Source organism: Halichoerus grypus, chromosome 7 (assembly GCF_964656455.1).
Source record: "Halichoerus grypus chromosome 7, mHalGry1.hap1.1, whole genome shotgun sequence".
Lineage (NCBI taxonomy): Eukaryota > Metazoa > Chordata > Mammalia > Carnivora > Phocidae > Halichoerus > Halichoerus grypus.
Window position 1 is genome coordinate 35,065,206 of NC_135718.1, and position 576,716 is coordinate 35,641,921.

Consider the following 576,716-nt stretch of genomic DNA (forward strand, 5'->3'; position numbering starts at 1 on the left):
GTGGGGGGAAGTGAGACGTCGTGGGCTCCACCTTCTCCACCACAAGGCTGGACGGCCAGGCCACACTTTCCATTCCTGTTCCTTTCGTCCCCCCTTTGACTGCCAAATCCGCCTCTCCCTTCCCGTCCCCACGCGCCTACATCTCGCTCTCTCCCTGCATCTCTTTCCTGCCTCCTATCCTTGCTTTGTTCCTTTCCTTTTATAAGTTACAGATGGACGGACTCATACTCCGCTGTTGCTCAGACTCATATTCCTTAATGTCAGATCATTAATATGGGTAAGAACGTTCAAACTGAAGAGGAAAGCTTTTAATCATAATATTAACACCACCCCCCACCCCACCCCGCCAAGCCACACAGACAATTTCCTTTCCTTTCTTGTCGCCCCCTCCTTTTCCTTTTCTCAGTCTACTGGAGCAGTGGAGACACCTGCAGATCTAAGAGAAGGGAGAGAGTAGGAATGCGCTGTATCGCCTATTAAAAATAGGGAATTTCTCGGCATTCAAGTCTTCAGATTTCTAGGCTGTGGTTTTGTTATTTTATTTGAGGTTGAGTGAATTTTCAGATCGAGGATACCCAGATCCAAATGTAAGAACCAAAAATATATCTGAAACAAAGCCGAAGATGATGTTTGGGTTATCTGTTGTTTTACATAATTCAGAATTATTAAAGTGCACGGTGAGATGAGGCATGTTTTTCAAACCCAGAATTTGTAGCAAGCAGATCTGAAGCAACCAATGTAATGAATATAACAATAGTGTTGTTAATTTCTGTTATAAATTCTGACTTTCATTTATAGAAAAGCTTTCTAGTTTTAATATAGTTGCTGTCATCACCTATTTAAATGCTAATTAGTAAAAGGTATGGAGTAAGTGCCATATAGTCAGGAAAAAGTATTTCTGTGCTAAATAGCCTTGGAGGGAAATGATGTATACAGACATTACTTTGAAGCATTCTTCTTTCTATTTTTCTTGAATTCTTTTTCAGGCTTTTCTTTCCTTCTTAAACCTCTGAAATACTCATCCTATAGAGAGGAACCTACAATCACATCCTACTTTTAGCAGGTCAGCTTGCTGATCTTTTGATATGGCAACAACCCAAATGTTTTTTTTAGAAAGGGAAGCCTTTATTTTAACCACAATTCAAAATACTGTGTGCTGCCAAGCTAGGTTGTTAGAACAAATACTGGGGGGAAAGGGGGAGAAGTATCCTGTTTCTGTTTTCAACTAGATTCAGTAATTTGTGATAAAAATGCTTGGATGAAAAACCACTCGAATTACATGCCTTATGCTTTCTCTTTTCATGTGTGAGACTAAATAAAAGTGTGTCTGTACATGTAGTCACATTCAATAGAACAAAATGCCTACATGTTGGCAAAGCAAGGCAAGTCAGAAATTTTAATTTCTGCTACTGCACCAGTATAGATAATCCATTTCTAAACAAGTCCACTGATTAATTCACCTGTGAGTACATACCCAAAATTATAATTCGTTGATGTTGTCTTTTACTTCCTATTAAATACATTGCTCTCTAGGCACCACTCCATCCCTCCATCATGCACATGAATGAACTCCAGGGTTGGGGTTGGAGTCCGGATGGGGCTGCTGGAAAACTGCTGAGTGATGGCCCCGGGGAACTAGTGGGCTTGAGAGGCACATTCCCAACCACCACCAACAGGCCTCTGGGGCTCAGGTGGGAGAGAAAAGGTTGTGGAGCAGGACATGCTGAGAGCTCTGGCTGGTCTGTACAAGGTGTAGAGAGGATGCTTTTCAGCTATGTAAGTGTCAGCCAGAAGTGCAATAGTGATGGCATCCCCATATAAACTCATTAGCGGTGGAAAAACTGGGAGTGAGGCAGGAGAAACATTTTACCTTCCTAAATCCAGATGGAAAACCAAGCTCATTAATTATACCTATGGGGGATAGGAGTTTGAGGGGTGGGGAGGTAGAGAACTGGTTATTTCCATGGAAGAAAGGGAAGGACCAAATTACAAGGTAATGGAAGGTCTAATTATAGATAACATTCTATTATAATTGCATAGAATAATACTAATCTAGTGAACAATAATAAAGTTCTGGCAGGTCCTTTAAGAGTGGCTTATAACTAATACCTTAATTATAGCAGGTATAGCTATGAAATAGTAAACTTTTTTTTTAACAAAATGGGTAAACATTTTATTTTTTGCTCAGATAATTATTCTGAGCAAAAAAAAAATCAAAGCAAAATAATGTACATAGCATATGATTTCAAAATATAAAACCTTAGGAACTGGAAATAATTCTACTGTAACAGAAAGCCAGTCAGTGTTTCCTGAGGTGGGAATGTGAGGGAGGAATTGCCTGGAGCACAAGGAAACTTTTTTTTTTTTTATGTTATGTTAATCACCATACATTACATCATTAGTTTTTGATGTAGTGTTCCATGATTCATTGTTTGCGAATAACACCCAGTGCTCCATGTAGAACGTGCCCTCTTTAATACCCATCACCAGGCTAACCCATCCTCCCACTCCCCCTCCCCTCTAGAACCCCCAGTTTGTTTTTCAGAGTCCATCGTCTCTCATGGTTTGTCTCTCCCTCCGATTTCCCCCCCTTCATTCTTCCCCTCCTGCTATCTTTTTTTTTTTTTTGAACATATAATGTATTATTTGTTTCAGAGGTACAGATCTGTGATTCAACAGTCTTGCACAATTCACAGCGCTCACCACAGCACATACCCTCCCCAATGTCTATCACCCAGCCACCCCATCCCTCCCACCCCCACCACTCCAGCAACCCTGTTTCCTGAGATTAAGAATTCCTCATATCAGTGAGGTCATATGATACATGTCTTTCTCTGATTGACTTATTTCGCTCAGCATAACACCCTTCAGTTCCATCCATGTCGCTGCAAATGGCAAGATCTCATTCCTTTTGATGGTTGCATGATATTCCATTGTAAATATATACCACATCTTCTTTATCCATTCACTGTCGATGGACATCTTGGCTCTTTCCACAGTTTGGCTATTGTGGACATTGCTGCTATAAACATCGGGGTGCACATACCCCTTCGGATCCCTACATTTGTATCTTTGGGGTAAATACCCAGTAGTGCAATTGCTGGATCATATGGTAGCTCTATTTTCAACTTTTTGAGGAACCTCCATACTGTTTTCCAGAGTGGCTGTACCAGCTTGCATTCCCACCAACAGCATAGGAGGGTTCCCCTTTCTCTGCATCCCTGCCAACATCTGTCCTTTCCTGACTTGTTAATTTTAGCCATTCTGACTGGTGTGAGGTGGTATCTCGTTGAGGTTTTGTTTTTGGATTTCCCTGATGCCGAGCGATGTTGAGAACTTTTTCATGTGTCTGTTGGCCATTTGGATGTCTTCTTTGGAAAACTGTTCACGTCTTCTGCCCATTTCTTGATTGGATCATTTGTTCTTTGGGTGTTGAGTTTAAGAAGTTCTTTATAGATTTTGGATACTAGCCCTTTATCTGATATGTCATTTGCAAATATCTTCTCCCATTCTGTCGGTTGTCTTTTGGTTTTGTTGACTGTTTGTTTTGCTGTGCAAAAGCTTTTTATCTTGATGAAGTCCCAATAGTTCATTTTTGCCCTTGCTTCTCTCTTGCCTTTGGCAATGTTTCTAGGAAGAAGTTGCTGCAGCAGAGGTCAAAGAGGTTGCTGCCTGTGTTCTCCTTTAGGATTTTGATGGACTCTTGTCTCACATTTAGGTCTTTCAACCATTTGGAGTCTATTTTTGTGTGTGGTGTAAGGAAATGGTCCAGTTTCATTCTTCTGCATGTGGCTGTCCAATTTTCCCAACACCGTTTGTTGAAGAGACTGTCTTTTTTCCATTGGACATTGTTTCCTGTTTTGTCGAAGATTAGTTGACCATAGAGTTGAGGGTCCATTTCTGGGCTCTCTATTCTGTTCCATTGATCTATGTGTCTGTTTTTGTGCCAGTACCATACTGTCTTGATGATGACAGCTTTGTAATAGTGCTGGAAGTACAGAATTGTGATGCCGCCAGCTTTGCTTTTCTTTTTCAACATTCCTCTGGCTATTCGGGGTCTTTTCTGGTTCCATACAAATTTTAGGATTATTTGTTCCATTTCTTTGAAAAAAGTGGATGGTATTTTGATGGGGATTGCATTGAATGTGTAGATTGCTCTAGGTAGCATTGACATCTTCACAATATTTGTTCTTCCAATCCATGAGCATGGAACGTTTTTCCATTTCTTTGTGTCTTCCTCAATTTCTTTCATGAGTATTTTATAGTTTTCTGAGTACAGATCCTTTGCCTCTTTGGTTAGATTTATTCCTAGGTATCTTATGGTTTGGGGTGCGATTGTAAATGGGATCGACTCCTTAATTTCTCTTTCTTCTGTCTTGTTGTTGGTGTATAGGAATGCCACTGATTTCTGTGCATTGATTTTATATCCTGCCACTTTACTGAATTCCTGTATGAGTTCTAGCAGTTTTGGGGTGGAGTCTTTTGGGTTTTCCACATAAAGTATCATATCATCTGCAAAGAGTGAGAGTTTGACTTCTTCTTTGCTGATTTGGATGCCTTTATTTCTTTTTGTTGTCTGATTGCTGTGGCTAGGACTTCTAATAATATGTTGAATAGCAGTGGTGATAGTGGACATCCCTGCCACGTTCCTGACCTTAGGGGGAAAGCTCTCAGTTTTTCCCCATTGAGAATGATATTCACTGTGGGTTTTTCATAGATGGCTTTTATGATATTGAGGTATGTACCCTCTATCCCTATACGCTGAAGAGTTTTGATCAAGAAAGGCTGCTGTACTTTGTCAAATGCTTTTTCTGCATCTATTGAGAGGATCGTATGGTTCTTGTTCTTTCTTTTATTAATGTGTTGTATCACATTGATTGATTTGCAAATGTTGAACCAACCTTGCAGCCCAGGGATAAATCCGACTTTGTCGTGGTGAATAATCCTTTTAATGCACTGTTGGATCCTATTGGCTAGTATTTTGGTGAGAATTTTTGCATCCATGTTCGTCAAGGATATTGGTCTGTAATTCTCCTTTTTGATGGGGTCTTTCTCTGGTTTGGGGATCAAGGTAACGGTGGCCTCATAAAACGAGTTTGGAAGTTTTCCTTCCATTTCTATTTTTTGGAACAGTTTCAGAAGAATAGGTATTAATTCTTCTTTAAATGTTTGGTAGAATCCCCCTGGGAAGCCATCTGGCCCTGGGCTCTTGTTTGTTGGGATATTTTTGATTACTGTTTCAATTTCCTTAGTGCTTATAGGTCTGATCAGGTTTTCTATTTCTTCCTGGTTCAGTTTTGGTAGTTGATACATCTCTAGGAAGGCAACCATTTCTTCCATATTATCTAATTTGCTGGCATATAGTTGTTCATAATATGTTCTTATAATTGTTTGTATTTCTTTGGTGTTGGTTGTGATCTCTCCTCTTTTGTTCATGATTTTATTTATTTGGGTCATTTCTCTTTTCTTTTTGATAAGTCTGGCCAGGGGTTTATCAATTTTGTTAATTCTTTCAAAGAACAAGCTCCTAGTTTCATTGATCTGTTCTACTGTTCTTTTGGTTTCTATTTCATTGATTTCTGCTCTGATCTTTATTATTTCTCTTCTCCTGCTGGGTTTAGGCTTTATTTGCTGTTCTTTCTCCAGCTCCTTTAGGTGTAGGGTTAGGTTGTGTATTTGAGACCTTTCTTATTTCTTGAGAAAGGCTTGTATTGCTATATACTTTCCTTTTAGGACTGCCTTTGCTGCATCCCAAAGATTTTGAACAGTTGTGTTTTCATTTTCATTGGTTTCCATGAATTTTAAAACTTCTTTAATTCCCTGGTTGACCCATTCATTCTTTAGTAGGATGCTCTTTAGCCTCCATGTATTTGAGTTCTTTCTGACTTTCCTCTTGTGATTGAGTTCTAGTTTCAAAGCATTGTGGTCTGAAAATATGCAGGGAATGATCCCAATCTTTTGGTACCGGTTGAGACCTGATTTGTGACCTAGGGTGGGATCTATTCTGGAGAATGTTCCATGGGCACTAGAGATGAATGTGTATTCTGTTGCTTTGGGATGGAATGTTCTGCATATATCTGTGAAGTCCATTTGGTCCAGTGTGTCATTTAAAGTCTTTATTTCCTTGTTGATCTTTTGCTTAGATGATCTGTCCATTTCAGTGAGGGGGGTGTTAAAGTCCCCCACTATTATTGTATTGTTGTTGATGTGTTTCTTTGCTTTTGTTATTAATTGGCTTATATAATTGGCTGCTCCCATGTTAGGGGCATAGATATTTACAATTGTTAGATCTTCTTGTTGGATAGACCCTTTAAGTAGGATATGGTGTCCTTCCTCATCTCTTATTACAGTCTTTGGTTTAAACTCTAATTTGTCTGATATAAGGATTGCCATCCCAGCTTTCTTTTGGTGTCCATTAGCACAGTAAATGGTTTTCCACCCCCTCACTTTCAATCTGGGGGTGTCTTTGGGTCTAAAATGAGTCTCTTGCAGACAGCATATCGATGGGTCTTGTTTTTTTATCCAATCTGATAGCCTGTGTCTTTTGATTGGGGCATTTAGCCCATTTACATTCAGAGTAACTATTGAAAGATATGAATTTAGTGCCATTGTATTGCCTGTAAGGTGACTGTTACTGTATATTGTCTGTGTTTCTTTCTGGTCTATGTTGCTTTTAGGCTTTCTCTTTGCTTAGAGGACCCCTTTCAAAATTTCTTGTAGGGCTGGTTTTGTGATTGCAAATTCCTTTAGTTTTTGTTTGTCCTAGAAGATTTTTATCTCTCCTTCTATTTTCAATGAGAGCCTGGCTGGATATAGTATTCTTGGCTGCATATTTTTCTCATTTAGTGCTCTGAATATATCATGCCAGTCCTTTCTGGCCTGCCAGGTCTCTGTGGATAGGTCTGTTGCCAATCTAATGTTTCTACCATTGTAGGTTACAGATCTCTTCTCCCGAGCTGCTTTCAGGATTTTCTTTGTCTCTGAGACTCGTAAGTTTTACTATTAGATGTCGGGGTGTTGACCTATTTTTATTGATTTTGAGAGGGGTTCTCTGTGCCTCCTGGATTTTGATGGCTGTTTCCTCCCCCAAATTAGGGAAGTTCTCTGCTATGATTTGTTCCAATATACCTTCTGCTCCCTCTCTCTTTCTTCTTCTTCTGGGATCCCAATTATTCTAATGTTGTTTTGTCTTATGGTATCACTTATCTCTCGAATTCTGCCCTCGTGATCCAGTAGTTTTCTCTCTTTTTCTCAGCTTCTTGATTTTCCATCATTTGGTCTTCTATATCACTGATTCTCTCTTCTGCCTCATTTATCCTAGCAGTTAGAGCCTCCATTTTTGATTGCACCTCATTAATAGCCTTTTTGATTTCGACTTGGTTAGATTTTAGTTCTTTTATTTCTCCAGAAAGGGTTTCTCTAATAACTTCCATGCTTTTTTCAAGCCCAGCTAGTATCTTTAAAATCATCATTCTGAACTCTAGTTCCGACATCTTAATAATGTCCATATTGATTATGTCCCTGGCAGTCGGTACTGCTTCTTGTTCTTTTTGTTGAGGTGATTTTTTCCATCTTGTCATTTTGTCCAGAGGAGAATAGATGAATGAGAGAACAAAATGCTAACAGGGTAACAACATCCCCAGAAAATATACACTAAACAAATTAGAAAAGACCTGAAACCGGGGGAAAAGAAAGGGAAATAAAGAAAAAAGAAAAAGAAAAAGATAAAAACAAACAAAAACAAAACAAAACAAAAAAAACAGAATATGATCAAATATGCTCAGGCTGGTGCATAGATCAGTGCCACACACTAGATTTTGGGTGTATTTTGGTCTGTTAGAAGAAAGTGACTCCCAAAATTTTAAAGAAAGAAAAACTTATATATGTACAAAAATAAGGGTTAATACGATGAAGGGATGGAATATGGCTGTAAAGATGAAAATTATAAATAATTTTATATAAGGAATTGATAAGAAGTTGTTTGAAAAAAGAAAGAAGAGGATTTTAAAAAAAAAAGGGAGAGAATGTGATCAGGCAGGAGACTAGAACAAAGCCATACACTAGAGATTTAGGGTATATTTTGATCTGTTAGAAGAAACTGCATCTCAAAATTTTAAAGAGAGAACAACATATATATATATATATATATATATACATATATATATATATATATATATACCAAAAACAAGGTAACTACTATGAAGGGATAGAATATGACTCTAAAAATGAAAAATAAAAATGTTTTTTTAAAAAAGGGATTGATAGGATGTTGGTTGAAAAAGGGGAAAAGAAAAATTCCAAAAAAAAAAGAAAAGACAGTTAAAAAAAAATTAACTTTGAAAGACTAAAGAATCATGGTAAAAAAGCCATGGATTCTATGTGCTGTATTCCCCTAGCACTGGAGTTCTGCCGTTCTCATTGATCGGTAAACTTGGTCTTGGCTGGCGGTTCTCGCTGATCTTCTGGGGGAGGGGCCTGTTGCCGTGGTTCCCAAATGTCTTTGCCGGAGGCGGAATTGCCCTGCCCTTGCCGGGTCCGGGCTAAGTCATCTGCTCGGGTTTGCTCTCCGGAGGTTTTGTTCCCTGCAAGTTTTCCTTACAGCTTTGGAGGCCAAGAGTGAAAATGGCGGCCTCCCAATCTCCACCCCGGAGGAGCCGAGAACTCGGGGCCCCGCTCCTCAGTGAGCCCCCAGAGAAAAGCAGTCAGTCACTCCTATCTCCCTGGTCTCCGGCCGCACTCCGTGCTCATCCGGCCTGTGACCGCGCGTTTCTATCTCTGGCACCCGACCCCATGTGGAGTCTCCAAACCCAGCAGATCCCTGCGGTGCGCTCCCGCGCCGCTCCTCCCGGGGGAGGAAGGGGAGTCTCCCCGGATCTGCCACTTGTTGGGTCCCTGCTGGAGGAGCAGTGGCCCAACTGTGCCGCAGATCACGGTTTATGGCAACCCCGAGCTGAGAGCCCGTGCCTGGGCTCCGTCTCTGCAGCCGGCTTCCCTGCTCCCATCCCTGGGAGCTCTGCCGCACTCAGGCACCCCCGGTCTTTCTGTGACCCCGAGGGTCCTTAGACCACACTGTCCCACGAGGTTTCCACCCCCCACTTAGCCACTGGAGCGACGTCCCTCAGCGGAGCAGACTTCTAAAAGTTCTGATTTTGTGCTCCACGGCTCTGTCACTTGCCAGAAGCGGCCGATGGAGGCCCCCTCCCCTGCCGTCTATCCTCCTGAATATCACCTCGGATTCACTTCTCCGCACGTCCTACTTTCCAGAAAGTGGTCACTTTTCTGTTCAGAGAGTTGCTGCTATTCTTTTCTTCGATCTCCTGTTGAGTTTGTAGGTGTTCAGAATGGTTTGATCCCCATCCAGCTGAATTCCTGGGACCAGATGAAATCCAGGTCTCCTACTCCTCCGCCATCTTGCTCTGCCCCTAGTAAACTTGTCTTTTTAAAGAAAACATCCTTTTCACATTTCAACTGAGTGTTGTCCTAAAGTAGTAGTAAATTTGGTGAAAGAAACTATTTTAGCCATGTTGACATTGGTAAAAACATTGTTAGAACTCTTCCTTAGGTTTAATAGCTGTGGCTTTTTTAAATTACTATTTAAAAAATAGCTTTTCTTTATTACATAAACAATACATGGTCATTACAGAAAAAGAAGATACAGATTAGCAAAATGAAGAAAATAAACTCTGGATCCTGCCCAACTTCACATAATTGCCGAGACCTTGGTCTGTCTCTTTACAAAATCTATCTATCTACACACACACATATTGTTTCTTGATTTGTTTTTACAAAAACAGAACATACTGAAGCTTTGAATCTGTGCAACTTACTCTTTAGAATACCCCCCAAGATGACTTAAAAAAAAAATTGCACAATTAGAGGCAAAACTGAAGAACAGAGTGGATGATCATCAAGCTTTGAATTCTGAATCAGGCCTCTATTGAATCTGTTCTTTCTCTCTGGATTCCCATGGCCATTGACCTAGTCAGGGCCTCAACATCTCTAACCCAAATTATTTCCCTAGCTTGCCACTTGGTCTCGCCTTCAGTGTTCTACCTGCTTCAATTCCTACAGGAATGACCCTTTCAAAGTACATAACTTCTTGTCAGTCCTTTGTTTCAAAAAATACTTTTTAAACAAAATCTTTCCAGGAAAAGCTTTGAAACCCCTCGTTTAGCATTTACCTGAATTCTTTACAAAGAAGGCATTTTCTTAATTCGAATCAATTGTTTCTTCCTCTCTGCTCCCAGAGCATATTGTACACATTTACATTTATACACCTATTACCTTACATCTTAGTTTTTTATTCCCCCCCTCCCCCCAGTAGGTCATGGCATAGAGAGGAAAGGGCGCGTCTAATTCCTCCTTGAATCCCTAGAGTGTGCTGTTAAGGAGGCACTTGATATGCTCAGAATAAATGAAATAAGATGTTTTCTTAGTGTGGCTTTTAAGGGCTCTGAAGACAGTTTCCAAAGAGGAACTCCAAAAATGCTCTGAGTGATGGGCTGCACTCGTTCAGATAATTTGGTCTGGTATTGCTTCTTCAAAGTCATGATCTTCTAGATCAGGGCTGCCCGTTAGAACTTCCTGCAATGGTGAAAGTGTTCTCTGCCTGTACTGTCCTGTGCCATAGCCACCAGCCCCATGTGGCTACTGAGCACCTGAAATGTGGCTAGTGTGACTGAGAACTGAATTGTTTATTTTAGTTAATTTATATTTGAGTAGCCAAATGGAACTAGTGCCATCCTAGTGCACAGCATAGCTCTAAAGTCACATCTCAACTTTTTAAAAGTCTTTCTGAAGTACCCCCAAATCAGAGGCATCATTGTTAAAAAGCTTTACTGTATCTTAACCTCTTTCTTTAGAGCGTATGCAAACAAGCCTTCCCCAAATAATGACGGCAGATCTAAAAGCGTTCTGAGAACAAGACTAAAAGCCTCAATAATTTCTTCCTTCTTAAAATTCTTTTTCTCCTACTCTGTTTTCACAGGAGTTTGCACTTGTGGATGAAACGAGCATCCTGTCTTAGCCCAGTGCAATGTAGAAGAAAATATGAATGGTGGTAAAATCAAGATGTCTGTATGTGTTTTTAAGTTGGTTTTTGGATGGCTTCTTTAGATATTTCCAAAGGAATATCAATGTCTCAATACACACACACACATACATGTGTGCACACACCTAGATACCTCAATTTAGATAAATGTTGCTTTAGATCTTAACCCCAATTTTGTATTTGTTTTCTACTCATGTGAGACAAAAGCAACAATAAAATGATGGCACAACAAAAACATCCCATGCATGATGCACCCATTTGAAATTTTCGTAAATCTAAGTTAAAAATTATATGGGGGCACCTGGCTGGCTCAGTTGGAAGAGCGTGCAACTCTTTTCTTGGGGTCATGAGTTTGAGCCCCATGTTGGGGGGGTAGAGATTATTTGAATAAATAAAAGTTTTAAAAAAGTAAAAGTAAATAAAAGAAATATGTTCTAAGGTTGCTGAAGACATCAAAACAAATCAAAATGGCAGACACTGCTATTCATTCTTCCCCTCTGTCTTGCTAACAGAACCCTGATTCAATGTGAGACAGCACTACGCCTAGTTAAAGGTGGCTTCTTTTCTGGACTTCCTCATAGCTATGTGCGGCCATGTGACAATTCTGGCCAAGAGGGGTAAGCTGAGTGTTTTAGGCAAACTTTTGCTACCTTTACCCTGCCTGAAATTAGTGTATGACATGTGGACATGGTGCTACACTCTTGTAACCATGAGGATGCAAGTATGAGGATGAAGGCCAAAACACTAAAGGCAATATGGTGGGACAACAGAAGACACCTGAAACGTTCCTAAAATTGTGGAACTGACACATCAGCTTGGACTGCCAAAGCTGAATTTCTTGTTTTGTGAGACAAATCCCTATCTTGCTCAAATTAGTGTTAATTGATTCTGTCATTTGCAGCTAAACATATTCCTGTTACACAGCGTGTGCACGTGCATGCGCTCGCGCACACACACACACACAGGTTTGTGTTTTTTGGTTTTTTTTTTGTCTCATTTGATGCCAGAACTAGTAAATTGGTTAAATTTCTACTGGTTTAAACTTTTGTTTCAGTTTTGAAAACACAATCCTAATCAAGTAAAACGTGTCATCTTAATTCTAAGAGTAATAGTTTGGAAATTGCAATAACCTTTGTACAAGCACAAACATTTCCTGTCAGTTAGAAAAGATGACTTTGTATTTCAACTCAAGGTGTTGGAAAGAATAAAATTAGGAATTTTGAACCTTGGCTTTTAGTTCTGGTTCTTCCAATTTTTATTTTATTTTATTATTTTATTATTTTTAAAGATTTTATTTATTTATTTGACGGAGTGAGACACAGCGAGAGAGGGAACACAAGCAGGGGGAGTGGGAGAGGGAGAAGCAGGCTCCCCACGGAGCAGGGAGCCCGATGCGGGGCTCGATCCCAGGACCCTGGGATCATGACCTGAGCCGAAGGCAGACGCTTAACGACTGAGCCACCCAGGCACCCCGGTTCTTCCAATTTTTAACTAATTATGTGGCTTTGGCAAAACCACTCTGTCTTTGAGTTAGTTTCTTTATCCTTGCATGGGTATTGTTGAGGCAAAATGAGAAAACATGCAAAATGCTTTGTGAATTGTGATGCATTTTAGAAAAAAAGATTTTATTTATTTATTTGAGAGAAAGAGAGCATGAACAAGCGGAGGGGAGAGGGAGACTCTCTGCTTAGCACAGAGCACAAGGTGGGGCTCAACAGAGGGCCCAATGTGGGGCTTGATCCCAGGACCCTGAGATCATGACCTGAGCTGAAGTCAGACATGTAACCGACTGAGCCACCAAGGTGCCCCGAGAATTGTGATGCATTTTAATAAATCTAATTTAATGAGTACTTACTGGGTACCGAGTCTGTGCTAAGAACTCTCCAAGGATTGGTTCATGTATTCTCCTCAGGAACCTCACTTGTAATATTGTTATAGAGTAGGGACTGTTGACCTTAAAAGTAAAACAGGGGCACCTGGGTGGCTCAGTTGGTTAATCTTGATCTGAGCTCAGGTCTTGATCTCAGGATTGTGAGTTCAAGCCCTGTGTTGGGTTCCATGCTAGAGATGGAGCCTACTTTAAAAAAAAAAGTAAAACAGCAGGTGGGTTTATTTGGAAATAGCAGAGTAATTGCAATTCAGGACATGCAAGCCGTGGGAAAACATAGGCTGGTCTGGAGATCAAAGGAGAGGAGCTCGATCCCAGGACCCTGAGATCATGACCTGGGCCAAAGGCAGATGCTTAACCGACTGAGCCACCCAGGCACCCCAGACTCCATTTTATTTTTATTTTATTTTTAATTTTTTTATGTTAATCACCATACATTACATCATTAGTTTTTGATGTAGTGTTCCATGATTCATTGTTTGCATATAACACCCAGTGCTCCATGCAGAACGTGCCCTCTTTAATACCCACACCAGGCTAACCCATCTGCCCACCCTCCTCCCCTCTAGAACCCTCAGTTTGTTTCTCAAGAGTCCATAGTCTCTCGTGGTTCGACCCAGACTCCATTTTAAATAAGGTTTCCTTTATTCGGAGTCACAGAACTCAACCTGATTGTACATATGGGGAAATTAAAGAATCATATCTAGTAAACTGTGCAGATTCATCTCTTTATACTCCACAAAGTACAAATAGTCACTCAAAAAATGTCTATGGCAGGAATAGAGGTACATTTTATTCCTTTTGAGATCCTGAATTATTTACCATTTAGGGTGTTGTGAACTCAGATTTGGCCACAGTGAAACACTGTTACTGAAGGCCTATCCAGCACCTCCTTGTTGCCTCACATCCTTAAGGATCATTTTCTACTAGAGGTACTAAAATAATCAACCCTTATTGAGGTGGCAATCCAAGTTAAGCATCTTTGGCTAATAATTTCTATTGCCTCTGGAGGTTTTTGAGGACAGATATAGAGAATCCCCAACCTTTTGCAATCTCCTGGCCCACAGGATCAACAAATATTATTGAATAGATGAATGTTAAATGCTTCACAGAGACTCTGCCTTTGTGGGCTCTGCAAATGTTACTATGTTACGATCACGTTTCGATCAGGAAAGCGACAGAGGACATTTTGGAAAGATTTTTAGTAAATCCTGTGTTATTTAAACACATCAGGTATTACAGTTCATTTTTAAAAGGCAGGCAAATATGAAATTGGGGCTCAGTATCACCACTCAGGTGGAGTCATTAGCATGCACCCAGTAAATCTCTAAAAACAAAGGAGGTGCATTAAACCTTCCTAGGTCACCTCGGAGTTCTTACCATATTTCTCTTCATAGGGAACTGAAGTGCTGCGTTACTTCATCAGCCACAGGGTAAAGGTATTCTGTGATCTGAGGATTGCCAACATGAGGATGACCTCCAGAATTTCAAGGAGTTCAAGGAGTTCCTGGCTTCAGGGCCTGTGTTAATGCATTCTGATGATCAAGGACCGTAGTTTCTTTTATCTGGCCCTTCTTTTCATCATGCAGGAGCTTGGCTTAGTGACAAAATGCTAAATGGCCCTAGAACATCTTCTTGAAAAAAAAGTGCTATCAACATAGAAGTAGTCATACATTGGTAAAGAAGCTCATGGTCAAAGTCAAGAAGTTCTATAACTACCTTGATACTCATATGCTTTTATAATTATGCTGATTACAAACCTCTTTTGGAAACCCATTTCTAAGGGCAAATCTGGATTCTTAGTGATGGCCCCTAATATAATTTCCATTGTTGCTGATGAGACACCAGTCTTACAAATCCAGAAAAGCCAGGTTGAATGTCAATGTCCTCAGTTTTCCACCACTATAGATACTGGGCCACTGAAAGCTTTCATTTTTTAAAAGATTTTATTTATTTCTTTTAGAGATAGAGAGAGAGAGAGAGAGAGAGAGAGAGAGCTAATGCAAGCAAGGGGAGGAGCAGAGGGAGAGGGACAAGCAGACTCCAAGCGGAGTCCAGAGCCTGACTCGGGGCTTGATCCCACCACCCTGAGATCACGACCTGGGCCAAAATCAAGAGTTGGATGCTTAACCAACTGAGCCACCCAGGCGTCCCTTGAAAGTTTTAATTTCAGAAGGCCTTCCTGGGCCACCCTTATCTGGTTGATAAAATCAATAATTCAATGACCAATTAGCTGGCATTATTGATCAGTTACTATAAAGTACGCAACATACAAGAATTATGTTTAGGATACAAGAATTATGAAACTATCCCCAAATTTACAGTGTTGGGCAATGGTCTTCAAACTTTTGTATGCAGTAGACTGACTCTCTTGAAACTTATTAAAATTAAGACTTTCAGACTCCTCCAAGATTAGAGCTGTCAAGGTGCAAAATTATCAGGCGGGGGAATGAGGAAAGAATTGGTATTCATATTGTATCCTATGGGAATGTACCTTCTGGTATGTGAGTGTACCACTGGGATGACTGCGGAGTCTGGGAAGTACCGTGGGCATTGTAGTGTCTTCCCAACACCTGTTTCCCTTTCTTGTGGTAAACACACACTTCCCATCTTTACCCAATGTGCTTTAGGAGACCATGTCTCCTTGTCTGGTTGAAGGGGTGGGCACATGGCTCAGAGTCAATCAGCACAGTCCCTTCTCTTGACCACAGTATTTGGCTCAGGAATGGGCACATGACCCAATTCACATTAACAAGAGGTGAAAAAGTATTTTCTGGGAACTTTTAGGAGAGCATGCTTCCTTACGTAGAGAACTTGCAGGAACAGCCTCCTCTCTCTTCCATGATGTCATAGAGGAAGAAATGTCCCTGGGAGCTAGGGACACCTTTTTTTCAGAATGAAGCTGACACTGTGGAAGGCAGAAAGGAAGGGGGGGAAAGGAACCAGTTGTTTAATGTGTCTAATGACAGTGATGAAGCACTCAACTCCTTTGACTCATTAACTCCTGCTTCTTTTGAGAAAAAGTTTGTTGTTTGGTGGGTGTGTGCTACTTGCAGTAAAATAAGTCCTAGCTGTCGTGGTTTGAAGACCATTGCACTACACTCTAAACTTCCCGGGGATAGTTTCGTAATTCTTGCATCCTAAACACCCACTGCAATATGAGCCTGCTGTGCAGAACAGATCAATCATGTCGGTTAATTGGTGACGGAATTATTGATTTTATCAACCAGATAAAGGTGGTCCAGGAAGGCCTTCTAAAATTAAAACTAACTTTGAGGTGGGCCCTGGAATCCTCATGTTAAACAAGATATTCCCGGTGATTTTGAAGTAGGTAGCAAATGACCCAGTCTAATATGTTTAGATAGATCTCATTTTCAGAGAGTAGAGGTGTTTGCCTCATAAACAGTTTGGAAAACTCCTAAGGAAAATATGTAGGTTAATGTTTAAAAGTTTAACTGAATCACATCTAATGAAATTTTATTTTGAAGGTTTGAGTCATCTGTCCATAATACGTCTGCCAAAGATAACTGCTCTTGAAACTTAAAATCATACCTTTTCTGCTTTGCTATCATAAGAAATGATTCCATTGCAACCACAGTGATGACAATTGTTATACCTCTTATGTGGTGCTGTGGAGAAAATGGGTTTTATGTAATCACTACTTAGTGAAAAGTGAACTGTCACCTCCAAGAGTCAACAATCAGATCAGAAAATTTAAATAAAACTAACAACTCCTTTACTCTTCAACTTCACAAAAGTAAACAATGCTACATCAAATTGATAATACCCCTTTATTGTCATCTTCCTCTTTCAGATATTAGCTCATCATATCTATACTCTGCTGATAAAATAGTGAAATGCTAAAATTTAATGAGGGACAGATTAAAATAGCAAAAGAAAATTATATTGTTTATTAACCCATATCTTAGAGGATTAGGGATAAAAAGATTTCCGTAAATGACACCTCATTAATATTAATATTCTTTCTACTTGAAGGTGCTCATTGTATCTGTGGTTAACCTTTTACTTTCCTGAAAAGATAATGTTTTCTGAGGAAATGACATGAAGAAAAAAGGACCAAAACCAATCTTAGAAAGTTTTCTATAAAATTGCAACATGCACTGTTGTTTTTTTTTTAAGAGTTATTTATATATAGAGGGAGAGGATGTGCGCGCAAGTGGGGGTGGGGGGATAGCTGGGCAGAGAGAGAGTCTCAGGCTGCACTGAGCACAGAGCCCCATGCCAGGCTCCATCTCACAACCCTGAGATCATGACCTGAGTTGAAATCAAGAGTCGGAGGCTTAACCGACTGAGCCACCCGGGAGCCCTGAAACATGCACTTTTATTTATTGGTTGATTGATTTTTTAAAGATTTTATTGATTTATTTGAGAGACAGAGTGAGAGAGAGAGTGCACGAGCTGGGGGGAGGGGCAGAGGGAGAAGCAGACTCCCCACTGAGCAGGGAGCCCGATGCGGGGCTCGATCTCAGGACCCCAGGATTATGACCTGAGCCAAATGCAGATGCTTAACCGACTGAGCCACCCAGGCGCCCGCAACCTGCACTTTTAAAAGACCTCCAGTCAATTAAATGAGATGACCTTATATGACTCTAAAAACCTTATCTGTGGCTTGGGTGAAATCTTTCTGTCTGGCAGCAGGTCTCCACATGACTGATGGCTTGAGGCGGAAATTCCATTGGTCAGTATGGGAGGCAGAATTTCTGAAATGATCCTCAAAGATGTCCTGCCCTAATATCCAGCCACCGCAAATGTGATGAGATCTCTCTCACGATTGGGTTATGTGGCACAGCTGATGTTAAGATGGGGCTATTATTCAGGTGGATCTCATCTAATCACACGGGTCCTGAAAAGTGGCGTGCTTTCGCTGGCTAGCAGCAGAAATCAGAAAGATTCGAGGTGTCAGAAGGACTTCATGAGCCATCATGGCTCTGATGATGGAGGAGGCCACAAGAAGGAAGGTAAGTGGCCTTAAGGATCTGAGAGACAGGCCTCAGTGACTGCCAGCCAGGAAGCAGGGACCTCAGTCCTACAACTCAAGTAACTGGAATTCTACCGACAGCTTGAAGGAGCTTCTAAGTGGGATCTTCCCAGAGCCTCCACACATGAGCCAGCTGGCCAACACTTTGACCCCTGCCTTGTGAGACCCTAAGCAGAGAACCCATCCAAGCCTGCCTGGACTTCTGACCTACAGAACTGTAAGATCATAAATGGGTGTTGTCTTAAGCAGCTAAGTTTGTGGTAATTTTATACATTGTAATAGAAAACTGATATTCAAGAAAAATGCAAGTAGAATATTTAAGGTAGGGGGAACCTCAGAATGCTTCCAATCCACTGGTTTCCTAGACAAAGAGGGTCTCTAGACACAGGAAACAGTGTGAAACCGCAAGCAGTTTCCAACTTTAAAAAGCCTACATTAAGTCACGCATTTATTATTAAATACTGCTACACGGATTTACTTGATCTTGATAACCAACAAGTTTCTCTGTTTTCAGCCCCACTGGAACAGATGTTATCCCCATTATGCCCAATATTAAGAACAGAACCTAGAACAAATAAATGATAAAAGATTTGGGCTAGAATTATATCAAGTCTGTGTTATAACCACAATTATTCAACTGTAGCCAATTATGTTTTGAATTCATTAGATAATAGTAAACTTGTTTGTATGTAGAAATGCAGTTAGATTGGCCAAATTATTCAAAACACAGGCTTGTTGGGCAGGGGACAGTAATAAAAGGGACATTAGTTATTAATTTGTTTTAAAAAAACTTATTTTGTCTGCACCCCCCCCTTAAAGACACAGATGAGGGAACTAATTAGGCGAAATAACTGTTAGCTAAATGGTGGCACTGGTTCTAAATGTTTATGATAGAACATTTTTTAAACAAACAAGAATCTATCCAAGTTTAAAACTGGTGAGCACTGGTGCTCCATCAGCGGTGTGAAAAGAAAGTGGAAATAGACTAAAAAAAAAAGGCTTTAAAAAAATAGTAAAAAAATTTAAAAAGCAGGCATTAGATTCACAGCTAGTGGCACACAAACTCCTTTCCATTTGGTTTCATGAAACAAAATGTACTGAGCACCTACTCTGTGTAAGGTAAGACACTCTTTGGACTAAGAGGATGCAGGAACCTGCCTTGACCCCACAGGAGTAACAGCCTAGGAGGGGGTTAGAGGCCCGCACCTGCATAAATACAGTACAAGGTAGAATGGGGGGGGTCAGTTTACTGGGGGGAACAAAGAAGGAGCTACAGGAGCTGGAAGGGTGGAGAGCTTCCCTGTGGCTGGAAGGGCTGGAAAGGTTTCATGGAGGTGTCCTCTGGCACCGTGACAATGGCCACTGAGTGAGGAGATGTCTCATTAGAAACTTGCCCCTTGAATGCTTGTCTTGGCAAGGGCCCGAAATGTGAACAGAAGGAAAACCAGCTGTGGAATTGCTGTCCCTCAGAAATAGATACGCAGAAACCATTTCGACAGGAAGTTTCGCTGGCTTTGTCCTCCCTCAGCACACATCCCATAGATATCATTCCCTTAAGGGCAGTGATGCTTAACTACCCCCTGGGATGAATGTGGAGGATCAGGCATCTTAAAACATGAAAAGATGGAGCACCAATGTTTCAGATCCCTGCTTCATGTCTGAGGAATAAGGAGCGTCTCTAATCCCATTTGTAGAGGCTGGTTTCTTCTCTCCAGGCCACGGACCTAATCCCTAGACGCCTTGGCACTGGGGCACTTAGCCTCTATTTCAAGTGTTCTTTTTATATTTGTGGAATGTTTGCTCAAACTGAAGTACGGAATTTATCAATAAGCATGGCCAAAAAAAAAAAAAAAATACAAAGAACATCTGAAAAAGATACATTTTTTAAAAGCTGGTTATTCATCTGGAACTACATCAGTGGTGTTCAATAATCGTGATTGTATTGCCCTCTAGTGGTGACAAGAGGGTATAAGGTGCAGTAAACATTTCCTTTCAGGTAGTGTTAACATTTATTGAGCATCTATTGTATAGCACTGAGCTAGCCTCTGAGAATAGTGAGAGGTTAAGAGCTGGTTCTTACTCTTGGTGATTTCTTGGTCCAGCAGCAGAGACATTAGCCACAGCACAGTGTGAAAAGGAACTACAGCGGAAGTATGTACAAAGATCTATGAGCACACAGAGGAGAAAATAATTAATTCTCCCTAAGTGTATCTGGAAGGGCTTTTCAAACATATCACACTTGAGCGGCACCTTAAAAAATGCATAGGAGTTTTCCAGCTGTGTGTGTGTGTATGTATTGCTTCATGATTGAAGGAGCAGCCTGAGTAAAGGAAGCTAGTCCTTTATTAACTGTTAAAATACATAGTGTGTTCTGGTGATGACTAGGAGCCTTCCAATGTGAGATTCAAATATGCTTCAGACTGATGTTATAATCCTACCTCTCCATGTGTACCCACAAAACACTTCACAAACTTACTGCATATTTTATATTGGAAAGGTTGGGACAAACTAATTAAATAGGCCTTTATATCATAGTCAAGATTTTGTCTTACCATGATTATATCTATTACGATTATAATAATATAGCATATATAATACAATTTTTATAATAATATGTAAATGATTGTGTTCTTAATAATAATCCAGACTACTTTATAACACATGCTATGGTTCTCACCCTCCCCTTCTTGGATGTATAATAGTGACTTTGTTTTGCCATCCCTTTTAAAATTCCTATGTTCCTTAATTTGTGGGATAAAAATAGAGCTTGAAAAATACACTTATTTTACTATGAGACTCCCGTGGTTTGTGGATTTGCTGACGTCCTCCGTGGGTCAATATCTTTTCCTTTGACTGTGCAAAAAATGCAGTCCCTTCCTGCCTTCTGGGCATCCAGTCAACACTAGGGCAGATTCCTGGGCCATCCCCCACTCAGCCACCACTGGGCTGCATGCCATAGGCAATTTCTCCTGGCGTCCCCCCACTCCCCGGCCCCGTTTTTTCCCAGATCTGTGGAATGGGGGATGGGCAGAATAGGTACGAGCAAGGTAATTATCTATGACCCAAGATTCTTTCCTCTTCCAAAGCAGCATCCTGTAGGGGAGCAAATGTGGGTTCTGAAGCCAAAGAGATCGGGATCAAATCCTGGCTCTGCCCTTTACTAGCTGTGTGATGTTGGCAATTGTTTTGGCCTTTCTGAGCTCTGGTGTTGTCCTCTCTAAAATGGGGATATTAATATCTACCTCCAGGATTGCTGGAGGGATTAATAAGAACATGTGAAAAGTGTGTGGCACAGAGAAAATGATCAGTAAAGATTCATTGGCTTCCTAACTCCCTTTATTCATTGTAACAAGCATCAGCTGTTCCAAACTTCCGTGTAACACAGTAGGACAACTTTTTTTCCATTCTATTTTGTCAAAACTTCCTAACATCTGAAAAGGGCCTTGCCATTTGAAACTCAGTCTCCTTGGCCTCACTTCATTGGCTCATCAGCCAACCCCATGAAGCACAGCATTGTAACATCTCTTGCCCATCATTTACTGAGAGTCTACTCTGTGCCAAATAAAATGCTGGGATTAAAGCATCAGTCGCTGCCCTCCAGAAGCCCTCCAGTCAGGTGCGAGGAGGCAGATGAGAAAACCAGCTACAATTCAGCTTAGAAAGTGCTGTGATGTGGGTGGGGGTGCTAAAGGAACACGGAGGAAGGGCACCTAATTTAAGTTGGTCTTTGGATTGAAATGGGCATTTGAAGTGAATCAGGAAGGATCAGCCTTTCTCTTGTGGGAAATGAAAGGAAGTAGGCATGGGGATTGGGGACAGGGAGAGGAGGAAGGTGAGGTCGGGGCAGAGAGTGGTGAAGATGGAGAGAGAGGACCTTTCCAGAAAGAGGAAGCACAGGTTATTGAGGCTAGAAGACAAAATCCATATTTATGATCCAATGAATCTTCTAGAGCATCATATTTTGGTCTTTTATTTATGTACCTGGCAGATGTGATGTTGTGAAAGGGAATGGGTTTTGTAGCCCAGGTAACCAAAGCTTCTTAGAAAAACGGTTACCTCTACTGGAAATAACTCAGCCACAGGCTAGTTACCAGATCAAAGTTACTAGTTAAGCCACAGCGTCTCTAATCCTAATCGGAGTAGCGATAATTATTCATGAAATCATGGTGTCAGTACTATTTCATATACATGAATATTCCTGTGATCTATTTTTCCTCAAAGAAAGCTCCTGCATTTTCTAGACTACAACAACTGCCTTAAAAAGAAGGAAAAGTTTCTTAGCCAACAATATGATTTATTCACTCTTTGTCCATTCCATCCCTGTACCCCAGCTACTCACCAGATGTGGACATCTTGGATTCACTCCTCATTTTGCTGAGCTAAAAAATCAGAATGCCCACCGTGAGGTAAGGGAGCACACACAGCAGCATGGTGAGCAGGCTTCCAAGCCGTGATGGTGAAAGAGATGTGCTTCGAGAGGCACAGCAGATATATTTTTTTCCCTCCCTAACTTGGGCAGGGATGAATTCACTTCTCCAGTCTTGATTCCTGGCATGAACAACCCCCAAATTAGCATTTTAGAGCCCTTTTTCTGGGTGAACGTTTGGTGTGTAGAACTTTTCCTCCAAGGATAATTTTAGCCCTGAAAATGCATCAAATTATTTCAAATCCTGCAAGTTTCAAAATATGAGTGGGTGACTTAGGAAGGATCTATTCTCAAGAAATAACAATGGTGTCAGCACAATCCAAGAGACTTGGAAAAGAATTTATACACACACACACACTCACACACTCCTTCACTTCCCAGAAATTGAAATTGATTTAACAAATTGAGATTGTTACCTGAGTGTTTCTTCTAAATGCCAAGGAATAGATTGATATTAGAGACAAACACACAGAGAAGAGGGCAGAGAGTTTGGGTTTCACAAGTATTCTAGCAGAATTACCATTGCAAATGCAACCCCCTCCCAAGCATAACACCCTCTGTCTTTCCTGGGGCTTTTCTTCATGGAACACCAAAATCAATAAGGCAAGTAAGGTAGAGGTTCAGGGTATATACTACTCATCCTGTGGTTTCAGAATATATATTTGCAAGGGCAAAATGAAATACCCCAAATGAATAAGTAACTACACATTTGCACATATAATTACTCATATTTGCTTGCAGTCCTTATTCCTTTTAATTTCTCCTCCTACCTCCCAAGTTTCCAGAAAGAAATACAAGATGTATTTTTCTAGGTACAATATCCTCCCAGGCGGGCTGCCATTGTCTTTGGTAGCAGGCAAATAGGCTTGAAATGATTGCTCTATTTCTGTATATTTCTATGGAGTCCAAACCAATAAAAGAGCTCAACGTAATTGTTCTGTGCACTTACGTGAGGAAAGTTAACCTCCTGATATATACCAGTTTAACTTGGAGAAATTTTTCTTTCTAAAAGACAGGAGAAAGTTGATTATCTTTTAAAATTTAAGATCTCATATCTCTTTTCTTAGATGGCCTTGATTCCTGATGTCTATGCAACAAAAAAATAAAAATGACCCATACTCCCACAGCTGGGAGATGGTGATCACTAACAGGTGCATACATCCTGGGCACGTGTATGTGTGTGTACTCCATCCGGAGGGCCACAGTGAAGTGGTCACCAGGCCAGGGGTGCGAATTTCCAAGGCACTGTATGTCTGGGTACTTGGCTGCGGTGCTGGGGAGCATCACTGGATGTTCTACATGGCACAGCGGCTGCAGCTTTGCAGTAGGATCAAAAAGAACCAAATGGAAGTATACCAGAAGTAGGAAGAGAAGCCTCTTTCTCCTCCAGCCCCTCCAGTGTCCTGTGTGGATGATGTGTAACAGTGTGCTTGCTACAGTGGAAAAGATGCTTAGAGGGTCCGTCTAAATGATCACAGAGCTGTGCAGGGCAGAGGTCCTTGAGGGGCCTCCGAAGAATCCACACATCTGCTACCGCAAGAGCCAGGCTTCAGTTTTCTGTCACGACAGAGGACATCCTTGGTTAAGACAGCCCCGGCGAAGTAGAGAGCCTGCCACCTTTCTCGTTTCTGCCTTCTCCTGCCCTGACCTTGGAAGATCCAGAAGCAGGAGAGGAGTGGAAGAGCAAGAAGGAATAAAAACGGTAGACGCCAGCAGGTCCCTGAGCCACGAGTCAAGCTGAGTCGATGGAGAGGGGGAAAGAGTGGGGGCAAGGGAGAAGCTTTTAGGTTTGTGTTTGGATTGGACTGGACTTTTTAATATTTGGAAGTGAGATTTGCTCTTATAACCCAAAGTTTCCAGAAGCCTGTTGGTCAAGGACCAGGAAGGGAGAGCTGATAGAACCTGGCAGAAGCCAAGAAGCTGGAGGAGAACCATGTCCTGCTTACCCCTCATCAAGTTCAGGTGGTTAACAAAGAGTACAAAACCTCTGTGGAGTAGGACTATTGTCTAACAATGCTGCAGTTCAGAGACATTAAATTACCTGCCTGTAGAAGCTGCTTTCAGGCAACAGGCTTGAGCCATGGAAACTTGATCAAGGCCAAAGGGCCCACAGCGACCACGGAGCTCAACGGAAACAGGCTCATGAAGCCACTCACCTCGAAGTAGCCATAGGCCCTGACTGACCAGTTACAACCAGGCACAGTTCCTAAGATTACCAAAAAGGGGAAATTCCATACGTTCCCCATACTCCCCCACTCCGCCCTGTAACTGTGGCCCCTCACCACCCCCTCTCCTCGCAGACAGTCTCTCCTTTGCTGTCCCTCCTAGCCCTCCCTTGCAGTGTATTCAATAAACTTCTTTCTCCTTTTTCTGCCTTGGGTGAATCCTTTCCCTGCCCCTGCCGCCGGCCCCAGTACGATTGATCTGGACGCCCTCACACTGCCCAAGCTCACAGGCCCAGTGGCATCTCTTCGTGTCCCCGTTGCCCACTTGCAATAGCGGGGTTGAGGCGGGCATTTACACAAGTGGCAGAATTTCGAAGAAAAGACAAGGGAGGGCGCTGCAGGCAGACAGGGAGGTAAAGCCTTGGGACCCTGGGCCCGCAGGGGCTGCAGTGCCGGCGGGAAGGTTTGCTGGGAAGAGCTGTCCCTTAAGGTGGAGCCAGGCTGTCGAGATCTGGGAAGGGGGGTCTGATCCCACTAACCCAGTAGGAGTCTGAGCCACCAAGTGAGATGATGAAAGTCCTGAAGATCGCTTGGGTGGGGGTGTGGGAAGACATCACAGAAATGAGACCGTCTGGCAGCCAGGATGTGAGAGAATGAGGATTAGAACGATGATGGTGGCAACAGAAATTGGCAGGGCATGGTGACAAATTCGATAAAGGGAATAAAGGAGAGGCTTAAATAACAGGTTACGAGAGGAGAGAAGCTGTGTGAGGCTGTCCCTCCTCTATTGAGGTAAATAGCTTGGAGGGCAGCCTGTCAGTCACGGCCGCTATTAGGAGCTCCGGAGTGCCTGGGAAGGAAGATTGGTCTAATCTAGGGGAGCTTTTCTTCTGTTCTTTTCCTTGAATGGTGATGCACAGTGAATGCTAATGCGTGCAGTTCAGGCAATTCACAGGGGTGTCGCCCAGGAAAGCCAGCTGGCTGCCAAGACACAGCCCAGGGTGACGCGCACTGCAGGGAACTGAACACAGCCAAGGGGCTGGTTGCCCCCTGTTGGCAGACGAGCTTTCCCCTCCCCCTCCTCCTCCCCTCGGCCTGGGGCGCGGCACCCACCCCACTCGGCTCTGGGGTCAGGGGCGCCTGCACTCCGCAGAGGTAACAGAAAGGGGTCTTTTGTTGCGCCGGAACTTCCGCCACCAGCAGGGACTGGGAACTCCGTAGCTGCGTCCAGGGGGAAGCAAAGAACAGAAAGCGCAGGGAACGGAATGACTGACAGCACAGACGAAAAGCCGAGGAGGGGACGAGATCAGATCAGAGAGATTTAAAAGACCAGAGGGGGTCGGGCACCGGAAGCCCTAGGTAGAGGGGGGAGGGGGCTCCCCCGGGGCCCCGGGAGAGGGGTGACAGTGTGGGTGGCCCTGGAGCTGCGAACAAAGGCCGGGCGGGGGCGGAGCTCTGAGCGCCGACGTCGCTGGCGGGATGCGAGCAGATGGTTCCTGCGGGAAGTTAGTGTTCTGAACACTCTTCTGGACGTGTCAGGGTGTGAGACTGATGAGCTCGCTCCCCGTAAGGCTCGGCTTCTGTACTGGCAGGAAATGGTTGCCGTCCGCACCGTGAGGGAAGCTCTGCTTTCCAGGAGGGACCTGTATAGTAAGCAAAACCCCAGAAATGAAAATAGAAGCAAATGCCAGTGTTTTGATTTATAACGAGAAACACGGCCGTGGACGGAGCAGAATGTTCGTGTCCGCAGACCTGTAGGTTAGCTGCCCGCAGGCAAGCGGCTCTATGACCAGAAGGTTGTAGGTGAGCCCACAACCGGAACCAGGGTAGTTTGCTGCATCATTCACAGCCCAGCTGCAGCTGACACCGAATGACTAGCCCCTGGGCAGTGCTTAGATGACCCTAGCAACTTTAGATGCTTTACATTGCCCCGTTTTGCCAGCTAGACCACTGTTTCTCAGGGTCTGGTCTGAAAATACCTGCCTCCAAATTCACTGGGGAACTTAAATATTCAGATTCTCAGGTGTCATCCCAGACTTTTCAGAATCCAAATCTCAAGGGAAGGGCCCTGGAATCTGCATTTTATAAATTCTCCATAGGATGTCTAAAACCTAAACATAGTTTTAGGTTGATCATCCAGTTTCTTTCCAGTCTTTCTTCAAGTGAAGTCCACTTGGTTGATTGGGTTTGCCCAGTTTAACTTCTTGTGTGATGCCTAGGAAGCCAGGAGCTCGTCCCTCCTCCCCTCTGCGTTCTAATTCATTGAATAATCAATGTAAGAAGTCAAATGGGGATCTAAGTATTGGTTTTATTTAGCACTCTCTGGTCAGGCTTAGGTGGACAAATGGGCTGGGGCCTCCCAGCTCTTGATTGGATCTTAGATTTGGGGACTTTTAGAAGCCTGAAATGGAGAATGGCAGGGAGGCCCTGAGAAGGAGGCCTTTGTGCATGGAGAGTGGGGGCAGGGGCAGGTACATTTGGGCAGGTGGGGAGGAATCAAGAGATAAGAGGTAGGTAGGGCTATGCTGGAAAATGGTAACTCTGCCTGGGTAGACTGGTGTGAACTAGTAAGTCCCTCTTTCTTCCCTACTGTCCCCAAGAAGGCAGGTGCTGACAGAAGAGTTCCCTTCTAGAATTACATTGATGTTCTGTTTCCCTGAGCTACTCTCAAGTGGATTCCACTGGACTTCTCCATGAACTTTGACCTCACCTATCAAGCCCAGTTTTTGGCTTAGTTCTTCCTTCCAGCTCAGTTTCTCGCATTGTATCCAGTGTCCAGTGAGGACTTCTGCCTCTGGCCTGCCTTCAAGTAACCATACTCAGGTTCTGACCCTTCAGCCAATTCTCTGGGCAGATCACCAGCAATGGGGGGAGTTGCAGAGGAAGTCAGGCGCAGGCTGGACCTCGTTCTCAGTCACTTCTTTTTATGCCTCCTCTGAAGGAGGCTTTCCCAGTGGAGGAGACTTGGAAGGTGATTCTCAAGTCAAGGGAAGAGGCCCAGTAGTGCTTTCTTGCTAGATGCTTCACAAAGATGTCAGTGGTTTTGCCACAGCATTCATGGTGAGCCTAGAGGACGATAGGACCTAAGTCAGCCTGAGAAAGTCAGGATGGTTTCACAGAGGAACTGTCTCTCCATAGTGGAGTAGGAGCAGAGCCCCTGGCGTATCTGGCAGGTTATGTGGCAGCCTGTGGTAGGAGCTTGGTGGTTACAGGGGAGAAGGAGGCAGTGTGCCTGAAACAGCAGTGTAGGGAACTACAGGGACCTACATACAGCTAGAGCAAGGGGACCGGAGGCAGGGGACAGGCTGAAACAGGGGCAGGGGCCACATTCTGATAGTCTTCCTGTTCTGCCAGGCCAAACGGTTTAAACTTTGTCTTGCAGTCAGTGCTCTCCAAAGTGGGCTCCGTCCACTCACTGGGGATGTACAAAGTGAGCTACTGGAGTGTGAAAAGAAAATCTAGACCTACTTACGTTTATTTAAAAATTAACTTTTTTGAGGTATCTTGTATTATATTTTTAATGTAAAAATTTAAAAATAAATATTTCTAAGCTATAATGTATGGACTGACTGTGGCCCCTTCACTTGGTCCACCTGTCCGATGTGTCACATATGGAGGACTGAGTGAGATGGGAGCCTCTAGTTCAAAGCCTATCACTTGGGCCTTCAGGTTTTGTTTCCTTTTAGCATATAACACATATTTCAATTTATATTGCCTAGTTAAACAGATTGATAGATTATTATTACATTTTGACTAAACTGACTTTACAAAATGGACAATCACATGGCTTAAGATAGTCTTACAAAGAAACTATAGATTACTAAGGAGCTTTCTGCAAAATGGGCTGAAATACAGACAGCTCACAGCAAATGGCTTTCAACCATGTTAAAGATGATCAGTCTAACTCATGGCAATAAATGGAAATTAAAACTACACAGGGATATAGTTTATCACCTATCATATTTGCCAATATCCAAGTTTGACTCAGTAGTCAATTGGCGAGACTGTGGGGAAACCAGCATGATTACATTGTGGGGTGGGAGGGGGGATGCAAAATGGTACCACCCCTATGGAGAGGACTTGATATTATTTAGCAAAATAACATAAGCCTGAAATATCTTGTGAAGCCAAGTAGCAAGGAAGCCAGGAGACTACTGGGGTCATGTCAAAACACCACAAGAGTTAAATTGAATAAGCTCCCGTTGGCAAAAGATGAGAGAATCAAGCTTTAACAAGAATAATAAGTGCAATGAATTGATATACATCAAATATGTTTAAATCCATGAATTCATAATGATACAAAAAACTTTGGTTGCCTTTGGAGGATGATAGGAAAGCAATTATTATTTTAAAAACTAGTGAAAAAGGGAAAGGATTAGCATTTATTCTTTTCCTATACAATTTCTATCCCTTGGGAAAAGAAATGGTTGAAGTTAAGAAGTATTAACTTTATAGAAGTATTCACTTTACTAAGAGAAGAAGGCATGATAGAATTAAAATATAACCGTGAAGAAAAGATTGCCTATATACACATAAGAATGATAAGATTGACTAACACCATATCCCTAATGAATTAATGGATTTATGCAATGATTATCCAGGGCTGCTAGCATCCCCATATGTGCTTCCTGATAGAATCACTCACCACCCATGAAGTAGTTTAGCCGAATAAATTGAATCTGAATTTGATAAAATCTCTACATATAATTACCAATTTGTGGAAAATACAGGGAACTGAGGAATTTGTTAAATGACACCTGACACTCTACAGGACAAATGACTGTTTCTTTAACATATGAATTGAGGGAGTGGGTAAAGAAGATGGAAAAGAGACTATAAATTAAAAGAAACTTTAGAGGCATATAACCAATCACAATGTATGAATTTTATTTGGCTGCTGATTCAAATAAATAAACATAACAAAACAAGAAATTTGAAATAATCAGGAGAGTTTGAGTCTGGATTATATATTCATGATATTAAAGAGTTATTGTTACATTTTTAGGTATGGTTATGGAACTGTGGTTTACTTTTTAGATACATACCCTGAAATAATTATAGATAAAATGATATGATACCTGGGATTCATTTTAGAGTAATCCAGGGTTAGGAGAATGCTATAAGTGGGTGGGAATATAGATGAAACAAGGTTAGCTGTGAGGTGATAATTGTTGAAGCTGAGTGAAGGGCAGATCAAGATACATTATCCTATCCCCTCTACCTTTGTGTATGATTGAATTTTTCTATCATAAGAATAAAATAGATTTTTACACTAAAACAGATTGAAGAGAATACAAATACTGCAAATACCAACAATAAAATAGCAGAGCTGCCATATTCCTCCTAGTATGAGCCTTTTATCAGCCATCTAATGAGATAAAAACAATGATAATCTAATTAGAGCTGACATGAAGCTGGGAAAAATCTTCTAAGTTACCAAGACTATTTGAAATATATTTAAAGATGAATCCTGATCTAACTGCCTTTTGTGCCCTAGGATATTAACCACTACTCAAAGATCAAAGCCAGTGTTTCACATAATTCACCTGTTTTTAAAATCATTTGGCTAAAAAACAGCCAGAAAATATGAAAAAGTGGCTTTTAGACATTGGATGACAGGCAGTGCCGAACAGTGATCCTTGAAAGAAGGGAAATGAATGAAGTGAGCCCTACAATCACCCCCAGTTTACTACTCACAGAGAGTTTCCAGGCCAAAGTGCAGGGAAGGCAATTGCAGGTCCCTGTTCAAGACACAGGGTTGAGAATTTAGAGAGGCCAAAGTGGCTAGAATCCACCAGGCAAAGTACTGGAGAGGAGAAGCATCAGAGACAGGGGTCCTCTCATTCTTCAACTGAAAAACTGATTGGCATGTATGTATGGAAAAACTAGATAGGGCCACCAGAAAGGAGCAGGGAAAACAATTTTTGGACATCCGAAAGAACTTGGAATAGTTCACCTTCCAAACAACCAGAATGGAGAAATTTCTTAATAAATGGGGCATCACATAGAGCACTCAGAAGGGTATTATTTCAGTAGTGGAGCCCAAATAGCCTAGACGATGTTTTCTCAGTCTTGGCACTATTGATATTTTGGGCCAAATGGTTCTATATTATGGAGGGCTATCTGTGTATCCTAGGATGTTTAGTAGCATCCTCTACCTGCTAGATGCCAGTAACACATCTACTCCTCTAGTCATGACAACTGAAAGTGTCTCCATACATTGCCAAATGTATGGAGTGCCCTTCCCTTAGGGTCAGAATCATCCCTGGTTGAGATCAGTTGCTGAGATGAATAGTGGCTCTGGTTCCGCCTAACAGAGCTTGAAAGTAAGCTGCAAAAGGATTAAATTGTTTCTAAGGAATTCTGCTGCATTCTAGAACAAAGTTTAGGAATATTGAAAACACAAACAATTTGGCATGCCAAAATATAAATTTCACCATGTCTGGCGTCCGATCAAAAAATCCCAGACACAGGGCACCTGGGTGGCTCAGTCATTAAGCATCTGCCTTCGGCTCAGGTCAGATCCCAGGGTCCTGGGATCGAGCCCCAGAGCCCCACATCGGGCTCCCTGCTCTGCGGGAAGCCTGCTTCTCCCTCTCCCACTCCCCCTGCTTGTGTTCCTTCTCTCGCTGTGTCTCTCGCTGTCAAATAAATAAATAAAATCTTAAAAAAAAAAAAAAAAAATCCCAGACATGCAAAGAAGCAGAAAAGATAAACCACAATGAGGAAGAAAACAATCAATTAGAAACAGATTCAGAAATAGCACAGATAATAGAATTAAGAGAGAAGAATGTTAAAATAGCTATGATTAATATATTCCATATGTTCAAGCATGAACATGGAAATATGAACAGCTTTAGGAGAGATTGAGATGATATCAAAAAGACCCATATTGAACTTCTGATGATGAAGAATACAATGTCTAAGATGAAAAATACGCTGAATGAGATTAATAGTAGACTGGATACTTCAGAAGAGAAGAATTAGTGAACTTGAAAACAGCATGGAAATTATTCCATTAAAACACTAAAGAATATCAGAGAGCTTTGGAACAATGTCAAGTGGCTTAATATGCCCAGAATTGGAATTTCAAAAGGAGTGGAAGGGCTGGGGGTAAAAAATTTTGAAGAAATGATGTCTGAAAAACTTTCAGATTTGATGAAAACTATATAACTACAGAATCAAGAGTCTCAATGAACTACAAGCAGATGAAAAATGAATACTATACCAAGGCACATTCTAATCAAATTGATGAAAATAAGTGATAAAGAGAAAAAAAATCTTTTAAAGGAACTAGAGTAAAAACACAAATTAAATACAGACAAACAAAGATAAGAATGAAAACAGACTTCTTGTTGGAAACAATGTGAATAAGAAAACAACCAAAAAAAACCCCCACAAACATAGCAGAGCAACATCTTTTAAGTATTGAAAGAAAAACACCTCTGTGGATTTAGAATTCTATACCTAGCAAAAATATCTTTCCAAAAATGAAAGCAACACGAAGATTTTTTCCAGGCATATAAAAGCTGAAGAAATTCACTGGCAGCAGACAAGTACTATAAGAAATCTCAAAGGTAGTCCTTAATGTAGAAGGAAAATGGAGCCAAATAGAAATCTGGATCTACACAAAGGAATGAAGAGCACCTGAAATGGGAAATATGTTGGCTACTACAGAAGACTCTTTTTTTCTTATTTTAAAACCTCTTTTAAAAGTGCCAGGCTATTTTAATGAGAAGAGTTTTTTTCTGAAATCAATAAATAACATTTTATTTCACCTTTATCTTATCCTTTGAACATCTCTGTTTTTATATTAGTGTAGTAGGCATGTATAATATTTATCAATCAAATGGAAAGGTAATAATATTTCGCTAATATATATTATACATAGGAGTTGCATGCTCTTTTTTTTTTTTCAGATAAGGATGAATGATTAAAATCTTGGAGATGATTGCTGTGGCTTATAAAGACCAATTGGAGTGTTTCAAATGGTGATATGATATTATTTTATTATTTGATTTGGCTCTTAGGAAAATCACTAGGGTTAGCAATATGGACAATTTCTTGGGGCAATGAAGGACCTGAAATGAGACGAAATGGCTGAACATGAGCTCTCAAAATTTGAGGTCATTCAGAGGACCTTAAGCTAACTATACAATATGTGATTTTGGTGACTAAATTAAAACAAAAAGACATGTGTCATCCTGGACTGTTGTTTTGACCTGTTTGAAAAAAAAAGACAAGATTTTGAACTATTAAACTTTTTTAATGCCTTAGAAATGAGCTAGCATTTGCCTTACATTTTATGGATTTGGAAACTGAGACCAACTGAGATACCTAAAATCACATAGCTGGTTAATTGGATTGTATTCGGCAGGGATTCACCTTATGGACTGGCGATGTGAGGATATCAATCCACATGAATTTCATAGCAGGATCACTCTTAGCTGTGACTTCCTCAGGGCCCCTTGTCTGCGGTGCAGAATTTTGGTCGCTAGATGGCACCCCAGACAACAGCACCAAAAGATCCTGTGCTTTCTCCAGTTTTGATTACCCATAAGGCAAGCTAATGCTATTGACTCTTTGTATCATAAAGAAATTTCCTAAAAAGTTACCTGGCTGAGACAGAATTAAATAAACATAATATTCCAGGATTGATAACAAACAGGAGGAAAATCCCTGTAAACACCTTTAGGAAGGATTGTTGGTTTTCTACTATATTAGTATCCCTCCCCCAATAAATTAAATGGTTTAACATTTTAATGTACTCATCAGAAGTCACATAGGAACTCCCAATTTCTCCATTTAGCACAGTTACCATTGTTTACCTTGAACTAACCTGCTTACCACAGAAGAATCATTCAGGTCAATTCTACCTCATAAACCTCTCATGGATCTCTGCTTCCTCACTGTCTCCCCTACTGCTTCCCTGGTCCAAGTGTTACCATTGTTTTCTTGGACTCTTACAATATCCTCCTAATTTGACTTCCTGCTTTCACTTCTAACTCATTTCAAACTTATTTTCCACGATGTTGTCTGAGTAGTCTTTTAAAAATATGAATCTAGTTGTGTTATTCCCTTGCTTAAAATGCTTAGTGGGAATTTCTAGATTATTCACCACTGTTTTGGAAAACATAGACAGTGATTCAGATAAATTGATAGCACTATACATTTATCAACTGATATTATTTGGAATGAAGCTCTGAGTCAGAAGGATGGTGCTACAACTCTTACCTCACAGACAGAAGCATTCAACAATGGAGGAGGAGGAGGAAGTGGAGGAGGGGTAGAGAAAGAGAGAGAGATTATTATACAAGAGCTGCTTTCCAGGGTTACCAGACTCATACACATCCCCCTTTCTCCTCAATGCAGAGCTACATTTTTGGGTAATATAAGATGGCTGGGAGCACTTATATTTGGGTTGTGAATTTGGTAGTGGCAAGGGACTGAATGAATCTGAAAGAACGGTTTCTGGAAGGGAACAAAACATAGAGGGTTTCAAAGAATTCTGGAATAAGCTTCACTCCTCATGGAAAGATAATCAAGCAAAAAGATCAAAACACATTTCCTAAGGATTGCACATTTATACCAAGTAAAAGGCACAAAAATCTAGAAAGTTATCTAGAAATGGCCTTCTAGGTTATGAACAAAGAACAATTTTGATGGTAGCTAGGTGTACAGTAAAAAGAGACAAGGAGAAACTACATGGTTTATGGACAAATGCTGGGATTCAAAAGAAACTCTTCTTTTTTAGGGATGAGTAAGGTTAAAATAACACGAAACAAAACTAAATGTTTCTCTAGCATGAAAGATGATAACCTAATGCTCTACTGTCTGAAAAAGAGCTTACTTTTGATAAAGATTTACTTCAAGGAGCTAGTTAATTTTATTTTATTTATTTATTTTTAAAGATTTTATTTATTTATTTGACAGAGAGAGACACAGCGAGAGAGGGAATACAAGCAGGGGGAGTGGGAGAGGGAGAAGCAGGCTTCCCGCGGAGCAGGGAGCCCGACGCGGGGCTCGATCCCAGGACCCTGGGATCATGACCTGGGCTGAAGGCAGACGCTTAATGACTGAGCCACCCAGGCACCCAAGGAGCTAGTTAATTTTAGACATCATTTACATTATACTCTTAAAAATGTGAAAACTGTGGACTACACAAAGCAAAAGATCAAAGACAACAAGTTAAAGCATTAAAATGGAAAAGGAGCTGATTGAATAATAAACAGAAAAAGCCTTGGATAAAAAAAGTCCAAAGGAAGTAAAAATATAAATATAAAATACAAAATAATCAGAATCAACACTAAAGAATTAACACTACAGAAAATCAAATCCATGCTGTAGACACTAGAGGGTCATTGTCTAAAGCCTTCCGGGATATGGAAGAAAAATACTCAGAGAAGAACATGATTTAAAAAAAAAAAAAAAAAAGAATGTCAGATGTGGAGGGTAAAGAAGAGAGATCTGAAAATACAGACAAGAAAAAAAAAAACTAGTGGAACTGAAACAATTTCAAACATATATGACCTTAAGCTTGACTAGAGTTTGAAAGCAAAAGTGATTCATTCATAGTGGTATAAGGGAAATGTTTATGTAAAGTTACCACGACCTATACAGATCCTAGTGAATCTTTTTTAACTGAAATTTTTACTGAGAAAATTGTAAATTCATATACAGTTGTAATAAGTAAGACAGAGAGATCCCATATACCTTTACCCAGCTTTCCCAATGGTAACAATGTGCAAAATTGTCATATAATACTATAACCAGTGTATTGACATTGATACAATCCACCAATCTTATTCAGTTTCCTCCAGTTTTACTTGTGTTCATTTGTATATGTATGTGTTTTGCTCAATTTGTATGTGTTTATTTTGTACAATTTTATCACATGTGCAGGTTTGTATATTTATCACCACAGTAAAGATGCTGAGCATTTCCATCACCTCAAGTATCCCTTGTATTGCCCTATTATAACCACACCAACATCCTTCCCACTCCTACACCCTGGTAGTTCTGTCTCTAACTCCTGGAAACCACGAATTCCTTCTCCATGTCTAAAATTTTTTCAGGGGTGCCTGGGTGGCTCAGTCAGTTAATCATCTGCCTTTGGCTCAGGTCCTGATCACAGGGTCCTGGGATCGAACCCTGTGTTGGGCTCCCTGCTCAGTGGGGAGGCTGCTTCTCCCTCTCCTCCCTGCTTGTGCTTTCTCTCACTATCTCTCTCTCCCTCAAATAAATAAATAAAATCTTTAAAAAAATAAAATTTTTTCAAGAATGCTGTATAAGTGGAATCATACAATATGTAGCTTCTTGGGGGTGGCTTTATTCACTCACCATAATTCCTTAGAGATTCCTCCTAGTTGTTGTTGGGTATCAATAATTTCTTCCCTTTTGTTACTGAGTAATATTCTCTAGTATGTATGTACCACAGTTTGTTTAAACGTTCACCTGTTGAAGGCTGGTGACATTTAAAAAATTCAAATATAAAGAAAGAATTCAGTACTTCTCTAGACAAAACAAGTTTATCAAGAAAAAAGTAAAAAATCAGAATTATCTTAGATTCTTCCAAGTGTTTCTATTGATTGGTGCTTTTTGTTTTGAAATTTCAAACCACTAGTTAAAATTTTTATATGGGCTTAAATACTCGTGTTATTAAACACAGTGGCAGTTACCAGTAAAAATTAAAAAATAAAGCACATGATATCTGTCTTTCAGATCACAAAAGAAGCAAAAATAAACCATAGAAGACATAAAAACATAGAAAACAAAGGAAATGCTAAGGAAGCATTCTATTTTTTTTTATAAAGCTGGCAAGAGGCTTATTTAGCTTATTTTTAAAAAGATTTTATCTATTTATTTGTCAGAGAAAGCACAAGCAGGGGGACGGGGAAGCAGCAGGCAGAGGGAAAAGCAGGCTCCCCACTGAGCAGGGAGCCCAAGGCAGGACTCAATCCCAGGACCCTGGGATCATGACCTGAGCTGAAGGCAGACGCTTAACCAACTGAGCCACCCAGGCGCCCCATAAGAAACCATTCTAAAAAGACAGTGGAAGTGAGACCAAGCATGCCAATTATGACAATAAGTGTAAGAGAGTTAAATTCTCTTGTTAAATAGTAAACACTTTCAGATTAATTAAGATATATATGTGCACTTATTAGAGGCAGTTCTAAAAACAAAATTTAATAAAAAAGTTAAAAGAAACATGTGGATTTGATAACAATTCCTGTCTTCTTTGTAAGTCTAGCACCCATAGCTCCTTGTTCTAGTGTTAAGGGCACCACCAGTAAAGCACTGCCATCTCCCAACAAGGCTTGCTGAGAAACTTCATTTCAGTAGAACTGACACTCCAGCCTCCGCATCCCCTATCCCCCCCAACAAAGAGGGCTGTGAGGTGCAGGAGGGGTATTAGAAGGTTTACTTTTAGGAGTGCCTGGTGTTTGTAAAGGCAGGGTGTACTTACCTAGTTCCTCTTTCCAAAGGCAAAGAAGAGAAGCCCAAGATAGAATTATTTATAAGGTTTGAGATTTCTTTCTTTTTTTTTTTCCTGGAAAGGGAGATATACCTTGCTCTCCAGTTGAAAGTTCGGAAAGCTCTAGTGATTGCTGCCCTGCCTTAGGTGATAAAAGAGCCAAACTGAGAGGGGACTTGAAGCTTCTCCTGGGAGGCCTCCCCTTGAGATCCCAAGAATCCAGAATATACATCACTTATTCCCAGAGTTGGGGGTGAAGACTGCAGGTGAGGCTGGGAGCTGCAGCTTGCTAGAGACTGCACAGCTTGGGTCAAAGAGAAACATGCACCAGAAGAATGTCACCAGAAGAAGGACGTGGGGTACCTTCTGAGGGCCAGGAGAAAGTGCATTTCAATCTACAAGGGCTCACCTGTGCCTAGGGGAGGTTCTTGGGATTTAAACTGTCACCAGTGGACACACCCACCAAGTCAATAGTTAATACGCTGGTTTCGCCAGGATGACAAACAATAAAGCGTCAGCTGCCTTGTCACCACTGATTGGTGGTTGCTCACAAAAGAGAATCACATTTACAGCCAACAAATCAGAGGCCCTCCACTTTCTCTTGCACAGTCACACAAGAGAAAATCTTTTTCCTTTTATCAGCTGAGGAACAGCCACAGGAATGAGGAGACGGACGTGAGAGCATTACTCTTGTTTTGCGGACCTCTGTTCCTCCTTCCTGCATTTTCACGGACCCTTTCTCACCAACTCTAGCCTGTGCCTGGAGGAGGAGAAGAGATTATTATTATGACTGGAGAACTTCATTAACCTAATGGACACTGGAAGTTATGAGATCAGACTGAAATATTATAAAGAGTCTATTGAGCTTAACTGATAACGGTTATTTGTATAATAAAGCTGTTCCATGTTTATACCCTCAATAAGTCAATAAGCCTCAATCAAAATGGTTAAGAAAAAGAAAAGAGTGATTGTAATATTAATGTAGAATTGAAGAGAAAACGCAATAAATGGTAAAGAAAAAATCCACTGAATACTTTTATTTCGATCGTGTGTAATTTCCTCAATGAAGATATAGTCATCGGTCTTTATGAACCAAATGACATTCAATGAATGTTTACAATAAAAATTTGTATGAATACAAACAGAAGTTTACAAAACCACTGTAGATCTAAGAGTCTTTAACATACGATGAAACAAGTGAAATTTGGTGAGGGAATTTACTTGCCCAAGAGAATGGCAGAGTCAAGTCTCGAACCTAGATCTGTTGACTACTGGTCTGTGTTCTTTGAGCCTCAACAAGCAGATTTCCTTCCCTGGCATATGCACTCTGTACACAGTGCCCTCCTGCCGCCGGCTCCTCAGACCTATACAATGAAACATGCCCCCCCCACCCCAGTCTAAAGCTGGACACTGAAGGAATTTTTTTTTTTATTATTATTAACTGCATATATAGGACGAGTCTCAAAAATTGTGTGTGAGAGAAAAGGTTCTTGTGACTATGTTTATTATTGTTTCAATAGTTAAGATAATTTTGGAAGCTTGAAATAATTTAATAATATTTGGCTTTCACAAGTCAGTTTTCAGTTCTCAAAGCAAGAGCATATAAATAGCCAAACAGCAGACAAAAGTGATAAAGAGAATCTTACTGCATATGAAAGTGACTGGCATAGGGCAACTGTGTTCTCCCTTCCTTTCTTCTAAATAATTAAGGTAATATATGAAACTAAAAAGGGAAAACTTTCATTTACTCAAATCTCCAAATGCTTGGAATAACACTGTGGTCTGGCAGTGGGCTACAGACCACATGCTGATAGACACACTGTCTCTTCAGCTGTATTCAGAAAATGCCAAAAGAACAAACAGCTCTGAGTGTAACAAAAAATGTTCATGCTGAACAAAGTTTTCTCTTTGTAGCTCTCTTTACTTACATAGAATTGGCCATGAAAATCACATAAAAATTACTTAAGTTTCAGTAAAAGGAAGGAAGGGAGGAAGAAAAAAAGTAGTAGTAGTAAAAAAGAAATCTCATCCTTTAGTGTATAAGACACTGGAAAATAACAGAAATGATCATTGAACACTTCTAAATGGCATGAAGTGGAAGGAAATATTAATTGTACAATCCCATTATAATGTTATTGATAGTGAATAATCCTAGAGTCAATCCTAGTTAATTGCCATTTCTTTGAAATTTTATTTCCTAGGAAAGAACAAGGAAAAAATGATGACCCTTGTACTTAAATAGAAAATTAAGAATTCCCAGACCCAAATTCTGTTTTTTAATCCTACCACTCTCCAATATAACCTTATGAGTCTATGCTTCTCATTATTTTGCCAGACTGGGGGTGGAGTAGGACAGGATTTGCCTAGAGTGGAGAGGACTTAGTGCTACCATCCATAACAGGGTGTTAATGCCCGGTTCTTGTAAGTGTTCATTACTTAGTCTTAGTAGTGAAGTCAATCTCATAGACCAGCAGGACATCCTTTTTACTCATAGGTCCAAAAACTCCCTGTCTGTAGACTTGGTTAAATTAAAAACTTTTCCGTTTACTACAGCCGTATATATTGTTATATGCCAAGTAATTGAACTGCCAGCTTTCTACCATTCAACCACGTGGCATTGTATGTCCTATGGAATAATATTAACAATAAAATAAAAATAGATAGAGGTGCCTGGGTGGCTCAGTCTGTTAAGTGTCTGACTCTTGATTTCTGCTCAGGTCATGATCTCAGTGTTGTGAGATTGAGCCCTGAGTTGGGCTCCACGCTGAGCATGGAGCCTGCTTAAGATTCTCTTTCCTTCTCCCTCCTCCCCTCCTTCTCCACTCCTCCCCTCAGCTCACGCACTCTCTCTCCATCTCTTTCTCTAAGAAAACAGAAGTAGATGACCCTCAGTCAATTTTAAGCACAGGCAGATTATCAAGTCAAATGACTGAAGAGAAAGCACCCAAACATATAAACTAGAATCCACAAGGGCTCACCTGTCTATAGCTATCCATTTGTGTATCTATTTATCTATCTCTCTACCTATTTATTGTTACCAATGGCTTGAATAAATTTGTAGTATATGTAGAAATTTACAAGAACAAAGCATTGAATCCCAGTTAGGTTTTCAATACCTGTGATTCAAGATGCATGCATTGCATGCCGCCTTATAGGAAGTCATTGGATGAGAAGCTTCGTCCTGAAATATGATGATTGGTTTTGATTCAAGAAGGCTAACTTTAGTAGCTTATTCCTAAAAATACCCTGTACTTTGATTGTGTAAATATGTCCCTGTTACCTTCCAGGGGGTAAAAGAGGGGTGTGTGACTCAGGCATGTGGGAATAGGAAAGAACAGCAACATCTTAGAAATGAGAAGTTGAAATAAAATCCTTTGAGTCAACGGGGAAGATGCCATAATTGTGTGCATGCACACACATGCAAGTCTATATTTAGAGATATGATTCACAGTCAGGAAGAATAGAGCTTTTATATTCATACCTTATAAAATGCCCCCTTTCCCAGTTCTTCATGGATCAATATGAAAGAACAGATGCTTTTGTTTCTTGTGATGCTGTAAATTATGCACACATTATTGCTCACAGTCTCTAATAAGTAGTAGAATTCCAAGATTTTGTCCAAAGTATGTTTGAAAAGTAACACTGTTGCTAACTCATCACAGCTTAATGCAATAATGATGTTTTACACTGTTATTCCTGTCTACAGTGGAAGTTATTGATCTCATTGTTCCTAAGATAACTTGCCCACATCCCAAAGATGGTAATTTCACAAGAACCTTTGTAGCCTGTGGTTATTCTGAGTGTATTTGGAATCACTAGGGAGTGAATTCAACCTGAGGAAGGCAAAAGAGGTCATACCCAGGACACTGAGATTAGTCAGGTCACAACCAGAAAGTGAAGCAGGTTTAGAACCAATGAAGGACTTCAGAACCCACTGTAGGACTAAAGGAAGATGTGGACTGAGCCTAAGCCTGGACTCAGAAAGACTGGGGACTCTGCTTTAGCCATGTTATTACCCAGGCCTTCCCAGCTTCTTTTGGCTAAGGACTAACCAACCAATGAGTGGCATGTTCTTCCATGGAATACCGGAATCAGCACATATCTTAAGGTAGCTCTGTGGTTGCCACCACACTGTCAGTCCCCAATATGCATCATCATGGAATCTGTGGGATTATTTGGTGAAGAAAAAATAACAAAAAGGCAAGAAACAAAAGGTAAGAATATGGCACATAATGGAAGTCTAAATAATGGAATCCCGAAGGATCAGAGCAGAACTAATTATTTCTCATGATTAGGAACATTACTAGCAAAAACCATCTGTAGTCAAGTTTCAAAGTTTACAAGAGATATTAAATTGTTTGAGGGAGTGAAGTGTCAGCCAGCAAAGGTAATCATAGAGATCTCACAAGAAAATGAACAGCTGAGTGTCAGTGAGGGCAAATGTAAAGCAGTGTGTGAGAAAATATAATGGTTCAAATTTTGCTTATGGAGATGGACCATGAACTATCAGATATGTCCAGAGAAGCCCGAAAGTCACTCTGACCCAGTGAATAGCTTTACCATGGAGGCTGGCTGGATATCCTCAGTGAGACCACCGGAAGCAAACCAAAAGAGTACAATCTTACCTGGGTTCAAAATTCTAGTTCAGCCATAGGAAACATATGGGATCACTAAGACTCAAAAATTCCCAGCAGAAGTGAAGCAATTCCAAAGAAGGGCAATTGGGATGACCAAGAAGAGGGGAAATGTCTACAAGTGGACAGTTTGAAAACAAAGTATACTTCTCTCAGCAAATATGGCGACCAAAAGGGTGTGTCATCTTTGTCTGTGAAGCCCTAATGGGACCACGAATGGAGAGTGATTTGTTTTCCAGTTTCTGAAGGACCAGGTCAGGAGATTTGCCTGAAATACCAAATAGTAACAACAACAAGGACAGATGACAATGATGATGGTGATGACAGTGACAATGATGGCAGCAATAATTTCATGTTCGATGAAGAGTTCATACTCAGTGAATGCTTGTTGAATGAAATGGATCACCTGTTTTTTGTTGTTGTCTAATGTCTGAGAAGCTAAGCTTCCAGGACCTCCCTCAGGGAAACAAGAAGACTTCTCTGGGCCTGTTTGGGTTACTTGATGTCATTGAGCCAAATTACCCAGTTTCAGCCGAAACAGTGTGGTAGGCAGCTATGTACAGCAGCCCGAGACATCCTACTCTTTTCATTTATGTAACAGTGTAGAATGTGGTTATCTTCATCTGGGAAATTGAAGCCTCTCAGCCTGGTTATTGTAGTTTGGGGTTTCCAGGAAGCAGACCCTGAGATGGAGATTGGCATGCAGATTTTTTAGGGTGTACTTTTGAAATCAACTCTTTTAAAAAAAAGGAAAGGAAATAAGACTGGGCAGAGGGAGAAGTTGAGCTGTGATGTAGTCTTAGCAGATGTCTCCTCAAGCAACCAAATGGGGAGTTATGAAGATGGAATGAAACTGCTGACATGTCACAGGTGGGGTCTTTATCCCATCATGTTAATCAGTCACTAGATGGAGGATTCCTTGGGAAGGAGAGATGATCTTGGTCGGGCAGTTTCCTTCAGCCAAGGTCCCTGAACGGGGCTGATGGCTGAGGGTGGAGTCCCAGCTGCTGGGAGTAATTGGCGATCCTGGCAGCACATCCCAGCATCTCCCCCACACAGCTCCATCTTGACCTATAGTTTCTATTTCTGATTTACATAGTTGGACAGGAGGATGCTGCTCAGGCTCTGTTTAGTACTATGGCCTAGCGACCAAGTACAAGACCAGCCCTTGGGGAAACCAAGGAGCTGACAGATTTGTCATCGGTGATTCCAGCTTCCCTTCCTGGATTCTTTGCTCCTTTTGTCAATGCCTTTTCCTCTCCCTACTCCTCCCTTGCTATTACTCTTCTGCTCACCTCCTCTCACCTCTACCACACTCACCTTTCCAGTGGAAGTGAATTGAGAAATTCATTCACCTAAACCTGTCAATGACAGGGACTAGATTTGCATTTCAGTGTAAAATAGAATCTTTGGTCCCAAAGACTGAAGCCCTCTGATAATTTCAAGCTGTCTTGGTTGAGCAGAGGCATTGTTTTGGGGGAGAGGAGAACACCTTTCTGAACTATGGGAATGAAATGGTTTTGGTAGTCACGGATCCCTGAAAGTTAAGCATGATCCCGAAGAGATCCCACAAAACTGATGTGGATGTGGCTAGCAAAAGAGAGGAGAAAAATAAGCTTTTCCTGGAGGCACTTGCTTGGTGCACATGATTGACAACTACTGATAAAAGCAATTGCTGCCTCAGCTCCCTCAGCGTGGGAACAGCTGTTGCCTAGCAACTCAGGCTAAAGAATCAAAGCAGAGGTTTTTCCACCCTGCACTAAGAATTCGTCCCTCATCAGCTCTGATGAGTTTGTTAAAGTAAACCCAAGTAGAAACCTGGAGAAGATAGACCTCTGTTAAAGAGATGGTGGTGAAGAGAGTTTGCTCGGGACTAGACATACTTTCTCAGCCCTCCCCCCTCCCCTCAGTGGTCCTCACTTGTTCTAGCTGCCAGCATTCCACTTTTTAGTAGTAAGAATCTCCAATAACCTAAAAGAGGGCTTTATTTATTTTAAAGATTTTATATTTAAGTAATCTCTGCACCCAACATGGGGCTTGCACTTCCAACCCCGAGATCAAGAGTCGCATGGTGTACCAACTGAGCCAGCCAGGCATCCCTAAAAGAGGACTTTAAAAAGAAAGAATTTTAGAAGACTTTTTTAAGGTGGGGCAACTTTCTCAAAGGTTTTATGTGCTCTAACAAGCTGTAAAATCTGTCTTTACAGCTCCATCTGATCCTCTATAATTACTGGCAGGGCGGAGGGACTTCTCACTTCCTTTGATTGTCTGTAATTTATACCAACAATAAGTTGATGTCGTGTTTTGAAAAATCTCAAGTTACCAACGTTTTACATATCAGTGGGTTGTTTCTGGGAAGAAGCATGTGGGAAATAAATGAGTTACTGAAGAAGGAGTAGATTTGAAAAAAAAAATTCAGTTGAATTCATTTATAATTCTGCTTTATATTGTTTCTCTTTATTTTCAAAGTAATTCTTCTCTATCATCATCATCAATATTTTCTTATATTCTACTAGAATGTAAATTCTATGAAAGTAGCAATTTTTGTTTGTTTTGTTTATAGGTAGACTCCTGTACCAAGAAGAGTGCCTAATGTAGTTAGGGAACCCTTAAGTATTTGTAGAATAAAGGAATATTTCTCATCACCATCTGGGGGTTCAAAAATTCTCAAGTCTGCTTTTTTTAGCTTCTCAGAATATCTTACTTTAGATTTCATCAAAATGGAATTATCTTTGCCCCAATCTCTCTTTTTACTGATAAGGACTTGGCCAGTAACCCTCTGTCTTAATATATTATAAGAGTTGATTAGGAGAAGTGATTACCAGAATTAGTCAGGAATCAACTAATAATTAGTTGGGGAAACTTGGGTAAATCACTTAAATTTTCTATTAAAGGTGGTTTAATAATGCCTTTATCTTGCAGGGCTTTGGCTTGGATCTGATAGCATAAGAAATAGTTGAATGGTTAAAAGCAAGAACTCTGAATCTAGACTCAAATCCTAACTTCTGTACTTTCTAATTGTATGACCTTAGGCAAGACATTTAATCTTTTTATACTTTAGTTTCTTCATATTTATTTATTTATTATTTTTAAAGTTTATTTATTTATTTTAGAGGGGGAAGGGGCAGAGAGAGAGAGAGAGAATCTCAAGCAGACTCCCCACTGAGTGTGGAGCCCAACACAGGGCTCCATCTCACCACCATGAGATCATGACCTGATGACCTGAGACAAAACCAAGAGTTGGGTGCTTAACTGACTGAACCATCTAGGCATCTCTAGTTTCTTCATATTTAAAATGGAGATATTTATAATACTCTTCTCTTATTGTATAGATAAAAACAGTCAAAATACACAAAACACTTAAAGTAGTGCCTACCATAACAGAGTGCTCATAATAAATGTTAGGTTTTATTTTCAAAGGTAAATCACATTTGGAAAATTGTGACTTGCTGTAGAAATGCAAGGTAATTAGGTTTCCATTTTAGCACGCCATTGATGGCTCAAGCTAAAATTAATGACTAATGCTGAAATTTTAGGCTCTAATAAGTTAGGCGGTGAACGATTTGGCATCTCTCAAATTATACCTCATAGTTGGCTGTGATTTCCGTCCATTTGCAGGGCTGGCCTGAGGTGCCTATGTATCAGGGCATAAGCAGTAAATTTACTCACAGTGATTTTGCCTTTCTGAATTCTGTCATCATCTACCTATGTGTTGTTGGACAAGCCGATGAACTTATTTGAGTCATAGTTTCCTCATTTGTAAAATGGGAATGACAAGAGCTTATTGCCTTTTTTCAGAGGGTTAGTTAGGGACCCAATTAAGATACTCACTATTCAAATATGAGGTAGTATTATCCTCTTGTTTATTCTCTTTGATGTTTTGACAGACCATCAACTATCCTGTTCTACACAAATAGTAGGCTGTTTGAGGTTGTGCAACTCTAGGTGCATCCTCTTATAGACTCAAATATATTTTCTTTTTCTATCTAGACTCCTCCATTATGCAAAGTTCAAACAGACCCTATTAGCTATCCAATAAGCTAAGGTCCAAAGTCAAATGTACTGTATGAGCAGTGGTGGTAGAGGAGGGCTTTTGATTACTTATTCAGCCTTAATGGCCAATCTCAGAGCAGCATGGTGTTTGCAATGGCCAAGTTGGTCCAATTGGCTTAGTTTTCCAAGTTGAATATATTAAACTTCTTAATGGATTACAAAAGTTATATTCATGTTATGGGCCATAAAAATGAGTATTATAGAGTTGGAAAACTGGATGTAGAATATGCAAGAGATTCAGAAAACATTTTCATTTTTGGTCTTTTGATTCAAATCCTGGCTAGCTTTTGCTGGTAGCTATAAAGGAATAACTGGTATTGGGTTATGCCTCCCATGGTAAACAACCATAAAACTAGAAAAAATATACGAGGCAACTATTGTTAAACATTGGAAAACAGGCCTTGCAAAGGATGAGGTAAGCCTCACCTTCTTGCAGTTTTCTGCCTGGAGATGTGTTTCCAATTATGGTACAGAAAGCTGGGATCTAAGTTGTACTTAGATCTCACAGTCGTACTGTTGAGCTGAGGAAACAGATTGGAGTTTGGGATATCTGAAGCAGCTGGAATCTGCAAAGCAGGGCACCAGAGAGGAGAAGCTGTATAGAGTAGGCAGGAGGTTTTGGAAGGAGTTCTTCCTGAATTTTTAGCTGAGGACTGCACTGTATATATGCAGCGCAAGACTATACAAGGATCACCAGAGAACAAATGCTGCACAACTGATTATAAAACAAAAATAATAAAGGTTGAGCAGGACTGGGGGATGTTGGAGACTCTACAAGAGTTGAAAGACAGCATTAACATCTTGTTAATACCTCAAGCATCCAGCTTTGAGACCAGGAAGGCCATGTCTAAGAAGTAAGCACTGAACTTTAGAGTAAAGCCTAGTTTCTCAACCTGATCCAAAAACAAACAAACAAACAAACAACCACAAACCTAATACCAATCCTCCACAACAAGCTAAGCTGAGGGGATATTCACAGATGTACTCCAATATAATGAAAAGCCAACTTACAGAAGTTCAGAGTGATCAACAAGTAATTGATCTGCCTACTAGGACAAAAATAAACACTCTTTTAAGAATGATAACAAAATCCAGAGTCTCTACAAAGTATCGTGAATGATACCAAATACACAGTAAAAAATTACCAGATATGCAAGGAAACAGGAAAACATGGTCCATAGTTAAGAACAAAAGAGGTCAATGATTACCAACTCCAAGATGGCTCAGATGTGGGATTTACCAGACAAAACTTTAGAGCAGCTATTATAAATACCTTGAGAGAAAAAGTGAAAAATATGGAAGAGTTAAAGAAAATTATGTCTTAATGAGTAAGTAGCTAGGGAATTTCAGCAGAGAAAAGGATATATAAATGTTCACATAGAAATTCTAGAATTGAAAAGTACATAACTTCTCTAATCTGAAGCAGAGAAAGAAAAAAATATGACTAAAAAAGATCCTTAGGGACCTGTGGAACAAATGGTCTAATATACATGTAATAGAAATATCAGAAGAAAAAGACATAAAGAAAGGCACAGAAAAAAATTTGAGTAAATAATGACCAAAAACTCCCAAAATTTAATGACAATTACAGGCTTAAATAACTAGGAAAGAAGCAAACTCCAAGAAGTGTAAATATAAGACAAATCACACTTAGACATATTGAACTGCTGAAAATCAAAGGTAAAACATCATGAAACCAACTAGAGACAAAAAAAATTTACACAAAATGGAATATAATAGAATGGTATATTTAAAGTGCTGGGGTTAAAACAAACAAAAAAGAGGGGTGCCTGGGTGACTCAGTTGGTTAAGCATCTGACTCTTGATTTCAGCTCAGGTCATGATCTCAGGGTCCTGAGATTGATCCCTGCATCAGGCTCTGTGCTGAGGGTGGAGCTTGCTTAAGATTCTCTATCTCACTTCCCTCTGGCCCTCCCTCCACTTGTGCACACACACTCTCTCTCTCTAAAAAAATAAATAAATAAAACAAACAAACAAAAAAAGAGACAAAATCCCTGTCAACCCACAATTCTGTATCTAGTAAAAGTAGTTTGCAATAAAAAAAGAATGAAATACATTTTCAGATAAATAAAGGTTTAGAGAATCCATCACCAACAGACCTGCTCCATGAGGAATCCTAAGGGATGTTCTTTAGGCTAACAGGAAATGATACAGAAAGGAACTCAGATCTGAAGGAGGAAAGAAGAGCCCCAGGAATAGTAAATAAGAGGATACATTTAAATGACAATATTATTTTTCTTTTTATAATCCTTAAAAGTGAATGGACTATTTAAAGCAAAATTAATGTTGTGAGGGGTTTTTACAGCACTTGTAGAAGCAAAAGATATGGCAACAGTAGCACAAAGAACAAGGGTGAGCGATAAATGGAATTGTATTAGTGTAAGTTTATTACATTTGGGAAGTGCAAAATGGGAAGTGAAAAGTATCAGGTGTAAAGTAGGAAGGATGAAGTAGGAAGTGCAAGGTCAGATATGAAGTGTGAAGTTTAAAGAAGTACAGTATGGACTCTAAATAGACTTTGTTAATGATATATATAGTTAGCCTTGGAGCAATGATTTAACATTTAAAATAAAAGGGATATAACTAAGAAGCCAATGGAGAAAATACTAAAAATATTCAATTAGCCCAAAAGAAGGCAGGAAACAAACAACAGAGGGACAAAAAACATAAAGGGCCAATAAAAACAAATAGCAAGAAGATATATAAAATCTAATCTTATGGATAATTTCATTAAATGTCAATGAACTGAGCTCCAATCAAAAGGCAGACATTTTCTTGTTGGATAAAAAAACACAACCTAGTATGTGATATCTACAAGAGATGTACTCTGAATATAAAGATAAAAATAGAACAGAAATAAATATACCATGCAAACAGTAAGCATAAAAAAAAACTGGCATTGCTATATTAATATCAGATAAGTTAGACTTCAAGACAAGAAGCATTAGAAGAGATGAAGAGGGGTAATTCATCAGAAAGGCACAATAATCCTAAATATGTATGCATCTAATAAAATAACTTCAAAATTCATAAGGTAAAAACTGAAAAACCAAAGATAAAAACCAAACAGACAAATCCACAATCACAGTTGATGATTATAATATCCTCCCATTCAGTAATAAAAAGAGTATAGGTAAAAAATCAGTAAGGACATAAAAATCTTTTTTTCTTAAAGATTTTATTTATTTATTTGTCAGAGAGAGAGAGAGCACAAGCAGGGGGAGCAGCAGGCAGAGGGAGAAGCAGGCTCCCTGCTGAACAAGCAGCCTGATGTGGGATTTGATCCCAAGACCCTGGGATCATAACCTGAGCCAAAGGCAGATGTTTAACCAACTGAGCCACCCAGGTGTCCCAGGACATAAACATCTTAATGACACTATCAATCAAATCTATTTAATTGACATTTACCAAGCACTACAGCCCCAAGCTACAAAATACTCATTCTTCTCAAGTGAATGTGTAACATTTACTAAAATAGCTTTCTGCTGAACCATAAAGTAAATCTCAAGAAATTTTTAAAAATTGAAATGATAGAGTATAGTCTCAGATAACAGTGAAATTAGAAATCAATCACAATAAGCTTTCTAGAAAACCCTCAAATATTTGGATATTGAAATAGCACATTTATCAATAATCCATAGCTCAGTGAAAAAAATCACAAAGGAAATGAGAAAATATTTTGAACTTAATGATAATGAAAATTAAATTTATCAAAATTTTGGGACTCAGCCAAAGTAGCACTTGAAGGGAAATTTAGAGATTCAAATACCATTTAGAAAAAGAAAAAAGTTAAAATCAATTATCTAAGTTTCCAAATTAAGAAACTAATAGAAGAAGAGCAAATTAAGTAGAAAGAAGGAAATAATAAAGATTAAAACCAAAAATTGAATATACAGAATACAAACACTAGAGAAAACTATCAGAGTTAATGTTGGTTTTTTAAAAAGCTCACACCCTGGCCAAGACACAGATGAATCTATCATTTTTTATACTTATAAAACATATTTGGTAGAAAATTTCCAGAAGATTTCAGCAGTATTATTCATTTATAATCTTCACTTAGGCTGATAACTAATAAATAGAAAAAAATTCACTCAATAAAATATATGTAAGCAGACGAGTCCTGGAGAAGTCACTTTATTTTCATACAGTCTCCAGAAATCATTTTAATTATTTAACTAATTTTTATTTTTAACAAAAATACATGCTCATGGTTTTAAAAGTCAAAGAATAGTAAACAATTTATAAAGGAGTCCCATGTACCATGTCCTACCCCCCGCACCCATAGTCCTGCTTCCCAAAGGCAAGCATGTACTTTTCCCCCCTAGTGTTTACCCGCATAATTTAAAGTTAAGTATTTAACTCTATTTCTTTTTTTTTTAATTTTTTTATTGTTATGTTAATCCCCGTACATTACATCATTAGTTTTAGATATAGTGTTCCATGATTCATTGTTTGTGCATAACACCCAGTGCTCCATGCAGAACGTGCCCTCCTCAATACCCATCACCAGGCTAACCCATCCTCCCACCCCCCTCCCCTCTAGAACCCTCAGTTTGTTTTTCAGAGTCCATCGTCTCTCATGGTTCTTCTCCCCCTCCGATTTCCCCCCCTTCATTCTTCCCCTCCTGCTACATTCTTCTTCTTCTTTTTTTCTTTCTTAACATATATTGCATTATTTGTTTCAGAGCAGGATTTAACACACACAGTTCACTCTTCCCCATGCTTCCTCTCCTCCTTCCAGTAGCAATGTATCATAGTTTTTTTTTTAAAGAATATTCAGTATTTTTAGTGTTATGACTAAATAAATATCATTTACTGCTGAACCATAATCAGAGTATACCATGGTTATGTTTCTTTCTTTCACAGCTTTTTGTTAGCTCTGGCATTAATAATTGTCCAGTTCTTATCATGGGTTTTGTTTTCTCTGTATCTATTGCTAATGCTTCTGACTTGCCCCACCAGCCTCTCAAAACAATTTCCTACATTATAAAACATAGGAGATAGTCTCCTGTTGGTTTTTTAAAAAAGGAAACCTCCCCTGGAGCTTCTATTTATTTGCAACTCCTGCTCTTTATTTTTTATTATTTTTTAAATCCACATTGATATTTTATTTTATTTTATATTATTTTTTTACTTGATTTGTTACAACTCCTGCTCTTTAGAATGCTGCACTCCCTACTGCCATTCTGGGCTTTCTCTTTCCCATCATCCAGAGAATTCCTCTCCCCTCTCTTGTGTGTTGGATCCTAGGAAATTAAAATCTCATACAATACTCTTCCTTCATTTGCTTTGTTGTTTTGATGGTGTGGACACTACAGAGGCTTCCTGAGAAAGACCAATTGCACATATCTGTAAATTTTATCCCATCTTCTTGCTTTATTGCTTAGCAGGATATAGAATTTTAGGTTGGAAATCATTTTCGTTTGGACTTTTGAAGCCATTTCTCTACTGTATTCTAGTCTCCAGTGTTGCTGTTGAGAAGCCCCCAACCCTTCTAATTTTCATCGTTTATATTCTTTGAAAGCTTTTTTTGAAAACTCCATTTTTTGGCAATATCTAATTAAAAAAATCCCCAGCTTCACTGAAGTATAATTGACATGCAATGAACTGTTAAAATTGAAAGTGTAGAAACTGATAAATTATTACTTATGTATATTCATGATGCTATCACCACACTCAAGAACGTATCCATCAGTTTGGATACATCAGATTGGAACATACAAAGTTTTCTCCTTCCCTTGTAACATCTCTCATTTCTGTCTCTCTTTGCTACCTCCCTTCCATGACTCCTCTCCAGAAAACCACTTATCTGCTTTCTATCAGTATAGATTCTTTTGCAGTTTTTAGAATTTTATATAAATGGATTCAAATAGTATGTATTCTTTTTTGCTTGGTTTCTCTCACTCAGCATAATTATTTAGAGTTACCCATATTCTCACATGTATCAATATTTCATTCCTTTGTATTACTGGGAAGCTTTCTATTGTGCACAGCTTATCTAGAATTTATATGGAAACGCAAATGAGCTGGAATTTTTTTTTCTAAGACAAAGAGTAAAGTTGCAGGACTTATACTATTCAATTTCAAGAATTATTTACAAAGCTATAGTGATCAAGAGAGCATGGTATTGGCATTTTGATAAGTGGAATAGAACTGAGATTCCAGAAACAGACCCACACATGTATTGATTTTCAATGAAGGTAGAAAAACAAATGGTACTGAAATAATTGGGGTATTCATATGGACAAAAATGAACCTCTACTGTTACTTCATGCCACACACAAATATTTATTTTATTTTATTTTATTTTATTTTTGGGGGGAGAAAATCACTTTATTCTAATTAATTCACAAATGAGAACATCACAAAAGGTGATTGAAGGAGGCACACAAACATCTGCCCAACCCCAAATTCAAACCATCTCAATGAACTTCTCTACAGTAAGAACAACATTTTTCATTCCAATTCTGAAGAAAGCTGTATTTAATGATGAAGGAGAAGCTTAACTGATGGTTTTACACCTTATATATTCACCATCAATTATATTTTTATGCTAAATTAACTTGGTTATGAGAGATGATCTTCCATATCTTCAGTTTGAACTTCTTGATTAGGCTAATCCATTTGCAGACCTGCACTGTTGCAGCCCCTCGCTGAAACCTTCACAAAGCTTCAGGTCACCCCGGCTCTGGGCACACTCCGGAAACCGTTTCATCTCACAGTGGCATGGGCCAACTGCTGCTGCTGCTGCCGTGCTGGCCGGGTTCCCTGAGGCTCCTGGTGAGTGATGTCAGGCCTTGAAGGCTCAGCATTGCCTCCTCCACTGAAGCCCCCAGTGATGGTGTGACCTATCGTGTGCCCCACAGCAGAGCCCACAGCCACGCCAGCTGTAGTGGTTGCCATCCGGGCCAAGAGATCTGGCTGCCGGGGCTCAGCAGCTGGTGGAGCCGCTGCCCGAGGCTGAGCTGCCGGCGCTGGTCTAGGCGCTGCTCTCATCCGAGGTGCCCGGCTGGCCGGGGGGGGGGGGGGGGGGGGGGGGGGCATGCGAGAGGTGCGGCTCCAGCTTCCATGAGGCACGGCGACTTGCAGAGCACCTCGGCGTCTACAAGTCCGAGATTCCGCCGAGACCCCAGCGACTTCTCCAAATATTTATTTTAAATGGATCATGTATTTGAACACAAAGGCTAAAACTAGGAAGCTTCTCACAGAAAACATAAGAGACTATCTTTCTAATCTTGGTATAGACAAAGATTTCTTAGATAGGACATGAAAAGAATAAACTGTAAAATTAAAAAAAAAATGATATATTGGATTTCATAAAAAGTTTAAAAATTTTCCCTTTGAAAGATTCCATTAAGAAAATAAAAAGGGAACTCACAGACTGGGAGGAATAATTCATAATATGTAAATCTGGCAAAGGATTATATCCAGAATATAGAAAGAACTCTCACAGGTCAATAATAAGAAAACAACTCAATAAAAACAAGCAAAAGACTTGGATACTTCACAAAAGAAGATACACAAATAAGCCAACAGACATATGGGGAGATGCTCCAAATCTTTCATCAGGAGGGAAATGCAAACCACAGCTACAGTGAGATCCTTTTACAAATGCACTAGCAGGACTATAATTAAGAAGACTGACAACAGCAAATGTTGGTGAGGAGCTGGAGCAACTGGAATCCTCATCCATCGCTGGTGGGAGTATAAAATGACACAATCTGCTTGGGAAACACTTTGGCAGTTTCTCATACACTTACCAGCAATTCCTCTCCTAGGTATTTACCAACAGAACTGAAAGCATATGTCCACACAGACTTGCACGCATTTGTTTTAGCAGCTTCATTCAAAATAGCCAAAAACTGGAAATAATTCAAATGTTTATCAAAAGGGGAATGGATAAACAAATTACGGTGTATCCATATCATAGAATCCTTTGCAGCAATAAAAAAGAACAAGTATCGACCCATGGAAAAACATGGGTGAATCTCAAAAACTTGGGATGAGCTAAAGAAGCCAAAAGATGTATCCTGTATATTCCATCTAGACGAAAGTCTAAAGGAGCCATAATTAATCTCTATTGATGGAAAACAGAGTGTTTGCCTGGAAGTAGGGAAGGGGGAGATAGATGACTGCAAAGTGACATAAGGGAACTTCGGGGGATGGTGAAAATGTTCTATGATCTGTCTTGACTAGGGTGGTGGTTACCCAAGTGTCTGCATTTATCAGATCTCATTGAAATGTGCCCCCTTACTATGGGAGCAGTCTATGTCATGTAAATGATTACCTCAATAAAGGTAATGATTTAGCAGTTGACGTGGCCACTGTATGGGGGGGCTGCTGTCACATGGCACTTCTACTCTTGGATAATTTCTCTAGCATTCATGTCGCCCACAAATCCAGGCAAAGGTAAAGGAGTAGCAACATGACAAAGGAAAAAGAAAAAAAGAAAAACTAAAGTCTGTGGTTTCTAGATGCTTGCTAGCTTAAGAATACCAAGAAACGTTTTATAATTTTTGAAGGGTAGGAAACAGCCATTCAGTGGTAATGGAGCAGTTAGTTTATTCAAGTGAATGTAAGAAAACTCATTCTGGAAATGGAAAAACTAGCATCGTATCCTGGTATGTATCATTACACAAAAACCAATAAGTACATGGATTGTCAATTTTCTGAAAATTAGGAGGCCTCTAAATGCACTCAGTGCTCAAACTCTGCTAATTGGAGTGGGCTCTTTGATAGCTCACCAGGCTTGCTCTCCTCTGGGCCCTCATTTCTAAACATTGTGCTGGCAAAGAACTCAGAGATGAATATCAGAGGTTAACAGATTTCCCGTTTATAGAATGTGACATACAAGGGGATTTAATGCAGTCGTGTTTTAGAGGAGGCCTTTTAGAAGTATAAGGGAGTGAGTCTAATGGAGGAGATTTCGGGAATGATGGGGGACAGTGAGGTGGGACCAGTTTTCATCACCCTTGGTACCAGATCACTTGAAGCAAGCTTTTCTCCCCCCCAAGCAGGCCTGCAGCTATTTTGCTCAGCCAACAAACAAGTTAAAATAAACAATTTATATTTTCTTGGGAAGACTCAATTATAAAGAGGTCTTGGATTTTGCTTTGTTACCACTCAAAAAAATGGGGGAACTTACAAATGAAAAGAATTATGAGACAAATCAACCAATTAAAATGTATGACTCTAATTTTTTGGACCCTGATTAGAGAAAACAAAATGTAAAAGCAAACAAAAACTTATGGGACAGTTAGAGCAATTGTGGATAGTTGGATATTGAATAATATTAAGAAATCATTAAAAAAATTTAAGGGTGATGATGGAATTTGGTTTTGTTTTTAAATACATTCTGACATATTTATGGATGAAATGATAAAATGTCACTATAACTGCTTTTGGAGCATGCTCCTAACCAAGGCTACAGGAAGAGGGTCAGGAACCCTTACAGCTTTTTACTCTTTAGTTTGGGATTGCCTTATGCCCTGCTCCTTTTTCCGTCTGTCCATAATTTTCACAGCTTCCATCTTACTTGGCCTTCTCTCTGGTTCCCTCTTCCCCTGGTGCTGAATCCAGGTGGATCTGGTTAAACTCTAGCACTTCCTTGGCATGCTGTTTCCAGTATGGACTCCTTTATGTCTACTCACACCACGACCAGAGTTAAGTGACACCATGGCCCCTGGTTTTGCCAAGCCTCCCGGGTGTAACACTTTGAAAGGAGTTCCCAAAGACCCTGTCTGAGAATGTAGAAAAGAGGCTGATTTAATTATGCAGTTTTTACAGATCATCAGAATTGGAAAAGTGTGAGATTATGGGTACATTACAATTCCACCGAAGAGTTGGATGAGCAACATTACTGATCCCATAGAAAACAATCCTGAAAAATGCTTATTGAGGAGGGCACGTTCTGCATGGAGCACTGGGTGTTATGCACAAACAATGAATCATGGAACACTACATCTAAAACTAATGATGTAATGTATGGGGATTAACATAACAATAAAAAAATTTATAAAAAAAAAATTCGCTTTCTAGTTACAGTTTGTATTTCATCAGAATGCTATAAATTGTCATTCTTTTAAGCACAGTTTAAGTAATAGGATATCTTAAAGCTGCAGGTCATGTTCATTTAGTATATTGTGAAATTAACTTAATGGGCAGCAAAAGGCATTTTTTAATAGACTGGACTAGATTGGAATAGAATAGAATGAAAATATTAAAGGGAATCATACATAGTAAGAGTGATTTTTTTTTTGTAGAACTTTCTGTTTTGTGTATGGGTGCGTGTGTGTGTGTGGGTGCGTGTGTGTGTGTGGGTGCGCGCGCGTGGGGGGTGCGTGCGCGTGTGGGGGTGCGTGTGTGTGTGTGCACTCTGTAACAATCAATTTCTTACTGTGATCATTGCTTAAAAAGTTTGAAAACCCCTAGGTAATGAAATTTGTACATACAATATATAAATAATAAAAAAAACCCAAGGGGAAAAAACAAGATCACTCGATGAAAATTTCTTTCCAACGAATTTCCAGTAACTGGTCACCTGAATCAGATCACTAAAGCTATGCCAGCCAGTCAGAAATCAGAAATCACCCGACAGAAGGAAGAAGTTCCTTGGTGTCACCTGATCTGTTGTTCTTTTTGTGTGGTCCTGTTGACATGATGTGATTTGAAGTTTTGGGTTCATGAGCAAATGGCTAAGAAAGAATTCTTGAGATGGTTTTGGTGCAAAAGGCAATTTTATTATAGCACGGGGACAGGACCCTGGGGACAGAGAGCTGCACTGGGATTGTGAGGAGTGACTCATTGTATATTTAATTAGTGGGGGTTAGGGCTAGCATAAATCTCTAAGGAATTTGGAAGCAAGGCTTTCAGGACCTTGAGGGGCTAGCTGCTGTTAAGACAAGGTTACTTTTAGTCCTCAACAAAATGTAACATTAAGGCACTAGGCAGCCTTGAGTTCCTTGAGGAAGGTCATGCTCTGCATATTTCAGGTATCTCTCAGTGGGCTGCAAGTTGTAAGGACATTTTTTTAAAGATTTATTTATCTTTTAGAGAGAGAGAGAGAGTGCAAGTGGCGGGGAGGGGCAGATGGAGAGGGAGAGAGAGAATCTCAAGCAAACTCCCCACTGAGCATGGAGCCCCACATGGGACTCGATCTCACGACCCTGAGATCATGACCTGAGCCGAAACCAAGAGTTGGACACTCACCTGACTGAGCCACCCAGGTGCCCCAAGGAAATTTAATTTAAGCGACATATCTCTTGCCTTTGGTTCCCTCATTAGTTCTGCTAACTATGTTTTTCTATTGATTTTTAAAGGCCTTGTGCATTTTTGTTACTTGGTAGCTGCCATTTCCAGCCTGGAATTTGTCTGTCTCTAGATGTAGCTGGTGGGATATAGCCGAGTAGGAGGATGAGTAAGGCCATGCAACTTTGGGGCCCAAATGCAAAATTCCCTCCCCCTCCTCTCCTCCCCAACCCGACCGTTTAGGTCATGATATGAACAAGGTAAAATGACATTAGTCGCTGAGTCACACGCTGAAGCTGCAACAGCCAAGGCTCCTACAAGGCTGGTTCATGTGCCAAGGCCATATTTGGCCAAAGAATGTGTGCCCTTTGAAATCCCAGCAGGCCCACACCTACAGATTATCAGCTGATGAAAGGTTCGTCTGTTCTTGTAGCCCCAGGATGGAGAAAACAATCTTCTCCTTGCCAAATTTATCTTTTATATAAAACTTCAAATAAGAACTACAAGCTTGCATAATGCTCACACACCTAGAAATTTTTAATTCACACACTCGAACGGTTTGTGGTACTATCAGCCTCCCAATGGTGTTTAAGAACCATTGCAAACTGGATTTGCATGTTTCCATCCCAGAAAGAGCAAGTCCTATTCAAATAAAGAGCACCACTGATAAAGGGGTGACTCCCCAAGTGGAAAGGCCTTTTGAGAGGGCATAATTAAGGCCAGAGAATCTATCTCAGGATGACATGCTCCTTTGGAAAATGAAACGTTCCCACTTTGACTGAGGGAGTCAGGAGGAAATAAGTCCTGAAGTCTTAAAAGGGGACTGGGTTGGGGAACACATTTCAGATAAAAGTGATAAGAAATGTAAAATGTATTTATCAGATGTTTCATAATGTGATCTAATTGGTGGCGTGTCCCCAGGCACGAAAGAAGCCAGGCCTACCATATTGAAAGCAGAATGAAGTGGTGCTTGGCATGGCTCTCTGAGCCGTCACCAGTGATTCATCTGGAGGCACAGCTGGGGCCCAGAGCAGAAAAGCAGAGGATGCAGTCAGCGTGAGTACTGTGGGTTCCCAAGACCACAGATATCCCCAGCTCCAACTCAACGCTGACGCAAACCAGGACCTTGCTAAGCTGTCTGTTCTCGAACAGAGTCTGCTCAGGTTTATGTTCCCACCTCATCGCAAATTTCAGATGAGATGTCAAGAGTGGTGTCTGGAACATTTCCTGGCAGAGATAGTGTTCCCCCCTCCCCTCTCCCAGACCGTGTTTTCCCCTTCCTGCCTCTCCCCGCTCCTGTTTCCCAGGGGAGGAGCCTGGTGATGGAGTGACACTGACCTATGTTCCAATCCAGCCCCCCTACTTGCTTGCTGGGTGGCAAATCATTGAACTTCTCAAAGCCTCAGTTTCCTCAGCAATAAAATGGAGGTATAATACCTCTTTACCTTGTAGGGTTGTGTGAGGATTGAGGAAATGTACATAAAATGCTTTGCAAACATTCGACACTCAAAGTCAGGGGTTCTCAACCTCAGCACTTTTGGTATTTTGGCCAGATAAGTGTTCGTTGTGGGGGGGCTGTCTGGTGCATTTTAGGATGCTTGGCAGCATCCCTTATCTCTACAAACTAGATGTCAGTAGTATCCTCCCCCCTTGGTTGACTGTGACTTCCATCCTGCTCTCCTTTCTCTCTCTCTCTGTCTCCCCCTCTCCCCTCCTCTCCCCTTCCCTCCTTCGCTCCCTGACCTTCTCGGTTTGGGGAAAGCAAACTGCCCTGTTAGCAAGAGCCCACGTGGCAAGTCCAGCAAGAATCTGAGGACAGCCTGAAGCCAGCAAGAATCTGAGGCCAGCCTGAAGCCAAGTAAGTGAACTTAGAAGAGGATCAACCCTCAGTTGACCCTTGAGGTAAATGCAGCCCTAGGCGATACGTGGATCACAGCTTTGTGAGTCACCCTGAGTCAGAGGTACCCAGCTAAGCCATTCCCAGATTCCTGCACCCCACAGAAACTCTGAGATACTAAATGCTGGTGTTTGAAGCTGCTAAGCTTTGTGATAATTTGTTAGGCCGTGATAGATAACTAAGACAAGGACCAGCAATGTATCAAGTAATATATTGGGTGCTGTATTGGGAAGAAGATGAGTGAGGTGGAGTCTCTGCTCAGAAAGGATGCATAACTCAGAGGTGACCCCACAGGGCAGATCTCTTCTCTTTTCTTTCATCTCTTCTCTTCTCTTTTCCGCATTGACACCCATGGCATTAGGTCCTTTCCATATGCATTGCTGGGTTGTCCTGAACACATTTAGTGCTCTCTCTATATGATCTTAGAATTAATGTTCTTTTTACCTCTTTGTAGAGCAGAGATTTACATTTTTAAAATTGCATTAAGAGTTTAAGCAACTTTATATGGAAAGGGTGCAAAGAGAATGTTGAGCTAAATGTCCGTATTCTAAATTCTTCTCCCAGTTTTATTCAATGTATATTCATACATTTTCCTTGATTATCATCAGTGATATACTACTTTGTGTTCTCTGTTTACTAAATATGTTTTTAAAAATTTTTTAATTTATTTTTTAAAGATTTTATTTATTTATTTGAGAGAGAGAGAGAGCATGAGTGGGGGAGAGGCAGAGGGAGAGGGAGAAACAGACTCCCCACTGAGCAGGGACACCGACCCAGGGCTCAATCCTAGGACCCTGGGATCAGGACCTGAGCCAAAGGCAGACGCTTAACTGACTGAGCCTCCCAGGTGCCCCTCCTAAATGTGTTTTATTGCAAAAGTAACAAATAGTTGATATAAAGAAATTAAAATAATACAAGAAGGCATAAAGAAGAAGTATGCCACTTACCAGAATTAACAACTGTTAACAATTTTATATGTATCTTTCTAGATATTTTCCATGGACTGTTAACTATACCACATAAACACATATATTTTTATTTTTGAGATTCTTTGGTTTCAAGGGATAGGAACAAAAGCAAACTGGCTTAAGCAAAAGGAAAGACCTAATTGGCACAGATACCCCAAATTTTGGAAAGACAAGAGTAGAATTGGCCTTCAGGATGATTGAAACCAGGACTAGAACATCATCAGGAATCACTCTTTTTGTCTTTCATCTCTACGTCTTCCTGCATGTTAGCTTAATCTTCCACACTGGGTTCTCCACGAGTCAGGCAATATGACCACTAGCAGCTCCCAGCTTTGAGCCTTACAACTTTGTGACCAGAGAGGATAGGGACCCTGTTCTTCTGGCTTGAAAAATCCCAGGGCATTTTTCTACTTGGTTCAATCTGTTGATTAATCAATCACCCTAGGCATGAGGTATTACAAGAGCCTCGGCTGGAGTCACATGCCAACCCATTGCTGGGGAAAGTATCTGTTACTAGAAAAGTCAAGGGAAAGGATGCTGGGCAGCCAAGAACAATAGACATCTGTCAATTTTGTTTTAATTCAGGTAGGAGCATAATACGCATATTGTTCTCCAGTCTGTTTCAGCCAATGAATTATATATCATGGACTTCTTTCCATATCAATGTATATTATGATCAGTTTATCAAACAGGCTACATTCAATAGAACAGAAATATGAAACTGTTTTGGTTTTCTCCCTAATCATGTCTTTCCATCATATTGCATGAAATCTTCCTTTCTGACCCTTAATGATATCTTAGGCAGATCTCATAGCTTTCTGGTCCCCCCTTTTTTTTTTAAGATTTTATTTTTTTGTTTGTCAGAGAGAGAGAGAGAGCACAAGCTGAGGGAGCAGCAGGCAGAGGGAGAAGCAGGCTCCCCGCTGAGTAAAGGAGCTCTATGTAGGGCTTGATCCCAGGACCCTGGGATCATGACCTGAGCCAAAGGCAGATGCTTAACCAACTGAGCCACCCAGGCATCCCTCTGGACACTTTTTATTATTAAGATGTCTAGAATAGTCTAAAACTAAATTTCACATCCACTTTTTTCACATCCAATTTATTTTTTCAAGATTTATTTATTTTTTTACTGAGAGTGTGTGTGAGTGGGGGAGGAGGGGCAGAGGCAGAGGGAGAGAGAATCTTGAGTAGATTCCCCGCTGAGCAGGGAGCCTGACGTGGGGCTCGATCTCATGACCCTGGAACATGACCTGAGCTGAAACCAAGAGTCAGACACTCACCCGACTGACCTACCCAGGTGCCCTTCACATCCAGTTTAATGTTCATTCTCTTCCTCAAAACTGCGAGTGCAGGGCAGGCCTCAGTGAGAGGATTTGGAGTAGAGAAGGATGTGGGTCACTTTTCACTGTTTCTGCCCTCTTTTTTCATTGGGATGAGAAGGAGGGATAATCAGAGAGGCAAGTGTCTCTTATTTATAGGAGTTACAGGCTGAATTGTGTCCCTCCTCAAAAATCATATGTTGAAGCCCTAACCCCAATACCTCAGAATGTGACTGAATTTGAGACAAGACCCTGAAAGAGGTGATGAGTTTATAATGAGGCCATTGGGGTGGGCCCTAATCTTGTCTCACTGGTGTCCTTATAAGAAGAGGAAATTTGGACATACAGCGAGACACCAGCAGCTAACGTGCACAGAGGGATGACCATGTAAAGCCAAGGAGAGTGGCCTCATAAAACCAACCCTTCAGGCACCTTGATCTTGGACTTCCAGCCTCCAGAACTATGAGAAAATACATTTCTGTGGTGTTTTGTTATGGCAGCCCAAGCAAAGGAATCCAGTGATGATTGTTGGGGTGGTCAGATGGTGCTCACTGTATTTTAAAGGCTGTCTTGTTCATGGGTCACATGTGTGGTTTCTTCGGGGAGATCCCAGAAAGTTCTCCTCAGGGCACAGTTCTTTGGTGTGGAAAATACACTGGAGTTTAACTTTCTCCAAGTCCCTCTCAGCTCCCACCCAGAACAGTTCACAGTACAGTCTCAAGTTCACAGGGGCGGGGAGGGGGATGGGGTCCTCTCTCCTGGTGACCAAGCCTCTTGGACAGGGTACCCGGTAAGCTACATTCCAAAGATCGTTTCACTCTCAGGAAGCCCCCATGTCTTTGTCACACCCAAGAATGGACAGATAGACCACTCTGCGGCTGTGGCCTCTTTGCCCAGCTCTGTCTCCTTTTATTTCCTGCTCAGATAGACACAGAGGACAGATGAGCAGTTCTACTGAAGAAGCAGATATGTAAACAGGGAGTTAATGTGAGGACCCCTGTCGTGCCTGCACCTCTAATCTCTGTATGTTTCCCCTTACTTAACTTTTGAGGGATAGTCCCCTCATGAGGAAAGAAAGAGAAACCATAGCACTCCCCACAAGGCTGACATCTGAAGACTGAAAATTCTCCTTGAATTCGTTTCCCAAAGTGGTTGCATATATAGGTACAGATTGGAGGCAATTACGGACTGACAGCTGAGTAGCTGAGCCAATCTAGCTGTTTCTTATCTGTCCTGAAGAGGTGTGTGACCTTCAATTACTTTAGCCTCCTTTGGTGTATGGGTTGCTTATCACCCCAATCTCTAGCCAATTCTGGAATAACATCTTATTACATGTCAGTTTACTTAGAGTCTATTTTAATGACTTGCATGGATGAAAACATTATAATGTGTTTAACTAGTCCTCTGCTGATGAATATTTGGGTAGGGTCCAGGTTCTTGCTATTCCTTCCGTGAATATACTCATTGTTTTTGTGAACATGTGAGTGTGTGTATGGATATGTTTCATGGGCTAAATTCCTAGATTTAAAACTGTTGGATCAAAATAGGTTAGCACAATTTTTTTTTGAACATTATACACTAAGCTTTTACTTTTTACATTATCATAAAGTAAAATTGACATTTTTATTTTAGTGTACAGTTCTATGAATTTTAAAGATTCATGCAGCCAGTGCTATAATCAGGATACAGAATAGTCCATCATGCCAAAACACTCTGTTGTGGTGTCTCTTTATATTTACTCTCTTCCTCCCACCCATAACACCTGACAACCACTGACTTGCTCCAGCACATATTTTTAATGGTAACAACTTCTATTTATTCACTTTGATTGATTGACAAAGCAATGGCTACTCTGTCATAGATAGGTTCAAGGCATTAGTTGCTGGGTCTGCTAAGATCATGTTTCCCTGTTATTAAACCTAATGAGAAGATAAACTTAAAAAAATTTTTTTTCCAAAAACATTTAAGTAGAATAGTTTTCAAAATACTCCAGGCCTTAATAAGGTAAGCCTTATCAGTTTAGAGTTTTCTATCATTTTATTTAATTCCATGTGTCTTTTAAAACAATTATGAACCAAATCATATAATAGGTTAATGTGTAAGCACAGTCTAAATAAGAATCATAAAACAGACATTCTTAAATCTGTTCCCCAACTTAAGATCTAGAATATTATAGTGCCTTCGGTACCCTGTGTTCTCATCTCTTATCGTATCTCCCCCTTCCTAGGCCTGAGTTTGCCTCTTCAAACCAGAAGTCTTTGAATATTGTTTAACATTTATTTGGGAGGGGGATAGAATTGTTTCTTTTTATACTAAAAACTGACTTACTCTGTGATGGACAGAATAATGGCCCCCCAAAGACATCCTAAACCCTGGGATCGGTGACAAGAGGAATTTTGTAGATGTGATTAAGGACCTGTATCCTGGACTATCTGGGGGGGGGGGGCCCGACGTAATCACAGTAGGTTTTTAGGAGAAGGCCACGGCACCAGTGTCAGGAAAGGAGACATGATGATGAAAAGAGAGGTTGGGATGATGTGGAATGTTGTGGAATGCAGGCAGCCCCTAGAAACCAGAACATGTGAGATGATAAATTAGTGTGGTTTCAAGCTACTATGCTTGTGGTAATTTGCTTCAATAGGAAAATAATAGGAAATCCATAGGAAAGTAATACACTCTTTATCTATGTTTTTAAAAAGATCAATTAAATGCTCTAAGTAGAATATGACACTTAAATATTTTAATTTCAATAACATTTGCCTTTCACAAAAGTCAAAAGACTAGTATAAGAAACACCTGTATTCCCTTTACCCAGATTCACTGATGGTTAATATTTTGCTCCATTTGTTTATTATTTGCTCTCATTCTTCCCCTCTTTATTAAAAATATTTGAAGATACCTTTCAGATACTATGATTCTCTATCCATCAATTCTTTACTGTGTATTTCCTAAAAGCAGGGACTTCTCTTCCATCACCACACCACAATGATTGAAATCATAGACTGGCACTTTGAAGTAACACTATAACCTAAAATTTGTATCTATATTGCTCTCATGGCCCCAGTGCTGTTTGGTGGTGATTATTTACCCCGGTCCAGGATCCAGTCCAGAAGCATGTGTGGCAGTTAGTTGTCATGTCTCTTTGGTCTCTTGTAACCCAGAAACGTTCCTCCATCTTCCCTTGTCTTTCATGTTTTTGGCAATTGTGAAGAGTACAGGCTAGTTATCTTATAGGAAATTTTTCTATTTTACTTGGTCTGAAGTTTCCTTAAGATTCAATTTGGGTCACGCATTTTCAGGCAGAAACACCACAAATGTGAATATTGTGTCCTCCTCGGTGCATCACGTCAGGAGGCACAGCCAGCTGGTCCCATCGTTGGTGACGTGAATCCTCTGCCCGTTACTGTGTCCCCCCTGTGTATTTAATAAGTAATCTGTAGCAGGATACTTTGAGTGAGATTGCCTTCTCAACCTCGTGAGCCACCGTGTTGATTCGAGCCTTCCTTACTTCCATTTTTTTAACTTCCTTCTTTAAACACTGAGAAATCTGGCTTCCCTGATCTAATATGATATTTCAACCTATTTGAAATGGTCTTTCATATCATTATTTTCCCATTACTTACAACTCAGTGTCATGTCATTCATAGTCCTGATGAATAGACATGATTCATATGCATATAATCACAGATCCTCTTCAAATTATGTTTAAAGTTTCTTTTTTGGACTTTTGGTTGCCCAGAAATTTTCCACTTTTCTATAATGTCACTTCAGTTTTATTTTTTAATTTTTTTTGGGGGGGGGAGGGACAACTTATTGGGATATAAAAGGTTTATATTGTATATAAAAGGCTTACAATTTAGATAATAAAATAAACTACCCTTTAGTTTAAGAATTTCAGCTGACCCATAGGCATTATTACCTGGCAGGTCCCAGGGTTGGTGGCATAGCTATGATTATTCAAGTTCCAGATAATATCATAAAGGTAACCAATACAGATGAACCTCTTGTGTGGTAAATGTTTCTCTTTTTTTCCACATGAGGGCACTTTGACTTCAGTGGCAAACCTGACACAGACTTCTAATTGATTCTAGTGATGTCTTAGTGATGGTTAGTGATTGCTACCTCAGGAAGCTGACTAGCTGCACTTCTACCTAACTCAGGTTCAGGATGGGTCAGCCTTGGGCAGAACTGAGTTTTCTGAAGGATCATCTAAACTGATCAGTAGTTTTGCATTTCCTGGAGATGATCAATTTAAAATCAGAATCCACCATTTGGCAATCTAGCTTGACTTGATCAAGGACAGAAGGGTCAGGGAAGAGAGTGGTCATGATGAAATTAGATTGATGAAGAGTTTCTCAACTATGGGAAAAATAGATGTGATAAGAACATCCTGTGGAGGAGAGGATAGCCAAGGAGTAGTATCAACGCACTATGAACCCAAGAAACACCAGAAAAAGTTCTTAAAAGTATCTGACATGCATTCCCAGAACAAGCAGAATGGTTATACATGTGGGCTTGGCACCAGACAGACTTTGCTTTGAGACCTGGTTTATTGAATGACCCTGTTTATTGAATGACCTTCAATGATTTATTTATTAAATGACTGGCTAAGTTGTTTAATCTCTTTTTTTTTTAAGATTTAGTTTCTTTCTCTATAAAATAGGGATGACAAAGGTGCTGATATTACATGGTTATTGTGAAGATTTATTAATGTGTGCCAAGCTCAGTAAATGTCAGCTGGCTATAACTTTACAGAGTTTATCCAATAAAGAGTTTAATCTGTCAATTCTTGGTTTTTTGAGTATCAAGAGAAAGCATCAAAAGTGATCGCTCTTTAATTGGCAAGGTATGTTTTAAAACAATAGGATCATGGGCGCCTGGGTGGCTCAGTTGGTTAAGCGACTGCCTTCGGCTCAGGTCATGATCCTGGAGTCCCGGGATCGAGTCCCGCGTCGGGCTACCTGCTCAGCAGGGAGTCTGCTTCTCCCTCTCCCGCTCCCCGCTCTTGTGCTCTTTCTCTCTCTCACTCTCTCTCTCAAATAAATAAATAAAATCTTAAAAAAAAATAAATAAAACAATAGGATCATGACTGTAACTATGTGGATGGAGAGAATGTGTGAACTCCCTAGTGGTGATGGTGGTACAGCTGAAGAAAGTTTTATACCCAGTATAGTACAGTGGACTTACTGTGATATTATATATTGTGTGGACATATCCCAGAACATATGGGACATATGGGACATATCCCATAGTGAGCAATACCCACTATGGCATAATTGTGAGCACATAAATCATAGGGCTTTTTTTGCAATAGTTGGTAGAACTATCATGTGTCCAATATATAATTACACAGGAAAATGATTAGGAAATGATATTAAAAGGGAAAAATCAGGGTCCTACTGGCTGACTCCCTTAATCACTAACAGTAATTAGGAGGCACATAAATTCAGGTCAGAACTCCTGCCTCTCTCCAAATAAAGTACAGCCCATGGGCGCTGGGTCTGTAGAGCTGGTGTCTATCCAGTACTCTAAATCTGGAGACTGTTCTTGTTTTTGGCCATGGCAGTCATGTTTACTCCCAGCTTAGTCCCTGAGCTTGATCTCTCTGCCTTATGTTCTCAACACTGACTTCTCTAGTATCTACAAGTGGCATCCACCATTGGTCTCTGAAGCCTGATACTCCATGCTTTAGGTCTAGAATATCAGACATGTTCAAAGGGTATCTGGGATTTGTACCTTCTCCAGGAGACATCAAGGGAGGATGGCTTGGTGGGGGCGGGGGGAACTTCTGATTTGACAGGATCACTTCATGCCTTATCCAAGATGCCAGATGGCTCCAGATCACCAGACAGAAGAATGGCCATACTCCGGGACTTGACTGGAATGTAGGACCCAGGAACTTAACTCACTATGCCTCTCTTAGCTGCCTGCTACCTGGATTTTAACTTCCTAGCCAGATCAGCCAGTTATACAAAGCAGATTCAGCTCTAGCCCACATCTGAATAACAGACATTATCATCTACGCCTGGCAAAAACAGAAGCATGAAATGTGAGTCAGTTGTTTTATTCCACTTCCTGGTGGAGAGAGACAGTTTCTCATTCCGTGTGAATCGAGTCATTCAGGAAGAAACTCTATTCCAGAGAATTATTCACACAGTGATTGTGGCTGCTCCCAGTTAGATGCAGGCTGCCTCAGGAGGCAGGGTCCTGACATGGCAGGAGCGGGCTGGACGGGGAGGGCTATTGCACAGCTGTTTCTGGCCATCATGCCAGGCTGGCCTCTTACTCAGTCTCCTCACACTTGTATTTCTCCCTGTAGCCAATTATCCCAATTATAATTACTACCTATTTAAGAGTAGCCCAATCAGTTTTTTTTTTTTTTTTTTTATGTTATATCCATTCCACCCCAACACACATACTCTCTTTTGAGGAGGTGGATTTCAGCCAGTGGAGGGCATTTTCTTTGCTGTACCCTGAGATGCTGCCAGTAAGAGAGGCTGGAGGCAAACTCAGAAGCAGAGTTGAATTGCTCACCATGATGGGGGTGGGAGTGGGGGGGCAGAAAAGAAAGTTCCAGGGGGGAACATACAGGAAGATAGAGATCACAAGACAGCAAGGTCCAGAACTGCTTCACAAAGGACAGAGAAAAAAATGCAGGTTGGAAAACATTTCAAGAAGAATTAATACCTATCCTTCTGAAACTGTTCCAAAAAATAGAAATGGAAGGAAAACTTCCAAACTCATTTTATGAGGCCAGCATTACCTTGATCCCAAAACCAGACAAAGACCCCATCAAAAAGGAGAATTACAGACCAATATCCCTGATGAACATGGATGCAAAAATTCTCACCAAAATACTAGCCAATAGGATCCAACAGTACATTAAAAGGATTATTCACCACAACCAAGTCGGATTTATCCCTGGGCTGCAAGGTTGGTTCAACATCCGCAAATCAATCAACGTGATACAATACATTAACAAAAGAAAAAACAAGAATCACATGATCCTCTCAATAGATGCAGAAAAAGCATTTGACAAAGTACAGCATCCTTTCTTGATCAAAACTCTTCAGAGTATAGGGATAGAGGGTACATACCTCAATATCATAAAAGCCATCTATGAAAAACCTACAGCGAATATCATTCTCAATGGGGAAAAACTGAGAGCTTTCCCCCTAAGGTCAGGAACGCGGCAGGGATGTCCACTATCACCACTGCTATTCAACATAGTATTGGAAGTCCTAGCCACAGCAATCAGACAACAAAAAGAAATCAAAGGCATCCAAATTGGCAAAGAAGAAGTCAAACTCTCACTCTTTGCAGATGATATGATACTTTATGTGGAAAATCCCAAAGACTCCACCCCAAAACTGCTAGAACTCATACAGGAATTCAGTCAAGTGGCAGGATATAAAATCAATGCACAGAAGTCAGTGGCATTCCTATACACCAACAACAAGTCAGAAGAAAGAGAAATTAAGGAGTCGATCCCATTTACAATTGCACCCAAAACCATAAGATACCTAGGAATAAATCTAACCAAAGAGGCAAAGGATCTGTACTCAGAAAACTATAAAATACTCATGAAAGAAATTGAGGAAGACACAAAGAAATGGAAAAACGTTCCATGCTCATGGATTGGAAGAACAAATATTGTGAAGATGTCAATCCTACCTAGAGCAATCTACACATTCAATGCAATCCCCATCAAAATACCATCCACTTTCTTCAAAGAAATGGAACAAATAATCCTAAAATTTGTATGGAACCAGAAAAGACCCCGTATAGCCAGAGGAATGTTGAAAAAGAAAAGCAAAGCTGGCGGCATCACAATTCCAGACTTCCAGCTCTACTACAAAGCTGTCATCATCAAGACGGTATGGTACTGGCACAAAAACAGACACATAGATCAATGGAACAGAATAGAGAGCCCAGAAATGGACCCTCAACTCTATGGTCAACTAATCTTCAACAAAGCAGGAAAGAATGTCCAATGGAAAAAAGACAGTCTCTTCAACAAATGGTGTTGGGAAAATTGGACAGCCACATGCAGAAGAATGAAACTGGACCATTTCCTTACACCACACACAAAAATAGACTCCAAATGGTTGAAAGACCTCAATGTGAGACAGGAGTCCATCAAAATCCTAAAGGAGAACACAGGCAGCAACCTCTTCGACCTCAGCCGCAGCAACTTCTTCCTAGAAACATCGCCAAAGGCAAGGGAAGCAAGGGCAAAAATGAACTATTGGGACTTCATCAAGATAAAAAGCTTTTGCAAAGCAAAGGAAACAGTCAACAAAACCAAAAGACAACTGACAGAATGGGAGAAGATATTTGCAAATGACATATCAGATAAAGGGCTAGTATCCAAAATCTATAAAGAACTCATCAAACTCAACACCAAAAGAACAAAGAATCCAATCAAGAAATGGGCAGAAGACATGAACAGACATTTTTCCAAAGAAGACATCCAAATGGCCAACAGACACATGAAAAAGTGTTCAATATCGCTCGGCATCAGGGAAATCCAAATCAAAACCTCAATGAGATACCACCTCACACCAGTCAGAATGGCTAAAATTAACAAGTCAGGAAATGACAGATGTTGGCGGGGATGCGGAGAAAGGGGAACCCTCCTACACTGTTGGTGGGAATGCAAGCTGGTGCAGCCACTCTGGAAAACAGTATGGAGGTTCCTCAAAAAGTTGAAAATAGAGCTACCATATGATCCAGCAATTGCACTACTGGGTATTTACCCCAAAGATACAAAAGTAGGGACCCGAAAGGCTACGTGCACCCCGATGTTTATAGCAGCAATGTCCACAATAGCCAAACTGTGGAAAGAGCCACGATGTCCATCAACAGATGAATGGATAAAGAAGATGTGGTATATATATACAATGGAATATTATGCAGCCATCAAAAGGAATAAGATCTTGCCATTTGCAACGACGTGGATGGAACTGGAGGGTATTATGCTGAGCGAAATAAGTCAAACATGGAAAGACATGTATCATATGACCTCACTGATATGAGGAATTCTTAATCTCAGGAAACAAACTGAGGGTTGCTGGAGTGGGGGGTGGGGTGGGAGGGATGGGGTGACTGGGTGATGAACACTGGGGAGGGTATGTGTTCTGGTAAGCGCTGTGAATTGTGCAGGACTGTTGAATCTCAGATCTGTACCTCTGAAACAAATAATGCAATATATGTTAAGAAAGAAAAAAAGAAGAAGAAGAATGTAGCAGGAGGGGAAGAATGAAGGGGGGGAAATCGGAGGGGGAGAAGAACCATGAGAGACGATGGACTCTGAAAAACAAACTGAGGGTTCTAGAGGGGAGGGGATTGGGAGGATGGGTTAGCCTGGTGATGGGTATTGAGGAGGGCACGTTCTGCATGGAGCACTGGGTGTTATGCACAAACAATGAATCATGGAACACTATATCTAAAACTAATGATGTAATGTATGGGGATTAACATAACAATAAAAAAATTAAAAAAAAAATGCAGGTTGGAGATCAGACACTTCCTAAGAGAATTGGGAGTATTCCACTGAGGTGTGTAACCACAGAAACCAAACTCCTTCCTTCATCTCCTATACAGAATCTTGGTCAACATTTACATTGCTCAGTGATGCTTTCAGTGCAGAGAGGATTTTCTATTTATTTATTAGAAAGAAGAGCAATGCTGTGTCTAGTATCAAGGTTAGCAGGAGGCCAAAAGAGAGCCTGCTTGTGGGGATAGCAACATTTGAGTTACTTGTGTAATTACAGTATTTTTTTAATGCCTGTTTCCCTGCCTAATCTATAAGCTCCAAGAAGATAGGAATCGTGTCTCCTCTTGGCATATCCCCAGCGCCTAGCACAACCTTGGCACATAATAGGGGTTCAAATATTTGTTGGATGAATGAATATACAAATGCATGACTCCACTCGATGGCTCCATATGACTTCTGATCTCCAGCTGAAGTCTAGAAGACAATGCTTCTTTGTCCCTTTGCCCAAGTTCTGCAGGGCACATTGGAAGACTGGTGATTTGGAGCATGGTGGGTCTCGTAGCAGCAGCTTTTAGGGCAATGCTTTAGAAAGTCACTTCTGTCCCGATAAGGTGGTGCTGTTGGCTGACAGCACAGCTGAAACACTATGTGAAGGAAATAATACAAGCCATCAAGATACCAACTTTATTTGAAGTGGAGGAGGCCAATCTGATTTCCATAAGTATTAAAGTCACAGCGTTGCTCTGGGATTTTGCATGCTGATTTATACGGAGGGAAAAAAATAAAGCTCTGCTGGAAGAATTGTGTAAGTTCTTTCCCTGTTTACCCTCTGAGAGCTTCCATTGTGAAGAGGAATTGAGCTCCCAGTTGTACCCAATCATGACACTTAGGAGAAAATAGAAAGTAGATGTAGTTGTCATAACCTTCAATTTTTTCCTTGGGCTAAAATGAAACTTATTAAATTGAGAAGGAAACTCTCTAGGCTGCGAAGTGTCACAAAAAGAAAATGGTATTTTGAGTCAGAAGATGTGGGCTGAAGGCCCAACTCAACCACTTACCAGCTATGTGAGTTTGGAGAAGTCAGTTTGAATGCTTGGAGCCTCAGTTTACTCATTTGTAAGATAGGAATATTACTATGATGTGTGTACATGACATTTTGACTGAAGAGTTTTGATGTGGCTGTTTTGGCTTAGCCATTTTCATGTGGCCTAAAAAATAACAAGTCCTTTACACTTCACTTTTTTTTTTTTTTCCAAGTTTCAAAGCAATGTGTATATGAGAATCTTTATCCCATTCTTGTGTCCCACTCCAAGCCTGGCCCAGTAGGGAAGATTAGAATCAAAGGTGAATTAAAAGACTATGACATGTACTACATACAGAATTTGAAAATTAAGGGGGGAAAATGATTTTTTTGGGGGGGATTGCTATTTATTACAAAAACAAAACAAAACAGAACAAAAAAACCCCAAAAGCAACAACTTCCATCTACCTGAGTAGTGATGTAATTTGTATGAGGGGAGATGTTGTATTTAGGAAAATATATTGAAGCTCTCTTTGAGAATGGGTTTGGTCTGAAAGGAGGGAGAAAGCAGAGAAAGAGAGACTGAGAGAAAGAGAGAGAGAGGGAGAAGGCTATGTTGCCTTGCAAAATAAATTAAGGAAATTGTGGGGTTTCTTGGGAGCAGTCTCAGAGAGGGAAAGTGAATGTAAGGAGAGAAGGGAGGAGGCCCAAGGCAGTGGCAAACTAAGTCCTAAAGAGGAATTCCCTGTGACAGAGAAGAACAGTCAGTCTCTGGGTGCTCCAAATCTTCCTATTTTAACTGATGTAGATCTTGCTTGCATTCTCAACTTCAGAAAGCAATAATAGAAAGTATAATTTCAGCTGTATAAAGCCAGTAATACCGAAATATGGGAAGATGAAAAAAAATAAAGAGCAAGAAAAATATTCCTAATTAACAGTATTTCTTCATATTTGCAGTTTTGCTACCATGTGTCTAGGTATGGCTTTTGTTTTATCTTTATTTGGGACTCGGCATGCTTCGTAATTTTGAGGCTTTATGTCTTTTTTCAATTCTGAAAACTTCTTGGATTTTATTTTTTTGCAAATTCCCTCTTCATCTCTATTCTTTCTACTTTGTCCTTCTGGGACTCCTATTTGGCAATGTTGAACTTTATCTGAGATCTGTGTTTCTGGAAAGCAGGATGGTTAAGAACCGCCCACCCCCAATTCTTTTGTGTTATGGAAATAGCTAACCTTGAAGGACCAGCCGGCCCATGTATCCTCTGATATGAGACCTGTCTCTGTTCTTCCTTATGATTCCTGTAAGACTCTCCATGACTCTCTTATTTACCTGCCTCTTTAAAACCTCAGGTCTCATTCCTTTTCACTGAGACACTCCCAATCAATGAATATTCATTTATTGCAACATTCTATTTAAAATCATCTCCCAGATTTTTCAGTTCACTTTGTTTTCGATATGTTAAATATATGTAGGGTTAATGTTCTTACTCATCTCTCCATATTTCTACTTCTATTTCATAATTTTCACCTCTTTATTTCTCTGTGCTACATTGTTAGTAATTTGTTCAAATCTATCCACTAGTTCACTATCCACAATTCTTTATACAGTGCCTAATCTGATATTTAGACAGGTTTTCATTTCTAAGAGTTCTCTGCCTGTTCTTTTCACATTCTATTGTGTTCTTTCATTATGATGTCTTTGTTTTAAACATACTTCTATTTTTGTCTTATAGATGGCTCTACAGATGGTCCCAAATTAAGATGGTGTAGCTTAATGATTTTTTGACTTTATGATGGCACAAAACGATATGCATTCAGTAGAAACTGTACTTTGAATTTGGAATTTGGATCTATTCCTGGGCTGGTGCTATGCTGTATGATTCTTGTGATGCTGGGTAGGGAAAGGGAACTCAGCTCCCAGTCAGTCTCTTAATCATGAGGGTAAACAACTGATACACTTAGAAACATTCTGCCTCCATACAGCCATTTTGTTTATCACTTCCAGTATAGAATTCAATAAATTACATGAGATACCCAACACTTTATTATGAAATAAGCTTTGTGTTAGATGATTTTGCCCGACTGTAGGCTAATGTAAGTGTTTTGGGCACATGTAAGGTGGGTTCAGCTAAGCTATGATGTTTGGTAGGTGAGGAGTATTAAATGCATTTATGACTTGGATATTTTCAACTTATGATTGGTTTATTGGGATGTAACTCATCATAAGTTGAGGAAGATCTGTACTTTCTCCAGACCTTGACCATCTTGAATTGAAATCAGTTAGTCGCATCTGCCAATTCTCCCTCATGGTAGATTATTTCCTTGTATAGTTTGTAATGTCTTTACTGTGAAGTTATCTTAGTTTGTTTGGAGGTGGTGATTCCTGTGTGCTCTGAACTGTGGAAGTATTCCTACAGAACTAGTTTGAGTTTGCTTATGCTTCAGTCCCAGTGGTTTCACAAATCCTAGACAAATTGTAATGTTAAACCATGGTTTCCTGAAATGTAAGAGTAGTGAAAATTTGGATCTTGTAACCTTAGGTATGTGTATGAGCTTTGATTTCTCATGACATATATAACTTTTTTCCACCTAGGGTCCTGGTTACCATCAACACCTATGGACGCTTTCCGAGGCTAACTGGATAAGGGTTTTTCTAGCCTCATTTTCACGATAACTTTACCAAATTTCCAGCTCATTTTGCTAGAGGCATGTTTCCAGTTCCTTCTTCATATCAGCTTCCCACACACATAGGCTTTTGAAATTATTTCTTAATAAAAACAAAAACCAAACAAAACTCAGATCTGTTACTCTAAGGCTTAATTTGCCAATAGCCTTCCATGGATCTCTATACAATTTCCACCTTTCTCCTGCTATCGTAATATGGGAATGAATCATGCAGATAAACCTAAATTTCTAACCTTGATTTCCATGATAAAGCCTTCCTCTATTAACTGAGTTTTAAGAGATGCTGGCCCAATTGTAGTCAATAGTGGCAAGAGCAAACAAAATTTTCTAATGTCAGGCAGTGGAGGAAGAATGTCTATGTGGGGAGGGAATTTGGAATCTTATAATTGAAGTTCCAAGAGATTTCCCTTCCCCTTACTAGTTACTGTTGCTACCACCATGCTGACTTGGCAGGTGGCAGCTATCCTCCATGCATCTCTAGGTCACACACTGTTCACCTAAAACAGAAGGAAAAAAAAGTCAGGGACATAAAATGGGGCCAAGAATGAGGTTTTTACAAGAAAACATACAAAGAAGTCCTCACATTGTTGCTATGAGAGGGACCTAAATTTGTGTCTAAGCTTTCCAATAGCTAATTCAAAGAGGGCAACATACTCAGTTACATATTTCACAGTGACTAAGAGATAAGAGCAAATAAGTCCATCAACTGAAGCTTGGGCTACCAATAAATAAGGAGAACTAATGTGAGGGGGAAGTTGAAAGAAATATTTTGATATATATCTTAGCTTGAGCTGCTATAACAAAATACCATAGACTGGGTGGCATGAATAACATTTATTTCTCACAGTTCTGGAGGCTGAGAAGTCCAAGATCAATGTGCCAACAGATTCAGTTCTTGGTGAAGTCTCTCTTCCTGGCTTGCAGATGGCCACCTTCTCCCTATATCTTCACATGGTGGAGAAAGGAAACTCTGGTGTCTCTTCCTCTTCTTAAAAGGGCACTAATCCCATCATGGGGGCTTCACTGTCATGACGTCATCGAAACATAATTATCTCCCAAAGATCCTACCTCCTAATGCCACCACACTGGAGGGTTGGTGCTTGAACATATAAATTTGGGGTCTGCGGGACACAAACATCAGTCCATAATAATATGCTACTTGGAGTGGGGAATATGAGACACCAAAGTTTATGCTTGAGAAAGAATAAATACTACATTGCCTTTTAAGGAGAATGGGTCTTTTTTTTTTTTTGACAGAGAGAGATAGCGAGAGCAGGAGCACAAGCAGTGGGAGTAGGAGAGGGAGAAGCAGGCTTCCCGCCGAGCAGGGAGCCCGATGCGGGGCTCGATCCCAGGACACTGGGATCATGACCCGAGCCGAAGGCAGATGCTTAATGACTGAGCCACCTGGGCGCCCCAGGAGAATGGGTCTTATGAGGTATTTTGTATGGTTGAATAGAGTTTGTAAGTTTGGGGCCAGAGCTGAAGAGACTAAGAGCTACTCCTGTGGTCTTTCCCTGCCTTTCTCCTATATTTCACTTATCCTTCCCTCTAAATGAAAGTAGAGTTTGCAGTGGCACCAAGTATTTTTCAGCCTGTATGGAGAATCCACATATTTCTATCCAGGTCTGTTCTGACATTAAATTTCTCCTGGTACAGGCCCTTTTCTGTGTTCCTAGCTAATTGTTTTATTATGTCCATATTTGCTTTTCTATTCTATTTTTTATTTCCCTCTGATCTCTATTTCAGAGTCTCTCAACCCTTTCAGGTTCACGTTACACCTTCCTGTCACCATGCATGTGGGGCTGAATAAACAACCCTTTTCATGAGTGGGACTGTTTCATGAGAATCCCATAAATCAAGGGCAGGACTGTTAAGAGGTGGGTGAAGTGGTCCTGGGAATTCTAGCCCAAGGCAGATTTTCTCCAGTCATAACCTGGCTACTGTCCATTTCACTGTGCCTTTTTTTTTTTCTTCTTTTTAGGTTAGAGGTCCTTCAGGAGCCCTCTCCTAATTGGTTTCAATTCAAGATGGTATAGAGAACTCTTAGACCTGGGAATCATGAAATTTGGGTTATAAGGAGCTATGTTAGGTTGAGTAAGAAATTTACTTTCCTTCTCCAATCTTCATTTTCATATCGGAAAAAATATTTGAAATATATTTAAACTTTCTGAAATGATGTCTTCCAAATAAACTTTCAAAGATAATCTAATAGATAAAAAGAGAGTTGCTATATCCAAATGGAGGTTGTGGTTGTGATAATGGTGGATGCTGTCTTCTTCCCTTCATTCCCCATGAAACCCCAGAGGACCCCTATAGAATTGCTCCAACTTTAAAGAGCAAAGTTGGGAAAACCACTGGCCTAGATCAGAGAAAAGCAAAAGTTTTCTGTAGAGGACCATGCAGTAAATATTTCTGTCTTTAGGTATTATATCATCTTTGTTGAAACCACACAACTCCGTCATTATAGCATTAAAAAGCCATAGACATTACTTAAACAGATGAGTGTGACTGGATTTGCCTCACAGGTCATAGTTTGCCAATCCTTGGTTTGCAAAATCCCTAGATGACTTTTGAGGTTGTTCCAAATATATGTAGACACATCGTAGAGTTCAACACAGATATATGCATTTTGATTTATCAAAGGAGGAAACAACATGCACTCAAGTTTTCAGAGGATTTGAGTAAGTCCTTGTCCCATCGTACTTGTGTCTCCATTGAGCCTGCCAGTTTAGTGAGCCTGGGTACCATCTCCAGGAGGATTCCTTCCTGAGGCTGTCAGTAGAGGGCAAAAGCAGACTTTTTATTCATCTGTTTTATCTTTGCAAATTCACGCTGGCCTGGAGTTGGGGTTACTCTTTTGGGTAATGTAGGCTCTCAGAAATGACATAGAAATGGCTGACATGATAGAATCAGCAGGCAAGACCACTTAAACACTTACTAGAACTGTATTCCATCTGTTGAAAAAATTAGAGGAAATATTGAACATAAGTAGAGAAATGAAGGATATAAAAGATGCCCCAAATCAAGATTTTAGACATGAAAATTATAATGGCTGAGGTGAAGAATGCACTGGGTAGTAATAATGGCAGATTAGACATAGATTAATGGACCTGAGCACATAGCAATAGACATTCCCAAAATGAAACACAGAGAGAGATGGGTAAAATTGAGAAAATGAGTGAACTAGTAAATGAAATAAAGCAGATATTACACAAATATTTGTGTAATTGTAGTCTCTGAAGGAAGAGGGAATAGAATTTGAAGAAGTAGTGGCTGAAAAATTTCCATATTTGATGAAACAATAAAACCTCATATCCAAGAAGCTCAACAAACCCCAAGTACAAGAAACATGAAGAAAAATAAAATAAAAGAGTTAGAGTCACATTGCTTAAAACCAGCAATAGGGAAAAAGATCTTAAAAGCAGTAAGAGATCAAAAAAAAAAAAAAAAAAAAAGACACATATATAGAGGAACAAAGATAAGGATACCAATACATTTCTTGTTAAAAAATGCATGCAGTAAAACAATGGAACAATATCTTCAAGTGCTGCAAGAAGAAAAGCTTTAAAAGTAGAGTTCTTTGTTCAGTGAAAATACCTTCCATGAAGGCAAAATAACAACTTTTCAAACACACAAAAGCTGAAAGAATTCATCACTAGCAGACCTGCACTATAAAAGATGTTAAAAGTAGTTCTTTAGGCAGAAAGGAAATGATGCCAACTTGAAATCTGGATCTGCAAGGAAAGGAAGGAAAAACACTGGAAATAACTATATTATTAAATGGAAAGACTTTTTATTATTATTTAAAATATTAAAGGAATAACCTACTGTTTAAAGCAAAAATAATAACAATATATTGTGGAGTTTATAACACATGAAGAAGTAAAATGTAAGACAATAATAGCACAAAGACAGAGAGGAGAAAGCATACTGTGATAAAGTTCTTATACTATACATGAAGTAGTATATTATCACTTAAAGATAGACTTAATAAGTTAAATATTTATCTTATAAGTCTTAAAGCAACTACTAAAAACACAACAAAGAATTATAGCTAATAAGTTAAGAAAAGAGTTCTAAAATTATAGTTCTCAAATATGCAAATAATCGAAAAGGAAGATAAGAAAAGAAGAAAACGGTCCAAAAAACACAGAGGACAAATAGAAAACAAATAACAAGATGGTGGGTTTTAACTCATCTATAGTAATAATCACATTAAATGTAAACGGCCTTAATACCCCAATTAAAAGTCAAAGATTATCAGATTGTATAAAAAAGCAAGACCTAACCATATGCTGTCTACGAGGAACCCACTTTAAATATAAACACCTGGATAGGTTAAAAATAAAATGATAAAAAATATATATTTAACTCTAGCATTAATAAAAAGAAAGCTGAAGTGGTTATATTTGTATCCAGCAGAGAAGATTTTAGAGCAAAATGTATTACCAGGGATAAAGAGTATCTTTTCATAATGACAAAGAGGTCAATTTATCAAGGGGCATGATATGCTTATGAACCTGGTAACAGAACTTCAAAATCCATAAAGCAAAAGTTAATAAATTTTGGCCAGTACAGTAAGCCAATAACAATGCATAAAAGGCATCCAGATTGGAAAGGAAGAAATAAAATTTTCTTCACAGAGGACATTATTGCCTCTGTACAAAACCCAATGGAATATACAAAAATGCTACTAGAATTAATAAGTGAGTTCAGCAAGATCAACATGCAAAAGTCAATTGTATTTCTATATACTAGCAACAAATAATCAGAAATTGAAATGATAAAACAATACCATTTACTAATACCAACAAATAATCGGAAATTGAAATGATAAAACAATACCATAGCATAGAAATATTAAAATGTCTGATAAGATATGCAAGACCTATAAAATAAAAAATGCAAAACATCTTGAGAGAAATTAAAGAAGATCTAAATAAATTAAGATATTTCATGAGTTTGGAAGACTTAATATTGATAAGGATTTAATTCTCCCCAAATTGATCCAGAGATTCAGTATAATTGAAATAAAAATCTCAGCAGTGTTTTTTGGTGCAAATTGACAAGCTGTTTATGGATGGGTGAGTCTGCCTTTGGAACGTGGGAAGAGTAGAAAGGGATGACAAAAGGGCATGAGGAAACATTTAGAGGGAGATGGATATATATATATTATCCTGATTGTCGTGATGGTCTCACAGCACATAGATTTAAACATTTATCAAATTGTACATTTTAAACATATATAGTTTGTTCTATGTCAATTATATCTCAATAAAACTTTTTAAAAAAGATTTTATTTATTTGAGAGAGAGTGAGCACGTACATGAGAAAGCCCGAGTGGGGTAAGAGGCAGAGGGAGAAGCAGGCTCTCTGCTGAGTAGGAAGCCTGATGCAGGGCTTGATCCTGGGACTCCAGGATCATGATCTGAGCTGAAGGCAGCTGCTTAACCAACTGAGCCACCTAGGTGCCCCTCAATAAAACTTTTTAAAATGTCATAGTATTTGGAGAAGTACTAGACCTTTGTAAATGTCAGGAGAAGAGTAATTGTGATGAATTCTTTTTATTGAATCTATAAACTCTCAATTATAGGATTTGATTTAGACTGCAGTAACTTTCAACAGGGCTTAGACCCTTGAGATGGAATGATGTAGTTAATCTCCATTGTCTATATCTGCCCAGTGTCCCTTATTTCCTTTTTCTGTTAACAGCATCCCCTCCTTCTTGGAGAATCTTTCTCTTTGTGGCTACCCATCCATGAGTTTGTGGTAATACTGCCCATCACATTTCCTTAGCCATAGGGTCATGTCAACCAAAGCTAGCCAGTTGTGGTGCCCTATCACTTTCCATGGTCAGTGGTCAGTGAGGTTGATACAAGACTCAAGCAACAAAAACCCATCCCTAGGAGATTTAAATATAGACTTGAATATGGATAGACAGAGATCTAAAGGTATACTGAGGACAGATGAAAGAAGGCCTCCCTTGCTTCTCAAGTCAATAGCTTGATTTTTATAATCCAAATTTTAACTGTGGGTAGTTGTATGGAGGAACCATGAGGACATCAGGAAAGAACTTATACATTCACTTATCTCATTGTATATATATTTTATTGCACCCTCACTATGTGTCAGTTACTGGTCTAGGTGTTGGGAACACAGTGGTGAACAAGCAGGGAGCAGCATACTTGACAATGAATAAAGAAAGGAAAAGTCTAGGTGATGTTGACTGAGATCTTAGATCTAGTCCTACCTGAGATCACATCCATTTTGCTTTTCCCAGTCACAAAAAGTCATGAGATTTTTTTCTTTTGCTAAAGACTGAATTTTGTTTCTGTTTCTTGCATGTGACAGACTGACCAATATGGAGGGTGAAAAAGTACCTTGGCAAGAGTATAAAAAGGGCACATGTAATTTGAAATGGTATGTTAAATATATGTACTCTTTTTGTAATACAAAACACAGAAAGTGGAGCTAAAAAAAGATCTCAGCTAGTGGAGATACACATAATAGAGAGTGAGAGTGTAATGTAACCATTGTTTTTTATTTTTTTGTTTTCAGATGTAGTATTAATAGTTACCATTTTTTTAAGCACCTAGATCTATCAAATACTTTCAAACATTACATCTCTTTCAATTCTCAAAACCGTACTTCAAGGAAGGTAGTAATCATTGGTTAGGATCTTGACAGGGTCAAATAAATAGCACCTCTCTTCTTCACCTAAGTTCTAAATAACCTGAGAAATAAGAAAAAAAAAAAGAAGACAAATATCACTTTTCTTACTATGGAAGATGAAGTCAGATGATTTTAGATTAGTAAGAGACACAAATGCCTCCTTCACCGAACCCATCTAGTCACTTGGATGCTGGACCAATGCTGACCTCCCAACATGGGGGCTGTCCAAAAAAGACTTATGGCAGAGAAGAGTGCACTTCCAAGAAGGAAAATGGAGAATCTGATCCATTTATTCTTACCAAGTTTACTCAGATAGGTCACTTCACCTCCGCTAGGACTGAGTGATTAAAGAGATAGAGAAAGGCCAGAAACACATCCCTACTTGAGCTCCCCCAACAAGGAGGAAAACTTTAAGAATATGAAGTGTTTCCTAAACATAGTTCAATGTTACACATGAGGAAAGTGAGACTCAGAAATGCTAAATAGTTTGGCCAAGAGCACACATTTAATAAGTAGCAGGACCAGAAATCAAGGTCCAGTTGACCACCAAGTCCATTTCTTTCCACTACCCTCTGACTCTCTGTTGTTCTTTAAAATGTCTGTGTACAATACCACTGCTAGGAATTTAGCTATATATCAGCATAAGTGCACAAAGATTTCTCTAGGACATTTGCTGCAGGATTTTTTGGTGGAAAAAAGTAAAAGCAACTCAAATGTCCTTCAACAGGGGAATCACTAAATAAATTATGGCACATCCACAGTGTAGAATGGTTTATGACAATTTTTTAAAAACAAGGACAATCATCTCTGTATTAAAAGGGGTGGACAATCTAAGATATATTTAAGTAAAAAACACATAACAGTGTGCATAGTGTGTTCCTCTTTGGGTAAATTTCAAAAGTATATATTTACCTATACATAAAACATTTCCATAGAAATATAAAAGCAACTTAATAATGGTCACCACTAGGTGATGGAAGGAGTAGTGGTCAGGGTGCATTGGTTTCTACTTGAAACATTTTTTATAGATATTTTTCTTTTTTTGAGATATATTTCACATGCCATAAACTTCACACATATACAGTGTACAATTCAGTTGGTTTTAGTATATTCGCAGGGTTGTGAAGCCATTACACGTATTTAATGTTAATTCCAGAATATTTTCATCACCCCAAAAAGGGCATACCATTAGCACTCACTCCTTACTCCTTCATATCCCCAACCCTGGCAACAACTGATCTATTTTTTGTCTGTAAGAATTTTTATATTATAGATATTTTATACAAATGGAATTATAACATATGTGGGCTTTTGTGTCTGGCTTCTTTCACTTAGTGTAATGTTTTCAAGGTTTGCCATATTGTAGTATTATCAGTATTTCACTCCTTTCTATAGGTGAGTAATATTCCATTGTATGTGTATATACCACATTTTATTTATGCATTCATCAGTAGATGGATGTTTGAGTTGTTTCCATTCCTTATCTACTATAAATAATGCTGCTATGAACATTTGTGCACAAGTTTTTGTGTGGACATGTATTTCCAATTCTCTTGGGCATATCTAGGAATGGAATTGCTGGGTCATATGATAACTCCATGTTGAACTTTTTGAGGAACTGCTAAACTGTTTTCTGAAGTAGGTGACCCATTTTATATTTTCCTTCGTTTTTGGAGGATCATTTTATTGGGTATAGAATTCTTGGTTGGCAGTCTTTTTCAGCACTTTGAAAATGTCATGCGACTGTCTCTGACCTCCATGGTTTCTGATGAGAAGTCAGTTGTTAATATTACTGAGGATCTCCTGTAGGGGTTGAGTCACTTCCTTCTTGCTGCTTTCAAGATTCTCTTTGTCTTTTGACAGTTTGATTATAATGAGTCTAGATATAGATCTCTGTGAGTTAATCCTACTTGTAATTTATTTAGCTTCTTAGATATGTGGATTAATATTTTTCCATTGAATTTAGGAAGTGTTTCTTTCAAATATGCTTTAAGCCCCTTTCTTTTCTCTCCTTCTGGGACTTTATTATATATATGCTGTTATGATTGGTGCTGTCACACAGATCTCTGAGGCTGTTGGGGTTTTTTTTTCTTTCATTCTTTTCTTTCTGTTCCTCGGACTGCATCATCTGAATAATCCTATTTTCAAGTTTGCTGATTCTTTCTCCTAACAGCTCAAATTTGTTGTTAAGCTTCTCTAACGAATTTTTCATTTCAGTTACTGTACTTTTCAATGCCAGAATATCTCTTTTTTCTTTTTAATAATTTCTATAACTTTAATTAGTTTTTTTATTGGTATTTAGTAAGACATCCTTCTCATGCTTTCCTTTAGTTCTTTAAACATAATTTCATTTAATTTTTTGGACATATTTTTAATATCTGATTTAAATCCTTTGTCCAAAGGTTCCAACATCTAGGCTTATTTAGCAACAGTTTATGTTGAATGCTTTTTTCCCCCATGTATGGGCCAAACTTTCTTATTTCTTTGCATGTCTGATAAGTTTGCTGCTTAAAACTGGACATTTAAAATAATATAATATGGCAACACTTGAAATCATATTTTACCCTTCCCTAGGGTTTGTTGTAGTTGTTTGCTTATAGAGTAACTTTCCTGAATTAATCCTGTAAAGTCTGTATTCTTTGTCACCTTTGGCCAATGATATTCCCCTTGGTTAGCTAATGATTAACCAGAAATTTCTTTAAATGGCTGGAACCAATAAGTCTCCCAACTTTTGCCAGTGGGGTCTGTGTGTGTTTTGAAGAATACTTTTAATGTTCAGGCAAGTAATTTACAGCTCTGCCTTAGTCTTTATTTCCTGCTTACAAAGAGCCTCAAGATCAGCTAGTGACGAAAGCTTAGGGTGGGGCCTTCTTAGGTTTTTCCTGGGCATATACACAGCCTTGGCATATGTACAACTTTACACATGTGCGTGGCTTTCCTGATTCCCAAGAATGTGTTAGAGCTTTTCAAAGCCTCCAATGGACTTCTCATTCCCTACCTTTTCCTTTTAACTTTTTTGATCAGCTTCTTGTTAACCCCAACTCAGGAAACTGTGTTGTTAATCAACTGTGACTGATGGCCTTCAGCAAACACTCCCAGGAAAAAGGCTGTTGAAATGAGAGAGGTCTGAGTCATGTCAAATAAAGACAAGCCTTGCAACTGAGCATTTCTGGGGAACCACCAGACAGGTCAAATAATGACAATTCTCTAAGAAAGGTGTTTTTGGGGAGCCAAACCCATTCTGCCTCTTCCAGGAGTTGCCAAGCTGCTGGTTTCCACTGTTTGAAGCAGCTCTTTCTCTTCAAGACTTCTAAGAGTTTTGCAGAGGAGAATGGGAATAGGACACATTGAAACACCACAAATCTTACTGTTCTTACTGAGATTCAGCCATTTATCTTGAAAGAACCCTTTATGGATTGTTGCCAGTCTTTGGTTAATTTCTAGAGTTTTGAAAATGTTGATTGTGCAAGTTTTGCCAGTGTTCTTATTGCTTTTATGAAGGAGCAAATTTTTGGATGTTCTTACCCTACCTTTCCTGCTGATGTAGTCTTCTGTAGTGTTTAAACTTTAAAAAAATCCATAAACATGTATAAATTTTATTTTATATTATTTTTAAAAGATTTTTATTTATTTATTCATCAGAGAGAGAGCGACAGGCAGAGGGAGAAGCAAGCTCCTTGGTCAGCAGAGACTCAATCCCAGGACCCTGGGACCATGACCTGAGCTGAAGGCAGATGCTTAACCAACTGAGCCACCCAGGCATCCCAGCATGTATAAATTTTAAAATAAAAACAAATAATACATCAAATAAAGTAAATAAAAACATAAAATAAATGTTGACAAAGTTCTAGGAACTTATAAATACTGTTTCTCTTTCTATGTAAGTTGGGGGTAGAGAACAAACTCTAATGTCTGGAAGGGTGGTTGTGGATCCATGTGTCCTAAACATAGGGTTTCCAGCTAAAATATAGGATTCCCAGTTAGAATTGAATTTCAGATAAAAGCAAGTAACATTTTAGTATAAGTATGACCCAAATATCAAATGAGATATATTAACATTTCATTAGTTATTTATCTGTAATTCAAATTCAACTGAGAATTCAGGGTTTTGTTTGTTTTTGCTAAATCTTGCAACCCTACTCACAAATAATAGAAGTTCTGGGACTGCAAGGAACAGGAAAGCCTTCCTGGCTCATGCTGGGGGAGAGTGTTCAGAGTGTGTTTCAGTTGTCAGTTAAAGCTATGGTGGAGTTAAGCCAGTACAGGCACTTGAGAGCAGGTGATTTTCCAGCTGTGGGGACGGGGAGAAACAATGTGATCTAGAGGGAGGGAGGGAGAGAGACAGAGAGAGACAGAGAGAGAGACAGAGAAAGAGAGAGAGAGAGGGAGAGAATTACCTGGGAAACTTTCACTTTTTATTTTAAAATTTTCTGTGCTACTTGACTATCTTACAGGTAAGCATTCCTTTAAATTTTTTAAAAATTAAACTTAGGGGTGCCTGGGTGGCTCAGTTGGTTAAGCGTCTGTCTGCCTTTGGCTCAGGCCATGATCCAGAATCCTGGGATAGAGCCCTGGGATCAAGCCCTGCATCAGGCTCCCTACTCAGCAGAGAGCCTGCTTCTCCCTCTGCCCTTCATCCTGCTCATGCTCTCTCTCTCTCAAATAAATAAAATCTCTAAAATTAAACTTATTTTTTTAAAATGTTTTATTTATTTATTCATGAGAGTCAGAGAGAGAGAGAGAGGCAGAGGCAGAGGGAGAAGCAGGCTCCCCGCCTAGCAGGGAGCCTGATGTGGGACTCAATCCCAGGACCCTGGGATCATGACCTGAGCCAAAGGCAGACGCTTAACCGTCTGAGCCACCCAGGCGCCCCTAAACTTATTTTTTTAAATCCAAGTTTTCATTGAAGTATAACATATACAGAAAAGTGCACAAATCATTAGTATACATCTCAATACAGTTTCATTAATGAATCCTTGAGTTTATGTTAATTAAAACTACATTCATGTTTTAACCAGATTTGAGATGGAGCATCTAGCTTTGAAAGCTTTTTTTCTTATATCTTTCTTAGAATCCTTACCTCCTCTTAGAGACTTAGTTGTCTCCCCAGCCCCCAGGATTTCACTCATCTTAAATCTGCATACTGAAGTATTTTTTTGTTTTTCCTGGACTATTATATATCAACTGTCAAATACTGGTTTGAATTGTGATCTATCTTGATCTGTATGTGCCCTGTCTCCTCAATTTTACTGTGATTTCCTTGCTGTAGGAACCAAGTGTGTTTATCTTTACACCCCCACTCCCTAGCATTGCGCTCAGCAGTTCAGTGAGTTTTGAATGATAATGGTGATGACTGGCATTGATGCCTAAAGTATAGAATTAGCTCCTTAGTAGTCCTTGGATTGTCCAAGCTTGATTCCAGTTGAGTCAAACAGAGAGAATTCTTCCTGAGTTCCTTTTAGCCCTAGGATTTTTTCTGTTTTACTGGAACTTGAGGCAGAGCCATGGGTTTGAGCTGCTCATAAAATATTTCCTACATTGTTGCCAATGCCAATCTCCCATCTTTCCCCAACCTCACATTGGAAGATTGTTTGTGATGAAGTAATAGGCAATTTCCAAACACTTGAGGCTTATTTGGAAACCTTTGTATCCAGAGAACTAAAACCTGCCAACCAGTTGAAGCCTTGGATAATGAGGGTTCCAAATCTTGTTTGATTTAAAAAAAAAAAAATGTATTGTTGACTTTAAAACGTAACCAGAAAACCAATACAATGCGACTTAAAATGATTTCAGTAGGCTTTCTTACCACAGCATCCCAGTTCCTTTAGAAGATAAACAGCCCTAATAAAAATGCATTAAGAGATTTTTGCTTGAAACTTTTGGAAATTTTGTCTTGAACTTTTAAGATGGTTCCTGTTAATTTTGTTTTATTTTCATATAAATTTACCCCAAGTTTTATTCTATTCTTATTTTCAGATCCCTCATTCATATGCGTTGTCAAGACTATAGGAATTGAGTTATCTCTAAGCCCCTCAGATATTTTTCATTTTTTTGTTTTGTTTTTTTATGTGGGGCTTGAACTCACAACCCTGAGATCAAGACCTGAGCTGAGATCAAGAGTCGGAGGCTTAACGGACTGAACCACCCAGGTGCCCTGGTATTTTGCATTTTTAATTGAAATCAGAGGTTTACCTCAACCCTGAATGTACAGAATATCTTCCTAGCTAAGAAGTGGGAAAGAAGCTCAGGGGTGGGCCATTTTCAGCACATTAATGCCGAGGCTATTTTGCTGTTGTTCATAATCCATTATATGCCCCTTAGACAAGAGCAATTTTCTTTCACGGTTCTCCTTGTCTAGACACACCTCTCCAATCAGATTTATTCCATAAATCAGGGAGGCCTTTACTTGTAATGATAAGGAAATATTTCATAGAGTTCTGTTGTTGGCTAAATCCCGCAACTCCAGCTGAAACCAGAGTGGCTTTTCTATAGAAAAATCAACACAAGTTATATTTACTTGAATCTTTTCAAGAGCAACAATACTTTCCATATATTCTCAAAACCTCAGGAGTCAGGCTGCCTGGATCCAAGTACATCTCTAGAACTTAACTCTATGTCCATGTGATGAGTTTTTTTAATCTCTTCTGTTTCCTCGTCTATAAAATGGGGATGATATAAAACGAATTTCATAGAGGTGTGGTGAGGGTCAAAGGAATACTGAGATAAAACAGCACACAATGCAGTAGAAGCTCAGCAGATGGTAGCTATTGTTTTCATTGTATTTGGCTTCTTGTTCAAACCCACTGAGTATCTGAAGATAAAGACGTTAGAGAACTATCGCCAAGTCTTTTAAACCTCTGTCCTGAGCAATACTCGTATTTCTGTTAAGGCCTTACTGTTTTGCCAAGTAAATTGCAGTTATGTCTTCTCACTTGTATCCCACAAATAAGACCCTTCGCCATTTCTTGTAATCAAATATGGCAAAATCTTTCCAGCAGAGAGCTAGGAAGAAGGGTTGAAAGGGAACAAGACCAAAATAAACTAAACAACCTTTGTCTTTTTTTCCAAGTATTTCTGGCAACGCAAGACTAGTGTTAATACTAGTTAAACTGAGTGCATTCAGAGAGATACAGGGAAATGCTTATCTTCACGCTGAGTTGAAATTTTCATCCCAGTAGGGTATATACACATTAAACACAGTGGCATTAGGGTGAGCTGCTGGTACTCTCCCAACATTAGCCTTCCTGTTAAAAGAGGCTGAGGAGTTATTGTCAAAGTCTTTCTTTTTTTTAATCTGCATAAATTCCAGGCAAGATACACCCTGGGGGTAAGTAGAAATACTCTGACTCAGGGGGCAGAGAGCAAGTCTTTGTATGACCACAGAAGTTAAATGTACCAACGAATATCACTAACAATAACTAACAAGCACCCCTGGAAAATTATCCCAAAGGTTACCCAGACAACAAATACATAACAGGCCTGATGACATATGGCCCAGCAAGTGTGTGAAGTCTGTCACATCCTAGGGCAATCATCCCAGATGAAGAAACCAATGGCAACCTGCAGTTCTTATATTCATGTTTCTCGGGCAGTGAACAGTGTTGTCCACTTTGACTATAATGGGATTAATCCATCCCTCATTTTGCACAAAAGTACCTATTAAGGGATGGCCAAGATAAATCTGATGTATTTTCTCTTTGGATACTTTCCCAGTGGATACTTTGCTCTTCACTTGCTATCTTACAAAATTTTGAGAAATCAAGGAAGTTGGCTATGACCTGTGGAAGCTTCTGGATTTATTGTTAGAAGGCACATCAAAATACATAAATGCTATTATCCACAGTTGTGCAGTAAACAACATATGCAGCTGTACATGATGACCCTGAATGATTATCTATCCGTGAGTCTGAAAGAACTGAGTATGTGTAACTCAGCCCCTTCCTCCTACTTATTTGGGATTCACCTTTCTGTAGAGAGATCCTTTATATTGTAAATTGTACAAGGGAACCCTCCTTCCCCCCGGAGGACTGCAGATTTCCAGTTCTATCTACGATTGATTAGGTAAGTTTAATTCTGGGATACAGTATTAGAAAGCCCTCTTTTGTCACAGAGCTAAATTCCATTCTCCAAACAGCTTGCTCCTTTTGGCCTTTATCTGTCTGATTCTCAAGTCTTTTCTCAATTGACTCAGAGCCTAGGCAGAGAAACAGACAGTAATATATACTGACCCTTTAAAACCCCAACCTTCGTCATTTATTGAGCTACTACCATGTGCCAGGCTCTCTGATTGCATCGTCTCATTCCATCCTCACTATGCCTGTGAATTTGGCATCGTTATCCCCATTTTAAGAAGAATTAAGGTCAGAGACACTCAGTGAGTAGGGGTAGAGCTGGAATTTAAGCCCACAGCCCTCTGACTCCAAAGCTCACCCTCTTGTGGCTTCCAAATAATTTTCAAGGGCAGCACATTTTTTCCCCCCTAAAAATTAAATATTTCAAGCCAACACCAGGACAGAAAAGCGGGCGCTCCGGCTCTCCTGTGGGGGGCGCTCAGAGACCCGTCTCTGTCTCCCTCTGTTCCCCGTGGTAACCCCAGCCTTGTCCAAGGTGGCTTTTCTGAGCAGTTGGCAGACGACCGCCTCTCTGGATGGCTAAGGGATCTTTGCAACGAGGTCGCTCACGCTGGGGGGACTGCCAAGAAGTGGGTGATGGTCTCAGTTGTCAGGCCCGGGGACAGCCCCAGGGAGCTGCGCGCTGAGCAGGCGCATTCCTGGGAACCAACGCCCTGCCTCACGTGCTCTGCGCCTCGGGCCGCTCTGGTCCCGGCTGGCCAGGCCGTGAGGACAGCTCGGCTCCCGTTAGGCCGCCCCTCAGGCCAGGCTGGGCCAATCCTTCCCCAACGCCGGCGGTGCGCAAGGGCCGCCGGGAAGGGCGGAGCTTCGGAGACCCGCCTCCTCAGCGCACGTGGATGCGGAAGGGCACGAGGCGCGGGAGAACAGTCAGTCCCATGTGTAATTCTTCCTTTTTGTGCGAGTGAGAGGTCTAATGCACGAGTCCTGCAAACCTGGGGAAGGACTTGGCGGCAGGGGAAGGTTCCCGACTGCTGCCTGGGCTGGCGGGAGTGTTAGTGCGTTCGGCCTCCCTGTGGGAGACCCGTCATGGCGCTGGCGCGCGCGCACGGACGCCCCTCCGTGGGGGCCGAGCTGGCTTCAGTCCCAGGATCGTTCTCTGAACGTTTTTTCCCTTCCCTTCCTTTCAGAGGAGAATAATTTCTGAGCCTTTCTACGAACCAAGTCTTTGTTCAGTAACTAAGAAACGTGGCTCTGTAGCAGCCTCTAATAATTATTCTCCTCTCATCTTAGACAGCTTTTGCATTTCTTAATTAAGCAGAGACTGCTTCCATTTCAGAAGGGCTTTGTGGTTTTAATTTACATCTTGATGGATTCTACATTTGCAAGCTCTGATGTGGCTTTTATTTACGGACTAAGACAGTCGCTGACAAATGGTGCGCTTGCCTGTGCTCGTGTTGGTCTGAAGCTCGACGGAGGGCTCAGCTGCCCCCTTCAGGAATAGGGGGGAAATTCAGGGGGTTTCTACGGTGATGATCCTCCATGGGGAACAAATCCGTCCCCGAAGTTGGTGCTTTCAAACAACCGTATTGTTTTGCTTGTGATTGTGTGGGTCAGATTTAGAAGCGGTGCGGCGGTCGCTACCGGCTGTCAGCCAGGGCTGCGGCCGTCCCGAGGCCCCGACGCGCTGGAGGGCCAAGGCGGCTCGCACACCTGGCTGACAGCGACGCTGGCTGTTGACCGGGAGCTCAGCTGGGGCGACCAGAGGCCCACGTGGGGCTTCTCCAGCCTGGCGGGCCCAGGTCGTCAGACTTCCCCATGGTGGCAGGGGCAGGCTTCCCCAGGGCGAGCATCCTAAGAGAACCAGGTAGAAGCGGCGTAGCCTTCACTGGCCTGGCCTCAGAAGGTCGGCTGCATCACTTCCCCTGCATCCTGGGGCTTATAACCGAGCCACTAAGATAGGCCCAGGTTCAAGGGGAAGGAACACAGACCCCCATGTCTTCATAAGAAGAGTGTCTAGAAATTTTCACACACTCCCTACATTTTCTAGAATAACAGCTCCAAGAGAATTAGACTACTCCTCCTTCCCATTAATTTTCCAGCTATTTAAGTCCTGAATTTCCACTTACTTTTCTCTTTGTCCTATACAAGACAGTTTATCCAGTTTTCCTTTTTTTACCTTTAAATTCTCAGTTCACAGAGAAGAAAAAAATATATCTCTGCTATTTATCTATTCTTTCATGTGACAAATGTGTATTATGTGCTTAGCATTGTACTAGAAGCTGAATTACAAATGGGTGCCACCCCCCAAGGAATGACCGATACGGCAAAGTGAGAAATAGAGCCATGTGTTTTCAGTCATGTGCGTGCAACTTGCAATCATAATGACTATTCCAGGGGTGGGAACAATATCGTGGGAATTGGAAGGCAGCAGTTATTTCTGAGATTGAGGGAAGAAGGAAGGAGAGGCAGGGTTTAAGGAGTCTCAGTGGGGCCAGTCATCGTGGCCTGAAAGGCCTAGACCTCACAGCCACCTGTAGAAAGAGATTCATTCTGGAATTTTTTACTTTCTGCTCTCAGCCTACAGGTCTACCTGGGCGGGAATGGATGTCAATAGACAATATTTGACAAGAAACCCAAGACTCAAAGTCTAATGAAGCTATAAAGTATTTCAAATATACAAGACTCTGGCTTTGCCATGTCTGGCCCACTCTGCAACTTAAATGCAACAACTCAATGTGATCAGTGAAGTGTCTAAATGGGGATGTCCCTTTTCCTGTGTTCACTGATGTGAACTGATCACAGCAGTGCTGAGCCCCTACCGTGCTCCGGGAACATGCTAGCCCTAAGGGATGCCTTGGTGAAAATGATACAGTGTAGCAACCTTGCTTTTGGAACCTGGCTCTCTTTTGGTACAATGTGTCAGATCTGAACTTGCATAAAGGACTAGAATTGATTAATATTCAACTCAAAACCAGGTGGGAGTATTCACTTCTGGAGGGAATTTGACTTGGTTTGAATAATGTAAAAAATCATCCACCCCGTGCATGGTGAGAAGGACACCACTAGAACCATGTGGGGAGTCCTAGGATTCTGGTGTTCATGCTGGGACCACTGAGACTTTCTAGTCCCATGGGATTCAGTGTGGATTCCCTACTTGCAGCCTGTTGCCGGATTAGATGCTGACTTTGATAAGCGTGCAGAGAGAAGAAAGCTCCAAAGGCACACCAGCCTTTCTTCCAGGAGTCATGGAGGAAAATCAACTGGCCATTAGTGGAGCACTCATGAAAACAATCCTCCTTCTTAAAACAAAAGCTAACAGACTTCAGATCATAGAAAAATCTCAGTGAACAAAGAAACCCTCAACGTTATATTCCCCTTCATTCTTCTGATCACAATAATGACTCCCCTCTCTTTTTGTGAGAAGTGTATCTTAGTCTATTTTTAAGATGTATATTTTACATTGTTTGCTGTGACTTGCCTTGTTTTCAAAATGTATATTCAAATCTTTTTTCAGAAGTGTGGTTACTTGTGAGCAGAAAAGTCTCCCATTGCTGTAGATTCTAAAAGAATATCTGGAAGGGTGGAGTGGGCAGAGAAAACTGGAGTTCATTCATGTATAAAGAGAAAATCTAGGGGCGCCTGGGTGGCTCAGTCAGTTAAGCGTCTGCCTTCAGCATCATGATCTCAGAGTTCTGGGATCGAGCCCCACGTCAGGCTCCTTGCTTAGCCGGGAGTCTGCTTCTCCCTCTCCCTCTGCCCTGCTCGTGCTTTCTCTCTCTCTCTCAGTCTCTCTGTCTCTCAATAAATAAAATCTTAAAAAAAAAAATAGAGAATCTAAAACTGATATTTTAAGAACTGAGGTTTGGTAGTACCTGGCTACTGCTAGTGGTCAGCTCCTGCCCTTCTTCCCATGTGCAGTGCTTATATTCTGTAAGGGCAAAAGGCCTATTTCAAAATTTCTGAGTCTGAGGCCTTTGATCAATCTGTCACCTGTTGGACCTCAGGCCCCTGATCATCTGCCTGGAGACTCTAGGATTAGAGGTAATGGTAGAGTGCTTGCTTCGGCAGCACATATACTGGAGGTAATGGTAGGAAAATTGGGGATATGGGCATGTGCTGCTTATTTCTTTTAGCCTTCCAGAAAGGGAAGTCTCGGGGACAAATTTAGATGAAAAGAGGCTTGCCTGGATGCAGGAAGGGAAGAAAATAAAGTTTTCTAATACACTCTTTCTGCTTGTAACCTGCCATCTAAGTTGACTTAAAGTCCCATAATTTAGATATTTTCAAGGCTAGAAATCCCAATTTTGTCCAGAATTGATCCCCTCTTCCTCCCAAAAAAGGGAGGGAAGAAAGAAATGTAGCACTAGGAGGTAAGACTGAAAAGGTTGAGACAAAAGCAAATGTGATTCTCCACACCTCCCCCAATAGCTCTCGTCACATCTTCACAAGAGACGCGATGTGTTGGGGCGCCTGGGTGGCTCAGTTGTTAAGCGTCTGCCTTCGGCTCAGGTCATGATCCCGGGGTCCTGGGATTGAGCCCCGCATCGGGCTCCCTGCTCGGTGGGAAGCCTGCTTCTCCCTCTCCCGCTACCCCTGCTTGTGTTCCCTCTCTCGCTGTGTCTTTCTCTGTCAAATAAATAAATAAAACCTTTAAAAAAAAAAAAAAAAAGACGCGATGTGGCTTGGATGGTGCCTCCCCTCCTCTGCCCTGCAGCCCCCTCACCCCCACCACAGGGCTACTGTATCAGTTGTCTCAAAGTGGAGGCCATGCATCTTCGGGTGGGAGAGCACAGAGGAGCATTGTGAGGAGACAGGGATGGTGGGACACAGGGACCTCATTCAGACAAGATCGTCGTAGGCCAATACTGATCCCTGGAATTGACCAGGAGTGAATTCCAGACTTGGCTGAAGGAAGCCTGGGACACTCAAGCTCTAAGGTGGTCCCGAGGCCATAGAATTTGTACCTGTAGGAGGTGGGCTGCTAAATCCAACAGGTTTCAGGGGGACAGCTTCAATGGTCACCTCAGAGGTGACCTCAGAGGTGCCTCAAGGAGGCAAGGAGGCAGGGGAGGCCCTCTGGGAGAGCAGAACCACAGATGGCTGGATTGGCTTGGTCATGGGAATTGTTCTTGCTGTTTCTGTCTTGTAGGAAATAATATATGCTAGGGACCAGGGGTGACCGTTTTTATTGGATTTATCTTGTTTTTTCCTTGATGAGACTTGAGGTTATTTTTACTCATGGAGGGACATTTTGTATTTTGTGGTAGGATGAGCGTGTTTTGAATAATGTGTTGAACATGGGGTATGGATGGACGTTGGAACAACAAAGAGGTGGACTGTGGCAGACAGTAGTTGGGTAAGTGTCAGACCAGTGATCTTTCTCCTTTTCTTTCTTGCCAGCAGGGCCATTGTTTTGCTTGAAAGTGACTCAGGCCAGGGGACGCTATTCCTAATTTGAGGGACAACACTGTTGTTACACACTCGATGTGGTAATCCCATTCCCTCTGCCCTCTGCCAATGGTTGGTTTTACGTATGGGTCTGAATTTCATTCCAACTGTGGAGGAGTAGCGGGTTTCTGAGGAAGGTTTCTTCAGAGACAGAGAGAGAGGAGGGGAGAGGAAGAGAGAGAGAGAAGACACAGCTTCTTTTGCTGCTGGAAGTTATTTCTGGATATAACTCCTGGAATGGCTGCAGTCTTCTTGGATCTACACAGTGCTCTCCCATGGGCTGTCTGATACGGAAAGAACCCAGGTCCTTGTTGGTGTCACTAAGTCTATTTGACTCAGCGCCATATTTCTTGTGACAGAAAATAATAAATTTTTCTTATTTTTAAAACCAGCTGAATTAGACCTTGTAATTACTTGCATTCTAATTCCCATTGAGCATAAAGAAGGAAAACTACAGGATGGATGGTAATTATATTCAGAATCTGTATCTCAGGGCTGGTGAGGGAAGGTCTGACAGAAGAGCCCTGTGGGGAAATTACTGTTTCCTTGCTTGGTAAAAAAGTAGAAGAATGGTGTTGTCTTCTAGAAATTATGATACAAATTGCAGTAAAGGGTTATTTGTCTTTAGAGTCACTGAATACTACTTCTGAAAGAAACAATACGTGGTCTGATTAGGTTTTTGGAAGGGTCACTTCTGAGGAGATCTGTGCCATGTTTTTCTTTTAGAAGCTTGTTTCCAAACAAGGAGGATTGGAGGCAGGTTATTTGTTGTTTTTTTCCTCCTTCATAAGAAGAAAGCAGCCTGTGTCCTCACTTGAGCTGAGCGGGATAATAATCTCAATAAAACCTCCGACTTCTTAATAGCAATTTCTCTCTGCTGCAAAGTTCCAAGGGGCTTACCTGAATTAGATCTTTCACCATCACAGTGCATCTATCCTCGGGAGAACAAACAGCTACTCCTGCTAGGCCTCTACCCCCCATACTGATTGCCAGCCTACTTAATGTAAGTAAAAATCAGATTTAAAGTTCAAAGTGGGGGATGCTACTCAGCAGAGAGAACAAGCTACACCACTTTCAACAACGTGGATGTGTCTCACAGGGGAGAAAGAAGCCAGCCATGGAAGAGAACATACTGTGTGATCCCTTAAAGCACCAAAGCAGGCAAAACTCACCTCTGATGTGGGAAGTCGGGACAGTGGCTGGCTACCCTGAGGCGGGGATATATATACTGCTGGCAGGGGGTGTGAGGGAACCTTCTGGGTCGCTAGAAAGGCTTTGATTCCCGATCGGATCTTTCGTTCCCTGGGTGCGTATATTTTGTGAGAAGTCGTGATTGCGCAGTGCTTTGGGGTTTGTGTGTGTGTGTATGTTATAATTCAATAAAAAGTTTGTTTAAAAAAATTACAAAACTCACCCTTAGAGGATATCTACTGAAATCCATGTTTTTAAGAAAAACATGAGGCAGCAGAAAATGAGAAGTTAGAGCTATTGCTTGATTTCTCTTTTGTATTCATTTTATTCACCCTAAAGCTGTTCAAACACCTGTTTTAGTCAGGGCTGTTGTTACAAGTGATAGAATCAGAATTCCCATTAGCTTTATTTCATAGGGGATTTGATTGAGTCACAAAATCTAAGGAAATGTTGAAACACCAAGCCTGGGAAAGAGCAGGGATGCAGATGGGTCTCAGGAATGACCAAAGCCAGGTTCTCAAAGAGCATGAGGACACTCTCCCTTGTCTCTGCTGCTCTGTCTGTATGTTGTCAGCTTCCTTCTCTTTGCTTGCAGACTGGGTAATTCCACGTGGCCGGAAGAAAACGTCCAATTCTGCTGTGTACCTTCCAACTTCAGTCACCAGAGGGAGACTGTCAGCATGGAGTCCCAAAATTCCCAAGCAAGGGAGTTAATAGCCTGCTTTGGACTGGGTGTCAACTCTTGTACAAATGAACTGGGATTAGGTTTGGTGGGTCATGTAAAAAAAAAAAAAAACACACACACACACACACAGAAACACATACAGCAGTTCCCATGAGAAACATGGGTGGGGTGAGTGGCAGTTTCTAGCAAAACAGGTATGGTGGGTGTTGGGCCGCCAGTCCTTATAGATCTTTGCTAGAACTCTTAGCCTTGTTAGTTTCCACAACAAGATGGCAATTCTATAAAGAATAGCTAAGAGGGTTGCCTGGGTGGCTCAGTCGGTTAAGTGTTTGCCTTCTGCTCTGGTCATGATCCCAGGGTCCTGGGATCGAGTCCCACATCAGGCTCCTTGCTCAGTGAGGAGTCTGCCTCTCCCTTTGCATGTGCTGTCTCTTTGTCTCTCTCTCACTGACAAATTAAAAAAAAAATCTTTAAAGAATAAGAATTAGGATTAATTATTCAAGATTCAAATGTTTCATATTTGCAAATATTTCCCTTTCTTTTTAGCAAATGTGTTGAGAAGGCCGGCACAGGCTAGAGGTGGCTGTGATTTTCTTTTTTGTTGTGCCAGAGAGACCCTTGTTCTTTGGGATTCCTAAGGATGAGAGCCTCTCTTCGATGTCAGAGGTCAGGACAGAGCAGGCCTGAAGCCTGATTCCTGGGCACCATGAAGAATGGCTGAGGATTCTTTAATAGCATTTCTGAACATCATCTATGCTCCAGGCACTCTGCAGGTGATCAGAGTATGAAAATTCAATACCCCATTTCCTCTGGTTTTCTCAGTCTGACCAGAAGCTGTTTGAATCCTGTCATCATCTCAACCCATTGACTCAAACCTTACTTAAGAAAAGTTTCTTTTTTCAGAATTGGCTGGGAAATGTTTACCAAGCCTCTCTGATACCCTTTGCCTGTTCCCAGTAGCACATGTAGGGACATGATTGCCAGGATTGGGAGGTCAGACAGACCTGGCTTTACATCTTGGCTCCCTACTTGCTAACCGTGCCGCCTTGTGACGCATTCACTCTTTGTAAGCCTGTTTCGTTATCTATAAAATAAGAGTAATACTAAAGCCTATGTCATCTCAGGTCATTGTAAGGATCCAGTGAGGTTTTGTAAGCCTTTACACATGCAGCTCTCTGCACTTGACCTGGCACAGAGAGGGAGGCCACTCATTTAATATTGGCCACCATGGGATCTTAACGTTACTGTAACTCTGTGTCTCTCCGAAGGCCCTGGTATTCTACCTTTGTGTTTGCCTGTGGCCTTGTGCAGGCCTGTTAGACCATGTGCTCCTTATGACAGAGGCTGAGATTTACCTATCTTTCTAATGCCCTCAGCAGTAGCCTGATGCCTCCATAAAGATGCAGTTGTTATTTGCTGAATTGACTATGTGTGTGTGTAGGACCCTTAGTGACCTCTGAGTTCATTCTCTCATATAGGAACCCAGCAGCTCTGCAGAAAGGACTTTGCATGCAAATGCCCACAGAGCCCTCCAAGCTCTGCCACCTCAGGCCACATGGGTATTTGCCTGTTGGAAGACAGGAACCGAAAGCTTTCCTTTCACGGGCTTGTCTAGTTATGGCGGTGATGGTGACAGTGGCCACGGAAGTCGGGGAGATGTGGCAAGCAAAAGCACCAGGTCACAAACTTGAGCGTGCATTAGAATCACCTAGAGGGTTTGGGAAAACACAGATTACTGGGCCCCACCTTGGTAGGTCTGGGGTGGGCCTGAGAATCTGTATTTTTAACAAGTGTCCAGGTGATGCTGATGTGGTTGGCCCGGGACCACACTTCGAGAACCACAAGGCTCATGAAGCAATGGTTCTCAAGCCTGGCTCTACAGGAGAGCCCCAGCAGAGATGAATCAGAATCTCTGGGAAGTGGGTCCCGGGCTGTATTTCAGCGCTCCAGCTGATTCCACTGTGCATCCAGAGTTATAACCAGCACGTCACATCAACCAAGACAAATGGAAAATTTAAGAGACAGAGATAGGGGCCTGGAGAACCTTGCACCGAGGAATATACACTGAAATCCTCAGACGTCACTTAGCGGAAGAAGCCCCCCTCCCCGTATCTGTGGGGGCTCAGGTGTTGAAAGTAAGGAAATTGTTCAATTCGGCAGTTTGTGAATATGTGCTGGGCACATGCAGCTGTGGAGGATGCCACCAGTGAGGATGCTTCAGCGTAATTGGGAAGATGCCGTGTGGGCCCCAGTTAGTGCTGAACGTGGTGAAGACCGAGCTCTGGCTGGGGCCCTCCTCACAGGCCTTGGCTAACGCAGACATGGCCCCACGCGGAGACCCTAACCATCAGCCTCAAGTCCCTGCACAAGCCTGGGATTCTGACCTCTGTCTGGAAACCTAGCCACTTTGTTGCCGGTAAGTTTTCTTTTTTCTCTTGTTAAGTTTCCAAATGTACTTCTTTGATGGAAATGTATCTCTAGCTGATTAATAATCACGTACATTTATGGTGCACTGACGTCTGTTGAGGTTCACGAATTATTTTACTTAACCCTTCTAAAGGCCTGTGAATTAGGTACTCTTATTATTACGGCTTTACAGGAAATGGAGGCACAAAGTGGTTAAGTAACATGTCCAAGTCACATATCTAGCAAGCAGCAAAACCAAGATTCAAAGGCACATTCTGGCTGCGGGGGCTTCCACTCCATCAGTGGTGCCGGCAGTGGTGTGGTCTGGAGACCCTTACGGGGGGTGGGGGGGGGGGAATGAGATCAAAACTCACGCCATAACACTAAGAAGTTATTACATTTCACTTTCATTTTTAGGAATTTTCCAGAGAATAGATGATGGGTGACGAGAACATAGTTTTGTAGTCCTGTATTAAAATGTTCTCAGTTTTAATTTCTAATATGCTAAATGTTGATAGATAAAACCTGCAGAAACCAAAGCTCCTTGGCGTTCTCAACACTTTTAAAAGTGGTGTTGGTGTCCCCGAGAGCACGAAGTTTGAGAACTGGTACTTCGGTGGTGAATGAGATCACCCACATGAAGTGCCAACCGGGGGGGGGGGGGTTGGTCCCATGCAGCCCAGCTCCGTTTTACAGATGGGGAAACTGAGGTCCATATTTCATGTGGCTTGCCTAGAGGCACATGGAGGGCAGAACCAGCACCGGGCCAGCTTCTATACTTTCTGATTCTACTAAAAGACACATGGAAGCATATGAAACATTTCAAGAGTTTATTTGAATAAATCGATTTGAATCGAGCAGCATCCAATCTGGCAAAAGAAAGGAGCCCTGAGGAGCTGTGCGAAGTGAAAGACTCTCAGAGGCAGAAAGGAGCAGGAGCAAGGTGGTTATACTGGGCAAAAAAAACTGGGTTGTTTATTGCAAGGCTACTTTCCTTTAGGGGATGGCAGGAGTCTGTCAGGCAGGTTTCCTAACTGGTGTTGATCAGGCGATTCCTGATGGACTGGTTTAAGATTCCATTTCTGGGAAGTTGTAATTGAGGTGCCTCGGTTTGGTGCCATGGGACCTCGCAGAAGACACTCTGGTTTTGGCCTGTTGGCTTGTTTTTAACAATTTTCACCGATGGGTTTGAGCTAGGAGACGATATCAAGTCTTTCTCACAGGTGTTCTTAGATTACCTGGGGATGCTAGAAACCCCCTTCTGCTTTCTGTGGCACATCCTCGGGGTGCCTGGGTGGCTTGTCAGTTGGGCATCCGACTCTCGATCTCAGCTCAGGTCTTGATCTTGGGGTCGTGCGTTCAAGCCCCGTGGCGCGGTCTGTGGCGTATCCTTGCATAGTAAGGAGGCTGAGCCCCTGGTGGTTTCGGGATCTGTAATGTTCATTGTGCTCACATAGATTTCTCCTTTTAAGTAACAGTTCTTTTCTCAGAACATTTCAAATGGAATAAATATACATCAATCAGCGTGGAGTGGCAATCAGCAATCAGCTCCCTATTCATTCTGGCTGGTGACCCAGAGTCCCCCCCGCCCCCCTCCCCAGTTCCCTGTGGAAGCAGCTGGGTGGCAGGACATCATGTGGGAGGCCTGGCCTCATTACTACCTGCTGTAACAGGCTTGCTTTCTCTTAAGAGTACAGATTCCTGAGATGTCTGCGATGAGGTTTCTCATTCTTTCCAAAATAAAGGAGGCCAGCAAAGTAAAGCCAAAATGAAAGAACTTGGCTCTTCCAAGGTGGATGTGCTTATGTCCGCGGAAGTTAATGAGCAGGAAGGTGGGGCGCTCCTCTGCCTTGTAAACACCCCATTCTTGCACGCCCCACCCCCAAAGCTGGTGGGATGCATCCTCTCTGTCTTCACCCCCAAGGGCCATCTGCTTCCTCCCAACTTGCCCCCAAGGCAACACAACTCTTGCGGGCTGATGGCACCCCCTGGAGGCCAGTGTGGGGAATTGTGTGACCTGTCTTGGCAACCACCCAGGCCTTACCTCCCCTCCCAGGGGCTACTACTGCCCAGGTCAGAGTCCCTGCCTGTTCTGTCTCTTCCCAGGTGTATTACATCACCCACCCACCCACACACACACACTCACACTCTCCTTCTCTGTCTCTCACACATATGTGTGCACCCAGAGCCATGCACTCCCCTCTTTAACCCCTTAAATCATCTCCACGGTTAACCAGTTATTGTAGGGAGAAAAATAATTCCATCTCCCTTCTTCATTCCATTTATGTTGCCCAAATTTAACTCTAATCACATGTAACGAGACTCACAGGAGTGTTAGTGAAATTACAAAGGGAAAGAAATGGTACTGGCTTGAGGTGAAACTGAGCGCAGAGAAGAGATCATCCCACAGGGGCTTGATCTGGGTGCAACCCTGCAGGCTCCCAGGTGGAGTGAACAGCCAGGACATGCACAGGATGGAGGGATTTCCTTACTGTGGGGCTTTCTGTGCTAAAACTGGGACAGTTCTGGGAAAACTGGGACTTTTGCTCACCCTACTTCCAGGATTCCGTGGCAGCGTGGGGCTCTCTCCCTCTTGGGGGGCTTTCTCCCTCCTGCAGTCAGGAGAAGCAGAAGAGCTATGAGAGAGGACAGGAAGGAGAAAACCAGCAATGCCTACAAGTTACGGGCATTTGGGGGACACCCACGCTCTCAGGCAGGAAGGTGTGCTAGTACCGGAGTTCCATTTAATGCTGGCCTAGGGCTGATTCCCTTTTTGAATCCCTCATAGTAAAATTCCCTAGATAACATAAAAGCAATCCAGAATTTTTGTCAGAAAAACATTAATAATTTTGTGTACTTTCTTATGACTCTAAATAGCATATGCATCTCATAAAGCTAAAAAGTAATGGCTACCTTTTTGTTGAGAAATAATTGACCTATAACGTTAGTTTCAGGTGCACAGCATAATTCAATATTAGTTTGTGAATTGACAACAATAAGTGTGGTTAACACCATTCATCATGTGTAATTGCACATTCTTTTTCCTTGTGATGAGAATTTTTTTTTTAAAGGCTTTGAGAGGATTGGCGTTAATTTTTTAAAAAGATTTTATTTATTTATTTGACAGGGGTGGGGGGAGCAAGCACAAGCAGGAGGAGGCCCAGAGGGAGAGGGAGAAGCAGACTCTCTGCCAAGCAGGGAGCCCGTTGTGGGACTCAATCCCAGAACCCTGGGATCATGACCTGAGCTGAAGGCAGATGCTTAACTGACTGAGCCACCCAGCACCCTGTGATGAGAATTTTTAAGATTTACTCTCTTAGCAACTCTCGGATATATAATACAATGTTGTTAACTATGGTCACTATGCTGTATATTACATCCCCAGGACTTACTTATTTTATAACTAGAAGTTTGTGCTTTTTGACTACCTTCACCCATTTCACACCCCGCCCGCCACCTGCCCCCCGCCCCCCCCCACCAGTTCCTACTTCTGGCACTGTCAATATGTTCTCTGTATCTATGAGCTTTTTTTTTAAATTTTATTTTTTGTTTTATTTTTTCAAATTTCATGTGTAAGAGAGATCGTACAGTATTCCGCTTTCTATGTCTGACTTATTTCACTTAGCATAATACTCTCAAGGTCCATCCATGTTGTCTGCAAAATGGCAAGATTTCCTTCTTTTTTATGGCTAAGTAACATTCCAGTTGATGTATGTAGTATATATATATGTGTGTGTGTGTGAATTTATATATATCACATTTTCTTTATCCATACATCTATTGATGGACACTTATGTTGCTTCCATGTCTTGGCTATTGTAAATAATGCTGCAGTGAACATGGGGGTGCAGATATCTTTTTTGAGTTAATGTTTTTGTTTTCTTTATATAAGTACCCAGAAATAGAATTGCTTGATCATACGGTAGTTCTATTTTTAATTTTTTGAGGAACCTCCATACTGTTTTCCATAGTGGCTGCAGCAATTTACATTCCCACCAACAGTGCACGAGGGTTCCCTTTTCTCCATATCCTCATTAACAGTTGTTATCTCTAGTCTTTTTGATAATATCCATTCTAACAGGTGTCAAGTGTCATCACATTGTGGTTTTAATTTGCATTTCCCTGGTGATTAGTGATGTTGAGCACTTTTTCAGGTACCTGTGGGTCATCTGTATGACCCACAGAAAAATGTCTATTCAGATCCCCTGCTCATTTTAAAATAATTGACATATAACATTAGTTTCAGGATTTAAATGGGATTATTTGTTTCTTTGTTATTGAGTTGTATGACCTTCATATATATATTTTGGATATTAACACCTTATCAGATATATGATCTGCAAATATGTTCTCCCATTCAGTGGGTCATCTTTTCATTTTGTTGATGGTTTCCTTTGCTCTGCAAAAACTTTGGTTTAATGTAATCTGACTTGTTTAGTTTTGCTTTTGTTGCCTTTGCTTTTAGTGTCAAATCCAGAAAAAGGTCACTGCGAAGACCAATGTCAAAGAGCTTACGGCCTATGTTTTCTTCAAGGAGTTTTATGATTTCAGGTCTTACATTCAAGTCTTTAATCCATTTTCAGTTAATTTTGGGGTATGATATAAGAGAATCCAGTTCCATTCTCTTGCATGTGGCTGTCCCGTTTCCCAACACCATTTATTGAAGAAATTGTCCTTTCCCCATAATATATCCTTGAAGCAATTGTTTATTCTTGAAACAAGGATATACAATTATAAATTACAATTATAAATCCCAGTTATATATTCAGTGTGTTTTCTTTGTCATTATTAATTGGCCATATATGCATGGATTTATTTCTGAGCTCTCTATTCTATTCCATTGACTTATGTATCTGTTTTTATGCCAAAACCATACTGTTTTGATTACTACAAGCTTTGTATATAGTTTGAAATCAGGGAGCATAATGCCTCCCACTTTGGTTTTCCTTCTCAAGATTGCTTTGGTTATTTAGGGTCTTTTGTGGTGCCATGCAAATTTTAGAAGTGTTTGTTCCAATTCTGTGAAAAAATGCCATTGGAATTTTGATAGGGATTGCATTGGACCTATAGATGGCTTTTGGTTAATGGCTACCTTTTACTGAGCACTTACATGTACTCTGAAGAAGTACACTTTTTTTTTTTTTTATTGTTAATCACCATACATTACATCATTAGTTTTTGATGTAGTGTTCCATGATTCATAACACCCAGTGCTCCATGCAGAACGTGCCCTCTTTAATACCCATCACCAGGCTAACCCATCCTCCCACCCCCCTCCCCTCTAGAACCCTCAGTTTGTTTTTCAGAGTCCATCGTCTCTCATGGTTCATCTCCCCCTCCGATTTCCCCCCCTTCATTCTTCCCCTCCTGCTATCTTCTTTTTTTTGAAATACACTGTCTTTTTATTATACCTAATTGGTAGATAAGAAAACTGAGTCTTAGGCAGATAACTTGCCCAAAGCAAATGGCAGAGAAACGTTTGCACTCAGGTCTCTCTGACCGCCAAGCCTGTGTTCTTAACCACACACTTTTTAAAAAAAAATTTTTGTTATGTTAATCACCATACATTACATCATTAGTTTTTGATGTAGTGTTCCATGATTCATTGTTTGTGCATAACACCCAGTGCTCCATGCAGAACGTGCCCTCTTTAATACCCATCACCAGGCTAACCCATCCTCCCACCCCCCTCCCCTCTAGAACCCTCAGTTTGTTTTTCAGAGTCCATCGTCTCTCATTAACCACACACATTTTTGTCAAAACCGCATGTTGCTTGAAATTGAATAAATACTGTCCCCTACTCCCATCCCAATAATTTTTCCATAGTCTACAATTCATTTCCTAACAGTTTCTTGCCTGTGGCTTAGAATTTTGCTCTCTGATCAGTGCAAATGTCCCCTGTAAGTTGCCCAGTCTGCTGGGAGAGATCACACTTGAGCTGTAGTCCTACGTTGGGCTGAGTGTTTCGGAGGCCCTTGGAGAGAAGCCACATGTGGTGGCTGGTGCTGAGAGGGCAGGGGAATGACATCTTGGAAAAGGACCCCAGGTGCCTTATGGGGCAATGTTAGCTAAAGGACTTGGCGAAAGCTGTAGATTTTATACTATCTGAATTCACTTTTTGTTCCTTTATGTTTGCTATGTATTTCTTGATCCTTGACAGAAATTCAAACAACACAGAACAGAATGAAGCTAAAAGTGAAAATTTCTCTTGCTTTCTCCCCACCTCAAACCACATACCTCATTTAATTTTTCTGTAAAGATTCCCCTTCAAATAAACTTCATTCACATCCTTTTCTACTTCTAGGACTTACTCTTATGACCTTACTTTTTAAAGAATATTTAACTTCACCCATATGGGATGAGATCATATTAAGCTGCTGTTGCAGGGAAAGACAACAGATTTCTCTTTTGTAAATAAAGATCACCGGCAAAAAATAATCAGAGATTGAGTTGGAAATTCTTTAAGCCATTAGCATTTTATTTCCATTAGCTTCTAGAAATTAAATTAGCAAATTACATTTTTTTCTGTAGTTCTAAATGGGGATCAAGTATGCCTGCATTCTTTCATTAAGAATTCATCGAGTATATTTCTGGTTGGTCATAGCCAGGCTGTGTACCATACTGACCTCTCCACTAGCCTGTGGATGCAGGAAGGAAAAATTGAAACACAGCAGTCATGGGTCATAGAAATCTGACGGGCAAGACCCCAAACTATTAGGCCCCGGTGATATGAGCAAACATATTCCTTCTTTCCCTGCTTGCCCAAAAGGTGGATCCCCTAAATTTTGGGGCACTCTGACCTGACCAATTTCTCTATGCCGTGGCCCCCAAACTTTAGGACTACCTCTGTGAAGAAAAGGGGAGAAAGCCCACATGTCCTGGAGATGGTGCATCTCCTTTGCACTGCTGTGTGTATGTTCTGCAGGAAAGCAAAAGGCAAGTTAAAAAGAAACTGTAACCACAGAGCAGTGTTCAGTGCATATTTTTGCAGATCTCGTCCTAAGCTGTAATCTGTTATACTGCTGTGGTTTGTTTCAATTCTTCCAACTAGCTTAAACTATTTGGTGGTTAAGCAGTTGTGACCTTTCAATGACTGAGCATGTAATGTGACAGCACATTTTTCTTTGTCATGCAGCGTGTTCTTTTTTAGTTCGTATTTTTTGAATGGATCAACTTTGTTCCAATATCAAGGTTTCTCTTAAAACTACTCAGTCCTTGAGGGGCGCCTGGGTGGCTCAGTCATTAAGCGTCTGCCTTCGGCTCAGGTCATGATCCTGAGGTTCTGGGATCGAGCCCCGCGTCAGGCTCCCTGCTCAGCGGGGAGCCTGCTTCTCCCTCTGCCTGCCACCCCTACTTGTGCTCTCTCTGTTAAATAAATAAATAAAATCTTAAACAACAACAACAAACTACTCAGTCTTTGTTACTTGAAGTGTCCTCACCTGAGAACTCAGTGTGTCAGGGTTTTCCACACTTGTAACTTGGGGGACATTGTGGGGTTTTCCACTCGCGTGTGGGGAAGAGGCCAACCTCAATTCAGGGCCCATCCCAGGGATGCAGAGAATTTCAGATTCCCCAGAACACAATCACTTTCACAGATAAGGATGAGCAGCAGGAGGGTATGTGGAAGACAGCTTTTGTTAATTACAATTTCCTTTTTTAAAAATAGATGTGTCTTTCATAAAAAATAGGCATCAAGCACTTACAGGTCATTCTAGGCACAGGGGCGGGGGGGGGGTGCGTTTACTGTGGTGAGAAAAGATGGACAGAGTCCCTGACCACATGTAGTTTACTTATCAGCAAGAGGAGCCAGATAATAAACAAGTACATGTTGTTTACATTGTTGGGGTTTTAAAGTTAGAAATATAACGTGCTTTTGTCACCGATTCAGATAATGCAGAGGAATATAAAGCAAGAAATCAGGTCTCCTTCCCAAGCTTCCTCCAATGCCTTCCTGACATATCACCCCTGTTGTAATTTAATATTTTCCTTCCAGATTTTTCCCAAGCTTAGACAAACACATACTCCTATATTTATTGTGGGTGAAGGATCATAATGTACATAGTGCTTTAACTTTTTTCCTCCTTATCGTGATATTACATGCAACTCTCCTCATCAGAACCTACTGCATTCTTTATAATGCCACAGTATGGATTTGCTAATCTGTTCCTCTATTGGTGGACATTTATATTGTTTCTATTTTCCTGCCATCACAAAAAATGCCGCAGTGAAAATTCTTTTGTATTACATCATTTATAATTGTAATAGTATTCCTATAAGCTAGGATCCTTCAGCCAGGATTTCTGGATCAAAAGGCATGCATATTAGATTGCTTTTTTTTTTTTTTTTTTGATGGTGAAGTCATTTGAAAGTCACATAGAAAGGGAAGGTTGGGTGAAGAGTCATAAAAACAGAATACCCAGAAAAGCATCTCTTAGTGAAGAATGCAAACAGAACAAGATGACAGTATGATTAACCACAGAATGTAATTGTCCAATCTCCTTGGCAGCCTCTCATGAATTCCTCAAATTCCACAGTTGGACCAAGTTATCTGATCTGAGCACCATGAAATTATAGTTGACCCTTGAACAACACAAGGGTTAGGGGCACCAATCCCCCACACAGTCAAAAATCCATATGTAACTTTTGACTCCCCCTAAACTTCTAATAGCCTACTGTTGACCAGGGAAACCTTATGGATCACATAAACTGTCGATGCACACACATTTTGCATGTTATGTGTATTGTATGCTGTATTCTTACAATAATACCTAAGTTTTTCTTCATTTTTTGGATATTTCTAAGCTATGTGGTTTGTCTGCAAGTTATTTTTTTCAAATTGTTGCAAGCGTCCAAAAACATTTTCTACGACATTTATCGAAAAAATCAGTGTTTAGTCCAGAACACATTGTGTTCTGGAATCCGCTGTGGTATCAGGTGGGTCTTATTTGCCCTCACTCAGACTGCAGTTGATTTTTGACCGACATGGGCTTGAACTGCATGGGTCCATTCTATATGCAGATTTTTTTTTTTTTTTACAGTACTGTAAATATATTTTCCTTATGATTTCTTTTTGAAATTATAAAATATTTTAATATTATAGTGTATAATAAACCTAACATTTCTTTAGCTCTCATCCAGTGTTATCAATTCTGATCAATCTTCCACATTTTCTTTGGAACATTTTCACAAAATAAAATGTCACTGGAATGATTGAAAACCTGCACCCCAACTTTGCTTGCAAGAAGTAGTTATTACCTGAAATTTGTTTTTTATTATAGTTCTACCAAAGTACATATTTCATCACATGTCTGTGTATTCCAAAATGAAAGTATGAAGCTTATGCAAAATAACATTACATACATTTTCATTTTTGTGAATGCTTCCCTGTAATGCTTTTTTAAAAAAAATTTGAGTAGTGAAAAAATTGAGTGTTAACACACAATGTAGTACTAGTTTCAGGGGTACAACATAGTGATTCATCAAGAGTACACATTATGCTCTGTCCACCGCAAGTGTGGTTACCATCTCACCACACAGTAGTGGATTTTCTTAGTAACCTCTTCTTTTCTCTAGCTCACTTTGTTGTAAGAATATAGCATCTAATACACAAAATATGTCAGTCATCCGTTTGTGCTGTGGGTAAGGCTTCCAGGCAACAGCAGACAGGAACAGTTAGCAGTTAAGTTTTGGGGGAGTCGAAAGGTGTATGCAGATTTTTGACTCCATGGGGCATTAGTGCCCCTACCCCCTGTGTTGTTTAAGGGTCAACTTTGTATGTTTTATGGAAGCCCAGTGAACATTGTCAAATTCAAACCATCAGACCTGTATTGAATTCTATCAGATGTTACATTGAATTTATTTCATTCAGTCGTTTAGTAAATGTTCCTGGAGTGCCTGCTGTGTATCAGGCACTGAGCTGGGCCCTGGAGATTCCAGAGTGAAGCCAACAGACAACATCAAACTCAACAGGCTAGCCTGGAGATAGCTATTAATCTCATCCCACCAACATAAAGTTGCCACTGTTACATAAGGTTTCTGAGACCTACCAGAGCCTCTAATGGAAGAGCACAGTCATGGAAATCAGGAAAGATTTCCCTGAAGGAGGGTCTCCCGAGTTGAGTTGGGGGGGGGTTGGTTCATTAGGTAATGCTGACTAAGCTGACTGAAGGGTTGTTTGGAGTTATTTAGGTAAGGGGACGGGAGGCCTGAGCAAAACTTCAGTAATGGGGAGAAACAGCAAGGCTAAGGGGGCACAAGAAAGCCAGGTGTCTGGATGGAACTTGTAGATCATGACTGTGATATTGCAATTTCTATACTTGGTCTTCATCCCAGTTGTTGGCACAGGGCAGAGCCCCGGAAACTCTTGGAATTTCCTAAATGATAGGAATGATAAAGGAGTCTTAATATTCATTACCCTTTTCAACCACATCTGAGTTTATGTTAAGGAGGTGACTTTTGGAAAGCACCTAAAGATGGGGCCTGGTTGCCAGGGCAACCAATCCTGTGGTTGGAGAGTTGGAACTCTCAGTCTCACCCCCCCCGCCCCCGCCGAGAAAGGGGCTAGTGGTTGAATTGGTCACCAGTGTCCAATGACTAATCGATCATGCTTATGTAATGAAGCCCCCATAAAACCCCAAAAGGGTAGGGTTCAGAGAGCATCCAGGTTGGTGAACAGGTAGTGATTTGGGGAGCATGGCGTGGTCAGAGAGGGCATGGAAGCCCTGTGCCCTTTCCCCATACTCTGTCCTATGTATCTCTTCTACCTGGTTGTTCCTGAGTTAATTCCTTTCATAATCTTGTGATTTCATAAGTAAAATGTTTCTCTGAGCTCTGTGAGTCACTTGAGCAAATTAGTTGAACCCAAGGAGGGGGTTGTTGAAACTTCCAATCTCTGACCAGTCCGTCAGAAGCACAGGTGACAACCTGGACTTGTGATTGGCACCTGAGGTAGGGGTGCAGTCCTGTAGGACTGAGCCCTTAGCCTGTGGGATCTGACACAATCTCCGGGTAGAGATGTTACACATGAGTTGAACGTAGGACAGCCAGCCGGTATCACAGAGAATTTGTTGGTGTGGGGAACCCACCTCCCACCCACACATGCACGTCGGAATTGGGCAAAGAATCATGAACAGGCAAGCATGAGGCATGATGGGGCTGGGGAGGTAGGCAGAGCCCAGAACACGAAGGTCCCCAGAGGCCATGTTAAGGATTTTGATTTATCCTAAGAGCAATGGGAAGCCTTTAAAAGGCTCTCAGCAAAAGAAGGGTAGGGGTAGAGCATGGGGAAACATAATCAGATTTGCAGTTGGAAAATGGTGCTGTGAAAACAGAGAATGGGCATTAGGCAGGGGGTGTGGATGAGAACACAGACGGGGAACCAGAAACAAGGCTTTTCTAGCTATCCAGCGGAGCACATGGCAGATTAGACTGTGGTGGTGGTAGACTAGATGCTGGCCATGTGAAGAGATCTTCAGGAGGTAGACCTTCTGGGCTCGGTGGATTTGATGGAAGAGGATTGTGTCAAGGGTGACCCCAAGGTTTCAGGTCTGGGGGACTGGATAGATGGTGGAGACATTCACTGAGTCTGGGAGTACAGGAAAAGACTGTTTGCGGAGAGGGGATTTTAGATTCTGCTTTGAGACTGGTTAGTTTGAGATGTCTTTGAAACAATCAAGAGGGGCTTCCAGGTAGGCTGTTGGATATTTGGCTCAGGAGCTCAGAGGAATGATGGGCTTTGCAGAGATCAATCTGCAGGTCCTCGGAGCAGATGTGGTCACTGGAGTGTGGGCCTGGGTGAGATCACCCAGGGAGGCTAGTTAGGCTGAGAAGAAGAGAGAAGCCAGGCCCCGCCTGGAGGACTGTCCATAATTAAAGACCCATTTGGAGAGGGAGGCATTTGGAGGCCTGGGAGTAAGTACCTCCTTAAAAATCCCAACCCAGACATCACACTTGCCTCTACCTTGCCTGCCCCTTTCCTGCTGGCCAGAGAGGAGAAAGGAGAATCAGGAGAGTTGGAAGTGAAAGCCGGGAAAAGAGAATATTTTTTTTCCCCCCAAGAAGGAAGCAGTGGTCACCATCTTTGAATTTCGCTAAGCGGACAAATAATCTAGACACTGAAAAAAATGTTTGGCTTCCTCTGTGTGCCTAGGCACCATGTCCTGTGTGAGGTGGAGAGACGAATGTGTTGAAGATCACCTCATCTTGGCTTTCTACTCTTTTATAGGTTCCTTGAGTGCCCTTGTCTGTCTTCACTCATCCAGACGGAGCGTCCTCATTGCCCATATCCCTCCTCCTAGGGCAGCCTCCACCCAGCCTCACACCTTCCTCAGTCTATCTTTCTTTTCATGAGAGGGGCTCTCCATTTAATTTGTCATAAATGACACTCCTCCTGTTGTATTTGCTTGATTGTTGAATCGGCTCCATAGCTGAGAAGCCTGTGGCCCGTGTAGGGTTCTCCTTTTTGGAATAACCAATGTCAGGAAGATCCTGCTGCGTGCGGGAGCCAGCACATAGAAATGCACAAGTGTCACTTCTTAGAAGCCACGGTGGTTAAAGCCATAGGCTCTGGAATCTGACAGACGTGGGTTCAAATCCCAGCTCTGTCACTAGCTGTGTGATGTGAGGCAAATTAATTAATCTCTCTGAGCTGAGCCACAGTCTCCTCATCTGCGAAATGAGGACCATAGCCAAACCTTGGAAAGTTATGACGAGGATTCCGTGGGCACAGGGCCGGGCCCACAGTCAACACTTGAGAATCATAGGGCGCTTTCTGCCGCTGCTATTACTACTCATATCTGATTTTTTGTTGTTGGATTCTTCTGGCTTCTCCAGGAGGCACTTGGATTCCAGATTGGCAGTCTAATTTGTCCTCAATCTGTTAGGAAGGGAGGTACTGAAGTCTAAAATAACCTGCCCCCTTCCTGCAGGAGACCCTCTTCTCTGTGTTCCCCAAATATAGCCGGTATGCATCTCTAGCATTGCCCTGAGCACACCGTACCTACGTGTCTGTCAACTTCACTAGACATTGAAATCTTTGAAGGACCTCATCCTAGCACAATATCTAGCACAGAAGGAAGGATGGCTCATGACTAATTACCCCTGAGCACTGAGCAGCCACGCAGATGCACCCCTAAGTTTGCAAGGTCTGGAGCAAGAATACAGATGGAGGCCACACAGAACGTGCCTAAAGATTTTAGTTATTTATAAAGCCTTGCCACCCAAGCCTTTGTTCTTAACACTCTGCACACTGAGCCGCAGAGGATAGAAGAGGCCGAGTTCCCCCAGGCAGTCCTTGGCCTGTGAGCTTGAGTGGTTTCATGGGCCCCCTGGGGCAGGGGGGCCAGGAGCTGGGTATTGGCCCAGGCTCCCACGTGATCTGGACCCCCTGGAACCCACCTGAATCAGGCGGGGGGGGGGGGGGAGACTGACTTTTCAGGATCCCTGGGGAGTCAGGGCCTCCCAAAATTATTTGAGCCAAGCAGAGCCGAGGGAGAGGGTGCAGCTGTCTGCCTGGACATTCACTTGGGGGGTGATCTGGGGCATGTGCTTTAACCAAGCGGCGCCCCCTTCTGTGGTTCTCAGGACAGAGACCACAACCCTTCTCTTGCCCTTGCCGGCACCATCCTGTGGCCCGATGGGCCCAATTAGATGGCATGTTCCTCTTCCCAATTCCTGTTCACTCAGTTGGTAATTGAACTTTCAACAGTTTCCTAAAAGATTGAAAAGGGGAGGGAAAACCCGCAAACAAACCGTGTTGTGGAGCTTGTGATATGCAGGGCCTGCTGGAAGGCAGGTGCAGGGCAGGCCCCCTCTTGCCCCAGTCTAGGGGTGCTGATGGTACACAACTCTTTTTCCATTAAGAACAGCATTGTAGGGGCGCCTGGCTGGCTCAGTCAGGAAAGCATGCAATCTTGATCTCGAGGTTGAGTTTGAGCCCCACATTTCTTTTTTTTTTTTTAAAGATTTTATTTATTTATTTGACAGAGAGAGACACAGCGAGAGAGGGAACACAAGCAGGGGGAGTGGGAGAGGGAGAAGCAGGCTTCCCGCGGAGCAGGGAGCCCGATGCGGGGCTCGATCCCAGGACCCCGGGATCATGACCTGAGCCAAAGGCAGACGCTTAACGACTGAGCCACCCAGGAGCCCCCCCACATTTCTTAAAAAAAAAAAAAGAAAAGAAAAGAAATATTGCCCCCTCCCTTCCCTCAGTATCTATACGTTCACAGTATAGGAGAGTCACCTCTACTGTTCACCTGTGCTAGGGGCTGGGCCCCAGGGCCATGCTGTGCAGACCGGCTTGACGGCTCAGGGCGCTTGCAGCCTGGCTGGGAAGACAGATGCCACACAGGTCACTGGGGCTGTGATTAGTTACAGGAAGGGAGGTACAGGGTAAAGTAGCCAGGGCAGGGACCAGAGTGGGGAAGTGTGCCCGAGGTCACACAGCTAGTGAGCGCTGACCTGGGAATGAAGTTGTCTTGGGTCTCCTCCCGGATCACTGCTCAATTCCTTGTCACCACCCCACTCAACCCCGGAGCTTTCGGCTGCCTCTGCTGGAAAGCCCCAGCGGCGGCTCTGAGACCCTCTTCAGTGGGCGCATTTGTAAGAGTCAGAAGGAGTTACTGTCCTTGGGCTGTTTCCATCTCACTTCTTGGTTAGCGCCAACGGGAAAACTTCCCAGAACTCCCCGGCTTTTCACCCAACCGCCCAGAGCGGCCGGCACCACGTCAACAGTCAGGGAGCCCTCTGCGTCCCGCACAAGCTCACGCAGGCCTTGCTTCTTCCATCCCGGTCCCTGGGTGGGTCACTCTGCTCTCAGAGCGCCCGAGTCCACCATCTTGGACTCTGGTGGGGCAGACAGGACTTGGCTTTCTCTTCAGGCGTGCCCTCTGCTCTCAGGGGGCAGCTCTTGGAGGGTCTGGCCTGGGCTGAGCCCTGCAATGCAAGGCGGGGTGCAGATGGGTCTCTTTTCATCTGCTGGTGCCATCGGGAACTGAATCGTAGCTGATGGGCTGTGTGTCATCTTTCCTCTGGACACGGTGACCATGGAGAGAGCCCTGTTCTCTGAGGAGCCTGGACGGCCTCTGTTCCATGGGACAAGAAGGGCATGAAGTGTAAGGAAGGCAAAGGGAGGTGTCTGCTCATAACTAGCGATCATAAGCTGTCCGAGGCTTCTGGTTACCTGGTGGGCCGTCCTTCACACGCTGCAGTAGTTAAGAAGGGAGGATTCACACAGAGGTTTTTGGGGGAGTGAGCTGGGCTGTGAGCCGCATTCAAGGAGGAGAGGTGGAGGGCGCTGCCCCCTCCACCCAGGTCTAGGGAGGGTGAGGTGTCCACAGCACCCCAGGAAGGCTCGCCATGTGTTACTGTGGCTGTGGGCACCTGGAGCCTGGAGTCGACACAGTGCAAGGAACCTAAAGCCCAGAGGCTGTGTCTCGGTCCTAAGGCATCAGGACGGGCAAGACAGAGAGTTACTGCCAGGCTGAGAAGGAACCAGACTCCTCTTTGGCCCCGGGGTGGTGGTGCGTGCCCGGTCGGGATCCTCTGAGGGGCCTGAGCTAGGAACATCAGCGAGGAGCCACTAACAAGCACCCTGGCCAAGACCAGCTCCTGTGGAAGGAGAGAACTGGCTAGAATGGAAGGTGACGGTCCCTCACAACAGCGCACTGAGATCAAGGCATGGGCCCCGGCAGAGTGAGCGGCGGCTGAGCTCGTCCGGAGAGCCCAGGAGGACTGCCAGGAGAGGGAGCTTTGGACGTCAGGCCCAGCTTGCTGGGCGCCGGCTTACGACCCGCTCTGCTGGCCTGCGTTTCCCGCTCCCAGCCCGGCAGCCAAACCCGAGAGGGGAAGGGAAGGAGGGAAACCGACCACCCTCTATTTTTGGAAGGAAGGTGACCCTTAACCAGGCCCCGGTGAGGAGCAGGGAAGAAGTGTAATCTTGCAACGAATAGTGAAGTGTTGATGAATGTACTTGCGGTCATTCTGATTTCTGAACTGCGACTGCAAGTCCCTGCTGACGTTTTCATCCAGTGGAGGAGACTGGGGACTGAGCGCAACACAAAGTGGGTGTTTTAGTGACGTGAGTTCTGCTCGTGGAATGTCACGTTTGCCTCAGTGTCTCCTGGACCTCTGAGGTAATCAGTGGAGCCCGAGCTGGGCTCTGGCTGTGTCCCCCGACACCTGTGACAGGACAGGGCTGTGTAAGGCCTGGGGGAGGGGCGCGCAGGACCAGCCCTGGGGAGGGGGGGGGGCTCCTGGAGAAGGCGTCCGGGCTGAGGCGGGGCCTCACCGGGCGAGGCTGGGTGCTTGGCTGGGAGCAGGTCCCGTGGGGGCTCTGGTGACGGCCCTGGACCGGGCTGGCAGCGGAGGCTTTTCGGGTCCTTTCTCCCATTCGCTCCAAACAGGACTCCCCTCCCTGCCCCTGCTCCGGGCACCTGCCCCCTGCGGGGTGTCCGAAGGGAGGGAGGGAGGGAGGGGCAGCTGATGCTTTCTGGTCCACGGCTTCTTACCCCCCCCCCTTGCTCTGACTTCCCCACCCCCATCTACGGCTTCGCCCATGACCTGAAAACTCGGGTTACATTGAATTTGGGCCCACTGGGGCTGATGTGTGTAGGGAAACCTTTTCTCCACGGCCGCTTAGGTTCGCCTCGAGGAGCGCTGACCCTGGCCTGGGCCCCTTCGGTTTTTCTTACCTGCTCTAGGCTTTTAGCCTGTTTCCACTTCTGTTCTAGGCCCTACACCCTTAATGATCTAGTCTCTGCAAAGCTCCCAGAGTGACAATTTTAAAATATAAAAAAGATGTCAGTCCCCTGTTTAAAATCCTCCATTGTGCTCACAGTAAAATACAAGCTTCTAAATAGGACCTACAAGTATCTACGGGACCTGACCTCTGCCGCCTTCTCCAGAAGCCTCTCCCCTTGCTCTCTGCCTTGTCACTCGTCGCTGGCCACACCGGCTTCCTGCCGGCGGCTGGGCTGCCCGGAGCTCTCCATGCTGGTTCTTGCCCTCAGGAATATGCTTTCCCCTGCCCTTCGCCTGGATCGCTCTGGCTTATCTTTCAGGTCTTGGCTTAAGCATCATTTTCTCAGAAAGGTCTGGACCTCCCATTCTTAGATGATTACTTACCACTCTTTTTATTATGTATTTATTGTGTTTGTTCAACGTCTATGTCTTCCCTGTACTGGAAGCTTCATTAGCGTTAGGGGTGGCCATCTGTTTGGCTCACCACCTACATCCCCGAGCCCAGCACAGGGCCGGCTCAAAATACAGTGGGTGCTCACAAGAAGTGTGTGGACTACAGGAGTAACACACGTGCTGTGTCCTCTCAGGCACACACTGGTTAGCAAGTGTTTACCCGCCAAGGGAGCCATCCTGGGGGGGGCCTGGAGGGGCCCGGAGGGCCTGAGCACCATCTTCTCTAGACACCTCAGCTCTCAGACCCAAAGAGCTGGTGCTTCTGAGAGCAGGGCCGCCCTCAGACAAAGAAAGGCCTGTGCTGGAAACCCAAATACATTCTGGTGATTGTGAGTTATTTAGACTCACTTTCACATCATTAAAACTGGGCTAAAATAGGTTTATTCTGCTGATTAAATGGGGGTGAGAGAGAGGCAAGACATCTGTGAAGTGCCTGCCACGTGCTGACCCTGTGCTGGGCCCTTTCTGTATTAGCGTGTTCAGTGCGAATGAGTTCTGTGAGCCCCTGGGATGGGAATAGCGCTTGGTAAGCAAGGTTTGAGTTCTCTGACAGCGCTTTAGCTCCCAGCTTGTCAGGGAGAACCGGTGCAACACCGGCTTGGTGTGCAGACGAGCAGATGGAGAAGAGACAGCCGTGTCGCCCCTCACTGTTGCCCCGGCATCGCCCTGAGCACATCCTGGGGCATCTCATTTCGCCACAGGCCTGGGAGGCGAGGTGTTGCTGCTCTGCTTCACCCGCTTTACCGTAAGGAAACAGAGACTCAGCCGGGTTGAGTAAACTGCCAGAAGTGACACAACAGAACAACCTTGACTTTGAACCCCGGTCCACGGGGCACCACATGGCTCTCTGTCATGAACTGAATAGTGTCTTCCCAAAGTCGTCATGTTGAAATCCTAGCCCCCCAGTACCTTAGACCAGAGGGCCTTAAAGAGGTGAGTCAGTTGGATGAGGTCATGAGGGTGGGGCCCTAATCCAGTAAGACCGATGTCCTTATACGCAGGGGAGTGACACCTGGACACCATTGTCAGCATCGCCTCTGCTTCCTGAAATCTGGGTTTGTTCCCTGTGGTTTGATGGGTGCCGGTTAAGATGGAGATGCGTGAGGGTGAGGACATCCAAGGATGACCGTCAGCAGCCCTCCCTGCGCCCAGGATCTAAGGGGAGGACAAACATCAATTCCTGCGCTTGCGATGAGGAATGAGGAGAAGAGGGAGAGTCTGGACGCGTCTGCTTGAGTTGCTGGGATCTGAACTGGGCTCGGTGGGAGGAGCAGGGCTTTGGTCTCTAGGAGCTGGTGGTGATAGTTTGCGGCTTTTCTCTCTTTTCTGGACATGATTCTCCACTTGACTGTGTGGAGACTGACTGGCACCCCAAATTCCATGGCAGGGGTTTAGGTGTCCAGCGGGGTTCTATGTGGCTTCCAGCAAAATACTGCCTGCAAATCCCCTGGCCACACAGAAGGCAGAGGCTGGGCCCGAGCTTCTCAGGCCTTGTGGGTGCACAAGACCCCCCCCGCCCAAACTAGTGAAAAGATCAGCGCGGAGCCTGTGTTGACCAAACACTGGCAAGAACTGAAAAACTGTGACCTCTTTTCTCGAGTGGAGGTTGGGCAGAAACTGATCAGCAGGTCACAAACCTGTTTTCTCTTCTCGGGGCATCCAGCCTTCCTTGAGGCCTGCAGCTCAGGTAGGGGAGGCCATGGGAGCGAGTCCAGACCAACGACACGGGCCGGAAGTAGCGTGGTCGGCCTTTCCGAGCACTTGCCTGGCACAGTCCTCCCTGTTTGTTCTCATTCTGCAACAGCCTTGAAGGGGGTGAAGCTAAAAGGAGGAAGGGGTCCAACCGTGCTCAGAGGATGCTACTTTCCACGTCTCACTCAAAGGTCTGGGGTTTCTGGCCACTACCATCGGACAAAGCTTGGCACCAAAATAACAATGGGAAAGAGAGGTGAATCACTGAACCTTCCTGGCCTGGGATGCCTGACTTTGGCCTAACTAGAATTCCTAGGGCAAGAACACACAGGGGTATTAATAAACCAAAACTATTATCTAATAGGCTGAAGAAAGCAGTCTGTCTCTCAATTCACTTGGGCCCTTCTTTGATACTGAGTTACTTTCAAAGGGTTATTTAGATTTGATTAAGCTAACAAAATAAGAAACCGTTCTAAAGAGAGAGAGGGTGTGTGTGTGTGTGTGTGTGTGTGTGTGTGTGTGTGTGTGTGTGCAGACCTCAAGTACTTCTTGAGGGGCAGCCTACCGTCTTAAAACTAAATGGCTCAAGGGGCTCCTGGGTGGCTCAGTCGTTAAGCGTCTGCCTTTGGCTCAGGTCACAATCCCAGGGTCCTGGGATCGAGCCCCGCATCAGGCTCCCTGCTCCGCGGGAGGCCTGCTTCTCCCTCTCCCACTCCCCCTGCTTGTGTTCCCTCTCTCGCTGTGTCTCTGTCAAATAAATAAATAAAATCTTTAAAAAACAAAAAACAAACAAAAAAAACTAAACAGCTCAAGAATCTTGAGAGCGTATCTATGATCTTAAATATTCATCAGATTTTAATAAAATTTGCTACAGTAGAAAATAATAGAGGCTGCGATCTACAACTACTATTAAGGATGACAGACAACAATAAATTATGCAATCAAAAATTTAATAACAAAGATACTATTTTTAACATGGTCAAATATACTTGGCTAAGTCCAGATTTTAAAAAACAAAAGAATCTAGCCCAACAGTACAACCATACAGCTTTTGTACAGAACATTCCATAGATCAACAGAAAATACATTTGAGCACAAAAATAAAAAATATTTAAAGAGAATCTCTAAGCAGCATTTTATTTCTGCAAAACAGACATATATCTTGTACTGATTAAATATCTACAAGTGCTTTTCCTTTACAAAAATACATATATTCTTAATAGACTAAGTCATTAACAATGACCTGTAATCTTTCACTTCAATTTGAATGATTTATAAGCTAAATCTTACAACCACAAAAAGGTTTTTATTTGTATTAAGATGTTACCACTTTTGACAAAAAAAGCTTAAGATATTTTATATTTCAAAGGAAAATTAGCAACGTAACTGTACAATATATTCTCGGATGGTTCTGTCACGTGAGGGCTACTCTGTTAAAAACCGGTGGGTGCCTGCTGTCGTGTTGCCAGATGCAGGAACGCCGTGGAAGGCGGGCGCTCTCCCACAAGCTCTTGTCGTGGGCCACAGCTTCGTAAGGACACTTAGGCCCCCATCCCCATTCTAAAAAATACAGCAAAAGAAAACTGACCCCCCCAAAATGTTAGGCTGATCCCATGACATTTCTAATGTGTGGAATTTCTGCTCCAGTGGACTGAGGGGAAGTCTAGGGATAGATGATCTGTTTACTCTCTCTATGTTGCCCGGAAGTATTTAATCTTCATTTGTTCTAGACTAAGTTTCTTACTCCACGAAGCTCTGAAGGATGGAAGAAAACTAGACCTGGTATTTTAACACCTGTTTCACTTGGTTCTCTAAAGAGAATTAAAAGTAAAAGGCATTTCTGAACAATGTCTCAGTACTGAATCTTAGAAAAAGGGGCATAATGAGTATACATATTGGAATAAGCATTTAAAATAAAGTTTAATTTCATAACTTTCTGAAAAGGAAGTGCTCAAGCATTTTAATTCTATTTGCAAATACAGTAAGGATAGTGAGTAAACACACTATTTGTGAAGACTACGTTACACGAGGAAGAGAATCATTTTAAATTATTGGGAAAATGCCTTTGCTTTAAGAAAAAGAAAACCATGAAAACCTTGTAATGTATATTTAAGTACGTTTTAATGAACTTTCAATCTGACGTTTTTCCATCAAAATACTACATGTAGAACTAGGTATATCAAGTAAATCCAGAATTGGTTGGTTATTTTGTGCTTTTAAAGGGGTTTCTGAGTCTCTAGTATATTTAATATTTTTTCAGAGACCAGATCTGGCAGACATGTTACGTTCCTTAGTGCAGGGATAGATCTCTTAAAGTATTAAGAGCATTTTCATGTTTTTGTTTCTGATCCAAAACATTATGTTATGGCAAACCCATTCATTTTTGCAATTCCTACAACCAACGTCTTACTGGTCTAAAGCTTAGCCTGCTGGAAGATTCCTTATGATAAACCAGAGTATGTAACAGAGTGTCTCCAAGGAGGTTTTGTCCAGTGGCCTGTCAGAGAGACTGCACCGTGTGAGCTTTACCTTCAGGGTGGCCCCAGCATCAGCTCCCAAGGAGAATGAGCGGTGGGGGGGGCAGTCATTCACTTGATGCATATGCTCTTGATCTGGGACCCTTTTTGCCAAGTTTGGCTGTGTGGCTAAATTCTAATCACAATAAAGTAATCACTGAGAAACAGGACAAAGAGTTACTTAAAAAAAAATAGGCCTTTATGAAAAATTTGCTTTTGAAAACAAGAAAAAGCATTTACTGATGTAAGTCCAATAGAACGTATTATTTTTCTGTACACGTAAGCATGGTCAGCACTTATACCAAAGTCTGCCTTTAGTAAAATTTCTTATGTTATTAAGAACCCAGGAACTAAATAAGCATAATTTTAGTTTATATGGCCTCCATGAAGTGGATTAAAGAGCTTCTCAAATTAGAATTTAAAATCTTCATTTTAGTTTTCTTTTCAAAGGATGCATTTCTCCCCCTTGCATCCAGGGGGAAGCCAATTGTGCTGATCACTTTCTCACCTTTGAGGATTTCCTAAGACCTATCAAGTGGTTCTGGAAAAACAAGGGACATATTTGAAAGGAAGTGTGCTCTGATTATTGCAAGAAAAACCTACATTTGATCTCATCACAAAAATTCAGTTTAAAGCCTTTCTTTGGTGATATTTTAGCAGTTACTCAAGGTTATTGCGTTATTAACTATATAAAATTAAACTGCAACCTAAAAAATTCCAACCTCCAAAGTGTTAAAACTGTCTCTCTTACCATGGTTATTAATGAACAGTAGAATGTCTTTGGTGATCTCTATTTCTTATGAAAATCTTTCAAAAAGAGATTGCTCTAACTTATGAGCGCCTAGTTAGATACAAAACCATTCGTAAGAGACAGGTACAGATAACCCAAATTTATGCAATAAATCTAAACAGAAATGCACTTTAGCAATGAGGCACTTTCTCTTAAATATTTCAATAAAGCTAAACAGTTCACAATATTATATAACACACTTTTTTTCCACCTTATAGAGTCATTTAAATTTAGATTAAATTTGAGTGTATAATGTAGTGGAGCAAACTCATTACATTTATAAAATGTGGCATATTCGTACGGGACATATTTCCAATGAATAAGAAATACTACACCTTTAGAAAAGTAATTAAAAGACACCACTCAAGGTAGCTGCACCCCAGGCGCAGGGAATGACCTTACATTCCCTCATCAATGAGCCTTTTAGTTTATGTTTTTATACTTCTTTAAAGTGTTTTGCTAATCTAGAGAAAAGGCTATATTCTGATTTTTCTATTAACGTATGTGATCACTCCAGCTAAAGTATCTATGGGCCACAGTCCTTCCTTATATCCCAGGTTCCTTGACCCTCTTACATCTCTGATATCTAAGGCAGAGAAAACAGATGACAAAATCTTTTATGGAAGTAAAGTTCTTTTGGTTCTTTGCTTAAGAAACAAGAGATTAAAATTTAGTTTAATTCCCCAATTTTGCAGATTCAGATGATGATTTCTACAGGTTATTTATATAGTTTTATTACACCCTAAGCTTATAAAACCACGAAGTTGCCTGTATATTTTTTCTGTATCTGGTTTCTTGCAAATTCCACAATCTGACTTAGGGGATAATTAGTGTACTGCTAGACATGAAAGTAGTCCCATACTTAGAAAATCATAGTTGAATATACCAAAAGAGGCAGTCAAAGAAGTCTGTGGTTCTTAATAGTAACACTGTATTACTCAGGACCATCATAAAATGTGTACCTTTCCCTAACTGGTAACTGATGCCCTTCTTTATGTTAGGTTTTCTTTCACATGTTTTGGCACATATTCCATTGCATTTCAGGAAAAATGTTAACATGTTAACATTGAATAAAGCAATTTTATATAAAACTATTCTCAATCCCATAATTGCTTCCTATATATTTCCTTGGAAAAGAGTGAAATTACATGAGATGAGGCAGCAACAGGCCAAATTTAAAGAGATCAGGTATACAAAACTCATTTAAAGCTGTAAGTTTTGGCTGGGGACCCAAATAACATGCAGGTCTCATTTGTGGTTTTTAAAATCACTCTCAATTCATTTTGAGTTAATTAACTTCCATACGTAAAACACTATTTTAATCACTGACCAAGATGTGACAGATTCATAATTTTAAAATTTCTTAGGGATGTCAGGGAATTGGATTTCACAGCACAGCAAAATAGTTTCTGTAGGTGGAGAGTAAATTCTGTTTTTGGTTGAGTGTAATGGTCTGTTCTAACCATTTAAAGAGTTAACAAAAATCTGCCTTTTAAATTCTGCCTCTGAGTCCTTCCGGGCACAAACACAATCTAACAAAATGAAATTCAGAAAGCATTGCCATAACCTTTTTCACAAAAGTCAAAACAAAAACAATAGAAGACTTTAATACAGACACTCCAACTTGAAACAAAGACACATTGAAGAGATAATTATGAAGTTTCAGCCTTTCATGTTGTGAAATGCATCAAGATTTAGCTGTATTTTGTATGTGTTTTTTAGAATTGTACAATGTTATGTCTAAGAAGCATTTTGAGATTCAGAAGGCATTAATCCGTGATACATTTTACTGGAAAATGTAGCACATCTACAATGTATAAGTATAAAAACTATGTGTGTAACACACAGATTGTGCTCATGTCAGATTTCTAAAACAGTTTTCCTAACTTTCAAGATTTTTCCTAAGTTTCAGAGGTTTACTTGTTTATTTTGAAGCAATTAATAAAACTTAACTTCCAAAGAAGTTTTTTGAAAACAGTTGTAAATTTTAAAAGGTTTAAAATGAAGTGCTTCATATAATTTAAGGTAACAAGACGTTCTTTGACTTGCAGACTAATCTCAAAATGAGTGGAAGACTTAACAAAACTGCAAAATCAAGGACATTATCACAGCTCTGACCTTAATGAATTTGTGTATAAAACCAGAATCCCATTTCCCCCTGATTACTACAGGATCTAAAATGAAATATCCTCAAATCATTAATTTTGGTTAACATATTTACCAACTACACTGCATTTATTCTATTTTACGCATAGGGTTTGGACATGTGATAGGTAACGAACGGTTTTAATTGATAATTGCCTTGAGACTTCTGAAATCCATAAAATAGCTAAGGTTATCTGCTCTAAAAATCCTAATATTTAAAATCATCATAACCCTCTGCATGCCACAATGACACACACCTAAGGCCAACTTAAAAAGAGAGACACTGTACTCATTAGATGGGAGCCACAATATAATGACGCATACATAAAACGGGCTACACAGTGACAGTTCGTGAAGCAGCACGTGCTTGTCATAAGGCATTACGGAAGACTGACCTTACTGATGCACTGATTTTGTTAGAGTAAATGTGACTAGCTGTCAACATCTTGAATGGTTGTGAATCGAACTTCAGGTCTCCACGAAGTCACACACAGTTCCAACTGGAGGGCTAAGATGCCCTCCCTGTGCAACTGGTCGACTACATGGCCGGAGGACTTAAAATGTCTACAGCTATTATGTGCTCTAATGATAAGAATAATTGGAATTCTTCCCCAAAGACTTCCACACTCAAGAGTGAACTACTTTGCACACAAAAAGCTTACTGAGAACAGGACAGTGGCCCAAAAACCACTCTTCTAAATACTTTCCCATACAAAATAACTTCAAGATACAATAATTATTTCTTGTACAGTACTCTATTTAAACAAAAATTAATATTAAGTATGTGAAAACTGCAACACCACACAGACTGAGTCATAGTACGAGTGTAACCAAACATCAGAACAGTCTCGGAACAAGCAAGCAAGATATGCGGCAGGCTGAGTTCAGCCCTGACTTGTACACCGTGAGATGGCACAGATACCTTATGCGGATGGTTCAGTAGCAGAATGGCACTTGGTTCACTCTTAATAGAAACAACATAAATGCAACTGACAATTTAGAGACAGACAATGGCCTTATTTGCATGCTGAAAATCTGGTTGTGTCCCTCTCGTCCACACACCGTTCACTGTGCGATCTGTTGATGAGTAAACAAAGTGCAGGATTCATCTCGGTGGGATCTAGGCCCCTTGGTCTAACCGAAATCAATTCTTGGTCGATACTGCAATACCATGGGGTAGGACTATAAAATAAAAACATGATGATGAGTAAGACTGTGTTTATATGAAAACAATAAAGATTATATATAAAAGATTTTTAAAATGCAGGGTTATACTTTACAGTATTTCCTGGTACTAGTGATTATGACAAGTAAAGACTGGTTATTAAAATTATTTTTAAATGCCATTTTTTCACAATCAGTCAAGTTTTCTGTACTATGTAACAAGGGTCAAGTTCAAAGGCTCACTGATGTCACACCAGCTGGGTAGGTGAACGTTACTAATGGAACACGTAGGGAGGGGCAGGGCCAGGGGAGGACTGAAGGCTTTGGGCTCTGGATCAAGGCATTCATTCCATCAGTTGTTAACCTTGTGGGGCTGGATTCCATCCAGAGCTGCCGTCTGTGACTGCCCACTGACTCACAAGGTAACCGACCTCTTGCTATGAATCAATGAAACTGGGGTAGTTTTCGCAAATCACATTTTTTTAAAAGTTAAGTTTGACACCTTTTTCGTTTTAACATTTAAACTTCAATGGTCCTTAAAAAACCCTGAAAAACAAGTAGCTGTTACATGGAACATTTAGGTTGCTACCTCCTCTCAATAGTTCGTTGATACGACTACCTATTCAGAGTGGACTCTTCTCTAACTGAAAGGTTCGGGTGGCCCCTGGCTGCTCGGACTCTGGAAGAGGTAGCCTGTCCTCCCTGCGCACGAGAGGCATGTGCCACGCGGCCACCTCCGTATCTGTTTCCCCCCGGGTTTGACCGGATCATTTAGAACCTAAACACCACAGAGTCAGAAAGGTCTGGAGAACCAATGGTTTTTTCCCTTTCTGAAAGCTGCAGATTCCCTTTTAAATGAAATTCTGAGGAGCAACTTTTATGAAACCGAGAAAGTGGAGACTGTTACTGACGGTTCCCCTTCATCTCCGTTGTCGGTGAACGGACAACTCCAGGACAGAAAATGGTGTACTTTTTCATACAGGTGAGAGAGATGAAACGACCATTTCTGTACTCATCATAGCTATGTTATATATGAGAAGACTTGTTGTTGGCGTCTTTTCCCATTTAGCTCAGGATGGAACTGGAGGATGGGAATGAAAATTTCTAGGTCTTGCCCTTTCCAGCTGAGGATGTAAGGTGATGCCACCACCAGTCCTGAGGGCTGGAGTAAAAGTCACAGTCTCTCAAGATTTCCACGGTCTAGGGCACCTGGGTGGCTCAGTCGGGTAAGCGTCTGCCTTCGGCTCAGGTCATGAACCTGGAGTCTCGGGATCGAGTCCCGCATCGGGCTCCCTGCTCAGCGGGGAGTCTGCTTCTCCCTCTGACCCTCCCCCCTCTCGTGCTCTCTCTTTCTCTCTCAAATAAATAAAGTCTTTATATAAAAAAAAGATTTCCATGGTCTAAATCTATTTTGGTTTAAATTTTACTTGTTTTTATTTAAACTTTGTTCCTTCTGAATGAGAGTGTCTGGGAGTGGCACAGGAATCTGCATTTTATAGAAAAAACTCCCTGGGTTTTCTGAAGCTCAGCTAGATGTGGAGACCGCTGCCCAGACATCCTACCCTAACTTCGCTACTTCCCATTCTCCCTGGCCCAAGTGGCAGCTTGCCCTCTGTCACAACTGTCTTCCTCGCTATGCTCTCCATTCTGAACTGCTGAATCTGCATAATTAAGTCACTAGTTCTAGAATCCCTTCATAATATATAGAAGAATCTGTCACTGATTTCTACTGGGATGAAGGTAGAGCGGGAAGTAAAATGGCTTAGTTGTCAGTGGTCCGGATCTTCTGGTTTTGGCTGAAAACCAGTTGCTTTTGTTTTCTCCAAGTAACGATTTGTGTTTGTTCTATGATGACGCATGAAGTTTAATCTTACTGAAATGTTTTCAAATGCTGGGAACTCTATTTGTATTTCAGTTCGCTTTCTGTAGTAAAATGGCGCTGCACGTACTATCATGAAATATGGCACATCACCCTCCTAGTGTTCAGTGACTGTCCTGAATGGACCTACTTGTAGAGTTGCTAGTCCTCAGTCTCATCATGTCCTAAAATAAAAAACAGATATTTCCACAGTATATATTTCAAATGTGATAACTTTAGAAAATGCTGACCTTCACTGATGTACTGTTTTTCTTAAAAACTCTTTATCATAAAAGTATTTGGAAAATACAGAAAAGCACCAAGAAAAAAAGCAAAATCATTTAAATACCACCATTCAAAGATAACTACCATAATTATTTTGGTGTATATCCTTCTAGTCTTTTCATCTAGGTACGTATGTTTTTCCAAGACTGTAATCATGCTACACATATTGTTTGGAAAATAATTTTGTCCATGTAAAATTTTAATTTCCATTAAAAAATTCCATGACTACTTTTTTTTTTTTTTAAGATTTCATTTATTTCTTTGACAGAGAGAGATACAGCGAGAGGGGGAACACAAGCAGGGGGAGAGGGAGAGGGAGAAGCAGGCTTCCCGCCAAGCAGGGAGCCTGATATGGGGCTCGATCCCAGGACCCTGGTCTCATGACCTGAGCCGAAGGCAGATGCTTAACGACTGAGCCACCCAGGCGCCCCTCCATGACTTATTTCTACACTACTTAATATCCTATGTGATATTTTTAAAGGATGAATATAATGCTTTTATAGAAAAGAATTATAAGTTATCAATAAATCTTTTGTCATATGTTTTAGTTTATTCCTTTTTTGTGTGTGTGATTATAAATGAATCTTGACCCAATGATCAGGGCTGGTTCCTAGAAGTGGACCTGTTAGTTCAAACAGCATACACATTTTTAAAGGCTTTTTGAAAAATACTGTCACAGTGGGCTTCAAGAAAGTTACTCTCTCTTTACATTTCCAAAAGAAATATGAGTGCTCATTCTTCAATGGCCTCATCAATAATGAGTACTATCCTTTCTTCCCTACTAATATGGCAATTTAATAAGCATAAAATAGTATTTTATTTCTTCTAAAGAAATTAACCATTTTTGTATAATTAGTTTTGTTTCCTTTTGTGACTTTCCTAAGCATGTCTTTTGTTCGTTTTTTTGTTGTTCATTTTTCTAAGGAAAGGTGAATGAACTCGGTCTTACAGATTTGTATGAATTCTTCATGTATTAAGGATATCAAACCTTACTGTCATATATTGCAAATATTTCCTCAGTTATGGTATTTTTGCTATGTACTTTTCAATATTAACAGTCAACTTGGTTTGTCTTTGTTTCCTCTTACATGTACAATAAGAAAGGCCATCCCCACTCTGAGATTATTCAACTATCTTTCTTCATCTCTGATGGTATCAATTTTAATATTTACCACTTTAAGCCGTGAGAATCTCCTGTAACATGGGGTATGGACTAAATTTCCATCCCTACCACCGAAAGTCACAGTAAAATTTATTGGAAACAAACGGACTAGATCACACCCTACCCCCCCCCCCCCCAACACCTATACTCTGAGTTCACTGATTACCCCTGCCAACCGCCAACTACTGTCTCTAGTCTTGCCTCACTGGCCTTCTTGCAACCCTCAAGCAACCAGACATAACCACTCCTCCGGATCTTTCCACTGTGTTCCCTTCTTCTGAAGCACCCTACCCCAGATACACACATGGCTAGTTCTCCCACTTCCTTTTGATCAAGAATCACTACCTCAAAGAAGCCTTCCCTTGGCTCTCTTATCTAAATATTCTATTTAATTTTTTTTCTAACACTACGAATTTATTTTTCATCTGTCACCATCGTAAGAGCATAAGCTCTATGAGAAAGAACTTTGCTCATTTTTACTTCTGTGTCCCCAGCGCCTAAAAGAGTGCCCAGTGTACAGTTAAGTGCTCAATCGGTATTTGCTAAATGAATCATTTTTTCTTCCACTAACTTGAAATACTCTTTATAGATTCATACATACTAGACAGTCTGTTCCTGATCTATTCTTTTTATTCATATGTCTGTGTTTAAGTCAGTACCTATTTTAATTACTTCAGCTTTAAGATACATTTTAGCACGTTGCAGGGCACATGCCCCCTGATTACTCACTGAAAAATGTGACTGACCAGAAGCACTGGTTTATACTTCCTGATGAACTTTAGAATGACTGATTCTGTTAGGTTAAACAAGAATCTGGTAAAAGTGTGCCTGGAACTACACCAAACTCCATAATTTATTTATGGGGAGAAAGGACATTTCTATAGTATCTCATATACTATTTAAATTTCTTGTGTGTGAAGTGGTATTTTGGTTATTTATGAGGAAGTCTTTGATCTTAGAAAATATATGCTGAAATATTTAGTGGTCAACTGTTTTGATACTTGCAATTTACTTTCAAATGGTTTCACAAAGAACAGAATTATAAAGAGATTAATAAGGTAAGGAGAAGGGAAGAGAAGGGACAAGGGGGGCAGAAAATGTAGCAAAATGTTAACTGGTAAAAATCTAAGCAAAAGTAAAGGATATTCCTTTATATTATTTCAATTTTTTTTTTGTTTTTTGGAAAATTTTCAAAATAAGTTGCAGGAAAAATTGGGACTTAATAATGAATTTTATCAGATGCTTTTCAGTATCTACTGATGGTTTTGATTTGATTTTGTGTGTTTGTGTGCATAAAAGATGTTTCTGCTATATAATATATATTACTTCCCTCCCCCAATATTAAGCCATTCTCGCATTTCTGATAAAAATTCTATTTGGTCTTGGCTTATTGTTCTTTTAGTATATGATTTTAGTATATTTATCATCTTTGTATTTGTATTCAAAATGAAATTGATACTCATTTTATAGTTGGAGGTTCTCTGTCAGTTTTAGGTATCATGATTATGTTACTTTTGTAAAATGAATTTGGAAGAATTTCACCTTTTTCAATAATTTAAAACAATTTAGAATGGGAATAATGTATTGCTTGAAAATTTGAGAGAGCATGACCATAAAACTATTCAGGTATCCTTTGAGGAAGTAATTCCTAATTATTATTTTCTTTCACGACTTGGTGATTTACATTTTCTTTCTTCATGGGTAAATTTTGGTCCACTGGTAGTTTCCGGGAAAACTGTCCATTTTGTGGAATTTTAAAATTTTTTAAATTTAAAAATTAGATAGTATAAAGTTACACACATGATGTTTTCTTGAAATAAAGTGATAACTTTTCCCCCTGAAAATTTCTAGCTGAATTTACTATTAATTATAAGTTCAACTCTGTGACAGGACTAAAATCCATAATGAAGTGTTGAAGAAAGAAAAAGGAATTTGTGAGGATTTTTAAAAACCTGATCTTACTCCACTTGTTCTCTAATATTTTAGGTCGGAGTTTATGAACATCTTTATTTCTAAGGAAACAGACACCAGTGCCAAGAGTGAGAGCAAAAAACCATGTTATGTATGAGTTATAGTTCAAGGCAGAAGCATCACTACAATTTATCATCCCGATTAAAATGTACTTTTATTAGGTAACTGGAAAATGGATCAGAGGAAAGTTTTTCTCGGTGCATTTTAAAATTAGTCCACATTCATTTCTGCATTAAAAGAGGTAACCCAAGTAGAGCACTCAGGGCGGGGCCTAGTCAGCAAGCTCACAGTTCCATTGGGCTATTGCCCTAACAGAGCTTCCCCTAATCTAGCATTTTATCTTTCACTTGTGGGTGACTGACGGATTAAAAAAAAAAAAAACACACAAAAACTTACGCAAAGAAGTGCTGAGCATGGAGCAGAGATCCAATATGGAGCAGATTTTTCAAGGGCTGAAACCAGTAATTATTAAAAATTTCTGACTCCTAAATACTGGCCTTAACATTTATAATTTCATTTTTAATTCAGTGAAATTAAATAGATAAATGCAAGAGAACCAAAATAATGGGAAACTCTGGGACATAAATTGAAAAATGAAGTTTTGTAGCTCAGATAAATACTGGTTTTGCAGGTGCAGGTCTTAGAACCCCGGGTTTGGGACGAAAGCAGTCACCATCCTGGCAGGCGTCAGGAGGGCATATGTACAGTCGTGAGTGCCTCTTACCTGATACAAAGGGCCATCCTGACAGCAGACTTGCGAAGCTGAGCAGTTCAGACACCGAAACTGCGGAGGAGATGAACTCATCAGATAAGAGGCATCCACAACTGGATACATATTTAAAACTGATTAAACTATTTTAACGTCAAACATGAGTCAACATGATAATTTTAAGTAAACACTTTCCAAACTATGGTAGTTGGTTGTTTTTTTCTTCTTTTTTTTTAAAGATTTTAATAACTTAGTGACTGGTAAAATGTAGCCTGAGACAACTTTAGTATCTAAATATCAGTTTTGTTAATATCCTGCAAATATTTACCAAAATGGTGGCTATCCTTTCCATCTCTTCTTCGGATAATAATTCCTGGGAAAACCCTCACCTCTTCAATCCAGGAGGGGTACCCTCTTTCTTCCACCCCTGCCAGTGATGAATCTTGCTTAGCTTGCCCTTCTACTACCCATGAAGGGAACACTGTTTAAGGACCTCAGGGCTCTGAAAGGGGTATGCACTTTGCCCCAACACGTAAGGGGTCCGTTTTCTGTTTTAGATGAGGTTCTTTATATTGCTCAGATTAGATTTTTAGTCTCCATTATCTATTTTAATAGCATGAGAATATGAACTCCTTGAGTCTTTATCTTATTCATATGTACAGTCTTAATAACTAAGGCCCAGAAATGGCACAAAGCAGCTTCTCAAAAAAATGTTTCATGAGTAAATCAATGAATGAACACATTTTAAACTACTGAGTAGATTCAGTTGTAAACCCACTAAGTTTTAACAGTTTAACCATTCATATTAAAGAAAAAAATCATTCCCAAATCTTGATTTTTCAATGTTGAGCTAAATACTTATTAAACATGAACATTATTTTAATTGTAACATGATTATAAACAATGAAATATATACTTTAAAATTATGTATATATGAATTCAACATTGCATGCCTCCTCAAAATGGGAAAAAAATACATAAAAGGTGTAAATTAACCAGGATAAATCTAACATCCTAGAGCAAGCAGGTTTTTAAAAGGTATACTTTGAAAGAATATTAAGGGAAGAAATGATTAAAACAAATGTATTGCTAGCCTTTTAAATAAAATTTCAGAAATTATATTCCATTTCCCCAAAAGACTAGCAGTTTTTTTCAGGAGTGAGTCCTTGACTTTCTGTACAGGGCTCATCAACATGCTGTAAGACATGCCCAGCACTGCTATCCTTAGTAACCTTCCCTTTTCTCTCTAAAGAGTCCCCACGCTCTGGCCTATTAGACTTTGGAAGTCCTAAACAATGCCAAGTCCCAAACACCATTTAAGAGTGAAGAGTTAAGGTGAAAGAGGCTATTTCACTAAGTGATTATTATCTTTTCTATTAATCTCTTTGGTATCACTCAAGAAGGATGTTTGTTTTTCCTAAAACTGCTTCATAATGCAGATAAAGCAAGACAAATGTGGTGCAGTAACTTCAGGTATGTCCTGGCAGGGAGTTGTTAGAAGAGACAAAACCAACCAGGATCATCTGGGAAGGAGGGGCTGTACTGAGAGTTAGTATTCAACCTACCCGAGAAAAGGTGAGCAGGAAGAACATGATGAGTTCATGATGAAAGCTGAGGCCAAATGGGAAAATATTAACAGTAAGCTCCAGGAATGAGAGGAAGTTAGGTGAGAATTACAATAATAACAAAATGTAACATACATAAGCTATTCATAAACTCACTAACGTTTACTATGTCAGGCATTCTGCTAGGTACTTTGTAATATTTCATTCTTACTAAAAAAAAATTCAAAGACAGGTATTATTACACCCAAATTTTAAGGATTAAAAAAAAAAAAACGGAGTCAAAACTAGGAAGCAGAGGGGTGCCTGGGTGGCTCAGTTGGTTAAGCATCTGCCTTCAGCTCAGGTCATGATCTTGGGGCCCTGGGATCAGGCCCTGAGTGGGGCTCCCTGCTCAGCGGGGAGTCTGCTTCTTCCTCTGCCCCTCCCCCGGCTCGTGCATGTGCCCAGTAAAGCGCCTGCGGGCGCGCTCTCTCCCCCAAACAAATAAAAAATCTTAAAAAAACAAACAAACAAACTAGGAAGCAGAACACAACTGGGAGGAAATAGCTACAACATACATAACCAAAGATTATAGAATCCAGAATACATAAAGAGCTCCTAGAAGTTAGTAAGAAGAAGACAAACATCACAATGGAAAAACAGCAGCAAGGCAATGGATATGAAAAGAAACTTCACAGAAGAAATACAAAATTGATAATATGCAGTGTTGAAGATATCAGAAAATGGGCACTCTCATATATTACTGGTAGAATTATATACTGCTAAAATCTATTAAGAGGGTAATTTGTATCTATCAAAATTTAAAACATGCATACTCTGTTGTAAATCCACATGTGGAATCTAGCCAATGAATATGCTTGCACATGTGCAAAAGGATATATGTACTGGAATCTAGCATTGCTTGTAATGTTAAAAAACTTGAAAAAGTCTAAATTTCCACCAAAAGGAGTGTGTTAATCAGATTATGCTGCAGCCACACAAATGGAATACTATCAACTGGTTACAAAGAATTATATCAAGTTTGTTGATTCTCCATATGACATATCAAATGAAAAAAAAAAAAAGCTGCAGAACAGTACATATGATTCCATTCATGTTTGTTTCAAAAATGCGATGAACACTGACTGCATGGATCTTATAAACAGGATCATGTATTATAGATGATTGGTTTAGATAACTAAGTCCCTTCCAGATTGAGATCTAATTCTGTAATTCTACACCCTCAATTTACAGATGTGGAAGCCAAAGCCACAGGGTAAGCCAGTGGTTATGGATCACGTTTCCTAAAATCCTATTACTCAAAAGATGGTCCAAAGATTAGATGCACTGGCATTCCCTGGGAACTTGTTAGAAATGCAGAATCTTGGGCCCCACCCCAGACCTACTGAGTCAAATCTGTTTTTTACCAAGATCCCCAGGTGATTTCTACTCATATTAAAGTTTAAGAAGCACTGGTTTTAAGAAAAGGTAACATTTTCTCCCATTAATAAGCAAAAGATGAACACCAATCTTGAGTACAACATCTTCAGGCAGCAATATTACTATGAAATGAAAAATCTCTAAGAGTTAGCTAAGTCTAACCAGATGTTTGATTCCTAAAGATAAAATCCAGAAAGTGCAAGGACTACAGGAAACAGGCTGAGCCTTCAGTGGAATTGAGCCAGCAGAGAGCAGAGGAAAGAGGCAGAGATGCTGTGTGGCTCAGGGAGATGTGCCGCTGCTCTGGAGAAACAGAGGCCCAACGGACTTCTCCAAGATTCTTCATAGGGGTCCAGACCTTGGACAAGGTAAGGAGGTGATGGGGACACAGCATGGCTTTGCCTGAGGCAGAAGACCCCAGGGGCAGAGGCAGCATCCCGTGTGAAGAGGGAAGATAGCACAGGGTTGACTCAGAGACCTAGAAGAGCCTGGAACATATGAGGAGAACACCCCCACCCCCATGGCACTGAGTAGACTAAAAAAACTGCAAAGATGCCAATTTCAGCCAAATCAACCTAAAAATATATTCCAATGCCAATCACAATCCCATTCTCAAGTTCATCTGAATAAATAGGTAAAATCAGCCAACACCATTTTAAAAGAATAATGAGCTTAGCCGTAACAAATATGAATATATATATATATATATATATATATATATATATATATAGCAACCTAGAAGGCCTATTTGCCTTATAAATTAGTTTGAACTTTATTCAGACTTATCCCAAAGAAAATGGACAACCGAGGGGCTTTAAATTAGGAGTGGTATATGATCAAATTTTTATAAAAACTTTATATACTGTGTAATGTGGTGCAGGGCTAAGACCTATGCAGAAGAACAAAACAGAATGTCCAGGAACATGTGTGTCACAGATGTGTGTCCCTAGCTCTGTGTCTGTGGGGGTCTACATGTGCACAGGTGTGTACACACATGTATAGATACACATGCACACATCATGGTGACAAAACACCGAGATAAAGTACGGCTTATTCAACAAATTACATTTTTGGCAAAAAAGTCTTAGAATAAGAGTCCTAGCCTCATTGTAGGTATGGGTATGTAAGTAAACAAATGCCAGGTGGATCAAAATGTTTAGTGTAAGAAAGTACTAGAAACAAGTAAAAGAACCACAAGGTGGTCATGAGTTTGGGAAATCAGCTGACCCCAGCCCCAGGTACAGCCAGGCAGCAAGGACAGTAGGCAGAGTCACGTGAGCTTGTCAGACGTCCTGGCATCCTGCTGGCAATGGAGGGTACAGATGGGGAGGGATGGGACCGCAACAAATACACTAGAAGGGGCCTGATCAAGAAATGACTGTTTTATTGCTAATTTGTCCATTCACTCCAACTGTCAGACTTCACCAGTTACTATTATAATAATTCATAATTAGTTGGAACATGAGCAAAAATTTAAAATTTAACAGAAAACAAATGGGAAATGGAGATTCAAATAAATGAGATGATCTTTAGGATATATTTTGCATAACTATGACCTTATAAAAGAAACTTTTCATTTGATTTGCTCTTTGAACAAATATTTATTATTTGTATGTGGCACTGCTCTGGGTACTGGAGACTCAGCAGTGAACAAATAATCATCCCTGTCCTCAGACTACATTTGAGTTGGGGGACAAACAATAAACATAAATAAGTGGTATAGTATGCCAGATGGTATGAAAAAATACTATAGAAAACAGTCAAACATAAAATGGACTGGGAGAGTGCCATATTGGGAGCAGGGGTTGTATTATTAAGGAAGGTCGGAGCCCTCACTGAGAAGGTGATGTAGAAGCAAAATTCTTTGGGTGAAGAGGGTAAAGAAAATGATTCAGGGGCGCCTGGGTGGCTCAGTTGTTGAGCGTCTGCCTTCGGCTCAGGTCATTGATCCCAAGGTCCTGGGATGGAGCCCCGCATCGGGCTCCCTGCTCGGCAGGAAGCCTGCTTCTCCCTCCCCCATTCCCCCTGCTTGTGTTCCTGCTCTCGCTCTCTCTCTCTCTGTCAAATAAATAAATAAAATCTTAAAAAAAAAAAAAAAAAGAAAGAAAATGATTCAGGTGGATACTTAGGGAGGCAGGAGAAAGCCTGGCAGGTTAGAGGAAACAGAAGCGAGTGGGGCCAGAATGTGGTGAGCCAAAGGAGAGTAAAGAGTAAGATCACAGAGGTGTCTGGGAAAAATCATGGGGCTCTGTATCTATATGTCCCTGGAAGGACTTTGGTTTTTCTCTAAACGATACGAGAGTTGAGAGCAGAGAAGTGACATGTGCTAACTTGTTCTCGGAGGATCCCTCTGGTGCTGTGCTGGGCCAGGACAGTAGGGGAACCCTGGCTGGAGGCAGGAGAGGAAGCATGGGGCCCAGGGAAGAGGTTTTTACAGAACTTCTGGAGAATGGTGACAGCGGCGGGGCCCAGAGGGGCAGAAGTGGAGGGGGTAAGACATAACTGGATTCTGATCGTGGTAGTCTGAAAAATCATAAGGTACTGAACCATTTTCCCAACCAACTTTTATTAAAATATGCCTTAAACAACATAGGAATTTAAACTATCAGATATGTGTAACCAGAAACATAATTGTAGTAAAGACTGATTTAACTGATAGTCAATTAACAACAAAGTCTTCAAATTAGCTCTTTCATGCTTTGACTTAAAACTGGCAGTGTGGGCGACCTCTGGGAAGGGATTGTGAGAAGGACAAGTGAGTGCTAGCTGAGGTCTTGCGGTGGATGACTTTTTACATCTCTTCAACCTTAAGGCAAACCTGTTCATAGCACTTGAAAATCATTAACACATAATAAAATGGCCAATGACTTACCAAAGAAAGCTAAAATTATATTATGATATTATATGTAATACCACAATATCTAGGCCCCAACTGTGCTGGGTAAGGGAAAACTGACTAGCTCTGTAATCTGCACCTGGTACCTGAAACATTTTGACTGGAAGGATTCAATGAGGGTGATGTATGTAGAACCATTTTAAAAAACTATAAAATGTCCTAGGAAGGCAGGTAGTAATTTACCAAATACAAAGATAATTAGATTTGTTTTCCTTTGTTTCTTTTTTTTTTTTTTTAAATAAGGCTTAGAGAGGTCTGAGTTCTTCCAGGGCAAACGACAAGCTGGTGACTGGTACTAGAACATAATTTTTTCTTCCTGGTCATGAGAATTCAGCCTCACAAGAAAGGCTTTACCCAAGTGGGACTCAGAAAAAAAAATTCTGACTTTAGAAGTTAGATGCTTCATTTATTATATATCAAGACATTTCTGAAAAACAGCCAATTTTCCTACTCATTGAATACAACACACAAAAATGATTTTTTGAGGTTTTATAACAATTCCATAGATGCTTACATTCCATGTTTTTGAACCACTGTAACATGGCAACCCTCATTATATTCAGATTCTGTATTACTTGTCTTTGAGTGAGGTTACATTTCTTAATTTTGTATTTTTAATAGTTTATATTTTCATAAGAAAATGTAATACAACCTATCTTATTAGATTAAAATTATGCAGAGTTTAGAAGTACGACATATTGTACCATAAACACCAGAGAATCTTAATGTCTGAGAAGACCTTGAAAGTCATCTAGTACAACCTTCCAGTCAATCTCAATTAACGTGTATTCATGTAATCAGATTATAAAGAGAACTTCTGGTAGCATTACTACTACATCCCCTCACTGATATACATCAAGCCTTATAATCCCTAGCCCTCGGATTTCTCTACTATCAATGTTACGCATAATACAGATAAGATATGCTTGAACCTTCTGATTAACCCTAAGCAAAGGTATAGTTCAAAATACAGAATTCTCCTTTTGGGTGTTTTGGATTTTTCTCAGGTTTTCTCCTTTTACATCATTTCTCTCATATTGCCTAGGGCCTAAGCCACAACAATCTAATTCTGACATCAGAAACCACTGCAAACTCACTTACCCTTTGGTCCAATTTTACACTTTCATGTAAAGAAGGTACCTGAAAAAAAGATTACCTAGATTCTACTCTATCTGTCCCCTCTGCCACAACCAAAAAATATCAACCACTAAACAACATACTAATCAGGGCAAAACTTAGTCTCCTCACTTGACTCCATATAGTTAGAAGTTCCCATATTTTATCGGGGTTCTAAAAAAATGTAAGTGCCATCTTCTCTGTATTGAGGTAAGTAGAGTTCTGAACATATTTAGATGGGGTTTTTAACTCACCTTAAATATAACAAAACCACATTTAACAAAGATCTTGGTCTTGTACTTAGGACCAATTATCATGGAGTAGCTGGGATAAACAGTAAAAGGAATCAGTTTCTTCTGTTTCCCAAGTTTTTTTTGTTTGTTTCTAAGTAGTATACTGTTTATTATGAGTAGCAAAATGGCATATAACTAAACATACACATAGGTAAATATAAAAGCAATTTACGTTTTCGCCTCTTAGTCGCCATCTTGTCATGTAGATGAATTCCATAGTGTGATCCTTCCCCATAATTTCACCATTGCACAGCACATCCAACTTTAAAAAGAATAGTTACAGATCCATTAACATAAGTAATTTTTAATTCATTAGTATCTTACACTTTTTTCCTAAATTTCAAAAAAGATTCAAATAGTCATAACAAAACAGAAGTATTAACCATTATTTAAAAAGAACACTGAATGTTTTTATTAAGAGCACTGGTCCATCTCATAATTATTAACAATTCAGATATAAGTAACATGAAGCAGTGCTGGTCTTGTCCCAACTCAAGTCTGTATACATAATTTTGAAATGCAGTGTAAGCTTTCTCAGTCCATGTCTCTGTGCAACCTTAGTTTAGACATATTTCTGTGACTGTCTCTTACAAAAGGAGAAGTAACTGTGGAGACCTCACAGCACCTTTGGCTTATGAATTCACCTCTCAGAATGCTTTCACCTTCTCAAGATTGAGAGGACTTGCTTTCCTCTCATTACTTTGTATTCAAAGAGGGTAAAGGAATGAATGTGGATACAAGATTTATGGGGACTTCAAGGCATTTGAGAATTTCTGGTAATTGCCTGTAGCTAAGTCAACAGAACAGTTAGGACCATGCCACAGGCCTGTATCTTCTAGGGCTCTCTGGCCTGTTTTGCTTGGGCGGTAACTTGCATAATACTTACAGGACCCTCTTCTCATCTTGCATCGAACTTCAAAAAAGGGATGTGCTTTCCAAAGCTCACTTTTGCTCTAGAGTTGCAGGAACCAAACAACCCCCCAAATCCTTAAGAAGGCCCCAGGAACTGTGGCTATGATTTACCAGTTCAACAAAGCACAGTTAAATGTTTATCATAAGTCCCTATAAATAAAGCATTTCAGTTCTCTAGCTATTAAAGGCAAACTGATAAGAGTTTAATTTAAAGTGTGAGAAGGTGAAGAAAAATGGGTTTTAAATAATTCTGTCTGGTTAGAGACCAGAGTTTTGAACTTTAAGTCTAAAATGAGTACTGTTCCAATTGTATTAGACAAATTTTTAGCTGAGTTATATTGGCATTTTGATGATTTATGTTGACTTGCACGGACCTCAAAATGTTTTTTAGACATTTTATTTTTAAAAGGACAAAGTAGATAATTTTATTTTATTTTTTTAAATCTTGCTTGTAGGGGCGCCTGGGTGGCTCAGTTGGTTAAGCGACTGCCTTCGGCTCAGGTCATGATCCTGGAGTCCCGGGATCGAGTCCCGCATCAGGCTCCCTGCTCGGCAGGGAGTCTGCTTCTCCCTCTGACCCTCCTCCCTCTCATGCTCTCTGTCTCTCATTCTCTCTCTCTCAAATAAATAAATAAAAAAATCTTAAAAAAAAAAAAAAAATAAATAAATCTTGCTTGTAAAATAAATTCATAAGCAAAGAAGTAAAGAGATTCAGGATGCAATCCCTGGTTAGGTACACTGCTTCTGTTGTCATTTAAAAACTAAACTATCTTGCCCCAGTTAGCAATGCTGTTGCAAAAGCTTCAGCTGTTAGGTATTTCATTAAAACATCACCCTATGTGTTAGACAGCAAAATAAGGGGGGAACCAGTAAATGTTACTAAAAATCATAGGAAAAGTCCTTTACACTGGGAGAGATGAGGAGCTGTCAGTGGACAGAGTCTCCTGCCCTGCTGTCCTCATCTGTGGAGAGCAACACTGTGTGCCAGGAGTGAGACTGTATGAGAGGAATCATCCTGTCAGCTCTAACAACTTCCTGGAAACTAGAAAATAACTCAACGGGTCACACTTAAAAGTAAGGAAATAAAACTGCATGTGGTATTTTGTAAGAAGAGAATAAGTATAAAACCAAATCATAAAAACAATTTCATTTTCTATTTTCACTGTTGTATCTAAGTTGTCATCTTTTTACCAAGTACATAGGGCTTTGATTAACTTTCACAGTTTTTTCCCTAATGTAAAAGTTGATGTCTCTGGAAATGTTTTAATATTTGTAGGACCAAACCACAGTAAGAATTTTTAATCCATGGATTATTAGTTACCTGAGAGTTTTTAAATAAACTTAGGATCAGAGACTTCCTCAAAATACATACTTAATACCTGTCAATGCCTATGTTCAAATCCTGTTTTATTTCTGCTATGATAAACTGTTAATATTAGTGTATATAATGAAGAACTAATGTTGCCTTTGATGTCTTTGTTTATATAGGAAACTAGTCTCAGTCTTTCGTTTCTTCAGAAGCTACTACTATCAGAACCCAAAGGGGAGGAAGAGAAATTAATGCACGTTGTTAAGACTGCCATTTGGGCAGGTGAGAAATGCTAGCCATGTCTCCTCATTACATTATATCTATACTCGTAGGATCATAAACATTTTCTAAACATTGAACACATTACAAGTTGTGCTGTGATCAACATGGAGGCAATTTATCTCTCCGTTAGGAAACTGGTAAATTGCATTTATGCAGATGCAATTATGTTGGTTTTACCTACTGCTAAACAATACCACTTTTTCATATGACACAATTAAAGGAACATTATTTACAAAATCTTTTTACATAAAAAGACAATGTTTTACATTCTGAAAAAGAAGTCTATAAAGAATTGGTAAAAATGGATCTCAAAGGTCTCATTTAAAAAACAAAACAAAAAAAGACCCTAATGTTGGCATTAAAAAAATCTAGTTAGCTGTAGCATTTATTTTGGGAAAATTTAAGTTATATAAGTATCTCTTCTCACTGTAAACCACTAAATGCATTAGTAGCATGTTTTAGTCAGATGTTAAATTAAAAAATACAGATTACATAAATAGAATATTACATTCTCTAAATTTTTAACATATAAAAATAACCTAAGTTTCCACAAAAATTAAATGTACTTTCTGTTTTTACTTCGTTAGAATTTTACTTCAGATCAGAATTATCAACATGATCAAGGTTAGATTATTAACTTACCTCATAAGAACTTGGAAGTTTTAGTTTTAAACTTAAAAATTTTTTAATAGTTCCCACAGTTACACGTGTAGAACATCGAATGAACTTCTTCATTAAACCCTAAAGGAAATAAAGATTACTAATTAAAATAGTCTACCTTACTTTTAATGAAACCACAGGTGTCACTTCCACTATAATTTTAAGTATTTTCAAAATATTTTCTGAAAACATTTCAAATTATAGCTCCTTAGTACTAGTGAGTAAAAACATTCCTAATTCTTGGATACTTATATGACATTCTTCAAGAATGTATGAGGAAAATCCTGGGCAATCGACAATCTGCATACCTTTAGATAGTTTGGTTAACAACACATTATGAGTTTAATCAAAAATAAAGGTCACAAAAAGCATATAAAATATTTTATTACATAATGTTGCTTCTAATATTAGGGATAGTTTTAAAAAGAGCGGTGATTTCAAATGGGGCTCTAAGGAGTCCCAGGGTTCAATAGAGGCCAGTTAGGCCACAAGATCCCCTACAACTAAAAGTCAGGTGTCGGATGGGCTGTGGCAGTACTTTACTGGAAAAACAATGTTCTAGGTGTCTTGATTTTTCTCATTTTATTAGCAGTACTAATTTACTCTTTAAGCATGAACATCACTAAAATACAAGAACCAATCCAGAATGAATGCTCAAACTGAAAATGAGTCAAAATGAGGTTTGTAGACATGATAAACATGAACCAATTTGTGAAACAAAATTACATCTCCAAACCTTAAAAGTTATCAATAGTAAAACAAAAACCAGCACTTGAATCTTTTAAAGATATAAAGTATTACTTCTACTTACACGTACAGGATATTAGGTCAGCAAGCAGAATTGTTCTTAAATTCACTAAGTCAAAAGTAGAGCCATCCATGGGGTGCCTGGGTAGCTCAGTCTGTTAAGTGTCTGATTCTTTATTTAGGCTCAGGTCATGATCTTAGGGTTGTGAGACTGATCCCCACCTCGGGCTCCACACTGGGCTTGGAGTCTGCTTAAGATTCTTGCTCTCCCTCTCCCCCTTTGCCCCCCCCGCCAACACATGCGTGCTTTCTCTCTTTTTTTAAAAAAAGAAAAGAAAAAAAGAAAGAGCCATCCAGTTAGTATCTATTCCTAGCGAATGTGTTCCTAGCAAAATCTATTTCTGCTAACAAAGACCAACAGAAACAAATTTACAAATGATACCTGGTCACAATTCAGATGGTAAAGTATGCATTAAAAGAAAACAGAAGTCAAAAGTTACATCTAAAGCAAAACATACTCTAGCCATTTCAAAAGGTAAGAGTGATAGTCTAGACAGCATGGAAACAAAGGGATAAATATTCACACAGATCTTCCTTGTTATCTATTCACATCATCTCAACTACCCCAAGGTTTCCTGTCTATTTTCTTGTTCCAAACAGCTTATAGAGAATGCTTAGCACATTTTCTTGGTCCCAGTTAAGTTAGAGTATAATGTGCGGGTACTGGAAGACCCTCTAAATGTATTCTCATCTGCAGAGAAGTCTCAGGTATTAAAAGAACCTATAGAAATGACCATGGCATCACTACTCATAACTTTTCAGAAATTGTTAGTAAGTATAAAGGTGTCAGAAGAGTTAAGGGAAGATTTTAAAAACTAGGCAAAAACTTGTTTCTGGAATTTATAAGTCAATAAAGTTTGACATTAATCTCTAGCAAAATTCTGGTCCGAATTATTTAATATTTGATTTGTAAGTACTTAGAAAATGACAATATAACAATTATGCATTTTCTCTCTATAGGAACATTCTACAATTATCACCAATAACCCCGCTGTTTCCTAGTTAGGTACACTCTGGACTTGCTACACAGGTCTCTGAAAAGTAATCAACATGTTTTAAGGGAGGCAGTGACAATTAAGTGCTCAGCAGAGATGACGAGGATGGTGGGGAGACACTTGAAGAGATGATCCTAAGAGCAGTGCTCCTTTCCTGCCATTTCATAACACAGAGAATGGGAACATCTGTATGACGCACACGGGGTTAAGGGGAGACTGCTGCCTGGGACAGCAGCTGTAGAGCCCAGGCCCTGTCGGTTGCTCTGGTGGGGTCAACATTTTAGGCTCCCCTGCCTAAAATGAAGAAATATTATATAGAAAAAGATTTGTGTTTCCAGAATGTTACCTTTCCTTGCCTTCTAACCTGTTCCTTCAAACTCCGGCCAGGAGAGGAAGAGTTCAAAAATGGCTCTTTCTACTTCTAAGGTGGTTACCCTAGAAACATTTTTACTCTTTATGCCTTTGTTTTAGAAGAGTTGAGACTAGATCTGAAATCAGCTAGTGGTCAATATCATGGGTTACAGTTTTCCAGTTGTAGGATACAATTCAACAAATTCGAGTTCTTATTATAATGATTATTTGAGGTTTTATTTTTTCTAAAAGGCTTTATTGAGAGAGAGAGAGAGCGTGCACAGGAGTGGGGGGAAGGGGCCCAGGGAGGGGGGAGAAGCAGGTTCCCTACTGAGCAGGGAGCCTGATGCGGGGTTTGATCCCAGGACCCTGATATGACCTGAGCCAAAGGCAGATGATTAACTGACTGAACCACTCAAGCACCCCTGTTTGTTTTTTTAAATCCAAATCCCCAAGAGTGTTTTTCCTCTCATTTTTGGAATAGTATGGCTAGTACTACTTCACCACCTAAAGCAACTGTTGAGCTTGACTTTTTAAAATTGAAATATAATTCAAATAGCATAAAAGTCACCATTTAAAGTGTATGATTCAGTAACATTTAATATGTTCATGAGGTTGTGCAGCCAATACCATTATCTAATTCCAGGGCATTTCATTACCCCACTAAGAAACTTACTCAATCAGCAGTCACTACTTCTTCCTTCTCCCTAGACCTGACAAAAGCCAGTCTCCTTTCTGTGTCTATGTACTGCCTATTCTGGACCTTTCATAGAAAAGGAATCGTACAGTATGTGACCTTTGTGTCTGGCTTCTTTCACCTGGCATAATGTTTTCAAGGTTCATTCATGTTGTAGCATGTATCAGTATTTGATTCTAGCTTATAGTTTATTATACACTATCCTAACTTATTTTCCTTTTTGAAAAAAATATTAAAGGCATTCTACTGGGTGCGAAGTGGTATGTCATGTGATTTTGATTTGCACAGTCCTAATGACTAATAATGTTTAGCATCTTTTCATGTGTTCATTGGCCATTTTTTATTTTTTTTAAAATATTTTTATTTATTAGAGAGAGAAAGAGCAAGCACAAGAGAGCAGGGGCAGAGGGAGAGGGAGAAGCAGACTCCCTGCTGAGCAGAGAGCCCAGTGCAGGGCTCGATCCCAGGACCCTGGGATCATGACCTGAGCCAAAGGCAGACGCTTAACCGACTGAGCCACCCAGGCACCCCAGCCATTTTTTATCTTCTTTGGAGTAATGTCTATTCAAATCTTTTGCCCACTTTAAAAAATGAGTTACCGGGGCGCCTGGGTGGCTCAGTCGGTTAAGCGTCTGCCTTTGGCTCAGGTCATGACCCCAGGGTCCTGGGATCGAGTCCCACATCAGGCTTCCTGCCGAGCAGGAAGCCGGCTTCTCCCTCTCCCGCTCCCTCTGCTTGTGTTCCTGCTCTCGCTGTCTCTGTCAAATAAATAAATAAAATCTTTAAAAAAAAATAAAAAATGAGTTATCTTTTTGTTCATTTGTATGAGTTCTTTATATAATCTAAATATTAAATACCAGATGTGTGATTTGCAAATATTTTCTTCCATTCTGTGTGTCTTTTCACTTTCTTGGTAGTGTTCTTTGATGTACAAAAGTTTTTAATTTTGATAAAATCTAACTTACCTATTTTTTTTTATGCTTGTGCTGATGGTATCATTTTTAAGAATCTACTTCCAAATCCAAGCTCTTGAAATTTTATCCCTATGTTTCTTCTAAGAGTATTATAGTTTTAGCTGTTACATTTAGCTAGGGGTCCATTTTGAGTTAATTTTCATATATATAGCATGAGGGAGGGATCCAACCTCATTTCTTGCATGTGGATATTCAATTGTTCCAGCACCATTTGTTAAAAAGACTATTTTTTCCCCTTGAATTATCTTGGCCACCATGTCAAAAACAAATTCATTATCGATATATAGGTTTATTTCTCTCCCTCAATTCTTTTCACTGATCTATATGTCTACCCTTTTACCAGTATCATACTGTCTTGATTACTGTAGCTTTGAAGCAAGTTTTGAAATTGGGACTTTGCATCCTCCAACTTTGTTGTTCTTGAATTTCAAGATTGTTTTGACTATTTCAGGTCCCTTGGATTTCTATGACTTTTAGATCAGCTTGTCAATTTATGTGGGAATGGCTGTTAGAATGCTGGCTAGGGTTATCACTGAATCTGAGGAACAATTTGGGTAGGCCTGCCATCTTCACAATATTAAGTCTTCTAATCCATGAACATGGGATGTCTTCCGATTTACTTAGGCCTTTTTTTTTTTTTTTTTTTTAAAGATTTTATTTATTTATTAGAGAGAGAGTGAGCAAGCATGAGTAGGGGAAGGGGCAGAGGGAGGACAAGCAGACTCCCCACTGAGCAGGAAAGCCTGCTGTGAGGCTTGATCCCAGGACCCTGAGATTATGACCTGAGCTGAAGTCAGACGCTTAACTGACTGAGCCACCCAGGTGCCCCGTGTTTAGGCCTTCTTAATTTCTTTTGATGTTTTGCAGTTTTCAGTATACAAATCATATGCTTTCTTTGTTAAATATATTCCTAAATATTTTACTTTTTTTTTTTAGGCTGTTAGTGCACAAAGTTTCCAATGTCTCTACATCCTCACCAACACTTGCTGTTTTCTGTTTTGTTTTTGATAATAGCCATCCTAATGAGTGTGAGGTGATTATGTTATTGTGGTTTTAATTTGCATTTCTTCAATGATCAGTGATGTTGAGAATCTTTTCATGTGTCTGTTGGCCATCTGTCTGTCTTCTTTGGAAACGTCTCTTCTGGTCCTCTCCCCATTTTTAAAAATTGGATTGTTTGATGTTGAGTTGTTTATATATTTTGGATATTAACCCCTTATCAGATAGATCATTTGCAAATATCTTCTCTTATTCAGTAGGCTGCCTTTTTGTTTTGTTGGTAGTTTCCTTTGCTGTGCCAAAGCTTTTTATTTTGGTGTAGTCCCAATAGTTTATTTCTGCTTTCGTTTCCCTTGCTCAAGGAGACATATCCATAAATACATTGCAAGAGTGATGTCTAAGAGATTACCGCCTCTTTTCTTTTTAGGAGTTTTATGGTTTCAGATCTGATATTTAAGTCTTTAATCCATTTTGGGTTTATTTTTGTGTATGATTTAATAAAGTCCAATTTCATTCTTTTGCATGCAGCTGTCCAGTTTTCTCAGCACCATTATTGAAAAGACCATCTTTCCCTGATTGTATATTCTTGCCCCTTTGTTGTAGGTTAACTGACCATATAATTTAAGGGTTTATTTCTGGACTTTCCATTCTGTTCCACTGATTTATGTATCTGTTTTTGTGCCAATATCTCACTGTTTTGATTACTATAGCTTTGTAGTATTATCCTGCTTTGTTATTCTCAAGATTGCTTTGGCTATTCAGAATCTCTTGTGGTTTCATACAAATTTTAGGATTACTTGTTCCAGTTCTGTGGAAAATGTTATTTGTATTTTGAAAGGAATTACATTTAATCTGTAGATTTCTTTGAGTAGTATGGACATTTTAGCAATATTTATTAATTCCAATTCATGAACATATCTTTACAATTGTGTCTTCTTCAATTTTTTCTAGTTTTCAAAGTATAGGTCTTTCTTTAAATTTCCTAGATAATTTATTATTTTTAGTGCAATTGTAAATGGGATTGTTTTCCTAATTTCTCTTTCTGCTACTTTGTTATCGATGTATATAAATGTAACAGATTTCTTTATATTAATTTTGTATCCTGCAAATTTACTGACTTCATTTATCAGTTCTACAGATTTTTGGTGGTCTCTAGGGTATTCTATATATAGTATCATATCATCTGCAAATAATGAGATTATCTCCTTCCTTACCAATTGGGATGACTTTTCTTTTTCTTGTCCGAGAATTTTTTTCTTGTCTCCTCAGCTAGGTTCCAGTACTATGTTGAATAAAAGCAGCAAGAATGGACATTCTTGCCTTGTTCTTGATCTCAGAGGAAAAGCCGTTTTTCACCACTGAGTATGTTAGCTGTGGGTCTTTTATATATGGCCTTTTTTAAATTCTGAAGTATGTTCCCTCTAAATCTACTTTGTTGAGAGTTTTTATCATAAACAGATGTTGTATTTTGTCAAATGGTTTTTCTAAATCTACTGAGAAAATCGTATGGTTTTTATCCTTCTTGTTAATATGATGTAACACACTGATTTGCCAGTACTGACCCACTCTTTCATCCCTGAAATAAATTCCACTCGATCATGGTAAATGACCCTTTTGCTGTATCACTGAATTCAGCTTGCTAATATTTTACTGAGGAATTTTGCATCTATGATGTTTGCTTGTAGTTTTCTTTTTTTGTAGTATCTTTTTCTGGTTTGGTATCAGGGTAATGCTGGCCTTGTAGAATGAATTTCCTTCCACTTCTATTTTCTGTAATGGTTTGAGAATAGGTATTAACTCTTCTTTAAATGCTTGGTAGAATTCACCTCTGAAGCTATGTCATCCTAGACTTCTGTTTGTTGGAAGTTTTTGACTACTGATTTGTTACTAGAAACCAGTCTGTTCAAATTTTCTATTTTTTCCTGATTCAGTTTTGGAAGATTGTATGTTTCTAGAAATTTATTCATTTCTTCCAGGTTGTCCCAATTTGTTGGCATAGGATTTTTCATAGTACTCTCATAATTCTTTGTATTTCTGTGGCATAATTGTTATTTCTCTTCTTTCATTTCTGATATTGAGTCTTTTTTTTTTTTTTTTTGATGAGTGAAGCTAAAGGTTTATCAATTTCCTTGTCTTTTCAAAGAACCAGCTCTTGGTTTTTTGTTTTTTTTTTAAGATTTGAGAGAGAGCATGTGTGTGAGTGGGGAGAGGGGCTGAGGAGGAAAGGTGGAGAGAGAGGGCGAGAAAATCTGAAGCAGACTCTGAACTGAGTGCAGAGCCCAATGTGGGGCTCAATTTCTCAACCCCGAGATCATGACCTGAGCTGAAAACAAGAGTTGGATGCTTAAAAAATGCACCACCCAAGTGCCCCCCAGCTCTTGGTTTCATTGATGTTTTCTATTTTTTTTTTTTAGTCTCTATTTATTTCCACTCTAATCTTTATTATTTCCTTCCTTTTGCTAACTTCAGGCTTTTCTTTTTCTAGTTCCTTTAAGTATAAAGTTAGACTGTTGGGAGATTTTTCTTGTTTCTTGAGGTAGTCCTATATTGCCATAAACTTCCCTCTTATTTTTGAGAGAGTGCAAATGGGAGGGTGGGGGCCAGAGGGAGAGGGAGAATCTCAAGTAGGCTCCATGCCCAGTGCTGAGCCCGACACAGAGCTCAATCTCACAACCCTGGGATCATAACCTGAGCTGAAATCAAGAGTTAGATGCTTAACCAACTGAGCCACCCAGGTGCCCCTAAACTTCCCTCTTAGAACAGCTTTTGCTGCATCCCAAAGATTTTGGATGGTTGTATTTCCATTTTCATTTGTCTTCAGGTATTTTTTATTTCCTTTTTGATTTCTTCATTGACCCATTGGTTGTTTAGTAGCATGTTGTTTAGCCTCCATGTGTTTGTGTTGTTTTTTTTTTTTTCAGTATTTTTCTTGTAACTGGTTTCTAGTTTCATACCATTATGATTGAGAAAGATGCTTGATAGGGATTTCAGTCTTCTTAAATTTAGTGAGACCTGTTTTGTCGCCTAATACGTGGTCTATCCTAAAGAATGTTCCATGTGCACTTGAACAGAATGTGTATTCTGTTTGGGGATGGAATATTCTGTCTATATTTGTTAAGTCCAGACTTAAATTTGTTAAGTCTTGTATATATCTGGTCTAATGTGTTGTTCAAAGCCATTGTTTCCTTGTTGATTTTCTGTCTGGATGATCTATCAATGTTAAGTGTGGTGTTAAAGTGCCCAATTATTATTGTATTATTGTTAATTTCTCCCTTAATGTCTGTTAATATTTACTTTATGTATTTAGGTTCTCCTATGTTGGGTGCACAGATATTTACAATTGTTAAATACTTTTGTTGGCTAGATCCCTTTATCATTATGTAGTGCCCTTCTTTGTCTCTTGTCTTTGTTTTAAAGTCTATTTTGTCTGATATAAGAATTGCTACCCTGTGCTTTTCTTTTCCTTGCTTCCATTTGCATGGAAAATTTCTACCCCTTCACTTTCAGTCTGTATGTGTCTTTAGGTCTGAAGTGAGTCTCTTGTAGGTGCCATATAGATGGGTTTTTTTTTTTTTTTTATCAGTTACCCTAAGTCTTTTGATTGAAGCACTTAATCCATTTGCATTTAAAGCAATCTTTGAAAGGTATGTAATTATTGCCATTTGGTTGTTTTCTGGTTGTTTCATATTTCTTCTCTGTTCCTTTCTTCTTCTGTTCTTCCCTTGTGGTTTGATGGCCTTCTTTAGTGCTATGCTTGGATTCTTTTCTCTTTATTTTTTGTATATCTATTATATTTGTGGTTACCATTGGGCTCATATATAACACCCTACTGTCTATAGCAGCAGTCTGTATTAACTTCATGATCTCTTAAGTTTTAACACATTCTAAAAGCATTAAATTTTTACTCCTCCTCCTTCATCCTCTAATCTGCTGTTGATTCCCTCTAGTGTATACTTCATTTCAGTTACTGTACACTTCAGTTCTGACTAGTTCTTTTTTATCTCTTTGTTGAAAAGTTCTCAGTGAGTTCATTCACTTTTTTCTCAAGTCTGGTATCTTTTTTTTTTAAGATTTTTATTTTTTATTTGAGAGAGAGAGAGTGTGCATGCATGCACAAGTAGGGGGAGGGGAGAGGGAGACTGCCCACTGAGCAGGGAGCCTGATGTGGGGTTTAATCCCAGGACCCTGAGCCAAAGGCAGGCACTTAACAGACTGAGCTATCCAGATACCCCAAGTCTGGTGAGTATCTTTATGACGATTACTTTGAGCTCTTTATTAGGCATATTGCTTATCTCCATTTTGTTTAGCTCTTCTGTGGTTTTATCTTGTTCTTTCATTTGGTACATATTCCTCTGTCTCCTCATTTTGTCTAACTCTCTGTTTCTATGTATTAGGTAAGTCAGTTACATCTCCTGGTTTTGAAATAAGTGGCCTTGTGTACAAGAGGTCCCTTTAGCACAATACCTCCTGGTCACCAGAACAAGGTGCTCCAGGTGTGTCCCTTGTGTGGGCTGTGTACACCTTCCTGTTGTGGCTGAACTGTGACTGCTGTGGACATGCTGGTGAGTGAAGATGGCCTTCAGCCCATTTGGCCATGATGACCTGCTTCTGTGGGCAGACTGGGCAGGGTTTGTTCCCCATGTTTTTAAGAGGTCCGGCTGAAACTGCCATGGCTTGCTCATGGGTGGGGGCCAGCACACAGCCTAGCTGTCTTCATTTAGCTGCTGGGAAAGGTGTGGGTACAAAATGATGGGTAGGGCTTGCTTCCTGCATGGCCAACTGAGAGGCTTGGCTGTGGCTGCCATGGGCTCACTGGTGAGTGGGACTGGTACTCAGCCTAGCTGTCTGCCATTGGGGTCGGCAACAGCAGCAGGCACACTGCAAGCAGGCCTTGCTCCCCATGTAGCCAGCTAAAAGGCCTGGCTAAGGGTGTGTGGGGTTAAACGTTCCCCTCCCCAGGGCATGAGTCACTTTGGAGGGATGCCTGTAGAAATCAATGTGTTCAGTGGGGCAAATCTGCAGGGGAACCCTGGGGTCGGGTATGTGGTGCTGGCAAGGTAGATGGAGAGTGTCAGAACTGGCTTCTGCAAGCATCCAGCTATCTAGCCTGGGCAGGGCAAGAAAAACAGCACCTGCAAACAGTTTTGTTCCTGGAGAAATCTGCAGATCCCTGCCCCACCGGTACAGGTCCTAAGATTAGTCAATAAATATCCTTCATGTATACCTCAAATACTTTTCAAACTGCTGCTGCTATGCTGTGTTTTAGGCCAAGTTAGTGTGTTGGCTTTCTGAGGGCGGGAACTTGGTTTCCTATCACCCACTAGCTCTCCTGGGGTTAAGCCCCACTGATTTTCAAAGCCAGACATTATAAGGACCATCTTCCCAGTGAAGGTCCCCAAGGCTGGGGGTGACTGGTATGGGGGTCTGATCTCCTTGCTCCTCTGTGCCTGTGATGTCCCTCCTGTGTTCCCAACCATATCTTCACTCCTTTTACCCTTTTTGATGTAGCTGCCTCTCTATGACTAGCTGTGGAATACTGTTCTGGAAGTCTTGAGGTCATTTTTAAAATTAGTGGCAATAGATACAGTTGCTGCTTTGGTCTGTCTGTGGGACACGGTGAGTTCAGGATCCTATTTGGCCCTCAGCTCTGCTCTTACACTTTCATTTAAATGTTGACATATGGTTTCTTTTAGTTTTCTTCACACATTTAAAATGGAGGACTTAAAATCTGTACCTCATAAGTCTAATGTCTGGACTTCTTCAGAGACAGTTTTACTTCTTTTCCTGTATATGAGCTGTACTTTAATTCTATTTGTGTCATAATTTTATGTTGAAAACTTGACGTTTAAAATAATATAATGCGGCAACAGTGGAAATCAGGTTCCCACCTGCCTCACAGGGTTTGTTATTGTGGCTGTATCTTGCTGTTTCTCTTTGTTTAGTGACTTTCCTAAACTAATTCTGTGAAGCCTGTATTCTTTATAATATGTGGCTACTGAAGTTTCCACCTATTGGTTGGCTAGTGGCTGAACAGAGATTTCCTTATACACTTGGAACGAATAAATCTCCCAGTCTTTGCTAGGAGACCATGTGTTTTGGGGCACACCTCCAATACTCAACCAGGTTATTGACAACTCTGCCTTAATCTTCACATCCTGCTGTGCAGAGCCTCAAGGTCAGCCAGAAGTGAGAGCTTAAGGCCTCCTTAGGTCTTCCCTGATCATGTACACAGTCCTATGTATATGCTTGGACTTGCAGATTCCCAGGAATACGTTAGAACTTTTCAAAGCTCCTACAGCCTTTGATATCTATAGACATCTTATTTACCAGCTTTTCAAGATGCCCCAAATGTCATCTATACCTCAGACAGCCATGAAGTTCAAATATTTGTCTGTAATTGGTTCTAAAAAATGCTCTGCCCTTCCCAGCGCACAGAAGTTTTTTCTACTGGGCAAGCTCCATGTCAGGCACAACACAGACAGCCTATAAGTGGGCTGTTCCAGGAACGACCGGACAGCTCCAATAAGGACAATTATTTGGCAATTAGGCTTTGAAAGAGTTCCACCTCTGTTCTGCCCTTTGGTGTCTGAAAGGCTACAGTGGGAAAGTCGGCTGTTCTTTTTCAAGGCTACTCCAGAGCTGGAGAGTGGCGGGATTGGACTAAGGCAAGTTAAAATGCCACAAACCTCACTGTTCATGCCATTTTCTTGATCAAATGCTCTATGGGTTTCTGCAAGCCTTTTTTTTTTAAGATTTTTAATCTATTTGAGAGACAGCAAGAGAGCGAGCACAAGCAGGGGCAGTGGGAGAGGGAGAAGCAGGGCTCCCCGCTGAGCAGGGAGCCTGATGTGGGGCTCCATCCCAGGACCCTGGCTGGGATCACGACCTGAGGAGAAGGCAGACACTTAACGAATGAACCACCCAAGCGCCCCAAACCTTTGATTAATTATCAAATTCCTAAAAAAATTGATTTTGAAAGGGTTTTTTTGGCAGTTTTTTTCATTGCTTTTATGGAAGAGTGAATTTTTGAAGGTCCTTATGCTACTATTTTCACTGCCTTCCTGCTCTTGACTTTGATTTTTGGAATTACAAAAGTAGTAAGTATAAACTGTACATGCAACTACACCACCATGTTTGAGAATCACACCCTACTGCAGAGGAGTGAGGTGCCTGAGAAGGCTATAAAGAAACACAGACATGGTTTCTTTGCCTTGAAGGGGTTTACAATCATCCCCAAAAGATAAAAGCATCAGTACCTGGTACCTTCAGGAACACAATGAATGCTGACTTAATAACCACCTAACTAACTGGGTTAAAAATGCAAATCCTACAGAATTTCAGAGAAGAGATTCACTAGGGTCAAAAAAGCATCACAAAGAATAGAGGTCTCTGCTTGGGTCTTGAGAGAAGCATAGCGAAGTGGTGAGAAGAGGCAAGAACATGCCAAAAAGGGAAGCATTTCTGTTTTAGAGGGTTTTAAATATTATTAATATAATCCTTTGTCAGATATAAGGCAATAATCATTTGTCTTGAGAGGAGGATTCACTGATAGGTATAATGGGTGATAAACTTATCAAGATAGGGGCTAGTTAGTGAAAGGCTCTGAATGCCAACATAAGGAGATAAGACTTGATTCTGTAGGCAAACTATGGCCACAGCTCTCAAGACGAAATTATCTATTTTGGTAAGTGAAGTTTTATTGGAACACAAGCCAGTTCATTCACTATCGTCTAAGGCTGCTTTAGCCTTATAGTGCTATAATGAGTAAGCTGAGTAGTTGCAACAGAGACCACATTTCATCTCTCTGTTTATAACCTTTGTTGGGAGTTCCATAGAGCCTAAAATATTTCCTATGTGCCCCCTGATACTGGCCATGACTCTGGACCATACCTTCAGGCTGTAGCCTCAACCCTGGATAATAAGAGAAATTAAAGGTACAGAGAACACTTTAAAGACTGCTTTAAAAAATCTATACAAGGTGAGCAGCACTAGGCTGAGGGAAAGTTTTCAGGACTTATGGCTGGTTGAAGGAAAACGTAAAAGGTCAGAGATGACTCCAAGGTTTTGAACTTGTATGACTGGTACAAAGATGGTAGTGATAACCGAAATAGCAAGTTTGGAGTAAAGTTAGGTGAAAGTAAAGTATAATGAATTTGTCTTTAAACATGTTAAGTTTCAGGTGTTAGTAAAACTTCCAACTGAGGTATTTAAAAGTAGTTAGAGACTTAATTCTTCAACTTGGGAGAGATGGCAGGGTTGGAAATGGGGATTTAAAAGTTCTTTGCAGAACTGAAGTCACAAAAAATAGAAGTGACCTCCTAGGATAAATCCAGAGAAAGAAATATTGAGTGGAAGACAAGGTATTAGGAGGTACTCACATATATCAAGCAAAAGCCAGGAAGAAGTAGAGACAGTATAGGAATAGCCAGAGAAAAAAGGTGGGAATCAGGGAAGCAAAGTAGAATTCACATAAGCTATGAAGTTGTTTTATGAATAGAAGGCACAAGGATGAAGAAAAGTCTAAAAAGGAAAGTGAATGGATAAAAGGTCAACTGGGATGGCGAAGTGTCAAAGATGTCAAGAGAATATCAAGGCAAGGGGTTAATTTTTCAGATGAATCTCTAAAATTCAATGCTTTATAACTTTCATACTAGAAATCCAAAAGCAGACTTTACATTTATTTATGAAAGATCTTCAGCTTTTCTACTGACTTAATTTTCAAGATACAAGACACAATTTACAAGATAGTAACTCCTATCAGAGAGCTAAAGGATGATCACAATCTCCATAAGATGAATCTCTTAAAAAGAGGATTATAGAAATGACTGGCATAAGGGTTTTAAAAACCCTTAAAAAAGACTTACAAAAAGGAAAGGGTGCTGCACCAGAGCATAAAAACCAAGAGAAACATGGAAGGATAAATAGGTCCCATGGCCACTTCTCGAAAGATTGCTGCAGATGATTACATGCCTTGTCCAACCAACCCCTCTTAACTAAATCATTCTATTATAACTGTTTGTTTATATGTGAAAGTCCTAACTAAAATTCCTTGAGTGAAGAATTTTTTTCTTCTTATCTCTTAACTGAGTCACTATGCTCCTGTATCTTTGTTGTAAGATGCTGGGAAAACTAATTGGAGTTGAAATAGTATCTGCTTTTAATTTCCTAATAGGAAAATATCATTTAAGGTATTAGTGAAAAATTCAACCCATTCACAGATTTATACAGAGGAAGTAAAAGAGAAAAAGAGACACTGAATATAGGTACTTGCATAAAACACGGAGTATAAAGAGAAAAACAATCTTCTCAATCATTGACAAAAATCTATTTAAGAGATAAAGTAGTGAACATTTATAATGAAAAGGGAAGTTGCTTGCAATAAAAAAGCAGAAATCATTACTTAAATAACACCATTTAAAGACCAAAGAAAATAAATAAAAGTGAATAGGATGTTTTAAACTCTCTAGTATATAGATCCTTCACCAAAAGGTCGAATTAGCAGGTAGATACAGGGGAAAACAGGACTAGAAATGGAGATTCTACAGGAAATATCTGGGAGCCTTTAAGGACTTTCAAAGTTCACCGGCACTTTAGGACACCCAATTTTACTTCAAAACCAATTATATTATTTATAAAGTGTATTAGCCATGATATGGATGGCTTTTTGAGTTGCAAATAAAAATAGAGAAATAAAGGAGAAAATGAGGAGAGGATGAATGAAAGAGTTGGAGACACTGCCCATCATGTGATGTAATGATGTGAGTCTGAATTGGTTACCACACGTAAAAAGGGAGAAGCAATGTATATGAACTCCCAACAAAGGTATAAAAGGAGGTAACAGAGAAATAGAGGCGTGATTCTTGGAATTAGCCACTAGGTGGTGGCATTGGCCCAGGACTGTTCAGTTGTGGGGGCTGGAAATCAGGTGCCTGGAGTAAGCAATTGTTTGGTCATTTGTTGCTATGGGGCTGTCAGAGAATGGTATTCTACTTGATGATGTTAATAAAAATTTTGAAAGCAAGCACTAGCCAAATTCATCAACAAATTATCAAAGATTTACTATAAAATGATTATAAAAATAGAACTGTGCTTGTCCACTCACCTTTACTACATTGTCCCCTGATTGTCCATTATTTCGTAAGCAATCTAGACATATAGCAATTTGTGGGTCACTTCTGTGATAGTCTTTATCATCTTGATTTTCATCACCTTCTTCATCTACTTTAGGTTTGTCAACTTTTGAAGTATCATCTGTATATTTTAAACAAACCAAGTTAGATGTAACTCCAAGTTGATTTTAAAGTTAAGCAACAGTATATTAATCAAGACAAAAAAAAATCATCAAAACAAAAATGTTTAAAAAACCAAGAAATGCTTTTTAAACATTTTTGTTTTGATGAAGAATAACTGAAAATTTTAATATTTTTAAAATGTTCCAACCAACTCAACAATGGAAATATTTTTAAAAAGCCATCAGTGACTTACTAACATAACCTAAAATTTCTCGGCTCACTGGGATATCCAAATGAAAGATTCAGAACTACCTATATCTGGCCACAAAAATGATTGCAATTAATGATTAGACCACTTAGAAAGTAGACGGGATATAAAAATATTCCAAATTCTATATATATTCGAATTTGAAACCAAGTACTCTTTTCAAAGTATAAAATAGTCTTTGAGTTCTCAAAATTTCAAATTATTAGATACTCATAAAACCAGCTAGTGAAATATGAGTAGAATGAATTAGCTTTTTAAAACATGTATGTAGCCATGTAATGTTAAAAATCCAGTAAAGAAATCAATCGCATACTTTGTTTCATACAAATGTATTTAACCTATGAAATACCTGCAGCCTACATATAATACAACACATGTGCCAATTCATTTCTTTACAGAGTCCCTTTCACTCTGTGTTTGATATGCATTGTGCTAGGCTTGGGGGAATACTGAAACCAGAGTGTTCTCATCCTCACCCTCACAGTGGTCAGGGTACAGGACAGGCAAGTAAAGAAAACAGATGGAGAAGTATGATAAGGACTCTGATGGAAGAGGTAAAAATAGACTACGTGGGCACCTATAAGAGAGGTATCCAAACTTGGGGTGAAGCAGAGATTCAGGGAAAGGTATAGAAAATCCCAGGAAAAAAAATAACAGGTTAGCCCCTCTTTACTGCCTAATAAAAGCAATACAGTTGTATCATAAAGGGCAGGTGGGTTCTCTTTCTTCTGCATTCATTCTTCTATCTATTTATGTGGAATCCACATAGACAGGAGCTGCCTTTTATGAACCAAACTCCCAGCACCAAGAAAAGATTCACATTCTCTACCCAAACTCAAGACAAAACATTATAAAATACTTTAAAAAGGGAGAAATATGGGTAAAGGGAGATACACACAAAGTAGGCTGTGGTCCTTCATGAGTCTGTAAGATACACTGAGTCCTGGACTAAACCTACTATATACTTTATGATGACAATCCCTTGGTTTCCTGTTCAAGATAGTCAAAAATTTGAACATTTAGTCAACTTTATATTATTTATACTTTAGTGGAGTCATTTTTTGGTCAAGCTTGGGCTTCTTTGCTCATTTTGTTGCTACAGATAAAAAATAATCCCTACCTACCTTATTCCAGTAATTGAAACTATTCTCAAACCTCCCCTGCTATTGGAAGCCAGCCTTGAACAGTTAAGTTGAACTAATAAAATACAGATGAAATGAGAAAGACAGGACTTCCTCACCTATCTTAATGGTATGTAACTGATAATCCTATGATCTTAAGCTCACAATGAGCCTATAAAAACACGCATACATCATTAAAAAATTTCAATGGTATTTAGGCTATCCTGAAATAAATCTCATATTAAATAACAGTGGGAAAAGCATACTATTCCTTTTAATTTCAGGTATGTTATGCTTTTTTTTTCCCGTTGTGTGAATTATACATACTAAAAAACCTTTTCTCTGCCCAGTAATGTTTGTCACTTTGCTGAGATTATTATTAAAAACTGCTGATGGCAGAGTCTCCTGGGACCCAGAAGAGAAATGTGGACACTCTGTGTAAGTGATGGGGAAAATTCCCATAAGCAACTGGAAGTATTTTTCATATCTCAGGATATATAAATTTGTATCATCTGAGTTCCACCTATAAACATGTAATTCCACATTATCAGAGCATAGACAGATCCCCTGATCTGGCACTCAGCGACATCTTGGCTCCTTCCCCAATAAAACAAACATACAAAATAAGATAAAACAGAAAACCCCTCAGTGTTTAGATGCAGACTATGGCTATTTCTTCAGTTTCCTTTAGCTCTCCAGCAAATACTGCTATAATCAGTCATCAGTTTCCAGTTTTATCTCCTTTTTCTCTTCCCAAAGTCCAATTTTCTCTACTTCCAATTGCCTTCATCGGTGTTGACTCCAGATTTACACACACGTATATAATATCTCATGGTTTTATACAAAAGGATCATAATGTAAATGAAGGGCTACATGAACTTTGTACTTGAGAAATCTGAGCTTGAAGAGAGATTACTTCACCAAAGCTACAAAAAGCTAGCCACTTTGAGAGATTGTATCAGATACAGACATAAAAGTCACCTTGTCCATTTTCTTGAGGCTTATTTTTCTTCCAAAATTCAGATTCACGCTCAAGTTCCTCTAATTTAAAAGAAAAAAGAAATATAATAGAAATAATCATGAAATCTTTAATAGAAATGTTGACTTCATAGACCACAAAAATCTGCAAGAAGCCAAAAAGCAACTTACGTTCTCGTAGTCCAGGGACCAGCTTAAATATAATTTCCTCTAATGTATTATCCAACCTTCCAAAGGGGAAAAAAGAGAATATACTAACAATGAAGATACCAAAATCCACTATTCAAGCAGTTAGAGAATGTATCTTACATGTATTACAAAATACAGGACGTAGACAATTTTAGCACATCTACTACACCAAACTCCGCATGCAGAGCGTACCCATTTCTAGCCTTTGCTGCGGGGCAGATTGATTACAAAAATGGTCCCAGTCCCCAGCTCTCTCTACATCTCTGCTCTTTGAACAGGACTTTGAAATTCCTCCCTCAATTAAAGGATGGCATCTATTTCCTCACCTCGAGAATATACACGGGCTAGCTTTGAAACGTGATTAGGCCAACAGAATGTGGCACAGGTGACACCATGCTTTGCTCAGAGTCAAAGCCTTAAGAGGCCTCCCACAATTCTGTGCACTCGCTCCTAGAATCCTGTCACCCTGAGGACGAGTCTGGAGGATGGGACGCCATGGACATGCCAGGCTGCCCTGCTGAGGCCACCTTAGACTCATTCATTCACTGGGGTCTCCTGAGTGAGCCCAGCCAAGACCAAAAGAATCACCTAGGTCTGTGAACCACACAGACGTGTGAGGAATAATAAACACTTTTATTACTGTTTTAAACATGAAATTTAGGGCTGGTTTGTTATGCAGCAATAGCTGATACACCTGCTCTCAAACTCTCTACCATCACTCTGGCTCTATCCTGTAAAGGAAATAATGGCCATTCCTTTCTTCTGAGCAGTTTAGACCTTTTTTTTTTTTTTAAAGATTTTATTTATTTGACAGAGACAGAGATAGCGAGAGCAGGAACACAAGCAGCGGGAGTGGGAGAGGGAGAAGCAGGCTTGCCCCCGAGGGAGCCCGATGCGGGGCTCGATGTGGGGCTCGATGTGGGGCTCGATCCCAGGACCCTAGGATCATGACCTGAGCCAAAGGCAGATGCTTAACAACTGAGCCACCCAGGCGCCCCCAATTTAGACCTTTCAATCATTCTATCTTCCGAGATAAGAAATGTAAATATTGATTTACATTCCCCCGCCCCCCCCCCCCCCCCGTTTCCTTTTCCGGCCATGGAGGAGTGAAACGCCACCTTTCCGTGGCTCGTCCTTCAGTCTCCCCTCCTGCTCCCACAGCCCTTTTCTCTCCCCATCCCCCTCACCGGGCTCAGCAGCATTACTCTTCTAGAATACAAACACGTACAACTTTCTCACATCTAAAAACCCCCAAAACCTTTGCTGAACCTATTGTCTTTTCAAGCTGTTAGCAGCTTCTCAATCTTTTCTTCCAACTAGAAAAGTCTGAAAGCATGATCGACATTATTTCTGCCACACACTCTGGGCTTTGCTTCTTTTACTCTACTGAAATGATTGTAACTTCCACACTGAATAGGTTTAAATTCTTGTTTTAGAATTACAGTTTAAAAATTGTAGATGATTTTTTTTAAATTAATTTATTTATTTGATAGAGAGAGACACAGAGAGAGAGCGAACACAAGCAGGGGGAGTGGGAGAGGGAGAAGCAGGCTTCCAGCTGAGCAGGGAGCCCGATGTGGGGCTCGATCCCAGGACCCTGGGATCATGACCTGAGCCGTAGGCAGACGCTTAACGACTGAGCCACCCAGGCGCCCTGTAGATGATTTTTAAAAGTAATTTTTCTCCTATATTGCTCTATAGCAGTTTGACATTGTTGTCTAACACTGCCCCTTGAAAATTCCCCTTCCTGGTTTTCTGTCTACTTTTCTTTGTCCCTAAAGTAATTTTCTTTTTCCAACTACCTCAAAATTTGAGTGTTCCCCATTGCTGTGCACTCTGCACTCTCTGACCTCTTCTACAGGGTGCCCTGCCCGGATGACCACATCCACGTTTATGGCTTGAAGACTAACATACAGGCAGATTACAGGTGTACACACACATACATATACATTACACCTCTCTGCTGAGCTCAAGTTCTGTGTTTCTAACCGATACTGAAGATCTCAAGCACCTCCTTTTGCTCATCACTGTCAAGACTGTCTCATCTATCCTTCAACAAAATACTGAATACCTCTCTCAGTGTCTTACTTTTTAAAAAATCAAACTTAGAAATGATACCATCTCTCCCAAATAGACTCAAAATGCAAGAATTATCTGAGCCTTCCCCCACCCCCCTCTCAATTCACACATTTACTCACCCAGCCCCACTGACCACACCTTCTCCATGTTTCTCCCACCTTGTCTTCCCACACCTCCATGCTTCCACTCCACCAACTGCCACCCTACTGACAGGACAGTACAGAGCTCCCTCCCTTTAAGTTGACATGCTCACAGTGCATCTTCCTTAAGCACTAATTTGATCACTATCTGCCTGCTCAGTAACTAATTTCTTCCCACCACCTGGCTTTGAGTGTTTATATAACTTGAGTCCAACCTAAAACTGTAACTGGTATTGTTGTCTTTCTTCTCTCGCCAACTGCCTTATTCAATTATCCCTAAGAATGCCTTGTCACTTCCAATCTGTTTTTCTCCCTCATGCTCTTCATCCTGGCTCATATACTCTTTTCTTGCTCTCCAACCCAATCAATGTTACCTTATTCTTCAAGACTTAATTCAAATACTGACTCATTCACAAAGTTTTCCCCCAGACTATTTAATAGTACTTAAGAGAAGTATTTTTAATATTTTATCAGAGTAATACACACACACACTTACAGATCAAACTTCCCCACAAAACTTTTATTAAAATACAACATTTTCATGCCCCACCTTCCCCATTCCTAATTCTTACAACCCCAGAGGCAGCCACTTTCAAATCCAACCTGTTTCTTCTGGTAGCCATGCCTTTTCTCCTGTCTAGATTCTTTGGACTTCCTTTTATGGAAAATAAAGATTTGGTTCTCTGATATCATCTTGCCAGCCCTCTTTCTTCCCAATGTATACTATACTCTCATCTTCCTGATATACTTTTATTATCATTTTTTGGTTTAATAAGAGGTGTTTACATGGTTATAATTATGTAAATATTTATAGTGTACTCTGATTATAGACATCCCCTCATTCAACTTTTTTCTTTCTCTAGTGTTAGTGATTGCTTCCTTTTCTTCATTTTCTATGTACCTATTCCCAAATTCTTTAAAAGAATTTATTCTCACTGTTCTCAAACAGATCAGGAATTGACCAGGTTCATTTCTGTTCCTCTGAGGCATTCCTCACTAAACTGATGTCCTCTCCTTCTATCCAGTTTAGGACGGATTTACTCCAAGGTCAGTCATTAAAACCCCACCCTTGCAACGTACCTTCAATTCCCTTGTTTGTCCCTCTCTCACTTGCTCAAAATTATTTGCTACAACCACAAAACTGGCTAAATCCAATTCTTTTTTTTTTTTTTTTTTTTTAAAGATTTTATTTATTTATTTGAGAGAGAGAGAATGAGAGACAGACAGCACGAGAGGGAAGAGGGCAGAGGGAGAAGCAGACCCCCCGCCGAGCAGGGAGCCCGATGTGGGACTCGATCCCGGGACTCCAGGATCATGACCTGAGCCGAAGGCAGTCGCTTAACCAACTGAGCCACCCAGGCGCCCTAAATCCAATTCTTCATTAACCTGCGTCCATGGCTAGAAAAAACACAACCACACCCCTACAAATTCCTAACTACAACCCCGATGTGCCTTTAAAGTTGCTAGGAATCCTACTATACTTCTCCAGTCAATTTATTCTCTCACATTCCTGGATAGCACAATTTTTTCTCTCCTCAAACCATTACATCCCCTCTTTCAATCCTTACTCTTGGCTGATAAACATTTTCTCCTCAACGAAGAACTTCCACAGACTCTGACCACCATATGTGCCTACAGCGCATGCACCGACATATACTCTGCCCCCTGCCTGTTGCTACAGATGATCTGTCAGTGCTCCTATATAAAGCCAGTCTCCTCTCTCACTCTATGAGATTCCATTCCCTCTCATCTACCAAGAACATTGTTTCACCAATCCCCCCTCCACTCCACTCTCCTACATTACTAACCTTCTGTTCTCTACTGGACCATTCCCTTCCAACACGCCATTTTTTTTGGCTTGTATCAAATACAACAGAAACCTTCTTGACTGTATTTCCCCTAACAGCTACTATCCCATTTCTTTGCTTCCATTTGTGGCAAAACTTTGAAGGAGTTGTCTATACTCACTGTTTCTAATTATTCTTTCTCCCTTTCCCTCTTGAAACAATCCAATTGGGTTTTTGCCTCATGATTCTACTGAAGTGCTCTTGTCAAGGCTGATGACCTTCATCTTGGTAAATCCAACCATCAATTATCTTCACTTTACTTGACTCCAGGAACAACATCTGACACAGTTGATCACTCTCTTTTTTTGATACACATTCTGTACTTGGCTTCCAAACCACACTCCTGGATTTTCCTTCTATTTCACTGACTGAGCCTTTTCAGCTTCCTTTGCTGGTTCCTTCTCCTCACTCTGAGCTCTCAACGTGGGAATGCTCCAAGGCACAATCCTTGGTCCTCTATTCTCTCTCTGTACTCCCTCAAGGGATCTCATCCCGTGTCTCACAGTTTAAATACCTTCTATATGCTGAATACTACCAAATATTTATCTCCAGCCAGACCTCTCCCTTGAACCACAGACTTGTATATCCACCTGCCAACTTTCTCTCTCCTGTGAAATGATTAACAGACTCAACATGTACAAAACCAAACTCCCAATCTACCCCTTCCCCAAAGCTGTTCCATCCTTAGTCTTCCCTGTCTCAGTTAATGACAACTCCATTATTCCAGTTGCTCAGTCAGGAATCTCAGGTCAGGGTCTACTCTTTCTCTCAGACTCTACTATATCCAATCCACCAGCAAATCTTGCTGGATCTTCCTTCAAACTCTATCTAGGATATAACCATCTCTTGCGCCCTCTGTGGCTACCATCCCTTACCTGGATTACCTTCTAGCTGCTCTCCCTGCTTCTACCTTTGTCTTGCGATGTACACTGTATTCTCAACATGGTCCTCAAAATGATCCTCTTAAGCCAGGTCATGTCCATCCTCTAACCAAAACCTTGCAGTGGTTCCCCATTTCACTCAGAGTAAAAGATAACATTTTTACAGTGGCCTACATGACTCCCATTATGTCTCTGCCCTCATCTCCCACTATTCTCTCCCTCACTCACTGGTCTCCTTGATGTTTCTCGAACAAGTTTCAGGTGCACCCTTGACTTAGTTCCTTTGCATTGGTTCCTCCCTTTATCTGGAACAGGCATGCTTTCCCTAGATTTATATATGGCTAACTACCTCATGGCCATTAATTCTTTGCTCAAAGCTTACCTTCCCAGTGAGGCCTATCCTCACCATTTCATTTGAAATTGCAATCTGCCCCTCCCTTCACACTCCTCCTCACCAGCACCTTCTCCTTTTTCCCCTTTGTTACTTTGTAATGTACCATCTATTTATTATACAGTTTGTTGTCTATCTCTCCCCACAAAAATATTAACCCTACAAGGGCAAAAATCTTGTTCTATCTTGTCCACTCAAGCACCTAGTATGATGCCTGAACACAGCAGGCATTTAGTAAATCTCTGAATGAATGATCCCTCATAGCGTTTTCCATCCTCCTTCTACCATCTATATCAGCGATGTCTAGTAGAAATGTGAGTCAAATATGTAATTTTAAATTTTCTAGTGGGCACATTAACAAAAGTCTTTTACATGTTTTGTGTAAAATTCTAATGTTTTGTTTATGCATTAAACATTTAACAATGCATTTGTTTAGTAATTTTAATTTACTTAACAGTAAGGTTCTATTTAATGTAAAGGTATTCATACTGTTTCAGGGTTTCATTTAAATTAAATAAAATTTAAGGTTCCATTCCTCAGGTATACTAGCAACATCACAAGTCCTCCACAGCCACATGAGGCTAATGGCTATGAGACTGAACAGCACTGACACAGACTGTTTGCCGGGCCTGCTGCACAACTCCTGTCCTCCACCATCTCTCTCCCATGTTAGTCCCTTCCTCCTTGGTTTAGGCTCCAGGACATCCTCCAGTAGCCTCCTGAGAAAGTATGTAGGAGGAAAATCTGTTGATACCTGTGTATTAGACACAATGTTACCTACTGAAAAAGCCTTCGTTCCCCTTATTTTTTGCTAACAAAATCTGTTTATGTTCTGGCAGCAATATGTCCAGCCTCAGACATAAATCAGAATTTGCTAAGGCACCCCTAGACCCCACACCACCCCTTTAACTAGGGTTGCATGTGAGAGAAAGCCTGCTGGGGGACCTGTTGGTGAAGCTCTTCTGTCAGCCACCTCCTGGGTCTGCTCGACTATCACCTCCATCAGTCTGCTTTCCAATTCCCATTCTTGCTCCCATTACTTCTCATCTTTTCTGCAAGTCTTTCCTGAGAACCCATGGTATTCTAGGAGTTATCCCCAGGTGCCAAGAATACTGAGTTCTTGTTCTTATCATCTCTGTGAGTTTGTCTTTAAAGGTTATTCCTTTGTAGAATAATTTTAGTGGGATAGGAGAAAAAAAACTCTATAAAGGTTATCATTAGATAAACTGACAAAACTGGAATATGGAGGATAGATTAAAATATTATACCCATGTAATCACACTGTAGTTATGTAAGATAATATCTCTATAAGAAATACACACTAAAGTAGTTAGGGATAAGGGGCCATGAGGTGTGTAACTTACTCTCAAATGGTTCAGAAAAAACAGAGCAGACAGGTATGCACATGATAAAGCAAAAGAGATAAAATGTTAACAATAAACTAATCTGGGTAAAGAGAATACAAGTGTTTCTTGTATTTTGGGAACTTTTTGTGAGTTTTAAATTATTTCCAAGTAAAAAGTTAAAAAAATGTGACATACTTTAGCCAAGGGATTACATTTGATTATCCCTTCAGGTATCTAATAGTCAAAACCAAAAGTTAATTTTTCTTCCAACACAGCACTTTAAAATGCAGTAGGTAGTAATTATTGTTTGGTATAGTTTTTAATAAAAGCATCTGGAAAAAACTTTTGGAAGAGTTTGCCCTGTTCGTCTCTGAGTGACTTAAATCAGGGTTTCTTGACCTCCATACTGCTGACATTTGGGGCTGGCTCTCTGGTGTGGGAGGAGGCTGTCCTGTGAATCACAGGATGCTCAGTGGTGTGCAGCATCCCTAGCCTTTACCTACTAGACACCAGCAGCACCCACCCAGACCTGACAATCAAAAACGTCTCCAGATGTTGCGAAAAGCACACCGGGGGTGGGGGTGGGGGTAGAGCAAAATCACCAGTGGTTGAGAAGCACTGATCAGGACTACAGAGTACAGGAGAAGAGTGGTTCTCAAATGTTCACTTGTATCAGAAACACCTGGAAGGCTTGCTAATAACTAAGATGGGCTCTACGCTCGAGTTTCTGAATCAGCAGGCCTGAGGCGGGGTTGAGAATTGTCATTTCTAACAAGATACTAATGGTTTGGGGACTACACTTTGAAAACCACTGGGCTTGACATTTACCTACAGATAAATTACTCCAATGACAGGCACTAAAATTATTTTAAAAGTCTGAAATGTAAGACTTGCAAATCCAGATTTATAGAATGATGGCGAACATCACACAGATTACGAGGGTTATACAGGGGCTATGTAGAGAATATCTAGCTCTGTTTTCAGATGTGTACTCCCCTAAGATCACACAGTTGATCTGTGGTGAAGCTATGGCAGGAAAAGTAGGAAGAAAATGGGTTTAGTGGTAAGGGGGCTTGTAGCTGCGAAACGACGTGTGTGTTTGGTTGAAGCCCTAGGAAAAGCTGAGTCACTTCTCTAAGTTTCAGTTTCCTAATATGGGAAAAAAGGGTTTAGATTAGGATCTTATAGACTACTTCCAGCTTTAAAAATACAGAATTATACTTAAGTGAATGGTAGTCATTTAAAAAAAATTCTTTAGGTTTTACATAAATGTTTACATATTTTTTTGATATAACTAAAAAATTAATAGTACCAAGGTACTATTGTTAGGTCTCTCACATTAGGTCTGCCCTCTTTCTACTATCGTGTTGCTCAATAAAAGTATGTGTAGAATATTAAAATACCAAAAATAACTACAACTAAAGTAGCTCTGAGATAAAGTTATAGTTTTAACAATTTGGAAATATATTTCTTAAATATTTAATGTTTAATATATACAGACTTATTTTTAAATTCCTCTTAATAAAATGCTTTAAAATGAAACAAAATGCTTAAAATGAAAATTAAAAAATTCATAAAACCTGTATCAACTGATTCAAGGTGCTAACAAATATTATGATGCATAATAAAACATATTAAGAGTTCATATAATTTGGGTGCCTAGGTTAAGCGGCTGCCTTCGGCTCAGGTCATGATCCCAGAGTCCCGGGATCCAGCCCCACATCAGGCTCCCTGCTCAGCGGGGAGTCTGCTTCTCCCTCTGACCCTCCCCCATCTTGTTCTCTCTCTCAAGTAAATGATTAAAATCTTTTAAAAAAAAAAAGAGTTCATTATAAAGTATATTTACTTACCTCAACATTTCTAATGGATTTGTCTCATGCACTTGGTTGCCACACCTTGGACAGTCATTGCTATCTTCAAAGTGCTGGACAATACAAGTCTTACAGACTAAGAAGAAAGAAGATATTAGATTAAAATGCATCATTTGAACTTAAACTAAATGTAATCAGAAACAGTCCTTCAGAATTGCCTATTACAGGCAGAATACTATTCTTTAACCAAACTTTATAAAACTTAAAATTCTAACACTGTAAAAAAAAAAAACAAAACTGAAACGAAGCTTATAGTCAACCATATAAAAAGTATATACTACTCTGCTGATTGCTTTCTTAAATATATCCATAAACCAAATAACTTATTCATATTACTATGGAAAATCTGGTGTGTTTACATAAAACAGTAGTTCTTCTCATTTGAAGAAGGACAAAGAAAGGTATAAACTAGTAAGTCTGCAGTGACTTCTTTTGAATGCAACATAAATAGTTCTTAATAAAACTGGAGAGTTTTCAACATGTTTGGATTACTTTCTTTTGGCAGGGTGCTCCTGGGACAAACGGGGGGTTACAATGGAACTTCTGGCCTTTGCAGAGCATGATGAGTCTGTGCTCATAATTCCATGGAGCATGAAGCATGGGTAGTGGCATCAAGTTGGTACAAAGGCATGAGAGGAAAAGTAGAACGACAACTGAGAAACTGACAGGGATAAGTAAGATTTTAAGTAAATATTCTGAACAAAGACAACAGAAATATGATTTGTGGATTTTTGGCTACTAGCCCATAGAGCCTACACTTCCTCTAATAGTACGAATCTTTCTGGCTATGAATCTCTCTCACCTTTTCCCTAAGTTTTTATTACCTACTATGTCAACTGTCTTGCCCTAAACCTTAAACATATTTACAGCACCTGAACTATAAAAATTTTTTGATCTAATTCCCTATCCCAATACCCCCCATTTTATTACTCTGTATATTCTGAAATTTTCACCTGCTACAGATCAGCTCCTCCAAATCCTTTTCAATTCCACTGTAAATTATCTCTTTTCCCCCTCCTCATGCCCCACACTACCTGAAAGAAGTAAAGGTTTATCTAAACAATTGATCAAAAGTAAACACTAGGATTCTTCTGAGATTAGGTCTGAAAATTCAAGCATATCCCATACGCTGGTCAGAGCAACAATGGTCAGGGAAGAATTCTACTAGGTATCTAATTTTAAAGTCATTAGTATATATACAGAATGGTATCTTGGTATTTCCTTTCATGTACTCATAGATTCAACAGACACTGAAGGCCATGCACTGTACTAAGCGTTGGGGATGTAGAGATAAACAAAACAAAGTCCATACCTTTATGGAGCTTACACTCTATTTGGAAAGGCAAACAAAGAATTTTAGTTAGTAACACGTGATATTTACAAACAAGCAAACAAAAGGTAGATAGAGTATTAAGCACCAGCAGCCGTTTTAGAGTGGCCACGGGAGGACTTTCTGAGATGACATGTGAGCAGATTTTTTTTGTTGGCTAAGAACACCCGAATCCCATTTTCTCTACCTCTTTTTACCATTACATACAGCTTTAAGGACAATAGCCCTTCACTAAAATTCTCAAATTTGAATGAAAGACAGTATCAGAAAACCTTAAAAATTAAAGGGCTTAGATATGAATACTTCCTCTGTCTTCCAAATCTCTTGGCCCCAAAAAGGTTCTTCATGTCTTTTAAAAAGTCAATGTTTGGGAAGGGAGGACTTTTTTGGTAAGCTATACTGAAGTGGAGAACAGAGAAGCTGAATTCTTTTAAAAGATTGCTGGTATTTGCTCTTTTCCCGGGACACTAGATAAGTCTCTGAAATTTGGGAAAGAAGGCAAAAAGGACAGATAAGACGCAAGAATGAAGAGTATTACAAAGCCTGATCCTATCCTGAATCTCTGATCTGACCCTGGAGCTCTGATCCTTGTGGTTCAAAAGGTTTATCATACTCAAAGGGTTCAGGAATTCCTGGCTGTCTACCAGCCTTGGCCCAAATAGAGGCACGTGACATGCCCAGAGCAAGTCCTCATCCAGGTCAGCCAAAAGACTAAGGGAAGAAGCCTCTCTTCCCAGGGCCTAAGATACTAATCTAGGTTGCTAACGGAAGAAATATAAGGCTCATCCATCCAGACATGCATACAATTTCAAGAATAAGGCTGTGTTCACTGCTTACGGTGAAGGCAGCACCAGTGCCCAAGGATACTGATGAGGAATCTTCATCAGCATCTAGATCTGGACTGTCCAATATGGCAGCCACTAGCCCCATGTGGCTGAGCACTGGAAATACTGCTAGTTCAAGTTGGGATGTGCTTTCAGTGTAAACTGGACATCAGAATTCAAAGACTCAGCATGAAAAAAGTAATCTCATCAATTTTATATTAATCACATGTTATGATATTTTAAACGTACTGAATAAAATAAAATATATTAAAATTAATTTCATTTGTTTCTTGTTTTAAAATGTGGCTACCAGAAAATTTAAAACTACACTAGTTGCTCACATTTTACTTCCACTGAACGAGTGCTGTTTTAGAGGGATGCAGAAAGCCCCATTGGGGGGTGAATTTATTTTTCACAGCAACATCTGAGATACAGTACTTTATTCTACTTTTGAATATGAAGAAGAGGTTTCCACAGGCTAGGTTACCTGCCTACTCTGATGAATGGCAGCACAGAGACTTGAATCCAGGTTTTCTGATATGAAATCACAAATTTTATGTCAAATTTTAAAGATTTTTAACTTTACAAAGGAAAAGAATGTTATATAAAAATACCAACTGTATCAGGCACCACCCTAAATGCTTCATTTATTTAATTCAACACTATTTAATAATTTAACCCTCATTAAAGCCCTATTAGGTAATATTATTAGGCCTCTTAACAGCTGAAGAAACTGAGAACTTTAGTAATTTGCCAAAAATCACCGAGTAAGTAAGAAAAGCCAGGGTTTGAATCAAGAGCCCATTTTCTTAACTAACACATGCCTATGTGACACATTTTCTTCTAATTTTATTTCTATAGGCCTATAATATGTAGAAAAAGAATGCCTTATCCCTTAATTTGGGAACCTGAAAAATGTCTGTTTGTAGAATTAGATCTCCTTTTAAGCTAAATATTTTGCACAAAATAACCCCCTTAAGCAGCTTATTTATTCCTTTAAAAAAATAACTGTAGAAAATACATTTTCCACATGCTTTTAAAAGCTGTTAAATAAAGCACAACCTAATATGAATTAGAACCTGAGAAAATCCAGACCAGAATTTCAGTGAAACTGAAAAAAGTAAAAGGAGGATTTGCTTTCCCTTAGATGCTTAAAAAACCCATCATTACAAAACTGACCTTTGATTCTTAGTTTATAATTTTGTTTGTACTAGCTGGAAAACTAATTTTTAAAATATCTTAAAGATTTAATACAAAGCTTTCTAACTGCTCAACAGCTGTACTGGTTAATTCAACTGGTCCAAGAAAGATGTTGAGGGGCGCCTGGGTGGCTTAGCCGGTTAAGCGTCTGCCTTCGGCTCAGGTCATGATCCCAGGGTCCTGGGATCGAGCCCCGCATCGGGCTCCCTGCTCAGCGGGGAGCCTGCTTCTCCCTCTCCCTCTGCCTGTCTCTCTGCCTACTTGTTCTCTCTCTCTCTCTCTGTCAGATAAATAAATAAAAATAAAATCTTTAAAAAAAAAAAAAAAAGAAAAGAAAGATGTTGAAAAGTCCCCGCTTGTGGTTAAGACTGTGTATGAAGACCAACTACAGTTTTCACTCTCACCAGCTACTACAGACAGGTGCTGTAGCCACAAGAAATACCTGAGTCAGGAAGGGAGTTCGGCTCACCAAAGATATCCCTAGTTGGAAAAACACCTAAATAGCAACAAGTGCTAACATTTACTAAACACTAACCAAATAGCAGGCTCTGGGCTCAAGGCTTTGTGTGGATTATAGGATGGACTTTTACCACCCCCTTTGGCAAATGAGAAATGCAGTACTGGAGAGCCTGAGCAGGAGGCCCACAGCTGGGCAGCTGTGTAGCAGAGGCGATATACATCCTCAAGCTGTGCAGCTCCAGGCCTAATGCAACACATCTTAATGTCAATAACACTTGGTCCCTGCATTAAGATTTCATATTTTTAACTGATGTTTATATTTAGCCCATCACAAACAGCATTAAACTTCTGCCTAAAGCTTACTAAGACCGAATCTTTCCTTTGACCATTTCTTACATATTGAACTAGATTGTTGTACAAATTAATACAGTAAGAGTCATTTGTCACCTAAAGCAGTGGTTCTTTTTCGGGGTGTATAGATATAAAATAAAATATTACCCAGTCATAAAAAAGAATGAAATCTTGCCCTTTACAACAACATGGATGGACCTACAGGATGAGTGAAATAAGTTAGAGAAAAACAAATACCAAATGACTTCACTTATATGTGGAATCTAAAAAGAAAAATAAAAAGGAACAAACAAAACAGAAACAGATTCATAGGTAGAGAAACAAACTGATGTTGCCAGAGGGGAAGAAGGTGGGGGGGGGGAATGAATGAAATAGATGAAGGGGATTAAGAGGTACGATCTTCCAGTTATAAAATAAGTAAGACATGGGATGTAATGTATAGCATAAGGAATATAATCAATATTACTGTAACAACTTTATACGGTGACAGATGGTAACTAGGCTTATTGTGGTGACCATTTCGTAGCATTTCTAAACATCAAATCACTATGTTATATACCTAAGACTAATACAATATTGTATGTCAATTATTCCTCAATAAAAATGTTTTTTAAAAAAGCAGTGGTTCTCAAATCACCACAATCACCAGTGAGATTTTTTTAAAAAAACAGGTTCGTGAACCACATCCGAGACCAATTAAATCTGAATCTCTGGGAGATTAGCACCAGGATTCTAACTTTGCAAAGCTCTCTCACTGAGGCAGCCAAAAAAGAACTGGGAAATCCTGACCAAGGATTCAGTCAGAAGTCACTTTATTATTCACCATTAGGAAATAGTACTGTCACAGGATAAAACATATTCAAAGGAATATGGGATTGGGATGCCTGGGTGGCTCAGTCAGTTAAGCGTCTGCCTTCGGCTCAGATCATGATCCCAGGGTCCTGGGATGGAGTCCCACATCGGGCTCCCTGCTCAGCGGGGAGCCTGCTTCTCCCTCTGCTGCTCCCCCTGCTTGTGCGCTCTCTCTCTCGGACAAATAAATAAATAAAATCTTAAAAAAAGAAAAAAGGAAGACAAGAATATGGGATTAATGTACTCTTTCCTTATAATGCAGATTTACGTGAGAAGCCAGGTAGTACAGCAAAGTTGTTCTAGATAAAAATAATCTTGAAGCAGACTGCCTGGATCTGAATTCCAGTTCTCTCATTAGGCAAATCACTTACTTTATGTTTTTATGTATAAGGGAGATAGCAAAGGTTCCTATCTCCCAGGATTCTTGTGAAGATTAAATGAGATAATATATGTAAAATGTATAAATGAGTGTTGGAGAACTTGTAAATATCCAGTACATGTGAGCTATCACTATATATTAGATCACTGCATGAGCATGAAACAATTAAGGGGGATAATCGGAGTAACTGAATATTGAATGGCATCAGACTATGATTAGTTTCATCTGTCCATCTTAAATAACAGATGATCTTCCTAATGGAACTTGAAATGTCTATCATGTATTGGTATTAATCCTCTGCAGCCATGTCCACCCTAGAGATAGTCTTGCAATTCAAGTATGATATTTATGACACACTCCTTCACCTGAATGGAAACTGCTGATCTCTACATGTGTGGTATTTCTTTTTCTGGGGTGGAGGGTCCAAGATTAACCAACATGTCTCCATTATACATTCCTTCCTTAACTTCTATGTTTAATATAATTCCCAGCATAGTCCCACTGGTCTAGGCCTTACCATGTTCTGTCTCTTCCTGATCACTTTGCACATACCTCCTCTGAAGTATGATCATCTGTTGATTTCATAGTTTAACTACAAGGGGTATCTATCCTACTTTCTTATTTTCAAATTCTTTTTTTTTAGAGAGCGGGAGATAGAGAAAGAGGGAGAGAGACAAAGAGGGAGGGGAGAGTAAGAGGGGGGAGAGAGAGAGAGGAGGGGGAGAGGGAGAGAGAGAATCTTAAGCAGGCTCCACACCCACCCTGGAGCCCAGAGGGCGGGGAGTGATCTGGTGACCCAGAGATCATGACCTGAGCCAAAATCAAGAGTCAGACGCTTAACCGAATGAGCTACCCAGACACCCTTATTTTCAAATTCTTGGTGGAGGGGGTTCTTCACAACAGGTACAAGGACCATTTGCTGTTGCTATCTTGGGTGTATGGTCCACCCACATCTCTTATGTATTACAGAGAGCTAGCTTCCCAGCTTTGATGACACAAGTAATCTATACAAATTTCTCTTCATGAGCACTAATTCTGCTATCACTGATAATAAAACAATATTCTTTTCTTTCGTGTCCTTGGTGTAGTCATTCATTAGTAATGCCCTGTTTATTGAAAATGATCAAATGCTGACTTCCTTTGTTAAAATCATCTGAATGTGTTAGTTTTATCTGTTAACACAGAAGCATGCTTTTTCTTCTTTCCTTAAGCACATCACTATCTTTATATGCCCTTCTTGATAGCACTCACTTGATACAGTTTGCCTTTGAAACATTTATCTATTATCTGCTAACAGTCTATAAGTAAACCATGGTCATCTGCAAAGAGAAGAGGCATCAGTTTCCTGCTTTTGATACATATTCTTAATGTGTGAAACTGACATTTTTATAAAAGTCTTCCAGAATAGCTATAATTTGCTTCTATGAGACAGTGTCTTCTGGTTTTACTTACCTAAGGAACTAACAAATATCTTTATTTCTCTTATGTTATACATGGCACATTTCTTTTAAAGGCTTACATGAGTTGCAATTTCATGGAGAACACTAAGGACAGCATTCCTTTCTATTGGAGTAGAATGCTTTATTATTGTCTCTATGGGACAGAGGAACAGGCAGCAAAGCAGAGTTTTCTGAAGAGGGTCAGGATAGAATCTTGGGATTTAAGCATGGTAGTGGGATCTTAGACCAAATAGACCAGGAGGCCAAAAGGCACAGAAAGGCTGGAAAGGTTACCCCACTTCCACAGACATGTTTAAGGAGTCAAGTACCACTCCAAGGTCAAGGTAGAGTCTGGTAGCTCAGTCAGTGCAGGGCCGCCCTCATTCCCCTCCTTATCAACAGAAATTTCGTGATCATTCAAAATAATCACTTCCTTACACATGTTTTTGAATAGCTCTGCTGTTTTCTATTTCACCCCTTCTGTCTGTCTCTTATTTCAGCATACTTGGCTCATTTAAACTATTACACTCTGGCTAAATCCAACTCTCTACATACTCCGCTTCTACAGGATTATAGCAGAACACTGGGAGAAACACATGCACCATGCTGATTGGTCTCTCACCTTAAATTCTTGACCATGAACACCACTGGGTGCCGCATCTGCTGGGCAGTCACACTCAATGCCCCAAGTCCATTATGCTCTTTGCTAATACTTCATACCTTCTCCTCTCCTCAAATCCCCAACATTTCCTCCCCATCCTCACTTTCCACTGATGACCTCACTTCCTTTTTACTGAAAGCAAAAGGAAAAAAAGAAAAAAAAAAACTGAAACAAAGAGTTCATACCACCACATCTATTTACTTACTAGCATGTATACTTTGTGCTCTTGCCTATCTCCAAAACATTCATGTGCCTATCTAAAGCCAATCTCTGCCTGTGCACTAGATCCCCTCCCAATGATCCAAGAACATTGCTCCAGTGCTTCTCCCCTTTCACTTACATTTGTCTTTTGCTGAGATTCCCATCAACATTCAAACATATTATGTTTCTACCTTAAAAAACAAAAACCAAAAAACTTCTGTTGACCCTACCCACTTCCCTTGTGAGCTATCACTCCATTTCAGAGGTACATACACTCACTCCCCAACACCTCTCTTCCCAATTTTTTCACCCTTTCTTTACCTTCATTAAGGTTAAATACATATATAATCACAGTATAATTATCAAAACCAGGAAATTAAGAAATTTCCATCCTCTCACACCTATCCAGACTTTCGCTCCTGACCACTCCATGGAAACTGCTCCACAAGATTATCTGTGACCTCCATGTAGCTAAACCTAGAGGTCTAGTCTCAGTCCCATCCTACTCAACACAGCTGATTTAGTCGACTCCTCCTCCTTGACATGATATGCAGTTTTCCTCCAAACTCATGCCTACTCCTCTCCTTCTTAAAGCCCCAGGGTCAGTCCTTCACCTTCTTCTCTATTTACACTCATTCCCTTGGTGCTTCCATTGTTGACAAACTATATGCTCATAAACTCCAGACTCATATGTCCACCTCCCAACTAGCTATCTCTTTGGATGTCTCACAGCTTACATTCATTTTCCAAAAATTAACTACCTGATCTTCCACCCTCAGTTTTTCCTATATGATTTGATGATTATCTTTATCCTTCAAATTTCTGAGGCCAAAAATCTTGAAGTTTTTTTTTAAGGATTTTATTTATTTATTTGAGAGAGAGAGAGAAAGCGAGAGCACACAAGCAGGGGGAGTGGCAGGCAGAGGGAGAAGCAGGCTCCCCACTGAGCTGGGAGCCCGATGTGGGGCTTGATTCCGGGACTTGGGATCATGACCTGAGCCAAAGGCAGACACTTAACCAACTGAGCCACACAGACACCCCCTGAAGTTATTCTTGATTCCTTTTTCCTAATGACAGTTCATTAGCAAATACAACTCTACCCTCAAAATAGAACCAGAATCTGACCACTTTTACCACCACCACCACCACCACACTGGTGTAAGCAGCCTCCTGCTTGGCTTATTGCAATCATTCCTAACAGCTCCATTTTCCAGTAGTAGTCTGAATGATGCTTTTAAATATAAGTCAGATCATGTCATTCCTCTACTCAAAACCCTGCTGAAATGGGTCTTCATTTCTCTCAGAGTAAAAGCCAAAATCCTTAAAATGGCCCTACAAGAACTGTGCACTGTGCCTGTGGCCCACATCCACCCCATTACCTTTCCCAACTCTCCTTCGCTCACTGCCGTCCAGCCACACTGGCCTCCTGACCATTTCTCAGCATGACAGGCACATGCCTGCCTTAGAGCCTTTGTTCTTGCTATTTCTCTACCTGAAATATTCTTCCCTCGGATTGTGATTCGCTAACTCCTTCACCTCTTTAAGTCTGTTCAAACGTCACTTAATGAGGTCTACCTGAACGCAGGCTTATTTTTTAAATTGTAATATCTCACTGACTGCCAATTCCCTTTACCCAGCTTGACTTTCTTTTTTTCTATAGCATTTAGCATCTTCCACTATACACTATGATTTACCTATTGCCTACTATACTGCCTCATGTGTCCCAGGGGCCCAGTATAGTACCTGGAGGAGGAGGTGCTCAGTAAATATTTATGGAATAAACAAGGACACAAGGGTTAGGAATCACAGAGGGAGGCAGGATTTTAGGGCCTATAGTGTCCTTTTGTAGTCAAGTTAGAAATCAGCCTACATTTTCAACTTAGGTAAGGGAAGAGATTCTGAGTTTACCAGTAAATTTTTTTGACAATTAAAAAAAGAGTTAATTCAACAAAAATCTGTTTTAGTTTTCTAAAATACAATGATAATTTTCTGCTGAGTAAAGAAATTCAGTGGTTGAGCATTCTGAGAGAACAAAGCTTTGTCCACTGGTTTTTAAATTATTCATACAATATAGTAGTCTGGTAAAAACCAGTATGTTATAAAACATCAGTAGCTTTTTAAGTCTTCAAAGTATCCAAACAGAAATTATCTTCTGTCTTTTCTATATGTTTGAACTGTACTTATTCATAATGTTTACATTCAACCACTGTGCCAGACTTTTTTTTTAAATAAACTGTATTTACATAGGCACAGAGAGAGAATGCTAGCGGGGCTTGGGGGGCAGAGGGAGAGGGAGAGAGAATCTTAAGCAGGCTCCACACTCAGCATGGAGCCCAATGCACAGCTCACCCTGAGATCATGACCTGAGCCAAAATCAACAGTTGGACGCTTAACCGACTGAGTCACCTAGGTGCCCCTGTGCTAGACTCTTAAACATACCCGTACACTAAACATGATTTCTAACTCTGAATAATTACACATTTTAGGGTACATATTTTTTCTCAATCCATCAGTGCTATCAGTTCCAAATGATTATGACCTATATATAATTTATTCTCAGAAGCCAATATAAGACGATTTCATTTTTTAATTTGTTATCCCCTAGTTTAGTCTTTGAGTGTCCACTATGATGCTTTGCTCAACTGTTTAAACATTCTTTACTATCTAATGCAGTTTCAAAAGCTAAAAGAGCCATAAATTTAATTTTTCTTTAGCATTATTGCTAATAATAGACACCTAGACTGTTTAAGACCTATAATTATTCTTTCTTATTTAAAAAGAATCATCAAAATGAATGCTATAATCACTTTCATGAATGAATGACTAGTTTCTGCCAAAATATTGTTTGAAACATGTAACATCAGTGTACCAATGATCTCATTTCTAATACAATCCTGAAACATTGTACTTGCAACCTATTGAGACTTTAAATATAATTTCTAATTAGGCCTTTGATTTTCATTCTAAAAACAAGTCTTGGCCCTAAAATTTGATTTTTATAAAAAATACATTATTGGAAAATTCAATTTATATCTTTTCTTCATTATAATGGCTATTTATTCAGAATTAATAAATTCATATCATGATTGGGTACATAATGACAAGTATACTGTCATGCAAACATAGCTGGAAGAGGCTATATAATATATATATATATATATTTAAATTCACCTGTTTGCTTGAAAAAATTTCAGAAAACAAAACCAAGCAGAAAGAAGAAAAAATAAAATTAGGAAAATGTCATAATTTATTATGAAGATATGCCAGAGTCAGATGTCCAGGATTCAGAACCCAGCTCCAGCATTTATTAGCTTTGTTACTTAACCTTTCTGAGTCCTGTCTCTGAAAAATACTGAATAAAATCTGAAATACTCTTCCTTCAAACCTTCTCACAACTTGCTCTTTCCTATTATTTTAGTCTCTGCTCAAATGGTAACTCCCAAGAAAGACCTTTCTCTGTTTTATTTTTTTCTCATAGCATTTGTTATACATAACATCTGAAATGATACTGTTTACTTGCTTATTTTCTGTCTCTCCTATTAGAACACAAGTTCCAGGAGGGCACAGACTAGGCCGGTCTTGTTTATTGCTGTGTTTCCACAGGCTAGAAGAATGACTGGCACAATGTAGGTGCTAATAAACATCTGTTGAATGATTAAATAATATCACCTAACTAGAAGGGTTCTTGGGAAGATTAAATAAGATAATAAATGTAAAGCTCATGACCACAAATACAACAAACAATAAATAACAGCTATTAGTTTAACTTTTATTAGCATTTATTTTAATTACGGAATGATTTAATTACAGCATGATTTAATTACTGTCTGATTATAAACTGCCTGGCTGAAGTATTCCAGTATTATAAATGTCTGGTCATGAGCTGTGCTTTTCAAACTCGTACACCACAGAATCACCTGAAGAGCTTCTTATTATACGGATTTCTGGCCTTCTCCCCAGAGATTTTGATTCAGCAGATCTATGGTAAGGCCCAAGAATTTGCACTTTTAACAAGTTCCCAGATGATGTTGCTGCTGGTGGATGCTGCTAGTCTGGAGACTGCACTGTGAATAGCAAGTGTATGTAGCCTAAGGTTTTTAAACATTAAACATCTACACATCAAGAGATCTCTGTACCTTAAAATACTTGTGTTTTTATGATACTTGTTCCAAAACAATAAATGGTTAGTCATACCTAAATTTTATCATCTTCTGATTAAGTTGTTCCTTCATGTTTACTATCACATAAAATCACCAAGTCCCTTAACTGTCACATCAACTATACTTAATTATCAATTAATCTGTCTTCTTTGCATAAGTTAAAAACTAAGTACAACAACGTTTTCCCAAAGAATTCGTTCTTAGTGAAGGGATTACTGCCACAATCTCTGAAAGGGCACAAAGAAGAAAGCCTTCCTTTCCTGTACCACAGATTTCTATGTCTAGAACCCTCTTTTCTTTTTTCCCCGAGGAAAGAGTCATCAAATTCTTAAAGAGGCCTCTAACCACAAAAGAGTTAAGAACCAGTGCACTGTATTCTTCACATTTTAGCTGCTGGAACAAAGCTCCTTTGTTTTTAGGTTAAGTGAAAAGTCCTTCATTTTAAGTCACCAACCTATACAACCACAAGCAAACATACTCTAAGCAACCTCAGAAAGTTTCTGAGGATCCTGGTGCAAGAGACAGAGCATCCTTTAATCTAGAACTGCCAATCTCTGGTCTCCAATCTAGCATCTCTCCATAAGACCTACATGGCTTCCACCTATGTTGTAGAAGACAGTTTTTCAAGACATAATTCCTAATTGACATTGCCTACATGCCTTTCAAGCTACCTATTATTGCATGTGAATCTTTAAAAGGAAAAACAGTAAAATAATCAACAAACTGGCCATTTATTTATTCACTTAATCATTTATTAAGCACTCAAGTACCAGGTACCAAGGATACATGTAACCCAAATTTGCCTGTGGTAACAGGTAGGTGGCATATCTTGGAGGAGATGAGTTTTAAAGGATGGGTAATGGCTAGCTGGGCATATAGGAAAAGTGCATTCTAAGCAGAACACACAGCTGAACCAAGTATGTACATGTGTGTGCAGTAGGTGGTAAGGGAGGAAGTGGTGGGCATAGCTAAGTAGCTTTAATTTCTCCTGAGGGCACTAGGATATCTTTAGGAAATTCTGGGGTGGCTGAAAAGTGAGTGATGAAGACAGTACCTGTTTTAAATGATCACACCTTGACACAGGTTAGAAGTGGGCTGCAGTGACTGGTGAGAAGTAATGAGGGCCTGACAGAACAGTAACAAGGGGGTGGAAGTGAAGGGACAGATTTGAGAGATATTAAACAGAGAGATCAGACAGGACTTGGTCCCCATTTTGTTAGGGAGGATAAAAGGAGTCAAGTGTTTGGGATAACTGAGTGTTGGCATCCCATTCATTCATTTTTAGACATGCTGAGCCCCAGGTGGCTTTAGGACATCCAAGTGCCCATCCAATAGGATTCTGAAACTCAGAAGAAAGGTCTATGCCAGAAATAAAGATTTGGGAGACATCAGCACATGCAGCTGAAGTCCCAGAGTAGATGAGCTCACACAGAAAAAAAAAGATCCAAATACACATGTAGAAATTTCTTCTTGGCTTATGAGAAGTTTTTCTTGATAGAGTTTAAGTTCCAAATTTGTCTTTTTTACCACTCTACCCCAGTGGCTAGCAAAGTACCTGACAACTAATTATTTTAAGTAATTCAATTATTATTTGGGTAGACATGTTTATTTCCTTAGGTTTTTTGGTTTGGGTTAAAATTATCTCACAGACCTATAACCATGGTTAATGTGGATTTAATTCATCTAGCATGAAGTGACCATTTAAAGCTAAAACTCATTTCTGTTTTAATTTTTACCTCATTTTAAAATTTTATTTTTTTATCAAGTGTCCTTAGCCTGCTGAAGAGAAATGGTGTTAACAGGTGACGTATGAGTCTACTTAAAGATGGGGCTTTTATAAGCATTTGTTTTGTTTTCCTGTTTTTTTGTTTTTTTGCAACTCCTTGCCAGGAGCCTGGGACGCAGTCTGCCCTGCCATCTCTACCTCTCCCATCCTTCCAAGTGGCTCTTTCTCTTTCTTCCACACAGCTCTAGTGCTAACAACATCAAGGGCTACTATAGTCAGTCATCCTGCTGGTCCTGTTGGCCCTTTTTTGTACATCGATAGGGAAGCCAGCCAGGCAACGTTAGCTCCAGAATTTCTCAGTGGGAGAATGAGAGAGCATCAACCTATCTGATCTGAGGAGGAGAGAGGAAGAGATTAAACGCATTTGCAGGGTATTTTGAAGGAAGAGTCAAGTAACTTCATTTATCCCTATCAAAGCAAGGAGAACCACTCATGATCCCTACCTCCCACCCCATTGCACCTCTACCGCAGCCAGGCCCAAGCATACTCATGTCCTTGTCAGGGAAGGCCAAGGCCTATGGCTTTAGAAATTTTAAAAAGCACTCTAGTTTTTTCTCTTGCATGCCATTCTGCTGCAATATCCTGACCCATACCTGCTACTATATCATTCTGTTTATTAGTTTCATCACACTTATCAGCATCCACAGTTATTTCATATATTTCTTAACTTGATTACTCTGTCTTTCTTCATTTGACCAGAAAGTCCAGAAGGGCAGACTCCATGTCTGGTTTTGCTCACCAATAATAAAGCTCCACTTACGTATTTCAAATTTGAACAGTAAGACTAAAATCTTTATATTTTATTATGAATTTCATAATAAGAACTATGTTTTACTCATTCTTTACTTACAGTAAAAACTCACAATATCATAGTATTTGTACAAAGTTATTTTAATAAGATATTCTTTTTATTTGCCTAAATCAAGATAAAAAATATTATGGTGTACTACACTGTCACTTAACATTTCTCACTTTTCTCCTGTCCCATTTGGCCATCTGACTTTTCTATTTCATACTATCTCAAATCACAGTATCATTATATTTGACCCACATTATACATAAGAAAACTGGGTAAGATCAAAGACCCAACCAATGACTGAGGAACATCGTTTCACAGTACTGTTTATTTTATCATTACAAATAGGAGGATACTTTGCAAATGGGATAGTTTTTGCCTACAAGCCTTAATATAAATACAAACAAAATAATAACCAGAAATCCAGGGACCAGAAAGTGCACAAAGATGAGTACTACAGGATCCTCAGGTCTCCACAGACACCAGGTTGACTACCTGACTCCTTCATCATTTACTCTACTATTCTGTACTCCTGCTGATGATAAAGGTCACATTTATGATTCACCACTGTCTTTTAATTCCACTTTGGCCATGTACATTCTCTCCCAGTAAAGGGGCTTGATGACAGCCAAGGAGTTTTTCAGGTTAAGATGACTTGTGTGGTTAAACTGTCACTTACCCCTTTAGACTTTAAACTGCTGTTGCAAACATAAACATAGCCCTTGCTTATAACCTGTTTATACTTCTGGAATCTTTTGTTTTCCTCCAAAAAAGTGGCATTTAAATTGAGATTTCGTTATGCCCCAGAGAAAATTTTCTTTCAGAAAAACAGATATAAAATCTGCATTAGAAAGGCAGAAACTGGAGAATCTGGGCCTTCTTCTCATCTTCCAGAGTTGACAGTTTTTGCTGGAGAAATCCAAACATGAAAATAATGCACAAGTGTTAGAAGGAGCAAAACAAAACAGACTGTGGACCATGTCCAGGTACCATGGATAGTACAGCAAGAAACATGGAGTATAACAGAAAGTCCTTGCCCTAGAGTAGCCACATCCATTGGCCCTTCCTCCAAAATACATCCACAATCCAATCACTCTTCCCAGGCTCCAATCTCACACCTCGTTACTCTGGTTGAAGACTCTATAATCTTTCAGCTGACCTGCAGTGACCGCTGTTGCATAAACCTTCCAAGGACATTCCTGCCTCAAGGCCTTATACTTGCTTTTCCCTCTGTCTAGAATGCTCTTCCCATATATATAGCCACAGAGCTCAGTTCCTTCAGGTTTGTGTCCAAATGTCATCAAAGAGGTCAACCCTGACACTCTATGTAAAATAACATCCTATCTACAACCCTTCTTTGTTCCCTTCATAGCATTTATCACTATCTAACATGGCACGTTTATTATCAGTTTCACCCACTAGAATGTTAAACTTCTCGAGAGCATAGATTTTTGACTATCTTGTTCACTGCTGTATCCTTTCTGTCTGGAATGGATGGTGCCTGGCACACAGTAGGTATTCAATAAATATTTGTTCGATGATATTTAACTGGCAAACGTTCAAGTTAAATAATGATACAGGGCAACAGTAAATTAATATTTCAAGATAGTTCATAGTTAATTGCTAATTGAATAGCATAAGCCAGTAATACCCAAAGGTAACATATATCACCATCACTTGGAAAGATTTACACATGCATGAACCTCACCACCATTGATCCACCAAACCTTCTTCTACTGATAGGCCAGGTGAGAAAGAAACCTGATATGAGTTCCACAGATATGATCATATTAGAACAGAGATTTTCAAACTTGAAGGCTTACTGAACACGGATTGCTGAACACCTAGAAGGCTTACTGAACACGGATTGCTGGGCCCACTCCCAGAGTTTCTGATTCAGTAATTCTGAAGTGGGGCCTGATAATGTGCATTTCTAACAAGTTCCCAGGTGACACAGAGGCTGCAGGTTTTTTAGTCAAAGGGTACAAAATTTCAGTTAAACAGATGATTAAGTCCTAGAGATCTACTGCACACAATAGCCTATAGGTAGTATTACTGTGTTGTATGCTTAAAATTTACTAAGAGGGTAGAATTTAAGTGTTCATGTCACAAAAATAATAATAATAAGAGCAAGGGAGAAAACTTTTGGGGGTAATGGATAGCTTTATGGCATAGATGTGGTGATGGTTTTATGGGTCTATACTTATCCCTAAACTCATCAAGTTGTATACATTGAATATGTACAGTTTTTCTGTATGTCAACCATACCTCAATAAAGGATCTAAAAAAGCCAATGAATTAAAGTATGCATACCCAAACAAAACCTGTGAGCAGATCAATTCCTTCAATATAATTTTTTAAAATAAAAAACCTAAAATAGTTCACTTTTTAAAAACTATAAACAATAATATGTTCATGATTTTTAGAACATTAAAATTAGATAAATGTCAACTATTATATAATAATACAAGAAAAATTTCATGCCACCGGTATCCCAATGACAAATTCAATCCTGAAAATAAATTCAAAGTTAGGATGATTCTTGGAATACTCGTTTTGAAAGTGAAAATCTAGATATAAAAACAAAATGTGGTAGTTTTAAAAGAACTAGTGTAACCCATAACTTCTGATGGGTAAAGGACTTAAAGAATACTTACAGGTATGGAGGCATTCCGTCACTGTAGTTGGCTTGATCAGGTACCCTTTACAGATGTAGCAGGTGATATAAGGATTGAAATCTTTCACCAAGTGTTTCCTTTGGGTAGCCATTCGTGGTTAGCTAGGACTGGCTTTAGTAGTTCAGGCAAAGAGGGGTAGTAAGTGGATGAAGTCTGATCCCAGGAGCTGGTGTGGAGTTCCCAACTGGATGTCCTGAGGCATGAGAACTAACATCCAGATTTATCATGAGATCGCTGGTCATCACTCCTTTTGGTGGTTCTGCTTTCCCATACCTGTTTCCACAGTATTTTAAAAAGATAAGAGAAAAAGGTGTCAAATTCCTCATAGTATATTAATAACATATTAGCAGCGTTACATGCTCCAAATTAGGCAAACGGGTGAATAGAACATGTCTCTTACTGTCACATTAATTTGTAAACCTGCTATGATTTAATTCAGGATAATGCCAAATTCATCCAATCCTGGAGCCTTAACTTTCACCTCTATACAAATGACACCCAAAGCGATTAATTCCAGTTTTGATATCTTTACCTCTTCAGTAATGCATTTTAGCTATCTGCTCGACTGCTCTATTAGGAGTTCTTGCCAATACAAGTTTCTCTACCAATACGCTTCCTTTTTTTTTTTTTTTAAAGATTTTATTTATTTATTTGACAGAGAGAGACACAGCGAGAGAGGGAACACAAGCAGGGGGAGTGCGAGAGGGAGAAGCAGGCTTCCCGCCAAGCAGGGAGCCCAGGACCCTGGGATCATGACCTGAGCCTAAGGCAGACGCTCAACGACTGAGCCACCCGGGCGCCCCTCTACCAATATGCTTCCTATTTCCATTTTGTACCCCACATCCAGTCAGTGAAATCAAGTTGATGTTCTTTTTCATTTCATCCATAGCCACCCTACTTGAATATTACCTCTACACCTGCAGTCCATCTTACATTCTACCAGCTTTATTTTATTCTATCACATTTGGGTCCTCTTACAAACAGAAAGACATTTAAATTCCTTAGCTTGGGCGCCTGGGTGGCTCCGTCGTTAAGCGTCTGCCTTCGGCTCAGGTCATGATCCCAGGGTCCTGGGATCGAGCCCCGCATCGGGCTCCCTGCTCTGCGGGAAGCCTGCTTCTCCCTCTCCCACTCCCCCTGCTTGTGTTCCTGCTCTCGCTATTCTGTCAAATAAATAAATAAAATCTTTAAAAATAAATAAATAAATAAATAAATAAATAAATTCCTTAGCTTTCCATGTAAGACCTTGCACAGGCTGACCTTAGCATACCCTTCAACACTTTTCTTTAGGCAAACTAAAGGATCACGCTCTCACAGTCCATTCTGCAGGGTCTATATACCCTCTGTCCAACAAGCCCTTCTGTCTAAATCCTACCTATATCCTTTGGAAACCCTTCTCCAAAGTTATCCTCAGTATATTCTCTTCTCAGGTTTAATCCTTACTTCTCTTTTGTTACATTTTCCTTTTGATTTATAGTTATATTCATTCTTTATGTCTTCTATTAGACTATACAATCTTTGATAGAAACCAATCACGTTTAGTAAATGTATAACCTGGGCTACGTTACTTATCCTCTAAATGTTTTTTTCTAAACTATAAAATAAACATAAAAGTGCCAGCTCCCTAGAGTGGTGAGGATTAAATGCGACCATATACATAAAGCTAGCACACAGTAAAAGCTAAACGTCATTATTTTTTTTCCAGAAATGTTTAGCATTGTTGGCTGCTACATGGGGTTGCTAAAGAAAAAATAAAGTTTAAAAGGTTTCTTACAAACAAATGTGTTCTCCGAGAAAACACAGCATGAAAGAAGGTACTGATTTCCTAAGTTAATCCTATAAACAGGAACTTTTCTCCTATCTTAGCTGTTAACTCACAGATACAAAGCAACCACAGAGGCAAAAGGCATCATTCCATGGACACATCTCCATTAAGAATGTGCACGGAGTAGGTTCTGCGTGATATCATCCTACCCGCTCAGGAAAGTTGTGCCGAGGGTGTAACACAAAAGGAGCATAAATAACAGCCAAGGGGGTCTGGGTTCTGGTCCTTAGCCCTGTATGACCTTTCAGTAAGGCATTTAATATCCGTGCCTGGGCCTCGGCTTCTCCCCTATACATCGGGACTAACGGCCCTGCCTTTTCCACAGGTTTGCCAGGAAGCTCCAGAGTTAAGAGAAAGTCTTCTGAAAGAGGAAATGCACGGTCCCGACCTCGGGTGGTATGAAGAGAGTAAGCCACAGAGTCCTGTCACCAAGACAGTTAAAGGAAGCAAGTACTTGCAGTGACGGGGCGGCACGGAACTTTTCCGCGTCCTCCGGCGGGACCCGGCGGCACGGCCCTGGGCGGTCCAAGCACAAGTCCGCCCCGCCCGCCCGGCAGGTGCGCGGGCCCGGGCCCGGAGGACGCGCCGCTCGGGCCGGGCCGGGCCGGGGCTACGCGGGGGAAGGCGCGCCGCCTCTCCCGGGGCCGAGCGCCGGCAGCCGGCAGCCCGCCGCCCTCTCCGCGCCCGAGGGCAGGACGCGGCTCCGAAGCCCCCAGATCCACCCCCGGCCACCCCCGTCCCCGTCTCCAAGGGGCTCTCCCAGCTCCAGGCAAGGCCGGCCGCGGCAGGTGCTTGGAGGTGCCGCTCCCGCCCGGGGCGCAAACTTGGGCGGGGAGTGCGGGGGCGGCCGGGGCCCCTCCGCCGCCTCTCAAGCCCGCTCGGTACCTACCCCGCGGCCGCCGCCGCCGCCGCCGCCACCGCCGCTCCTCGCCCGCCAGCGCGCCGGCCGCAGAGGGAAGGAAAGTGAAAGAGAAACAGCGCCCGCCGCGGCCTGGCCGGTCCCCGCGCCCCGTCCGCCCTCCCCCTGCAGGCGGGAGCGCGCCGGCTCCGCGGGGCCACTCGGCTCGGGCCCGATAGGGCGCGGCGGGCCTCGGGGCCCAGGACCGGTGCCGCCTCCAAGGGCAACTCCACCCCCTTCTAACCGCCGGCGCCGCCGGCCGGTCACGCCCCCGGCCACGCCCCCGGCGCCACGCCCGCAGGCCACGCCCGCCTGCCCGCGCTCCTCGCAGGTGCCTTGGCCGCCCCGCCCGCCCCGCTGCCGTGGCTTCAGGGCGACACGTAGCCTTGGCCAAATTTTATCTCGGTTCTTCTCCTCACCACCACCCCTCCCGGTTGTTTTCATCATAACAATGTCTGGTACATTTTCCCTGGTGGATTTAAAAGCAACGGTCAGTGTTGATAATGAGTCACCCTGAGAAACTGCTCAGCTGCGTCTTCCCCAAGCTAGTCCCATCTGCGCGCAGCGGGGACGAAGACATTCCTTGATTTGCACCTTATGTAAAAATCACTAACAAACTTGCTACTCTGGGGTGGGTATCGTTGACAACTGTAAGCAAGCAGAAGCGTGGTGGGGGTGGGGGTATGAGTAGAAAGGTAAAGAGTTATTACTATTTGCAAGGTTCAAAACAAACACCCCAATTCTCTTTCTAGCGGCTCTGAGATCTACAAGAGACCATTCACTGCTAAGATTTATTCAAAAGCATGCATTAAAGGATTCCTTAACGTCATTCAATCCTATTCTACTGCATTCCCAAAACTTACAAATTTCTACCACAACCACTATTTTGCTAAACATTAAATTAGACCCGGTTCTTTGCTTCTTAGAAGACTGCAATCAAGTAATCCTAGGGTAGCAGGCAAATCGGTGTGGTCTCCACCAGTAAAACAAAAGTTAAAACAAACATCCCAAAGGGAATCAGTAAAGGGTGGTTTCAATTTATGTATTAGAGGAAAAGGTGTTGTAATTACATCATCTTTGCTTCTGCAGAAGTGAGAGCAGTGGGGGCTGGGGAACTGACAGTACTGGGGGTGGGGTGGGGGACTGATGCAAAGTATTTGTTTTATGTCCTATTGACAGGAGCCACGGTCCTTATTATCAGAGGGATAGATTGTGGAGATGGTTCTAGTGGTAAACCAACAAACCCAACAACCACTAGTCCAGCAAACATACAGTTGTTCCAAGATCTATTTCAAATTTGAATACATCAAAGAAGTAGAGAAAGACAGGTTTTAAAAAATATCCAATTTATACTTAAACTTATGTAGAGGGGACATAACATTTAAAAAATACCATTGCTAATATCACAGCAAGAGCAATACATTTTCTCAAACAGCTTTCAAGGACCACATTTTTATAGTCCTTATAAGAACCATTTTGCAAGAGCATACATGCCAATTTCTAAGCTAGGATCGGCTTCAATAAGTCAAGTTAATCACAATGTGCACAGAAAACAAGTTTGGTTAAATGACTTTATAGGTGAAGGGTAATTTCGGATCTTTCATCTCGGAGACTAAACAGATCGATATGTGGAAAGTCACCCTGTTTCAAACAATGGAAGACACTACTGTATATACTATTATAAATTGGCATTTTCCTATTTTGCATCTGAACCTATTTTAAAGAATAACACTTAACAAAGAGGGGGGCTTAAATGTGATTGGTGATGGATAGTAAGTGGGGCTAATCAGCATTCCCTGAGGAAATGAGCTTGAGGATGGATATTAGGAAGGCTTTCCTTAGCAATGGAAGGAGGGGTGAGGAATATGCTAGAGCAGGACCTGAGGATAGGTGTAGAGGTGGCACTGCTGTAACCCAAACTGCAAATGGTGGACTTGGGGGTGGGAGAGAGAATTACAACCTTTGCAAGGAAATGTGTGCCTCGTGTCCCTGGAGGTAGCACAATCTGTAGTAAATTGTTCAGTGGTTTCTCCTTTTCCCTCTTCAGCAACCACCCCACCTGGGAATGCTTTCCAGTAACTCACCTTTTAGTCCTTTGGTTCTGACGGTGGGGCTGCAACAAACCATAGAAGGCTGAATCTGAGAGGGTGGCTCTGATAACAAATCTCAAGTATGAGTGGGACCCTCAAATAAACAAAGGCCTGGAAGCAACTGGATATACAGGACTCGGGAAAAAAAAGGCAGATAAAAGAATCATCGCTGGGATTCCCCTTATCACGAATCTACTTCAGCCTTCTCATTTTACAAATGTAGAAACCAAGATCCTGAGAAGTGGCAAGTTCATAATCACAGACCTGCTTTTGGTAAAGCCAAGACCAAAACAAAGGTACCAGTTCCATATCATTTACGCTTCTCAAGGGAACTTCATAAGTCCAAGATTTTAAGGGAGGTTTGGTAAGAAACAAATTAACTTGAAAGAAAACAAGGAACAAAGGGAGAGAAGAATGGGTGAAGGGAGAGAGGGAAATAACTGCCTATATGGTATTTAGGAGGGAACTGCCACTGGTGAGTTCCTACCAAAGAAGCGTAATCCCAAAGCAGTAACTGGTTTCATTTGATCATTGATCCAGACTCTCCCAGGGAACCACAAATGGCTCTTGATAACCCTTGAAACTACTTGGAACTATCTGTATACCTAACAAACACTTTCATTACTTTATAGTTTATGTCTAGATTTTTATTTCAGTTAAAGCTGGGTAATGGATGGATAATTCTATACTGAAAAGTTCACATTCTGTCCTTGGCTAATAAATATATTATCAATGAACTGATGTTTAATAGCATAATGCTTAAAAATAGGGTTAGAACTTTACATTTCCCCTGGGATATTAAATGAGATGGCTTTTTCATTATTGTAAATTATTTTATATACCTCAGTATGCTATTTAATCTTTTTATATAGAATATCTCTAACATAAAACTTTCCTCTGTAATCTAAAGTCTTCCTAGAGAGATTTTAGAAAATATTAAAATTTAAAGTGTCCCCCTGGGCCCAAATGTATTTATTTTATAGCCATGGATATTACAGCTCAAAATCTATGACTACCTAAAATCAGTGATGGAGGAATGAGAAGGGAACAGAACCGAAGGACCTCTAATCAACCTCAGCCATGTCTCTTTTTCTTTTAATGCACCCTCCCCTGCAATCAATAATTCTCAAGGACAATGTCTCTTGAATCCTTCCACTTAACCTACTCTGGTTGAGATTACTATCATCTCTACCCTCCATTACTTCAATGAATTTTTAGCTAAAGCTCTTATCTGTCAAACCATTCCCCACAGCATAGCCAGAGGACTAACTACAAATTGGATCATGCTGCTCCGCAGCTTAAAAAAAACCCTGTTCAGGGGCAGCTGGGTGGCTCAGTCGTTAAGCGTCTGCCTTCGGCTCAGGTCACAATCCCACGGTCCTGGGATCGAGCCCCGCATCGGGCTCCCTGCTTGGCGGGAAGCCAGCTTCTCCCTCTCCCACTCCCCCTGCTTGTGTTCCCTCTCTTGCTGTGTCTCTCTCTGTCAAATAAATAAATAAAATCTTAAAAAAAAAAAAAACAAAACCCTGTTCTTAGGCTAACACCCAAACACTTAATAAGCCCATTACAGATCCCCATCACTTCTACAGCCTCTCCCTTGAACTCTATGCTGTAGCACCAATATACATTTTTACCCTCTAGCTAGAAAGATGGGTCTTATTTCCTTCAAATGAGCGTCCTGTCCCAATTCCCTCACCCCTCCCCACCCTTGCTAAATCTGGTCAACTCTTGTTTATCCTTCAGGTATCAGACGATATCAAAGGCTACTTTCCCAGACACCTTGACGGTGTTGAAGAGCTTCCTTGATATACATATACCACATACATACATTACAACTCAACTTATTCTCTCAAGTCCCACATCACACTGTCTTGAATTAACTGGTTAACCTCCTACTAGTGTGTAAGCCCAGGGGACCCATTGCTTGATTGTGCTTCACTAGCAGAATGGATGGCAAAATGGTAAGGATTCAAATAAATACTGACTGAAAGCTGGACATTTGCACGCACTCTAAGACATATTCTGTGTATTCTTTCTCTGGTTTCTTCTTGGAGGGATCTTTCCAAAGATATGTTAGGCATAATCCTTGCCATCTAAGACTACTAATTAAAATCACAACAGGGAATAGAGACTTATCCACAAGAAACAATTATGGAGCAATACACCAAATTTATTAATAAAGTGTTAAGTGACAAAAACCCAGCTGAAAGAAGGAGTGCTATTGGTGGTCCGGAAATTAGTCCTGCATGCTTAAGACTCTGCCAGTAATAAAGGCTGCAAGGCAAAATACTAAAAGCTATGGATATGAAAAATAAATGAGAAAGCCAGAAAAAAAAAAAAGAGAAATTAAGTCAATATACCTAAAAGTGAGTACAGATAAATAGCGTTAGGTATAGGGACAAGATTAGTCTATGAAAGACTGTGCAACTAGCTAAATAAATATTGTAAAGTGCCTTAAATACATTATGCTAAAAAGACAAACAAAACTTGTTTTTTTCCCCCCTCTTTTGAGAGGCAGAAAAAACTAGCTGTATTTTCTTAACTGTGATTTCAACAGTTGGCTGGAGCAAGTTCCATTTATACTGGAAGAACAGAGAATGTAACTAAAATAGGTACAGACTATAAGAAAAAAACTGCATTTACTCCAATCATCAGGGCTATGGATACTTTAAAACATGACAAAACCACAATTGTTATTTTGGGAGTTCAGATTAAATCCTTCAGGATCACCAATGGACAAATGACTGACATGCAGAAACTAAGAATAGTTCATCAAATCTGAATGTAGATGATTCTAAGTTAGGAGTGATTATAGAAAAGTTAGGGAAAAAAGCCCTACCAAAAAAATGATATGAAATTCAAATGGGGCAAGTGCAATATAAAACTTTAGTGACATAAAATTTCAAATACCAGAGGAGTCTAGGCACATGATTTGAAAAAGTCCTCATTTTACAGGTAGCTGTGGTTTAGAGGAAGGGTCACTGGACCTAGCAAGAGAACCTGGTTTGCAGTCAGGGCAAGTCACCTAACTTCCCTTGGCTTCATTTTCTTCCTATGAAAACTGAAATTAGGGGCACCTGGGTGGCTCAGTTGTTAAGTGTCTGCCTTCGGCTCAGGTCATGATCCCAGGGTCCTGGGATCGAGCCCCGCATCGGGCTCCCTGCTCAGCGGGAAGCCTGCTTGTCCCTCTCCCTCTCTCCCTACTTGTGTTCCCTCTCTTGCTGTCTCTCTCTCTGTCAAATAAATAAATAAAATCTTTAAAAAAAAAAAGAAAAGAAAAAGAAAACTGAGATTAATGTTACCGTAATCACTGGTCTTTTCTTTCTATATTTGTGTGTTATTATAATGAACATATAGAAGATTAAATGAGAGGATAAGTGAAAAAATGTTTCTTAAATTATAAACTGTAAAGGACTGTAAAAATATAAGGTATAAGTGGCAATCTTGCGGACCACCAGCAGTTGAATAGTACCTGGTAATCCTGTACTACCCAGCAGAGGTCCTGGATGCTGAGATAGTTTACAGGATGAATGAGACACTCCAGGCAAGGCAATGGATCTAGGACACAGTATAAAGTAAGGCATGCAATGGTCACAAAGTATTTCTTCCTCTGAACTCAATATTTATCACACCCAATTTTTAAAAACAAGATGGGAAAGCCTAAATATTTCACACTAAACAATTCAAAGACACACAAAGAAAACTAATTCACCCCAAATGTGTAATAATTTGGGTTAGTTCAACAGTGCAGAAGTGTGTGTTAAATCTTTATTTACTCCTCTCCAGTGAAGGGGTAGCAGAAACGTAATGTTTTCCATTAAAATGCAAAATCTCCAGGCGGCGTCACAGTCAAGTCCTCATGAGCCATCACTTGAGTTATGGGTTCCTAGCTCACCAGGATTAGTAGACTTCTTAGTCCAAAGGAAGGGAGAAAGGCCAGGGAAGGACAGGAGGCTTTAGTTATGACTTCACACTTTAGCAGGATATTAACTCTAATACTTTGCTGGCTGGGAGGTGGGGGAAGCAGCAGGAGGAAGGGGAGTGTAACTCAAAGAGGAGGAAAGCAAACCACCAAAGACAACCTTCTCTCTTGTACTTCACAATTCTGTCTTGGACCAAAAACAAAACAAAACAAAACAAAAAACACCCTTGAAAACAAAAAGCAAATTAGTGTGTTCATACTGTCTTCAACTATTCAGACTTAATGACTAAGATACTGATTACTTTGTGTCCAGGTTTGCAGGAAAACTAAGAGAACACTGGCCTAAATTAAACCAGGGCGACATTAAGGTAGATACTCTTAATTCTTGGCCTTCAGGATAAACCCTACAGAAGTTTCAGAAGCTATGATAACTTGTCTGCGATAGTTCAAGAAGAAAGAAACAACATTTGTCTTCAATGGTTTCTTCATTTGTGTCTGCTGAAAGGGGTTATCCTAGCTCACTGGAAAAGCTCCCACCACTTACCAAAACCTCCTAATAGCTTCTTGATGAGAAGCTGAAAAAAGCACTAGCATCCAAGCATCTGAGACTAGATGATGAAGAAGAATACAAGACGGTTCATAGAAAAGTGGTTAACAGCAAAAGCTCCATGATTTATCATTACTGCTCTATCCTTGAATCAATCCTAAAACATAACAGGATCTCATTAAATATTTGTTGGAATAAATGAATGAACAGACGAACAAGCAAATAAGTGAAATCTGACTTTGCAGTCAAGACTGCCAGCATTCAAATTCTGGTATAATCTCTCTCTCTTTTTTTTTAAAGATTGTATTTATTTATTTGAGAGAGAAAGAGAGCATATGAGAGAGAGAGATTGAGATCAGGAGCAGGGGGAAGGGGCAGAGGGAGAAGCAGACTCTCTCCTGAGCAGGGACCCCCCCACCCCCCACCCCATGCGGGACTTGATCCCAGGACCCTGGAGCCATGACCTGAGCTGAAGGCAGATGCTTAACCCACTGAGACACCCAGGTGCCCCGGGCACAATCTCTTACTGGCTATATGTCATAGGGCAAAGAACTATTCTGTGTCTCAGTTTCCTCATCGCTTAAATGGATATAATAAAAGTACATATTTCAGGAGTTTTTAAGGGGATTGTAGGAGATAATACCAGCAATGCACTTAATACACAGTAAGCAAACAAACACTGAGTTAATTTTAAGAATTTCATATCTGTACCCTTCCCTACTATTTGGACAAAACAGCAATAAAACAGAAGACATAATTTAAGACCTAATGACAAACAAATACTTAGGACAAATGCCTTAGTATGATCTACTTGCTCTGAGGATGTATGTGGAAGCAACACTTAGTCACCTAACTTTGCTGCCAGTTGCCCTTCCTTGCCCTCTAAGAATTTTAAAATAAGGTTACTCTCTAAGAGGCAAATGAGTAAAATATGAAAATCACAAATTACTCAAGATAAAATCAAGGAATAGGATGTACACCAAAGTCTAAAGAGTTTTATGAACACTCAAAATTCCAATTGAGTGACCTGGGTATAGTCTTGGAGGGGCAGAACTGAAATGTGACAGTTAGTAAACTAAAACATAATCAATTATATTTTACCCCATCTGGAGTAGCTTTATGTAAATAGAAAAAGAATGATGAGCAAAGGGCAAGATGTGAGCTGTGCATAGGCAGCACTGTCTAGGACAGGGAGACACTGAATTTGGCAAACTCTGAACTAGTCACCAGAGAAGTATGCTCTGATCCTACCCATCAGTGGTTCATGAGACCTGGATTATCATCCGTCACCTTTGACTCTGATTCCAATGCCCACAAAGTTACTGAGTATTCATTTGTGTTCCCTTATACCAAAATGCTGGAAGCAAATACCTAAACTGCAAAATTAATATTTGTGACTATTCTACTATAAATTTTAAGATCTTTCTTTTTTACTACAGCTGACTAATACCATGACACTGTATTGAATTCTTTAGAGAAAGATACTAAAATGCACCATTTTAAGAGCTGAGGACATTAAAGTTGATCAGCTTACCTTGGGCCAAGTCAAGTGGTAAATAAGTCAGGGATAAGAATTTTCTTGTTTCTGTAAAGCACATTTCCTTCAATTAAAAAAAGTTATGGATAAGCTTGTTACAAAAGGACAACTACTGTATGATTCTACTCATATGAAGTATCTAGAGTAGTCAAATTCATAGAGACAAAAAGTACAATGGTGGTTGCCAGGGACTAGGGGGGGAGGAGGAGTGGAGAGTTAGGTTAATGGGTACAGAGGTTCAGTTTGGGAAGGTGAAAAAGTTCTGAAGATAGATGGTGGAGATGATTGTACAACAATATGAATGTATTTAATGCCACGGAACTATACACTTAAACATGGTTAACATGGTAAAATTTATGTTATGTATATGTTGCCATGATAAAAATGTCATGGGAAAAATCTTCCTTTTTTAAAAAGGAAAAGAAAATCACAGCAAACAGTTAAGACCATTGGCAAAGCACTTCATGAGCCCTGGTCTACCCATCTAGAGCATTGTTTTAGACTTGGGTTACATAATCTCTAATGGCCCTTAAAGTTCTTCAATTATATGGTTGTACAATTTGGAAGCATTACCTAGAGCAAGCGTTGGCAAAATTTATCTGTAATGGCTTAGATGGTAAATATTTTAGGCTTTGTGGACTCTATGGTTTCTGTTGTAACTCCACTCTGCTCTTATAGGGTAAATCTGCCAAAAACAACACATGAACAAATGGATATAGCTGTGTTCCAATAAAACTTTTTTTAAGAAACAGGCAGCAAACCAGATTTGGCCCTTAGGCTATTGTTTGCCAATTCCTGATCTAAAGCATATCTCTGTGAACATGTATAGACGATATCAATTAAAAACTTTCCTGTGTCCCAGGGTTGAAAACTTCTACAATTCCAATAAGCTCTTGTCAGTGTAACACTGTAACTTTATGATTTCTATTTTCCAGGCAATGAGTAGAATACAGTGGCTTTACTAGTAAAAGGTGGTGGTGGCACCATCATCATCATCACCACCACCACCACCACCACCACCACCACCATCATCATCAAATAGCTCAGAGAGTTAGAAACTATCTCTATGTTTTGTAAAGGGTTGCCACAATCTGATCTGTTTCCTATGTCACAACGGAGAAAGTCTACCAACAAAGAGAAAAGGAGTATTAAATAAAAACATTCTCTCCTGGTTGCTGAAGAACGGACTTAGTCTCTCACCTCCGACTTCAAGACACCATATAGTCCCAGTGGCATTTAAAGAGAAAATATTTCCCCATTCCATCTGGGATTCTAGAGTGCTGATCTAAGAGAAAACACAGGGCTTCAAGGGGTAAGCTATCTGCTTACATACTTGGAGACAGCACTACAAGCTGGCCTGACCTGGGGAAGTCATGCTGGAATATGTGTATATGTCACCTCCAGTCCCCCTGTGGCCAGCTTCAGCAGCCTGGATTCTGGTCTGAGAAGAGGCCATGAAGGGCAGGGTGGTAAGGGTTCCCCACCCTGTTTCCTTTGAAGAACAGCAGCTCCAACAAGAGAGGGCATATTTAAAATGAGGATACTAGAGCTGTGGGAACTAGATCTGGTCTGACAGCCTGAGGAGAAGGAGGGATGCTTCTATTCCCATGATGCAGCTGACAGGTCATAATGATATTCTTCCCTTCCAGCTTTCTGGATAACTGTTATAGGCAAATCAAGAAGAATCTGTGGAAAGGGTAAAAGAGTTTCAAAGTACTTTTCACATAAGTCATCATAACTGAGGTCCATTCACTACTATACTGCTGAATTACAAAAGAAAAGGCTTTGGTATTAGATCATTTGAATACTGGCATTTTAATTTACTAAATTAAGAAAACTGCAGAAAAATCCAAAGAAGAGAGGTAATTACATGTCCTCACTTGTGCTTTTAAAAGGTAAGTTTTGTCAAGAATTGTTGTTCTTGATTTGAACAACTTACAGTGGTACTTCACTTCCTAAAAATTTTAGAAGGATGATGCTTATCACAAATACTGACAAGGAAGTTAATTGGAACTTGATAATTATAAATTAGTAGATCACTGTTTCCTTTATAGTATTTCCTGAACAATTTATTCTTTAATCATTTTTTTACCAATGAAGTCTGAAGTTTTAAGTGGAGTACTCATTTCTGCTAGAAAAGGAAAGAATTTCTGTAATTAGAAACTGAATTTATAAGCATAGGCATGAACGCTTACATGAAGGCTTTATGTTATGTAAATTAAATCACTTTAGAAGTATCCAATAATAAACCAGTCATTAATAAAACTGAATAAACAGAATCTAACTTTTAAAAGTTGACATGTGTGATATGATACCCATACTCAACAACCATGTGAATGTTTCACACTTCTGTACTTGGTTCATTAACTTCATTATCTTAATATGCAACATTAAACACAAACCCTTAACACACATGTTAAGTATCACATGTTAAATATTACACAGATGTATTCTAAATGCCTATTATGGGTTGAACTATGTCCCTGAAAAAGACATGTTGAAGTCCTAACCTGTACCTGTGAATGTGACTTTATTCGGAAATAAAGTCTTTGCAGGTATAATGAAGTTGCAATAGGTCATACTGGAGTAGTGGGCTCTTAATCCAATAGGACTAGTGTCCTTATAAGAACAGGAGAAAGATAAGGAGAATACCTTGTGCAGACACAGATGCAGAGGGAAGATGGCCGTGTGCGGACCCAGGCAGAGACTGGAGCCATAGCACCAGAACTGTACCTGCCAGGGGAGTGGAAATTCCCTCCAGGGAGGCTTCTGTCAGAAGAAGGAACCACAGGGACGCCTGGGTGGCTCAGTTGTTAAGCGTCTGCCTTCGGCTCAGGTCATGATCCCAGGGTCCTGGATCGAGCCCCACATCGGGCTCCCTGCTCAGCGGGAAGCCTGCTTCTCCCTCTCCCACTCCCCCAGCCTGTGTTCCCTCTCTTGCTGTGTCTCTCTCTGTCAAATAAATAAATAAAAATCTTTAAAAAAAAAAAAAAAAAAGGAAGAAGAAGGAACCACAGCTCAACTACCTCTGCGTTAAAGAATTTATGGAAACTGATCAAATTTAGGATCATGGCTATGGGAAATGGGAGAGAATTTGTCCAGGCACATACACAAGCATAATAAAAACAAACAACCCCTCCCACAAAAATCCAAAACTAAAACTAAAAATAACCCAGCAGTACTGACAACCTAGTTGAATTGGACAACATCTTTCTAGTGGTACTGATCTGCAGCCAGCCATGCTGGTAGAGAAGCAGCACAAATGGATAAATGGACTGGCCAAAAGGGTAAAGGATTGTTGATACAGTGGGTAGAAGAAAGGAGCTAAGAGAAAAGGCAGGATGATGACACTGGGGTCTGAAGACGACCAGGAAGAGAAGGAATCCAGACAGGGGTTGACTGAACTACACAGAAAGGGAGGGGTAGTGAATATCCATTTGTATTAATGTAATTACCAAGTATATAAGCCAGAATATGCTTATTTTAAAATCAATTTCTATTGTACTTAATTCTAGACATTCTTTTGGATCCATTCAAAGGAATGTGATTCAGGTTAATACTGACAATACCTGGCACAGAACTACACTGTGCTGCACATGGCCAAACAGTTACAGAGATTCCTTGATACATATATACATAAATGTATACATATATATACACACATATGCATAGTATATATTAAAGACCACACCGATGAAGAACTAGAGAGAGGTGCTTCTTCAAACATAACAGTCACACTCACTTTTAACTGATTATCTCTATTGTGTTTTATAAGCCACAAATATCACCAAGAATTAACAACTGTTGATGTCAGTACATGCTTTGCATTATACTTGGAACGCTATACCAGAACTATTAGCGTTTGTAAACTTTGACCCTTGAGACCATTTTGAAATTGCATATAAGAACACTCCATACCATATATGGGAGCATCTATAATATTCAGAGTCAAAATATAGACAAGTAGCACTTAGGAAGTAAAACTTACTGTGATAAACAAAAATGTAAATGTTTTGTAAAGTTATCCTTTGAGGATGCTGTTTCTTCACGAAGCATAATGCTCATGCTTTAAAATTTTTTTCATACAACTTTCCACCATGAAGACAGGACTGAAGTGCAGCTTATTTTTTTTTTATTTTTATCAAGATAAGCTTAGTAAAAATTCAAACTTCCTACTAGATGAATTAAACTTACTTCCAGCTAAACATCTTATAGCTAAAAGAACAACTTCAAGGAAAGGTATGAAACAGAATTCCTGTTTTTATATAGAGAGCTGCCTTCCATTTTCTTGTCCACCCAAAGTGTTAAGTACAACAAACAGAATTAGCATGCATGAGTTATCGAAGTTAGGCCCTGCAATTCTTGTAGGGATATTCAGAGTTACTTTCCATTTTGATTTATTCAGATTCAATTCTCTATCTTCTCCCTGTCAGCACAGCAGCCTCTGGGTACACAATATAAAATATTAACCAAAAAAAAGAGGAAGCAAATAAACTTCCAGTTACTTCTGGCTCAACAATTCACTTCCTCTAACTGACCGGCATTGAGTTCTCTGTCGCCATTAAGGAACACTGCTGATTAGGCTTACCAAATCATTTCTGAGTGACTATCAAGCATGATCATTTCTAAAATCTGTGAAATGGAGATGTAATGGAAACAGGACAGCTTTGTGCAACACATCACCCTGTACCCTTTGCTGTGCCTTCCTACAGAGGCTGGAGATTGTGGTGACACCTCTAAAATTCTGTCTTCAACTCCATCCAGGCAAAAGGCAACTCCACAAAGCCTCCTCAAGCTTCAATCAGCTTATCCTGAATCAGAGTCAGCTTTCTAAGGCATAGCTATCACTCCTTCTCTCCCTTGCTAATAATTAATGATGCAACGAGCCTTACCAAGTACCCAGAATGATGCTAAACAGTTGGTGTGATTATTATTTCTTTTGCTCCAACAGCGACCCTATGAGATAAATAAAATCACTGTCCTTATGTTACAAATGAAGAAACAGTGGCACGGAGTTTGTGGGACAACCAGGATCACAAAGCTCAGGACCGATGGAGGCAAGCGTGGGACTTAGCAGAGCGGCTCCAGGACTGTCCAGGTGCTGCTCAACCACGTTCCAGACCACTTCACTCTGTGGCAGCATAACCCCTCTGGGACTTGGTACCAAGCAAGCTTTACCACCTTATCTCCGCTCTTTCCAACCTAGAACCTCTACACCACGACTGGACCAAGCTGTCACTGACCCACAAAAACGCTGTGAATGCCAACCTCTAGCCTTTGCTTATATTGTTCACCACTAAATGGAAAGCTCTCCTCTTTGTCCTCCTTTTCACCATCCATTAAGGTCAATTGCAATGATACATCTTTCCAAACTGTTCCTTCTTTTAACCCTTCCACCTCATTGGAGTCTCTCTTTTCTGAGAACTGCTGGAGCCCTATGCACCTGGTATTTAGCTGATTTAGTATTAGTATTCATGCTTTGTGTTTTTGTAGTCTATCAGGAAAGATGGTAAATAACCTGAAGGCAGGGACAGATAGGGCCCAGCACAGGTTTGTGAACCTAGCGGATACTTAGTAAATGTTGGGGGAATTTTTTTTTTTTTTAAAGATTTTTATTTATTTATTTGTCAGAGAGAGAGAGAGCACAAGCAGGGGTAGCAGCAGAGGGAGAGGGAGAAGCAGGCTCCCCACTGAGCAAGGAGCCCGATGCGGGACTCGATCCCAGGACCCTGGGATCATGACCTGAGCCGAAGGCAGATGCTTAACGACTGAGCCACCAGGCATCCCTGGGGGAATTTATAATAACCTCTCTAGCAACATAGTAAGTAAAATTAATGCAGCTCACTGTCATAAAGTAACACTCTAAGAAATCATCTCAAGACTTTTTGGGTAAGGGCGCCCTGGTGGCTCAGTCGGTTAAGCGTCTGCCTTCGGCTCAGGTCATGATCCCAGGATCGGGTCCCGCATCAGCATCAGGCTCTGTGCTCAGCAGGGAGCCTGCTTCTCCCTCTCCCTCTGCCTGCCTGTCTGCCTACTTGTGATCTCTCTCTCTCTGTCAAATAAATAAATAAAATCTTAAAAAATAAAAAATAAAGACTTTTTGGGTAAAATTAAAGGCCAATATAACTTCCAGGGTATTCTTCAACCTAACAACCAACTCTTCCAGCTAATCACATGAACTAAGTAGGCATTTCTGCGTTTGGATACAGCAAATCAGTGTATGCATATGTGTGTGCATAAACAGCCAGGGACAGACATTCAAGCAATGTTCAAATACAGCATTGGAAATATAATGAGGGATCCAAGTTTGTTGGAATTAAAATGATGTTTTGCAAAAGCTGATAAGATGGGAAATGAAAAGGCATTCCGTTGCCATTTTGCTTTTTGCTTTGGATCATTTAACAAGCACTTCCAGTACCTACATGTTGCACTCTGTTCTGCGCGCTGTGGAGGATGCTGCCACAGTCCTGCTGAGCTTTTTTGTATGTGTGTGAAGCAGCTCACCTGTCTGAGAATTTTTCAATGTTAGAATGAGATATTCTTCTACATTTGAATGAGAGAATAGGTGAAACTTTTCTCCTACTTACTACCATCACCAGAATTCACACAGTTTTGAGAGGTTATAAAGATACACAGAGATCTGAGTCAGAACCTGAACCGTTTCTGATTTTCAGCGATTTTTTTTAAAGAGTAGCTCACAGAAAAGAGAAAGGGAGAGGCCAAACAGCAGAAAGCAGGTGTGGTCTAATTGGTACCAGGTGTCTAGCACTTGAGGCACTGAAAGTCTTTCTGCTTTCCACAGGGCCTTGGCACCCAGCCATGACCAAGCCCCTGAGTACCCCAGTAGTGGCCTGCACAGAGCACAGTTCTTCTGGCCCTGAGCTTCTATAGCAACCACTGAACCTCTGAGGGACAACCATCTATTACCAGGCTAAACCAATTATACAGTTTGATATTAGAAATCTTCAGGTTGCATCCTCTAACAGACAAAGCATAAAAAGTATTTACTTATGTATCTTACTAGATTTCCAGGTTAGCTTTCAGACATAATATTTTCATAGAGTGGCCGGCCATATTAAACACCCTCTGTAACATATGTTACTCAGAGAAGGGGAATAAAATCCCTTCTAACCCCACATAATTCAATGAACATGTTATTATGTGCTGTGACCAAGAAAGAGATCACAAGGGCTATATAGCACTTTGTTAGAGATGGAGGCTCTAGGAGCAGGTAGATCCTTTGCAGTAAGAGTAAGACGGCATCCCTTAGCAGGGAAGTGGGAGCTGGCCTTCTGAAAGGAATTGGGAGCTAATAGAGAGTACTGATTGGGGCATATGAACTTGTGAATCATTCATAAGTCAGAAATTGCCCAAGCTTTACTTCAGTCTAATACTGTTATCAGCTATCTATTTAAATGCCAGAAACAGAAGATGCAAATGGTAGAGATTAAAACAAACATAAAAACAAACAGAAACAAAACATTCATTTTAGAAATCCTCTGGATTCTGTTAAATGAGTTGGTATGTGCCCATGGGTTCCACACTCACTCATTTCCCAATGCTGATTAGTAGCACAAACAGTCCATCACACTAGCTGTCCTCTGATTTCTGATGCTCCCTCTATAACCTCCACAGAGGAGTCCCCTCGATGTAAAGCTCTCTTCTTCTATAGGGAAGATCCCATCCATTCTTAGTAGGATGAAGTAAGGGGAAATAGAAAAGTCAGATGACAGATGGGTAAATGAAATTATGCCAAGGGAAAAAAGGATTACTGATAAAAATGTAAATAGATTAGACAAGATGACTAAGCAATACAAAATTCCATGGACATTGGAATTTTTATGAATGTAGTGGTGGCAGACTGCAGATGGCCAGAGTGCCAACTATCTGTCTAAAAATAACTTTGAAAGGGAAAAAGGAAATTATTTGACCAAAAGCCACTGAAATCTGCCAATGACAGGAAACTCATCACTTTTGTGGGGCAAAAAAATAAATATTTCTTTTTTGAGGAGGAGAGTTCAAACTCCCTAACTTCCCTTGGTATCAGTAAAGTTGGTCTGACTAATGGAGAACACAGATAGAGACACATCCTCCACTGAGGTTGTCATGATTTCCCCTGATCCTGGGTATTGGAGCTGAAGACAGCTTCCTAAAAGGTCAGGATCTCTAGGAAAATTCAAAAGTAAGCATGAATGAGGGGAATACGGTGTTCCACATCATCATGATTTCTGGGAATCAAGCAGCTGGGGTATAGCTCTTCTCTCCCCATGCCTACCAGAGCTCATACACTCTTCAAACAATCAGTCTCTTCCATGTTATTAAGGTGAATTTTCATACTAATACAGGTAGAGCAAGATGCATTTTAAGTCTTCCACATCAGCCTACAGACTCCTACACCTTTGCTACTTCACCTGCAGTCCACAGACCATCAGCATCAGCTTCACCAGGGAGCTTGTTAGGAATGCAGAATCTGGGGCCGCAGGTGATTTGTATGCAATTAAAATTTCAGAAGCACTGTGAATGTACTAAAAATATTTCCTACTCTTGGGATTCGATATTTCTCTCCCCAGATGCTAGGGCTCAGTGCAGTTAGGCCAATTCTAGGACAATCTGAACATCAAAATAAATGACGGTAATGGATTATAACACAATGAATTTAAGGAAAGAATCCATGAATCCATGAATCCATATTTGTAATAAGGAAATAAACAAATGGGTAAAGTGGAAGCCCTTCTTTACAATGGAATATACAATGGAATTTGCAATTTATAAATATATAAGGAATGAAAGAGTCAGAAAATGACCAATTTGCAACCACTGTCATTGTAATGGATTCAGGCAAGAGTCTCTGGAGATCCTAAAACCATTCGGTGAAAGTTTGTTGAGCAGTAGGATCTTTACATAGTTTTACAGTATTTCTCCACAGATTACTTCTGAACTACAAAGGGAAAAAAGTATCTTTACAGTGGAGAAATCTGTTGGACATTACCCAAATCATGTGATCAAATTTAATGTCATTAGTAATGGGACCACCTGCCATCACGTACCTGCTGGGGTGACACACTTAGGAGGATACGCTATCACCTGCATAATACTGCTGCAAAAATGCATAACCTGACTCTAATTATGAGGAAATATAAAATAAGCCCACATTGAGGGACATTTTACAGAACAAATGGCCTGTACTTTTAAAAAATGTTAATGTCATGAAAGACACAGAAAACTGAGAAAGGTTAAAAGAAGCTCCTAACTAAATGTAATCTGTGATTTGGGACTGTTTCCTGGATCAAGACTTCTTTCCTATTGTTATATGTATATTGTTCTAAAGGAGCTCATTGAGACAGGTCTGCACACTAGATATATTGTATCAATGTGACTGTCCTGAATATGGTAACTGTATCTCCTTTTTAGGTGATACAAACTGAAGCATTTAGAGGTGAAAGGTCGTATCTGCAACTTATTCTTAAATATTAAGTAGTTCCATGAGAACTGTAATAATATATGTATATTGAGATATAAAACAAATATGGCAAAATGTTAACAAATGGTAAATCTAAGTGAAAAGTATATGGATGTTCATTGAACTATTACAGCAACTTTTCTGTAGATTTCAAATTGGTCAAAATAAAAAGTTAGGGGAAAAAAAGTGAAATACAGAAAAATAATGCAATCCCAAATGGTCCCCATACCACAACCTTGTAGTAGAAGAGTACGGAATACCATCATTAACTTCACCCTTTCTCCACCCAAAATGGTCTTGAAATTGAATACAATCAAATGGCAGGCTGATAAAAAAATTCCTCTTTAAAAGATTTTTAGGAAAAAGCAGCTTTTTGGGCTAAAAGCCCATTCTTTGAAAATGCACCTCATAATTCTTCTATGATGTACCATGGCCTGTTACTGTCCCACGAAATAGAAAGGTGAAGCAGACAAAGACCCTGTTCTCGTGGAGCTTACATCTGAGTATAAGGAAACAGACAATAAACAAATAAATAACGTCAGGTAGCAATTAAGTGCTATCAAGAAAAGGAAAGCTGAGAGAGACTGCAGGAATGCTGTTTCCAACAGGGTGGTCAGGTAAGGACTGCAGCCCAGTGTCACTGAGCAGAGACCTGAATGAGCTGAAGGACTACACTGTGTGAGTAACTCAGGGAAGAACACGGCACGCTGAGCGCACACGTCATATAGGAGACGTGAAACCCATCATTTATAACATTTATAACAGAATTTTTAGAGGAAAAAAATGTATCTTAAGTTTGGTTCACGACAATCAGTTTATAAATGAACTCTGGATACAATATTGTCACTTGGAATATTGCTCTCTGGGACCACAGGTATGTTTTTACCCACATACTGTTGGTGAAGGCTGATTTGGGCAGGGGGGGTGGATATGTGCTCTTTGTAATTTGGAAACTCAGAAAAAAGAAAATTAACTCAACAATATCCTTTCAAACTATTTGAGAGCAACCATGCTCAAGAATGGATGACACAGAGAATCAAGGAGATGAAGATTTTGCCCAATTTAGTGACTCTAGTGAGAGACAGAAATATATCTGATGCTTTAAAAATGAGTGTATTTAAAGAGCTAATCTCACTGGACTGGAAGGATGAGGATACTAAACCTGTATTACCTAGAATTTGGTTTGCCCCCAAAATTTTAAGGAGTTGTTTATACAGATAAAAATTACAAATTGAATACATAATATATTCAATTACATATATATATATTCAATTTAAACACACTGAATACATGCTCTGAATTTTACAAAAATCTTCATTTTTAGCATTTGTGAGAAAGAAGCTAAAACTTGGAACACTTAGGAAACTTTTAATACCATCCCCAGATAAAGGCAGTTTATTACATTTCTTAAACTTGGTGGGCTACATAGCACCAAATCGGTACCCAAAGTACTCATTTTCAGAACAAGAAACAGAAGTAGGAATTGGAGAAGGAATTGGAGACAGAGGAGAGAGAAAGGGGGAAAGAACTGGAGACACAGGAGAGAGAAAAAGGACAGAGCAACAATGAATTGGGAGTGGGGGATCTTTTGCTATGTACAACTAATTGCTTTTATTCTCTGAGTTATCTCTCTTAGCATTTTGGGAGTTCTCAGGTTTATCATCTTCTAAGACTTTTGAGAACCAAAGGTTTGTCTGGATAGAAATGGCTCTACCACTTGCTATCAATTTATTCCCCATTTTGGTAATTTCCAAACAGGCTAATTAAACAACAACAACAACTAACACTGCGGAGAATGGATGAGTTTGAGACAGAAGACAACAAGAGAACTTGAAGGATATGCTGTGTCTCCACAATTCTTACCACTGGGGAAAGCCCTGAACTAAACCTCTAGCCACATTCAGCATTCAAAATCATCTGTCTATGATCAAGTTCTAAATGTGTTCCTTGTTTTATAACAGAGTGAAGGCAAGCATGTAGCCACTCACCCCGGAATATTTTGCTGAGGGCCTATTGCATACCAGGTACCGTGACAGATGCCTGAACACAATGGTGAATTAAGCAGACATGACCTGTCCTCATGGAGCTTCCATTCCCAAAGAATTAAAGATTAAACAGATACCTATCATGTAAATATTAGTTAAGGTATCTAAGACAGTTGAAAGCAAACTTCTAACAAAAGGAGGAGCGACTAATATAAGAAGTTTTTCATGAAAACCTTCGGATCACATAACTTTAACAATCCAAGCGACCTTAAAGGTCACAAGTTAAATTTATGATCCAATTCTGGGATCCTGTCTAAAACATCCCTAACAAATACCTCTCTTCCCTATCACAAGGCTTGTCAGAATATTGTATGAGGAGTAAAGAGTGCGCAGGACTGTATCCAAATTAAACGTTATATTCATAATTCTAAAACATTTCTTTATAAAAGCAAGTAACTATTAAAAAACACATTCTCTAAATTTTATCACTATCTCATTTGTAGCTCTGGCTACATAAAATGGAACATTTTAACAATCTTTGATGTCACGCTCCACAAATCAATCAACTACAACAAATGGCAACTAGTTGTACAATCACATGAAAACTGTGTAAAATTGTTACATTAACTTACACACATTTTGGAAATGTGGATCTTACTGCAATCATTAGGTTCACAATTCAACTTAGCCTAAAAAATCAAGTTTAAAAATTTTAACTACCTATACTGGCTTCTGTGCTTCACAGAATGCCTTTATGAAAATAAATAAAAGACCTATAAAATATATTCCAATTTTGAAATTACAGTGAAAAGTAAACAAAATGTTAGGGGAAGTAAAAAACAGTAAGAAAGGAAATTTCCATTAACAGGTAGGTTGTTTGTTGGGATATAGTTTTCAGTAAGTTAAAAACATGACTCTTATACAAATATAAATTAAGCATGTGTCAAATATTTATTTAAATTGTTAATGAGAAAACCAGCAGGATGATACATCTGGTTCAGTGAGTATAGGAAAGACTGAAGTATATATAGTCAATGAAAGAACACAGTAAGCTTAAAAATACAGACTGTTAGTTTAGATATAAAACTGGTCCTATAGGTCAATAAAACTCTAAACTTTGGGGGGTTATCTTCTCCATCAGACACAAATAATTTGCAAGTTATCTACAATTAACATCTAACTTTATAAAATTTGGGTCTCAATCAATAGCAAATAGTAAGTTAAATAAAGTTAAATAAATAAATACATTTCCCTAGAGAATTAATTGGTCCTTGCCTGGGTATGTCTGACAATGCTCCAGCATAACATTGCAAGGACGTGCAATCATCCTTGTGCCTTATTCTCAAGCACTGGTGAATTTTTCTTTACACTTGAATATGCAATAAAATATTGGCTATACAAAACCCTCATGCGTGGGTTAGTTAGTCTTGATAGTGGCATGCTCTATAGACCTAATTTAGCTCTCAAAATGCTAAGTACCAAGGGGTACACTGGTGGCTGGTGGCTGAACATTCTCCCCACTCCCCCAACCAAGGCTGCAAGATCACTATCTGTTTGCCTACTTTTTATCACATGTTTGGTCTCTATTCTATATCAGAAAATCTGCTGCCTACTGCATGTTGCGTCTAAGTCATTTCTACCAACACATTTCTTTACTATTTTTCTTCCTTTGACAGTATCCCTTTGTATGAATACTAATATGTCAATCTTTTAATCAAAAAATATCTAATTCCTTCTACACAAATATATCTAAAAGTTCTAAGTCAGCTTTTGATAATAAACACTGTATTACACAGCATCAATGGTTAATCCCTCTGCCCATCCATTCCTTACTCCAATGCTAAAAGGCACACTGAAAACATTTATTGTTTAAATAAGATAAACAATTTCTACTAACTGAAACCAATGAAGTAACAAGAAGGAACCTACTTCTTGTAAGGCTTCGAAGGAGTCAATATAGTAAAAACTTCTGGCTCTATAGTACACTACTGTTAGAGTATCCTTCATCTAGAACCTTAATAATTAATAATAATGATGGCTATGGCACAATGTTCCAGATACTGTGCTAAGGGCTTTACAAATTTTATCCTATTCAATCCTCACAACAATCTTGTGAACTAGTTTGTGTTATTAGTCCCACTTTTCGGATGAATAAACTGAATCACAGAGAATTAGTGAACTTCCCCAAATCACAATGGTGGTGGGAGACAAGTCCAGGTTATTTAGCTTGCAAGCCTATAGGCTTAACCACTAAGCTACCTCAAAGAAGACGATGGAAGAATTATAAAAACAGATATAGGGGTGCCTGGATGGCTCAGTTGGTTGAGTGTCTGCCTTCCGCTCAGGTCATGATCCCAGGGTCCTGGGATCGAGCCCTGCAGCAGGCTCCCTGCTCAGCGGGAAGCCTGCTTCTCCCTCTCCCACTCCCCTTGCTTGTGTGACCTCTCTCACTATGTCTCTGTCTGTCAAATAAATAAATAAAATCTTTAAAAAAAATAAAAATAAAAACAGATATAATCATCACCATCATCATTATCACAACAGCACTTCTATGACACTTTTTATATGTAGGCACTATTCTAAGCAGCAAGAGTACAAAAACTTATCTATTTCTCACAATAACCCTCCAGGCTAAGTAGGATGAGTGTTCCCAACTTATAGAAGAAGAAACTGAGGCAAAGAGAGGTTAAGTACTTGCCCAAGGTCATTATGTTAATAAGATGCAAGGCTGAAGGACAAACCTGGATAGTCTGGCTCCCAATTCTGAGACCCTCCCTGAAGCCATGCTGCTTCTTATAACATTTAAAAAGCACAGTGTAAGTAAGTAAACAGTCCTAACTCTTCAGAACCTCTGAGGTTGGAATTCACCACATTAAAGCACAGAACCATAACTAAATGTTCATTACTATAATCAAAAATCATCAAGAACAGATTAAAAGGTTTTCATTCAGCCTTGTTAAGAAGGCAAAAAAGTGACACACTTAAACAAAATTTCAACCAAGATGAGTTTCTAAAAAAAGTGTTTTTCTGGAAAACTAACTCAATACAGAACAAATGAGGTGTTACAGTAGCTTTTAAAAATCCTTCTTTAGAAATTGTTTTTGTTCTCACAGCTTTGGGGTTTCTCAGAATTCCCTCAGGGGTTGTGGTGGTTGAGGGAGGAGGGGAGAAGACAGGACCCTGCTTCCCCGCTCCACCTTCAAACGAGTAGCTCTGTTTATATTTTTTACATATTGGGTTTCCCCAAAAACTTTCATTCTGATGGGACCCAGGCTCCCATGAGAACTCAGTCTGAGTGGGCAGCCCTTTTCAACTTTATAAAGCCTTCCCCATCACTTCCCCCAGCATCCCAGAGGTTGTACCTCACAGCATTCCTCTTCTTGCTTCTTGAATCTCATGCCCTAATCATTTTCCCACTTGACCTTACCTTACCATTCTCTTCTGGCAACTCGGTTCAATGTTTTTACATCAATTACTTCATGAGTGCTCTCAACACTCCTATGAATTAGGTTCTATTACTCTCCCCATTTTATACAGGAGGAAACTGAGGCTTAATGTGCCCACCATCCAATGACCAATGAGTGATGGAGGCAGGATGAAAAACCAGACGGCCCCCTCCAAAGGCCCCCACTCGACACCAGTATGCTACCTTGCCTCTCAGGCCACATCAATCCATGTTCAAAATTTTGACTGAGACTTGTTCTTAAAAATGAAAAAACAAAACAAAAACCATCTTTCCTTCTGAGGTAGCCCTTAGAGAGCAGCACCTCAGCACTGACACGTGCAATGCTTGGCTTTGAATACAGTATTGTCCACACAAAACGCTACAAATGCCTGTGAATGTCTGTGCTCTTTCAGCCATGTATGTGTGCTTGGCCTGCCAATTAGACTGTTTCTCAAAAAGAGGGACTAGATCTCTGCTCTTGCTGCCTCCCGTTCCCTCCTATGTCCTCAGGGCTCACCTCTACATGGGGCAGGCAGCTTTCTGTGACCACCTGTGACTTTTACTCTGGCTCTGGGAACAGGCTGGCCCCACTCACCGAGTGAGCTGGGAATGCAGGGAAGTTAGTGCCTCCAGGAAACAGCCCTCAGCCAAGGGTGGATGGGGCAAGCTGCTGGGCACATATCCCAGCTTCTCTGCCCTTTAAAGTGTGTGCACTGTTTTCCTGAGTTCCCCCAGGGGACTGAGCTCCAGGTACCCACAGAAGTAATTCTTTTGCAAATGCACCTTTGTTGGCTTCCTTCTCTTCCCTGTCCTACTTGCCCACTTCTTGGCTGATATTTCTGGGGGAGAACCTCTCAAATGAACCACTTACTCTTCAAATCCTTGTCTTAGGGTATGTTTCTGGGGAAACCAAACAGATTTCCTCTCCTTTATTACTCCATTTCTCCATCCACTAAATAAAGAGGGCTGGAGAGAGGATCTCTATGGCCTCTTCAGGCTCCAACAGCCTATGCTTTCAGTGAAATAAAGCAAATTTCAATCACGAACTAAAAATGACAATGGAGGTTACTTCTTACTGAAAGCACTGCATCGTATCTTGGAGCTATCGCTGCCCTGCGCCTACATGAATGTGGAAGAAGCTGAGAGGCACTGCCCGGACACCCCCTTTGGGGAGGTCCTCTGGCCACACTTGCTGGGGCTGGTGTTGGCTTCTACAGGGATGACCTCTGCTTCAGAGGCCCTCTTTGCTCAAGGTCACATACTTTCCCAAGGTGGCCAACAGGCAATGACTGAGGGATGCTGGGGGGGTAATGGCCTGACCATCCGAGCGCAACTCAAGACAACTCTGAAGAGCCATTCTAGCTCCAGAGATGCCTGGGGAGCTAACCAAGGTCGTCGCTGGGGCTGTACCACAATTCGACTTCTCCTCCTTTCTCTTGCTTTCTTCCCACCCCCTAATAAACATCCTGAACGCTAAACTACACCTCAGGGTTGGCTTCCCAGGAAACCCAACCCGTGACAATCACATTTTAAATGGTGTTTATGCCACGAAAGTCACAGACTCTTGAACTTGGCCTGTGGAAGCAGGGATGTTCTTGTTAATGCTGTAAGGAATAGGTAGAGACAAGGGGTAAAAAAGCTTTTTTTTTTTTTTTTTTAATAAAATGGGAATGAGGCAGATATAAGCCAGCCATGTATGAGATGCAGTTTCGGTTTCTGAACAGAAACAAGAAATATATAAAAGGTCAGCATAGTCAGTGAAACTGGAAGCTGAGGCCTCAGATGAGGCAGTCACAGTGGGTAATGAGAGAGAGAAGCAAAACAAGAATGGCCTTGCCAAGGAGGAGAAGCAGACTAAACACACCAAACACACCCAGTCAAAAATCATGGGGGAGAAAGAATCCATCTCAAAGAGGGCCCTCTATTTCAAGAGACTACATCTAGTCCATAAGAGATACTATGCCACGGTATGACAAAAGCAAATACCATCTTGGGAATTTCCACTAATTAGGCTCAGGGTTGGATCACTGCTACTGAAGAAGCCAGGGAGAGTCCCCACAGTGCCGACCCTAGGCAGGGCCTTTACTGAGAATTCTCCCAACAACACTGAAAGTTAGAGGGCTCTCCAACGACAGGCAGACCTGCCTCTGGAGAGGAAGCCTGTGATGTTGTTCTGCCTATGCTGGTGCCCAACTGGTCATGTCTCGTCACCACCTCTGCTGGGCTGTGACCTCCTGGAGAGTAAGGAGTGCAAGGGGTAGGTAAGGAGGTGACTAAGATTTAAAACAAGGAGAGACATTACCAATAAGGTGACATCTGAGTAAAGACCAAAAAGAGATGAGGAGTTAGTTTTATGGTTATTTGAAGGAAGAGCGGTGATGAATAGAGACATGGAAGGGCCACCAACAGGAATGATGCTGATGCCCAAGGAGCAGTAAGGAGGCCAGAGTGACTGAGAACTGAGAAGGTGCTGAGGTCAGGGAGAAGAGATGCCAGATCACACAGGGCCTTCTGGGCCATGGTAAGGCCTTCTACTTGGGGAAGATGGGAACCATGGAAACATACCTAGGTACAGTGATATGCTCTGACACTTCTATTCCCTTCTCTGGATTGATTTTTCTCCACAGCATTTCTCACTGTCTGACAAATTATATGTGTTATATATTTATTGGCTGTCTTAACTCACTAGAATGTGAGCTCCATAAGGGCAGACAAGTTTTGTCCCTTTGACTCACTACTGTAGAGTTGCCCACCCATGGCCACACCCAGTGTCTGGCACTTAATAATCAAAATTTATTGAATGAATGGATCACCTGGAGAAGAACCTGAAGAATTCTTTTCTTTCTTTCTTTCTTTTTTTTAAGCTTTATTTATTTATTTGAGAGAGAGAGGAAGAGAATGCAAGCATGAGGAGGGGCAGAGGGAGAGGGAGAGAGAGAATCTCAAGCAGATTCCCTGCTGAGTGTGGAGCCCAACTCGGGGCTCAATCCCACGACCTTGAGATCATGACCTGAGCCAAAATCAAGAGTCAGACACTTACTTAACTGACTAAGCCACCCAGGTGCCTCTGAAGAACTGTTTTCCAAATGGCAATATGAATCTAGACAAAAAGAATAATGTTTCTACTTCCTTGGAAGGTATGTGTTTAAATCAGTCCTGTAAGGCCAAAATAACGATTATTTATTAGCTCTTTTAGGCACCTAGGCAAGGCTCTGAAACCAAATACGTTTCTAATTTCTAAAACCTGGATGCCTAGATGCAGGAGCAGATGACAGAAGCATCAGAGGTTTGGGAGGTTTTACATTTATGGAATTCACTCATTAAATACCTATTGAGCGGTAGTGTTTATGAAATGTTCAATGACGAGGTTTCAAATGAGCAGGATTTCAGAGCTCCTGGCTTTCTGGGTGCTGTAGGCTGGCCGTTCTCAAGGCAGGAGGGAGGGGGGGAGGGGAGTATTTCCAAGCTATACCAGTTCCCAACCCGTCAGGAGGCAAGAATGTTCGAGACTCACGGGTTTAAGGAAATGCGTCCTTTTTTATATATAGAAGTTTTCAATGTACCAATAATTTATGACCCAGAAAGTTGTTTTCTTTTTAAATCGGTTTGTGTGCCTTTTCATAATACTTATGTTTCTGGATCAATCCACAGACTCAAAACATAACTAAAATGATCTGCATGCACAAAAAAGGTGTAGGAAAACATCAGTGAAATTTAATGAACTAATCGAAAATAGGCTGATCCTGGGGGGAAGAAGGAGGAGGGAATGGGGATGGTGGAAAACAGCCCAGGAACTGCTGAAGAAGGAATCCGTCAAGGGATCCATGGTTCAAGTTTCCCCTCTGGAAGTAAGGCTCCTACATACTCCTTATAACTATTTGCCCTTTTATCACTAAATTCAGAAATTCTTTGTGAGCTTATACCAGTCATTTAACCTCACTGGGTCTCACTGTTTCATTGCACAAAAGGGGCTACCTTACGTCAGGAGGTAAATAATAGAATACCTCCAGCACTTAGCAAATGCCTAGACCTCAGTAAGCTCTCAGTAAATGCCAGAGCCATGGTGATGATAATACTGCCCATGAGACTTTATTTCCTAAGATGCGACACCAACACATATGTCCCATCCCAATGCCCTATTCATAGTGTGGTGCTCCTCCAGCGGGAGGTGGGTCTATGATCCTTCTTCTTGACTCTAGGCAGGCCTGTGACGAGGCAGACGTGAGCCTATGGGACTTACAAGACTCGGTCATAAAAGGTGATACAGCTTTCCTCTGGTTCTTTCTCTTTGGGGACACGCACCTTGAGAGCCCCCAGTGGCCAGTAACAAATCTGGCCCCCTGATGCCTCTATGCTGGGGAGACCACATGGAGAGGTCTCGCAGAGTGAAGAGCATGTTCAAGGAGCCCAGGTGTCCCAGACCAGGCACCACATAAGTGAGCAAACCTTAAGATGATCCCAGGCCCCAGCCCTTGAGCCTTCCCTCCTGATGCCAAGTGGAATTAAGAGAGGCCACACAGCTAACCAGATTCTATGTTCCCAACACAAAGAAACCGTGAGAGTTATAGACGATTGTTGTTGTTTTAAATCATTAAGTTTTGGGGTGGCTTGTCACTCAGCATTAGATAACCAGAATACTGCCTATCAACTCCCTTGTCCACTTCTAATACAGAAACCATACCATGTGATTTTTCTGTTTAGAAAGGATTCAGGTGGGGCTCCTCACACACAGGATAAAAGAACCTGGATAAAAAGAACCTGGAAGCTCCTCAACAGACTGTCAGACTTGGAAGGCAGGGAATGCATCTTGCCCACCAGTGAATCCCAAACCTCGGCAGCTCCTAATCTAGGAGGTGACTTCACTGGGCAAGATGAGCCACACAGCGTGGAAAAAAGTGAACAAGAAGGTGAGTGATGAAAACCAAACATCCAATGAGTATAGACTTAGCTCCTTCCATGTGGTCCTGGGGATACTGTTATCAAGCCATGCTTCTCATGAGCATTGCCACACTCTTCATCTCACTAACCCACCAGCAACATTTGTCGTAAGCAACCACTCCTCCTCCTTGATACGCTTTCTTCGCTTGCATTCCAGGACACTGCCCTTCTCTTCGTTTGCCCCTTGCCTCCTTGGTTGGTCATTCTCAGTGTGTTTTGCTACTGCCTTTTTCCTCCCTGACCTCTTGGTGTTGAGTGCCAGCTGTTCGGGGCTTTGTCCTCTTCTCTTCTCTGTCTCTCTTCATCCTACTGGTCGGTCTCATTTAGTCCCACAGCGTTAAGTACCATCCCTATGCTTTCAACACCTCCAGACTCATATCCAACTGCTTGCCCTGTGTTAGTTTTCTATGGCTGCTGTAACTAAGTACCATGAATTTAGTGACTTAAGACAACACAAATTTATTATCTTATAGTTCTATAGGGCAGGTATGGGTCTGACTAGGCTAAAATCAAGATGCTGGCAGGGCTGTGTTTTTGTTTTTGTTTTTCCTGAGGCTCTACGGGAAAATTCATTTCTTTCTCACCTCCAGCTTCTAGAGGCCACCTATATATTCCTTGGCCAGTAGCCTCCTTGTTCCATCTTCAAAACCAGCAACACTGCATCTCTCTGGCCATTCTTCCAGAATCACATCTCCCTCCTACCACCACAGAAAAGGTTTTCCACTTTTAAGGACTCATGTGATTAGGTTGGTCCTACCCAGATAACCCAGAAAAGTCTCTCCATCTCAAGATCCTTAACTTAATCACACTTGCAAAGTTCCTCTTGCTACCTAAGGTGACACGTTCATAAGTTCTGGGGGTGAGGATGTGGACATCTTTGGATATCATTATTCTGCTACCAAACTATGCATCTTCAACAGGATGTCTAAAAGACAACCTATCCTTGGTATGTTCAAACTGAACTCTAATTCTTCCCTCCACCCAAGATCTCCTCCACCCACAGCTTTCCACATCTCAGCTGGCGGTGCCTTCATCTTTCCTATCATTCAGGGCCCAGATTACAGAATCATCTTTGATTACTCTCTCATACCTCACATCTAAGTCACAAAGAAATAGACTTTATCTTCAAAACAGATCTAGAATCTGACCATTTCTCATCATCTCCACTACCAGTGGCTAAGCCACCACTGTCTTGTGTCAGGACTTCCATTATTGCTTCCTAACTGGTCTCCTGGTTTCTTCCCTACAGTCTGTTGTCAGAGCAGCCAGCATGATCTTAATAGTTAAGTCAAATCATATCACTTTTCTGATCAAAATGGTGCAATGACACCCCGACTCACTTAGAATTATAGCCAAAGCCCTTTATGGTCTCCACCCTCCACGGCAGTTGCCTTACTGACCTCATCTCCCACTACTCATCCCCTCGCTCTCTTCATTCCAGCCACACTCGCCACTTGCTCCGTCTCTACCACCCCAAGCGGACTTCATGTTAGAACTTGGCTCTCATTGTTCTGCCTGGAAGATCCTTTTCTCAGTTATCAGCCTGGCTAACTTCCTTGCCCTCTGCATTAGTTTTCTATTCCTGCCATGAGCAATTACTACAGATTCGGTGGCTTAAAACAACACCCATTTATTATCTCATAGTTCTCTAGGTCAGAAGTTCTGGTAGAGCATGGCTCAGCTGGGTCCACTGCCCAGAGTCTCACAAGGCCGAAATCAAGGTGTAAGCAGGGCTGTACTACTTTATGAAGGCTCTGAGGATAAATCTGCTTCCAGCCTTATCCAGGTTATTGGCCAGATTCAGTTTCTTGCAGCTGTCGTACTGAGGTCCTGTTTCCTCACTGACTATGAGTCGGAAGCTGCTCTTTGCTCCCGGAGGCTCCCTCCTTCCTCCCCATGCTTTCCATGCCTCTACCCTCCCGCACTCTGGGTTGAGTCTCTCTCAGATTTCAACCTCCGCCACATCTCTCTGATTCTAACCATTACTCTGTTTTCAAAGGCTCTCTGATTAGGTTGGTTTAGCCAGGATAGCCCAGGATGATCTCCATATTTTAAGGTCTGTAACTTTAATTAAAGGTCAAAAGTCCTTTTTGCCATGCAACTTAACCCATCTACAGATTCTAGGAATTAGGGCATGACATCTTTGGGGGCCATTCTGCCCTCCACACCTCCTTTTCCGACCATGGTATTTATACTACAACCCAGCTCTCCACTCCCCACCCACTTTTCATTTCCCTTTTCCTGCTCAACTTTTTTGCTTTTCCATAGCTTATCACTTTATATAAAAAAAAAAAATATATATATATATATATAACAAATATTTATTATGCTTTTTGATTATTGTCTGTCTTCCTTTGCTAGAAAATAAACTCCATTAGGTCAAGGATCTTTGTTTGGTTCACTGATAATCCAAAGACTACCTGGTAGGCACTCAGTGACTATTTTTTTAATAAATAAATAAACTTATCCTATCCTAAAACATTCTCAAACCCCACTTCCACAGATTGTTTTTAGTTTCAGTGGTTTTAAACACTAATTAGAACAAAGATTCTTGACTGATGATGAGGAATATGGGTAAATACTAAATAACTGCTCTCTTAATGTTGCCTCATAGCTGAAGTCAACAATATCTAACCAGCTCGGTTCTCACTAACCAGCTCAGTTCTCACTAACCAGCTCAGTTCTCACAGCAATGCTTGCTGGAAAAAAAATGCTGGTTATTTCTACAAAAAGAAGCATGCTTTATTTTTATGCCATTATCCAGGTACACAAGCAAAACAACTGAGTTGTTGAGGTCGTCTGGTCTCAAATGTACAAAAAAATAAATGGACTAAAATCATCATAGATGCCTTTTGAAAATCTCTACAAATGCCTGTGAGTAGAAAAATGAACATTATTGGTTTGAGGAAGCACCATGGAAAGGACTAAGACTTGCTGGGGTTTAAGGCTACAGATTGCCATCAGTCAGTCTACTAGGGCTAGAGAGATGACAAAGCTATAATGAAAAAAAAATAAAAGAATTTTGTAGCCAAAGGCATTTTAGAAATCAAACCCAGACTTTACAGAGGAGGAAACTGAGGCTCAGAGAGGGTAAGTGACTTATCTGACCTCACATAGCTGATCAGTGATATGATACTTTGGATATATATTATTATAGAACAGAGTGAAAATTCAATTCCTATTATCTCTCTAGGCATTTAAAATGTTCATTCAATGAGCTGATTCTCTGCTTCAAAGGGCTGGATCCAGCACAGACCAGGAGATTCTGCCTATCAGCATTGTATTTGGCCCAACTAGGTCAAGATATCTCAGTTCAGGGGGAGTGCTGCAGCCTGGGGACAGTCCCCGAGGGGCATGGCATGGCCATAGACCTTGCAACCTCAGAGTGATTCCAGGAGGGCCCCTTTGGACATCCCTGCACTGAGGACAGGCTTATCAGGCAACACATCAAGAAATCAAAGGGCTTCAGGGAGAAAATGTAATGATGTCTGATGAGATTATCTATATGTAAATAGAGAAAAATAACTGTTATCTAAGGATCTTGAAAAAACCTGTTAAGTATTTACAGATATGGACTTGTTGCCAGCAGAACAAGTAAAAACGAAGGAAAGTATATTTTAAGGGAAGAATAAATAAGACATATTTTGAATGGGGTTCTCACACAAACACAAAAGACAGCAGGAACTGATGCGAAATAGTTTCTCATTTACCAAATCACTACCTTCTGCTTTCTGAATACCTACAACAGGAATGCAAAAGAGCACAATAATTCAGATCTATATTTAAACAAGAGACAAGAGCTTCTTTAGTATTTCTTTAGACAATCTCTCATTCACTTTTGAACACTCGGCATTAAGAAAAAAAATCAAGAAACCGGTTTATTACGGCAATGTGCAGAGTGACTTTTCAATGGGAGAGCATCAATGTTATGCAGAAGGAGAAAATAAGTCTATTTTTGGAATCACCAATCAACTTTCCTCACCATGGTTACAGGCCATGTTTCATAACTTTACAGAATCACAGATGATTCAAAATGACCTTGGTAATAATTTAGACCAAATCTCATATTTTATCCGTGGAGAAGCCGAAGCTTAGAGAGGTGAGGAAGATCATCTGACAACACAGCCCTTTAATGCCACATCACAACAGAACTCAACTCCCCCCCCCCCCCACACACACACTCATAAGGAAAATGTGAAGCCATTACCTCAGGAAGAAGGTACCCCTTAATCTCTCTGTGGTTTTATTCATTTGCAAACTACATAAAATTGTTTTGGCAGTTAAAATCTCCATGTTTCTACATGATTTGAAAAAACCTTTTCAAAACTACACTTTTATACTCGTAACTTCATCATAACTTGAAAATACTAATGTGTTCAATACTGACTCACATGTTTCTTAGGGTTTTAACCTGTTCCCTACTAGCCAAGGGGGCCCATCTGAAAGAGAACAGATCAGCCATGTGTATTGTGCAGGCCTCTATGAAATCTTATTTAATATTTATTCATAGTCTTTGGTCTCTAACTTCCCTCCATTTTTATGCAGATATGTATGTATACACACATGTACATATATGTGAACATTTGGACAGATATTTGGTAGGGGTAGATCAATTAAAAATTAAAGCAATAAAATTATTCATGTCATATACTGCTAAGTGGAATTCCATTTTTAAAATGACCCCCAATCCAGTAGGAGCAGGTTCTCAACACTTCACAGAGAAAGCTTGTGTTAATGTATCCAGCATTTATTATATGCGTCTACTACATGCCAGGCTCTGTATTGTGAAGTGGAATATCAAAAGACCCAGTTCTTGCCCTTGCTGAGTTCACAATCTAGTAGACCCAGGTATGAACAGGTGGTGTGGTGAGTGCAGGAACAGTGGCTGGTTAATGGAACAATGGGGGCAGAATGGAGGGAGACCGTCAGATACCATGGGAATGAAGGGAGAATATCTGGAAAAAGGAGAAAATTATCAATTGGGGTTTCTCAAAGGAGGAGAAAGATTTTTCTGGGCAAAAAAAGATAAAAGAAGTGTTTTTGATGGAGGACCCAGCGCGTACAAAGGTCGAGACAAGAAGTGGAACGGCTCAGGCAGGCACCTGGCAGAATGCCTACAGCCATATGCTAACTGGTCTCACTCTACCTCCGTCCTCCCCTGCCAGCAGTCACACCCAATGGCCCTCGTGCCACCTCCTGTCCCCTTCTCCTAAACCACGCATTCATGCCTCCAGTATCTACTCCCCCATCCTCAAGCTCTGCTCAGGGTTGAATACACTGCCATCTAGAGAGGTGACAGGCAGGCAATGAGGGCAGAGAAAGGGGAGGGCCAGGCTGGGGCTCTACATGGCACTATGGAGACTTGGATTTTCTCCTCAGACAAGGGAGAACCATAGATTTACCTCCTCAAGAGAGGACTCTGGCAGAAGAACTGGAAGGGGCAAGACTGGAGGGAGCGAGGTCCAGGGAGAAAATTAAGGTGAATGAGAAGTAATGAGAATCTGACCGATGTCAGTAGTCATGAAGTACATAAGATAATGTTAAGGAAATAAAATCAAAGGCCAATTTTATGATTGAATGGTGGGGAGGTGGAGGAGAGAATTCTAATGTCTTAGCAGCACAATTATATTTAACTTCAATCCACTGATTTTAAAGTTCATTGTTTCCAAGAAATTGTAATCACATAATTTTAATATACATAAAATTGCATTATTTGCTTCTAGGATCATCCTTGTAGTAATAATAAAACAATTAACATTTGAGCTGGGCTAAGGCCTATGATTTTTGAGCAAATTGAATCACCTGTCTGCCATCAGCACTGGAAGCTCCTGAGAATAACAGTCCCTTCATCAGAATGCTGTCACTGAATTTTTTAGGACAAGTTAAGACCCAAAAGTAAATGCATAGAAAATACTCTAAATTTTTCTAAATAACTGGCAAAAAGGAAAAATATAAATACATACTAGAATTCTGGTTATGCAGAAACTTCGCAAGTACATATATTTATAGACAAACATATACACAGAAATAGTAAGAAGCAAGTTTATAGACTTCTCTGGAGAAAACATAAAGCATCAAAGTTTATAACACACTTTTCCCATAATCTCTTACTGAAAGGATGTAGAAAATAGAAGGATCCCCTGAATGAAGAGACATCAACTTTGTATTTGTTCATCACTTCAAATCTCATTCTGGTATCAGGTGAATTTTAATGAGAAGGCCATTTTTTTACTTCCTAGATAGGTTCCCCACTGATAGCCACGTCCACCTCATCTTTAGGAACATAGCCATCCATGAGGAATCTCTTCTCCATGGACCATATCCATAAAGCAAATGTATCTACATCAGAAAGGCTATATAAGGTGCTTCCCAGATTGCTACAAAGTCCACCCATGAAGATCTTTACCTATGAGTCACAGCAAAAGTGGGCAGAACTTCTAACAGTGGTTCTCAACCCTATTTGCACACTAGTGTCACTTGGGGGGTTAAAACACACACACACACGGACACATGTATGTATCATGTCAGGGCCCCACCCTAAACCAGTTAAATTAGAATCACTAAGGATAGGTCCAAGAAGCACGCAGATGATTCTAATGAGCAATGAGGGCTGAGAACCACTAGCCAGAACCTTGCTTCTCTAAGTGTGGTCTGCAGACCAGCGGCATCCCCGGGAGCTTATTAGAAATGCAGAATCTCAGGTCCCACTTGAGAGCGACTGAATTGGAATCTGCAGTGTAATGCCATCCACAATGATTTGTGGGCACATTAAACTGTGAGAAGCCCTGGCCTAGAAGAGTCTTGCATCACGTAGGCAAGCTCTAAATAAGACTTACTGATGAGACGAGCCAATCCTCATCTTAAAGATCATACTTCGGCCTAGCTGTATAAATGTACTAAATGTGCAGAAATCCCTTGGACACCAGCCAAAACAGCTCCCTTCCCTGGACAGAATGTGAGAGGTAAGTCCTACCACTGTATGGAGCAGGGCATTGTCTTGATGTGAAATGACAACAAATAAGTCACTGACACACCCCATTCACAAGTGGCTGGATCTAGGGAGGCAGGGAATGGGACTGGGAAAAGGTTCAAAGAAAACCTTAACTCTCCGTAATTACTGATATTTTTATAAACCTAAAGTTTGTCAGATTTTTTTTTTAAAGAAGTTTATCCCCCGAGTCTAAAATGTTTCTCTCCTCCATGCAACAAACACTTCTTCTTTTAGATGTACAAATTCTCTGTAGTCAAAGGCCCAAAGCAACAAGATCTCCACCCTTGGGAAATTATATAATTTTTACATTCCTTCATCTCTTGCTTGCTAGCCACCCTTCTAAGAATTCCCTCACAGAAAACTAGAAAGCCATGACAATTGCTGGTGATCCCAGGTGCAAAATGGAAACACCGATATTGGTGAACATCTGGTAGACCACAGCTGGGAGAGACAGGGGTAAGACCCAAGGAAGGTAAAAGAACTTGAGGGTAACCTCAGGGTGCAACTGATTTAGCCCCAAGAGGTAACACTGAAGGTAAAGAAATAACAAAATGTTATTAAGTTCAAATTTACTTGAAGTTGAGCTCCAAAATTACTCCAAGGAAATTCAAGATAAGGTCATCAATTTAAGTAGTTTCCACAAAACAAAAGGAAACAAATATTGGCTCCCTGTGTAGCCACTCTCATTATTCATGGTCATCCAAATGACCTCTTCCATGTCTCCCTTTCTTTCCTCCTCCTCTTCTGACCTAAAATAGACTGTATCAGTTCCAAACTGACAGAGAGCAAAGATCTGATTTGCAGCAGAAGCAGAGACAGAAAAGCAGAGAGACAGAGACAGACACAGAGAGGAAGAGAGAGAGAATAGGAAGAATACAAGAAACATTTAAGAAGCAGCAAAGGTGTTAGGAGTTAGCCCTAGCCATACATCAGAAGTTGATGGGGTTCTTTTTTTTTTTTTTTTTTAAGATTTTATTTATTTATTTGACACAGAGAGACACAGCGAGAGAGGGAACACAAGCAGGGGGAGTGGGAGAGGGAGAAGCAGGCTTCCCGCCGAGAAGGGAGTCCCATGCGGGACTCGATCCCAGGACCCTGGGACCATGACCTGAGCTGAAGGCAGACACTTAATGACTGAGTCACCCAGGCACCCCGATGGGGTTCTTTTAAAAATTACTGATTCCCAGGGGCCCACCCAAAGCCAAATAAGTAAGAATCTTGGGATAGAGGCAGTAATTTGAATATTCAAAAACCTCCCTCAAGTGATTCTGAGACAGACCGAGGGCTGGAATCCCAGGTGTGAGGAATGATTCTAACATCAAAACATCACTTCTTAACTTTTAATATATATTTTTAAAGTTCTGGATACATGTAAATCATTCCCTAATCTACTTACTAGCACTGCCTTACTTTTTCTTTTTACAAATTTTATTTGTCAACCTAACTCATACAGATTACTTTAAAATTCATATACTACTACCATGCTTAAAATGAAAATATAGCAGTAGCCTGTCTTACCTCATTGTCACCCCCAAACCCACTTCCTAAAGGCAAACTACTTTTAAAACTTCTAGCTATCTCTTTTGATATTAAATTTCATATTCCTAAACCCACCTATAATTCATAAAATAAAAATGAGCCTATACAAATAAGAAATAAGTATTAGAAATTTAAAAATAAGATGGCCAAAAAAAAAAAAAATTATTGGAAGAAGCAGAAGAGAAAGCAGAAATAAAAGCAAAAAGATAGAAGAAACACAATTAGAGGATCAGTCCAGCAGGCATTCCATCATATTAGTCTTATATTCCGTCATACTAGAAAGAGTGTTCATGGTCTATTTGTATTCAAGAGTAAGGTGCCAAAAAGCTCACTGTAAGCTGTATACTCATGGAGTTGAGGGAAGAGGGTTGTTGCCTGATGGGTTCACTTTAGGAAGAATGGGTAGTAAGTCAGTTTTTTCAGTGTGGGCCCCCAATGTCAGTATCTGTAGGTCTTTTCTCTAGGGCTGCTCTTCATAGGCAGAGAAGAGTCCTTCAATACCCTGCCTGGGTTGGTAATTACCTCACTCTCCTAGAACTGGGCGGAGGAAAAAGAGCACAGGGTCTCACTGTTTAGTATTTCAGAGTTTTAGTATTTAAAGTTTCATTAAATTCCTCTGTTTTCACTGAGCATTTCACCTTTACCCTCTTTTTTTTTTTTTTTTTTTTTGGCCTGGTAGCTCTAAATCCAGAACTGCTAATTTACTTCAACTTCTCCAGAGAAAAATGTCCAGTGTCCAGCAAGGGCTTCATCTTTCTGTATGGGATGGGGAAAGTGAACTGAGGGCTGGTCCCCTTCACAGACTTGCAATCACTCCCTTATTTTCAGCCCCACTCCAGAGCCTCTCATCCAGAGCATTTCTGGGATTCTGGGAGATAAACTGGCTGTTTCTTCCCAGGATCTACTCCCAACTTCCTTTCACGGCACTCAAGTACCAACTTTCCCAACTATACAAAGTCCACTGCCACAGGTGTGTTTGCTTTCCGTCCCCCGAAAATGTGTTGGTGTCTCCCATCTGCTGTTGCCTCTTCTCACATCCACACCATCATTACAGGGGGGTTTCGGCAGCGACTGACAGTAAACGCATGTTCAGCCCACCAAATTCTAACCTGAGGTCCCCACAACCAAATCTTACACCCACAGAAACTACCCCAAAAGACGAGTCTTTCTTTATCATTTTTTAACACACTCATAGCTTTTCTGTTTTCAGTGATACACCAGATCAGCTAGGATACTTTTCCAATTATTTTAATGTTTATCATCATTTCCTTTTTTTAATCATAAAAAAAAAAAACCTTATCCAAGAGAACCCCTTTCTGGATACCACAAAAGACTTTATTTATTGACTCTTTAATTTAGCCTTAAAAGACAGTAGAATTCAGAATACTAGATTATGATTAAACAAAGAAAATGCAGGTGTTTCATGCAATAAAACTATTATCATTGACTCCTTCTTGCCACTTCAAATCTAGCCTAAGGTAGTGGCCTAAACTGAAAGGTATTTGCCTCAATAATGGTCAGGTGTTTTCCAAGAAGACCTTTGATTACTGAACACAGTCATCATCAATTCTGGAATCTTAGCTGTTTTGTTTCTAAAGACACGCAAAGGAGGGATGATCAGAAAGTTTAAAAAATAATTAAGCATAAAGACTTCTCACATCCAAATGATCATAATTTTTTCACTCCCATCCAAAGGACCCAAATCTGAAGACTCTTAACCCGAAGATTTTGATCTTTAAGGCTGAAAACCCGGGACTTGTTCTAAACACTAAATTCATAGTTACAGAAATAAAAAATAACTAGAGTAAAATACTCATACTACATTTTTGATCTAATTCCACTCAAAAGGAACACATATTTTGAACCTGTGAATACTTGTAATTGCCTCCTTTACTACTCAGGACTTCTCTGAAAAGAAAATCAAGCATCTAGGGTGCCTGGATGGCTCAGTTGGTTGGGCGACTGCCTTCGGCTCAGGTCATGATCCTGGAGTCCCAGGATCGAGTACCGCATCGGGCTCCCTGCTCAGCAGGGAGTCTGCTTCTCCCTCTGACCCTCCCCCCTCTCATGTGCTCTCGCTCTCAAATAACTAAATAAAATCTTTAAAAAAAAAAAAAGGAAAATCAAGCATCTAATGAAAAAGATTCCTATGGGGAGAAAAAATTACATTGTTTTACTTCTCGAGCTGGTTGGTAGTTACATGGATGTTCTCTTTTTAATAATTCATTGAACTATACATTTTACATTTCAGAAGTTATATATATGTTATATTTTATAATAAAAATTACTTTTTTAACAGTTAAAAAAGAAGTGGATAAAAAGTTGGAAATTTCATTTGTCATGAAACACAGTGCTATAATCTTACTTGTCTAAAGTTATTAGACACATTGACATGGATAAAGGGAAAAAAGTCATCATGATTTTACCTTAAGTGCCTAAACCGAGTCTCACTGAATTTCGACAGTCATCTTCAGATGAGGAAACTGAGGAATTTAATAGTTAATTAGTAAGGTTACTAATAGGGATGGGATCTGCACTAATCCCAAGTGCTATATGTCCAATTAAGGGCTCCTTAAACATTTTATGAGGAGAAAGAACTTTCCACTTTTCTAAAGTTTTGAATTCAAAAACAGGATATTAAAGCTGATGGTCTCTGCTTTGACATCTGTGAATTTCCTGAGATCCCCAGGGAGGAAGCAGACATCCACTAGGTACGGCTGTGAAACTGATTAATGAAGGACCGCTCCTAGTCATTTCACTTACCTCTAGTTAGTGTAAAAATGTTACCTGCTGCCTCAGAAGTTACTTTAACTCAAATGCAAACAAAGAACCTATGAGTGGTCAATAACCTTATGTTCAAAGGGAACAACACCTCTTTCCCACTCAAGGTTTCCAAAGGAGGGATATTCCCTGTCCACTCCTGTCTTCTTGCCCTACACCATATTCTTCCCTATAGCGGTGGAACAATTTATTTGGTTAGTGTGTGACAACTGTTTCTCAGTTCTCCAATGGATGGAGTTTTTCTGTGAAAGACATTAAGCATAAGAGATTTGGCATCTTTCTCTTTTTCTCTAGCTGGGCAGCGAAAGGCAGAGACCTGGGTATTTCTGCTCTTCGGCCTCAAACCTTCCATCCTGCGTGTTGTTCCAAAGTCTCCACGAGGGTTGGGGTGCACAAGGACATTGTGAACTTCACACCAAGCTATGTCCTCCAATCTAGGCTTCATCAATAATGAAGATAATATTTTGTCTATTTATTGACGCTTACCTGTTTTTTAATTCACGGGGAAGAGCAGCTGTTTTTCATGGGTCCTCCTTAAAGACGCCATCACCTGCCTTTGGTTTGGAAGACAGAGGACATGGACCTGATCCCACAGCTCTCCTCAATGGGTTTCTGTGCCCACAAACACCGGTGTTCTAACAGCAGTAAGTAGGCAAGCCAAGTGGAAGCTTTCTAAGATTTTGTTCTGTGGATACTTTAATTATTTCTTCTGCTCTAGAGGAAAATATTAAACTGAGATTCAGAGATCCTGGCCCCTTCCAGAGCCAGCTCTGTCACATGTATCTGTGATACGGGGCAAGTCACAATCTTTCTAGAGAGTCTTTAAAAAACTTTAGCTTCCCCATCTTCTAAATGAAGGAATAACTTCCCTATTTTTTAAGGTACTTTCCAACTCTAAAGTGCAGAAAGGCTTTAATAAATGTATTCCATAATTTAAAAAAAGACTTTGATATATATATCAAGTGTACATATATATATATATATATATATATATATAAAAATAATGTATAGCTTAGCCTCATCATTCCTGAAGATCATGCCCTTCTGCCTCATGGCTGTGACACCTCACCATTCTCAAGCTCAGTGACATTCTGAGTTTACATCATCACTCATAACTGACCTCTCCATAATGATAAGCTACTCTAAAACTTCCCCACGCCCTTTGCCACCAGCCCCTGCACATCCTCTCCTATTTCTCCCTTTCCGTTGTCCCTGCTGAACCAGCTGCTACACATTCGACTCTGCTCTGTTGCCTACTCTCCCAGGCCAGCAGCGCCGTCTCACTTGCCTCCCTGCTCCGCCAAGGGCCCACCGGGAACTGGCAGTGCCAGTGATCCTCACACCACCTCCACGTCCAACTCTCTGAGCATTGCTGGAGAGAGTCAGGAAGACAGGGGGGATGCCTTCTACCGCTCGCCAGGCCTGGCCATCTCTGGATCCCTGTGGCACTCAGACGCAAAGCTACTCCAAACTCTTCCCCCTCCCCAACTTTACCCCTCACCCCCAACTTGCTTTCAGCCAATCAACTGGCCTCCTCCATTATTGCTCTTGCTTCCCAAAAGAAGGGAATGGATCTGTTTCACATGCAGCCACCCTCCTTCCCAGCTCCCAACTTCTCTTTCTAAATTTGTGCCTTTTTGCCTCCATGTCACATCTGTTTTTCCATGAATAACTACCTGTGCCATGACCTGGATGATCGAATAATTTATTATTCAAAAAGTGTCCTCTTTTAGAATAAAAGTAGGCATTATTTTTCCAGATATTTGTAATATTTGTCCAAACATGAGCCCATAAGTAAACTGGGGTAACAGGTGTGAACCAAGGCTGGCCTAGGCCCCCGGACACGTGGCCACTCTCTCTTGTTGCTACCCCTCCTACCTGTGGAGGGCCTGACGCAGGAGCCGCCTTCCCACCCCTCTCCTTATCTTCAGGCTCTTCCTCTCCAAGGGTGGCCACAGTACTCTCAGGCCTTTCTTACGCTCTTGTTTCTAGCCACTGGCCTCTCAGATTTTCACAGTGTGATCATGGTTTACACTCACTCCATTTTCTTCCCATCAGGCACCCCTCAGGCACCCGGCTGACTTGTCTCTGACTTGTCTCCACTGCCCAACTGACCCCATCCTCAAAGGCTGCTGACAATGGTCTTCCTGACGAGTCTACTGATCTCTTCCCAGTCTCTGATGTCTGCCCCTCCACCCTATCAGCCCCCACCAATCTTCCTCTCTCACCTTTCCTTATCCGGCCTTTTCCTTCTTCTCCTGCTTCTTTCTTCTCAGCATCCTGACAGCCTCTTTCTGTCTCCCTCCAAGCCCACAAATATTGGTTTTTCCAAGGCTCTGCCCCCGTCTTTTATTCTTTTCACCCACACTGTGAACCTTTCTCACCACTTAATCCCTTCGTAAGGATGCCCCAAATTTCCTCTATTTGCAATGGCTCCCATCCATCTGGATGGTCCATAGGCACACAAATGTGAACATATCCAAATCCAAACTTATCATCACTTCCATTAATGAGACAAACACTGACTGTACACTACTAGCAAGTGCCTTAACTAGTGGTTCTTCTTGACTATTTCAATTCCTGCCATTGCTGTCCAAAGTCACTCAGCTTCCATCTTTGACTTCTCCCTCAACTCCCTCATCTAATTAATCAACAATTCCTGTCCCGTTTACTTCTGTGGTGTCACACCCAACCCACCTGCTCCCACCCTAATTTGTATTCTCTGTTGCTTCTCTTCTGGAGTGTATCTTAATAGCTTCCTAACCGGGACTACCCATGGCTCTTCTGACTCAGATTAATCTTCTCAAAGCATAGCTCTAATCACATCACACGCCCCCCCCCCCCGACACACACCTTAAAATACCTTTGATGGTGATCTACTGCCTAATAAATAGGCTCCTTAGCCCAGCATTCAAGATCATCACAGTACAGTCCTAACCTTGCCATGCAGCCTTCTGCCCCACTATCCTGCCCCCCAGCTTAACCACACTCCTTTCCATTCCTGGATATGCTCATATATATATATGCTCAAAAGACTTTCACTCAAGTCTTAGTATAGGCTAGTTCCCACATCTCTGCCAGCTGAAGTCCTACTGATTGTTTAAGGCGTTGCTCAAGATGCCTTAATTAAGTCTTAATTAAGCTTTTCCTTCTCTGAAATCACAAAGCAATTTCTTTGTGCCTCTTTCACAGTTCTTCCATGTAATACAGCCTTTGGTTACCTGCCTTATGCTCCTTACATGACTCTCAAGCCTCTTAAAGAAAGGGTGCCAATGTCTGATTAACCTGTAGACTCCTTATACTGCTTTATATATATAGTAAGCTGAATGAGAGGCTGAGATATTCAAGTTAACTGGTATCCATCATACGTCATATAAAAGTATGAAGATGTACTTACTATCATCAAAGTTAATTATGCCAATTGTTAGGAAGGTCCAGAAACGAACCATTTCTGCTGTTAGTTCAAGGCTATATGAATGTTAGATCAAGGATATATGAATCATTTTACTTAGACTAACATTGCAGGAGAATTGTGCATTCTTTATTGATTCCTTAAACTACAGAGATGTATAGAGATAGACCAGATCTTAGAGATCATTTAATTCTTCCCCAACGCCCTCTCTCTCCCCAACTCCCTTGTCCTATCCCAACCACCAATGCTCCAGGTGAGAAAACCAAAGCTTTCAGAGATGAAGCTGTTCTCAGGGTCACATAAATCAGAAGTCATAATTGTAGCCATTACCATTTATTATGGGCCTAGTGTACACCAGACACTTGATAAATGTTATCCCAGCCCTACGACAATCCTTAAAGGGAGATGCTACTACCTCCACCTTAGAGATGAGAGAATGCTCGAAAAAAGCTAAGTAACTTGCTACAGAGAGCCCTGATGGTTAGGGGTAGAGCTGAGCTCAGCCCCAATTCTATTTGGCTGTCAAGTCTAGGCTTTTCTAATTGGACACTGTGGCAGAGGCAAGACCTACCAGCTGTCTTGACTCCTGTCTCCTACTATTTCTCCAGTGAATAATTATGCCAACTAAGCAAGCACACATACTTGGAAGTTGTGAGCCATTTTGTTTGAAACTGGAGGCATGAAAACTAAATAGTAGCTTCATTACTATGAATGTTCTAAGGTTAATTACTGCCAACATTCTGACTCTTGTTAGAAAACTTCTTCAATCTGGAAAATAGGTATGTTTTCCTGTTTTTTCAATTCTTAAGTATATTCCCCAACTTAAAACACATTTGCTCAACCACATTCACAAAGTTGACTAAGACATAGTTTTACTCTGAGAGTTCACAAGCAGGAGGCAGTCAATGGGCTAATGGTAGGAATCATGCCTCCCCCACTTATGGGAGCTCTGGCTAATTTAGGGACTTGCAACAAGATGTCAAGACTCTCAGTCCTAACCCCTGCTCTGTCTGCAGCCTTGGCGAGCCATCTCACTGCGTCTCAGTTTCCTCAGCAAAGGGACTGGTACAAAGGAACGAATTGTGCTAAGTAGTTTCAAGGTCCCTGTTAGCTTTATAATTTCCACTATTCCTGAGCTTACTCTTGAAATCAGATTACGCTTTCAAAAGCGATCACTACTACTGTCAAGGAAAGAGCACTCTTCTTTAACTTCAGAAGTACTGAATTCTCAAAATATTGCTATAAGAGCAAAGCTGACCAATATCTTTCCAAAGTTTATTATTCATAATAATAAAAAGTATATTAAAGTTTACCCTCTAGGGAGGTAGCATTCAGCACTACATTTGAAATCTTCTTCCATTATATCATGGACTGATTGTAGCTTTAATTCTTTACAATACCTTTAAGATGTTTAAATTATAATTTTAAGTAACTCCTTCTATCCACTCTTCCATGGAGTTACTGACATTAACAACAACAATAAAGCAGAGGTAGGGCCTCTTGCATTCACTTAGTTACATTAATACTTCATATTAAGGGCTACTTACTAGGGACCTTCCCAAGCTGCAGCTAAAGTTGAGGTTGGTGAAAGCAGTGGGGAGGGAGGAATAGAGAACTATCAGTATTTCAAACATGAGTGAAAACTTGACTTTGTTGATTCCATTTCAATATCCTGTACTTCTCTTTCAATTAGCACAGGTAATATTCTTAATCACCCACAGTCTTCTACAGTAATACACTTTCTTTTGACGAGGCTCTATACACCTTATCTTTCCTCACACTCAGCATCTTAGGATGTGATGCTCAAACCCAGCTTGTGCTGTTAAACAGCACAGAGGAGGAAATGAATCAATCAAAAGAAAAGTGGAAGAAAAAAACTGTACCATCTTAGTGCCTTGCTCACAAAAGACACTGCCTTTCAACTGTCAAAGATAGCCCTACCAAGAAATCAGGAAAAAGAATTTATTCATTCAGGAGTCAACACTGAGTGCCTAATATACGCCTGGTACTGTTCTAGATGCTAGAGTTACGGCAGTGAGCAAAACAGGCCAAAATCCCTGCCACAGCGGAGCTTACATTCTAGTACAAAGAGACAGGACTTAAAGACAAAAGAAAAATCATTTCAGATAGTGATTAAGTGCCATGGAGAAAATAAAATAGGACTGGGTGGGTGTGCTTCCTGGGGTAAGGATGAAAAGCTATTTAAGGTAATCAAGAGGGCCTTTGCTGAGTAGATGCCATTTGACCTGAATCCTGAATGACAAGAAAACTTTTCTCTTAATCCTACAAGTGTGGAGTGAGGTGGGAATGAGTCAAGTTAGCCTTTAAGGGTGGTCGCAGTGGTTAAAAGTTCTGTATTAATGGCAAACTAAGTTCCTTTTTGGATTTGGCTTGAAACACTCACACACCCACACACACCCACACCCCAAAGCCTAAATCTTTAAGACTCCTACTTAGGAGCCACTTGTTTTTCTTTTAAGATCCACTAACTTTTAAAGTTTTTGCTAATTACTTTAGCGGTACTTAAGCACAGGCAATTACTAGAAGGATTCCTTCAGAACCCAATACCTCACTAGACACCAACCAAATTCTGAATGAGACAGGACCCAGCCTCGCAGCAAATCAGCGCTCCTCCGCCGACTCATTAATGTAGCCAGGTGGAATCCTGCAACCCTTCCAAGAATGGGAAACAAGCTTCGGGAAATCTGGGGTACCTGATACCCCCAGGTTCCCCAAAATTGTGTAAGGGGGAAAAACAAGCCGCCGCTCTTTTGCATGAACTCTCCCCCGCCCCTCCAGGCGTCATCGCTGCAGAAGGGCGGCTGTCCCTGGGTCAGAGGCACACGGCGAGTACGCGCGCGTGTGTACCCCGCATGAATCATCGGCGCCCGGTCCGCGGGCGATGATTCATTCACCGCCCTGGAGCTCACGGCCACACGTTCCGGGCGTACTATGACCGCCGCACACGCAGCTTCCTTAATATTAAACAAATGTTTCAAAGTACAAATGCCTGGAGCCAGAACCGTGTACACCCAGGCCAGGCGGCGGAGAGGAAACAGCACGTATCGGCCGCTGCCCAAGTGCTCCCGGGGCCGGGAGGGGAGCGGCGGACACGTCCGCCCGCCCTCCCCCACCCCCCGGGCCTCTCGCCCGCCCCCCGGGTCCCCGGTCCCCCGGCACGCGCACCGCCGGCGCCCGCAGGGGGCGCGGAGGGCGCACAGGTGGGTCCCCGCCCGGCCCTGCCTCCCGCCCCTCCCCGCCACTCGACGAAGGCCGACGCGCCCTCGCCAACGCGCCTCCCGCTCGCCCCTTCCCTCTCTGTGACATCTTATATAATAACCCGAGCTAATCAAAACGGAAGCGACGCGCGCTGCCGGGGCCCGTCTCCCGGCCCGGGCTGGATGCTCGCGCCCAAAGCCCGCGGCCCCCGAACTAGGCACCCGGGCGCGCGGCTCCGGGGCGGGGGGAAGGGCCCGAGCGCCGCCCCGCCTCGTCCCTCCTCGCAGAAGGCGCTGCTCCTGCCGGTCCCCGTCAGGAAGCCGCGAGCGTCACAAACTGCGTCAGCTTCTTCAAACACATTTCATGGTCTCCCTCCAGCCCGGGAGCCGGCTGCTCCCGAGGCGGGGCCGCGGCCGGGGCTGGAAGGAGCCCCTCTGGGGAGGAGAAAGTTCCTCGGGGCCCTCCCCTCGCCCGCACCGCGCCCGGCCCCGCCGCGCCTCCAGCCCCTCTCCGCGCGACGCCCGCCCCGCCGCGCAGCCCGCCAGCCCGCGCCAATGTCAGCTTGGGCAACTTGTGATCCCCGGGCGCCGGGCGGCCCCCTCCCGCCCGCCAGGCTCGCCCGGCGCCGGGGGCCTCCCCCCTCCGCCACCCCCCCTCCGCCCCCCGGCCCAGCGGAAAGCGGCGACGCCACAAACTTCCCCGGGCCGCGCCGGGCGGGGAAGCCGCCCGGGTCCCCGCGCATCGCCCTTACCTTGCTCTCGGGAGGCCACGATCCGGGCGGGCCGCGCGGGGCGCGTGGTGCGCGAGCGCGCGCGCGTGGGGCGGTAGGTGAGGGAGCCCGCGCCGGCGGGGGCGGGGCGGGGCAGCGGGGGTGCGAGCGGCGCGGGCGGGGGGGGGCCGGCCCGGCGGGCGGGCGGGCGCGAGGAGAGCGGAGCCGGCGGCGGCGGCGGCGGCGGCGGCGGCGGCGGCGGGCGCGGGGCGAGCGCGCCGAGGGGGCGGAGGAGTTGCCGTGGGTTTGTTTACGCATTGCTGCCCGGCTCGGGGCACAGCCCGCACTCCCTGATTGGACACAAACTGGGGCACAGCCTCTCGCCGCCGCCCGCCAGGCCTCCTCGAGCAGCCTCCGCGCAGCTCCCGGAGCGCCCTGCCCGGCACGGCCCGCGGCGGTGCCCGGGCCTGGAGGGGACCAGCCGCGGCGGCCACCGGGGGCGGGCGTGGAGCCACTCGTTGGCCCAAGGCTCGCGATCGCCCACCTGTAGTGGCCCGACCTTGGCAAGGAGAAATTCGAAACTTCTGAGGCTGGAGACTTCGTATCATTCAGCCATAGAAGGGGCATTTCCCTCCCCACCCCCCCAACAGACGGAGGAAGCTTGCCCTTGAATGGATGGAAAGCAGCAGCTCAAATGTACCCCTTCAGCGATGGTCACGCCGAACCTTCCTCTATAAGCTATCCATCAGAGCTGTTTCTTCCCGGCCTCCAGGTTCGCTGCTTGTATTCTGTCCTCACGCAGCATTCAAAGTTGCCATCCCAGAAGTGACCTTGCCACATGATGCCTAAGATCCCAGATGACTCCCCATGGCCTCAAACCCCAATTCCTTAGTCTCAGAGTCTTCCACAGCTGGGCCTCCACCAGTCAGTCTCCTCCTCTCCACGGCCCAACCCTCACCCCCCAAACCCTTGCCTATGGACAACACTTTAGATGCCTCTGTTCTTTCGAGACTGATTTTGATCCTGCTGTGTTCTCTGCCAAAAATCCCAGAAAACCCTGTATGGTCCCTCAGCTTGTCAAACCCTCGTAAGCTCAGCTTGTCTAGCATCTCCTACCATCTCTGTGCAGTCTCCCCGAACCCCGTGCAGAATCCACCCCTAGTGGTTGGCATCAGTCTGGCTTGAGGGTCAGTCATGTGCTTACTCTGTGCCCCCATTAGTCTGTGGATTCCTTAAGAACAAGAGCCTGGTTTTAACAGGGCCCTGGGGATGGGAGAGATGAACGCTGTAAGAACAAAATTGTTACTGAGTGTCTGCAGCTCTGTTGGTACTAGAAAAACTCAAGAGAGTCTCTATCAAGAGGGTCTCCTGGTAGTCTGCAAACCTCATCTTGCAAAAAGCAAACACTTCCAAAAACTGAGAATGCCCTCCATTTCCCCTGTGTCTCTGTGTTCTTCCCCACCACACCTAGCTATGTGCCATCTATACACATAATGGGCACTTGATAACCCTTGGGGGAATAAAACTGAGATGTTCCTTAAACTCAGGCTCAAGGTGATTAAAGTGAGTATGGTAAATCATGGAGGAATAGACATGAATGGCCGTGAACCCGTTCTTTTACAGATAGTTCCTAAGCTAAGAGTCCCTCAACTCTGACAGCTAGTATGGATTTGTCACTCTCCAATCAAGTACTGGGGAAGTAGACCCAGACCCTTCTCGACTCTTGGGATGGCTGGATTTCTTTCTCTCTTTAGATTCTCTGCTTCCAGTCCTACTGGGAACACTGCCTTTGAACTCTGAGGGTAAATCCAAGTGAAAGTTTTCTTTCCCAGGCAGTTCAATAGTGATGATTTAATGCAGCGAATTAGGTACAAAGGTGTTGAAAGAACTGGAAGTGCAACCAGGGGAAGGTGAGGCAATCCTGAGATTAGCAACTGCTGGATGCATCTCCTCTCCTAGGGCCCGAGGGACAAAGGGAAGAGGCTGCCAAAACCATGAAGGTCTTGCCCAGTGAGAGCTGGAGCCACGAAGGAAGTTGCAACTACTGCTGGAGGTGCCTCCCAAAGCCAAGAAATCCCCTGGTTTCTTCCTCCCACCCTCCAGGGCCACCCAGTGTAGAAAGCAGAAGCCAGTGGACAAGACGACAGAGAGCAGGGGTCAGAGCCCCTACAGTACAGATCAGAGTAGGGAAAGGAGGTGGATCAGAGAGCACAGCGGCAAGCCACTGGCATTCAGGGCTTGGGCGAGGCACCTGCTTACCTCTGGGACTCTTCCTCCGCACGGGATTCTGCAGGAGCAGAACAAACTTTCTTTCCAAGCCCCAGAACTACCTTCCTCCCTCTGTTCCCTTTTTGCCCTTTTGCTTCCATTTCTCCTTCTGTCCTCTTCTCTACCATAATTCCCTTATATCTCCTTTTCTGTCTTATTCTCTAGCTCTCATTTTTCTCTTCGTGTTCCAATATACTTCCTCCTAACTTCTCTTTTCTCCCTTACCTCTGTTTGTCCTACTCCTTCCTGGGCAGGATGGCAGCCTTCTTCAGCATGAAGGAGACGAGCAGATTCCTATGGTAGGCCATGGAATTCGGAGCTATTGTACAGTCCCCTCCAGACACTGTGCTAGATATTTCACCTACGGTATCTCATTTCATCTTCGCCTCACCTACTACCTGGGCACCGGTGAATATAACTGTGGTGGCTTCACTATTGCCCATCAGAGGGAAGGCTTTGCTGGTGCAGGTCACCGACATCACTGCTCTTAGCTTTCCGCATCTGTGAGTGGCTCCTTCCACCTTTCTTTTTCCTACCCTACGTCTTTTCCTTCCACTAGCTCAAACATTTCTCCCAAATCTCAACCCCCAACAGCCTAATAGACCTGCATTCTAACTTGGCATTTCAGCTAGCTTTTGAAGGATGGGTAGAATTCAATAAATGGAGATCAAGGAAGGGCCTTCTTGGGGGAACAGTGGATAATATGGTCCAGTTTGACTGAACAAAAGGTAGAGCTGGGATCTAAGACCAGATTTCAGATATTTGCCTTTAGATTTCAGTTCTCTAAGACAGACTACTCAGAAACACAGACTAACCTTAAGAATATTAAGTATGGGTATAATTTATATAATTAGAATCAGGATATTTTAAAGCCCAAAAGCTGTCAAGACATTGTCTGGCCCAACATGTCATTTTTAAGTGAATGACCTGAGGCCTCACAGGCTTAGGTAACTGGAGTATGTCGATAGCTAAACGCAGATATTAGAGTTCGATTACCTGTGTTCAAATGCCTGCTTTGACACACGTGAGGTTATATGACCTTGAACTTATCTGTGTTTAAGATTCCTCATCTATAAAATAGGAAAATGAGAGAATCTACCTCAGTGGGTCATCAGGAGAATTAAATGTTTTTTACAGGTAAAACAACACAGTGCCTGGCATGTAGTCAGTCTTCCATAAATAGAGTTGAATATTATTAGGATTTCCCATGGCTATTCGGCTAGCCGGTATTTACCAGAGTCAGAACTTGTCCCCATATCTTTTCAGCAGGAATTGAGTGTTCTCTCCATTCCTAGAAACTATGTCTTAGGGTGCTCGTTGAATGCCATCTGAAAACATGGTGCTCCTCTGGTGTGCTGTTTAAAGAAGTTCTCTGTTATGCTCCCGGATGCCATTCATCTGTGCGCCTCCTGCCACCCCCTCTAACACCGGCCTCAGCAGCCCCACTGTTCAGTCAGGACTGACTGCGCTTGGTGGAGTTCTGGCAGAAGGAGGGGGCGTGACAAATGAGCAAGGGGCCTCTATTTCACAGTCAGCAATCTAGTTTATGAGTTTTGAGATAGTCATATTTGACGAATTTAAATTTCAAAGGACAAAAAAAAATATCATTGAATTAAAGGGATTTGAATGATCTGTCATCCTGTGGCCTATAGAGCGTCAAACCTACCAGCATCAATTTTGATGGTTCCTTGGGGGAGCTCCCTGGGACCAAGAAAAAGCCTTCCTTTAACCGGGTGTCCAAGCCTTCAATATAATGTGATGGAAGAGAATCTTCTTGGTCCCTCCACCTTTCCTTTCTGAGTCTCGGGCTCCACTTTTCAAAACTCCCCATGAGCGGGGCGCCTGGGTGGCTCAGTCGTTAAGCGTCTGCCTTCAGCTCAGGTCATGATCCCAGGATCCTGGGATCGAGCCCCGCATCGGGCTCCCTGCTCCGCGGGAAGCCTGCTTCTCCCTCTCCCACTCCCGTGCTTGTGTTCCTGCTCTCGCTATCTCTCTCTGTGTCAAATAAATAAATAAAATATCTTTAAAAAAAAAAAACTCCCCATGAGCTTCGTGTAGTTCACTCTCTGGACTGTAAGCTTCTTGAGGCAATTAACCTCATTTACTTACCTTTTAATCTCTGGGACCTAGCTCAGGATCTGGGGTCTACCGGGTGCCCACAGGCTGCTGAACTGACCAGAGCGATCACACACACACACACACACACACACACACACACACACACACACACACGTCCTCTGAAAGGGTCCCTCCTTCTCCCCCTTCGAATCTTTGTCCCCTCAGTTGACGTCCTTAGCTAGTCGTCGACCTGCTCCACTAATTCACCGGAAAGCATGACAACAGCTGAATGTGAAATAAATGTGCATTTTGCAATACTAACTGCATTCAAAGGGGGTTATTTTAATGGTGTAAATCCAGACAGTATTTTAAGAGGGTCAGGAAGACATTTTTTGGGGGCAGCTGGGCTTTCCTAACACCTTCGCATCACACCACACACACTAAAACTTACCTCTCCTATAAATAAAGGCTATTTGACTCTCATTGTTACACATTTTACTTCAGATTTCTTAGGCTAAATTGTAGATGGCCCCCATTCTATATATGGCTGCATTAATCATCCTAAGTCACTTCTTAAAAGGCACAGTTTTCTTTAATCTTAAAAAAAGTTAATCATCGTCCCATTTTTCTCTTTGTTTTTTTTTTTTTTTTTTTAAGATTTTATTTATTTATTTGACAGAGAGAGAGAGACAGCGAGAGAGGGAACACAAGCAGGGGGAGTGGGAGAGAGAGAAGCAGGCTTCCCGCTGAGCAGGGAGCCTGATGCGGGGCTTGATCCCAGGACTCTGGGACCATGACCTGAGCCGAAGGCAGACACTCAACCGACTGAGCCACCCAGGCACCCCCCATTTTTCTCTTTGACTTCAAAGCCAGACTAATGACCCAATACCTTGATTGCTCACTGATCAGTGTGCCAAGGACCGGTACATAGAAAGCACTTAGGAAATGGTAGTTATTTTATCATTGTTATTTATTATCAGTATTATCACCTTAAAGAGAGGAGAAAAGCTCTTCTCTGCTTTCCTTCCAGATTTCTTTCAGAAGTTGAACTTTAGCATCACTTTAGGGAGAGATAAATAATTCATGGTAATCCAATTTTCCGGGTACCACTTGTTTCTGTTTCCCAAAGAGAGGCTGGAAGGATGATTAGGGGTTATCGCACTGCTAGGGTCCTGTAATCAGCCTGGTCCTCTCCATCCCCACTCTGCCCTCCATAATATTCTTGATAAAATGGGAATCACTCAGGCCATCTCTGGCCCAAGAAGAGTTCATAGTGACAGACCAAAGATTTGTTCTCTGTTTGTGCTTACAATTCCTTCGGGGCTTTCTCCTGAATGGACCAGAACATTCTCTGTTGAGTTCTGTTTGTTTTTCTGTCTTGCATGACAATTTAGAGAAGAGAATCTCCTCAGTGGCTTCCCAGCAAATAATTCTTTTGTTCTCGCCTATCATACTTCATTTCCTTCCCTTAGGGCACCTTTTGCACCTTGATCATCAAAGGGTCTGATTTAACTGTCTTCTTCTCTTTGATTATAGTAAAAACAAGTAAAACCTCTCATTACTGGTTTTAATGTCCTTTTCCAGGTAGGTGTTCCGTGAAGTCATCTTTGGCCCACTGTATTTGTGCATTGTACTTGACATACCAGGCCTTCGCTGATCCCTTGCTTTCCTCGAGTGTCTGTTGCCCCCTGAGCATCTGGTTGTTTATATTTGAACATCTGTTTTGTTTTGTTTTGTTTTGAGTCATAGCAAAAATCGACCTTGGCCTTCCAATAATGAGATTTTCAAAGATCCTAGAATCATAAAATGTTAAAGCTGGAAGGACTTGAGCAGATAACAGAGGCCATCCGATTCCTTTTATAGTGAGAAACCAAGACCCAGAGAAGCCAAGCGTCAGGTGCAAAGCTATGCAGCCTATGATAGGGGAAAACTAGAACCAGGCCCAAGACTCCTGCTTCATTTGTTTCTTGTGAGTTAGATTATGATGCCTGGAAATAATAATATGAGGAATTTACAAGTGTCTTCTTCCAACATGTTTACCTTTTCATATCATGGTTTTCCTACTACATTTCCTGGAGTCTCAGAGGAATAAGAATTCCACTGAGGAATCCTATCTAATTCTAATTCCATAGGAAGACATGACTTACAGACCTGAGACTACGTCCCTTAATAATCATCTTTCTTTTCTCGTGGTTCTTTGTACAGTGCACACAGCATGTTCTCAACAATGATGATGATGATAATGGTTGATGATGACCAGGTCTCACATCACTATGCTGTCAGTCGTCTTCTACATTTTGTTCTCAATAGTTCCAGCTATTTCTGGGTTTCAAGCCTTCTGGAATCCTGGCTCATTTAGCTTAGGGTTCTTTAAGAGGGTGATGGGTGTCTTTTCAATAGCTGCCTTCCACTGTGAGGGTGATAACTTCAAATGGTTAGAGACCTACCCTCAAGCACACACACACACACACATTTTGAAACTTTTCTAAAGTTGAGGAGGTGTGTTCCTAAAATAATACCAACTGTTGCATAAACAAAGCATTCTCTGGTCAAGTAATCTGAAAATTCTAAATGAAACAGAATTAAATAGTTTAGGGTTGGTCGGTTTGTTTTTACTGGAATTCACAGGATCTTTAAAACAGTAATGTGAATCCTGAATTTCTAAGGGAGGGTGGTGAAATATGTAGAATTTCCCAAACATATTTGACCATCAGATCATTTATGGGACTGGTGTAACATGGAACAACCCCTAGGAAATGATAAATATCCTTTGGGTTTCAATTAGAGTATACAGTATTCCATTTGTTCTAAAACTATCTGTTTCAAATGTTAAGATGCCTTTCCCTAGAGTTTGTTTTCTTACATATAATGACTTAGCCAGTGCCTCTCCTGCTCATTATTTATCATTTTAGGATCTAGATGCTGTTATTTCTCAGCCTGAATTTTTCCACACAGAGAAATCGTAGGTTGTTTAACTCTGACCTCATATCTGAGCTGCTCAATTCTCATAATTATTGCAACTGTCCTATTCTTTTCTACACAGTTTTCAAGGTGTAGGGTCAAGAAGGTAATGATAATTCTAGTAATGACAAGTAGCATTTCTGAGTGTGCACAGTGAGCCAGATATTGTGCTAACAGCGCTACGTCTAACATCCCACTTAATGGTCAGCACAACCCGATGACATAGATATTATTATTTTCTTTTTTTTTTTTTTTTTTTTTTTAAAGATTTTATTTATTTATTTGACAGAGAGAGAGCACAAGTAGGCAGAGCGGCAGGCAGACGGAGAGGGAGAAGCAGGCTTCCCGCCGAGCAGGGAGCCCGATGCGGGGCTCGATCCCAGGACCCTGGGATCATGACCTGAGCTGAAGGCAGACGCTTAACGACTGAGCCACCCAGGCACCCTAGATATTATTATTTTCATGTTACACATGAGGAACCTGAAGTGAGTTTAAGTAACTTTGCCCAAGAAGGTCCCAGGGAAGGAGGGGAAGCTGGGATTGAACTGGATTGTGTTCAACTCTTAAGAATTCCAGGGCCCTGCACTTCCAGTGTTAGTTCTACTTTTTAATGTATGTGCTGCCTTCCCAACTGGAATCCTTTAAGAGCAGAGGTCACGTGGCACAGACCTCAGTAGAATCTTCTGTAATTAATGCAGCACCTGCCATGCTGTAGCCAATATGCCTTTGAAGAGAAAGATGAAGCAACTTGCCCAAGCCATTCAGCTAGTAAATTGTGGACCCAAGATTTGAACCATCTCCCATACCTTGTGCATCATGGATTACCCACAAGGACCATGTTCTGTGTACCAAGTGAGCCCTCTTTCCCCTTGGAGGTTGCACTCACTAGGCTTTCCATCATCCCAAACAAGGCATTTTGTGTCCCCCCTCTACCCCCCTCCAACCACCTCACCTGCCACCCCCAACACATTCATTCTGCCCTCTCCCAAACAGACTGTGGTTCTGGACCCAGGGAACTAAATCTACCTGTAGTGGCTAATACCTCTGTAAGCAAGAAAGCACTTTTGTCGTTGTTGTGTGCTAATTTTGTTGGAGGTGTTTGGACGATGCTCTCAACCCCAGCACTTCGCATTTGGAAGCCCTTCCAGATGTCAAAATCTTTCAGTGTAAAATGAAAAGGCATGCATGGCCGGGGGCGGGGCGCCCCTCTCCCCCAGCCCCACGTGCGGCCCCCCTGCACGGTTGGTTCCACGAGCCGTCCCGCACCCCTGAGCACCACGGACATCCCCGCGGGCCGCGCAACAGCGGATGGCTGGACACCGCCTGGCAAAGGGGTTAGCGACGGTGTCTCTCTGCATGACCTTGGCCTCTGCGGCCCGCAGGCCCAGCAGCTGCCCCAACATCTCGGCTGGTCAGAGCCCATCTTCCTCATGTGGGTTTCCTCCAAGCTTCATCATGTCAGATTCGAATGGCGCCACGGAGGACCCCCACAAGAAGGCCAGGACGTCTCCGTACCCTGGCTCTAAAGTGGAGCGAAGCCAGGTCCCCGACGAGAAAGCGAGTGGCCAGAGTACAAGCCTGTCGAGTACACTGCTTGTTCTGTCTTGGCCCGGCCCATGTGGGCAGGCCCTCCGGTGGGCGAAAGGAACTTCTCTCCTAAATTCAATGAGGAGGATGGGCATGTTGAAAGAAGGAGCCAGAATGGTTTGTATGAGGTTGAGAATGGCAGACCTAGAAACCCCGCGGGTTGGACAGGGCTGGTGGGCAGAGGGCTTTTAGGGGCGGTGGGGTCCCAGTCATGCTGCAGATCCCACCTTAACCAGGTGGAAAAAGGACAGTAAAGGAAAGAAAATTATCCATCCTTTTTCTGAGAGAAACGTCCTGCAATTTGTAGCCATCAAAAGGAAGGACTGTGGAGAATGGGCCATCCCAGGGGGAATGGTGGAGCCAGGAGAGAAAATGAGTACCACATTGAAAAGAGAATTTGGGGAGGAAGCCATGAACTCCTTACAGACATCTAGAGCAGAAACACAGGAGTTGGAGAAACAACTGGGCAAACTGTTCAGTCAGGAGCACTTTGTGGTCTATAAAGGTTATGTGGATGATCCCCGAAACACAGATAATGCGTGGATGGAGACAGAGGCTGTGAACTCCCACAATGATATAGGTGAGATAATACAGGTGAGATAATGGATCATCTTCCTCTGGAAGCTGGTGATGATGCCAAGAAAGTGAACTGGGTGGACATCAGTGATCAACTTAAGCTTTTTGCCAGCCATTCCCAATTTATTCAACTAGTGGCTGAGAAACAAGGTGCCCACTGGAGGGAGGGCATGGACTCCAACTGCCGTGAATAGTGACTTCGAGTCTCACAGAAGCCCAAGGTCTTCAAATGGACATGGGCGTATATGAAACAAACAACCCAGAACTCCCCCTGACCAGGATAGGGAACTTCTTTTGGTGATTATTTGCAAAACTGATCGCACTATGAAGGCTTTGTGTCAGGGAATAATATTAGACAAATATAGGAGATCAGGATCACAAACTTTCGGTTTTCCAGTCAGAAGAGGAATATAGTCACCTGTCGTATATGTTGTATACTTGGCTTTTAACCACATTATGCAACTAATGCTCTTTGAAGAGTCATAGGTGATACAAAGATAACTTCTTACAAATTATAGCCTTTACTTTTCAGCTAGCTTGCATTTGTCACTTTTTTTTTTTCCTACTGATGTGTTAGAGGGTGGTCTAATCTAATGTATAACCTGATTTTTTGATATGACATTTGTTTTTCAAATTGAGTTTTATGTGAACCTACATTCATTGCTTTCAAGAATGAAAGCTCTCTGGTTATTCTTGTTTTTAGGATCTTCAGTTTTATGGGAAAAGTTTCATCTCTATTTTATTCATAAGGATCAAGTACTTATGAATGAGCCAGAAAAATAAAATGCAGGAACAAAATGAGCTTAATACCCAGCCCTCTGGTTATCAGAACTATTTCTGAACAAAATGGACGAAGCTCAGGATATGTGTTTCCTCTCATCTCAAAAGACTCAATAAATGTGAGCATTTGTCTCTGAGGGAGAGATTAGCATTGCAAGATGTTTCTTAGGGACAGGTCTTGGGACGGACTCCCAGGGAAGGGCGGAGGAGGAAGCCTGATTGGGTAGAGTGAGACATTGAAGTTGAAGCCCCGTGAAGGCATCAGCCCACCCCACCTGGAGCTCTGGAGCTGGAAGGCCCTTCTAGCCACCCTGAACTGGGAGTTCAGGACTTTAAACCCCTTTTTGACCAGTCACTGGATGTGGGCTGCTCCTGGAAGGAGGTGTGACCTTGGGAGAGACAATTTCCTCAGCCAAGGCAATCCCAACAGAGGGCTTGCAGCTGAAGGTCATCTTCTGGTAACACTCCTAGCAGCTAAGAAGGGGGATCTGGGAAAGGGGAGGGCACGGGCATTACAGGGTCTACCACATATTATTATCCCAGCTTTATAGATAACAACAGAGGCACAGAGAAGTTATAGAACTTGAACCAAGTTTTTCAACCAGTCAGTGTTGGTGGGAATAGGCCATGGCCTGTGGGATGCCACGGCTTACCTCCTTGACCACTGTACCGGTCCCTCCCGCAGTTACACTCTTATAGTCCCCAGGTTACCTGTGCAGTGTTCCTTTAAAAAAGAAAAGAAATTACTATTATATCTCTTCCTACCTGCACATTTAGTCAGAGTTCCGTTTTCTAAACCTGAAGGACATGTGCATGGTCTCTATTGTTTTTCTCTTGAAAGATGTATTTACATGGGTGATGATGATTATAAAAAGGTTCACTCATGGATGCCCAGCATTGTTCATGCTCAGGAACAAATTTAATACACTGCTTTTCTTTGTGAATTCTATAACGGCTTGTTTTAGGATGGAGCCATTTGTTCTACATATTAGTTTCATTCCAGTAACTTTTCCAGGTGAGATATGCTCCCTGTCTATTTAAATAATTGAGGTACCTGGTTGACCAAGCATATTTTGAATGTTCCTCAACCTACTTCATTATTTTTTTTCAAAATCTAAGCTCCTAAAAGAAAATACACTTATGCTTACACACACACACACACACACATACACGCACACACTAATCAATGCAAAAAAAAACCCTGAAATAACAAAGATCTAATGTCTCAAATTTAATATAGCTAGAACAGAATTCTTGATTTTTTTTCCCCAAAGAACTCTCGATTTTTTTCTCCCAAGAAAACTGTTCCTCCGTCAATCTCCCCTGGTAACTGGCACCAAAATCTACGCAAGTTGCACAAGAAAACAAGGAATTATCCTAGATTCCTTGCTTTCCCTCACTTCCCACATCCAATCCATCTGCAAAATTTTGCTCTACCTCCAAAAAAATATATCCCAAATTATTCCCTGCTTTCTGCCTTCACTGACCACCCTCGTCAAGCCACCATCCCTCCTTCTCTAGACCTATTGCAATCACAATTCTCACAGGCCCTCCTCCTTCCACTCTTGCCCTCTCACAGGTCAATTTCTATGCAAAAAAAATTGAGGTGACATATTAAAGAATGTCAGTTATATCATGTTCCATCGCTCTTAAAACCATGCAATGGTTTCTTTTTGTACATGAACTAAAACACAAACTCCTTACCCAGGCCTACCTGTTCTGAATAGTCCCTATGCTCTAGTCTGATCTGGTCACGTTCTATCCTGGGCTAATCTAGCCTTTCTCTTCCTGTCATACTTTCTATCTGCTTCTGCCTCAGAGTCTTTGCTTTGCTTTTCCCAGCCTAGAATGTCCCTTCCATATCTTCACAAAGTGGGCCCCTTAGGTCGGTCAGGTCTCATTTAAGTAACACCTCCTCAGAGAGAGTTTTCCTGGCCACTTAATCTAAAGTAGCCTACCCAATCTGTTTTCACTCTCCCACCTTGTTTTCAATTTTCTACATAGTATTTAGCACCAGCTGGAAATTATCTTGTATATTTCTGTCCGCTTACAAGTGATTCTAGAGACTTTTTCTGTCTTATTGACTGCTACACCACTAGTATCTAGAACAGTGCCTGGCATGTCCACAAATCATTTGCTGCTAACAATTTTCTATATACTCGTCTTTTTTTTTAAGTGTATAAATGTGATCACATTATCCTTCATCTAACTTCCTTATTTAAAAAACATTTTATCTTGAAATAATTTTAGACTTACAAAAAAGTTGCTAAAATAGTACACAGAGTTCTTGTATAATCCTTCACCCAGCTTCTACAAATGTTGAGAACTTATTTACATAATACAACTATTGAAACCTGAAAATTAACATTTAATTTAATATTTTTTACTATTAACTAATCTATGGATCGTGTTCAAAATTTTCTAATCATCCCACTATTGTCCTTTTTCTGTTCTAGAATCCAAGGATTCCACAATTCATTTAATTGCCACGTCTCCTTTATTTCCTCCAAATCTGGGAACATTCCTCTTTTTGTCTCACATGACTTTGACACTTTTCGAGGTGCTGGCCAGTTGCTTTGCTAGAATGTCCTACAATTTGGATTATTCTAACATTTTCTTATGAATAGGTCAAGGTTATACATTTTTGGCTCAAATACCACAGACATGATGTTGTTTGGCTAAACTTTTATACTGAAAAAATTAAGGTGTATTTTTCAGTGCAATCACTACTAGATACTAAATAGTATATGCTATATTTTATTTACAGTTTTTTTAAAAATAGGCTCCACACCCAGTGTGGGGCTTGAACTCATGACCCTGAGATCAAGAGTTGCATGCTCTATTGACTGAGCCAGCCAGGCATCCTAGTACATGCTATATTTTAAAATGTCACTGTGGGATCTGTACCTCTGAAACAAATAATACAATCTATGTTAAAAAAAAAGAAGAAGAAGAAGAAGATAGCAGGAGGGGAAGAATGAACAGGGGGAAATCGGAGGGGGAGACGAACCATGAGACACTATGGACTCTGAGAAACAAACTGAGGTTTCTAGAGGGGAGGGGGTGGGGGATGGGTTAGCCTGGTAATGGGTATTAAAGAGGGCACGTTCTGCATGGAGCACTGGGTGTTATACGCAAACAATGAATCATGGAACACTACATCAAAAACTAATGATGTAATGTATGGTGATTAACATAACAATAAAAAATTTAAAAAAATGTCACTGTGGAATTTCCAACCACTTTATACTACTTTTAACCAGCATTTTTACATTTTTATGCACACACACACACACCATTGAATGTGTGTATTCTAACCCTCCCACTCCTCTGTAAGAGAAGGTGTGCAGGAAGCTCTGAGTTTCGTTCACTACACTCTTTATCCTCTTTCTTGAAGTTCATGAGATGACTCTTGAATGATGTGTTGTACCACTCTATCAGTTACCTCTTTCTACCAAAAAAAATCCTGCAAACAATCCTGAAACACTGTAGCTTAAAACAAAAAACATCTATTTCATAAGTTTGAAGGTTGACATGGCTGGATTTGATAGGGTGTTTTTTTTCTGGTCATGACTGGGACTCATGTCTGGGAATTGGCTGGCTTTTGGCTAATCTAGGATGACTTCAGATAGGATGATTAAAGAGAATCATCTCTGCACCACATGTCTTTCATCTGCCATCAGGCTAATCCAGGTATGTTCTTATGGCAATGGCAGAGAGCAAAGGTCAAATGGAAACATGGAAGGGTTCTCGAGTCCCAGGCTCAGAACTGGCCCTGAGCCATTTCCCTGCAGTCTATTAGAAAAAGCAAGTCATGGGTCAACCGAGATTTGATGTGTAGGGAAATGACTCTACCTCTTTAGTGAGAGGAGGTGGAAAGTCACATGTCAAAGGGTATGGACACCGAGACATGTGAAAAACTGAGGCCATTTGAGCACGCAATGGTTCTACATCTATTGTGCTTTTTTTCTCTATCAGTTTTATGGAGATATAATTTACATACCATAGAGCTCACCCATTTAAAATATACAACTCAATGGTTCTTACTATATTTGCAAGGCTGTGCCAGCATCATCGCAATCACTTTTAGAACATTTTCATCACCCAAATAAAATCTTTAAAAAAAAAAAAAAGGGACGCCTGGGTGGCTCAGTCGGTTAAGCGTCTGCCTTTGGCTCAGGTCGTGATCCCAGGGTCCTGGGATCGAGTCCCGCATCGGGCTCCCTGCTCCGCAGGGAGCCTGCTTCTCCCTCTGCCTCTGTCTCTCTCTCTCTCTCTGTCTCTCATGAATAAATAAATAAAATCTTTAAAAAAAAAAAATTAAAAATTAAAAAAAAAAGAATATTTTCATCACCCTGTAAAGAAACCCTGTACCTTCTCCAAGATGCTTTCTCTGACTCCCATGCTAGAGTTAATCCTTTATTCCCCTGTGTGGTCTTGTATGTATTGTTCTATTGCAGAACTCTATTGAAATTTATTTTTATTGAAGCCCAACATTGTACTTTATTCAGTTTTTACATTCGCAGTATCTAGCACAGTGTCTGATTGATAGTAGGTGTTCAATAAATATCTACCAAAAAGAAGAGACACAAGGCTTTGCCAGCTCAACCCAGCAGCTTACTCATTGCCATTTCTTGGGCCTATGGCAGAAGTCCAAAAGTATATGTTTTTCCTGGTGCAACTTTCAGCCACTTTCTACACCTGGCGATGCTTGGGCAATTGTTCACTTTGATGAATCATTCCGGTTGCTCTCAGCATGCTGCTGAGCACTTCGCTTTTCTTTCTATCAAGGTCGTTATCAAATAAGATGACAAACTATTGAAAGTGAAATTATGGGGAATTACAAAGTAATAGGGTGGGGAGGTTTGCTTCATCATCTGCTAGAAGTTTGGAACACACTGTCCCTGTGTACCTCCCATTTCCTTTCCGTCTAATAACAACAGGTACATTTACTCTGTGCCAGGGACCATGCACGCATCAGCATTAATGCTTTCTCATCGGGATCAAACAAAACACATTTTAAGACAGTCTTTTACGAAGCCAAGACAGATTTATCTATGGCACTTCAAACCAGCAGCTTTGTGAGAACAGAGGCTGGGCTGTCTTTCTTTCTCAGCATCTACTCATATGCATTTAGTAAGATCCTGAATGAAATATAAAAGCTAAAAAACATGTATCATGAAAGACTTTAGAGTGAAATAGGGAGTCAAATACAAATAAAAGCCATTTTATTCAGCTCTGATGAGTTTTTTAAAGCTAAGTTTACATATGGCAGTATACTTTCTAGGTGAGAAAATTTTTGTCTTTTGGGAGTTCTTGAAAGATTTTGATAGTATACACTTTAAAAATGGAAGATTGTCAAGACTTTCCTCCTGGTTTGCATGTACTGTGAATACTAAAATCACATTTCAATGTGGTAAAGTTTGCTCCCAGATTTGTCACTAACTGGCTGTAGGAACTTGGGTAAGTTGCTTCATTTCTCCCAATTTCCTTGTAGCTTATAAATTCTATAAGTGTTAAATTGACAGATATGTGCAATACTTTTATATGTATGTTGTTGGAGAGAATATATGGACTTACACATTTATAAATATTATACATTTATAAAAAGCAACTTCTCCAAAACAGTAATAAGGATCTTTCTATGGGAGAAAACTGAATCCTGTTATGATTATAATTTCTTTAAAAATTAGTTTAAGAAAATTGGTTTATTAGTTATCTTTTTTACTTAGCAATATTACCTCAAATACATGGCTTAAGGCAACACACATTTCTTATGTCATGGTATTTATGGATCTGGAATCTGAGCATAGTTTAACTGTTTTAGGGTATTAAAAGGCCACAATCAAGGCATCAACTGGGCCTGCTGTCTTATCTGAGACCTGACTGGGGAAGGATCTGCTTTCAAGCTCATGTAGTTGGTTGGAAGTATTCGATTTTGTCCAGGTTGTCACACTGAGGGACTCAGTATGTTGCTGGCCGTTAACCAGAGGCTGCCCTCAGTTGCTTGCCACTTGGCTCCCCTCTTAGTCAGCCCACAGCATGATAGCTTGCTTCTCCAAAGCCAACAGGGAGAGTTTCCTAGCAAAACGAGCAACAGTATTACATAATGTTGTCACACATATGTATTCATGTATATTCTGTCACATTTGCTGTATTCCATTGATGAGAAGCAAGTCACAGGTCCCATCAATACTCAAGGGGAAAGGGTCACACAAAGCATGAGCACCAGGAAGTTGGGATCAAGGGGACCACTTTGGAGTCTATGTGCCACAATTGGAAAATTACAAAATGTATATGAACAGTAAAGTAGGGTGAAATCCTAAGAGCGACATCATCCCCAAACAGGCACACGTACAGACCTTCCAACAAGGGAAACACCCTGTCCTCCATTTCAGAAAATGCCGCCATCTATATAGCTCAGTCTTCAAACCTGGGAGATACCCTTGGCTCTTCGCTCTCTCTAGCCAGCCTACTCCCAACCCAATCCACCAATAAGATCCAAACAGGAGCATTCTATTTCCACTGTTTCCCCACTGTTCACTTACCAATGTCTTTCCCCCAAACACGGTTTGACCATACCTCTCAACTGGCTTTCTGGATTCCACTCTTGCCGTTTCTTATGATCCGCTCTTCATACAATAGCCAGAGTGCTTTTCTTAAAACGTAAATCAGATCATGTTATTCTCCTGCTTAAAATCTTTCATGAGCTTCCTACTGGATGTAAATAAAGTCCAAACTCCTTTATCTGATCTATAGGACCCAAAATAAACTGACCTCTGTCTATTTCTCTAACCTCATCTGTTCTATTATATTTCTCTTTATACACAACTGCATTGTTAATTTGTTATAATGACATATTTTAGATCTCATAATCTAAAAATAAATAAGATTAGCATTATTAAATCTAACAGAATACAATATCACTTGAACAGAATAAAGTAAGTTTTGATAAAGCTAAGCATTTGAGACTAAAAAAAAATTTTAATGAAAGAAACATTATTTAGAAACAATGGCTTTATGGGTGATCCATTGAATCATGTATCAGATAATTTGATCAAAATGAGGTATCTTAAATTAGATGTACTTTTGAAATGATATAAAATCCCAACTTAAACTACTAACATACATTGAAACTAAAATAAGGTAACATGTTTATCCACAAAGTGGTAAATTTTATTATTTTGGGAGGGGGTCAGGAAAAATTTATTATATATGCAGTTTATTAGTTCGGCTTAATCAAAATTGGAGTTATAAAATCATGTCCATAATAAATTCTAAAAGTAGAATTACACATTCATAGAAGTTAGTTTTCTTACATTTCTTATTGGTTAAAGCCAGGAAAATTCACTTTCTAATTATGTGGGTCCAAATGATTCATTTATCATAGACTGCCCAAGCCACCCGGGTGTGTTCATCCAGACAAATTAAATCTGAATTAAATCTGAATTTAACAGCTCAGTAGTTGAAAGAACTTGTTCAGTATATTCAAACTTCTGAGCCTGTTTGCTTATGAGCAAACAGGGATAATAATACCTACCTCTCGAGTTATTTTAAGGATTAAATGAGGCAACTTATTTATTGGCACATTCATTGTAGGTACCTGTATAAGTTGTCCTCTCTTTTTCATCACTGCTTGGCTAATCAACCTGAGAGTACCATAGATTGATCTCTTTTCTATTTCTATTCCCCTTATGTTAGACCTAGGATCAACTTGGGCAGAAGAATTAGAAAAGTATCATAAAGGCAGAATCATCAAGACTTGTCTGGCATAGAGGAAAAATAAGACAGAAGCCACATAGGAGTCCACGATTTCAATTGGATGTGATAAATTACATAGGCATGCTGAAGGAATTTGCATTTATTTGTGGATAGGTAAATCATGGACCATGACAGAACACTTCAGTAAGTGATATTTTTTACTTATTGAATAATCTATGCCACTGTACCCCTCCCCTGTATTTTGAATGTAATGAGTATTAATTTGAAATAGGAAATCTATGTGGTTGTTTAGGGTATTTTAAAAAATTGTCAAGTATTGAATGTAATGCAAATTCATTACTTATATTTCTCACCAGAAGTAGTTGTTTTATCAGATGAGTATTATTTCATTATTATTTCATTTCCAGAGCAACAGGGCCTTTTGAATATCTCAGATTACTTTTGGAAAAAAAGACATTGCAGTTACTTGCAATTTAATGAAGAAAATTCTTTTATGGCTTCTCACTTTGGGATGCTGTTAGATTGTGTTGGCATGGTGTAGGGAGAATCTTCTAAGTTCTACAAACTCTTGGTGGTTTTTAACTTTGTCTTAGATTCTAAAATATCACTGTATAATTTTTAGCATGGAGAGGCACTATTTCATTAACTTAGCCTGATTGGGTTAATAACCTACCAAAACAAACTCAATGAAAATTCTTTAACTTTCTTTTTTAACCCTGAAGCCAATAGCTTATTCCTTGGTTAACCATGGTGTGCAATAATAGAAGATATATATATTGATCTCTGCCCTGTTTCTGGCACAGAGCTCCTAAAACCTGTGTAATTTCCTAAGGGAAAAGAGCACTAGGAGTATCTTTTGTTTCATTGAAGTGACTCTGGGTGGGGTCCTGGATGGGTCCGGGATGGGGGCCGGTCACCAGAAAGACAAAACCATGATTAGAAGCTTGGAATTTTCAGCTCCACCCCCTCATCCTCCAGACAGGAGAGAAGGAAATGGAGTTGGTAATTGATCATGCCTATGTGAGGAAGCCTCCATAAGATCCCCATAGTATGGGGCTTGGGGAGCTTCCAGGTGGGTGAATACATATACACCAGGAGGGTGACGTACCTTAACTCCATGGGGACAGAAGCTCCTGTGCTCAATTCACTCCCAGACTTCTCCTTATGTATCTCTTCATCTGGCCCTTCATCTGTATCCTTTATCATATCCTTTAATAAACTGGTAAACATAAGTGTTTTTCCTGAATTCTGTGAATCACTCTAGCAAATTAACTGAATCCAAAGAGGGGGTTGTTGGAGTCTCCAATCTATAGCCAGCTGGTCAGAAGCAAGACGATAACCTGGGTTTGTGCCTGGAGTCTGAAGTGGGGGATGGGAGTTGGGGGTGGGGGTGGGGGGTGGGGCAGTCTTGTGGGATTGAGCCCTTAACCTGTGGGATCTGAGTTGTCTGCTGGTAGATAGTATCAGAATTGAGTTAAATTGTAGGACACCCACCTGGTATTAGAGAGACTTGGTTGGTGTGTGGAAAAACCATGTATTTGGTGACCAAAAGTGAATTGTTTTGTGTGAGTAGTAAAGAAGAGTCACAGGGAAGAGACACACAGTAGGGAAGAGTGTGTTTTTCCCTGCAACAGAGGTAGACAGAACTGAATTTTTCAGTACATATGAACACGCAAATTCTATCTTCCCTTTGGGTTTGTTGACAGGTAGGGTGACCAGCTGTCCCAGTTTGCTCAGGCCTGTTCTGGTTTCATCACTGAAAGTTCCACATCCTCAGAAGACCCTCAGCCTTGGGCAGACCAGGATAGGTGGTTACTCTATCAGGTTTGTTAGGCAAAAATGTTTATTGAGTACCCACTTCATGCCAGGCTTTAGAGTTACAGTGTTGAGCAAAACACACACTGTCCCTGCCCTCAAGCAACTTAGATATCTGCAGCTAGTCCACCCATATCACATGGAAATACAACCAAGATGAGTAAGCAGACAGGGGTAGACTGGGCTTTGACCACGTGATTAGTATATTTTAAAATTTCATTTTCCAATTGGTTACCACTGTTATGCAGGAAAGTCCTATTGATTTCTGTATATTGGTTTCATATCCTCCCAGTATGCTTAAATCTCTTAAATTTGTAATATATTTAGATGCTCTTGGATTTTCTGTATTACAGAATCATATTTTCTGTGAATGAAAATTCGTTTTCTTTTTTTCTAATTCTTTCATATCTTATTTTCTTATTTTATTGCACTGATTAGGACTTCCAGAATGTTACTGAATAGAAGCAGTGATAGCAGACATTCTAATCTTGTTCCTCATTTTAAAGGGAAAATTATACATTTTATCGTTAACTATGATATTACATGTGTGTGGTTGTTTTTTGTTTGTTTTGTTTTTGATTTTTTTTTTTTTTTGAGAGAGAGAGTGTGCATGAGCGAGAGGGGGTGGAGGGGAGAGGGAGGAGAGAGAATCTTAAGCAGGCTCCATGCTTAGCACAGAGCCCGAGACAGGGGTCTCGATTTCACAGTCATGACCTGAGCCGAAATCAATAGTCAGTTGCTTAACAAATCGAGCCCCCCAGGTGCCCCTTAGATGTGTTTTTAAGAAGATAATCATTATAAGGTTAAAGTTTCCTTCTGTTCCTATTTGCTAGAAGTATATTTTTCATTAATTTCAGAGGTAGAATTCAGTGATTCATCAGCTGCATAAAACACCCAGTGCTCATCACATCAAGTGCCCTCTTTAATGCCCATCACCCAATTATATCTTCCCCTTACCCATCTCCCCTCCAGCAACCCTCAGTTTGTTTCCTAGAGTTTAGCATCATATGATCCTCTCAATCGATGCAGAAAAATCATTTGACACAATACAGCATCCTTTCGTGATAAAAACTCTCTACAATGTAGGGATAGAAGGAACATACCTCAATATCATAAAAGCCATCTATGAAAAACCCACAGCGAATATCATCCTCAATGGGGAAAAACTGAGAGATTTTCCCCTAAGGTCAGGAACATGACAGGGATGTCCACTCTCAACACTGTTGTTCAACATAGTACTAGAAGTCCTAGCATCAGCAATCAGAAAATAAAAAGAAATAAAAGGCATCCAAATTGGCAAAGAAGTCAAACTTTCACTCTTCGCAGATGACAGAATACCCATTTCTACCCTATGTAGAAAACCCAAAAGGCTCCACTCCAAAATTGCTAGAACTAATATAGGAATTCAGCAAAGTTGCAGGATATAAAATCACTGCACAGAAGTCAGTTGCATTTCTATACACTAACAATGAGGCAGAAGAAAGAGAAATCGAGGAATTGCTAAAAGCTTTATTAGAAATCACTGTTGAATTTCATTGAGCATTTTCTCTGCATCTATTAAGACAATTAGAAACATTTTCCTTTTATTCTGTTGATAGGATGATTTAAGTGGCAAATCCCATCTATTCTTGAGATAACTCATGTTGTTCATGGTACCATGTTTACATGTGGTACATAATTTGCTAATGTTTTATGTAAGGTTTTGCATTTTGGTAAGGTATAATATTAACCTAAATTATTGTTTCTCATACTGTCATTTTCTGGTAAATTCTTGTGTATCAATTAGCTTTTGCTGCATAAAAGAAAAAAAACAAAAACCACTTCATAACTTAGTTGCTTAAAACACAAACATTTATTATTTTACATGATTCTCTGTCAGCTATGGGTAGCTTTTCTGATCAGAGGTCAATCAAGTGGCAGCTTGGCTGGGCCTGGATGATCTGAGATAGCAACAGACATGTCTGGTGCTTGACAGGATGGTTGATTTAGGAAGCCTTGGTTGAGAAGGTCTGTCCCTGCTCCATATGGTCTCGAACCCTCTAAAAGGCTGGCTCAAATTGTAACTTTTTCACATGCTAGCTTCAGGGTTCTCAAGAGCTACAAGAAAAAATAAAACCCAAATATGCAAACACTTTTCAAGTCTCTGTGTCACATTTACTCCTGTCCCATTGGCCAAAGCCAGTGACACGGCCAAGTCTAAAAACACATGAGAGGATAACACAAAGGATGGGAATTATGGTGGCCCTTCTATTTATTTATTTATTTATTTTTAATTGTCAAAAATTTTTTATTATTATGTTAATCACCATACATTACATCATTAGTTTTTGATGTAGTGTTCCATGATTCATTGTTTACATATAACACCCAGTGCTCCATGCAATACATGCCCTCTTTAATACCCATCACCAGGCTAACCCATCCCCCACCCCCCTCCCCTCTAGAACCCTCAGTTTGTTTCTCAGAGTCCATAGTCTCTCATGGTTTGTCTCCCCCTCCAATTTCCCCCCCTTCATTCTTTCCTTCCTTCTATCTTCTTCTTCTTCTTTTTTTTTTTAACATATAATGTATGATTTGTTTCAGAGGTACAGATCTGTGATTCAACAGTTTTACACAATTCACAGCGCTCACCAAAGCACATACCCTCCCCAGTGTCTATCACCCAGCCACCCCATCCCTCCCACCCCCCACCACTCCAGCAACCCTCAGTTTGTTTCCTGAGATTAAGAATTCCTCATATCAGTGAGGTCATATGATATATGTCTTTCTCTGATTGACTTATTTCGCTCAGCATAATACCCTCCAGTTCCATCCACATCATTGCAAATGGCAAGATTTCATTCCTTTTGATGGCTGCATAATATTCCATTGTGTATATATATATATATATATATATATATATATATATATACCACATCTTCTTTATCCAGTCATCTGTTGATGGACATCTTGGTTCTTTCCACAGTTTGGCTATTGTGGACATTGCTGCTATAAACATCGGGGTGCACATACCCCTTCGGATCCCTACATTTGTATCTTTGGGGTAAATACCCAGTAGTGCAATTGCTGGATCGTATGGTAGCTCTATTTTCAACTTTTTGAGGAACCTCCATACTGTTTTCCAGAGTGGCTGTACCAGCTTGCATTCCCACCAACAGTGTAGGAGCATTCCCCTTTCTCCGCATCCCCACCAATATCTGTCGTTTCCTGACTTGTTAATTTTAGCCATTCTGACTGGTGTGAGGTGGTATCTCATTAAGGTTTTGATTTGGATTTCCCTGATGCCGAGCGATGTTGAACACTTTTTTATGTGTCTGTCGGCCATTTGGATGTCTTCTTTGGAAAAATGTCTGTTCATGTCTTCTGCCCATTTCTTGATTAGATCATTTGTTCTTTGGGTGTTGAGTTTAATAAGTTCTTTATAGATTTTGGATACTAGCCCTTTATCTGATATGTCATTTGCAAATATCTTCTCCCATTCTGTATGGAACCAGAAAAGACCCCGAATAGCCAGAGGAATGTTGAAAAAGAAAAGCAAAGCTGGTGGCATCACAATTCCAGACTTCCAGCTCTATTACAAAGCTGTAATCATCAAGACAGTATGGTACTGGCATAAAAACAGACACATAGATCAATGGAACAAAATAGAGAGCCCAGAAATGGACCCTCAACTCTATGGCCAACTAATCTTCAACAAAGCAGGAAAGAATGTCCAATGGAAAAAAGACAGTCTCTTCAACAAATGGTGTTGGGAAAATTGGACAGCCACGTGCAGAGGAATGAAACTGGACCATTTCCTTATACCACACACAAAAATAGACTCAAAATGAATGAAAGACCTAAATGTGAGACAGGAGTCCATCAAAATCCTAAAGGAGAACACAGGCAGCAACCTCTTCGACCTCAGCCGCAGCAACTTCTTCCCAGAAACATCGCCAAAGGCAAGGGAAGCAAGGGCAAAAATGAGCTATTGGGACTTCACCAAGATAAAAAGCTTTTGCACAGCAAAAGAAACAGTCAACAAATCCAAAAGACAACCGACAGTATGGTGGCCCTTTTAACAAATAATCTACCACATCTTGAGTCTTCCCTAATTCTTTTTTTTTTTTAAAGATTTTATTTATTTATTTCAGAGAGAGAGAATGAGAGAGAGCAAGTACATGAGAGGGGGGAGGGTCAGAGGGAGAAGCAGACTCCCTGCTGAGCAGGGAGCCCGATGCAGGACTCGATCCAGGGACTCCAGGATCATGACCTGAGCCGAAGGCAGTCGCCTAACCAACTGAGCCACCCAGGCGCCCAAGTCTTCCCTAATTCTGAGATCGTTTTAGGACTTTTTAGGCCAAGGACCAAGAATTTCCTACAATCACTTTTTTTTTTTTTTTTTTTTTTTTTTTTTCCTACAATCACTTTTCATCACCCCTGGCAAATAGACTAAACTAAGACCTCTTTTTTTTTTTTTTTAAGATTTTATTTATTTATTTGACAGAGAGAGAGAGAAAGCACAAGCAGGAGGAGTGGCAGGCAGAGGGAGAAGCAGGCTCCCCGCTGAGCAGGGAGCCAGATGAGGGGCTCCATCCCTTGACCCTGGGATCATGACCTGAGCTGAAGGCAGACGCTTAACTGATTGAGCCACCCAAGCGTCCCTAAACTAAGACCTCTTTAAACTGCTACTGACATGGAGAGTGCCAGAAAAGTCATATTAAAGATATGCAGGTATCAGCTAATAAAACAATAAATGTACTGTAGTGCTTAGCATTTGTCCTTTCTTCCTTTTTTCCTTCCTTCCTTTCAAGTGCTTATACGGTACTTATCATATGGTAGGCATTATGCTAGGAATTGGGGTAGAATGAAACCTTGTAGTTAAGATTTCAGCAAACAAAGGGACAGAGAATTACCGGGTTACAAAAAATTCTTGATGAAGGACGGGGTTGACATATAAAAGAGGGTGAAACATCTGTGTGAGGAGCAGCATGATCGGTAAGAATTTAAAAATCTTATTATTTTGGCATTATCTATAAAAAATGTGCATATATACAATTGGTCATACAAGGTGTTAGTTGTGGTATTATTTGAAAAAACAAAACATTGGAAACAATATTAATACACATAGGTATAAATGATTATATAAGTTATGATATATTCATATTATGGAATACCATGAATACCACGAAAAGAAAAACATAGAATTATATGAATCGATGTGGTAAGACAGTAATACATTATTGTTGGTAAAAATTCAATTTTAAAATAATATGCATGGCATAATATTATTTTGTTAAAAATCTATATGTGAACAGTAAAGTGTGCATGTGTGTTTGTGTGTGTGTGTGTGTGTGTGTGAAAATAGAAAAGATACCAAATTTGAAATGATAACTATCTCTGAGAAGTGAGATTAGTGGAAGGGTACAATGGGGACCTTTTTTACTTTATATATATTTTGTGTACCATTTTAATTTTTGAAAAAGAACACGTATTACTTTGATAATTAAAAAGTCTTGCTAGAAAAGCACTAGCAAGAGGATTGAGGATTGGCCGAGGTGGGGGGGAGCTAATCTGAATGCTCACCTCAGAAATGCTGGGATAGCCAGGCAGTCCATCAGGGCCCCCATTTGCATGGAGGACTCTATTCCTGGGATAAATGGTGAAGGGACTTTGAAGGTGACAATCAGATTTTAGGATATGTGGGTCATATAGCTCAACAGAGAAGAGATAAAGAGCTTCCCAACCTCTGGGATCAGTATGCCCCCAGGAAGGTGAAGTATTTACTGTGAGGAGAAAAAATATATATGTATGAGTGCTCAGTACGTGGATGGTGCGACCTGAAGTCATGTCTCCTACCTCCATCCCCACTTTGCAGAGTTTTCACCAAATCCCTCCCCTGAGGGGACCAAGCAAGACAGACCGCCATCCTAAAAGCTAAAAAATATCTGTAATCAGCCTTTCTGAGACCTCAAAGACTGGGTAAAAATATTGTCCCAGCTTCTAGAACTTCTTCAGTGATGGCAATAAGGGCAGTGGAGTCCAGCACCAAAGGCATGCCCACAGTGTTGGGGTGGAGTGGGGTTCCAGGCGCGTGTTAGAAGAAGCAGTGCAGAATGACCACAGTTGAGGATCCCACCAGAAAGGCATACGCTGGGAAGTACAGGGTGTCAGATATGACCTCTTGAGGTACCCTTTCACTTATTACCCAAGCCTCCTAGAGGCCGAGACTGGTGTAGCTCAGGGATACAAAGGCTACACAATGAGGGTGATGGAGAACCTTAAGGCACGGTTGCCTTCAATAATGCAGCTAGGGTAATAGGAACTCCTACTGCCCTCCCAAAGCACTTTGTTCGTATCAACTGGAATTACTCATGTCAGCCTCTGTCTCCCCCATTAGACTGGACTCCTGGGAGCTCAGAAACCATGGTGTGTCTAGTATTTTATATTGTCTTTTATATTTGTATGCCCAAGGTGCTTATTTTATTGTGTGCTTGACACATGTTTATTGAATTGAATGATGAGCCTGAGCTGGCATTTGTAGTAAGAAGGGAAGCTACAAAATTAGACCAAATGATAATAGCCACAGACTCACCCCCCTCCCCCCCAAGAACAATTTATACAAATTGTAGCAGTACTTTGAGCCGGGACCAGATATAGAAATAAAGAGTCTGAGACAATACAAATTATTTCTTTAAAAAGTTAGCCTTTAAATCCACAAGGAAAGAAATATATTGTATTTTGTCCTGAGTGGTGGTCAGGAACAGCTACACAAAGTAGCTGTGGGTGAACCGTTACATAACAGTGACAACATGATTGAATTCAGAATCTGGAGGGAGAGGAAAAGTAAGAAAAAAATCCATCAAGATGCTTAATTTTAAAAGGGAAATAAAACTAAAGTGCTGCATTGAAATAAATACCTGTAGTTCATTAAAAAAATAATACAAAGACTTTAAAAATACCTTCTTGAGAAATGAATGTCACCAATTTTGCAAATTAGATGTTGGAGGAAAAATCATATGTTGTTCACTAGAGCAGTAAACGAAATCACTGGTGGTAAAAGGGTTTCATGGGAGAAGGGAAACATTCCACAAATGACAGAAACAGGAAAGCATATAACTTCTGTCAGATCAAATTCATATCAGAAATTAGGCAGAAATTCAAGGATCACATAGAACAGGGAATGCCATTTTAATATGAACCATCTCTGAGTGCCTAGGACTCTATGGAATAAGTCACTCAAGCTGCAAGATCAAGGAATACTGAATCAAGCATGAACTATTTGGGGAAATTGTTCTGTAAAGAGAAATCATGCCTGAAAAATGCCCAGGAATCCTCCAGGGGTTATATACATCTATAGAGAAGGAGACATATGGATGTGGTCAATATTGACTATTATCAGCCCTACACCACAGTCAGTCCAGTTGTTGAAATCTTGTGAAACTGAGGGCAATGTTTAGTCAAGGGCAGATAGTTGTCTTTGAGACAGAAAACAGAAAGCTGAATGGTTACTCCTACTCAACATCTTTATGAATGACCTGGAAAGGAAAAACTTCCAAATTTGCAAATAGCACTAAGTTCCTCTGAGAAGTGAAATACAGATGTTCTTCAATCATGCCGTGTGAGCACCATAAACATCACCATAAACACCAACCAGGAGCCTCAGTGTAGGCAAGGGTCAGATAAGACACACGGTTAAAAAATAATCCAGTTTATACTTTAAAGATGTACCTCCCTGTTAGTTATGCTAGTAAGTTATGATCAAAGAAAACCTACAGGTTGAGTTATCCTAGACCAGCAGTTCTCAAACCTTTTGGTCCCAAGACCCCAAAATTAAAATTTATTGAAGACTCCAAAAAGCTATTTATTAGTTCATTTTAAAATTACAATAAGCCCATTACATGTTAATATAAATAAAACAGTTTTAAGTAACTATATTTTATAAATTAAAAGATTAGTGAGAAGAATGGAATTGTGTTTATATTTTTGCAAATCTCTTTAATGTATGATTTAGGAGAAAAGAGTGGATAATTAGTTGCTTCTGCATTTAAGCTCTTGTAATACCGTTTTAACTGAAGTAGATGAAGAAAATCTGGCCTCACACAGATAAATAGTTGGAAAAGGAATGTGTTTCCATAGCCTTTTTAAGATAACTGTGGATATTCTTCTTTAATACTACACTAAAACTCACCCAGTGGTGGTTTCTTTGAGGTTAGTTGCATTGTGGAATCTGAAACCGTATTATCTTTTCATGTTCTGTTATACTAAAATCCATTGATTTACCTTGCACTTTGATTTTTTTAAAATTTAAACCAATGCATAATTTGTGTAACATAGTGAATTATTCATTCAGAAATTATTGTCTGAATTCTCTGGATCTTCCAAATGTTGATGTTTCATTCTACAATATAAAACAATGCTCTTGTTAATATCACCATGGAACTTATCAGTCTTTAGGCATTGAGAGAAGCTGTCCAGTTGGCAGTGAGGGATACAGGTTTTCTGAAATTGTAATTTTTGTTTGAAATTGCAAATTTTATCATTGGCAACAAATACTGTCAGTTTTATTTCTTTGAAGGGATGGGCTCACTTCCTTCATTTCGGAGAAAATATCTGTCAGAAACTAAGGCCATTTTCTGTCAGGCATTCTTTCAAGTAACGTGTTCCATGAAGAAAGTGAGCGTAGCTCATAATTCAATTGCATGAGTGCTTTTCTCCTCAAGACAACCTTCATATTTATAATGTGGAAGTTATTTAGGTAGCTCTCACTTTGTCACACAGGATATTAAAAACATATGTTCCCAAGGGTCAAAACTTAATAAAGTTAATAATTTTTACTACATCATGAAGCACATTCTTAAATGAAAATGCCTTTTTTTTTTTTTTAAACTGCCAGGGCGTGGTGCTGAAGAAGACACCCAGCACTCCAGCTAAGGTGCCCGAAATTTTACCCGCTGTCGCTTTTGCACCATTGATGTTCATCCAGCACTAACAAAGGCAAACGATCTCTCAGTATTATCATGGAATTCGTTTTTACTTTGCTGGCCCTCTGAGAAGATCTCAGGGCCACCAGAGTTTGTGGACCGCATTTGAGAAGCACATTCTTAGAGGCTGATCCCTGAAGGCATTGTCTCACCTTAGGTAGCCAAGAAAATGCTGTTTCATCAGCCGAGTATTGGAAATGAGATACAAAGTATTTCATAAAAAATTAAATATCTGCTTCTCTAAAAACATGACTCTTCCATAGCTGAAATACCTTTCTTTGCACATAAGGAAGATTACTTGGAGATGAGTAACTATAAATATTCAGGGTTGGAGGAACCACCTATCGGAGAAGAAAGACTGAAATAATTAGGATCTTACTTTGGAAAGGGGGGGGCTTGTTTAAAGTTTAAAAGTCATGATTTAATTTGATGGGTATTTATCAAGCACCTGTTGAGTTCCATGGGTCATAGAAAGAGATATAAATCCAGGTCCCTGCTCTTATAAGAACTAGAGTGTTGTTGGCAAGGCAGGATATATAACTGCAACAAGGGAAATGAGAATTGAGAACTAAATGGAGATAGAAGACGATAATATCAGAATCACCACAAGGCAACATGTGATCCAAAGCTAAATGAGTGGTACCAATGGCCCGAATCCTCCAGTCTTGGTGAGCTAGATCTCACTGGCCTACAGCCAAGAGCCCCCCCCCGCCCCCGCCCCCTGCCCCGCCATGCTGCCACCAGGGAAATCTCAGTCCAGCAGGCTAGAAGGAGCTGTTTCCTGACTGGTGTGGCAGGGTAATTTATGGAGTCTTTGTTTGTTGCCACTGTTTTCCTTGGTGTTCCTGGCCTCTAAGGTGTTTGCGGGGCTGTACTTAAGAAACTGCTTGAGGTGACCCTCTTTTCTGTGATTTAGGGAAGCCAGAACATTTCAATTGAGTGGATAATGCAAAGTAGCATGGGTGGTGCTATAGATTGAATGGTTGTGACTTCCTTGAATTCGTGTTTGGACACCTCATCCCCAATGTGACAGTGTTTTGGGAAGGCAAGTTGTTTTGGGAAGGCAAGTAGGTCCTCATGAGGGATTGGTCCTCATGAGGGTGGAATCCTCATGAGGTATTAATGCCCTTAATAAAACATATCCCAGAGAGATCACCTGACAGAGCTTTGTTCCGCCATGTGAGAACACAGATGGCAGATGGTGTCTACAAACTAGAAAGCAGGCACTCACTGGACACGGAATCTGCTGCTGCCTTGATCTCGGACTTCCCAGTCTCCAGAACGCAAGAAATAACAAGTTTACTTTTTAAACCACCTAGGCTATGGTATCTATTATAGCAGCCCAAATGGACTAAGACAGGTGGGAAAGCAAGAAGCTAAAGCAGGAGAGAGGAAGTGATGGGATGGGGGGATGGGGCTGAAGTTGGCAAGGAAGACCAGGAAGGTGGTGGAACCACCGGGGGGTTAGCTGTGGGGGCACCTCTAAGTTTTGCTATTTAACTTTCTCACTATGCATGTATTATTATGACTAGCTAGAGAACTCCCTTTTAACACTCTACATCCTCCACGGTGCCTATACCATGTTCTCCACCTGGATGGCAATCCCCGTATTGCTTTCTAAAATATCTTAGGTTCATACAGAGTTGATGAGCTTTTACAGACTGAGGAAAAGAATGTAAGATGACTCTAAAGTAACCCCGAAGGTCAACCAGGAAGGTTCAGAGGAGGTAGAGTTTAATGCTCCTAGTGCCAAACACAAAGGAGAAAATGAATAAAGGGGCACCTGGGTGGCTCAGTCAGTTAAGCGTCTGCCTATGGCTCAGGTCATTATCCTGGAGTCCTGGGCTTGAACCCCGTGTCAGGCTCCCTGCTCAGTGGGGAGTCTGCTTCTCCCTCTCCCTCGGCTCCTCCCCCTGCTCATGCTTGCTGTCTTTTATTCTCTCTCTCTCAAATAGATAAATAAATAAAATCTTTAAAAAAGAAAAGAAAGAAAATGAATAAAATTATAGACAGGTGCTTCCCCAAGTGGAAAGCTCTGAAAGGGTCTAAGTCAAGGCAGACCTTCAGGTTGTGGGACAGCAGGTGGGTCAAATCCTGATCAAAAGTTCCCACCAAGGTTTTAATGGAACACTTGGTTTATGTGTCCATGTGATGATAAAACGTCTTAGGCCAGGCTGTCCTGGATTTGCCATGGGCTGTGAACAGCACCACCCTAATGGGAAGAGAAGAAAGGGTATGAGGACACAAGGAGAGAGCAGGAGAATGAGAGAGTAGAAAAAACAACTAAGACCAAAGGGTGAAAGAGAGAGGTGGTTTTCCAGGGCATGGGCAAAACTCAAGCTGAACCCAGTCTTTTTGACACCATCCTTGTGACTCTCCACAGTTTGAATGTCTGCTGATCACCTCGCTGTGGAGCTGGGAGGCCTTCTCACCCGACTGGCTAACTCCACTCACTAACCGCATTAGTGGCTTGTTTGGCCCATGCCTGGTGGCATAACTTGGAGAACTAAGGGCCCTGTCCAAAAAACCAGGATTCGTTCACATTCCTGGGCATTTTCGGGAACGGGCGAGCTGCAGAGAGTCCATGGTGTCATGTGGATGTCTCTAGGATGATGGAAAGGAATTTTTCCCAAGAAAGAGAGTGGGGGTGTACAAATTTGTTTCAAGAACAGGGAAATGAGGTCAAATTTATATTCATTTTGAATATAATTGGAGGTATACAGGGTGATTTTAGGGAAAATTAAGGTGGCAAGCATAGAAAGATGAGTCACTAACTTGGAGAAGATATTTTCAATATATATAACTAACAAAGGAAAGTATCCTGAGTATATAAATAATTCTTTTATCTCTTTTTAGTTTCACTAATAGCTGAATACCATATACAAAGCCTCTTTGTGTGTTTTGTGTGTGGGTGTGCATGTGTGTGGCAAAGTTTAGATTTGAGGATTAAAAATAAAAGTGGACAATATAGCATGATATGGAAAGGAGAAAGGGGCAGTGGTGGAATATCTGGGATGTCCCAGCAGTCTGGGTAGTGGCCTACATTGGGGCAGCACTAAGGAACAGAGATTGTTCAGGAGGATGGTTTCCATGAACCTACGAGAGGCCTCTCCTCCGAAAGATCTGAGTGGGAAGGAAGTCTGCGAGGCCTGAGCAATTCCAGGATCCAGCTATAAATGTGGTGAGGACCTTGTTGTGGGAGAACCCAGGAGAGTCACTGGGAAGAATGTAAACAGGTGGTGAGCACTATGGCCCAGGATGTGTGGAGCATGTATTTATTAGCAACTCAGCAGGAAACAGAGGGCACACTCCAGTTGGGTAATTAAGGAGAGTTTAACAAAGGTTGGTTTTAACCTCTTAGGAAATGTGACAGAAAGGGTGCAGGGCTCTGGGGCAGTAAAAATGGGGAGCCTTATCACTACCAGGCTTGAAGAGATAAAGGGATAACCCAATTACCAGAGCTTACAGAGAGGGGGGCAACAGAGAGGGTAGCCTGGCAGCTGCTGGGGAGCTATGGCTTTTGGCAGACCCTGCTGTCCTCAGTTTCCCTGCTGGCAAACACCCTGCCTTGAGATTCGCCAAATCCAACTGATCCCAGAGGACAAAGGAGCCTGGTCATGCAGATCCATACAGATTAGTCTACCAGAGCACAGGGCAGAGGAAAGAAGAGGGTGGATCTGGAGAAGCAAATAGAAGATAGCAGCACAGAGAACATTTCTAGGCTAATCAACATGGCTGTATCTACCCACTGCAGTGTAGCTCCACCTCCTACACAGACCAACAGAGAGAAGACCGGGATGGGGGAGAGAGGGATGTGCTCAGGAATGGTATCTGCCATGGTCATTATTTGTTTTTGTTTTTTTTGTGAAAGAATACCGTAGCAGGGGAAAAATGATTTTCCCTCTACCCTTCTGAGTTCTTAGCTGAGGCTCCTATAATAAAAGAGAGATTGACAAGAGGCAAAGATGTTTGTCAACATGTACACCTCATGTATACATGGAAGATTCTTAGACAAAAATAAGTTACATAATAAAAAAAATAGAAAAAAAAAGAAAAAAAATAAGTTACTCCCTGAGGTGGCTTAGAATTCAGGCTTAAATACCCTCTAATAGGGAAAGGGGAAGGGGTGTGTAGGCCTCTTAGGAGAGAATGACTAATTTTTAGGAGAGACGAATAGGTTCTAAGAAGGATAGAAGAACAGTATGATAGTTTAGGACCAAGTTTGTCTGGGTGGGGTATCTACTTCTAGTCTCCTCTCCTGTGATAAGAGTCAGTCTTCCTTGGTTGATGAAACTGGAGGTGGGGACCTGTGACAATGGAGTTGCTTTTGGAGGATCTGTCTTCAGGCAGATGAGGGGAGTTCAGAGAAAGCTTCTCCCCACCTTTGCTGTTTTTCAAGTGCCTGTAGCTCAAAATAATCAACGTGCCAAAGCAACATATTTTGGGTCCTGAACTCCTTCAGTCAAATTTTGGTGTGGCATATTCTGCTACCCTTCGAGAGTTTTTTTGAATCTTTTAAAAAAATAATGTTTACTGTTTATTACTATAAAAGAAAGATACTTTTATTGCAGAAAATCTACAAAATACAGAAAGATATAAAGAAGGAAACAAACCACAGTAGTAATCCTATCACTGAGAGATAGATACATCATTTGCATTTTGGTATTCGTCCTTCCAGGGCTTTTTCCTGTGTTCATGTGCAAAAGTGTATATGTGTGTTTGTGTTATACATCTACAGATGGACTAAAAAATAATTGAAGGAATTACAATATTTATTATACTTTGCAATTTCTACTTGTAGGCCTATGTCAAAAACTTGACGTTCCTACCACTTTTCTCCATGGCCTTAAGGAAATGAAGGCGCAAATCCTGACTGTCACTTGAACTGTTGGTGATATGCTCCGATGGATCAGGTCGTAGAGTTGACGGGTGCACATAGCATAGGGGAGCGCTACTGAACGTTTGTAAGGTAGAGAAAGAGCTTGAAGAGTTTCTTCACAAATGGGTTTTGATTACATGTATATGTATAGCTTGGGTCCTGGATAATTCATTTTTGTAAGTATTTCTTTTTGAGTAATTTTGTATTTTAAAAATTAAGATCTATCATGTGTAGTTTATAGTCTGTTCTTTTCACTTGCCATTACATGGTGGCTATTTTCCTGTGTCATTAAATATTGTATGAAAAGTATTGTCTCCCCATCCATTATCCCTGGAGGGGACAGCCCTGATTATCAAATGACCCTGCTCACCTCTCAACCCTTTCAGTCATAGCTGATTGGACCAGAGGTAGACATCTGACACAAGGGCAGAGCATGGGGATAAGGGAGTTGGGGGAGGATGAGGAACCATAGGTCCAACTATGGCAAGTAATTAGTCTTTCTCAAGAATTTGGTCTGAGGGACATGGGCTGTTAACGAATATCTTGTTCATAAATTTTTGTGTATGACTATGATTGTTTCCTTGGGGCCATTCCTAGAAGGTCAATTACCTAGTCAAAAGCATTGGCAACATTAAATATCTTGATAGATGTTGCCAAGTTACTCTCCAGGAAAGTTGTATCCATATTTCCATGCACTGTAAAAAGGCTTGCTGATGTCCCCCTTTCAATTCGCAGTAGGACAGAAATATTAGTTTGAGAGGTCATAGATGAACATAGCTCTGATAAAAAGGTGGTAATGAAAGCCCACAAAAGGGGCTTAGTCACACTGTGTGTTTCCCTATGTTGATCTGTGTATATTTATTTTATTTTTATTTTTATTTTTTAAGATTTTTATTTATTTATTTGAGAGAGAGAGAATGAGTGAGAGAGAGCGCACATGAGAGAGGGGAGGGTCAGAGGGAGAAGCAGACTCCCTGCTGAGCAGGGAGCCCGATGAGGGACTTGATCCTGGGACTCCAGGATCATGACCTGAGCCGAAGGCAGTCGCTTAACCAACTGAGCCACCCAGGCGTCCCGATCTGTGTATATTTAAAGAAAAACTTTCATGGAGTCCCAGTTCCTTGAAAGGTCAGTTTCAAGTAATTGCTGTGGGATCTGGGGTGGGGAGGGAATCTGAGCACTAGGAAGAAGGAAATGGAGTGTGAAGATGCCCTACTAAGGAGGCAGACAGGGTTTGATGGATATGTTGGGAGAGGAAGGAGGCAGTGGTCCTCAGCTTTCCATGAGTTTACTCTTTGCCTCTCTACCGGAGTTGGAAGCCCCAAAGGGCAGCCTGCTTCCCTTGCAACATTTAGCACAGTGGGGGCACTTAGTAAAGATATTTTTCATGTTGTAGCTGAGGAGAAGAAATGATGAGATGTCCAAGAGGGAAGAGAATTCTTCTGCGGACATGGTCTGAGGCCCGAGCAGCCTTCCTCGTGACTACCGTGGAATGGAGGAAATGGTTTTCTGATTGCCGGAACAGGGCTCTTAAACTATGGCCCGCAAGCTGTGAGCAAAAAATGGTTTTTGTAACTTTTAATAGTTGAAAAAATAAAAGAAGAGGAATACTGTATGGTATGTGAAAGTTTTATTCCATTCAAATTTCCGCATCTGTAAATAAAGTCACTGGGCAGTTGAATAGTTGTAACAGAAACCATATGGCCCACAAAACCTAAAATATTTGCTGTGTGGCCCATTAGAGAAAAAGTTTGCCCACCCCTGTGAGAGAAGAATAGCTTCCATTTCTTGAGTACTTATCGTGTGCCAAGTACTATAGAAATCACTTTACATGTATTTCCTCATTTATTTTTGACAACTCTTCACATTGTTAAAAGATAAATTGAGCCATATTTAAAAATTTTAAGAGTTTATTTGAGCAAAAATCAATTTGAATCTGGCAGCATCCAATCTAGCAGATAGAAAGGAGCTCTAAATTGTTGTACAAAATGCAAGACTTTTACAGGCACAAGGGAGAAGGAACAAGGCAGTTATCCCAGGCAAAAAAGCAGGTTGGTTATTGTAAGGTTACTTTCCTTTATGGGATGGCAGGGGTCTATCAGGCAGATAACCTAGCATGTGCTGATCAGGTAATTCCTGACTGACTGGTTTAAGATTCCATTTCTGGGAAAGCTGAAACTGAAACTGAGTTAAATCTTGACTTCGTGTCTTACATACATGACTCCATTTTGGACCTATTGCCTTGTTCTTAACACTATGAAATAGTGGATATGTCATTTACCCTCATTTCACATCTAGGAAAGTTGAGGTTTTTAAAAAGTTAAGTTTTTCATACCCGGTAGAATGGTGGAGCTGAGTTTCAAAGCCAGGTGTCTGATAAGTGAATCTGAAAGTTTCATTGTATGATCTGAAGAGTGGTCAATGGACATCTTCCTACAATGTTCTTTGGGCTTTCCCGTCTTCTCCGATCACTTCATCATGCCAAACCGTACCTCCTATGGGACAGGAAAGAACATAGGAAATTTCTGGTATAACACCTGTCACTGAGCAGGCAGTCAATAAATGTTAGCTAATATTATTATGAAAATATAATGACCAATAATGAAGTGGCCAAATGCCTTATTTTGTCCCATACCCGATAAACTGTAGTTAGTTACCTTATCCTTAGGTCAAATTCCTTTTGCCTGTTGCACGCACACATACATTCAAACACACAGGCATATACATGTGTACCTGTGTCTTCAAGGGTTTTCTCTTGAGGTAAAGCTCTTTCCACCATTTTCCCCTCCCAAACTGCAGAGTGCTACTGTTTTCTCTCTTCTTTCAGGGTATCTGTTCCTTTTGATTTCTATTGTGGCTCTAATTTCTTCCAGCTGTTGCTGCAATTCCTCCCCTACCCCACCACTTCCCTGGTCCCTCTCATTTCTAATCTCTGTAAAATTCAAAAGGTTTTCTGTCCCAGGAAATAGGAAGACTTTCAGCATCAGGAGGTTTGACATGCCCATGCGGCTGTAAGTGGGGCAATATAATGACACCATTAAGTTTTTGACATTTAGATGCGTTTTATGAGCCATCTAGCTTTGTGAACTCTGTTTTTTGTCATCGGAGATTCTTAAAGGTGGAAGAGAGTTTATGAATCATTTAAGTCAACCTCTTGACTATTGTTAGAATCTCTTCTAGTACATCTTTGACAGATGGGTACCCGAGTTCACTTGGATACTTTCAGTAAGTAGGGGATAACTATCTCCCAAGGTAATCTATTCCCTTGGGAGAAACCCCATTGTTAGAAAGTTCTTCCTTATGCTGAACCGACTTTGCTACTCTGTTACATCTATCCAGTGATGTCAGGAGTCAAATAAAAGGAGTCTACTTCTTCTTTGATGGGAGAGTTGTTCACACTTTTGCAGATAGTCATCGTGTCTCCCTTCTACCCTCCTGCATGAATGTTGGGTTTCCAGTCCCCATGCAGTCTAGATGGCTGCCCGTGGTAGGTGTTCATTGTGTTGTCATGATTTTTAACATCACCTGGAGCAGCATTGGACAGAAGACACATGACACAGTCTGCCCAGGACCTAATATGGTAGATTTGGACTATCGGCATGGCCTTGCAGGTTGGGATAAAAATTAAGGCAAAACCTGGGGAGATATTCAGAACTAATTGTGTATCTTATTATCAATTACAAGAGTTGTGTGTGATCCTAAATCAGTCACAAATATGTGAAAAAAATGGACTATTCCATTAACTACAAGAGCTTTTAGAGTTAGAAGAAAAAACTACTTCCCTCGAGGACTAAAGAAATGCAAAATCCAGTCCAATGGTCAGTTTGGGTAGGAATCACAAGCATCTGTGACAGGGATAAAAACTAGGTAATATATAAAACTTGAAACCAGGAAAATCGGTTACTTGTCCTCTCTTCTTCCCCTTCTTCTACCCCACAAACGCTTTGAAGTTATGGAGCAATTTCCATAAAAACTAATAGGATTCAAAGCATTCCATCAAGTTTTCCAAAGAAGAAAATGCAGATAGTGCCCCATTGAAATCTCTGGTCATTTTGTCATCTCATGCAGAGAAGGCCATTCCCCATATTACATTAGAAGGTCATCCCCCAAGCTGTGCAGTATAGTAAAATGTTAACTTAAGGGTTAAACCCATTCCAACCTTGGAAAGATTTAAAATTGTGTAACATGTTTAAGAAACTAAAATCCAAGATATTAATATTTTCATATCAAGAAATTGACACATATTTAGTATTTTCATTTGAAATATTTAGAAATTGTTTTGAGGGGCAACCTTATTACTCCAATTTAAAATGTGTAACAGAATGTGACTTAGACTTATGATTTTTAGTGCAAATCTTTAGTGCAAATCTAAGTGTATACATAGTATCAGAACATTTAAGAGAATCTGAGTCATATTTATAAATACAATTTATTTTTATAATAATTACTTAAGTACTTGGGAAGTTTTGTCTTCTATTAAGTGAGACATTAAAGAGATTTTTAAAAACATCACAGACTATATTACATTTATAAACATAGTTTAAATGTTTTAAGATCTTTAAGTTTATAATTAGGGTCAATTATTATTTAAAATCCTTTAAGAAATGATAGTTAAATTTACTAGAATGATACGTTTTGTAAGTTAATTTAAAAGCTTAAGAACTTGATTTTTAAAATACACACCTTAAAGTATTATATTATTTTAAAACACTAATAATCTTTTCAAAAATCACTTCAAGGGCAACAAAAAACCTCACACTGAACAATGATCTCCCTGATCTTGTCATAGCCTCCCAGGCTGGGTTAGGAATTTCAGCCCAGATGAAAAAGTCCTACCCATGGTAAGCTTACGACCAGTCAGTTGGTCCCTAATTTCCCTCTTCTTGAATTTTTCACATGAACTACTGTCAGTTTAGGATTACTTACTCCTCAACTTGTGCAGCTGACATTTGGGGCATGAACACAGGACTTTGCATTTATTGCTATCAATTGCCATCTTGTTAGCTTGAGACTATTATCTCTTTCTCATTAAGATTCAATGTTGGCTCACTGAGCGCCTTCACTCTCTCTCACCAACCTAGCCCCCTGTACTAACTCTTCTTCTTCCGGTGATGCTCTGGCCACGGGTAAAATGCTCAGCCCCCTCCACATTTGTTCAAATCAAATCCTGGTTGAGAGGATAGTCAGTTCCTTAGGCCTCCTCTCTTTCTGACTTTCTCTAGCAAATATGGGTGAACAGCCATTTTGGCCCTCAACTGCATGATAAAATGCATTAACTGAACTGTCCCTTCCAAGCTGTTAGCTCTGGTAGGGCAAGTGACCACTAGCAGAGTTAGAGGGTGATCAATAGGCATTTGTTGAATGAAAGGATTTCCTTAGAAGCATCATTGCACACAATCTACATTACCACCTGTGTGCAGATGCCTCTTCAACCATACAGATATGACCGACTTCTCAAACTCTTGCTAGGGCGTCTCTCTAAGTATAGCAGTAGTGAATGTTTATGAAATATTTAAGATACATACCAGACACTTCAAAGTGCTTTCCTTGCACTAACTCATTTGTTCTTCACAACATCTCTGAGAAAGATACTACTATTATTTCTATTTAGCCAAGGAATGGATGAGTAATGTTACACAGGTAGTAAGTGATAGAACATACTGGGATCTGAACCTTGATCATTTGGCTCCGGGATCTGCACTTCACAGGATGCCCAGAGAGAAGCTTAGTTACAAATCATAAGGAACCTTATCATTAGAAAAAACTCCAAGTATCCTCTAGACCCAGTGATCTTCAATCTGGAGCATTTGTATTTCTAGGGGAATGGGAAGATTTTTCAAGCGGTGCTTACATATAGATATTTGAAGAGAACTTATTTTCAGATCCATAACTTCTACATTATTATTATTAAACTTGATCTTTTTATTAAAGTTGATCTGCCCGAGAAGTGGCTCATTTTTCCACCTTGCAAAAGGATGACATGGTCCTTGTTCACCTACAATTTTACTTGGCTGCCTTGTTCTAAGATATAAAATGTCCTGGGCACCAAGCCAAAAGGAAGCCTTAACTGGGGAGGACAGCATGAAGCTCAGGACAGCCAATCTTTTGGGGAGCATTTCTGGTTAACTGCCTAAAAAGAGAGAACTGTAAGAGGCTTGTCCACAATCCCAAACTAGTTACTGGCAGAGGTGAGAGAGAAGCTAGGTCTCTAATCACGGAAGGAAAGGATAAGTTTTGACAGAAAGGAGCAGAGAGGAAATTCCAGTCGGAAGAGTGGTGCAGGGGAAGTTTAGAGACAGAAATCTGTAAACCTTATATTAGAGACCTACAGATTTGCTAGTCTAGGTCTGATCTTTGGAAGAATGAGAAAATGGGCTAGTTCAAGGACAGCAAAGAGATTTGAAACCTGTCCTTGAAGAGACATAAAGCTGCAGTAAATTCCTAAACAGAAGAATCCCAAATGCTTTAGCAGGAGAACTGGGTGGGATAGAGATCTTAAAGGAGAGTGTTCAGGAGACTGCTGCAATAATTTAGGGGTGTCATGCAAGCTCCTTGACCTGATAGAGGCTGCAGAACTGGAAAAGAAAGAGCAGGGCCAAATGAGGGTGCAGAGAAAAACCCACAGGAATTTGGTGTAAATACTGAAGGAAGAGCAAATATGGCTCCCAAGGAGAATGAATCATCAAAGAGAATGATCTTAGGCAAAGACCATGGAATTGATACCGGAAGGACTGTAGCAAACACTATAAAGAAAGAGAGTATGTATCTATTTTCAGATGAGTTCAGGTGTCTGTATCGAACAAATCCTAGACACTGAAGGAAACTGGAATTGTAATATAGAGACACTGTCAGAAATCTGAGACAGCACAAGGAACACATTAGAGACGAGCAAATGTACCCCCTTTAAAATAGTGGTGGGAGCAGTAGCTCATGGGAGAAATAGATCTATAGAATTGACATTGATCTCCTAGCAAAATTCTGGGTGCACACATCAGCAGAGAGGCTAAGCTCCTAAGCTCTAGCATCAAACAGACTTTAAAGGAGCAAATCTCAGTTCCTCCACTTTCTAGCAGTGAACCTGACACTTAACCTCTCTGAGCCTCAGGGTTCTTCATCTGCAAACAGGAGATGATAATGACTCCTTCATGGGGCTGTGGTGATGATGTAATGAGCTCCTGTATGTAAAGTATTCTCTACAGTGCACGGTAGATGGAAAGCTTTCAATAAATTATAATAATTACGGCTACAATTTTGCAAACACATCCTTAATCAGATGACTGGCGAACAGAAGGCTTGGAAAAAGAATTAGTGATAGTCGATCAGTCATTCATTCTACAAATACTTATTGAGGACCTACTAGGGATCTTCCCTAGGGAGGAAAGAGAAGACATAGAAAGGAATTGTGATTTATATTCTATCTGAAAAAGAAGGATTTGGCTTATTCATTAACTATCCCGAGTTTCCATTACTGGTTACGCTGTATACAGTTCTTTCTGCTTGATCTGGCAGGGAGGTTGTAATTCTGCATTTTTGTGTGTGGCATTGCAATCTATCCGTTGCCATGGAGAGATAAAGTAAAAGAAGGCAAACCCTGGCTTCAATACAAACAGTGTCAAAGAACAAATATAGAAAAAAGTAATGAAAACAAATGGAAAAAGCAAAATGGCTTTCTGCTTGAATGTGTACATGACAGCATGAAATCTCTTTTGTCATGAGGTAAAATAGGAAATAGAATCAATACCCCGTATTTTAAATATTGGTTTGAATTCATATTTTAAGTGCATTAAACTAGCCATGAAGATATCACGAGCAGAATGGAGAACATATTAATTGTAAATTACTTCTCTACTTTATTTTCCTAGATGGTTAGAGCTAATTTTATAGCCAGTTTTTACTCTGGGAACCCAACACCTGGGTTGTTTGAATTGCAAAAAGGATGTAAGGCTGTGTGGTTCCTTTTCATTTAGACTTGGCAAAAGACAGTTTAAGAAATTTCTGTTATATCATTTAAGTTCCCATTCTCTTGCTGTAAACCCTCACCCTCCTGGAGAAAGGCACAGCCACAATAAGGCGGTCAATGTTTATTAAGCACCTACTACATTTTATATACTTGCAATGTATTGTTTCTCTTATTGCACATGATGGGCCCAAGAAACAAAGAAATGAAGGTTCAGAGAAGCTGTGTGATTTGCCCAAGGTCTCCCTGCTCGGAAAAGGAAGGTCAGGGATTTGTAACTCAAATCTTCTGACTCTGAGCTCAGGCTCTGTGTACTTCACGATGCTACCTCTTGTCAAACAAAGTGGTTTAGGGGGCCTCCCCTGTATGGCTTTTGTGAGTGGCGGTTGTTGCAGGCACTAGAGAATGTTCTAGGTAGAGAGGATAAGCCAGGTTGTCATTAGGAAGCATTTCTGGTAAATTGCCTGAAGAGATCCCAGAGAAAAGGCCCTGAATTTCTACCATTCTGGGCATTTGAAGTCTAAATAAATATTTGCTTTTCTACCTAATTTGTGTTCACAATTTTTTACCCTTTCTCCCTAAAGAAAGCCTCACACATTGCACAAGCGTCAGGACGTGTCTCTGTGTGTTGGCGCCGTGGGGCAGTAGGAAAAGTGTCCGAAAAAGGAGGGAAACTAAGGTGGGGGGTTCAGAAGTCTCCCTCAGCTGCCAATGAGGCTGCCGGCTGGCTCTGTACCCTCGCAGCTCTGCTGGGAGGTCGTGGCCGGTGCACACCCTCCTCATCCTTCCTCAGACACGCGACTGCTTGGGGCAGCTGCTATCCCAACTTAGAAGTACCCAGCTCTGTCGCCCAGGCCCACTGAGCATGGGCTCGGATCCTCCCTGAGTAGAAGTTTTCGATTAAAAACACCTTGTAAAAAAGGCTAGAGATGTCATTTGGTCAGCTTTGCACGTGGAAACCTTCCAGAGGCAGTGGGAAAGAAAGGCCCATAGGCAGGGGGCCCCGGAAAGGCAGGATGCCTTTGAGAATCAGTCTCGGCAGCCTGGCGAAGCTCTAAAGAACCAGTTGATCACCGAGACCCCCTTCAGCACACTCTGCCACCTGCCAGACCCACATCTGTCGCCACATCTTCCTTGCCGACTGTGCCCGTCCCGGCTCCCGTGGTTCTCCCTCCACAGCAGGAAGAAGTCACAAGCCAGCGGGGGCGACACATTCTCAGACTGTGTCTGCATAAGAATCAAAGCAATAATCTGGATAATTCAGGTGGAAAACTTATTTTTGCATTAACCTTGCTGATAACTTATTTCAGACATTTTCCTCTGAGAAATGTCCTGATCGTTGCTCCCAATTTCTGCCTCACTTTAAAAGGCAAGAAATAATCTCAGAGTTCCTGTCCCAAGAGGTTCAGTCCCAAGAGGTAAGCTGGTTGAGGTAGAATGAATCTTTTCAAGGCATGCTGCCTTGTTTTTTGGAAATCGATCTTGATCTTAAGCAGACTAAGAACTTGTAGACTTTGGATGCCGAGCCTGTGTCTGTCTGCTTTCTCCTTTCTACCATCCTAAGCACCGCCCCTGCCTCTGCCCTGACATCCAGTTGCAATGGTCTTGAACCTTTGAGGGCTCAGCTTCTCTTCCAGCTGAGGCCTAGAGGCTCAGAAGGCTGAAATGAGGTTCTCTGAGGATCCAAGCTACGTCCTGCTTATCTCTCTAGAGCTCAGTGCCACCCAGTAGAACTGTCTGCTGTGTCAGAAAGGTTCCTCGGTGTTGTGCAATATCGTAGCCATTAGTCATACCCGCCAGTGGGCACCTGAAATATGGCTAATGTGCCCAAGGAAACGGAATTTTTAACTTTATTTAATTTAATTTAATTTATTTATTTTTTTTAAGATTTTATTTATTTATTTGACAGAGAGAGACACAGCGAGAACAGGAACACAAGCAGGGGGAGTGGGAGAGGGAGAAGCGGGCTTCCCGCCGAGCAGGGAGCCCAATGCGGGACTCGATCCCAGGACCCTGGGATCATGACCTGAGCCGAAGGCAGACGCTCAACGACTGAGCCACCCAGGTGCCCAACTTTATTTAATTTTAATCGTTTAAATTGAAATGGGCTCATGCAGTTAGGGGCTGCCACACCAAACAGCACCACTCTGCATCCTCACATTGCCTCTGCCCCAGGCCTGCGCATGCTTGGGTTTCTGGTTTTCAGAACCAAAACCATCAGGTAAGTGTATTAACACTGGGAATGTGAAGAAATTGGTGGTATCAGACTTTCCATAAACATCTGAAATGGGTCGCTTTGCCCTTGTTGTTCTGTAATTGATATTAAAGTGAGGCTCAGAGCTGTGGAGTGCCCGCTAGGTGCATCATAAATACATAATAGTGTGTGTGCGTGTGTGTGTGTGTGTGTGTGTCTGATATAAATATCCTACAACCTTCTGCCTCCCCAGGCCCTTGACAATGTCTGTGAGGCTGACAGGAATAGAGGTTGGGGATGCTGGTTGAAGAAATGAAGGAAGTAGAGGAAGGGGTCCACCACATTACCTGTGAAGGAGCTTGAGCCCATGGGGCTGGGGAGAATGAGAAGCTGTTTAAGAGGCAGATGGGAGGGCAGGAGTTTTAGGGAGGGAAAGAGATGAGGGACTGGGGCAGCTGTCACCTGATGTGGGATCTTGGGGACTCACTTGGGTCAAGGGTTCTAAGGATAATTACCGTGGCACTTTCTAGACTGTCCTAGGCACCGTTCTTTCCTCCTCTTTCTCCTCCCCCTTCTTCTTTTTCTTCTTCTTCTTCTTCCTCTTCTTCTTCTTTTTATTTGTGTGTGTGTGAGAGAGAGAGAGAACATGCAAGTGTGAGCTGGGGGAGGGGCAGAGTGGGAGGGAGAGGGATAAGCAGACTCCACACTGGGCACAGAGCCCGATACAGGGCTCCATCTCACACCCCTGAGATCATGACCTGAGCCAAAACCAAGAGTTGGACGCTTCACTGACTGAGCCACCCAGGCGCCCCATCGGGCACTGTTCTTCACATCTATTAACACATTTAATCCTGAGACTCTAGGCCTCAGCCATAGGAGAAAATGAGCCCCCAGAAGTTCAAGACCACTGGAACTAGATGTTAGGAGAAGCAAGGGCGGTGTTCGGGACCTTAGGAAGGAGAATGGAGACAGACCTAGGCCCTGCATCTAAATTCCAGAAGCTCTGTCTAGCCCACCTACAATCAAGATAGATTTCTAAGAAGCAAGGCAACTGGCCTCAAAAAGATCTGTCCTACCTCGGCAGTTCTACTTCTTGTAGTTTCTGGTCCTGTGAGCTAAATACTACTATTACCTTCATTTCACAGATGAACAGACTGAGGCATAGACATGACCTAAAAAAACTGGTCCAAGGACACACAACTAAGAGATGAGGGAGCCAGGATTTGGATGTAGGCAGTCTGGCTTTCAAGTCCATGGCTGAGTGAGATGTGCCCTGCCCTTTGTTGGCCCTGTTTGTCATCTCTAAAGAGACCTCCATACAGATATAATTGCTTTCCAAGGTATTTTGGAGTTGAGTTCTGTTTCTTCTGAATGTGACACTAAGGCTGGGCAGGATGGAAAGAAGGTCCAGCTTTATCTGAGGCCCATACATGGTCTCCCGACAGCTCGCAGAGGTATCTGTGCTTCGCCCTATCTTACAGATTCTGAGAGAGTGAATTACATAGCCCAAATCAAGTCACAAGGGTTTAAAGAAGGGTCTGTTGACTTCTCCTGTTCTTTCAATTACGCTGATGGGCTTTGCCTCCCAGCTACACCTATAGACCTCCCTTAGCCTTAGAAAAAGTCACTGGATTTTTTTTTTTTTTTTTTTACCTAAATATTGAATGAGTGAGAAGACACTGAGGGGATTTGACAGGAAGGAAAGAGGCCACAGTCCTGCCCTGGAGCCGGCAGTCTCGTGCAGGGCTACTCCACGTTAATTATGAAGGATGAGTCCCAAGGCAGCAAAGAAAAAGTGAAGATGATTTGCAGAAAATGAGATTTGTGAGGAGAGGCCTATGGAATTGGGTTCATAGATTTTAAGCATGTTTCTCAACTCTTCCTTCCTACCCGAAAATGGCTTGGAAAGCTTTAAAAATACAGATATCCATATATTATTCATTCCGATCAAATAAGACACAGTGGTGCCTCAGTAAACTTGCTTTTGATATCAGAACTCCTCTCATTGAGTAATACCTACTGCAGACGCAGCTTCCAGCAGCAGGCCCGAAATGAGCAATTCTCTCATTGTAGGGACAAGGATGAGAGAAGAGACAGGTGTACACGTGACCGCGGGCGGGTGACACTCCCAGGCCGCCCGTTGGCGAAGCAGGTGCAGCTTGACTGTAGGCTGAAGACCTGCGTTGAAATTCTGGTTCTGGCCCTTATCGTTGCGTGATTTTAACCATGTCCGTTGATTTTCTCCCAAGCTTTAATTTTATCAACTGGAAATTGGGGGGTGTTTTGCTACTTTACTGCTACCCATCGTGTGGAATTGGTTTTGAAGATTTAAAATTAACGATTGCCAAATTACCCTGGCATCCAGCAGGCGCTCAGTGGCTTTCAAGAAATCTGACTCAAGGATACACTAAGAAGAAGATTTGGAATGAAAATGGCTGCTGGACATAGGAATGTGCCATCAGGAGAAATAATAAATTTCACTCAGGAGATTTGAAATAATTTGTGATTTCCCTGGCACTCAGTACTGTCCTTTACTTTAAAGTTTCCTTATGATTAAAGAAATAGGCCATGGCATTATTTTCTGACTGAGGAAAAAAAATCAATTATAAGACATACCTTTCATTTTTTAAAGGATTTTTCATCAACAGTACACTTTTATCAATGAGTAATTATATTTCTTAATTGCACAAATGTCCATCAAACATGATTCCTTTCAAATGCTACAAAGCATTGGGCATTTCCTGAAAAGTCTGTTATCTGTTAAATGGCTGCCATGGAAATTCTTTTAAAGGCTGAGTTAAAACCAGACCTGCATTAAAGTGCTTTAGAAGTATCAACAGAAGAGCTAATTAATTCTCTTCAAAGATGTTCAAATAGTTTAGAGTTATGACTGTAACATTGAAGGAAATGAATGACTGTCATCTAGCAAGTAATTACTCCCCCTGCAAGGAGAGGGTAATGTTATAGAGTGCAAATCCTCTAACCTTTATGACAGAAATACCAAAACCTGCAAGTGGGCACATACATTCTTGGGTTTCTTTCATTGAAGAAAAAGGATTCCTAATATGGAGTAACTGTTAGTCCTGCTCTTTCACAATGTGGTCAGACAATGTCCACCGGCGACTACTGGGAAATTCACCTGCTTTATCATGAATTTTTGCAAGAAATAGAAGGGATCCTTTTCCAAAGGTGAAGTTGAAGTGACTAGACCCCGAGTGTGCTTGCCCAGGATTCCCTAGAGCCCATCTTGGGGTTGGTATAGTTGCTAGTCAACTTTAGTCAGTAGAGCCCCAACTGATGACAACATCTGCCTACTTTTCTCTATACCAACAGGGCAAAGCTGGTTCTGCCCCTTAATAAGCCTGCTCAGCTGCCTCAGTTTCCCTGCTATGCTTCGGAGAAGGTTTATCAGCAAAGACGGCAGTTGACCCTCCATGAGCGCCTCCTTCACAGACATTCACACCCGATGCTGGGGATGGGCCCCATGGTAATGGTGGGTGCTTTCTTTTCAGTCTACATCATGGGATCAGTGTTGCTACACTGTCTCCTACCGGGACCAAGTCAGGTCAGGGTTCACTGATGGATTGGTAGTTTGGAAAGAGCTTGATTTTGATGTCAGAGACCAGAGTGGACCTGCCCGTTCCCAGCTGTGTGACCTTGGGAGAGTAAGTGACCCTCTCTACACCCAGATGTCCTTAGCTATACGACAGTGATGAAATCAGTTTAATGTAAGGATTAAATGAGACAACGCACTGACAGCACCCAGCACCTAACAGGCCACCCTTAGCACAGAAACGTGATTTAAAAAAATTAGTTCTTGTTCCTGATGGTTACTTGTGTGGAAAATGATGCATTAGATTACAAAGAGGGTTAGAGAGAATAATAGGAAAACCTGTATTTCTGGAAAATGATTGAATTATACCAAAGGCATAATAAACAGTTCCTTAGAAAAGCTGGTTATAAAACTATGTACTTCTTTTTTTTTTTTAAGATTTTATTTATTTATTTGAGAGAGAGAGACAGAGAGAGGGAGAGCACAGAAGGAGAGTGAGAGGGAGAAGCAGACTCCCTGCTGAGCAGAGAGCCGGGCGTGGGACTCGGTCCCAGGACCCTGAGATCATGACCTGAGCCGAAGGCAGACGCTTAACCGACTGAGCCACCCAGGCGCCCCCAAACTATGTATTTCTTATGCTTGTTATAAAAACACATATGTAACATACATAATCATATTAATGGGAAAAGCCTTGGAGAATATGTAATCAGAGATTATCAACGGTTCCCTGTTATGTGTGGTGAGATTTTATCTTTTTGCATAAATAGATTTTCTAATTCTTCTTCAATGAATATGCATTACTTACGAAATTAAAATCCATTTCTAAAACCATTTGGTAGTACTTAAATGGCATCGTTCATTTAAATTATACCTTTATCCCAGTTCCTTCTTTCACATTAGAACATCGGCACTCCTAGAGCCCAAGAAGCCATCCTCCTTGCACAGAGTGGCAGGTGCCCAGGCCTGTGTCCCAAGGTCATGGGTCTGGGACAAGGGAGAGAGAATCTAGTGAAGAACCAAGGAAGAGTGCTAACTCAAGAAATGGTTTTCCAGGCAGGAATCTAGGTGGAAGAAATATTTATAAAGTGGGCAAGGGTGCCCAGTCAGGTCTGTTACTCCTAGGTTTCTCCCTGCATCTCTACCTGCCTACTCTGTCTCAATAGGATGCATTTGCATGCCGCTCCACACCTCCAGACCTCCACATGTCCAGACACACACACACACACACACGTGCATTTCCATGTTGTTCAAATCCTAGTCATAGAAGATGGGCAAGCCCCCCAAGATCTGAGGTCCTCCTGGCCAGGTTGGATTAGGTGGAGAATCTTCCTGGGGAACTCTAGTGGCTGAATGGAAAAAGGGAGAATTCTAGACTGGTTGAGAAGGAAAATAGAGGTCTGAGCCAGAGAAGAGGTGCCCCGGTATTCTGCCAAATGGGTGAGCGGAGGCTGAAAGAAAAACCAGGTCAGAGGCAGGCGAGATTGGGAGCCGGACCAGAAAGAAGCTAAGTGGGTATAGCAGGTCCATGCAGCACAAGGAACTGAGGTCTGTGAACCTGAATTCATCTGTCCTTCACCACTTCCTCCGAGTGATTTTGGGAAAGTCATCTCCCCTCCCTAAGCCTCAGTTCCTCTCCCCCAAATGAGCATGGTTACAAGACCTCTCAGGGCTGTTGGGGGTATTCAATCAGGTAAGACAAGCAAGTTAACGGTGCGGCTCGAGGCTGGCCTCAGAGCTTAAAGGCCGCAAGGGCCCTTCAAGGGGGGGATGGGCATGCTGCCCCCCCATGATCCAGGCAAAGTGGTGGCCTCTCTGTAGAGAATTTCATAATAATAATATTTCATAATAATCCAATGGAATAGAAAACATCATTGCCAAACCAAATTAGCAAATACCAAATTGTGCTGGCAATTCTAAACAGTATCAGGGATAAACTATTCCTCCCAGCTAGGGAGATCTGCTCCCCCTCCACACCCTGTCCTGCCCCCGACTCTAGCCTGTCGTACACTCTGTCCCGGAGAATTAGCAAAGGAACCCGCCACACACCCCTCACTCTCCCCACTGGCTGGCTCCTGGGAGAGGAGCTAGGAACCTCCACCTCGCCCCCCAGGAGGTCATCAGTGCTGAACTCCTCCCAGATGGATCAGCGTTCTCCCCAGTGACCAGCAACAGAAAAGAGCAGTCACGTGCAGACTCCAGTTCCGATCTTGGAACCTCTAACACTGAGACTTGGTCTCCAGTGGGTGTGTGGTTGTGTTAGGGTATGGGAGGGACAGGGTAACTGAAACAAAGCAATCTTTTTTTTTAGCCAGAGCCTTTCTGCCACGTTCTCCCTGTAGTTTCCCCAGTATTTCTGCCTGTGGCTTCTTCCCAGAAGTTTGGGGTTCCCCAGTTCCCAGGAATTGTCTTCCTTCTAGTATCCGCCAGAAGGTCGTGCTCTGCGGAGAAGCTGGGCCACTGAGGGGAGCAAGGCTGAGCCTGAGGAGGCTCAGCTCGGGAGCATGAGACAGGAGTTTGCAGGCAGAACAGAGGGGCTGGACCAGAGAGTGAGGGGCGGAGCCCTGAAAACGCATCTGACTTACAAAACAAACGAACAAACAAAACAGAAACAGACTGATAAATACAGAGAACAAACTGGTAGTTGTGCGGGGGTGGGGCGGGTGGGGGAAATAGGTGAAGGGGATTAAGAGATGCAACCTTGCAGTTGTGAAATAAATATGGCACAGGGAGGAAAGGTACAGCATAGGGCACATAGTCAATAGTATTGTAACGACTTTGTATGGTGATAGATGATAATTCACTCACCGTGGTGAGCTTTGAGTAATGTATAGAATCGTGGAATCACTGTGTTGTACACCTGAAACTAACATTGTACACCAAATATACTTCAATTAAAAAAACCCATTTAAGTCAGGACATATAAATTAAAGGAATGAGACTGGTTAGTGTCAGAGGAAAAATACTGGATAGTCTTTCCTACTTGTCTAGAAGTTCTGGCCCTCTCAAGGTAGCATTCATTTTCCTGCTTTTGGTGGGCCAATGGCTACGGGTAAATATTTCTTCTACTTGTGTTAGAAAAACAAAACACTTGGTTTCTGGTTGAGGAGAAAATCAGGAGGATGCGGGACCAGGTAGGTGGAAGCAGGCTTGTCCCTTGTGGAGGTGGTGACCGCTGGCCACTCCTCCGGATTCTGGCTGCTCCAGGACTGAAGGTGAATTGAAGCCTGGATCCTGCTTTGACCAGAGAGCCCAGAAATCTGGGCTGTTACGTGAACTCTTCTAATATTCGAATGTTCGTTCGGTTACAAAGCAGTAGCAACAGCACTGGAGGACCAGAGAAAATACACCAGATGTGGCCCTAGGGCCACTCGGTTTTGATGTCTGAATCAAACGAAGCTTCCTCTTTGTTCCCCAAGGGAGGTAAGATAAGAATTTCCTGTGTGGGCTGCGCCTTCCTGGAGTGGGTGCTGATGTCTTTCCCTCAAGGGGGCTGGTCCTATCTCACAGCTGTTCTCCTGAGATAACTGTCCGGGGCGCTCAGTCCCAGGGCTGGCAGTTCCTGGGGAGGGTTCCAAGACTGCAGATGGTTGTGCCATTTTCTGCGTCACTTTGACTTCTGTCTGGGTGGAAAATCCTTCTTGTCCTGAAGGCCATGGCCAAAGACATCTCTAGAATGTTTATTGACAAGGGATTAGGGGGTTGCCCATGGGGTTGGATGGAAGGTGGGACTTGAAACTCCCTTTGCATAGCACTTTATATCAAGACTGAGACAAGGCTGCAAAAAGAAAAAGAATAGAAAAGGCTGCTCTTATCAGACTTTTAAGAGAGGGCTGCCTGAGGCCATCAGAATGTCCCCATGTCCCCAGTGGAAACATTCCTAGGATTGGATTGGTACCACTGTTCACACAAAGGCATCAATACCTGAGAAGGTTTTATTGTGGTGTCTTTCTCAGGAATAGTTGTCTTCTGGCCATTCTTTTAAGCCAAAGGAATTAATCTTTATTAGTGAAGTGCTGATCATGGCACCCTCTTTTAAAATCCTTCTAGAATGAAATACAAAGACCTAAAAGCACTCTCAACCAGTTTGGTCTGGCCTCTGCTTGCCTCACTGCCATTACCTCACACAACTAGTCTTTTCCCTCAAACTGAATATTTGTTTAGTTCCTTGGGTATGTGACACTCTCTCTAGCATGTCTTTATTTGGCTGCTTTCTACCCATCCTGCAGGCCACTTGAGATGTCACTTCCTCCCTAAAGACCTGGCTGTTCACATCCCCTCCCACTTCCCCAAGACTGGGCTAAGTACCCTTCCTGTGTACTCTTCCTAATCATACGGTTTAGTCGTATCCTATCATGCTGTTGCAGGTTGAGTTCTCCAGGAAGCAGATGCAGCATGGTAGTTAGATGTGGAAAAGGCTGGGGAGTGACACCCATGAACAGAAAAGGGGAGTGTATGAGTTTCCTGTGGCTGCCATAGCAAATCGCCACAATCTTGGTGGCTTACAACAACAGAAATTTATTCTCACAGTTTTAGAGACCAGGAATTCAAAATCAAGGTGTCAGCAGGGTGGTATTTCCTCTGAAGGCTCCAGGGGAGAATCTGTTTCTTTCTTCTTCCAGCTTCTAGGAGCCCTAGACATCCTTGGCTTGCAGCTGCCTTAGTCCAATCTCCACCTTCATGTTCACATGGCCTTCTTTGTCTCTCTCTTCTGTGTGTCACTCTTAAAAGGATACCTGTGATTATATCTAGGGCCTGTTGGGGAAGGTGAATTTTCCTATACCCTTCAAGTTTCTCTTGGCTGCTCTAAGAAATTGGTGTGAGACAGATGAATAGAAGAAAGTCAAATCTAATTATGTACATATGGGAGTTCCACGAGAATCTGAGCCCCACAGGCAGTCAGGTAATAGAGGCATATATGCCATCCAGAGCCAAGGAGAAGGGGGTAGGGGTCTAGGACTTCAAAGGGAAGGAAGACATTCAAAGGAAGATTAAAAAGAGGAAATGTTTGGTAAACAAATGTTTGCTGGGCCATACAGAAACAATAGGACACAGAGAGGAATTTTAACAAACATACTTTGCTAAGTTCCTCCCTGTCTACCACACCTAGTTCATATTATACTGCAGTTGTCCACGGTGACAGCTCCCTTCCTGGAGCAGGTCCTCTATCTACATTCTTTCAGGCAGTTAGGGGGGAAGGTCAAAAGTTATTTTTGAGCCTACTCTTTCTTAAAAATAACCAGCCTAAAATAATCCACATGCCAAAGAGATACATTTCGGGGTGGTAAATTTTGCTCCCCTACAGGTCCATCTGGATCATCCAGAATGGTTTCCTCTTTGTCTTAAAATTCCTTAATTTATTCACATTAGCAAAGACTCTTTTTTCCAAATAAGGTAATTTTCACAGATTCCAGGAATCAGGATACAGACAAATATTTTTTTTTTGGGGGGGGGTACACGTATGGACTGCAGGGAGGAGGCAGGGTTTTCAGATCATGATGCAGACCTCACAAAATCCCTGCCAGCCATCAGGGATTTCTGGAGTGAAGACTACCCATCAGAGGAGTTCTATGTTGGATGGAAATGGCTAGGCCATTTGCTCAGTTCTTGGCCAGGGGCCGCCTTGAGAAAAGAATGGCCTTGACTGGAAAGCTGAGGTAGAATCTAAAGAAACTACCAGCCGAGAGTAGCCAGCTAACCACAGTCCTCACAGTCACACAATGAGTCCTCTCTTGAAGGGGGGTCTGAATGGCACATCGGCATATCTGCCACAACCCACCTCTTATGCTGTACAAGGGGCAGCTTTCCAAGGTTCTGGTGGGCCTTTCTTCCTGAGAGGAAACTTAAAAGAGGGAAGTTAGTAGGACAAACTATAGCTCCTCATTGCCGCAGTTGGTCCTCGGGTACTCATTGTCCCTTTTTTCAAGATCCATCCTGAATTCTCCTTGCACTCAGTGGCCATCTTTCCTGGTCTAGGTAACTACCCTTTAACAAGCCAGGGTTGCAGCTCTTGCCCGTTCATGGTCACAGTTGGTCTAGGGAGTCTTGAGAGGTCCCCAGGTCCATCAGCTGGGTTTCTCCTGCCCCCATTGGGTAAATCAGCACTTCCTCCTTCTGGATGGGCAGAGTCCACACCCTTGACAAGATTATGGTTCCTCTTCTTACCTGCTGATCTCTGAACACAAGAAGCTTGCAGTGTCCATGTAGCAACCAGAGCTTATAGTTCAACAAGCCCCTTGTGGTGTCCCTGGAGAGAGTGCATCCCCCTTGGATACCAGCATTCCTAATCCTACAGAGCCTAGAGATGCAGGGGTGTGGAACATAAAGTCCCCCAGTGGGTCACTGGGAGTGGTGGTAAGTGAGGCCATTCTCGTGGCTACTCCTTGGCTCCCCAAGTCATGTATTCTTCCTAACTGGAACCCAGTGTCATATAAAGGTTTCTGCTTTAATGTCTATACTGTATTCTGGAGGATGACACCCCATTCTCCTGGGCTCTTGTTGCCTCTGAGCTGGTGCTTCAGTTGTACCATCAGCAGGCAATTCCAATGCCTTATCAGAATGGCAGCTTCTGGGTGGTGGGGTATGTGATGCAATCAGTGAATCCTATGGTCATGGGCCCATTCCCACACCTTCTGTGGTGTAAAGTGAGTTCATTCCCTGGTTAGATGCTATGTTGTATGGGATTCCATGCAGTGGGTCAGGCATTCCGTAAGCCCCTGGATAGTGGTACTGGCTGAGGCTCTGTGAGTAGGAAAGGCAAATCCACATTTAGAATACCTAACTCTTCCTGTGCAAATAAACCACTTGCACTTTCAGGAAAGAAGGGGCCGATATAGTCAACTTGCCAAAAAGTAGCTTGGTGGTCCCCGCTAGGAATAGTATCATACTAGGAGCTCAGCTTTTGTTTCTGGTTGTTGGAAAATTGGACATTTATAGGCAGTAGTAGCTAGATGAGCATTGGTAAGTGGGGGTCTATGCTGTTGGGCCCATGTACAGCTTGAGAGGCAGACTTCTAAGAAGGCTATCAATGATCCCTGCCTTCTGGTATTCATACTCTTGTATAATTCCCCGTCCTAGTGTGTGAACTGGACCTACTGACTCAGTTCTAACAAATAGAATACAGCAAAAATGATAGGATGTCACCTCAGAGATCAGGTTATAAATGATTGTCATTTTATCTTGATGGCATTCTCTCTCTCTCTCTGGCTTCTACCTTGTTCACGCTGATGAATCCAGCTTTGTACAGAGAGTTGATTTACTTATCATAACCAGAAATTTCTGAGACTTCCACTTGACCTTCTCCATTATGATAGTGCTTACCCAGAGACCAAGGACCCAATGTAGGGATTATATCAACTGTCAAGTATAATAATCCCAATGATACATTTGGGAACAGGAGAAGTGACCACTCTGTGGATCCATGGACCAGTGGACTCACTCTAAGTCATATTTTGGCCAGGAGTCCATTTATTGCCTTCTACTCATGTTCTCCCACTGCAAACAGGGAGGGACCCCTGATGGTGTTTCAGTCTTTTGGCATCAATGACAATTCAGATCCTGTGTCCAACGGTTTTTGGAAGGTCTGACTATTTCTTTCTCCAATGCATAGTCAATCAAGTAAATGGCAATAAGACTCCTTGGGGAAAGACTCTTGGTATCATTACAGTGTATACTTGCCCTAGTATTATAGAGTCCTTTTTCTCAGAGATTTAGCTACTTGTCAGCCAACAGGTTTTGAATCTGAAAACCGGCTCAGGTGTGGCATCTTGGCAAGGTTATCCTGACTTTGTATTGGTGAAATGGCCCTCAGCCTTCTGTTCATTCATTCTCCCTCCCTTTGATTATATATATTTAACGGGCGCTGTAGTTGGCTGCTTATCTATTTTGTTCCTAGGAATGCTGAGTTCTATTCACCATCTCTAGGATGCTCTTTCTATAGGTTAGGCCCTCCAGGCTGCCACTCTGTTCTTGTCAGTTGTCATGATAATTACAACCACCTGGCTTCTGGTGGTTAAGTACCACCACCTGGCCTTAATTGCTTTGGAGGAGCCCCACATCCCCACTGCTATCAGTGAGCCAAGCTCTGCGACAGACTCTCCTATTGTCAGCCCCAGAGGAGAGCCACCACCGAACCACTTAGTGATGCTGGTCATGATGCTGGTCATGTCCCTCTCGCCAGCACATTTTCAGTGGCCTTGGTAAATCGTGTGTCTTCTGATTGGCCTTCTGGCCTCACATAATACACTCATTCTTATAATAAGCCAGCTTCCCTGAGCCTTTTAATTTCTTCCCCTATGTCTGCCTTGGCATTCAGGCATTCCAGACTTTCAGCATGGGTCATGACTTTCTTCAGGCTTCTAGAAGCCACCCTAAGAGCAAGTTTGTATTGCTTCTTGGAGTGTTTCTTGTATCTCAAGAGAATGACCGAAGTCCAAATACTCTCCCTTATTCACACTTATGTTCCAGCCCCCTTAATCAAGCACCTAATCTCATGTTCCAGTGTCTTCAGGGTTATGATCGCTTTCTTCCCTTATCAGGTCTATCCTATCCTTCACTGGGTTAAACTATGACATAACCCTGATGGTAGGCCTGATGTCCAGGAGAGGAAGAGGAAAGCCACCTGCTGCCTTCTGGGGGAAAGCCTTCTGTATCATTTTCCTGCACAAGCAATGTGCTAGCTCTTGGCTGATCGAGGCAAGTCACCCCTACAGGCTCAGAAGTTTCAGAGGAGTCTAGGGAATATCCCATGTGTCATGTCATGATCTCAGGTTTTGCCAACTGGGGCCTGACTTTGGCATAACAGCCCTGCTTTGACTGAGCATTGAATGGTCTTTGAAGTTCAGTAGCTATGAAATCCTGGGCTTCACTTTCAGCTTTTTTGCTCACCCACAGTAAGAAGGCTCCTTTGCAGGGGCTCCATTCTTAGTTTTAGTCGTTAACTGTTCTCAGCTTTTCACTATCCTCCTATTGGGTATCAACGCAACCTAGTGATAGTCATCCAATTCCATTATCTTTATACTTATAAGCCTCAAAATACATTTCAAATGCTTGAATCAGTGCACTCTCCTCTGCCTACAGGCCCTCCTAGCTCACTGAGGGTGAAACTTTTAACAACTAGACTGCCATCTCATGCCAAAGGCTACCTTCAAACCACCTACCACTGGGGATAGGAGGGTCCTCATAACCAGCGGGGTGTGAGCGACACAGTCCTCAAACCTCTATCTCACCCCTGGCTTTCTCAGATTGGTACCAACTGTTGCAAGTTAAGTTCTCCGGGAAGTAGATGCTGCAATGGGGTTAGAAGTGCAAAATATTTATTGGGGAGTAATACCTGTGAAAAGAAAAGGGGCCAAGTCAGGATTATGTAGAGAAAGCCATCGGACCAGGATCAAGACATGACAAAACCCCACGAAGCCAGCAAGAGTTCTGGGGCAGATATTACCTATTAATACAGTCCGAGGGGGAAGGGTAATGGGACGACCTTTGTGCCACTGTCTTGCTCAGTCATTGGCTGAGGAGTAAGATAACCAGGTGTTCAGTTAAATTTACATTTCAGATAAGGGAGGACATTTTTTAGCATATCCCATGCAATATTTGGGGAATACACATCTAAAAAAAATAGCCACTGTTTATCAGAAATACGAATTTAACTGGGTGACCTGTGCTTTTATTTGCTAACTCTGGCAACCCTAGCTGGGAGTCACCCCGGGACGTGCACACTCGAAGCTACCACTGCTTCACTAAGCCATGGTCTGGGAGCCCCCCTGAGAACAGTGTCATCTGAGCTTGGAAGCTGAGGGGGACCTGGAGGTGCTAAGTGCAGGAGGCTGTCAGCTAACCACACTCCCAGTAGCTGGGCAGCAAGTCCTTTCTTGAAGGGAGAACAGAGCAGAAGATCTCTGCATCTGACATTTTTATTTTCAGTTTAACTATTGTCTCCCGTGCTAGAAGTAAGCTCAGTGAAGGTGAGAAAATTGTGTCTCTTTTTATTGTTGTACCTCCATGCCTAACACAGTGCTTGGCGCCTGGTAGATGCTCAATTATTGCTTGCTAAATTGAATTGTACTTAAGACTTCAGGGATCTGGGAGTATTTAAGGAGCACAGAAAGAAACCCTCTTGCTCTGTTCCAGAATCACACTCTGAGTTCAGCCAACCCTTTGATGACCTCCCACGCTGTGTGTGTAGTCAGCAGAGGTAACAAGTGGAAGATCGGCTCTAAGCTGTGGTGTCTGAGTTCACAGCCACTGAATTCTATAGCAGAGCTAATTATTTATGGAATTAATTAAATGCTTTCTAAGTAAGTAAAGAAAGTTCTAATTGAGGAATTTCAAGAGAGACCTCATACACGAAGGTAGGTATTTGGTGCTAATGGGTCATGCTGTGTCTCTCCATGTATATGTCCCACGCAGCGCCCCAACCCAACAGACCCTGAAGAGAACTTAGCATCGTTCTGGGGCTGACTGTCACCATATCTCTCTTGTCAAATAAACCAGGAATCCTTGCACCACCCAACTCCGGCAGGCAGTTTCCAACCACTGAGTAAGTTCTGCAGATCCCACCTCCTTTCCTCTCTCACGGCCATCTCTTCCTCTCTATCCTCGCCACTACCTCGAGTTTAGATCTTCATCTCTTACCAGGATAAAGCATGCCAGTTGGCCTCCTTGCCTTTGGTGTAACCCTCTCTCCAATCCATCTTCTACACAATGGTCAGGCATTTAGCTCTAAGATTTCAAATAAATCACATCAAATCAAATCAATCAAATCACGTTATTCTCTTTCCAGAAATCTCTCCGTGGCCCCCCTCCTTTTAGGATCATGTCCAAACTTTAGCTATTACTCTGCGTGCCAGCAAGGTCTCTTACTCCATTTTAAAGTGTGCAGTGGAATGATGTCACACTCTTACTTTACATACTTTATTGACTCTCCTCGGATGATAGGATAAAGTCCAGCCCTCTGTGTGTGGACTGCAAGGCCCTGTGTGGTCTGGACCCATCTTCATTCATGCCATACCCTCCCTCACACTCTCCACTGTGGCTTGCAGTCCCGTGAACACATCATGCTCTATCATATCTGCCAGCCGCGGGTCAAACTGGTCCCTCTGCCTGAAATTACTCTTCCTCTACCCTTCTCGCTACCTAGATCAGCACTGCTCAAACTTTCTTGTGACATCAATCACTTGGGATCGTGTTAAAATTTGGACGCTGATTCATTAGGTCTGGAATGTGGCCCCAGATTCTCTATTTCTAGATGCTGATGCTGCTAGTCCACGGACCACGCTTTGAAGAGCAAAAGTCTAGACCACCTGTTTTTCAAACCCCAGAGAAAGGTCATCATCTCTCTGAAGTCTTTCCTAAACATTCTAGGAAGAACTGACTGCCTTTTTCCTTCCGGCACCTACAGTTCCCTGCGACCTTTGTCAAAGCACTGGTGACATTGAATGCATTTTCATGCAATGTGCATCTTCTTCTCCTAGATCGAAAGCTCTGTAAAGGTGGGAACCATGTCTTCATCCTTGGATTGCCAGCCCTCAGCACAGTGCCTGGCATGTAGTTGGCATTCCATGAGTCGTCAGATGAATGGGTGCAGAGTCATCCTTAGAGAAATGAAAAGTGTATTTACACTCAGGATTCCCTTTCTCCTCAACTCTCTGATGTAAGACTTGAGTATACGGAAATAGAATCCATTGGCCGCAAATGCTCAACCCAAATTTGTTTTCTCAAACTGGCTCAGGTAGCTGGGAGGGAGGGACACTTCGAAGCTCACAGAATTGAAAAAGAGATAAACAACCAGCCTTCAGGAGGGCATGGTCAGAGACATCAGAGATCTCACACATAGGGACCTGGGGGCCTTTTTCTTAGGAGGGGCCATCGGTGGACTTCACCTGACTTGCCTTCTGCGCGTCTTTCATTTCTGCTGGTCTCTGCTTCTTTTTGTGTTGGCCTTTTAGTTTCCTACTGCAGACAGGCCTCTTCCAAGCTGCCAGGCTCTGGGCTCTCAGAAGACTCAATTTAGCATCACTGCAAAGAAAGCTCTCGCACCCACCCCGTGGCCGTGGCAGAGTGTGCGTGTGGGGAGGTAGAGTTGAGCGGTGAGACGTAGTGTGTGAATCTGTGTGTCCGTGTGTGTGCATGCATGGCGGGGGGAAGGGGGCAGCAAGGCCTGTTGACAGAAGAAATGAAATGAAAATTTTGCTACTCTACGAGGAATAGCTACTTCAGTCACCCAATCACCTACAGTTCAGAAAAACTGTTGTCGATGTAGGGTGGGGAATTGGGAGGGAGACAGGTGGGAGGACAGATGCAGGGAGGCAAGCCTCCTTTTCTCCCTTCTACCTCCCACTAGTGGTGAGTCCTGGTGCCATGTGTTTGGAGTGTGGAACCAAATTTCCATGATTCTGTATCCTCTGTGGGACGGCGAGCCATCACGGCCTGGGGTGTGTTCGCAGATGGTACTATGGAAGCATTTAGTAAGTAACAAGGCCTGACTTGTGAATTTCTTACTACCTTTGGTTTCCTCATCTGTAAAGTATGACTAATAATAATACCCACCTCCCAGAGGTGTTGTGAGGCTTAACATTTCTTAAACTAAATGCAAGCATGCAAAGCAAGGACCATGTTCTGCTTCGAGGTTCAGAGAGGTGAGTAACTCGCCTTAGGTCACACAGCTTGCCAGTCATAGAGTAGGCTTTTAAACAAAGTCTGTCTGATTCTGCACTTTTCTCCCCAGAGCCATAAAGACAAGTCCCTGGGGTTCCAGGTGGAGAGCAGAACCGTGTCCCCGCCTGCTGCAGCCTGTTATATCATACAAGAGCACAGTGTGACCACAGCGCGCCCAGGAGACATGGGGAGAGAGGAGGGGGCTCAGTGAAGGGCGTTTGCCAAGAGCCAGATGCAGTGATTCTATCAGTACAATGAAATCTTGGCCCCTAAAAGAAACTACAAATGAGGGGGTACTCCTGGGAGTATAATTTTTTTTTAATTTATTCATTGACAGAGATAGATACAGCGAGAGCAGGAACACAAGCAGGGGGAGTGGGAGAGGGAGAAGCAGGCTTCCTGCGAAGCAGGGAGCCCGATGCGGAGCTTGATCCCAGGATCCTGGGACCGTGACCTGAGCCGAAGGCAGACGCTTAATGACTGAGCCACCCAGGCGCCCCGGGAGTATAATTTTTTTAATACTAGAAATAGTTTACCACAAAGAAATGCTTGTCTATAAAAAGGAAACAATGTAACAACATCCCACATTTAAATACAGGATGACTTGCCCTGCTGTTGTCAGTTTTTAAAACTCTGAGCCAAATCCCTCCCCAGGTCACTATCTGATCCCACTCACCTGGCTGGCTCAGGAAATGCAAACTAATACTAGCCAGAGCAGAAACATAGCTAGCAGGATTAACTGGTTGCTAAAAAGAAATGCGATGCACTCTTAAACAAATGAGGAAAACCTGGGTGATTGATTATCCATCCATTTATATGAGCTCCATCAGGGCCTTCACGTTCAGGTTCACGTGATCTACGGGCAAGTAACACGCCCTTCTTCCTTCCCTCGCTTCCCTCTGGTGGAGGACAGTGGCAGGGCCAGTCTGCTCCAGCTAATAACTCCATCCTCAGCTTATTCTTGTAACTGACTTTGAGACAAAACCAAATCAAACCAAACCAAACACACCCAGACACAAGATGAAGAAGAAGAAGAAGAAAGAAGAAGAAGAAGAAGAAGAAGAAGAAGAAGAAGAAGAAGAAGAAGAAGAAGAAGAAGAAGAAGAAGAAGAAGAAGAAGAAGAAGAAGAAGAAGAAGAAGAAGAAGAAACCAACCCAGAAATTTTTTCTTTCTTGAACTGTGAACCAGGTTCTAGGATTATTTTTACACATCTTACCTATTTTAGAACGATTTTGTCTTTGTCATTGTCTTAATCTTGGTAGCTGTATAGAAAAAAAATAGTGAGTGAACACATACACATCTCTCTTACGCTTCTTTAGCCATCCTGAAACTGTTTCTGGAAACATCTAGTTGAGGGGTTGTCAGGGTGACTGCTGACAGAAAAACTCATGAGTTCTTGCAGAAATGACGACAGAGGCCACCACACCCCAGGCAGACACGGGCACCGGGCAGAGGCCATGATCTTGATGTCTTGCAACTCATTTGATCCCAACAGCAACCCTATCAGGTAAGGCTTTTCCTTGCACCCATTTACAGATGAGGAAAGCAAGGCTAGGTGATTCTGCCTCATGGTGTCCAACTAGTAAATGCCAAGCTATGATTGCAATTCATCCGGCAACAATGAAAGAATCGTTAACACTTATTAAGCCCTTACCATCTTCCAGGAATGCTTAAAAGCTCTATGTGTATTAACTCACTTAAGTATTAACTCATTAAAGACACTGCGTTATGAAAACGGCCTTTGCTGGGCCATTTTCTGCCTGGAGAAGTAGAGGAAGCCACGCTCGGTGTGGGGGATCAGGATCTCTGAGCTTGATTCTGGGTGGAAAATCAGTATGCCCCCGAGGAGCAGGGGCCCCAGGGCCCGGGAAGCTCAGTCAGTACTGGGGCAGCACCGGCTGTCTCTGGCTGCTGCAGGACGTCACCGACCCTTGTGGATGTGAAAGGCCAGTGCATACCAGTGCTGGGTATATTTACACAGCGGGCTAAAATTAGCTGGCACACTCTCCTGGCAACCGGCAGGATATAAGTCTCCCATTTTATCTAGCGATGCTAATTCTGGCAAAACCAAAAAGGGTCCTTCTACTGCTCTCAGTGGATAGCCATTTGACAATAATAATGTTCTTTTCCTTCCTCTTCCTCTTCTCTACATTTTAGGAAATTTCAAATATAAATCCAGGCTGACTTTGGGTCAGTACAAATACCTACCAGCATAGAAACCTAATGTGGAGAGGGGGGACTCCTATAAGCAGGAGAGTTTAGGGACTCCTCTGGGATGGAACAAAAATAAAATAGAAACATGTCACTGGCTATTTTCCATCGACATTGGAAGAGCAGTGAACTTAGAAGGGCACCAGTTGGAGCCTTGGCATTGTGAGTGCAAATGGAACATTCTGAGGAGGGCTGAATGAAGGCCCGGGGCTCTGCGGTAAATAGCACCCAGGGTGGAAGCAGACCGAGATGCACACTGGGCGGGGACTGTGAGTGTTGCCATCTCTTTGAAATGCCTGCACTCTCTCTTGAAGCAGAGTTAATCTGTGTTGGCTTGAATTTGCTGCTCAACCCTAGACTTTTCTGTAAATTGTACTATTGTCTAGGGGCACCCGGGTGGCTCAGCCAGTTAAATGTCCAACCCTTGATCTCAGCTCAGGTCTTGATCTCAGGGTCACGAGTTCACCCCACGCTGGGCTCCACATGGGGTATGGAGCCTACTTTAAAAAAAAATTGTACTGTGGTCTGAATGTTTGTGTCCTCCCCCCACCCCCAGTTCATAGGTTGAAATCCCAATGCCTGATATGATGGTGTTAAGAGGTGGCCCTCTGGGAAGTACTTAGGTCAGGAGGGTGGAGTGTGCCATCATCACCACTGCCCATCTCCATAGTTCTGAATATATTGCAAATATTGAATATTTGCAATATGTTGCAAGACTAAATATATTCCTACCTATTAATGGATGATTTTAACCCATTTTCAATTACTGATATTACTGATATGTTAGAAATTAGGTCCTTCATATTGTTTTATATTATATGTGGTAGGAAAAACAATGACTGTATGCTTTCTGTTATCAGAGCTTAAATAGAATCTTACACTGTGTGACTGTGTTTTTTGTTTTTTTGTTTTTTTGCTTTACTCTATTTATCTTTGTGTTAGTGCCATGCTACTTTGATTACTTTAAGAATATGTCTTGATATTTGCTAGTGTAAGTCTTCCAACTTGCTTTATTATTTTCATTTTTTATGAAATATGTGAATTGCATCTTAGTTCAAGTGATATATACATGCATGTGTACACACACATACACATACATAAATGGTGTCTTGAGCCCCTTCTCACAAGATTGTTGTGATGGTTCTATGAGTTCATGTAGATTAGGGCATTTTGCAGGAACTCAAGCTATACTGATTTCCATACCTCACTTCTCTATAAGAACCTTACAACAATATACTTTCATTTCTCCTTTCCCAGACTTTATGATATAGTCGTCATAAATTTTACACACATGTGTACACACACACACATTATAAACCCCATACTACATTGTTATGCTTTTTGTTTAAACAATTATTCATTAAAAGAGATTTAAATAATTTTAAAAACTTGTATGTTGACCCATGTAGTTACCATTTCTGAAGCTCTCCTTTTTTACATCCATTTTTCCATCTGGTATAATTTTCCCTAAGTTTTCTTGTAAGGTGGGTGTACTGGTGATGAATTCTTTCAGCTTTTATATTTCTTAAAAAGGTTTTATTTTACCTTTACTTATGAAAGATATTATTTCTGGGTATAGAATTTTAATTCAAAAGATTTTTCAATATTTTAAAGACGTCACTCCCTTGTCTTCCCACACACATTGTTTCAGATGAGAAATCTGATGTTATCCTTTATTTGTTCCACTGATTTTCTCTGCACCACTGATTCTGAGCAATTTGATTATGATGATCCTTGGTGTACTTTAAAAGAAAATTTCTTGTGATTAGACTTTGTTGACCTTGGATTTGTGGGTTTATAATTTTCATCAAATTTGAAATATTTTGGTTATTATTTCTTCAAATTTTTTCTGTCCCTCTCCTCCCTTGGGGACTCCAATTACACTTATACTACCTATTTGAATTGGCCCACAGTTCACTGATGCTCTGTTCATTTTTAAAATTCTTTTTTTTTTTTGCCCTGTACTTCATTTTGAATAGTTTCTCTTGTTCTGTCTTCAAATTCACTAATCTTTTCTTTTGCAATGTCTGATCTGCTATTAATCACATCCAGAGTATTTTTCATCTCTCACATTGCAGTTTTCATCTCTAGAATTTGGAGTCCTTTTTAAAAAATCTTCTATGTCTCTAGTTAACTTTTTGAACATATGGAATGTAGTTATAATAGCCGTTTTAATGTCCTTGTCTGATAATTCTAACACCTGTGTGAGCTCTAGGTTGATTTTAATTGATTGTTTATTCTCCTCATTATGAGTTATATTTTCCTGCTTCTTTTCATGCTTGGTAATTTTTTATTGGATACCAGACACTAAAATTTACTTTGTTGGGTGTTGGATATTTTTGTATTCCTATAAATACTCTTAAGCTTTTTTTTTTTTTTTCCTTCCTAGGATCCAGTTAAGAAATCGTTTGTGTCTGGGATTCAATTAGAAGTACTTTGGTCCTTTTGGCTTGCTTTTAAGACTTAATGGGCAAGACTGGAGCAGTGCTCAGTCAGGGGCTTATTTTTCCCCACTACAGAAGTAAGAATCTTCTGTGTACTTTACCCAGCATTTCATGAATCATGAAGTTTTCCAGTCTGGCTTGTGGGAACAGGTATTATGCCTATGTGTATGTGATTGTTGGGGTGTTTCTTTCCTCAGCCTCATGTAGTTTCTTCTCATGCATGCACTGATTATTAGCTGAATACTCAGCGGGTACTCAATAAAGATTTTCAGAGTGCTCTCCGCATGCTGCTTTCTCCTGCCCAGTATTCTGTCCTGCAAACCCTAGGGGCCCTGGTCTCTCAGATTCTCAGCCCCATCCTTCAATTCAGGGAGTCTATTGCACTCTACCTCTGTTTTCCTTACCCCTGAATTGCAACCTGTGAAGTCTCTCAAATGAGGAAGCTGAGACAATCACAGTGCTTATCTTGTTTGTTTCCTGGCTCTCAGGAATCCTATTGCCTGATGTTCAGTGTCTTGAAAACTTCATATATTTTTGTCCTTTTTTTGTTTTATGTGGGAGAATAAATCTTATCTCTGTTACTCTGTCTTGGCTAGAGTCAGAAGTTCCAATCTAATGTTAAAACATTTCCAGGACACAGTTATCATGGAGTTTACGTGGCTATAAATTGTCTCAGGTAAGGGTCTGAAGGAGCCTTTGGCAGCATTCTTCGGGGAAGGCAACTAAGGATGGTTCCAAACCCCTCTTTCGGAAGACTCAATTCCTCTAAACAAGCCATCGCTCTGTTGTACTCATTCTGAGCTGGGCTTGGATGAAAGTGGTGCCTCAGCTGAGCTGCTGCTTTATTTAGAAATGGCAAGTTACTGTAGATTTATAGAGACACTCTACCACCCACCTTGGGAATTTAAAGGGAATGATAAGATCCAAAGACTATCAGCCGACTTCAACCAGCAAAGCTCTAAGCCATCTCTGATGTATTCAACTATAAGGGTTGGAAATTCATACACTTCTGAGCCAAAATGAGATTCATGTTCAATGTAAATAAGAATTAGTCTGTGATTCTGCAGTTTTGCCTCCTGACCTGGCACCTCCTGCAAAAATAGAAATGTCAGCGCCTGGCCATGGTAGAGCATGCCAACTGATATTGTGACCCAAAGGACCAAGAAGGCACCGGCCCCACAGCCAGCTGGCAGGCTGCCATTGCCAATGGGAAAATCATTCCTGTGTGATAAGACAGCAACAAATGCTTTCCCTGTGGCTGCGATTAAAGCAGGCTCTGCATTATGACAACAGTGCTTCGAGCTTCACATAGCAGTCATTTTTGCTAAATATTCATATGCTTATTTATACTCTCCCAGGCCTTGTCTGAAATCAGGGAGCTTAGAATTTCAGGCACAAACTATTTCCCTTTTTGGGAAGAAAAATGAGTGGACATGGGCATAAAGGACTTGAGAAAGGGAAAGGTAGATGATTCTATAATCAATCTTTAGAAGAACCATGTATTTTCTCTGCATGCTTGGTAGAAGAGTTGCTAATTGTGTAGGGCATGTAATAGTGTAAGCTCCAGGCCTAGGGGGCTGTATTTTTCCTAACCCAGCAACTCATAGATGTGTGTTGAGGGAATGAATACATGAATGAATAATCTATAAAAATGTGCAAGGTCCTCTAGGGCAGAGACTACAGGTTGTCTTTGTAACCATAGCATCTAAGCAGGGTTCCTGGCACGTAGAAGGAATGCAAATACATGTTCTTGGATTAGTAAATGGATGATAGTAGGGAAGGAAGGAAGAGAGAAAGAGAAGAAGGGAGAGAGGGAAAAAGAGAGAGAGGGAGGGGTTTAAGAACAGACAGCTGGGCTGGCCACCCTGCTTCCTGGGACCAGCACACCTGGCTGCCAAGAAGCAGCTTTGTCTTCTCCAGCTGTTTGTTACACCTGCCTTGGGGCCATAAAAGCCCAGGCCCTTATGGTGAGACTCTCCACAATTTGTTAGCCCTTTGTAACTTACAGAACATCTCAATAGTTTCCAGGTGGACTGGCCACTAGAAAATTTTAGTGTTTTACCTTGAGAGGGATCTCTTCCCTCCAGGCTGGTCTGATCCTTGTCACCTCTAGTCCTTCTTGTGCCCCGCCCTAGCTGGGGATGGTTTGTATGTCTATGAAAGGGAGAGAGGGAGAGAGGAAGAGAGTGAGATGCTGGAAGTCAGCTTCAGCTATGGGTTCTCTGGAAGTCCACCCGTCAGCATCTTTTGGCTTCCACATCCCTTCCTACATTCTCATGGAGCTCTATTCCTGCTTATGTCAACATAAGAGCTTATGGGCTTAAGCCTTCAAGGGTTGAAATGAATACTGAAAGTTTACAGCTCCTTGGCAGGATTATGGAAGGGGTATATGGGCATCTAATTCCCCTTTATATTGCCCCAATAAAATCAATGGAAAAAATTCTCTTTAGGTTCTTCCTATGTGTAACAAATTAAGGACTAGTCTGAGAATCAAGAGCCTTGATCTCTGCTTATCTCTGCCTCCAACTAGCTGTGTACATGTGGGCAAGTGGCTCCCCTGTAGGCCCTGGTTGCTCATCCGGGTAACGGGAAAGTTACGCTGTAGGGTCTCTAGAGTCCTTGCTGGCTGTAGCTCTTCTGTAATTTCAGAGGAAGGCCCTGACCACCCCCACATGTCTGGTGATGCTGATACCCTGGAACTCACTGCTCCAAGAGGAGCTTGAGATGGAGGACACCCTGGGTAACCACCGTTCCCAAGCTGCCCATTTGTTTGCATCAAGCTCAGCACTTGGGGAAAGAGAAAGGTAGTAACCTGGTGGACATCAGAGGCACAAGAACTAAGGAAAAGACTACTCAGCTCTAGAGTCACAGTCCTTTGAGACCATGACGGTGTCTCTCGCCCTGCCTCCCTGAGTCTTTCTCACTCTGCAACTCAGCCTTAGCTAGTCCCTGAGCCAAGGCAGGGATTACCCTGGGATAAACACAAAATCTGGCATGACTCTTAGATAATAATAAAAAATTATGATGTATCAAATGGAATCCACATCCACAAACTCAACCACATTTCTGTATTTTCTTTAAAATAATATTATCTCTATCTCAGAGTCCCCATAGGGCCAAGTTAATGGGAAATACATCTTAGTTTTTACTGAGGTTCCACCTGGATTGCCATTGGGTAAAGTGTTCTTGGGTCTTCTGGTGGCAAAGCGTTAGCATGACCCCTTTGCTAATTGACTGGTTACTGCTGAGACCTTCTTTGTCCCAGTCCAAATGGTCCCTCACCTCTGTATCTCTGTCGCCCCAATCATGAAATTCTATGCTGAGAGCCAGAGCCAGTGAACCAGGGTCCAGCCTCCCTGGGGCAGCATGCACTCATTCCCCCTAATACTTGCTACCTCTGGGGACTCTGCCAGAGAGTGGGCTGAGGCCTCCTACTGTTCACGGATCCTGAAGACCTCAGTCCTCTTCTCTGGAAGACAGCATTCTTTCCCTTTGTTCTCAAGCCCCTCCTCAGTCTCTCTTCATCTCCTGGAAACATCTATTCCATGAGTTTAGGTATTTAAAACTGGTAGAGACTTCAAGCAATTTCTGCTTTAGGTCTTCAGGAAAAATGTGTAGATGCTAGAAAATGTGTTTTAGTTAGGGTATGGACTCAGTTTTTATGATAAAAGACACAAATGTATGATGATGACTTGAATAGCAACATGGAGGTGAGAAGTCAGGGCAGCTTATCTCTTTCATGGGCTTATCTCCTCCATGTGGTCTTGTAGGGATGTAGGCTCCTTTTATCTCTCCTTCCACTAGCTCCCAGGATGTTGTCCTTATCTGCATGGCCAGAGCTGGGTGCACTCCCTGTCTGTGACCCAGCTCACAGAAAAGGGAAAGAGAGGAAGCCCAGGACCTATAACTTGTCTTTTAGGAGGTGATCTAAAAGTTCTCATGTCATTTGTATTCCCAATCCACTCACTGAACTAATTCATAAGACTAACTTGTGGCTGCAAAAGAAAAATAGTACTGAGGGGAATTCTAGTACTAAGAAGAATACATATTGGGGATAATTAGGGCTATCTGCTTAAAATATAAGGAAAAGTATCAGGAAAAGAAACCATAAATTAACGTTTTAACACGTTATCTTATTAGTATCATTAACAACATTATCATTCCCTTCTCATTGTTGAGGCCAGTTATATGCCTGTCACTCTGTGAGATTTGCATGTATGCAGTATCTCCAATCCTTTACAGTAATTCTGTAAGGAAATTATAGCCCTTGAGTTATTGGGGATCTGTGGTGTCTTTTTATTGTGTATATTGAGGGAAGTGAAATTACTTCTCCATATGATTTGAGATTAGGGTTGGCCACAAGAGAAATCTGGATGAGATTTGGAAGACAAACGAAGCTTCAGCCATTTCTACACCAGGCACAGTGGCAGCTCCTTCATGTTGCCACTGGTCTGTTGCTCCCCTTGTTGGCATAAGGCAGCATCCAGGCTTCTAGCTCCTCCACTTACTGCTGGATTTTCTCCTTCAGCTTCTCTGAGGCTTGGGCCAGGTGTGTGTGCAGTTCCATGATGAAGGGTACTGGCTTTTCTCATAGGTCACTCATGTTATCAAAGTTGAGGTAGTTTGTCTTCATGGGTTCCATTTCAGGGGTTCTAGATTGTCCTTGCTCTCCCCATTTCCTGTGTTCCCTCCCTCCCTCCCTCCCTCCCTCCCTCCCTCCCTCCCTCCCTCCCTCCCTTCCTTCCTTCCTTCCTTCCTTCCTTCCTTCCCTCCCTCTCTCCCTCCCTCTTGCCAGCCCGGCTGATCTAGAGCTCTGGTCCAACATCAGACATAGAGGCAACAGTCTTATATAAAATTGTCCAACACATCCTACTATCATACGAAGTCTAAATACTATAATAAATCCCTTACCCTATAGCACTCATGGTAGTACTCCTCTGATAAAATCCTGACTGATATAGACACTTTGGTTGCAAGTAATAAAAAAATCACCTTCACAAAGCCTAAACATGTAAAGGGTAATTTATTTTAAGGATGTGGGACTGTCTCATGGAACCCAAGGATGGGAAAGCCACTGGGTCACTGGGAAGAAGATCTTCTATAGTATAACCAACAACAACACAAAATCCTTCACTTAGCCCACATTCCATCTTCTAGCCTCTACCTCGTTGTTGAGCTCCCCTTCAAATACAAGAGTTGTATGCACATCTTCCTGAATTACCCCACTTTCAGTAATTCCCCAACACTTAGAAAATCAGACTGTAACCCATAATGCCACCAAACTAACATTGTCAAGTGCAATGTACATTTCCACACCCTTGAGTTACCTGAACATTCAGCACTGCTGACGAACTTGCTGTCTGGGTGATGCTGTGATGTACTACACAGAGCCACCTTTGGTGAAGGACTTGTTGCCCCAGCTGCTGGGAGTGATGAAGACAGAGCCTTCAGGTATGGGTCTGTTCAGGGAGGGCTGGGCTGAAAGAGCCCCTGGACCAAGGTCATACTTCTTCTTTGGTGACTCCCATCCAATATAACTGATGTTGAGTAAAGGCCTGCCTACACAAACTAGACTCTAAATAGTCATTCTAGCTCCAGAGCACGCTGTGGGATGAGCCAAGGTGACTTTGGTCCTGCATTGCCATTCAACTTCTCTTTCTACTCACTCCTGTCTCCTTCCCTTTCTTTCCATGGGTGTTAGAGAGACTCCTTTGATGCTGAGTCTCGTCCCAGGGTCTGCTTCCTGAGGAAACCAACCTGAGACATCTTCCTCTTCATAATGCTCCTTCTTTGGCTTCTGTGATTCTACTTTTTCTTGGTCTTTCTCCTACTTCTCTGTCAGTTCATATCTGCTTCTTTTCAGACTTCCACTCTTCTCTGCCTTTTCTAAAGCAGAGTTTCTCATTTCTCTTTCCAGGTAAATTTATCCCCTCTTATTTTCAAATCCCATCTATGTATTCATGACCTCCCCCTGACTTATGTATCCAGCCCAGACTACTCTGTAGGGCTCTAGTCTTCTAGGTCCAGTTTCCTCCTTGACATCTGCACATAGATGACTTATAAGCATCTCAAATTTGCTGGTTCCAAAACTAGACTATTTTCTTCCCTCTGAAACCTGTTTCTTTGCCATAGTTTTCCAACCCAGTAAACTGCATCCTTCCCATGGTTCAAGGCAAACACCTGATTCCGTCCCTGACTCTCCTTATCCTTTGCTCCCAACAACTAAAAGTTCAGCAAGTGCTGTGTCTTATGTCTAGTCATAGCCACACAGGTGGTACCACTGTCCCCAAATTTCCTTAGGCTTTCTGCCTCCTGGGGCCACTACAAGAATGATATGGCAAGATCTGATTGAGGCAGGCAGGTGCTGAACACCTGGGCATAGCCTGGTCATGGACATAGCCTGGGTCAGCCCCCAAAGTGCCCTACTGAGTTTCTAATAGAGGCACAGAGAAATGCAACAGGTCTGAAGATCCTTAATGCATTATCATCATTCTGAAGGTAAAACTATATTCCTTATATCATTTTTATAACTGAGTATATCTATATACATATATACTTTGTACTAATATAAATAATGTGCCTTTCTTTTTTGGTGGGGGAAAGAGGTACTTTGCTTTGTCCACAGTCCTTAATCCCTGGGAATCAGGAATAAAAATATATTACAGATTTACAGCACCAAACCAAACAAACAAAAATACACTGCAAACCTTTTCTATAAACAATGTAGTCAGTCAAATATTTACTGAACATCCACTTCATACCAGGCACTCTGCTAAGTGCTCTGAAGGAGCTCACTGATGAATAAGACATGACTCCTGCATTTTCACAAAATAGTTAAGAAAACAAAGCACAACAAGTGAACAGTTAAGTAATAAGAAGGAATTAAGTATTGAGAGTTTGTTTATACAAAGCACTGCAAAGAAATTACATACTAGGATTGCTTCTAAGCAATGCTCTGTAAGTAATTATAAGTGCAAGGACTGAGCAATGTGAAGAATCCTTCAACTGTTTTCAGTCCAGTTGGGTATTATCTTAGTGAACATCAGCACCTCAGCTATTCATTTCCATGGTAACTGGAAAGTCTAGGAGATCGATCACATTAATACTTACCAAGGTAACTAGAATAATAATGGAACTTGCTGAGGCTAACTATGTTGCAGGCGCAGCAACATGCTTAGCTAGTATTAATTCATTTAAATCTCACACAAACCCTATGAGGTATTGACTATTCCTGAGGCTCAGAAACGGTAAACGGTCTCACCTGGTGTAAGTGGTAATGAATAGGACTTGAACCCAGGACTGTTTGGCTATGACTCACAGTTCAAAGTCAGGAAGGGAAGCTGCCTCATCTCTTAGCACCTCCTTTTGAGAGGAAAGAATGAAGAAAGACTTAAGGTGAGTTATACGGAGGAACAGGTTGGTCGGAGACAGGAAGCAGCGGAACTTCTCTCAGGTACATTCCGCCAACAAACTTAAGGGGAGAAGGAAGAGTCTGTAGGTGTGTGTTTACACACACGTTGCTAGAAAGACACATTTTCATCCCAAAACACTTCTGACTATGGGGCTGGTGTGTGTTTCATAAAGTGGATGAAGAAAGGAACATGAAATCTGTTATTCCTGACCCGTGGTGGGAGAGTGTATGTAAGAGTAGTCTAAATTTTAACAATGAATTTACAAACATAAGGAATGATCCAGAAAACTGAACCTTAGTTTCTAAAAAATGGGCAAACTTGGGGTGCCAAGGTGGCTCAGGTGGTTAAAGCACCAGACTTGTGATTTGGGCTCAGGTCATGATCTCATGGGTTGTGAGATCGAGCCCCGAGCTGGACTCCAGGCTCAGCAGGGAGTCTGCTTGAGATTCTCTCTCCCCTCTGCCCCTGTCCCTCTCACTCACTCTCTCTCTCTCAAATAAGTAAGTAAATCTTTAAAAAAATGAGCGAACTCTTCCATGGGAATCCATTCTCCTTCCAGCCGAATGTCTTAGGAACCCCTGGGAGCAGTGGTGTGCTGCGCTGACTTGTTCGAGCTTGTGACAGCCGACTGTTATATTTGCAGGAACTTCGCAAGCAGGTTGACATCATGTTGGTGTTGGGAGTATTTTACACTCTAGAAATCCATAAATGCTATAAATCCCCCAGAGAGCTGGTTGTTAAGTATTTACCAGCACACTACTGCCTAGAGGCAACACAGGTTTTAATTAGCACCTCTTCACCTCCCCAGGAGCCTTGGTAGACCTAACGGGGAAAGCGGGAGTAGAGCTGGTATGGGGAAGGAAGATGGAGAATATAGAAACGGAGTTGGAGCAAGTGGTGAAGGTGCTACGGAGAATGATTCCTGCGTCTGGCTGCATGGCAAAAGGACTTGGAGAACTTTTACAACATAGACCTCTAGATCCAGGGAGGGACCCAGCCCATTTGACAGCTGGAGCAGATTAACACCATCTGCCATTTTGTGACAACATTATTTTAATAGTAATTATGCAATAATCGGTAGTAACTAATTATATAAGATATGTGTCATGTTATAAATAATATATGACATATGTTGTACATAATGTAGATATAATAAAACAAACAATGTATATAAAATAACATTTTCTTTTTTTTTTTTTTTAAAGATTTTATTTATTTATTTGACAGAGAGAGACATAGCAAGAGAGGGAACACAAGCAGGGGGAGTGGGAGAGGAAGAAGCAGGCTTCCCGCGGAGCAGGGAGCCCGATGCGGGGCTCGATCCCAGGACGCTGGGATCATGACCTGAGCCGAAAGCAGACGCTTAACGACTGAGCCACCCAGGCGCCCCTAAAATAACATTTTCTTGACTCATTTTTATTTTATAAATAGTTAACAATTTAAAAGAAGAACTTTTAATTTAAAAATATTATTCAAGGGGTACCTGGCTGGCTCAGTCAGTAGAGCATCTGACCTTGATCTCTGGGTTGTGAGTTCAAGCCCCACATTAGGCATGGAGCTTACTAAAAAAAAAAAAAAAATTCAATATGATAGTTCAAGTATGGAATAAAATTTGCCCATCCCAAAATATATGTTGTACTTCATAATTTAGACTCTATTTCACCATCTTAAATTTGGAACACAAAAACTCCAGGTGATTACATCGAATGGCAAATTTGAAATAACTTAAGTTCTGTTTCTTCATCTTGACTAAGACTATACCATGGGTTATTCTGATCTATTTAGAATGCAGGAAAATCTAGTACTACAGGTACTGAACCCCAAGCAAGCCTCCAACTTCAACTGTTAAAAACTTTCTGTGGGGGCGCCTGGGTGGCTCAGTTGGTTAAGTGTTTGCCTATGCTCAAGTCATGATCCCAGGGTGCTGGGATTGAACCCGGTGTGGGGTTCCCTGCTCAGTGGGGGGTCTGCTTTTCCCTCTCCCTCTGCCCCTCCCCCCTGCTTGTGCACGCTCTCTCTTAAATAAATAAATTTTAAAAATCTTAAAAAAAAACTTCTGTTTCACTTTTCTACACAAATGAACATGTATAGGTGAGACTGTGTTGGGGGCTGGCTAAATAACTGGGAGTTCTGCAAATTACTTCCATATAGAATATAATGTTCACTAAAGGATTAGTAATAAAAATGTACAATTTGAAGCTTGAGTATATATTACTTAAACTTGGGGCACCTGGGTGGCTCAGTTGTTTAAGCGTCTGCCTTCGGCTCAGGTCATGATCCTGGGGTGCTGGGATGGAGCCACACATGGGGTTCCCTGCTCAGCGGGGAGTCTCCTTCTCTCCCTCCCTCTGCCCCTCCCCTCAGCTCATGCTCTCTCTCAAATAAATAAATCTTTAAAATATATATATACATATTACTTAAAGCAAGTGCTTAGAACTTAGACCAAAAAAAAAAACAAAAAAAAACCCACAACCAAACAAAAACCAACCAACCAATCAAATAGACAAACAAGGGGCGCCTGGGTGGCTCAATCGTTGAGCATCTGCCTTCGGCTCAGGTCATGATCCCAGGGTCCTGGAATCAAGCCCCATATCGGGCTCCCTGCTCCTCGGGAAGCCTGCTTCTCCCTCTCCCACTCCCCCTGCTTGTGTTCCCTCTCTCACTGTGTCTCTCTCTGTCAAATAAATAAAATCTAAAAAAACAAACAAACAGACAAACTAGATTTTGGAGAAATATTTGATCACTGACAATGTTTAGAACTGTTAGCACATGGTGGTAATAAAAAGCAGGCTGACTCTTAGTTGGTTCTATCATCATTCTTTAAATTCTCTAAAAGACAACACACCCACTTATTCCCTGCACCTGGCTGTTCTCCTCCCACCACCCTGCCCTTGAGGGGTCAAGGGTGAATTGCCCTCCTGCCATCACCGCTTAGATCCCACCTTAAGCCCAAATATTCAGAATCTTCTTGGGGGAGGGCCCCAGAAGTCTATATTTGTGAAAAGCTCTTCCATGTGATTCTAATGATAACCAGGTCTGGGAACCACTGATATGGGAACAACAAGACAGAAATACCTATGAGTCAACATCAAAGGAGGAGAACGGGGGAGTCTGGGATGGCTGTGGAGCTCCCCTGATCTCCAAACTCTGGAAATCCAGTGGTGTTGGTTGGCAGATGGGCTCTCATTGAGAGTAAGCATGTTAAAAGAACCTCCAAGAGCAACTATGGGAAGTTCTTACATTGTGTCATGAAAGATATTTAGCCCACAGGTATTCACAGGTTAAAACAAGAAAACATATCCTTTTATTTAATGATAAATTAAGAGTCTATTTTTTTACTGTCTTTCTTTATAACTTAAAAATTTTTTTAAAAGATTTTATTTATTTATTTGACAGAGAGAGAGACAGCAAGAGAGGGAACACAAGCAGGGGGAGTGGGAGAGGGAGAAGCAGGCTTCCCACCGAGCAGGGAGCCCGACATGGGGCTCAATCCCAGGACCCTGGGATCATGACCTGAGCCGAAGCCAGCCTCTTAACCGACTGAGCCACCCAGGCATCCCTAACTTAAAAATTTTTTATCAACTGTTTTCCCTTCTTACTTGTCCTCCCCCTGACAATCTCAAAAAAGTCTATTATTAAAAATGTCACAGAGAAGGAAGGGAAAAATGAAGGGGGGGGAGGAAATCGGAGGGGGAGATGAACCGAGAGAGGCTATGGACTCAGAGAAACAAACTGAAGGTTTTAGAGGGTAAGGGGGTGGGGGGATGGGTTAGCCCAGTGATAGGTATTAAGGAGAGCACGTATTGCATGGAGCAGTGGGTGTTATATGCAAACAATGAATCATGGAACACTACATCAAAAACTAATGATGTACTGTATGGTGACTAACATAACATAATAAAATAAAATTTTTAAAAAATGTCAGATTTTTAAAAAGTTGTTAGATGTTACTCTTCTGCTGGAATACCTTCAGTGGGCTTCCCATCTTACTCAGAGTAAAAGCCAAAATCTGGGTATAGCTACAAAGCCTAATACTGTGCCCCCCTCCATCCCAGCACTGCTACCTCTTCTGATTATGTCTTCTCATTCCCTCCATTCCAGCCGCATTGGCCTCTTGCTTTTCCTCCAACTCATTAGGCATTCCCACCTCAGGACCTTTGCACTGGCTGTTCCCTCTGCCTGGAACAGTCTTCCTTCAAAGGAATCCACATGGCTCCCTCCCTTATCTCCTTCAAGTCTGTGTTCAAATCTCTCACCTGATATAAGAGAGCTTTATTTTCTTCAATTGCACTGACATCATGTGACATACCATATATTTTATTGTTTACTTATTTTCTGTCCCCTCTACTACATTTTTGAGGGCAGGATATTTGTGTATTATGCTCAGTGCTAATATCTCCAGGGCCTGGGTTCTGCCTTGCACATGGTTGGCACTTAATAAAGGTTTATTGAATGAATGAATGACTCAAAATGCATACAATCAAAATCTAATAATAATAATCATAATGATAGACTTATTAAAAAAAACCCTCCTTCGCCACAACCCTTTTTACTCAGCCAGATTTCCAGAGGTAACCACTTAAAACCTTTTAAGCTATGTTTTCTGTGAGTTTACCCCTAGATCTCTAAATAACATGCTTCTCTTTACATTATCTCTTGGCTCCCTGCTATGGTGAAACTGAATTTGATTCTCTTGTACTTCTCCTATCCTCATCTATGCATTTATCTAGGACAATGTAGTTACTATTACTATTATTAGTTCTTTCTTCATCGATGTATCTATTACAAAGTGGTTACTATTGTTATTTTTAGTTCTTTTATTGATAGTTCTTTAACTTAGTTATATTCTACCAGGTTTCCATTCAACTCTCCGATACAGTATCCTTTCTCTCTTCAGTTGCTATGATGAGGACCTTAGCCCCTTACTCTCCTTCTACTCTCCTTCTCCTGGCCTTTCTCCCAGCTGGCCTTGTCTTTCCTGAGGCTCGTGTTCATCCCCATGACATGACTTGAATTTCGTGTCTCTTCATGGGAATCTTCAAAAGGATCTCTAGGAGGGTGTGGCTGCTTTTAACAGACAAGTTACTTTGCCAGGGCTCCATTTTAAATTTGGACAGAGACCACGTACAGCAGGTTGGGATTTTGCCAGGAGAGTGGGGAGGACAGGCGACGTCTCAGGGAACTTGCAGGCAGCCTTTGTGGTGGGTGCTCCAGCCTGGGGCTGGCCTCAGCTGGACATGCCTTGTCACCTGCTTCGAGGCACCACCTGGGGATGGGGAGGAGGGGCATACCTCTCAGGAGAGGACTGAGGTTAGCCGAGTTCGCAGGACCCCTGTGCCGATGCATGTCTTTCCGATGAGAAACACAACTGTTAGGCCTGAAGGGATGGGCATATTGGCAAGATTAACATCCTACCTCCCAGTAGACAGACAGACATAAGAAACCAAATTATAATCAAAGGTAGCTTGGTGAGCATAGCGTCAAAACAGGGAGTTGGATGAAAAGGATGTTAACTCACAATAGACACAGATAGCCTGCTCAACCCCCCTCTCAAGGGAGAAAAGGTTCTGCTAACAGGACCATAGCTCCTCAAGATCTGTTGTCTGTAATGTCCTTCACTGTTACTGCTTCCTTTGTACATCTCCAGCACTGATCAATCCCCTTTTGGCCAACGGATATTTTAAAATTTTTTGTAATTCTCATTACAATCAAGCCTCATTGTTCAGAAAGCCATTCTCCCTAAGGTAGGTTAGCCCATCTCTATTAAAATAATTTTCTGAGAGCCATCTTATTTCCCTCACTCCCAGATTCACAGCCAGTCACACCACTATTGCTTTCAGGTAAGAATATAATGTCTATTTTCTTTTTTTTTTTATTTTAATTTTTTATTGTTATGTTAATCCCCATACATTACATCATTAGTTTTAGATATAGTGTTCCATGATTCATTGTTTGTGCATAACACCCAGTGCTCCATGCAGAACGTGCCCTCCTCAATACCCATCACCAGGCTAACCCATCCTCCCACCCCCCTCCCTATAATGTCTATTTTCTATTGATTGAAGGCATCCTAGAAATTCAGTCTCTCATAAATATAACAAACTGAGCATAGTATTTCTGTAGTAAGCACATTTCTGAAATGGATGGAGGCATTTCTGCGACAGCCAGAAGACTGGTTGGATGTCAGACCAAGTGCATGCTGGGCCTGAACATGTTTATAGCTGCTATGACTTACTGATTTACCACCAGATGCTCTATCAGATCTTAAGGGGAACTGCCCTTAAGGGAATCCCAGAGTTTATCAACTATGTACGAGGCTTAGGGTTTCTTTTGAGTTGTTTTCCATTGTCTAGAACTCCACAATAGTGTAGCTTATGATACAGCAAGATGGAGGGAAGGGATGATATGAACAAACCTAAAGGGAAAACAAAATTAAATACATTCATTCACTTACGGAGCATTTAATTAATATTTATTGAGTGCCTACTATCTGCTGAGACCTGTACTAAATCCTGTAGACACAATGACAAACAAGGCAGATTGCAATATCTGACCTCATAGAGCCAACAATCCAGAGGACAAGATAAAGTTAAAGAAGAATTATGCAAGTAATTAAGTTATTATAAATCTGAAAAGTGCTATGAAAGAGAAGAACAGGGGCTTTGGAAATGTAAAACAGGAAGGACTGATCTGATCTGGGTTAGGTGGAATGGGTTGGAGACCACATTCCTAAGGAAGTGGTGTATAAATTGAGACCTGAAAGATGGGCATGGGCTAACTTGGCAAGAGACTGGGAAGAGTGTTTCATGTAGAGGGAACAGCGTGTGCCAAGACTCAGAAGCAATCAAGAGCACAGCATATTGAGGGAATTGCTAGGCCAGGATGGGTAAAGTATCCTTCAAGAGACTTATTGGGTAAGATGAGCACTGGAAAGCAAATCATAACATTCCTAGCTGTTTACAATTATACTGTTTACTGGATGGAGGAGTTATTGTTTAGTTCATGTGTGTAGAATTTAGTTACCTTTTCAGCAAGGAAAAAGTCATTATGCTAGTCCATGAGATGGTAAATCTTTCAAGTAAACTAATAATTCTCATAGCTAGGACTTCATCTGTTCCATCTCATACAATTTTAATAACTTCAAAATAAATACTTGTACAAACCAGAATGCCTAAAATTTTCTTAGTGGATGAATGTCAGTTAGACAATTAGGTCATCCCGGTTAAAGAGGACTTCCTTCTCCTTTTCTGTCTATGTCCTTTGGAGTTCTTCCCAGTTATCAAGGTGAGCCTTACAGTTCCAACGTGCCTTCGAAGGGTATGTGTCATTTGTGAAAGTCTTTTACCGAAAGATGAAAAGATCCAAGGAAATAAAGCTTAGATTCCTAAACCGCTGGTGGTTTCATTGGATTTTCTTTTCTTTTTTTCCTGTTTTCTGTTAAAAGGTATCACTTTGTTTTACATCCCACCCATATCCTTCTCGCACCAATTCTTCCTGTGTCAAATCTCCCTATACTGACTCATGCACTATTTCCAGTTTCAATTTTCGTTGCTCATATCCTTCTATAAGGATAGGTAATGGTCTGTCTTCTGCAGTTGTGTCTGGTTGTATCTATATGCACATTACTGAGGTATGAGGGTGTATAATCATGTGCGACCAGAAAACCATTTATGTAGGTAGGTGTACATACATGTGTCAACAAATGGACATGTGCGTAAGTGTCCCGTGATTATAATACTGTAGGGGTGCGCTGTCCGATACGGGTATCCTATTTAAATTCACTAAAGTAAAAAATTCAGTGCCTTTGTTGAACTAGCCACATTTTATGTGCTCAATAGCCACATGAAGCTGGTGGCTACCATGCTGAACAGAACTGATACAGAACATTTCCACTGGCCTCCAAAAGTTCCTTGGATAGTGCTACTGTAGGGGTCTCTTTTCCTCTTAATACAGGTCAGATTTCTTAACATGGCTTCCAAGATCCAGACCCAACCTCCCCTGACCTCTGTCACTGTCTCTCACCATGTCTCCCCTCATACTGAACTTCCTTTCGTTCCTTGAGTATTCTTCACTGTCCTTACCAGGTTTTCAACACACTCTTAACCCTTGCTAGAAGACCATTCCCCCCCCCTCTTGTCACCTGTCTTCTTCCATCCTCACCTCAAATGTCACTTCCTCGGGAAGTCTTCCCTGATTGGGAGGCTCTGCAGTGTACACTTTATTTTTACCCTATATTAAAAAACAGTACTGGGGCGCCTGGGTCGCTCAGTCAGTTGAACATCTGACTCTTGGTTTTGGCTCAGGTCATGATCTCAGGGCCCTCGGATCGGACCGCGCGTCGGGCTCTGCTCTCAGCCCTGAGTCTCCTTGAGATTCTCTCTCCCTCTCCCCCTGCTTGTTCCATTTCTCTCTCAAATAAATAAATTAATTAAAAACTAAAAGCAATACTTTAAAAAAACCCAACCTATTGCTTGCTTCATGACACGGGCTTCCTTGCTAGAGTGTAGGCTCCCTGAGGCCAGGGATGTGTGACGGTGACCGAGCTGCTTCACCCCTGCAGGGTCACGCATCCAGCTGGCACTTCGTGAATATGTGTTAAATAACTACACGTCTGCTTCGTCCATAACCTTAAAGACGGGAGTACAGGAGGCCGTGTCTACAGCTACAGTGTACGCGGGGACAACTGTGCGTTTCCAAGGCGCGGATGCCAGGACACAGCCAGCGTGCACGCAAAGCAGAAATGAGCAGTGAGAGTCCGAAAGGAGGAGAGCAGATGGAGAAGCAGAGTGACAGATAAAGGAGACGGTTCCCTCAGAAGCCGGGCGGAGATTCTCGGCAGCCACCCCGATCTGATCCGTCTGCCCCATGACCAGTGAGGAGGAGGCGGTGGGCGTCGGGGGGGCGGGCCGTGCACGTGCGCGCAGAGTGCATCCGTGTAACTCACACAGACGTGTGGTCCGTGCAGTCCTGCCTGCGGGAGCCTGCGCTGTGGTGGCATGGCCCGTACAGGAGTTTTAGTTTTCTACTTCACTCTCTCAGTGACGCAGGTATAATAACTTAGTCCTTAGAAATTCATTAACATCTGTTGATCGCTTCTATTTTTAGCACCCCCCAATTCCTTAGAGTGTCTTTCTTCTGCCCTGTGTCTGCCGCTCTGGTCCCTGGGTCTCCCCTCTTTCCTATGCATGCGTACTTCCGCACAGTCCCGGAGGCCTGAGGTTTGGGTGCTATGCTCATCGCCTTTCTCACAAGAGCCAGATTTCCCCCCTTTTCTTCATAGAAAATGGGGGAGGAATAAGGGACCGAGAGAGCAAAGGTGGAGAGAGAATGCTGGGAACGCCGAACATTAATAAATTTGATGCCCTCGCAAGTAAATTGTAGTGTGTAAGTTAAAATTTACAGTTTATCTGTGGAATGGCTTTAGTTCCAATGTTCTCATAAAGGACTGAGCTAAAGGATTCTCTTTAGGTATTAGGGGACTAGCTTAAGCAAGTTTACAAGCATTTTTTTTTTTTTTTTCTTATTCTTGCCATCCTCTGACAGCATAGAGTAAATAATGAGGGCTTATAAAATTGGATCCCTTCCAGGGCACAGGTCAGTCCACGCAAAATGGATATGATTTTATATAAAAAATTAGGGCAAAAGACAGTGCTTCCTACACCTGCCACCCAGTAGGGCTCCATGAAGGAGCCCAGGCAAAGAAAGAATCCAGCGCTGTGCTTTTCAACCCTGGTTGCACACTGAAAGCACGGGCCACACTTGGAAAAATATCATTCTCTGGTTCTCACCCTCAGAAATTCTGATGTAATTGGTCTCAGGTATGGCCCGAGAACTGGCATTTTTAAAAGCCCACCAGGTACTTCTACTGCACGGCCAAGGTGTGGAAATAACACCCTGGTCTAGAGGGAAACTGTGAGTCCTTCATATATTTACAAGGATGCCAAATCATCTTTGCCTTAGCTGTGGGGTTGGGAGGTCTGGGGCCAATCAGTCTGAGACAAAAATTTCATTATGGAATTATTCCATTGGATGTGATCTGCTAGATGTGTGTGTCTGTCTGTGCGTATGTAACACATTTCTTCTGAGCCCTTTGAAGTTCCATGACCTCAGCAGGGTCCCCATGCTTGGAAGTTGGCGCTTTCCCTCAAGTAACCCTATTTTACAGCCACATCCATAGTGAACGTGGCAGTAATCATTAGCATAAATCAGCAAGCAGAATGTAGCAACCCATACAGAAAGGCTGGCTCGATACTCCTCAATGATATTTTTATTTTCATATATCCACTAGGTTCAAGATTTTTTTTTATTAATTCTGTAGCAGGTTAAAGGAATGGAGGCAGCTGGTATCATTTATTCATTTATATTTTCATTTAACAGCCATCTGCTGAGTGTCTTCTATGTTCCAAGCTCTGGTTAGGGTTGGGGATACAATGGTGAATTAAATTAACACAGTTTCTGTCCTCTGTCCAGGAGGAGACAGAGACAAGTGGAAGAGCACTGGCACAGGGTGGGAATGTGCAGGATGCTGTGGGAACACGTGGTTGGGACATCCAGGCCAGACGTCGTTGGCAGGTTGGGGGCTGGTGATGGCGAAAACCTCCTGGAAAAATTACTTTGGGGAGCGTGGCAGCCATGGAATAAAGCACTTGGATCCCCCTTGAAGAAAGAACTTGCTGTTCAGCCCCTAGGAGTGCAGTTATCTGACAGCACCCAGCTGTGAGGGCTGGCGGGCTTTGCCCCAGCTTTCAAGCTGAGGCCATGCTCTTCCAAGCAGGGGGAGAGAGCATCGTCCTCTCTCCATGCTACTGTGCACAGGGTAGAGTGAACGATAGTAGGAAAAAGAGAAGAGGTAAGGGAGGGATTGTGGCCACATCAGAACATCTTAGAGGACATCATGAGAATGCAGGCCTCTACTCAAAGTAGATGGATGAGAGGAGAGCATTGGGTGGGCAGTGGTGTGAGCTGACTTATGTTTTATGGTATCCTTAGCCTCGGATTTGCTCTAGCCCACTTTCTCCCCTTCGGGCAATAATACCCAACTCTGCAAAGCAATACACCTTCTGGGTGACTCCTAGTCTGATAGCTCTGTGGTGAGAGTTCAAAAGAAGTTGAAGATTTTATTTCTGACTTCAAGAATGTTATATTCTCAAGGATGATACTAAGTGTGTTTTTGTGCCCCAAAGTTGTAGAGGTTATCAATCATCAAGGCCAGGAAGTATGGTGGAGTAAAGTCCAGTCTTTGTAGGGTGATGAATGAAATGAATGTTTGTTTGTTTTTATCCTTGGAAGAGGAGCCAACAACATTCTTACTTGTCCTCAACTTATATTTGCCTTCCCTGACTTGCCCAATCTGGTGATCAGTGAGCTTGGCAGGCAGGTGGCCCTGGAAAGGTCCTGACTGGTATATAATCCTAAATTTGGAGCATGAGTGTCTATTTCCCATTCTCTGCCTTCTGTAGATTTCCAGGGACACTTGAGCTGAACCTAGAAGTAAAGAGTCAGGCAAAAAGGGAACTATATAGAAAAAAAAAATTAATCCTTCCCTGGAGGAACGATTTTTCTGCTTAGAGATAATGAAGATTCCATGCTTTTTTCCCCCCCATTAATTATTCTTCCTAGGATTTCATCCCCTTAGCTGATCCTAGAGCTGTGTTGAGAAAGCCCATGATTTGGTAGCTTCCTGTTGAGCTTTAGGCCTCACATCAGGCCTGGATGTCCTTGCAAACTCACTTTCTAATAGATTTCTTGGCAACAGAACAACTCTTTTTGATACCACCTGTTTCCAGGGAATGCCACTATCAGGAAGATAAATGCTGGGGGTGAGATAAAATCTGTTCTAGTATGCAGTTATCTTCTCTATCCAAGTCTGAGCTAACCTGGCCTTGGCCATTCTTGGCCCCAAATGCTATAAATAGGACAATGATGGTGAACAGTACTGTTACTAGAAAAATGGTGGGAACTGACAATTCACAAATATTTATGGTGAAACATATAAGAATATTTAGCATTACTAATAATCAAAGAGGAAAGAGGAGAAGGGATGTAGAGCAAACAGAATCAACAAAATTGCAAACAGGCAAAATGGCTCACTATAGGCAATTGGTTAAATCTGGATACAATGGAATATCTTGAAAATTTCTGTTTATAAAAACATGTTTATGGGCATCATAAAATGTTCAGAGGACACAAAACTATATATGCAAATATGTTCTTCACTTTAAAAATAAGAGCATTTGCAAAGAGGAAAATATTAAAAACTAACAATATTTGTTTTGGGGTGGTATAATTATGGATTATTTTAATTTCCTCCAAATATTTTTCTCTAATTTCCTAATTTCTAGAATAAATATATAGCCAGGAAAACCAAATAAAAATAAATTTTAGGAAAAAAAAGAAAAGGGATATTAAAATTATACTACTCACATTTTTTTCCTATAGTGTCATTTTCACAGAAAAAAAACGTTTGAGAAAATACTTTTAGGAAGTCATCTAATGTTGCTGTTGGCTTTTTCTTGCAAGAGTATGGTGTGATGGCAATAAAACATTTTTCATGAAGTTATGATTTAAATGGTTAGACAGTCTCAGTTAACCCCAGGCCCAATCATAGAGTTTAATCCTCCTGTCTCTGTTGGCCACCAAGGCTAGAAGGGTGGAGGTACAGCCCCTCTCATTCTTTAATTAGTGCAAGGTGGCAACGTAAAGGACACAGATCCACCCTCTTCCCAGCCCTCTACCACTTCCGGTGAAAATGAAAAAAAAAAAAAAAAGAGGGGAAAACTGAAGAATTATTGAGTTAAGATGATAGAAAAGAAGGTAGGAGAGGAGAGTAGGGGAGCATACGTGAACGCAGGAAGATCTGGGAGTGAGGGAAGGGCCATGGTGAGCCCTGACATTTACTAAGTTCTTTCTCTGTGCTGGGCTCAGCCCTAAGTGCTTGGCCTGGGTGACTCCATTTATTCTTTATGGAACTTCTTGAGGGGGGTGTTTTCTCTACTTCACAGATGAAGACATTGAGACTCAAAGAACTAACTTGTCCAAGATCATACATGCTAGTAAACAGTGGAGTTGGAAGTCAAACCACCTTCATAACTCATTCTGAAAACGTGTGTGTGTGTGTGTTTGCACGTGTGTGCCTGGTGAACATGCCTTTGCCAATGGAGTTTTCCCCATCCAGTCACCTGAAGCTTGGAGAGGTGAAGGGATTCGTCTGTGGCCATGGAGACCGCACTGGAACACAAATGACCTGATTATCAGTGTATGTGGAAAAATTGCAATTTAAACTCAAACTGTCTGGGCAAAAGCTTTGAAACAGAGTGCAGGCTTTGGGTGCTGGCAGCCATTACAGGAGGAAAGAGAGTCCTGAAAAGCAAGAGGAAGTATGGAAGACGGTGCCTGTGAGGAGCCGGTTCGGGAAAGACCTCTGAGGTGTGCTGACCAGCAAGCATCAACATCCATGTGGTATCTCCTTGGAGGACCCAGGAGCCCCACTTTCCTAGGATCTAGGAGTGGTTCCTGAAAGGGCAGATCAGATGGTATAACTGCCTCAGGACAAGGAGAGCTGAGAGGAAGTCTTCAGCTTTTGGAGAGATGTAGCAGTAAATGGGATTGGGAAGAAAAATTCAGACTCGGGGAGCCAGACAAAAAATATTTGGGCTAGGAAGGGCTGGACTTCATTCATCCTGACCCAGGCTTCCTTAAGATTCGTCCCAATACTCCTACATTGTTGTAAAGTCACTTCTCCAAATCCATGACCTGAGTGTGAGGCTGCCCACGGTCAACTTGTAGGAAGGGAGATGGAAAATAAACAAGCAAGGGCTGCAGCCCCATGATGGTGGTATCACAGAGGGTCATAATGGTCTTCTTCTGTATCTTTTTGATTGTTTGTCACAAGACCCGGCACTCTCTTCCACATGAAAGCACTCCATGTCCACTAATGATAGAAGCATCACAGAGAATGCTCTCCAGGGAAGCTATGTGGTGAGGCTAAAAATCAGAACATCTTAATCTCAGATGATCTAGTGAGTCATTGTCTTCTTCACTATTGCAAGATTATGAGTCCATCTTTGAGTATCCATCTTTGAGTCTCCCATAGGGCCTAATATGGCATCTTGCTCATAAATATGAATTGAATGAGTGACATGCAAGGTGCCTTTCCAAGGTTGGGTTGGAGAATCTACAACCAATTATCCTACAGATACAGCCTGGTTTATTTCTTCCCAGGTGATTTCTTTGGATTTGTCACACTGAAATGCCTGTCTTCCATTTGCCTCTTATCCAGTAAGTACCAAGAAGTTTTCCTTTGGTTGGTTTTCACCCTCCAAGGCCAAGTCCAGTCATCAGAGAAATGTTCCTGAGAAATTTAATAGGTTTTGCCATCTCTGTTTGATGCAGAATATTGGGGAAAATGGCAGAGCTAGAATCCTCCAATCACAAACACAACCCAATTGCAAATACAGTTACAAATGGGTCACTTTTACTTTTTGCACATTGTTTTTTTTTTCATATGCGGAGTTGACACTATTGGCCTTTTCTCAGTAAGACATAGATTTCAAGTAGTTTTTGCACAGTGTGACAGATTGATCTGGCCAGATAGAAAACATAATGGATAGGCAGGAAATTAGACCATGGATAGAATCACTGCCACTTCCTGACAAATCTTCCCTTGGGGGTGTCAAAATGGCATCCACATTCTAAGTTCCCTTATTTGTTCACTCTAAGTATCAATATAAAGGCCATTTTATACTTATTTTTCTTATTATTAGAGAGCCAAGAATTTCTTGAACACCTACCATGAGCCAGGAATTATGTGACATCCTTTACATGTAACCCCTCACTTTTGCATTATTCTATTTTGTAGTAGAGGAAGGAGAGTTCACAGAAATCATGTAGATTGTCTGAGGCTAAACCACTCTTAATCAGCAGTTAGGATTTGAATGCATCTGTCAAAGTTCAAATTTTTGCTCTTTCTCCTAAACCACAGTCCCGTAGTCACACTCCTACAGGGAGGGAAGGACTTTGCCATGTGAACCATCCATCCCCAAATTGCCTTCATTATGGAACCCCATCAAAGGCTTTTGCAAAAATCTAAATAAATCATGAGGACTGTATTCCTTTTTTTTTTTTTTTTTTGAAATCTTTATTTTGCTCCTCAAAGGACTCCATGGAGCCAAAGAGATGGTCAAAGGAATCCTTTGGTCATCCCAACTCAGTCTCTGTTCCATTCTGAAGCAAAGGACTCCAAGAAGGATTGAGCAGAAAGCCACTTTTCCGTAAGTTTCAGATGCCAGGCAACTATTTTCCTACAGTAACTGGACAGGTTTTTCCAACATCTCGTTGAAATTACTCTGAAAATACGTATCCAACAGAACAAACTAGATAAGACTGCCCATCATGTGGAATGTTTATTATCTCCTTCAAACTGTCTTTCTTTTTAAAAATTATTTTGAAAAAAAATTATTTTGAATTTGTAAAAATAATATATAGTTACTGTAAAACATTGAAACAACACAAAGATACAGAGATATAAAAGTGAACAATTCTCATTTATAGCCCCTTTTCCTCACGCTCACCTTAGGAGGTAACCATTGGTGACATTAGAGCGTTCGTGCTTTTCAGCTCGCCCCGTCCCCCCCGTACACATGTGTGCACACGCACAGAGCTATGTGGCTTTTCTTTTTTACAAAAGTGAGAGCATACTCTACATTTCATCTGCAATTTGCAACTTAATACATATACGTAGGTTTTTATGTCCATCCGTCATATTTTTGTTCACTTATCACTCATAAATGGGAATAACACTGCTTTCCTCTCCTGTGCCTTATAAGTTTGCTGTGCGGATTCATCATGTGTTAAAAGGTACTCAAAAATTTAAAAGAAAAAGGGTACCTGAGGTTTTGAGCTGGCCACCAAAGTACTATTTTATAGGGAGATATTATACAGATTAGGTGGTGAGTTCCAAAGAGAGTACGGACAAGGAAGTAATTTCTTGTTTTCCCACTCTGAATGGGACACTTCGTGATCTGCATATTATAAAAACATGAAAGTGAGGTCAGGCTTGGCAGGGAAATTGCTGGCTACAAGCTTTTAGGACAATTAAGAAACAGCAGGACCATTCTGGCACAAGCTTCAACCAGTTGGCAGAAAAATACCTCTTCAGCTCCCACGGTGACTGGTAATTCCAAGTAAATGGCTAAAATTGCCTTTCATGTTTGTCGGCAACTTCTTTCTAGAAGTTTTTGAGTCTCGTTGAGTTCTCTTTGATAATGGGGTATCTCCTCTATTAGGGCAAACCTGATATCTACAAGGACGATTTCAACTCTAGTAGGACAAAAATTCACTTGTTTCCGGAATTAGGAATCCTTGCTCAAGTCTAGAAATGAAATTTTTCTCTCAAAGTTTTCTTCTTTCGGGCTTTGTTACCATATATAAAGACTATGTTTTCCATGATTAGTGACATGCTAATAGGCATTTTGAAATATTAAAAATAGCTCACAGACCCCTGTTATTATCTTTGGTGAAGTCCAAGGACTTGGAACCCTAGGTAGGACATTATTAACTTAAAATGTCCTTATTCACTGGAATTATAAGCTGTCAATAAATATTATTTTTCTTCCAACTTCAATTCACTGTTCTCTCTGAAACTAAACGGCTCCTCCCACCCCCAATACCTAGCCAGCGCAGTGCCAATCATTGCTCGTTGGCTCGCTGTGGAAAGCCTGAAGTTGAGAAGCTGCACAGTGTCATGGTTGAGTGTGGCCCCAGAGCTCCAGTGGCTGGTCTGAAGCGAAGCTCTACCACACGGTCATTTACAGCCTCCATCAAGTGGACAAGATGGTGGCACCTCCCTCTTAAGCTGACTGAGAAAAATGAATGAATCCACGTAATAAAGCACCTAGAGCACTGCCTGGGCCATAAAGTGTTAGTTATCACCCTATCTTTTCTATGTAAGGCCCCACTCTAACTATTGTAACTGGAATGAGGTTAGTAGCTACTTACGCTAGTAGAGGAAAATCTCCTCATCTTGCTCCCTGTGTCAAGACAGAAACAAAGAGGAAGACGATAATATAAGTCCAATCACTTTCTCTCTCCCCTATTTAGGTCAGGTAAGGGTGGGGGTTTGGAGCCAGGCTGCCTGGTGTGACTACTCACCAGCTTGTACCATGAACAAGTTTCCTAACTTTCCTGAGCCTCAGTTTCCTGATCTGCATAAGGGGATAACAGTCCCCATCCCATCCCTCCCCCCCCATTATGGGGCTATTGGGAAGATCAAGACAGTGTGAATAAAGTACTTACCCATAGTAAGTGCTCTATGTAATTAGCTACTGAGTTGATTTAAACGCAACAAATTTCAATCCATCTACTGAGCACCTACCATGGGTCCACTCTAGGTAGGGACTCATTTATCCCTAACCCTTCAAGGAACACTCATTATCTAACTCCCCATTAACTAATGGGGAGATGAGGCTCCAAAACGTGTAGCAGTTCTCAGAGATAGAAGGTGATGGAGCTGGAATGCGATCTGGGTCTTCTGAATCACCGGCTAGCATTCTTCCTTCTGTACCCCTGGATTTCCCCGTGCCCCATGAATATCTGATTAACCTAAGACTCTCAGGGTCAATAATTAATAATAAACAGGGTGGAAAGATTGTTAGTCTCTGCCTTCTGCTTGTTGTCAGAAACTTTCTCGATGATTTTTTCATGACTGACGTATATGTAAATGCGCAATATACTTTTTAACAGTTAAACAATATAACATCATTTTTCCTATTTCCTATTTTCTATTATATTTCCTAAAATATGTTTTTCCATAATCATACTCTTCAGTTCTTTCCCTTCAAACTTCCATGGACTTTCTAGAATGTCTAAATGACCCTGAAAGTTTTCAGTCAGGAGAGTTTTTCCTTTTTCATTGATTCTGAAACAGTGAGTTGACTCCTCTCCTTCCTGGAAGCCTTTTTAAGTCATTACAAATAGCATTTATCTTTATAGTTCTCAAGTGACCTTTAGCGCAAACATTTCTTTCTCCTTCCTGGGATGAGTTCTGACATCATTCTTCTGGAACACAAAGGCCTCCACTAGATTGATTTATCCTGCTGAGGCTTTGGAAGGGGTCTCCTCTTCTCTGACCATGTCTTAATTTAAACTTTGGAGGAAAATATCTAACAATGCTTCTCTTCTCCCAGTTTTCCTTGGAGTTGTGTTTGAAAAGGCAGTTATTCTAACATCTGCTTGGAAAACTTTATTGTCCCCAGTCAAAAGTATGGCTTTGTATCTTTTAGCCAATTATTTCTTATCTTTGGCTACTTCTGCTCTTTTTTAATTCAAATCAGCCAGCATCTGTTCCCAGGATTCGGTGCCAAGGTGCCACCCAGCTTAGAGAAACTAATCTTTGATCTTTTTCTTTTGCTTCATCTTGGTACCACACATTAGTTACCATCCCAGAGTCTCCCACGTTCTCATGATTCCCTTTGCAAATTTTCTTTGGATTTAAAAAAGAAAACTTTAAAAGGAGAGCTACGAAGCTTATTCCTATTTAATGCTGAACTAAGGTAGCCACAAACTGTGTGGTCGCTGGGTTTGCTCTCTTCTGCCTGGATGCTGTATGGCTTAGTGGGGAGAGACCTGCCAACTTCGCACAGAGCAGCGGGGTTTTTGGTATTGGCTCTTCCTGGATCCTGGGTCTCTGTTAGGTTTCCCAGGGGGCTTTTTCATATCATGGGCATAATGGTGGAGCTCACCTTCATAGGTAACAGTTAATGTCAAGAGAGAGGCTCAGGTGGCACCTGCCTCACCAAGACCGTCTCTGATATTCGTAGTGACTTTTCTTTAGCTTCTCGGTACAAATGGGTCCTCTCTTAGGCAGAACTCACACTGGCTTTGTAGTGTCACACCGACATGGAATTTTGGTCCAACTTTTGAAGAAAATCTTCTATTTATGCATGATGAGTCTTCTGAATTCTAAATCACTATTACGGGCATTTTTAGAGTGAGAGTTGTATAACTCGTGTAAGTCGGAGTGAAACAGTTTTGAAAAGTGCTGCAAAGGACTTTTCAATCACTCAATCATTCAGTCAACAAACATTCGTTGAATGCCTACTCCACGTCAGAGAGTACATCAGACCCAAGCAGTCCAGCCGCAGGGGAAGCAGATACGGGCCCTGTCTTCCTGGGGCTCGAAGCCCGGCTGATCCTTCTGTTACACAGTGGCAGTCGGAATGTGAGTTGTGGCCTTTCTAAGTCAGGTGTAAAGCTTGTCACTTGCCTTGAAGCTACGTTAAAAGGCTGATTCCCAGAGAAAAGATTCTATGATCTCCAGGGAGACGATATCTCCTGGGCATTTTGCTAAGGAATCAGACCTTTTTAACCCAGAACCATGAATGTGAGTAAGTTCATCCTTTCTTGGTATGGAGAGCAGTGGTCGGTCTGAAACAAGGCTTGGCAAACTACCCCCTGTGGGCCAAATCCAGCCCACCACTTGTGTTCGTATGGCCTGCAAACTAAGAATAGCTTTCACATTTTTTTTAAAGTTTTTTTTTTTAAGGTTTTATTTACTTATTTGACAGAGAGAGACAGGGAGAGAGGGAACACAAGCAGGGGGAGTGGGAGAGGGAGAAGCAGGCTTCCCACCGAGTGGGGAGCCTGATGTGGGGCTCGATCCCAGGACCCTGGGATCATGACCTGAGCCGAAGGCAGATGCTTAACAACTGAGCCACCCAGGTGCCCCTAGCTTTTACATTTTTAAGCACTTGAAAAAAAAAATCAGAAGATGAACATTATTTTGTGACACATGAAAACTATATGAACCTCAGATCTGAGTGTCCACAATAAAGTTTTATTGGCACACAGCTGCGCCCATTCCTTTGTTGTCTATGGCTGCCTCCGTACTGTGGTGGTAGACCTGGAGGATCGCAGCACACACCGTATAGTTTACAAAGCCTAAAATACGTATTACCTGGCCCTTTAAAGAAAATATTTTCTGACCTCTCGTCTAGGAGGCTTTCTGGTGCTGTCCCCTCTTGAGCCGCTGAGAGACGCGCTAAGCCCAAACTGCCCTTTCCCTCTGTATGACGTGAAAACTAGGGACAAGTATAAGAAGAGAAAGAGAAATGGTTTGAATTTTCTTAAACCACAAACTTGGGTGTGCAAGAAACAGCACATTATTTTCTGTAATGACACTTCACATGCTTATTGTTAGAACATGCGATCTTACTCATTTCTACCAAACCTCTGTGTTTCTGTCTTTTCATTGAAGTTCTGGATTTTCTCTCTTGTTTTCCTTCTCTGTTAGCATGGGGAACCTAGGTGGTAGCCTGGCAAGGAGAGGCAGCCTACCTCTGGCTTCTGGCATTCTGGAAGAGTCCATGACCCTGCTCGGTCTGGCTGTTTTCTGCTGCAATGTCTCTTTGTCACTTCTATCAGATACTTCCGAGGTCGATGGGTGCTCCACTCCTCCTGAGCCCTTCTTGGGTGTGGAGAAACTTGCACTCTTCCATGCTTCCCTGGGGCTGCTGGAAATCACTTGACCGCCTAGCCTTCTCTGGCCCTGGTGGCCCAGGACTCTGGGAGGAGGACCAAGGTCCGTGTGACAATATTCTTGCACTTAATAATGGTTCCTTCCTCTTCCCACAACCAGCTTCTTGGACAGACACTCCCCCAGGCTACTGTTTGGCGGGCGGTGGTGTTGGAAGATCTGGATGTCTTCTCTCTCAAGACTGTGCTCTGAGGCAGGCGGTGAGGAGGGAGACTCAAACTTCTGCTTGATAGGCCTTTCAGAAAGGAGCCCATTTGTTTTTCCCGGTGGTGTGCATGTTCCAGCCAGCTCAAGTCGGACCTGTTGGCTCTGCTTGATTCAGCAACTTCAGGCTCTGGTTAGGCCAGATGGAAAAGCGGTCCTGGAAAAACGAAAATGTGAAAAACCAAGGCAGAGAAGGTCATTCGCCCCCTCATAAATCTAAACACACTAGTCCATTGAAGGACTTGCCAGGAAAATGTTATTTTCAGTTTTCTCTGTGGGTTCAATTTATCTTTACTGCTAAGTAGTCAAGTTGAATTAGATCCAGAACCAGATACAATTCGACCCTTTTTCCTTGAAAGGAGTTACCCTCACCTTCCTGTCAGGGACCTGGCTATTCCATCCTAAGGACTGGCATTTCCCAAGTTAGGATTCATAGAAGATCTTCCTTTAAGATATCTGAATTAAGTGCACTTAGGTTTCCCTTTCTCAGATAAATGGGCAATTGCCTCTTTTCTGCTCTATCTCATTAAGGATGAGAAGCAGTTGCCCAGGAATGCACTTTACTTCACTGGGTTTTGCTTTCCGAAACAGCAATTTTTCTGCATCTTATGATCTACCTTGGCCTGAAGCACAGCCTCATCTATTATCCTGACCATTCAAGTTGAGAGTTTTGAAAGATATATGTAATAGAATAATGGAGGATGACGAAGGACACACCTGCCCAGGCAACTTGGGTGGCCAACTCAAATCGAGTGTCAGTGAGGTGGTTGGAATGGGCACTGGAATGCCCACACCTACATAATATTACCACAATTGTGTGCAAAGATGAAATACACCATGTATTAAAGAATTCCTCCAGGTTTTATGGGCAAGAATCATAGTTCCCAACCTATAAAGATATGAGCAGAGTAAAAGAGAGTATCCAGGTCTATTTCCCATCTGAATGGCAAAGTGGAAGTTGATTTCTGATTTTCCCTATGGAAATGACTGGCTGCCCCATGTTGGTTGCATAAATAAGAATGGCTGTCCCGAGGCCAATCTTTTCAGGACAGAGTGAGAGAAACCTCTCCTTCCAACTATAGAATCACAAATTCTTTGATATGCCTCCCTTCAAGAGTTGGGCCTTAGCTCCCCTCCCCCTGAGCGTGAGCAGGACTCAGTAACTCACTTCTAATGAGTAGAATGTGGCAGGTGTGACCTTGTGTCACTTACAAAGACTTGAACATAAAAGGTACTATGGCTTCCTCCTTGCTCTCTCTCTTGGATCACTTGCTCTGAAGAAGCCAGCTGTCATGTCATGAGACCATTAAAGCAGTCCTATGAAGAGGCCCACATGTTGAGGAACTGATGTCACCTGCCAAGAACCAATAAGCAACTGTGGCCTCTGGCCAACAGTAGTGTGAGTGAGCCACGCTGGAAGTAGATTTTTTAGCCTCAGTTAAGTCTTCAGATGACACAGCCCTGGCCAATGTCTTGACTGCAGCCCCACGAGAGACCCTGAGCCAGAGCCACTGAGCTAAGCCATTCACGAATGCCTAACCCACAGGAGCCATGAGATCATAAATGTTATTTAAAAGCTACTGAGTTTTAGACTCATTCATTGTGCAGCAACAGATAATTAACAAAGTTCCCCTCTGAGAATATTTCATTTGTGGTGAAAATTTTATTATAAATGTTATTTATGATGTATACCTTTATGTTTACTGTTCATAAAAAATAACTGGTCCGCTTTCAAGAGCAAGAGGGCTGATAAAATGAATTACCCTATTAGTTTAAACCTGAGCTGCCTGAACTTGACCGGACATGTTCCTAGATAATTTAGTGGATACACTCAAATGCTCCTCCGTGTAGATCACTCGAGTGGACAAAGAGGAAGTGGGGTCCAGGTTTATCAATTTCATTTCATTTTAATAGCAGAGTTAAGAGGATATTGTGATGGTTTTATCATATGCCTGCAAATTCTCTGACACCCCTTTCATTGAGAGTATTGTTATCTCAGTCCCCTCCTGTGGAATCGGAGCCAACCACAGTGACTTGTTTATAACCAGAAGATGGCTCATTCAACAGCCCAGCTGAAGTGTCAGGTGCCGGCCAGTAACAACTACGAGACATGTGAGCAAGGACACTCCACACACCCCCCCCCAGTGATTTCCATCCCCAGCTGGCAAGTTATTTCCAACTGTCAAGTCACTTCCCAGTTTAAGTCTTCCAGCTTGAGGCCCCGGATATCATGGAACAAAGTTTCACCAGCCTAGTAAAATGGGTATTTCATTCCGTGAAGGTTTGGGGTAGTTTGTTAGCGTAGCGATAGTAACCAGAACAGACATGCAGAAACAGTGTTTCTACATCTTTCAAATCAGTTGAAAACAATTCGATTTGGAGACAGGAACTAATTAGCCAACTGAATTGAAGTGATGACCTTTAAAAGACTTAACTTCAGGGCGAAATGTAAGGTTCAGGAGGAAGGTGGCAATGGGAGAGACATGGTATGGTTTTTGCTCTATTGTATTTTCTGTAGCAAATTGCAGCTCTCCGGGGAAATCATTAAAAAGCTCGTTAGGCAGCATGTATAGAGATAGAAACAGTAAGCATAAATTTCATCTTTGAGTCTTTTCCCCCGCTTTACAAAAACGCAATTGTGAAAAATTTCAAACCCAGAGATATACATCCGGGTATTCACCACTACCACCCAGAATTCATCTGAGGTTAACGCTTTTGGACATATTTGCTTGGAATCTATTTTTAAATAAGAAATCAGCAGATAGATACACTTAGAGCTCCCCACTCCCACAAATTCCAATTTATGCCATCCCCAGAGTTAACTGCTATCCTGAAGTTCATGTTTCTCTCTTGCCTTTGCCTTTTAATTATTTTAAGAACAATTAGGTCTGCAAGTTATCTTATAATTGCATTTTTGGGAGCTAGTTTTAATGATACTGTCATTAATAAATAAGTTGATTTGGTTAAGATACTACGTACAAATGTTTGCTCTCTCACTTACTAATGGATTAAAAATCCTAGGATACATGCTCTCCATCTAGTGGTAAAAACTGGATAACCATAAGTGCACATATGTCTGATGTAGAGGAATGAACGCATATAAAGTGACTTCTATGGACAGGGCACTCTTCTAGTCTCTGTGGGGAATATGAGGATGGACAAAACACAGACTCCAGCCCTCAGGGTGTTCACAATCCATAGAGTATGAGTATGTGCTCAGCAACCATATGAGGAATATGGAGGCTCAGAGAGGTCAGGTAACTTGCTCAAGGTCATACAACTCCTGAGTGGCAGGACAGTAATCCAGACTCTTTGGGTTCTGACTTCCAAGCCTATTCTTTAAGCCGCAAACCATAATAGTGCTTTAAAACGTATTTTTCATATTAAAAAAAATACAGATTTTTTATGAAGCAGAATACAAATTTTGATGAATTGTAAGGCTTAAAGAAAAGAGTCTTCAAATAAATTTGGTCCACAACCTCTAATCTAGGAATTTCTACCTTCATGGGTCCCTGGAAGGAAAACTTTGATAAGCTCTGCCTGGGGATGGCATTCCAGTGTAGAGCAGGAGATGGTTCAGAAAGGGGAGTGGGACACTTGAAAGACCACTAGCAGCCATGATATTTAAAACTTTAACACTTGGATCAGCTGGGCACTGACCAATCTGAATGGGGCTCTGACTGATAAAATCAGACACTGAATATAGCAACCAGTTTAGCCACAATGTGCTTACCATCTTCTTTGTGAAAAAAAGCTTATGTATTTTAGATAAGGGAACGCATCTAAAGAAAGACAAGGATTTATCAACAAGCCACTGAGAGTTCCTTTAACATATCCCAAACCTCTTCTTCCCCTTCTGTTCTCCTGCCTCCATTAGCCTCCCAAATTAGAAACTTTTATATTACTCTCCACTTAATTTCTCAATTGGACTGGAACCCAATCTTAATGTCTGCTCCTTATCTCCTCAGTTCCTAGTCTTACTTGGAGGGAGAAAGAGAGAATAAGGAATGCCTGAGGCAAAAAGCCCAGAAGATATGGATGGGTTCATTGGGAAGGGAATTTTCTAGATGGAAGAACAGGATGGTTATGGGCATGGTTTGGGCCTAAAAAAAAAAAAAGGTGGTAATCACATAGTAGATGAGGGGAAGAGCACAAGATGGTAAGGTCAGAGAGATAATCAGAGGTCAGGCTATGGAAGTCATGGAAGACCAGCTATGTGGCTTATGTTTTATTCTAAGTGCAGTTGGGAGCCAATGGAGGATTTTTGGTAGTAGGGGAGGGGCATGTGTGAAGATATAATTTGTATTTTCAAAAAGTTACTCTATAGAGCTGTGACAACAAAATCTAGGAAGGCCAGACTGGAAGCAGGGAGACCAGGGGCTTTTACAATGCTATAGGAACAAGATGGTGGTAGTCTGGACAGGAGTAATAGTGGGCATGGAAGCAAGAGGATAGATTTGAAATATCATCTGCAGGCAGAATTTATAGGGAGTCATCTGATATTATTTAGTCCAACTTTTCACATTGCAGATGAGGAAACTGGGTTTCAGGGAATTAATGTTGAGTCACCATCTATAAATGGCAGAACCACACTCTGATATAGGCTCTTAATTTTCAACTTAAAACACGTCCCATTGTACCACGCTACTTTATATATCTTTCTTTATGTATGCATGCCTTTATCTCTCTCGTCCAATTCTAAATTTCCTGAAAGCAGAGAAGTTGCCTTAGACTTGAATGATAGATTAATTCAACTTCTATTTTGCAAAGGCTACCAACAAGCCACATGGTAAATGAAATGTCGTAAGACACAGTTCTACACTTCTGAGATCACACCATCCTAGGCATGGAGAAAGAGCTCCTTGACGTATCTGAAATTAAAATGAAGTTGAAAAACATACAAAGGTTCCAACCTACACAAAGCAAAATCCCACTGAAATTCAGACTCCAAGAGAACTTCAGGACCTTGTTTGAGTTAAGAGAAGGGAAATACTAGAGGAAACTCACATTAGCTCTTTATGAAACATAACAGCCCTTGCATGAACTGCCCAAGGGAAAGTTGAAAAGAGTGTTTGCATAATTTCTTTCCTCAACTCTAAACTCAGGGAGGATTTTCCACGGGTTTAGCTGAGGATCCACACGCCCTTCCCAAGGCTTGGTGATGGACACCCTGGTGGAAAGGGTGACAGAATGAGAATTAATCCTGGGGAAACTCTCTCTTTTCACTTCTGCCTGTGGAATGGTAAAACAGCATTGGCTGAGCCTTCATCTTAGGAGCTGTTTTTATCCAGAGGGATATGCAGGGCCAGGTGGAAGCCCAGGGGAAAGCAAAGCAAGGGGCTGATTTTTCATAATTAGTCCTGGCTTGGGCTTCAGATTAAAATAAGGAAAAAGGGGGAGAGACTTCGTGTGTACATGTTGTTTGATCTCATTCAATAAGATGAGGGATTAAGGACATAACCAGGAATCAATCATAACCAGAGATTAAGTCATAACCAGGAATAAAAAATGTTCATTTAACTCAACCATATCCTGTGTTATCTCATTTAGGAGACCATGCTTGACAAGTGACAACTGACGGGATGTACACATTCAGTCCAGGTAAGGGAACCCTTCCCATCTGTGTAGTTGGCAGAATTGAATGCAGCCATCTGGAAAACCTCTAATAAAAAGATGCTACTTGGTTTCAGAGAGAATGCCAAACACCTGTGTCTATTACTAATCTGAAGTCACCAAAAATTAGCTTTGAATAGCTCAGGTACTAATGACAAGTGAATTTAAGATCACTCCCTGTACCTTATATTTATCCTTTCTCCAGGTATGTGCAGGGTTGGGTAAGGCCCTCCTTAGGACAGATCTGTTTTCTGTGCTCTTAGCTTCTCATTCTGTGTCCTTCTCCTTCCCTCTTGGGCATCTGATGCTTTTTTGCTGCAAATAGGGTTTCTGGAGCTCACTGGTCAGGTTCACCCACCAATCAATGTCTAATGCTCCCAAATTGTTCCTTTATTCTCCTTTGAGTCCATAAATCCTCCCACTTCCTCAGGACACTGATCTCACGCATCTGTTTGGACAAAAGTGATGTGACCGAACTTACTCGTGGTGATGTCTCAATGTGCTAACTCATCCATCCTCTAAATGGAACGACTTTAAAGGCAGAATGTGGGGAACAGGGGCCATGTCACAGCACTTCTGTCACCATCGGGTACCCTTATTTTCATTGCTCTTATCCCAATCTGTAATTCCGTAACTGTATAATTAACTGACTTCTTTCTTTCAATTAGATGACAAGCTCCATGAGGGTAGGGCCTATGGCCCTTCGCCTTACTCAGCCCAAAGCACCATGACTGGAAGAACAAATACCTGTGTGAATGAATGAATGAACAAATGAATGAATTGAATTTTCAAATACAGGTGAGAAGAACTTTTCCATGCGTGCTCAAAAGGGCAAAAGTTTAAAACAATGGTGACAGGGTCTCAAAAAAATGGAGATTCTTGTAGGGAGGTGAAAAATTACTAGGGCTTTGTTTAAAAAGATAATGCTGTGCACACATTTCCTTAAATTAAAAAAGGAGAAAACTCACTGAGGCTGACAGCTAAGTGTCAAGGAAGCAAACCCCAATTAGTTAATACCCTTTGTTTGCAGGGCATCCCCTCTCAGCTCAGAAAATGAATCAGTACCACTCTTTCCTCCCTTCATCCCCTCTGCTCGGAGACAAAGAGTTTGGAAACAGAATAGCCAGGCCGAGCCCCATGCGTTCCGCTCTCCGTCCACACCTGTGTCCCCTGCCCGACGTAGACCCTCTCTAACTACTTCATGCTTTCTCCTCTCTGGCCTTCTTGGTGATGAGACACAGGAATGAGATGCTGGATGTAAAATTTGCCACTCTTGCACAGGCTCGGCCTGCCCTGCAGAAGTATCCTTGTTCTGCTTGAGTTACTATGAAAATGAGACAAAATAAGTAAATGTGCCGGGTGTGTGGTAGGCACTCCAAACATGCAAGTTTTTTTCCTTCTTGGTTCATAAAACACCTGTAAACCACAGCTGTCCAGCAAGGATCTCTCTTTATCTCCTGGCCTAAAAAGGAGGCTACCATGTTGGTAATTAATTAAGCCGGAAGATTGTGAGCTGGGGTTGGAAATGTACATATGTGGCAGGGAGCTAAGAAACTCTAGAGGCAATAGCCTGTCGCTCCCCAGAGGGAAGGCTTCTTAAAGAAGCTGGTTTATCTTTAAAGCATCACTCAGGTGCCTTTTTTATATTCCTGCCATTGCTATGGAAATCACCCCCGTAAGAACATGTGAAAATGTAGAATGTGTCGCCAGATGCATAAATATGGGGGTGCAAGCGAGGGGCAGGCATGCTGACACTTGTCCGTCTCCAGCTTTGGACCTGAGGAAAAAGAACTAGAATCTGGTTGAGGAAGAAGGAAGGAGTGCTATGGGGTAGGCGCCATCACAGATAACTCAGTGCCTGGTAGACCCTAAGACCTTCTAGAATATCCAGGTCTCTACTACTTAGGCTGACCATTCTGTCTGTTGTCTCAGCATTTCCATTAACAGCATCTCTTTTCACTGTCAATACCTTCCTGGTTTAGTTGATAAACCAAATAGAAGAATATAATAAGAATTCTAAGACTATACTTTCCCCCATACAATAGGAGAAGCATCACTGCAGTGATCCCATCAGAGCTATGATTGTATTTTATGCACAGGACTTAAGTCATGAATAAAGTTACTCTCTGGGTAGAACCATTTCTTCCTTTCTTTGTACTTTTATCACTTCTACTTTTGCCTCCCCCCATGAGAAACAAGCTGTCTGCTACCATTTCACAAGAGAGAATAAAGTTGAATTGAGTCGTGGATACTGGAAGTCAGCTAGGCTCACTCATCAGTGAATCAACTAGATCTTACATGTGTTAGCCTTCCAGATTACATATTTCATGTATGTGCTGCAAGAAAAAAGATAAATTTCTGCCTATCATGAACACTTTGAAGGTGCATCATTAATAGTTTCTAGCTATGAAAAACTTAACTACAAAAGGGCACTGGGGACATTGCAGAATCTGTGGGGAAGGCTGGAGAACCTTGTTGAGAAAATGAACAGGCAGCCCGTGAAGCTGGGGAGCCCATCCTCAGCCAAGATCAATGCCACAGAAGTTGTCCAACATGGACACTGCTGCCCTGCTATTGGGCATTGGACCCCACTAGAGGCACCAAGGCCTTGGCTGCCCCTACAGACTGGATGTTGCTGTCTTTGCTGCTCCCACCAGAATGGATAATCCATGATCCCTTCTTGGACTAATTCGCTTCTGATTCTCAGTCCCAGAGGCGTGCATCTGATGGGCCATGCCTAGTTTGGGTGCTGGGGCTCTAACTAGAAGAGTGAATATCAACCTTTGCAGCTCCCATAGAACGAGCCTTCTGTCTCCAACTAATTTCACAAATATAGGAAGGAAATTGAGATGCTCTGCAGCCAAAAAAATGTCTGCCATATGGAGAGATGGTGAGTATTAAATCTGAGAACGTGAAGGGCCTCTCTCTATATATAATCTTCAGAAATAAGATCCTAAAAGTCTATTGAAATCAAGGTCAAATATTCCAAAATGAAGCCATAAAGCCGGCTTCCTTGGGTTTTAAAAAGAGGAGATAATTTTCCATCGTCTGAGGGTTTGGCTGTAATGCTAACAGAGGAGAGGGAAAGGAGGAACACAGGATGCTTATGAAAGTTCTCGGGGACAGGAAAAGTTCACAGTCCTGGATGGAGGAGGGGGCGGCGTTGCCAATTTTGCACCATTATCTGCCAGAAATCCCAAGCAACCACAGAGGTGGGGGAATGTAATAAAAGGATGGGAAGGTATTGAGCCAGGAGGCACAGAATTCCACGCATAGAGAGAAGGTGAGGATGTGGCCTGCAGCAGGGGACAGGAATGCCACGGTGAACTTTGGGTCACAGGGAGTGGTGTCCTTAAGAATCCTTGAACACCTGAGTGTCACATACAACAGGTTGTGACTCAGAGGCATCCTTGAGGAAAGAGGGGATGAATGGGTGATTGGAGGCAAATACACACACACATGCCCCCCACCCCCACCCCAACACACACACAAAGAATCATCTAATTGTAGGACAAAGACAACAACATCGAGTCTGTAGGGGCAGCCATGGCCTTGGTGTCTCCAGTGGGGTCAGCTGTCAGGATGAGAAAATTCGCCAATGTGTCACGTTGATAGAAACCCAACACTAGTTAGCTCAGGCAGAAGAGAATTTATTGGAAGGATAAGGGGGTGCCTCATATAATTGCCAACACAAGGGGGAGGGAGCAGTTGGACCCAAGAATCAAATGTCTCCAGGACTGTGTCTGCATCTGTTTCTCATCCCTCCATGAACTGCAGACCAGCATCTCTGGCTTGGTGGAGAATAGGATTGCTCACAGGGCTAAGGTCCTGCCCCATGGCTTCTACCTCCAGAGAAGAGATGACCCCCTTTTAGTTCCAATTCTGTAGAAATATTCCAATGAGCCTGGCTTAGCCATGGCAAGTATGCCAGTTTATACTTCTGATGATTTTAAAGGACAATACTATTTGTGAGCAAACTGCTAATGTTTTTACCTACCCTGCAGGCAGTGGATCATGGCCCTGATTCATCCATCTTGGGTTCGTTTTCCCCTGGATCTGACAACTCTGCAAGCTACTGGGCCATGGGACACAGACACGATGGCTGGGGCCCCATTCCCGCGGGTCAGGGCTGTTCTCAGAGAATGGAGAATCACCGAGAGCTCTAGCTGGTGTCTGGTATACCCGAGGATGTGGATGAGCCCTCCCTGGCCTTGTAGCTGTCTGGTCGGTCTTACAAGGGCTGGCTTGGCTTTGGCAAATATAAAGTGAGTTTATGGTGCCTACCTCCTGCTCACTCCTCATGTACCCAAGGCCACACAGTTCACATTTGGAAAGTAAAAAGGCAAGGACTAGCTATTCTGTCTTGATGTTCTAAGCAACTGCCCTGAGAGATTCTTGACCGAACTGACTTAATCACACAGCTGTTTTGACGTTTTACAAACCGAGCCATTGTTTGTCGTCTGGAAGAAAGTCAGTGTGCACTTACCAGACTGATGCCATCTGATGTCAGCTCTCTCTCCCAGCCTGACCTGGCTTTGCTGAAGCTAAACCCTACAGAGAACATTTCCGATGTTATACCTGGAGTTCTTAGTGCTGGGAGGATTTTCACGAGGACTTTCTAAACAGAACTGGGTAATTAGAGAAGGATGGGTGATCCTGAGAAGCCATAGTTGAGCTTATCCTTAACTGTTCATGGGAGCTGAGACTGGCATCTGTAGGCCAAGTTATATGTGCTCCCAAATGTTTGGTATGGAGTGATGTTTTAGGGACCCAATTACATCCGTGTTCCAGCCAACTCTCCATACAGGGTCATGGTCCATGAGCCTTCTATGGAAACCTAAAGCCCCACGGTGGATTCAGCTGTCATTTGTTACTAGAAAGCGCCTCAGGTTCATCCTTTCCCATTTCTACTTTCACTCAAGTCTCTGACTTTTGGACACATTCTTATTTAAAAAAAAATATGAAAGCTCTGTCCTTTTAGGGATAGATGTCAACATGTCAACGGCTTTGTCACCTTCTTTGCTAATGCCAATGCCATCAGAATTTAAAAAGCTGAAGCAAGGAATTGCATTTTGAAATGAATGCCACGTGAACAATCAAGCAGCGAGCCAGAAACCTCGAGTGAAGAGAATGAAAGCAGAACTCCGGTGGAGAGCATTTAAATCCTCCTAACCGTTGTGGTCTTCCTCAGCCTTTCCCAGCCTCCGGGGCCAACTGGAACAAAGGTGGTGTCATATTTCCCCTGGGGGTGTGTGTGTGTGTGGTGTGGGGGGGCAGGCACACTTTGAGTGTAAGCACCAAACTTTCACGCTTCCCATCCCCACCTTGACAAAGCATGTGCCTCAGAATCATTTTCCTGCCACCAACTTCCCCGGTGCGGGTAAGAGAGCATCAGATCACACACGAAACACTGAACACCACGCTTCCTCATTGGCTTCCTGGCACCCACTGTCCTGTTCGGGCTTCCGGATTTTCTGTTTGAAAACCAGAGGTGTTGGCCACCTCTTACTCTGTATTTTTAAAATTGATTTTTCGCCCGATATTATCAATAAATTCAGTGTGTAGGTCCATGAATGTAAGCGCATTCCATATATATGTCCTTGCTCGGGATTCCTCTTCCGCGTCAACAAGGATGGTTAAAGTTCAGAAGCTATTCACATTGGACCTTTTCACACCAGAAGAAGCACACAAATGTCTCTCCGAGCCCCGCATTTCAGAACAGTTAGCAGCAGCATGTAGAAAAGTATCCAAGAAGCTATTTCATTTCCATGGCAGCCAGGACCCAGACGCCAAAGCTTTATAGATTAAAATCAATGCCTGAATTGCATTCAGAAAGCCTGAATTGCCTGTCAGCCTTCAGGACCAGCAACGCAATGTGATAAATGAGGTGAAGAGCCTCATCCAGGCAAGGGGGTGCGTGCCGCATTAGCGAGGACTTCTGTGTCTTTTTCAAAGCAAATACCAAATGGAATGAATTACTGGGAAACAGCAAATGAATGTCAAGAATTTCAGATGCGGGGGTTGTAATTTACTAATTACTGGGAAAAGATGAACACAAAGTCAATGTGTGAAAGAATGTGGTTGTGGTGGGGCGGGGTGGGGGGGAGAGTGGAGCACCGAGACAAAGAAAGTGAACGACACATGTAGAAGGCTCCTATTTTCTGTCCTGGTAAAAAGAGATGGATTTTCAAGGCATACATATCTGGTTCAACCCCCAGCTTGGTCACCGCTGCTCAGTGTCATAAACTGCAATGAGTGTTAATTAAATAAGACAAATATATAGACATGTAGATTAGCATCTGGCACGCAGTAGGCAGGCAGTAAATGTGAAATCTCCCTTTCCCCAGCCCCCATTCTATTTCTTTTTCATTTAGTACAGGAACCACAGCACTGAGACAGAACTGATTTTGCTCAATGATTCAGTGTTAGAGAATGAGCCTCACTGCCTCCCATAGCAGATCAACATTGAAAGACAGTAAGGCAAGGCTGGAAGGCTCAAGCATTGAGAAATTCACAGAGAAGCATTCACAAAGAATGGGTTGACTGTAAAATTGCATGAATAATACAACTTCGGATGCTGTCTTCTGCCTGTTGGTGCAAATCTGTCCAATGGCAAAATAACAACCCACGGTTTCATTCTCCAGTGTCCTTGCCTCTCTTCTGTGACATTAATGTGTTCTCTGAGCCCAGGGGGAGCTGGGCATGTCATTCCAATCAGCCAGGTGCTCCTAACAGGGCTGTAGCCTCCAGCAGCCAAGATAGGGACTCCCTGGGGTGTCCTCTCTGTCATGAGGGATAGGAAGGATGCCATCTGAAGAGGAACCATAAAGTAATTGAGTATGACCTGGAATGGGAGTCAAGAGATAGAGATGCCTGTCCTGGCTCACCACCAACCAGATGTGGAAAATGATGGGCTGGGACCAGAGTATCATTTCCCAAACTATTTTTACTAGTTCTTTAAGACACTGTGATAGAAATAGCTTGTTTTCCCTCAATACCCACTGCTCCCTTGTTGGTAACGGTACCCTTGATTTTTTAGCTGTGAATATGGCCACTCCGAACATAGAGACCACACTTCCCAGCCTTCCTTGTATTTTTGTCTGTGATAAAGTTCTGGCCAATGAGATGAAAGAGTAGACAGTGTGTGCCGCTTCTTGGAAGTGTGGCTGGAGTGTGTGTGTGTCTCTCTCTTGCCCTTCCTTCTTCCTGGCGGTGTTTCTGTGTTTGCGGCGGCTGAAACTGGCTCAGCCATCTTGGACTCTGATGTGAAAGCCACAAGCTGCGCAGAGTGGAACAGCATGACAGGAGGAAACTGGGTCTCTGACACTGCCAGGAGCCATGCCGACCCCAGACTATCTAGATTTCTTTTATGTGGAAGAGAAAAAGTCACTGTTACTTTGGATTTTCTGTTAATAAAAAAAAAGATTAGGTTCAATTTCTATTATGTTATGTTATTCACCATACCTTACATCATTAGTTTTTGATGTAGTGTTCCATGATTCATTGTTTGTGCATAACACCCAGTGCTCCATGCAGAACGTGCCCTCCTCAATACCCATCACCAGGCTAACCCATCCTCCCACCCCCCTCCCCTCTAGAACCCTCAGTTTGGGTTTTTCAGAGTCCATCGTCTCTCATGGGAAATTGAACCTAATCTTAATTAACAGAGATGTTTATAGATGTTGTACCAAAAAAGTTTCTTTGGGCAAATGAGGTCTGGAAATTCTGTATATTATAGATCCTTTCTAAAGACTTGCCATGCACTCTAGCACATTACAGGTCGTAAGAGGTCCACTATAAAGAACCATAATCTCTCATGAATTTCTCCCGTGAGGCTAGTGTTCTACAGACCCTTGCAACTCAGAGCGTGGTCCGTGGACCAGCAGAATCAGCATCACCCAAGAGTTTGTTACAAATGCAGAATCGCAGGGAACCTTGGACCCACTGTGTTAGAACCTTCATTTTTAGCAAGATGCCCAGGTAATCTGTCTGCATATTAAAGGTTGAAAAGCATTGCTACTGATCACAGCGTGGAAGATGGTGTCCCGTGATCCTAGATTCTGGCACAAAAGTAGCCACATGTCTGGAGCCCCAGGAGCAAATGAGCAGGCGTGGGTGATTCTCACGGCCACAAGCTGCTCCTGAGCTCTGCAGGGCTGGGGCTGCTACTATCAAGCCCATGAATCCCCGGGGCAATTTCAGCTCTAAGCTTTGAGTCATTTTCAAGGCCATGCCTTTTTTGACCGACACTAATTGAGCCAAGAGTCTGTGGCTGTGGCCATCCCCTCCTCTGCTCCCGGGTGGCCTCCGCTTCTGGAGGGACTGTTGGGCTGGAGCTGGTCTCCTGCCAGAGCGGCCCCCTGCTGCTGCACCCCTCTTTGATCAACTAGTGCTTTTCTTCACAAATTATACTTGGATCTACCGGAGAGGCAGAAGGGATTTCCAGCAGACCCAGGGCTACCTGCCAGGGCCTATACAAACAGCCTGGACTGGCGGGGGGGGGGGGGGGGGGGCGGCGTTTGGGGTGGGGGGGCGGGGGGGCAGGGACAGGTCAAAGCATCTGTCAGTCTTTTTCAATCACACACAAGCTCACCAGGGGCACCTAGTCTAGTCAATCAAGGCATCAGCTGAATTAGGTTATATTGTTTGTGAAACAGAAATCAGTTGGATCAATCCCATTTGCTTTCCGCTTTACAGTTGATCTGGAGGTAGCATGTCAGAGGCTGTGCTAGGCAGTGGTAAAGATTTTGTTCTCTGGAGCCAGGCTTACTGGGTTTGGATCCAGACTGACCACACGCTAGCTGCATGACTTTAGTCCAGTTACTTAACCTTAACAAGCTTTGGTTTCCTCATCTGCAAAATGGGGATAAAAATTGTATCTACTTCCCAGATTTGTTGTGAGGATTACATAAGGAATAAATGTGAAACACTTGGACTTGTTCCTGGTCTATAGGAAGCACTATAAAAACAGTAAAAAATTAAAAAAACATATTTACATAAGTCATAGGTAATTGCCATTATAATTGGGGGGATTAAAATCTAGATCACCTGGCTAAAAATCTAAAAATGAGGAAAGAAGGGGCGCCTGGGTGGCTCAGATGATTAAGCGTCTGCCTTCGGCTCAGGTCATGATCCCAGGGTCCTGGGATCGAGCCCTGCATTGGGCTCCCGGCTTCGAGGGAGCCCTGCTTCTCCCTCTGCCTCTCCCCCTGCTCATGCTCTCTCTCTCTCTCTGTCTCAAATGAATAAATCAAAAAAATAAAAAATAAATAAAAATAAATAAAAATGAAGAAAGAAGTCTCAAAGTGGTATGAGTTGACATAAAGTATTTCAGCCCTGTTTCTCCCATGGGGTATCAGCTAAACAAATGATTGTCAGTTTCACAAAAACAGAACGGATCATTTGAGCAAGCACACATTTAGCACATGTCTACTGAATGTTAAGGTCGGAGGTCTGTGCTGGGCACTGTGGGAAATGCAGTGACAGACATAACAGATGAGTTTCCTGCTCTGTGACTCAACAGGAGAAAGGCCTTGGCACAAATATCTTCACTCAGTGTTGAAAATGCTATAATATGTTCTGGGAAAGTAGAAAAGCATATTGTAATAATTCCTGTGCCAGGAATTACCTATGCACCTCTGACATACATTATTTCTTTCGATATTCAAAACAAGCCTATCATGGTGGTAGAAATCATTCTCATTTTACAAATCCGTGGGTGGAGCTTCAAAGACCTTCAGAAAATTGTTAAGTTCTCATACCTGGGCAGTTAAAGAGCGGGATTCGAACTCAGGTCTGGCTGATGCCACAGTCCTTGCTTTTCTATCACAGGAGACTGAGAAGAACAAAGCCTTCACAGAGAAGGTGACCTTTCAACTGGGCCTTGAGAGAAGAGTCAGGTTTTCAGGCCGAGTCTGCAGTCAGAGGAGGAGGGAGGGTTGTGGTTACCAGGAGAGCGCCCTGGCCCCTTTGCAGAGAGAGGCCAGCAGGAGAGGAGACCCTGGCTGGCAGAGGTCGGTCAAAGAATTGGGAGACACAAACATGGGAAGCTTGACAGTGGTGACAGGGCAGAGGATCCTGAGTCCGAGATCGAGGAGCTTGGACCACATTCCTTGGACCAGCTACTTGCCGGGCCTCAGAGGACAGGAAGAAGTGCCTGTGGGGGATGGGCCCCAGAGGGCCACGCCAGAGGTAAGAGGGGGCGCTGAAGTGCGAGGCTGAGGCCGCAAGCACACAAGCTCCATTTAAAGGCATTCAAAACTGAAAACTCCAAACCAAACAAAATAAGCCACTGTACTTGCAAAGCCAAACAAGCCTGCAGTGAGCCTGGCCTTCCAATGACCGGTTTGCAGTTTGCTGTGGATCCCAGCGCAAAAGGGGCGCAGAGCTGGAGTCAAGGAGGCCAGCGAGGAGGCTGTGTGTGGAGGATGACGGGGGACAGAATGAAGCCATTGGCAGTGGGGCAGAATCTGACGCATTGTTAAGACATTGAAAAATCCTCCTATCGATGACTAAACAGCTGGATTTTACATCTGGCCATATCACTTCCTTAATTATCACTTGTAGTGGGGGGAAAGAGACACAGGGACTAAGCATCACCTGTAGGTCTGCTTTTGAAGCTTCTAAAATTCAAATGGACGAAATTGCTTTCTGCAGTGCTTGTGATTTAACTGCCGGCAGCCTCCCAGCCCGCGAGGGTGGGGGGACAGGGGAGAGGAGAGAGAATGGTTAAATAAAAACAGTTCTATTTTGGGCATGCTTTAATGACAGCCTCCTCTTCGAAATATTTTTCGTGCAATGCCTTTTCTGTGCCGTGTCGTTGAAAGTGTTTTTAATTTCAAAGAGAGCCTGTGGCACAAGATGTTAATCAATGAAATTCTGGCATGCTTTTCTATGAATGTGCCTCATTATTTATATTTACCACTGACAGAGATGAGTGCTTAAGCCCGGCCAATATTATCATTCATGCCTGGTTAATAAAGGAGAAAAACAAATGCTGTAGGAAATTCATCCTGATGTGGACGGAGGGAGAAGGACCTATTTTAGGTCTCTGGGATATTTCATTGTCCCCAAGGCCTTCCCTGTGAGTCACAGGACAAAAATCTGAGGCCGAGAAGGCAGAGTAGCATAGTCGTCTGGACTGAGATATAAGTTTTGGCTGAAATGCTGGATAATAGTACGTATCTATTCCTTGCTTGCGGGTTTCTGCAATGCTTCCTGCTCTGTATGCACGGGATGCCGCGGGCAATGCCAGCATTTTTGTTCCTCTGAATTCCTGTTGTTGGACACTGCCAGGATTTAGGGTGGGGTCAGCCTGGGGCCATTTTAGCCCCAATAAAGATCTGTTTTATTCAAGGCCTGCTTGTCCCTTGCCTGTTTACTGCTGCCTAATACAACACTTTCTTTATCTCTTTTTGGCGCCACCCCAAAGAAAGCAGGGAGACTTGCTGCCTCTGGGATTCCAGTTTCTATCTTCAGTCTGGTCGCCTAGGGTTTCGGGGCTCAAATGGGAAAAAGCTAGAGCACAGAGTTTTAGGACAAAATTTCCTGTATGCCACAGTCCAATGCAAAGCAACAGCATGGGTGATGAGGAGGATGCTTCTGGTCTGCACTGTGGAGCTATTTCTTCCCCCTGTGGCTGAAGGACACTGCTGTGTCATTCACACGTTCCCGTCCCCTCCCTGCTCCGGATGACAGGACCCGCAGACTGACTGGGAACTTGCGGGTGTTGCCCTGGGAAAACTAGCTGGTGACTTGGGAACGTGCGCTGATTTTATCTGAACGGTTACCATGTTCTCAGCCACTTACCTGGTCTGGACAGTCACTGGGCTAACAGGCCGGGGCACCTGTAAGTGGGGCCGGCTTCCTGAGCCCTGAGCGCACGGCCTGTGTGGCTGCACACTGCTCCATCCTGTGCAGGGCCCTCCATGTCTGACGTATGGGCTTAATGTATGTATTTCTTGGTGCTCTTAAAATAAGGGGACCCCATTTTCATGCGGCACTAGATGCTCCAAATTAGGTAGCGGGTCTCGACTATAAGATGGGATCTTGGATATTCCCAAGTCAGGCAACCGACTGTGGAGAAAGTTCCTTTTTTAGGTTCCCCAGTGGTATTCTAACTCTCAGGAGATTCAAGGAAGCATATGAGGCAGCGACAAGTATGAATGCCTGCGAGATCCCGAGATCTGTTCACACGGAGGAGTGGGGGGGGTTGGGTGGATTCAGTGGAAAGGCAAAGTGTGGCATAGCCTTGAAACGGCCGGCCCAGCAGAGCTAGAAAGTTCAGAGAAGACGGTGATTGGCAGTGGCAGATGCAGCTGGGAGGCCAAGGAGGGGCAGTAGAAAGAGGCTGTTGATTATGCCCTTGAAGAGGTAACTGGAGACCTAGAGAAGCCGTAGAAGAGAGGGGTAAAAGCTGGCTGGAATTGAGAATTCCAAAAGTGGAACTGGAGACTGCACGAAAGAGAACGTGTTCGGGAGAATTTAGAGATGAGAGCTGGTAAGGCTGAAGAGGTGCCGATGGGTGGCCTGCACCTGTCTGCCGGTCACTGAGAAGGCGGGGAGGGCAGAGGGAAGGAGAGCTCGGCCTGGATACCATCAAAGGGGAGGGGAGAAGAGGGATGGCCGTGGCAGAGGACCCAGCACACACCTGAGTCCCTGAACCCTTGCCGCTGCCGCCGCCCCCACCCCCACCCCCGTTGGCAAGCTCCTGAGCAGCAACGGAGCGCAGCAGAAGGAGGGTGTTAAGCAACGCTCTTGAAAATCCGGTCTGCGAACATCTGCAGCAGAAGCCCTTTCTGGCGTTTGTTACTAACGCATTTTCTGGATCCCACCCTGGACCTCCACTATCAGAATCCCTCAGGGCCCTGGATATGGGAGGGCAGGAGTTAGCATTTTATATACCAAAGTTCCCAGGTGATCCTGATGATCCAGAACATTTGAAAACCAGGAGGCTAGAGAATCCAGCTGTGTCGGGACCGAGGAGCAGCTAGAGCTGCAGGGTTGCAGGGGCTGGGTCAGGAAGGGAGGGTGTGGACGATGACCTGAGTGATTGCCATGCACATCTGTCACAAAGGGAGGTGCCTCCCAACAGCCTCCCACCGCCAGTCCCCAAAGAGCCTCCTGCCAGCCCAGCTCCCCACGCCTCCTGACTCGCTGGGAGTAACTGTCTCCTGCAATCCCCAGGGAGGATTAAGACTTTCCAGTGAGGACTATGTTCCTGAAAATTGTACTCTGGTCTATCTTGTTTTTGTTTGGAGGTAGTCCGTCTAAGGAGGGTCCAAATAACGCCAGCGGTATGAGGGGGGTTCTTAGTATAAAAGGGAAGACCCCGTGAGCTGGGTGTACGGAGCAGGCCCAGCACTTGGCTCTGTGCTCAAGCCAAGCACTACACACTGCTCGCTTCTTCCTTCTCCAGCCTTATGCCTTGTTTAAACTCTCCTTGCTTAAATATCCAGAAAACTTCCAGGCCTTGGCTTGGGCCAGATTCCTTATTCTGGGCTCAGCCTTTCAGCTCTAGATAAATTTGATCTCCTTAGGCCCCTGATTCTGCCGGCGTGAATAAGCTGACAGGATTTATGTGTGGTTCTCACATTCAGCCTCTTACTCAGTTTCCCTAACCTCCGGCTTCCTCTTCTAAGATTCCTTTGCAAATCTGTATTGATTAATCCCTGACTGATGTCCCACTAAACTACTGATGATTCCTTCCAGGCAGACTGGTTTGCCTCTCAGCTGTCTGATCCCCAAAGAACGTCTCAAGGTACCAACCATCCCGCAGTTCCTGAACGTTTTTGAAAGCAGTCTTTCTCAAACTTTAGTATGCAGACGGGTCACCCGGGAATGAACATTCTCATTTAGAAGGTCTGGGGTGGGACCTGAGATTCTGCTTCTGGTCCCCAGGGTACTGATGCTGCTGGCCCATGGACCGTACCCCGAGTGGCAGGTTTTATAAATGAGTAGCTCATAATTCTCTCCTCTGTCCCGCTCTACCTGCTCTAGTTTTTTTTTTTTTTAATCATCTCATCATTCTACTTTAAACACAGGAATAGGAAAAGAATCTATCTGCAGTTAATTTGGATTTAATTTTCTTGCTTCTAGTTAAATTGATCTCTCCAAACCAACTTCAAATTGGCATCCCCCACACAAATTTCTATCATTTTCTTTGCATTATTTTCTCAGGGCCCTACAGCAAATGTCTTGTGCACAAGGCACATTACAGAGATAGAAGGACAGTGAGATGTAGAAAGCGGCTAGCAGGCAGGCTTCCTCCAACCACGAGATAACATGGCAGCAGAAGCTCCCCAAGGCTGGGCTCAGAGGGGCCTAGTTCCCCATGCCCTGGGCCATTTGCCGAGTTGATCTCACACACTTCTGTCTCCATGACGTTCACACCCTTCCTCCTTTGCGTTAGCAGTTGTTAAGTAAAAAGGAGCCAATTGCGAGAACTCCTAATTTTAGAAAAAAAAATCATAATTTTTCTACTTGTATTTGGGATCTGAAAACATTTATTACTTTTAACATTTACATTTTAAATAAGGATTTCTTTATTTTTGCACTAGGCAAGTGAATTGAGTGAATCATCTCTCTAAAAATGAAGTTTTGGAATTGTGACAAATGTTTCACAATAGTAATATTTGAGGATGGAGAAATGGTTATCATTAAACATACACCTTAGGTCTTTCCTGTCAGTAAAACCTACTTATTCCTCAGGGTCCCCCCCGCTCCCAAACCACTGCCTGGATTTTTTTACTTTTCACAGCGGAACACTTAGAATGATCCATACTTACTCAGAGACATCTTCAGCCACACTTTCTCGTGAAGCACCTGAAGTGGGCTTCTGTTTTCACAATTTTACTGAACTTGCACTACAAGGACATTAGCAATTCCTCAGTCACTGAGTCTAATGGTTCCTCAGTCTGTTTGCCTTCCCTGTCTGAGCGCATGATGCTGTCAACCCATAAGACCAGGAACAAAGCAAGGATGTCTACTTCACCATGTCTGTTCAACTTTTGTATTATATGTATATAATACATATATATACAATGTATATAATACAAATATATACAATGTATATAATATAAATATACATAATTATGTATAATATGTAACACATAAATGTCATATATATAATATATATTTCTGTACATTATAATATTTCAACATCTTAAAAAAAAAGGTAAAAGAATAACGATTCTGGCTGGGGAGAGACTGCAGCTTCTGGAACTAGCCGATTCTTAGAGATAACATAGGGCTCAGCTGAAGGCATGCATTTGTATGCAAACTAGCCAATTGAGAGCCAAACCTCCTCTATCTGGCCCAAGCTCCCTAGAAAGCAATCTTCTTCTGCCTTAATCATCCCAGGGCCAGGTGCCAGGCAACCAGAGACCATCCCTATAACCCAGAATCTGCCGGAATTGTTCAAACTAGCCAGTCCTAAACTGTTACCCTTCTCTGCCTTGTCTCTCCCATAGAAACCCTCATAAAGACTCTTGCCTCGGCTTTTTCTTTGCTCCTGCTTTCTGTCTCCTAACCACCTGGGGCTTCCCAGGTGGCCCTGCATGGCGTGTTATGCCTCCTGTTAGTAGGACTTGGGAATCTAATAAACCTTTGTTTCTCTGAGCCTCTCCTGTGTTTTCTCTTGTGGTTGTATCTCACTGGTCATCACATAAAAGAACCAGAACACACTGTTACAGGGGGTTCTAGACAGAGCCATAAAGCAAGAAAAGGAAATACACAGCATCTAGATAAAGAAAGGAGGGGCGCCTGGGTGGCTCAGTCATTAAGCGTCTGCCTTCAGCTCGGGTCATGATCCCAGGGTCCTGGGATCGAGCCCCGCATCGGGCTCCCTGCTCCACGGGAAGCCTGCTTCTCCCTCTCCTACTCCCCCTGCTTGTGTTCCTGGTCTCGCTGTGTCTCTCTCTGTCAAATAAATAAATAAAATCTTAAAAAAAAAATAGGGAAATAATAAACAGAATAGAAAATCCAAAAATAGACCTGCACGTAATGTAGTAATTGACGCTGGACAAAGGTGCGGCACATGGTGCTAGAACAGTTGGATATTTGTATACAAAAAAAAATTTAAAAAAGAACTAAATAAGACAACAAAAACAAACCTCTTCAGTCTATAGCTTGTACCATATATAAAAATTACCTTAAAAAATGGATTAGGGGTGCCTGGGTGGCTCAGTTGGTTAAGCGTCTGACTTTGGCTCAGGTCATGATCTCAGGGTCCTGGGATCGAGCCCCCGTGTGAGGCTTCCATGCTCAGCGCTTAGTGGGGGGTCTGCTTGTCCCTGTCCGTCTGCCCCTCCCCCCTCCATTTCTCTCTCTCTCAAATAAATAAAATCTTTAAAAAAATGGATTATAGACCTAAATATAAAACCTAAAACTGTAGAAATTTTAGGAAAAAACATAGAATAAAATCTCCATGACCTCAGTTTAGACTGAGATTTCTTAGTTACAATACCAAAAGCACAATCCACAAAAGAATACATTGATACATTGGACTTCATCAAAATGAAGAACTGTTCTTTGAATGACATTGTTAAGGCAAATGAAAAAGCCACAGACTGGGAGAAAACATTTATAAATCACGTATCTGATAAATGACCTCTATCCAGAATTTATAAAGAACTTTCAGATCTTAATCCAGAAGTTCACTGACACATAAATGCATAAACAAATGGTGGTATAGCTGTATAATGAAACACTACTTGGCAGTAAAAAAGGATGAATTATGGATACAACTACATAGATGGATATCAATATAATTATGCTGAATGAAAAAAAATGCCAATCAACAAAGAATTTTTACTGCATGCTTCTATTTATGTACATACACTGCTATAAAGTGGAAATGAATTAGCAGGGACTGAAAGCAGATCGGTTAGTTGCTTCAGAATGGGGGCGGAGGAGGGAGGGAGGTAAAAAGGGATTGCAAAGGGGCATGAGGACAGTTTGGGGGATGAGCTATGTTCAGTCTCTTTATTACAGTCGTGGTTCAAGGGTGTATACATTTGTCAGAACATCATCTCTTGGGATCCACCTCAGCTGCCCTCTCTCTCCCTGACCTTGAAGAAACTCCTCTGTCTGTTATTATTGCCCATCATTCTAGGATATCCAAACTTTTGTGAGGTTTGGCTTTAGAAAAGAAAAGGAGGGGTGACAGTTTTTCAGGCAATAATCTTTCAGGCAAAGAAGTATGAAAAGCCTACTTACTTTTGTGCAATTACTGGGGGTTGAAGGTGGGTTAGGAAAAACTCAGAGTGCACAATGCAAATTGACATCCCCCAAATCATCCTACCCACGTGAACGGTACCATTCTCCTTACCATCCAGACTCCAAACCCCACACCGCTCACAGATACCCTTGCATATAATTTTCACGTTCTGTCGCTTCCTCATTTAAAATGCCTTTCATAGTCTGTGCACTTAGTCCTGCTCCGCATCTTTATTTTACAGGCAGCTTCTGGCCCCCATTTCCTTTCCTTCCTACACCATTCTCCCCACCCCCAATTCTCTCTGCAAATGAGCACTGGGGTAATTTTCTTAGAAGATCACCTGGAACATTCCAGTGTCCTGCTCAGAGGCTTTTCCAGGCTGCCTATTGTTAAGACAAGGTACAGATAACTTCTCCAGGTAGTCAAAGCCCTTTCCAGTCCAGTCCTACCTGGACTTCACTCTCTCTCCTCCTCTGTAATGAACTCTCTGCTCCAGCCAAGCTGGTCTCCTACCCCTCCAAACAGCTCTATCCCTTCCATCTTCTTCTCCTCCTTGACTGATACCTCCCTTCTTGGAGGCTTAGCCCCAGCCCCTTTGTTCCCCGCAGTCTTTTTGACTCTGAGTTATCATTACCTTTTCCTTTTTGGATCTCAGGCTGTTTATTGCATCCATGACAAACGTTTGGGCAGTTAACCCCAGCTTGTGTTATGAAAGTTTTATTTTGCTGTTTAACTTTCCACATATGTATTTATGTTTCTCTCTCCATTTGGGCTATTGCTTTCCTACATATGTTGCAAAAACATTAGTTCCTCCAGCTGCTCAAACCAAAAAGCTCATCGTATTCAAATAATTTGGGGGAAAAGCTGCATACTGTGTCCCTCTCTGGAAGATTCACATTGCATATCAACATATTGAAAGATCTAAAAAGTCCTGTACTGCTGAAACTTGGATTATATCTTTGATTCATTTATTTTCTGATGCTTAACTGTTGAGAAAATCTTTCTTGTCTTGAAACACTATTAATATTCCCTAGAATTCCTCTCAGAGGAGACTTTGGGAAGTACCGAATTAGATTATGGACGCCTTCCCCATCATTGTAACCCTACCACGGCGCCTAGCCTACTGACCTAGCACTTAGTAGGTGCTTAGGATATATTCGGGGATTTGGTGAAGAATCATTAATGTTTTACTCACTGATCTGAAGTCTTCTAAGAGTTTCTTTTTGTGCAGTCTTGAGAATGCTGTAAAACAAATAAGCTTGCTTCCATTTCTTATTAAATTTATTGGCAGTAGACTCTGAAACTTAATGGGATTTCTAAGTCCTCTATACGCTCCCATGTCTGCCTGAGAAAGATAATCTGTGCTCCTACACAGTAGGAACATAAAGAGTCCACTGAATTTTCTACTTCTAGTGCACTAGACCCAGGCTCAGCTTGTCGTTTAAATGGCTGCCTTATCATTTCATTTCCCTCAGAGAAACGGTTCAGAGGAAAGCTTGGGAGCTGTCGGGACTCCCGCGAAGGAACTATGCCGAACTTCTACTAGACGAGTCAGACTTCCACGTCTCATTTTTTCACATTTGTGGGATTGGATGTACTTTCACCAGCATGCTGAATAGAAAAGCTAATGATCTGGATCTGAACCTGAGATAGCAGAAGAAGAATAACTACAATTATTTCGATAGCCAAAGTTGTGGTAGGGTTGCTAGCACTTTGAAGCCAAAGTTTGATCTTGGGATTCAAAAGCATTAGGAAATCTCTTGAGAGGATTGACAGTGTCAGTGATTTATTTATTTATTTATTTTTTAGTTAGTAGGACTTTTTTTTTAAGATTTATTTATTTGAGATAGAGAACGAGAGAGAGAGCGCGAGAGGGGGGAGGGTCAGAGGGAGAAGCAGACTCCCTGCTGAGCTGGGAGCCCGATGCGGGACTCGATCCTGGGACTCCAGGATCATGACCTGAGCCGAAGGCAGTCACTTAACCAACTGAGCCACCCAGGCGCCCCAGTAAGACTTTTTAAAAAAATTGTTTTTAATAAGTAATATACCTTATACATTATAGTATTCATATTATTACATTATACAATATATAATACATTAAATATAGATTTATGTGTATATATGACAAAAATTCAACATACACAAAAGAATATATAGCAAAAAGCTAATTCTCTCCCATCTCTGCTTCCTGCTCAACTGGCTCTCCCCAGAGGCAACCCTTTTTAAAAGATACTTTTTGAACCTTTCAAAGACATTCTGTACATATATCAGTACATATTTATGCAATCCCAAATGTTATTATACAATTTACACTACTTAACCTTGCTTCTTTCCCTTAATATGCAGATGTGTCCTTTGCAGTATGTGTAGGGCTTCAGTGTCCCATTCATGGTCCATTATTTCCATATTGATGGACATTTTATTTTCAACTTTTTGCTATTATAAATGATGCTATAACAAATATTCATTTATCTATCTTTTCACAAATGTGTGAATAAAACCATGTAATAAATTAATATTCTTATATTTAGAAATTTTGGGGTCAAGAGGTATACATATCTTCAAACTTTAATGGATCCCACTAATTTGCTCTCCTTAGCAGCCATGGTGGAATTTAGAATTCCACCACCAATGTATGATAGTGTCATTTCCCAACACCCTTATCTATACAACTTGTTATCCAACTTTCCTTTTAACTTTTTCCAAATTTATGGGTCAAAGGCATTGTCATAATTTGGATTTCTTACATGATAAGTGAGGTAAAGCAAAGCATTTTTCCAGATGAAAAACCTACAATACTTCTTTTTCTGTGAATTGTGTTTATTCTTTATCCATGTTCTTTATCTTTATTCTTTATCCATATTTTGTCTTATTATTGATTCATGGGAATTCTTTATATACTGTGATATATATTGAAATAGCTTTAATCGTTAGTATTAAACTCCTGAAAGAGACGTTAGACCATGATCTCTTCCAAAGTGTCATTCTCTTAAATTCTGATTTTTTAAAGGTGTGTTAGAGACTACTTCAGAGACTACTGATTTCCTTCCTTCTACTTCAGCGTCATAAAATTCTTCCTACCAAAACAAGACCACAGTTAAATATCAGCACATTCTGTACCAGCTGATCAGCTTTCCAAAATTAGCCAGGAGATTTAATAGATTTTTTTTTTTTTTTTTTTTTGGAAGCGCTGTAGGCTCATGACTTGTTTATGTTCTAGCAGAAGTAGGCTGCATATCTGCCCTGGCTGGTGGGATTTATTCAAAGAACAGCCCTGCCCTTCCCTCTAGATGAGAGGTTACAAATTGGCCACCCAAGGGCCAAATGCAGCCATGGTGTGCTTTACTTGGCCAGCATGGTGTTTAGAAAAAATGTGAATTAGTTGCCCACATTAAAGACAGTGGGTAATTTTACAGGAATATCTAGACTTCTGGCTTCTGCTGACAAATCACAAGATCTGGCAACACTACATTTCCACATGACAATAATTGGCTGGAGCTTGTGGGTTTCTGCCCTTTGCACGGACCACGTGCCTCTATGTTCTTCAACCAAGCCTGCCTCATTCATATCACCTGCCAAGTTCCTAGAGGTGTTTGACTTTGTAACACCTGACCATTTGTTCCCAGAGTTTTCCTCTCTCTCTCTCTCTCTCTCTCTCGTCAGTCAGAAGAAGAAAAAAATCTCCCCAGCGTCTTGTCTCAGACTCAGGTCTGTTCCTCTTCTCCACCCCAGCCTTCCTTCCTTTCCTTCTTTGGAACATGGTTTCCCTACATCCACAGTGTCTACTTGTACTTTGTGGGAGTCCTCACGTTTCCCCTTGGAGCCTTTCCCTCTGCCCCAGGATGCCTTCCAAAAGAATTTGGAAAGATAAAAAACTGCTCAGCTAGGGCATGAATTTTAAAACATGGTTAAACAGACTTTAGCAAAGTTTTGAGAAAGATGAATAAAAGCAGATTTCTGAGGCTTCCTTTGGGAAGAATGGAGGCTTTCACCAGAAAATGTTTTTGAGGATGGAGCACAGTGACCCAGGACTGGTTCGCTCCTCTCCACCCCTACCTGCTTCCCATGGGTCACATTCTCGTCAGCTTTCACATTCTCTGCCTCAGCTTCGTCACTGCTCTCCCTGCTGCTGCCCATCTCTACTCTTCAATTCTGTTCTCCAGCCACAATTTTCTAAAGTGTGAATCTATTTTACCATCTTCAAACCCTTCAGTCGGTCCCTGTTGCCTAAATGTGTCCTTGTCAACAAGGCTCCTAAGGTTCTTTGTAATTGGCCTGAAGGACCTCCTTTCCAACCAATCCATTTCCCTGGTAGCCTAGGTGCATCAGCTTCGGGGCTTGTCCCTGAGCACACACCAGGAACGCTGTGTCCCCATGCTGAGGCACATGGCGCTCCCTTTCATGGAAACACTGGATTCTGACCTTTTACATCATATGCTCCTATTCATCCTTCAAGATCCAAAGCAACGTCATTTCTTCTGTGAGGCCTTCCATTTTCTCCTACTTGGTCTCTACCTCTTCTGTATTTCTACAATACTCTGGCATGCAGGACAACCTGGGGAAAGCTTCCTCAGCTTCCCCAGCCTTGGATGGGGTTAGCGCCCCCTCCCCTGCCCTGGGGTTCCCACAGCACTTAGCATTCTGCCATCTCAGTCACTTCAAGTATCCCATCCCCATCCCCACATCCCCACGCTCAGCCCCTCTAGACCAAGAACTGTCTCTTTCATCTTTTTACCAGTGGTGGAAGCATGGACTCTGGTACAAACTAAAAGCTCAGTGTCTGATGAACAGAAAAATTAATGAGAAAGGGAAAAAAATGTGATGGCGAGAACTCACATGACTATGAATGCTTAACTCACATTTGTATTTGAAGAGATGCTCTTTTGAACAAATATTTGTAACAGTCAGCATAATCAGGAAAATAGAAACCATGCTAGGTCTTGCAACCAGAGGAGATTTAATACAGGGGATTGTTTCACAATGTTGGAGGCAAGTCTGGAAGAGTGAAACGGGAAGTTGAGACAACCTAGTTATTAATGATTGTGGGAAGAAGCTACTGACCCCGGGGCTGAGGTAGACTAGCCACCAGCCTCAGGACACAGGTGCCGATTGATGAGGATGCAGCAGCAAATAATATGGACACAATCTGCCTTCTCATGTTGTCAGCCTATCTGGGAGGAGAGACATTAAGGGGGTATTAACAATAATGCCTTTTGATAAAGTATATAGAGAAAGCTCCAGAACCACAGAGCTGGGAGATTTAATTTAGTCTGGGAGTAGTTGTTCCCAAAGTGTGGTCTGCAGAATCAGAATTACCTGGGGACTTGTTTACATTACCCCCATCCCAGACCTCCTGAGTTAGAATTTGGTGGAGGGGGCAGGAGAACAGAATAAGGAATCTCTCTTTTTAAAAAAAGCTCTCCAGGTGATTCTTATGCAGACCAAAGTTTGAGAAGCCCTGCCAAGGGGGTCTGCGTGGCCTCGATAAGGAAATATCATTTACTCTGAGATGGGAAGGGTGAGCATGAGTCAGTCAGAAGCAGAAGGGGTGGGACAGGATTATTCCAGGCCAAAAAGACAGTGTCAAGATCTGGAAGTCCAAGAGAGCCAGATCTATGACAAGAACCAGTAGATGAGGGAAACTGAGTGGTGAGAGATGAAGAATTGCAGAAGGAACAAAGACAAGTCAGAAGGTGGGAGAACTGGGCCCTGTGAATTCTGATAAAAAACAAAATGAAGTAGAAATAATAAGATTAATTTTGAGTGACTAATCTCACACTGATTTTACAGTAACCTGGCTGTAGGAGCAACTTCATGACTGAAAGCAGACTGAAACCAGTGAAGCTACTCTGAAGAAAATGAGGACCCAAGTTAAGTCCCGGTGAACATTTGTTGTCTGTGTAATGGGAAAAATTGCCAAACAAACTCACTCCATCCTCTTTCCCCCAGAGGAGACAGGTTGAACCTAAATAATTTAATCCAGTAGTCTGGAGCTCTTCCTGGCCTTTCAAGGGGCCTCTGTTAAGGAGTGGCCTTGTTCCTTTCTCCATGCTGTTTGGCTCCTGGTGGGAAGTCTGTTCTGCACAATAATGGGGCTCGGTTGTCTTGCCAGTGAGAAAACAGGTCTCTCTCAATGAGGATTCAGATCACATTATCCCTGAAATAGTGTATGTGCCCAATTTAACATGGCCATGATTAAAAGGGCTGGGATGCCTGTAGCTCATACTGGGAAATAAAATGGAATTGTGACCAGAGGGATCCACATTTCCTCAGGATGATGATGGGATTTATTTTTTTCTTTTCCTCCCTTCGTTCCCTCCTCCTTGTCTTTTCCTCTTCCTTTGTTTGTTCATTCGTTCGTTCGTTCGTTCCTTCCTTCCAGATTTGGGTGGCCGTAGACATCTCTGAACATCCAGCACTGCTACTTTAGACTGAAAAAGGGACTTGGGATCTTGCATGGGAAGGAAAGAAGAACCTAGGGAAGGAGGCCTCTTACTGTAGGTAAGGATGGGGTTTTGTAGGGAAGATGGGTAAAGACTCAGACAAGAGCGAAGGAAGAAAGTACTTGGGAGGGCCTACAACCTGAGGGTGAGCTAAGCAGCAGTGGGAGAGAAGCAGGCAGAGGCCTCATCCTAGAGAGAGGCCTAAGTCTTCAGGTACCTCCTTGTGAAACTAAGGAAACTTAGAGCTGGTGAGACCTTTGACCTTACTGGATGCAGGGCTCAACGCCAGAAGGGCATTAGAATGGAGAGAGGATCCTTACCTGTAATTCCCTTCTGAGACTGACTCACTGTTCGTTATGTTCATGGGTTTATGTCTGCAAAGTGTGGTGTGGAGACCAAAAAGGCAGAAAATGGAGCGCTGCCCACCTACATCCTCACTGGACCCGGGGGAGAAGGTGCATATTTTTACATTTCTTTATCAGGTGGATTCTGATTGGGTGTTCTGAGTAAGCCAGATGCTGGGACAATAGATGCCAGACAGAGCTGGTAGAAGGAGCACTGCAGAGTGGGCAAGCTCAAGGAAAGGGTACCAAGTTTTTTCCTTACCTCACGGTTTGGACAAGCTGCCTTCTGAGACAGTAGGGGAGCTGGACATCCTGATAACAACCAACCGCCTTGTCTCTAAGAAGAGAACTCACGGTATCCTGGACCAACACAGATCTATGTCTGAAAGTACAGAACACACGATCTCGGAGACGAGGAGCTTGAGTCCCTACCTCATGCCACTTCCTCAGTGGTCATTGCTAGACACTTGTTCAGCATCCCTAACTCAGCTCTCAATATACCCAGAGCAGGAGGGCATCCGAGACTCTGTAAAGGTACATCACAAGACGACATTAGCTACTCTGGGAAACCTGCCCACAGGCCCAGTGCATAGATGTTTTGTTTTTAATCAGTGACATTCCCTGGGACAGTCCCCTTGATAGATTCTAGAATCCTCTCATTTTTTACTGCTCTGCCCTGGCCTCCCACCAGGGGCAGATTCTTTACCCCCAAGTAGGATTGCCAGATAAAATCCAGAGCACTCAATTAACTTTGAATTTCAGATAAACACTGAATAATGTTACAGTATGAGTGTGTCCCAAAATATTGCACCAAGAATTCTAATTTCACAGGGCATTCTGTATGTTTATTTGCACAAGCCAACCCCTGGGGGACTCCCTAAGGGAGCAGACACTGTGCCTGTGAGCAAGCAGTGGGTTTCAGTCCTTTTTCCTACTTTGAGATTGCTCAACGATCACTGATTTTATTACATATGAAGACTTTCTACATCATCTAGGAGACGGAAGAGAACGAAGTGAATATTTCTCAACGCTATAGACATTTTTTGTTTGTTTGTACCGAACACAGCAGCCCAGTAAGGAAATTGAGAAGAGAAATGCAGTGTTATTAGTTCTCCAGTGAAACCCCCCACGTCTTCACTCTACAGTATTGGGATGAAGCTGGAGGTAGACCAGGACAGTGCAGAGATAGCAAGGTGATGTGATCTGAAACTGTCAGAAGAGGTTTGGTTTGCAACCACCCCTCACACCACAGAGTCCCTTGTTGGTTAGTTGTGAGCGGCTTTTTTATAGCACTAGGACTGTACTTTCATTTTGAGAAAGCAACTTGCCCTTAGCCAGAGTGAGAATTAGATAAATTACTCTCCTCACATCAGATTATTAATGACTAAAACGCTCTGCCTGGAGATTTTTGAAACTTCCATGAGTGTAAACTGAAAAAAAAAAAGTCACTTAAGTGCTGCAGGCGATTTTCCACCTCGTAGGAAGTGGAGATTCAATAATCCTTTAGGCTAGAATCTTCCTTTATTAGAACTACCAGCTGGTGGTTAATAAATCACCTTTATTTACACAAATATAAAGCAAGCATCTACCCATTGCTTCGTGTTGAAAGGTGTAAAGTTATTACTGACATGAATGTTGTTTAGACTAGAAGTTCCTTGTTCCGTTTGGAAGTAGAAATTGTTACGTTTGCCTGAGTCAGACCTGCTTCTCGGTATACCTGTTTTGGTTCTAGGGATTGCTTATAGAAGCCGAGGATCTGGGCAGAGAAAACAAAGAAAAAACATGAGATCCAAATCTCATGCTAGAGGAATTGGACAGAGTTCGGCACAGCTCAGCCCAAATTGGGCCAAAGCTGTCACATGCACACTGTTAAAACTGAATTATACAGAACGGTACTGATGTTGGACTCTCATCTGCAATTGTTAGGTTGAGGCACATAAGGCAAGGCCACCCCCTAGTGGTAGGGGTTGGGATTGCTCCTTAAGGAAGGAGAAATTCTCATGTCAATCATCCCAAGAAAAACCAATTATATCAAGATTAGGTTAAACCCCAAATGAAGGCGGGTTAAACACATGAGTAGTTGTTTCTCTTTCTGAAATAAAGTCTTGAAGTTGGCAGTCAGAGCTGTTAGGGTGGCTCCTTGGTCCCCAAGGCTTCCTTTTATTTTTCTGTTTAATTTACCTTAATGAACAGCTTCTGTTCTTAGGGGTCACAGGATGGCTGCTGGAGCTCCAGCCATCATATTCACAACAGAGCCTAGAAAGAAGAAAAATGAAAAAGGAAGAAAAAAGTGTGTGTGGTCAGTGTATGTGTTTTAGGGAAAGGCCTCCCTGCCGATTCTCTTTTAGTCTTTCTGAAGTGCCCCAAACAGTTCCAAAGCTGGCTGAGGGGCTGAGAAAGTCTCTTGCCTGGGCACTTTGCCACCCTAAATGAACGGGGGTGCTATTACTACGGAGGCAGGAGAGTGGCTACTGGGGGCAGCAGGAGTGTGCCCCTGTCTGGGAAGCAGGCCTGAACCTGGAGGGGCAGAGAGGTGCTTTCCCACTCCAAGCCGCTTGGCAGCTGGGCCCGAACCTTCTAGTGCCAGTGTGAGCTGGACTCTGCCGCATAGAGCCAAGGTCAGGTACCAGGTGAGAACAGCTCTGTGAGGTGTGCTTCAGGGAGCTGCCTCTGCCAACAGCTGAGATTATTCTTGCAGCTGAACTTGACTTCCGTCATCTCCACACCTTCTGTGAAGTTTTATCACTCCTCTGTTGGGCTGTGAGACATTCAGGGGTGGGGTGGGGAGGTATTCATGCCTAGAACCGACCAGTAGGAGGAGGGCTATTTCTCCTTTCCCGAAGCTGGAACGGTGGTATCTGGCGACAAAGGTTGGCTGCCCAGAGCCGCCAGAGGCCATCACAGCCTCCCGAGGTGTCTGGCTGAGATACTAGCTTATGGCTTCGCAGCCTGAGGAGGGACCTGAGCAGACAAACATGAGCAGGTCGGACACATTCCTAAATGCTCTTTAGGATTGCCACCCTGGTTCACCCTGGACTGAGGGCTTTCCTGGGCTGCAGGACTTTCAGTGCTAAAACCAAGAAAGTTCTGGGGAAACTGGGATGAGCTAATCATCTAAGGATACAGGTAAGAAAGCATCTTGTCAGGAACCTTAGCATTTGCCTGGGAACACCTGGAGCCCAGGCTGAGTGCCTGTGTTGTGGCAGCCAGAGGCTCAGAGTCACTGGGGTCTTTTCTTTTACTAATATAGTTTATTTCTTAGAGCAGTTTTAGGTACACAGCAAAATTGAGAGGAAGATACAGAGATTGCCCGTGTACCTCCTGATGCCACACATGCACAGCCTCCCCCATTATTAACCCTCCTAACCAGACAGAACATTCATTACAACTGATGAATCTACACTGACACGCCATAATCAGCCGAAGTCCGTAGTTTACGTTAGGAACCACTTTGGGTGGTGTACATTCTGTGGGTTTGGACCAACATAGCCATCATTATAGTATCATATGGAGTAGTTTCACTGCCCTAAAAATCCTAGTCATCCCTCCCCACCCCCAGCCCTTGGCAACCACTCATCTTTTTGCTGTCTCCATAGTTTTGCCTTTTCCAGAATGTCATGTAGTCGGAATCATATGGTATGTAGTCTTTTCAGACTGGCTTCTTTCACTTAGTAATATGCATTTAAGTTTCCTCCATGTCTTTTCCTGGTTTGATAGCTCATTTCTTTTTAGCCCTGAATAATATTCCACTGTCTGGACGTACTGCTGGGATCTTATTTTTACTGGTATGAACCATGGGAAATCAGTTTTAACGATGCCTGAAGATTATGATTCCACAAACTCCACCCCTCAGAATAAAATTGTGTCTGCATCAGAGCCCAGAAGAGCAACAATTAAGCAGGTCAAACAAACTTGGCATTAAATGAAAGAATAAATGGAAAAGTCCAATCCCACAGCATCACATATCGACCTCCCAGAATCTGGCCTGTGCTTTCTCTCCAATTTCATCTCCTGCCTGCCATGCCCCCGTCACACCCGCCAGGTCAATTCTCTAGCTCGGTCGTGTGTTCCAGATGCATCTCACTGTTTCTATTTTCTCTGCCTGGAATTCCCCCCCCCCCCCCCCCCCGCCTCACTTCATGTGCCTGGTGGACCCCAATTCTTCAATCAAGTTGTAGCTTAAGAGTCAGCTGTGTGTTTGCTGTCTTCCCTGGCCCTCCACAGGCAGAGCTGAGGACCCCTTCCCTCCCTCTGGCCACCAGCGCCCCTGACACATCCTTACTGCACTGAATCCTGAAGGCAGGTGGGCACAGGTCTGCCTCTCCCACTGACCGGTAAGTTCCTTGAGACTAGGAAGCCTTTGCTACGCAGCAAACCTCCGAGCCCATGATACACACAGTAGGTGCTTAGTTAATGCTGGTTAAAGAGTCAATCAGTTTGTGTGCATGTATTTATTTACATGTACATTTACTTGATTTTTCTATTTAGGGTATCGGATGTTGACTGTAATTCTCAGTTGGAGGCACTCTGGTCAGATTTATTTGTCAAAATGCCTAAATGGTTTATTTTAAAACTTGGGACCTTGTAAATACACACACACACACACACAAAAGGATTCACCGGAAATATTGCCACTGAGAATAACCAAAATTCATAAACACAACAAAAGGATTCATTAGCAGTATTATTATTGAGAATAGCTAAATCTACAACGTGGGACTAATTATGTTATGCTTCTCTAACAGTTAACTTGAGCAGACATAAAACAAGCAACAAATATTTCATAGTGTATTCAGATGTTAATTTGTGGTTCCTTCTCTCTCTGCAATTAGAAAAGTTTTTAAAGAGTATGGCTGATACGTTAGCTAAGACAGGGTAAGAGAGGGTTTGTTAAGAAAACAAATACATGTGCAAAAACAAATCCCCAGTCGCAGAGCTTTAACTCAACACTTACTTGCCACACCTGCAAGTTTCCTCCAAGTGGTGTCTGTAGGCACCTCACACGTATGGCCTCTGAGGGCCCTGGGAGACCCTGGGCCCCTTCACTCCTACTTCCCACCATCCAGGACCCTGTCACGTGGCCCCCACCGACAGGCTGGGAAAGGGAGAGGAGCCCGGGGCTCATTAGGGGAGAATCAGGGCTCTGCCGGGAAGGAGATTCTGAGGTGGCGGTTACCATGGGAGGCACCTCTGAGGGGGTGCTCTTGGGGTCCACATCTACGGCACAAAGCAGGATTGCACAGAGTGACAGGCTAAGCCTCCGAGCGGTCTGCTCAGGAGCCTTCGCTGACTTTGTGTGTCTGTGTGTGGGGGGGAAGGGGTGGTTCTAAAGACCCGAGCTGGGGCAAAAGGGCTGGACCTTTGTACCTCTGCACTGACTTGTCACTGGAGCAGGCTGTCCTGGGAAGGGGTGTGACTCTGAGTGAGGTAGCTCAGCCCGAGTGATTCCAGAGACGACCGCCGGCTGAGGGCTGTGTGTTGGCAGCTGGGGATAAGTCGTGCTCACACCCCTGACGGGGGCTGGGGGGCTTAGCGCCGCACCCCTCTGGTGAGCATGAGAGCCTCTTCCAAGCAGATGTCTCGGCGCAGACTGTCTTTCATCATCCTGGCTGTAAACCAGTCACTGGCTTGACAGGGGAACCACACCAATTGTCTGCCCCCCATTCCACTGAGCTCGCTCATAAAGCACATTCTTCGTCCCCAACTGCTCTAGCTGTCCCTGCTGGCTACTGCACAGATTTCAGTCCTGCCGAACCCCCAAAGAACATTCTGCAAAACTCCTGCTGCCCACTTCACCAAGGGACAGCCTCTCTCCATCTGCACTGGGTCTTTGCTGGGCTCACTGTGTCTCCTTGAACTGCGTCTAGCTAAGTGGGCCCGGACTCTTCAGGGTAAATCGCCCCTTTCGGGCTGGACTTGCTGTTCAGCATTAGCAAACATCCACCCCTCCAATAGTGCAAGCCGTACTTGGTTTTCCTGGGGAACCACATCGTGCCCACTTGCCACTGGTTTCATGGCACACAGCGTGACCCTGTGAGGAGCGTCTGTGCAAATCTCCCATCTGTTCGTTGGGTCTCCTGGGACCCACTCTTACTTGATCTAACAACCTTCTTTCTGTGGAGGCAGTAATAATGGCCGGCATTTATTGTAAAGCACTTTACGCATGATAACTTACTTAATTGTCACAACTATCCTCTGCAGAAGTACTGTCATTCTTCCCAATTTACATATAAGAAAACCAAGGACACTTGCTCAAGGTCACATGAGGTATAGACGGCGGAACCAGTGTTGAAGCCCGGGGAGTCTGACTGTGGAGTTCAGGCTCTTAGTCACTCTGTCAGACTGCTTGTCAATGTCCAGGGTTTCTTAAAACCCAGGTTTCTGGGAGGCCAGGCCCATAAATCAGCGAGGCATATTTTCCTGGAACTTCTCACAAGGGTTATTTAATGTACTCCAATATTGTGCATGAAAAGCCCAATAAGGAATGAAGACTGAGCTGGGAACTCTCTTCACAAGCCAGAAAGATGAATGAAAAGTGAGTGAACTTCGGGAGGGGGACTCCCTTAAAAAATTGGAACTAGTATTAAAGTATAAATGCATGGACTCTGATCTTTGATGTATGGGACAACTTATGAGTAGCTTTTGTGAATATGGATTGTGCTACCACGAAGCAAAAAGTGAGTCAACTACATTTAGATTTGGAGGAGAGACAGCACCCAGTATTTGTGGGTGGGGTAGGGGAGAGTCAGCTACCCCCTACCCCCACGGAGAGGCAGAGACAGGGCTGCAGCCCCCACCGCCCTCACCCACCTCCTCTTGCACAGGAAGTCTGTCTCTTACAGAGAGCCTCCGAGTTATGAGGTGGTGTCTTCTCTATCAAACCACCCGATGAGAGCTGGGGGATACCTTATAAAGCTGATCTGAATGCTGGACAAATGGCTCCTTCATCTGCAGGCATGATAATGTGGGTGTCTTTCTCTATACCCCGTTACCTGGGAAATGGGGCTGGATGGAAGCTTGGTGCCACACTTCTTTGACAGGAAATTCTAACCTGTCACATCGGCTCCCCTGTTTGGATACAAATAGCTATAACGAGGCCACGGACCAAGCTTCCCAAGTCCTGCCCGGTGATGAAATGTGCTTCTAACAGGCAGGGTCTGGAGGTGATTTGGGTCTGACAGCTCGGCCTCCAAACCACATTCTCCATGTGTCAGGAAAATGAACACCATGTCCACTGCACATGGTTTTAGCAATTAGACCTTTATTAATACTGCGGAGCAGCTGGGACTCGAAATAGTCTCAAGGGCTCACATTCTTTCAACATACAAATTTCCAAAGTGGTGGCAGCTGCTGAGGCCAGGTTTATTCATCTTGGGCCAAAATTCTCATTACCCTTGACCCCATGTTTTGGGCCTGGACTTTGTGGCTCCGAGAAAATACTGCTGCAAAGTGCTGCTCTGGAGAGTCTGACCTTCCCCACTGGAGTGTTTTCTCCCCTTGCTCCCACTGTCCCCCCGTCGTCTCTGGTTCAGGCTTTAGAAAGGAGCTTCCCTTCTTGTGTTTGGGGTCTCATTTCTCCCCCAGTAGGAGTGCTATCGTTTATAACCCCTGCCCCTTCCCACCCCACTCACAGGTTTCTCCCTGCATCCCTGTGCTGGGCTGGACTTCACAGGAAGATGAGAATTGGTTTAATCCAGCTGCCTACCCAGTAAAAACCCTTCTGTGGCTTCTGCCTCAATTTCCCCCAGTGCATGCCCACCGCTGTGGGGTGGCCCATTTCCATTATAGGATACCTCTGGGTATTTGCAAGTTCTTCCTTGAGTTCCACTTAGCTCTACTCCCTTACTCTGGCCTCATCAGTTCAATCCCAGTTTACATTCACTGCATGGAATGAAACATTTATTTCTAGGCATATGGACCTCATGAATGTCCTGCTCATTTGTCATCCTCTTTCCCAACATTCATTTTCCCATCTTGTTCTGGCGAAAGAGCAGGAGAGAGTGTGAAATCCACTCCTTCTCCCTATCAAAGGATGGAGGATGATTTATCTTTCAAGAATGAGGTCCAATGTCACCTCCTGCAGAAAGTGTCTCAATTTATTTATTTTCTCCACTTCTGTGAATTCCTATCAGAATTCCATACTGTTATGGGTTCAATTGTGCCCCCCTCCAAGAAAAGATGTGTTGGAATCCTAACTTCCAGTACCTCAGAACATGACCTCATTTGGAGATAGAGTCTCTACAGAGGTAATCAAGTTAAGTGAGGTCTTTTAAGGTGGGCCCTGATCCAATGTGACTAATGAACTTAATAAAAGGGGAAATTTGGGTACAGAGACACACACAGAAGAAGATGATGTGAAGAGGCACAAGATGAAGACAGTCATCCACAGGCCAAGGAGAGGGGCCTGGGGCAGACCCTTCCTGAGAGCCAACCTCCGTGTCACACTTCTAGAAGTGTAAGACACGCAATTTCTGTCATTTGAGCCACCCAATTTGTGGCACTTTGTGAGGGCAGCCCTAGCAAGCTAGTACAGATATAACACGAGGCCTTTTGTTTTCTACATTTTTTTTCCTTTAAGTTTTGTCAACAGAAAAGTATAAAGAAGAAAATAAGCCAGAAAGAACGGTAGTATATAGTCTTCCTGCTCAGAATATTCCTACTGTTAATATATATATGCATGTATACACACACACGAATATATGTATCTCCATTATATATTATATACATAAAATTATATATTATATTATATATTATATATGTAACAGCAGTTTTCTGAACTCCTATTGTATGTAATATATAATCATATATTTTCTGTTACATATAATATATAATGTACAATATATATTACATATATGATCTCAATATATATAATCTCAATATAGTTTATACAGTGTATATACATACTGGCATTATCACATACTCATAAATACACAAAATACACCTAGGTCTGTAATATAACATCTGCTGAGTTACATGATTTAAATACTTCAAAAAGTGCAAAAGAAAGAAAGAGAGGTCTTCCCCTCCCTAGTTTCTCTTTCCGTGACTGTTTACCAGCGTGAACAGGTAACCACTGATTCTCCTTGCCTCAGAATGGTTTATATTATACTACCAACTATCTTTAAAAAAAAATTATACAAAGGGATCACATTTTACACATGCTTCTTCCTCTTGTTGTTTTCTTTTTTTCTCTTTCTTTTTTTTTTTTTTTAAAGATTTTATTTGTTTATTTGACAGAGAGAGACGCAGTGAGAGAGGGAACACAAGCAGGGGGAGTGGGAGAGGGAGAAGCAGGCTTCCTGCTGAGCGGGGAGCCCGATGTGGGGCTCGATCCCAGGACGCCGGGATCATGACCTGAGCCGAAGGCAGACGCTTAACGACTGAGCCACCCAGGCGCCCCCTCTTGTTGTTTTCTTAAATGCTATGTTGGAAATCCACGGAGATTAGCACTTTGACTCATGGAACCTCATCTACCCAAAGGCCTGGGTTTTCTGCTGGCCCCGTCCAGGGTGGATTAGGAATGTGTCGGAGCCCCTGAGGGGCTGGGAAGACGAAAGGGGGGCATGGAGAATGGAAGGGTTTTGCCTGAAGTGACATAGACAGCTAGCAGAAGTGGTTCCAGCTGTTAGGGATGTCAAGACATTTCCCATAATTAGGTGATTTTGTCACCAAAACAATGTAAGCATGTCACTTCTGAAGAGAAAAACATCTCATAGCTGCACATTTACAAAAACAAAATTTGGAGACAGAAATTTTGGACCCGTTTACAGCTCTCCCAAATGAAGAGTTTTAGCAGGTTTTATATATGTGTTAAATATGTAAAAATGCAACAGATTCCAAATAGTTTGTAGGAATAATTGATTGACATCAGGGGAAATAAAAATATAATAGTTGAATTGAAACAACACATGTGTAATTGAAAAGTGGGGTTGAAAAATGAGTATCATGACTTAGTCAGTGTTCCTCCAGTTGTTCTCATTTATATCCTTGTGTCTTTGTGAAGTATCCAGATTTTTTTGTTCTTGCTATTATTACTTAAACTGCTAGCTAATTTCTTAATAGCATAATAGACACTGGTAATGGAACAATAACTTCAGAGAAAATAATGGACACTTTAGAATTCTATTCTCAGCTAAAGTAAAATTCAAAAGTGAAAGCAAGCTAGAGACATCAATAGACAAGCAAAGATTGAAATAATCTACTATTCGCAACGCCCCGCTGAAAGAATTCCAGAAGCCCAACCTCTCTGGGAGAAGCCATGGGAAGCAAGAAGCAAAGGCGAGTGGAGAGACAAAGAAAGACATGGGCAAATCTAGATGAGCATTGATCACAAAACGATATAATGATTCATTTGGGTTTAGAAAGCCAAGGCGTAACTAAAATAGTAGACAAGGAGAGCACGTGGTACAAGAAAGAGTGATCAAATGGATATGGATAAGGTAATGTTCAGGAGACGAGTAAAGATGTTGATTAACCTTAGGCTTCATTATGTAAAAATTTCAGCATGAAGATGGCCGTAAAAATTGGGACGGCCTGGAAAGTATCCAAAAGCAACAAGAGGAATGGAAAATAAAACTCAATCTTCAATTTTAGCAACACCAGGAGACAGCTAAAAGTTGAATCATAAAATAAGGGGAAATGCTCCCCCAAAGCAGTTGACATCAGGAAAGGAGGTACAGGGGTGGAAGCTTAGAGAGGATCTTGTGGGGGCTGCAAATCTCAGAAAAAGTTAGGAAAACCTGCGTCTCAAAGGGAGGGTATAAATCTTAATGCAAGAGCAGTGGGGATGTGGTATGGGCAATGATGGCAAAAGGCCCTGTCTCTGTTTTAGTTCTAAGAGAAGAAGTAGAGCATAGGAGGAATCATCATACAGATAGGCCAGAAACTATCCATCAAAAAGACTTAAAAATTCTGAAATCGTCAACTTTTAAGAATGTAGTCTTAAAATATATGAAAGACAAATGACCAGAATCACAAAAAAATCAAGAAATTCACAACCATAGGGAGCTAGTTTAACACAATGCTCCATATTAAGGAGGTTAAGCAAACCAAATAATTAGTAAACATATAAATGATTGAAGCAACACATTTAATAACTTGAATATAGCATTTCCTGTATCTAATAATTAGCGAGTACACATTGCACTTATTTTTGAATGACCACATACTTGGCAACAAAGCAAGAATCTAAAAGTAACAAATGAATCAATATCATACAGACCTCAGCCCCTTCCAAAAGGCTATTAAATTAGAAGTAAATTACAAAATGTAACTACAGAAAAGGAACCATATGTTTGGAAATATAAAAACATTCTGAATTATTAATGAGTCAAAATAGAAATCATAATGGAAATTTAAAAATATCTAGAGCTGAATGATGAGGGAAAAAGTGCAGATCACAACTGTGAGACATGGCTAATGCAGTGCTTCGGAGAGGAGATTACAGGTAGGCACACACACATAAGCATACACCCAAAAAGAAGAAATTTTGAGGATGAATGAACACATCTAATTAAAGAAGCTAGAAAAAAATACCAGTGTGAACTCAAGAAAAGACAAAGGAAAAAAAGATACAAAGAACAGCAAAATGAATGAAAGAGAAGACAAACAACTGAAACGATTAACAAAGGCAAAAGAGGGGCACCTGGGTGGCTCAGTTGGTTAAGCTGCTGACTCTTGCTTTTGGCTCAGGTCATGACCTCAGAGTCCTGGGACTGAGCCTCTCGAGGGGCTCCGTCTTCAGCAGGGAGTCTGCTTGAGGATTCTCTCTACCTCCCCCTCTGCTCCTCCCTCCATTTGCTCTCTCTCTCTCTCAAATAAATAAATAAATCTTAAAAAAAAACGAAAAAAGACAAAGGCAAAAGAGCAGAAAAAGAAAGACGGTGCAAATGAACCACACTGGGAAAGAAAAAGATGTAATTATAGATACAGTATAAATTCACAAAGTCATGCGATGATGACTATATATGACTTTGTTGCAATAACACTGAAATTTTAGATAAAATGGAAACACTCCAAGAAGATATAGCTCAAAAAAGAAATAGAAAAGCTGAATAGACTTATGGCCTTTAAAATATTTAATCAGGAACACCTGGGTGGCTCAGTTGGTCAAGCCTCTGCCTTGGCTCAGGTCATGATCCCAGGGTCCTGGGATCAAGCCCCACATCGGGCTCCCTGCTCCGCGGGAAGCCTGCTTCTCCCTCTGCCTGCCGCTCCACCTGTTTGTGCTCTCTCCTTCTCCCTCTCTCTGTCAAATAAGTAAATAAAAATAAAAATCTTTAAAAAAAATTAAAAAATAAAATATTTAATCAGTAACTTAAAATCCATTCACAAAAAGAATGCATAGTTCAGAAAGATTTACAGGTAGGTTTTTCTCAACTTTCAAGAGAAATTCAATTCCTATCTTATGCAATCTGTTCCAGAAACAAGAAAAAGGGAGAAAACTTTACAACTCATTATATATTAATATAACCTTGACAACAAAAACTGGAAAAGACATTACAAAAAGGAAAATACGGATGAATTTCATTTATGAAGAAATACATAACATTTTGAAATAAACATTGGCAAACTGAATCTAGTAGTGTTGCAAATAATATATTATAACCAAGTTGGGTTACTAAAGAAATGAGAGCTTAACAATAGAAAACCATATTAATGTAATTTGCCACGTGATAAAGAAGAAAAAGCATGTGATCACTCAAAAGATGCAGAAAATGCACTTGATAAAATTTGATACCCATTCATAACCAAAATCTCTTAGCATACCAGAAATAAAAAGAACAACCCAATAAAGTTTGTCTATCAGTCTACAGTGAAAGTCATACTTGGTGCATCTCTTAAATAATTTCACTGAAGTTCAGGAACAAGGCAAGGATGACTAATATCAAAAGCCCTTACTCAACATTGCTTTGTAAGTCTTAGCCAATGAAGTAATGACAAGAAAAAGAAATAAAATGAATATTCAAAATTAAAGAATAAAAGTACCATTATTTATGGATGCTATGATTATCTATTTTTAAAAATCCAAGAGAAGTAATCAGCAACTATTAGAAGAAATAAGGAAATACACAAGTTGCTTCATTTAAAACTGATTTTTAAAAATGGTTCCTGAACACCTGCAACAAATTATTAGAAAATATAATTTTTTAAAAAGACAGTATTTGCAGTTGTAACAAGCGTTATGAAAACCTCCTAAGATAGCTAATAAAAACGTGTAAAATCTTAGAGGGAAAAGTATAAATCTATATTAAATAATATAAATGTATAATTTATCAAGAAGGCCTAGATAGAAAGGTGTATCACATTTCTTGTCGGGAAGACTCAATATTGTACAAATGGCAAAAATTTACCAAATTATTCCATTAGACACATATCCTTTTATCAATCTGATAGCGTTTTTCACGGGAAATCAATTAGCTAAGCCTAAATAAAGTCAGAATAAATTTGAATCTATGGACAACAATACTTTATTGCATACTTGGAATTTGCTAAGAGGAAATCTTAAATGTCTTCAACACACACACACACACACACACAAATGGTAACTGTGAGGTGATGGATGTGTTAACTAACATTATTGTGGTAATTGTTCACAGTATATGCATATATCAAATCATCACATTGTACACTTTAAAGTTAGAACTGTTATTTGTCAATTGTATCTCATTAAAAACAGAAAATAAATAAACAAACGTGAGGACAAAGAATGAGGTGACTCACTGCACCAACTGCTAAATATTGCCATTAGCTGTAATAATGTTCAAATTACAGTATGGTGCAGGGACAGACAAATGGGCCAGCAGAATGGTTTGGAGAGTCAAGGGAGTGATCCACGTGTACATGGAAATTTGTATTTAACAGAAATGACATTTCAAATACTGGGAAAAGCTGGACTATCCTTATGAGGTGCTGAAACATTTAGCTTTCTATTTGGAAAAGATAAAATTAGATTTCTACTTCACCACATAAGCAAAAGTAAATTCCAGATGGACAAAAATTTAAATGTGAAGAGCAGAAAGTTAGAATTTTTAGAAAACAATATGGGAGACTATCTCGAATGTAGAGTTATGAGCAGATTTATTAAGGAACAAATACCCACAAATCTTAAGAAGATTTATGAATTTGACTACATCAAATTTATAAAGTGGTTTATAACAGGGGAACATAAACAAAATTTTTAAAGCTAGATGCAGTTGAGCAGAAGATATTTGCAGTTTAAATACTTCAGAATAAAAGCAGAATAGTTACAAATGCACAAGCGAAGGGTAAAGCAGTTTTTTCAGTGGAGCAAAGGATTAGAGCTGGTCTCCCTCCTTTCCCCTTCCCTTCCTCCTCCCCTCTGTCCCATGGGGCTCTCCCCTCCCTCCCCTCTTTCCCTCCCCTCTCCGTCTCTCACACACAGACACATAAACAAAACTGGCCTCTAAACACAGACAATGGCTTAAGCTTATGAGTAATCAAGGAAACGTAAATTAAGACGACAAAACGCCTTTCGCACCTACCATGTTGGAAACTTTGGGGAGCATCACAGGTGATGGTGAGGATGCAGGAAAACAGGAGTTTCTGATCTGGTAGGAATGTGAACTGGTACAACCACTTGGGAGAGCAATTTGTCCATACTGGGGAGCGTGACGAAGTCCCTTCCCTGCCACTTAGCAATTCCGCTTCCAGGTGCCTACGCTGGAGAAACTGCGTACATGTGCACAAGACACGGGCACGAGCACGGGCACGAGCACGCGCACCGCGGCCGCAATAGCACGCGGGAACGAGCACACCGTGGTGGCCTGGGCTGCAGTTAATGAATGAAGGAGGCCTACGTTGTGTTCACACAACATCAGTGAGTTCCTAAAATAAATGGTACGGGACGAAAAGCCAGTCTCAAAATCATGTATACAATATGATGCCATTTCAGTAAATTCTGAAGGCACATCAAATGATAGCAAATGTTTTGGACACACCGATGTTTAGGGAGAGTACAGAAGCGTGCATGGGAATCACACCTAGCAACTTCAGGCAGAGATGCCTCTGCAGGGGGAAGAAGAAGAGAGTAAGAGTAGGGGTAGGGGGCTAGCGGTAGTTTTTTTTCTTTTGTTACGAGGGAGCGCAGGTAAAAATGAGAAAATGTTAACAGCTATTTAATGTGGATGGTAGGCAGATTGGTTGTGTATTTCACTTTCTGCACCCTTCTATAGGTTTGAAATATTTATTTAAAAAAAAAAAGAAAACATAGAAACATTGTTTAAAAGCTATAGAACCAGAATTCCAGTCCTTTCCTTCAGAATCTTCTGTGATACAGTAAACATGGGTATACATCTCATGGGCCAGGCATGGAAAAGCTGGCTGTCGGGGATGCAGTCCCAAATTTGAGGACTGACTACATGTCCCACAGGGAAGAAAGGTCACAATGATTCCTCGTTCTTTTTGGTTATTGTTTGGTGCCTGTCACTGAGGCAAACAACTGCAGTTTTGCATTTGAGCTAAATATAAATGCAACCAGGAAAGACCCATGTGAAGGGCTTTCCCCGGGGACCACATGCTTGGCTGTCATGCCTACCGATGGCGGTCACAAGTTCCCTTTGCCTGCCAAAATATCATCGGATGGTGGCGCCTGTCTTTGTGCACGTGGCATAAGGCAGGGCTGCTGGAACTCTAGGCCACCTCGCAGACCGCCGGTAGCAGGGTCCTTCTGCACCAGCCGCGTTCGCCCAGGATGACCTTCGATGGTTGGTTTATTGGGATAAAAAGATGAGAAAGGAGCTGACTGTGGAGACAATGGAAAGATCAGCGGCAGCCAACGAGTTGGGGGGTGGGGGGGGTGGGAGGTAGCACAAATAGGCAAAGCACAGGATTTTTAGGGCAGTGAAACTAGTTCATACGATACTGTACTGAGGGACGCATGTCATCACATGTTATTGGACATTGGTCCAAACCTACAGAGTGCACAACACCCAGAGTGAGCCCTGCTGTGCACTGTGGACTTTGGATGATGACGGGTCAGTGCAGGTTCATCACTGGTAAGGAACGTAGCGCTCTGCTGGGGATGCTCAGGGGAGCACCATGGTACCGGGGAGCAGCACAGAGGCCCCAGCTAATCGCACAGAGAGCTGTGGAGTTGGGGTGGCCCCTGCAAAGATGTCCCGAATGAAGCAAGGGGCCAATCCTTTGCATCCCCGCATTGACCCGTCATCAGACGCAGGCTTTTTCTGGGGAAGGAGTTCTAGTCTCAAGGGAGGCAACAACCTATATCAAAAGGCAGTCTCAGGGGAGGGAGTCAGTTAGGGGCCAGCAGCCGGCAGGACTGCGGGTGGCGGGAGGCTGTGGGCCTTGGGCCCGAGCGGGGTCGGAGCAGTGCGCGCAGCATCTGACACGCCAGGGCAGCGGCCCCTCCCGGAATTCTGTCTGATTAAGTCCCTCAGAGACATAAGGGAAAGCTTCTGATTGACCCTGGTGCCAGGCCACTCCTGCAGAGGCACGGTCTAAGTCCCGAGTCTCTGGGATTCTTTCAGAAGTCCCCTGAAAGCAGCTCAGGGACACCTTGGACAAAGAGGCTGACATAACTGTAAGCGGTTTGGTCTTGGACCGAGGTTTGAAAATAAACCTCCCGATGGAATATTTGGAAAGCCTTCTGAGAAAGCCCCTGAATAAATACCATAGCCCTTTGCACCATTGGTCAGGATTGTTCTGGCGTGGTTTTCTGGGCCTCACACTGTGCCCTGGCCGATAACTGAAGCCATGTGGAAAGCACAGGGGAGCCCGGAGCCAAACCCTGTCCCCGCCATCACACCACACCAGGCGGCCGGCAATCCTGGCTTCACACTCCGAGGCTGAGGCTCAAGGGCAAAGCAGAGTTGAAGTTGACTTCCAAGGGAGCCTGCACTCTGAGAGACCCACTGTCAGAAGAACAACCTTCAACAAGCCGCAAGCCTTTGATTCCAGCATTTTGTTGCTCTAAATCCTGCTAAGAGGCGCTCATCTGCTTAAATACTGCACGGAGCATAATTTAGTGGTGTTTTCGTGACTTGGAACCATCCAGAGGCTCAGAAGCGTCACTCTGAACTGACTGTGGTGTCTGAAGATCTGGGGTCTGACACCTTTAACAGTGTGATGTTGGGCAAGGCGCTGCTCTCTGAACCTGCTTTCCTCCCCTGGAAAATGGGGTTGATGCAATTACCTCTAAGACTCCACGCCGTCTTCATGCTCAAGGAATCTGTGGTCCCGCCCTGTGCACGGAGGTTGCCGAGAATGACACGCATTTGTACAGATGCCGACACATCCTAGAATCTGCTTTGTTGGAGCAAATTCTTGCCATCAGATTTCTTTCAAATGGATGAATATATGAATATATCATGCTTATTTGCATTGGCTGCTTTTGCTCAAAATCAGCAGCTCGATATTCACTTGCATCACCAAAATAGACCCCTTTCATCAGCCTGGGAATTTTCCGGGGCTTGCATATGAGTGGCGATTATATATTTTTTAAATCCATAGGATTATTTTAGAAGTTTACTGGAACGGTAGAATAGAAAGCCTACTGACTTATTTGTCAGAACGTCTGCATTGCAATTTTGCCAACTACTCACCTTGTGACATTGACGAGCCATTTAATGCCACTGAGCATCTGATAGGGATGCCGGTCAAGGTCAGCCCTGCCTAGTTCACGTGGTAACTGCAAATATCAAATGAAATGGAACTCTTGAGGGAACTCTGGAATCTGTAAAGCTTATCAAAATGAAAGCAATTATTATTACTACGTTAGCACCTTCAAAGCCACACACGGGGAATCTATTCCCTCAGTTGCATTTGCTTGGGAAAAGCTTTCCTTTTCAAAGCAGAGGTTTTTCATGCTGTCAGAATATAAACAGAGTGAATACGAAGATTTATTTTGCCAGCTTCTGAGGCTCCCAAGAGAATGATTCGCAGCAGTAAAAGTTGCTAAAACAGTTTGTGAGGTCACCTGCTCTTAGCAACCACGATTGGTCGAGAAGGAACTAGCCCAGAATCCACCTAGAGGACTGATGCTCGCACGGGGCCCCACAACAGGCAAGGGGCAATTGCTCATTCAGCCCGCAGAGCACTGAACCCCTGTTTCTGCGTTAGAATAGACAGTTCTGTTAGCTCCTTCAGAGCACACACTAGTCACATGATCCTTCTCGTTACAAGGACGGCTGCAAATGTGAATCCAGTCACAACGCAAAATCACAATCCTTAAGACTCTCTCGTTTCTACCGTGCAAACCTTATTCTTCAGATTGCAGCAAGCTCACAGTACCGTGCAAACCTTATTCTTCAGATTGCAGCAAGCTCACAGAGCAACGCCTCACCTATCCTCTCCCCACTATTTGGTCTCTAGAAAAAAAAAAACAGAACTATACAAATGAAAGTCTAACCTCCCCGCCCTCCCCACCTGCCACCCAAAGAGGATCATTGCCATAAATGCAGCATGCTTCGGCTTCCAAATTTAAAACTTGAATTCCACTGCTCTTCCAAAAGATTATTGAGAAAACATCCTAGTAAGCCAGTTGATAGCTGATTTCCTATTCTTGTTACAGGCTTAAAAGAACCTAGATGAAGCACAAGGAAGGAGAATTCAAACTGTGTCCCGATCAGAATGGCTGACGAAAGCTCTGCTTTCATTTACTTCTTTACAGAGTCTTCCATTTCCTCTGTCCACTTTTGGGGACTACTGATGCTCGGTGCTGGTGTCTGGGTGGGAACAGGCATGGCGGGTCCAGAGGGGCCGGGCTGAAGGCTGGGCTAAGTCAGCATGTGGCCTTGGGACACAGCAAGGAGACTCCAGGGGATGGGGTCTGTTGTTATAGAAACCGGAGCCTTCCTGGGTGCACACAGGTAGGGGCAACAAGTCATCTGGAACACAGTGAAGATAGTGAGACCCGGAATGGTGCCGTAGGATTCAGCGCAGGCTGACAGGCAGACCCGCGCACAGTGCAACTGAGCGTGACAGCTGAGCACAGGAGAGGGGCCGGCGCTCTTCTGCTCGGGGTTGAAGCCCTGTCTTTCCTTCCTCCAGGCAGATGTTGGCTGGCAGGTGCACCTTGCTCTCTCCTCAGCGCGAGAGCTTTGCAGGTGCTTGTGATTACACAGCCAGCTAGAGTTAGGTCTTCTGGGAGCCTCTTAACAGTCCTAATGTCAGTTACTTGTGGGTTCCTGTTTCTCCTCGGCCAATTAACTGCAGTTTCACATACCGGAAGGTAAAATGTGGACTTACTTGAGTGGCCTTCCTCTGTCTTGCTCTGAATTTCACACACACACACAAACACACACGAGCACATGCGCTCACACCGGGTCACCCAGATACCTACAATAACCTAGACACCCTCTAACACAGACACATCCTCTTAACCCACCCTCCTGGGCCCTCTGGAGTAGACATTCACATTTCTGAGGTTGAGAAGGCTTAGCCTTCAGCTAAGAGAGCTTAGCTATGTTTTTAAACATTATGCCTGGCAAAGGGATGTTCGTTTTAGAGTAGGGTGGTTGCCAAGCTCACAGGAATTTCGGTTTGAAGTAATGAAGCCCCAGCTCTTTTAAAAATAGCGAGGCTGCCTTGGTTATGATTGTTTGTTTTTTAACTTCCTTGAAATTTGTCATTGTGTGTGGTTTCCAAAAAGCCCTGCCAGGGACCCTGAGGTCGACACTGGCCCCTTCACTCATTTTTCCAGGCTGTAAGATGTGTAGCACACCAGTCCGCAATAAGCCTGTCTAGGGTGGCCATTCTTAAGGTGAACCCCCTCATTCCCTGTGCCCCTAGACCAAGAATCTTGACCTCAGCTATCAGTAAGACTCGCCCCGCCCAGACATCTCATGTTAGAAATACTCTGCAGGGTTCTTGAACCCATGGCTTTGTAGAGATGGCAAAAAAAAAAAGCCAACTGGGAATGATTGATTCCAGCTATGAAATGAGAATTATGTACAGTTTGTTACACAGTTAACCTTAACACATTTCTATGCCCCACAAGCCGTAAGTAATAGACAGCGTAGTTCTAGAATCTGGGCCCACATCCTTTTGTACCGAAGACTTGTCTAGAGGCAAGCATCTCTATCTGCTCTATTCAGATCTTTTCTGCTTTCATTGTCCCTGTTATCATATATTTGTTGCTCTCTTCTATGTCCCTTACCATTCAGGTTCTGAGCCTGTTTATGTTGCTGGAACAGAGAGACTCCAGTATGTTCACCCAGACCCTTCTTTTTCTCCTGAGCATGGAGGAACACTCACTTCCCAACCTCCCAAGCAATAGGAATCCTCTGAGTCCTGGCCAGTGGACTTTGGGCAGAGGTGACAGATGCCATTTCCGTGACCACATGGAACACAGCACCCCTCGCCCCTTCCCCATACTCCCACCTCCAGATTGTGACACAGGTGAGAAACAGACCTTCGTTGTATTCCTCCAGTGATATTAAAGTATTAGCTTTCAAGAATTCTTGGTTTCTTTGTCTGCTATGGCTCCCGGTCCAGGTTTTGAGTAAATTTCTTGTTGACTGTACATATAACCAGGGTCGCCCTCAACAGTATGCCTATCGCCTGGCCTTCCCAGAATGGCTTCTGTGTGCAATGCTGGAGTGCTCTGTCCTGTTCTATGCCAGACTGAGTGGCATCTCATGGGAGGGGTTTTAAAGAGTTTACAACATTTTGGTGTCCACAATATGAAGAAGTGTTCCCCACTGTACAAAATCCATTCCCCTCTGGTTCTTCCTGGGGAGCCGTATCGGTCTTAAAGCTCAGACTTACCCCTTCCCATCTTGCCATGAGAGCCACACAAGGCTGTAGGCAAGCCTGGGAGTTGTCAGCCTGCCTGGATCTCCCTTGTTTGAAGATATTTTTAATGCCTGAGAAATCCCCTCTGTTTATCCTCAACATCTGTGGAGCATCAGGACAAATTCCAAGGTGTGAGGCAGTCATTGGCTGTCCACAAACTGAGACCTCTCCTGGGCCCAGTAGATTTAGGAACAGTTCATTTATTTTTGAGAACTGGAGAGAAAGGACAATATAGATTAGTGGGAAAAGCACAAGATTAGGTTATTGATCTGGATCTTAATCCAGACCCTCCTACTAACTCACTGGTCAAATAAGCTGCAACTTCTCATGGCCTTTGTTCTTGTTTTCTCACCTGTCATATGCAGGTAATATCATTTTTGCAGGCTAACATGCTGGGGGTCTTTAGTTTCACATTATAAAAAAAGATATTATATAGAAACATGGGAAAATTACATTGGGGAAAATGTAAGGAATTATGTAAAGAAAATTCAGTTATAGCCAGGTAGTTATGCGTTATGGACTGACCAGACCTCTGCCAGAAAGGGTCGCTCTTTGAAAATGGAGGTTATTTTCTTGGGGTTCATTCAGTGGTTTTCCTCCTTTAGTACACATACCAAAGTGTGACATGATGGTTTATGAGTGGGACACATTACCACTTTTCTGGCTAGCTTGTCAGATTAGAGATCTTGCTCATTTCCAATGTCTACTCAACAGTATTAGGGTTCACTATGCCTGTGTTGAAAACTATTGGAACTATGGTTAGAGAATTTCACGTTTGGGAATTTATCCTTTGAGTAGGTAGATAAGAGAAATGACACATACTCAAAGCTATTCGCTGTTTGGAGGAGCAAAAGATTAGAAACATCTAGATTTGCACCACAAAGGGAATTGGTTAAGTCAACTGTGGACCATCCATGTACTAGCAAAATAGGGAGATAGGAATGCTAGAACTCTGACATACTGATATGGAACATTCCCCCAAGAAATTTCATTAAGCTAAAAAAGCAAATTGCAGAAAAGCATGTAAAATTTGGTACAGTTTGTGTCAAAATTTTTTAAAAATGTATTTGCTTGTGTATGTATGAAACATCTACCAAAACGTTGGTGTTATTGTTTGCCTTTAGGAAAGAATGTGGATCGGCTAGGGGATGGACTGAGGGGAGGCCATTGTGTTTGTAAAATTTAAAACCATGTGCGTATATTAGCTCTTCAAAACCAAGGCAAATAAAACCCAAAACAGGATTAGATCCAGTTTGTTTGTTTTTAGTTGTAGTAAAATATGTCTAATAGAAAACTTATCATTTTAACCATTTTTAAGTGTATGGTTCAGTAACATCAAATACGTTCATACGGTTGTAGAACTATCACCATCTCTCGCCAGGAACGTAGGTGCAGTTCATTCATGATCCGGAGCTGCCACGCATTTCCATAAAGGACAAGAAACTTGTGTTTCTCTCCCAAGGAGGGAAAAATATCAGTGGAGGGTCTTTTGAAGGCTCCTCAACCCTTCACTCCTCCTCCCCAAGTGTAGGTGGATAACCAAGCTGATTGGTGATTTGGGAGGAGGTCTGAAGTTGAGTTTTTTCTGGGTTTTCTCTTTCATAGCATCCTGCCTCAGGGCACACACATTTTCTGCTCTTCAACTGATAAACTCCGGCAGACCCTGTCCCTGCATAGGAAGGTCTATAGCTCTAGGAAAGTGAGGCCAACTTGGAAAGAAGGAGTAGCAAGCTCTTTTGGGTGAGGCTCAGAAAGGTTTGCCTTAATTTGTCCAAGACTGACTCTTACTCATCAGCTTTCTAGAAAAGTCGTTGGCTGCAGAGGCCTAAGGAAGTGAACTACAGCTCAGGGTTGAAGGCAGCCAATCCAGGTTAATCTCTAGGCTTGACCCAGCCTCTAAAACAGGCCAGGAGAAGGTCAGTACTTCCCCAATTATGAATGGGGGTATGGGGGGGAGGGATGGTGCTGCGTATGCAGCTGCAAAGGCAAGGCTTGGACCTACCTCCTGCTTACACGAGGGGGAGGGGCCAGCGATCCCCCCAGCCACAAACCAAGAGCGGGAGGGATAGGGCTGGAGTCAAGGTAATGCCGTGCCACAATTTGTATTGTGCTCTGACCATAATTACTACAGAAGAAGGCTCAGTGATTCTTTAATAATGAAGCTTTAAGACTTCACAGCCCAAGGGTCAGGGTCCATTTCCTAGACTCTGATGTCTGGCCCCACTGATCACTTTGTTCTGCCCCAGAAAGGTGGGGAGTGGGGACCCACACACCTGTTACTGTTCCCGTCCTTGCCCCAGCAGAGCCAATGTGTCTGCTGTCTGGTCATTTGCTATGTTTGATGGCAATGTCCAAGCCAAAGCTCCTGGTAATAAAACTGATACTTTCATCTTTAGACTCCTGTGTCTAAATCTCTTTCAGTTCCAAATTCAGAGGTGGGGGATAAGGGACTGATTTATCATGACCCACTTAAACCCCCAAATTTTTCATTAAATTGCCAAACTATGACTTTGGCCATCACCTGCTCTTATAGAATTTCTTCCAGTTGTTTCAGAGAATCTCCTAAGAGGATAACTAATGTCTTGTGTCTAATAACAGTATTTCCTGGTAAAGCCATCATGCATCTGTCACTACGGCCCATGGTCTGGAGGGATCGCTACACTGGGCACTTTGGCGGTTTGTATAATGCTTTCACCACTCTGACCTCAGGAAGAGGCTCTGCTCTGCCCTTTCCCACCAGGACCCAAACCTGTCCCAGGACCATTCTTTCCCCACAACCTTGCCTAGGTTGAACTTGACTCAAGGCTCAGGGAAGCACAGGAAGAGAACTTAGAGCTCATATAAGATATGGTTTCTCTGAGTCCATAGGCTAGCATACCATTTTACAGTTGCTGAAATATTGACCTGCCTACAAGGAAATCACTCACGCTCACACCTAGAGCCAGGCTCATCACCTGAGGCCCACAGAAAGAAAGGGTATCTCCTCCTCGCTAGTCTGAGGTCTACCTTCTCAATCCTTATTTCCTGTCCTAGGATCTACTTCTTCCCAGTGTGATTGACAGTGGGTACTATCTGGTAACAACATCATAATACAATAGTCTAATAATGCTACTTTCGAGGCTAACTGATCTTCAATAATACTACGGGCAGGACCTCAGCAGAGAGGCAACTGCTGAATCCAGATGAAATTTTTAACAATAAGAACTTTATAGTCACAAGAATAAAAAGAATTAATTTCAATTTACAAAAGTATATTTGCTCAAGATAAATATTCATAAAGAACTTTCAAATATAAAAACATGTTATATTAGAATGAAATTCTATGGAAGAAATGGAATAGAAATACAAGTCAATGGAGGAAAGGAGTGAATTAAAATTTGTGACTTTTAGAGATGAACTTGTTCATACATTTTTAAAATGGATAATGGCCGTATAACTAAAACGAGTTGGTTCGACATATGAAAGGCTAGAAACCTGGCTTCCCAGATTACAGCCAGAGAGAAAGTGTTATTAAGGAATTTATAGACTTATCCATCTCAACAGGAACAGAAAACCTTTACCAAACATACTTCCAGTGTGCAATTATCACACATTCAACTCACATGTGTTTAGAACCACCTTCTGTGAGCACGCAGAGACTGTCTGAATGACTTATAACTCCACCGTGCCTCCCTCAGTGCTGAAATTCATTAAATTAAAAAACAAACCAAAAAAAAAAAAAACCAAAACCCCAACCTCATGTCTTTGTCAGATCACAGGCAGGAAGGCTCCTTTAATGCAGAAAGGGATTCCTTCTAGGAAAACTAGGTTGGAATCTCCATTGTCATGGTCCACCTCCTCATAAAGAGGAGAAAGATGAACATTCTCTTCTTTGCATATGACATGGTTTCATGAAATCAGTAAAAATGGCTTTAATAGGCAATCATTTGTCTGTCTTAGAAGCATAGAATAAAAGGCTTAGGTTAGCTTCCCAAAGCAAAGGGTTTTTAACTTATTTATAGCCCCAAACCGTTCACTTAGGGGTACAGTTTGCAGCTTGTTCATTCTGGTGGGGTTGTGACTAAGACATTCCAGTGGACAGCTGCGTATGGGATTCACACCATTTCCCCCACTTTAAAGCCGCTCTCCTGGAATTGTGCTTTGGTGTTAGGTCACAGACCACTCTGCAGGATGTTACAAGGAACAGTCCTGCGAGATTCATTAATTCATTATTGTACTTCTTGTAAGGATATTACTGAGGGTGTGATTTACTGTTTTATGCAGCATTTTTCTTATAAGGAGCTCAAGGTAGAAATCCCTTTTGATTTTTATAATCAGGAATAGCAATATTTTTCCTGAGCATCTTGCTTAGTTTGAATATTCTGGGTCCTCTAATTAATTAACTGAGCAGGTTTCACCCTGAGTTGACTGCTGTGAGGTTTGAGTTGAGTTTGTGGCCCAGTGCTAGCAAGTGCACTGAATTCACTGCAAGCATTTGGGGAGGAGGGGGGGTTGGATGGTCAGTGGTGGTGCTCACCTTACTACTAGTCTCATTTTTTTCTTCTCTATGCTTATTTTTCTCTCTCCCCACTTTTCTTATATACTGAATTTTAATTAGGACCCTCTGTTGAGATTGACCATCAACACAAGAAAATAAGAATATATTATGACTATTAAAACACAGTCCAGAGGTCTAGCTTCAGCCACAGCTGCATCTAGGAATTCAAAAAGCTCTCTCCGTGCTCAGTATCCCTCCATCCCTCAGCTTTGCTCTCTTGTCTGTGGTCTCCATTCTCAGGTCCTTGCCTCCCCACCTGGCAGCTTGTGGCAGCACCAGGCTTATAGCATCCTACAGAGAGCAATACCAGTGGAAGAAGAGCTGCTCTTTCTCCATAATTCCGCCAAAGTTCCCAGAATTGGATTTCCATGGATGACTTGACCAAGCCCCTGAGACCAGGTGGATGGAATTCTCAGATTGGCTAAGGGTGGGCCACGCACTGTCTCGAACCTGTGATGAGATGGTGCCAGTTCCCCCCGAAAGGCAGCTCATTCCCCCAAAGAAAATGGGAAATAATATAGGTAAAATGGATATGAAACAGGCCCAACCAAAAACTCACTGTATCCATTTATATCAAATTTTATCTTTTAAATCGAAGCATGTGCATCTTTGTAAGCCCCCTTATGTCCTTTTTAGAACAACGTGGGGTATTAATAAATATATGGGCGATCAAATTGTAATTTGTCAGTTGCTTAGTGAGCATGAAATCAGAACAAGGGGAATCACATGTATGATACAAATATTTTATGGCTCCAGCCTCTGAGAGCCGAATCATCTGCACAACCAGGAACAGACAGATCGCTGTCTGGAGACACATTACAGGTGCTTTCTTCCTTGTCTCCTTTTCTAGAGCTACCATTGTCCAACCATCCTGAACCTTCTCGGTTATGGTAATACCGTGCCCTCCATGCAGCTTTAGACAAGTCAATGGATCCAGAATTCCGGGCCTTCCTGCTTTAGGCCTGGAAGCCAACCCGCCTTCTGCCTGTCTATATATTTCTCATCTCATTGATTGTGAGCTGACTTTATAAACATAACTCTCAGAGCTTGGGGGAATGCAGAATCTACTAGATATTTACATGGGAGGCAAAAGATTCCCTCTTTTCTTTTCACAAAACATTGTGTGCAAGGGGTGGTAGAGGAGGAGGCAGGAGGCATGCCCTTGGCTGTTGGTGGGGTGGGGGCAGCCTTTGCTGTCAGATGGCTCACAGCCTACTGTGGAGAGTGGTAGAAATGAATAAAAAAAATTACACTGGGTTGTGTGCAGTACTCTCAGTAAACAGGAAAGTGTACCTCCAGCAGCTTCTCTAGAAATCATGGAGAAGGCAGTGCAACTTTTCAGGGGACCAGCACTACCTTGGACTCCTTCAGAAGGTTCTGCTTGAATTGACACTGGTGCTTGTATTTCATTGTTGTGAGGTTGGCTGAACCTCTTATTCTCTCACCCAGGAAGGGGGGAAATCAGGGATAGCAGGCATTCATCGTTGCCAATTAATGCCAGGAAGCTTTGTGGTTACCCCGAATATGGAAGGGACAAGCACTCCCTCAGCTTGGTAAGGCCAGAATTGTTATTTCGCCAGAAACAGGACCAAAGTTCTGTTCAGAGGAGAAATAGGAACTCCTCACACAGGCTGCATTAGTCTGGATGTCATCAGAAGAAAGCTAGTCCTTTGGCCGCAAATAGTGATTTTAGATTATTGAGGAGGAAATTAATGGCAACCTGAAGAAAGCCCACCTTTCCTTTTCTCCACTTCCACCTGTTCACGTTCTGCTGCAAACCCTTCTCTTCAGCCATGCGAACAAAACTCATGCTCCTCCCACCTCCACCTCCCATCCAGGAAGATCAGAGAGGACTGGCAGAGGAGAAACAGCTGAGGAAGAAGGGGAACCCACAGGAGAGGTCCTGGCCTCAATTAATGGAACCTTCCCCGAGGCAATTAATGGAACCTTCTAGAAAAGAACTGTATTGCTTCTTCGATGTCTGCTATGTATTTGTTTTAGAAAAGAGGGGCATCTACTGAGCAGCACCTCCCTGTCTGTGTCTCTGTAGCCACCAAAAAGCCAGAGCTGTCCATCAAGACAACAGCTCTGCCGCCAAGAGTTTCCACTCCCAAACAGCTCCCTAGAGTCCCATGCTGCGGGAGAGAAGAAGAGAGACCTGCCAGGTAAATTTGCAGCTCCCCCATCAAAGCAACCAGACTCAATGTTTTGCCCATTTATTTGATAAATGATTATTAATATTTTGCCAAAAATCAAGAAAATGATAAACATTTATTGAGCATGGGCACTCAGCTCAGCACCCTGCCAGCAGGGGCACAGGGGATAGCACAAATTATTATAGGGGAGAGACGCTGCCTTGGAAGAGAGAAAAATAGAACGAAAATGACAAATCACAGGAAAGCTAACAATTCAAGTCTTTATGAGCAAAACTTAGAGAGGTTAAATGCATTCCAAGGGCACATAGCTGGTAAGTGATGGAACCAGCATTCTAGCCCTTTCTAAGATGTCAAAGTGTTTAGCCACTGAAGGCAGGAGGGAAGGAATTTGGTGCCATTCATCAAACTCCAGGCTCCAGGAAAACAGTTTCTGAAAAATTAGTGTCAAAGCTTGGATTAGGATCTGGGACTCTAACTTTTGGCTCAAATTATTGTGTGGTCTGGAAATTAACACCCCCCCCAAAAAGACCAAAGATGTCTGATATCTGAATAATAAGCAAATGTTCACTTTTTCTTATTCAGAGTAACTCTTTGTCAGATCTTAACATGGAGAACAGGTTCTGACACTGTCACTCTTTCTAACCGATGCTTTTTAATGATATCTAGAAGTCAACAGGTCAACTGTCTCCAGAATCATGAACTAGGGACATGGGAGGCTTCATGCTTTGTTTAGCTCTTTCAGGGAGTTGACGGTTTTCAATCAACTCTTCCTCTCTTGTTATCCAGTGCTTTATCACTTTTTTTCCTTACTAGTGATCCTAAAGCACCCCAACTTTAAGCTTCTTGGGCACCCCAGGAACAAAGACCATTAAAACTAAATGCACAAGTAACTAAAACTGAAGACTCAGGTTTTTGTTTGTTTGTTTGTTTTTAAAGATTTTATTTATTTGACAGAGAGAGACACAGCGAGAGAGGGAACACAAGCAGGGGGAGTGGGAGAGGGAGAAGCAGGCTTCCCGCTGAGCAGGGAGCCCGATGTGGGGCTCGATCCCAGGACCCTGGGATCATGACCCGAGCTGAAGGCAGACGCTTAACGACTGAGCCACCCAGGTGCCCCTGAAGACTCAGTTTTATTAGAAAACTGTCTCACTGAGATATTCACACTTTGAAGCAGGCTTTTTCATCCATTTGTCAACCCTGCCCAGACCTCCTCCTCAGTAAGAGGGAAGTAGATATGCAGAGAAAAGCCAAGATAAGAGACTATGTGCCTGGAGAGCTGGTGAGGAGGGGCCTGTCCCTGTGGAACCTGCTGCCCTGCCTGCCCTTGGGTTCCAGGAGATCCCTATGTGTCCTTCCAACAAACCCACCTCCTAGTCTTCAGATCATTTTCATTGTCCTGGACAAAGACACCCTCACTTGTTCCTTATCCATTTGTCACTAGACTCCTTTAACATATGCTGTGAATGTTAGTTGACATCTTTGCCATGCCTTCCTAATTTTATGAGTTTACTGACTGGCTTGAAGTAGTTCCTTGATTTTGCTTTTATTTAATCAGGACAAAATATATCTGGCTTAACTCACAATGGAATATAACAGTAAGCCAGAGAGTAAATTGGGGATATTTGAGATAGGAAAAGATTATTTTAGGTTATAAATCTGAATTCTATCTCTAGTCACAAATTACACAGGGGATTTCCAAATAGCTAAAAAATAAATAAATAAAAAAATACTTGTCTCTTTTATTTATACATCACCAGCACATTCCATCATCTTAACTCTTAAAAATCTGAGCTAGGAAAACCATGCAGGCTAGTTGAACTCTAATGTTACAGGTCAGGAAACTGAGTCTTAGAGAAGATAAATGTCCCATTAAGATGGTTGGCCCAAAAAAGGTTATTTTAGGCCAGAATTTCCATCCCTGGCCTTGACATCAGTGGGAAACAGATATTTCCATACCTCTTCTGTTGGTAGGAATTTCCCTAGTTGCCTTGGGCGGTGCCCTCATCTGTGATGCAAGTTCTTAGGGACAGACAGTGGACTCTATTGCAACAACTCATCCTGTATGTAATGGGATGTTGTGAAGAATTGATGGAGGCCTTTTCCCTGCTCCTTTGCTCTATGGCACAGATATAACACGCTACTGACACATTAATAAGTTCTCAGAGCTGCTGGAATTCAAAGAAAGCCCCACTCTAGCTATAGGACCACCCCTCTCACCTGCCACCACCCACCACCTGTGCTAGAGGGGCAACCCAGGGGCCTTGGAGAGAAGAGATGTAAGAGGGGACAGGAATCTGGAGGGAGATTGTCTTTGAGGAAATCCATCATTTTCAAAGAGATGCTACCCTTCTCTCAGGGAGAAGGCCACCAACTAGTCCCTCCCTAGAACTATGGTAGCGAGGCCCAAGAGAACTGTCTTGTAAATTCTGGTGGGTAGACTGACATTTTGATCCCTAGTTGAATATCTGTTCAGATCCACTCCAGGGGTATCTGGGCCCTGGGGAGAGAACAGAGGCAGGTGGGGAGGCAAAGAAGGATAATGGCATCACCTTCACGTTCTCATTTTCCTAAAGGCACATAAAATGAGTTTTTGTTCCCAAAGTCTCCAAAGGATAGATAAGATTAGGCAGAGGTGAAGAGCAGGGCTGTGCTCATTGCCGGGGACCACCACATTCAAGGGCACAGAGGTTCTTGCCCCAGAGAAATGGGGCCTGAGTTCTCTAGCTGGTGGAGGAAATGGATTTTTGCAAGGGGCTACTCATGCCTGGGGTTGCTCCTTGGGACCAAATAACTGCCCATTGAGGGGGGTCCTAGTGCCCACCACTCCTCTAGCTCATGGAGAAAGAGCCCAGATCCAGGGAAGATGTTGCCAGAGCAGCCACAATTGAAGGGTCTTTCATCTCCCTGTGCCACATCCCAAAACCAGAGAAGCAAGTGTAGAGAAGTTAAGAAGACGGATCACCCTCTCACTGTACCCCCTGCCCCATTCCAGGCAACCAGAGCTCCCAGAGTAGCCTGTGCTGAGCAACAGGTTTGGGAGGAAGAGAAATTGAAAATGGATGGATGTTTTAAAATTAATAGTTTGAATTTGAATTGAAAATGGATGATGTTTTAAAATTAATAGGCCCAAGTTTCAAGGACCAGCCTAACGAGGCTGTTTGAATAACGGGAAGTGATGGAAAGGCATAGAATCAAACTGTGATGTTCTTACCTGGCTGGAAAGGAGGGATGGAAGGAGCTGCCATTTCTTGAGGGCTCTTCATGGGCTTTGCACTATGCTAAGTATTTTGTGGGCTGCAGCAGTTATCGTGGGTTATGGATTGGTGGGCAAAGAAAAAATAGGTTCAAACCCACTAACTGCTTCTATTATGTGCCTGATTTATTGAGTCAAGGATCCAGGAACCTTGAGGAGCAGGTAGCTCCACAGGGGAGGAGCAGATGGAGTTTATACGGGTAGACTTGCTTCCCACCCCCCCACCCCCGGCAAGGGATTTGAACTTCTGGTGACAGTCTCTACGCAAAGAAAAGTCTTAACAGATCTGAGAAGTTCACTGCTTGCTCTGCCATTGTCCTTCTGAACCTGGGGTTGTATTACTATTCTGGAAAAACTGGTACTTACATCTATATGTTTATATTTAAGGAAATGTTTACAAACATTGGGTTCTTCTGATTCTTGGACTAAACTTGCTGGCAGCTAGGCCACATGGGAAAAAACCAAGAGTGTGATATCATGATTTATAATAAGAAATATATATTTGGTCTTCATCCCATTCCTGGCACAGAGCTCCTAAAATCCTTGCAATTTCCTAAGTGATAAGAGTGATAGAAGTGTCTTGATTTACCAAAAACCCCATTTCAACACCTGAGTTTATGTTAATGTTTAGAAAGAACCTGAGAGCTGGTTGCCAGGGTAACTCACCATGTGGTTGGAGGGTAAGAACTTCCAGTCCCACCCCCCTGACTTCCAGGGAGGGGACACGGGCTGGAGGTTGAATAAATTACCAGCGATTTATCAATCGTGCCTATATAATGAAACCTCCATAAAAACTTATAAGGGTGGGGCTCTTTCATGCCTATATAATGAAACCTCCATAAAAACTTATAAGGGTGCCTATATAATGAAATCAGTCATGCCTATATAATGAAACCTCCATAAAAACTTCTAAGGGTGCCTATATAATGAAATCAATCATGCCTATATAATGAAACCTCCATAAAAACTTATAAGGGTGGGGCTCAGGGAGTGACTGTGTTGGTGAACACACAGAGGTGCTGGGAGGGTGGTATACTCAGAATGGGCTATGGAAGCTCTGTGTCCTTTCTCCATAACTATGTATTTCTTCCATCTGGCTATTCTTGACTTACATTCTTTTATAATAAACCAGTAATCTAGTAAATGTTTTTCTGAGTTCTCTGAGTCACTCTAGCAAATTAATCAAACCCCAGTAAGGGGTCATTGAAACCTCCAGTTTATAGCCAGCGTTCAGAAGCACAGATAACAACCCAGCCTGAAGTGTTGGAAGTGGCAGGAGGTAGAAGGGGTGTGTCTTGTAGGACTGAGGCCTTAACCTGTGGGATCTGATGCTCTCTCCAGGTGGACAGTGTCAGAATTGAGTTCATGGCCTGGTGGTGGTGAAAACCCCGCATACTGTGCAGAGTTAATGCCCAAGTGTCCCTGACCATTACCTCTTCCTCCTGCCCTTCATTTCCTGACATGTGTATCATCCACAGAAGCTCATTATCCCAACCAGCTATCATCTTGGTAGTGTCTACCACAGACTTGTGAAGTTGGGCAAAGCTGAGGCTCAAGACATTACATAAATTGCCCAAAGTCATACGGCTAGTAAGTGACCACGTCAGATTTTGAACACTGGTCTGATTATTGGCAAATACTCATACTGCCTTCAGAAGGTGGCACAGAGCTTCCCCCCACCCCATCTTCTCCATCTGGTGACTGGGTCAGAGTGGAGTCAGTGCATCTGAGGGATATGGTAAGCTACAGTCCCCAAAGTCCTGTGAGACCACTAGATGTGGCCAGTGTGGGTCCTCAAAAGCCAACCCCCTAGACCAAGTGGTCAGGGAGAGACTTTAGCTTTGGGTTACCCTGAGATCATCCTCAGAGCGTCTTGAGCTATAGGTAGCAAAAGACCTATCAACCCAGATACCTTTCTTCATAACCAGGGCCACGAATTTTTTAAAGTCCCTCAGGTTTCTTGGGGCACCTGGGTGGCTCAGTCGTTAAGCGTCTGCCTTCGGCCCAGGTCACGGTCCCAGGGTCCTGGGATCGAGCCCCGCATCAGGCTCCCTGCTCCGCGGGAAGCCTGCTTCTCCCTCTCCTGCTCCCCCTGCTTGTGTTCCCTCTCTCGCTGTGTCTCTCTGTCAAATAAATAAATAAAATCTTTAAAAAAAATTAAAAAAATAAAGTCCCTCAGGTTCCAAACACTGTACTAGGCGCCTTACATAGATCTTCTTATTTGATCTTTGTAACAGCCTTTGAGATAGATGCTACTGCTAAGACTACTTGGTAGTTAGAGCAACTGGGATGTTATTAAGCTAGGAACGTTTGGGTGGCTTATTATACAGCAATACTGTGTTGCAGTTCTAACTGCAAACCTGTTTTTTTTTTTTTTTTTTTTTCTCCCCACTCTCCTAAACCCATAACCTTATACTGAAGACTATTGAAGAGGGACTTCATGTGTCAGGTAAAAGGTTGGGTGAGATGGCTTCCAAACCACCCTTTCTAAAGTTTCTTAACCCTGTAGAGCTTCAGTTTCATCTATAAAATCAAAATAAGGCTTCTACTAACTCCTGCTATTCATCTGGCAGGAAGTCAGCTAACCATGGAAGAACCCAGAGGGTCAACCGATACAGTGCGTTTCTTCCGGGTTCCTTCCAGGTTCAGCTAGCAGTAGTTCAATTCCATTAGCAGTGATGAGTACACAAAGGCAGGGGTGAGCTTTTGTCTGCTGTTTTCAGGCACTTTTGTCAGAATCATAGGCTACTAGTCAGAGAGCAGGAAACTCGGAAAATTGGTTCAGGTGAAATCCAATGTAAATTGAGGGCATTTAATACAGTTTTGTGAAGAGTTTTGTTTCGACTAATTATTTGCTCCCTGCACCGTTGGTTAAAAAAATAATTACCTGAAAAATTACAACCATGCATGTGAAAGAAAAAAAGGTTTGGGAGGTTTGGTTCAGGTTCCCAATGTATTCACAGATTGTTTTTTGTTGTTGTTTTTGCAAAGACAGACATGTTTTGCTTGGGCCTTGTATTAAAATTGTTTTCCACTTAACTGGAAGTCTGATACATAAGTATGTTGGTTATCTATTGCTGCATAACTAGCCACCCTCAAACTTTGTGGTTGAAAACAAGGATTTGTTCTCTTGATCCCTATGGGTAGTCTGGACAGACCTTCGGCTTGCTTCGTTGGGCTCACTCACACAGCTGTATTTGGCTGGAAACTCAGCTGCATGTAAGACAGGGCTCAGAAAACTTTTTCTATCAAGAGCCAGATATTAAATATTTTAGACTTCCATGGTTATGGCCTCTGTCACAAATACTTGAGCCTGCCATTGGGGCACAAAAGCAACCACGGGAAACATACGGACAAGTGAGCATGGCTATGTCTCAACAAAGCTTTATTTGTGGACTCTAAAATTGGGATTTCACATAATTTCCATGTGCCGTAAAATAGTATTCTTCTTTTGATGTTTTCCAACCATTAAAATAGCTAAAACCATTCTTAGTTCATAGGCTATATAAATATAGCAGGACTGGATTTAGCCCACGGGCTACAGTTTGCCAACTCCTATTTAAAAGGTCTGGGATGGTCTCACTCAAGGTCTGGCAGTTGTTGCTCGCTGTTGTCAGGGGCACCTTGGTTCCCTCCACGAGGCCTCTGATCCTTTCAGAGGCTGGTCATGGCAGTCTCCGGGGAGCAGTTCAAGGGGCAGAAGGCAGAGGCTGGGAGGGCTCTCGAGGCCTAAGCGCCACACTTTACACAGTGTCATTACTGTTATATTCTCTTAGAGTAAAGTCACAAGTGCTATCTAGACTTAGGGAACGAGAGAATAAACTTCACCTCTTGGTGGGAGGAGCTGTAAAATATTGTGGTCATGTTTTTCAATCTACCACAATAAGTTCCTGGTTGAATCCCCCAAATTGACAGGTTGAAATCTTAAACCCAGTACCTTAGAATGTGACCTTCCTTGGAGATAGCGTTGTAGCAGATGTAATTAGTTAAGATGAGGTCACGATGGAGCAGGGGATGGGCCCTAATTCAATATAACTGCTGTCCTTTATTGAAAGGGGAAATTTGGAGACAGACAGACACACACACACACACACAAACACACACGAAGTATGCTATATGAACATGAAGGCAGAGATCAGGGTGTTGCATCTACAAGCCAAAGAAGGGCAAAATTGTGAGTTTATTAGTTTCCTAGGGCTACCATAACAAAATACCACCCACTGGGTGGCTTAAACAAAAGAAATGTATTGTCTCACAGTCCTGGAGGTTGGAAGTCCTAGATCAACGTGTTGGCAAATTTGGTTCTTTCTCAGGGCTATGAGGGAAAGTTCTGTTCAGGCCTCTCTCCTTGGCTTGTAGACAGACATCTTCCCCCTATGTCTTCACATCGCCTTCTGTCCATATGAGTCTGTGTCAAAAACCCTCCCTTCTTATAAAAATGCCATCCATAGGGATCCTGGGTGACTCAGTTGGTTAAGCAACTGCCTTTGGCTCAGGTCATGATCCTGGAGTCCTAGGATCGAGTCCCGCATCGGGCTCCCTGCTCAGCGGCGTGTCTGCTTCTCCCTCTGACCCTCCCCCCTCTCGTGCTCTCTCTCTCATTCCCTCTCTCTCAAATGAATAAATAAAATCTTAAAAAAAAAAAATGCCAGCCATACTGGATTAGGATGCACCCTAACGACCTCCTTTATTTTGATTAAAGACCCTATCTCTATATAAGGTCACAGTAGGAGAACTGAGTGTTAGGACCTCAACATACACATTTTGGGGGAACATAATTCAACCATAACAGCCAGCAAATGACCAGAAGTTAGGAGAGAGGCATGAAACAGATTCTTCCTCATATCCCTCAGAAGGAGCTAACTCTGTTGCTTACACCACCCTGTCTGTGGACCTTTGCTATGGCAACCCTAGGAAACAAGTACGGGAACCATAAGTAAAAGGCAGTTTTCCAAGAGCTAAAACTGCAACTGGAAATCAATGAGAGGTTATAACACATTGAAGATCTGAAGTTCAGCACTCAGATGCCTCTATCCAAATCAGCTGACAGATAAAAATATTCCAAAAGTCACTGTGAGTGATTTTACATGTGTTAGTTACAAATACCAAGGTTTGGAAGTCCTCACATTTCACACTTTTTCAAAATAGAAATCCAGGCAATAATATTCCTGATCCTAATTTATATTCCTACACAAATATGGAAACATAAATTGAAGCAAACCAACAATCAAAAATCAAAATATTTAGGGATAAAAAGGTAGCATTTAACTAATTTCAGTTAATAGTTGAGAAAAATTAAGGGTTTTTTTGAGAAAAATTAAGTTTTTTTAAAAAAATACATATGATTTATCTAAATTCAGGAAGTTAGGGTGCTAGGTCACTTACTCAGACCCATTATATAAATACTGTGATCTCTTTATTCTTAACCAAATGCTCTTTCAGCCAGCCCGCTCCCTCCCTCCTTCTTTTGAATTCAACACAGAAATATCATACTATATAATTTCAATTTAGGGTTTTTAAAGTATTTTTTTACATATATATTTTTGCTCATCTTTGTCCTAAATAGCAGAATTTGTTCTATCAGTTTCATAGATGACAGAGTGGGAGCTCAAGATCACTCATGATAACTAAGTTAGGTAGACAGAACCTGAACCCTGGCTTTAGGTTCCAAATCCAATCCACTTTCCACTACACTTCAGCTGCCTCCCTAATACTAAACAAAGGCATCAGAACTCAAAGCCAATTCGTTTACATAATCGAGGAAATCAGATCTTGTCTTCAGTGGTGAAACTAAAGCTTCAGTATAAAAGTTTCTATGAGTCACTGTTTTTTGAAACCAATATTGTGCTTTCTTAAAAAAAATACATATACATTTTTCAAATTCCTGCCCTAAATATGGTGACAATGGTGTGAGTTTTTGTTTTGTGTTATGAAAGACCAACCAGTGTTGAGCATAACCCCTGCCAGGTGGGGTTCTCAAACACTGCTAACCATTGTTGCCTTTCCAAAACTATGGGATGCCACCAGTGTGTTCACGCCTCAGTTAAGCAGAGCGTTTCCATCCTTGGGCACTTGGGCTAAGACAGCGCTGTCAGCATTCTCTCATTTCTGATAACAGCACTATGAGTTGGGTTTAGTGAAGAGTGTGGGCCTAGAAACCAGCAGACTTGACTTCAGGTTCTGGTTCTGCCACTTGCTAGCTGGGTCAATGTTGTTCAATTACTCAGTCTCTATATACCTCAGGGTCCCCATCTATAAAATGGGGATGATGACTAGAAGTGCTAGCAGTGCAGTAATACATAGTGGTTCTCAATTTTAGTCATCAGTAGTATTAATCTAAAGCATCCCATTAATTGGAAGACATATTTAAGCCATCAAGGCAACAGAGGACAGAACACTGGACAGTGATAGCCACTGGTGTTCTTTCCTTCATCAGACTGTGCTCAATGTACTTTTATTCTGGAAACTGTGAGCGTATGTTATCCCTGTTCTCATCTGATGGATCATGTTCCCCCTTCTGCTTTAGCTATTGGAAAATCAGAACCAAATTGAAGGTTCAACCCTAATGACAATGCAGAACTGGAAGCCCTATGAATCTTTGACCTGATGTTTCCTTTTCTTGACCAGCATTCGATTCGGTTTATATTTTTTTCTTATCTTAGTTTTCATTTCCCATTGTACTTAAATGGTTTCTTTTAAATTATTTTAAGTATTTTGTGGGACAAAGGCAGGTATGTCACTAGGTTACTTAGGACTTGCAACCTGTTGGAGTATAAACATGAGACATTTTGATTTCTTTCAATAGTTGCTCCCAAGTCCCAGTTATCTTCTATCAAATCATTCTGCATGCTTTCACAGCCTCTTAGATATAGTCCATAGCCCTCTCTTCACTTTCAGTTGTTAAAATTTAGTCCGGTACAATATAAACTCCAACCTCCTATGCAGTTCAAAGTGCTATACCTTTCCTCTCCACTCAACACAGTCCTAGCTCCTGCATTGGGTTGGGGTGGTATATTAGTGAGGGCTCTCCAGAGAAACAGAACCAATAGGATATTATATTCAATATGTAGTTATAGTTATAGAGACAGATAAATAGACAGAGATTTATTATAAGGAATTGGCTCATGTGCTTCCAGACCCTGAGAAGTTCCAAGATCTGCAGTTGGAAGCTGGAAACCCAAGACAGCTGATGTTCTCAGTTCAAATTCCAGTCCAAGTTCAAAGGCCTGACACCCAGGAGAGCCAATGGTGTTAGTTCCAGTCCGAATCTGAGAATGAAAGCAAGAGACCAATGTTCCATCTCAGAGACAATCAGGCAGAGTTCAATTTCTCTCTTACTCAGCCTTTTATTCTATTCAGACCATCAACAAACAAACTGAATGAGGCTCACCCAGAATGGGGAGGGCAATCTGCTCTACTCAAGTCCACTGACTCAAGTGTTAACCTCATCCAGGAACACCCTCACAGACAGACCCAGAATAATGTTTCATCAAATATCTGGGCACATTGTCCATTACAGTTGACATATAAAATTAACCATAACAAGAGGTCAAGAGGGAAGGAGAAAGAGCAAACTTGTTTTTACTTAACTGGTTGAGGTCTTCCCATGCTGTATTGCTAATTATCCAGCTCATGCCAGTCAATGACCAGTGTGACGGATATTCATGCAGAGGTTCTTTGAAGCTCCTGAAGGCTCCCTCTCCCTCCTCCTACTTTATAAATCCCTGACTGGAAGATGTGGCTCCAGCCCCACTTCTACTCCCGGGTTCTCTTTTCACTTCAGTTCCCTCCAAGGGTGGCTTATGCAATATCCACTTGTTGTTGGGTATCTGTGCAATAGACAATTCTCTTCAGGGGGAAAACAGCAAGATGGCTCAAGCCCAAATCCCTGAAATCCACTGTGTCCAGTTTTCCCATGGGAAACTCAAGCTCAGTGGCCCAGTGGCATGAGAGCTTGCAGCTACTCCAAGTGGTGGACAATCTTGCTGTACTCTCCACATCTCTCCAATTCTCCTTGACACAGATGAGAAAGAGCTAATCTGCTGTGAATATCCAACCAGGGGAAGGAGATATCAGTCTCCTTTTCATGGTGGAAGCCCCAATCTCTATACCCAATTCTCTTGAGGACGCCCCTACCTCCCCTTACTTGGCTTGGGTGGGAAGCTGCTCCCTAAACCTCACCCAGGGAAATGCAATCGTAGCCATGCCTGATGACACTCTCTTAGACTCTCATTTCTTTCTTGGTCTTCTCTGTAGAGGATAATGTCTACAACAAGGGTAACACCATCTCCTAGGGGCACTTTAGAAATACGTGAAGCTATTAACTGGTTGACACAGTGAATGAGAGACTGCACTGACACTTAATGGGCAAGTCCAGGGATTCCAGACTGCCAGGAATGCATGGGATTATCCCACACCAAGAATGGTCTCATATCCAGCATGTCCTTCCTGCGTCCTGCAAGACATTTTATAATTATCTGAGGGACCCAATTCCATTGTATATAAAAAATACAAGGTATTTTTATATAGCTTTAATAGACCTTGGATTTTCCAGAAACAGAACTACCATGTGAATCAAGGGAAGATTATACAGTGCTTATTTTTTTTGGAACTTTACCAAGAACTCTTGACAATTTTGGACAATCACACCACCAATGACAAGGCCAGTTGTACTGCTTAAGCTGCCAATCTATCGACCCACATTTTATCTGTTCCATTGATAATAAATCTATATGTAAAAAGAAATTTACTTATTTAGGTCTTATTTCAATATGTTAAATATAAAGACAAGGTGTTAACAATATTCAACTTTATATTGGCTTCCTTTTTTTTAAGGTCCAAACTTGTTCATTATAAGCAGGCCAAGCAACTAACTACTTCTTTATGACTTCTAGTGTCGTTGTGCCCCAGGAAATAACTACTACAGCAGATATTACTTTGATTACAAATTACCTCCCTTTTATTTATATTAAACATTAGTTTTTCACTTCAATTCATTCAATCCTGTTTCAGCTCAGTTGGAATCGACTCAATTCAAATTCTGACTATTCTCTGAATTTCTGAGATCAGCCTTCATTCCTTCTTCTGGAAGATTTGAGATTGCACAAAATAGATCAGAGGTGACGTAATTGTGGCAAGTGTGCCGCCACTCCTCACTCTATTGTCCATGCAGACATGGCTAATCAATCATGACCCTTTTTCTCACCAAGTCTTGATCCATCCTGAGTCTGTTTTTCAAAACACTTCAGAGTAGTCATGATCAATGGATTGGAGTTGGCCCAGGAGAAGCAGTTCAAAAGTCACTGGACAAAGAGTCAGGTGGACTTGGCCCAAGCCTCGGCTCTGAAGTTACTGGATATGTGACCGTGAGCAAGTACTTAACCTCATTGGGTCTTAGTCTCTTTTTCTGTTAAAATGGGAACAGCAACCCCTAAGTCACAGAGTTCTAGAAAAGATCATCTGAGATAATAGATACCAGGCTTTGCAAATGGCATGGGGCTTGATGAACCTGAGTAGCTCTTCCTATGATGATCTCCATAACATTCTGAGATTTACTGACTAGGCCCAGGGGAGGGTTAGCAGACTCCCCATCTGGGACATTTGTTGCCACTGGTGCTCAGAGCCAATTTTCTCTCTTTATCTGGACTTCTAGGTGGTGAGTCTGGCCATGAGACAAGTATTTGAAAACATAGACTGTAAGGTCAGCAATTGTGGGTTTGAATCTCAGATCTCTTCCTTCTTAGCTGTGTAAACAAATTGCTTTAACCCATCAGGCTCCATTTGTCCCTCTGTAAAAGAGGGGAAATAATCATATCTGTATTTAAAAATGACTATGAGATTTATATGAACTAATTAAACCTTTATCCCAGGGGGTGGCATAGGGTGAGTGCTCAGTAAATGGTAATAAATAGGTTAGGTTGAGGGAGAGTCCCATTATAATTCAGAATTTGTCCTAGGTGGGAAATTTCACACCCTATAGAGCCCTTCCACAAGACTTTAAAAGCCTTTTCTAATCAGTTTCATGAACCATGAATTTAAGGGATAGGCTGCCCAGCCTTTCTGACTTGGATTCCCCTTTAAAAAAAATCACAAAAGAGAACATGGAAAAACGGAGCTATACCCTTGACAGTCTGCACAATTGCCTGTCTCCCCTGACCTTCACTGCAGCTATTTTCTGTAGCTGAAATTGGTGCCGTCCATTTTGAAGATTTCCTGCAGGTTCTAGAAGGAGTCAGTAAAAATAAAATCCCTAAAACGCCATGGAGGAATGCTTGATTAAGCAAAGCTCTTTAATAAAAAAAGATATTTTCCCATAGATTGGTGTGAAAGGTTTTCAGCCAGCCTTTAGCTCAAGGAGCACCTTGGACAAATACTTCTCAGGTGGGTTGAATCTCAGGCAAACAAAATCATCCTCTGTCCTTCAGTCTAAGGAAGGAGCAAGTGCAGTGTTCTAGAATGTTCCTGGCATTAACCACGGCAAGAAATGAGAGGAATTCTTGACATTTCAGAACTCTGATGTGGCAATTTCTTTGAACATTCTTTTAAAAGGAGGGTGAATTTAAAAAAAAATCTTTCAATAGTTGCATTGTCGTATCTGAACATTCCTTATCCGGTGGATTTTCTCTAATGATCTAAATGATTCTAGGGAAGATGGTTGCCCCTCCACTAAGGGCACAGCAAAGCGATCATAACAGAGACATGAATGTCAATTGCTCTGGGATGGAAAGTTGACTGAATTGTAACGAGTGGCAGCTACCAACAGAGAGCCTCGGCTGCCTTTCATAAACCAGGGTCTGGCTCATCCCTCTGTTTCCTCTGACCTCAGGAGGCAGGATACAAGGTGCGCCAGGGTCTGTGACAGTCCTGAGTTTCCTGAGCACTGTGCAGGGTGTGAGCTTTGCCTGGCTACCATGATCTCAACCCTGACTGAAACCGTTACCATATTTGGGCATCCTTACGGCTCAGTCTATCAGCAGAAAATGCATCATAACAGCAGGGGCAGAGGCTACAGCCAGAGCAAAAGGCAGGAGTAAGGAAGGGAGGGGGACAGAGAGAGGAAGGGAGAGGCGCAGGCAGCCAATGACTGAGAGAAATACACTGAGCCCCACGGAGAGACACGCAGAGACAAGACCTACCTACTGGCAGACACACAGGGAGTGAAGCAGAGTGTTGGACTGGAGAGGAGAAAGAGAAAAGAGAATACAAGGAATGAAGAAGAGGCAGAAAGAGACCCAACTTACACTCTCTCTTTCTCTCTCTCTCTCTCTCTCTGTAGTTAATATATAGAGGTATATACATGTGTTACATATGTGTGTGTGTGTGTGTGTGTGTGTGTGTGTGTGTTGATGTTGCTAACCCTCTCACACACCGGCCAATCTTGCTGGTCAATGACCTAGTGGGGTCTCCAGTCCATGTTCCCACACAGTGTGGATGTAGAACGTAAAGTACTAGTGACCTCAAGTACATCAAATCCCCTTCAGGTGTAAGGATCTCACCCAGGTACCTGACACAGGATCTGGAAGAAAAAGTCCTCTTCTCTTGGAAAACTATCAGCATCTCTAACCAATTCGTTGTCTAATTTGCACTTACCAGAATAAATAAACTCTAGATTAGCATGTACTACTTCTTAGGTTTTCCTTCAATATCAACTCAATTTTCATCCCTTCACAAGAAATCATTTAGAATCCTGTGGACAACCTTTCTCCTCATTAGCTTCTTGGCCCCCCCACACCCTGCTGGAGAAGATGAGATTTGTTTAAGAATTGACTGCTTCAGTTCCACACTTTTGCTAGGAATTTCATCTCCCCTGTGAGAAGCTCTAAGCGAATCCTCACTCTTTTGCCCAAAACGTGGTAGATGTGAATTGAAGTAACTGGTTTTCTTTCTGTCTTTCTTTCCATTTTTGGCAGGAAGGGGTTCAATATTCTGGCATAATTTCCTTTCCTGGATTCATGCCCACAGCCCTGGAAGAGTTTAGCTATCAATCCTCTAAAGTTTGATTGATTTGTCATTTTCTGATGCTGGAATGAGTTTGTTAGGGGAAATTTATGAACACATTACCCTAACTGGCAAAGGCCTTGAGTGCTTGAGGATTTCCTGAAGAGACACTCCAAGAATCTTCTGTGGCTTTTTGTTTTTCCTTAGGATGTGGTGTGATTTTCATGGTCTATTTGTCATAATGCTTCCCTGACGTAAAATACTCATACAGCATAAATAATCTCCCTGAAATACTTTGTATCTTTCCAATCTGGAAGTCTGAGCTTAAGCTCCCTGCCTTAAATACATTGCAGACAATTTATCCATTGGAAGAGACAGCAAGTTTCTATCGGGTCCAAACAGTACTTTTTTATTATACGTACCTGTTTTTAGCATGCCTGAGTACACAGATTTGGTCTTTTGATGTTCCCAATGCTATGTTGTTGACTGCATTAACATTAATTATTGGTAGAACTTCTTTTTGGATGTTCATCTCTCTCCCATTTCGTGCTTTGTGCTTCAAATTTCTTGTGTCTGGTACTAATATTGCCCCTTCTGCATACTTTCGTAGCATTTACATGGGATCCCTTTGTCCACCCCTTTATTTTCATCCTCTCAATCTCATTCTGGCATAAGTGTGTCTCTTATAAATAACTGATAGCTTGCTTTGTATTGTTTCACCCCATATAAGAGTATTTGTCTTTTAAAAGAGGCATTTAACTCATTCGTATTTATCAATTTGGACATATATCCTGCCACTTGTTTCATATTTATATCCATTCATTTACTGATGTGTTTAGCAAATATTTTCTCTGCTTTCTTGTTGTTTCTCAGATATAGAGACTTTGTCCATTGCATTTGACTTGTGGTTGTAACCACAGTGATGTTGATGCATATTGAAATGTACCTTTTGATACCATGCCTTGAAGAAGGGATATTTGTCTTGAAGTCAATGATACCCGAACTTGGCAAATCTTCTTGACAGGGTCTGCCATCAGGACATGCTTAGTTCTGATGGGATTTAACTACAACAAAGGTGCTCTGGACATGGAGTCAGCCTGGGCTTGGAACTTGCCTACTCCCCACCCTCCAACACACACACATTCATGCTTGCTATGTGACTCTGCCTATTTAATTAACCTCTGTCCCCACTAATTTCCCCATCTGTAAAAATCTTATGGTGATTGAGGAGATACACTGGAGCAACATGGAGAAGCACTTTCCATACTTCTAGGCTTACTGCAATGTCTTAACAATGTCTCTATAAAAATAAAATTCCATCTCTCTTGGTTTGTGGTGCGTTTCCTTTTCAGAGCTGGGCTCTGGTTGGTGTGCAGGAAAAGGAGAAGGCACGTGAGCTATGTTATCTGCTTGTCATCACAAGAGAAGCCAAGTGACAGGCCATGGGCTGAAGCCCATCCGGAGCATTGGGGTGGGCCTCAGAATTCCACAGTGAAGACTCAGCGATAAGATGGTGCCAGGGTGGGGGTTGCTGAATGGCTGGGGCTTCTGCTGACCAGGGCGGGGTCCCCGTGGAAAGAGAGATGAGGAAGGAATGTGACTTCTAGAGCCACCAAATAAGGAAGGACATCATCTCTGCTTCATTCAAGTGTAGATGTCAGCCCCCAGAGCTACTCACCCCACACCATCTGGTGTCCCCTAACCACGGGTTTGAGAAGACCTAGGTCAAGCTCTGAGCTAAGTAGGGAACACGTACACCAACAGGTCAAACATCCCTTTTATTTCTCCCTAAGTGATTTCTAACCTCTCATTTTTTCCCCCTTTTCCTTCATTTGCGGTACATAACTTACCTAGAAAAGAGGACAGCTGTCCTTTGAAGGCAGGAGTTGCTTTAAGCATCACAAAGCTCCCGTAAGCCTCAGCCCCCTCCCTGCCCTACCCAGTAGGGCTTTGTCCAGGTTGGTCGTTCTGATCTGTTACTAACCAAAACTGAGTCCCCAGAGAGCAATTGGGTTGTGCCTCCAGAGGTCATTTCCTTGCCAAACATTCCTTTTCAGTGAGATGACATTTTCATCCCCTGGTAAACAATCCCCAGCCCGCACAAAGCAGAGAACAGTGCCTAGCCCGCGTCAGGGCTCTCCTCTTAGTCCTGAGCTGATTCCAACCCCAGAGGCGTCAGTCTGCTCTATAAATTCCTTTGTGAAACCTGAGAGCCTGGGGCTCGGAAGGAGAGCAAAGATCTTGGAGGGGTTACAGTTTCCCTCCTCCCTAAAAGGTCTGCTTGTGTTGGCAGCAGAAGAGTCTGTTTTTCCAAAGAGGCTCTTCCCTTTCTTATGTGAATTCAGTTTAGAAAACCCTGCCAGGCTCCTTCTAAGGGGGAGAGGTAAGGTCACCTCCCTTGCAGGTTGACACAGGAAAGAGATGACATGCCTGGGGTTGTGGGGGGGGGGGTTGTTTCTAGTTAAAAGTGTCTGGACCTCTTTCTGAAAGAGTCACTTATCAGGAGGGCATGGTTCCACTTACCAGGTGGCAGGGAAGATGAAGGCTGGGTCCTCGGAACTTCACCTGCCTTTAGTTTCAGTCCCTGTAGTTTTTGAGGTGGCTAGGGGGCGAGAGAAAAGAGGAAGGAAGGAAGGAAGGAAGGAAGGAAGGAAGGAAGGAAGGAAGGAAGGAAGGAAGGAAGGAAAGACACCTTTAGGCGGCTGGCCTTGGGCTGAGCCACTCACAGTGTCTGTCGCCCACCTGAGTGCCTCACCACCCACAGGGACTCTCCTTCTCCACTAACCTCCGGGGCCATTTTTTATTCATATTTTAGCCATTAGTACACAGTCAACCCCAGCATTTGGAAATGAAGCTAGAAGTCATCCGCCGGTCAAATGTTAGAAAACTCATCTTTTGAAAGCAATACACTGTTTTGGTGGCAGGAAAGGAGAGTAAATGAAGAAAGAAGTCAGCTGCCACCTTCCCAGAAGACTTTCCATTTCAGCGTTTGCGTGGGGGGTGGTGGGGGGGCTCTGGGACCTCACAGAGCTTCGACAAGGGTTCAGGTTCCCCCCTGGATCCACGGGGTGTGCCTGGGCAGGTGTGCGCGGACGGCGGCCACATCTTTATCCGCTCGCCAGAAACAGCGCCTTGCCATTTCCAGCGGACAGCGGCGGGGGGCGCGCAAGCGGGTCACGGGTGAGCCATTCTGGCTGCGCGACGCTCGCCCCAACCTGCCGCCCGGCCGGCGGCCCAGAGGCGGATGCAGGCCCAGGGCTCGGGCCGCGGGGGCCCAGGTCTGCAAACCGGCGGGCGGGGCGCCACGCCCGCAGGCAGCCTGCTCCCCGCTGCCGTGCCCTCCCTCGGACGCCGAGCCCACCGCCTTCTTCGTGTTTGCTTCGCACCAGACCCAGGTTCACCGAGTGCCTACTGTGTTCCCGGGCCCGGCTCTAAGTGCCTGGCTTCGATCGGTGAGACAAACAGGCAAACATCCCTTGCTTTACGGAGCTTATGTTCTAGGGTTCCTATTTTACTAAGAAGTTGTCTTTATCTTCAAATTTGAAAAGGTACAGAAAAATGGTAAGAACAGCAGTCGGTGAGAACCCTTATACTCTTCACCCAGAGTCAGTTGTTAATATTTTATAGTTGTGCTCTTTTTTTTCTCAGCCTTTTCTCTCTAGATACATACACACACACAGAGTTTTTTTTGTTGAACCATTCGAAAGCAGGTATCATGACATCTCACCCCTAAATAATGCAGAATATATAATAAGGACATCCTCCTCCATTACCTCGAAACCATTACTGCACATGAGAAAACTATCATTAATAGGGTTTAAAATACAAGCTGGATTCAAATTTCTTTAATTGTTCCCAAAATGTATTTTATGGTTTTTGTTTTTTAAATTACGGGATCCAACCAAAGTTCATGCATTTTGCTTGATTGTTATGTCCCTTTAAGTTTCTTTTAATCTAGAAAAGCTGATTCTTTTTTTGTTTGGCTTTTCAAGTCATTGACCTATTTGAAGAGCCCAACTGGTTGTTTTGTTGAAGGTCCGACGTTCTGGATTTGTCTGAATGTTGCCTCATGATTGGATTCAGGCTAATGATTTGTGGTAAGAACATTTCATAAATGCTGGTGTGCGCTTCTTATTGCAACCCTTTAGGAAATACGTAATGTCAGGTTGTCCCGCAGGAAGAGGCTAAATAAACATTGAATGAATAATTTGCATATAAGATGTATTTTTTCCCAAAGTCTTACAGTCACAATTCTGAGACTCTGACAAGGATGGCTTAATTGTTCACTACAACCTCAAAAATACATATACATGTATATTTACATACATATTCACGTAAATCTCAACCCTAGGATGGTATTCTCAACTCTAGATGGAAAATAGAATCCACTGGAATAGAGCCCTGAGCCCTAGCGCTTCTTTCGAAAATGAGTTTGGACACTCATGAAAGTGGTGGCACTGGGTCTCTCCATTTTAAAGGTGCTTTTTACCCTTATTATTTAATAAATAATCTCTGTGTGATCCTTTAGTACTATGAGAATATCCTGATGCCCAGAGACCTTTCATAAAATAGTTTCAGCACTCATCGATGAGTTTTGCTTGGGCCAATTATTTTACTGGGATGAACGTTCTAATTTTAGCCTTCTCTCTACATTAATTAGCTGGCATTCTTCTATAAAGAAGAGTTTCCTTTTCCCTTCGTTTCTCTATTTACTTGTTTATATATTTATACTATTTATTTTCTTATAAACTTTATAAGGTTTTTTTTAAGATTTATTTATTTTAGAGAAAGAGTGAGAGAGAGAGAAAGAGAGGGCACGTAAGTATGGGGGGGGCAGAGAGAGAGAGAATCTTCCAGCAGACTCCCCACTGAGCATGGAACCAGATCTCACCAACCACGGCATCATGCATGACCTGAGCAGAAACCAAGAGCCGGAGGCTCAACCAACTAAGCCACGCAGGTGCCCCGTATTTATATTATTTATTTATTGAGTATCGCTAAGGACCCAATAGATTGTTTCATTCCTAAGTTACCATCATTATTCTTTTTGACACTCAACATATCCCAAATTTGGATAGCAGGAGCCCCTTACAGCTGCTCCTTTGGCAAATCCTACATTAGTCATGAGTACCTGCTTGCTTTCTGCCACAGAATATCTAAGCTCATCTTGTACCTTCCTTGTCCCAAACCTGGAATCAGCAATTTCTCCAAGGAATGAGAGCCTATATATATTTTTTTAAAGTGATAGATCTATAACCCTCTGTATAAGCGGAGATAGAAAACAAGAAATATTACATATGTGGGCATTTACTTTGAAGGGAATGGAGCACCACGTATCAGCTAGCATATCTTTGTGAAGAAAAATACTTTTCATCTGGGGATGGAGGATGGGCCTAGAAGTAGGGAGACCTGGATTTGTACCCCGACCCTGCATGTGATTTGGGACGAGCCACCTGACCTCTTCAGGTGTCACTTGCTCCAAGGTGTTTAATTAGGGGCCTGGACTAGACAATCTTGAAGGCTTTCCTACATGCCAAAATTCAATATTCAAAAGAACTCAAAAATACCTAGTTATAAAAAGGGTTTTGAACCAGTGGAAAAGGGGTAGTTCCAGGAGAATTTTAGTGGCAGGAACTTCATCTTTCAGCTCTGTCTCCCTTGATCTAGTAAGACTCATTGTAAAATGTGCTTAATGGATGTTTTGTTGGTGATGGTCTTTTCTGAAGCTAGAATGTGATAAACAGACTAAACTGCCAAGATTTAGGTGAACCATAAGAAATGATGTTGCATTGAGATTTTAAGTATCAGGTTGTGTACAAAGGGAGGTTTTAGGCTTTCAAGTGGAAGGGTCCTGCCTGCCTCAGCCTGGCCCTTCCTAATGGCCAATGACTCAGTGACCACTCAGTGATTTTACTGATTTTTACTAAATTTCTCTGCTTCCCAAAGAACCCATACTTAAGATGTCTTGCAGCACTTTCTTTTTTATTAGGAAACTCCAAACTACACCAAGACACTTTTTCCAATACTCTTTACCTGAGGTCAGAAATTGCATTTAAAAAATAATTTTTCCCTGCTTTAATAAACTGGCTAAAAACGTTAAATGGATTTCCCTTCTATGTTTGCAGTCACAGAAGCACTTATCTCTTACCCCAAGTGGATGTCCTATATAATTGGATGTGAAGTAATTCCAAAGTTGCATCAAAATCTTTTCAGAGCGTTACTATGACAATTGGACCTTTTTTTTTTTTATGAAGTAAGTTTAGCTTTTCAGAAAATTTAGGAGCAGGAAGGGGAATCGTTACGCATTCACATTAGCTGATTCTCCTGTACACCCATTCTTCCCGTAGTACGAGACAGTCCCCTCATCCTTATCATCAGCTCAGAATGTTGGTTGTTAAAGGCTCTGCCTTACTAAGACTATGGAAATTAATGCAGGGGCCTAAAAAAGAACCCACTGTTTGGAGAAATAAGACTTTTTTTTTCTTTCTTTCTTTCTTTCTTTTTTTTTTTTTTTTATGTATTTGACAGAGAGAGACACAGCGAGAGAGGGAACACAAGCAGGGGGAGTGGGAGAGGGAGAAGCAGGCTTCCCGCTGCGCAGGGAGCCTGATGCGGGGCTCGATCCAGGGACCCCAGGATCATGACCTGAGCCAAAGGCAGACGCTTAACCAACTGAGCCACCCAGGTGACCTGGAGAAATAAGACTTTGTAATATAAAGTCTCTGACAGCCCTTCCTGTCCATTTATCAGTCCTTTTTCTATATGGATTCCAGCAAAGGCAAGAATTTAGGCAGAGATCTCTAAGGTCTGGGGGAGTTTGGAAAAGCATTTTCAAAATGACTATTGCTTTGATTTAGTTTTGGCCCCAAGTTCCTCTTGACATTTCTATTCCTGTTAACAGAAGGTGTGAAATTTTCATGTTTATCAAATGGGGGTGTGTCTTTAAAATGACTGGGCTAGTGAAGGCTTTATGGACCATTTCCTCTTGTAGAGGCTTTGGAGAATCAACTCTGCCATCTACATATAATGCAGCAGTCATGAATGTTTATTTCTACCTTTTGATTCAGTGGTTTGAAGACCTCAATAAAGTTTTAGGGCCCCAGAGATCATTTCGTTCAAAACTCTCCTTTGGTAACAGGAGGATTTGAGATCCTAAGAGGTGAGAGGACTTGCTCAACTAGACACAGGGCAGGGCCAGGATTAAAAGCCAGGCTCCCTGTTTCCTCATCCCACACCCTTCGTGCTTACACACTTCCCTGACCCTCCTTGGCTTTGTGGCAGAAGCAGCATGTTCTGTTGTCTGCAGTTGCCTTTAAATACTTCAGTAAAACTGCAAAAACTCCATGAGGGCAGGAGAATTTGTCTGCTGTGAGCTTTGGTGTATCTCAGCTCTATAAAAATGGCTGACACATAATAAGGCCAAATAAGTATTGAATAAAGTGTGTGTGTGTGTGTGTTTTCCATAATCTTAGTAAAGGCAGAATCTTTAACGACCAAAATTCAGAAACTGGCATAAGGATAGCTTGACTGCCTCCTCTACCTTCAAGAATACATGTACATTTATTTACATACATGTTCACTTAAATCTATATCCCATGCTGGTATTCTCAAAGCTGGGTGGAAATTAGAATCAACTGGAGAATTTTTTTGAATGCCAATACCTGGAACTTAGAGCAAAGATCCAGATTTCATTTACCTAAGGTGAGGCTGGAGTATTAGCATCTTTTAAAAGCTTCATAGCCAACTCTAAGATGCACCCAGCCCTGCCTTCCTAACGGCCCTGGGAAATGTTCACATCTGACGTACCCTACCTGGTGCAGTGCACTTGTTGGGGTTAGTCAGGATTTAGAAGAGCCTATCAGCCGTGCATGTTCCAGAAGAGGCTACCACAAGCCCTCTAACCATCTTTATCTCTTATTAGTACTAAAGAATTCTTTGTTAATTAGCATTAGCAATATTACAAATTATTTGTCCTTGAAAGGAGGATTCAAGATATGCGGTGTGGTGAGAAAAGCGTCTAACAATACTGCCAGGTGTTAGCTAGATATTTAGCCCTACTATGTGTCAGACATTTTGTTATGCCCTTGGGAGTCCTGGGCCTATAGTGAGTACAAGGACTTTGTCAGATCTTGTGTTGGGCCATACATGGAACGTCCTGTCGTCTGATTAGACCAGAAAATGAGCTGACATTTGCTGCTAGGATGTGGTTTCATTTGCCTCAACTGAAGCTTTTATTGCTGTTTGTTGTATGAGGGCCTAAAACGGGGCCGGTTTCCTTGAGTTTATAGAACAGTCCACGTGGCCGTGTGTGCCTCTTGGCTGACACGGGTTCACATGTGCAGAATTTGGGTTGAGACATGTAATTTACTATAACAAGGCACCTGGTATAAGGTGTGGAGGTGAGACCTACAGCCCTCACCTACCTCTCCCTCTGGGGGCCGCCGATACCCACAAAAAGGAAGTTTACGCCCTGTTGCTTATAAGCAGGGTGCGTGCACTTTGTACCCAGAGCCCTGGGTAGAAGAGGACTTTAGTCTTACCTTTGTCCTTTGAGAGGAGATGAAAGCAGATACCACCCTGCTCAAATGTGTCCCCAGTGTGTTCAGCTTTGCAAATCCAGGTGATTCCATTCCTGGTTGGTGGGGGTGGAGAAACAACCTTGACCCTTGTTTGCTTCATTTTATGACCTGCCTTTGGCATTTTCAAGCCTGTAACTGAGCCATGGCTTGGCTGTAAGGATACTTGGATTCCCAGTCAGGCAAAGTCAGCCACTTCTCTGAGCCAAGGGAGGTGAGTAGCTGCTGGCTCTGGGAAGGCTATTAAGAGGGATGGCAAAATGAGCAATTATAAGCGCAACAGGGGAACAAGGTGTCTTCTGAGTCAGAATCTGGCTACAGTCCTTGGAGTCATTCCTTTTAGTATCAAGGTGGGTGTTCTAAGGACAAGGAGTGTTAATAACAATAAAATTTTATGTGCTATAAAATGTCTTTGATTGTAGCAAATAAAAGTGACTGTTTTGAAAAACAGCCTAAATATCCCTAGATGGGAGAGTGGCTAAATAAGCCACGGTCTGTCCACACATGGAAATCCACGTGGTTGATTAAAATAATGAAAGAGGGGCGCCTGGGTGGCTCAGTCGTTAAGCATCTGCCTTCAGCTCAGGTCATGATCCCGGGGTCCTGGGATCGAGCCCCACGTCGGGCTCCCTGCTCAGCCGGAAGCCTGCTTCTCCCTCTCCCCCACTTGTGTTCCCTCTCTCGCTGTGTCTCTCTCTGTCAAATAAATAAATAAAATCTTTAAAAAAATAAAAAAATAAAATAAAATAAAATAATGAAAGAGATTGGTTTGTGCTGGTAGAAGACGAGCGCTAAGACACGTTATCAGGTGAAAAAATCAAGTATCGAATCAACACTTGGTAAGATTGCAAATAAGCAACATTCTGTGTTGTTTTACTTTTCAACAATGACACACATCGATTACTTATGTAGTTAAGAAAATATAATAAGAAAGAAATATCTTAGTAGAAGCACACTGAAGTACAGTAGAAGTAGAATGTCGCCAGATTTGGAAAGACGAAATCGTCCTTGGAGTGGAGCTATGGCACAATTACTGGGGTGGTGTCTGGGCCCATCTTTGGAACTCGGGGGACAGTAGTAAGCACCATGGGCTCTGCTCCTTCGCCTCTCACTCTCTCCGGCTGGAAACAGGCTTCTGATTCTGGTCCCACTGAAATGCATAAATCCTGTGGAAACTAGGTGAAAGTCCCATGAGGTAACTAGGACAAAGCCCAGGAACCATTTCCCTGCTTATTCTGTCCATCGATGGCTGACGCTGGGTTGCTAAATAATGGTAGAACCAGCTGGGAGCTTTTGTCTCTCAATTCCTCTTGGTAAGGCAGGGTGGTGCCTAGTTTGAGAGTATGATCCAGACAAATATACACGTTTCAGAACTTCCCCCACGAGGTGAACTTTTATAGGAAGGAAGTTTTTTTTTAAAAAAACAAGAGACAAAGAACTTGCCTCTGGTTGAGAAGTTCTGTTCTCAATTTTGATAAGAATGATTTGAAAATACAGTTTTGTCTTATGTGTTGTTAGGGAGCTAAATGCATCTAGAACCGCTTTTTGAAGAGCAAATCCTGTCCTGTGTTATCACGCCAACTGGCCCAACATGGGGACAGTAGAGCAGAGAGGCCCAGTAGGGATTTTGCTGACGTGAGAATAATGGACGACCTGCCCAGCTCGCTCCTTTCTCTCAGTTCAGCCCATTCCATGAACTGTCCTCAACTGTCATCCTCTATAAAGTTCCCTTCAAGACTTACTGGAGGGACACCTGGGTGGCTCAGTCGGTTGGGCGTCCGACTCTTGATTTCCGCTCAGGTCTTGATTTCGGGGTCGTGAGATCAAGCCCCACATCAGGGTCTGCACTGGATGTAGAGTCTGCTTGAGATCTTGAGATTCTCTCTCTCCCTTTCGCTCTGTCCCCTCCCCCCACTTGCTCTGTCTCTGTCTCTCTCTCAAAAAAAAAAAAGACTTCCTGGAGCCTCCCATACAGAATCAGCCAGGTTTGAGAGGAAAACTAGAGGAAGACTAGGGCTTGATGCACCGCTATTCCACATACTTCTGCTTGCATTTTTTGAGGTGATCTGAACACTGAAGAGCCTTTTATCAGTTTTGGTTGGGCCCTGAGTGCGTCTAGGTATGAGCTGCCCTTGAAAATCTGCTCTGAGCTCAGTGATCCTCTGCTTCTGTTGGATGGAATCAAAACCCTTCAACCTAGTATCCACCAACGAGCTGTGTATCCGCAGCAAGTTACTGAATGTTTCTGTGCCTCACCACCCTCTGTAAGATGAAAGCATTGGTCTTGCTTGAGCTTTGAGGGCACTGACGGCTGTGGGATTCCATATTCAGCACTCTTAGCCTGTGACCCTTCCCCAAGATATCTCTTTTTTTTTTTTTAAAGATTTTATTTATTTATTTGAGAGAGAGAATGAGAGACAGCACAAGAGGGAAGAGGGTCAGAGGGGGAAGCAGACCCCCCACTGAGCCGGGAGCCCGATGCGGGACTCGATCCCGGGACTCCAGGATCATGACCTGAGCCGAAGGCAGTCGCTTAACCAACTGAGCCACCCAGGCGCCCCCCCAAGATATCTCTTAATGCTATCCTCAGTTTGGGTCAAGTCTGGAACTAAAAACCCTGAGAAATGGTAGGAAAACCTACAATGGCCATTTCTCACTTGGATGGAGAAACCAAGGAAGACATAATAGCTGTGTCTGCCTCAAAACAAACAAACAAACAAAACACCAGGAGATTTCCTTTAAGTAAAACCCCTTTTGGGAAAGAACAGTAGGAGACCAGGACAGATACAGGAGTTATTAAGAGGTTCTTCTCTACCAGTGTTTTCCCTTTGGCAGTCAGTGTCTCATTCTGGCGGTTCCAGAAGACATGCACGGGTTGATCCGTTCAAGGGGAGAAAAGGCTGGCGGCCATGTTGGTGGGCGGGTAAGTCTGAGGGGTTACAGAGGCAGAAATTCAAATGATATACGGACACTCCTACCCATAAATACTTCCTTTCTCTCATTCTCCCCTTGTTTCTCTTACTGAAAAAAACTAAGGTTTTAAGTGGCCTTTGAAGGTACAATCCCAGTCTCTTCTTGAACTGTAAAAAGACCTAAATATTTTTATCTAATTTAACACCTCAGAATAAGAAACAGGGGTATTCTTCACCCCTACCCGGAGCAAAGCTCTCTGCCTCTCTAACAATGTGTCTCAAACCTCGATGCATCAGAATTACGTGGGTGCTTTGAAAAATACAGATTCCTAGGACCCACCATAAATGGATTCAGAATGCCCTGGAGTGGGGCCAGGGGATCTGCATTTTTGACAAGCTCCCACAGCTGAGCGTTTTACCGATAGCATGAGAACTTTGGCTCTATGACCCAATCAGCATCATGCCACTGCTAATAACTGATCTCCTCTAATCTTGCTGGGCACCATTTGCACCAAAAAGGCCCTAGTAAGTATGCCATTTTAGATGACAGTAAGCACGCCAGGTGCTAATTATGGCCAGTGACACCATAAAATAAAAGTCCATTACTGAATGCTTTCAATTTCTTATAATGATGGTAAGGTGGCATGTCATGGGGCCTTTTTAGCCTTAGACATCACTCCAGAGAATTCCAAACAGATATAGACAAGGGCCATTAGGACCCGGATCCTTTCCTCTCAGACTGTTTACCGACGGGAATGCGATGTCCTGAAGCAACACTTCCCCCAAGTGAAGTGTTGATAAGTCTGGTTATCAGCCAGATATTACTGGCAGTGTGATATGCAGGGCATTTACATTTTCCTGATAGGGCTAGTCATGTGAAAGCTGACAGAGAAGGAAAAGGAGCGGTGCTGTGGTGCAATCTCAACAGACAGCTGTCCCTGGGCTTCTCGATAAATAGGATGACGCGCATTGCTGAGCGGTGTAGTCATCGCCAAAGGAATGGCCATCTCACATTTCTTCCTGATTCACATATTCAGTGGGGTTACTTGTCAGCCCCTCCCTCGGCTGCTTCCCAGACACTGAGTCTGGAATGAAAATTCACCTGCCTCTGAGTTGGCCGCTGGTGGGGGCAGGGGTGTTACTTGGGTTCCCAGGTTGGGAGATTACCTCACCCGGCCCTAGCTATATAAGCCGACCTGTGTGGAGGGCTCCGCAGGGCTGACTTGAGGCACTCATTCCACAGGAGAAAACACACAGACAACCAACCTCAGGCCGACATGATGGTGATGAAGGTGGAAGAGTTGGTACGTAAGACCCGTTATTGTTTTGCCGGGAAAACCGGTTTAGTCTTGATTTTTATTTGAACACTGAAATGTCCTTCTTCAGGCATAATGCGCAGGTACTCTGATATGGTATATGGAACATGGTTGGCCTAAGTGATGAAATAGGTGAAATTGGAAAAATGAAGCTGGCCGTGATGAATTTTCTCTGTATTTCCTATTTATTATCTTCTCCTTTGGTTTTCTTACTAAAGCGCGGATTCCCATGTAGTTATGAGGATGCCTTAGGGAAGAAGTTCTATGGCAAGAATAGATGTCTGGAAACTTTTACGATTCAAGGCCAAGAGTCATCGAAAGTACCTGAAATGGAAGAATTTTAAATAATCATGGAGGGGTTGCAGTTTTCCTAGGCGAAATGTGATTAGGTGGATTAAAAGTGCATTTAAACATATCAACCTAACCTCAGCCTTGCTTTACCAAGAGAGGAGGACCGTGGTCTGATGGTAATCCCGGAATACTGCAGCAGCCCATCCCAGCCTGGGATCTGAGAGCACAGTGCACAGAGGTGGCTGTCATCAGGCAGGGAGGACCGGAGCTCCCCTGCAGCCTCCTCTCTGGAGAATGATCCCAGGACACGCCCTGCTACTACCAACCCTACAATTTTCTTTCCTCCCAGGTCACAGGGAAGAAGAATGGCAGTGGGGAGACTGGGGAGTTCCTACCTGAGGATTTCAGAGATGGGCAGTATGAAGCTGCTGTTACTTTAGAGAAGCAAGAGGACCTGAAGACACTTCCAGCCCACTCGCTGAGCCTGAGGGAGCAACAATGGAAAACTGAGAAAGAGCGAGAGGCGGAGGTAAGGGCCTTCCATGGAATCCACTAGTGGGAAGTCGGGAATGGGGTAGGAGAAAGGGGTGCCAGGCAGGAAGGAGAAAAGAGAGAAACAAAATAAATGCAACCATTCCAAAGGTGTTTCTTTGCCAAATTCAAACCCATAAAGAGGCAACTTCTATAAGACAGGTTGTAGGAACTAATTCTTCAGCAAGACTATGACCTCTGGATTCTGAATCAATGACTGAATGTTCTATGACTATGTTCTGATTTAAAGACTTGGAAAGAGAAACACGACCAGTGAATTTCTGATGTCATACACCGTCTAGTTAGTCCAAAACAAGAGAGACCTCTTTTTCTCAATAACATGGCTTTGGCTGTGTTCACTACCTGTGTTGACAAATTCCGTGGTGCCGTGTGAATTTTCATTCCTTACTAATCGCAGATAAAACATGCATTAGTTAGTAGTAGTCCCAGGAAAGTCTGCTTCATGAGCCCTGCTTTGTAGGCTGCCGGAAAGAGACTGGCATTGATATTTCAGAGCTTAACGCTTATTGTTGGATTCTTTTGAGTTAAATAAAAAATTCGACAGAAATCCAGGATTTGTTTATGGAAATGATTACATGATCATCACTTACAGACTACACCCTATCTCCAATGAGTCAAAAGCTGATGCTACAAGCAGGAGAAGTGAAGATGAAGGCAATTAGCTAAAAAAGTAGACCCCCAAATACTTGAATAAGAAGTCACTAAGTCAAAGTCAAAGATGAGTTTTAAAGGGTTTTTTTTTTCCACTTTTTTGCTCCACCTGTTCACATACTTATCTCAGACCTTGCAGATTTTGTTTAGACACAACCAGAATGCCTGTCACCATATTTTGAAATATGGAATTTTTTTTTAGCTCAAGAAGAAAAAACTAGAACAAAGATCAAAGCTTGAAAATTTAGAAGACCTTGAAGTCATCATTCAACTGAAGAAAAGGAAAAAATACAGGAAGACTAAAGTTCCAGCTGTAAAGGAACCTGAACCTGAAATCATTGTAAGGACTGTTTGCTTTGGTAGTATTACATGTCTGGTATTATGCTGCCGGGGAATAAATACCTGCGGAGGGTTTGATCGGATGTCGGAAAGCTCACGGTAGCTCTCGCGCTGTTCTTTTGGCTTTAGATAGAACCTGTGGATGTGCCTAGGTTCCTGAAGGCTGCCCTGGAGAATAAACTGCCAGTAGTAGAAAAATTCTTGTCAGACAAGAACAATCCAGATGTCTGTGATGAGGTAAGGCTTCTACAAAGCACTGCAAAATCCAGCTCATTAATTTTGTGTTTCTTATGCTTAACTTCAGCCTTGCTAACATGGTGCCAAAAAGCAATCCACCTGAAACAGTCTCTCCAGCTGTTGTCCCAGATGCCACTAGCATATTAGGATAGTGCAGTGGTCCAGAAAAAAGAGGCTGGATTCGTGCTGTGGATTGCATCATTTTCTGCATTCTCATACCCTTCTGGCTGATTTTTCAGTTTGTCTTTAACTTTTTATATTCTTGGGATAGATTTTTAATAAGTCAGGACCAACAAGTCCCTTTTAGAGAGATACATAATAGTGCCATCCCTTTTTTTTTTAAAAAAAAGATTTTATTTATTTGAGACAGAGCGAGAGTAAGCACAAGCAGGGGGAGGGGCTGAGCAGGGAATCCGACGTGGGGCTCGATCGATCCCAGGACCCCGGGATCATGACCTGAGCTGAAGGGAGACGCTTAACTGACTGAGCCACCCAGGCGCCCCAAGAGCATCATCCTTGATTGGCCTAAACACATCAGCACTACACAGGAACTCTGTGGACTTGAGTTCAAGTGATGGGTCTATCACTACTTGGCTATTTGATTTTAGCAGCTAATTTGCATTTTCTAGACCTGTTTCCTTGTCTGTAAATTATTCACTGGAGTGAATAATGCCAACAGCTGTTCTAGGCCAAACAGTCTATTAATCCATTCATAGGAAGCCTTCTTACCAGAAACACTAATCTTTTTTGTATCCATTCCCCCCTGAACTGAATGGAGAATCATTTCTGAAGGTGAACTAAAAATGAGTCCCCCATTCTCTAAAAAAGAATTGAATACTTTTTGATATTCAACCTAGCAATAGTCCCAGGTGGGAGAAAACTGTCTGATCTGCATGGCAAATTCTACACAAACCACGAAGGCACAAAATTCCAGAAAGGGAAATGTCAGCATTGAGGTAGTTGTGAACTTGAAGTTCACATCCCTCCATATAGACCTCTGAGCACTTAGAAATGTACCTGCAGGAAACTCAAACCTCAGTTGCAGGATCACTGTTCTAGTTCTGCAATTTTAGTAAATTTGACATTTCTAATTCAAAAAGAAGCACTCGAGTTTCTACCAGTGAGGTCATCGGGGTCCTCAGTTTCATACCTCTTAGAAAGGATTTATGCTCATTTTTATATGCATCGCTATCTCTCTCTCTTTTTAAATCCCTCTTCTGACAGTATAAACGGACAGCTCTTCACAGAGCATGCTTAGAAGGACATTTGGCAATTGTGGAGAAGTTAATGGAAGCTGGAGCCCAGATCGAATTCCGTGATATGGTAAATATATTTCTTTGTTTGGGAATGAGCCAAAATAAGTAGACTATATGAGGCGTGAGAAAGCCTACGATGAAAAATGGGGCTGATTGGATTGAAAATTGATCTGAGAGAACTAGGGGAAAGCTCATTTCTCCATACAGAGGGAAGTTAGGAGATGCGGCTAGGTCACGTGGAAAGTATTTTCCATCCATACTGAAGAGGAGAGGAGTGTTCCAGGGAAAAGAGGGAAGCGAAAGCCACTGCACGCAATCCAATATCCTCATCAGAGAGTTGGGTCAGTATCAAGTCAGTAGCATCACTGAGAAGTAATACAGTCAGCCCCTGCCTCTCAGCATCCCTGTCCTTCCACTAAACACGGCAGTCTGCTCGTGGCCCCTTGGCTGCCAGCGATGTGTCAGAATTCTCTAGCTGTGCACCTTATGTGATAGATGCCATCAGTGAGATCAGGGGCTAAACTGCATACGGAATGAACTGCATCCATGGAAAGTAGCTGCTATTCAGACCTCAATAATTCAGCTACTGTGAGTTCTACAAATACCAGCATACAGCGTATTTTATGGACTGAAGATTGAGCTGGGAAAATGCTTTATTTATTTAAATGCAGCTCAATTTGACTTTATAGCAAAGCAGAAGAGGGATATTTAAAAAGTCCAAAGAATTTGAACAAAATTGAACCCTGAAGATAAACACACAAGAAAGCAATTAAAAAAGCCCCAAAGTTTGCATGAAAAGACACTAACATTCATGAGTGTGTGATTCGGAAGGCCAGGAATATGCCAGAGTGGGGAAGAGGGCACCTCCTAAGAGGGCAGTGTGCAGTGACCACGAGTGCACTTGAGGGACAGAGGCTGTGCCAGCCCAAATGACAGCAGAGAACCAGCAAGAGATGAGGAAAAAAACCACAGGGACACAGGAAGAGGTGACAGATCCAGATTAAAATCTCTTGGAAGGGACTACTTTTATTCTGCCAGAATTTTAAAATGCATTTGTCTAGAACTTCTGAGTATATTTGGCAAAAGTGGCTAAAAGTTCCAGGCAGATGTGGGTTTGAATATCTATTCTGATACTTACTAGCTGTGCTTCCCTGGGCAAGAAACTTGACTATTTTGGAGACTTGTTTTTCTCATCTGCCAAACGAGCACGGTCACACCTACCTCATAACATTGCTAGGAGGACCAATCCATCGGAATTGCGTAGTACCTTGTCGGCATGCAGAAATTCTCAATGAATTGTAGTTCTCGGTCATTGTAGTTGTCGTCCGGAGGGGGACAGCCCGCTGCTACCGTGGACGCCCTAGCAAATCTGGTGTTCCTGGGTCTCAGGAACCAAGTATCAACTCCTCTGACCAATTCTTTACATTAAATCATGTCCTTTTACCTTCTGGTATAGCTTGAATCCACAGCCCTCCACTGGGCAAGCCGTGGAGGAAACCTGGATGTCTTAAAATTGCTACTGAATAAGGGAGCAAAAATCAGTGCTCGGGATAAGGTATTTATTTCTCCTCTTCTCCCTTCTCCCCTTCTCTCCCCCTTCCCCGCTTTTTCTCCCCCCTCCCCCGCTTCCTCCTACCCTCCCCCTTCCTCTCCCAAAGCCACCTCACCATTTGGGTCAGCTGGAAGCTCATGCTGTGTGGGGCACCATAGTGGCCACTTGTCCTCTCACACATGCCTTGGGGTCTGGGACAGCCTCTGTCGCCGAGCCCCGCAAATCAGTTGCGTTCTTCAATTTCCCAGTTGCTCAGCACGGCGCTGCATGTGGCTGTGAGGACCGGGCACTACGAGTGTGCGGAGCATCTCATCGCCTGTGAGGCCGACCTCAACGCCAAAGACCGAGTGAGTCCCAGGGCAAAGTCCCACCTCCCGCAGCTCCTGCCCTCATTTATCTGGAATCACTCCCCAAGCCCGGTACTCTTGTGGGACCCACTTCCTGACCTCAGGTCGCGCTTTAGCCTGTGGTCTCTGCTTCTCTAGGAAGGAGATACCCCTCTGCATGATGCCGTGAGGCTGAACCGTTACAAGATGATCAGACTCCTGATTATGTATGGGGCTGACCTCAACATCAAGAATTGTGTAAGTACCTGAAACAAGCAGCCCCCGCTTGCTGGCTTTCTGATGCACAAAAGCATATCTCCTATACTTGAAAATGCTCCCATAGTGGTAGGATTTCCGGGTTGGGGGCGGTCTTGTGATGCTCTAAATGCCCCTGTCCATTCCCTTAGTGACATTGCTAGTCCTTGACAAGGACTCGGGTCACCTGGTCAGAGATGGGGGAGGCATCATGACACAATCACAGTGTCCGGTGATTCTTTTAAGATTTGGGTTTGAAAATACAAGATGGTCAAATCGCTCACCTTCACAAACCTAAGCACAGTCTTCCCTGGCCACCCCTGGCTAAGCAAGGCCTGGGGTTGTCAGGAATAAAGACAGGCACCATTCCTGAAGGGATAAAATTCCGCAGCGGTCAGTGGGGCTGAGAGCCAATGAACTGAAATTAATCAATATTGAATCCGAGTAATTCTGAGTAGTCCTCCCCTTCTTACAACAGCAGGACGTGCTACCACTTTCTTCCAGGGCTAGCCATGATTTTGCCTATATTTTTTGAGATAATTTCTATCCATTCTCCACTTTGGTTTATCTGCATATCCTCAAAATAATTTCCTATATTTAGGCCCTGAAAATGCTCGTATAAGTAAGTCCCTTCTACAAGTACGTGTTAATTTAGCTTCATCTGCAAGCCAGGGAAGAGAGCCAACTTTTCCTCATGGTCCCAATTCCCAGACAAACATCATCTAATATAAGCTTTAAAAATATCACTGGGAGGAGTGGATATAAATTCCCAAAGAAATAATTTGAAAGATTTGGTAGAGGATCACTTTACAAAGAAGGAAAAGAAAACCCCAGTCATCTTCTATTGTGAATAATTTCTTCCCCTTATTGTGTTACTATGAGACTGAGAGGAATATTTTATCATAAAAAAACCCCACAAAACTGTCTTGGTGATAGGAACAAAGGTTAGAAGCAATAAATAGAGGCTGCTTGAATGGGAAAGTGTTAATAGTCGGATCCCCTCATCCTTCATATGAGGATTGGTCTTGTCTAATAATTTAATCAGCAGAAAAAGAGTAGATTTAATGAAATCTCCAAAACTGCAGAAAATATGACAATTGCTTTCAGGCAGTGAGATACTGCCAGCAGAGAGAAATAGCATACAGATTTGGGGAGACTGTGTAAGTAGCCAGAAAATCAGGAGATAAATTCTAATAGAGAGGAGCTGAAGGAATTCATGGAAGAATAGCCCAAAATATACCAATGGGGCTCATGGCTTTGAATTATCAGTTAGACCCCAGCATAAGGGTCCTGGGACTATTAATGTCATTGATCCAATGGCTGGATAGTCCCCAACAGACCACTAAGCCATTGGACACCATCTTGAAGGGAACTGTAAACAACGCACAGTACATTGTTCTATTGTTGTCTCAAGCTCTGTCATCATGTGTACCAATGAGTGTTTCTCAAGGAACACGCTATAGAGGTAGGAAGTTCCAAAATGGTTACAGGGCCACTAATTCAAATAAGCACAGGGGCCAGGCAGATCACCTAAATTACGTACATGGTGGCTGCAGGGCTCTGTGTGCGTAGCTTCTAGAGGTGATGGCTCTTCCCACCCCAAACCATTGTTGCTCTGGGAAGCCACAGGTGTCCTGCCAGCCAACTCTTCTGATTTTTTCAGAGCGTTCACAAATTCACTTGGGAAATCTCCTAATTTCCAACTGTTGCCAATTAACTCCAACTTTTAAAAAATCTAAGCTCTGTTTGGGCCCAAACCAAACAGGTCTCTAGGCTGGTTTGCATCTCAAAGCTGCCAGGTTGCAGTCTCTGAGTTAAAGAGACTTCCAAATGAATAGGGGTGGAAAAATGTAAGACTGTCCATATTTAAAGACAAGAATTGAGAGGTGACATGGTATTCATTTTTGTAAATGTCTTGAGACCTATGCATAAGGGGAAAAGCATTTTGGTCTCAAAAATTATTTACACATCGTTGATGTCCCCTCCAAGAAAAATGAAATTTCCCAGGAGATCCCAGTGTGAAAACTCCACCCCTCGGAGCAGTAATAGTTCTGCACAGCACCTGAGGACTTCAGCCAAGGTGTCCATGCAGCTCGTTTACCAACAGGCTTTATCAGTCAGGAATCATTTTCCAAACTGATAGGAACTGGTCTTGACTACTCTCTCCCCATGCCTCTTCTGAAGGATACCAGAGATGTAGAGAGGCATTTTTTGAATTTCAAAATGACTTGGAATGCTCTTGCCATTTACTGTCTAGGGACTAGGGATTTTTTTTTTTTTTTTTTTTTTTTTACCAATACCTGGGACAGTCCCACAGGGCGGGGAACAAACAAAAACATTGCTAATCTGAAATGCCAAAAGCATTCCTATGACAAACACTGAGGGGCTGATTTGAATATAAACTGCAAATCACTCATAGTGGAAAGCATAAAACAGTTCAATAACATACACCTATCCATTACCTCATTAAACACACACACACACGCACGCACGCAAGATGTGTAGAATTTATAGATGCCTCCCATCTGGAAGTCAAATTTCCTCATGTATTTTGATTAGGCTGGGAAGACCCCAGTGGATCTGGTGCTGCACTGGCAGAATGGAACCAAGGCAATATTCGACAGCCTCAAGGAGAACTCCTACAAAACCTCTCGCATAGCCTCCTTCTAAAGGAAATGATACCACTCGCATCCCGTTGTTCTTCACCAGCATTTTGAAGGCACGGCCCCAGAGAAGAGCAACCAGTCCTAACATCCAGCTCCTATCCACCTGTTGTAAAGCTGCACCTAGTGAAGTTTTGAGAAAGCACAGGGATATAGGTATGGGAATCTCCCTTAGTGAAACTCACTCTATTTATTTTTATTTATTCCTGTTTATTTATTTATTTATTTACTTCGATGCCACTGGTATTCAGATCCTTCGTGGTGACCCATTTGGTGAGCAAAGCTTAATTTGTATATAACACTTCAGAGCCTTCCTGTAGATTTGTCCTCAGACCACGTTAACCAGTAATGCTGGTGGTGTCTGCTCATGGGCACCTCGTTGGTGGAAGATATTTCAAGGTGTTTTTAAAGGACAAGGGTGATGATTACAGCCCCCTTTTCTCCTGAATTTTTAATGCTGACGTTTGGGGCAGTGGGAGGCGTGTAGCGACGGGAGAGGAAACTGTGGAATGAAGGCTTCTGTGAGAAGGACAGTAAAGCCAAGCCGTTGGATGCCTGGGCCTGGTATTTCTTACCAAGTCACACGTTGTACCAAGGTGAAGAGAATGTCTTGAGTGTAAGCGGTGTGTCGTGGCAGGTGCGGGCCGCTGGGCCATGCAGAAGTGAATTTGCTGAAAAAAAAAAGATGAAAGTGACTGCAAAGTGTAAATGTGTAAATGTATATTATGTTGTATGTCTATTTTATATTCATAATAAAAGCAAAATTCTAAACCTCTTTCTAAGTGCTTCTATAAGTATGGTGGGAAAGAACCATGTGAATAAGGCCATTTGGATGGGGTTTTTTGTCTTCCAAGTTTTTGGGATTAGAAATGTCCTGTAAAATAGTACCTCTCAGTATTGACCACGTTTGCAGACCACCTGAGGATCTTGCTAAAATGCAGATTCCGATCCCTCCCGTTGCGGGGGTGGGGGGCGGGCTGGGACTCTGCATTTCTGACAAGCTTCCGGGTGATGCAGAGGTGGTGGCTGGTACACCACAAGCACACATCGAGCAGCAAGGCTGGGCAAAACCATCAGCAGGATAGAGTTCAAGTTCCTCGGGCCCCAGTGGTGGGGAGAAAGAGACCCCTGGTGGGCAGAATGATTACTGCACGTTAAACAAGTGCTCTTTGGGACATTCCCATCAGGGCTAATCTGAGGTTTAACGATTATCGTGGACACCGGCTGTGGGTGTCAAAGGCTGCCCACGAGAAAACACACCTGGTCAATGACTTCTGACCTCCAAGGGGAGCCATTTTGTTGCCAGGTGCTGGACCAGGTGCTAAGCTAAGACCTGTGATGAGAAAACCAGATTGTCCCTGCCCGGCTTTCCTGGAACAGACGAATATTAAAGAAATAATCCCAGAAATAAATATATAGTAACGATCTGTGGTAAGTCTCATGAAGTAAAAAAGCAGAGTGCTGTGAGAGTCTCAGATGCAAAGGCACACCATTTGATGGGGAGGGGCGGGGTGGGGAAACTGTACAAAGACTTCACTGGGGTGGTGACTTTTTGGGGCGGAGTCTGAAGGGTGAGCTGGAGCTATTCAAGCACAGCGTTCCAGATGGCAGAGAGGCCACCGGAAAGGGCAAGGTCATGGGAAACGTCTGGCACTTTAGGAAATGTATGAAGGCCAATGTGAAACACTGGCACTGGGGTCCCCCACTCCCAAAACTCACCCCAGATGGAAGAACACACGCGGCCCCTTCGCTGTGCCTCCAACACTGAGAGCATGTGCAGGCCTGGTCCATGAGCAGGTGTTCGGTCAGTTGCTCACGGACACATACGTTGGCAGGATGGTTTGAAATATTTTTGAGCCTTTTTTATCCAGTCTCCTAACCTCCGAAGGGCATCAGGAGCTTCAGTGCCTCCATTGTCTCCCTCCCGCTAGGGTCCTGGCTCTAACCCCTCTCGTCCTTAAGGCTCAAGGTCCTCCCATTTCTTCCTCTTAAAGCACCCACGACACAAGTCACATTTCTCTTTCTGGTACTGGTGTCTCCCACAGCATAACGTGGTAGGTTATTATGTGACCAAGTTCTCTCTTTATGATGCCTTCCTCAAATCCCGCTCCCCGCAACAGCTGGGAGGGCAGAGAAGAGAGTAAGGGATTAAACCACTTTCTCGAGTCACCACATAGGGAGATTTCCACTAGCACAGAGGTGGAGGGCATGAGAGACAACACGGGGTAAGTCCCATTCTAACAAGGCCAACTCGGTCACCTCTGCTAATGGAGAAAATAAACACTTCAGGCCAAGCTTTCACCTGTCTCACAAGTGGTCAACTTTTAAGCTTGTGGTCTTGCCACCTGAGCCAGCTCTTTGCCCACAATCTGTCTCTCGTCTTGTCTCTTCCTCAGTGAAGAGAATGTCCCATTGACCAACAGACGCCTGGTAGTTGTTCTTGCTTCTCTTTTCCTCCCTCCTTTCTTCCAATCGACCTCCAAGTCTTCTTACCAAGTATCCTCCCTGAGTAGCTCTGCAGTCTGTCCACTTCTCCCACCCCAGGGGCCACCACCCTAGCTCAGATGGCCACGGCATCCCCCCGATTACTGAAATGGCCCTTGCCAGGCTCCCAGCCTCTGGCTCGCTTCCCACCGGTCTGTTAAGTCGCAGCCAGAGTGATTTTTCTAAAATGCAAATCTGGTCAAGTCCTTCACCTCTTTAAAATTCTTCAGTGGCTTCCCATTTCCCTCAGGATGAAAACTCAACATTTTTCAAAAATCCTTGAAATCTGACTGCCTTTAACTCTCTATTCTCATCAATTTCTCATCACTTTCCTCACTAAGCTCTGAATTTCAACTCTGTGGACTTTTCAGTTCCTTAGAAAATCCAGGCACTCGGTTTTCTGTTTTCCTGTACTGTGTCAGCTCCCTGGAAAGCTCTTCCTCCCGCTCCAAAGCCCTGCACAATTTCTCCTTCCTCCCCTTTGGGTTAGCTGCCTTTCTTCCATGAAGCCATCCTTAACCCTTACTTATACTTAGTCCCCCCCTACCCCCCGAAGTGTGTTCCGGTTGTACTTTTAGTCCAATGGTGTCATACATCTACAATACTGCCTTTACCCACCAAGGGGAAAAAAATCCCTCTCTCCCTTTGAGCAAGTAATACCTACTCACCAAGTATTAAGCCACTCACAGGAATGAATAAGGAAGGAAGCAACATCCCCAATAATCATTTCATGGTACTGATTATTTCTGTGCACATTACATATAGGCACTACACATTGAGTTAACTTTGTTTTCAATTGAACAACTTATTCTAGACATCTTTATAAATGGCATTCTTATGTTTCAATTTATAATGGAACATTTAGTCCCATTATTGGGCATTTGGGTTGTTTCCATTTTCCCATTATTTTAGACATTGTTGCAATGAATATCCTTATCCACTACCCTTTATATCCAACCAGCTATTTCTGAAGAAACACATTCACGGAAGACTCTGTAAGGTTAGTATCAAATTATACCTCTTCCATTATGTTATTGTCTGTCCCAAATCATGAGAATTCTCATTTTTAAAATCTTTTATCTTCCAACCTGATCAGCGAAAGATACATTTTTGGTGGATTTTCCCCAATTACTAAAAAAGTTCAGCATCTTCATGTTTACTGAGCATTCTTCTGGATCAATCTTCGTTGCCCAATTTTCCATTATGTCAGGTGCCTTGGAAGCGGCACGTGAAATGAGGGTTCTTGTGTTAGTGATTTATTGTGCGTGCTCTGTAAGGCAATGAGGGAAACAGGACAGGGCAGGAGAAGAAACAGGCGAAGACGTGCTTTCAGGAGAAGCCTCTCCTCAGCCTTATCCCAGCTCAGGAGCATAAATCATGCCGTGGAGGCCAGATGGCCAGGTGATAATGCCCTGCATCAGGCACTGGCCACGGGCTGAACTCAAGGCGGTGCGTGCATGTGTGTGTGTGTGTGTAAAACTTCCCAGGCGTCTTTGGGTCAGGTGACTTCCATCAGCACGGACAATGCTCTGGGGAGAGTGAAACCATTAGTGCCCAAATCTGAAGCAGCTGGAGGAAGGGTACACCAGGCTGGTCAAAGGGATCTGGTGGACACTAACAGCATTTATCAAATTGCATGTTTTGTTTTGTTTTTTAGAAAGGGAGGGCAAAGTGAGATAAAGAACCCCAAGCAGGCTCCATGCCCAGTGCAGAGCCTGATGCAGGGCTCGAGCCCACCGCCTTGAGATCATGACCTGAGCTGAAATCAAGAGTGGAACGCCCAACTAAGCACCCAAGCGCCCCTCAAATTGCATGTTTTTAAAAAACAATTTCTTTTTAAGCTTTTACTAAGGATGCTAAACTCCTCTGCTCTAGAAGATGGATTACAAATGTACTTTCCTAGTTGTACTTTTCTAACAGAACATTATTTTTAAAGAGGCAAATTAATCAAGTTTTCATGTTTTCTGGCTTTGATGACCACACTTAGGCTTGTTCCAACCCAGGGTTATTTTAGACAAAAAATTTACCTACCCTTTCTCTAGTATTTTACAAACTTAAAAAAAAAATTAATTCTTTAATCCACTTGAATTTAGTGTGCTGTATATTGGGTAGAAGATAAGGATTAGACTTTTTTTTCCTAAATGATAGAACAATAGCTGGTACTTAGTAGGTACCTTCTGTCGGACTGGTCCTCCTTTGAGCATTCTACAAATACGAATCTACTTAACTCTTGCAATAGTGCCATCTGTAGGGAGAAGAGATGAAGAAAGTGAGGCACAGAGAGATTATCTGATTTGTGCAAGGTCACAGGTACTGAGTACCAGCAAGTTCAGACTTTAACACGCAGAGTCTTTAGTCTTCACACTTACTTGGTTTGCTGTACTGCTTTTCCCGCATAGGTAACCAGTTATGCCAACACCATTGAATTGAGGAACCCACCATTTCTTCTTGTAATTGGAGTCGTTCTGGACTCCCAACTCTTTCATTCGTCTATATGAATTTCTGCACCAGTTACAGCTTTAGTTACTAGAGTCCTGTTGTACTCTAGAATATTGGGTGTACAAGTCGCTCCCATTGTTTTTTTTTTTTTTAAAGATTGTATTTATTTATTTGAGAGAGCAGAAAGAGAGAGAGGGCATGAGCAGCAGGGAAGGGGAGAGGGAGAAGCAAACTCCCCGCTGAACAGGGAGCCCTGACGAAGGCTCGATCCCAGAACCCTGAGATCACAATCTGTGCTGAAGGCAGACGTTTAACCGACTGAGCCACTCAGGTGCCCCCCTCCCATTGTTTTTCTATGAAATTTCCTAGCTATTCAAATCCAAACATATCTACAAGCAAACTAATATATGTGGATGGTTTTAGATTTTGTTAAATTCATTATTTGGGGGAGAATTTGATGAACAATGTCTCACCCAAAAAACAGAGTGTCTTCCAATCTTCTCTAATTTCCCTTATTAAGAGTTTTCTACATAGAGGACCTACGTATTTGATATCTTTGTGAATAGTACCATTTTTTTAAATGACATTTTATAGCAACTTATTATTAACCAAACTATTACCTTTTATGTCTTTCGCTTATTAACTGACCACCTTGCTGAACTTTTCCTTAATGTACTGTCATTTTGTTGCAGTGAGTAACGCGTCATGTTCTAACAAAGATAAACATTAGAAGGAAACCCACCTGCCACTCCTCACTGAGGACCAGCCATCATGCCCACCTATTCTGAACAACAGGATAAGCACCTGTTCATAGAAAGCAAGCACAACAGCAAATATGTAGCAAATGTGCATGTATGAAGGAGCGCCTGTATTTCTAATCTTTTCCCAGTTGCTTTTTTGAAGAGGACAGACACATCTGTAATAACTTTACTTCCTAATATAACGTAAGTCCTCAATATTATATCCGGTGCAAGTGAGGCGAAGATACACATAATATAACCAGTTGATTGAAACAGTAGACTAAGGTCGGACATCAAAAAAAGTTGAACTTACGTCCCCTTAAATATTTTGAGTTTAAAATGTATAAATTCACACTCCTGTACTGATCTGTAAAGATCAGCATCTGTTCTTGGGAGTATGGACCCTCTGATGGGACATCTACAGCTGTCTTTGAGTTCCAGTCTATTTTTTTTTTTTTAAAGATTTTATTTATTTGACAGAGAGAGACACAGCGAGAGAGGGAACACAAGCAGGGGGAGTGGCAGAGGGAGAAGCAGGCTTCCCGCCAAGCAGGGAGCCCGATGTGGGGCTCGATCCCAGTACCCTGGGATCATGACCTGAGCCGAAGGCAGACGTTTAATGACTGAGCCACCCAGGCGCCCCAGTTCCAGTCTCTTTAAAGAAGAAAGAGAACTTAAGACTTGAGTAAAGCAGTCCAAGTGTGGAATTTTTACTGGCTCCCCCACAAATCTTAGTTGTCCTGTTCACACCTATTGTGACAGGTTTTTAATGGCTCATCTTTTTCAAGCCTTTCAAAAGCATGAACTTGGATTTCCCGGGAATTCCTTTTTTGTCCTTCATAGTGCAACAGTTTTCGTAACATTTAGTTAATGTATGTAACTTTACAATGCTAACCACAATGGCATAAACAGACTGGTGAATAAACGCACATTAACTGTTGGTGAATCCAGGTGGGGTGAGGGCAGAAGCAAGCTGGTGCTCGAGCAAGTGGCAGACTCACGTGTGGGCTCAGTGGCCGCGGCATCATTTTACAGAGGGCATGGAGTCGGCTAATCCATCAAATTGCTCAAGTGGAAGTCAGACAAAAATGCTTTTAGAGCCATCATGCTCAATACATATAATATATAAATATATATATGGACATTCGTGTGTGTGTGTGTGTGTGAGATATTCTACTGGTGTTTTGCTATGGGTTTTTATCATTTTCAAAACCAGGAGTGGATTTTAAGTTTTATCCAATGTCTTACATCCATTAAAATGATGATTTTTCTCATTTGATTAATAAATATAATTAATAAATATGATTCTCTCTCAGCATGGTGTCCTTTTCCTCACTGAAATTATTTTCTTTATATCAACATAACATGAATACAGATATTCACAAAAAAGGCTACTTCCATTTATTTTAATGATTCTGCTACTTAAAAAAAAAAAATTATTTCCAAAGTTGGTTGAGTACAATGGTTTGATATTTTTAATACTGCTATTAGGAAAATCAATATTAGGTTTTCAGGGACTTCCAACTCAAAGGAGGGAATTCTATTTCAAGAACATCATGGAGGTAAGAACCAGCAAAGGAAGAGGCCACGTGTAATTTTACATGTACTTTCTCTCTCCTTCCACAAATTTTATAGCAATTCTTTTCAGAAAGAACTCTGACTTGATGAATAAAATGAGAGAGGTTTACAACAAAAACAAATCAACTAAAAGCCAACCCCGTAGTATGTCTTAAGAGGCCTCAAAATAACCCCTTTTTGAAAAGTAAGATTAAAAAATAATAAGCCATGTATATCAAGTAAAGCAGAAAAGCATGTATTTTTAAATGAAGAACATTTTTTTTTTTTTTTTAAAGATTTTATTTATTTATTTGAGAGAGAGAATGAGAGACAGAGAGCATGAGAGGGAGGAGGGTCAGAGGGAGAAGCAGACTCCCTGCCGAGCAGGGAGCCGGATGCGGGACTCGATCCCAGGACTCCAGGATCATGACCTGAGCCGAAGGCAGTCGCTTAACCAACTGAGCCACCCAGGCGCGCGAAGAAGAAACATTTTTAAAGAGTCTCCTGAAATATGGAAACATCTTACTCAATTCTACCTGCTATTTTATCACTTAACACAAAAAAATAAATAAACTCATTTCTGATTTTCTCTTAAAATATATCTAAATTCATTAAGTGGGCAGTCTTCTTTTTTACTGCTTCACTAGGTTTTGTTACTTTAACGGCCTGAATATAAAATTGTTTTTATAGACTACTGATTTCTAGCTCCGAATGAAAACAGTAAATCATAAAGGTAATATTTCTATTGTGGCTGACGGACTTTCAAAAGGAAGAAGGGAGTGTTGACAGAGACTGGGGATTCTTTTCAGCCCTCACACTTGGCTTTCTTGCAAGCTGGAAGAGAATCATCATCTGCTTCTGATGGCCGAGGTTTCTTCACTGTGGAAATAATTCCAAAAGCAGTTTTTCTAGTTTCTATAAGACAAACAGGGAAACCATAGGCCTTAAGTTAAGACATGATTTAAAAAGACGTGGTTTAACAAGTATCACGTTACTTTGACTTACAACATTAGTAAATGATGAAACCAGAATGAACTGCTATGGATACTGATGTCATTCACTGTTAGTACGTTTTCTTCCCCAACGTATACAAATATCAGTATATTATTTACATCTAATTCATTCTAAAGGGATTACTCAAGGGTAAAACTGCAGGGCAGGTTCTCTCGAATGGTCTGTCCATGTATCTTATGTAGCCAGGGCCCAGGTCACAGACTTTGGCGCAGCAGATGTCTTATGTATGGTAGAAAGGCAGATGAATCAAGACAGCCCGGTCAACAGTCAACTGTATCGCTTCCACGGTGATGACGTGTGTTTACTTCATTTTACAGCACGTACCATATCTGGGTCCCTCGCTAGGTCATCTATGTACCTCTGAAGAATCAGTCGTATTGTATTATCAACACCCAGCAATGCCTGGTTATCTAACAGGTGTTCAAAAAATACTTGCTGAGTGAACGAAGAAAATCAAACTCACACATTTATCGATCTCTCATATACTGGTGACGATGGATAAAGAATGGGAATTATTGGGTGTTAGGTCAGGCTGGCAGCAGAGTTCAACTTAAATCTATCCAATTTCAGCTAAAAATGGACTACTGGGCCAGGCACTGTGTCATCTACAGAGGGCACTGAGATGCCTACCACAGAAATAAAAGCACGTTAGGGGCAAATGTAACGGGAATGGAGGCACCCATAAGAAGACACTCTGCCTGGATGAATCAGGAAGGTATCGTAACAGAAGTAACACTAGGAATTCAGAAAAAGGAAAAGATAGGAGAGGATTCCTTTGCAAGGCATGGAGACAGAAGTAAGAAGAACCTGGTATGTTTAGGGGACAATAAGCTGGTGTGAAGGAGGAGTGTGAAAAATTTAGGGGGAAATGGGGCTGGAAGGGTAGCTTAAGGGCCATAATGCCATGAAAAGATCCAAATTTAGTCCTTATGAAATAAGGACTAGGGAGGAGAGAGAGGGAGAGATCCATTGGCTACAAAGAAGAGAGAATCAATAGAAGTTTGATAAATATAAATTCAGTTAAGATTTGTTTCAATAAAAGCAAAGTCAATTCTAAAGAGTTACGTAAGTATGACCTTCTCATTTATCAGGATTAATTTACCAAGTCTACTAAATCTTTGCCAGTTATTTAAAGAGTTTTAACTTATAAAAGGGACAAACTTCTCTCAAGGTCATTAAAATGCCAACTTCCCCTGTCCCTTCTCTACATTCTCCTTAGGATTGCTATTCACTGGTTTCTGGAACCCTGAACGGCCCACCTAATTCTGATTCCCTATAGCGACCTTTCCCATGTTGAATGGCAGCTACTACGTGTCCTAAGTCTTCCGTTTCCAGGTATCCATTCCAGCACTGTTTTCAACCATTCCACGATAAGGCTTCCAGACTGGCAGTACTCCTGTGCACTGCTGTCCTTCTGGAACGGGGCACTCGGGATAATACACAAGCCAGCTGGGACTTCATCAACGCAGACGGTAATGGTGAGACTCTGAATCCCCTTGCTTCAGATTCTTTTATTTCTTCTAGTGTAACCTGCGGCTGAATTCACAATCTTAGGAACCCACCATACCACAGTCTAACACTGATGCCAATGTCAGCTAAAAGCAGGGTAACTGTAATGTATCCTCCAGATGTGCTGTTAATTCTGCAGGGACAGCAGCCATAAACCAGGACTGTCACACTTGGGGGAAGGTAATGCCACCTAAAATCCACAGGCTTCCTTTAGTTCAGCTTCCATAAAAGCCTAGCTTTACACATATCCTCTGTTGACTAGCTGAGTTTTTTGAAGTCAATGTAGAACTTCATCTTTTTCCCATTATATTTTCTTATTAGTTTCCCTTTCTTGTTTTAGTCTATTTTGGAACACCAATTGTTATCCAAAATCCTGATGACTCCTTATGTTCATTTAAAACAGACAAAAATAACGGCAGAACAACCAAAGCATGAACCAACTATTTCCTAATTTCAAGACAAGTCCTAATTAATTTGGCCATTCCCAGAACTTACGTGATGGGGTCTAGGCTACCTAATACAATTATCTCAAACTAAAAATGTTGAAAACAAAAGCAAAATCATCTAATTTATGGTAAGTCAATACAGGAATCAGTATTGATCTCCCAAGTGGAGATCAGATCATTAAAATCTAGACACAACGCACAAGTCCTCAATAACTCACCTATTCATATGCCAAATAACCTAGTCTACATGTAAGCCCTACTCTGAAGTTTAAATTCATCTAGGTGATATCAAGTAAACTGCTTCGTGACCACTACTACTAGTGCTAAAAATCACAGAGAGAACAAAGATAAAACAGCAGATCCAAAGTGTAAATGTTTTTTTGTTTTTTTTTAAAAGGGAAGGAACAGAGACAGTATGTTTTGAAGATTTTATTTATTTATTTGAGAGCGCAAGTGTGTGCAGGAGAGGCAGAGGGAGAGGGACAAGCTGACTCCGTGCTGAGCACAAAGCCTGACGTGGGGCTCGATCCCACAACCCTGAGATCAAGACCTGAGCCAAAACCAAGAGTTGGACGGACACTTTAACTGACTGAGCCACTCAGGTACCTCTAAATTTTTTTCTTTTAATAAAACCTCATTTTCATTCTCTGAAGTCTTGGCATATCAAATACTTCTAGTTTAATTTTTATCTGATGAATAAGAAGTTCAGTGGCTTCAAGTAGTGGAATTAAGGTGAAGAGGTAGATATATGTAAATGAAATGTGAGTAAAAAATATATAGTGTGCACACAGTTGAGCATGTAAACAAAAACAAATGAGAAAAAGGATCACGAGTTGTAATAAATGTGAAAAGATACTATTTGAGTTTGTTAGTTGGGTTCTTAAAATGTATTTGCTGTTTTTGTGTTCCGAATAAATGGCTTAACATCAATTTTTCACATTTCAGTTCTTGCAAACAATGATTTCCGCAGGGGAAGCGTGCCTCTCTGGAGAGGAGAGACGAGAAAGATAGACAGGGACACACACGCAGAGCTTGGAAGACACGTTCAGCACTCAGTAACGCAGACCATGTTCAGTCCACAGAGTACACAAAGTAAAGCCTGAAGTGAAGGGCAGAGTTAAAACAGGCTGAGCAAAGACAAGCCTGAAGGAGCTTTGCAGAGCAGGTAAAAGTAAACGAGGCTCCATCATCTGATTAAAAAAGCCTGGCTCCTAACATGAGCATTTGGTGTTTTTATTGGAAGAACTTGCTCACCTCCATGTAGAAGCACTGCTCGGCAGTTGGTGGAGACGGCGGCCTTGGCGTCACTTTCAGACAGCCCAAACAGCAGTCCTCTGGTGGGGCCATTAAAGCTTTCAAGCCAGCGTCAGCCAAGGACAGGGGACTAACAGAAACCCAACTGCCAACGCCAGCTCCCCTGGCCACACCAAGAGAGACTCATTCTCCAGCAGTTCTAGCCTGAATGCAACAGGCATCTGTGAAGAGACTCGCTCTTAAGCTTTTATGATAGAGAGTCCCTCGTTTCCCTTTTTCTATTTCACCCTTAACCCAGGAAACAAAAGGATGAAGCTCTCTACAACCTATATAATTTGTCCTTGAAATTTTTAATTGGTAAACTCACAGTAAAAGGTTAAAAAAAAATCTTAAACTATAATATCATATCAAATTCCAAGTTTCCTAAAAGAACAATTCAACAACTTCTAACTCAGAAAAGGATACAAGTTTGCCACATCGTATGGGCCTCTTATTTCTAAAGGCTAAAATAAAGTGAACAAAAAATAGATAGGAGAGAAGTTACTCATAACATTTCAATGATTTCATTTGCAGTAAATTAATAGGATGCTTAAGTATCCAAAAATAAAGGAGTCAACCGCATCAATTTAAGTCCTTATAATTTTGATGGTTTCCTTAAGTTTCCAAAAGTTTCTAAAAGAACTCTGAAAGCATTTTGTAATAGCATAAAGAAAAAACTTCACATAAACAAAACCTGCAGCCCAAAAGGAATGGGGACACATTTCACTCTTCAGCACTTGCAATGGGCACAGGCAGCTCAAAATGAAAATACGCAATAAGCATTCATTACATTACTATTAACTTATCCTCTAGAAATGTTTCAAAGTTTTATAACTTGAAGAGTGTAAATAAAGTACTCATGCCAGACTCACCCTTTCTGCAGCACTAGATAGAATCACATTCTGCAAAACAGAAAGTGATCAACATTAATCTCAGATAAATGTAAAAAAAAAAAAAATTGAAAAGTCTTCTAATACAAATAACCAGTAATCACTTTTTAACATTTAAGGCTCTACAAATACCAACTTCTTTTAAAGATAAGGTAAAGAATCAAAGTCAAAGAAAGACCTCAGGACCAACAGCAGCCTACAGGACAAGAAACAGAGTAAGCCTTCCCACCAGATCTTACAGAAGGTGAATTCGTTTAAAAAACTAGTTGAAAAGGGCATATAATCTTAATTCAACTCACTGATGACAAAAAATTGTTATCTAGACCATTCTTTTCACAGTAGGTAAACTACAAATTCCTTATTGGAAGATAAAGGGTTTCAACAGATCTTCCTCCCCCACCCTTGCATTATTCTTCCTTTGGTATTTTTCTTTCCCTTCAAACTTGCAGGGCTCATTGACATGGGAGAATTTGTTTCTGGGCCTCGAGAATGTTCTGCTTTAGGGAAAAGGAATCAGTTAAACAATTCCAGTATATGAATAATAAGAATAAACTGAAATTAGGGAACCATACCTTTCCTTTGCAGACCTGCGTCAAATTGAGGGCATTGGAAATTGTGTACCTTCTCATTGTGGAGTCTTTGATAGCAGGGCTGTAGACGAGTTCAAAGCCCACGCCTCGGTCAATTGCCTTCACGGGAGAACAAGAAAATAAACTGTCAAGGATAAACACACACTGTCCTGCTTTCTTTTCACTAAGATTCTCCCTCATCTCCCTCCTCAACCCCACCACAGACCTCCTGCATGTCAAGGTACAGCCTTAAACAAAGGCAGATTTATGCCCGAATGGCACCATCCACAGGAGAAGGCAGATGTTTGGCTCTCTTTGATCAAGAGTTTATCTTAGCTGTGGGGAAGCTGACTTTATATAAACAGGAATCCTGAGGCAGAGCAAAGTCCCAGTGGGGTGCCAGATGGGCTATTCCTCCATGAACTATTAAAAGGAAAATGGAGATGTGCTCCCTACACTTAGGGTAAACTGCAAACACAGTAAACAAACAAACAAAAAAAACCAAAAAACCAAAAAATTTGACCCAAGAATGTAAGAGACAAAGAAATGAAGAGCTGAAAAAAGCTCAAAGAATAGGGTGGGAAAGCCCCTCAGGTGAGTCAATTATTACATATGTTGAATGAAGGAAGTACCATGTGTCAGGTGCTAAGAGTCTTATGTATATATTTAACCCTTATGATACCTTTATAAGGCACTGTGGCAGACTGCTAGCTGCCCCCAATTATCTGTTCTCCCCTTTTTCTTTACTTCTAGAGGCCCTGAGCTTTGGCTGGGCTCAGGGATCGAAGAAGCCTGGGCTCTTAACTATTTTGCCCAGCTCACCAGACAAGCTTGGTCTTTTACATGAGAAAAAGAAACTTCTTTCCTACTTAATACATTTTTAATAGGTAGGCATCCACAGGTAAGAAAACAGCCTGGCAGGGGTGGAGAGAGAACTGAAAGCCACCACTACACTGTCCATCTTTTCTGATGAGCAACTCTGGATCTTCATCCATTCACAAGATATGTGTTCAGGCAACTATGTGTGGGAATGGTGAGCAAAAGCTGACATGGATCCTCCCTTTTCAGAGCTTATAGTTTACTCTAGGGGGACTATCAAATAACTACACAAAAACCTAACACTTCAACTGTGGTACGTGCTATCAAGGAGAAGTTCAGGAGTGGATGACGAAAGAACTGAGTAAAGTAGAGAAAGGAGCATTTTCTGAGGGAGGAGTACAGGGAGAGGCTCTGGGGTTGGAGGGAGTGTGGGAGCATGAAGAGAAGGTCATGGGCTGGGGAAGACAGAGTGAGGGGGCGCCCTGAGGCTAAGGACAGTGGGAACAGCCACCGTGCAGGTCTTTAGGACTGCAGGCAGACTCAGCAGTGAGAAGCATCTGAAGGATGCTAGCATGGCCGGGCCAAGTCCCTTGGTTGCAGTGGTCTTCTGAATGAACAAAGGAAGGACGGCAGACACAAACCGGGCAGCGCCTGGCAAATGAGTTTCTATTACCCAGAGGATGAGCTGGGAGTGGTCAGCTGTGGCTGCTGGAGGTCTACTTCTGAATGTTCGCAGGGAACGGAAAAACCGGTCTTCTTCCAGAACTGGCAGCCCACCTTGATTTAATTCAGGTGTACATGGAAGGCTCCTACTTTCCCTCCCTGAACAGAGACTTCCTTTCTCCCATCCCCTAATCCTCCCTTCATTAACTTCCTCTTGCCTTAAGGTTCTGAGATTTTATTATAGATTTCCTTACATATCTGATATTAGCTTAGTTAAAATTTACATGAGATTTTCCATACTGCCATCTTCCCTGACGACTTTTTCCCACCTCTAATCCTTGGGCTTATGTTGATTCTTTCTGGGAATGGTGTCTGTGATGATACTCTCTGTGCCACAGTTAAGTGTGCATCTCCGTCTCCCTGCCTGTCTTATGCACTGCTTGAGAGCTGGTGTCATGGTATTTCTTCATAACACACAACTGCCTTTTATGCAGAAAGTGTTTAATATATTTATATTCTGAGTAGATAAATAGTAGCTTATAAAAAAGAGGTTATGTAATAATGCTTTCTATAAGCTAAATAGTAGCTTATAGAAAAAAGGTTATGTAATAATGCAGATTATTCATGTAAAAGGAACCAGGATGAACATAGCGAATTATTCAACCAAAACACTTCCTTCAGCCATATTCTCAACTATTCCCTTGGCTACTTCTCTTACCAAAACTACTAATTAGTCAAAGAAGCTGACATTTTTTTCTTCATCCTTCTATTTGCTGAACTAAAACACAAGGCAGTAGGATGGAGAAGAGGGGAAATAAAAGATGTGGATGGAAAAAAAAAAAGATGTGGATGATACACAGAACTGGGGGACCAGGTCAGAAAGTATTCCTAACTGTATCTAAAATTTTAGCCCCCTCTGGGGATGAGATCAAAATAAAAACTCTCTTTTGGGGGAGGGGGGGAGGAAGGAAGACAATCATCAGCTTAATTAGTCTTTAAGAAAAAAGTTCTGATTTTGCACTTAGTACATTAATCAAGTTCACTTTTAAATAGCTAAGAAAAGTCTGAGACAGAGAAATTATACATAATTTCTACTACTGAAGTTTGTGAATATTTCTTTCATAATACTACACTTTACATTTTTAGATGGATAAAATACAGACTCATTACCGGGGCCTGCTTCTAAGACCATGCTAATGTAAATTGCCTTAAGTTCCTCAAATGATTGTTCCTAACAGCCTCTTCATAAAGAATGACAGTGTCTGCCTGATTGGTTTTTGTTCACATCTCTGACCAAGGTTCTGGAATAGGCAGATGATCAGATTTCTATACTAATGAGAAATAACAGTCATAATGATGCTATAAACCAAGGGCAGGTGTGTGATATTTGAATCAAGAAAAACTGATGGTAAAATTCCAAGAACTAAGCGAAGCTTAAGATGATAGGAAGAAAATAGAGAGTTGATTACCAGGACAATATACAGATTCTCTGTTAATTTCATAAAAATTCTTTACCGAGTCCAAAAGGATTCAACACCCTTTTGGTGTATCATTATCTAAGACAGGTAATTTGTTCATATAATTCACAAACGAAAGTAACATAAGAAAGCAATAAAAAGTCTTGTATCTCTGCTCCCATCTGCCCCATCCCCACCTCCCATAATTATTTCTATTAATTTCTGTGTCTTCTTCCAGAGTGTCTTCATACAAACACAAGTAAATATGAGTATATGTTATTTTTCCTCTTTCTTACCCCAAAGGTAGACCACCATATTCTTGCTCTGACTCGAGGGCGTTTTATAGCGGCAGAGTATTTCACTGTAGAGCTATGGCGTGTAATTAACCACGCCTCTACCAGTAGACTTTGGGTTATTTCAATATATCTGTAGAATAAACACTCAAGTGGGACTGCTGGGTATTATGGGTTGAATTGTGTCCCCCCTTCCCACCCTCCTGAAAGGTATGTTGAAGTCCTAACCCTCAGTACCTCAGAATGTGACCTTATTTGGAAACAAGGTTGTTGCAGATATAATTAGTTAAGATGAGGTCACTGGAGTAAGGTGGGCCCCGATCCCAAGACTGGTGTCCTTACAACATGACAACCACGTGAAGACACAGAGACACACAGGTAGAACACACTGCGAGGCAAAGCCAGAGACCGTGGAGTCATACAGCTGCATGCCAAGGAGCCCCAAAGATTACCGGCAAACCAGAAGCCAAGAAGAGGCAGAGAAGGTTTCTCCTCCAGGTTTCAGAGGGAGCATGATCCTGATGATATCCTGATTTCAGACTTCTAGCCTCCAGAAGTGTGAGACAATAAACTGCTGTTGTTTTAAGCCACCCAGTTTGTGGTGCTTTGTTATGGCAGCCCCGGGAAACTCACACACAAGGTCAGAAGGGAAGGCAGCTGTAATTTTGATGGTTGTTGCCAAATTACCTTTTGATGGTTGTTGCCAAATTACCCACTTCCCCGTAGGGATCGTTCCAATGTACACTGTTACAGCAATGTAGGAGAATGCCTGCTTCCCCGTAACCTTATGGCAGAGCGTATCATCAAACTCCCGGGTTTGTGCCAATCAGATGCTTTTAATGCGAATTTTTCCTATTACGATGAATTTAAGTATCTTTCATTTTTGAGGGCCATTTGTATTTCCTTTTCAGTGAAATGTCTTTTCACATTCTTAATCCATTTTTGGGCGATTGTTCATTTGTGTTTTTTAGCTTCTCATTTTCAAAGTCCAGAGTGCTAACCATTACACTATGGGGCCACCTTTTTAGCTTCTCATTTTCTAGGAGCTCTTTATACATTAGGGAGATTAGCCTTTTACCTTCAATATATGTGAAAATATTTTCACCAGTCTTTTAACTTTCTGGTTTTTTTGCCACACAAAAATTGTTGATACCAGTAAGTGTGCTAGTACTGGTCTAAGCACTGGATCGATAAAGCACTCAATACATTTAGGGTCACAATATGTGTGATGAAAAATAAAGTTTATAACGCACTCACACCCAACTCAAGTATATATGGAATGATTCCTGAAACAACTTCACTGCTTCAGACACTATTTACTGGACATTTCTCGGTGGGGACTAATTGGACCATGAAGACAGAAATGGATTACAGTTAAAGGAAGTGCTGAGAGGAAAACATCAGGGAGCAAAACACATATAAGCACTGAAATAACTCCATAAACTTGAAGTCATTGTTGAACAGCAATAACACTGGAAAAAAAATCAAAGGGAAGGCAAAGCAGCATGTGCTGCTTAAAAAAAATTCTTCTCAAAACCTGAACTCCTAAAGATCACGTTTTGAAATATGAAATTATTCTATGCTTAACAAAGAGCTCTGCTGTAAAGTAATTTTAAATAGCATTTTCCAGTGGGAAATGATGGTGGATTTAGAATCAGAGCTTGAGCACAATTCCCAAGTAAACTTTTGAGAGAAGTGTGAGCCACAAACTACCTGAGTCTCGTTTCCTTATCTGCCTAATGGAGATACTTCACACCTACCCACCCTACAGCTGCTGGGCTGGGGCAGGTGAGAAAGTGCCTAAACCATAAAATAAGTAATGAGAAGTCACCTGGCTGTCTAAGAAGACGAGTTGACTTCAAATTTTTTTTTTTTTTTTAAGATTTTATTTTATTTATTTGACAGAGAGAGAGAGAGACAGCTAGAGAGGGAACACAAGCAGGGGGAGTGGGAGAGGGAGAAGCAGGCTCCCGGCCGAGCAGGGAGCCCGATGTGGGGCTCGATCCCAGGACCCTGGGACCATGACCTGAGCCGAAGGCAGACGCTTAACGACTGAGCCACCCAGGCGCCCCGACTTCAATTTTTTGAAATCCAACTATCACATGATAAAGTTGTGATTTCCTACAAGTTACTTAGACGCCAGAACAATTTTGTAGGAGATTTTAAAGGGAATTACATAACTGATATTATGGTGCCCTAAGCACGCGGTGAAGATAAGTAAGGGGATGCCAGCAGTAAGCTGTACAAGTGGAGTGCTCCGGTGTGCTGGAGCTCCTGGGCCCTCCTTCATCACCCCAACCGTCGTCGTCTTCTAGCTTTATTGAAGAATAACTGACAAATATCATTGTACATATTTAAAGTATACAACACAATGATTTGATACACATATACATCGTGGAATGATTACTAAGATCCACATGATTTGCACATACATTACCTGACATAGTTAATGTAGTCAAAAATTTTTTTTCTTTCTTTTTTTTTTTGGTGAGAATGCTTAGGATCTATTCTCAACAACTTTCAAGTACACAACACCGTACTAACTACAGTTATGTGAGTACATCAGATCCTCAGAAGTTATTCTTCTTATAACTGGAAATTTGTACCCTCCAACCTATCACCCCAACCTTTTGAGCTGATGACTGTCACGTGGCTTAAGGCCTCTAGGTAGAAGACTAATGAATTAAGTATCTTAATGATTTTGCTTTTCACCACCACAAAAGGATACAAATCCTATTCAAATTAAGATCTGTGCCCAATAAAGTGATCCTTATAAAGTCAACCTATCAACTTTTCATGGCCAAAGACAAGTTTACTCTCAAATCCAAAGAAGCATGCAAGGACAGGGACTTAAGACTTAACGGTTACCCACATTTACCACATGTTCTATACTTTCATGGTGAATATATTTCCATTTTTTAATAGAAATTAAATGTAAAATCATATAGCTCCATATCTAGAATAGATATTATTAGATACAAATACATACATATCATACAGCTCTTATTTGCCCTGAACAATAAGCTAGCTACCTCTTAATAATGTTTCCAGCTTTCTCTTTCAAATGAAAAATGGGTGGTGAATACATACTTTCGTGCTTCCTGACCAATTCACACCACAGCCTACTTCCACACTAGATGAAGACTAAAAATAATCTTGCACAGCCTTTCCTTCCACTCCATCATCTAGTTTTTATTAAACAACATATGTAAAATGTTCACACCAGATTTTTAAAAAAGCAGACACTGTGTTAAATACTGCCTATCCCTCTCACTTGTCAAATTTTTACTTTTCAGAATTCTTAAATTGAAATATATGGGAATGAAGCCAAAAATATCCATCAAACAGCAGTTTTCCTGAACCTACAGATGGAACTCGAGCGTGGGTGGTCCTACTGCCACTGTTCCCATGCCATCCTCCTCACACTGCCCCAGTGCCCCACTTCCCTCCCTGCCCACGCTTGCCACCAGACCCTGACAGCCAGCTAAAGACTGATGACAAGCAGGATTTGGCCATGTTCCCCAAGCTGCACCTTGATATGCTAAATTAGACATATATCCATTCAACTGACAAATTCTAAGGAGCATCCATTGCAGGCGAAATTTTGGGGTAATTAAAAAGGCCCAACCCTTAGTTGGTGCACTCTAGAAGCTCACAATCTGGGTTGAACAGTAGGGCACATTCATAAGGAACCGAATGAAAGCCCTTGCCAGAACAGCCACTGAGAAGCCTACCACTGCTGTAGGACATGAGGAATTATGTGCTGTGCACTGCTGTCCGTCCATTCCATGGACTTGGCCTTAGCACCACGGGCTACCATCTTGTCCCAACCAAGGACACAGTACCGTATGTGGGTTTACTCAGGCAAAGAAGTCTAGAAAATGGCCTTCCTTATTCATTAAGACAAAGAGAAAGGTAAAAAAGTTGCAAGCTGAATGGTAATTTACAGCGTGGCTGTACCACCTAATTCCAGAAACCAGATTGGTAGTTGGAGGTTGGTAAAAAGCCTTGGCAAACTTCTAGAGACAGAGACTGCTACCTCTGGAGAGGAACAATATGTGAGGCCAACGAGACCGCCATCACCTTGGGTACTGTATTAGTTTGTGCCTTTTATCGCAGGTAGCTGGAGCATCTCAGACATCTCTTTTGACAGGGTACCAACCAGAACTGTCCCCACCCTGTGACTGATGAGCTGAATGGCTTCTCCTTGCCAGCCTGCATTTTACCACATTGCAGAGGTGAGCTGCTAAAAACAACACAGATCTCCAACTCGAAAATATGATGATTCAGGGTTTTTTTTAGGGTTTATTTACTCATTTGTAAGTACCAGCAAGAACATGGGAAACAATAACTTGAGCTTAATAAATATTGCTTTATGTTCAGTAGCACTCTGTATTTATCAGGAAAGAGCTGGTTTAGTTTTCCCTTTATATACGTGACTTTAAAATTTTGAGTGCTTTTCAAGTTCTTTAGTAGCGTATTTTTAGGGGTGGAACATAAGCCAACTTAAATTTTTCCACACGGATTCAATTTTTGCACACCACACAGATCAATGTTCTCCTCTGTGTCCCCCCTATTCTTGGCATCAAGCCAATTCCTCAGCAGCAGTGACAGCGAAAGAAAGCTCGAGGAAGTTGTGATTCCACGAGACAGAAGAGGGCAGTGATCGATCTGGAAAAAGTACATAAGTCTTTAATTTTCCAATTCTGACAGGATTGGGTTTGGAATCTGGACTGTCTGTGAGACCCTCTGTCTCCTTTGAGAGGAATTCTTGAGAAGGGGAGACAGGTTTGGAAGCCGCTCTTCTCAGACGGCATCCTAACCCTTCCCCAGGACCTGGCCGCCTGACAGCCGCTGAGGTGCAGCCCTCCCACCTTTTGGATGGAAGAAGACCGGCAAGAAGGCGTGACAGATGGAAGACAAGGGGTAGCGAAAAACAAGAGAAACTATGTAGAAAGGTAGTAAGAAGACTTCTGTGGCAGAAGCAGGAAAAAAAACTTCCCTGAACACATGGCCACCTTCTGAGGTTATTATAAAAGTCACCCTGGGCTTTTGTGCTTTTGTGTGAACCAGTGGGCTTCAGGGCTTCATCCTGCTTGGACCTCATCCACTGGGCTTTCCGCGCCCGGCTCCTTCAGTGAACTTCCGGTCCACCCGAGCTCGCTGGTGCCTCAGGAACCCTCTCTGTATTTTTTCTCCTACCTCTTCTTTCTCAACTGCCCTATCCCCTTACTGTTCAATGCTCAGGCTCTAAGTGTCTGTCGTTATGGCTATCCTTTTAAGAAATATCCTTCATAAACTCTGGCTTCTAAGGCCTTTTAAAAACATCTTAATAATTTACTGGATAGTTTTTGTTTTAAGATCCTTTTCTACCTTTAGTCAGCTTTCAAAAATGAAATCCTCTTTTCTAAACTGCCTATTTATCACCTAGCCTTTGGTTTTTCCTTCTAAAGAACACTAGGTCCTTTTGCCCCTTTTCCAGTTTGTTAGTGTGGGTTTGCAGAGATTCACATATAGAAGGGAAAGTACACTTACCACATTAATAGGGGGTCTTTTGAAGTAAAATGGTAGTTTCTCTGTTACAGTTACACAGACTAAATCCACATCTAAATGTGTACAAGCAACCTGTCAAGAAGAAAGAAAACCAGGTAAAGCCAAAAGAAAAAATGGCACACATTAAGAATGGGAGGAAAAAAAAAAAAAAGAATGGGAGATATAGTCAAACCTGATTTAAAGAGATACAGGTATGGTTCAGTCCAAAGGCATCATAATGGTGCTGAAATATATCTGTCAATGATTAGCCATTCCTTCACATTTGGTTTGAATGGTTTAACTGTAACCTAGCTGGAGCACAGTGATATGTCCACGGATCATCCCACCAGACAGAGGCTGGAGACCCTCGAACTCATGGTCTGCTACATAAGGATGGCATGCTAAGAGAGGCTCAGTTTCCAGAAGGCTACATCAGATTGTTCCAGAAAGAGGCAACTAACTGTTCTGAAATCCAGGAAGAAAAATAAGCCAAAGGAATACGTGCATGGTCCATTTATTCCACAGATTATTTATTTTTGTGCCAGGAATTGTCCCTGGCCTGTGGCTCCTATCAGACTACTGAGGGGCTAGAAGAATACTGACATGGCCCTACTGACAGCAATTTTGTTCCAACTAGAAGAGAAACAGTCTACGTAAGTGGTCAAAGCAGAGCTGTTACAAATCAAATGATAGTGAACGCATTTTTCAACTTTTAAGTTCCCTTGCCTTTGTTCTAATTTTTGGTCTTGCTTATTGATCAATACTTTGCATTTACTTCCAAAAGAGGTTTGAAGTGGCTTACAAAAACAAAACAAAACAAAAACATACAAAAGAAAATAAATAGATAAGGAAAACAGGATAAATGGAAAATCAGGGAAGCAAAATAAAGCTGGGGAAAGATTACGAGCATAAGAGTATAGGCCAAAACCACTGCTAAAAGATGCATATCTGGCTCTGATTTGGCCGTTAGTTGATTTCCGGTGACAGAAAGAACTGGCTGTTTTGTACCGTATTACAAACAAGCCTTACTGACAATGCTGGCGTACACAGGCTTGAGGACAAGTTCAAAATGCCGGGTTGGCTCTGCGGGCAAAGCAACCTCAGTGCTATGGCCAGAGCGGGGGGGCAGAGCAAAGGAAAGGGGTAAAGAGCAGGCAATAATATGACCCATATGATCAACCTGGACTTGTAGCAGTGACAGGAATGTCCCATCTTGCCTCTCTTCTTCAGAATTCCCACTTTGGTCATTCCTACTCCCACTCAGGGCTTTAGGAAGCAAGCAGTGATCAGAGGCTGCCTGGCTTTAGACAGTCATAGTAACTTAGTAAGCCTGGAAAGTAACGCTGTTTTGGCAGAAACACTTGGCTCATAAAGAATCTGCCCCATCCCAACTACTACCGCTGTCCACCTCATAAAAGACTCATTGAAAATTTGGTAAGAATGGATGAAAAGCTCTGAATAGAAGATATAACAAGTTCAGCTTCCGGTCACCGTTTTTAAGCTATCAGAATAGCAAAGATCCAAAAGTTCAGTAATCCACTGCTAACAAGAGAATGAACAAACAGGCACTCACAGGGTCTTTAAATCAGTACAGGGTCTTGAAAAGCATTTTAGCAACAGGCATCAAAATTTTAAATGCACACATCAGCAATTTCGCCTGTAGGAATGTATCCTGTAGAAGAGCCTCTAGAAACACATTCTATAGCCTTACACCTAACAAATGCTCAAGACTATTAGTGCGAGGACAGTCACTGCAATACCAATCACAAAAGTTTAGATACAACTAAATATCCCTTTATTTTGCTTCAATAAATTATAGTCCCTTTATACAACGGAATATGAGGACTCCTTCAAGGGAATGACATACATCTCTAATTGGTATTATGGAACCATATATACTGTTAGGTGAAAAAAAAAGCACGGTGTTAGAAGGAAGGATGGAGGGAGGAAGAGGGGAATGAAGGAAGGAAGGAGTACGTAAATAATTACTGCCAAGAAGATACACAAAAACTGTTAGTAGTGATTGCCTCTGGAGAAAAGGGAGAGCTTCAGGTGGGAAGAAAGTGTACTTTTCAATGCACACCGCTTTGCACTGTTTAAACTTATTATCATTGTTTTTCACTTAAAAAAAAGCAGATTCATTTTTTAAAAGTCCGTTAAGCATTCTTCCCCAGAATAAAGCTAAATTAGGTTACTTTTTAACTAATGTATTGCTCATTTTCTCCCTCTTATATAACAGCAGCTAATTAAAAACTATCCCTTGTGTTAAGTACACGTATTATAATAAACGTTCAGTTACAAAGGACAGCTCCCCTTGGCTCCCTCTGACACCTCAAACTTAAAATGTCTCAAACTGAATTCTTTTGTTATTCAACTTTCTATTAATCCAAATGTTTAATTGATACATTTAGAGAACTATAAAATAACAGCTAATTTTACATTATAGTGATATACTCTCTAAATCACTAAAACAGAATAAATTATGTTCAAATAATATTTGCAGTTAAGAACCTGAATATAGTGGCTTTGCCAAGTTGTGTATGAATTCCTATGAACTGTTCGTCACTTTTTTTTGGCCAAGGACTCCTATGAGGATTTAAGGAAGGCATATTCCCCAAACTGCATATACCCACAAATACATTTACTCTTCATTCTATGGAACTGGGGGAACAGGAGGGTAGGGGTTCAGTCTCTCCCAAGTCCCCTTCATGGGTGTAAGGTTAATACGTGTTTGTACTTTATGACAAATAATACACAAGGGAGAGCCAGACTTACCCAGAGAAAAGAGAGATGGCCATAAACCATGCCTCTCAATCTGAAGTGTGTGTATATAAACTCCTGAAGAATTTATTTAAAATGGAAATTATCAGGCCTTACTCCCAGTGATAAATTCAGGAATAAGTAGGGCCTAATAACCTGCATTTGAAGAAACAGCCCTGTCTGGTGGAGCCAGACCACAGCTTGAGGAGCACTGCCTTGAAAGGTACTCCCCCCTCCTCAAGAGCCTCAGGTGTTGCGAGCATATTCTACAACAGTGCTCTTCAAAGGCTAAGGATATGGATTTTGGAAGGAAGAAAACAGACCTTCTATTTCTATTTATTTTTTAATTCATTCTCTTAAAATTTGTTTTGTGTGTGTATATTATTTCAAAAATCACATTGATATACTGGAACATACACATAATTTATAAGAAAATAAACAATGTACTGGGGATAAAAGCTCAATATTTTTTAAAATTGATAGAGTACAAAATCAAGTACTTTGAAGACCACTGGACTAAATAACTTGAATTCTCCTCACCCTGTTCAGTCGCTTTAAATCCCTAAATGGGAGTAACTAACTCAGAAGTTCCCGAAGCTTCTATGTAATTGCGTCTGCCAAATTCCATGCCATCTCTCATCCCAAGAAGTCCTGGCTAAAGGACTCCCCTTACAGTCTTTCATCTCTGCCTTATCCCCTGGGGTAACTTTGGGGAGGGAGGGTTTATCCATGAGACATCTTCCAGATACTCCGAATGGAAAATCGTATGTTATTTCCCATGGAAACAATGCCATTTAAGGTGGTTAGATTTTAAACTACTAACTGTTAACATATGTGTGTGTGTGTATGTTTTTATGACTCATTTTAGAGACCTTAGTTTTAGAATATCACATCTACAGGGATGCTTGCTTAAATTCTAGATAATCTACTTAAGAACCAAACAAATAAAATCACTTATAGAATACAACCTGCTAAGCAACACAATGCTTGCATTTGACCCAGTTCCAAACCATTATATACTTGTAAAACCTTTATGAAAACCTTTATGATTAAAAAAAGTCTTTTAAAATTGATTTTCTATAGAAAACTGGGACAGTGCTAACTTTGCGTCTTAATGAATGGGAAAGATCTGGACAGATAAGAGGAAGATGTTCCAATTTTAAAAACTGTTTTCATGTAATTTTTGAGTGTATCTGCATAGTCAATTCCAAACAAATACCTTGTATGTCATTTACAGCTTTATTCCATCTTCCGGAGTGTTTCTGACAGTTCTATCCACCATATAAAGCGTGTGTTCACGCTTTTGAATTCACACTTTTGAATAATCTGAGAAAAACAAATACAGCTGACCCATGAACAACATAGGGGTGAGGGATGCCAACCCCCCACTCAGTCGAAAATCCACGTATAACTTCTGATTCCCCAAAAACTTAATTTCTGTTGACCAGAAGCCTTACAGATAACATAAACAGCTAATGAACACGTTTGTATGTAATATGTATTATACACCATATTCTTACAAGAAAGTAAGCTAGACAACAAGTTATTAAGAAAATCATAAAGAAAATACATTTATAGTACTGTACTATATTTACTGAAAAAAAATCTGCATAAAAGTGGACCTGTGCAGTTCAAGCCCATGTTGTTTAAGGGTCAACTGTAATAAGATAAAATCGCTAAGTGAAATTTTAATGTATTCTAAAACCCAAAAGTCCTGGCTCTACTCCATACTACCTGAGATTTAAAGCAAATCATTTAGCCTAAGTCTCAACTTTCTCTTCTAAAAAATGAGGGTAATAAAGTGTATCTGTCCTGTTTATTCCCAGGATTGTTGTGTTAAAGATGATAAATATGTAGAAGTCTTTGGAAGGATATATAAATGTATGCCTCCCCACCATGTTATAGGACTATGGAAAAGTAAATTGTGTGCACTTCAGAATCAATTAAAAAAATAAATGGGCAACAAAAAATTAGGTACATGCCAACTTTCACTCTACATTATAATTGAGTTGCTATTACTTAGTAAGAAAACTAAGTATACTAAAGTTTTGGTATAAGAAAACTAAAATCTTTTGCTATTTAATGAACTTCAATATGCTCATATTCCTCCTTAGGGTTTCAACACTGAATGAGAATGTCCTGTGACACTTGGAAAAAAAAAAAAACAGATACTCTAACAACCCCAAACCTAATGGATCCGAATCTCTAGTGGTAGAGACCTGAACGTGCCTGATTTTTGAAAGTTCCATAGGAGCTTCTGATAACTGAGAACCACTTGATCCTACTACCTTTTTCTGAAACAAAATTCTCGAGAATTACTATAATTGAGCATTTTATGAAAGGCGTCACCAAATTAAAAAAAATGCATAATTTGTGCTATTTCCTTGAAGTAATATAAACAATTAAGAATTGATAGTTGCTCTAAAAACTAAATTTAATCACACATCAGCCTCCTTAGTCAACAGCGCCATCTACTGGGTAAACTTAAGGAAAATCATCCTATAATTTTAGAACTGATTTTGCTTAAAAATGAACTCGGCTATAAAATTAAAACATCAAAGACCAGTACATTGTTTTTTTCTGCAGTATCCATTTGGTGGACAGAGTTTTGGTAGATGGCTATTTTCTTGAATCAAGATAAAAACAACATTCAGAACTTTCTAAAAGTAGCTGTGCCTATTCTACACAGTAAAACATTCCTGAAAAACTGTTATTACCGTTGATTTTTTTTTTCTTTCCTGTAATCATTTAAAACACGCAAAGTGAAAAAAATAAAACAAAATACCCAGTGTGTTCTGTCTCAACTTGACAAAATGAACATACATGTTCAACAACTTTCCCTCCTGAAAAGTCATGGAAATGGCAATTTTAAAAATACAAAAGGAATTAAACTCATAAAAGCTCAAGGAACACAAAGGGCAATAGTATCAGCAGATAGCTGATTCTGAAGAACTTCTGGAAGACTAAAGGCTGACATGATCATGCTGGCATATGGACCACACCTCAGAGCATGCAAAGGAGAAAGCCAAACCAGAGAGATCTTTTACGTCACAGCAGAACTTTGCACCTTTCTTCCCTCACAGGCAGCAGTGAATAGTACGAAGGGCAGAAACTGAAGTGATTTCAGAGCTTTGAAGGAGACAGACCAACATTTATTTAAGAGACGTTTCAAATGAATGAATGAGTAAGTGAATGAAGCAGAGATAAAGAAACAGAAAAAAAACCTGACTCTTTCAATCTGAGCCCATGAAATATCCAGCAAGATGAGTAAAACAAAACAAAACAAAACAACACATGGCATCTAAGCATCCCCTCGTGAAATTCCAGAATCCCAAGTATACATGAAAAATCTTAAAAGTTTCCAGATGGAGTGAAACAGGTCACCTGCAAAAGCAGAACATCAGACTTCTTATATAAAATAATAAATACTATTTTCTTTCCCTATCTGTTACTTACATGAAAAAGTTTTTCTGTCTTTGGAAAAACTGCAATGATATCGTACAGCCGGACCCTTGAAGACGTTGCTCTCTGGCAATACAAAAAGAACGTTATTGTACAGTAACAAAGAGTGCACACGTGGAATTCTGACTCATGGTCTAGCTGCACTTAGTTTAATCACATAACATTTCTTACATGCCATTTCTGCTTCGCTTTGTATGAGGACAGAAAAGCCCACCTAAGCACATGAGGTTTCAGATCCCACCTATCACCCTCCTTCCCACATTGTTACCCTTTAACTCTGTACCAAACTGCGCTTGAGATGTAAAAATCAAATTGGATAGTTCATGCTCTTACAAGTGAGTGGAGGAGGTTGCCAGATATTTACTGAGCACCTACTGTGTGCAGGGCACTGGGGATACGAACTCTTTTAAGGCATGTGTCTGGGCTTTCAATGGAACTCACCATTTTTTTGTGAGACAAGAAATACACATACTAAGCATGATACGATTAGGTTCACAGTAAGAATACTGTTAAATATAAATTAAAATACTAGATGTGCAAGAAAATACCTGACAGTCCTCTGACAGCAGGAAAGGGATAGATCAGTTAAAGAGTTATTGCTTAAAAATGAAAATCTCGAACTTAACACCGTATGTGTATGTGTATGAAAAGGCTGGGAAACTAAGAATCTGAGCCCTGAATATGGGTTCGCACTGCACAGGTCCACCCATACATGGATTTTTTTTTTTTTATAAATCTAGTACAGTACTATAAATATATTCTCTTTCTTGTGATTTTCTTTTAAAGATTTTATTTATTCATTTGACAGAGATAGACACAGCGAGAGAGGGAACACAAGCAGGGGGAGTGGGAGAGGGGGAAGCAGGCCTCCCGCAGAGCGAGGAGCCCGATGCGGGGCTCGATCCCAGGACCCTGGTATCACGACCTGAGCTGAAGGCAGACGCTTAACGACTGAGCAACCCAGGCGCCCCTCTTGTGATTTTCTTAATAACATTTTCTTTCCTCAAGCTTACTTTATTGTAAGAATATAGTATGTAAGACATAGAACATACAAAATGTGTGTTAATCAACTGTTTATATTATCAGTGAGGCTTCTGGTCAACAGTGAAGCTGTTAGTAGTGAAGTTTTTGGGGAGTCAAAAGTTATACATGAATATTTAACTACATGGGGTAGGGGTAGGGGTGTCTCTGAATGATGGGATAATATGTGATATTTCTTCTTTGCTTGTTTGCACCTTTAAAGTTTTTACCTCTTATCTTGTAAAAAGAAAAGGCATTCTAAAAATCAGAGGAGGAAGCAGGCAGGAAGGGCTGCTGGGCAGACACACTGATACAGGGCAGGCTTCAGGTCTTAGAAAAGTTAGGACCTAGCATTCTGTGCCCTCTGCTTGCCCACTCCCAACCGGAAAGGGGACAAAAAGCGTCCACCAGGATCCTCATGATAAAAAGAGAAAATGAACATCTTTGTGACCCATCAAAAGTGAGCTCTACCTGGGCCCAGAGAACCAGAACCCTTCCTTGCAGTTGTATAAAATACCAGAATTGGGCTTTCCATTTTTTTTAAGCAATGCTAATCGTTGTAAAGGAGGCCAGCCTTTCCTTGATGATTCCTGTTCTATGGCAGAGGAGTCCACTCCAGCTCAAGATAAAACTGCTCACGTTCTCAGGGATCTCGCTTTCTCCCTCCTTGACTAGATCCTTCCCATCAGCAGGCATACTCCTCTCTCCCACCTACCAAAACCCAGACAGCAGGTTCTCATCCACAAACCTCCCTGTGCCTTCTGCTCCCCTATGGAGTCAACTTCTCAAGCAAAGTCAGTGTCACACACTGTCTGCATTTCCTCATATCCCTACCATTTCCATGGAGATGGTTTTTGTTAAGGCAACCAATGACTCCCTTGTCAATATTTGAAGACATGTTTGAGCCCCTCTCCTGCTGGACTACTCGGGCTCACTGATCCTGCTGACCCTTCCTCATGTTTTCCTTCTCCCTTTCCTCATTGTTTTCCTATTTCTCACTGTCCCGCCTCAGTCTCCAATCCTAGCTCCCCCTTCTCTACTCCACCATTAAATGCTGAAGTTCCTCAGAACTCTGTCCTAGAACTTCTCTTCACATGTCACGCATGAACCAGGGATTCTCATCCATTGCCATGACTTCATTTATTCTCTACAGAGAGACAGCTTCCAAATCAGTATCTTTAATCAGACCACTATTCTGGGGGCCACACCCCTTTTTCCAACTGCCCATTTGACAACTCCACTGGAATCCTCACAATAACCCCATAACCCAAACATGGTGTCCTCAAACCTGCTCCTCTTTGTATGTCCCGCCTCAGGAAAAAGTGCCACCATCTACCTAGCAGGCTGATCAGGCCGTGCCAGGGAGTAGTCATACTACATCCAATCAACCATCAAATCCTGTCAATCCTCTGCCTTCCATCAAGCCTCTCAAATCCCCTCAGCCCCTCTGATCCAGTCTCTATAATGCAAACATCATAATTTCACTCCCTCAGTTAAAACTTTCAAGGGATTCCAACTGCTCACCCAGACCTATCTCCCGAACCTCATCCCAGGTTAGCCAGCTCACGAGGCTCAGCCCTATTGGTGTTTCATTTCCCAGAAAACGCCATGTTTTTCTGGGACCCAGGACCTGTGTCTAATCCATCCTGTCTGTGGGAACACTCTCTTCTGCTCAAGACCTATATAACACTTACTGATTCTTCTGGCCCCAGGTGGAACATCAACTTCCTTAGGTTGGGCCCCCGATACATACTCTCAGAGCATCCTTTATTTACTACCTCCAACTTTTCAAATATTCCTCACATTCTTAATTATCTGTTTAGTGCTTGTCTTGTCAATTAAACTATAACCTTCCTAAGTTCAACAATTCTGTCTGTATTATTCACAGCAATATCCCTAGCACCCACCTTATGTCTGGTTCACGTTAAGTTCAATGAATAACAGTTGTCAAAGGATTCTTTAACTATAGTATCCCTATATATGTGCCAAGAGTAGAAGAGACTGTTATGCTATGTGAATTCTGAGGATAGGGAGAGTAGGCAGGTATCATATCTGGGGGCAAGGGATTCAAGAAGGGGGTGAGGTTCAGGGTGCCTGGGTGGCTCAGTCGGTCAAGCATCTGCCTTCGGCTCAGGTCATGATCCCGGGGTCCTGCGATCAAGCCCCACATCGGGCTCCCTGCTCAGCGGGGAGCCTGCTCCCTCTCCCTCTGCCTGCTGCTCCCCTTGCTTGTGCTCTCTGTCAAGTAAATAAATAAAATCTTAAAAAAAAAAAAAAATTAGGGAGTAAGGTTAAACATTAACTAGTACAACAACTTATAAGGCCAAAAAGAAGAAAAAATAACTTACCAAAACATTGCAGTGAGATGGATCTGAAACGATAATCGTCAGTCTAGTTAAGACTTTGATCGGTCTTGATTTTCCCTATAAACGAAAACATTCTATCAAAAAAGTTCAAAATGCCAATGACTGATTTTCCTCTTTACTAGTGGAAAGTAGTCATTAAAAGGTGCCAGCAATAAAGGATATGACTATCAGTAAAAGCTAGTCTTCATTCTCAAGGAATTTATAATATAATTAGCAAAATAAAGATGTACACGTGTTAAACTACATAATAAGATTATTTAAAGCTTACAGGATTTCAGGAAAAAAGATCATCAAAGAAGTACTGAATTGATAGTAAGAGAATGCTTCATGGAAGAGTTGAGTCTTGTGGAAAAGTAAGACTGGTAGAGGAAGTAACAGTGCAGGTTAGAGAATCCTACATAAAATTGGGCATATTTGAATAGGTATTATGGTTCTTAAACAACAAAATACCCACCTGTACAATTGGCAAAGTCGTAAAGAGTTCAGAAATAGCTACCGGTTTTTCAATTTCCTACAAAAAACAATAAACAGTCACCCTAGATTGTACATGTTAAAGGAATGAAGCGTAATGGAAAAATTACAAGGGGTTTTCAGAAAAGTTAATTTCTGATATACAGAAACACTAAGCAAGTTTTGTTTTGTTTTTTTTTTAGATTTTATTTTTTATTTATTTGACAGAGAGAGAGAGACAGTGAGAGAGGGAACAGAAGCAGGGGGAGTGCGAGAGGGAGAAGTAGGCTTCCCGCTGAGCAGGAAGCCCCATGTGGGGCTTGATCCCAGGACCCTGGGACCATGACCTGAGCCGAAGGCAGACGCTTAACGACTGAGCCACCCAGGCGCCCCAACACTAAATAAGTTTTTTAAAAAAGGAAGAAAGCTGGAGATCAAAGAAGCATTTGGGAACATCAATGGATAGGAAGGATGAAAAATAGTTTTTAGATTGAAATAATCTAAAAGGTACAGTTGTTGGTCTGAAGAGAAATATACACATTTATGAGCATGTTTAAGAGGGGAATCAATTAGTAATGAGTCCACGTCAGTAAAATAAAAAGGACTAAATACTGTGATTACAATTCAGTCAATAACAATGTACTTCTAGAAATTATTGAAAGTTATTTAATTAACATCAGTTCAACTTTAAGAATCCTTCTACCATGCCCTAGTACTTCACAAAAAACTTTGCATTGACTCAGTTGTTAACATGTAAAATAAGATAGTACACAAGAGGGTGCATTTAAGAAACATGCTCATCTGTAGCTTCCACATTACCAATATAAACAAAGAAAGACAACTGTAAATGCTGGTTATTATTAACTTCAGAAATTGTTTTTTACCTGTTTCTTTTCCTTAAATTCGACAACATGATTGATGGCAACAACTGAATAGCCAACTGAAAAGAAAAATTGAACATTCTTGTTAAACGTAACAACGTCTTTCCTGTACACATAGGTTCAGCTCAATTCATGTCAAGATCAGGGGTCAGTAGGAACAGCGGTTGTGGGTATGGGCTCTGATGTCAGACCGCCTGCTTTCAAATCTAAGTATTACCACTTACAAGTTACTTAACTTCAAGCTTCAGGTTCTTCAACTGTCAAATGGTGTTAACAGAACTTAGCTCACACAACTGTCATGAGAAATAAATAAGATAATAAGCATAGGATGATTTAGAGCAGCGCCTGGCACAGAGGCAGGGCTCTGTTTGACCTCTGTGATGTATTATTAGTACGATACCTTTTTTCTCACTCATTTCTTTTGCTTTTTACCCTTTCTACTTCCTTAAGAGGCCCCTTTCCTAGGAAGAAATGGAGTAATCACTCCCTCACACCACTGCTCACTTCTCCTTTCCAGCTGCCCACCATCAGTAGATTGGGAACTCTCTGAGGCCAGGGCCTTGCTTTATCAGACTCAATACAGCATTGTTCTGGACATTTGGACTACCGAAAATAATGACTCCTATCTTTAAGTTACTTAAATACCAATGGGGACGGTAGGATACTAGTATTAAAAGATAATCCATATTAATGCCAAAAGAATGGTTCTCTCTCTCATCAGTTTGTTTGATTTCCTTCTTTCCTCCCCGTCCCCCAAATAGTTAATGAGCATCCATTACTTGACAGGCTCCATAGAAACCTCCTTATTTTTAAACTTCTCTATCCCCACACTTTACAGTGGAAGGAAGAAGACAACAGTCATGATTAAATCCAATAATTAAAGAGGGTCTTATCTCTCAAGGTTTTTGCTTCCCTTGGATTCAAATATGAGTGACATTCTAGCACTCTGGCCACGCTGCTTCCCTCCCACCCGCCTAGTACTTCTTCCCTCTTCCCCCACCTCCCCTTCTTCTTAATAATATTATTCCCACAATGTCACCCTCACGTCCCTCCCCCCCTTCTTTGAATTCCCACAGCATTCCCCGTCTGTGCTCAATTCCCCGAATTGCTCTGATACTGCTGTAAGGCAGAAAGGGGTGATACTAAAAGCACTGGCGTGGGAGACTTACACACTTGGAAGCCCTGCCTTCTGCCATCCATCAGCTGTGGGGCTCCATGCAAATCCCCCATCCTCTCAGAGCCTCAGTTTTTTTCAATTTGCGTGGGAGAAGGAGCTGGAGCGGGTAAGAGCTCCCAAGTGCCTTCGAGTTTCCCGCGCCCGGGATCAGAGCAACACCGTGGCAGCATCAGCTACCGGGGACATCCCCGAGATCCCAGGAAACCTGGACGAGGACAGGCCCTCGAGTCCCTTCTGAACGTGGCCCGATGGTCTGGGGGACAGCGAGGCTGGGCAGGCACCGCGGCCCGCAAAGCCGGGGAGACTCACGGTGAGCGGCGTTCTCTACCAGCCCGCGAAGCGCCTTCAGGTCGGAACCCGCTCGCAGGTCCAAATCCGCGAATACAGCCATGCTGAAATCACATGATCGTCGTGCGCCCGTCTGCGCAGCCGCACGGCCCTCCCCCTCTGGCCTGCTGGGAATTGTAGTTTATCTGCGCAGTCCGCCCCTCCCTCCACTTAAATAGATATTCACTTCAGGTTCAAAGGCACTTGCCTCGCCTAGAAGTACCAGCAAAAGTTAGTGTGTGGAAATCCACATCCTTACTTCAGTCCTTCTTTGCCTTCTTCTGAATGAGAATGTTTGGTTTCCCTCGGAGGCATTCACATCTCCCACCATTCCTCCTAGGAAATACTGTAGAAAGTGATTCTTTCGCGAACCGGACGCTTTTGCCAAGAGCTGGAAGCGCTTTTGAAACAGTCATAAGAAACCCTTTTCCCTCCGCCTCCCAAAGTCCATCCTGTTCTTTAAAAGGGCTTATCGGGAAGAGGGAGAACTACAGAAGACCTCGGAGAGAGGGTCTTTATGTCCAATCAGGACAGGCGGTCCCCAGCACGCGGCTTTACCTTGCGGTCACCGTCCCCAGCCACGAGATGGCAGGGCTCTCTCTAGGACGAGCGGTGAGCCCCTGTGCCGGTTTAGCCAAAGAGGTTCGACAAGGGAGATGCAAAACTGAGATGTGTCACTTTTCCATCTGAGAAGGGTACAAAGTGGCATATATCCCACACATTTGATGTTTCCACATTTTTGGACCTCATTTAAAGGAACTCTCGAAGATTGACAAATTATCCGACAACGTAAAATTGTGGAACTACAGTTTACATCGGTGCTTCTCCGACTGTGACAAAGGGCCAGTCTCGCCTCCACCCCATCCTACCGTATCCTACCCCGTCTCCAATTCTTCGCGGACCCGTACGTGGTCCCTTGTGCATTACCGGTAAGCAGCTCTGGCCTCATAAAACTGATTTGACAACGACTGAATTGCCCTGTACTCAGCTGAATAAGAAGAGTCCACTGATTGGAGGCTTAGATATCCAGACAATACCAAAGTGCTATAAACGTTTCTGAACAGTTTCCAATTTCTGTACTTAAACAGTACATAGATAGTCTCTGGTCTATGGACCACACCTTGATTAGTCCTTCTTTACATGCTTTCTTTCCTGATTTCAGAAGGGAATTTTAAGAGGGCTCTGTTCCATGTGGTAGCATGCAATTCTCCTTTTGGTTAAATTTGATAAAGAAGAAATATTTTGCTTTTTTCCAATACTTGGTATTTCCTAAGTAAGAACAAAAGAATTTTTTACTTCTGTAAACAGAACAAGGTCATGCAAAGCAAACTCTGCTTTTCATCAGAAAATCTAGTGTTAATTTTGCAGGATCATACAGGCATCTTCACCTATGACCATTAAATCTAGATTGGTCAGAAATGTGACCAATGTGTGGTGAAGGTGAATAAGATAACTGATTCTTTGATGTCACCATTAGACTAAAGAGGGCTTCTTTCTTTGAAAGTCATGGTGCTCTTGTTGTGAACTGTACCAATTAAACTTCTTTTCTCATTTTCACCTGAGGCCTAGGTGAAGAGGAAAAGAAAGGGGGAAAAAGAAAATGAATAGATAAGAGTAACTGAACTCTTTACTGAGGGCCAGCTAATTTGGCCAGCCAATTTGGTAAGTATTTACTTAGATATCTTATTTAATTTTCAAAGCAACTGTGAGTTAAGTACTAGTTTTTTGCTTTTGTTTTTGTTTAGCAACATCTGCACTTTACATCTGAGAAATCTATGGCTCAGGTAATAGGGATAGAGCTACATGTAGATCCGGGCAGTTTGGCTCAATTTTCCCTTCCTGTACTGTCTGCTGGGCAAGGCAAGCAGTGGGGAGAGTTGGAGGTTGGGAAGGGAGGAGGGAGAGATAGGATGGGATGGTGATAGGGGAGAAGAACAAGGAAGAAGGGTCAGAAGTTAGCCTGCAGGGGAAGCTGAGGCAGCAAGGATCCAGAGTTTGAAGGAGACCCTGAAAATTTCTGCCTGGAAAATAATAGTACTGTATAATTACTCTATGTACTTTGTGTCCATTATCTGATTTATCCATTTTGTATCCACTTTGTAGCCATTATCTGATTAATCATCACAACCAGCCAGTAAGGGAGATACTGTTATTCCTATTATATCTGAGGTCAGAGAAGATAGCTGGCTCTTGAGTCATTTCCTCTTCCTTGGGGAGTTTAGAAAGAAAGGGTAGCTTTTGGTATCCAAAGCAACCTTTGAGCCCTTCTAGTTCTCTCCAAAGGGCTGTCTTTCTTGAGCTGGTCCCCAAAAGTCAGTGTGTGTTCAGCTAATCTTTGTCCTTATCCTCTTTTCACTTGGTTCCCCTTTCGTAAATGAGCACTTCACTGGGGCCCTGTCCTCTGGCAGCTTATGATTGAGGTGGGGGGCAAGGCAAGAAAGCAGTATTATAACATGATTTGCACAGGTGTGTCAGGGGCATCTGGCAGGGTCTTCTTTCCCAGATCGAGGGGGAGTTTGGGAGATTTGGAGGAGATAAAGGATGTTTTCCTGGAAGAGGGAATGCTTGATTTAGATTTTGATGCATGGAATTTAAAAGTAACAAGATGCAGAGGTTTGGGGTTTATCCAGAACTGCACAAAGTAGACAGTGCTCAGTCAAAATTTGCAGATTTAATCAATGAACCCATGAGCTCTTGTTCACCTTCATACCCACATCATCACAACTGTAGCTGTTGGATGTGTTCAATTATCTAAACACATGGCCAGAAATTCACTGAACTGTGCATATGGTGTGCTGGCATGATACACCAGCAACCCCAAAAGAACCCCCTCTCTTATTCCCAATGATGGAGCACTTACAGGAGCTCCTGTGCAGATTGAAAAATGGTACCCTTCCTCTTGTGTTTGTATTTGCTCCCATTCACCACATGGCTGGTAAGTCTGTGTAGTGAACAATCTGCCCAGCTTCTCCCAGAGCTCCTGATAAAACATACTAGAGTAGTTAATTGCTAAACCTAGAATTCTAATGGGACTCCATAAGACCTCACCAATCCAGGAAGCCTCTCTCAATTATTCCTCTCTCATCTTCTTGTCTTCCCCTACAAACTCCCATTACTGACCTGATATCTTCCAAATTTATCCATCTTCTGAGCCAGGGTAGTCTATCCCTGTTTGCAATGTTAGTTGTTGTTGTTGTTGTTGTTGTTGTTGTTTTTAACATGCAATTAAAATGAAAGTGAAATTTTTTTAATATCTATATTTCTATCAAAAATTTGAAAATGAAAAACAGATGGAGAAGGCTTGTATATTATAAAAATTAGCCTTGTGAAAATAAAGAATATTCTTACCTCTTTTAGATGCAAAGTATGCCTGTGACAAAAGAATACAACTTAAGAAGACATTAGGAAAGAAATTGAAGGAAGAACTGGTATTTAGAAAGATGTGTGATGATAAACTTAATGAATGGAAAGAGGAGGACTGAAATTTCAATCAGAGTTGGTTTTTTAATACAAGTAAAATAAGTGGTTCTGTTCGTCAGGGTTCTGCAGAGAAACAGAACCAAAAAAGTGTGTGTGTATCATATTAGTGATTGGCTCAGGGGATTATGGAGGCTGACAAGTCCCCAAATCTGCAGGTGGACAGCTGGAGGCCCAGGAGCGCTGCTGATGTAACTCCAGTCTGAGGCCGGCAGGCTCAAGACCCAGAAAGAGCTGATATTTCAGCTTCAGTCCAATGACAGAAAAAACACAAAACAAAACCAAAAAACATTGTCCCAGCTTGAAGGCAGTCAGGCAGAGGAATCCTCCCTTACTTGAAGAAGGATTGGACCTCTTGTTCTATTCAGGCCTCCAACTGATGGATGAAGCCCCCCCCCCCCCCATATTAGGGAGGTTAATTCTGCTTTACTCAGCCAACTGATTCAAACGCTAATCTCATTCAGGAAAAAAACCCTCATAAACACCCAGAATAATGTTTGACCAATATCTGGGTACCCTGTGGCCCAGTCAAGTTGATAGATAAAATTACCCATTGCAGTGATGCTGCCTTGAAATCGTGGCATATTAAGTGAAAACAAAAATTGCTCAGGCAACTACAACTTCTTAACCGGAGGCAAGTTTACAAAGAATGTTTATTGAAAGCAAAAGAAAGAACAGGTCCTAAACAGAAATTAGCACTTCTGAACATAGTAACTATAAATTCTATGGCTCAGTATGTTGGAAATACAGCTTGGAACTTGCAGGATAAATGACATTTAAAAATCAAGTTATTTTGGGCATTTTCTATTGCAGTTGATAATCAAGTAGATATATAAAAGCTATTTGTGTTGTTGAAAATTTCGATATGACTAAATATCATCTGGAAATGGTGCCCCCAAAAAGGCACATGATTAGGAAGTGGCTTTTTTTGTGTGTATGGAGAAGAATTTTCAGAATTTTAAAGCAGATTTGTCAGAATTGGTAACCATGACTACAGATGGGATTCCTGCAGGGGTCATTTTTAACATCAGACTTAGGAAACATAAGCACAATGTGACAAGATTTTGTAAAGACACAGAATTTTAGCCAATTTATTGTACCATTGACTAGAAACCATTTTGAGCTCTAAACTTAAATACTATACAAAAATAATAGCCATGGTAGTTAACCACACAGTTCATGCTCCAAATATCTGTAAATGGATGTAGTGGATACTGAAAAAATTTTGAATTGCAGAAAGGGATTTCCTTGTTAATGTTATCAAGGAAAATATCTTCAGCTTGGCTCATCAAGGAAGACTGGGTCAGATTTAGTCTCCTTTTGGTTGATGATATATCTCCTTTAGATATTCTTTTCTCCCCCAGCTCCCTTTTTTAAAAAATCACATAAACTGATTTGTTCATACATAGCAAAATTGTGTCTTTGGGAAATTCATCTGGCTAGGAATAATCTAGGTCATTTTCTGCACAGAAACTGGTTTCCAGCTATGAAAATTATGGTCTAACCTCATACTGTAACATCAAGACTATGATCCAAAAAAGGTATTCTGATTTAAGCATTTAAGCTTTATGATAATACTGCTTAACTTGTCTTTTTCAATTCATATCATTACTATGAATGAAAATTACACAAGGAGGTTTTGCTATTTAAGGACCTATATAATAGCCTCAACCTTGCATCTTGGCTTGGAAATCGTAAAATATATATATTATACTTTACAGAAAATGTTTGATGAACCATTCTTTAAATCAGTGTTCTGCAACAGTGTTGATGCCCTCTCTTCTACCTCCCAGCCAACCATGTATTTTTTTTGCGGGGGGGGGGGGGCTTGAAAATTTATGTGGGTATTTTTGTAGACTTAGTGTTGTCACAATAATTGAGAAGTGGGATGGCTGCTACTAGCTTTAGCAGGAAGGGCCCAGGGATGCTAACTCTCCTGCAATGTATGAGAAAGTCTTGTCGGATGAACACTTGCTCCTTGTCTGGCATGGGCAAAGCTTGTTTATCGTATTTTTGCATCTAGAACCTAAATAGGTTTTATATATAAATGCACAGCAATTTTTTTTCACAATTTTTTTATTTACACAGAAGTTTCCAGGAATATAACTATTGAGTAAACAGACTATACTTTACTTTGCTTGGAATTATGAGTTGGTTAGAACTGCAAGAAAACTAGAGGAGTTGTTCCTCATTTCAAAAAGTCGTGTCATTGCAGTAATACTGCTGCTGTTATTTGGGTTGACAATGCAGGCCCCCTGCATCACTCTGCATTTGTAGCACTCACATTTATGGTGACTCACATATATACATATTATCCTTATAGACATACATATACGTATACCATCATCTTTTATATACAATCTAATACATGTTAAATAAGTAAATATATATATTTAGGCTTTACTTACAAATATTGCATGTAAGTTAGAAGTACTGACAATATTCAGTTAGTTATTTTAAATCTAAATTTAGGGCGCCTGGGTGGCTCAGTCAGTTAAGCATCTGCCTTCAGCTCAGGTCATGATCCCAGGGTCCTGGGATCGAGTCCCACATTGGGTTCTCTGCTCCGTGGGGAGTCTGCTTCTCCCTCTGCCCCTCCCCCTGCTCCTGCTCTCTCTCTCTCTCTCAAATAAATAAATAAAATCTTTAGAAAAATAAATCTAAATTTAAACATATTAGAATCTAAACATATTTATTTAAAAAGTGTCTCGCATATTTATGGAACCCTGTCCCCTTTCCTCCAGTCTACCGATGCAATATCTAGTTGAACTGAGATGTTAGCTCTGTGAATTCTTTGGTTTCCCCAGTCCGGTCCAATGCCTCTTTCTGTGGGCTCATCTTTAGTTCATACCTATACTATGAGGCTTTGCATATTGTACTACAACTTGCAGTATTAGACACTCAGTAAATGTTGACTCAATCAAAAAGTGGATGCTACGAAGAACTTCATTTTACTTTTAATTAGTCCTTCAGGTTCAGAGCATGAAAGCCAACATTGTTGAATTTGTTCCCTGACAAAAGCTCTCCGTGGGAGTTTTTCTCTTTGTGGAATTTGTATTGAGGAATAGATTTCCCACTAGGGGGTGTGCATGTACCACTTATATTTCAAAAGAGTCCTAGCATGAAAAAATTGAGTAATTTAAAAATAAGCGTTCTTGGATCTGTTCTTTGATTTTCTATTTATCTTTCCTTATGACATTTTTTAAAGGTTATATTTATTTTGTAAAGAGAATGAAAATTTTCTAAATGGAAGGAACAAAAGAAAAGAAGTACATTTTTGTCGTCAGCCTTAACAGACAATGCAAACAAAGGTAGCATAATTAAAGGATGCATATATCTAAAATAAAACAAAACTCGCAATTTACTTTTAAGCTGAGGAATTCTTTTACATCATGAATGACACTTGGTTGTAGGCATTGTTCTGCACTCAGTTTATTTGACAAATGTTTATTGAACACCTAGCACATGGCAGAAATAAGAAAATATCCTTGTCTTTGGGAAGTTCACAGTCTAGTGGGAAGAGAGTCGGGTAAATGTAAAGCATATTGCACTGGTAGATGCTAGAATAAAGATATGAAAAAAATGCTTCAGGAATCTAGAAAGGATAAAACTAGCTATGGTAAAAGGGTTCGTCACAGAGAAAGGGGCGTTCCTGGTTCCAGCCTAGCTAGCTGCTCTTATCCCAGCTGAGCCTCCCCAGTGTCTGTTGACAGATTTTAGTCATTGTCATGAGGATGGGTGTTCTGACTTCTGTCTCTCTGCTATGCTCCACAGCCCAACTGGTGGCCATAGGGTAGTATTTGGATATTTATATGTCAACATCTTAGCACAACATTTGCCCAAGCATTCTGGTTTTCCTAGTCTTTCCTCATCCAGTTCTGGGATCAAGGGACACCCCGGCGAATAGTTTAGTTGAGTGAGGCAATGGGGTGTAAAAGTGAGAAGCTGAAAAACTTTGGAGAAGTAAAAGAGTAACTCTGTAGGAAGTCAGCTCCATTGGGCATTGGAAATTACTGGAACCCCAGTCAGCATGACATTAGTATGCTTAACTGACTAGTGAGTTGCCAGTGGATCCTATGGCATAGAAAGCTTTATTTTACTTGTGTTTCTTAAAGCAAATCTAGATTGTCAGAATATGCTGGTTTTAGGGGAAAAGACTCTTCTAAGCTTATGTCCTATGGATGGGTATGTGTGCATCTGCATAAATACGATTAAGCATATGCTTGTGGATGAGCTAGATGAGTACCTAGAGGGAGGAAGAGCTTATAAAAAGACGGTAATTCATGTTGTAGGACTCGGCTGCTCTTCTCTACTACCCCAGAGCAGTTTTGAGAGAGGGAGATTACCAGTTGGAAACATCAGAAAGCTATAGTCTCAAGTGCCCTCATTGACAATTTTATGAGACTGCTGTTATAGGAAGTGAGAGTCTAGACAGGTTTCATACTTCTTAAAGCAGCAGAGTTATTTTTTAAGTAAAAGAAATAAAAGGGATGAAAACGAACAACACAATTTGATTTAAATGCCAACACTTCTCTTATTCTCTCCAGTGTAACTGCTAAAGAGTGGGTGGGCAGGGGGAGGGTGAAGGAAGCAACACCTTGGTATGGATTTTCAACACTAGGAAACCAAGGACAAAACAAATAACACATTTAGGTGAGTGTTTAGGTATTTTATGGACATTTCATGAGGCTCTACTTTTAGCTTTTCATTACAAGAAAATTATGGAAACGTATACATGAGATTTTTAGCGTTTTTATGAAGAGAGGATTATTTGTTAGTCAAGGTTAGAGGGAAACAAAGAATTCCAGATAGTTCTGTCAGGATTCTGGAATAATGATAGATGAAATCTACACTCAACATAAGCAAGGTAATGCTGCAGAAGCTGAGATTTTCAATAACCATGTTTATGCATTGTGACAGCTTATAAATTAAAAACCTAGCAACTCTAAGGAAATACACCCAGCCATCACCAAGGATAATGTGATAGAGGTGACTGCTCTATAAAAAGGGGAGTTTGGACCTGATGCTATATGGAAAATGGAAGAGGAAGTCAATTTGAAAGTAGTATTTTACTGATTATTTGGTGTCCTACAATGAAAAAATGAATGCAAAAAACATCAGAAGCTGCTATGAAATAAGTAGCCCAGGTAAGAGCTGGTAGGAGTGTAGGTGGCAAATTATATTAACTGTAGATTCAGATAATAAAACTATTGCTTTTAAATTCTTTGTATAATTCATTAATGTGGGATATTATTTACGAGAGCCAAGACAGAATGTAAGTTGGCCTGATTACTCAGGGGGGGAAAAGAAGAGGAAAGTCAAAATAAGTTAAAATGATTGAAGAGTTAAAATAAGAAAAGTCAAAAGCAGCTTGTGAAATTACCCCCTTAAAGAATTTTTAAGAGTCCTCGAGACAATTCTAAACTCAAAACCAGAAAATTGAACCATTTCAGTGTAGTCATATATGATCTTGGCTAAGTCATTAAACTTCTCTCAATCTCTATTTCCCTCTCTGTCTTGAAGGGTAAACAAATGGTTTCTTAGATGCCTTCCAGCTGCAAACTAGTTTTCTTTTGTCTGAAATTATGTTTAACACTAACATTAAGTAAGATTGAAGACATTTCCTCATCCATTTTCTTAACCACTAAATGGTATTGCTTTGCGGCCTATGTAACTATCTTCCACCCTTCCTCTGACTCAATGTATTGATCTGCTTATTTCAGAGGAGAGACCCTGACATGTTCATAGTGACCATTAGCCCACCATGTAGGGATTTTTTTTTTTTTTTTACTTAAAAAATTCTGGTTTTGAATGTGTAGAGGGAAGAATATGGGCATACTAATCAGATAAACTTCGGTTGGAAACCTATTACCAGCTGAATGCAGTAGCAACTGTGTTTCCTTATCTGGAAAAATAGGGCTAATACCCACCTTGAAGAATGAGAGTATTATTCAGCTCTCAGATCAATACATTTTGAGATTTCTGTTCCCTTTCTTCCTATTTATAATCTGCTAGGGCCTAACTAGAAAAGAAAACAGATTTGATTATTTTTAGAGTCTTTAAAGAAATCACTGCTGGTTTCCAATAAAACCTTTATACAAAATGGAGTGAAGTAAGTCTCACAAATAATAAAAATCAGCCACTCTGACAGGGTTTGAATACGAAGGGGATCTTAGGCAATAGGCACTAAGTCAACATACACCTCCAGGATTCTTCTGCAGAACATTATAACCGGTCATTTCTTCGCTTACGGGCAAGATTTCCAGAATACCATGGGAAAATTAACCCTCATTTCAGTGTATTAAGCTTTGAAGTCAGAATATAAAAACAGCCCTGGTCTATTTTCAGAGCCCGAGAGGCCTGTTTCTAGACGCTAGAGGGTTAGTCACAATGGGTTTAAGCCCCGTGTTGGTCCCTTCCCCAGAGCCCCCAGCTCCTCCTGGGTGCCAAATCCTGAAGGCATCCCACCCTCTCCCTGCTTTCTTCTGAGCTCCCACCCCCACCCCATTCGGATGCTTCTCCTTTTCTATCTTCGCTTTCTCTCATAAGTGGGCAAAATAGGAAACGGAAGTATCTATTTGTTGCTTGGTGTAGTGCTCAAAAAGGTTTTTTAATTAAGAAAAAAAAAAAATCCTCTCCAGGTTGTTCATTTTGCAGAGTCCGAGCGTCCGCCGGCCCCCCGAGTCCTCCCCCATCCAAGTGTCGTTCATTCTGTGAGGACGCTCGAGTCTGTCGGAGGGGGTCCGCGCCTCCAGCCGCACAGAGGGATCTGCGAGCGAACGGGTTCGGGATCCGGGGAGGCGCGGGGAGCACCGCCCCCCGCCCGGCAGGGAGGCGCGGGAGAGGCGGCGGCCCGGCGCAGCCGGGGAAGCCCGTCCCGGGAGCCCGAGGGGCACGGGCAGTGGCAGTGGCGGCAGCGGCGGCAGTGGCGGCGGCGGCGGCGGGGACGCGGCGTGGCTGCCGCAGGGGAGCGGCGGCGGCGGCGGGCGCGAGGGGCGGGGCGCACTCCGCAACTTCTGCCGCTGCCTCCCGGGCGCGCTCGGCCGAAGCGCGCGGTTGGTGCGCGCTGCGGGCTGCGGGGCGGCCAGCCGAGCCGTGCCCGCGGGCCCGCGAGCTGCGCGTCCCGGACGTCCGTCGGTGCCGGAGGCGCCTCCCGCAGGGAGTCTCGGCGCGGCCGCGCTCCCGCGTGGTCCGCAGCGGCTGGGGCCCCGGGACGTGCGGGGCCGCGAGGCCGAGCCGAGGCGCCCCCCAGCGGCCGGCGCGCGCTCCATGGCTGGGCCGGGCGGAGCGGAACCGGCGAGGTGAAGCCCCCCGGGCCGGCGGCCGGAGCGCGTGGCGGGGGCGCCGGCTCCATGGGCAGCAGCGCACAGCGGCACGATGATGGACGTTAACAGCAGCGGCCGCCCGGACCTCTATGGGCACCTCCGCTCTTTGCTCCTGCCGGAGGTGGGGCGCGGGCTGCCGGACCTGAGCCCCGACGGCGCCGGCCCGGTCTCGGGCTCCTGGGCGCCGCACCTGCTGCGCGGGGTCCCAGAGGTGACGGCCAGCCCGGTGCCCACCTGGGACGCGCCGCCGGACAATGCCTCCGGCTGCGGGGAGCAGATCAACTACGGCAGAGCCGAGAAAGTTGTGATCGGCTCCATCCTGACGCTTATCACGCTGCTGACGATCGCCGGCAACTGCCTGGTGGTGATCTCGGTGTGCTTCGTCAAGAAGCTCCGCCAGCCCTCCAACTACCTGATCGTGTCCCTGGCGCTGGCCGACCTCTCGGTGGCCGTGGCGGTCATGCCCTTCGTCAGCGTCACCGACCTCATCGGGGGCAAGTGGATCTTTGGCCACTTCTTCTGCAACGTCTTCATCGCCATGGACGTCATGTGCTGCACGGCCTCGATCATGACCCTATGCGTGATCAGCATCGACAGGTAAGGGCCGGGCCGCCCCGTCCCGGGGTCCGGCTACGGATGTGCTGGCAGCTCCACCGCGAGCGCTCGCCTTTCCGGGGAGGATAAGCCAGACTCCTCGGCGGGATGAAGGGCTGCGCCTAAAACATCAACCCCCACACATCAACCCTACACCAACCGAGCAACTACAGTTACAGTATAGCCTATATACACCTTTAAAAAAAGAGCCCGAAATGTTCTAGTTTACTGTAGTGAGGGTTTTAAGACCAAAGTTAAAGTGTTTTAAGCATTAGCAGTTCCAGCACGGGGTCCCTTGGCTTGGTTTTTAGAAGGAAGGGATTTGATCCTTTCTGAGCTCGACAAACCCTTGCTGTGAGTCTGAAAGTGTCATTTCTTACTTTAAGAAATCAGTCGTTGAAAAGCCTTCTTGCTTCCAGATTGTGGGAGCTAACCCCCATGCAGGGGACTGAGGAGGGTTCCAGAATTGGGGGTTCTACATGTCTAAACGTTGCACCCCTATGATTGCTGATTCTGAATCTCATTCTCCTGGACGTCTGATTTTAGTGTTTGGAAACGCTGTCTGGGTCCTGCAGGCTTGCTGACTGGAGCCTTACTCCCTGTCTGAATGGTTGGTTCTAGCCTTTCATCATATCCCTTGAGAATCTTCTCTTGAGAACTCCCCAGTGGAGTAATTACAACAGAGGCTGACCATCTGTCAGAGATACTGGGGGGAAAATTCTGGTAAAATTCTTGGGTGTCAGATTGGGCTAGGAGATCCCTGAGGTTTCTTCAGACTCTAGGATTACAGGATGCTGCAATGGAGCTAGTCTTTGGTCCCTGAAACACTGTGCAACTGACAACTCGAAGGATGGTTCCAGTGTTCTTTGGCCACCTAATAACTCTGTTTCTCTTGAAACTGAAATAGTAAACCTTAGTGTTCATCCACATAATTCTCCTGGTGTTTTAAAACCTGCACAGGACTGGTATCCTGTTGTGTTTAATGATACAGAGAAACGATTGCTCATTTTCTTTGTGGACCTACAGAACCTTTAAATGTGTAAACCCTTCAGCATAGAAGAAATGATTGATGCCTCCACACTTAAAATGACAGTGCCTCAAAGGATGGTTTAGCAGGAAACTGAGATTTTCTTCCTTTTCCTCCCTGTAAACACTGCTATTTGTGGTTTGTTGGTATTTAACATGTTGTCCTGTTTTAGTGCTTGACCAGGGTTTATAATTACTGAATAAAGAGAATGATAGGAAGGGGGGATATTTTCAAGGAAAAAATATATTGTAGCTGCGTTTAAAGATCTAGGTTATTTTTAAAGAATTGACCCTGCCATTTTATATATCATGTTAGGTAGGAGCTTCTGAGAGCAAACAAGGAATTATTTTTAAGAGTAGTGCACGGATGGCATATATGAGAATATTAGCTCCGAACTTGACAGCTGAAGTTCTGAATTACTGTAGTTAAGAATGACAAAAACATATGCACTCACAGTCTGGCTGTGGCAACAGGAAATAGGAGAGTGCATTCAATATACATAGTAAGTATATAAATGAATTGTAAGCATAAAAATTGGACTGCTAAGCCAACCAAATCGGTGCTTCTTGCATGAATGGAGTCCTTTTAAATGGAACTTAGTGTAGTACAACACATATAAATTTATGCTGCAAGAAATGCATTTATAATTTTTTTCCTTTCATAATTGATAAATGATACGTAAACAGCACAGTATCCTAACTCATCTCCTAGCCCAGCCAGTGCTTCTGTCCTGCTTCTGTCCTGCTGGGCACATTCAGGTTTGGCTTGGGACCACCCTGAGATTCCTATACATGAGCTAAAGGCTTTCTTCACTCAGTGTGCACATGTGACTTACCAGCAAGCAGCAGGAATATCTCGATGACAGAGGTTAATCCTTCTTGGCAAGAGCTTCCAGTTTCTTCATCCAGTATGTCCTTACGATTGTCACAAATTGTGGTAATATAGGGATATAGAGTCTATCTCTTTATTTCCTATGAGAATTGCTCCATTGGTGAATTCTGCTTAAAAAATTATTTTGGAGGATGAACATAGGTTTTTTTTTTTTTTTAGATAAAATGAAGAATTGGTAACACTGGAAGACATAGATTGCTTTTCTTCCAAGAACACACAAAAATAAAAATGAGAAAAAGGAAAATGCATTTGATATCTAAGGTGAATTACTTCTGGAGACTGTTTTCTTCAGTTTTATTGTAGAATATGACCAATGATATACAAATGTGCTAAGAAAATATGAAAAATTTTCATCTTCATTTATTCATTCCCTCTTGAATACAAGGTTAGGTTACAGTGTACTTTGTGCAGCATAATCAAAGATGAATAATAGTATTCCTGCCTTTGAGCTCTTACTGTATTGTGAGAGTTTGGATATCTTTTGAGCATTTAACGTGTCCAAAATGGAACCTTTGATTTTTCTTAACCACACCCCACCTTACAGGGATGCTTTTCTAGCCTTTTCAAATGCAATTCCATGCTGTTCTTCTGCAGAGTCTTCAACATTCCCTTCCCCATCCTTCTCAGATGATGATTCATGATCATTGAAGAAGTAGCAGTCATTGGATGGGAGCTTCATGATCTCTCCACTACCAAACAGTCTTTCTTACATCTGTTCCCTTTTTATTTCTGTCCAGTTAAAAGGCGAGAAGACATTGTGCCCCGGCAAAGACCAAACCACCTGCGCTCCCCATCCCATCCCCTCTCATCTCAAGGATCTTGTTCCTTCCTTGATCCCTCTTCTCTTCTTTGTCTTCAGTGTTTCCTCTCAACTGGGTCAAGCTTGATCTTCTATTTTCCTTTGGCCTTACTTCTCTCTTCAGTTACTTCTCCAGTTCACAGTTAAGCTGCTCAAAGAACTGTGCCCACAAGCTGTCTTTATTTCCTTCCTCCTCAGGTAGATGAGTTTGGCACTCTCAGGTCTACTGAAGTATTTTAACGGGCCTTCCTGGTTTCATTTCTATCCATCCCTCATCCATTGCCCATGAAGTAGCTAGAATGATCTCTTCTAAAAAAATTTGTCTTAAGTGAGATAACATTTACCTATAGTGAAATGCACAGATATTAAATGCATAGCTTGATGTGTTCTGACAAATGTCTATACCAACACTCCACTTGGGATATAGCATATTTTTATAATTTTAGAAAGTTGCCTTGTGCCCCTTTCAGAATGATCTTTTAAAACTAGAAATCAGGGGCGCCTGGGTGGCTCAGTTGGTTAAGTGTCTGACTCTTGATTTTGGCTCAGGTCATGATCTCAGGGTCCTGAGATCTTTGAACCCCGGGTGGGGCACTGCACTCAGTGGGAGTCTGCTTGAGATTCTTTCCCTCTTCCCCTCTCCCCACTTGCTCTCTCTCTCTCAAATAAATAAATAAATCTTTGAAAAAAATAAAAATAGAAATCAAATTATATTTTACATGCAGTTTAAAACATGCAAAAGAGTGCTATACATTGTTTAGGTGAGTTTATATAAAGAGTAAAGGAAAAAAGAGTGCAGAGGAATCGTGAACACCTCACTCATGGGAGTGGTTATCTCTGGGTGGGGATGGGGGTGTAATGAGGGAGTAACACGCTTACCAACTATACCGGTAATGTTTTGTTTCTAATTTTGATAGTTGATACAGTCTTGTTATTCTTTATATAACCTTCTGTATGTCTGAAATATATTTTTAATGTCTTTTGGAAATACATATAGAAAATGAACAATCCTAAGTATAGAGCTTGATGAATTTCCATAAAGTGAACACTTTGATGTAATCTGCCACTAGATCAAGAAATTGAACATTACCAACCTCCCAGAGGTCCCCTTCTGCCCCTTTCCAGTTTCTGATACTCCAAGGATAACTGTTATCCTGACTTTTAGCATTGTGAATTAGTTTCACTTGGTTAGAACCTCATATAAATGGAACAATATAGTATGTACTCTTAATTCTGACTTCTTTTGCTCAATATAATATCTGTGTGATTCATCCATAGTTTATAGTCTTTCGGTACTTTATTTTGTTTTATTTTATTTTATTTCATTTTTTTTGGTGAGTAATATTCCATTTAATTTGTTTATCAATTCACCTGTAGATGGACATTTGAATTGTTTCCAGTTTCTGGATCTTACTAATAGTGCTGCTATAAACATTTATTTGTATACAGGTCATTCTCTGGACTTGTTTCCATTTGTTTTGGGTAAATACAATACTGTATAGTTAAGGTTCCTTATTGTATTTTAATTCTATTTACCCCCTTACATCCTTTGTGTTATTGTTGTCATGCATTTTAATCTACATATTTAAAAGATCTATTAGATATTATTTTTGTTATTTTAGACAGTATTCATTCTTATTTCCCCACACATTTACCTTTGCATTGTTCTTTATTTTTTTCCTACATTAAGATGCTTTCATCTGGGATTATTTTCTTCTGCCCAGTTAAACTTTCTTTTTTTTTAATTTAATTTTATTATGTTATGTTAGTCACCATACAATACGTCATTAGTTTTTGATGTAGTGATCCACAATTCATTGTTTTCGTATAATACCAGTTAAACTTTCATTAGCATTTTTAAAAGTGAGGGTTTGTTAGTAAAAATACTGTCAGTTTTTATTTATCTGAAACTGTCTTAATTTTGCCATCACTTTTGAATGACATTTTCTCTGAGTATGTAATTCTATATTTGAGGGGTTTTCAGCACTTTAAAACATTCTTCCATTGTCTTCAGGTTACCATCATTTCTGTTGAAAAATCAGCCATTAACCAACATTATTATTATGCCTTTGAAGATAATGTCTTTTTTTCTTCTGCTTGCTTTTAGGATTTTCTCCTTGTCTTTAATTTTTATCAGTTTTTCTGTGATGTCCCCAGGTGTGGCATTATTGATTATTTTTTGCTGTTTGTTTGCGGTCAACCCTGCTGGGATTCTTAGTAATTTTTGTATTTGTGCATTAAAGTCTCTAATCAGTTTGCTGTTATCTCTTTAAATAATTTTACTGTCCCATTCTTTCTCTCTTCTGTGTCTCAAATTTACATAATTTAGAACTTTTACTCTATCACACATGTCTCTTACACTCTTTCTTTATTTTCCATTTTCCATTTTACTCTGTGCTTCAGTTTTACAAAACTTTTTGACCTGCCTTCCAATTTATTAATCATCTCTTCTGCTTGTCTAATCTGTTGTTCAGCCTTATCTATTGAGTTATTAATTTCACACTCCTAGAAGTTCCATTTGATCCTTTTTTTCTGATTTGATCCTTTTTCTTGATTCTAATTCTCTGCCTTATGTAATTTCTCCTTCTTGTTATTATATTCTTGAGTATACCTAGTCTCTTTTTATACTAATTCCAATATCTGAATCACTTGTGGTTTCTTTGTTTGTGATTTTTTTTTTTTTGGTTCCCTTCTGGGTTTTGGGTCTATGTCCTGGCAAGCCTAGTACATTTGATTATATACTCAGTATTTTGTATGAAAAATTATAGATGTTGTAGATGATGTTGTTTTCCTCAAGAGAAAATAGCTGCTAGGCAGGCATATTGGTAGACTTATTATTGTAATCCAGTTAGGGGTTGTGCTAACTATAGGTAATGTTTTAGGTTTTTCTTTTTTTTTTTTTTAAGATTTTATTTATTTACTTGACAGAGAGAGAGACAGTGAGAGAGGGAACACAAGCAGGGGGAGTGGGAGAGGGAGAAGCAGGCCTCCCGCGGAGCAGGGAGCCCGATGCAGGGCTTGATCCCAGGACCCTGGGATCATGACCTGAGCTGAAGGCAGACACTTAACCACTGAGCCACGCAGGCGCCCCTAATGTTTTAGTTTTGCTAGAGCTCTGTCTGCTACTGGCTGATGCCTCTTTCTGGGGTGTAGCCTTCTTGGGGTTTCAGCTAAGAGCATGGGGTGTTCTCAGTGTCTTCTCCCGCTGGCTTGTTCAGAACTGTAATTGTTCTCTCCTCAGCACTGTGAGATGGTTAAAACTCCTACTGAAAACCTTTTGGGAGCTTTCTCCTTGGCTTCTCAGCCTCCTGCCCTGCACAACTTCAGAACTCAACCAACGTCTTGAGGGGGAATACCAGCCAAGTGTTGGGCTTAGTTTTCTGCTCCTTCCTTCTTATGGGGATCTTGGACTCTCAGGTCTTTAATTTTTGTCTATCTCCAAGAGACTACCAAAATTTCTTCTGGCATTGTTGCCTCTTCATAAGTAGCTCTGCCTGAGGCTCTTTGCCTGGATCCTCAGCCCCTTCCCCTCACCTAGTTTTGGCAAATGTCCCAGGGGAAAGAGTGGCGGCAGAATTTTGGCTCACCTCTCTGTGGTTCTCTCTTCTCTAGGATTATTTTGTCCCTTCAACTCCTGGTTGTCTCAGAAACTCTGATGGCTACAAGCAGGGTTGTGTGTGTGTGTGTGTCTGTGTCTCTGTGCTTTATCCAGCTTTTTTAGTTGTTTCAGCAGAAGCATTGGTCTGAAGCATCATGCAACCTCATCATAGCTACAAGTGGATGTGCGCCTGAAATATTTTAAATATATACAAATACAGAAGTATAATTATGTAAATTGCTCTTCTGAAAACCTTTCATTGGCTTTTCATTTCACTTGGAATAAAATTGAAAGTGCTTAGCACATCTTTAAGGTCCTTGATTTGTCCCTGCCTTACTTCGCAATAACATTTTGTACCACATTCCCTCTTGCTTTCCAAAGTGTAGTCCCACTGACATTTGCAGTTTCTCCATAATGCCAGATTCTTTCCGAAATCAGGTCCATTCCATGCAAACCCACCAACTAACATATTTGCAAAACTATGATTTCATGTCTGGAGTTCTATTCCCTAATATATCTATTCTCTAATATATATTTTTTGATCCCAAGTTGGAAAGCCTGAACGTGTTTAATGCTCCAGAATGGCAACAATTAAAGTATCTGTAAAATGCCAAGTATTGACAAGGATGTAGAGCAAAGGGTACTTTCATACATTACCAGTAGGATTGTGAATTGGTGAATCACTTTGAAAATAGTTTGGCATTATTGCGTACCGTTGAAGATACATACGGCCTATGATTTTGGTGTTTTACCATTAGGTATATATCAGAGACTCTTGTCACCAAAAGTCTTGTATAAGAATGCTTATAATATCCACAAACTTGGAATCCTAAAACTTGAAATAATACATATATGCAACAATAGTAGAATGGATAAACAAATAAATTGTGGTACATTTGCATAATAGAATACTATTCGATAGTGGTCATCCAACTTCAGCATGTATCAGGACTATCTGGAGGGCTTATTAAAACACAGATTGCTGGGTCCCACCCCAAGGGTTTCTGATTCAGTAAGTCTGGGGTAGAGCCAAATAATTTGCATTTCAGATTCCCAGATGATTCTGATGCTCCTGGTTTTGGGACCTTAGAGAACTACTGCTATACAGCAATGAAAATGAACAAACTGTGGTTAAAATGAATCTTGCAAAGTAATTTGAACAATTTTTTGTCATAAAAAATTTGAGGCATATTTAAAGGTCAAGAATACAGTATGAAGAACCTAATGTATCCATTGCCTAGCTTCAACAGTGATGAATTTATGGCCAATTTATTCAACATTGTGACTCCTTCATCTTCACAGTATTTTAAATCAAATTTCAGACGTCATGTCATTTCACCCATAAATACTTTGGGGTCACAAACGTAATGCTGAGCAGAAGAAGCAGAGTCCCAAAGAACACATACAATGTGATTCCATTAGTATAAAAATTTGAAACAAACAACCTTGTTCAGAGACCCAGGTAAGTGGAAATTTCAGGAAGAAAAGGAAAGAGATATAGATCATGAGACCAAGGAGAGTGATTACCTCTGGGCATGCTTCTGAAGTGCTGTCATGTTTTATATCTTGACTGTAGTGATAATTACATGAGTGTTCGCTTTTTAAATTACCGCTAAAGCATCCATGTATATTCTAGGTGCTTTCCTGCTTCCGCATTTTGTTTTATAATCAAAAGGACGGAAGTCTTTATTTGATGACATCTTGTGAGGCTTCACATCAGATGGATGGTCAGTCTTAGCAGGTGCACTTACTGTTCCAGTGCTATCAGCCACCGTTCATTTTTTAGCTTCATGCGTGAGGGCAAGGGTCATCTTGGGGTTGTTAACAGTTACAGGAACTCATCTGACTTACTTGCAAGAGCCGTGCTCCTTAGCTCTGACTGGTGTCTGGCTGAAGCCTTGCCTCCTCGCCAGGTACTGTGACTCATTCGCTTCGATGATCTGAGTTGTACTCTTGGCTTTCATTCCGCTGTGATCAGCAGTGCAGGGAGCCTTCTGGCTTCTCTGGATTGCCTTTCTCTTTGAAGAAGTCATCCTTGCTCATCTCTAAATTAATTTTCAGCTTGTAGGTACACTTTAAGGGTTGATAGAATCCTCTTCTAGCTTTGCTATGGGAAGGTGAGAGGGAAGAGAATAAACGGATTTTCTTTTGTGAGTGACACTTCCCACAAACTACTTTTGTTTCTTCTTATGAGTTAGCTGGCAGAAATGCTAGCAGCTAATAGGTGTTCAGTGCTTTATTGTTCACAGACCACTTTCCACATGCAGAAATCTCCTTTACTCTTCCAACAACATTGTGAAGTGGGCATTATTATCTGCACTCAGTGTGGGAGGAACTGGAGGGAGAAAGTGACTTGTCCAAAGACACAGTTTGCATGGGTAAAACCTGTGTTCAGAGCCTCTTCAAGTATCATGTATTAACGTGGATATATTTAAGGAAAATAGAAGTTTAGATACAGCCATGATGGAGTTAAATCCTGATCGAGGTCTCAGAAGAAATGTTGAATTAGGCTGGTGATGGAAAGGCAGGAGAGTTTCCAGGCAAGGGGAACAGAGATGCCAAGAGGCTGGAGGCAGTGAATCATTCTGTGAGCGAATGTACAGAGAGGGAACCAGAAGGCATCCCAGGTGAGGGAATAGCACAGGAAAAGCCCAAGTCTGCCAGACCTTGCCCCTTGTGGCAGATGCTGCTGGTTGCCTTTCTTGACCCCCGTCACCCTGTTCCTCCTTACTTACAGGAATTCCTGTTTTCACCTGGGAATATGGCTGCCCAGAATAAAGACTACATTTTCTTTCTTTCTTCTTCTTTTTTTAAAATTTATTTTATTTTATTTATTTGAGAGAGTGAGCATGAGCAAGCGAGAGAGCATGAGCAGGGGGAGGGGTAGAAGGAGTGGGACAAGCAGGTTCCCCATTGAGCAGGACGCCCCATTTGGGGCTTAATCCCAGGACCCTGGGGATCATGACCTGAGCTGAAGGCAGATGCTTAACTGACTGAGCCACCCAAGCGCCCCAAAGATGACATTTTCTACTCTCCCATGCAGCTAGGTGTGGCCGTGTTACCAAATTTTGACCCAAGAGATGTAGAAGTATTGTGTTTCAGCTTCTTGGAAACTTCCTTCGAGACATTTTGGTATGTGTGTTCTTCCTCTTTTTTTTTGTCCTTGGCTCCGTCTTGCCAACTGGCATTTAAGTATGGTGCCTAGAGGTCTGGCTGTCATCTTGGTCAAGAGAGGGCCACACTAGGGAGGGAGGAGTGGTGTGCAGGAAGGATAACCTGGATCCTGGAGGACTGTGGATTCCACAGGGTTCTTGGAACCCTGACTTCTTAGTAATGGGTGAACAGATATGTTCACTGTCACAACTGCTGAACATAAGTGCCAGTTTCTTACTTCACTCACTGCTCCTTCCCATGGATGTCCACATGTATATATCATAAAACATTGTGGAGGGTGTCACTGTGTCATTCTCTTTTGGAAATCCTTTAGGAATAAAAACTACCATTTTTGAGAGCCTTTGGTGCTACATAAATTCCTAGAGACTTGACACACAATATCTCATTTACATTTCATAGCAAGGGTGTTTACTGAGTGTCTGTCATTGAGTGTCTCTGCTGGCCAAAGGTGAACAAGAGAAAGTATGAACATTTTTAATCCCGTTCTGTAGATGAGGAAGCTGAGGGAACATGCACATTCTATGTGGTAGGAACAGCATTTGGATCAAAAGCCCATGTGTTCCTCTCTATCACTGTTAATGATAGCCTGCTGTATGAGTAGATCATTGTTAGAACAGCATTCAAGGCCCTTTATAATTTAACTCCAGCTTCTCTTATTGCCTCAGTTGGACTAACTCCATCATAGGACCCTCCCTTTCAATGTCAGAACAAAGCTAATGCTCTTACCCCCAAACTTGTTCCTCTTCTAACATTCCCATCCCAATCAATCTGCACCCATTTACTTTGCTAGACATTTGGGTACAATCTTTGAAACTTCCCATTCAGCCCCCTGCTCTCACTAGCCAATCACCAAATCCTCTCCTTCTCCCCACAGCCATGTCCAGCAACTCACCTGGAGCCCCCATCATCTTTCATTTGGACCACTCAAAGTAGCCTCCCAGGAGGCTCCCTGTATCTACTGCCCCATGTTAATGCAGCATGTGTAACCCTAGCTGAAGAATAAAATCACCTGGGAAATTTTTAAAAAATAGCAATTCTTGGAGCCCAGCTCTAGAGAGATCCTGATTTAATTGGTCTGGGTGGGCTTGGGCATCAGTATGTTTGAAAATACCCCCCCCCCCCCCGAGGTGATTCTAATGTATATCACGATGGAGAATCCGAGTTAGGATGTTCTTTTAAAAAGGCAAATGCAATTTTATTCATAGTTCCTGAACTTATCTGCATATTAGAATCACCCAGGAATCTTCAAAAAATTCCAGAGCCCACACCCAGGCCATACACAAGCCCAACTAATGCACAGCCTCTGGGGATAGGACTCATGCACCCATATTTTGGAAGCTCCCGGGTTAGTCCAATGTGCAGATAGGTTCGGACACTACTGGATTATGCTGTTCTCCTGCTTCTTTAATGGGTTAATGAGTTCCCCTTTTCTTGGGATGAGATCCTAAATGTTCATTGTGACCTAAAAGATTATATAATCTGACCTCTGCCTACCTCACTAGATTGGGGGTTAGCAAACTTTTTTTCTGTAAAGGGCTATATAAATATTTTAGTAAATATTTTAGGCTTGTGTGTCATGTGGTCTCTGTTTTAACTACTTTGCCACTGTAGTTTGAAAGCAGCCATAGGCATTACGTAGATATATGGGAGTGGCTGTGTTCCAATAAAACTTTATTTATTGATAGTGCAATTTGAATTTCATGTCATTTTTATATCTCATTAAATATTCTTTTTTATTTGTTCAACTATTTTGAAATATAAAAACCATTCTTAGCTAGGGGTACTATACAAAAATAGGCAGGCCAGATTTGACCCTGCAGGAGTTTGCCAACTTTTGCCCAAGATTCGATTCAATTCAATTCAATTCAATTCAATTCAATTCAATTCAATTCAATTCTCTGTTGGTTGGTCTATCTATCTATCTATCTATCTATCTATCTATCTATCTATCTATCTATCTATCATCTATCTCCCCATCTCCCCCAAGCCCCCAATATTCTGACAACGTTGTTCTTTTTTTAGTTCCTTGACATTTTGATGTTCAGGGCCTTCACAAGTCTTTCTATTGCCCCCCCCTCCCCTTTTCTACCTCTTTGGCTGGCTAATTTTTATCACTCTTCAGACAGGTCCCTGATTAGATGTTACTGTCTCATGCAAGCAATCCTAGAATCTCCAGACAATCTTAAACAGTCTTATAACTCCCTGCATTTTTTCTTAATAACACTCTCCTCGATGTGTAATTAATGGTTTGTGAAATTAACTGTAATAAATGCATGATTTGTGAGCTCAATCATCCATACGTTCTGCATAGCAGGACCTGTACATTCTGCCTGGAATCATTCCATCTATTCTGCATGGCAGGAGTCTGTCTTGTGGGAGATTGTATCCCCATCCCCAGCATAGTACTTGGCACATGGTAGGTGTTTAGTTAATCACTGTGGGTTGATTTGAGGAAGGAAGGTGGGTACCTCAGATTCCCAAAGGTCTGGCCTTGACTTCTTATTTTCCAGGTTTCTGGGAAACATTCTTCCTGGTGACAACATAGAAGTTTCCTTGGGAAACCAAATTAGGATTAGGGGATTGATGGAACAGAAGCAGCATGGAGGCAATGGGACAGCCCCAAGGGATTGTCCCATCAAGTTGTAGTAGGCTGCTGACTTTAACAAAGCCCCAGGGATACTGAACACTTAGCAGCTTAGAGCCAGGGGTTGGCTCTTTATTCTCCTCATTGTTGTGCCATGGAGCAGGGGGAAAATGCAGGCGAAACTGAATGAAAATCCCAGAGCCTTTTTCTTTCAGTGAAGAAACATATTTTTGACCAAGCTCACACATCCCAGAAGGAGAGTCCCAGGTGTCAGGCATGAAGGCGATGGCCAAGCAGGGGAGAACAGTAACTGGCATTTGCAATGCCATTTGTTGAGTGCATACTTTGTGCCAGGCCCACTGCCAAGGGCTTTGTGTAATTCATCTCACTTCATCCCCATGACCGCTCTGTGGGCACTCTCATCCTGGCCACCCATGTGATGAGCGAAGGGAGGCTGTTAGAGCTTGAATAACTTGCCCAAGGGCACACAGGAAGAAAGTAGTGGAACCACATTTGGCTGGGAGATGTCTGACTTCAGGTCTTTTGAGACCCAGAGGGGTGTTGACTTTGTGAACATCATTTGTGAACTGCATCAAGCACTAGATGTTTTCTTCTGCCTTTCAGAGAGGACAAAGGTGATGTGAATATACTAGTAATTGTGTTAGCATAAGTCCATAGGCTCTTACCTCATATCCTGGGAGCCACATGTGTTTTGGCACCCTCTCCTCCATCGTTGATCCAGGGCATCTCCACCCCAGTCCATCTGTTAGCTTTTGGGTTAGGGTTAGGGTGAGTCATTATGGAATCTTAAGATCCACTTTTTCACTGGTTTAAGAAAGACTCTTGAGCAGCAGGCCCTAACAGGCCAGGTGTGTTTGTGTGTGTGTGTGTGAGAGAGAGAGAGAGAGAATGCATGAGCAAGTTAGAGGAGATGGTGGAGCTGAGATTTCTTTAATAACCAAACCCTTGTTACTTGTCTCCTAGATATTGAAGTACTGTGGCCATACAAAGGTGGATAAAGACACAGCCCCGTCTTAGTTGAGCATAAATTAAGATGATTTATTCACATATCAGAAAATTTGGACCTTTAAAAGGTTAGCTTATCCATATTGCTCTCTAGTCAATCCCTGTGTGCTATGAGCTTTCTGGAGGAGATTATGAGTCATTTAGCTTCTAGTTGCAAACAGTTGGGTTGTCTGAGTGCTTCCATCAGTAAAAACTCAGGTACTCTGTGGTCTGTTTTTGGACAGCCTTTCTGTGCCTGAAGAATCCTTGCTAAGCACTGCCGCGCAGTGACGGCTCCGGGGTCAGACCTGCGTGCTCACTCTTCCAGTGTTGTAGTGAGGGCGCAGGATGCCAGCCTCTGCGGACTGAGCAACTGTGAGCCTCGGGGGGAGGACTCGCAGTGCATCTGTGTGGGGAGCTTTAGTTTTGCTCATTTACCCAGTTTGCCTTCTCACATTCATCATGGGCTATGTTCTGATTCAAATTCCTGAGCATTTGATATTTCTGGGCATTCTGATAAAATTTTCTACTCTTTCAAAGAATGGCAGCTGGATGGCTTTCTTCCTTCCAAATGGTTCTTTCATCCGGAACATCTGTCAGAACCATCCACCTACAGGGGGCTATCAGTCTTAATGCTTCAACCTGAGAGACTTCAATGATGCGCTCCAGTCCAGCTATAATCAATCTGGTCCAGCTGCCTGAATATTTCAGAATTGTATTTTGGGGAATACATATTCTGTATGTTTGGTTTGAAAAAGTCTCTGATATTCTCAATAAAAGTCTTTGAAAATTCTTCCGTTTTGGCAAATAGATTGCCTTGTGGTTTCATACCTGATAGTTCTGGGGCTCCTGCAGGCCCCTGCCACTCTGACTTCCTTCCCGGATCACAAACGTGAGAGGCCTTTATTAGCAACTTCTTAACATATCAAAATTGTCTTTTCTTATTATGGGAGTCATAGAGGATTCATCTTTTCATTTCTTCAACCTTTACTGGTTACTCAATCTTCATTAGTTACTCCTCTGTATCCTAAACAAGGCAAAAATAAGGTCTTTGCTCTCTTGAATCTTATATTCTAGTAAGAATAAATGGGCTGAAAACAGATACACTTTTAAAAACCACTGATTCATTGGTAATATGTGCCATTTGGAGAGTTAAAACAGAGCGATATATTAATTAGAGTGGGTAATCGTAGAAGACCTTTCTGAGGTGGTGATATATACACTGAGATATAAATCACATGGCAGAACTGGGAGACCAATCGGAAGGCTTCCACAGTCATCAAGGGAAGAGATAATTGGGAATAGTGAAGATGGAGAAAAGTGGAGGGATGCAAGATATGTCTTGGAGGCACATCGGCAGGACTAATTGAGGGTTGGATGTGGGGAGTGAGGGACAGAGAAGAATTAAGGATGACGTGCTTTTGGCCTAAAACCCAGCACCCAGCAGAGGGTGATGCTGTTTACTGAATGGGAAAGTAGTAGGACTGGTGGTAAAAATCACGAATTCTCTTTTGAATGGTAAGTTTGGTGTCTGTGGACATTTGGATGTAAGTGTCTAGAGATATACATTTGGATGTCATTGTAAATGATATTTAAAGCCACAGGGTGGGAGAGGATAGATAGGAAAAGGGGCCTGGATACCAAGCCTTTGGGAGATAAAATATTTAGCGGTCAAGTGGAGAGGACAAACTAGCAAAGTTTAAAAAGGGATGGTCAGTGAAACATGAGGAACACCTGGAGAATGTGCTATCTAGGAAATCAAGGGAAATGTATTTTGACAAAGACAGAATATCAACTCTGTCAAACGGTGTTGTAGAAGGCTAGAAAAGTAACCAGTCAACTTGGTGACCTTGAGGTCTAGTCATCTTGAGAAGAGCAGCTTCAATAGAGCCGTGGAACGGAAGCCCAGACGGAGTGAGGTGAAGAGAGGACAAGAGGAAAGAAGTGGAGACGGTGACTAGAAACAGCTCTTTTGAGAAGTTTTGCTGATAGCTACTTAGCTGGGAGTCAGGAAACTGAGCTTCCAGCCTCGTATCTGAAGTACCATTGGGGCATGGTACCCCAATGATAGTTACTTAAGTACATGTCATAAATTCCATTACAATGGGCAAGAAATTTGACCTCATTTGTCACTTCTACTTCCTAGCACTTACAGAATTCCTGGCACACAGTAGGGGCTTTATCATATTAACTGAATGAATGGATGGATGAATTAATGAATATCATACCAGGGCAGAAATACTTGAAGCTCTGAGACCATGTCTGATTTATCCTCTGCAGGCTCACGTACACCAGGCGGGATGCAAAAATATCCCTGAATGAATAAATGTATCTGGTAAACTTGGGAGTCAAATAGGGGAGTCTGGGTTAGGAAAGGGCAGAGGTGGGATAGGATACAAATTCTGTCTCTGTGACTCCTGTTGTGACCTTACGTAAGTCACTATGCCTTATCGCTAAATTTCATTGCTCAAAATGATAGAAATATCTCCACAGAGTTAATATGAGGAATAAATGAGATTATATCCAAGAGGAATTTAGCCAAGGGCTTGCCTCTTATAAAATACCCGTGGATTGAGAGCACTGTTATTATTACTGTTCTTAATATTGTTCAACTCTGAGCTGCTCTGGGGCCTCGAGTTCTGCCAGCCAGTTAGGGCAGCATTCTGGAATTAGAGCTGTTTGAAGGGGAGGGCTCACTGGTGCCCTTCTTGACTCTCCTTTCTTCTTTCATCCTGAAGAGAAGTAAATCAAGTTTGCCTGCAGGGAAAGCCTGTAGGGGGTCTTGATGAGGCTCCAGGTAATGCCAGCCTGCCCCCAAACCACCCTACCTGTCCACTGATGCCAGAAATAGGGGCCAAAGTGTATTCCATGATTAAGTACAGACGCTGCTTGAGGCAAGTCAGGGACTTGAGTTCCTTCATGTTGGAGTGTGCTCAGTGGGTCAGTCAGGAAGGGTGACTAACTGGTACCTTATATAATGTTCTAGATAATGGGGAGAGGAGGGCTTGTGGGGCATTGCCCTTGTCAGATGACATCCTAGCTGACTCCTGCTTGTGCCCTTGCTCTGTGGACTTCCTTTGTGTCACAGAAAGCATAGGGGCTGTTTCCATTTTTCCCGAATATACCATATCCTTCCTCCCTTGCTCCCGTGTTCTAGTACCTGTTGTTTCCTCTGCCTGGAATGCCCTTCCCTTTCCTGCCTATTTCCTAAACATTCTTCAAGATTTAGCTGACATATCATGGTCTCCAGGAAGCTGTCCCTGACCCCTTCATCTGGGTTGGGTTCTCCTCCCAGGCTCTCCCTTAGCACCCTGAGATTCCTTCTCTATTATCATCATGCATTTTGAAATGTACTTGTTTCTATTTCTTCCCCCACCCCACACAGCAAATGCTGAGAGTCCTTGGGGACAGGGACATCTTATTCATCTCTGTTTGCTCCCAGCTTCTCTTGGTATGTGGAAGGTGCCCAATAAATATTTGATGGATAAGTAAATGAATAAGTGAATGAATGAAGCAAGCAAGCAAAACTTGACTATTTAATTGGGTCTTGGGTTTGGAACAAGTAGGCAGGGAAAATGAGGGACATAGAAGCCACACCATTTATGATCCAGTTCTGCTTTGATGGGCCTTATTTCCTTTCTCCCTGAGTGGGGACATCATTATAGCTGCCAGGGGCATTTTTTCTAACTCTGAAGGCACAGTTCTGCTTCCCACGGTTTATAGAGTCACTGTGGATTTCATTGTCAAGATGTTCTGTCGTTAAGGTCTCTTTGTAAGGGTAGTCAGTATAACAGGGTTTTTACCTGTTACGGTGCATTACGTGAACATCCCCAGCAGCCTTGTCGAGTTAGCTTCTGAGCCCCAGAGGCAAGACGAGATGTTGGAAATCATATAATGGGATCCAGTACAGCCACAGATATTTCAAATATCCCTGCACAAAATGGGAAATCACATGATGAAATGTAACCTTGCCTCCAGAACCTCTCATTGCTCCATCTTGGGTGAGTCAGAGGCATGTTTACACTTACACATTGGTTCCTGTCTTGTTCTTCTTCCAAAGAATAGCTCCTATCCTGCTAAATTCCTAGGAGACTGTTAGATTCCCCTCAAATGTCACTTGTATGTAGCCTTGTGATAGATTATAAAAATGGCCCCAAATTCTTCCCATTCCTATATGCACATGCCTTTCACATGTGACTTCACAGCCCTTCCCATGTTGACTCTAGGCTTGGCCTCCTACCTTGCTTTGGCTAATGGGACTTTAGCAAACGTGATGCAGGCAGAGACTTGAGAAGAGCCTATGCATTGACATTTGCCTGCCTTTGCTGCTTTGGGGGGACCCTGGGACTACTTCCATGTGAAGAAGCCTAGGCTGGGTGATGAGAGACTCATGGCTTAGTCCTCCCAGTCCCCTACTCAGGCACCGGCAGATCTATCATCTGACCACAGACATAAGAAAACCCACCTGAGAAGAACTGAACCAACCTAGACCAGGACAGTACAGCTGACCCACAGAATAGCAAGCTGAATATATGGCTGGTGTTTAAATCTCAAGGTTTTAGAGGAATTTGTTACACAGCAGAGGCTAGCTGATAGCAAGCTGTTAGTGATTTGATCCTCCTCTTCCCTGAAAATATGTTCCCATATTGATTCATTCATGTTATAGCACAATGCCCATCATGTTCTCTGGATGGTTGTTTATGAGTCTACCTCCCCAGTAGACCTTGGATCTTCCAAGAGCAGAAGCAGTGTCTGGTAGACTGGTAAGATTTGCCGACTTAAGACCTATCCCAGTGCCAGGGACCAAGAATGCCCTTTGGAAATATGGGCAGGCCAGATGAATGTGTGCAGCTCAATTGCAGTGTCTTTGAATCTTGGCTTCTGTGTCACCAGCAGCCTTTTTACGTATTTCTTCCCCACTCCCCAGCTAGTTATCCAACACCTAATGTTCGCTCTACTCTTGACATTTTGTATTTCCATATTCTCTTTTATAGTTATGGTGGTCTCTTACCCATCCTTATAATTTCTTAGTGTACCTTTAGGTAATAGCAAAGTCCACCCAAGTTTTTTAAAAATAGGATTAGGTAGTCACAGAAGACACTGGCCAAAATAAAGCTTTTTGATAAGAATCCAAGTTTCCTTTTTCTAAATTATATTTTTCAAATGGCATTATGTGATGATTGATTTTTATTTATTTACATTTGATTTGATTTTCAGTATGTAGGATTCATATTTTCAAAATGAACAGTTTTCCACAGAAAGCTATTAATTTCATCTTGTCTGAGGTGGTGACTCTTCAAACAAATTCATTTCATGTGTAGCTTCAATAAAAATCCCTGATCAATTGTTGGCATTTTGGGAACCCTAGAAAGTTGTGTGAAGGAGTCCTTCAGAGTTGGAATAAAGGAAGAGAAAGGTAGCTTAGGTAAAAATCATTAACAACTCCTAAGAAATTTTTGTTAAATAAATGCCCAGTGAAGGATTAAATGTTACCCGGTATCTGTAGGACTCTGTGCTACATGCTGACCATTTCATTGACTCTTTCCAACAGCCCTGTGCGGTAGGTTCTATTATCCCCATTTTACAAATGTGGAAAGGCTTAGAGAATTTAATCAGGTTACTCAGGGTCAGAATCTGGAATCAAACTTGGGTATATCTGATTCCAGGGCTGGTGTCTTAACTCTTATGCTTCTCAGAGAAGGGAATGGAGAGTATGGTCTATTCCTGGTAGATCATGGGTCTTCTTTTAAAGATGAAAATCAACTAATATATCTAGACCTTGGAGGTTCACCTAGGGGGCATGATATCAGCACCTTGAAATATTCTGTACAGTGATAGGATAGGTGTTGACCTTGGTGTGTATGCTGGTCTCTACTTACCCCTGATTGTCCCAAAGTTCCCAGTTTGGCATGCCAGAGGTCAAGTGAGGTCAAGTTATCCCCCACAAATTACCAGACAAACAGAATCAGAGAATGTGAAAACTGGAGGGGACCTCTGCTAGTTGACATCTTCAGGTCTACTCTCTACTCTTCACCACTCTGTTCTCTTCCCTGGGAAACTGATACGCTCTCTGGCTTCTGGTTGGGTTCAGCCAATGGCAAGTTCAGGAAAGGATATCAAAGGGAGATCCTACTCTTCCTTAGGGTCACCTTGCATGGACTGTGCCCCTTGACCGGAAGTCACTATTCCTCTCCAGGTGGCCCTTGTTGCCTGACTCCTTCCCACTGGGTCCTCTAACTGCCTTCTGCCCGCCTCCCTTTGCATGTGGAGTGGTGATTGTTCTGTTGCCCCACTGTCCTTTGTCGTTCCCTTACCTCCCGCTCATACCTCTGTAAATAGTTTCCTTGACTATCCTAATTCGAGGGTGCAATTTATTTCTTGCTGAGATTTGGATTGATAGAAACTTCTGGAGCTTATATAGTCTAACCTTCACAATTTATAAAGAGAAAACCAAAGCACAGAGAAAGTAAGTTCCTGCTTGAAGCCACTGACTGCTAAGTGGCAGGACCAGAACTTGGAAGGCACACTGGACCGACTTCTGATCCAGTGATTCTCACATATACCGCAGTGAGGACAGACCAGTGAATGGTACTCTAGTAGTTGAGACAGTTGTTTATTTTATTTCCTTTCCTTGTAGGACAACTTAACTGAGTCACATCTTCCTGTAATGACTTTGGCCCAGGTTATTGCTCAACTGCTCTTGGGCAACTTGTCAGCTCTGACTTTTGTCTTATCTTGGGTGCTCCAGAATAAAAAAATGCCGTGAATGGGCTTCTGTGTTATTTAAAAGCAGTGTAGGCAGATGGTTTGTGTGTGAGTATAATTAGCATCTTTTGGGGTAAATGGTTTTTGTTCTTTGGGAAATACAGAGATTTCATGAGCCCACAAACCACAATGGCAGCAAATCAGGTTCTTACCATCAAGGGAAGGATGTTGACACACTGTTTATCGATATCATTATTGAATGGTATTCAAGTTGCAATTACTGAAACTTGGCTTTTGCCAATGTGCTGGCTCAAGATAAACAGTCAATATTTGTTGAATGATTTAATGAATGAATATTCATAATGTCGATGAGTGGGAAATGGTAAAGTTAGCAATAGCACCTAAACTGTCTAGAGCACCGCTTATTAATTCTTTGACCTCTGAGGCATTCTCCGTTGGCTCTTGAAGCCTGATACTAATTAGAATTCAGATGCCCTGACTTCTTTTTATTTTTTCTGTTCATTTTCCATACCTATGATGTTGTAGAAAACACGCTGCATTTGGAATCCAAAGGCCTCGCTTTTGGGTCTCATTCTGTGACTTCCTTACTAGCTATAAGACATCATTTCACTCTCCTTGAGCCTCAGTTTCCCATATTGTAAAGTTGGGTTGATTATACCTTTCTCATAGGATGTTTTGGTGGTAAAAGTAAGAGCGTATGTACAAGCGTGCTTTTTTGTAAGTGGAGAGTATTGCTTTCCCTGTAGTATTAGGGTGTTATAACTGTCGGTGAAATGACAGACTTGGTGAGACTGTGGGTCCTATGTTGGCATTCTGATCCGTGTGCTTTACTATTTCAGATGGGATCTTCTCCCAGTATCTGTGAAGCTCACTTGTGATTCTGATGATTCTAGAGATGACTCAAGAAATGATCAGAAACTCCATTTCCTATAGTGGATTTCCCATGTTGTGGGCTGGGGCATTCTGACAGCGTCCAGGTCCTCGCTCCAAGCAGTAATGGTCTGGATTTGTGTTAAGCTCTTCTTCCCATTGAAACTTTTCCCCTCAACACCTCTTTCAATATGTTGGGGTTCTTCCTCTCCTTTGCCGCCCTCCCATAACAAAAACAATAACTAAAAGCCACCACCACTCTCGGAGCTGCCTGAGAACTACTTGAAAGATCTTTATTATTTTATTATGCAAACCAAGTTATTTCCCATCAGCCTCTTTCTCTCTCTTCAGATTAGTCTAGAGGCTGGCTTCCCTTTCACAACTCAGGGCTGCATCATCCTAAGGAAAAAAAATGACCTTTTCCCCCCCGACGTGAATTCTGCACTTTCTCAGGATGCAGAAGCAGCTGGAGCTAAGTATTTCTTCCTTTTAAGAAATAGCAGATTTTCCTTCCCGGTAAATGTAGATGTGATTATGATTAATAAAATGCAAATTTACTTAAGAGCATTTAAGCTAACATAGCGTTTTGTCATTCTGTACTTTTTTAGTCAACTGATACTAAAAGTGCAATTACTACTAAGTGTGGGTTGAAAAATGTTTTGACATTCAAAAGGGGTCCTCATTTTTGAAGAAGGTTGGGAATCCCTGGGATATACCCTTCAGCCTATGAGGTACTGCCTGAACTCTATCCCACCCCAGAACTAGGGGGAAGCTAGCTGATACCAGTTGAAGGAGGTTCTTGGCCCAGGGTAGGGGATGGTATTTAGGGTAGAGGCAGTGTTAGTGAAAAGGGAGTAGGAGAGATTTTCTGGGAAGGGCTGCAAATGAACACTTAGATCTCCACAGTGGTTTTTATTTCATCTTTTTTTTTTTTTTTTGGTGTTGTTTAACAGCTTTAGTGAAATATGATTTACATACCCTAAAACTCACCACTGTAAGTACACAGATCAGAGATTTTGAGTGAATGTATAGAGTTGCGTATTTATCACCACAATCCAGTTCTGGAATATTTCCGATTGCCACCCCCCCTCCAAATATATATATGTATATCTTGCAGAACAGCATTCTGTTGTATGGATATACCACATTTTGTTTATCTACTCATCAGTTGAAGGACATCTAGGATGTTCCACATTTTGGCTATCATAAATAGTTCTCTTATGAACATTTGTAGACAAGTCTTTGTGTGGACATTATTTTTATTTCTCTTGGGTAAATAACTACGAGTGGAACTGCTAGTAACTTTTTTAAAAAAAAAAAGATTGATTTATTTATTTGAGAGAGAGAGAGAGCACGAGAGGGAGGGGCAGAGGAAGAGAGAATCTCAAGCAGACTCTGCACTGAGCGCGGAGCCCCACACAGAGCTTGACCTCATGATCTTGAAATCAAGACCTGAGCCAAAACCAAGAGTTAGATGCTTAACCGACTGCACCACCCAGGTGCCCCTGTTTAACTTTCTAAGAAACTATCCAATTATTTTCCAAAGCAGTTGTATGTTCCCAAAAGCAATGTAGAGAAGTCCAGTTTCTTCACGTGCACCCCAGTATTTCTGATTATAGCCACTCTAGTGGGTGTGTAGTGGAATTTTGTTGTCATTAAATTTGTGTTTTCCTACTGATTAATGAATGGTGTTGAGCGTCTTATTAGCCAATTGGGTATTTCATTTGGTGAGATATCTATTCAAAACTCCCCCTCCCCACTTTTTAATTGGGTTGTTTATGCTTTTATTATTGATTGTAGGAGTTCTTTGTGTATTCTTTTTTTTTTTTCTTTGTGTATTCTGAATACAAGTTCTTTATCAGATGGAAGATTTGCAGATATTTTCTCCCATCCATAATCTTTATTTAGTGGTATGTGAATTATGTTATTCATTTATTGTTGGCAAATATTTATTAGTACTTCTTGTGGAATAGATGCTGTTCAACACATTGGGAATTAGAGAGCAAACAAACCAGACCAGTCCTCACTCTCAAAGAACCTTGGATCTAGTGGAGGGAGTTAACATATAAATTAAAACAAAACAAAACAAAACAAAAAACATAATCGAAAGTAATTTGTGCTGTGCAACAAATTAAAACATGGTAACATTAGGCAGAGAAGTGCTGTTGTAGATGGAGTGGTGCAGGACATTCTCTCTGGTATGACATTTGAACAAAGACCTGAATTAAGTTAGGAGGTCAGTTGTGTGACTGTCTATGCAAACAGGCTCACCCATAAACTTTATTTTTTTATTTTTATTTTTTTGTAGTTTCAAATTTTTATTTAAATTTCAGTTAGTTAACATATAGTGTAATATTAGTTTCAGAAATAGAATTTAGTGGTTCATCATTTACATACAACACCCAGTGCTCATCACAAGTGCCTTCCTTAATCTCCATCACCCATTTAACCCATCCCCCTGCCACCTCCCCTCCAGCAACCCTCAGTTTGTTTTCTTTAGTTAAGAGTCTGTTTTATGGTTTGCCTCTCTCTCTTTTTCCCCCTTCATCTGTTTCATTTCTTAAATTCCACGTATGAGTGAAATCATATGGTAAATTTCTTTCTCTAACTGACTTATTTTGCTTAGCATTATACTCTCTAGCTCCATCCATGTTGTGGCAAATGGCAAAATTTCATTCTTTTTTATGGTTGAGTAATATTGTGTTGTATACATATACACTACATCTCCTTTATCCATTCATCAGTCACTAGGCATTTGGGCTCTTTCCATAATTTGGCTATTGTTGGTAATGCTGCTAGAAACATGCCTGTGCCCCTTTGAATCACTATTTTTGTCTCCTTTTGCTGGATTAGAGGGTAGCTCTATTTTTAACTTTTTGAGGAACCTCAATACTGTCTTGCACAGTGGCTGCACCAGTTTGCATTCCCACCAGCAGTGTGAAAGGGTTCCCCTTTCTCCACATCCTCGCCAACATCTGTTGTTTCCTGTGATGTTAATTTTAACCATTCTGACAGGTGTGAGGTGATACCTCATTGTAGTTTTGATCTGTATTTCCCTGATGATGAGTGATGTTGAGCATCATTTCATGTGTCTGTTGGCCATCTGTATGTCTTCTTTGGAGAAATGTCTATTCATGTCTTCTGCCCATTTCTTAACTGGATTATTTGTTGTTTTTTTTTTGGTGTTGAGTTTGATAAGTTCTTTATAGATTTTGGATACTAACCTTTCATCAGATATGCCATTTGCAAATATCTTCCCTCATTCCCTAGGTTGCCTTTTAGTTTTGTTGATTGTTTCCTTTGCTGTGCAGAAGATTTTTATCCTGATGAAGTCCCAACAGTTCGTTTTTACTTTTGTTTCCCTTGCCTCCTGAGACGTGTCTAGCAAGAAGTTGCTTCAGCTGATGTCAGAGAGGTTACTGCCTGTGTTCTCTTCTAGGATTTTGATGGTTTCCTGTCTTACACGTAGGTCTTTCATCCATTTTGAATTTATTTTTGTGTGTGGTGTAAGAAGTGGTCCAGTTTCATTCTTCTGCATGTGGCTGTCCAGTTTTCCCAACACCATTTGTTGACGAGACTGTCTTTTTTCCATTGGACATTCTTTCCTGCTTTGTTGAAGATCAGTTGACTGTACAGTTGTGGGTCCATTTCTGGATTTTCTGTTCTGTTCCATTGATCTATGTGTCCACTTTTGTGCCAGTGCCATACTGTGTTGATCACTACAGCTTTGTAATATAACTTTTGAAGTCGAGAATTGTGATGCCTCCAACTTTGCTTTTCTCTTTCAAGATTGCTTTGGCTATTTGGAGTCTTTTGTGGTTCCATACAAATTTTAGGATTATTTGTTTTAGCTCTGTGAAAAATGCTGGTGGTATTTTGATAGGGATTGCATTAAATGTGTAGATTGCTTTGGGTAGTGTAGACATTTTAACAATATTTGTTCTTCTAATCCATGAGCATAGAATGTCTTTCCACTTCTTTGTGTCATCTCCAATTTCTTTCATCAGTGTTTTATAGTTTTCAGAGCACAGATATTTTACCTCTTTGGTTAGGTTTATTCCTAGGTATCCTATGGTTTTTGATGCAATTGTAAATAGGATCGATTCCTTGACTTCTCTTTCTGCTGTTTCATTATTTCACCCATAAACTTAAAAAAAATCATTAGTCACAGTGTTTTCACACTCTAAATTTCAGTGCCCTGGTGCAAAGCCCTAGGTCGTGAAAATCAAGGATGATATTAAAAATATTTGATTATTGCTACTAACCAGTCACAGTGGATGTAGGTCATAAGGCTGGATGATGGAGAGGTGGGGCCTCTCAGGGAGGTTAGGCAACAGCTATATGCCAGCTAGTATGGAAGTATCATAGTATTTTAACAACTGTTACAGTCATACCAATATATGTATCTGATACGTGATGAGACTCACACCAGATATAGTCAAGCAATTTGAGGGAAGTAGGAGTTGAGTCAGGGCAGGGTCCCCGGGGATCAGTGTGGAAGTACCAAGAGTAAACCAACCTAGAGTCTCACCAGTGGACAGTAGGGCTTTTAGGGGTCCTGATCTGATGCAGGCAGGTATAGAGGTGCAGCAGGGTTCAAGGTATTTGTCTGGAGCATTAATTCACAACCTGCACTCCTATGGGAATCATCTGAAGATCTCTGTACCTAAGTGTCAACTCAGGCCAGTTAAATCAGAGTATCTGCGAGTGGGGCTCCCACTCTTGCTTTGAGTGAGATTGTACCCAGTCCTGAAGGAGCTAAATAAATGAAGGTACTATGTTAATTTTTGCAAACATGCCTTCTTGTGGTTCTTGAGGGAATGTGGAGAGGAACAGCAATATCAACTCCCATTTTTGAGCACTGTTTAAAGCACAGGACCTCACTTAATCCATTCATTATTGCCCCAGGTAGACTTCCTTCCCATTATCCATGCGCACACTGAGGCTCAGAATGATTACAGTTGACTTGAGATCACACGGCTCAGGAGAGGAAGGATTCCGTCTTCTCAGGGGATTAGCATTCTCTATATACAGTCCTAGAAGCCTTTAGTGTTGTGTTGTAAACACATTCCCCAAACCTGAGGGATGGAAAAGAGGCCTCCAAATTCCCACACAAAAAAAAATGTATGACCCAAGAGAACAACATTAAAACTCTTACTTTGTGTTCTAAGAATAGTTTTTCATTTAGATCATGGTTATTTTTGGTCTAATTCTAATAAGGTTGCTTATCTGGTTTCCCAGTTGTCAGATTAGAAGCAGAACATTGGAAACTGGAGAGGCGTTGCTCACAGTAGGCACACTGACACAGCTCGACGTTGGAAAATAGTTTGCTCCTCTGCAAGATGAGTAGGTCATATTAGTTAATCTCTGAGGTCACTTCCAGCTCTAAAACTCAATGTGTTTAAGATAAAAGCTATAAAAAGCTATAGAAAAACACACAAGAATGGAAAAGAACTGGAAATCTGGACCAGAGTGGGGGAAATAGTCCTAGAGAACTTGGTAGCTCCTGAGGGCATAACTGTATCATGGACAGCACCGGGCTTGATGCTTTTGATGATGACACTGAGTCATCAGGAAAACATCAGATGTTCTGTAGACGCTGTTTCATAATGCAAAAAAAGCACACAAATTATTTTCCAAAGATTTCATTCAATAATGCTTATCAGAATGCTCCTTAAAGATGCACTCTTTGGAAATTTTACTTAGTGGAACATCTTCCTTGATACATCCTTCATTGTTTTATGGAGTTTTTGTTCCTTGATAGAATAATTCAGATAATTGGGACAGTATCTGGCTTTTGTTGTTTTACACTAATTCAAAGCATTTTTCAATCATCCTGGATTCCAGTTAGTACTCTGACTAGATTGGTAGTTCTTCTTATAGTGTATCCTTAGTATGAAGCCCTCTTGGGCTTCTCACATAGCTCTCTGGTTGGCTGATAATGAGTCTGTTAGACCGATGGCTCCTCAAGGGCAAGAACAGGGTCTTCTTCATTTTGGTATCCTCTGAGTCTCAGTAAATGTGTGACAGTCAGGTCAGTGAATCGGTGAGTGAATGAACTGCAGAAGAATGCAGTTCCTCAGTAGTCCTGTTGCTAAATCCTGTAGATGGACCTTTCATGAGGCTGTGCCTGTTGCTTACCTTCCTCTCATTCCCATCACCACTACCTGAGACAAACACTAAAAAATAAATGTCCGCATGCTTCTTGTTGAAAATTTAGAAAACACATAAAGGAATACACAGGAAAAGGAGAAAAAGATGCCAGGAATCTCATTGTCTAGAAATAACCATCACTGACACTTTAGGGTATATCTTTCCAGTCTTTTTGCTTAGACATTTCTTATATAACCCAATTGTCAGCTGCCACCAGCCTCCTCTCTGAGCTTCCTTGGAAGAATCCACTCGCATAAAAGTATTTGTAAGCAATTTATGGTGTATTGTAAATGGAATTTTGGCTTTCTCTTTTACTTTCTTTCTCCCTTTTGTGGACCGCCATCTTGCCAGCTCCCGCCTTCTTTCTCTTAGTTATTTCCTAGACTTCTAATATCTTGTGGCTCTATTGTTTGCTATTCGGAGAGCCTTTAAACCTTTGTGCTCATATCTAGGTTCTCCTTAGAAGATAGTGATGGTGGAGATGGTAGAAGCACGTGATCAATTTTTATAAATGTCTTTCAAAAATGGGTTCATACATAATAAAAAAGTAAAAAAATGGGTTCATACCTGTTTTTTTTTTTCCCATTTAAAACTGTGGTAAAATACACATAATGTAAAATTTACAGCATTAACCATTTTCAAGTATGGTCCAGTACTGTTACATACATTCATGTATTTGTGCAACCAATCTCCAGAATTCTTTTCATCCTGCAAAACTGAGATTATAGACATTAAACAACTCCCCTTCTCCCCTCCTCTCAGCTCCTGGCAACCACCATTCTGTCCTCTGTCTGTGTGAAATTGACTACTCTAGGTACCTCATAGAAGTGGAATCATACTACACTTCTGTCTTTTTTCACTTAGTACTCAAGGTTCATCCATGTTGCAACATGTGCCAGAGTTTCCTTCCTTTTAAAGGTGCAATAATATTACATTGTACGGATAGATGGTATCTTGTTTATCCATTCATGTGTCCATGGACACTTGGGTTCCTTTCATCTTTTGGCTGTTTTGAATCCTGCTGCGTGAGCATGGGCATGTGAACATGGGTATATGAACATGCGTGTATAAATCTCTTCAAGACCCTGCTTTCTAACTCTTTTGGGTATATACCCAAAAGTGGAAGTGTTGGGTCATAGGCTAATTCTATTTTTAATTTTTTGAGGAACCACCATACTGTTTTCTGCAACAGCTGCATCATTTTACATTCCCACCGTAGATAAAATTTTATATCTTGCTGTTTTTCACTTAAAATTATGTTGGGAACAATCATCACATCCTTAAGTTATTTTTCAAAATTACGACTTTTGGTGACTGCATAATTATCTACCATAATTTATTTGGTAATTTTCCTATATTTTGATATTCATGTTGTGTCTAGTTTTGAGCTATTATTAAGAATAAGATGAAAATACTTCTTTGCTGCTCTGATTATTTTCTCAGGATAATTTCTTATAAGTGCAAATTTTAAGAGTTTGTATATTTTTAATATTTATGGCATATATTGTTACATTCTTCAGAAAGATTGTACCAATTAAGTTCTACCCTGAGAAAAGTATATAAGAGTGTCTATTTCATTGCATTCTTGCCAACCCTGGGTAGTAGCATTAAAAAACAATTTTTTTTTTAGCTTTGGCAAGTTAAGAAACAAACATGGCATCCATTTTGGTTTGTATTTTTGATTAGAGGTGTCCAGCTTTTATCATATATTGACCAGCCTTATATTTCTGTTTTTATGAATTGTCTTTGCCAGTGTATTTATCTTCATTTTACTGATTTAGAGATAACTTTTATTTCTGGTTGTGAAAATACTGGGTTCATTGTAGAAAATTTGGGATGTACAAAAAAAAAATAAAGGAAATGAAATTCTTACTTTAACCACTTAGTGATAAATACCTTTAAAATGGTGAAAAATAAAGTAAAATGGTGAATATTCAAATAACCTTTTTTGTTTGCATCTCAGTATCTGTATTAATTAAGGATTAACTTTTTGGAGCTCTTTATATTTGAGGATAATCCTCTTTTGTCCTACATGTTGTAGATATATTTTTCTGGGTTATCATTTGCTTTTTAATTTTGTATTTTTTAATAGTCAAAGCTATCTTTTATTTCTTAGATTGCCTTTTTGCTTAAGATATCTTTGTTTATCTTTTGACAGTTGAAATATTTGTGATTTATTTTAGATAATTCATGGATTTTTTTTTTTTTTTTTTACATTTTGTTCTTGAGTTATTTTCATTGTTGTAATAAAGTTTGTTGTACTTTGCTCTAAATACTTGTACTAAGGTCTGTTCCTGGGCTATTACTCTGTCTGTTAATTATCAATTTTTATACCAATATTTTGCTGTTTTAATTTTTTATTATCTAACCATTAGGACTATTTCCTTTTCAAAATTTCTTGGCTAATATCATCTAAATATTCTTCTAGATGAGCTTTAGAATCACTTGATTCATTCTAAGAAAATGAATACCCTAAGATCTAAGATATGATTTACTATATCAACTTTTACTTTTTAATGGGTTCAATACCTTGTCTGATCCTTCTGGGGATATGAATTATACTTTCAAAAATTATACTTATTTTAAAGTCTCTCTGTGTTCGCTGTAATAATTCTTCTTCCCCTGGTGTTAGTTCTTGTGGTTGAGTTTGGGGCTTCATTTTGGTTGTCCCCAGATGTTTTGTGGTTCTTTGTTGTGGGCTCATCTTGCCTTTCCAGGTAGCGTGTTCTGCTAGTGAGTGTTTTGAGTGGAGAGTGACAGGCTTGTCTCTCTGTCCCTGCTGTGATAACCATCCCCACTCAGACCGCACTGTTGGTTATCCTGGAGCTTCCTCCTGTATCCGTCCCACTTCCTAGCACCTACAGAGGCTCACCCATGGTTTTCAACAGTTATTGTCTCTGAGCATTTGGGACTGCAGTTCCTTTTTTAATCTGATCCAGTCTACCTTTTATCTTTAAGGGGTTCCTTATGATTTTTGGCTCACCGAAGGCTCCCTTTCTTTCCTTCCAAAACTATTATGGATTTTTAAAAAACTCTCTTTCTACATTAAGGAACTGGTGAGTAAGGGTTGAGGCTGCAGTATATGCTGCTTTGTAATTCTCAGCTGATCTTATTTTTTTTATTTTTTAAGAGTTTTTAAAAAATTCTTTTTAAATATAATTTTTTCATTATCTCTATATTAGTGAATATATATATACATATATATATTCAAAATGGTCAGCAGATACATATGTTGATATACTACTGTATTATATAAATAAATTTCCTAACATTAAACTATGCTTGCATTTCTGGGATTGCTTCCTCCATGGTTATTATGAATGATTCTTTTAGTTTATTTTAAAATTCTGTTGTCAGTATTTTGTTGTGATTTTCACATATTACATATCTACCCCATCACACTTATAATTACTTGCTTAATGGCTAACCCATAAGTACCAGGAAGACAGAGACCACATTTTTTCTTGTATTTTAGCATGTTGCAGGGTAGGTAACAGGCTCTGTATAATCCCTATTAAAATTAAAGACATGGGACTGGTCTGTAGTTAATTTCAGTCGTTTGTTCTTACTCGGTGCTAGTTTTTTCAGATATTAGAATTATATTAGATTCATAAAATGAATGGATTTGCATCTTTCATCTGTAGTAGAACATCTGGTTCTGGAGCCTTTTTTTTCTTTAATCTTCCAGTTTCCCTTGTTATTATTGGTCTATTTACATTGTCCATTTCTTTTGGGGTCAGCTTTGAAAATTTATATTTTCCCATGTATGTTTCAAGTCAGCTGAATTATATGCCCTACTTTACCTGAAATTATTATTACCATCTGTGCTTTTTAAAAATTGTTTGCCCAATGAATCTGTTTATTCTTCAACTCTCTGTGATTTTAAAGATGTGTGTATTTTAAGCTTTATCATGTTGAATATTTCTAAAGATCATCTGAGGGTACTTGTTAATAGGTTATTCACTTAAGTGGTTTTTATAAGCTTTATGTCCTTGATTTTCATGAGGAGTCCATATTTTTTATGGGAAACAGGGAGTTGCTGCTAGTGGCATGTTGGCAAGATGTCATTTTCAGTGGTATTTTGTTGTACAACTACGGACTGAACTTTCTGATTTTGGCTTCCTTCCCTTCAGTCTATTTTGTCTATTTCCATCCTGCTGATTTTCCTAAAACACTCCTTTGATCATTCATTTCTCCGTTGAAAGTCTCCCTATTGTCTTCAGAATACACTTAAGATACTTTAGGTGGCACTTAGAGTTCTCTACCCATAGGTGTGTCTTCTCTTGGCTCTTATTAAGCCGTTACACAAGTTGTTATTCCAGCTGAATAGATCTTTGTGTTCTCCCTAGTCCCTCCCCAAACTTGCCTTAGAGTTTTTTATGTTTGAACTTTGTTCAAGCTTTTATTCATGTTTGGATTTTCTTTTCCTTCTACCCAAATGCTACTGATCATCCTTGACCGAAATCTGACCAGCTCCATTGAGTCTTTCCTTAACACAGCAGGAAGGGGCCATGGGTAGGTAGGTATGGTTGTCTGCATTCTGAATCTTGGGACGAATGGTACATTCATGGTGCTCATTATATTATTTTTAAAGATAAAATAAACAAGACGAGGGTCGTGGCTGGAGCAATGTTGACAATACGTTGTAAACCAAGAGTTACGATTAATTTCCATTTGGTATGGCTGTAGTAAAAAAAAAAAAATCCCACAAAAAAACAAACAAAAAACTCCTATTATTTACAGACTTTATCTTTTATCTCCCCAATTAGACATTGAAATCTTAGAACCAGGGACTTCGTGTCTTATTTTTGATCCCCTGCTGTACCCTGCAGGAAGATAAGCTTGAGTTGGAAGTCAAGAAACTTGAAAATTTGGATCACGATATGATGATTATGTTCCTAGCACTGAGAGCTTGAAGGATGAACTTGTGTGACACTTAAAGTATTTTTAAGTGTGTTTGAGTTAAAAAATGGTTTCATGTTCTGTTTTATTTCATCCTTTCCTCAGAATCATCTGAACTGTATGGGTCATAGATGCCATGAAAATGAGGAGTTTGAGTTACACAATTTTATGGTTTCTTTCCCCTTCAAAATTCTTTAATTTCATTCTGTCTTTTTATAAACTCTACTAAAAACAGATTTGGAGATTTCCCAGGTAAATAACAAAGAACTCTAGGGAGCAGCTATGGCCAGATATTTGAGGAAATTTAAAAAACCCAAACTGCTATCAAATATTGTAATATTTTCATGTTTGTGAGAAATTGTTAGGAAAGATCAAGAAACAAGAGGATTATCAAGCTTCAGTTCACTGGAAATGATAAGGGTATCTTGAATGACAGAAAAAACTGGAAGGGAATATCAGCAGAGCTCACTTTAAACACTATTCTCTTTGGCTTCGTAGGCCTAGGATAAATGCAAAATGTACATCTTTTATCTTGGTACAATTTCAGGGGCTATGGCTTATTTCAGTTTAGGCTAGCCTTATTATCTCATGTTGTACTCTCTCCCCCACCTCCTCCTTCAGTGAACATGAACAAAAATATATACACATATGCTTGGACCACTTACCTTTCTGGAGCATTTCCTGAATCTTTTACTTCTTCATCTTTCCTTGGTATGTTCTCTTTAATTCTCCTATTAAATTCTATTCAGTGTTCAATGTGCTGCTTAAATACTGATTATTTATGAAACTTTCCTCTAACTTCCTCATTGAAATGAATCATCCCCCAATCTATAGCCTCACTCCTTTAGGTATACATATAATACACATACACACTTTGATGGCACTTTGCACTTGCTGCTTTATTCTAAATTTGGGTATGTCTGTCTTCTCTAGACTTAAACCTCTTGTGGACAGGTATATGGTGATATTTTTCTTTGTGTCCCACCTAGGAACCGTAATAGTTACTAGCCTATGATAATTGCTCACTAAAGAGAATAATTTGGAACAAAGTTTTCTGAACCTCCCTTTTAAATATCAGGTAGGATTCAAATATGTGGAAGAGATGAAGGGGACATTCTAAAAGTATAAATTTGTGACTTCAAATTTGTGACATTTGGTTATTAGAAAGTCATCCAAAAGAGCAATGAGACTTATTTAATAAACTTCTAATGAAATTTCTGTTTATGAAGACAGTTCCAGCCATATCAATCTAAGCATCCAATTTAATTTTCTCTTTCACTCTGTGTCTCTCTCATTCTCTTTCTCTCTCTCTCTCACACATACATATACTCTCTCTCTTTGCATGGTATCAAGAAAACGTGGACTCATACCGAGGAGTAGTTGTCAATGACAGTATTTTTAAAAATAGCTTTCTTTTCAATTTAACGGATGCAGTAACTCAAAAGAGTAACAAACACTTGTCTCAAATTAAAATCACAACAAGTAACAAGTGCATGAGGTTATTAATTAAGTATTCAGCTTAAAGAATCAATTAATGGGTTCCTCAGCCATTTTAATTTGTCAGCATGTGTCAGAAAATACCATATGAATGTATCTTGTCATTTAATTGAGTGGAGCACACGTATGTTGTAGGATTGTATTTGTTTGTATGATTATGTGAGTAGGCATGTGCAGGTCTGAGTTTTAACAAAACAAAACAGAGCAAAACAAAAAGACCTTCAGTCTTCTTAATCAGTGTCACATTCCTAAGAAGTCCAAATATATCCACAGAAAAGCTTTATTGTGTGGACTCTGGAATAAATCAGAGTAAACCAGGCGGCAGACATTAAGTTCTTCGGGGTCTCCTTTGCATGAAATTTTGATAGAGAACGTAAATGAGTATGGTGATGTTTTGCATTACAGTTGTAAAAATGATTAATATACTTTAACAGTGAAATTTGAATCAAATGTTTGCAGAACCCTGGGAGCACTGTTTGACTCTTTGCATGACTAGGATAAAAGATGTTGGCCTGGGAAAATTTCATTGTGTCTGGCCCTTTCGTTTTTCCAGGTAGGAGCTGCGGTGATATGTGTGGAAATCTCCAGCATAATATCTAGTGTGTACACTCAATGTTTATTTTCTTGAAGCACTGAATACATAAATGAGAAAGAGAAAGAATAACAGTACCTGTTGAGTGTTTACTATATGCCAGATGCTCTGCTAAGTGCTCATAACAAACCCAGGATTGTGCTATTATCACTCCCATTTTACAGATAAGAAAACTGAGGCATAAAAAGATTGAGTAACATGTTTTAGGTCACTTTATATACGGCCAAACATGGATTTGAATTTGGGCTCTGTGATATCCCCCAATCCAAACATTTTTAACCATTACACTATACCAACAAGATGCATTTAGCAAGTACAGTGAGTGCTTTTCCTGGTGATTTATTTTTGTGTAATTGTAGCTGATTTTATAAAACGATGTAAGGCTGATCATTCTGTCTTATTTATCATTTTCATGGAACTACAGTGATTCTTAATTGTCTGTTAACCTTCAGCAGTCCATTTGCCAATAGCATTTAAATAAACAGATCATGTCCAGGCAGTTGGATTTATAAAGTGGGTTTGATGTTCCCAGTGAGCCTTTCCACATTCTTTTCAGTTCAGGCGGATGCATTGATGTGTGTGGGGTGTCCCTCCTGACACAGTTTTATCGTAGGCAGAACAGACAAAAATAGCATTGGAAACCAAAGCCCTTGGTTATTTTTTCTACCTTATATTTCAATGATTTTTTATTTTGTAGCTTGGGAGGACTGGTTTTGAAGACCACACACACGCACACACACACACACACACACACAAATCACAAAAGGAAGAGTCAAAGGCCTTGAGAACTGCTGCGTCTTTAAGCTACTTTCAAGAGCCTTTTGTTGTGTAACAATACAAAGTATAGCTTAGGAAGAAGGAAGTGATATTTGTTTCAAATGATCGTTATTTACTTCTGGTTTCAGTAGTCATTTCTCTGGCAGATGTTCTGAGAAACTTCATAAGAAAAGCTTCATAGTGTTTAGGGACAAGGACAGGTCAGTGCATAATTATAATATGATATGATATTATATCATAGTGTATTATCAAATGCTACGGGATCTCAATAATGAGAGTATGCAGTGGAGGAGGGGCACAGCTAGGAGAAACTACACAGTGGAGGTGACAATTGAACAAGGTCTTGAGGGATGAATAGGAGTCTGCCAAGTTACAAAGTCAGGATTAGAAGTCTTCCTGACTTTCCCACTTTGGCCTATAACTCTGATTCCCTGCATTTTTCATATACCTTTTTTCTCTTTTCTTTTTCTTCACGTTAAGTCAAAGGGGGAAGGCAATTGAAAATAACTGAAATAAAATACTCTTTTATTTTTCCTGTTTTGATAAGAGGTCTTAAAAAAAATAAATTCTATTTGTTTTCTTTGTTTTACTTTAAACAAAGTATAGATAGAGCCTTTATTTGTATACTAATACGTTGATATTATAATTACTAATTTTTTTTTTTTTTACAATTTGCTAATATTTAGTAAAAGAATGGGTAAAGACTTGAGTTCCTGTAGAAGCAGATATCAGGAACAATCATTGTCTTTTAGTCCTTATATCTGGGCGCAATCTAATTCTTGGTCTCCAAATGTTTGGTTTTATCTGTTTTAACAAGATTAGTGCAGTTATTTGTAGATACACATATGTAGGTCTTTCCTGTAAGAGTTTGAGATCTTCCCTATCGTCTTGTGACCATGATCATGACTTTTCCAGAAGAGTTCTGTTTAGAAAGTTCTGTTTTGTTGATCCCTGAAGAATACCAAGGCTTGATCTGTTTGGGATATTGTCACCTTTATATACTAGGTGACTAGCTTTTGGTTATCAGATCGAGTGTGAGAGGACTGTGGAATGATAGCAAGGGACCTGCATGAGGACATTTACCCGAATTATCCAGACAATTGCTTTAATCTCTGGCTGTCGACCCCTCGGTGGTGGTGGTCTTTCCCGTGCCAGGCTTCTGTCCACTAGGTGGTGCTAATATTTGCTGTTGCAGCTCCAGCCCAGGGTCATTTAGTAATAACAGCTGAATCATTTATTCACGAAATAGAATTGATTACCCATGAACCAAACTCGGTAGGGGTTGTGAGGGGTGGGTTCCAAAGATACCTAGGGTGCAGACCCTCCCCTTGGGTGGGTACACAGATAGCAGGGTAGCAAAGTGAAAGAGGCCGTTAAGAGAGAGGCAATTTAATGAAGGAATTAAGCATACAGATTCTGGAGCCAGAGTGCCCGGGCTCACATCCCAGTTCACCCACTTACTAGTGTGCTGTCTAAATTACTTAACCTCTGGGTGTCCTCGTTTGTAAAATGTGAATAATAATAGTACCTCCCTCACAAGGCTGCTGTGGGCATTATCTAAGCCAAATATGTAGTTAGCACTACAGCTGATCGAATTGTTGGCCATTCCCTCCTACCCGCAGCTGTGACAGGTAAGCCCAGGGAAGGCAGAGAGTGAGCTTTGTCTGCATTATTTACGGGTGGCTCTTAAGTGCACCGGGCAGAATAGGCTCTTCTTCTGAATAAATATATTGTATTATAAGGGAAGGTTTGAGGATGAGCTTTGTGGGTCTAGCCGAGTGAGTGAAGTGTGGAACTGTAGGTCAAAAAGGGACTCCAACTTTCTAGTTTACTCAGTTTGTTCTAGATTTCTGTCCTGCTTGTTCTAAAGAAGTATGTGCATTATTAAAGAATGCTATTTTTACAGGGAGGCCTTCCTGAGAAAAATGCAGTAATGCAGAGGATGGTTTCCCCCCTGTATTCTGCTAGAGGAGGGGAGCTCCCAGGGTGACCGTTCGCCCCCTCAGGACCTCTTCTAGGGGGCTAACTTCCTGGGCATTGTGGTAGCCACTCCTCCCTGCTTCTCCCTTGCTCTTTCTCTTTACATTGAACAAACATCTTGAAGGCAAATGTCAAGACTAGGAATAAGAAGAGCTTAATTTGTCACATCGAGTACAGCTGTGTGTGGAACTGCAATTTGCATTTTAATGTCCTGCTTATTCCAGAAAAGTGGCATTTTACAGATTTCCTGTATTATTCATGAATTTCAAGGCTTTGTAGTTTAAAAATAAAAGTTCAGGTAATAACCGAGAATAATGAAAGTTAAACTCTGTCAGGTTTTTTCTCTCTTTGCTTGTCTCATCAACGTTTCTGTCTGTTTAAGCATTTCTCAGCCCGTACCCCAATATCAGGAACAAGCACGCATGGAAATGTTACCAGGCGCCACATCTGGTCACCTCATCAGCTCCAAAGTTCCCAGGAGAACATGTGTGGCAAACAAATAAATAAGCGAATAAATAAAAATCACCCAGGCACCACATCTGGCCACCTCATTAGCTTCCAAGTTTCCCAGGAGAACATGTGTGGTAAATATATGAGTAAACAAATAAATAAAAATCACTGACCTGCATAAAGAAACATGAACCGGATACCTAGAAGCAGGCAAGTATGACAGGCATTTTCCTGCTGATGAAGCAGATGAACCCTCTTTAGCCGACGCCTGCCCTCGGCCGCTTGGCCATCTACAGAGTTGCTAATGCCCCCATGGTGGGTAGCCTGCTTATTGGATGGGTGAGTGGGCCAATGCTGAGCAAAGATCTGGTGTTAACCTGCAAGCTCTTGTAAGTTTTGTGTTTTTAATGAAACCAAAAGGGTGATGCAGGTCAGACATAAGCCTGGGCACAGTGCGCTGTGGAAGTTCCCTCAACGGAAATGCCTGGAATGAGCAGTACTGAAGATGGGGGCCGGGGGTGGGTGTGGAAGCACCTTGCAGAAAGGCCACATCCCCGTGGTCATGTGAATTTGGGTGAGAAAGCACACTCCAGGGGCAGACACATTCTGATGCTGGGCCCCTCGGTGACTGTTTTCTGGGCTCTCCTGAGCAGCGGCTCTGTGGCACCTTGTGCATCGCTGCATTTTGGGCTCAGTCCTTGTCAGCAGGTGTTGTGGTGCCGTCTGAGGAACAGTAAAAAATGTTGGAGGAAAAATAAACACAATTTTAAGGTCTGAGTAAAGAACAAGATGAACCGTAGTGTTATTTAAAATATACCACAAAACGGAGGCTCCAAGTGGATTGCGGGAGTTCAGTGCCTGTTCTTGGCTGAAGTGTGTGTTGCCACAGGCAAAGTGTTAGGATTGATGGGGGAAAAATGCCAGGGATGCCCATGTTCAGTTATTCGGGTGACATTTATTTATTGTTTATGTACCAGGTACTGAGTCATGGACTGTATGGACAAGTATGTGTGTGTTTTGCGGGGGGGGGGGGGGAGGAACAGACAGATGGATGGGGGACATTACACAGGTAACAAAGGAATTTGCGTCTAGGACTTAAAAATCCCCTAGATTCTACTTGGCTTTCACAGAGAAGAGAATGTTCAAAGTGTATGTTCTGCTACATCTTCAATTCGATCATCTCAATTAGATATTTAGGTCTGTTTGAATGCCTCTAAATGATGTCTGTAAGACAAATACATCTTTGATTACAGTTCTCTGCATGTTTCATTCATTCATGCAATCAATATTTATTTAATGCCTGTCATATCAGCCATTGTACTAGGATTTGTACTAGTCATTGTACTAGGAAAAACATGGTTCCTGCCCTAATGTACCTTACGTTACTGAGGATCCAAACAACTAAATGGATAACCATAGTCCAGGGTAGGTGTTGATGTGATGAGGAGAAGCCCCAGGAACTCTGAGCAGGGCATTCAGTGAGACTGGAGAGCCTTTCTGGAGGAAATGGTACCCAAGCTAACCTCTAATGAATGAGTAGGACTTAGCCTGAGGAAGACTGTGGAATATTCCAGGCAGAGGAACAGCCTGGACATGGCCAGGAGCTTGAGTCTTTCCCAGAATGGTCATGGCTGATGAGTGAACTGGGCAGTAATACAGAACTATATGTACTGGTCCTAATGCTGCTGAGTCACACGGTCAGTGATTACACTTTCTGAATTAAGGCAGGCACCACTGACTTTATCCTGACTGACCATCTTGGAGACTGGGTTGGCTCTGCCCACAGAGGACCAAGTAGAAGAGGTGGTTAGGGCAGCACACATTAATCACCATTCCTTGAACAAACCTCTTGGCTTCCTAAACTTTGGTACTGGCTCAGCTGTGGCCGCTATTCCAGTTGGGATAATGCTGGGTGAATAATTTTTTAGACTAGATATTAATAGAATTTATTCTTACAGCTGCCAATGACTGAAGACAGTCTGTGTCAGGACCTGTATCAAGGTTTTACAAGACCTTTATATTTAAACCCTGATACGGCCTTGTGAGGGAGGAACAGTTATTCCCACTGGGCAGATGAGGACCGGAGGCTCTGAGAGATGAAGTGACCTGCTCTTACCCTCTAACTTGGTAAGGATTAGAGCAGGGATTCAAACTCAGGCTGTCTCAGAGGCTGGGCATGGAACCCCAGGGTTTGAGCTTCAGAGAAAGAACCAGATGGAGGTATTTAGCATGCAATGCAGGGGTTATTAACAGATCTTTCCAAAGTCTTTTGTGATTAATTTTAAAATAATGGAAGGATTCTAGTGGGTAGATGATTAATGTTTCCTGAGGTGATTGGTAACACAGACAGTTTTGTATGTGGTGTGTTTTGTGACAGATAATGTATAAAATGCTATACTATTCCACATCATCTATTTAATAGGATCTGTCTTAGCAAGAATGTAATTAATCTCTATCTTTCTTTATGTAATTGTATTGTACCTGTCAGGAACTAAATTTTCTAGAAATCTTGCTTGAAGTCACAGTTTAAAAATAATAATTATATAGTAACCTTTCTCCTATGGGCAGACCTAGTTGGAAAAATTTGTGATAAAATGCCACAGCTTAATGGAAAACAAGAGGAGAAATAAGAGAAAACTCAGAGGTGAGTTAGTAGGGGGCTCCAAAGTCGAGCAGGAGCATGATGATTATTGAAGCAGATGACAAGGAGAGGCAAACATAAACCATTCAAATAATAGGGTGAAGAAAATACTGAGTAAATTTTAATATCACATGAAAATCCAGGCTATTTCTGGTAGTGTTATGGATGGACTAGATATTCTATAAAACCCTTCTAATGTAAAACACTAAAAATTCTGGATAAAATTTCAAAAATACATGTCATTTTAATTGTGTGGCTGAGCTGGCAAGAAAGTAAGAAGAATCCTCAGGCCAAAAATGGAAAGGAAGCAAGCAGCCAGAGAGGTAAACCAGTGTGCAAGCTGGTGACCTCCCATGGGGAGAGCTGCAGATTTCTGGTGACCTGGAGTCTTAAATATAAAGGCTGCATTCCAGAGGCAAGAAGTAAGCCCAGGAGTTTTACAAAGTGGGGAGTGAGATCAAAGCTGCCCCCAAATTTTTGAGAGAGTGACTCTTGAAAGGCTGACCTAAGATAAGAGGCAAATTTGCATGGAAGTTAGCAGGGGGAATTTGCCTTTCTTAACCCTGGCCCTGGGGAGTGAAAAGTCTCTCTTGAGAATCTGTAACCAGAAGCAGGCACTCACAGGGCTTGGGGTAGAGTTCATACTACTCCTGAGGTCCTGGAAAAACAAGCAAAATCTCTAACCTAGAATTGGGCTTAAAAGGGCCTTGGATTGGCTGTGTTGCCCAGCCTGGCAGAAATGTATGCAAATGGTCTCTAGGGAAATATACCTTCGACACAGGCCTCGGAGAATTCCCACAGTTCAAGTTCCAGTAAGAAGGAGCTCATAATCACCAAGTTATAACACTTCTCAGGAAATCAGTCACTACCAGCAAAAACTACACGCAGCACAATTGGATCTGTAGACTTTAGATGTCGTTATTAAATATCGAACATAAGATGCCCAGGTTTATTGTGCTTAAAAAAATGGAATAAGAAGTGTGAACGAGGAACAAATATGCTCAAATATGGTCAGACAGATTTGTGGGAAGGAGAGGAAAGGCTCCAGGATGGGTGCTGGATGATTATACAAGCCTCCAAAGCACTCTTGAGGAGCCCCAGGAACATGGCCCGGGCAAGGGTTTACCTTGTTTCTGAGGATCCTGGCCGAGTCTAGTTGGCCATTTAAGGTGCTGTCTTAGCTTTTTCAGAGCACCTTTCCTCTGGGAGGATCTGGGCCATCTCATTACTCAAGGTATAGGAAAGGTGATGGGACATGATTCTGGGGGTCAGTTGCTCAAGGAAGTCAGGACTTCCAAATACTTTTTGGAGAGGTCAACGTCTTCACCATTGCCATCATCACTGTCATCTCCGTGAACATTTATTTAAGTACATCCTGTGTTTCGTGCATTGTGATGAGCACATGACATGGATTATTTAACCTATAAAATAAGATTATACTTTATTTAATCTTATTATATAAGTGCTATTATTAACTCTCTATCACAAATGAGGTAATGGAGTCTTAAGGAAATGGCTCACTCAAGCTAATGAAGTTAACGTTGGGTGTGAACTTAGTCATTGGATCTGCAGACTTTAGATGTCATTATTAAATATTGAACCTAAGATGCCCATGTTTATTGTGCTTAAAAAAAATGGAGTAAAAAGTGTGAATGGGGAACAAATATGCTCAAAGATGGTCAGACAGATTTGTGGGAAGGAGAGGAAAGGCTCCAGGATGGGTGCTAGACGATTATACAAGCTCATAATCACCATGGAAGTGATTTCAAGCCACATCCATCATAGAACATTTATTCCTTGCAAAGGAGTTTTGTTGTTCTGTGTTTTCTTCCTCAAACCAATGGTATTCTTAGGAAGGATAGGCATCTGAGAGAGAGGGAATTCTGCGGTGTTCCAGGCACTGGGCTATGTCTGTCGCTTGCTGGGACAAAACAAAACAACAGAAAACAAGACCCCCCCAACCCCAAACAGAAAAAAAAAACAGATCACTTCCCATCATTCCACTGGATTTTACTTCTTACAGGTTCACGTAGGTGGAGAGTTTGCTTTTGTCCTTCTTGATGATGGCTGACCTTCATGCCAGATGTGGGTTTGTCTGTTCTACTTCCCTGTAGCACTGTGCCTCATGCTGTTCTCGGCTCTTCCTGGGCTGCCCCATGCTTATTCATTTAATCATTTCTCACACATTTTGGAATCCCTTACCATGTACCACACACTGAGCTCCACACTTGCATTTTCAAAAGACAAGTAATAGGCCATTAGAAGTGTGTCATTTTGTGAGTAAGATAAGCAAATAATGTGACAAGCGTAATGATGGTACAGAGTTCTCACCGCCTGGGTGCAGACCGGGAGGGTGAGGAGTAACTAATAGGAATAGACGTTAACCAAGGAAAGGGTTGGGGGTGGAGCAGCCTATGGAGAGCAGCCCGTCAGAGGAGCTAAAGTGTGGAGGTGAAAGAGAACATGGAAGGTGTGGCAGCTGATTTGTGTTGCTCAGCAGTATTTCCAGTTGTCTTCTGCACTCGTGGCGGATTGACTTCCCTGCCCCGCTGGGGTTAATCACCGCTTTGTAAGACGCTTTAGCCAATGGGATGCGAGTGGAAATGGCAAATATTCTTTGGGTGGGATTCAGCTGTGGGTGCGGTGGGGGGAGGTTCTCCAGAGCACTCTTTCCCTGCCGTGGGATTGTGGAAGTGTGGCTTGACAGAGACATACTGCTGAGCCATCACTGAGGAGGAGAGCTGGGCTGAGGAATTGCCTGGACTCACAGAAGATGTGACACGAGTGAAAAATGGACACTTGTTGGGATTTCAGAGTTGTTTTTCATCAGAGCAGAAGCTAGCTTCTTTGAGCCAACACAGCATGTGAGAAACAGAAAGCAGGTATAGGAAGGGAGTAGCCTGTGATGAGGTTGCAGCCAAAGGCAGGGGTCAGAGTGTCGAGGACCTTGTTTGTCTCTTGCTGTCTTCTTCCTGGGATAAAACATTGACCACTTCCTCCAATCATGTCAGATCTATTTCTCAGCAGATTTAGAAATGTGGAGAGTTTCATCTTGTCATTCCTGATGGTATCGGTCCCTCTTCTTCTGGTCTGTCCTAATTTCTCTGTTCTAGCATCCTCTGCTCCAAAGAGGGGGGAAGGAGGAAGAGAGCTTACCTTTGCTGAAATTCTTTTTAAATATGTCCAAGAGGCATACGTATTTTCTCAGGGACTGCTCTCAGGGGCTCTGCAGGCCAGCACCACCATCAAATGGCAGGTCTAGTATCCTCCCTCCTACTGACCCTTCACCAGCATCATGGCCAGAATCAGGGCAGCGACTGCTTTGGGGTGATTGACTTCTGCAGTCAGCACACTGGGTGGAAAGTGAGGGTGCCTGATCTCCTTTCTGGTAAGTGGGACAATAGTTGGAGTTGAAGCTGAAAAATCAAGTTTGGAATTGAGTCAGGAGAGGCAGGTAGAAGAGGACCACATGGACAACGAACAGTGGCTGTCCGGGTATGGAGCCAGGAAAGCGCAGTGTGAGAAGCAGTGGCTGCGGGCAAGTGGAAATGGCCTGGATTAGTTACAGAGGTAGAGGGCAAGTATTCAGTGTGTTTCCGTGGGACCCCCATTCATTTTTGTTCGCTTGTGTGCAACTGCTGGTTACCATTTCCAAACCCCTTCTTTTATTTTTCTTTATTAACAAAGCTCTGTTTCTGTTTAGGATGGCAGCACTTCCAGTTGAAATACCCCCCAACCTCTCTTGGTGCCGTGATGGTCAGATTACACAGTCCTGGCTAATGAGACTTGAGACAAAAGTTCTTGGGAGTGACTCTTGGAGAAGTCTTCAAAAATGGACAGACTTGGCTGACTTTCTTTTTTGCCTTTTGGCCTTTCTCCTGTCTTCTAGCCTAGAACATGGATGGCATGCCATTTTTTGGTAGACACCATCTTAAGGCCACAAGATTAAGTTTGTTACAGCTGGGAATTTAGAAGGCTAGGTCCCTGATGGCACTGTAGAGGCACCCTAACTGTTCAGGACTCCTCCAGGGGAAAACACATCCCACTTTGGAGAGGTGATTATATTTAGCCAAAAGCATTCCTAGCTAGTATGCCCTCACTTACTCTATAAAATAGTAATTGTTCTCATTAGCCATGCTATAGGGAATTCTGGCCAGACCTCAACTAAACTAAGACCTTAAATAATTGGATTTTCTTTCCTTTGTACCTCTGTACATGGATGGTTATTATTCAGAATAATAACACTGAACCTGCATAACTTCTGGAATCATCAAAGGAAAATCTATTATAGTCAGTAGACTAAACTTAATTAATGGAAATCTGCTTAATATATTTTAGAAAGATTTTTCACAATAAAGAGCAAACATTAACTTTAGAATTCAATTAACAAAACCATCTTATTCCCTAAGTACTCTAGCTAATCAGCATTTTTATACCTGATAATTTAATTTTACTCTGCTTAAATTGTCGATTTTAAAATGTTTAAAAAGATGTCCTTTCAACCTATGTGAGGTTGTGAAGTTTGGAGTTTATGAAATCACTTATATGATTAAATCAAATTTAGGTCATAAACCTAAGAGAAAGAAAAAATAGTTAAAAAATCACATCTTTTCTGAGGTTAATAGAATTTATCTAGTTAAAGGCATATAAAGATTTCCAACATTTTGTTTTTCCAAACAAATATTCTGAACTGAATTTGGCTAGCATATATGTGTGTGTGTGTGTGTGTGTGTGTGTGTGTATTTGAATTAAAGCATTTGAAAATAAAAAGTCTAAAGAGACAATAGAATGAGACAATGTCCATCCAACAGATCTGAGTGATATTGGATATTAAAGTTGGTCAGACCTTTTATAATTAAAATATTTATGAAATTAACTCCTCAAATATTAAAGGCATGAAATAGCATAAGGGACGCATTTGAAGGAATAAAGAACAGGTGGAAACTGTTGTCCCAAACTTCCACGTCCAATCTGGTAGCAGAAGCCATATGTGGATTCTGAGGGCTCGACATGCAGTTAGGTAAGAATGGTGATTTGCTGTATGTGTGAGACAGACATTAGGTTTCAAAGACTTTATATAAGGAAAAGACTGTAAAGTCACTCATTAAAATTTTTATATCATGTGTGGAAATGATAATATTTAGGATACATGTGTTAAATGCAGTATGGTTTTAAATTTAAGTTCACCTATTTCTTTAAAAAATTTTTTTACAAGAAACTTTAAATTACATATGTGTCTCACAGTATATTCTCTTGGACGGTGCTGGTCTAAATCAAGTAATCGAAACAGACTCCCAGAGATACAGGAGAAAGCGAGGGAATAAAAAGCGTTATTCTTGTAAATGAGGAAAAAATGAACTTAAGCTGTTAGAGAATCTTGAGAACTCTGCTTCCTAGAATCTTGTCTCTACATATAGTCTCTTCACAGAGCAGTCCCAGTGAGCATTAAAAATGTAACTCAGGCCCCGTCTCCCCTGCTCAGCTCTCCGGGGACTTCTCATCTCACTTGGACTAAATCCCAAGGTCCCATAGCGGCCGGGCAGGCCCCATGGAGTTTGGTTGCTGACCATTTTGCAAATCAATCCCTTACCTCTCCCCTTCTTGCTAGCGTTCGTGCCACTCTGGCCCTTTTGCTGGTCTGTGAGCATGGTCACGTGCTGCTCCCAGGGCCTTTGCACATAACATGTGCTTTCTCTGGATGCTCAGGTGGCTCACTCCCTCACCTCTACCCAGATAGGCCTCCTTTCAACTCACTATGTCATTTCACCCCACTGTACCTCCTTCACCCTTTAAAATCCATCCACATAGCACCTACACTGCCTGAAAGAACATGTAAATTATTTGTTTCCTTGCCTCTATCACCACCAAATCTCCATTGCCTTGACGGTAGTGGAACATAGTAGGGCCTCAATAAATATTTGTCAGACAAATGACTAAAACAGTTTTAAATGAAGCAACCAAAAAGGGGGAAAACAGTTTGGAAGGAAAAAACACCAAAATGTTAATAAAGTCTATTTCCAAGTGATGGATGATTTTCATTTTTTTCTGCCACCTACCCAAGCACATTGTTAAAAGAACCTTATTTGTTCCAGGCACTCCCTCTTCTACCCATGGGCTTGCTTCACTGAACCACTCATGGTGGTCTCATATTTCTGTGATTGGTTTGGGAATAGGGAGGTGATATACTTCTTGTTGGTGAGCTGTGAGCAGAGGGCTTCTGAGAAGGAGGCCATCTGGGAAAGCTGTCACTTCGATGAAGGACCGGTCTGTCACAGTTCTATTGGTCTTGGTTTGTGTGTGATGCCATTCCAAAATGGCAGCAGCCATATTAGGTTCATGGAGCTGCTAAGTCTGAACACTGAAAATGGCAGATTAAACAGTTGGAAGGAAGCCCAGTCTCTGATGATGTTGTTGGGCTGACAAATTAACTATCTCAGAGCTGTCCTACTTTGTGACTTCTTGTTTGGGGCAATGATAAATTATTCTCATTGTTTAGGTCATTTGGAGCTGGGTTTTCTGAAAACGGTTTTCCCAGCCAAACATATCTAACTGATGCTATATTATAACAAAATTCAAGTGAAGCAGCCTCCCAAGTATAAACCTGTCAGACAAAAGAGCAGAAGTCGTAATGAGATACTGTTGCACAAAAGCATCTCCCTAAGGCATCGGCTAGGGACACGGCACAAGAGTGCTTAGTACTTAAGGGAAGAGCACTCCAAAAAAGAATACCTTGAATTATCAATATTATTATATAAACTTAAATTATAAATACAACACAAAAATGTGAAAAAAAAAGACTCCCCTTTTCATGTCATCTCTCCAGATGCAGACACATTTGGAGTCCTGAGTTCGCTTCCTTAGTCATGTTGTAAGATCGCTGACAAATTCTACTGAAAACAAGGACGATGCCTGGAACAACTATTATTTTAGTCTGGGAAACTATCCCTACCCTGTGCTTACTCTGCATATTTTAGGGGGAGTGGTTGCTACTCCCATCTGGGGCGTTGAGTGGGAAGGGTACTGTTTTCCTGACCCATCTGATTGGCCCAGGGATGGATGTGTGAACCAATCAAAGCCAATAAAATGAAAGAGAAAAGACTCTGGGTTTGCTGGGAGAGAGCACAGTCTTGAATCAGACTGAACCTTGCAAAATATTACTCTGTGGGTGCTGGAAGCAGTACAGCCATATACTGAGCTTGAGCATGGAGCCACGTTGTTGAGTATAGAGATGAGAATTGCAGGGAACTCGGATTCTAGTGACATCATTTGAGCCCCTGGATCAAGACATACATGAAACCCATAACCTCAACTTTTTTTATTCACAAGCCATGACATTTGCCTTCTTGCTTATGCTTGTTTGAGGTCAGGGTTCTATCATCTCCAGTGAAAAGGACCTAACTGAATAGAAGAGTGAAAGGATCACAAATGTCTGAAGCTATTTGAATAGTTGTCATATGGAAAAGATTGAGAATTATTCTCAGTTGCTCTAAAAGAATGGCACCCAGGGAGGGGAACCATTAAAAGGCACATTTGTCCTAGACCTAATGTAGAACTTGTAAACATTTGTCACTATCCAACAGTGTAGCTGTTTGCTTTAGGCAGCTCTGATTTCTCTGACAATGTATGAGTTTAACCAAAAGCTTGGGATGTTCTAGATTGGAATTTCTATGTTGAGTTAGGGTTTCTGAGCTCTTTCCAGCTAGACATGCAGTGATTCTCCAACATAAACAGAAAAAGAGGGAGTATATGAGAGAATGTATATGGATGTGATTTGTAAATGAAGAAGTAGAAAATGTGTATTGGTTAGGAGGAGGCTCTGGGTCAGAAAAAACTTGTTTGGAATCCAGTTTTGAGCTTTGTTAGCTGGGCGACATTGGGAGAGTAAGTTAACCTCTCTGAGCCTTATTTTCCTCATTTGTGAAATGTGGCTAATATCTACCACGTAGGGTTGCAAGGACCGAATCTAATGCCGTGTCTACACATTTATCACAGAGCCTGGCATTTTGCATGCTCAGTAAATGTTAGCTAGTAGTATTCAAATGCTAGGAAGACATGAGGCAGAATTATTTTTTGCTCTTACTCTTTTAGCATAATCATTTTGGGGATAAAAGGAAAAATACATGCCATATTTCATTAAGCTCATACAAAGCAGGTTGGGTTTCTGGGTAGACACGTGCACAAAAGAAACGTGAATTTTTCCCCGTAAAATAAGTTTATCGGCTGTGATTGTTTACTCTGGAAAGGTTTTGCCCCTGTGTAAAGATACATCATGTAGAAAAGGGCTAAGGGGAAGAAGAGCCTCTGGACTAAAGTTGTGGTGGTTTTTTAATGGTTTAAAGGGGGAAAGAAGAGGAGGAGGAAAATCTCTAAGTCTTATTGATACATTTCGTGTTTCCGAGAAAAAGCGGAAGACAGCTAAATGGTAGACTATATGGCTAATATCTACTACTAGTGCTGAATACCATTTCAAACTAGCAGAATATCATTTTAAGGAAAAATACTAAAAGGATATGAGAATAAAGGATTAGAATTAGAGAAGAGAGTAAACAACCACCCAAATACCTGATGCCTATTTGCTTTTTTAAAGTAGGTAAGTAGATAGTAAGATTATTAAGTAGATCCGAGGAAAAATTATGCTACCATGATGTGGGGTTTTTTTTTAGAAATTTGTTTTAATACTGTCTGAATTTAGGAGGTTATTGAATTATTTTATGGTAATTTTGTAATCAGTTTTCAATTGAGATGTCTTCCTAAATACTGTTCTTTATACATGTAATGATTTATAGTTCTTACCAAAAGGCTTTTTTAAAAAGTCTTTGTTTTATGTTTTAGTTTACTGTGAAAGCTATTGATCTTTTTAAATGCTATTTTCTTTTTCATTTCTTTACTCTTTTAATCTCTTTCTTATTTAACAGTCTATAAAGGGTCTTTTCAATTTTATTCATTTTGTTCAACAAACTAACTCTTGGTGTTGGTTATTTTGCCAACTGTTTCTGTTGTTTCGTTTTTCTTTGGTTTTTTAGAATCTAATCTTTTAAATTATGTTTCCAGATTGGAATATATTATATAATTGGTTTTCTAATTCTAAAAATTCTTTTGTTCATTTGTTCTCATAATTATTTTAAAGTATATATTTGGTTATAGTTGCTTATAAGGTCCAAAGCTTATTATGTGAAAACTTAAACCAGAAAATACATTTTGATAAGTATATGCTGATTTATATTCCACTCTATTTCAGTGAAAATTTATGAACATTTGTGATAGGTCTAGATCAGATAAGCATTTAGTTCAGAAAGAAAACACTGAAATTATGCATGCATAATAAGCATTTCAAGATTAAATATATTTGCTAGTTGATTGCTTTGGGGGAAGATTAATGGAAATGGGCAAATTAATTATCAGATAAGTGTAATAAATAAAAAAGAGAATATAGAGTAAATTTAATTCATAACTTCCCATACAATTCACTTAAGAAGGAAAATGGTGTTATCAAAGTATTAAATACAGAGACAAACGTCTTACCCAAAGCTATAGGTGCCATATTTTTATATACTTTTTAAAAACTCAAATATTGGTGGGTTTAGACTACTGTGTATGAATTTCTCAAAGTAGGAGGAAAATAATGTTTACATTCAAAGAGTGCAGCAACTTGAGGTACTTGTCTGGAGGAAACCTGTCTTCTTGCCCTTTCTGCAAGGATGGCTCAAAGACACATCCTGAGCTATTGTAGGATTTCTGCAAACTAGGCTCTGGGCTCTAGTTAACGGGATTATTGTTGGCTAGTAGAAAGAATCATCCATTCAGTGTTCTGTGTCAGTGGAATCTTCAGGAGCTGAACACCAGCCTTGGCCAACAACATCCTTCCTTTCCTTCAAAGGCCAACTGAAGGCAGGTGGCCACTAAGTTTTTGAGTTCACATCACAAGGAAGACATTGGAGTTGTTTCATTATTTTTCTGCCTGAGTGTTTGCATCTGAAGTGTGGATTTCTTTTTGGCTTTGATTGGTGGATGGGAGAGTATGATGTTGTGGATACCATTAGCATTTGTTTATACCATTATTTATTTATAACTGGATAAATAAATGATGGCAAAGCCCCACAACAGAATGCTAGGCAGCTCTAAAAAGCACGAGGGAACTCTTGATGCACCAGTGTAAAGTATCTCAAGGATATATATATATATATATATATATATATATATATATATATTTTTTTTTTTTTTTAAGATTTTACTTATTTGACAGAGAGAGACACAGCGAGAGAGGGAACACAAGCAGGGGGAGTGGGAGAGGGAGAAGCAGGCCCCCCGCGGAGCAGGGAGCCCGGATGCAGGGCTTGATCCCAGGACCCTGGGATCATGACCTGAGCCGAAGGCAGACGCTGAACGACTGAGCCACCCAGACACGCCCCCCCCCTTTTTTTTTTTAAGATTTTACTTCAAGGATATATTTTTAAGTGAAAGAAGCAATGACCAACAGAGTATATCCAGTATGCTGTTATATATATAAGGAAGTTGGAGAGAAGACATATGTTCTTATTTGCTTGCATTTGTACAAAGAAAAGCTGGAAGGGTACACAAGATTCTAATAAAAGTGATACACACAGGATGTAAGGGGTAGGAGGATGGGGCAAGATTTGAAGCGAGACTTCTCAATATCCACTTTTATTATATTTTAATTTTTTAAGTCTGAGAAGATGTTACATATTCAATTAAATAAATTAACGTTAAAAATTTTAAAAAGAAAAGGTCATGTTGGATGCATGAGGAGAATGGGTTAGGAAGGAGAAGAATAGATTTGAGAGGCCAATTTAAAGGCCACTGCAGTAATCCATGGCGAGATAATGATTCTAGAATGGTGGCAGTGAAGGCAGAGAGAAGTGAGTAGGTTTTAGAGCTACTGAGGAGGTAAAATAGGCAGGACTGGGTTAATACCTGGGAGAAATGATGAATGAGAAGGAGGAGTCCAGAATGACTCCCAGGTTCCTGAACTGCACCCTTAGATGGATTCACTAAGTTGGGGAAATAGAAGGAGACTCAGTTTGTAGAGATATGTTTGGACACATTGAGATGGTGCCAGACCCATATAAGGTGTTTCACAAAAGTCTGTTGGATGAAGGAATGAATAAGATGCTTTAGAAATATCAAAGTAGAGATGGGAAGGAGGCAGTTGGATTTGTGAGTCTGGAGCTCCATGGGGAAGTCTGGGCTGGGGACTCAAATTTGCGGATCATCAGTCAATAGAAGGTTTGAAAGCACTGGTAATGGAGGGGAAGAGCTAGAGAATACAGAGTCAGAAGGACAGTGGGGTTGGGACCCAGCCTAGAGGAGTTCCAAAGCATAAAGGCCCCATAGTGGAGAACAAGGAGGCCAAGAAGATTGGGCAAGAGTGGGCCAGAGGCGTGGGAGGGCTCAGGGAGTCTGTCAATACTGAACCAAGGGAAGTTTCAAGAAGGAGGCAGTGAGTTCATGCTGAGGGCTGCAGAGCCATCAATTATGACGAGGATGGAGTGATGTCCACTGGATCTGGAGAGGTCTGCGCGATCTGCCTCAGAGACCTCTTGGGCGGGAAGGTGGATCACAGTAGATTGAGGACCGCTTCTTTCAGATAATGACCCCACCATCTTCCCAGTCAGTCTGGCTTGAAGACTCATGAGCTTCTTCAGCTCCTCCTTTCTCTTTGTCCAGTTTTACCCCTAGTCCTTGCTAAATCATTTCTGAGTTTTATCTACTCTGTTCTAACAGTGTCTTCTACTTCTCTCTTTTCTCTATTCATACAGCCACTTCACCAGTTCAAGGCCAGCTAGCTCTCATACCAGCAAATTCCACAGACATGTGCTCTGCATTGCCAGTTTCTCGTGTGGGGGGCAAGACGCCCCTCTATTCTTCCTTTCCCAGATGCATCTTATGTCCTCTCATTCTCTTTCCCATTGGATTGACTTATCTGCAGCCTTATTTGCCAGTTCCGTTCTTTAAAATGGGGTTCTGGGGCAGGAAGTCAGCTCTGGTTTTTGAGTGTCTGTTAGGTAGTGGGTAGTGTGAAAACCTGACATACACGTTCTCATTTCCCCATCACAGTGGCTCCATTCTTCCCCCCTTTTTCCCTGGGAGGCAGCAGACGCTCTGGAGGGCTGAGTATCCGTTTCAGAGTGCTCCAGCTAGTGAAAAGGACAGAGCCAGAATGCAAGCCAGATTTGCCTGATACAGGGTTTCAGCAGTTTTCCTTTTAGCCAGATGTTGAATATTGTCTAGCCGCTACATGAAGGTGGTGTTTCCCTGTGCAGCCTAAGGTAAAGAAGCCGGGGAAGGCAGGACCACGGAAGTTGAGAGTGGAGAGCTTTTTAAAACATACTGGGCAGCCTGCCACCGCCTTTCAGGGACCACAGCGCACACGTGTGCTGCAGGTTGCCCCCAGCCCGTCCTCTACTCTCTGTTCCCCTCCCCTGCTTTGTTTTTTGCCATTGCACTTACAATGATCTGACCTGTCCATTTTTACTTATTTATTTATTATCTCTGTAAGCTTCATAGATTTTTTTTTTAAAAACTTATTTATTCATTTTTATTGAAGTATAGTTGGCATACAAAGTTATATTATTTTCAGGTGTACAACATAGTGATTCCACAATTCTGTACATTAGGCTGTGTTCACCCCAGTAAGTGTCCTTACCATGTGTCACTGTGAAACACTGTTGGGATATTTGTACTGTTCCTCATGCTGCGCTTTTCATCGCCATGACTTATTTATTTTGTAACTGAAAAGTTACAAAGTTTGTACCTCTTAATCCCCTTTTACCTATTTCACCCATCAACCTCCTTCCCCCCCAGGGCCAACCACCAGTTTGTTTTCTGTATTTATCATTCTGTTTCTGGTTTTGTTTGTTCATTTGTTTTGTTTTTTCAACTCAAGTGTCATGGATTTTCGTCTGTTTTGTTCACTGCTGTAGCCCCAGTCCTTAAACAGTACCTACCCTATTGTAGGTACTCAGGATATAGTCTTTGAATGAATAAATGAAGCAGTTACGGTGAAGTCAGAGTGAAAGAAGGCAAAGAATGAAATTTGGAGTTGCTTCAAACACTAGTGAGTGTCCGTGGCTCACTTTTAGGGGCTGCAGAGGCCAAGATGAAGCAGTGGCGTTGGTGGTAATTCATCCCTAAAAGTGAGGTGAGGTGCTTGTCAGCAAATGCAGTTTCTGAGATCGCGTGTTAATTAGGAGAATAGGGCATCGGTACACTGTCTCAGTTATCTGACGTTGCATAAGAAACCACCATGTACCTTTATTATTGTTCCAAATTCTGTGGTCAGGAATTTGGGCAGAGTTCACGTGGGTGGTTCATTGACATCAAATGACATCATAAGGGATTATGTATTTGGCTGCATTCAGCTGGTGTCTGGGCCAGACTGGAAATCCAAGAAAGCTTTACTCACATGTCTGACTCCTCAGTGCTCCTCACAAGGTGCTCTTTTTTTTTTTTTTTAAACATGCTCAGCGTGGGCTTCTTGTCAGCCTGGTGAGCTTCCAAGAGGCAGTTTTCCAAGCTGTAAAGGAGGAAGCTACAGCTTTCTTAAGGCTTGGCCTCAGAAGTCACACATCGCTTACCCCACTCTCTGTGGGTAAAGCAAGTCACAAGGCTAGCCCAGAATAAAGGAAAGGGGAAGAGTTTACCTCTGAAAGGGCGGCAAAGAATATATAGCCGCCTGTAGTCCACCGCAGCTCGTTAGATTAGACCGTTAGGATGCCTAGAACTGGCTTCCTCCCAAGATGTACTTCACAATTCAAGAAGTTAATGAGAATTTAGAGTGCGAAGATAATCTGCAAAATTTTCTGAGAAATTGAGTATGGTTACATCAGCAGTTAATCCCAAACTTGCCAAGTTCGTAGAGAGATCTGGAAAGAAGAACCAACTGGCAGGTGAATGAAATTACTGGCTGAAACCATTTTTTTTTTTTTTTTAAGTAGGCTCCACACCCAGCATGGGGCCCAACTCAGGGCCTGAACTCATGACGTTGAGATCAAGACCTGAGCTGAAATCAGTAGTAGGGATGCTTAAATAACCGACTGAGCCACCCAGGTGCCCTTGAAACCATTATTTTTTTTTTTTAAGAACTTTCATTATTTTAGAGAAATAATTTTTTTAAAATCATGTGTGCTCATCGTAAAAGTTTTAAGCAATTATAAAAAACACAAATAAGAAAGCAACAACTTGTCTAAACTCTCCCTGTGCAGAAAGAAAAAATGACAGTGTTAACATTCGGTGAGTACCATTTTAGATGTCTCTTTATGCTTCTGTCCACTTAGAAGGACAGCTGGCCCTCTGGTTGGCTAACTCAACAGACAGACAGAAAGTTGATAGACGAAAAATTATAGGAAGGAGATCCCATTATACAGGTTATTCTAATAAAATATAAAAACAAAGTTTAATTTAAAAGAAAAATAAAAATAAAATGAAGGAAGTACAAACTTAAAGTAAGGGCTGTTAATTTTAATGCTATTAGTTCCTAAAAGATTGCATGAAGATTATGGGGAAAATATGCAACCATCAAGAAGTTGGATTTATAGAAACTATATGTTAAAATTTTATAGACAATATCAGTACTTCCCTACTACAAAAGTTTAGATGATTAGTCTTCTAACACTGTATCCTACACCACTTTCCTGAGCTCCTGATTCTTGTGGCTTGTGCTATTTTTACTTTGTAAAATTTATATTGTTTTTCTAATATAATTCCCACAGGTGTTAGTTCTGCATTTAAACAGGTTTGGAGATAATCATGGTTTCTTTGTTTCTAAATTCTTCATTGTGTTTCATCTTTTGGTTGGATGAATTTTGTCCCCCTGCCCCCCAAATGAGTTTATGGGTGCTATATTCCCCAACTTCTTTCATGTTTGAGAATGTCCACTTGCTGACTTTATAACCTTAAGTAACAGGTATCATGTTCTTGCACACTCACATCTTTCTAGACATTTTTGTGTTATGTTCCATCATGGAGTGATGCTATTGAGAATCAGTCTGATTGTTTTCCCCCTAGACATTTCTTGATTTCTTTTTTTCATTCCAGATGGCTGTATACGTTTTTCCATGTTTTGAAGTTCAATAACTTTATGTGGATAGGTCTTGTTGATGATAATTCTAGGTCACTTTTCCCAGCTGTGTTGTATGTCCTTCTGATCATGACATTCACCTCTTTCATGGAATTAAGGAAAATATCCTATATTATATCTCTGTATACTTTTAACATTTTGCACCTCTAATTGACACGTTGTTGTTACTTAGTTTGTTGGGTTCTTTTGTTTCTTCAGGAGCACCAGTTATCCTTATGTTGTATTATCCTTGTGTGTTCTCCTTGTCTATCATCTCTCTAATTATGTGAATAAATTTTCCTCTCTGCATTGTTTACCTCCAGCCTTCTCTTCATGCCATTGAGTTGCTTTTCACTTGTGTTTATTCTATTCGTAGCTGCTTCTAATTTATCTATTAGATCTGAACTGGTGGTGTTTTGACCTCAATTTATTTCCTTAACTCTACAGTCTTTTTCTATCTCATTCTGCTGTTTCAGCATCTCATCTTTGAATCCCTGCCTTAGTGATTATGTATATATTTGACCCTCGAACAACACTGGTTTGAGCTGCATGGGTCCACTTCCATGTGGATTTAAAAAAATTAGTAGAGTACTGTAAATGTGTTTTTGCTTAGGATTTTCTCATAATATTTTATTTTCTCTAGCTTGCTTGATTGCAAGAATATATAATTCATATTACATACAAAATATGTGCTAATCAACTGTTTATGTTATCAGTAAGGCTTCTGGGCAACAGTAGGCTATGAGTAATTACATTTTTGGGGGAGTCAAAAGTTAATAGGGATTTTTGACTGCATGGAGGGTCAGCGCCCCTAATTCCTGCCTTGTTCAAGGATCAGATGTCCTTACTGAGGTCCTTTACAGTGAAAAGTATTTGTAAGAAAACTACTTCTAATCTAAGGGTATGCTTTCTTTTTGATTTGTTTTTTTTTTAAACAGTTTTATGCATGTTTTGTTGCTTTCTTCTTTCACTGTTATTATTGTGGTATGTTTGTATAGTTGCCGTAACATTTTTTTTTCCATTTGGTGCATTCTTAACATGAGTTATTTGAATCTTAGTGCTTGTTCTGACATCGTGTGGTTGAATTCTCCTTGACATTCTGCCTTATTTGATATCAGTTATTTTTCTCCCTTTAAGCTACTATTTATTGTATCTACTTTTCTATAGCCTGAAGGTGTAGGGTTGGGGGAGGGAAAGGGAGTGGACTGCTACCGCTGAGTGAAAAGCCCTTAGTGGAGAACTGTTCTTTATTCTGAATTCTCATTAAATGTCCTGTATCAGAGCACATTCCACTGAGCTAAGGATTACCCACCTTCTGGACCTTGGTGTATCTCCCATTTTAGCCCTGTGTCTTAAAAGATAATAGATTTTGGTGCTCCTTCTTACTTTGGCTAAAATGATATTTTGGGGCTTTTCTTCTTGATGGTTTTCATGGCTTTTCCTTACACTGGCTCCTCATCACCTCAAATTTACTTCAAATAATACTAGTCAGAAATTTAAGGATTTTATTCACTTACCGTCTTTCTTCAGCTGCTTCTGTGGGGTGGTGTGGGATTAGAAGCCACTTAGTACTATCATTAAACAGAATATATATATATTTTTTCCTTGCCTGTGATCTTTTGAAATTTTAACTGAAGTTTTATGGCATTCCTTTGTTTTATTGTTGTTGGTAAAATTTTGGCTCACGCTTTGCCTTTCCACTTTTTTCTCTGAGGAGTAAAATTCTTTGGTGGGAAAATTCAGACTTTATTGTAAGTTCAGATACAACTGAAGTGAGTAAACACCAAGTATAATTCAGGGATCACTCTTCTCTTACATTATTTGTTTTCATGACTTTCTGTAATTATCTAAAAAAATCCTTTGCTAGTTTTTGATAGATCCAGAGTTTTACATATTAGGTAGCTAAAAATTGAGTTGACAGTAATGAATGATGGAAAAATTCAGCAGAAAACAATTGCCTTCTGATAGAGTACAGACAAGATTAGTCTCACTGGAAGGTTTGTCTCAGGTTGAGTGGATAGTAACTAGGTCTCTGTTGAGCTCACTTGGGGGGAAATTTTCTGTATTCTTAGCTTCTTTTATCACCGAGTATCAGTGGTAGGCAGAATTCTAAGATGCCCCGAGATTTGCTTTTCCCTGTGTGTGTGCCCTGTATAATTTCTCCCCCTTCACTGTCAGCAGGCCTGATCAAATCAGGTGAGCCCTTTTCAAAGAGGATTTAAAGATCAGAGAGATTGAGACATGTAGGTGGTGTTACCCTGCTGGCCTTGAAGAGGCAACCTTTATGGGTTCTGCAGCTACAAGGAAATGAATTCTGCTGACAGCCATGTACACTTGCCAGAGTTCTCTGCCTATGACATCTGAGCCCCAGCCAACACCTGGAGTTCAGCCTGGGGAGACCCTGAGTAGAGAACCCTGTGGAGCGGTGCCCAGACTTTTGACCTACAGAACTGTGAGAATACCTACAGATTTGGTGTGATTTTAAGCCACTAAATTGTGGTAATTAATTATATAACAACAGTAAACTAATACAGTATATGAATTTTTAACAAGTACTTTTAAGTGATTTGCTTTATTTTAATTAAGCCTGATTTTCTCCCTAAAAGGAAACTATCGTTTCTTATTTTACAATTTAGTTTTTCAAAGAGGAAGCTTTTGTTATTCTGTTTCCAAATTTTGTTGAGTTTTGTTGCTGTCTTTTCTCGCCCTCTCCTCTGCCCACTTTTCTTCCTCAATACTCGGGTCAGAATGGGGAATCTCGATTTTCACTGGTCCTCACTATAATTACATCCTGGAAACACTGATGAAAATGGTTTAAAAGTATAGTGGAACCCCATTATAACAGTGGTTTTAGAGAACAGGTCCATGTGTAGGTTAATGACAAATGGCAAGTTTGATGTGTTCTTAAAAATTTACTTTTGATTTTTAAAATTAACCTTGTTTTTTTACATTTCCAAACACTGCCAAAACATGACTACACAGCTAACTTAATTTTGACAAAGAGAATGTATTTGTGTAACACACCCAGATAAAGAAATAGAACATTTCCAGAACTCTCACTTTTCCTGAGACTCCCTTTTACTCATCAGCATCCCCTGTCCCCTCAAGGTAACCGCTATTCTGGGGTCTATCACTATCGGTTAGTTTTGCCTGTTTGTGAACTGTGTTCTTTTTTTCTTTTTGGCTGCTTTAGTTCAATATTATGTTTGTGAGAATCATCCATGTTGGTGCATTGAGCAGTAGTTGGTTCACTCTTGTTGTTTTATAGAATTTACTGCATGAATATGCCACAGCGTATGTGCCCATTCTTCTATTGTGGAATTGTACTTATTTTATTCTTGTGGAATGGGCTGGTTTCATTCAGGGCTATTACCATTAATGCTGCTATGAACATTCTTATACATGTATTTTGGTATTTTGATGAATGTTTATTGTATATGTAGAAGAATATAGGGGCTCCTGGGTGGCATAGTTGGTTAAGCGTCTGACTTGGTTTCGGCTCAGGTCATGATCTCAGGGTCCTGGGATCGAGCCCCACATCCAGCTCTGCACCCAGCATGGAGTCTGCTTGGGATTCTCTCTCCCTCTCCTTCTGCCCTCCCCCCCCCACTCTCTCTCTTTCTCTCAAGTAAATAAATAAATCTTTAAAAAAATATAAAAAAAAGAATTAACATATATATATTTAAAAAGTTTCCCAAAGTTACTGCATCGATTTCTACTTTCACCAGCAGTATATGAGAATGACAATTGCTTCCTGTCTTCACCAAACACTTAGCATTGTAGTTTTTACCATCATCATCATCATCATCATTTTTACATCTTTTTTTAAAGATTTTATTTACTTATTTGACAGAGAGAGACACAGCGAGAGAAGGAACACAAGCAGGGGGAGTGGGAGAGGGAGAAGCAGGCTTCCCGCCGAGTAGGGAGCCCCATGTGGGGCTTGATCCCAGGACCCGGGGTTCATGACCCGAGCCGAAGGTAGACGCTCAATGACTGAGCCACCCAGGCGCCCCCATTTTTACATTTTTTAGAAGATTTTTTTTAAGTAGTCTCCATGCCCAATACAGGGCTTGAACTCACAATCCTAAGATCAAGACCTGAGGTGAGATCAAGAGTCAGACGCTCAACCAACTGAGCCACCCAGGCTCCCCCCCATCATTACCATTTTTATTCTTATTTTTTAAAATTTTATTTAAATTCAATTTAATTAACATATACTGTATTATTAGTTTCAAAGGTAGAATTCAGTGATTCATCAGTTGCATACAACCCCCACTTGTTTCCTGTCTTGTAAATTTTAGCCATTCTAACTGGTGTAAGGTGGTATCTCATTGTGGTTTTGATTTGTATTTCCCTGATGGCTAGTGATGTTGAGCATTTTTTCATGTGTCTGTTGGCCATTTGTATGTCTTCTTTGCAGAAGTGTCTGTTCATGTCTTCTGCCCATTTATTGATTGGATTATTTGTTTTTTGGATGTTGAGTTTGAGAAGTTCTTTATAGATCTTGGATACGAGCCCTTGATCTGTAATGTCATTTGCAAATATCTTCTCCCATTCCGTGGGTTGCCTCTTAAGACCAACACTTTAAAAATCTGAAAAAAATAAATAAATAAATAAAAATCTGAAGTAGAATAGAAGAGAGTGAATTGCAAATTATAATGGTAAGTTGGTATTGTGAAACTTTTATTTCAATTTCATAATATATGCATGCCTATGTCTATATACCTACATATATATGTACATATATATGCCTCATTTTCTTATTTATATATAAAAATATATGTGTACTGAATGACTGTGGACAATATGTTTATTATAAGAAATATTTGTTCTTATTTCTTATTGTCAAAAAGGTTTACAAAACCCTGTTGTAGTCTGTACATTTTTAAAAAATCTACAACTTGATTAAGACATAAAAACCATGCTTCTCTCACTTGCAGTTAGCACACTGGGAGGGAGAACTAATAGCTGGCATAACGGAGACATGGTTCATGATGCTTTTGCTGGGCCCAACTGGAAGCAAATCATTAAGATGAAATATATAGTAAAAGTGAAGTCCTTCATACAAGAGTAAGGTCTCTGTAACTGAACAAGGGAAGGCGACCTGACAGCCGTACACGGGATAAGGAACAGAACAGTCCTAAATACAAAGCCCTGGGCCTCCAGACTTTCTTGAAAGAGAATCTGTGGAAGGCAGTCTGGGAATCTGTAGGTTTCCAAAGCTTCTCAGTGATTCTGATATTCTGACAACTTTGGGCTGGAGATTCCAGTGGATTTCACCTGTGAGGGAGGATTTCTCACGGAACTGGTGTGCTAAGTGTGCAGACCTTTTTCAAACCTAATACTTGCCGAAGAGTAATTCTCTCCTGTTTCTTTTACCTCCTAACTTATTATTCTATAGCAGCAAAACTCAGGAGAAGCCATTTCACTGAAGAACCATTACCTATCATTTCTGTAGAGTTAGAATGGAAGATAGGCAGCAGAATTCATTTGCTTTCTAATCCTTCTTTATGTAGATTATAATTACCTAACCCTCTTTTTCTACAAACCCCTTCTTTAATAGAGCCCCTGTTGTGAGTTGCATACATTTCTCAATTATATAATACTTTGGTGCCTTTGTCTCTGAGATTTACTGTATTTTAACATTTGTATGCATTTTGAAGTTAAAGTCTGAAGGCTTTATAAGCATCCTGCTTTCTAATTAATACTGAGCATAAATGTTCATAAAATGTACTGTGACAAATATTAACCATGCATATTAGGGAATTTTCAGAATCAATCTAGATTGCCTCCCCACCCCCCCCGCCAAAGGTAAGATTTATACTGTACGAGAGAACAAATTTATACTATTTGAGAGAATGAATGTATAATTTGAACAAACACTTCCCTGAATACTAATATTGCATTATATACTAATTATGGGATTTTAAATGCCAGTAAGTTCTGTTTCCTTTGTGTGAATTTATGAATGTAATAAAACACTTTTGGAAAGTTTATCAAATAAAACAATCTAAGATTTAATTATTGGCTTTTTAAAGATTTTATGAACCAGGACATCTGTATTACCAAAATCACTTAGGTGGCTTCGAAATCCCAGAATTCTCCCTAATCTTTTATTTTATTCTCAGAATTAAAATGAAATTAAAATGATGTTCTTTTCTTTTTTACATACAGTTAACAAAAATTAGAGGGGCGCCTGGGTGGCTCAGTTGTTAAGCGTCTGCCTTCGGCTCAGGTCATGATCCCAGGGTCCTGGGATCGAGCCCCGTCTCGGGCTCCCTGCTCCGCTGGAAGCCTGCTTCTCCCTCTCCCACTCCCCCCCAGCTTGTATTCATTCGCTCTCTCGCTGTCTCTCTTTCTCTGTCAAATGAATAAAATCTTAAAAAAAAAAAAATTAAGCATAGAAAAGTCCCAAGTCCAAAGAAAAAATTTAAAACTACTCAAATCTCCCATCCAAGTGCTCAGGTCATGATCCTGGAGTCCCTGGATTGAATCCCGCATCAGGCTCCCTGCTCAGCAGGGAGTCTGCTTCTCCCTCTGACCCTCCCCCCTCTCATGTGCTCTCTCTCTCTCAGAATAAATAAATAAAATCTTTAAAAAAAAAAACAACTACTCAAATCTCTCCAGCTCAGATAAACGTGCCATTCATATTTGGTAGATATTCTTCTAGACATCTCGGTACACACACACAAACACACACACACTCATATAAACACCTAGTTTTACATAAAAAGATTAATACAATATATGACGCTCTGTTACTTGTCTTTTAGGACTAGACATTGTTTTCTCTCCACTTTTTTGTGTTTTCATGTCAGTAAATAGATAAGTATGTCATAATTTTTAATGGTTACATTATACATCTACATCCATATCTGTATCTATATATACACGCATATATACTCAACTTTAACCTCCTATTGATATTTACATTGCAGCTTTCCCCCTCTATTATGTGTTTAGTTAATATTCTTGCACATTTTTGTACAGTTACATTCTTAAATTCCTAGAAGTCTGATTGCTGAGCCAAAAGGTAAATTTTGGTGTATATTCCTTACCAAACTGCCCTCCGGAACTGTCAATCCAGTTGCAACACCCACTAGCAAAATAATAAAGAGTGCTTGTTTTTTCATACTTTCTCAATACTGGCTTTTGTCTTTCTTAAAAATTGACAAATGCCCAAAAATCATTTAAAAATTTGCATCTCTCTGATTATTAATGAAATCGCACATATTTCCAAGCGCTTATTGGATGTTCTTATTTCTTCTTTGTTTAATTGCTTCAGTATTTTTATTGGGATGGTTGTCTTTTTCTCATTGACCTGTAAGAGATCTGTGAATATTGAGATATTGTTATTTGGGCTTGGGGTTTGTCATTTGACTTTTAACTCTGCACACAGTGATTTTTAATTTAAACTAAATGTCACTTGTTTTTGTGTATAAAATTTTTGTCAAAAATTTAATCACTATGTCATTTTGTAGTTTTAAGCTTTTGTATCACAGTTAAGAATGAGCATTGTCCTTCTAGGATTGCAGAAATACTTCCCCGTATTTCCTCATAGTAGCCTTAGATTTTAACTTTTTTTACACGATAATCTTTGATCCATCTGGGATTTATTTTTGAATAAGGAGAAACATAAGCCAGTTTTATTTTTACTTACCCCAATTGCTAGCCAGTTGTCAGACTTCAAGAATACATACACCATTTTACAACTGATTTAAAGTGACTCATTTTCTTATATTATTCCCTTATATATTTGAATCTATTTCTGAGCTGTGTTCTATTCAATTGACCTGTCTATTTCTGAGTCATTATTACTGAGTTTTCGTTTCTGTGGCTTTATACTATTTTTTTTAATAGAATAAGTATCCCTTCAATTTTCTTCTTTTTCAGATTTTCTGCTTTTTCCATATTCACTTGATGAACTAAAAATCATTTGGTCAAATGAAGAAAAGTCCTGCTGGAATTTTCCAGTAGAGTTGTGTATTATTTTTAGATTAATTGAGGGGAAATTGGCACTTTTATAACACTGGGTTGTATTTTTAAAAAATTCCCTATGGATTCAAGCATTCTTTTAGTTCTTTCAGTAGGCCCTGGCATTTAAAACGTGTTCTTCATGTAGGCCCTGGCGTTTAAAACATTTATCTAGATATTTTAATTCCTTGATTGTTGCTATGAATAGAGTTATTTCCTTTCATAATATTTCTAATTGTTAATTGATTTTTAAAAACCTGTTGACTTTTGTTTATTTATTTTATTTCCAGACACTTTAATGAGCACTCATACATTTTTAAAAATCATCTTTCGGTTGGTTTTAGCCTTCAAAGTTCTCACGAGGTGGTACCCAGAAAACTAAAAAAGTAACTCTGCCTTACTGTAGGACGTGACTTGATGCAACTGGAGAATGGAGTCTAAAATAGGAGTTTATGGAATATAATTCATACATTCAGGAAGGATCAAATACGGGCCGACCCACATCACTGAAATGCAATATAAGTCAGACTAAGTATATTAGAATATGAATAAGCATGCTGCGCTCATGAGATTATTTAATATTGTGAGATGTCCTTAGGTACTCAATTAATCTCTCAGGGTTAATCTTTGTGAATTCCACATTATTTATGGAGCAGAAGAGAGGCTGGATTTAATTAAGCCTGAAGATGGAATTCCCTGTTTGAGTAAGGAGTATGTGAAGGATGGAAGGGAAAACTGAACAGATTTCCACAAGAATAGGAGTTTACGAGGTTGTGAATTCCAGGCTTGCTAATTTTTTTGTATAACCCCGCAAATAAAATATAACTTTTCTCATCCACAGTGATCCTCCTTCCTCCTTCCAGTAAACACCAATTGCCCTAACGACCCACATCCCAACCCCCCAGTAAGTAGGTGTAAGATGGTCTCACAGTGCCATCTGGTGGCCATCTGGGGAACTGTAGGAACTGGTCTCCCTGTTGGACTTCCTGCCTGGGTTGATACCCAGGAAGCTAGATCCAGGCTTGGGAACAAACAGCTTGTGCCTGTGGCTACAGGCAAAGAGAGAAGATAATCAAAATCCAAGTCCTGGCAAAGGCTTGCTGGGGGGAGCTGGGAAACACGGAAGAAGCCAAAAGGCTGTGTCCATCCACAGGAGTTGATAGCAAATACGAGATCTGAAAAGAGAGGTCTGCAAAGCAGTTCCAGCAGGAAAAGCCTGAATCAAAGCAAAAAAAAAAAAAAAAAGAAAAGAAATGGACTATGTCAGAGCAGGGATCAGCTTAACTGTATGCTTCCAGTCAGTTCCAACACCTTGCTTCAGGGGTTTCCTCATTTACCGGTTTGTGTGTGTGTGTGTGTGTGTGTGTGTTAATTTTCTTAAAATTTTTCCCACAACATAAAACTCAGATAATTTTAGATAATTCCCAAACAGCAAAGTCTACTCTGCATTTCCCTTCCTTGCTCCCTCTTTCCCCTCTTCCTCCTTTGCTCTCTCTTTCCTCCCTCCTTTTCTTTTTCCCCTTCCTTTTCAGCTCTAATTCTTGTGTTCTCAGGAGAACCGCCCTCTTTCTCATCCTTCATTCTGTTTGGGAGCCAAAACTTAATCCTAGTTATACCCGATAAACCTAGGGATAGTGCTTGTGGGTCAGCTTGATCGAGGAAAGGGACCTAGAGGTTGTGAAATGAACCCGTGCCACTAACGCCTGAATCCTTGGAAAGAATCAGGAGCCCCTTCCACGTTACCACAAGCCGCAATCCTCCCGTTCAACCCAACATGATGACCCCAAGCACCTGGCTTCAAGATTTTTGTCTCTTTTATTCATTGCCATATCCCCAACTTTTAAAACAGCACCTGGCATACAGAAGGAGCTTAATTAATATTTGTTGAAGGAATGAATAAATATTCTCAACGAATAAGCAAATGTGGCTGATTCCTTTTTGCTAATATTTCAGTTTTGCCTTGTCGTAAGTGCTGCAGTGATGCTAATTTTCATGGTGAAAGTATGATTTTTTTACTTTTGTGGGATAATTTAAGCAAAACACGTGAGGCTATTTCTAGCACAAAATAATTATTTTTAAAGTTCCAACCCACCAGCTGAGAGACTTTCAGAAAATAACCTGTTGGTAATTTGGGGGCTCTCTACCTTTCCTTTTCCTGTGTTAAGACTGTATCTTTTATATACATCCATGAAATAAAACAACCAACAAAATGACCAGCTTTTACCTGTCTTGGCTTCTTACGGGCTCTTTGCATTCTCCCCAAAATAGAAGCTAAGACCATTAAATACACTGAGAAGAAAACAAATTTGGAAAGCTGAAAACCATTAAACATTTAGCAAAAACATCTTGCTGTGCATGTTTTCTGTTTGCTGAGTCTCTTTTGCATTGGAAATCCTTGATGACAGAGACGGAGAAATATTTATTCTCCATGTAGAACTAAGCACAGAAAAAACATTGGCTTTACCTCCTATTTTTCAGAATTGTGCCCCTTTTTTGTGATCCTTCTCAGGAGAGAAGAGACGAGGTAGGCTGTTTTTATTTTATAGATTCTTCTGACATTACCCTTGTGTGAGAATTTTCTGGGCATAACAAAAAAAAAAAGAAAAAAGATTACTTGCTACTTTCCATTCCAAAGCCCTAGGATTTCCTTAACATCTCACAAATCTCTGTGATCTTAAAGAAATGCTCTTGCTACCGTGCAAAGGGGAAGTTAAAATGAATTAAAAGCCTGTCTGAATTAAGACAGCCAGGGAGATCAGTGGGTTATAATATCAGAGCGTGGTAGACCTTGGTTAATTTGTGAGGATGTGTCACCACATCCTGCGTCAGGCTTGACATTTTGTTCCTGGCTGATTTCGGTGGCAGTGGTCTTGTGGGGGGCGGGGAGGGCGGATGTTTAACCTTTGGTTCACTGTGTGGAATCGGAGAGGCTGCGAGGTCCAAGAAGAGCATGGCCTGGCATTACAGACAGAGGACTCCAAGGCCAAACACCGGCGGTCCCTCTAGCTAAGTGTATGACCTGGACGGAAGTAGGTAACATCCCCGAGCCTTAGTTTACCTCTCTGTAAAATGGGCACTATGAGGCCTCCCTAGAAGGGCTGTCCTGAGGAATGGAGCTGCTGGGTAGAAAGCTGGCTGCTCAGGAGTGATCACAGAGTCACGTGCCCGCTTTCCATTTGTCCCCTAGGTACCTTGGGATCACGAGGCCGCTCACGTACCCTGTGAGGCAGAACGGGAAGTGCATGGCAAAAATGATTCTCTCCGTCTGGCTGCTTTCGGCCTCCATCACCTTACCCCCGCTCTTCGGGTGGGCTCAGAACGTAAACGACGACAAGGTGTGCTTGATCAGCCAGGATTTCGGCTACACCATCTACTCCACGGCAGTGGCGTTTTATATCCCCATGTCCGTCATGCTGTTCATGTACTACCAGATCTACAAGGCCGCCAGGAAGAGCGCCGCCAAGCACAAGTTCCCCGGCTTCCCCCGGCCCGAGGAGCCGGACAGCATCATCTCCCTGAACGGCATGGTGAAGCTCCAGAAGGAGGTGGAGGAGTGTGCCAACCTTTCGAGACTCCTCAAGCACGAAAGGAAAAACATCTCCATCTTTAAGCGGGAGCAGAAAGCAGCCACCACCTTGGGGATCATCGTCGGGGCCTTCACCGTGTGCTGGCTGCCCTTTTTCCTCCTCTCCACGGCCAGACCCTTCATCTGCGGCACGGCGTGCAGCTGCATCCCGCTGTGGGTGGAGAGGACATTTCTGTGGCTGGGCTATGCAAACTCTCTCATTAACCCTTTTATATATGCCTTCTTCAACCGGGACCTGAGGACCACCTACCGCAGCCTACTCCAGTGTCAGTACCGAAACATCAACCGCAAGCTGTCGGCTGCAGGCATGCACGAGGCCCTGAAGCTCGCCGAGAGGCCCGAGAGACCCGAGTTTGTGCTGTAAGGTCACTTATCACTATTTTCCTTTTATCCGCCCCCCCCCCCCCGCCCTTGCTATGGAACCTCTCGGAGTGTATCCCAGAGGGCTTCCTGAATCCATAGCCAGCTTATTTTCTACTAAGCAGAACAGATTCGAATTCAGGATACTCTAGACTCCAGTCCTCAGCCAACAGAGTTCACAAAGCCAAAGTCAGGCACCTACAGGGCCTGGAAGACAGGACGGATGTGTCGAGGAATTGCAGTTGGTGTGATGCACAAGGAAGGTGGTGGTTCCCATCCTTTTCCCGTGAACAACATCCAAGTCATGTCCCGTAACTTGTCCCTTTCTTGTAACGTTGTTATTTTCGTCGCTATTAACTCTTATATCCAGTAAAGCTTTTTTGATGCCCTCATCCTTTGCTGATAAAGTTGTTTGAGGAAGGGAGCAGATTCACACGGGCTAGAAGCAAGCAGCCTGGGACAAAGGAGAGTGGCTAGCATGGGGACGTGCCAGGATGAGGCAGGTGTTGAAAGCTGCAGAGCTTTGAGGAAGCGCTGCCCACCTTCGGAGGAGAGAACCCGTAGTTGCTGAGTCTGTCTGGGAGGCCTCTGCATTTCTCGGAAGCAATTGCAGTAGGTGCTGGGATCTGAGGGCCAGTGGTGATAAGGAACAGGGGTTTCACATGCAACCCACTCGCTAGTGAGTTTGGCATGGTAAAGAAAGGGATGATAGAGTAATTCGGGTTGTCAGCATGTCGCACCCCGATTTTGCTTTAAATCTGAGGCAGAGGCAACATCCTCCTGTTTGAAAGCTGTTTGAGGGCAAAGAAACTGGAAGGAGAAGATGGAAGGTGCTGGTGGGAGAGGGGGAGGCACTCCTCTTCACTGGACCCAGTGGGAGGGAGCAGCCAGAGAACCGTGGGCTGCCTGTCAGCCAACTTGCCTGGGCCCTTCATTTGACAGAAGAGGTAACAGACCTGGGGACTAAGGTGGCCCCCAGTGAGCTAGTGCACCCCTAGGTCTAGCTCCCACCTCATCTGAATTTTCCTTCTGTAAATTCTTCATATATTAGATTCCTTTATGGGTAACAACCATGTCAAAGGACACCTTCCTGCTCCCAGTTGTCCCAGGAGAATAGCCCTGCTCCAGGTGGACACCGAAGTGTCCTCACAGACTCCAGAAGCTCCAAACCTAGGATACCCACCAGATGACTCCGAAAACCTCTAGGAACTCAGCGTGTTCTCTAACTTCGCCAACATAGCATCCAGGGATATTTGCCTCTGGGTCTTTAGCTAGTATGGAGGCTTAGGTATTGTTTTCCTGTTAGTTTAAGACAGGAGTCAGCAAACTTTTACTCTGAAGGGCCAGACAGTAAGTGTGTTAGGCTTTGCTAGCCATAGGTCTCTTGAAACTACTCATCTCTGCCTTTGCAGTGAGAAAGCAGTCATCGGCACAAGTAAGCAAATGAGCATGGTCATGCACCAGTAAAACTTTATTTACAAAAACAGGCCGCCAGTTGAATTTGGCCCACAGGTCATAGTTTGCTGACCGCTGGTCTAAGAAAATGACTGTCCTCTCATTGCATCTCACACTGTTTGATTTATAATTATTGATTTTATTTATAATTATAGCATATGAAAATCATTTGGAATGATTGGCCTAAATCCCCATTAACTTCAGGAAATTTCCAATGAGAGAATTGGAATAACTGCTGTTTTAAAAAAATCGATACCAGGCAGCTTTCTAGTCACTTTCAATGTGGGAAGACTCCTTTTGAAATTCTTGCTTGTAACTGTGCCACGCATTGAGAAGGATGCAGAAAATACATGATGTCTTTCCTGTCCTGCATGTATTTCTCTTGGACAGTCTGAACATAAACACACACGTATGCACAGCCACCCTTTTTGTAATGAGATCAAAGGAAAGGTGGAAAAAGGAAAAGGAAAAAGCAAAAATAGGATTCAAAGCAGAGGAAAATAACTCAGAGCTTACCCTAACCCTGATCAGGGAAGATCTTGGAGGTTATGGGCTCTAGAACATCTCTGAAAGTAGTCAAGCATTCATAGCTAAAGGAGAGTAGAAACAACATCCATGTAAAGGCACCAGTGTGGGGCCTTCTGCAAAGGACAGTCAGGCTGGCGCTAAGCTCTGGTGTGGGGCAAGATTTGGAGATCACAGTGGAAAGGTAGAACGAGATCAAATTGTAAAGCCTCCCCCATTCCAGCCCCAGGAATTTGGGATTTTAGTGTAGACAAGTGGTTTCCAACCAGAGTTGGTTTCTCCCCCAGGGGACATTTGACAGCGTCTAGAGACATGTTTGGTTGTCGCATCTGGGGGAGGGGAGGACCTACTGGCATCCAGTGGATGCTGCTCAGCATCCCATAACGCAGGGGCAGCCCCCCCACACAACAAAGAATTACCCCACCCCAAATTCTATAATGCTGAAGTTACAAAACCCTAATGTGGACAGAAGAGAGCCATTGATTGGATCTCTGCAAGTAGGAGAATGGGAATCATCAAAGTGACAGAGACGGATCCAGGGGCACCAGGTGAGATGAATCAGAAGGCAGATGCTGGAGGTAAAGTCTCTTCAGTGGCTGGTTTTCTCCAGAAACATTTGAGGCCTACTACATACAAGGCATGATGCCAGGCATGTCGAGGGGTGGAAATATGAATAGGTAGGTGACAGTCCTTGTTTCTGGAAGCTCACAGTCCCAGTGGGCTGGGGTGGGGAAAGATGTGGCAGTCGTGGTTAGTGAAAGACTAGTAATCAGAATATCCTGTACTTGCATTCCAGTACATACCAGCTGGATGACCCGAACAACTCATAACTCTACTGGAGGGTCTGGAAGAATGACTGGTGTCTAATCCATAGCTCACAGCAAACCTTCACAGGATCCTTTGTCCCCCAGACCTGTCTCTCCAGCGCCTACACTTCTTGGCCAGCCTACAGACTCGAGGTTCCTCCCTCCAGTCTCTCCAGCCCTTTCCTCCCTCTCTGGCTGCTTGGGTTCTAATCTTGTTCACTTACGCCCCTAACTCTGCCTTCTTGGCTCTATTTTTCCCTCCTACATAATAGTTTTCTTTCTTTTCCATGTAAATGCTCTACTAGACCGTGTATTTCTACTTCCAAATATCCACCCATTTCTTCCCATTTTCTTAATCAGCATAGTGAGAGACTCAGGAGTCCAACAGGCTCTTGGGTAGGCAGTAGATAGAAAAGCGTATGTATGCTTCCCTGGTAATTTTAATTCAGTTCTAATTTATAACCTCTTTCACCTTTTCACAAGTATCCAAATCTGGTAATACAAAACCAAGTGTGATAATGTGATACAAGCAGGGATTCTTGTGCTTTTCTTTTTAATTTGACAGCCTCATTTATGGAGTTGCTTTTGATTGCCATAAATTGTTTTTAAGTGTCACATTGTGATTTTTATTCTTTGACACTGTTATTGTGAACAATATAGAAAAGCAGTTTTGGGGGCACCTGGGTGGCTCAGTCGGTTAAGCGTCTGCCTTCGGCTCAGGTCATGATCCTGGGGCCCTGGGATCGAGTCCCGTGTCGGGCTCCCTGCTCAGCGGGGAGTCTGCTCCTCCCTCTCCCACTGCCCCTCTCCCCGCTCGTTCTCTCTCTCTCTCTCTCTTAAATAAATAAATAAAATCTTTTAAAAAAGAAAAAAAGAGAAGCCGTTTTTAAAATACTTCCATATAGAAGAATTCCATGACATTGTTTTGAAGTAGCTCTCCCTTCGCCTCTCCCTTCTTCTCCTTGGTGATCATATTGCCTTTCTCTTCACAAAGCCTCTCATAATCCCGGCTGATTGCAGTGGTGAGTGGTAGCAGAGTGACCTTGGCTTCCTTATTTATGAGTTCTGTCAATCCGCTGCTCCAGGCTTTGTGCTGTAGCTTTGGAGTTCAGGGTGATTCTACCTTTTCTTTATGGAAACCTGTGGTTAAAAAAAAAAAAAAAAAATTAAAAGGAAATGGGTCCTAGTGGAAACTGGGAGGAAGCACCAAGGCCCTGAAACTCTGGGTATCTGTGCCGGGACGTTGCCTTAAAGGCAGAAACAAATAACACGGTTGGTATTTCATGGATTCCACTCCCCACCCCCACCCCCCGACAATATTTTCCTCATCATTAACTAGATGTAATTCAACGCTTTGTTTTTATTAAATCATCAATTAGTAATAACCACAGCTTGTTTGCTTTGCCATTGTCTGCATTCTAACTTTGTAGTATCTCTTTAAAATAGGCAGGCAATTGGCCTCTCTTGCTTTCTCGAACATATTTTTTTGTTGTTTTCTGAGTAGATACACATAACACCAAATAAAATCAAGCAGTAACAGGGGTGCCTGGGTGGCTCAATTAAGCATCTTCCTTCAGCTCAGGTCATGATGTCAGGGTCCTGGGATGGAGCCCTGTGTCGGACTCCCTGCTCAGGTTTGAGTCTGCTGGAGATTCTCTCTCTCTCTCCCTCTCCCTCTGCCCCCCTGCTGCCCCCCCCCCCACTGGTGCTCATGCACTCTCTCAAATAAATAAATAAAATCTTTTAAAATAAAAATCAAGTAGTACGGATAGGAATATGAGAAAAATAAGGCTTGGGGGAATGTCTTAGGAAAAAAACTATCCATGGTGGAAATCAGGAAGGAGGTGATATTTGGAGTGGGCCTTGAATTTAACAAGGAGGGATGGCAGGGGCGGAAGTGGAGTTGGGCCTCCTCAGAGCAGATGGGACAGCATGGACAGAGGGGCACAGATGCGGTTGGAGGCAGATAAAGAACCTGGGGCAGGTCTTCAGCAGCACCTGGAAGCTGGGTTGAGTAGAGTCAGTGCGGAGGGCCAGGTGGGCAGTGTGGGTTGGGGGTTGGGGGAGAGATGAAGCATTTTGAGTAGGAGTGAAACCAGGGCAGTGGTGTAGACAGGGGTTCACAATGGGAGAAAGGAGATGGGTTAAGAGACCAATATGAAGATGAGGTCTCCTGCCGTGAGGGCCCACATGAGGAGGGTGGCATTGAGACCAGGAAAGAGCCAACGATGTCTGAATGTTTGGTAGTGTACTCGCAGGTGGGGGGTGAAGGCAGGGGGGCCGGGGAGATGGTGCTGCCCCTTGAGGCCTGGAGGGGTTCAGTCCATTCCATGAACCAATGTGAGCAGAGCGGGGCTGAGCTGCAGAGAAGAGCAGTCTCTCCTCTGTGCTGAGATAGTTGGAGGCCCCAGGCTAAGAATAGGTGGGGAGCATCATCAGGGACACAGCTGTTTCCGGTGCCCGCTTCCACAAACCAGGAGCTTGGAGCTGTGGGTTTGAGCTGCAGTGTGGTGCTTCGCTTTAGGCACAATCCTGTGAGGTGACAGACAAAGCAAGAGATGGTGTCTTATGGAGAAACTGATCCTGGCACCAGGAGAACCCCTCTATCCAATCTTGAGAGCCAAGTGAGAGTAGGACTGTTGTTGGGATGGGGAAGCAGAGCCTGGGGGCGCGGTGCCAGGCCCTGGAACCTCAACAGACCTAGGTCTCAAGCTCGCGGATAGTGTTTGGTAAGTGGAGTCCTATGAAGGTTCAGAGTTAGGGGACTGGATCTGGAGGGAATGTGGCTCTACACCAAGGAGAAAGAGACTTTCCCTCAACTGTTGGCCAAGAGTTCTCCATGACTCATGCCGCTTCTGTGAGTGTGGGAGGGAAGGAAGGGAGGGAGATGGGGTTTTCTGGTCTTTGCACACATGTCTTTCTATGATGCACCCTCCTAGGCTTGAAGGGAAGAACACTTCTCAGGAGTAGTCATCGTTATTCTTTTCACGTGGGGCAAGGGCAGTAGTATTTTGCAAGGATTTTTGAGAGTGGAGCCTTTTTTGGCTACAGCTGTATTATAAAAGTGAATTTCTAAATGAGTTATCTGGGGCTGATTTGCAAATATATTAAGGCCCTGGCAACTTAGAGACATGATAAAATTTATGAAAAGAGCTATAGCACTCTTTCTTTCCTTTTAGAGAGCTCATATAACCCCTTAGAAGCCACAAATGATTCAAGTGACTGAATGCTGTAAAAATTAAATCCACCCACCACGAAATGAAAACTCACATTTACGGTTCTGCTAAATCATTTTCTTGTCTTCTCTCTCTCTCTCTCTTTCTTTCTCTCTCTCTCTCTTTATAGACAAAACTCTGACTACTGTAGAAAAAAAAGTCATGATTCATGATCAAAAGTGGAATAATGGAAATGAAATCAACAAGGCAAGACAGAGGTGGCAACAGAACTCAACCATTTGCTGAGGCCACAGAATGGAGCGCGGCTTGTCCTTTCCCGGGGTGGCTGAGACGTGACAAGCAGGGTGATCTGTTGTACAAAGCATATTGTGAGGGAGATGGTGACCTCTCATCTTTTTCTGTGGATCAGTGCTGTTGTGTGCCAGGGAAAATAGTTTTCCGTTTAAGACAGCCAGATCAGCTCAGCAGTACGCACACAGACAGAACTGAGTCCCAGAAAGGAAACCGTTTCTGGTGCTTTGTGTATGTCCAAGCCCCTACAAATGGAAGAAAGTTCCAATGCACACTTCCCATGCTTCCAAGTCTAGGCATTGTGGTGAATATTCAGGAATCATTCACAAGACAGAATGTATTTTGTGGCAGGACAGAAGGGTGTTTTTCCAAGCAAACTGTGGTTAAGCGTAGTGTTGAATATGTTGCATGTCCGTGTTAGAAAACAGAATCCCGTCATCAGCTAATACAAATGATGTCCCAGAGCAGTGTCTGGTTAAAGCTTCTGTCAAATAGTTTCGCTTCTTTGCAGGGTCCCTGTGACTTCCCCACCAATGTACTTATCTTTGTGAACTCATGTATCGTTATGGTGTAACTCAGGAACAGATCTCAGGATGGAGAGAAACAGAAAACCTGAATAAAGCTTTTTCTTGCACTCACACTTCTTCTGAAGGGTCCTGAGAGATGAGGGGTGTTCCTTCGGTGAGGCTTTGTACCTGGATGAAGAGCGAGCGCCACCGAACTGGGCTGTAAACCAGCATGGTTGTGGGCACAGAACTTTTGGCATGATGATCATGTTCACACAGATGCAGCGGGCTCCCGGGCTGGGTGACAACCGTGTGTCTTTGGGGAGGAAGTGTCGAAATAAGGGGGTTTCCATGGAAGGTTGTGATGCTTTCAGAGACAGAGCGTCAGCATGTTAATTCTTGGGCAGTGTTGTATTGAAGGGATTTGTGTGACTCGGAGGTCGCCTGGGCCGCTACTGGGAAACACTCAGAACACTATTCTCTTCCTTCAGGAGGATTTGTTTTCGTGTTCTCTGTAACCTAAATCAAATGTGTGCCTGACCAATTCCGTTCTTCTTCCCTCTCCTTCCCCAGAGTAGTAGACAATAGGGCAGGTAAGGAACCAGAAGAGGCCCCTTTGCAGATAGTATTTTTTTTTTTTTTTTAAAAAGATTTTATTTATTTGACAGCGAGAGAGGAAACACAAGCAGGGGGAGTGGGAGAGGGAGAAGCAGGCCTCCCGCTGAGCAGGGAGCCCGATGCGGGGCTCGATCCCAGGACCCTGGGATCATGACCTGAGCCGAAGGCAGACGCTTAACGACTGAGCCACCCAGGCGCCCCTGCAGATAGTATTTTTTGTTTTTAAGGTACAAGTAATATGTAATGAGACAGGAAGATGGTGGATTGGAAGAGTACCTCCAAGGGGAGAAAGTGAACGCAAAGCTTCGTTTGATAAAAGAGAACTGACAGAGAAAATTATTTTCCTATAAGAAATGTAGCTGTTCTCTTCCAGGAGAATGTGGAATTCCAACGTGGATTATGGATTTCTTCTGCTTTCACTGACCTTGCATCTCACCAGACACAAGGAAGGGTCTGGAGGGGAGGTGGGCGCTGTCCTCTCAAACAAAGCTTGTACAAATTCCTGAACCATGGATTTGCTAAAGTGACTGTATATACTTATATTCATAATTTAAATGATTAATTCTGGTCAGATAAATGTTGTTACATTTGAAAAATGTTTTATTACATTACATCAAATAAAGTTTATTTGTAGCTGTAATAAAGCAACTTAAGTAATGATTTTTAATTGAAGGTCTGCTGTCATGAATATTGCTCTATGTAGAATAGCAGAAGGCCACATTTTGTATGTTTTGCTGAAATCCTAACAGGTAGTTAAGACCATCTATAATTCACTGCATTTCACTGTGAGGATTTATCCAGCTCATAACTTTTTTTTTTTTTTTTTTTAAGAATTGACTGTTCATTCCTTGACTTGATTAGTGGGCATTTATTGGGCTTCTGCCACATTCAGCACTGTGGACATCGAGGGAACAAAGATGGGTAAAGCAAGTCCTTACTTTGAAGGAGTGTGCCGTCAGAGAGAAGGCAGACATTTCTCAGAAATGCTCGCCGTATCATACAGTGAATGCTGCGGCAGTGTGTAGGGAATGCCCTGTGTCTTTCCCGTAGTAGAAGGCGAGGCATTGTGGTTGATTGGATTGCTTCACGTTTTTAAATGGGTTTGTTTAATTTTTTTATCATGACCGTAGTTATTCACATTGGCTCTTTATCATGCCGGACTCGAACGCCTGGTCACTGAACTCTCTGCCTTCTTCTGGTTGCAGGGGCGGGACGGTGTGCGCTGTGCGTTACCAGCAGAGCTGCCGAATGAAAGGAGAGAGTACAAACTGAGAGAGAATGAGAGAAATCTCAAACGATTTATACTACTTCACACATGACATAATTTGTGCCAAAGGTACAGCTTTTGTTTTAACCCAGAATTGGGGAAATCACTGAAAGAAACACTTCACACATATTTTATGAGTGTTCAGCAATGGCTGCGATGACTCATCTCTCATCTCACTCAGGGGTGTCAGCTGTCAGCCTGCAAGGCTGGGTATTGGGAAATGGTGCTTAGGAAGGAGCACGTGCAAGCTGTCACTTAATGACAGTTACCTTAGTGTTTGGTTTTATTATGTTACTATTAAGCAGGGGCGCGCAGAGTTCCTGGGTTTTCTGGAAACCGTTTCATCATTCTTAAAGCCTTTGCCACAGTGTCATGTGCCTGAGTTGCTTGTATATGTTTTCGATGATCATATTTTCATGCAGTTTTATTAGATTCATTGATTATAGGCATAATATCAATGATATGAATAGAAGATGCAGACAATTTTCCAGATAGTTTATGCAAATATAATGATTGCTTGAATTGCCATCTGGAGGTGGCAGGCATTTTCCTTGCAGCATTTTGACTTTCAACTGAGTCCTCTATTTAAGGGATAGAAATATTTACAAAATCCTGCATTTTGTCAACAGTCTATGCTTCCCATCTCAGGACCTACACACATGCTTTCTACCCTCTGTCTGGAATATTCTTCATGTTTTCAATGATTTATTTAATGCATGTGTCCATCATAGTTTAGTAATTCTTTAGTGGCGGGGGCCAGGTCTGTTTCCCTCATCAGTATGCCCAGCACTTTGCACTGTGCTTGCAACATATGTAGGAGGCATGTAAAAAATATTTCTTAATGGGAAGGAACGAAGAAAAAAAAGAGGGAGAGAAGGAAGGAGGGAGAGGGAAAGAGGAAGGCCAGAGTTTACTTGACATCCTTGTTAATTTTCAGATGAGACAATCGAGGAGACTTGCTGTGATCAAGTGACATGTTCAGTGGGTGAGACAGAAGGGGCTGGAATTAAGCTCTCCTGTGTGCAGTGTAGGGCAGGCCCTCCACGACAGGGTGCTCCTGCTTTTGCATGAGCTTCTCATATCAAGAGAGCAACCTTTTCTTAATTTTCTGCACTAGTAGAGCAGAGCCGTGTATGTGTTATGGCCCATATGTTGAAACTTGTTTATCTACAGCTAGCCAGATGGTCCCTCCCAGCCCACAAAGAAGCCATTCTGAAACTTTCAAGGGGTCAGTGCATTTAGGAAGCACTGGGAGAAATGCATGTTGTGATGTCATTCCTTCCTTAGTCCAAGCAGTGTAGATCACAAAAAGGAAAACCTGGTCAGACATTTGGTGTGAAGCAGGCAGACCTTGAGAATCAACTTGGGGGATCCAATTCCCAGAGACAAAAGTTTATTTAACTAGATCTCTCTTTAAGATTTTTTTCTATTTATTTATTTGACAGAGAGAGAGAGAGAGTGAGAGCAGGAACACATGCAGGGGGAATGGGAGAGGGAGAAGCAGGCTTCCCGCTGAGCAGGGAGCCCGATGCGGGGCTCGATCCCAGGACCCTGGGACCATGACCTGAGCCGGAGGCATATGCTTAACGACTGAGCTACCCAGGCGCCCCGAACTAGATCTCTCTTTAAATGTGTTTTGTCTACATCTTCTCTGGAGAAGAAAAGTAATTTCTTAACTTAAAAAACTTTGCTTTTTAAGCTCCTGTTGGCTAAATAATTAAAAAAAAAATTGCTTATGCAGTCCAAGCAACAGAGATGTGATGTGATCATCAATAAAAAATGTAAAAGCAAAATTTACTATGCTGATCAGGAGCAGAAAATGAGAGGCTGACAGCCATTGGAAGTAGGCTTGCAGATAACAATTATGTTGGGTATTTGATTTTTTTTTTTAATTTTTTTATTGTTATGTTAATCCCCATACATTACATCATTAGTTTTAGATATAGTGTTCCATGATTCATTGTTTGTGCATAACACCCAGTGCTCCATGCAGAACGTGCCCTCCTCAATACCCATCACCAGGCTAACCCATCCTCCCACCCCCCTCCCCTCTAGAACCCTCAGTTTGTTTCTCAGAGTCCATCGTCTCTCATGGTTCATCTCCCCCTCCGATTTCCCCCCCTTCATTCTTCCCCTCCTGCTACATTCTTCTTCTTCATGTTGGGTATTTGGCATTAAAAAATGCCGAGTGGAGGGAATTAAGACATATTGTAAGTATGGCTCTCTGAACACACATGAAATCTTAGATTCTATTCAAACTATAAAATTTATGCTCAGAGATTATAGAACAAAAGGAAAGTAATGGACAAGAAATATTCAAGAGGCTGTAAAGAAATGAAAGTCTAATGCATGGTTCTTCCTCTAAGAAATTCATTCATTCTTCCACTCATTTATTCCAGTACATATTTATTAATATGTCAGAGTCTGAGCACTAGAACCTAGTGGTGAGTAAGACAGAAGTGATCTCCATTCTTGTGAAGCTAAAAATCTAGCAAGGAAGCTGAATGTTACACAAACGATTCTAATCCAGTGTGATATGTGTTATGATAAGGGAAATACAAAGAGGTTCAGAAAGAAGTGCACACTTCAAAATATTAATGTGAACATTTAAATCTCAGTGGCGGAGAGGACTGATAATCCGAAGTAGCATATGGTAAGAAATATCTAGACTTTATCTTTGATGTATATTATGTAATATTTTTAATGGTGCCAAATTACCTTTCTTAATTACATTTTGATTGGGCTCTTATTAAAACGCTCTTTATTCTTTAAATCCACACAGTCTCATAGTGGGAGAGATGGTGCAGAGCAATGACAAGACAGCAGAAAGTCTGCTGTGAACATAAAAGTTTGTCACCTGTAGGAAAAAGATATAACTGTATCCACAGAGAATTGTAGAATCTCATGGATGATCTAGAATAACCCCCTACTGTTCAGGTGAGAACAAGCTGAAGTAGAGCTGTGTTTCGTCTGACTTTTTTTAAAGAAGAGTGGTGGAAAGCCATGCTATCTTTGGTGAAGAAGTTTTAAGAAAACCTGTCGTGTAGCTGTGCATTTGCAAAATATAATAAAATAAAACGAATTAGAAGAAAAGTGAGGTCAAAATTCAAAATAGAAGTTCAGTTTTTTCTTATTAGGTTCAGTAGACATAAAACTACAGTTCAGTAAATATGGTCAGAGCAAACCTAACATGGAGAAAAAGAAAAAAATCACGAGCCCTGGCCATTGTGCCCTGCAAGTGTACAGTTAGGGAAAACCAAGCAGTTCCTGGACTGAGAAATGACCAGCACAAGCATGACACGTGCAGGACACTGCGTGCTGTGTGTGCGAGAGGCAGGGAGGCTGTTCTGGGGGGCGGAGGAAGACTACACCTGGGTTAGGAGCGATGCAGAGGAGTGGCCTGCAGTCACCAGCAGAGCCTGCAGGCAACCCGGCTTTCCCCCTGTGTTTCTCCTCTTTAATTATCCACCATTAAATTGAATCCAGAATGCTGACCTGAAGGCACGGAAAGGTATTTAATTTTTAGAATGATTATATTAACCAAATTGTGCTTACATAGGGCAAAGAAAGAGACTAAAGTCTGACAGTGTCAACAATAGTTTGAAGATGAACATTTGTGATATAGGAAAGGTGAAGGTTAATATCAAGTGACCACTCTGCCTCCTGTCTTAAACCCAGCGTGTTCTAAACTTCACTCTGACTAAAAATGATCTAGGGAGCTTGTTTTTCTTAAGGATTTTTTTAAAGGAAGCTCTATATCTAACGTGGGGCTTGAACGCACAACCCCAAAATTAAGAGTCGCTCAGTTGCCTGACTGAGCCAGCCAGGCGCACCTAGGGAGCTTGTTAAACATGAAAACTCCTGGGCCCCATTTTCAGAAATTCTGACTCATTATGTCATGCGGTGCAGTGGCGGGTGAAGAGGGCTGTTAGCCAGCCTACCAGGTGATTCTGGTACAGCTGAGTTGGGTTCCAAGTGTTGAGAATTGCTATTCCCAAACATGCTGGCAGACTGAATCGTGTAGCTGATCCTGTGTGCAGTTAGAGTGGAAAAGCACAATGAATATGAAATAATAATATCTAAATCATTTGTATACAGTTCTAGCATCTTGTCAGGGAAATACACAAGATGCTCACAAATTCTCTCACATAGTCTTTAGTACTCAGTTCCTACACCAAAAATCCAGCAGTTTTGTGGAAGGAAATAACGCCCAGATCACCTTAGATCGTTTTCAATTATATGTAAGGACATATGGATTTTGGTTTTAAGTGCAGACCTGGCTAATTCCTACATTATTGAGTAACTCCTGGCTTTGACTAATTAATATTGGTGCTAGCACAAGGTCAGCTGAGAATCAATGCCTCACCTTTCTGTCCCCATGCCAAGCAGCTGATCAGATGTTTGTCAACAAAGCAAACACTAGATCTTTGAAAATATGTGTTGGATATTAGCCACTGAGAATGAGATGTTGACCTTGGCCAAGGTCTATGCTTTTACTATTGTGTGTGTGTATGATGGCAGTGATTAATACAGCTCACATAGGTTGAGTGTTTCTTACTCATCAGTCATTCTGATAATCCTCACAACAGCCCTAAGAAGGGGTTGTTATCTCCATTTTATGAGGAACCTGATGTGTATGGAATTCAAGGACATTAATCTGTAGGTAGCAGAACAGCCCTCCGGCTGATGTGTACTTTTTCTTACATCCTCCCTTCCATCCCACAAAATGCATCTCAGTGATACCAACTGGTTTTGTGGGTCTGGAAGTATGCATCTGAACTCTCAGAGACTCCTGGGTCACTGAATTCCTCACAGTAGTTGTTCAAGGTTAAAGCCTGGATAATGTGAAGAAGGCAAAGGTTGTGATTCCTACTTCCTAATCCTATTCTTGGATTCCTCCATATCCCGGTACCTAGCATCTCAGTGTTTTCTCCCGGTTTGCAATTCTATTGCAGCCTGCCTGTGATGGTTAATTTTGTGTGTTAATTTGACTGGATCAGTGTGCCCAGAGATTTGGCTAAACATGATTTCTGGGTGTGTATGTGAGGGTGTTTCTGGATGAAATTAGCATTTGAATCCATAGACTGAGTAAAGCAGATCACCCTCCCCAGTGTGGGTGGGCTACGTCCAATGCCTTGAGGGTCTGAATAGAACAAAAAAATTGGAGAGTGGGAGAATTAACTCTCTGCCTGACTAGCTGAGCCGGAACATTGGTTTTCTCCTGTCCTTGGACTGGGAACCCCAGCCTTCTGATTCTCAGGCCTTTGGACTTGGAACGAACTATACCATCAGCTTTTCTGGGTCTCCAGCTTGCAGACAGCACGTCGTGGGACTTCTCAGCCTCCATAATCACGTGAGCAAGTCTTTATAATAAATCTCTCCCTATATATATAAAACTCCCTATGTAGATTATATGCATGTATGTATAACTATATCAATAGAATATTGGTTTACATTTATATAAAGATATACATGGGCTATATATATCAATAACCTACGTGTAATATATATAAAATAAGCTACTGGTTCTGTTTCTCTGAGGAGCCCGAATATGCTGCCCTCATTGCTATTGCTCCTATAGCGTGTGCCTTTCTATATTCTCATTAGAACTTCTCTCTTCTGTGCCCCACTCTCTTATCTTTTGCTGTCTCTAAACTGTCAGCCAGTTAATCTAACACACTAATCCAGTGTCCCCTTCGTACGTACAAGGTACATAGTTACATTGAGACAAGCAATCCCTTGGATCAATGTCCGAAGCTGAGAGAGTGTGGATAGGAATTTCAGACAGTGTGACAAGTTGGTGGGGGGGCAATAGCAGCTCAATCATACCTGTGTGCCTCCTTCATTGTCTAGGATTCACAATCCTACAGCTGTTTAGTTACTTACAGACACCCTCCCCCCGCCCTGCCCCGGGGCCCCTGCAGCTGAAAGCATGCTGTTATCCAGATCCATCTATGTGATTGGGGCCAGGTCTTTCCTCCTGCTCACAATGGAGCCAACAACTCGCTTTTAATTTAATTTAATTAATTAAATTTTTTTAAGATTTTTTTTTTTTAAGCAATCTCTACACCCAACCTGGGGCTAGAATTTACAACCCCGAGATTAAGAGCCGCACACTCCACCCACTGAACCAGCCAGCCAGGCGCCCCAACAGCTACTAGCTTTTGAAAGCGAAAATAAATGAGGGTAATTAAGTAACAGCTGAGATGTGTCAGGGATGTTTGGCCAGTTGCCCCCATCCTGGTCTCTGTGGAGATGTGCTCCTGTGAGAGAGCTTTGGGTGCTCTTCCGCCGGAAGAGAAAAATTCCAGGGAGAATGTTTACTGTCGTCCCCATTTTTCCATCAATTTCCTCATCGATGGCTCTGAAATGTTAGAATATATTTTGGAAGTGGAGATAAAACTACCACCCGAAACTATTCTGGGTGCATGAATCAAAGATTACTCTTTATACTGCTTATTCTCCTGGCTCTTAGTAATTTAATTGCAGCAAGCTTTTAAATATTGGCTTTTAACTTATCTGCAAAAAAGATAAATAAATAAAAGATCTAGTTAATTTAATCAATTAAGAGAAAATTGGGCCTAATTCCCATTCATCCATTTGGATCATGCAAAGCACAGATTTTTTGGATGGAAACCATCCCTTAAATATTAAATATTAAAACATAAATTGTAGTGGGGCGTGCAAGTTTATGGCCATACTATGTAATTTAGACTGAGATAGAATGTCTTCACTTCCATCTCACCACACAAAAATAAAAAGGACACTCATTTATGTAGTTTATCTACCATTGGTGAGGACAGATGAGAAAAAGACTTACGTTTTCATGAAAAGAATTCATAAGCAGAGTTTTAGAATGATCTTATTAGATAAGTCTGAGCTTCTGAAAAAATAAAGCAGAGCTTTGAAATTTGATATTTAAAAAAAGTGGAAAAAAATGAAGTATAATAAACACCCATTCATCTATAATGTTGTCATTTTGTCACATTTTCAAGTCCTTGTTAATAAAAAAAACTAATAATTAAGGACCCCTTTTGTACCCTTTATTAGAGGTGTCTGATCCTGGGCAGGTTGTCTAATCTCTGTGTTTCTGTGCATCAGTCGCTTCCTCTGTAAAATGGGGATCATACTATCCAATACCTTCCGTGGTTGTTGAAAGGTGTGAATGAGTGACAGTGTAAAGAAGGGAGAACGGAGCCTGACTCACCCCTGCATGAATGCCCTCCTCTGCCTTTGCTCTTACTCCTCCTCCTCCATCCCATTCATTGTCATCCTAGACAATGAAGGAGGCACACAGGCACTTTTCTTTTTTAATTTAATTTTATTATGTTATGTTAGTCACCATACAATACATCATTGGTTTTTGTTTTTTTTTTTAAGATTTTATTTATTTATTTGACAGAGAGAGACACAGCGAGAGAGGGAACACAAGCAGGGGGAGTGGGAGAGGGAGAAGCAGGCTCCCCGCAAAGCAGGGAGCCCGATGCGGGACTCGATCCCAGGACCCTGGGATCATGACCTGAGCCGAAGGCAGTCGCTTAACCGACTGAGCCACCCAGGCGCCCTATCACTGGTTTTTGATGTAGTGTTCCACGCTTCATTGTTTTCATACAACACCCAGTGCTCCATACAGTATGTGCCCTCCTTAATACCCATCCACAGGCTAACCCATCCCCCCACCCCCTCCCCCCTAAAACCCTCAGTCTGTTTCTCAGAGTCCATAGTCTCTCACGGTTCATCTCTCCCTCCGATTCCCCCCCCTTCATTTTTCCCTTCCTTCTCCTAATGTCCTCCATGCTATTACTTATGTTCCACAAATAAGTGAAACCATATGATAATTGACTTTCTCTGCTTGACTTATTTCACTTAGCATAATCTCCTCCAGTCCCATCCATGTTGATGCAAAAGTTGGGTATTCATCTGATGGCTGAGTAATATTCCATTGTATATATGGACCACATCTTCTTTATCCATTCATCTGTTGAAGGGCATCTCGGCTGTTTCCACGGTTTGGCTATTGCGGACATTGCTGCTTTTCTTAAGTTGCTCTATATCCTTCTAATCAGTGCTTGTCTGCTTTTAATACATGATGGTTATGTTTTTTTAAAATTTCCCTGTGTACATTTTACACGTTTGCCATACTGTGTCTGTCATCCTTTTGCAACCTGCTTTTTTCTCAGTGCTAGCTTTTTGAGACTCTTCATCTTGGAAGTTATAGATCAGGTTTATCCATTTTAATTGCACTATAATACTTGTTTAGCTGAATATTCAGTGACGCATTCCTCCATTTTTGCTCTGATGGGCATTTAGTTTATGTCTAGAGTTTTGTAACTATAAAAAACGCTGCTGTGAGCATTTATGCAGTGCCACCTGTATATATTAGGGCATGTTTCTGCTATATGGGGCTTCCCAACCCTCTTCACTTGGGTCCCTCTGCCAGATATCACTGTGCCTCTAAAGTAAGGCTACCCTGAGAGCTGAAGAGGTCGGTTTCTTGTGGCACAACCATAACCCCCTTACCATTTAGGGCAGACCTGTTGGGGGACTCTGCCCAGAATACTGGCCTTCAAATTAAGGTATGTGCACTATGGCAATACCCACCCCCACCCCGCTTTGTACACACATAGTCACGTGCACACACATACTGGAACTTTCCCAGTATGGATGGTTGCTAACGCAATCGATTTCCACATTCTAAACTTGACCTGCCAGAGGGCTACATGCAGTGTCCATCTCCTCATTCACTATCTCTTCCTCCCATTGTCCAAAAGAAAGGTCTCTTACCCACCCAGGATCTTAATACAGTATTGTGCCCCAAAGGGACAATTCAAAATATTTTGGGATCCACATAGTCTGCTTTAATTGAGGGCCTAGGAGTCTGCAATAGAGCCTCATGTCTTTCCTTGCACATATTTCTGTTAAAGGCAAAAACTTGGGTGGAATTTAAAATTCAGATAAAAGACAGGATGTCTAGCGAGGATGTGGAGAAAGGGGAGCTCTCCTACACTGTTGGTGGGAATGCAAACTGGTGCAGCCACTCTGGAAAACAGTATGGAGGTTCCTCAAAAAGTTGAAAATAGAGCTACCCTGTGACCCAGCAATTGCACTACTAGGAATTTACCCCAAAGATACAAATGTAGTGATCCAAAGGGGCATGTGCACCCCAATGTTTATAGCAGCAATGCCCACAGTAGCCAAACTATGGAAAGAGCCTAGATGTCCATCAACAGATGAATGGATAAAGAAGATGTGGTATATATATACAATGGAATATTATGCAGCCATCAAAAAAATGAAATCTTGCCGTTTGCAAGGACGTGGATGGAACTAGAGGGTATTATGCTAAGCGAAATAAGTCAATCAGAGAAAGACAAGTATCATGTGATTTCACTGATAGGAGGAATTTGAGAAACAAGACAGAGGATCATAGGGGAATGGAGGGAAAAATGAAACAAGATGAAACCAGAAAGGGAGATAAACCATAAGAGACTCTTAATCTCAGGAAACAAACTGAGGGTTGCTGGAGTGGAAGGTGGTGGAGGGATGGGGTGGCTGGGTGATGGACACTGGGGAGGGTATGTGCTATGGTGAGTGCTGTGAATTGTGTAAGACAGATGAATCACAGACCTGTACCCCTGAAACAAATAATACATTATATGTTAATAAAAAAAAAAGTAAAAAAAAAAAAAAGTAAAAAAAAAAAAAGACAGGATGTCTAGTTAAATTTGAATTTCAGATAAACAACAGGTAGTTTTGTATTATTTTAGTACAAGTATATCCTGAAATAGTATGTCTCAGTATGTGCCATGAAAACATTTATATTAAAAAATTGTTGTTTGCTGAAATTCAAATTTAATTGGGCATCTGTGTGTGTGTGTGTATATGTGTGAGAGAGACAGACAGAGTGAGAGAGAGTAGAAGAAATTCATGTTGCAAGTAAGTTAGTGTTTTATATTTTCTCGAACATTTAATCAGATTTGTAGAAGAAATATTTCCATTACCTTTGCAAAAAAATTACTGGACATTATAAATCCATATACACTCTTCATTTGTACTTAAATTTCCTGCTCATTGTCACCTATTAACCAATTCTTAGCTCATTTGTTCATTTTTATCATGTACTTATTAGATTTATATAACTTATGTATATTTAGTGGAATTTATTATAAAAATGCACTTAATCATTAATATACTTAATCATTGGTAAGCTTCATACTGCTAGTGGCCTCATTCCTTTTATTTTGTTGTTAACTTCATGAGCCCTGTTTCATTTTAGCAATAAGCAATATTCATATCTGGATACATGAACTAAATGAACAAAATTCTCCATTCATTCCATCAAAAGCATTTCCAATCAAAATTTACATTTTTACATTTAATACTTACAAATACGTGCAATACATTTTGGTTTTGGCCGATAGTAATTTAGTAGTAATTCATGTAATAGTAATTAGACTTAACAAGAATTAGTAATGTAAATTACTACTTAAAATAGTTATTTAGTGATAATTTTTTAAATCAAGAAAAACGTTTTTTTCAAGAAAAAAATTTTTAACCATCAGTCTTAAAGGCACATTTTTTTTTTTATTTTTTGCAATTTATCATTTACACATATCTGTAACAGGTGATAAGTTGATCAAAAAAAGATGTTCAAACATAAAAATGCATTACTTTAAGATAAACTTCAGTGGGATGTGGAATGGAAATACAAGTTTAAAAAAAAAAGATAAAATTTCTAAATGTTAAATGAGAGCAGTTTGTGTAATTTTAAAAATAGTATTTGTTACCTAATACCACTTTTGAATAGATTTAAATGAATGACATCACTGTTTTATTTTCTAAATGTCAGTATTTCTAACAATTGCAAAATTACATCTTCTGCAACTATTCACATTTATGATTTAAAATTTCACATGTCTAAAATTTGCAAGTGGTTGCATAGCTTTTCAAAATTACCATATGGAGTCCATGTGAAAAAACGTGGGAGCCCAACAGCTCGACAGCGTGCCTGACTGCTTGTAGGAGGCAGTGTATATCCTTAACTAGATTCTGCCAAATTCTGAGTCCTTGCCCCATTTTACACTCCCACTAACAGTATATGAGAGTTCTTGTAGTTTCACATTTTCTCAAACACTTAGCATTCTCAAACACTCAGCTTTTAAGGTTTTGCCAGTCTGAAGGGTGTAAAATGCTATCACTTTGTGGTTTTAGGTTTGCGCTTTTCTGATTACTGGTGGGGTTGAACTTCTTTATCATGTGTGATTTGGCCAGCTGTCATTTCCTCTTCTGTGGCTGCCTTCCTCATATCTTTGCCTGTTTTCCAATTGTTAATGTACATATTTGTAACGTGGGGAACTCGCTTTTACAACATGTTGATTTTTGCAGCTTATTTTGGGGCAAACACCTTTATACTTCTGTACCTACTAAGTATGACATAAAATGTGTGCATCAAGCATTGCATATGCGGACAACTGGAGTTCCTGGGAATATTTGTCCAGGGTTGCTGTTGCAGGTAGGTGAGGTTTTCTAGATTTGAATGATTTTAGGTGGTGGTGGGGGAGGAGGGGGAGGAAATAACATAAAGATGAATCTATTTTCTTACTTTCCACAACAATGTTTATTAATCCATTAACAAATGAAAGTAGAAAACCCTCAGAATGGGGTTATTTTTCAGATAATTCTCATTTTGAATGCATTTTATTTTTAACTCTGAAATATTAAAGAATTATGCTGGTAAAGTGCTTGTTCGAGGGAGGTAGACACCTTTGGCAAAATGCACCATCACAGCTAATCTTTAGGAGACAATACAGATACTCAGGTGAGAGAAAGTTATATAATAACTACTGTAATCCTAGAAACAGATATCTTTGCATGTAGAACAATTTTTATAATCTGGGAAGTGGAGGGGAGGTAGAGAGAGGAGAGAGTTGCAAGAGATTTTCCAGTATAAACAGTATACGGGGTTCAAAGCTCTGACTCTCTCCGTGATCCTTTTTAATCACTTTTATTTTTGGTAATATAATCTACTTTTTTTTCCTTCTTGACAAATTTCAATAATTATAATTATTGGGAAAAATAGGATTCATTTTTGTTGAAATTCACTTGGCAGACATCTTTGAAATAATATTTTTGTTCAAAAAGGTTTAACTTAATTTTTATAAAGCAATTTTTCCACAACCAATTATAGTCAGCACACTCCTTTTTTGGTAACTTTCAGAAGAATCCGTAATTGATCAGATGAAAGCAAAAACCACCCATTCCTACTTGAAAAGAATATGCCTGGTTTTCAATGCAATGTATGTCTGCTGTATTTGGAAGAACTGAAATTGTGAAAATTACTAAGCAGATTCCAAGATGATTTGGGAAGTTCTGGCTTGCTTCCCACCACTGACACGCAGGGATGTGCTGAGATTCCCACCACTGACATGCAGAGATGTACAAAGATTGGCCTCACGCACAAAAGTGTTCAAGAAATAGGTTCACCTAAATTAAGGGTTAAACTGTATGAAACCCAGGTGTCCCCAGTCTTCACGGATCTGTCCTCTCCTTGTACACCCTGAGTCACGTGGGGCGGCAGGGAGTCCTGTCTTCATTATCTTTCCCTCCCCAGGTATCTGAGAAATTTACAAGCGGCTGCATAGTTTTTCAAAATGACTTAATGGACTACATGTGCAAAAAACCCGTAGATGGCCAACAGCTCTACAGAGCGCCCAAAGTGAGAAACCATCCCTGTCCCTCCTTACCCCGTGTCGATCGTTCCTTATCACCTCGGTCAACTGTCCACCCTTCTTAGCTCACTTGTTGACGCTTGGTGGCTATCTCCTTCTTTCTGCTCTTCTGTGTCTGCTACCCAGCAAAGGTAGGCTCGGCCTTGCTTACGTCAGAGCTGAGCCCGGGCTGTCACACCGAGCAAACACTGCGTGTGTGTCCGTAGCACAGGGGAGTTACAAGATAGAAAATACGACAGCGGATCGCTGCCCCCACAGTCCACTGGCCACGCCTGTCTACAACAGGGAATTTTCCGGGGGCCTCACCTGAGCTCCCAGCTCCACCAGCCCCTCCCCGCAGTGCGAAGGCTTTGGACAGGCCGGGCTCTGTTCATCCTGCAAGCATGTAACGTGAAGGAAAACCAGTCCGTTCTAAAGCTGTGCTTACTGCCTCATCTATTCTAATATGCCATGGTTGTAAGATGTGGCATTATTCTGTGTGCCTCTAGCCCAGTCAGGGATTTATTGCCACCGGTGCTAATCACAAAGGTTTGGGGGAACCACAAAGGAAAGTTCAGAAGCCTGGGGCTAACATCGGAGAAGCTGTCACCACCCTGATAAAAGAATGAGAAGTGGGAGCTGTTACAGAAACCCGTAAGGAGAGAGAATGGTAGAGCAGGCTGCCTGAGTCAGGTAGGCTGCCAGGGAGAGAACAGGGCACTGCGTGCTCCGCCCTTCCTCTCCTCCCTCCTTCCCATCCCCCCCACCATCCCATCCCGCCCTTCTTCTCCTCCCTCCTTCCCATCCCCCCCCACCATCCCATCCCGCCCTTCCTCTCCTCCCTCCTTCCCATCCCCCGCCATTCCATCCCGCCCTTCCTCTCCTCCCTCCTTCCCATCCCCCGCCAGGCCTCCCGGTGGGTCCAGCCTGAGCTGAAGCAGAGGGCACAGGAGCATGTCTGCATAGAGTCAAGATCACGAGAAGTGTCGAAGGAGGACCTGGAGGGACGAATAGGAGACCTTTAAGAAGCCACTACAAAAGAAGGAATTCTGCCAGTTCAACTAGGAGACGCTGCTCCCTTATCACCTAGAATTTTTGGTTTACACTTACTGAAGTAAAGAACGCTGTTAGACATATAAAGGAAGGGATTTATTTTTATCACTTAGTACCTTTCTGAATTTAAAATAACGTTACACGTCGATGCCATATAATAATAGTGGAATCATTTTGAAACATTTCGTGCCAGATATTTTTTTTTCCAGTGGCCACAATAATAGTTCTTGTCCCATATGTGCTTCTAGAACCTTACTACTGCCACATGAAGAGGGAAAGCCTATTTCTTCCTGCTTGTATCTGCGCTAGTTTGTGACTTGCTTGTCACCAATAGGAAGCATCATCTCTGGCATGATTTCTGAAGCTAGGTCTGAAAAGATGATACAGATGCCACTTGGCTTGCTGAAATACTTGCTCTGGAGCCCAGGGCCTCTGTGTTAACGTCTCAGTGGTCTGTGGCTGCCATGCTGTGAGGGAGCCCAAACTCACTCAACTCCTGGGGGACCACGTGGACAAGCCCCCTACAGGAAGGGAGAAAGATGCTTGCCAGTCTCCAGCTGCTCCAGCTTCCCCCACCTCTGCTGTGTGGGTTCCAGCTTCTCAGGGGCTGCAACCTCATGAGATATTTCTTAACCAAAACCACCCAGCCAAGCCCTTCCTGAATTCCTGGCCCACAGAAACTGTGAGAAATAATAAAGTGATTGTTGTTTTAAGCTCCCTGGTTTTGAGAGGATTAGTGATACAGGAGTATGAACCAAAGCAATTTTAAATGTCAATTACACTCAACAGATGTAGAACCAATAATGTGTCTAATTAACTGAAGTCATGGCAGTATGAATAACCATGGCCAAGTCATGCACAGGCCATGACAACTATGTCACGTTGGTCCCCTGGCCAACAGCAATTGTGAAATGCCATCTATTTTAAGATGCATGGTGGTGGGAAAAAACATATGCTACTTAGCATTGAAAAAATGTGGTAAAATTGGTGCAAAGGAGGGACAAAGACAGTGAAAAGAGTTAGGGAACTGGTAGGTAAAGTGACTTATTTTGAAAAAGCTTAATATTTTGTCATTAAGATGATACATGCTCATTAACAAAAAATAACAAAATATAAAAACAAATGCAAAAAATCTACTAAGACAATAAAATCACCAAAATCTCACCATCCAGAGATAAAGTTCTAGATTTCTAAATGTACACGGACACACACATAGAAATGTGGGCATATGCATGCTTTATAAATAAATTCATCCTACACGACAGCCTATTTTTTTCTCACTTGAAAACATGTTGATTTCATGTTTCTACCTCAATGTATAAAACACTACCTTATTTCTTAATGATAGCAGAATATCTTATTTACTTAACCAATCATTTAATGATGGACATTTTGTTTTGCTTTATCTTTTCGATTTTGCTTTTACGATGATGCAAACAGGTATATCTATGCACATATATTTTCCCTATTGTGTAACTAGCTCTTTGTGGAGAATTTCTAGTTACAAGATTTTTAGATCAAATGGGTTGCCCAATTATAATTGCAATTGATAAAAATGCCTCCCAGAAAGGTTGTATCCATTCATACTCCTATCAACAGCTTTTGAAAATGCCAATATTCTGTCTCCTTTGCCAAAGAAGCAGTGCAGAGCATATCACCCTAAAGTGTGCTGCTTTGGTATATTGATTATTTTGAATAAAAGGCACTTGAAAAATGGCAGATGCAGGATGGGCACTCTGACCCTCCTTTTTATTCCTGAAGGTAGGAGATAAAACTCCCATGTGAAAGATGTCCTCCCTGTACCAGGAGGAAGGAAAACATTCTTATCAACAGTGACAGGGAACTGAGGCTGAGAGAAATCTGTTCAAGCAGACCTTGTTAAAATGAATCTTATCTTCCTTAGGCTCCCCATATAGTTACTTTTCTACAATTGCCTCTCTTTGTTCAACCTACTATAAAGCCTCTAGGTTTTACCAGTTCTTTGGGTCTCATTCTTTAGGAGGGCTCCTACATCATGTAAAACTTAATATAAATGTGTGTGCTTTTCTCCTGTTAATATTCCATGTCAGTTTAATTCTCAGGCCCAGCTGGAAAACCCTAAGAGGGTAGAGGTAAAAATTTGCCTCCCCTACAGCGGTATTTGGCTATTATTCATCTGATGCCAGTATTATGGTTTTAAAAGATTTCTTTTAAAAAGTTGTAGGCTACAAAATCAGGATACAAAAATCCATTGTGTTTCTATACATTAATAACAAACGATCAGAAAGAGAAATTAAGAAAATAATCCCATTTATAGTTGCATCAAAAAGAACAAAATACTTAGGAATAAATTTAACCAAGGAAATGAAAGACCTATACACTGAAAATTATAAGACGTTAGTGAAAGAAACTGAAGAAGACACAAATAAATGAAAAGATACTCTGTGCTCATGGATTGGAAGAATTAATATTGTTAAATGTACGTATTACCCAAAGTAATCTTCAGATTTAATGCAATCCCTATCAAAATGCTAATGGTATTTTTCACAGAGATAGAACAAACAATCCTAAAATTTGTATGAAACCACAAAAGACCCCAAATAGCAAAAGCAATCTAGAGAAAGAAGAATAAAGCTGAAGGCATTGCTCGCCTAAATTTCAAACTATATTCCAAAGCTATAGTAATCAAAACAGTATGGTTTTGGCATAAAAAAACACATAGATCAGTGGGACAGAATAGAGTACCCAGAAATAAACCATGCCAATATGGTCAATTAGTTTATGACAAAGGAGTCAAGAATATACAATGGGGGAAAGACAGTGTCTTCAATAAATGGTGTTGGGAAAGCTGGACAGTCTCACATACACAAAAGGAAAGAAACTGGACCACTATCTTACACCATACACAAATATTAACTCAAAATGGTAAAGACTTGAATGTAAGGCCTGAAACTGTAAAACTCCTGGAGAAAATATAACCAATAAGTTTCTTGACATAGGTCTTGAAGATGATGATTTTGGATTTGACACCAAAAGTAAAAGCAACAAAAGCAAAAGTAAACAAGTAGGACTACATCTAACTCTGAAGCTTTTGCACACAAAGGAAACCATCAACAAAATGAAAAGGCAAACTACTGGATGGGAGAAAATATTTGCAAATCATATGTCTGCTAAGGGGTTAATATCCAAAATATATAAAGAACTTGTACAACTCAATAGCAAGAAATATGGTTGAAAAATGGGCAGAGGATCTGAAGAATTTTTTCCACAGAGGACATATAGATGGCCAAAGATATGTGAAAAAATGCTGATCATTAATCATCAGGGAAATACACCTGTTTGAATAGCTATTGTCAAAGAGGTAAGAAACAACACATCTTCGCAAGGATGTGGAGAAAGGGGAACCCTTGTGTACTGTAGGTGAGAACATAAATTGGTACAGTTAGCACAGTATGGAGGTTCACAGTATGGAAGTTCCTTAAGAAATTAAAAATAGAATGATCATCTGATCCAGCAAACCCACTTCTGGGTATTTACCTATGAGAAACAAAAACACTCAAAAAGATATATGCACTCCCATGTTTATTGCAACATTATTTACAATAGACAAGATACAGAAACAACCTAAATGTCCATTGACAGATAAATGTATAAAGAAAATGTGGAATATATATACAGTGGAATATTATTCTGCCATAAAAAGGAATGAGATCTTGCCATTTGCAGCAACATGGATAGACCTTGAGGGCATTATGCTAAGTGAATTAAGTCAAAGAGAGAAAGACAAATACTATATAATCTCACTTATATGTAGAATCTAAATACAAAAACAAACAAACAAAAAAACAAGCTCACAGATGTAGAGAATAGCTTGGTGGTTTCCAGAGGTAGAGGTTGGGTTGTGAGTGAAATGGGTGAAGGTGGTCAAAAAGTACAAACTTCCAGTTATAAATAAATAAGTCATGGGGATGTAAGGTACAGCATGGTAACTGTGATTAATAATGCTGTATTGCATACTTGAAAGTTGCTAAAAGAGTAAATCTTAAAAGTTCTCATCATAAGAAAAAAGAATTCTATAACTATGTATGGTAATGGATGTTAACTAGGCTTATTGTGTTGATTATTTCACAATATATACAAATATCAAATCACCAAGTCGTATAGCTGAAACTAATATAATGCCGTATGTCAGTTATGCCTCAATTTAAAAAAATGGGGGGGGGCGGGGGTAAGTTTACTATAAAAATTGTTTTATTTGCATTTTAGAAAATAAACTGAATGTATCATTTTTTGGTCCATTCTAATTTATTTTATTTCTAAATTGACTATAGTCTTTGACCATTTTTTTTTTAAATAATTGATTTGTAAGAGCTCCTCATACAGTGGTAGTAAGTCTTTGTCCAACATGTGTGTTACTAAATGGTTTTCCCTAAGTCTCTTAAACTTCTATAATTGTGGTATTTTGTTTTTGTTTTCGCTGCCAGGAAATATTTAACTTCTATGTAAATTTCTATGGTTTCTGGCTTTGGTGTCAAGTTAAGAAAGAGACGTTCCACTCTATTGTTCTTGGAACTGTTTTCTCATACATTTTTTTCCATTTATTAACGCTCTTTATCCAACTGGAATTTAATTTATGAATGTGACTTTTCCCTAAAGTGGCTAGCTGGTTGTCCCAAATTATTTAGTGAATAACAATTCTTTCCCCTGTGATTTGAAGTGACACATTTGTTCTCTAAATTCTCATGATACTTGAGCATTTCTGGGATTTTTGACTCTGCTCCTTGGCAGTCTGTCTGTCTTCCCTGTGCCAATACCATGCATGCTATTCCCGTGGCTGTCATTACTATTACTGCTGAATACAATAGGGATGAGTACATCTTTTTATTTTCTAATTTGAGTTTTTGTTGTTAGTTACTATTGTAAATGTGGTAATTTTCTCATAGTTAAGGTTGGTATGTGAAAAGAGCAATTGCATTTTTGTATCTTTATTTTGAAACTAGCTATCTTACAGTTCTAAAAGTTTTGCAGTTTGTTTTCCTGGACTTCACAAGTAGAAAATTATATTAGCTGGAAATACTAATAATTTTGCATTCTCCCTTCAAGTAGGTATACCTCATTTCATTTTCTTGGTTAATTGCATTTTCTTCAATGTTCAGAACGATATTAAATAATTGTACTGATCTAAGATATCCTTATCTTATTTCTGTCTTTAAAGGAAATACTTCCATTATTTATCCACTAAGCATAATGCCAGCTTTAGAGTTACAGTGTATATGATTTTATAATATTCAGGAAATAGCCATTCAATCCTACATCATAGTTTTTTTTTAAAAAATCTCAAATATATTTGGAATCAAACAAATGTTTTTGGCAGCTAAGAGAGTATGGTATGTTAATTTATTTACTAATATCAAATTATCCTTGCAGTCTAGAATGAATTACACTTATTCATGATCTATTATCCTTTCAGTATTCCATTCAATTATCTCTTCTAATATTTTATTTAGGGTTTTTTTGGTCAATATTCATAAGTGAGTTTGGTTAGTAGCTTTCTTTTTGTTAAGATTTGGCAATAATGTCATGTTGCTTATAACATGTATTTGGAATGTATCCTTTTCCTTTAAACTGTTCCAGGGCTCAGCAGAGAAGTTTATCCTATTTGGCTTTTAAAGATTGGGTGCCTGGGTGGTTCAGTCAATTAAGCGTCTGCCTTTGGCTTAGATCATGATCCCAGGGTCCTGGGATTGAGTCCTGCATCAGGCTCCCTGCTCAGTGGGGAGACCCTCTGCCTCTTCCCCCACTACCCCCTGCTCGTGCTCTCTTGCTCACTCTCTCAAATAAATAAATAAAATCTTAAAAAAAACCTTTTTTTAAAGGATTTGCTCACATGATTATACTGGGTCTTTCTGAGAGGTGGCTTTTAAAAAAAGCTTTTTTGTTTTCTTCTGACTTTGGTTTCAAGGTAAGAAAGACTTTTCAATTTAATTTTATTAAAAGTGTTTGGTCACACTTTTGTATTGCCTGTTAAAAATGTCTATCTTTAGCTAATTTTGTGCTTGTTTTTTAAGAAGATATTATATCATATTGGGTTAAATACTAATTAAATATTTTATGCTAATATTTTGATAAAGAATGTATTTTTCAAGCAGCACAACAACTCTGACAACAACAACAACAAAATACTTGGCTGAGTTGGCCATAGCTGAGTTAAATTTTAACTGGTGACAGTTACCCTAATTTCAAAGTTGAATATTATTACATAAGATTTGCCCTATGTATGCAAGGCTCAAAAAAACTTTTCTTCTTTATGGAATTTTTTTCTAAAAGCTTTTTCCGTATTTCTCTTTTGGGGATACATAGATATCTGATTTCACATTTCTCAGTCCCTTTCCTAAGCCAAGAAGAGAAGCCCATCCTCTCTGAAAGAATTTGTCTTCATGCAACAGTGAGATCTCACGGGCAAATTCTTAGCGATGTGATTGTCTTCTGGGTGCAGAACTCTAGTGGCCTGGGGCTTCATGAATGCTAGGAGACATCACCGGTTAGAGGAAAGGAGACAAGAATAAGAGAAACCAGACCAAATAAGCTGCAGAAACCTGCACTACTGATCTGGCCACACTTTCCCCACCTTCCTCTTACAACCCAGGGAAGCTTCCAGGAAAGCTCATACTGGATCTAGAATTTCTATAAGGATTTCCTCACTCATGATAAGATTCAACAATCTAACTTTAATACTAGACTATGTGGTGAGTGCATTCTTGAGCTTGCTATTACTTGAAATGATGAAAATACAATTTTCTGAAGCTAAAATGGAATGCTGATGATACGAAAAGATTTCATATTGATATTTAAATGACTGAAATATATAATTAGTATTAAATTGCTTTTTAAAAATAGAGTTGATCTAGGCATTTGGCTTGGGAAAATGATCAGAAATAAGGTAAAGATTTGTATACAAATCAATTTATCTCAACATTATTTCTGTAACCTTTATAGAGCCACCATCCAAAAGTTGTTATATGAGCAAAGAAACACAGATTAGTAACAATAACAACCAAACACAATTTCAAAATAATTCAGGTTCTGTATTCATTAGGGTCCTTTGATTATAAGCACCAAAAAGTAACTGTGGCTTACTTAGGCAACAAGGGAATTTGTTGGAAGGATGTGGATAAACCATGGATATGAAGGGAAAGTTGAATATCTAGTTCTTGTAAAAGATGGTCAAAGGAACAAAAGAATGATCCCCATAGGGCATCACCATCAGGATGAACTAGTCCCAAGTGCTTCCCATCCTTTGGTCACTTTACTCAAGATTCAAATACCTGGAAAGAAGATTCTGAATAGCCTTACTTGTCCACCATTTGACCAGGACAACACTGATACCTCGAGTAACAGTTTTTTTGTTGTTGTTTGTTTTTGTTTTTTTTACCACGACTCCATAGAATAGAGAGGGATAGCAGAGATTGACATCTCTGGGATGCCATAAACTACATTCACGATTTCCCTTGCAGCTCAGTGGGGACTATGTGACTGAATTCTCAGCCATGGAATGGGGCAAAAGTGATGTATGCCATCTCCAGCTCTGGCCCCTTAAAACTCCTGCAGGATTGGTTCTCTCTGCTCACCTCCATGCAGGATGCTGAAGGACCAGTGCAAGACTCAGAGGCCCTGGGGGATGTCAGATCCATCCATGGAAGTTGCTGAGTTCCTACGTCATCCCATGAAGGCCACCCACCGAACATCCATTAGAGAGTGACATGTGCAAGAAATAAACTTTAATGAAATCTGGGGGGTTGTTTGTTTCAGAAGTTAGGGTGCCCTAATAGTCAAAGATGAATGGTGGGCTGGCAAAAAGAACAAAACAAAACAAAAAACTGATTCCATTTCCGTTTTCATACTTGCCATTTTAAAAGCACAGTGAGGAGGTTAGAGAGACCACTGCAATAGCTCTCATCTCCCATCTATTTCTCTCACATAGCTACTCCCACATCTTATCCTCATATTCTCAGAAAATTCCTCTTCCAGTCCTAGAACACACACTTCTTATTCTTCAACCTCAACCTCACTTCTTTCCTTCCAAATCTGCATCACAAAATCTCAAAGGATCATTAAGTGAAATACCTGAGGGTGGGAGAGAGAGAGAAACCAAACAGCTGTCAGCAAAGGGGAAATAGTGGGAAAATTCATTTTTCCCACAATAAAGAATATTGTAACATTTATGACAGTGAAAATTTGGAAACCACTTAAATGTGAAACATTTGGAAAATGGTTAAATAAATTATGGCACACTTGGTACTGGATGTATGAACAAGATATAGTCCCTATGCTCATAGAGCTTATAGTCTAATAGAAATATTTTACAGCCATCAACAACAAACATGTTTTGAAAATATAGTTAATAATATGAAAAGAAAACTAATGGTATAATATCTAGTGAAAAACTCCAGGTAAGGAGCTGCATATATAGTAATAAAATCCCAATTTAAAAAAATGATATAAGTAAGTCTTTATATATATGTGTGTTTGTACATAGATATGTAAGTGTGTATACCAAACTGTTAAAAGTGATTATCTCTGGATATTGACATTACAGGGGATTCTTCTTTCCTTTTATATACTTTTCTATATTTTCAAATGTTAAAGATAAGTAAATTTTTAATAGTGGGTTTACAAACTATTATTATTCTTTCCCTATAATTTCCTACATTTTTCAAATGTTAACAGAATGTATAATTGGAAAAAAGCAGCAATTGGTTTTCAGTATTTGATAACACTGTGTACTGAGAGATGCTGAAGTGGCCTCCTGATTTAGTAGACTTTTGCCTCCAATAGCTCCATAGACCTCTGTGTGTGTGTGTGTGTAATCTATTATGTATTATACATATAATCTAATTGGATTTTTACAACAGAGTGGAGTATTCCCAAAGCATAAACAATTTGCATATGCTTACTTTGACTATGTCACCATGGACTCTAATGAAATTGAGCTTACTTCCCCTTCAAAATACAAGCACTAGAATTTCATCAGATGGCTTTTAAGCAAGCAAATTCATATCCTTAAAATATGGAGATGAAATGATTAAGAGCACTGGGCAATTCTGTTCAAATTTATTTAGAAATTTTGCTATGCTTTCCTCTTGCCAATATAGAAATCTATAGAGATATTAAAATGCAATTTACATTGTGCTTAAAGAAAATGACTTTTGCTTAATACAATACAGAGCCACTGAATGCTAACCCCCATGACATGTGTGCCTCCTTGAACTACCAAATACCATTGAGAGGAGTGAGTGAATTATCGTAGGTGATTTTAATTTAGATTACTAAAACACTTCCATAGACATAGAAGTCTGAGTTGATTAAACTTTAAACTTATCTGATTATAGCACTTATTATATTATGGTTGAAGTTACAGGAAAGTACTTCAATTGATTGGATAATTATGAATAAATAGGGAAGGATATGACTTAGAAAATGTGTTTCAATTATTTAAGTGATTACTATATGAAGGAAATTAAGAAACTGAAATTGACTTGACACTGTATCAGATTGCCAGGCAGAAACTCTGACCATGAATAACTTCATGGTGTCTATAATGCCATCAGTTTAGACATAGGTCTTAATTATTCTCTTAGTTTACTATTTACTTAGTTTAAGAGATAAAAAGATAAGGATAAAAATATGAAAATTCAACTAATAGAAGCATTTCACCAATTGGCAATTTGTCTCTAGCTCATTACCTCAGTTGTTTTTAGAGAAGTCTCCCTACAAAAGTGCGATTAGGTGTGCTAAACAGATCTCAGAAAAGGAATCATGAAAGGTATTTTTACTGGTTCATTTGGTCTCAGACTTCTAATTCCCATTGACAGAGGGGATCTTGTCTTGTAATTTAAATACCCGTAAGATGTTATTCTATCAAATCTTTTCTTTTGCTGAGGCTATGAGTAGTTGGATAAATTCCTGGCCACATACGTAGGAAGTGGTAGAAGAGCAAGTCAAAGGCTGCTTTTCAGATTCTAAAGCCCACACATCCTCCCAGTTCCCAGGATGCGTGCTGCCATGTCCCATTGCATCAGACTTTGATCAACTTGGAAGACTTTTTTCAGGTTCATCAAATCTTTCTAGTCACGTGACCACAGATGACTACATCTCTCATTCGAGTGGAACATTTGTTACAATTGCTGAACCAAAATTGATAAATTATTATTAACCGAAGTCCATAGTTTACATGAGGGCTCACTCTATGTGTTATACATCCTATGGGTTTGCCAAATGTGTAAGGACGTGTAGCCACCATTATAGTGTCATACAGAGTAGTTTCACTGCTCTAAAAATTCTCTGTGTTCCACCTATTCATTCCTCCTTACCCCAGGCCCCTGGAAATCACTGGTCATTTTGCTGTCTCTGTAGTTTTACCTTCTCAAGAATGTCATATAGTTGGAATCATGCAGTATGTATCCTTTTGAGACTGGCTTTTTTCACTTAGCAACATGCATTTAAGGTTCCTCCATGTCTTTTCATGGCTTGATAGCTCATTTATTTTTAGCACTGAATAATATTCCATTTTCTGAATGTACTACAGTTTATCCATTTGTCTACTGAAGGACATCTTGGTTGGCAATTATGAATAAAGCTGCTATAAACATCCATGTGCAAGTTTTTGTGTGAACAAAACCACACAAAATTTTCCATTCCTTTTGGTAAATACCAAGGAGTACAATTGCTGAATCATATATAGGGATATTTTTAGTTTTGTTAGAGACAGCTAAATTGTCTTCCAAAGTGGCTGTACCATTTTGCATTCCCACTAGCAATAAATGAGAGCCCTTGTCCACATCCTTGCCAACATTTGGTGTTGTAAGTGTTCTGGATTTTGGCCATCCTAATAGGTATGTAGTGGTATCTTGTTTTAATTTACATTTCCCTGATGATATATGATGTATGCTTATTTGCCATTTGTATATCTTCTTTGACAAGGTGTCTATTAAGGTCTTTGTCCCATTTTTTAATTGGGTTGTTTGTTTTCTTATTATGCACAATCTAATTTAATGTAGTTCTCAATCTTTATAAATAAAGTCTTTTACCTTGTTTCTTGCATAACTCTCCCCTGCCTTCTCAAATAAATTACCAGGTTTGTTTTGCTAATATATTAAGATTTCTTGCATTTATGTTCATGAGTGAGGTTTGGTTTGTAAGTTTCTTTTCTTGCAATGTTTTTAGCAAGCTTTGATAACGAAGCTTCATAAATTATATTAGATAGTGTTCTCTTTGTATATTCTTTGGTAATATTGTCCTGTAAAGCCAACTTTCTGTGAGACTATGATTTTTTTTGTACAGGTTTTTAATTACAGACTCAGGCTTTCAAATTGTTATGGACTGTTCAGATTTATTATTTCTTCTGTATCAGTTTTTGTAAGTTTTATTTTTCTAGAAACTTATCTAATTCATCTCTTCTTTTTTCTTCAGCTAATATCTCCAGGAGTTGATAAGTTTTATTATTTTTTTAAGCACACAAGTTTTGGCATGGTTAATATTTTCTATTGTAAGTATTATTTCTAGTTCATTAATTTCTTCTCTTCATTATCTTACATTTTCTGCTTTATTTTAATTTTCTATGTTTTTAGGCTTTCTTGAGATGAATGTTTATCTCATTGATTTTAGTCTTCTTTGCTAAGACATACTTTAAAATTATACATTTGTCTCTAGTTGTGTTTTATGAGTTTTGACATGCCATTTTTTATTGAAGTATAGTTGACACATAATGGTATATTCATTTCAGTTGTAAAACATAATGACTGGACAAGTTTATACATTATGCTATGCCCACCAGAAGTTTAGCTACCATCTGTCACCACATAATGCTATACCATTGAATATATTCCCTATGCTGTACCTTTCATCCCTGGGACTTATTCATTCCATCACTGGAAGGCTGAACCTCCCCCCCGCACTTCACCCATTTTGCCCATCCCCCTACACATCTCCCCTCTGGCAACCACCAGTTTGTTCTCTGTATTTATGAGTCTGTTTCTACTTTGTTCATTTGTTTTATTTTTTAGATTCCACATGTAAGTGAAATCATATGGTATTTGTCTTTCTCTGTCTGGCTTATTTCACTTAGCATAATACCCTGTAGGTCCATCCATGTTGTCACAAATGGCAAGATCTCATTCTTTTTTATGGCTGAATAATATTCCATTGTATGTATATGCCACATCTTTATCCATTCATCTATTGATGGACACTCAGACTGCTTCCATATCTTGGAATTCTAAGGGGAGACTTTTCCCCAACTCCTTCCACAGCCAAGGTCAAGAGAGTCATGTATTCCTATTGTCTCCCTCAAGGGTGAAAATCCTTGGTAGGAGGAGGAGTTTCAGATTCAGTTAGAAGTCTCTGACTTCTTCCCTTGTTTTCACAGATCTGTTTCCCGTCTCCCTTAGGTCTGTTAAATCCCAGGCTCTGGACCTCCTAGGGTAAATGGTAAGCTAATGCCTGCTTTTAGCTCTTAAATAGTTCTTTCTTCACTGGCTCAGCCATGAATTAAAAAGGGTTTAAAAAGATTTCATGCAGAATTTTAAGTGTTAGGGTCGTTCCAGGAGCAGTTTCTGTAAAGTCTAGTCAACCATATTGCTGGTACAGACGTCTCCCCCTTGTTATTTTATAATTTGTGATTCTAAAATGACTTGATTAATGACTATTATGCTATGGTCACATTTGTTACACACCAACCCTTCCCTGTTTGCATTTGCCTAGGTGTACATAAGTCCAGTACAGTTTGACTAAAAGGAAGGGAAATTCAGCCGTGATCTGGAAGTTTAGTACATTGTACACATCAAACATTTAGATTATTGATTAGATTCTTCATCACTAAGAGGTACAGTGTTGTCGAGACACATCAACAGTCTGCATGTCCTGACTTGCTGCTATTGTTTGAGATATAAGAATAATTCATCCATTTTGGTTTTGGCTCATCTTGTCATCTCACTGCTGCTCTATCTTTTGTTTAAAAATACCAACCACATTTTAAAAATAGCAGGCATTATTTTAGAACTAGAGGTTAGTATAAGAGTGCAGCTAAGCTATGGTGACATATAATTCTGATGATAATCAATTCCTTTCTTAGCATATTCTCTTGAGGATGGGATGACATAGCAGAGGACATTAATATCACCAGTCACACTGATACATTACTGAACTTTTTATTTTGGAGCATTAGGAAAAACTTGGAAACCAAAGAGTAATTTGGGGTTTGTTAGGGAGTTCACTAATGATGATTTCTGTTATAATTTATTAATCCCATTTTACCCACATGGAATTTCAGACTATTAATCAGATGATTTACCAATATATTGAGAAGTGCCATAAACTAGGAGAAAAATAGAAGCAAACATATTAGTTCTTATGAATAAACCAAGCTTCTTCCTAGAATTTTCTTCAGACAGTTTCTAAATAATGAGACGTGCCAAGTTTATAGTAGAGGGTCCTACTGCATTTATTGTTTCACTTGTTCTACAAGCTGGAATAAAATGGAGACTTGTTCATTAATGTCCATCCGAGGTCAACAAAGCACAAGGAACACTAGAACAGTTTGTTATTGTTCTAAGCTCTCACTGGTGTCCACAAATATTCTTCTTGCATGAAAATGACACACAATAGTAATTCACCTTAAGAGGGTTGTTAGGGGGGATTGACTTCAGCAATGAAGACAGATTTGGTCTAAATTACTCACACCTGCCAGTTGAGTAGCCCAACACCTCATCTGACGACAATAACAGAGGAATAATAATCAAACAAGCTGATGTTGCTGTAGTGTTTTATAATTTACAAAGAGGTTTACCTTTTTCAGACTCTCCCATGAGCCCCTTGAAGTTGACAAGGGCAGGATTTTATTTTATTTATTTATTTTTTTAAGATCTTATTTATTTGACAGAGAGAGACACAGCGAGAGAGGGAACACAAGCAGGGGGAGTGGGAGAGCGAGAAGCAGGCTTCCTGCAAGCAGGGAGCCCGATGCGGGGCTCGATCCCAGGACCCTGGGATCATGACCTGAGCCGAAGGCAGACGCTTAACGACTGAGCCACCCAGGCGCCCCAAGGGCAGGATTTTAAATTCCTCCTTTCACAAACGAGGAAACCAAGGCTTAGAGAGATTACATGACACAGCTGAGACTGAATTTCCGGTGTCTTGATTCTCCGTAGAGTGTCCTGTTGCCATTCCAGCCTGGTGATTCGGCAGGGCTCTTGTTGCTGCGGGAGGAGAGTCCAAACAAAACAGAGGATAGATCTTGGCCACATGGACACGATTTCCTGACACTCTCATGTTATGAATTTCCTGAGGCCTCTCATGTTATGACTTCTGTGTGCTTAACCAATACCTTAAGCATCAATTATTTTGGAATAAAACAAAATAAAACCAAACACATAAAAAAACTTTTACCAGGAAGTGTTTGGTGAGTGCAATGAAGGGAGAGGTTGGAAAGGTGAGAGGGTGTGGTACTTTGGGAGTTTATTCTTTTATCTTTTTTTTTCTGTTATTAATCGAGTTAATCTTGTTTCCTTGATTCTCAGTGGTATGAAGTTCTCTGGAACGTTCCTCCCGTGTCATGCCTCCCTTTTTTGCCCTGCTCTTGATGTTGCATTGGATGGAGGTGGTTAATATACTGGAGCCCGGTGAAGTGACAAAGAGCATTTCTCAAAGAAACCTGAGCAAAGTGATGTGAATGTTTGACAGCTTTTCTTTCACTTGTATGAAGACCTGAATGCTCCTGGAAGCCACTTTTCTAAGCCCTCTCCAGGTTTTGCCATGCAGGTCCATGTCCAAATGGAAACCAGCTTCCTGAAACATGAATTGAGGAATTGTCCAGTAGAGAGATTCAGAATGGCAAGAGAAGACAGTGCCCTGAGGTTTGTCAGACTGTTGATGTGACAGGTTTGGACCAAAAGTGTCTAGTTTCATTGCATTTTATTGTATTGGAGGGTCTTTTTTTTTTTGCAATAATGGGTGCTTTTCTTTTTCAACTACTCTATCCAACCTGTCACAAGCCCTGTATGGCCCACCTTTTCAATAGTACATCTCCATTCCTCTCTCTGTGATCCCACTACCTTGCCTGGTTCAAGCTTGAGCACTTCTCAAATACACTAATCCATCAACTTTCTAACCAGTCTCTCTGCCTCCATTTTGGTCCCCACCCCCACTCGCCCTTCCTGGTGCTGTCTGAGTGGGATTGTTATAAAATGCAATGCTAATCACGGCACTCCTTATGCAGACTCTTTCACTGTTGTCTTATGCTTTTCACTAGTTTAGCACAGAAGACTTTCCAGATGTTGGCTCTTACCTCCTCCATAGCCTCGTTTTTCACTCAAGTACCCTTTGTGTAGCCAAACTAAACCACTTGCAGTTGTCTGAAAGTGTCATGGTATCCCAGAGAAGTTACTTTAATCCTTCATCAGGGATAACCCTACCGCCACCCAGATGTTGAACTGATTCGAGAACTTCCAGACAGTCAAGGATGATGTGGCAGGATGATGTCCTCAGCTCCTGCCTGTTTGTGCGAAGGGACCATCCACAGGATATGATTCAGGGGCAAGCATGTTCCCTCTCCCTCCTTCTGCTCTCAGTGAATGCAACTGTGCCTGAGTATCGTATTGCCCGCAATAGTCCTTGTCGCATTAAGGTGTTGTCTTCAAATGTCAAAGACAACAAGAGAGTAAGTGGCCACAAAGAGGTTTAAATCCATTCTTTAGAAAACTGAACCATGGAGCGCCTGGGTGGCTCAGTTGGTTAAGCATTTGCCTTCAGCTCAGGTCATGATCCCGGGGTCCTGGGATCCAGCCCCGCATCGGGCTCCCTGGTTGGTGGGGAGCCAGCTTCTCCCTCTGCCCGCCGCTCCCCCTGCTTGTGCTCTCTCTCTCGCTGTGTCTCTGTCTGTCAAATAAATAAATAAAATCTTAAAAAAAAGAAAAGAAAAGAAAACTGAACCAGAGTTTCCTTTTCAAAGGAGATTTCCCTCAGACCACGCAGTAAATGGTGACAGCTGGGCTGGAACCCAGGGCTCTCGGCCTACGGTTCTGTGTTCCCTGTGCTGTGACTTGCTGCCAGTTAGGTCATTCTCAGCCCCTGTGGGGGTGACTAGCGCGCTTGCCCAGATGCAGACGCCTGGGCCCTGCCCCCAGTCATTCTGGGCCAGCAGGTCTCTGCGGACTTGGGAAGCGCCATGTTCTGCCATCCCCTGGGGCATCGTGATGCGGGATAGAGAGGAAAGGCTAAGCTCATCAGAGCACAGCCATTCCGGTTCTCAGGGAACTTGGGAGTCTGTGGGGAGACCTAGGTCTGCCAGTGAGGCTTGTATGAGAGGGGAATGTTGGAGAGGGCCAGGGATGTAATCTGCTGCCTTGTGCTTCTTATAGAAAATGTTAGTTATCTTTAAAAGGAACAGAATTAGGCTCTTGAAATGTACCCTCTACTTAGAAACAGTAACTGCCATAAGTAGATCTGAGAGGAATATCATCAGACCAATGTCTGAGGGGGGTGGGGGATGGGCCACTGAGGGCTCAGTCAGTTCTCCCTCCCCCACAGGGTACTGCTCTCGTGCATGGCCCTGGGACTTTCACCAGTTAGTCATACTGTGGGGAACAGTTGTTGGTCCCTTTCCAAGCTTCTGTGGTTGGGGCTATTTGTGGCTTGGCTCTGGATTTCCTGGTACGTTATCCACAAAGGGCATCAAGAAGGGAGTGGTAGCTTATCACTTAGCACAGGCTTTATACTGCAGAATTTCCCGATACTGCTAAAAAATGTTTCCTCTTTCTTCTAAAGGATTTTTTTTGGGGGGGGGAGGGGGGAGACTGGATTGTGTTCAAATTAAATAGAAAACTTTCTTAAATCATTGTTTATAGACTAAAGGGGGCCTACTCGTCTTGACCCCTTGGGATTGACGCGGAGCCCATGCCTTAGTGAGCATTTGTGAAGCGTAGTTTTCCTTGCAGGGGTGATCCTTTGGTTCCCAACACTGAAGGCTGGATGAATTTACGCTGAGGGGACCTTAATGAAAATCTGATCTAACCTTTATAATATTTTATAAGTGAGGAAAGGAAGGCCAAGCATGAGATGGTAAAATAAGAGTGGATTGGGTGCCTATGAATAGAGGGAGCTCTGGATGGGAAGAGAGGGGGCAGGTTACATTTCAAGGCATTTGTGAATCTCTGATGAACCAACCTGCCAGGCTTGCCTCTCTGGGGTCTGTAGGCCCGTAAGATACTGACACATCACTGGACAGGTTGGTTCTGAGATTCTTGGGTTTTAAATCCAGGTGATCTCCGATCGCCTTTCTGAGCACCTTAATTTGATCTCCTGTTTGTTTCACAAACAAGTGATGTAGAGAAGGGGAGGGCCCTTGATTTCGAAGGGCAGCAATCCTGGGCACATTCATGACTCACTTCTTCTTTTAGAGAGAGGAGGTTGAGGTTTTAGTTAATAGTGGTATCATTTCTCCTTCACAGAGAAAGGATCCTCATTTCAATTTATCTTGGGTCTCAGTGATAGCATGTATGTATGTATGTAGATATATATAACAGATGTTTGTATATATAATAGATGTACATATATATGTGTGTGTGTTTATAGTAGATAGATGTTGCATGTATATGTGTACTAACAGTGTCTGTCTGTCCCTAAAGTTGTGGATGTTGCCTGATTTTATGGCCTTAGTGTCTCCTGGTATCTCAGCTGAGGACTCCCCACTCTAGATATCAATCCAGTGGAACCTGACTCTCTCTGACCCCTCAGTGACTCTTCAGGCAAGAACAATGGTGGTGGGTACAGGTGGATTGGACACCGGTGCTGACTTCGATGGGGATCCCTTATAAAGTATGCCAGAAGGATAATTTTGACACTCCATCCTTCATTACAACATTTTATCTCTTTATTAAAAGAACAGGGTAAACTAAATCTGCAATGCTATATCCTTTAACACCTTTTCCCTTTTCCCCTCACTTTCCTTTTTATTTCAAATTAATTCTGGTCTTAGAGTCCAGACTCTTCCCAGGGGCTGGACACTAAGACCTGACTTACCTGTGCGGGGTCACAGCATTCCCGAGCTATATTCCTCTCTATTTCCTAATCGCACTCCCCTAACTCTCCCACCGTTTGTGCCTGCCTTGCCTTCTGGTCTCCTTTACTCCACCCTCCACTCCTTAAAAAGCAAAGCCCTCCAAGGCTGTTCTACATGAAATAACAATCCCTTACCTCCCCTTCCTCAGCACCCGATTCTCCTTTCCCGCTCATTTTTTTTTGGTATCACCACTCTCTTCATTAGTTTGATTATTGTCTAGCTGGTTCCACTAGAAATTGAACTCTGTAAGGATAGGGATTTTCATGTGTTTTGTTTACTGCTGTGTCCGTAGCTCCTAGAAGACTATCTGATGCACAGTCATTGCTGAAAAAAATGTTTGTTGAATGAATGAAATGTGGGGGCAGGTGAAATACTTAAAGTACGGCTGGAGCAAAGGAAGAAGAAACACATAGACAGAAGCTTAGCATCTCCTCTTCTGCGCCTGGCTTTTTAGCACTCCTAGATCCCATCTTCTAAGACGTGGGACCTTAACCTATTTGTCTGTGTTAGACAAATAGGTTAAGGACAAAAAGGCAGTGGGCGTTATATGGTCTCTTGTAACCAGGAAACACAGGGCTGGGGCTGGGGATGCAAAACAGCCCCAGGTCCGGGGCTCTCTAGCTTTTTTTCTCAGCTTCTACAGTACTTCTTGGCTTCGTTCGTTCTTCTGGTGCCCCCACACGGCAGAGGACACGGCTGCTGGAAGCTCTAAAATAGTATCTTTAGGGGCACCTGACTGGCTGAATCAGTAGAATATGTGACTCTTGATCTCAGGGTGGTGAGTTCAAGCCCCATGTTGGGCGTAGAGCTATAAATAAATAAATAAATAAATAAATAAATAAATAAATAAATAAAACATTACCTTTACAGCTCTCAATCAAGGGGAAAGAAAGAATATTTTTCTCACTGTCTGCATATAAAATTCTAGAAAGTAACTCCATTTAGTCTAACTTGGCCAACTCCTCCAACTAGGGTTTAGAACCAGTTCAAGCTCCTCTGCTCGCCGCACGACAGGCCAGTAAGATGAGAGGCAAGATGTTGGGGTAGAAAAGTGACTTTATGTGGAAAGCCAGCACACCGAGATTGGAGACTATCGTCCCCAAAAACCACTTCCCCTCAGCGTGAAATTTAAGCTTCTGTAACGTCAGCAAAAGGGGGAAGTGGGAGAGGATTGAGTCAATAGGTGACTGACCTCTGTAGACATCCGAGGAAGGTCGTGTAATTTCTTTGTCCTTGGTCAGTTGATCTTTGTGTACAGGGATCTGGCCATGTTGTTCCCGTTAATCTTGGACATAACGTAGTCCTATCTGTATGTACTTCCTTATCTTCACAAGAGAGGTAGGTTTGGGGCAAAAAAGCAGTTTTTACAAATCTTAGCTGTAAGCAAAATTCCTTCAATGATTAACATGCCTATGTGGAGGGCATATCAGAAGCTTCTAAGCTGTAGGTCCCAGCACCAAGGGAAATAGAGTCAGACATGCAATGTGAAGTCAGACATGCTAAGTTTCTCCCTGTTACAGATCTAAGCTCCAAGAAAGTAGGAGCATTTTCACTTTTGCTCACTGCTGAATTTCAAGATCCTAGAATAGCGCATGGCGCAAAGTAGGTGCTCAAAAATTATTGAAGGGATGAATGACTTACTCTGACAGGAGCAGGATGCTAACTAGCAGCTGAACTATAAACAGATGAAATGAGGCCACTGTTGTGACCCCCACCCCCCACCAAAAATATTGAATAGACCAAGAGAGGAAGGGATGCTGGGTAGCTAAAACATTAGGCAGCCACCTTTGAGTCTAAAAGTCTTTATGATTGTTTTTTCAATCAGAAGTAGTAATTTTCCCTTTTAGAGTCCCCTTCTGGGAAAGCTTTGATTGATGGGATTAAGGATTAAGGTTGAAACAAACTATGGTCATCTTCTAGGTATTAGCATGGCGGGACAAAACGTCATTTTTCTAGTTACAAAATTGTTGTAGAAATAAAAGGATTAAATGTGTGAAGGGACTAAAGGATGGATACATAGGCACACTTAAATTATTTTAGAAGTTGGTCAACAATATCACACCTGATTTTTAAAAATTTAAAAGTAGAAAGGCGTATGTGTGGTACATTTTCATAGATTAAAAGAAGGGAATGTCCTTCATGGACAACTCAACAACATTTACTAAAAATCCCTGAAATTGTTTGTATTTTTTGATTAGCGAAACTAGTTTTTCTAAAAATCTCTCCTAGGGAAATAATAAGAAATGTGCAAAAAATTTATGTCAAGTTACAATTACAGTTACTTATAATAGGAAAAAAAAAAACCCACAACTTCTAAAAAACAGGAATTAGCTAATCTGTGATATATTCATATATAAAATAAGACAAAAATTATGTTTCAGGACACCAATAACATAGAAGATTGTTCCTGGGATATTGTTAATTGAAAAAAGCATGATCGGAGGGGCATCTGTGTAGCTCAGTTAAACACCTGCCTTTGGCTCAGGTCATGATCCCAGGGTCCCGGGATCAAGTCTGTATCGGGCTCCCTGCTCTGCGGGAAGCCTGCTTCTCCCTCCCCCACTCCCCTTGCTTGTGTTCCCTCTCTCACTGTGTCTTTCTCTGTCAAATAAATAAATAAAATCTTTAAAAAAAATTTTTTTTTAATTTCAAAAAAAAGAAAAAAGCATGATTGGAGATCACGATGTGGAGCATGATTCCAACTTTATTTAAAAAACTATCATTTGAACAGTGTGGTTCTCTTGACAAAGAAGTTTTAAATTATTCCTGGTGGATTTTATTTTCTTCTTTGTGCTTTTCTGTGAATTTTGAATTTTTACGGGGAACACATATTTCTTTTGTAACAACATTAAATATAAAAAGACCTTAATATTTTTTGTTTGTAATTTTCCCAATATTCTTTGTATATGGAGCTTAAATAGCTAACCAGTTATATTTGACGTGCTGAAATTTACACTGAGGTATTTGGAAATGCATGTATCCTGTGGACCTTTTCTTTTTTCTGGCTGGAGGAATTTGGTCCTGCAGCTTTTATTTCTGCCATAAGTGCACATGTTTCCTCTTCTCAAATGATCTGCACTGAAATCCCCTGCAAGAAAGAAGTGTCTAGGAGTTATTGCAGAGAACCCACCGTAAACATTTCCGGATGTGAAACTTTAAATGTAACAGACATGTGGATTTGCTTTCTCTTATAAAATCTACCACCACTGGGTTGCTAGCAAGCCCTGTGAACAGCTGGAGGGTGGGATCTATGCATAGAATTAGAACAATGTGGGAGGAATGGAAGAGGTGATTTTAAGAGGACTAATTAATTAAAGGAATAACAGAATGGTGTGAGGCAGGCGGAAAATCAGGAACATTTCTTGTTTTCATGCAAACAAGCTTGGGGGGGGAAAGAAGACAGAAAATAAATAGAAGCTGAAGCAAATCCACTGTATTACTCAAGAAAATGTGTTCCTAAATCTTCAGTGTGCCAAAGTGATTCCACAGGTCCAAAATGTTTTACTCTTTAATTCAAGCCAAAGAAAACACTTGGTATTGCTACTGATCCATTTTTTTTACTGTTTTGTTCTTAAAGTACAACTTTTAGAGTGTCTTGTTGATGTTAATGGTTCTGCGTTTGTATAACAAAAAGTTGACAGAAAAATATGTTGTTTACCTTGAGAGGAACAAAGCAGTCAGAAAAAAATTATAGAGAAGGATTAGTCACTCAAGAAGGAATGTAGATTTAAATAAGTAAGTGTTGCAGCAAAAATCTTTAGGATTTTAATCACCCTAATTTTGCAAGAATTTACCATATTTTCAGCAAGAAAGCTCAAACTTAAGACAGATTATTTTTAAAAAGTTTCTTATGGATAACTACCTTAAAGAAACAATAATATGGGAAGATTACTTTGCTCAGAATAGTTGAAAAGTTGGAAAACTTTGTCTGTCTAATAATAGAGCGATGGTTATATGATATGTTGTCATATATTCACTGACTGTAATAGGATAAAAATATTAAAATGGTGGTTATAAACACTCTGCAGCAGCATATAAGTATTTACGCCCTAATGCTCATTAAGAACTATGTATAGATAGAGATATGTAGCATATTAAAAAAATTAAGGAAGGAAACACTCTAGTATATGCTCCATTCCATTATTTTCATTTTCCTATGCATGCTAATAATATCACTTAGGATAGGGGTGTTATATTTTTCATTTTCCAAAATTTCTATACTGTGATTATATGAAAAATAATTTTTAAAAAATTCACTCATGTTCAGGGCACCTGGATGGCTCAGTCAGTTGAGTGTCCGACTCTCGATTTTGGCTCGGGTCATGATCTCAGGGTCATGGGATTAAGCCCTGTGTCGGGCTCCATGCTGGGCATGGAGCCTGCTTGGGATTCTCTCTCCCTCTCCCTGTGCCCCTCCACCCCCCACCCCTCAAAAAAAATTCACTCATGCTCATCCCAAGACTTAAAAAAAAACCAAAAACCCACACAAACTGATCTGAGTCAGCTCCCTCCAAGAATCTTTCTAAGGTTAAGCTGACTTCATGTTAATTTTCTTATTTTATAAAACATGACAGAAAGTATAAAGTTCATTATATTTTTGCATTGGCATGGAATATATTATTCCCCAGGAGTCTACATATCTTTTAAGGCACAGACATTTCTTCTACGTAGGATTAGATGAGGTAATGCATTTGGAAATT

The 576,716-nt window shown here is 41.5% G+C and overlaps 5 protein-coding genes, 3 long non-coding RNA genes and 2 pseudogenes across 27 annotated transcripts; 6 read left to right on the forward strand and 4 right to left on the reverse strand.

Moving 5' to 3' along the window:
• Positions 1-52,011: 52,011 nt before the first annotated feature.
• Positions 52,012-52,758, reverse strand: LOC118528498 (coiled-coil-helix-coiled-coil-helix domain-containing protein 2 pseudogene; annotated as a pseudogene).
• A 65,882-nt stretch (positions 52,759-118,640) lies between these two features.
• PCGF5 (polycomb group ring finger 5) lies at positions 118,641-233,505 on the reverse strand. Of its 8 annotated transcripts, XM_078077377.1 has the most exons (11): positions 226,488-226,650; positions 225,647-225,703; positions 184,023-184,316; positions 166,907-167,003; positions 158,355-158,410; positions 158,187-158,246; positions 155,687-155,835; positions 140,744-140,842; positions 137,771-137,860; positions 130,325-130,384; positions 118,641-124,342 (listed from the first exon to the last, which is right to left on the reverse strand). In XM_078077377.1, exons 3-11 carry the CDS (start codon positions 184,132-184,134, stop codon positions 124,295-124,297), a joined length of 771 nt encoding a protein of 256 aa, XP_077933503.1. In that variant the 5' UTR covers positions 184,135-184,316; positions 225,647-225,703; positions 226,488-226,650; the 3' UTR covers positions 118,641-124,294. The 8 variants fall into 8 exon arrangements, with proteins under 8 accessions (XP_077933503.1, XP_035973041.1, XP_077933504.1 ...); XM_036117148.2 differs by lacking the exons at positions 225,647-225,703; positions 226,488-226,650 and adding an exon at positions 233,384-233,505; XM_078077378.1 differs by lacking the exons at positions 225,647-225,703; positions 226,488-226,650 and adding an exon at positions 232,854-233,059.
• An 8,431-nt stretch (positions 233,506-241,936) lies between these two features.
• On the forward strand, positions 241,937-242,985 carry LOC118551399 (ADP-ribose pyrophosphatase, mitochondrial pseudogene; annotated as a pseudogene).
• An 11,928-nt stretch (positions 242,986-254,913) lies between these two features.
• On the reverse strand, positions 254,914-394,231 carry LOC118552412 (uncharacterized). 10 transcript variants are annotated; one of them, XR_013449681.1, is made up of 7 exons: positions 394,040-394,231; positions 376,477-376,716; positions 373,311-373,396; positions 357,910-357,984; positions 350,137-350,183; positions 341,485-341,637; positions 338,126-338,534 (listed from the first exon to the last, which is right to left on the reverse strand). XR_013449681.1 is itself a non-coding variant. In XM_078077382.1 (6 exons), exons 1-6 carry the CDS (start codon positions 394,055-394,057, stop codon positions 338,452-338,454), a joined length of 549 nt encoding a protein of 182 aa, XP_077933508.1. In that variant the 5' UTR covers positions 394,058-394,231; the 3' UTR covers positions 338,126-338,451. The 10 variants fall into 10 exon arrangements, 4 of the variants coding, with proteins under 4 accessions (XP_077933511.1, XP_077933509.1, XP_077933508.1 ...); XR_013449683.1 differs by lacking the exons at positions 338,126-338,534; positions 341,485-341,637; positions 350,137-350,183 and adding exons at positions 254,914-255,205; positions 269,286-269,445; XR_013449682.1 differs by lacking the exon at positions 350,137-350,183.
• Positions 283,961-332,445, forward strand: LOC118551397 (uncharacterized). Its single transcript, XR_013449687.1, has 3 exons — positions 283,961-284,074; positions 331,661-331,711; positions 332,392-332,445. It is a non-coding gene; the product is annotated as an uncharacterized LOC118551397 (long non-coding RNA).
• A 15,555-nt stretch (positions 394,232-409,786) lies between the features above and the next one.
• Positions 409,787-420,077, forward strand: ANKRD1 (ankyrin repeat domain 1). The gene is made up of 10 exons (XM_078076851.1): positions 409,787-409,885; positions 411,118-411,178; positions 411,831-412,010; positions 412,887-413,024; positions 413,153-413,260; positions 414,485-414,583; positions 415,973-416,071; positions 416,317-416,415; positions 416,554-416,652; positions 419,209-420,077. Exons 1-10 carry the CDS (start codon positions 409,872-409,874, stop codon positions 419,317-419,319), a joined length of 1,008 nt encoding a protein of 335 aa, XP_077932977.1. The 5' UTR covers positions 409,787-409,871; the 3' UTR covers positions 419,320-420,077.
• A 6,276-nt stretch (positions 420,078-426,353) lies between these two features.
• Positions 426,354-453,595, reverse strand: RPP30 (ribonuclease P/MRP subunit p30). Of its 2 annotated transcripts, XM_078077387.1 has the most exons (11): positions 453,443-453,595; positions 451,960-452,015; positions 451,080-451,136; positions 450,608-450,682; positions 447,234-447,305; positions 441,021-441,110; positions 432,257-432,373; positions 431,667-431,696; positions 431,221-431,258; positions 430,756-430,835; positions 426,354-427,447 (listed from the first exon to the last, which is right to left on the reverse strand). In XM_078077387.1, the coding sequence occupies exons 1-11, from the start codon at positions 453,522-453,524 to the stop codon at positions 427,338-427,340; spliced, it is 807 nt and encodes a 268-aa protein (XP_077933513.1). In that variant the 5' UTR covers positions 453,525-453,595; the 3' UTR covers positions 426,354-427,337. The 2 variants fall into 2 exon arrangements, with proteins under 2 accessions (XP_077933513.1, XP_077933514.1); XM_078077388.1 differs by lacking the exon at positions 441,021-441,110.
• A 10,353-nt stretch (positions 453,596-463,948) lies between these two features.
• On the forward strand, positions 463,949-538,414 carry HTR7 (5-hydroxytryptamine receptor 7). Of its 3 annotated transcripts, none has more exons than XM_036095311.2 (3): positions 463,949-464,859; positions 530,763-531,521; positions 534,298-535,345. In XM_036095311.2, the coding sequence occupies exons 1-3, from the start codon at positions 464,315-464,317 to the stop codon at positions 534,329-534,331; spliced, it is 1,338 nt and encodes a 445-aa protein (XP_035951204.1). In that variant the 5' UTR covers positions 463,949-464,314; the 3' UTR covers positions 534,332-535,345. The 3 variants fall into 3 exon arrangements, with proteins under 3 accessions (XP_035951204.1, XP_035951206.1, XP_035951203.1); XM_036095313.2 differs by lacking the exon at positions 534,298-535,345 and adding an exon at positions 537,653-538,414 and having other exon boundaries at positions 463,950-464,859; positions 530,763-531,526; XM_036095310.2 differs by lacking the exon at positions 534,298-535,345 and adding an exon at positions 537,653-538,414 and having other exon boundaries at positions 463,950-464,859.
• A 6,549-nt stretch (positions 538,415-544,963) lies between these two features.
• Positions 544,964-569,909, forward strand: LOC118537677 (uncharacterized). Its single transcript, XR_013449688.1, has 4 exons — positions 544,964-545,518; positions 565,374-565,449; positions 566,329-566,390; positions 568,478-569,909. It is a non-coding gene; the product is annotated as an uncharacterized LOC118537677 (long non-coding RNA).
• On the forward strand, positions 552,727-557,072 carry LOC118537679 (uncharacterized). Its single transcript, XR_013449689.1, has 3 exons — positions 552,727-552,880; positions 553,387-553,565; positions 556,904-557,072. It is a non-coding gene; the product is annotated as an uncharacterized LOC118537679 (long non-coding RNA).
• Positions 569,910-576,716: the final 6,807 nt, after the last annotated feature.

What these genes read in the sequence shown, in the direction of transcription:
- ANKRD1 (XM_078076851.1), top strand. An exon ending in AGAAAGAGCGAGAGGCGGAG is followed by an intron (nt 412,011 to 412,886) that starts GTAAGGGCCTTC and finishes ATTTTTTTTTAG; the next exon opens with CTCAAGAAGAAAAAACTAGA. An exon ending in ACCTCAACATCAAGAATTGT is followed by an intron (nt 416,653 to 419,208) that starts GTAAGTACCTGA and finishes TATTTTGATTAG; the next exon opens with GCTGGGAAGACCCCAGTGGA.
- HTR7 (XM_036095310.2), top strand. Translation starts at nt 464,315, where the DNA reads ATGATGGACGTTAACAGCAGCGGCCGCCCGGACCTCTATGGGCACCTC. An exon ending in TGCGTGATCAGCATCGACAG is followed by an intron (nt 464,860 to 530,762) that starts GTAAGGGCCGGG and finishes TTTGTCCCCTAG; the next exon opens with GTACCTTGGGATCACGAGGC. An exon ending in GAGAGACCCGAGTTTGTGCT is followed by an intron (nt 531,522 to 537,652) that starts GTAAGGTCACTT and finishes CTCTCTTTATAG; the next exon opens with ACAAAACTCTGACTACTGTA.
- PCGF5 (XM_036117148.2), bottom strand. Translation starts at nt 184,134, where the DNA reads ATGGCTACCCAAAGGAAACACTTGGTGAAAGATTTCAATCCTTATATC. An exon ending in AATCCATTAGAAATGTTGAG is followed by an intron (nt 158,411 to 166,906) that starts GTAAGTAAATAT and finishes CCCCTTTGGAAG; the next exon opens with GTTGGATAATACATTAGAGG. An exon ending in CAGGGGACAATGTAGTAAAG is followed by an intron (nt 140,843 to 155,686) that starts GTGAGTGGACAA and finishes TATTTCCTTTAG; the next exon opens with GGTTTAATGAAGAAGTTCAT.
- RPP30 (XM_078077387.1), bottom strand. Translation starts at nt 453,524, where the DNA reads ATGGCTGTATTCGCGGATTTGGACCTGCGAGCGGGTTCCGACCTGAAG. An exon ending in GGTAGAGAACGCCGCTCACC is followed by an intron (nt 452,016 to 453,442) that starts GTGAGTCTCCCC and finishes TTTTCTTTTCAG; the next exon opens with TTGGCTATTCAGTTGTTGCC. An exon ending in CATCTCACTGCAATGTTTTG is followed by an intron (nt 447,306 to 450,607) that starts GTAAGTTATTTT and finishes TTGTATTGCCAG; the next exon opens with AGAGCAACGTCTTCAAGGGT.
- LOC118552412 (XM_078077382.1), bottom strand. An exon ending in TCATGGCAAGATGGGAAGGG is followed by an intron (nt 373,397 to 376,476) that starts GTAAGTCTGAGC and finishes TGATATTTGCAG; the next exon opens with TTACCACGTGAACTAGGCAG. An exon ending in TCTTAGAAGACTTCAGATCA is followed by an intron (nt 338,535 to 350,136) that starts GTGAGTAAAACA and finishes GTTCCTCTTCAG; the next exon opens with ATGGCATCCTTCCTATCCCT.